Here is a 487687-nt window from a genome sequence, read left to right on the forward strand (position 1 = left end):
AAAGCAAAGTCTTTTCATCAGTTGTTTATTTGCGTAGTGTTGCATACTGTCTATGGATTTTCATGTTTTGTTTCAATTTGTCCTGGAACTTTTTGAGTGAAACATACAAGTTTCTCTTTTACTATTAAAGTGGATGGTACCTGCAAATGTAAAGAGAGATGTTTATCAAATGGCTATGTAATGATTATTTTTATTCGGAAATACCTAACCCGAAGTCAAGTAATAGAGGATTCACAGAGTAAATATGGATGGTCATGATATGATGTTGAATAAATAAGCTGTTTTGTATGACCTCATTTTTATATATACAAATATATATTTACATTGGAAAAATTCCGGAAGGAGACACCCAATATTTCAGGGTGATATCATTAGGGGTATTTTTGCTTATTTCTTGTTAATCTCAACTTTTTTAGTGAACAAATAGTATTATGGGTTTTTATGGAAATGAAAGAATTAATTACAACAACAAAAAGCAGGGATTAGTGAAACACTTTCTAACCTCGGAGATCTGTCTTGTGGGGTAGTGAACTCCCCAATACTGAGAGTGTCAAACAGGCTGGATGACCTCCTGTGCAAGATTCCTGTCATTTTATGATCCAAAGATCTCATTTTATCCCCCCCCCCATAGGTCAACCAATCAATGCCTCAGACAGATAAGCAAATATGCATCCCCCCGGAGCTGCCGGAATTGCTGAAGCAATTTACCAAAGCCGCCATTCGGACACAGCCGCAGGACCTCATCCAGTGGGCGGCCGAGTACGTACTCCTTTCTCATCTCCAGCTCTGGGTTCCCATTGGAGGTGGAGCGGGGCGGAGAAGGGCTTGGAAAACTGAGGAGGTTGTCATGGCTGCAGCCTGGGAGTCGGGACTAATTAGCATAATATTTGCGATGTTCAGCTCTCGCATTGCCTTGCTGCTTTAAAATCCACACGTAAATACTGCAAACTGGGCCAGGCTAGAGGCCATCCTCCTAAGGAACGAATCCGAGCAATAGGACGCCAGGGCTATAGGCAAAGTGTCCTAGAGCAAGCAGCAAGAGTTAGACTACCACACCACATCAAAGACGCACACTCCATCCCGTCCCTGCACTCCACCCGCCTCCACCTCTTCCCCACCGCAGTCCCAGCGGAAAGAAGGGTTCAGGACCACCGGAGCTGAGCCGGCCTTTCCCTGGTGTAAACCAGGGCCTCAGTCTCAGGGCTAACCACTAGGTGGCAGCAGTGTACCCGCGGGGGAGCGAGGTGACGGCCCAGGTGGCGCACTGTGCGGGATCCGTCCGCGAGGGTTCACTCCCGGATTTACTCCTTGGATGAGACAGCTTCCTCTACTGCTGTTAACACTCATTCTTGTGCCCCAGCCAGAGACACTTTGTATCTTGTCTTTGGGGAAATTGTTGTTTTCTTGACTGTGGCTTTGAAGTAATGTGTTGCTTCAACATAAGGCTGTCCGCACAGTGCATGTTGCATTCCAGAGAAGGGAGGCAAGAGTTATGGGGGCAGGCGAGCACAGGCTTGGCTGCAAGCCGTGCACCTCAAGCACAGGTGTCCTCTTTCAGGAGGCTCCCCCAGAGACCGCTCAGTGGAAGGAGCCTGCACAATAGCTGCTAGCTGAGACTGAAACAGCTTCACGCAGAAAGGCTCCCAGCTACGGAATTGCTCCTTAGACAAAAGTGCCTGCTTGAAACTGGGGGACTGAGGCTTGGGGCAGGAGTCGGGAGCTGACCAGGCCCCCCAGGGACCATTTTCAGGCTATTTTTACTGTTTGGTGATGGCCTGCTTAGAAGGGCTTCGGTGGGAGACAGGGGTGAGGAGTAAGAGGGCGCAGAGTGGAGCTGGTGTGTTGAGGGAGGGGAAAAGGCCCTCAGCATGAGGTTGAGGAGGTGCATGGAGCAGGTGGTGAGAAGTTGCCGACACCTTTCAGAAGGCTCACGGTGTAATCTCAAAAGAGCCTCACAGAGGCTCCTGGCCAGTGCGCTCCTGCTCCTAGGCTGGGCTAGGATGAAGCTTTTACAAATGGAAGGAAAATAAGCCAGTGGTGCTGACACAAATGGGGTTGCTTGGCCTAGTAATGAACCCCGTTTAGTTTTCCATTCTAAATTGTATACATTACCTCTAAGGTTGAACTTTAGCATCAGAAGACTAATTTCTTTTGGCACACTCAGACAGACTTTGTTTTATACCATACGATAGTTTAAAACCCCATTTTATTGTTCCTGCGCTGCTGCTTTATAGCAAAAAAATGACATTTCTTGGTATTGTCCCTGACATTTATGGGAGAAAACATTCCACTGTTGTAGCCTGCTTGCTCCCATATTGTATCATGTGCTATAAATGTTTTAGATATCCGTGAAGAATCAGTTTGTAGTTTAACTACAGTGAAAAGGGAGAACATGACCCAGGAGCACTCTACTCTCCATCTATTCAGACAAGGAAAGCACTTGTCAGATGGCTTTATGTAACTTACAAACCTGCAGCATTTTAGAGGTAAAACTCCACAAAGTATTTCCAAGACAAAATGTCTGTTTAATTCATCACAAGCAAAAGTTTCCCTGCATATGTGCTGTCCATGAAGAAAGCATCTTATGACATCAGCAGGACATAAACAAATTTGTCTTCAGCTGGCTATGTGTGACCACACAAATCTGAAGAACCATGGAATTGCTCACTGCAAATGGAGTTAAATAACCCATAGAAGATGACTCCATGACTACAGCCTCGTTTCCATGCTCTCTAACCAGCTCTGCTACAAGGTCCAAAGACATTGCTGCTGAGCCACACCTGCCCCAACACTGACCTGTCTGTGGAGACTGCTCGTGCATATTGGTAGTGTTGGCCTGAAAGTACTTCTGCCCTCCCTGCTGGTGACCTCTGAGGGGTGCTGGGAAGGTGTTTTAATCCCAGAAGCTGTTGCTCTGCAGTGTGTGGAGGCTTAGAGACAGACAGTGGGTTTGCCCCATCATTGTACGGCTTTTATAAAATTCCCTCTGTATTCTTTTTATATTACCTGGATCTGGGGAAATTAATAAAAAGGAAGAGAGGACCAGAGCCACGATCCAGGGGTAGTCAATAACAAGACTTCTGCTGGAGACAGGCCCTTCCATGTAGCATCAGTGCCCCACTTTCAACTGTTCATGTCCATTCTCTGCTGCAGGCAGCCTGGTCCCATTATAGGTCAATCCCAAAACAGGGCTCAGTGTTTTCCCACACTGCACCAAAACGAAGTCCATTCCACGAAGCACTGATGTGCAGGAAGATGTTACTGACATTTTTGAGGGAAGATAGAGGAGGATTTTACAGCACACAACCCACATAAGCTCGTCTCAAACCCTTCTTTGGGGTGTCTTCTCACCTGAGCCTCTGTTAGTGCCCTGCTAACCTTCTCTCCTCTCCCCTTTGAAGTTCCAAGCCTCACTTCTTCCAGCTGGGAACCCTTCCTGCCTCAGCCCCCAGAGCACCCCATCTCCTCCCCTTTCTTATGCAAGTCATTTTAATTCTCTTCCTATTGTGGGATTTTACAGAGTGAAGCAAGAGCTGTAAGCAGTGTTTATTTATGCTGGTACTGGCTCAGCAGATTGGTATTCAAAGGCTGAGCCCTGAACACAGTGGGGCAGTCTCTTTTATACTTTTTTGTTACATATCTATACATTAGGCTTTCTTTGTCCCCCAAATATGGTAACAAGGAAGGTAGCAAGTGATTTGATTGGATACTTTTTTTTCATGGCCTCTGGGCCGTTTTAGGGTTACAAGGGCTACATAGTAACAGAGGTAGGCAGGAAACAGGCAAGAGGAGTTAGGGAGTAAACAGGCACATATAGATAACAACTGGGACCCAGCTACATTTCTCCCTGGTTGAGTTATGGCCTCTGGGTCCTAAAGCTCCTACAGTTCCCACATTCCAACTTCTCTTTCCAAGATTGCACACCCCTACTACTACCTAATACCAACTTTAAGTATGTAGATAGCCATTGTACCAAGCATAAAGATTTTTATATTTGAAAAAAAAAAAAAAAAAAAAAAGATCCTCCAGGTACTAGGATTCTTCCTTCATGAAAAAGAGTGGGGACTTTACAATAGCAATAATTTTCTCTCCTTTTATATACATACATATATAATAGACATACATATATATTTGTGCAATATGTATATCAATATGTTATGTCTCAATATATATGCCTATGTGTGTGTGTATGTCTGTGTGTGTCTCTGCATGTGCACATGAACATGTGTAAAACACATAGGAGGGAATGACTGAAAAAAATGCCCAGACCTAATATGCTTCAGGGAGTTCCATACCAAACTTTTGGTACTCCTCAACCTTAGAGAAGAACAAGTCTTTTTATTCCCTAAGTCATCTCTATCCCTTAAGTGTACAGTAACACATTCAAGCTTTTCCTGTGATTCAGGACTGACAGCCAGCTGCCTCGGTCCCAGAGGCTTAGCATTACCGTGTCCAGCGTGTAGAAGCCACTTAATAAATGTTCTTTCCTCCACCCCTTCCCTCAAAAAAAAAAAGAAATGGGAGAGGGAGGATAGTCTTTGTTATATTATACTTATTACTCCCCTAATTAAATCATAAGCTAAACAGTTTATGGCTCCTTGAATTCATCCAGGTCCATGTCCTCACCACGTCATTTCCCTGACTAACATTTATTCTCCTTAAAAATTCAGCCCTAATGAGTAGAAAGGTGGCCGTAACTTTAAAAAAAAAACAAAAACAAACAAAAAAAAACATAGACTGTTACCTGCCTTATAAAAAAAAAAGGGTGGAGGAGAGGAGATTCCCAAAGCATCCAGAGGCCACTTAAGTAGAGGCTGCTCCCCCCAGCCCCCTAACTTTTTTTTCTTGTAGTTATTTTGGGGCTATGTCCCATGGAGAGTTTCCTCCAGCGAGCGAGCGGTCTGAGCGAATGACTTTGTCTAACTGGGCTGAGCTTACACCAGAGCTGTTAAAGATCCTGCATTCTCGGGTAAGGGGCAAACGGCAGCGCGGAGGGGAATGTGGGGATGATGTCCAGGTTGGGTGGGTACAGACAGACGTCCCCTTGCCTGTCCACTGGCCACTCAGTATTGTCTTAAAATTCAGTAAACCAAGAACTGAGAGTAAATCTTCCCCTGAGGAAGTAGGAATGATGGTGAAACACGCTGTATGCTGAGTTGTTGCTTGGGTCATCCCACATTGTCCTGAAGCTGGCAGGATGTCCAGGGGCTCAATGCAGTGTGAGTTCCTTCTCTCTAGAAAGGGCAGGTCCACATCCCTTACCAGTGTCTCCCTTACTGATCAAGCACAGATACCTGGCCAGTTTGGGAAGGGGCATATTATAGTTCCTCACTCATCCCAGGTGCAGACATAGCCTAGCTTTTAGCCTCTCTCCACAGCCACATGGGCCTGGAGCCATGGTGTGAATGGATGAGGAGGGTCTGTCTTGAGATAGCTTGCAGTTTGGCCAACTCCCAAGAAATGTGGCTTATCACTGCCGTGCCTCACTTTAGGTTCCAGGACCAAGAGGTTTGGGGTGATTCAGGACCGACTTAGCCAACTGCCTTGGTCCCAGAAGCTTAGCATGTCAGAGGACCAAGGAAGGTGTAGGAGCATTTCACTGGGGCATCTGCACCATTATTGTATTGTTGGCCAACAACTGGCCATTTGTGCCCTCCTCCTCTTTTTTTTTTAATTATTTGTTTATTTATTTATAGGCTGTGTTTGGTGGGTGTTCATTGCTATGCATGGGCTTTCTCTAGTTGCAGTGAGCGGGGGCTACTCTTCATTGCGGTGCACAGGCTTCTCATTGCAGTGGCTTCTCTTGTTGCAGAGCACAAGCTCTAGACATGTGGGCTTCAGCAGTTGTGGCTTGTGGGTTCTAGACACGCGGGCTTCAGTAGTTGTGGTTTGTGGGCTCTAGAGCGCAGGCTCAGTAGTTGTGGCGCGTGTGGGATCTTCCCAGACCAGGGCTCGAACCTGTGTCCCCTGCATTGGCAGGCGGATTCTTAGCCACTGCACCATCAGGCAAGTCCCTGTGCCCTTCTCCTCTTGACCACCAATCACCTCGTGCAGTAGACATGGCAGAGATCTGAGGTACCTGGGACCAAGCAACACTAGGCATCCAGACCATAGACCCCATGATATTCCCAGGAAAGCGTGAGCATTGCATTCAGCGTCTAGTGCAAAGAACTCAGCGGAGTCTAGAAGCAAGAGATTTAACATCTAGTTCTAGTTTCACCACTAATTAGTGGTCTCAGACAAGTTCTCTGCCCCTTGGTTTCACTTTCAGGCTGCCCTATCTGCCTTATAGGGACAACCTAGGGGTGAAGCAGCAGATAATAAAAGCACTAGGAAAAAATTAAAGTGTAATATGCATGTACGTTTTCCCTGTAACGCTGATCCCTGACGTTTAAATGATTAAATTACTTCTCAGAACGTTCTTCACCAGGATGGCTATTTCTCTACCCCGGCAAAGAGAACTGCCAGAGTCCCGTTTGACCCCCGACACCCTCCCCCACCCCTTGCCGTGTGCTGAGAGAACGGGGGCCTCACCCCCGGATAGGTTTCTCAGGGCCTTCTCTCGTCCTGTCCCTCATTCCCTGTCCTGTGTCTGTCCGCGGCCCCGCAGGTTGCCGGCAGGCTGATCATCCACGCAGATGAGCTGGCCCAGATGTGGAAGGTGCTGAGCCTCCCCACCGACCTGTTCAATAGTGTGATGAACGTGGGCCGCTTCACGGAGGAGATCGAGTGGCTGAAGTTTCTAGCCCTTGCCTGCAGCTCTCTTGGAGTTGTGAGTTAGCTTTAACGGGTTTTGTTCCTTAAGGGAAAATCTCTCGGGACCTGGGCTGGGGGGTGAGGGGCGGGGAAGTAAGTACACACAGTCAACTCTCCAGGGTTGATGAGGAGTGCACCCCTTCTTGTCCACTCCTTCTCCTCTCTGCATTAAGATCGTTTGTCTGTGCATCAGCCAGGAGCAGGCATTGGGAGGAGAGCGGCGAAAGCTGTCATCAGACTCTGGGGAGAGGTTGACTAAAATGCAGCTTTTGGATTATTTATGAATTTCAGTCATTGCCCTTATGTTTATTTCCGTTGCCACGCTGCTCCCTCCATTCATATTCTTAAAGATAACCAAGCGCCTACTGTAGAAGATTGGCTTATGCTTGGGTTTCAGACACCTAGAAGATATGCCAATAGAGATTTTTTAAAAGAGGTACAGCCTTATAGAAAACTACTGTTTGATAAGCATAATTGGATACAAAAATCAGAGATAAGAGAGCAGGAAAGGAGAGATGAGGCTATTTCCAGACTCACAGTCATGACATCCCCATAGATGCAGGATGCGCAAATTCATGCCTTTTCCAAATGTGACTTGATTTACAATTGGAGAAGCCGTTTTCCTATTTTAAAGAAACCAGTTCACACACATACTTGAAAGCTTTAGTTATCATCTTATATGTGGACTCACTCTTGTTAAACCATTATAATAACTTAAATGAAAATGAGTCAGAAAAATGTTTTTAATCCTTGAAATACATACAAGTTTAAAAATTAATGAGAAAATTATTGCCTCTGCCAAAACCAAATGGTATGAAAAAGGTAGTTTGAATCATTCAGTATATTTAAATAAAATCTTGTTCTTTCTTCTCCAATATCCTGGGTATGCATATTTGGCACTTTTGTTTGCAAGAAAAGTTACCGGAAATATTGTAGTCCAACTTTTCTTGTAGGTTCTGCTCAACTTTCAGCATAATTATTTCTTTAGAGAGGAAGAGAGGAGAGGCCATTCGTGGGTTTTCTTCCTCTTTGCTGCCCTCTCTACCACTATTATGCAATGAATAGACTACTCTCAGCAGCAGAGGCAGATACGTTGCCAATCAACACTATCACGCTTCTGTGGAAATAGCCCCAAGGATTGGGGAAAATCATGGAGGAAAAATTTAAAATGGACATGTCTTATTAAATTCTCATAGAGTCACAAATTTACTCACAACCACATTCAGAGATGTGCAAGGAGGGGGGAAATGTACTTTCACTGTTGTTAATCCTGCTCCTCCCCATCTACTCTACCCATGGAGGGTGGAGTAAGAAAATAAGTAGATTCAGGCTAACCCAGGAATTTTCATCTGGTGCAGTAACTGAAAACAGCTTTCAGGTAAATTGTTCAGTCTCTCAGATTTCTCCCCACTGCTCCTCTTTTCAAGGTGGCAGCTGAGTGTTCAAGGAAATGGGTGACGCTTGGATCTCAGAGCAGCCAGTAGGAGGGTTCCCAGATCCCTTGGTCCTCTCTGGCATCTCTGATCTCAATGGAAATACTCATCAGTGTGGTCGCTAGCTGTGCAGCTAGTCTTTGGTCTCTTCTCTCTCACAGCTCCATAGTCCCCCAACCAGCTCACCTCCATTCTCCCTGGTGCTCAGGGCCTCGTTAAGTCTCTTCCAGGTTGCTCTCATCTGCTCCCTGCCTTTGGTGCTCTACATCGCAGCCCGTCACCACCTTGGAGGTGTCTGAGTCCTCTCCGTGTTCACAAAGCTCACAGTAACCCAGAGTGACTTTGGAAAACCAAATTCCACCCCTCCCTCTGCAGCTGCTAGGTTTACTTTGATAGGGCTGCTGCCCAAACTGGGGAGAGGGAACCGTGAGGTGAATTCTTTCTACCTCCCTGCTAAAACGGGGAGGTTGGATTAGGTGTTCCACGAGGTCCTTTGATCTCTGACATCCTGTGATTCCGTTCCACCTTCTCTGCTTCTGTTCCATCTTCTCTGCTTCCACTGAGACACCAAGAGGCCTGGCTCTGGTTAACAGTGGACCCCGCCAATTCTGAGAGGCACTGAGGTGTCTGACTTTGCCCCTCCTCCATCATCCTTATGTCAAAGGAGACCTAGAGGTGAAGTCAGCATGAAGGTCTAGTGTGTAAATAAAGGGTGCCCTGTGAATCCAAGGCCAATCCCGTTTTACCCATTTGTTTCATGTTGGACTATTGCTGGGAGCTTAAATGTGGGGGTGGTGAGGGTGTCACCATCTGGAGGAAGGTTGCTTTCTTGCTAATTCATACACCCTTAGCGGCAAGCCCAGAAACTCCCTCCTTGCTTTACCAGCTCACCAGCCAGTCATGATCTCTGTGCCTTTAGAAAATCCAGTCCCCTCCTTGTAGAAGAATCTAATGGCAGGAATTTAGGGAGCAGGTGCATTTACTCCAGTCTTGTGCTCCCTGAACCTACCCGTGATTCAATACGCTACCTGTGTTCCTCTTCTCTTTCAGCACTCCTTCCTCTAGAATACCTACTCCAACTCCTGTTCCACTGAGACCAATTATATACAAGAAGAGATTGTGTGATTGTGTTCGCTGGAAGGAAGGGCATGTTTTGTTAACAAATAATGCACTTTCTGAGCTTTTCACCTCTGAGTTTGAAAATGAGGCTTGTAAGATGCTTAAAGTCTATCTCTATGGAGTGGATCCCCACCTGACCAAAAAATCTTGTGCAGACAGAATGCAGACCTCTGTTTACTTTACATTTATCAAAGTTTACCAAAAAGCTCCAGTTCAGACAGTTCTTATCCATTCATCTATTTATTAAATACTTGAAAATATTTGAAAATCTTACAAGGGCAATAGAACTTGAGGATTTGTTATTTGAGTAATCAATCAAAGATATTCCGGGTAGAAGGCACCTTTATTAGAATGCTAGGGCTGCCATAGCAAAGAACTCCGGGTGGCTTAAATAACAGCAATTTGTTTCCTTGCTGTTTCGGAGGATGGGAGTCTGAGGTCTAGGTATCTGAGGCCTCTCTGATTGACTTGTAAATGGTATTGTCTCTTTCTTCACATGGTTGTCCCTCTCTGCATGCACGTGTCTGGTCTCTCTCTCTCTCCCATTCTCTCTCTCTGCATCCGAATCTCTTCCTATAAGGACACCAGACCCGTAGGATTAGGGCCCACTGTGATGACTTCATTTTAACTTAGTTCTTGAAAGGCCCTATCTCCAAATACAGTCACATTCTGTGCTTCTAGGGGTTAGGGCTTCAACATATGAATTTTGGGTGGACATAGCTCAGCCCATAACAGCACCCCAAGTTGGATGAGGCTGTAGGAAGAGGACTATAGAACAAAGGCAATAGGGCCAGGAGAGGTCTTTTTTAGAAGCAGAGAGGATGAACTATAGATGGAAATTATGAAGTTCAGCACACGCATGCTTGCAAATCGACCCAAAACCACTGTCATGCTGACCTCAAGTCATTCGCATGCCCTCCCATCCTCTCTGACAACCTCTTACCAGCTTCCTGTGGGCCCACTCTCCCACCCTCCTTTGTAGAGGTGCCTGGCACACTGCCTCCCACAGTGCTTAATAATGACCTCCAGGAGAGAACTCCCAAGGGCAGGAGAGAGTAAATGAAAGTCGTCTACTCCCCTTCTGGGTTATCGCTCCAAGTGTCTCGCTGGAGCATACAAGCTAGACTAATCATTTCAGCCCTTTAGAGATAAGACTGGAGGGCAGTAAGAAGAAATCATTCTAATTTTGTAGAATGCAAAAGCAAATACCCCTCCTTTAGTGAGGTTATTCTCATTAAAGCAATAAAGTTCGTAAAGCATACAACAGTTTATAAGCTTAATTCCTTGAAAGTATCCCTCCAACCAAGGAAGGAAAGGAAAAGGAAAGACATCCAGTACTCAATATATTGAGATTGAATTAAATGACATTTGGGTGTAAAAAATTCAAGCTTTCCAGAATGTTCCATCATCCCCACTTTATTTTATGAAAGCAAGGTTTTTGTTTTCTTTATCGTGTCTAAACTGATCTTAAGAATTTAGTTTGGAATAGTGACCTCCTCATTTAACCTTATGGCTTTACAGACCATTGCCAAAACTCTCAAGATAGTGTGTGAAGTGTTATCATCTGACCATGATGGTGGCCCTCCCCGGATCCCTTTCAGCACCTTCCAGTTTCTTTACACATATATTGCTGAAGTGGATGGGGAGATCTCTGCATCACACGTCAGTCGAATGCTGAACTACATTGAACAGGAAGTGTAAGTAAACATTTACCAGTTGGAGGGGAAAGAGTATGCAGAAAACAAATCTAGCAGGCCAGGATATAGTGAGGTTCCTGTATGATACTGCTCTGGGAATAGAGGAATATTGTGAAGAACAATAAATAAGGATCAGAAAGAGAAGGAGAAATGGAAGAGAAGGAATGGTATAGGACAGTGATTCTTAGAGTGCTACCCAGACCAGTGTTAGAAATGGGATTTCTCAGGCTGCGCCCTGAGCCCATCAAATCAGAAACCCTGGGGGCGGGGCCAGGCGGCTGTGTCTCAGCAAGACACTTTGTGACTTTGGCTCCCGTTCAGGTTTGACCCTTGGGGTAGGAGGGGGGGAGGAGGAACAGGCAGTCAAGGGGTCAGAGAAAAAGAGGGTGATGGCAGCAGAGTTAATTTGGAGTGAAAGAGTTGTTTATATATTGTCTTTCTTAAGATTCGTTGTTAAATGAACTAACCCCCAAATATGTATTTTTCCCCAAACAGTATTGGTCCTGATGGTTTAATCAAGGTGAGTGACTTTACCCAAAACCCCAGGGTTCGGCTGGAGTAAAAGCACACTTTTGGCAATTTTAAAGGAAGATACAGAGATGATTGTGCCTCAAAATGACTGAACCCCATACACCATCCAATGTCAATTTTCTTGTGAAACTGGTACACACTAATAAACAATTAGGCAAAAATGTGAAATCAAAAATGTGTGGACTAAAGATATAAATTGGAACAAAACACCTCCCTTAACAGAAGACTAGTATTCTTCCCACATGGACGCTAAGTGGCTGATAAAGCATGGATAGAAAATGCATCTCAGGTGAAATCCAGGCAGTCAGATTTTCAAAGGTAGAATGTTATCCAGACACAGTTTTGATGTTCTGTGATTGTTAGGCATAATTTACATGAGTACCTTTTACATGGTCAACCCATGTTTTTACCAGTTTATTTCATGCATTCACTCACTCACTCACCAATATTTACTGAGGTTAGCTGTATGCCAGGGATAGGATTGCCAGACAAAATACAGAACACCCAGTTAAATTTGAATTTGAGTTTTGGATAAACAACAAGAATCATATTTTTTTTAGTAATTTCCATTTTATTCTTTTGCTACACCAAGCAGCCCTAGCCAGGAACTGTGCTGGCTTCTGGGCATATACAAATAAATCACATGTGAATTCTGCCTTCAAGGAGCTCACAATCTAATGTGAAGATAAGGCATGAACTTAAATCACTTTAATGTAAGTGGCCTTGAGAGATACTAAAAAAGCGTTTCAGAGATGATTATTGACGTGTCTACATTAAGGTGTCTTACACCATATCCAGATGTAATGAGACCTTCTTAGGCAAATCACCTGCATGAGCTTAAGACCTTCTGACAAGGTCACCTGGAGGCAATGAGGTTAACACGCTGTGTGGTTATTGTTCTTAAGGCCAGGTGTGCCCAGGTTGCCTGGTCCCTTCTATCTGTAATACTATCCCCTCTTGAAAGTTTTTTTTTTGTATAAAAATCGTGTTTAGGTTGCTTTTTTCATATATATGCATCTCTCTACTGAATTGGGGAAATTTTTGTCTATTAGTGTCTAAATAAATAAGATTGTGATGGGATGTCACGACAGGCCCTTGATTTTGACCTAGAGTGAAACAATAAAAAGGGCTGAAATGAATTCTACCCCCACAGTCATCTGGCTACACCTGCAGGAGGTGGGGAACAACTCATCCTCCATGCTGTTTGCCATCAGCCAAAGTGGTCCATCAGTTACATCCACTCTGGGACCTTCGGCTGTTTGAAAGGCTGAAGCGCTGCAGGTGAAACCCTGCTCTGTAATTAACCAGGGTAGAGGATGAGTGAAATCCTTTAACCTGCCTCAGTCTCTCTCTTTGTCTTTCACTGTGATCAAAGAACTTAAATATGATCTTGCCTGGGAGTGAGGAGTGAAGGGGAGCAGAGGGAACAGCCCCAGTCTGAAAGACCCTAAGACAACAAGTTCATAAAATAATAAAAGTTAAAAGATCCTTTGTGCATTTGAGAAAACAGATTGAAATTAGAAACTAAACCTCAGTAGCCCTGAGCATAATCCCTGAGGAGGGGAGCTAATGAAACCCCCGCCATCAAAGTGAATCCTGAACACAGATATGAAGTCATCGACGGTGCTGTAACCATCAGTCGAGACGAAGCACAATTGGCAACACCTGCGGGGCACTGCGCATTGCTCATCTGCGAAGCCACCGCCTGGTGTCTGCCCTTTTCCTCCCCTCCTGCTCTGGCTCACTGTGGCGATGCTTCCTCTAAGCCATTGATTGCTAAGCCACAGATGCCCATCAGAGACACAGGCTCTACAGCACCTTTCCCAAACCAATCTGCTTCAGCAGTCATCCCAAGCGTGAAAAACAGCTCTTCCCTATCCCTGCGCGATGCTGTATTAACAATACTTTGAATACTATGTTAATGATAATAGCCAACATTTATTAAGCCCTTACTATGTGCAAGTCACTATAGATGACACTTTACATACATTCGCAGATTTTTCTTTATGACCTGGCCTTCCGAAGTCAGTATTATTATCCCCATTTTATAGATGAAAAAACGGTCTTAGAGAAATTGTTACTCATTGTCACTGGTAAGAAGGAATTTGAATCCAGGTCTCTCTGACTGCAGATTTGTGCTGCCCTGTATGCACACTGCCTGTCTTACCTTGTATGGAGTTTCCCCCCAGAAACAGCCTCTGAGACAAGGATTTAAGTGCATACATTTTTGGGGGGGGCAGTCAATCCCAGGAACAGAGGAAACGGAGTAGGGAAAGTAAGATGGTGAAGGGAAGAAAGCAAATAGAGGTGTGTTATCAAGCCAGTTATCCCGGAGCCCAGTCCTGCTGGAGGACTCCGGGAGGCAGTGCAGAACACACCTCAGAGTTATCCTCACCAGAGGGATGAGGAAGCTCTCCATCATTGGTTAAGGGCTGCTTCCTCACCCTGTTCACATCTGTCATTGACTGAGGGCTTCTTCCAGGGACTTAACTTTCTGACATTAACAGCTTGCCCAGATCATGGCCTGAGCTTGCTTCTTTTGCTCCGGAAACAAAGCTCGTAGGTAGGAAGTCACAGATGCACACAATAAGCAAGCTTTGAAGACGTATGGATGGGTACCGCCAACCTCTGCACAATGCCTTACAGATTTTAAAAATAATTTTTAGCATTTTAATCACTACCGTTTCTCTCCTTGGGTGAGGGACAAGTCCATAGGGGCTGCAGGGCAATAAGTGACTGAAACTGCACTGTAGTAAAATCGCACTTGACCTTCAAACTTGCCACATTGTCCCAAACCAACTACTTTGTAACTATCCTAGTTGAGATCATTCCAAAGGGGCTCTCTTGGTCCTCGCTGCCAATAGACCCTGGTCAGACCCATCCCACTGGCCTTCCTATCATGACCAGACATATCTGAATCCTAGCGTGACCTCAGTTAAGCTGGCAAACTAAGACCCCTGTAACATATGGTTTGTATTTCTCCTTTAAAAAGAACAACATTCAGGAAACAATAAAACCAAGATTTTTAAAGAAAAAGAAGTGGGCTCTTTCTTTCCTAAATTAAGCTATTTTGATGAAAGTGAAGACTGCAGATAGTTTTAAAGCTTCCATCGGAAATGCAAAGATTTTGGCTCAATTCCGTTTTCTGTGTGCTCCATGCCCTCTCTCTCCTTGAAGCTATTCAGTCAGCCATCTCCCTATCCTTAGTTAACCAACAACTTCCAAGATCACCAGGGCCTTGCAACAGAAGGCGCTGGACACTCAAGTGTGGAAAGCTGGAGAACTGAATTACATAAGAATAGGAGTCTTAACCTGAAATTCTTGGAGAGGCTCCTGAATGCCTCTGATAAAACTGTAAGTATGTTTCATAAATGTGAACATTAGCATTTTTCTGAGGAAAAACTATAAGGCTTTTAATAAATTCTCAAAATTGTATAGGATTTCAAAAGATTAAGAACCCTTGTGTTAGAAATAATTCCAGAAGTCACCAAATGGCTTAAGGAAAAGCAATAGGGCAGTCTCAGATCTTTCCAAGCAGAACTAAGCTCGTGTTCCTAAAATTTAATTTATTATTCAGTCCACAGCTTTTGTGAGTCTTGTCTGCTGGCTATAGATCTTAACTGTGTTTTTAGTTTAGATTTTATACACTTTGCAACTTTGGTGGTTTCCTATAAACTGGAACATGGTTAAACGTGAACAGAGACTTCAGAGGTGAGCCAACTGGAAGAAGCCCTTGGTGCAGTGCACTAAATTACAAAATACTGAGTTGTTAACCATGATACTAGAGGTACCTAAACTTCCCTATCAGGCTCAAAGAGCTGAGTCCTGAATAATCCTGAGTCTTGGAGCATTCAAGCAGCTGGAAGCCCCAGTGCAACAAAGCAGTCCAAGCGCTGGTTGGTTCATTTATTTACTCAACAAGTTAAGAATTCCTACTATGTACAAGGCAGTGTTAGGTACTAGGGATGCTACACTGAATAAGTTCCCTGCTTCATAGATATTGAATTCTACTTGGGAAGACAGACATTAAATAACTAATCACATAAGTGAAAAGTGATGCTGTAACAGCATAGTATAGGGGCACACGAACTAGGTTGCAGGAGTGGGGTGGAAGGAAAGGCTTTCTTGAGAAAGTAACCAGAGAGCAAACTCAGAAGCCTATGGCTTCAGTTACCACAGAGGACTGAGAAATGTGTTTCTGTAGCCCATACCTCTTTACCAAACTCCAGACTCAAATATCCAGTAGCCTACTTGATATTATTACTTGTATGACTCCAAAGCATTCCTAATCTACATGCTCCAAAATGAGTTCCTAGTTTGTATTGTTTTTTCATAATAAAATGTTGGAGGGAAATGAGTTCATAAACTTCCCTCCTAAACATCATCTCTCCCACCACCCATTCAGATACAAAACCTAGAAACCAAGGCCAATGTAAATATCTCCCCTTTGCCTTAATTCCCAAATTTATTGCCGAGTCCTGTTCATTATACTTTCTATGCTTCTCTCACTTCTGTCCTCTTCATCTTCCCGCACACCACCCTCCATTCTAGCTACTAACGTATTTGCTCTGGTGGCTTTCTACGAGCCTGATCATGGTAAGAAACAGGAAACATTCTCAGTTAAACTTTTAATGATAATTTAAAAGGTTTACAGAGTCGTGGATGAGGAAACCAACAAGCAGTGTTGAGGCACTCAGAGAGCAGCCAGCCATTATCACCCTGAAGGGATAAGGGGAGGAAATGTTTTATTGGAGCCTGGAGAGAACTGGAGCCCAGTGGCTCCTCTGAGTTAGTAGTCTCTGAGCCGAGGCATCAGCCAGAATGGTGCTAAGTGGGGAGGAATACTCCAATCTCTCTCCTCTTTCCCTCCTATCTTCTGCCAGATGACTCCTATTGCTGAACAAAACCTAAAGCTGAAACGCAGTTCTAAGTGATGCCATCCTTGCACAAAGCTTGTGGGAGCCAGGGTGGGCAAAAATCTCCCTGTCCTCCAAATGTTGCATATCTGTGCTCTGATCACTGACTGTTGCTTCTGATCACAGAGGTACAGACAATGAGATGGGTGGCCTTTGTTGTTGTAAATCCTTCCATTGTTGCAAGCCCCTCTGGTTGAAGTGACTCCTGGGATTAGAGGACTGGCACCCTTTCTTCCTCCTTTCATTTTTCTCTTGTTCCTCTTTTGAGAGTCAGACACTAAAGACTAGGATATTCAAAAGCAATAATATATACAGGGAAAATTAGAACATGAGCATGCATGCCCAGGGAAAACCCTAAAGATTCAACACACACACACACAAACAGAACTAATAAATGAATTTAACAAAGTAGCAGGATACAAAGTCTACACACAAAAATTAGTTACATTCTTGTACAACTAACATTGAACAATCTGAAAAGAAAATTAAGAAAACAATTCCATGTATAATAGCATCAAAAAGAATAAAATACTTAGGAATTAACCAAGAAGGTGAAAGACTTGTACAATCAAAACTTCAAAACAATGATGAAAGAAATTAAGACATAAATGTATCACATCTCATGTTCATGGACTGAAAAATATTTTAAGATGTTTCTATTACCCAAAGTAATTCACAATTCTAATCCCTATCCCCCCAGTGCCCTAGGTGGGAAAACTTATTCTGAAATTCATATGGAATCTCAAGGTACCCTGAGTAGCCAAATCAATCTTGAAAAAGAAGAGCAAAGCTGGAGGAGTCACATTTCCTGATTTCAAACTTACTACAAAGCTACCATAATAAAAACAGTTTGGTACTGGCATAAAGGCAGATAAATAAACCAATGAAATAGATAGAGAGCCCAGAAATAAACCCTTACATACATGGTCAAATAATTTTTGAAGGGTGCCAGGACCATTCAGTGGGGAAAGGAGAGTCTTTTCAACAAATGATGCTGGGAAAATTGGATATCCACATGCAAAAGAATGAAGTTGGAGCCTTATCTAACACCATATACAAGAATTAACTAAAAATGGACAAAAGACCTAAATGTAAGACTTAAAAGTATAGAAATCTTAGAAGAAAACATAGGGCAAATCTTCATGATAGATATGCTGATGATTTCTTGGATGTGACACCAAAGACATATGTAACAAAAGAAAAAAGGAACAAATTTGAAACTTCATGAAAATAAAAAACTTCTGTATTTCAAAAGATAATATCAATAGAGTAAAAAGGCAACTCATAGAATGGGAGGAAATATTTGCAAATCACATATATGACAAGAGAGTAACACCCAGATATGTAGAGAACTAAAACTCAAGAACAAAAATACAAACAACCCAATTTTTAAAAGGGCAAAGGGATCTGAGTAACATTTCGCTGAAGAAGATATGTGAATGACCAATAAACACATGAAAAGATGCTCAACATCATTAATCATTAGCGAAATGTAAATCAAAATTATGATGAGATACCACCTCATACCAAGTAGGATATCTACTATTAAAACAAGAACAACAATAAAAAACTCCCAGAAAATAACAAGTGTTGGTGAGGATGTGGAGAAATTGGAATCTTTGTGCACTCTTGGTGGGAATGTAAAATGGTGTAGCCATTGTGGAAAAGAGTGTGGTAGTTCCTCAAAAAATTAAAAATAGAACTACCATATGATTTAGCAATTTTGGGTATATATCCAAAAGAATTGAAAGCAGGATCTGGAAGAGATACTAGAACTCCCATGTTTATAGCAACAATATTAATCGCAATAGCTAAAATTTGGAAGCAACCCAGGAGTCCATCAAGAGATAGATGGATAAATAAATGTGGTATATACGTAAAATGGAATATTATTTAGCCTTAAAAAAGAAAGGAATTTTGACACATGCTACAACATTGATAAAGCTTGAAGACAAGTGAAATATGCCAGTCACAAAAGGACAGTTACTGTATGATCCCAGTTATATGAGGTACTTGGAGTAGTCAAAAACATAGAGACAAAGTAGAACAGCAGTTGCCAAGGGCTGGAGGCCAGGGGTGGTGGGGAGAATGGGGATTTATTGCTGAATGGGTACAGTGTTTCAGTTTTACAAGATGAAAAGAATTCTGGAGATGAATGGTGATGATGGTTGCACAACATTAGAATGTATTTAATACTATTGAATTGTACACTTAAAATTGGTTAAGATGGTAAATTTTATGTTTTGTGTATTTTTCTACAATAAAAAAATTTAATAAAAAAAAAAACCCACTCAGAGGCTATTGAAATGAAGCAGGATCCTATGGTCCTCCCCCACCATGTCCTCCATCTGCCTTTTTTTTTCTTTAGATCTTTATTGGAATATAATTGCTTTACAATGTCCTGCCAGTACAACAAAGTGAATCAGCTGTATTTATACATATATCCCCATATCCCCTCCCCCCCGCCTTTTGTCTGTGGAAAAATTTAGCCAAACAAGTTCAATCAGAGAAGTGAGAAAATGTAGGAAAACAGTCAAAGGAGACCAAATAATAATAGTCTAGTCATTAAGCAAAGTCAAGGACCTTTAGTTCCTCCTTAAGGGCTGTAGATAACCCATGTCCTGTGAGCTGTCTTGTACTGAAGCCCCCATCAGGTGGAAGGAGTTAACTACATGATGACCAGACTGTAGCCAAGACATAAGCTGCCACAATTCTTAGAGTTGGCCTCAAGGAAATGGGAACAAACTGACCCTGGAACTGAAGATCAACTGTACTTAAAACAAGATGATGCTGGTCAGACCTCCACATGACCAATTTCAAGATGACTGTCAGAGCTGAGAGCTGGCTGTGTCGTTTCTGCATGTAGCCTCCTCCCTCTGCCTATAAAAGTTCTTTCTACAGTAGCTCTTGTCCCCTAATCTGATTGTCAGGGGCAGGATCTGGCTTTTGGACAGGTATTTCCTCCCCCCCCACCCTGGTCCCCTGTTGCCAGCATCCAAAATAAAGCAAACTTTCCTTTTCACCAACCTTGACTCTATTGGCTTTTGAGATGTGAGCAGCCAAACCCCACTTTCGGTTATACTATTATCTTAAAAATTTTAAAAGAGGAAAAACACCCAATGAAACAAACCAAACTAGGGACAGGAAAAGCATAAAATTCCAAACAGTAGGGAAATGGAACACCAGGCAGCCATTTTGTAGTTGTAGGTTAAGAAGAAATAATGATGATATATTAAGAGAAAATACTTGTTACAGTAATATGTATCGTATTGTTACTGTAATATATTATTATACGTACTGCAGATGCTCCTTGACATCATGGGATTACTTCCTGATAAATCCATCATAAATTGAAACTATCATAAATCAAAAATGCATTTAATACACCTAACCTATGTCATAGCTCAGCCTAGCCTACGTTAAACATGCTCAAACACAGTAGACTGTAGAGTATCCATTGTTTACCCTTCTCATTGCGTGGCTGACTGGGAGCTGAGGCTCCCTGCCCTGCCCAACATCATGGGAGAGTATCTCACCTCATAGCGCTAATCTGAGAAAACCCAAAATTCAAAGTACAGTTTTTACTGAAATGCATATTGCTTTCACATCATCATAAAGTCAAAAAATCCTTAGTCAGACCATCATAAACATGGACTGTCTGTACACAGTTGGAAAAAGTCTAGAAGGGAACGCACCAAACAATGTTAAAAGTGGTGTTCCTGGGTGGGGGGGGGAGTCGAGGGAGGGAGGGAATATGGGGATATATGTATAAAAACAGATGATTGAACTTGGTGTACCCCCCCCCCCAAAAAAGTGGTGTTCCCTAGGTAGTGGGATCATCGGTGATTTTTATTTCTTCCTTGTCTATATTTCCCAAAATAAGTACGTATTAATTAAAAATCATTTTAAGTTTTGAAAAGTCAAGTCAACTAAGAAAGACATCTGAAGCCTCAGGTGAACATGTTAAACACTTGTAGGAGAGGGATGAAGAAGGAAGACAGAGGTTTTCAGTTTAATTCAAAGCTAAATTTATTAAATACCTAGTTTCCCCAAATCACTCAGTATGAGTGTGCAATATATTGGTGGACAGATTTCAGTTTCTGTGTTATTTTAATCGTAATTAAGATTTTCAAAATGTAGATTTTTCCTTTTTAAGAAAAATGAAATCAATTAGATTGTTTAATTTCTCCCCAACTTGATTTATTTTTTATTATTTTTTAAATTAATTAATTTATTGGCTGAGTTGGGTCTTCATGGCTGGCATGGGCCAAGCAGTGGCTTCTCAATGTGGTGGCTTCTCTTGCTGCAGAGCACAGGCTTCAGTAGTTGCTGCACGTGGGTTCAATAGTTGTGGTGCGCGGGTTCCAGAGCGCAGGCTCAGAAGTTGTGGTACACAGGCTTAGTTGCTCTGCAGCATGTGGGATCTTCCTGGAATCAGGGCTGGAACCCGTGTCGCCTTCATTGGCAGGTGGATTCTTAACCTCCAAACCACCAGGGAAGTCCTTCCCAACTTGATTTAAAACATTAACCCAAAACTCAATGCCTTAAAAACAAAAAGACATTCGCATGAAAATTCATGCAGCGTGCCAATGGTAAGAATATTGTGTTATTCTTTATTAACAGTGATTTCCTCTGCTGAAGAGTAAACAGCTATGCTTGGAAGTAAAACCAAAATCGCAACTAATGTGCGCCTTCTGAGATCAAGGGCCACAAAATGAAAAACTTGAAACTGCCATCAGAATTACTCAAAGATAACGAGACCGGAGGACTGATTTTTATTGATTACCAAGAACAAATACATTCAAAACGGTATACAAAACACCAACTAAAAATAGAGTCAAAACCCAGAACCAGAGCAATTCCTTCTGAAACCTGTTCGCCCTCTACCGCAGTCCCTTCCTCTGGTCCTGGCGGGTCCCCTCCGCCACTTCTCCCAGCTGATGCAGGGCATTGGTCCTCCACTGGAAGCCCTCGCCGCAGGACACAGAAAGCTCTCCCAGGTGATGAAGCGTCCGGCCTTGCCCCGCCCCGCGCGGCCTTGCCCCGCCCCGCGCGGCCTTGCCCCGCCCCGCGCGGCCTTGCCCCGCCCCGCGCGGCCTTGCCCCGCCCCGCGCGGCCTTGCCCCGCCCCGCGCGGCCTTGCCCCGCCCCGCGCGGCCTTGCCCCGCCCCGCGCGGCCTTGCCCCGCCCCGCGCGGCCTTGCCCCGCCCCGCGCGGCCTTGCCCCGCCCCGCGCGGCCTTGCCCCGCCCCTGCCTGTCCCGTCGGCGCCGCGCTTGCTGGCGTTCTGTGGGTTTCTTTCACCCTCCGTCCGAGTGTGACGAGCCGGGGCCCGGAGGGGTCTATTGCGCAAGCCCAGGGCGCCTGGCGGCGGTCGGGGAGAAGCTTGGGTCGCGCGCCGGAGACTATGAGGCGCGGCGTTCGGCGGGCTCCTTCCCGGAAGCGGAAGCTCGGGGGGCGGGCCGAGGGCTGCCGGGAGTCCGTGGCGGTTAATTCCTTTTACCGTGCGGCTTTGCTTCACTCGGTGTGGAGGTTTCTGAAGCTGCGGGAGATGGTCAGGTCCGGATCTCGGCCGGGCCAGGTGAGGTCTGCATCTCGGCCGGGCCAGGTGAGGTCTGCGGACCCGAGGCGTCCACTGTGGGGGTGGAGAGGGGCGGAGGGAGTCCTCGGGCCGGGAGCAGTGCAGGGCCCCCTTGGAAAAAAGTAAAAACAGAGACGGCGCTGCCGCGTTAAAAATGCGGGGAGGGGAGACGAGGCGGGGGTGGGGGCGGGGAGCTACTCTCCACCCCACAGCGCGAGGCTGCATGTTCCGTGTTCGCCGTGGGGGCCCCGGGTTCGGGTCCAGCCTCCGCCGCCGGGCCGGTGACAGCCTCTGGGAGCCTCAGGACGTTGTCGCGTTAACCGGAGGTTCTTGGCTGTTCCCACAAGTGCCGCTGCTAGCTGATCTTCCGTCACAGTGGCTGCTGTTTTATTACTAGTGAAAAGAAAAGAAGAGAACACTCTCCCAGTTAGTGTACTTGCATGCAGCCTTACCTCTCCTCAAATGCACGCCCCTCATCGGTTCTCTTTTCTGCTTAAAATCCAACTCTGGAACACTTTTTATTTTCAAGGTAAAATCCCAGTTCTGTGGCCTGTCAACACAGCCGTTTCTCGAGCTGGCCCGTGCCTCCCTTGCCAGCCCCACCCCCATCCCAGTAGTATCCCGCCCCCCCCACCTGTTTCTCCCGCGGGGCCCTGCGCGCCCCTGTTCTCTCAGGCCTCCGTGCCTCCGCGCTCTGTTCCGCCTGGAATGCCCTGCTTTCCACCAAATCTAGCTTTCCATCTCCTGTCCCTCAGCTCAGGGAGTGCTCACTTTACAGAAGGAAGCCTTGTCCAGCGCTCTCACATTTCCATCGTTTGGGGGCCCTTGCTAGCTTTTATCAAGCCAGTTTTCAAACTAGAGACGTTGCTCATCTTTCTCGGCTACTAAGCAGTTTCTCTCTGTATTTTCAGGTAATCAGTCAACCAATGTGAATCAGTCAGTCCTCACGCAGACCCTCTACTTAGAGTGATCTTAACACCTCCTTAAGTATATCCACACACCACACACCCCTTTTTTGGGTTTTTCTTCATTTATCAACTCACTTTTAATGCTGCCTTCCCCATTCATGTGAATCTTGCAGTTTTTCTCAAGACCTGTCTCAAGCTTTCTTTATGAGACTTCCAGCCCGCCCCCACCCTTATAGATGTTTCTTTCATATTGAATGAACTCAGAACAGGTGCAGTCTGCAAGGGGGAAAAACATGGTTTTTGTAATCACAGTCACCTACGGATTGAAATTCCAGTTCTGCCACTACTATCATCGTGCTAGTAAGCAAAGTACTTTCTACTTCTCTAAGCCTCCTTTTCCTTATCTATAAAATAGATGTAACATTCTGCCTCAAAGAATTGGGGCGATTAAATGAGAGAACCTGATAAAATATTTATTTCACACTTGGCATAAATTGTGCAACACAGTTTAGTCCCCTTAAAAACAGTTTATTACCATCTCAATGACAATAATAGCAGCTAACATTTGGGTAGCACTATTACATATATTACATACAGTTTCTCATTTAATCTTCACAATAGCCTTAGGAAGTAGGTAATACTCCTCATCTTATTGATTTGATGAGGAAACTGAGGGATGGAGAGTTCAGATAACTTTCCTACAGTTACACAGCTGGTTAGCAGTGGAGACAGGATTCAGACCCACGTAGCTGGTGCCAGAGTCCATTCTTTTAAACATTACTCTTTTAAACATCTCTTAGATTTATGACTTTGAACAAGCCACCTTTCTGAAATTTAGGTTTCTACCTCACAGAAATAATAACAACTCACAGAGTGTGGATTAAGTGGAAATGAAAGGCTTAGGACACTAAATTATTCCACAAATATAATTTTACCTTGCACTTGTTGGTAGGAGATACAACTCCTAAGAAACATTTATTTTTTTCTCAAATAGCAAAGTGAACTGATTCTGTCATGCATTGCCATTTGGGGCACTTGTTTTGGAAAGTGGTTTTCCAGTTTGTGTCTAGGGCCTTTAAACAACTAATAACCTTTTACCAAATAATTAAGCTTTTAATCCTGAATATGAGAGGCTATTTTCAGTATATGAAAACATTTATTTCAGGTTTTCGTTTTGTTTTTGACTGAAAAATATGAAGCAAACCAAGGGCACATTACATTACTTCCACTCAAGGAAATACTATACAACCATTAAAAAATTTGAAGACTATGTTAATATGGGAAAAGACTTACAAGTAAAAGCACAAGACCCAGAATTGCAACTATCTAGTCTTGATGACTAAATAAATAATCTGTATGAAGCCCCAACAGCAAATAGCACAGCTAGTGCCTAGATCTTGATTTTTAAATACTGTTGTCCACTAAAAGGAACCGTGATATTTGGGAGAAATGGTCAACTCTAGGGCTGAGGCCTGGATATATAAAAATAAAAAGGAAACAACCGAGTGAAAAGGCAATTTATGGAATGGGAAAAAAGAATTTGTAAACCATATTTCTGATAAAGGTTCAAAACCAAAATATACAAGGAACTCCTACAACTCAATAGCAGAAAACTAAATAACCTGATTGAAAATTGGGCAAAGGATTTGAATGGGCATTTCTCCAAAGAAGATGTACAAGTGGCCAACAGGTACATGAAAAGATGCTCAACATCGCTAATCAAGGAAATGCAAATCAAAACCACAATGAGATATAACCTCACAGCTGTTAGGATGGCTATTATAAAAAAAAAAATACACAAAACAACAACAAACAAAAGACAATCCAGGAAATAACAAGTGTTGGTGGGGAGGTGGAGAATTTTGAATCCTTGTACGCTGTTGATGGGAGTGTAAAAGGGTCCAGCTGCTATGAGAAATAATATGAAGTTTCCTCAAAAATTAAAAATAGAATTATTATATGCTCTAGCAGTCCCACTTTGGATATTTATCCAAAAGAATTAAAAACAGGATCTTGAAGAGGTATTTGCACTCCTGTGTTCATGTAACATTATTCACAGTAGCCAAGATGTGGTAACAACCTAAATGTCCATTGATGGATTAGTGGATACACAGTGGAATGTTATTCAGCCTTTTTAAAAAAGGAAGGAAATCCTGCTATATGCAACATGAATGAACCTTGAGGATACTATGCTAAGTGAAATAAGCCAGTCACAGGGCAAATAGTTGCATCATTCCACTTACATAAGGTATCTAAAAATAGTCAAACTCAGAAGCAGAGTCTAGAATGGTAGTTGCCAGGGCCTGGAGGGAGGGGAAATGGAGAGTTGCTATTCAATGAGTAGAAAGTTTTAGTTATGCACAATGAGTAAGTTATAGAGATCTGCTATAATCATACTGTAATTAACAATACTATGTTGTACACTTAAAAATTTGTTAAGCAGGTAGATTTCATGTTACCACAATGAAAAAGAAGAAGAACCTGGAGCAGGTTATTGTAAGGACTAGCTCAAAAAATAGTGGGTATGTGTTAAAAAGATATAGGAGCTGGTTTGAAAAGACTCCCACTGACAGAATCTGAGACATTTTGAGCATTAATATAAATAAAGAGAATGATGCATCCTAATCCATTAAATACACTAGGAATCAACGAGTCCATACTAACAAGTGAAAAAGTGCCTCACTAAGGTTGGTTGCCAACTAATAAATATAGAAGGATGTAAGTTAGAAAAGTCACCATTTGACAAATGATTGAGGCAAGAAGCCTCAGTGCTACTGGATGAGAGTTTGATGAGTAGGATGTCTGTGTAACCTCAAAGTATCTCCCCACAAAATGCTTAATACTTAAAAAGGTAAAAATAGTAACCTTGTAGTGAAAAATCTGGCGGGCATCATCTTAAATAATCAAACTTTACATCGGCAGTAATGGGACAAACTGACATCATGTGTCTGCTCATATTGTATTGAGAAAGATACAACATCCCTTTTGTGGTATTCCTGCCAAAAAAGCACAACCTGAAACTAATTATGGGAAAGCAGACAAATCAAAATGTCCAGAGGGACATTCTACCAAAGTAACCATTCATGCTCTTTAAACATATCAAGTCTGTAAAAGACAATGAATGACAACCCGACGATCTGTTCCAGATTAAAGGAGACTAAAGAGATATGACAACTTAAAATGCAACATTTTGATCCTGGATTGTACGGGGGCCAGAATTTTTCTTCTATAAAGTACAGTGTTGGAATAATTGGCAAGATGTGTATAAGATCTGTAGATTAGGTTATAGTATGGTTTTAGTATTAATTTCCTGATTTTTATAATTATACTTTGGTTATATGAGAGAGTGACCTTGTCCTTAGGAAATATTTAAGAATAAATGTTTAAATATAAAGGGGTATCATGTCTGTAACTTAATCTGGAACAGTTCACACAAAAAGTAATATACATTCTTTTTTTGAGAGAACATGGCAGATGTAGTAAAATGTCAACAGTTGGGGAATCTCAGTGACATGTATACAGTTCTTTGTATTATTTCAAAATAAAGAATACAAAATACATTTGAAGAAAATGTGCCAGTGTGATACTGTTGCAGCAGGGTGCTTTGTTCTGGTTAATTTTCTTTACCTGGGTTTCTGTAATATAACCTAATGTGTGTGTGTGTTGGAGAAATGCTATATCATACAATTATGCCATTATGCCATACATTTATCTCAGATAGTATACTTTTTTTTAATTTGAAAGATGATTATTGTGGTAGTTGTTTTTAGACTTAGCAGCACAATGGTTTGGCTTTTTATTGTGGTCCTGGTCAGGACACCAGCATAGATATTGTGAAAGGAAGGACCCTGTGGGGGTCACGCAGGGTCCAGTGGAGCTGTTACATGGCATCTTATTTCCAGCAATGCTGTTTCTCACTGCTGGCTTTATGACTCTATCATATTCTAAGTTATCTTAAGGAGAAGTAAAACTTTTTATCAACTCAATTAAAAAAAAATGTATTCTCAGTAGCATTCTTAGAAGGAAGGTGTCCATATTCAAGCAAACAATAGAATATTATGTAACTCCAGAAAGTTTAATAGTTACTGCTCAAAGCTATCTTGGGATGAAATAGGTAAACATGTCAAGAAAATCCTAAGTATAACTGCCAACAGTGACTACACCTGAAGGGTAAAATGAGGCAGTGAGTAGGGAATTTAACTGTGTCTTTTAAAAATTATATTTTGATTAGAGATTATATGATATAAAGTTATTAAGATAAGAAAAGGCATACCATGGAAAATCTACTTTTTTGTTCTGTCCCCCAGATTCTCAATTTCCTTCCCCAGAGGCTACTACAATTAACTGTTTCTGTGTAACTCTCAAGGTATTAGATGCATGTAGAAGCAAATGCATTTTTTCTTTATTCTACACAAAAGGTAGCCCATCTAAAGTAATTTTTAAATTAAAAATTAAAAAACAACATATGAGTTTAAAAAGAAAGATTGAGAAAATGAGATAAAGATAAATGGTAGAGTTTTTATGTGCTGGTCATGTCAGGCATTCTAAAGAATGTGGATAAATAGAATCAGAGTTATGAACTCTGCTCTATGTCTTGAATTAACTTATATGTTTGAAGAACTGGGGAATGTAGAGCATGTTCGGGGGTTGAGTACAGTCCAAACCTACTATAATATCTACTGTATATCTAGATATTAAAATAATATCTCAACTTCACTTTCAGTTTAAATAGACTTAAGACATGTATGTGTTGCTTGTTTGACATTTTACATAGAACAAATTATGAGTTCAGTTGTAATTGTGGGTTTTATTAAAAATTAATGACAAGGTACATATATAAAATGAAGTATTATTCAGCCTTAATAAGGAAGAAAATTTTGCACATGCTACAACATAGATATTATGAAGACATTGTACTAAGCAAAATAAGCCAGTCACCAAAGGACAAATAGTGTATGATTACATTTACATGAACTTCCTAGAATAGCCAGATTAATAGCAACAGAAAGTAGAAGGGCAGTTACCAGGTGCTTGGGGGGAGGGGATGAGAGGCTAATGATTAATGGGTGCAGAATTTCAGTTTGGGAAGATGAAAAAGTTCTGGAGATGGATGGTGGTGATGGTTGCTCAACAATGTGAAGGTATTTAATGCCACAGAACTGTATACTTTAAAATGGCTAAAATGGTACATTTTATGTATGTTTTACCACTGTAAAAACAAAAAAGGACAGAAACAATGAATAACCTTTCAGGTTTTGTCAAAACAGCATACTGAGAATATAATAGAAAAAATATTTGTATATTAACTACAATATAATGCATTATGTCATAGGTATTATCTTCAGGAAAGCACACTGGACCTGCTAAATTAAGAAATGGAAAGAAAGGGTAAGTACTTAAAGAAGTTTACAGCTTCAGGAAGTCTCAAGAGATTTTCGAGTCTTTTGGATGGACTAAATTTTTCCTACCCCAGAGAACTAGATGGGTCTCTACCGTCACAAAAGTCCGGGAAAGAACCTTTCATATCTACCTATGTTGATCATTTTAGTCTTTACAGTCTTCATAAAGTCCTGCATAAATAAATCCCCCTTTTACATGGTTGGACGAGCTTTCTTACCCAACCTTTGCTGAAAATGTCTATTTGTAATATATTTAGGGAAAAAAACCGTTTTGTGTTATATGTAAAAATACTAATAAACTTGTTTTCTAGGACGCATTTGAGAAAGATATCCCATTTCAATGCAGATTCTGGCTATCCCACTCATTCTGATTCAGAAAGTCAGGTAAGATTAAACTGAATAGATACAACATATGTTATTTTAGTTAGTTTTCAGGTAAAAGCTAAGAAGTGGAAATAAAAATTCAAAGGTAAAGTATTAATTGCTCTAATGAAGAATGAAGACTTTGCATTAAAACGTGTCTTCTACCAATAATAAATTGCTTCTAAATAAGGAAAATTTTAAATTACAGAGGTTTTTTTCCTGCATTAAAATTTTGTGTACAAATTTCTAAATGCCTTTCTCTTTACAGACTGAAACTGTACAGGGGCTTGATGGTTGTGCTTCTTTGCTGCGGGACATTTTGAGAAATGAAGATTCAGGTTTTATTTTTTTAAATGCTTCTTTGCTGATCACCTTTTCTCAATTAAGTAGTTCTCTTAATGCTAATGAAGTTTTTTAAATTATTAATAGGTTCAGAAATAGCATATTCAGAAAATAGATATGACCCCAGACCTGTAGAAAGCAAAAGACATGGATCTAAAAAGAAAGGACATGAAAAACATACTGTGCCTTCTGTAGTCCGGAAGGAAATTTGTAAGTATTTTTTCTATTATTTATTTAAATATAATACTTAATTCCAGGGGTTCTGATAAATTATTGGGATTATGCAGTTGGACTCTCATTTTTATAACATTAGTTATTCAGGTGCATGTGTGTGCTTGTGCTTTTTTCCCCCCTCTCTTCAGCTTCTCATTGCTAAGTAGTTATTTTCCTAAGAAGAAAGGTAGAAAAAAAAACCATAGCTATTGTAGGAGAAAAGGTTCAAACTCAGAATGACATTTGGGAGGTATATAGAGTTATCTTTGTTCTCCCTGCCCCTTGTTTCCAGAGATATTCACAGATTGGTTGGGTTTCATGTGTACGTTTATTGTTTTAAAAATACTTTCTGTATATACACATATATTTAAGTAGGTTGAATAGTTCAATTTTTTGAGCTGCAGAGTTAGAAGACGTGGTAATAGGAAGGTAAAATTCCAAGTTGGGTAGATATGTAAGGAAAGAAGGCCTGCCACTGATTGACGGTGACTGTAGCCAAGGATGTTTTATACCTTCACAGTTAACTTGCTGACTTAATTAAGTGTAATAATTCAACAAGTAGTTTAGAATAAGCAAGTTTTGATTATGTTGTTCCATAGAGGCCTGTAGAACAAGATAGCCCAAAATGGAGATGAAAAAGTCCACAGTGAAAATTCAGAAGGTCAAGAATGGAACCAGCTAATTCCACAGTTCAGGTGGGCCAAAGATGTTAGCACAGCAGTGTGTGCTTAGATTCAGCTTAGGCAAAGGGTGAAGTCTAGAAAATTACCTACAGCAGTAGCCCCGGGTATTAAGAGATCAGGATCAAGGCAAAGAGGCTGAGAAACTGAGGGCAGGGCATTAATAGGACTAGAAGTTGATGTTGCAGGTGGTCCTGAGTCAGAGAACTAAGGCAGAGAAAACAACTTACTAACCTATCTTGGAGGCCAGTCGCATTTAGTCTCATATTGTCTTGACCTGCACTGCTCAAGATGGCGTCTCTAGCTAAATGTGGCCATTGAGCATTCCAGGTATGGCTAGGAGGTGAATTGTAAATGTTATTTAATTTTTATTAAATTTAATTTTAATTTGAAAACTGGTACTTGATCCAGTTATTAGAAAACTTTTAAATATGTTTGGAATAACTTGGGTAAATGAATCTACCTTTTTTAACTATGTTTTATTAAATCTAAATACAGATCAAGGATTTTTGATGAAAATTTACCATCCAGATTGAGATGTGCTTTATAGTAAAATGCACAGTATGCTTAGAATATTTAATGCAAAAAATAAAATATCTCAATTTTTAATTTTTTTGATTAATTAATTTATTATTTATTTACTGGCTGCATTGAGTCTTCGTTGCTGCACATGGGATTTCTGTAGTTGTGGAGAGCGGGGGCTACTCTTCATTTCAGTGCGCAGGCTTCTTATTGCGGTGCCTTCTCTTGTTGTGGAGCACGGGCTCTAGGCGTGTGGGCTTCAGTAGTTGTGGTTCGTGGGCTCTAGAGTGCAGGCTCAGTAATTGTGGTGCACTGGCTTAGTTGCTGTGCAGCATGTGGGATCTTCCCGGACCAGGGCTTGAACCCATGTCCCCTGTATTGGCAGGCGGATTCTTAACCACTGCACCACCAGGGAAGCACTCAATGTTTAGTGTTAATTACATATTGAAATATTAATATTTGGGGCTATATTGATTTGAATAAAACATTATGAAACTTAGTTTTACCTATTTTAATTTTTTTAATGTAGCTACTGGAAAATTTTAAATTGCATGTATGGTTTACATTATATTTCTGTTGGACAACATTAGTCTAAACTAGGGTCGGCATACCACAGCCAGTTTTCTTTTATAAATAATGTTTAGTTATTTATTTTGTAAATAAAGTTTTATCAGAGCACAGCCATGCTAGTTCACTTATGTATTTTCTCTGGCTACTTTTGTGATGCAGTGGCAGAGCTGAGTAGTTGTGACAGAGACCATCAGGCCTGCTAGGCATATGTTTATTCTCTAGCCTCTTAAGAAAAAGTGTACTAACCCCTGGTCTGACTGTTAAAGCAGAAGCCTATTTTGGTGGGGCCAGTGGACAAAGAAAAGAGTGGTAGCACCAACTACGTATACCTCCAGTCTCCTACTTTTTTCTCGAGGCAGGTTATTTTTTGTCCAGGGCACCCTTCCTCGAGGAACTCTTATTTAAAATGTACATGGCTGGCAGTGGTGCCATGGTAGCAACTTGTTGGATCCCAGCTTAACTATTTGTTATCAGATTTCCAACAGAACATTGATGGCAACACTCAAATTAGGATAATTCTAAGAGGGTTTATTCACAAAGAATCTCATTATAAAGCTGCGACTAGAGTATAGGGAAACCACAAGGGATTGTGCTAGCGTAGTGCTGGTGGCAGGAGCAGAGCTGTTATTATCCTTAAGCCTTAAGGGATGAGGGGAGGAAGAGGGCACTGGGACTCGGAGATACTGTCATGTAGAGCAGGCCTCCTTGAGGAGAGCAGTGACAAAGCCAGCCCAAGGTGGCTCATAGAGAGGGAGCTGGGAATAAATACTTGGAATTCATGCTTCTTCTTTTCCTTGATAAATGCCAAGACTCCCATTGGATTGGACCCAACTGGAACCCTGTTGATGTATATCTGGTCTGGGACCTGATTTTCATTCTTACAGCTAATAATGTAGCCTGACCGTGTCATGCATGTTGGCAGGAGACACAAGACTCCGGGTCCGAGACAGAGGACTCGTGCAGGCAGCTTGCACATCAGCATGTGTGTGTGCTTGTTCTCCCTCGCTGCCATCTCCCACCGGGACAGTGCTGCACATGCTTTAGGTTGCACATGCTGTATGTGCTGTAGGTTTAAGTTTCAGCTGAAGAATGCTGAGCTTGGGGAATCCGCTGATTTTTTTTTTAAGCTCTTTATTGGAGTATAATTGCTTTACACTGTTGTGCCAGTTTCTGCTGTACAATGAAGTGAATCAGCTGTACTTATACATATACCCCTTATCCCCTCCTTCCCACCTTCTCCATACGACCCTCTAAGTGATCACCAGTCATCGAGTTGATTTCCCTGCGCTATGCAGCAGCTTCCCACTATCTATTTTACATTTGGTAGTGTCTATATGTCAATGCTACTCTCTCACTTTGTCAAATCCACTAATTTTATAGTAAGTGGTAAGCAAGCCTATCCTTGTCTCAGGGGGAAACATTACCTTATCCCTCAAGGTTGGTCACTGCAAACACAACCCTGAGAAAATGCCCAGGTAAAGAGCTTAGATCAAGGCCTTACTTTTTTGGTAGACCCAGCAAGACATGTAGGAGCAGAAGAGACCCATGAAGGAATGTCTCTTAACAGTGTAATTCCAGAGAGAGCAGAGCAGGATGGAGACGGGTAGAAGACAAGTTTGGAGAAGCAAATGAGAGAGATCTAGCATTCTGGGTCCCTGGCATTAAATTCTCTTTTGGATTAGAGTCAGATCAGCAGTTCTGGCCTATGATCAGGATATAATATTCTTGTCCTTTCCCCTGCACTTTCATCATCAGAAGGAAGGACCTGTATCCTTTAGGACAACCTCCTTTAGGGTTGCAGAATTAGAAATGGTTCTCATTGGCTTATTCACTCCTAAGGTTGACTCTTCAGAAGCAGAAGCCTCTTTCCCTTTGGTTAAATTACTCTATCTTTTTCATTTTACCAAACTGTAGCACTGTCTACAAAGGATCATCTTTTTTTTTTTTTTTTCCGTGTTTTGTGATTAGCAGCTTTAACCAATACAAGGTTTTTGCTCTGCTATCATAGTGCTCAAAATACACAAAAACCACCCTAAGTACTTGGTTTCTTTTCCATTTCTCCATGATAGAGATAAACATAACTTTAGGAATCTATTATACCATGTTAATTAGTTTCTATGTATCATTTTAACTGTAGCATACATTATCTTATGTTCACTGTCTTCTGGGGCTTAGGCTCCTCATTTACTTTCTGTCTGGGACCTGCCTGATCATTGCATGTCTGTGGAGTCACTCCCACCCACCCTATTGCATATGGGGAGGAAGGTGGCAGAAAGGCTGTTCCAGAAATACACTGAGAGCTTACGTGAGCGTGCTCCTGACAGTTAAAGAAAAAAACATTTTTTTAATTAGCAACTTTTTACATTTTGATAACTGTGTTGACTGCTGTGGGCACGTGACCCTACTCTCAGTATCATATGTATATTTCTGCCCTCACCTTGGGAAAATAAACTAGGCAGAATATTTCGAGCTTTGATTGCCCATATCAAGACCAGGTGTCTTTTACGTATTTCACATTGCATTAGGCATCCAGCAGCTCTTATCTACAGTAGATGTTTGTTCTGTGTTTGGGTGGCAGGACTTATCTGTCAGGCAGCGCTTGTACGTCCAAGCAACAGTGCTGTGTAGCAGCTAGAGTTCAAGGGCAGAAAAAGCTCTGTGGACTGAATAAATAGTTACCAACTGACACCAGTTAGACATCACTGTCCTAAGCTGTTTGGTAAAATGTTTACGTAGGGCACTTTGGTATCGTGAACAAGAGCAAGAAGATATACTTCATTTGTATTTGTGTAGTAACAGGCTTATTTTGTTGTTGGTGGTGTGTTGTTTTTTTTTTAATTTTAACATTGTGTATCCATAAAAAATTAAAATACAATCAAATATATCTTTTGATACATACCCAAGAGCTTCCTGGTAACCAGAGCTCTAACAGAAAACGAAATGAAAATGAAATAGAATAGAGGTAGCAAACTACAGCCTGTGGGTCAAACCTGGCCCAGCACTTGTTTTTGTATAGTACATGAGCTAAGAATTTTACCTTTTTAATTTTTTATATATTTGATTTACTTTTTATATTTTTAATGGTTAAAAAACAATAGGAAGTGGGAAGTTGTTGTATAACAAAGGGAGTCCAACTCGAGGATGGAAGATGCCTTAGAGGACTGGGGCAGGGAGGGTGGGGGGGAATCGAGGGGGGGGCGTCAAGGAAGGGAGGGAATATGGGGATATGTGTATAAAAACAGTTGATTGAACCTGGTGTACCCCCCAAAAAAAAAATAAAATAATAAAAAAAAAAAAAAAAAAAAACAATAGGAGAATAATATTCTGTAACACATGGAAATGTTATAAATTCAGATTTCAGTGTCAGTAAATAAGATTTTATTGGAACCCAAAAAATTGTGTATCCATTTATGGTTTTTAACGTGGATAATTTGCTTTTAAGATTTTTGTCTCTTAAATACAGATATACAACATTCTCAGTAGAGTTTCACATAGAGTGAGTTAATAAAGGAGTAAAGTAAGTCGTTAATTCTAAAGCTTTTAATTTTAGGAAGTATTTGAATTTTATTAATTTATGTTGGATGATGACATCTGCTGGCAAAGGTATAATATTGTAGCTCAGCTTTATCAGAGATTGTGAAAACCATCCCTTGGAAAGAAAGTGAATGAGTGCCAATGCTTGGGGCCTATGAGTATAAAATCTGAGAATTCCTCAAACCAGACAATTCTTATCATATGGGGCCAAAGGAAATCCAAGAGCAGAAGAGAGACCTGGGAATCAGGAGGAAAGGAAGAGCAGTGTGCTGGATGGCCAAGGGCTGCCTATGATCTCACCTTCCATCATATTAGATTTCCAAGTTAAACGATTTTAGGAGGATACTTTTCCATTTGATTTATTATGAAATTGTACTTCCACTAAGAAATAATTTTTTATACAGAAATGTTTATTAACCAATTTGTTGTCGCTCATATATTCAGAGAGTGAAGAATAACTGTTACTGCATGTCACCTCAGAGGGGACATGCTTAGCGATATATTATTGATACCAGTTGGCAAGATTTGTGAATTTGAAATATTGATTTGTCTGTATTAAGACTTTGCAGCTATTTGGTAATTGATAAAACATTTATTGAGTTCTTACTTGTGCTAGACATTGATGCTTTACATGTGCTATTTACTTTTCACAACAATCTTATGGAATAGGTAATGCTCATCATTTTTCTGATGAGAAAGAGGAGGCCAAGAGAGGTTATATAATTTTCCAAAAGTTATTCAGCTAGTAACTGTTAGAGCTCATATTCAGGCCAAGGAAGTATGTTCACAGCAATATGTTATCTCAATGGGAGGTATAAACCAAGTCAAAATGGGAGCATCCAATATCTCCAACCATTTTCATAATCAAATACTAATTTAGTAGTATTTTTTTATTTCTATTGGTTATAATATTTCATCTGCCTTTTAACTTTTTGCTTTTTCTTATAAGTTTTATTATTTAGCCATGTTTTTATTTTCAATAAATTGTATATGTTTTGGGGGAATTCCATACCATTTAAAAAAATTTAACTATTCACTTTTTAAATAATTAAGGAGTAACTCTCATAAAGCAAGTGCATAAATCTCAGTAAATTTGTGTGTGTGTACAGCTGTATAGTCACCACCCAGATGAAAACATAGAACATTTTCAGTACCCTCCCAGGCTCCTGCCCACCATTATTCTCACTACCACCTTTCTCCTCATCCTGGAGTAACCACTTCTGTCTCCTTTGGATAGTTTTACTATCTTTGAACTTCATGTAAATGCAGTTGTGCACTATGTAGTCTTGTGTCTGACTCTCTCACAACGTCGTATCTGTTCATTTGACATGGGTAGTTTGAGTATATCAGTAATTTGTTCTTTTCTGTTGCTGTATAGTGTTTCATTGTACGACTATACCACAGTTCATCCATTTCTACTATTCATGGCTATTTGGGTGTTTTCAGTTTTTGGCTACTGCAAATAAAGCTGTTGTGAACATTCTTGTACACATCTTTTAGTAAACATAAACACTCATTTCTATTAGGTATATACATGGAAGTGCAATTGCTATGTCATAGAATATATGTTTAGCTTTGGTAAGCTTTTGCCAAAAGATATAAATTTTCTAAATTTATTTTGTGCTCTGATAACCTATGATCTACCAAGAACACTCTCACTTCTGTTAATAGTCTTTAAAAAATATTTGGGAAGGGGATCTTATTAGACAAAGAAACAGATTTTGATAATGATCTATAGAATAGTGCTATGTAGAAAACTGTTGTTTTTCATGTATTAGTTCATTAATACCAGGTTTCTGCTTTGTACTACTTTGTACATAGATTAATACAAGACTCTGTGGGAGAAAATAATGACATATAAGATACAGCCCTGCCTAAAGAAGCTTATAGTTGAGTCAGGTAGACAGGAAAATGAAAGATAAGCAATGTAGTACAACATGCAAGTGATGTATGATTTGTATAGACATTATGTGCTCTGGGATGGTGAGGAGCAGTCCCTAGACTGGAATGACTGGAAGAGGCTTCGTGGGAGGGAGAAGCCTTTGGATGAGGTTTGGTGAGTAGGTAGAATTGAATTGGAAAGAATGGTTCATCATGAGTAATGTTTCAGGAAAGTGAGAAAAGCTTGTTTTGGGTGTCTAAAATGGCCTGACTGGAGTGAAAAACTTCTTAGTTGAGGGTGATGGGAATATGGTTGGCTTTGAAGACTTTTTTTTTTTAAGTTCTTTATTGGAGTATAATTGCTTTACACTGTTGTGCCAGTTTCTGCTGTACAATGAAGTGAATCAGCTGTATTTATACATATATCTCCATATCCCCTCTCTCCCACGACTCCTTCCCACCCTCCCTGTCTCATCCGGCTAAGTCATCACCAGTCATCGAGTTGATCTCCCTATGTTATGCAGCAGCTTCCCACTACCATCTGTTTTACATTTGGTAGTGTATATATGTCAATGCTACTCTCTCACTTTGTCCTAGCTTCCCCTTTGCTGTGTCCTGAAGTCTGTTCTCTATATCTACATCTTTATTCTTGCCCTGCCACTGGGTTCATCAGTACTACTTTTTTAGATTCCATATATATGCATTAGCATACGGTATTTGTTTTTCTCTTTCTGGCTTACTTTGCTCTATATGACAGACTCTAGGTCCTTCCACCTCACTACAAATAACTCGATTTCATTCCTTTTCATGGCTGAGTAATATGCCGTATATATGCCACATCTTCTTTATCCATTCATCTGTTGATGGGCATTTAGGTTGCTTCCACGTCCTGGCTATTGTAAATAGTGCTGCAATGAACATTGTGGTACATGTTTCTTTTTGGATTATGGTTTTCTCAGGGTATATGCCAGGAATGGGATTGCTGGGTCATATGGTAGTTCTATTTTTAGTTTTTTAAGGAACCTCCATACTGTTTTCCATAGTGGCTGTACCAACTTACATTCCCACCAACAGTGCAGGGCAGTTCCCTTTTCTCTGCACCCTCTCCAGCATTTATTGTTTCTAGATTTTTTGAGGATGGCCATTCTGACTGGTGTGAGGTGATACCTCATTGTAGTTTTGACTTGCATTTCTCTAATGATTAGTGATGTTGAGCATCTTTTTGTGTGTTTGTTAGCCGTCTGCATGTCTTCTTTGGAGAAATGTCTATTTAGGTCTTCTGCCCATTTGTGGATTGGGTTATTTGCTTTTTTAATATTGAGCTCAATAAGCTGATTGTATATTTTGGAGATTAATCCTTTGTCAGTTGCTTCATTGGCAAATATTTTCTCCCATTCTGAGGGTTGTCTTCTTATCTCGTTTATGGTTTCTTTTGCTGTGCAAAAGCTTTTAAGTTTCATTAGGTCTCATTTGTTTATTTTTTATTTTATTTCCATTATTCTAGGAGGTGAGTCAGAAGGGATCTTGCTTTGATGTATGTCATAGAGGGTTCTGCCTGTGTTTTCCCCTAAGAGTTTTATAGTGTCTTGCCTTACACTTAGGTCTTTAATCCATTTTGAGTTTATTTTTGTGTATGGTGTTAGGAAGTGTTCTAACATTCTTTTACATGTTGCTGTCCAATTTTCCCAGCACCACTTATTGAAGAGGCTGTCTTTTTTCCATTGTATATTCTTGCCACCTTTGTCAAAGATAAGGTGCCCATATGTGCATGGGGTTTTCTCTGGGCTCTCTATTCTGTTCCATTGATCTGTATTTCTGTTTTTGTGCCAGTACCATACTGTCTTGATCACTGTAGCCTTGTAGTATAGTTTGAAGTCAGGGAGCCTGATTCCTCCAGCTCTATCTTTCCTTCTCAGGATTGCTTTGGCTATTCGGGGTCTTTTGCATTTCCATACAAATCATAAAATTTCTTGCTCTAGTTCTGTGAAAAATGCCATTGGTAATTTGGTAGAGATTGCATTGAATCTAAATTGCTTTGAGTAGTACAGTCATTTTCACAATGTTGATTCTTCCAATCCGTGAACATGGCATGTCTCTCCATCTGTTTGTATTGTCTTTGATTTCTTTCATCAGTCTGGTAGTTTTCTGCATACAGGTCTTTTGCCTCCTTAGGCAGGTTTATTCCTAGGTATTTTATTCCTTTCGTTGCAGTGGTAAATGGGAGTGTTTCCTTAATTTCTCTTTCTAGTTTTTTGTTGTTAGTGTATAAGAATGCAAGAGACTTTTATGCATTAATTTTGTATCCTGCTACTTTACTAAATTCATTGATTAGTGCTAGCAGTTTCCTGGTAGCATCTTTAGGGTTTTCTATGTATAGTATCATGTCATCTGCGAACAGTGACAGTTTTACTTCTTCTTTTCCAATTTGGATTCTTTTTTTTCTTTTTCTTCTCTGATTGCTGTGACTAAAACTTCCAAAACTATGTTGAATAATAGTGGTGAGAGTGGGCACCCTTGTCTTGTTCCTGTCCTTAGAGGGAATGCTTTCAGTTTTTTCACCATTTAGAATAATGTTGGCTGCTGGTTTGTCATATATGGCTTTTATTATGTTGAGGGAATTTCCTTCTGTGCCCACTTTCTGGAGAGTTTTTATCATAAATGGATGTTGAACTTTGTCAAAAGCTTTTTCTGCATCTATTGAGATTATCATTGGAGACTTTAAATGCCAGGTTAAGGTCTTGTTTGAGAGCCCAATGTATGAATTATATCCACTTTTATTCTCACTCTAAAAGCTCTGATTTATTTCTCATCATTATTATTATTTATTATTATCATTATTATTTTCAAAACCTCAGAATTATACAAGGTATCTGTCTTTCCTATTTCCCTCCCCTATTCAAGAGCATGAACTGGACAAGAAGCAAGGTGAAAGAGTTTTATTGGATTTTAGAGAGAAATAACCCCCCTAAGAGAGGTCGTATAATTGGAGAGATTTTATGAGTAGCGTTTAATAGAGATTTTAAAGACATAGTGTAGATAATTTTTGACTGGTGAACCTAATTCATTAACTACTTTAAAAAAATAATTTGAGGTGATTTTCTTTAGGGGTGATAGCGGTAAAGCCCTTCTGTAAAATATGTGATGAATTGAGCTACTTCTGAGAGTCCTTTTTTCCCTAATATCTTATGGTAAAGGTTTTTGACAAATCATATTTCAAGAACTTTTTTTCCCCTTCTTCCACACTAGTATCTTCAGATAATAAGAAGCAGATACCTAATAATGCTTCTGCTGGAAGTGAAAGAGACTCATCAGATATACCACAGAATTGGTCACTACAAGATCATTATAGAATATATTCACCCATAATATACCAAGCCCTCTGTGAGCATGTGCAGACTCAAATGTCACTGTTGAATAACTTGGCTTCAAAGAACATCCCTAATGGAATTCCTGCTGCACCTTGCCGCACTGTATCTGGCTCTGGTTAGTATGAATAAGTTTTAAAAGCATGAATATAAGCTCTAGTTAAGTTGCCTGGTAATTGTATAAGCAGTCTGAGGTGTGAATGACTTTTTTTTCTCCCTTTTACCTTTTAGGATCTCAGGCATCTCCACGTTCTAGTTATGGCTTACCTACTTCTACCCCAGCCCAGTCACCTCAGCAGCCACCCTGCCCTCCAATGGTTCATTCTGTGAGTACAATTTATATACTATATAAGTAATAATTTGCTTTTAGAAAGTGTCATCTTGAGAGAAAATTGAATTTGCTGATTGTATCTTAATGCCCTAGGATGTAAAGACCAATTATTTTTTCAAGTTATTTTTTATTAGAAAAGTTTTACCTGTTAATTAAGGACAATGGTAAAGGGGGAAAGGGAAAGAGATTACTAGAAAAAAGAAATCTCCCATACCTACAACCCAAACACAGTTGCTCTTAACACATTGATATAGCATGTTCCAGTCATGTAATTCTCTGTGTAGGTTTTGTTTTCTGGCCTTAATTTGTTAAGTTAACTTTCTTTTAAAAATATCGTCATAATTAAATTTTATACAGTTTCATATATTGCTTTTTTCTTTGCTTAATATTTTATTGTAATTTGCCTTTTGTAAGTTTTTAATAAGTTGTTAATACTCTGTTTGGTGGTTATGCCATGGTCTGTGTAACTACTCACCTATGGTTAGACACTTAAATAAGTTTTTTACTACTATAACATTTCTCTAAATATATTTGTGCAAAAGCTTTTTCAGCTTATTTTCTTACATTGTAATTTCCCAAAGTGGAAGTTTGTTTTAGTCCCAAACTAGACTAATTATTGATGCCTTTAAATCGTGTGTGATATTTGTAAACAATCTAATGTAGTCATGGCTTTATAATGTTCCCATATTGCAGAGTAAACTAATTAAGCTTTAAAAAGCTAGAATATTTTGCTGAGGGGAAATTCAGCTTATTCACTGGTAATCTATAACTCCATCCTGCAAATGTCATCTTCTAACAGTTTTCATTTGAGTTTATTACCGTTAATGCCTACAAGTCAGTGCTCACAATTTTGAAGGCTTAATTTGTTTTTTTCTTTCCTTAGGAAGTTCAGACTGATGGTGACACCCAGTTTGCATCACAAGGTAGAACAACAATTCCTGTGAACTGTACTGATGATGTTCTAAGGAATTCCTTCAGTACTAGTCTTGGAGTTCCATGTAGCCTGCCCCAAACTGACAATCCAGCTGCCCCAACATTTCAGCCGCCGGGTCTTGCTAATGGAATTCTGCCGCAACAAAGAGTTCCTAAGGAACCGGACCTACTAAAATGTTTCCAAACATATGTGAAACTGTTGCATTCTCATCTGGACAGTCCGACTTGCTGCAGCGCCACCGTATCACAGCCAGCTTTCTTGGCTACTCATGAAGAAAAATGTGCGAAAGAACAAATTGGAGAGGTCAGAAGTGAAGGAAAGGATTTAAGCATACCTGTGCGAGATTCAAGAATAAAGGATGTGCAGATGGCAAAAAATGTGAACCAGAGCACTGAAAAAGTTAGAACTATCAAGTATTTGTTGAGAGAGCTTAAGGCCCTGGTAGCAGAACAAGGTAGATAGGTACTTTCTTTATAATTTTGTGTAGCATGTTATTTAAATTCAGAATGATCAACAAAGAGTTTGTGATATTTTCCATAGAAGTATGTCTTGTGCTAAGGAGGAAATGAGTTTTGTCTGTTTTATTCTTATTTTTTAGGTTTTGCTCCCTCTTGTTTCCTGTGGATTTGAAATGTGCTAGGGAATATCAGTCTTTTACTTGCAAGTGTGTATTCACTCTACTTGATTCAAAGGGACCTTGAAAAGAGTCAACCAAAGAAAATGTATAGAATTAAACTTTAAGGGGCTAGAGGATCCCTAAACATGATTAACAACCTAGAACAGAATGATAATGTTTTCCATTTTAAAAAGGTGCAGAAATTTTCCTCTCATTATTTCTTTAATAACCAACTGTTACAATGTTTAACAAATCTCATTTTGAGAAAGAATCTAAATCTTTTTATGCCCTTTTCAATTCCCTCTTGGGATTTTTTAGTTAAATCAAGAAGAATGTCTTGGGTGGAGTGATGAGATATTTGAGCCAGGTCATATTCATTTGTTTTCACTATGTGTGTATATTCTAAATAATGGCTTTCGTTTGGAGTGAGTTACAGATTTGTCATCTAGAAAGCACAGTAGTTGATTGTGTAAGCACTGATTGAATACCGAATATTTGCACGTGGACAAAAAAATGCACCAAATCTTACAATTTATCTGTAGAATCGCAGCACTATTAATCCAGTGGTTTAATATATTAAAATCTCTTGTGTTTTCAGACTTTCAATTTATTACTCTTTACCAAATACTTAACCATTGGTAACAATAATAATAGTAACAATATTAGCTATCATTTACTGAGCACTTACCGTGTGCCCAGCACTGTGCTATGTGTTTTACATGCATTATCTCATTTAATCCTCACAGCAACCCCATGAGGTACTGCTATTGTCCCCATTTTACAGATGAAACTGAGGCTTAGAGCAGTATTTCATTTAATCCTCTCAGCAACCTCATGAGGTACTTTTGTTATCTCCATTTAACCATGAAGAAACCTAAGCTTCAAGAGTTAAGTAATTTGACTAAGGTACATTGTTGGAAAATGGTGGTGCCCAGGTCTCTGCCTCCATTACTTATGAGCAAAACCACTGCACGGACGACTGGTAGAAGTTTGCTCAGTAATTGGGCACGGTTGTTTACTGTGTGCGTGTAAACTTTCCATCAGGGTGTTAAAGTACTCATGGAATTGAGTAAATTTTTGCAATTAGAATGTACTTTACTTCTTTTGGCTATCAGACAGTTATGTTTATTAAATGTTTTCAGTTCACAGAAAATTTGAATAGAAATGAGGGGACAAAAATAAAAGGACAAAAGATCTAAAATCTACCTTCTACCTGTGTCTGTTTGCCACCTCCCAAACCATCCACTCCCCACAATTAATAACAAAAATGATACTGCTTTTGATGCTTACATCAGATGAAGTGTGGCTGGTTGTATTAAATCTACTTTGTAAAATTAAATAATAAAGCCTTATCTTAGTAGACCCTCCCTCAATATATTGCCAGATTGAATCACCTGAAGTAAATTATTTGCTTGTGCCAGGATCACAGTTTGTGTTGTAAATGTTAATACTGTAATCAACTATAGAAAACCCTTTAGCAATTATAGGAGTCTAGTATAGTCTTTGGTAAATGTGAACTAGGACATATATATAAATCATCTTCCTACTAGACACTTTAACTGAAGAATCACTGATATAATAATTCTGTGACTTAAGATTAATCTTTAGTTTATTGAACTTAATGTCTTTAGATTCTTCTCCATAAGGAAATGTAGGCTGCAGGAAAGAGGAAAATAGGATTCCTATAATAATTCATAAATAACCGGGTTGGGTTTGTTTATAGCACGTATATATGTATCTGAAATGTCTTCTTTTTTACTAATACATGTGAATAATCTTACCCAGAAACAATTTATAATACTGTCTTCACTCATTTCTTCTGCCTTTTATAGAAGATTCAGAAATTCAGAGGTTGATTGCAGAACTGGAGTTGTGTATATCTCTGCTTCCAACAGTAAGTGGAAACACAAATGTGCAGGTTGAAATAGCACTGGCCATGCAACCACTAAGAAGTGAAAATGCTCATTTACGCAGGTAGGAATTGTTTTTTGAATTTTTTTATCTCCATGCAAAGGTGTCCCATGGCCGGAACAAAAGTGCCTAATGAGATATCTAGGGCTTCATAAGGAAAATAGATATACTGTCTCACTGAGTTTCTACTTTTTCTTCCCCATTTTCCAAATGTTGCTGGCATTCTCTAACTCTTCCATTACTTCTGCCCACTAGTACATCTTTTTTCCCACCTTTTTCACATCTTGGTGTTGAATAGAGAGGAAATGAACTAGCTCAGGGTATTTATCAGGCTAGTTTAGGCTATACAGTAACAAACTCTAAAATCTCAGTGGCATAGCACAGCAAGAGTTCATGTCTGCCTTGCACCAAGACCAGCACGGGTCAGGAGAGGCTCTCCTTCATCCTGTGACTCAGGATTTACGTTCCCTCTGTCTTAGGATCCACTGTCTCAGGACATGTTTTTCAGGAGAAAGAGGACATGGATGTGGCACCCCAACCCTTACATGCCCTGAAGTACGACAGTCTCACTTCTACTTATAGTTTATAGGCTGAACTGAGGAGTATGGCCCTGCCTAACATAACGACCTGGGATGTGAAATTTTCTCATACTTCCCATACACTCTGAACGGAAGGAGAACCTAATATGGGTGAGACACTCAGACATAGGAAAAAATTCATTTAAATTCTTAGGTCACTTTTCTTTTGTCAACCTTAACTTACATTGAAATTACAGCTTTAGTTTGTTTAGGTACCTAATCTTGAAATATAGAAATCACTTGCATGTTATCAGTAATATCTTAACTTCAAACATTGCAGTGATGATCAGCAAGGCCGCTGCTCCGGTGACTGTCAGTGTACTTGGCAGAGGGTTGGAGCACACTCTCAGGTGCTTGTGCAGCACCGCGATGTGTGAGTGTGCCCTGGTACGGCATTACAGTTGCGTGAGCTGGAGACATTGTACCGGATAGGAACTGCATGGACCTGCATAAACATTTTAAGAAACTGGAAAGCAACAAAATAGGGCTCCTCGTTGAAGGATAGCTTAAATTCATGGGTCTGGGGCTGGTAAAGGCGTGGCACCTGGTGAAATGCCTCTGCTTAGGGTTATTCCTCTAAAGATCATTGGGCTCTACTCACTATGGTATATAATGGGGTTGCTGGTTTACATTCTAGTAATAGTGTCTTCAGTCCTCACCTAAAGGATTCCTATAATAAAGCATTAGTTTTTCAAAATCAAAACCAAGTGTAAATAATAATAATGGTAACAGCCAATACTACATTAACATTTATTGAATGTTTCTTATGTGCTAGGCTATTATCCTTTACATGTGTCAGCTCTAAATTCTTACAGCAGCTCTGTGAGGTAGGTGTTATGTTATTCTTATTCAGATGAAGAAACCAAGGCAGAGAGAGGTTGTGTAACTTAACCCAAGGGCACATACCTAAGATGTAACAGAGACAAAACTCAAACGTGGGCAGTTCGATTTTAGAGTGCATTGATCTGAATTTCTACGCTTCTGCATTGCCTCTCCTAGGAGGTAGAGACTGATTTATTTATGCATCAGTATTTGGGTGTATTTTGTGGAACAGAAGAATATACTGTAATCCGTTTAAAATAAACATCTATGGGGACTTCCCTGGTGGTCCAGTGGGTAAGACTCTGCACTCCCAATGCAGGGGGCCCAGATTCAATCCCTGGTTGGGGAACTAGATCCCACATGCTTGCCACAGCTAAGAGTTTGTGTGCTGCAACTAAGAAGCCTGCATGCTGTAACTGAAAGATCCCACATACTGCAACTGAAGATGCCATGTGCCGCACCAAGACCCAGTGCAGCCAAAATAAGTAAATATATAAATAAATATTTTTAAAGTTTGTTTTTAAAGGTATGACTATCAAATAATTCATTTCTTTTCTTTTTTTTTTTTTTTTTTTTTGTGGCACACGGGCTTAGTTGCTCCGCGGCATGTGGGATCTTCCTGGAGCTGGGATCGAACCCGTGACCTCTGCATTGGCAGGCGGATTCTTAACCACTGCGCCACCTAGGAAGCCCAAATAATCCATTTCTTAAACAAACATACCAGAACTTAGTCTCCATATATATAATCTATTTTAACACTGTGACCATGGGAAATGTCAATGGTGGTTATTTATTTCTATTCCTTAGAACATTTTCAGATTGCTTTAGGAGCTAATTTATAAGCCACTTAAGAAAATGAGACTTACTACTTTATTGGGCACTGCTTGTTTTTAATTTTTTAAAAAGGTGTTAGTTTGATGTCTAACCTAATTTTTCAGATTTGGCGTTAAAGCTTTTTGGCTGTGTCCTTAGAGAACAAAGATTATATAGCATAGTTCTGCCACTGTTTACCTGATCTTCTAAAAATGAAATTATTAAAAACTGAGGAATTTGTCAGACATACTCTTTTTAGCAAAATGAGATTTCCAGCAGACACACAGGAGTTTTTGTGCCTCTTTGGTCATCTTTATTTGCAAAGAGTCATCTGTAGTCTCCATTACAAATGAAAGTCGAAATACATAGGCTCATTCAAAAGCATTTTTCCGCATTTTAATAAAAAAAAATTTTTTTTTTGGTTTGGATATTTTGAAACTTCCTATTCCTTTTTAGCCAGAAAACTGATCTTTCAGGACTTTCTTGGTGTTTATTGCCATCTTGTGGCTTAAAAAGCAATCGCTGGCTGCATTGTTTCTTTGGCATTTAGGTCTGGACAGTTTTTATGTGAGACTCCTGACACGGTACTCAACATTTAGCCTTCCTAGTCCCTACCTATAAAATGTCTGTAGCACTGCCTTCATTGTGACCATCAAAAGCCCTGGCACATTCCAAAATTTCCTGGATGAGGGCTGTGGGGGTTCCAGTTAGGCCAGAGAGTGCCTTAATATTTAAAGGGCAAGTTAGAATTCATGACCATCTCCTCATCTTAGACTCAAATACGACACCATTCTTAACCCACACAGAACGGAGAAATGAAATGGAAGTGAATACGAGGAGCTGGGGTGTGGCATTCAGTCTGTTGGCCTTGTAATTTGACATATAGTAACATAATTCTTCCAGATGGAGGTAACTAGAGGAAGAATAGATTGTTTGTTTTTTATTTCATTTTATTTTTGAGCTAGAAGATGTAATGCGAGAGCCAACGAATTAAGAGTTAGACAAGCTGGATGTATCATTTAGACCATCGGAGACAAGATCCAGGATAGAAACATTGACTTGGGAGTTATTCACTGACCCTGTTTTTATCGAGCATTTACTACATATCTGGCACTGTGTAGGCGCTGGAGACAGTAATAATTAAAAGCAAGTGATTTATTATCAGCATGTAAGTGATGAATTCATCAAAAAGGTATGGAGAGTGAACCCAGCCAAGGGTGAATTGCTGGGAAATAACAGCTTTATAAGGAAAGAACACACAAAGAGGAGCCTGTGAAAGAAAGCTGACAAGGGAAGTAGCAGGAAAACTGGGAGAGAGTGATGCCACCAAAGCTATGGGAAGAAAGAATTTATGAAAGGGGAGAGATAGTTGTATAATATTCAAAATAAACAAATTGACAGAGGGGACAAAGGCAGGTCAAGAATAAACATCACAAGACAAATCACCCAAAGAAAACCCAGGAAAACTTGAAATGGTATTATATAGTTTCAAAGAAATTAAATATAATAGAGTCTCTTAGAAGCAGGAAGAGAGAGATTGAAAAGAGAGAGTGCTTCAAGAAGAAAAGACAGTAAGAGGAGAGGAAAAGTGGATTAGGTAACCTCGGAAAAATAAAAAAGTGAAAAATTACAGAAATGAAAGCCCTGTTAGAAACGAATAAATTAACACCAAACAAACATCAAGTCAGATATATTATATTCCATTAGAACCTAAGCAATATGAAGGCTGAATTTTGTTGTTGTTTTGTTGGTTTTCGTGTTTTGCTTTCTCCCCCCAAATCTTTCTGTTTCAATTGCTACTAAATTCATAGTTCACGGTCTTCTGTAAGCCTTAGCTTATTTCTCTTCACAAATCCTTTAAATATTTTTTATTAATTTATTTTTATTGTGGTAAAATATATGACATAATATTTATCTTTTTAACCACTTGTAAGTGTACACTGCATTAAATACATTCACAATACTGTGTACCCATGTCCACTATTTGTACCCCAAACTTTTTCATCCCCAACACAGACTCTGTGCCCACTAAAAGTAACTCCCCTTCTCCCTTCCCCCCAGCCCCTGATAACCTCTTTTCTCCTTTTTGTCTCAGTGCATTTGAGAAGGCTGAATTTTTGCCTTTTTTGTCTGCTGCTGTATTTCTAGTGCCGAGAATTGTGCCTAGCACTCACTCTGATAAATATTTGTTAAATGGCTGAACACGTGGTGGATAAGCTTGAAGAAATCATACCAAAAAAATAGAAAAAGATCTAAAAATTATTATTAAGAACATGATATACATGGAAGAGAAACAAAAGAGATGCAAAATTGGCATAATTAGTGTTCCTGCAAAAGAGAAGAGAATGAATAGGTTAAAGACAACATTAAAAGATAAATAAAGGGAAACTTACTAATCTAAAGATCTGTGTCAATAGATCAATAGAGTATACAGATTCTCAGAAGAACTGTGCAAAATGATCAACACCAAGACATGCTGGTAAACTTACTACACCTTGAGGACAAAAAAATTTAACTTTTACAGACACTCAAAATAAAAGCAAATCGTAAGGAGGAAAATATCAGATTGGCCTCAGCCTTTTCACTGCGATGTTCATTGTCGGAATATGACAGAACATCATTTACAAAGTTGTAAGGGAAAAGAAGGTCTGTGGTCCAGTGATCCTTTTAGTGTAAAGGTGACAGTCGTATTCCAAAGTGACAGAACTTAGGAAATACAGTACCCTTGGCCTCATTTAGAAACAGAAAGATTCTTGAATGGCAAAGTCTAGTCAACCAAGAGGTAAGTTCAGATAAAGGAGTAGGTTAGAGATGAACATTGAATCTATACATAGAACTGAAACAACTGTGGAATTAAGGGCTCAGAATAGACTGTGTTAGTAATCTTGACGATAAAAATTCCAAAATCAGTGTTTTTCATATCCTATTTCCTTTATTTTAGGCTGTTCAGGAATAATTTTTAAAAATTCACTTTATTGAGGTATGGTTGATTTACAATGTGTCACTTTCTGCTGTACAGCAAAGTGATTCAGTTATACATATATGGTACATACACTCTTTTTCATATTCTTTTCTATTATGGAAAGTAAACTTAAATACAATACATACTTTTAAATTGCATGTGTAACATTATCCATCTTTAAAAGACTCTTGTTTTTTTATCAGGTATCATTTTTATAGAGCAATCATTTTTTGAAAGTGTGGCCCTGAAAGCTGGGAATGAGAAGGAAGAGAGTAGCTGGTGGTACAGTTAGGCTGGAGGGAATATTTTCTCAAATATGGGAGCAGTTTTATTATGCTTCTCAGCTCGGGCACAGGAGCTTGTAAGAGAGAAGAGGAGAGCAGAATCTGACCAGGGACATAGAGAACTGTCAAGCAAAGCTGCCGTCACACACTTGGTGTATACAAGGACCTGCTATTTTTCTGGAAAATATCAAAAGAAGCATTCCAGTTGGAGTTATGGGTTACCAGTCTATGCTGCCTGTTCTAGATCTGCACTCTTTGTTAGAAAGGAAAAACCTTTTCAGAAAAGCAGAATTTTATTAAAACAAAAATGAGATCATATTATACTATTGTTCTGTAGTTTGTTTTTTTCACTATATAATTTCTCTTGCAAATCTTTCTATGACGGTCTCTTTTTTAAAATACCTGTGTATTAGTACTTCATAGTATGGATATTTCATAATTTATGTAGCATTTTAAGCATTTTCCAGCTTCTCACTGTTAAATATTGCTGTTGTGAACATCTTTGTATATATCTACAAGATTGTAGATAATTTTGCATATATACAACTATTTCTGAGGCTAGATAACATAGAGCTAGAATTATTTTCTCACAGATTGTGAACGTTTTACATTTTGTTGGATAATGCCAAATTGCCATCTGAAATGCTTATACCAGTAGACTCCTACCAATTGAGATAATTCATTTCCCTATACTGTCACCAGCAAAAAGTGTAATTTCCTTTTATTTTTGTCAATCCTGTGGCCATAAAATATCTCCTGTTTTAAATTTGCATTTCTTCATACTAGTGAGGCTGAGCATTTTTCATGTGCTTATTGGCCATTTCTATTTCTTATGTGAATTGCCCATTCTTATCATTGGTGACGTTTCATTTCCCTTCTTACTGATTTGTAGGAGTTCTTAAATGTTACAGACCCTTTGTCTATTATATATGTAGCAGGTATTTTCTTCTAGACTGCTAATTCTAGAACAAGCTTCAAATTTTGATGTAGTTAAATCCTTCATTTTTTTCCTTGGTGGTTGCTGGATTTTGAGTCCTGCTTAGGAATGCCTTTCCCACTTTTTAAGATTTTATGGATTTTCACCTAAAACTTGTGTAGTTAGGATTTGGCTTTTTGTCTTTATATTTTGTTTAGCTCTTTAATCCATCCTGAATTAACACATACAAATGATGTGAGGTAGGATCTATCATTTTAGATTTCATAACAATAATACTTCAGCGCAGAATATTTCCAGGTAAATAATTCGGGAAAGATACTGGAGATAACTTTTTTTAGGTGTTAACTTCTTAGAAGTAAACACTTCCTTTTGTTGTTTTATAAGTAGATAATTACTACAGTAATGAAAAGACTTCCTGAGAAGGAAGACAGAAGAAGAAAATAGCAAGAGGAGATAGAAATGAAAGAAATAGAGAAAAACAAGGAAATCACTGAAAAGATAAGAGAACAAAAAAGGGAAGGGAAAAAATAAGCTAACTGTTTTCTAGTGAGGGGAGGTTTTATGTTATCCCAGGCAATCTTTTAAAAATGATCTCAGGCCTTATAATGATAGCAGTAGTGTGGTTTTGTTGTTTTGTTTATTTGGCTTTTGTCTTATGTTTAGGGGATAAGATGGACTTATGCAGTCCTAGTGGGAGCCGCTGTTTGTGTTGTCAAATGTATACTGTTAAATGAGCTTGGAATTCTTGCAGTCATGTTTCTTCATTATTTCGTTTAGGCAGTTGAGAATTTTGAACCAGCAACTTAGAGAACGAGAGAAAACTCGAAAGGCATCTGGTTCTCTGGAATGCAACCTTGAATGTAGGTAAAACAACTTAAGAATTGATGGTAAATTCTTTGTGGCTCTGGAAATGTTGGCAAAGAATTGAACTTTCTTAATTACTTTGTCTTATGTGGACTTTTTGTTAAAACTCAACATTAAAAAAATAGGAATAATATTGAAGTTTAAACTACTGCGGAAACACAAAAATAAAAGATTCGTGCTATCTCCTCCCAATAATACACCCCTATTTTTTTTTAAAAAGACTGTATTTCCTTTCACAGGTAATTGATTTATTTCATAAATACTTGCTGAGTATCTACTAACAGATGAGCACTAATAGAACTATATATGTACTTTTCTTTTGTAAAAATGAGATTACACTGTATATACTCCTGCAGCTTGTATTTATTCACTTAATATATAGTGGACATTTTTCTCTATCAAAATACATAACTGTTTCTGTTTGAGAACTATTTAGGTATCCTGTTTATGTAGCTCTCTCATAATATAGTTAAAGTCCTCTGCTGATAGATATCTAGGTACTTTCCCCGTTTTCCCGGTACAAATAATCCTGCAGTGAAAATCCTTGTACATATGTCTTTGTGCACGTTTGACTGTTTTTGTATATTATAGCTATAGAATTGCTGAGGCAAAGGGTATGTACTGTTGCAGTTTTGACAGATATTGCCAAATTGTCCTTATGGATCATAGAGCTTAAAGTAAAAGCAAAGAAAAAAGAAAGTACTAGTGCTAGAGGGAAAGATAAGAACTTTTTTGGTATTCTTAGGAATTTTTCCTAAGCCTGATAAAAACTTGTGCGCTGTAAAGGAAAGATTGATAAAGCATGTCTCAGAAATCTTTTTCATTTTATGCATAGCAAAACTATAATTACATTCAAAAAGCACCAACAAAATGGGGAAATTTTTTTTTGTAATATGTGATATGACAAAGGCTTGATTTTCCTAATACAGAAAAATGTCACTTACAAAGAAGTAAAACAAAATATGAGCACCCAACAGAACACACTTTATAAACGTGTTAAACTTCACCAGAATAATTTTGGAAAAGATCACTCTGGTTCCATTGTGAATAAACGATGGGGATAGGTGGGAGAGAGGAGGCCAAGATGGGAAGTGAAGAGATTAGTGGTTGCCATTCTAAGTAGCTTCTCTCTCTTTATTCTCTACTATTTCCTTCTTGTTGCCTTGAGAGCATATGTTACTATTCATAATGACTTGTTTGCTAACAGCTCCATGAGAGCAGGAACCATGTCTCTGTTGTCCACCACTGGGATGTCCAGATTCTACTTCACTCAAGGCTGCAGTTGTTAAATGAAAAGTGCCATTTTATAGCCATTAAAAAGAATGAGATAGATCTGTGTGCTGATATCTAACAGTCTTATGGGGGTGGGAGGGGAAAGGCAAGGTTAGAAACTATGGGTATAGTATGATTCATTTAGCTTTAAATATATGTTATATGCAAAACTATTTTCCAGAAAGATGTCAAAGTTAATATTGCTTGCTTCCTAGGGGAGAGTGGAGGTGGGGTGGGAAGGGAGACTTTTCACTGAGAATCATTTGGTATCATTGTTATTTCGTGGTGTTTGAACTTTTTTTACTTTGCGTATGTATTATTCTTTCGGGTAAAAAAGAATTAATGCCTGAAATATCAATTAGAGAAGAAGGATAGGACTTCTGCCAATCAGTTTTTTAAAACACATTTAGTATTTACATAGAACTGCTCAAGCATATAATTGTTAAGCAAAATCAATAAATTCCAAGCCTTTTCTTTTGAAAAAAAAAAGATCTTTTCCAGGTTTGTACTTTTTAAAATTGGGGTAATAATTATTTGACCTGTTTTGTCTTACAGTGTTTTCTCTTCAATCATTGAATAAGTCACTGCAAAATCAATTACAGGAGTCACTAAAGAGCCAAGAATTACTACAGAGTAAAAATGAAGAGCTTTTAAAAGTGATAGAAAGTCAGAAAGATGAAAACAAAAAATTTGCTGATATATTTAAAGAGAAAGATCAAACTTTACTTGAAAATAAACAGCAATTTGACATCGAGACAACAAGAATGAAAATTGGTATGTGTTTGAACTATCGTTATGGTCACTTTTTAAAAAGTAACAAGGAAACTAAAACTTTTTTGTTGTTTTAGAATTGGAGGAAGCCTTAGTCAATGTGAAAAGCTCCCGGTTTAAGTTAGAAGCCGCAGAAAAGGAAAATCAGATATTGGGAATAACATTACGTCAGCGTGATGCCGAGGTGGCTCGACTAAGAGAATTAACCAGGTAATATTGACATCATTTGAATAACTTATGCCTTTTGTTAAATGTATTTATAAACTTCAAAATAATTTCGGACCTGCCTTCTTGCCCCTACCCTTTTCTCAGTGTTTTGCTAATTTCTAATGATGTTTTCTTCTGTTCTGATTAAGTTAAATTCCAAACATGGCTAAATGCTTTTTTTAACCATGTGAAAAGGCCTCTGATGAGGAGCTAAAGACTTGTTCAGCAAGATGGTTAAGAGCCGTCTGAAGCTAGAGAAACCTGAGTGGAATCCTAGCTCTACCGTGTATTTGCTGTATGACCTCGAGCAAGATAATTAACCTTTCTAAACCTTGCATGTAAAGTGGGGACATGATTAAGGTTGCTAGGAGGACTAAGAAATCATTCATGAAAAGCACTTAGCACAGGAAGCCCTCATTCACAGGATCTTGGGTAAGTCATTTAGCCTCTGAGCCTCATTCGTTTCATCAGTAAAATGAGGGAGTTGGCAGCAACTCCTAAGATCCCTTTATTCCTTAACATGTCTTAAGTAAATAAAACCACCTAACTCAATTTTTATATGATATACACTTATAAAGTTCAGTTTTTTCTTGAGATGGTGTACAGGAATTGGATTTTCAATTAATTTTTTAAATCCTAGGGAAGTCAGTTATTTTGGGCCTGAATATCATCAGATCTGACCATGCCTTTGAATGATCCTGGAAATTCATAGTTCTAAATATAAAACAATCCTGAATATAAAACAATCTTCTTTGTATTTCAAATGAGAAGACCTGTTTTGAATTATAAACTTTTTTCCCTAACTTTGAACTATAAACTTTTAGGAAAATAGATGAAATATACATATATTAATAATATAATAATATATTTAATATTAGTTTTGTAAGCATATTTGAAATGACTTTATATAAGCTATTGTTAATATAGAAATATTGCTTTTTTTCCCCACGTTCATCTTTCACAGAGTAATTTCACTCAAACTTTTATCGAACAGTGAAAAAAGCAAAAGACACTTTTATATCCTTGTAGTATTATAATTAATTAGGCTCTAGTCAGAGTTTCTAAAATATTGGCTTATACCACTCTTGTTCAAAGTGAAGTAATTAGGAGAATGTCCCTTCTTATGAAAGTCTTTATAAGGTCTCCAAAGAAAAGCATCTTCTTTTTTCTGAGGAGTAATTTGGGGTAAAGACTCTGTTACTTTTAAGTACTTATGGTAAAAGAAGCCAATCACAATAAGCCACATATTATATGATTTTTTTTTCTAAGAAATGTCTCGAATAGGCGAACCCATGGAAACAACAGGTAGATTAGTAGTTTCCAGGGGCTGGGGGAAGAGGGGAAGAATGGGTAGTGACTGCTAATGGGTACAGAGTTTCTTCCGAGGGTGATGAAAATGTTCTGAAACTAGGTAGAGGTTATGGTTGTACCACTCTATGAATTGTACAACCCACTAAAAAACCCACTAAGTTGTACACTTTAAAAGGGCATATTTTATAGTTTATGAATTATATCGTAATAAACTTTTTTAAAAGTTAAAAAGTAACTTTTTAAATACCTTTTTAAAAATATGTATTAAAGTATACATGGTATATAGTCAGTTTGGAAAAGAAAAACAGGACAGCAAGATAACACAGTCAGGTTCCATGGGCGGTTGCTTAGGTGTCCCTGGGAGCACCTCCTCATTCTAAGGGGCAGGGTTGTCGGCCCCAAGCCTGAAGTGAAGCAGAGGTTCTAGCTCCCTGGGAGTTTTTGTCCCTCAGTTGTTTTTTTCATACTACTAAACCCAGCTCCTTTATGGGCGTGACATCAGAAGCTGATGTTGTCTTTTATTTATAAAGCACTTGGATTTTTTTCAAAGTCCTCTCTCTGTTATTTCATTTGTCCTCATCTATGGGGAAGGATTTAAATATCTGCATTTTCATGGTTGGGGAAACTGGGGCCGTGCAAGCTAAATGTTAATTGAGAGTTAATAACAAGCTGGGACTAGAACTCACATCTTTTTTATTACTAGCCAGGTTTCTTTCACCCTCACACATGGCATGGTCTTAACTAAAACAGTTTATTGCTGGTGACGACTCTATACCTAATCTAGTCTAAGTAAACCTTAGTGTTTTTTCACCTGGGAGATGGGTGGATAAATGCATGGGTTCATTTGCTTATTCATTTATTCAGTGAACATTTATTGTATACTGTGGTCCAAATACATGCGTGTGAAACACACACAAAAATATTTCATCATTTTAGTTTCTAAATATCCACATTGTTAAGCAGAAAGCTTATTCTAGTACTTTGATGATGTATGAAGGGAAATAACATCTTTGTTTTAAGGATAAACTGGACTAAATACGATTTAACATGTGGTACATTTGTGAAGAAAATTGATAACAAAAATGTAAGAACAGTTTTCAGAGCAAGTACAGTTATTCTAGAAATTAGCATAAATGGAAACCCAAAGAAATGAAGGGACCTCCCTGACTTTTACACTGGATGGGACCTGAGCTGGACCTCAGCTAAGACTTCAGATTCCCTCTTTAGCTAGCCTTGCTTCCTGCTTTGAAAAGGACAGCTTCTCTCTGAGAGAAGATGACCCGTTACTGCGAGATTCTTCTGCCTTTTTAAGAAGACACCTTAGTACCTGCTCATTCTTCCCAAATAACACACAGTCTGCCTTTCCCCGTGTTTATTAGGAATGAAAATGGATTCACTGGCCAATTGGATCCTTTTCTTAATATTTACCCTAACATAGAAACATAGAAACTGAGAAAGGTCATTAATTCTTACACATTATCTGCTTTTAGAAAAGACTATGTCTAAAATGTTAGATCTAGACATTTTGTTCTCCTTTTCTTAAGACTCTCAAGAACTTTCCTGTCAGTTTTTTTCCATTGTTGTTAAGGACCTTTTCTTTTTTACACTGAGCGTAAATTCTGCCTCATGACTGCTAGCTTACCTATTAAACATGTGATTAGAGAAGCATAGTGGGCAGGCTTAGCACAGTGTCTTATAGTTCCACCACTGCATTTTCTGAAGATTCAGTACTAGCTTCAAAATGCTAAGTACACCCACTGATGGCAATTTTTGTTTTGCCCTTTAAATTAAAGAGCAAAACAAAACAAACAAAAATGCTCTTGGAGCTCAATTGTCAAAATTCACCCACACTGGGGATTTATAATATGTTTGGTTGTACCCTATGCAATTCAGTTGCATAGGAACATCTCCAGTACTATAGCTGGGCTACTGTGACCATTTAAATTTTACTTTTGACATTAGAGAGTAAAGCAGTGACATCTGACAATACAGATAAATCTTCCTGTTCCTCTACCCCATATCTTTTCCCTATAGCCATACACCTCCGTCAGGTAGGTGTGTATGTGTGTATATATATGTGTGTATATACACATATATATATAGAGTATGTGTTAAAGAGTCTCAGATTTCACAAAATTTTTTAATGCCTTTCTCAGACTACTGGGGAGGGATAATGGAACTAGACGTTTCACACACAAGTTCTGAACAAATTCGCTTTCTTCAGCCTTCAATAGTTTTGAAAAACATCTTTATCACTTTTTTAAGATTTTACTAGAATACATGTTATAAAACCTATAAAATATGAGGAAATTAATACTTTTTCAGTAAATAGTAAATATTCTAATAGCTTCTGAGAGCACTCTTATAAGTGTTGTTATTTAAATTAGTATATTTGTATAAATAGCCAAGGAAGAACTTTACATTTCTTATTATGAAAATGTGCCAGTTTTCCAAGCATTAAAAATCAGTGTGTTTAGCTGAGTCTCATATAATAGAAACACAGATATAATTATTTTGTAGCTGTTTAGGTGCTTGTATTGCTTATTTAATTTTTGGCATATTTTTATCTCTTTACTTACAGAGATTTTTCTTTTAATTTCAAAGACAATAGTGAGTCGCATTTTGTTTACACATGAGAAGCTTAGTGATTGCTATTAATTTCCAGAGATTAAACACTATTACAGTGTCCCTTCCTTCTTTTCTGTATCGCAGATTTTGTACACAGCAAAGATAACATTTTTATTTAAATCTGGAAAGGAACTTCAACATAACGATTTCTTTTCTAAAAATAAATAAAAATAAAAATTGCAGCTTGCAGTCTGGTTGAATTAACTAGTGGGTCATTATTCATTACAGCATTTCTTTAAAGATACGTTTCTATAGCATATTTTTTATCTTTTAATAGTAGCTTATTAGCTTCTTGAAAGAGGTATGAGAAAAAGTGGCTGGTCATTGCCATTTGAAGGGCAATCAGAACTCAAAACATAGCATATTTAAGATGACAGTGTAAGCCAGGTTGGAAAAAAACTGTTTTTTTCCTTTTGTAGGAAAAGAATCACTCATTCTATATCCAAAGATATAGTCACTGCTGTTTTGTATAGAGATTTCCTTTTAGTATTGTATTTGGATGTGTGTAACTATTTTTACACAAATAGTATTGTGACTGTGCTGTTTATGGCCTGCTCTTTTAGATTTATCCTTGTATAATGAACATTTTCCTATCAATAAATATTCTCTACAACATGGCTATAAATGGCTATGATGTATCAATAGTTAGACCGTAGTTTACCTAAACCAGTCCACAGTATTTGAAGATATTAAGTCCATCTATTTTCTATTATAAATTACATATTTGTAAATTTATCTTTGGGTGTAGCCTCTTGGTGAGTAGCAGTAGGATAAATTCCTAGAAGTACAACTTGGTGAATCGAAAGGTGTGGGATATACATACAGATCTTTAAGGCTTCTGATATATTGCCGGTTTGCTAGGAGAGTATACACTCCCACTAGTAGTACGTGCCTCAGCAAGCTTCTCTAACAATGGATATTCTTATTTTCCTATGTGAGCTTGATAGGCCAAAAAAAAAAAATACAAATACAAATAAAATAAAATCATGTTTAAAAAATTTGAATTTCTCTTATAAAAGTTGAACTCTTAGAACATGCTTATGGGCTAATTGTAATCTTTTAAAATTACCTGTTGATGTTCTTTGGATCTTTTTTACGTTGGTGTGCTTCTTTTCCTTATCTGTATTTAAGAGTACATATGATTCAATTCAAATAGACTAAAGCCTTGGTATAAAATGGTTTTAATAGGACTACTAATAAAAGCTGCCATGAAATGAAAACCCACTTGGCCTGAAACTGTGCTAAGCACTTTACCCTTATGTTTTATTATTTTATCTTATTTAATGTTCATTCTAATTCTGAAGTAGTTATCCTCATTTTGCAATTGAGGAACTTGAGATGCAGAAAGATTTAGTGACTTGCCCAAGATCACAGCTAGCGATAGTGCTAAGATATGATGCCACTTCTGTCTGACTTCAAACCCTGTGTGGTTTTCCTTACACTTTTCCTGGAGCCCAGCTGTTGCTTATACCTAATCATACTAGATAATTATCTCTAACTATCCTTTTCTCCCCCAAGGATTATTCCAGCATCCTTTACATGTATACTTTGAATAGGAAGTAATAATTTAAGTACTAACAGAATCCACTAACAAATGAGTGGTGTGTTTACCATTTTGCAGTGTTGCTCAAAAATAAAGCATCTCTATACCTTAGGAGAGAAATTTTTCTGAGCCTCCATTTTTAGATATAATATAATAATATAATTTGATGCAGACCAAGATCTTTTATCATTTATTTTAATTTACTCTTTCCAGAGCATATTCTGTGATTTTGTGCTTTTAGTTGCTTTTTTCCATATTAAGAACCATGTGCTTGCCTCAAATACTTTCTTTAAAGATGAAGTATATCTAAATAAATGGAAGAAGTGGGTACAAGGAAATAATTAGTGTACTCAATTCTTGTTAACAGAACTTTGCAGAGCAGTATGGCAAAGCTCCTCTCAGATCTTAGTATGGACACTGCCCGCTGCAAGCCTGGGAGTAATCTCACCACGTCGCTTCTGAACATTTATGAAAAACAGCCTCAGCATGACCCCATCCCTGCTCACACTTCCATAATGAGTTACCTAAATAAGTTAGAGACAGACTACACTGTTATTACACATTCAGAGCCACTCTCTGCAGTTAACAAGGAGGAAAACACAGTGCCAGATAGACCCTATGAAAACGTTCTGCCCTCCAAAGGCCCTCAACATAGTAACACTAGGAGCATGGAGGAAGTATCAGCCCCTGGAATCACTTCTGCCCTTTCAAAACAGGATTCTGATGAGGAGAGTGAAATTACGACTTTAATAGAAGAGGAGTGTAATTTAGATAAGACAATTTACATTCCTTTTGCTAGAAGCACTTCTAAAAAGAAATCACCACTCTCTGAGAGATTATCCCCCCAGCCACAGGTCAGTGTAGCTCCACCGCAGCTGGTCAGTGGACTCATTGCTGAAAAAGAAGATAAATTGTGTGCACCTGGAGTTTGTTCCACTTCCAGAAAGGAAGAAGACGCACCTGAGAAACTTTCCTGTACAGCTGACATGGAGGACAAGCAACTCCTCAAGAAAATAAAGGAAGCCATTTGCAGGATCCCTCCGGCCGCTGAGGGGCCAGAGGAATTGGCTGCGTGTCACGGCCCCTCCACTTGTCAGAGCAACAGCATTCAAGTGAAAAGTAGTGCAGTCTCTGATGGTAGCTTTTTAAATTCTGACTTAACCTCTGACTGGAGCATCTCTTCTTTTTCAACATTCACTTCTCGTGATGAGCAAGACTTCCGAAATGGCCTTGCAGCACTGGACGCCAACATTGCTAGACTCCAGAAGTCCTTAAGGACTGGTCTTCTGGATTAGTAAACTCAGAAAAAAAGAAAAGTTGTTTTTAAGAATAGAACTTGGCTACATTGAATGTATATTTTAAATTTCTTTAGAGAAAAGTTTTATATTAATTATGTATGAAATAATAAATTGTATGAATAGTAGAATTTTATTGGAATATATTGGCACTGGAGCTTAAAAAACAAGTCGTCCTAAGAAATTTGACATTTGCTAAGAGAAGAAGGTTGTGTGTAACTAGGAAAATACTGTATTATAAATAGTATTTAGTATTTAGCAATTAGAGTTTGTTGTTACTCTGCTGGGCTAAGGGTGCAGGTTGGAAGGATTCTCTGGTGGTTCTAAAGGGTAATGGGAAGGGAGTCTCTGGGTACAATTTACTATATTAAAACTAGAGTTTCTTTTCTCTTTCAGGCTTCCTGTTTGTTTTTTAATGGCATTGTGTTTTTATGTGGGATGCTCTATGCTACAGGCTCATGCTATTGGTGAGACATACAAACATTTATTTGAAGAGAAAAAGTGCCAGTATCTTTTTAAAAAACATTGATTGGTCCAAGAAAATATATATAACATCATAAGTTAGCATATGGTTTCATAAAGCTTTGGCATTTTATTTTTATACAAATGCATGTAAGACCATTAAAAAGTAAAGTCAGACTGATAAAGAAATGCTAACAGGTAAGTTTAAGTTTGGGAAATTTGTTTTTTTAAATAAGAAGTGTTTATTTGTTTTTTGTCATTATATTTGAACATGATGGATTTTATAAATCTTGCACTGGTTGCAATTCTGCCTTTCTGGACCAATTTTTTTTTTTTTTTTTTTTTTTTCAGCACTTTAGCTGAGAACATTTTCTATTCTATAAATAATATGAGTTAGGTTGGTCTCTGCTTCTCTAAACCAGCACTTCCTAACTACTCAGTATCATCTTCTTCCATGTAAACAGGACATTTTAACTCTTAGAAAGCTGTGCATTGTGCGATCACTGATACTTCATACAAGTCACCGGCCTGGTGTCATTGTATTTAGTGCTTGGGCAGGCTTTAGCATTAGGGTGTTCTGCTGGTCCTAGAACCTCTTCCTGCTGGTTTTTAAGTGTTGGGGCTACAACTTCTCACGGACCCAGATATAGTCTCTTTGACATGTTCAGATTTTATAGAAAGAGATTTCTTAGGTCTGAATAGTAAATGAATTCTAAACTGTTTTCACAGAATCATCCATTAATATATTTAACTTCTTACTTCTAGTGTTCATAAATTAATTCCTTGGTTTATGTGGAAGTAACAGGTAACAACCCTTGAACACATAAGTTCAGAAGTACAGTTAAGAAATACAAAATAAGAAAGCAAAGGAGAAAATTGTGTCATCTGTCTATTCCTGAATATTCAGTTGTTATTCATGTGTAGAAGTAAATTCTTCAGATTATTATATGATATCCAAGAAGATTGTTCTCTTTTACCCTTAATATAGGACAGGCATCCTGACATGCAAAGAAAAATTTTTAATGCTTATTGGTTCAATTAACGAGGAGTTAATAATTTGATTGAAGAGCAAGTGAGACTGGAAAAATCCTTGAGGGACCTTTACCAGGGGCTTACTGTTTATTTGATAAAAAACATACACATGGCATAGAAACATGGAAGAATTTGGTTAAATTTTAAGATGAAATATGGCCCTAGCAAAATGGATGGAATAGACAATGAGTTTCATAGAAGTTTAGAGTAGAAAGAAGCCCCAAAATGGTAGTGAAAGACCTAGAAGAGAAGAAACTTCATTTGGATCTTAAAGAATGTATAGGATTTAAATAATTCTGTAAATATCCTCAAAATCTTAACCCCATATAAAGTCAGCATCATCAAAATGTGGGGTTGAGTGGTATATTAAGAGGATGTTAGGTACACCAACCTGACTAAAACAGAGGGGTTGACATTTCTATGTGATAATGGTAATAATAGATGATGATAACACAATTTAGAAGAGCTAGGGTCAGATTGTAGGATGTCTTGCAGCTCCAGGCTGAGGAATGACCATTACACATTATGAAATCATTGGGTGTAAGGGTATCTTGTGGGTTTTTTTTTAAAATTGAGGATCACCAGATGAAATTGGATGTTCTTGAAATTGCATAGAGTAATGGTAAATAAGAATTAGAGGAGAGAGAGGCTAGAGACCACTTAGAAAGCTGTTGTAATAATCCAGATATAAATTGATAACCCTTTAGCAGTAAGAGTGAAAAAGGAGAGACAAATTGAAAATTTTTCAGTAGGCTTGGTGACTTGATAGAAAATGAAAGAAGGAGAAATGAAAGGTGATGCTAAGGTTTTTTGTTTTTAATTAATTAATTTATTTAATTTATTTAGTGGCTGTGTTGGGTCTTTGTTGCTGCACACGGGCTTTCTCTAGTTGCTGTGAGCGGGGGCTACTCTTCATTGTGGTGCGCAGGCTCCTCATTGTAGTGGCTTCTCTTGTTGTGGAGCACGGGCCCCAGGTGTGTGGGCTTCAATAGTTGCGGCACATGGGCTCAGTAGTTGTGGCTCACGGGCTCTAGAGCACAGGCTCAATAGTTGTGGTGCACGGGCTTAGTTGCTCCACAGCACTTGGAATCTTCCCAGGGCAGGGCTCGAACCCGTGTCCCCTGCATTGGCAGGCGGATTCCTTACCACTGTGCCACCTAGGAAGTCCAATGCTAAGGTTTTTAATTTGATCAGTTCAAGTCACACCTAGCATTGTCTAAAATGAAAAATCAAGTTCTTGGTTCAGTTCAAAGTTAACAAATTCCAGTATAAGTCTTGATAACAGTAGTGATAATGGAAAGTGGGCTAAAATGGAGAGGAAGAATGTCTATTCTCAGTAGTTCTCTTCAGATCTTTACACTGGGAGTCGTAACTGCCTTGTTGTCTCAGTAGGGTCATTCTAGTCCCAAATCCCAGCGCTCTCACGAAAACTTTCCTGATGTCCCAGAATGTGAAAAGCATATGGAGTGTCCCCTAACCTCTGAAAGGGTGAGTTCAGCGTCTCCTGATAGATACTGTCTATAGAATAGGAAGGAACTGTCTTCCAGGGTTTTGTCACTATTCTTTGGTCCTTTCTTGGGTCTGTGGAGATAACGTACAAGCTGCTCATAATGGATTTAGTATTTGTGGACTACTGAGATGAAAATTAAAATCTGATTCTATTTGACCAAGTGCGGGGATCCTAGGATCAGGGCTAAAGAAGCCAAAGAAGTACGTGGTGCACATCCTCCTCTTATTCTTGCCACCCTTGGAGTTTAGTGACTTGTCCAGAAATTGTTACTTTTTACTAATGGTCACGTTTATGTCAAGTGCCTTAAAAGTTATAAAGGCCTTCAACCACATGGAAAGTAGGGTAGAATTGCAAAGCCTGGTTAGGTAGAAAGGGCATGCAGCCAGATCACAAGTTAAGTATATATCTAATGCTCATATTGTGGGGCAGTCCCTTCAGCTAAAGATTCATTCATTCATCAATGAATAAATGAAATGAAAGCTCTAATATGTGCCAGGTACTGTTCTGGGCTCTGAGAAAACAACAGTGAGAAAGACAGGTATCCTCTACCCCCCAAGGAGCTTGCATTACGGTGCAACACAAGCGAAGGATAAGTGCTGTGAAGGAAAAGATGGGGTACAAAGAATGACAGAATTGGTTAAAATTTTAATTATTAGAGTAAGAGAGCCCTTCTCAAAAATTATTTCTAGGAGTCTAGATTCTAAGCATACCACTAGTTAAAGTTGAATTTGGTTTGCGAGCTAACACTCCCTACATCACTTTTCAAATCTGTTAATTCTTGATTTCCTTCTGCACAGAATTGCTTAAACAGATGTGTTCTATGAGTATATAACTTATATTTTGATGCTTCAGTGTATCATGTGTAGAGAACTGGGCACTATTTTATTTAAAGCTGTTGACCTGAGTACAACCTCCCAGAGAGTTATTATCAGAGATGGTAAGATCTTAGGGACTTCTGAAGGGCTTAAAATTGGTTTTTGAAAGCACTTCTGTCTATAAAAGTCTTCTCTCTCACTCTCATACTCAGAGGGAGTCTGCCTTACGGTAATACCTACAACTGGGAAGATCCCAGGTGAAAGCTTTTGCCCAGACCACCCTTTTGCCCAGGCTTCTGACAAATTCTTACTCATTCTTCAAACCCACAGCACCACTTCTGTACATTGTATATACCTCTACTGGCACATCAGTTTACATTTCAGCCTCTCCTCCCCTGTGTGCTTAAGAGCCAGGACCAGGACCCTGTGACACTTGATGCCTATTATATAGTAGGCAGTTAATAACTACTGCTGGACTTAGGTAAATCCCTGACAAATGGTCATTTAGGCTTCAGTTAATTTCCTCCTGGTATGGGCAAGTTTGTACAACAGCTTATTTATAGCTTTATTGCATACATCTAAGCTCTTAATTTAGCCTCCTTGTAACTTTTATTCTTTATACCTACTATTAACTTCTGAAGCAAAATTCACTTGTTTAGCAAACAATTGCACACTACTGCTTGTGCTGTGGAGAAGCCACAGATTCTGAAATCTTTAGGAGGGGAAATAGGGGAGAGACATTTTTTAAACAGTCACCAGTACAAAGATAATCTATCCCACCTGCCTACCTCACCAGTTTGTGCGAAGGATAAAGGTAGGCAAAGCACTTTGAAAACTGAAGGGCAGTGTACAGTGTGACTTCTGACAACATTTAAAGAGCCCTCCCACACTGTTGGTGGGAATGTAATTGGTGCAGCCACTATGGAGTTTCCTTAAAAAACTAAAAATAGAGCTACCATATGATCCAGCAATCCTACTCCTGGGCAGATATCTGGAAAAGATGAAAACTCTAATTCAAAAAGATTAAACCCCAATGTTCATAGTAGCACTATTTTTACAAGAGCCAAGACATGGAAACAACCCAAGTGCCCACCAACAGACGTTTGGTTTAAGATATGGTATATATATGTGTGTGTATGTATGTATATATATGTATACACACATAACACACACAATGGAATATTACTCAGCCATTAAAAAGAATGAAATAATTGCCATTTGCAGCAACATGGATGGACCTAAAGGATATTATACTGAGTGAAGTAAGTCGGAAAGAAAAAGACAAATATATGATATTGCTTATATGTGGGATCTAAAAAATAATACAAATGAATCTATACACAAAACAGAAACAGACTCATAGACAGAAAACAGGCTCATGGTTACCAAAGGGGGAAAGTGGGGAGGGCAGGAAGGGTAAATTATGAGTATGGGATTAACAGACACAAACTAATATGCATGAAATAGATAAGCAACAAGGATTTACTGTACAGCACAGGGAACTATATTCAATATCTTGTAATAACCTATAATGGAAATAATCTGGAAAAAATATATATAACTGAATTGCTTTGCTGCACACCTGAAATTAACACAATATTGTAAATAAACAAAGCTTCAGTTTAAAAAATAATAATAATAAAGAGCCCTCTCTGTATACTGCTTGCCCACTTTTGATGTCCTCCAGTTTGTCAAGGTCTTAAAATTTAAATCCAGCAGTGAGCTCCGGATGTGATCTGACCAAGCAGAATACAGTTAGATTATCATTTCCTATAATCTTGTTAAAGTTATTTTAAAATGGTCTAAGATTGAGTTGGCTGTCTTTAGCCATCGCAGTATACTACATATCATATTATGGCTGTAGTTAGTGTCCAGATAATATTGTCATTCTCGGTGTTTTGTGTGGCATCATGTTAGGACAGCTTGGGGAGCCAGGTCCTGTCCAGCTACAAATGAACAGTTCTTCAAAGACAGCTTGGTGCCAAACAAGTGGCCTCGGCTGCCCCTAAAGGAAGACCTCACATTTACCACAACTCGAAGTGTTCTTCTTGAAGTCAGGTCTGCTCCTGGAGGCCATAAAGAATGGTGAAAAGAGCTAGTCTGGGAATTAGGAGACTTGAGTTTGGGTTCTACTGCAGTCTTTCTGTGTGAACCATTTTTTCCAGTTACAAAATGTGGGGATTTGACTAAAAGTTCTCTTAGGTCACTCCATGATTCGACAATCTATTTAGTAACATAGTTGCAGCATGTGGGATCTTAGTTCCCAGACCAGGGATTGAACCCACACCCCCTGCGTGGAAAGTGTGGAGTCTTAACTACTGGACTGCCAGGGAAGTCCCCAAAAATCTCTTTCAATTAGTCAACCATGTGAGTTTTGCTCAGAGTATTTAGAACTTTATATGAAGCAGACAGGTCACTCTCCCAATCAATAGGATGGCCCTGACAATGCCAAAGGAGATTTGAAGAAAGAAGGGGGGTCATTATTTGTCACATGTGATTCAGAAAACTCTGATTTTCCTCGTATCTCTGATAATTCCATCTATCTTAGAGTTGATTTTTGAACATCATCATTTCTATTAACATTCCCTACTTAGAAGTTTAAAATACTCCTGGTATAAAAGCATTGTAGATCATTTTTGCTTTATGTTTTACAGACACCAGTTTTTATAGATAAAAGGAACCTTATGATCATCTAGCCCAATCTCAGTTTTAGAAATATGGAAATTGAAACATTTGCTCAAGGCCCACGGCTAACACCTTGAACCAGTTATTGTGACTCTCAGTCTACTTTCTTCACTATGTTGTCTCCTTGATATCTGACTCTCATGACCATTTGAACCCCTGGGGCCTCAAATCTGTCACCAGAATCTAGCTGTATGCCATCTTTCTGTACTAGCATGGTCTAATAACAAGGAATTCCTTTTGTAATTTATCATGAGGATTAAATAAGTGAAAATGCTTTGCAAACTATCAACACTAGTTGATAGTGGTCACTAATTATATATAGTTGGTCTACACGTATATGTGTGTGCGCTGTACTAGACACTTAAGGTTTCGTTTTTGTTTTATGAAAGACACAGTGTTCTTAAATTCTCTGTTTAGCATGTGGCATAATGCTAGTAAAACAATTTTCCCACCTATCACTTGGCCATTTCCATCAAAAGTCATTATTTAAACTTGCTTTTAAAGTAGATGGAGAAAGTTACATGAGTTTTTCTCCCATCAACACTGACATTCACAGTGAGTTTGGACATTTCCAGGATCCCAGCAATGTGCTCCATTCAACCCAAGAGTAAGAGGGCTCATTTCCCATGGAAATCTCAAGGAGACATGCAGAAGTATCACAAACTGTCCAGGAGGAAAGTGTGGTCCCCTTTGGAGCTGGACACTTACACATTTGTTCAAATCTAAAACAAGGAGCGTTGTCCACTCCTCAGTAGGGAGCATACAGCCAAGATACATATTTTCACCCCACCATCCTTTCCAGATTATTCTGCACTTGGCTGTGAACGCTAGCCCCAGAATGGAGTAGGAGACCAGAATCAAGTATTTTAAAAGTCAGTAGCTCCAAAATAAGCAGAACAGATCCTTTTGGAGGGTAGTAGTTTGTGGTTTGGCAAGAAAAAATGAGTAAAGGAAAAATAAAATTTTAAATCCAGAGCTTCAATGGATGGAGAGAAAATTAATCTTTTTCCTTTTTCTTTTCTTTAGGTCAATACTATCAGACTTGCTGTCTTAGGATAGGGAGATAGAATTGGTGGAAGATGGGACACAAACTAGAACAAGCCAGTAAATAAATTTTTGAGTAAGTAGGTCTTCACCATTTAGAGCAATGACCTATATGCCACCACTCCACCCTTCCCCCGCCACAAAGCTAATGATCATTTTTTCACCAGAGACTCAGACTACTTGTCATCACCTCCCCACCCCCTACCCCACCGCCATCTCAACTGGTCTAAAAATCCATTTGGTCAGATTTCTGTAATAATGGATGACTAACACATAAAACAGCTCCTCTTGTCCCCTAACTTACCCAGAAAGAGTATGAGAATTTAAATTGTAGTTTTGTATCTTTGGCTAAAGTTTGAGAAAAGGTCATGATAGATCATTGATGAATATAAGACACTGGAACAGGCAATGATATTTAAGTCTATGGGAAAGTTCATTTTAATAATGGTGCATTAGAAGAGAATGAGCCCTGGACTGGGAGTCAGGTGACCAAGTGAGTCTGTCTTCATAGTCTTTGTGACCTTCAACCATTTATAATTTTTTTTTAAACATTTTAAATGCCTTTTTTTTTCTGGCTGCGTTGGGTCTTAGTTGCAGCATGTGGGATCTTTTGTTGTGGTGCGCAGGCTTTTCTCTAGTTGTAGTGCATGGGTTTCTTACTAATTGTGGTCCGTGGGCTCTCTAGTTGTGGCATGTGGGCTCTAGAGCGCGCAGGCTTAGTTGCCCCATGGCATGTGGAATCTTAGTTCCCTGACCAGGGATCAAGCCCGTGTCCCCTGCATTGGAAAGTGGATTCTTCACCACTGGACCACCAGGGAAGTCCCAACCATTTGTAATTTGTTAGCTCTCTAGTGTGTGCCACACTGAGCATTTAAACACCAGACAAAGTTTGCCCCCTGAGGGACTTAGAGCTCCAGGATCTGCCAAATGAAGAGATATGATCTCAAAGACTCTCTCCAGCTCAAAATGTTACAACTTCCAAGGAGAAGGTTTGCAACAGCAAAGGAACTAGACACATAGCACTGATGGACACACACCATGTTACTGTCATAGAATGTTAGCTTTGGATTGCTATTCTTTCTTTTTTCCTCTAATACTCATCTCTTGGGTGCCCTCCATATTTATTTTTATTCTAGATGATATCACTTGCAAAGAGTATCTTTGTGTGGTGACTCTCTGAAGACTTGAATATTTTTATTTCACTTGAATATTTTCATTTAAACTATAGTTTCCATTGGATTTCAATGTGAAGATGGAAGTGTAAAGTTGTCCTTTCCCCCTTCTTTTGTAGAAATCAAAACCAACAAGAGAAGAACAAATGCCATTTGTGGGGAAAATTAGGAGATAGCTCTAAAACCAAGTTACAGATGAGCTAGAACTGCCAAAAGAAGTACTTATCAATCAGGGTACAAACAGAGGGAGTGCTGTGGTTCCAGACAGCAGAAAGAGCTAGCAGAGTACACTTCTCAATGATGAACAGCTCACCCAGAGGGAAGCATTGTAAATCCTTAGTTTATGACAGTGGGAAGAAGATCCATAAGCTTCACCTTGGGGGAAAAATATAGATGCCTATTGCCATGTAGAGCAGTAACGCTGAACAAATCACTCCACAAAACTCTGAAGATTGAGGAAAATTCCAGCCCTTCTTATACACAAGCATTCTGCAAATAGCCAATCCAGGAAAACCTTCCTTATTTGCTTAAAAAAAAAAAAAAAATCATCAGGAAGAACCAGCAGAAGATCTATACTAGAATATTTTGAGGAAAAAAAAAAGAGGAAAGAAACAGAAAAATAAAACTGTAAATTAAAAATACATCAAAAAAATGTTGCCATAGAGTAAAGTTTTGACTAAATATTTGGCCATGAACTTTTAAAACTGATTTTAACGACTATTTATTCAAATCAAGAGCATTGAACAGAGAAGCAAAAACTTAGGGACAAGGTGATGAGACAGCAGGAGCAAATGAAGCAGGAACTGGAAGAGTTTAGGAAAGAAATGGAAGGAAAAAATTAGGCCGCCTCAGAAATAAAGGCAAAATTGAAAGTAAGATGAGGGAAAATCAGATTTAAAACATAATGGTTTCGATATAAAATCCTAGATTCTAACTTGTTTTCCTTCAGCACTTTGCACACTGCCCTGTTGCCTTCTGGCTCCCAGTGGCGATGAGGAAGCCTGGCATGGAAATGAAAAGAAAGTTCACTGTACTGTAGGAATCTTTCCTCTTAGCAAACTTTGTGGCTTTCAAGGTGATATAATTTTTCTCTCTGGAAGCCTTCAGAATTTTTTCTGGCTTTGATGATCTTAAATTTCACTGGAATGAATATTACAGTGTTTTGTTTTTGTTTTTGTCTCCTGTTAGTGCTCTACGCGCGCTTTAAAGCAGTCATCTTATATCTTTTTCTAATTCTGGAAAATTCTCAGTCATTATTTCTTCATATATTTCTTTGTAATTTGTTTTTCTCTCTGCTTTGATTCCTATTAAGCTTCTACTTCAAACCTATGTGTCACTTAACTTTTATTTTGACCAAATGAATGTACATATATAGGATCCTATCATGCTTGCTTTTTTCCATCAGCGTTCATCCTCTACCTCCTCTCCCCATGTTAACCCCTTTCCTATTCCCTAGCCACAAACCTGTAACCTATACTCATAGCCAATATTTTCTCCATGCTCATAAAACCCTACATGAATCCTTGTATTTATAAAAATTTCCGGGAGTTGATCATTGTTTTGCAAAAATGGGTCATGTTATACTCATTTTTCTGTATTTTTACTTTCTCACACTTAGAAGCACCTATGAAAATCCCTCTAGATGGCAAGTCATTTGTATGGATCTAATTCATTTTTTTAATACTTCATGATATGGAGAGAGAATTCTACAATTTATTCAATTGTTTGGATAAGTTGTATATAACAGAAACTAGTTATTTCAAGTAGAAAGTGATTTAATGTAGGAAATTCTGGACTTACCAAATCATTAGAGGGACCCAAATAGCAGGCTCCAGGCTGGGCCTCCAGGGATGACTCCCACTCCCACAACAGTCCCATAGAACCTGCCCCTCAGGGAAACTGCAGTGTCCCTCACAGTCAGGAAGTTGCTGTCCCAGCTGCTTGTTTCAGAATGGCACCACCCTAGCTGCAACCTGGGGGGTCGGGAAGCTACCACCAGAACTTTTGACCCCAGATCCACACCACCTGTATCAGACCTGCACTAGTACAACTGACTGGTGAGGTTAAATCACAATCTAGAACACCAGATTCAAGGGAGCCTGGGAACTGTGTCTTTGGTTTCCCAGCCTCTGCAGAATAGAAAGACACACAAGAAAAGGGTGAACTAGAGGGAGAGTGGACCAATCTACCAAACATGCCATAGACTAGATTGCTGTAGATTGGGTTTCTGTACGAACAGTTTCACAGTCGACACACCTATAATGTGGCCTCATGGGTTTCTACTTCTATTCCTAAGGAATAGGGTCCCAGGAGTAAAATTTCTGGGACAAGGGATGTATGTATTTTAAAAAATAGATCTTGCCAATTGCTTTTTGAAAGTTTGTAACACTTTACATTTCTGACAACCATGTGTGAGAATTGCCTTCATGCATAGCATGCAATCAGCAGTAGGAACAATGGCTTGGGCAGTGTGTGTGTGTGTGTGTGTGTGTGTGTATGTATGTATGTGTGTGCACGCTTTTTTATTGTGGAGAATTTCAAACGTGCACAACAGTAGGCAAATAGTGTAACAAATGATCATGTTCTTCTCTGGCAGCCTTAACCATGCCTGATTCTGTCCCTTATACTTCCCCCTGTTTTATGTTATTTTAAAGCAAATTCCAGGTGCCATATTATTTCATTTATAAATAAAAGTATAAATGTATGTCTAAATAATGTCACACAATATTATTATAAAATCTAAAAAATTAACAATAATTATTCATTAAATATTCAGCCAGTGTTTACATTTTATTTGAGTAAGGATTCAAATAAGGCCCACAAATTGCAGCGAATTAAAGTGTTTTATGTGTCTTTTAATTTATAGTCTCTCCTTCCATCTTTTTGTTCCTTACAGTTTATTTGTTAAAAGAACCAGGTTGTCGGTGCCGTGAAGTTTCTTACAGTCTGAATTTTGTAGGTTGCCTCCCTGTGTTGTAGTGGAATGTTATTCTAGTTATTTCCTGTGAATTGGTAGTGGAATCTAGAGGCTTGGTCAGATTCAGTTTTGATCTTTATGACAAGAATAATTCATAGATGATTTCTGTTCCTCTACTGGGACTCACATAATGTCTGGTTGTCTCTCCCTTTGTGATGTTAGCACCCACTGATGGTCAATGTCCAGATCCATTAGGGTTGCAAAATGGTGACCGTCCAACTCTGTCCGTTTTCATCTGTGATACAGAATACATCTATTAAGAAAAACTTCCTCCCCTCTGCTATTTGGTTACCCAACAGTTCATTTACCCAAGACAAGAAAAATGCTTAATTCTTTCTAGTTACTTACCAGTTTTCAAAATAATGAATTGGTTCCCTAGCATCCTTCAGTGGTATTTTTTAGTATCACTGTGAATTCATGGATTAAATTTATTTCATGTGTTTCAACCCACTGTTGTTATTCTTATGGATACTTAAATTGTCACACATTTAATCAGTAGAAGCTTTGCTATGGCTGTTTTTGTGTTTGCCAGTGTGATGGGTGTCAAGCAATTTTATGTTACTTACATTTTTATTGCCCTGATTTCTATCACATGAATATGAATTTGACCATATTCATGTATTTGTTGGGCCTTTTGGCTTTACTCACTAGTAAGTTGTTTATTTGCATCCTTTGCACAATTTTCTATTTGCATTGCTGGTTTTGTCTTATCAATTTTTAAGGGTGCTTTGTATAGAAAGTAATCCTTTGTGAGAATATAGTAGCACAATCATTTTTTCAGACATTGATTGCAGTTAACTTTGTCTTAGTACCTTTTGCCAAACCAAAAAAAAAAAAAATTATTTGTATATGGTCAAATATGCTTGCCTTTTATTTTATGGTTTCTTAGTTCTTGGGAAGGAAAGTCTCCCCAAACCATAGATTGTTCATAGAATCTCATAGACAGTTTTCTTCAACTTTAAAAATTATTTTTCTTTTACACTGAAATCCTTAACCCCTTTGCAGTTTACTTTTGAATTTAGTATAAGGTAGTAATCCACTTTTATTGTCTTTCATATGGGTAGCCAGTTATGCCTACACTTAAAAAAAAAAAAAAAAGAGTTCATCTTTTTCCCACTAAACTACTAGTTTGGCACACAAACATTTCTAATAGCTGCTGTAATATTATTACCAGTTATTTATTCTGTTCCACAAATACATTTTTATACACCCTTACTAATGCCATATTGATTTGAATACATAAACTTTATAGTACAACTGACATCTTAGTAAGCCCCGGTACATACTCACTCTCTCTTTTCATATGTTTCTATAGCTGTATTCACTATTCTTTGGCATTATTTTTCTATTGAATTTTAGAATCATTTGATCTAATTCCAGGAAAAACCTTGTTGGAATTCTAATTGGAACTACATTAAATTTATATTTTAAAATTTGTAGAATTAACAGTTTTTTAATCATCTTTCCATCTAGGAACATGGTATGACTTTCAATTTATTAAAATCCTATTTTGTGTCTTTCAATAATTTTTTCCTCAATTTGTTTCAGTATAGATCCTGAGTCTATCTTGTTAAATTTATTTCTAAGCATTTAGAATTTTTGTCACTAACATGATTTGAAATGAATTTTTACTAGCAGCATGAAGATTATAAAGACATAAGAAAGAAATTTTTAGACAGACTGTCCAGTCACTGGAACTTGTAACTGAATTAAAAGCTCCTCTTATATTATCAGGAAGGAAAGCTGGATACGCATCTTTCTAAGGCCATTTAGGTAAGGTCTTGCTAAGAGGTTAGGGGAGGGACCAGATGAGCCCTGGAAGACCCAGAAAGAAGGGAAATCTGGAATGTTGCTGTTTTAGCCAACCTCCTAATGTCAGCCCTCATGTGAGGGCTCGACTTAATTAGCGAATTTTTCCAGTGGGTACATGGTCATGTAAGAGACCATTATGAAACATGTTGGGATAATCCAGGGCAAAAACTTCCCGAGGAAGATTTTCTTCTCTTTGTTATTTTCCTCTTAGAAATTCCATTTTGCTGTTATGATATAGTTTGTTTTGTTTTTGCAATAAATACCTTTTTGTCGTTGTTTATTTCCATAGATAAATAATTACAATAAATGTACTCATTCATTCACTTTGTGTATTCACAAATAATGGAAAGAATTTTAGCCCAGTGGAGGCCAGTGTTAATATGCTTTGCAGTGCATCTTCTCATTCAAACTTCAAAACAACACTATTAAGTAGACAGGGTTTATTTAGTTTGTATCTCGTTTTTAACAATTAGGAAATTAAGGCCCAGAAGAATTTAAGTTACTTGTCCAAGGTCACACAACTAGTTAATGACAAAGCTTCCATGCAAACCAAGTGGCTGACTCAGAAGATCTTACTGCTAAACTATACTCCCTTCACACAACAAATCTGAGATGGAAATGTATGACTTACCCTCTAACCTCTGTTTCTACTTCTGAAAAACAAAGGATTTTTAATAGATGATATCATCTGGCCGTAGATTCTCATTATGCAAAAAATTGAGTTTACGGAATTTATAAATCAATGGTCTTACATATAAACACCCCCAAGTTTGCTTTACAATATATAGATTTCTCAGCAATGATTTTCTTTTTTTTTAAAGCTCTTTATTGGAATATAATTGGTTTACACTGTTGTGCTAGTTTTTGCTGTACACCAAAGTGATTTTATTTATACACATATCCCCATATCCCCTCCCTCCCGCAACTCCCTCCCACCCTCCCTCCCGCAACTCCCTCCCACCCTCCCTATTCTGGCCCTCTAAGTCATCACCCATCATCGAGATTATCTCCCTATGTTATGCAGCAACTTCCCACTAGCTATCTGTTTTACATTTGGTAGTGTATATATGTCAATGCTACTCTCTCACTTCGTCCCAGCTTCCCTTTGCACCACCCCCCAACCCCATGTCCTCAAGTCCATTCTCTACATCTGCATTCTTATTCTTGCCCTGTCACTGGGTTCATCAGTACCATTTTTTTAGATTCCATATATATGAGTTAGCTTATGGTATTTGTTTTTCTCTTTCTGGCTTACTCCACTCTGTATGACAGACTCTAGGTCCATCCACCTCACTAGGAATAACTCAATTTCATTCCTTTTTATGGCTGAGTAATATTCCATTGTATATATGTGCCACATCTTCTTTATTCATTCATCTGTTGATGGGCATTTAGGTTGCTTCCATGACCTGGCTATTGTAAGTAATGCTGCAGTGAACACTGTGGTACATGTTTCGTTTTGGATTATGGTTTTCTCTGGGTATATGCCCAGGAGTGGGATTGCTGGGTCATATGGTGGTTCTATTTTGTTTTTTAAGGAACCTCCATACTGTTTTCCATAGTGGCTGTACCAATTTACATTCCTACCAACAGTGCAGGAGGGTTCCCTTTTCTTTGCACCCACTCCAGCATGTATTGTTTGTAGATTTTTTGATGATGGCCATTCTGACCAGTGTGAAGTGATACCTCATTGTGGCTTTGACTTGCATTTCTCTAATGATTAGTGATGTTGAGCATCTTTTCATATGTTTGTTGGCCATCTGCATGTCTTTGGAGAAATGTCTATTTAGGTCTTCCACCCATTTTTGGATTGGGTTATTTGCTTTTTTGGTATTAAGCTGCTTGAGCTGCTTATATATTTTGGAGATTAATCACTTGTCAGTTGCTTCATTGGCAAATATTTTCTCCCATTCTGAGGGTTGTCTTCTTGTCTTGTTTATGGTTTCTTTTGCTGTGCAAAAGCTTTTAAGTTTCATTAGGTCCCATTTGTTTATTCTTGATTTTATTTCCATTATTCTAGGAGGTGGGTCCAAAAGGATCTTGCTTTGATGTATGTCATAGAGGGTTCTGCCTATGTTTTCCTCTAAAAGTTTTATAGTGTCTGGCCTTACATTTAGCTCTTTAATCCATTTTGAGTTTATTTTTGTATATGGTGTTAGGAAGTATTCTAATCTCATTCTTTGACATGTTGCTGTCCAATTTTCCCAGCACCACTTATTGAAGAGGCTGTCTTTTCTCCATTATATATTCTTGCCTCCTTTGCAAAGATAAGGTGCCCATATGTGCGTGGATTTATCTCTGGGGTCTCTATCCTGTTCCATTGATCTGTATTTCTGTTTTTGTGCCAGTACCATACTGCCTTGATCACTGTAGCCTTGTAGTATAGTTTGAAGTCAGGGAGCCTGATTCCTCCAGCTCTATCTTTCCTTCTCAATATTGCTTTGGCTATTTGGGGTCTTTTGTCAGCCATGAATTTCATGTGCTCATTTTGTCCTTAAATGTGGTCTTTGCTATACTGGTTATTTATGGCACCTCCTTCTTTGGTTTCCAAGATAAACCTCTACAATGTGTTTGTGGGAGAGAAGGAGCAGACAGAGGCCCTATAGGTTATTAGCAGTAGAATATGAGGAAGAATGATAGAATGTGAAATAACAGAATGTGATCACCTGAGTTCCTATTTGTTCATTTAAACTGTTGTTGCTATTCTTTCAGGCTATATAAAACAGTGGATTTAAGTGTTCTGCAAAGTCTTATACAAAAGCACAATACATGAAACAGAGAAAAGCAGTGCTGCTCTGGACAAGAAATGGGTGGGGATCTGGGGACCTGGCCCCAGTTCCCACTCCATTCCCTATATCATCTCCTTGGAATATGGGGATTCTACAGCTTGAAATCATTGATTTAGATCTTAAACTTGTTTCTAACATTATAATAACCATAGGAACTTTAAGATAACATTTTGAACTAAATTTTAGGATTATTATTATAAGTGATCTAATAAAATAGCCCTTTCCTAAAAGATGCCCAAGAAATTCTCAAGAGAGAAGACTTGTGGGATTGCAGGGTGCAGCTGTGGGGGAGATGACACTTTTTACTTTCTACCTCCTATAGTGTTCTTTTCTTCCTTTTTCTTTTTAATAGCAATTATAATATGTGACTTTAATGGTTAAAAATTAATTTAAACATTTTTTTCCTGGAATTTGGAATTATATTTTCTTTAATGGGTTTGTAGTCAAATATTTTCCCCCCAAAGATAAGCTTTTTCAGCTATGTATTGATAATTCATGACAAAATAGGATTTAAAGTATAAAAAATCAATGTACAGTAAATACTTACAGAAATAAATCCACAAATGCATTATGGAGTTCAGTGTATTTTTTCATTTGGTAATGCCTCTGGTTGAGGCACTGGTCTTTATAGAAATATCATTAGTCAAACAAAAGCACTGTTGCTTAATTTACAAATTGTTCTTTCTGCTGTGAATTTTACCTAAGTTATAATTGTTCTCAGCTCTGATCTCACATCAAGTTACTGGGGAATTAAAAAAAAATCATTCCCCAAGCCCCACTCCAGACCAACTGAATCAATTTCTGGGGGTAGCACCCCAGCATGAGTATTTTTAAAAAGCTACACAGGTGAGACCAACTTGCAGCCAGACTTGAGAACCAGCAAGTCTTTAACCTTAATCCACTAATGCTGATTTAGGTGGATTTAATGAGTTCATAAACTAAGGTGAGCTACTTAATATTTGACACTTGTCAGAGATTAATAGATTATGATATTTTACCTTCTCTTTCTTCCCTTTCTTTCTCCTTTGGCTTTCCTAACAAGCGCCAGCAATGAAGGGGACCAGGCCAGAGAAGGGATCTAGAGACAGGAAGGAAGTGCAGAGGGTGTGCAAATACAGATGGAGGCCAGGACTTGCAAATTAAACTTCCTAGGAAGGCAGTAAAAATAAATAGGTCCTCCCCACCAAGCAAAGGAATATTTTCTACAACTAGTGTTTTGCTTTGGAGCAATGCAGCTGACTTGCATTATTTCAGGACATCTAAGGGAACAAACAGAAAAATTTCTCTCTGAAGCTGATTTATTTAATCTCAACAAACGAGCCATCGTGTACAAGATTTGTGTGTTTGGACCATGGTATTTTTCAGGATAAGTGATATATTTCCTATAACTTTATACAAACCCTCGATATATAGTCATTAGCCATAGTTTATAAGGACTGGTGCAGTCCAGCCCCCATTAACTTTTTTTAAAATTAATTAATTAATTTATTTTATTGGCTGTGTTGGATCTTTTTTGCTGTGCGTGGGCCTTCTTTTTTGTTGCGGTGAGTGGGGGCTACTCTTTGTTGTGGTGCACGGGCTTCTCATTGTAGTGGCTTCTCTTGTTGCGGAGCACAGGCTCTAGGCACGTGGGCTTCAGTAGTTGCAGCACATGGGCTCAATAGTTGTGGCTCACGGGCTCTAAAGCACAGGCTCAGTAGTTGTGGCGCACGAGCTTAGTTGCTCCGTGGCATGTGGGATCTTCCTGGAGTAGGGATCGAACCCATGTCCCCTGCATTGGCAGGTGGATTCTCAACCACTGTGCCACCTAGAAAGCCCCCCACTAACTCTTAAAACTGACCAGCCAGTGTTCCCTTCTAGGATAGGACTTCACACTAAGGATAAATTTTTGGAAGTAGAATAAAATTGACATAATAGGGCAGGATACAAAATCAATAAGCAAATATCAGTTGCATTTCTGTATACTAGCAATGAGCAATCAGAAAAGGAAATTCAGAAAATAATTCCATTCTCAGTAGCATCAAAAATGAATAAAGTAGTTAGAAATAAATTTAACCAAGAAGGTAAAAGACTTTTACACCAAAAATGACAGAACATTGCTAAAAGAAATGAAAGAAGAAAAGAAAGAAAATAAATGAGAAGACATCTTGTGTTTGTGGACTGGAAGACTTAATATTGTTAAGATGACTATACTACCCAAAGCAATCTACAGATTCAATGCAATATCTCAAAATCTCAATGACGGTTTTTACAAAAATAGGAAAAAAAAAGTCCTAAAATTCATGACATCTCAAGGGACCCACAAATAACCAAAACAATCTCAAAAAAGATGAACAAAGTTGGTGGTCTCACACTTCATGATTTTAAAACGTAATACAAAGCTCCAATAATCAAAACAGTGTGGGATGGCATAAGGACAGACATATAGACCAATGGAATAAAATAGACAGTCCAGAAACAAACCCTTGTATATATGGCCTATTGATTTTTGACAAGGCTGCCAAGACCATTCAATGGGGAAAAGACAATCTTTTCAACAAATGGCTCTGGGAAAACTAGATACCCACATGCAAAAGAACGAAGTTGGACCTTTACCCCATTTGCAAAAATTAATTCAAAATGGATTAAAGACCTAAATGTAATAGCTAAAACTATAAAATTCTTACATAGGAGAAAATCTTCATGACCTTCGATTTGACAATAATTTAAATATGGCATCAATATCACAGGCAACAAAAGAAAAAATAGATAAATGGAACCTCATCAATATTTAAAACTTTTGGCATCAAAGGACACAACAATGTGAAAAGTCAACCCACAGAATGGGAGAAAATATTTGCAAATCATATATCTGACAAGGGATTAGTATCGAGACTATATAAGGAACCCCTAAAACTCAATGACGAAAAAAACCCAACAACCTAGTTTAAAAAGGGGCAAAAGAATTCAAAGACATTTCTCCAGAGAAGATATACAAATGGGCAATAAGCACATGAAAAGATGCTCAAAATCATTAGTCATCAAGGAAATGTAAATCAAAACCACAATGGGATATACTTCACAACTGCTAAGATGGCTATTATAAAAAACAAACAAACACCACAAAAAAAACCCCCAGAAAACTTAAAATGTTGATGAGAGACTTCTAGTTTCTGGTCTGGAATGTAAGAAGTTTGGACATCTCACACCCGACAACACATATAAAGCTGAACAAACTGAAAAAGTAACAACTTTTCTTAGATCTGTAAGAGAAGTGATCTCACAGGGCAAACCATTGCTTCCAATGTTGGAGAGACAGACAGGTGGTTACAGAGAGTCACAGCTTACTGGAGCAAACACCCGTCAGCAGAAACCTCTGCAAGAGTGAGTGCCAGGATAGGAAAAACCTGGATTGTAATTGATAAATTGATGGAAGCTCAGCATGGATGAGTCTAAGAGTTAAAAACTTTAGGGGGACCCAGACATGGAGTGGAGAAGTGGCCTACGCTTTTGTATTTCACCTCCAATACCTCAACATGGTTCTCACCGTGAATACCAGAGAAAAGTACGAGGATAACAGATAGAACATAGTAAGAAATATTATTAACCCAGCTATATTGATAATCACTTTGAATGTCAATGGTCTAAATGCACCTACTTAAATGACAGATATTGTCAGCGTGGGTCAAAAAACAAGACCTAATTCTATGCTGTCTACAAGAAACCCACTTTAAATATAAAGACACAAATTCAAAGTAAATGGTTGGATAAAGATATACTATGCTGACACTAATCAAAAAAGGCAGGAGTATTTATACTAATTTCAGACAGAGCAGATTTCAGAGCAATGAAAGTTAGGGATAAAGAAGGGCATTAAACAGTGATGAAGGGGTCAATTCTCCAAGAAGACATAATAATCCCTGACATGTATGTGTCTAACAGCAGAGCAACAAAATACATGAGTCAAACACTGATAGAACCACAAGGAGAAATAGATGAATCCACTATTATAGAAATAGATAAATCAGCAGGTAAAATCAGTAAGGACATAGTTGAATTCACAATGCCATCAATCGACTGGATAAAATTGACATCTATAGACTAACAACAGGAGAACACACATTCTTCTCAAACTCACATGGAACATTTACCAAGATAGACTACATCCTGGACGTTAAAGCACATCTTAAATTCAAAAGAATAAAAATCATGCAACATCTGCTCTCAGACCACAACGGAATTAAACTGGAGGGTTAGGGTTAGGGTTATAACAGAAAGATAGCTGGAAAATACCCAAAATACTTGGAGATTAAATGATATGCTTCTAGATAACATATAGCTCAAAGAAGACATCTCAAATCTCAAAAATATTGGTGAGGATTTGGAGAGCTTGGAACCTCTGTGCATTGCTGGTGGGAACGTAAAATGGTACAGACACTATGGAAACAGTTTGGTAGTTCCTTAAAAAGTCATGAAGAGGCTTGTCATATGACCCAGCAACTCCACTCATAGGTATACACACAACAGAGTTGAAAACAGGGACTCAGATTCTTGTACACCAATATTCACAATGGCATTATTCACAATAGCCAAAAAGTGGAAACTATTCAAGCTGCCATCACTAGATGAATGGATAAACAAAATGTGGTTTATACATACAATGTGTTATTCATCCATAACAAGAAATGAAGTTTTGATATGTGGTACAACATAGATGACCCTTGTTTTATGCTAAATGAAACAACCACACCAAAAGGGCAAATATTGTATGATTCCACTTATATGAGATATCTATTGGAATAGGCACATTATTAGAGACAGGAAGTGGAATGGAGGTTACCACAGACTAGAGAGAGGGGGGTATGGGGAGGTTTTGCATACTGTGTATAGAGTTTATGTTTGGAATGATGAAAAAGGTCTGGAAATAGATAATGGTGATGGTTATACAACACTGTGAATGTACTTGATGTCACTAAATTGTACATTTAAAAATGATTTAAATGGTGTATCATGTATATTTTGCCACAATTTTTAAAAAGTGAAAAAAATTGACATGATAAGGAAAACAGAGCTGAGGGGAAAGGAAGAGCCAGATAAAAATGAGTAAGAGGGGACTTCCTAGGTGGTGCAGTGGTTAAGAATCTGCCTGCCAATTCAGGGGACACAGGTTCGAGCCCTGCTCTGGGAAGATTCCACATGCCACGGAGCAACTAAGCTCACGTGCTGCAACTATTGAGCTTGAGATCTAGAGCCCGTGGGCCACAACCATTGAGCCTGTGTGCCGCAACTATTGAAGCCCACATGCCTAGAACCTGTGCTCCACAACAAGAGAAGCCACTACAATGAGGAGCCCATGCACCACAATGAAGAGTAGCCCCCGCTTGCAGCAACTAGAGAAAGCCCATGTGCAGCAAAGACCCAATGCAGCCAATAAATAAAATTAAATTAATTAATTATTTTTTAAAAAATAGCTGTTTACAAAAAAAAAGGAGTGAGAGGAACAAAGCCAGGAAATCTCAGATATCCAGCCACCAAACTGTTTTTCTTAACACTACATAGAAACAACAAAATGGAGAGTTCTGTGAAGTTAAAAAAGCTATCTGGATTAAATCTTCTCAAAGTGCAGGAAAGCAAAATTCATGTTAAAATGAGCAACAGAAAAGTATCAAGGTCAATTCTCGTGCAAAACTACTAAGAAAGCAGCACTATTTACAATAGCTAGGTCATGGAAGCAACCTAAATGTCCATCGTCAGACGAATGGATAAAGAAAATGTGGTACATTTATACAATGGAATATTACTCAGCCTTAAAAAGGAATGAAACTGGGTCATTTGCAGAGATGTGGATGGACCTAGAGACTGTCATACAGAGTGAAGTGAGTCAGAAAGAGAAAACCAAATATCATATATTAACGCATATATGTGGAAACTAGATAAATGGTATAGATGCACCAGTTTGCAAGGCAGAAATAGAGACACACATGTAGAAAACAAATGTATGGACACCAAGGCGGGTAAAGGGGGGTTTGGATGAATTGGGAGATTAGGGTTGACATATATACACTAATATGTATAAAATAGATAACTAATGAGAACCTGCTGTATAGCACAGGGAACTCTACTTCACTTTGCTGTAGAGTAGAAACTAACACAACATTGTAAAATAACTATACCCCAATTAAAAGAAAAGTAATTCCATTCTTCATACCTTCTTCACTGAAAACACATATCCTACTTTCCTGCTGTATACTGAAATGCTTCCTTTACTATTTTTATTAGCCCTAATTACATGTTTAGAGTCCTAACTCTTAAAACCTTAATTTCTGGTGAAAACTAACAAGTAAACAATTTTGAACTGTCTTTTACATTAGCATTTTGTAGATTGGTGAACATAAATAACAGTGACAATTTCTAAAAACATTTGCTTTCTTATAGAGAATATCTCAGGGGGGCACCAAGCATATTCATTAATAGTCCTAAATACCTTAGTTTCTTTTCTTTTTCTTTTTTCTTTTTTACAATAAACTGCATATGTTTAGAGCGTACAATTTGGTATCCCAATCTCCCAATTCATTCACCCCCCCAACCCTCCCGCTTTCCCCACTTAGTGTCCATATGTTTGTTCTCTACATCTGTGTCTCTGTTTCTGCCTTGCAAACAGATTGATTTGTACCATTTTTCTATCGTCCACATATATGTGTTAATATATGATATTTTTCTCTTTTTTTTTTTAAATTTTTTTTATTTTTATTTTTTTGGGGGTACACCAGATTCAATCATCTGTTTTTATACACATATCCCCGTATTCCCTCCCTTCCTTGACTCCCCCGCCCTTGAGTCCCCCCCACCCTCCCCGCCCCAGTCCTCTAAGGCATCTTCCATCCTCGAGTGGAACTCCCTTTGTTATACAACAACTTCCCACTGACTATTTTACAGTTGGTAGTATATGTATGTCTGTGCTACTCTCTCGCTTCGTCTCAGTTTCCCCTTCACCCCCCGCCCCCTCCCATACCTCGAGTTCTCCAGTCCATTCTCTGTATCTGCATCCTTGTTCTTGTCACTGAGTTCATCAGTACCATTTTTAGATTCCGTATATGTGAGTTAGCATACAATATTTGTCCTTCTCTTTCTGACTCACTTCACTCTGTATGACAGTCTCTAGGTCCATCCATGTCTCTACAAGTGTCCCAGTTTCATTGCTTTTTACAGCTGAGTAATATTCCATTGTATATATGTACCACATCTTCTTTATCCATTCATCTGTTGATGGACATTTAGGTTGCTTCTATGTTCTGGCTGTTGTAAATAGTGCTGCAGTGAACATTGGAGTGTATGTGTCTGTTTGAATTATGGTGTTCTCTGGGTATATGCCCAGTAGTGGGATTGCTGGGTCATATGGTAGGTCTATTTTTAGTTTTGCAAGGAACCTCCATACTGTTCTCCATAGTGGCTATATCAATTTACATTCCCACCAGTAGTGCAAGAGCCTTCCCTTTTCTCCATACCCTCTCCAGCATTTACTGTTTGTAGATTTTGTGATGATGCCCATTCTAACCGTTGTGAGGTGATACCTCATTGTCGTTTTGATTTGCATTTCTCTGATAATTAGTGATGTTGAGCAGCTTTTCATGTGCCTCTTGGCCATCTGTATGTCTTCTTTGGAGAAATGCCTATTTAGGTCTTCTGCCCATTTTTGGATTGGGTTGTTTGTTTTTTTGATATTGAGCTGGATAAACTGTTTATATATTTTGGAGATTAATCCTTTGCTAAATACCTTAGTTTCTCTGTTTAGTAATTGCTGTCTCAATATCTTATTTTATTTGGGAAATACCCAGCTATTCAACAAACTTCCATCATTTAACTTAATTTAACACAACTCTAAAATTTCACATTACCAAATATCTGGAGAGATCATCCTCAAGTAGACATTCCTAAAACATAATTATTCCTAAACGTTCACCCAAAACTCTTATCTCATTTGCTTTTTCTTTCTTTAAAAGTTTCTTTACATCGAGTTACTTTCCTTGATGGCAAATTTACAACAGTTATAATAAGGTCTTATTTAGCTTATATTAAACCTAGGCACAGTAAAAGTATTATATTTAAAAAAAACAAACTACTAAGAAAAAAAAGGGAGTAAGGATCAGATTAACATCCCTAAATGAATACCTGCCAAAAAGATATACTCAAAAAACAAATCAAAGCTCTAATGTTGGGCTTCCCTAGTGGCGCAGTGATTAGTAATCTGCCTGCCAACGCAGGGGACACGGGTTCCAGCCCTGGTCCAGGAAGATCCCACATGCCTTGGAGCAACTAAGCCCGTGCACCACAACTACTGAGCCCACGCACCACAACTACTGAAGCCTGCACGCCTATAGCCCGTGCTCTGCAACAAGAGAAGCCACTGCAATAAATAAGAAGCCCATGCACTTCAATGAAGAGTAGCCCCTGCTCTCCACAACGAAGTATAGCCCCCACTCTCCAACTACAGAAAGCCAACGTGCAGCAACAAAGACCCAACACAGCCAATTAAAAGAAGAAAAAAGTTCTAATGTCCTAAGAGAGCTAAAAGTCATTGAGAAAGTGACATAAGAAAAACATACATCAGAATTAGGGAAACTCAGAAACTGGATCAGAACTCAAAGAAGAATAAGAATAGTAAAAAACAGAAAGCATTTGAGAAATGAAGATTAAACTATAAGGGACACAAGAGCAAATAAACACAACAAACAAAACTTGAAAAGAGAGAGGGTGAAAAAGAAAGTTTTAAAATCAAAAAGAAATGAAGAAAAATTAAAAGCATTTGAGGGAAAGTGGCAAATATTGAAGATAGGAAAAGAGGTTCAACACACAAATAATGGAAGTTCCCAGGGAAGCAATTTAAAACAAGGGAATAGAATAAATATTAAAAACTATAAGTGAAGAAAGATTTTCCTGAAATTAAATATATAATGTATATGTAGAGAAATTTAACATGTATGTTTAAAGATACATTTTAAAAGAACACACTGTCTACCTGAGAAATAGCAAACCAGAATAATCAATATACATGCTAGTAAAATTACTGGACTTTTTTTTTTAATTACTATACTTTTAACGAAAAAAGATAAAGTTCTTTAAGTATCTATGCAAAAAGAGCATATAACTTAAAAGGGACAGAAAAGTAGACTATCAGACTATTTAACAGCAATTCTTTATGCTATAAGTAAGTGGCAAAACATATTTAAGATTTTCAAGGAAAGAAAATGCAAGTCAAGTAAAATATCCAGTAAAGTTGGCCTTCAAGTATTAATGGCATAAACATATTGTAATCAACATACAAGAACTCAGAGAATACTCTTTTCATAAGCCCATCCTAAGGAATCTATAGAGGACAAGCTTTTGGACAACCAAAATGTCTAGACTAGAGAGACATAAGGAATTAATGATGAGCGATGAACATATATCTACCTATAGAACTAAGATTAAATGAGGGCTGGGAATTCCCTGGTGGCCCAGTTGTTAGGATTCTTATGCTTCCACTGCAGGGGGCATGGGTTCAATCTCTGGTGGGGGAACTAAGACCCGGATGTCGTGCAGCACGGCCAAAAAATAATAATAAAATAATAAGATTCAATGAGGGCTAAATGAGGAAGATTATAATACACACTGGCTATAGAGGCGGACAACTATTAGAGCACTACAATAATTAAATGGATAATATATGCAAAAATTAACTGTTTTCAGGAATTAGAATTGTGTTGGTAGTATTAATATTGGTTTTTTGAGATTGTTGTGTGTTTAATGTGGAATAAAACAAAGTAGGAAATTGGGATATTCTAATTTCATCATTCCCTAAATCCTTGAGAACAAGGATTCTCCATGTGGAATTTCTTCAGAGATCCTGATGTAATTTAGAAGGGGTTAATTTAAAACACTGTGGTCCTGAAGTTGAATTAGAAATAGTAACATGAACTTGTGGAGTATTCTACCCTAATTCTACCGATTGAAAAGGCCTAGAAACAGTTACCAACCTAACAGCAGTGAACACCCCCTAGTGTCCATATTGTCATATTGAAATATCAATAAAGGTAATTAGTGGTTCTTTTGGAGAAATGGCTGATTCCAGGTCTGGAGCAGCAAATGTACAAAATGAGCCTGGAACATCTTGTCATACTAGGTAGCAAGGAAAGTACCTACTGGCCAAAGATTGTACAATTTGAGCTTTAATAAAGATTAGAATTACAGTAGATTGAAACCCATCAACTATATGTAAATCCATGAATTATAATTACACTAAGAAACCTATTAAGTCACCTTCTGAGGTTGACAGAGAACCAATTCATTATCTTGAAAACTGGGTAAATTAAAAGAAAAAAGCAAGTATTTATCCAAATTTTCTCTTATGAACTTATGGTAGCTAAATAGTAGGTGAGAGGAAGCATCTCCTTATAAACTTATTCAGCTAATAAATAAACACAAAATTATAGAATTAAAATATCACCATTTTGCAACCCTCAATGACTTAATTCAGGAATCCAGGAATTAAGTATCAACACCTGCTAGTCTCAAAAAAGAGCACAACCGGACATTACCAACCTCCTGTTGGAAGAACATACCACTACCTACTGCCTTGCCAAAGAGATCAAGGTGATCTCACCCTCAGCCTGGTGAAGACTCTGGGGCAGCTGCCAGTTTGCAAGAAACGCAGAGGACAGAGGAATATGCTGAACTACCGTATTAAAGTACAATTTCCAGACTGTGGGAAACTCCACAGGTCAAAAGGCCTCTGTCCTTGAACAGATAAATTGTAACAAAAGGCTTACAGGGCTTAAAGGGCATATCAAGTTTAAAAAAACAGGCAAGATGCAACTTGGGAGATAATTATGTAAACAAACTAGCAAAAGTGATTATATGAAAGACCGGCTGGTGGTTACTTTTGGGAGAAGGGTGATACCTGGCTGGGATAGGGATGGGGCACACGGAGAGATTTCTGGGGTGGTTGGCAGAGGTCTATTTGTTTACCTGGGCGGTGACTGCAAGGATGTGTGCCTCAAAAAATTCGCCAATCTATATAATCTATATGTTTGTTTTGTATGGTTTTCTGTATTTGTGTTTTATTTTTACTATAAAAAGCATAAGTACTACTTTACCTGGAATAAACAGTTTGAAAAAAAAATTTAAAAAGGAGTGTCCAAATGAAGAGACCAGGAAGTGCTACAAAATATTTCACATCAGATGCAAACTAAATATTGGGCAAGAGGAAAAAAATTAATTTTGAAAGGGCTGTGTAGGTATCCTCCAAACCAATGAGGGATTCTTAACACACAACAAAGGAAAATATCAGAGGAGCCCCGGGGCTAAAGTTTCAGAGCTGAAAGATGCCAAACAAAACAAAACAACCCTCCGAAACACCAAAAAAAAAAAAAAAAAGAAAAGAAAAGAAAAAAAATCCCAAGAAGCGCCCTCATTTTAGAGATTAGAAAACTGAGGCCCAGAGACAGTGAGTGACTTGCGCAAGCTCCACAAAGCTGGTGCCAGAAACAGGTCTAACACTCAGGTCTCCCAATCAGGGACTCTCCATCACAAAACAGACTTTGCTTCTTTTACATATAATTTTTTTTAAAGGAGTAGCCCAGTTGAACATTTTTAATCTTTTTCCGGAACATCCCATGATAACATTTCAAAATGTATTCAAAGTTGGATATTCTGCGGGGGAAGAAGATAACAGAAATGCCTTCTCAAAGCTGTGTGTGGTTAGCCTAACAGCAGAGTCGGGTGGGGAACCGTGGTCTGAACCTTAGAGAGACCGTCTCTAATCTTAGGGCGTTCTTTCCTTGCCTTCTGCAGCCCCTTCCCCTCCCCTCCCTGCCTCTTGCCCCACCTTGGTCTGCCTGCCTCTCCGTTAAGCAGACACAGCTCATACTTGGCACGTTTAAAAGTGACTGCTAGGCGCTATCCGAAGCGCTTCGCCTGCCGTATCTCGCTGAAGCCTCACACTCTTGTGTAGTAGATTTGTCCCCATTTTAGAGATAAGGAAATAGTAACAGGTGAGTAATTTGCCCCAAATTTTACAACTAGAAAGTAAGGGGTAGAGTTCTCAACTCCAGAATCCGCCTCTTTAAGCACTGTGTTATCCAGCCTGAACAAAAGGGCACGTTGTGTGCGATTTTGAACATGAGCAGGTTTTTCGCGATACTGTGTCCAAAAACTAAAGTTGCATTCATTTGGGGAGTCTACTCGATTCGTTGTTTTTTTGATAGACACATCAAAGAAAAAGGAAATTAATTTTAAAGTCTACAGTTTTTCCAGTGTGTGGCCTTCTTTTTGTGTATCCTGGGGTCTTGCAGGAGAAAACAAGAGAAAACACCCTGAAGGCCACCCGTCGGGCATGCAAAGAGGAGCTGGGTCGGTGCCGCGGAAAGACCAGACGAACCCGCGTCCCGCGCTGGGTTCCGCCCGGGATCCTCCGCCGCCGACCCCGCGGAGGAGGGCGGGTGGGCGTGGCGGAAGGGCCGCAGGTCCATTCCCAGAGCGCTATGCAAATGACATGCAAATCAGCGCCTGTGAGTCCGCGCTGCCGTTTGGGTCCGGACCCGGAGCGCTCGCAGGCTCGCGCGTCTGCTCTCGCACTTGCTGGCCCTCTCGCCCGGCCGCTCGCCCCGCCCCGCCCCGCCCCGCCCGGGACGCCACTCGCTGGCTCCCCGCGCCGCCCGCTCCGCAGCCGGCGGCGGAGGGAGCGTTGAGCCCGCGCTGCGCGCCCGCGGCCTCGGCTCCCGGCCGCCTTCGCCCGCGGGTGAGTGAGCCCGCCGCACGCTTTTGTCCCGGCGCGGCCCTGGGAGTCCCTCCCCGAGGGCGGGGGGCACGGGTCGGGACCATCCGCGGGAGCCTGCCCGGGCGCCGCTGTTGGAGCGGGGCTCCGACGTGCGGCGGGGCGGTGGGGCGGGGGGCGCGTGAGGGCGACCCCAGCGTTCCCAGGCAGCCCGGGGTTTCTTTTGAAAGATGAGGTGCTTGGGGTGATGCGGCTGTCTCTGCAGGAGTCATCCGAAGGGGGTGCCTTTGGTTTGAGGGCTGCACATCGCGGCTGGTCTTCAAGGAGGAAAGGTGGACCCTTCTCCCCGCTGCGGGGGCGGGGTGCCACGTGAAAGTCCTCGCAGCCTACGTGCGAGTCCGGGAAGGTAGGGCAGTGGGGGCCGCCCCGGGGTCCCGGGCACAAGTGGTGTCGGGCATCACTCCCTGCTCTGCCTCCTTGTCTTCAACCAGAGTTTCATGGTTGAAAGACCCTTGTTCGCAGATCATTGCGGTTGGGAAGTTTAGGCTAAACTAATTCCCAGGTGTTAGCTGTCACTGGTTAAGGCAGAACTCCTCCCTGGAACTTGTACACTCTTCAAGACCCAAAGGGCTGAATTTCTAGGAGTGGTATTGCAGGTGTGAAGACGGGCGAATGGGGCGAGGTCTTCTAGCATTTTGTTGTTGGTGGTGGGGTCCTCCATATAGTAACCTGAAGGAGAAAGACCCAGCTCCTTCGAGGCCTAGAAGGGGTAAAAACAGCCATTGCAGTTGAAGGAGGTGGGAGGGGGTGGGGGCACACCCAGGTAGTGAGAATAGTGGCAGCCCTCAGGCCACTGGTGTTTCTACCATCCCTCCCCTCCCCTTCCCAAGTGCAAAGAGCACAGTATGTGCCATGCACCCCCACCCCCAGCCCTCGGGAGCCTGCCTACTGCTGCACCCCCCCTTCAGGCTGGGGCTGTAGGTTCTTCCCTGCTTTAGTGCAGTCTTTCGTCAAAATGCACAACTTGTCAATTAGTTATTTGCAAATGGGGGCCTTGAGAGGACCATTTCGGGAACTCCTCACACTTTAAAGCATGGGGGATCCACAATGCAAGTCTCTGGGGGAAGTGTAGCTGCTTCTGGTAGCCTTACTGCGTGCCTAAAAGGCATTTCAAGTTCTAGTAAAATAGTTTTTGTTTTTTTCACTTTATTTCCCTCTTCCCCTCTATCTCTTTACTTTTCTCTTAAATTCTTGACCCTCTTCCCTTCTCTCTTCGGTGATGCTCTGTCTTAGTCTCTTTCCCTGCTCTGCATACTGCAGGAATGTGGAAGGTGACGCTGCTGGCACCATAGTGCCCTAGACTGGTGTAGATTGTTCCTTCTTGGTGCCCAGAGTGAGTCTGGCCTTTTGTCTCTCATCCTAAGTGGGCCAAGAGCCTTCAGCCAGAGCAGGTGGGAGCCTGGGCACTTGGCCCGGGGTGGGGAGTGGCTGGACAATGGCTACTGGACAGGGCAGTGGGTACTCTGGGGACTTGCACAAGAGCCTTTTCACCAGGGTGTGCATGTCTGTCCCCTCACTCATGATACAAAAAAAAATGCTGGTCCTCATGCACTGCTGGGCATGAACTTGGGAAACTCCCCCACAGTGGCAGAGGATTTGTGAGTTTGCTCTCTGAGGAGGAGGTAGCTGGGGCCTTGGAGTAGTCTTTATTTGAGGTTTGCTAACCCTCTCATCAGGAGACTGTTTCCTCAGGGGTTAAATCTTGGGGGACATGTAACAGAGCAGACTAGGCCCTGGGGAAGTTCCTGGCCTAACTGGTAAGCTTAGGTGGACTCAAACTGCTGCCTGGACCTTAGACAGACAGATGCAGTCACCATAAGGAAGGGGCCTCTGGCTGGCAGCTGCAGGGGAGTCTGCTGGGAAGGCTCCTCTAAAAGGAGGCTGGCCCCAGATGGTACTGGGGTTAGGAGAGAGACCCCTGCCGTGTCAAAGGTGGAGGAGGAGTTTTGATTGTAGCTGGGGAGGTCTGCCCCAGCCTCAGAGGAATAGACCATGAATGCTCTGGGGTTGCCGTGTACTCAGCTTCTACAAGAATGACCCCTTGCTCCACCCTGCCGCCCCGCAAAAAAAAATATGAGTCTGTGAAACAGAAGTAGTTGATTTTTTGGCTCTTTGCCTTTTAGGAGGTTCAAGAGGTGGCAGTTTGAGGATGCAGCCTAGCCTGAGGGTAGGGGTGCAGAGACCCTGTGAACACATGGGCTCTTATTCAGTATCTTTCTGAGAACAGCACTGCTTGGTATTCTGGAAATATACACGAAGGCCACTTGGAGGCCTAACTGCCCTTCCCCCAGTTCAAGCCAACACATTCCGATTGGGAAATTGTTCATCCTTAAAAATTTCCTGCTATCCTTTCTGTAAATGTAGGGAAATTTAGAGCACAGCTCTTGGAAAGTAACCTTTCCTAACAGAAGACGTTGTCCTCTCCCAGCTTGATTATTGTGTCATTCTCCTCTGACCACTAGAGAGTGCACCGAGAGGACACGAGATAGGACTTTTTGCATGGAAAACGTACAAGTGGACACTTGGGTGGCATGTGGGCCGGGAATCCAGAGTGAGTGCAGCGCAGATGTCACTAAGACAGGTTTCAGGGCTGTGCGACTTCTGCCCCCTTCCCTCGGCTCCCATAGCTTCCTGCTCCACAGGCACAGAAAGGTGAGTGTGCTGGGCTGGGGTCTACTGCATGAGGCCCTCACCTCTCCCACCTGTGCTCTTCCACAGGTGAGGTCCCTAGTCTCTTTACTGAGTTTTGGCTTCGTACTTTTCCATTGATTTTAAGCCAACAGGTTAGGCAAATGCAGTTCTTACAGTCTCACTGTAGGCCAGCAGATGCATCCCTCCTGCCCTGTCAGATGCACCTGGTTGTCAGGGTTGCAGTCCTTGTGAAATGGGACTGGGCTGGGAGGAGAACCCGTAAAAATTGCTCCCTGTTTGCAGCTCGCGGGGAATAGGCTGGATTTCCAGATGCCCACGTTGTCCTCCTGCTTGTGTCTGAGGGTCAATGCTCACAGGGACACCCCACAAGGGAGCTGTGGGAATTTCTGTGTAGATCTGGCTTCTTGAATATCCCAGTGGTGTCCCCTCCCCCCACTGTTGGTACTCTGGTCCCCCTTTCCCCCCTCCCATCTTCTTTTGGGTCCTGAGTGCAGAGCCCTCTGCCAACAAAAGAAATGGGATGAAGAGAGGACTTACTTTTCTTTCAGATCTGCTGCTTGTTTTCCTCCCCCTGACTCTGGGCCCCCAGATGGGATGGATGCTAATTTGTTAATGCAGGACCTGATGAGTTAGTTCTTACAGTCTTTCAGGAATCAAATAGCTACACTGTTGTTGAGGATGCTATATATCTTCTTTGTTTTCAGAGATTGATATTCCTGGTACAGAGTAGCTCTCCTTCAGATTTCTGGCAGGAGAGGCAGCTCCAGAGTAGCATGTGATCTCTGGAGTTAAACTTGGGTTCAGAGCCATCCTGTTCACTTACTGGCTGGACGTTCTTGGGTATGGTCTTGAACCCCTGTGGGCTAACTGCAGTTTCCTCATCTGACAATGAAGGTGGTTATAAAAATGAAGTGAATATGTGAATATAAAGAGGCACAAAAGAAGGAATAGCTGTTATTCTACATATTGAGTGGTGTTCCCTAGGTCTATGTAATGACCTGTATATCAGCCAACAAACATGAATTACAGACCTCCTCTCCATCTAGCCCTGTGGAGGATTGTAAAAGGAAGGTAGTATGCCCAAGAGACTTTGGGTTTTTATGGGGAAATGACTAACATGTATGAAGTATGTAATTAGAAAACAGGGATAAGTTCTGTGGTACAGACTCAGCTAGGGGAATTTCAGGTAGCAAGAAATTCAGAGACTGGAGTGATGAGGGAAGGCTTCAAAGATAAGGAGGAGGGAGGGTGGGTCCCGGCCCAGAGAGAGGAAGGTGGGAACACTTGGTTCCAGTGTCCAGAAGGTCTCAGCTCCTCCTTTGTTAGAACCTGCTTAAGAACCTTTGACCCTGCACGTTGGTTGGTGAGCTCTCAACCATGCAGGACAACTTGTCCTGGGATTTATTTTGGGGATATTTTCCCTCTGCTGCCCAGAAAATTCCTGGAACAATTTCGTTTTCACTTTATACTGGATCAGAAATTATGAGAGGCAAATACACAGCCAGAGTGAACGCCCATCCCGTGGAGACTTCTGGGTTTCTGGGGCCCTGTGATCTTTCCTCATGCTTCATTTTTGACAGTCCGCCTGACATCTGCATTATTGTGAGGTGGAAACCCTGGCGTGAGAGGCCAAGGCATTGGGTGACAGAACCGGATGGGAAGGCCTGACTTCGGCCAGAGAAATGGATGCAGGTTGGTTCTGTCATCTGTCCCTCCTGGTTCTCCAGCCTTTGAAGGCTGTCCTTTTTAGTCTGCGGGTGCCCTAGGGCCTAGGGGTGAGTGTTCCTTCCTTATCTGGCCTGACTCTGTGATCACTGCCATCTGCCTACTGCCAGGGCCCCTGAGTACCTTGTATGTGCCCACACAGCTTTCACCCACCCCTAAAGTCCTGGCCCCCATCCCACCTAATCCCCAGACTCCACACCTGCGGCTGACACTGTCTTCTGGGTTTGCCTTTATTCTGGAATGCACCATCCTTCACAGGACTTTTCACCCTATGAACAGTCCAAGGCTCTGGCCATCTCCACTGGCCCTGGTAGGAGTGCTCTTCTCCTTTTCTAGGGCTGTACTTGGTGGAATATCTCCCAAGGCTGTGTGAAGAACTAGGAAGAGGCCGTGGTTTGGAGTCAGCTCCAGCCCTGTCCAGGTCTCTGCAAGGGCATATATAAATGGAGGGGGGATCCCCTTCTCTGCTTGCCTGAGGAGGCTGTGGGCAGATGAACAAGTACTTGGTAACCTTTATTGCCATGCAGTCATATAGTGTGTCCTACTAGGCCACGTGCTCCTGAGGGCAAAGGCCATGGTTCATCTCCGTGTCCTCACTCTTAGCCCAGCAAGTAGTCTTAGTACCTGACACACCACAGGTGCCTGGACATCTGGGCTGAAGGCCTGGCTAGTGAGAAAGTGGGAGTGCTCGAGAAAGATCCTAAGGCATCTCCCATCTGCTGCTCCAAGAGAAGGTACTTTCCACTCCTCTACCTCACTTCTCCAAAATGGCTTCTTTACGGTTAGGCGTAACTGTTCTATCTTTCTCCTGAATGTTATGCATTTTTCGTGCCTCGTACTACACCTCTTCAGAGAATGTGCCTAAAACGGACCTGATCCTCCCCTTCTCCATTATCCGGGTTAAGTTCTCATTCCCTATTTTTGTTTTGGTGTCAATAGAGCATTTCCATCATCGCTTGGTTGGTAACCTTGTGGAAATGGATATGTGCACCAGGAGGCGATGGGCTGTTTCGGCATGCCTGTGACCTGCCTCTTATTAGTCCCCAAGCTGACGTCTTCACAGCTGGGCATGAGACAGTTAACGCCATTGCTGCTGATGTCACCCCATGGCGTTCAACTGAAGTGTTCTAGAGAGTTTCTCAGGCTTCTGCTGGGATTGGGCAGCCACCTCGGGCACCAGCTGTGCACAGCTGACCACAGCCATGCAGCCCCTCCTCCTGTGGTTACCCCCTCGGGTCGTCCCAGACAGAGAATCCCTGGCTTTTACTTTCATGTTGCTTTTGCTCGTGACCAGACCTTCGCCAGCTCACACTTGGACTATTAACTGTGGCCTCTCTGTGGCACACATACATTTTGCACTTGATTGCTTTGTTAATCTTAAAGCCCAGTCTGGCTGTGTCACTCCATCTTCAGAAACCTTCAGTGGCTCCCTGCTTCTCCCAGGACAGACTTAACCTGAAGCGCAAGGGCCTCCGTAATTTGACCTCCAAGGCAACGAGACTCATTCACTGATTGTCCCTAAACCCAGTTTACACTTTCCTATCTCTCAGACTTTGTGAGTTTATCCTCTCCTGGAATATTCTTTACTTGCCTCTTTGTCTGACAGGTTTCTCTATCCTTAAATATTTGTCCAAGGAATGAATTAAGTTCCTAATACGTCAGGCACTGCCCCAAAATAGAGACTGCATTTGACCTCCTGAGCTTCAAGTTCTCTTCCTCATGTGAACCTCTGTAGAAACCTTGAATTGGTCCCTGTAAAATTCTTTTGATGGTGACAAGTCACGTATTATCATGGAAAGCTTACATGTTTAGTTTTCTTCATGCAAAAATTTTTATATCTACAACCACATAGAAAAAAATTCAAGGGAAAGACATGCCTGAAGCCTTTATTTCCTAACAGCAGTCTTCTAGAACCCGCTAATAACAAAATTGCTTTGGGAGCCCTGTTGGCAAAATAACCCACGCTTCCCAGGCCCCAGCCTAGACCCGGGTAGGGTCAGGGAATCTGTTTTTACAAAGCTTCCCAGGTGTTTCCAGTGTCAGCCATACTTGGGGATTAATCTTCGTTGCTTTTTCACCATGTAATTATTTCTTTGATTTGTGTGTTAGGAAGAGTTCTTCAAAATTAACAGAAACAAACTCAGGATAGTTGAAGAGAAAAATAAAGGTAATATTTGTATAGTGAAAGGGGATAACATTTCCATATTTTCTTGACTTCAAGTTACTATAGGCTGTAAGATTCATATTGCTTTCTAGATACTTAGGGAAAAAAATCACTTCCTTCAATATACACAATTTTAGGAAAATTTCTAAATTTCAGTATGCTTTTATTCATATACTTCATTATTATCACAGTCAGAGTAATCAGATCCTTCTGAATTGTGTTTTTCTATCGGGGCTACACAGACTTCAGGATAAAATGCTATTCTTGATAATCTGTGCTCATGATTTTTGAATGTTGAGCCATCCTTGAATTTGTAAGATAAATTATTGGGTAAATACTTGGTCACGATGTATAGTTTTTTTAAACACCTTGTTGGCTTTGATTTTCTAATACTTTATTGGAATTTGGGTGGGTTTTTTTTTGCATTTATGGTTGTAAGTGTGATAGAACTGTCTTTGGTTTCCTCAGCTGATTTTGATTTTGTGTGTGCCCACAATTTTGACATCTTCAGCCCCTTTAGGATCAACAGCATAATTCTGAGGAATATTAAAGTATACCAGGGTTTTGGCTACATTTGCTTTAGGTTAAACTTTTAGTTCTGGTTTTTCTGTAAGAAAATAATGTTGCTAAAAGTTAAATGTCTTCTTCTGAAAGTTAACTGGAAGCTTTGAAAAAATTATTGTTCAGTACCCAGCTGACCATGTGTTGCACATGAATTAGTAACACCAACTTTTCCTATCTTTGAAAAGTCTATGCTTCATTTCAATAAATGTGGCAGTTTCTATTGTCTTTTGATTCCATTGCTTGACAGGAGGTAGGCATTGTTTTAGTTACACAAAGACTTTTCAGTGCTGCATCATGACGGAATCTTTTTAAGGACTTTTTTTCTTATTAAAAAGATTTGGTATGGGGATATGTGTATAAAAACAGATGATTGAACTTGGTGTACCCCCCAAAAAATAATAAATAAATAAAATTAAAAAAAAAAAGATTTGGGGTATAATTTACATACGGTAAAATTCACTATTTTAGTGTACAACTTTGCGTTTTGACAAACATAGATAGTCACATAAGCATTACTACAGTCAAGATAGAGAATATTTCCATCACTTCCAAAAATTGCCTTGGACACTTTTATAGTCGACTCTTATACCACCTGAAGACCGTAAGTGGGAATAACTGATCTGATTTCTGTACCTATGATTTTGTCTTTCTCAGAATGTCATATGGTACGTAGCCTTTTAAGTTTACCTTCTTTCATTTAGCACAGTGTGTTGGAGAGTGATCTGTGTTGTTGGGTATATCAGTAGGTCATTCCTCTTTGCTGCTGAGTGTTATTTCATTGTATGTGTTTCTCTGTTCACCACTTGAAGGACGTTTGGGCTGTTTCCCGTTTGGGGTGATGATAATTCACTCAGCGTATTTGTGTGCACGTGTTTATGTGAACATAGCTTTTCCTTTCACTTGGATAAATATCTAGGAGTGGAATTGCTGGGTAGTATGGTATATTATAGTAAAATGACAAACTGTTTTCCAAAGTGGCTCTACCATTTTGCATTCCCACTAGCAGTGTCCAAGGGTTACAGTTGCCACATCCTTGTCAGCACTTAGTGTTGCCAGATTTTTTAAAAAAATTTCGATATTCTAATAGGTATAAATTTATCCTTGTGTTTTTGGTTTTTTTTTACTTATTTATTTATTTATTTTATTGGCTGTGTTGGGTCTTCGTTGCTGCACATGGGCTTTCTCTAGTTGTGGCGAGCGGGGGCTACTCTTCATTGTGGTGCCTGGGCTTCTCATTGCGGTGGCCCCTCGTTTGCCGAGCACAGGCTCTAGGCGCGTGGGCTTCAGTAGTTGTGGCACATGGGCTCAATAGTTGTGGCTCAGGGGCTCTACAGCACAGGCTCAATAGTTGTGGTGCACGGGCTTAGTTGCTCCGCGGCATGTGGTATCTTCCTGAGGCAGGGATCAAACCTGTGTCCCCTGCATTGGCAGATGGATTCTTACCCACTGCGCCACCTAGGAAGTCCTATCCTTGTGGTTTTAATTTGCATTTCATTAGTGACTAATAATGTTGAGCGTCTTTGTTATTTGACTTATTTGCTATCTATGTATCTTCTTTGGTAAAGTATTTGTTTTAAATCTTTTGCCTGGGTTTGTTGGATTGTTTCATTTTGATTGAGTTTTGAGATATAATTTTTTATATTCTGGACATGAGTCCAGAAATGTTTAGCAAATATTTTCTCATTGTCTATAGCTTGTCTTTTTATTCTCTTAACAATGCCTGTTTTTACAGAACAGAAGTTTTAAATTTTGCTGAAGTCCAATTTATCAATTAAAAGATATATTCTTTTGGTGTTGTATATGAGAAGTATTTACCTAACATGAGATCATAGAGATTTTCTCCAATACTTTCTTTAAGATGTCTTATAGTTTTAAGTTTTACATTTATGTTTAATCCATTTTGAGTTATTTTTCCTACATGGTGCAAGGTATAGATAGAGTTTCTTTTTTGCATAAAGTGTCCAATTACTCTAGCATGGTACTGAAAAGACTATCCTTGCCCTATTAAATTGCCTTTGTATCTTTGTTGGAAATCAATTGAGAATGTATGTGTGGGTCTGTTTCTGACTATTCTGTTGGTTTATGTGTGTACTGTCTTGATTATTGTAGCTTTAAGTTTTGAAATCAGGTAGTGTGAATCTTTCAACTTAGTTTTTCCTTTTCAAAATTGTTTTGACTGTTCTAGATCTTTGCCTTTCATATATATTTCAAAATCGTCTGAGTGGTTTCTGCATAAAATCCTGCTGGAAATTTCATTAGTATTGTTTTGAATCTTTAGATCGGTTTAGGAAGAGTTGACATGATGACAGTTTTGGGTCTTCTAATACATAAATAAGCTCCATCTCTGTGCTTATTGAGGTCTTTGAGTGCTTCATCAGTGTTTTTTAGTTTTAGCATAGTGAATATTGAACATATTTGGCTAGACTAATAGCTGTGTATTTCATATTTTTGGTGTAATTGTAAACAAAATTCTGTTTTCCAGTTGTTCATATCTGGTACAGCTGACCCTTGAACAACTTGGGGGTTAGGAGTACAGACCTTCCATGCAGTCAAAAATTCATGTACAACTTAGAGTCAGTCCTCTGTATCTGTGGTTCCTGTCTATCTGAGGTTCCGCATCTGCAGATTCAACCCACCGAGGATTGTGTAGTACTGTAGTGTTTACTATTGAAAAAAATTCGTGTGTAAGCGAAGCCGCTCAGTTTAAACCCATGCTGTACAAATTGACTTGTAAATACAATTGATTTGTTATTTTAATGGATTTTAAGAAAATTTAAATCAGAGAATAAAATGCACCAAAATATGTACCTATAGAATTTGGAAATTAATATAATAGGTATATAATTGTTTACAGTTAAGCGACACCATAGAAATATGTAATTTAAGAGGCTGAGATATAGAACCAATTTTCAACCCTCCTCTGCCTCTTAACTATTTCCCTGAGCTTTTCTCTTTTTAACAATTGATTTTTGTATATTGATCTTTGTATTTTGTGACCTTTCTAAACTCACTTTCTAGTTCTAGTAGCTTTTTTGTAGATTCTTTGGAATTTTCTATATAGGTAATCATATCATCTGTGAATAAAGAGTTTTATTTTCAATCTAATTTATTTAACTTGTGTTTATTTTTCTTGCCTTGTGCTGGTTAGAGTCTTCTAATGTTAAAAGGGAGTGGTGAAAATAGACATCATTGTCTTATTTCCAATATTAGAGGCAAGCATTCAGTCTCATACATGTTTGATGCTAGCTGTGAGGTTTTTGTAGATATTCCTTATTATGTTGAGGAAGTTCCCTTCTACTCCTAGCTTGTTGAGATTCTTTCTTTCTTTCTTTTTTAAATCATGAATGGATAATGATTTTTTTAAGTGCTCTTTTTGGTTCTATTGAAATGACTCTGTGTGTGTGTGTGTGTGTGTGTGTGTGTGTGTGTGTGTGTGTGTGTGTGTGTATACACGGTTGGCCAGAAAGTTTGTTTGGTTTTAAGTAAAAATAAGAGACACATTTTTTCATTTTCACAAAGAACTTTATTGAACAACATAGTCGCTAATGGAACGAACTTTTTGGCCAACCCAGTATCTATATATATATTTTTTCCTTTGTCCGAGAGTTGGCAGATTTTTTTCTTGAAGGGCAAGCGCCTTGGTCTGTTTGGAGCACTATAACAAAATACCACAGAATGGGTAGCTTATACACAACAGAAATTTATGGCTCACAGTTCTGGAGGCTGGTAAGGTCAGCAAGTTTTAGTGAGCTGGTCAAGTTTTAGTGAGTGCCCTCTTTCTGGTTCATAGTGGGCACTTTCTTCCTGTGTCCTCTACATGGTAGAAGTGGGTTAGGGATCTCTTTAGAGTCTCTTTTCATAAGGGCACGAATCCTATTCATGAGAGCTCCATCCTTATGACTTAAGCACCTCCCAAACGTCCCACCTTCTAATACCATCATTTTTGGGGGTTAGGATTTCAACATATAAATTTTAGGAGGACACAAACATTCAGATCATAGCAACCAGAGAGTAAATATTCTAGCCTTTGTGGGATATAAGGTCTCTACTCAGCTCTTACAAGGTCTCTCATCAGTGGCTCAGATCTGCCATTGCAGCTCGAAACCAACCACAGACAATACATAAATGAATGGGCGTGGCTGTGTTCCAGTAACTATTATTTACAAAGGCAGGCTGCATAGTTTGCTGATCCCTGCTTCAGTCTGTTGATATGCTGAGTTGCATTAATTGATTTCTGTATATTTAAGGCTGTATGTTTCACCCTTACCTTCCAGGAATAAACTCTACTTGGTCATGATATATTATTAATCTTTTTGTATGTTGTTAGATTGAATTTACTAACATTTTGCTGAGGTTTTGTGTATGTTTAATACTAATGAAGGATATTAGGCTAGTTCTCTTTTCTTATAATGTCTTTGATTTTGGTATCAGGGTATTGATTGCCTCATAAAAGGGATTATAGTGATGTCTCTTCTTTCATTACTAATATTTGTAGTTTGTACCTTTTTTGCTGTCTGTCAGTCTTGTTAGAGGTTTGTTAACTTTATTGATATTTTCAAAGAACCAGCTTTTGGTTTCATTGATCATTCTTTATTTTTCTGTTTTCAATTTCATTGGTTTCTTCTCTTATTATTTCTTTTCTTCTGCTTGCTTTGGTTTAGTTGCTCTTCCTTTACTAGTTTGCTAAAGTGGAAACTTAGATCATAGATTTGAGATCTCTAGAATTCTCCTTTTCGGGGGTAGTTGGGTTGGGAAGGTGAACATGGAGGTATATAAGGAGTTTGTTTTTTTTTAACCTATAAGCATTTATTTTGAAAGCTTTAGTAAAAGCCCGTGCGAGATTCTTCCAGAGAGCCCTGGGGCTTCTACCTGGAAGTGGTACCAGTGTGAGGGAGGAGTAGAAATCGTACCTTGGACTGCTTTCCTTGTAGAAGGCAATGGCCTGGTCTTTCAGCCCTGAGAGTCTAGGACCCTGATGCTTGCATCTGCTCCCCAATGTGGTCTGTAGAATGGAGAGTAGAGCGAGTTGTAGTTGCTGTAGTTTTATGGGTGAAAGGTCTCTCTCCCAGTAATTTAAAGCAGGGTCAACAAACTTTTTGTGAAAAGGGTCAATAGTAAAAGTTTTCAACTTCACAGGCTATACTATGTCTGTCGCAAGTATTCAGTTCATTTTTTTTTTTTTTTTGGTAGCATGAAAACAGCCATAGATAATATGTAGATAAATGGTCATGGCTGTGTTTCAAGAAAACTTTATTTACAAAAATAGATAACAGGCTGAATTTGGCCTGTAGTCTTTGCTGCTGTAGTCTGTTAATATGGTGACTTACGTTGATTTTCAAATGTTGAACCAGCTTCGCATTCCCAAGATAAACTTAATTTAGAGGATCTGGTCTGCTTGGGTCCCTGTCTTTGTTTCTTAGCTTGTCACTGAGTTGGGGGCTTCTCAGCAGTAGAGTCTGAGTATAGTACCACCTCTTACCTCCCATCAAGCATAGAGTGGATGGTTAGTAAATATTTGTAGCTGGATGGAAAGAGCTGTGAATGTCCATGATGCCTCTGCTGGCCTCACTCTATGGTCCCCTCTGGGGCCCAGAGGAAATGGGGGTTGTGTGGAGTAGTTGGGTCCAAGTCCTGTCACTGCAGGCGCAGGCTGACCTTTCATTTCAGAGGCTATTTTGGAAACATGACTTAAGTTTGGTCTGTGGGGCACTGCTTTCTAATTACTTTCTCTTTTTCCGGAGTATTGTGGTTGGCACAGGAACTCAGGCCTCCAGAGGTCAGCCCAGTGCTGGTGCTCTGAAAGTGCTTGACTGCCGAGACCAGCTCGGCAACTCGAGGCGAGTGACGGGTGCCGCAAGCTTGAAGAAGACACAGACACAGACTGAAGAGAAAAGTGGGACCGGGGGGCTCAAGACCTCTCGGATCAAGAGCCCAGCTGACTCATCCCAGGCTGCTTTTATTGAGTTCATGGGCTTACATTCTCAGGTTACACTCATGAACAATCAAAGGCCTCACATGACTGAGGCAATTATCTTTGTTTACTTCCTGGGTCCGAGTTGAGCAGGTGTGGATTTGAGCTGGGGGTGGAGAGCAAAACAGCCCTGGGGGCAGGAGACCTTTCTCAGATATTGGGGGTCTGTGCCCCACCCCTGTTGGCCCCTCTGCGACTGTGCCTGTCTTAGGTTGTTCCTCCCTTGAGGAATCTTACCCGTCTTTGGCTAACCAGCCATCCCTCAGGACCAAACAGGGTGATATTAGTCTCCACGCCCCGCACCCTCAGCTCCTCCACTGCTCAAGAATCCCATCGCTCGGCCCACATCAAAAAGGTTCCCGAATGTCTTCCCACATCTCCCCCTTTTTGTTTTCGTAGGAGAAGATAAGCCTGTAGGAGAAGATAAGCCTATTCGAGTTATTTCTTTTTCAGTCAATCCTTGGAGCGTTCCTCCTGTGCACCTGAGAACTTAAACATAGGATAATTAAAAGACAACAAAAAGTATCAAAATGCTTAGGAGACTGCTATTCATGCCTTTTATCCAATCCAATGGATGCAATGCTTTTAATCCATCAGCTATACTTTGTAAAGTAGCAAATTTGGTGTAGAGACTGCAAAAATCATATTGCATGCCAGTTATTTTAGTTTGTAATTGTTGTATGTCCAGTGTGACACCATCCGCTCCATATCCCAGCAGATGTGTCACTGGCATCATGGCCATCCCAGATTTGTAATGTTCTTAAACTTAAGGGAAGTTTCCATATTTCTGTTTGAGCTCTGCCATCCTCTAATTGAGGCCAAGGAGGTACTAATCCAATCCTAAGCCATAAAATGGGATAGGGCGAGTGCATGGCAATATTGGTATATGCCATTACAACCTTTTATAGGGATTGCAGGAGGAGTTGTTTTGGTGTAAACCATTAGAGACTGCATACCCCTTAGGGGACCAGTTTCATACTGTTCCATAGGAACCATTAAGTAGTATTACACCCTCCGTCCCACAGCAAAAATCCCAAAGAATCTGATCTTGTCTGTCAGCCCATATCCGTTTTATTTTACACAAAGGTCTATCAGGGATGGCATAATTAGTAAACTTAGTATCCAAAGCTCAAACCTGAAAACAAATGTACAAAGTTCATCTCCGGAGATTCTATATCCCATTCAAGATGGCGTTTCTTTGGAGCGCTCATGATATGGCTTAATTCTCCGAGATGGAATCCACACAGGTTCCAGGCCTTGTCCTGGTGACACACAAGCAAACCCTTTTCCCCATGTGATTAACCTTCCTGATGACCAGATATTAGTCAATGGGTCCTGCCACCATATCAGCGGCTGTGCATCATTAAAATGAGTCACATTCTTAGATGAGGCTCGAAAATGCCTATCAATTTTCCCAATATAATCAGTAAAGGCAATTTGCCAACTTACACAATTTTGGAAACAAGCCTGAATTTCTTTAGTAGTTAAATTAATAATTATATGTGAAGGGTCAGTTCCAATTAAATGCTTACTTCGAGTTCTTCCCTTCAGAACCAACTGAGTTAATAATTCTAAATAAGGTGACAAGGATTTTACCACAGTATTTGCTAAAAACAACCATTCCACAATTCCTTCATTTTGCATTAATATCCCTGTAGGTGAATGAGGAGAAGGTAATATAATTAATTGCAATGGCTGATTAACAGTTACTCTCTGTAATTGAGAAGAATGAATTTTACTTTCTACAAGTTTTAGTTCCTCTAAAGCAGCTGATGTTAAAGTTCTTGGACTATTTAATTTTGAATCTCCTTTTAACAAAGCAAATAGGTTAGACAATGCATAGGTGGGGATCCCTATGCATGGGCGAAGCCAATTAATATCTCCTAGGAGTTTTTGCAAATCATTAAGAGTTTGGATTTGATCTGACCTCAGTTCCACCCTTTGTGGTCTAATAGTTGTTCCATCAACTATTGTGCCCAAATATTGATACGGGCTATGCATCTGTACCTTTTCTGGAGCTATTTTAAGTCCTGCTCTATCAAGGCAAAGCTGCATGCTAATATACGCAGAAGTAAGTAAATCTTGATTAGGAGCAGCACACAAGATATCATCCATGTAATGGATAAGATAACAATTAGGAAATTCTAGTCGTACTGGTTCAAGGGCTTTAGCAACAAAATTCTGGCAAATAGTAGGGCTATTCAACATGCCTTGAGGTAACACCTTCCATTGAAACCTTTTTCGAGGTTCTTTATTATTTAGTGCAGGCACAGAAAAAGCAAATTTTTCTTTATCTTTGGGATGTAATAGAATGGTGAAAAAGCAGTCTTTCAGATCAATAACTATTAAAGGCCAATTAGCAGGGATCATATTAGGTGATGGGAGGCCTGGTTGTAAGGCCCCCATTGGTTGTATAACTGCATTGACTGCCCTGAGATCTGTTAATAAACGCCATTTACCAGTTTTTTTCTTTATTGGGAATACTGGAGAGTTCCATGGGCTAAAAGATTCTTCAATATGTCCTTTTTCTAACTGTTCAGTCACTAATTCTGTTAGAGCTTCTAACTTTTCTATGGTTAAAGGCCACTGCTCAACCCATACAGGTGTATCAGTTTTCCAGGTCAATGGGATTGGTGCTGGGGGAAGCAGTAAGCTTTTACGAACAGTGGCCACTAGTGAAAAGACTGATATCCAAGACCTTCTCTATTTGCATTACCTTCAGCTGGAATGGGAAATAGTTTCCCTTGATGATATTTACCAAGACCTAACCCTGGCTGATATCCTTGATTTATTAGCATTTCTTGACTTTGCATACTGTAAGTATCTAACGTTGGGATGTGGATTTCAGCCTTCCATTGTTGCAATAAATCCCTTCCCCATAAATTAATTGGAAGGTCTGCTATATAGGGTTGTAAGTGGGCTGGCTGCCCATCTGGGCCAATACAAGGCAATATTTTAGCACTTTGCTGTAAGCCATGAGCTCTACCTAAACCTACCACTGTAATGTCTGCAGGACAAGTAGGCCAGCGAGAAGGCCAATGATTATTGCTTATAATTGAAACATTAGCACCTATATCTATTAATCCTCTAAAAGCTTTTCCATTTATAGTTACTGAGCACGTCGGGCGTGTTTCTAAAATTTTTTCAGAGAGGAAAACTCCAGCCTCTCCTGTGCTTCCAAAGCCTCTCGTTCTCCTTACTTTTGTACTATTGCCAATCTTATAATATGGCAGAATAAGCAACTGTGCTATTCTATCACCTGGATGGGCTTTCCATGGAACCGAAGTTGATATCTTCACTTTAATTTCTCCAGTATAATCATTATCAATCACTTCAGTATGAATTCTAATTCCTTTTTGTTTTTCAGTTTCGTTTGGCACCGCACATGCCCATCGGTCCTCTGATGGACCGGCTTCTTCATCAAAGCTATCATTTGAGCCCTCAGGAGCCCATAGAGGCTCTAATAGAGGCTCTAATACTGACTTAATCAGAGACCACATTTGACCAAACAGAACCTGGTACGGGAGTCCCTTTAGAATGCAGTTTTTTAAGTTCGTTCCCAACCTTATCCCTAAGTACATAAACCCAGTGTTAGCCTAAAGAAGGAAACTATATACAATATTCTCAACTATTTACAGAATTTTTAACGATCGACCTTCATTTGCTTTTTACAAGACCTTCACTTGCTTTTTACTCCACCTGCCCTTAGGAGCTGCCGTAACAGGCATACATCTGGTCGATATTAATCTGAACTTTATTTCCCATATTTTACCCCGAACACAAACTACCCAAGAGATTTACTTACTGGCAGGATTTTCTCAGAGGCCTCTTACTCTCCTCTTGGGGGCTTCACGGCACTTCCCAATTCTTTACTTTTATCAATTTCACTTTCCGTGAACCTTCGTCACTCAAGCCTTTCGAGCCCCACGTTGGGCGCCACTTGCCGAGACCAGCTCGGCGACTCGAGGCGAGTGACGGGTGCCGCAAGCTTGAAGAAGACACAGACACAGACTGAAGAGAAAAGTGGGACCGGGGGGCTCAAGACCTCTCGGATCAAGAGCCCAGCTGACTCATCCTAGGCTGCTTTTATTGAGTTCATGGGCTTACATTCTCAGGTTACACTCATGAACAATCAAAGGCCTCACATGACTGAGGCAATTATCTTTGTTTACTTCCTGGGTCCGAGTTGAGCAGGTGTGGATTTGAGCTGGGGGTGGAGAGCAAAACAGCCCTGGGGGCAGGAGACCTTTCTCAGATATTGGGGGTCTGTGCCCCACCCCTGTTGGCCCCTCTGCGACTGTGCCTGTCTTAGGTTGTTCCTCCCTTGAGGAATCTTACCCGTCTTTGGCTAACCAGCCATCCCTCAGGACCAAACAGGGTGATATTAGTCTCCACGCCCCGCACCCTCAGCTCCTCCACTGCTCAAGAATCCCATCGCTCGGCCCACATCAAAAAGGTTCCCGAATGTCTTCCCACACTTGACTGACCCTGTCCCAGGGCCCCAGCCTCCTTATGCAGAGGGGTGTGCTGGCGTGTGGGAGAGTTGAGCAGGGGGGCCACACGCGTCTGGCTCGTGAACGTGAGCACGCCTCACCCTCATGTCTCTGGTTGGCTACGAGGCGACCACTTAGTGCCATGGCAACGCGCTGCACCAGACAGCTTTTGTACAAGAAGGTTACAGAGTCCACCTCAGGTACTGCTCCTCATTGATTGGGAGAGTGGATGTGTGGTTGATGGGAAGGTCCAGGCTTTGCAGCTCACAGACCTGGGTTTGAATCCCGGCTCAACAACTTATTGGGTGGGTGAGCCTGGGAAATTATTTAACTACTCTGAACTTCCCTTCACTCATTCCTAAAGTGAGGATGCTTGCAACCTTCTAGCATTTTTGCGAGGGTTACATTAACTCCCCCACCCCCTCTCCTGAGAGAGGAGGGGGACTCTGAAGGATGGTAAGCAGGGAGTGGTGGGCGAGTCTATAGAGAAAGGAAAACAAATTACAGATGTGATGGGAAGATCCATTAGAAGTCTGGGGTATGGAGAGGGGGTGCTGACCACTTTCTCCCTCTTCAGGTTTTTTTTTTTTTTTTTTTTTACTGAAGTCTCTTGATTTTGCTCTGGAGCAGGGAGGGGCCGACTGCCAGGTCTGGGTGGGGCCTTGGGTCGTTTGGTACTTTTGTCTTATGCAGCCTGGTTCACTGGGATGGGAACAGGGACCTGGGACTGCACAAGACCCTGGTTAGTGGAACCAATTTCATAGTCACCCGGTATTTGACGGCGCCAGGCCTCTAGGACCTGGCAACAGTAATATCCTCCTTTATAATTGTGTAGGCCCTCACTGCGGGCAGGACACCTTTGTACCATCCTTACTGCCTAGTGAGGTGAGGGGAGGGTGAGGAAGGTCCTCCCCAAATGCCATCAGGACGCACCCACCTCTTCATGTGCTCTGGGGTCTCTGCTTCCCTTTGCTGACATTCTAGACCCCTGGCAACAGCTGTTAGGGGATGAGGCCCCTGTCTTTCCTGCAGGAAGTCAGGGAATTAAGGAAACTGCTGCTTCCAGGCCCATCCTACCCACCCTCTGGGGGAATCAGACCAAGGCTTTTACTAGAGAGCTCAAACTTATTGAGTGTCGGAAATTAAAGTTCCAGTTTTCTCATCCTGAGATGATTTTATATTATTGTATCTGAAAACGGCATTAAAACACAGATCTGCTTATAGCATCCCTGGTTAAAAAACAATGTTAATCTTCTACTACATCAAAGATAAAATTCTAACTATTCAACTCAGCATGCAGAACAGGCTACAAGTGGACCCCCCACCCCCACCCCCCTACATGAGATAGTCAGTTATCCTTGAATGGCTGTAAGTACTTTTCATTCCGATAATGCTTTATAGTTTACTTAATGGTCCACACATTTTATATTTAATTTTTGCCAGTCTTGTGACGTTATTCTTATTCCTATTCTATAGTTGAGGGCCTAAGGCACAGGGAAGTTGAAAAGAACTTGCCCAATTTCACATGGCCATGGTAAAGTCACTACTCTACCTGAACAGAGGGCACAAAATAGCGGTCACCTGCCACTTCCTAGCCTGTGTGACCTTGAACAGGTTCATCTCTAAAACAGGGATAATACAGCTTTGTCATAAGATTTTTGTGACGGTGAAACGAGATAATCCAAGCAAAACACTTGGCATGTTATCTGCCATATAGTAAGAGCTCAGAAAATGTTAGGTATTACTATGACACTGCCTTTTAACTGTTCTGCAATTAATGTTTCCAGTTTTTATTCCATGATTGTAACACCACTATAATTATCTTTGTCCAGATGGTTTGTTTTTTTTTTTTGCTGTTGTGTCATTTCCTTGGATTATATTCCAAGAACAACATTATCAGGTTGAAAGCTATAAACCTCTTTTTCCTCTTGTATTCTGTATTGCCAAAGAGCCTGCAAGGGGACGATTCCCATTTGACAGGTCGCTGTTGGACCCGTGAGAGTGATCCGTCTTCTGTGGATGGTACTTCCCTGTGAACTCTCAGCCCGTCAGAGGGAGCATTAGTCATTTTTTTTTTTTTTTTTTGCCGTGTCGTGCAGCTTGCAGGATCTTAGCTCCCCAACCCCGTGCCCCCTGCAGTGGAAGTGCGGAGTCCTAACCACTGGACCGCCAGCGAACTCCCCATCAGTCATTCTTAATGAGGGTAGAAAGGCTAACAGATCCTAGTCTGGTTGGAGCCAAACCGTATGAAACAGATTGTGCCCACAGTAAGACATAGACCAAAGTGTTCAGCAAATTGTACCCCAAACTCTAGGAATGGCTGGCTTCTTACCTGCTTCCTGCAGGCTCCCTGGGCGGACTCAACATGTGTACTTCCTGTCGACATGAAGGATGAGGTGTGGTGCTGGGGGAGGCAGGAGCTGCTTCTGAGCGCCTGACCTGGAATTGCAGGGAGAAAACCTGTGTGTGGGGACCTGGGTGCCTTCAGACTTTTTATGTATGAGGAGGTGCTAGTTTCTTAGGGCTGCTGTAACAGAAGTACCATACACTGGCTGGTTTAGAACAACAGAAATGCTTTCATAGTCCTAGAGGCTCGAAGTCTGAAATCACAGTGTCAGCAGAACCACGCTCCCTCTGAAGGCTCTAGGGAAGCCTTCCTTGTCTCTTACCGTCTGATGGGTTGCTGGCAAATCATTGGTGCTCCTTGACTTGTACATACATCACTCTTACCTCTGCCTCCCTCTTCATGTGGCCGTCTCTCTATGTGTTGTGTGTGTGTCCAGATTTCCCTCTTCTTGTAAGGACGTCAAGTCATTTGATGAGGGCACACCCTGCTCCCATGTGAACTCATCTTAACTAGCAAAGACTCTATTTCCAAATAAGGTTATATTCACAGGTTGGATGGGGGAGAGGGGTTAGGATTTCAACATGACTTTTTGGTTCAACCCACAGCAGAGTGGCTGAGAAAGCAGAAAATGTCCATTTTCTGTTTCGCAGACTACGTTGTGGAGTGGGTGTTGATGGAGGTGTTATAGGCATTGGTAGTGCCATTGGTGGGGATGCTGGCAGTTGTCTAGGGGCAGTGCTGGTTCTAATCTTGGATGGTCCCACCCTGGGGACTGGTCTCGGACTATGTCAGTGACAGATGTGGCGGATCAGGTGCATCTGGCTGGGGTGACATAACCAAGGGAGAAAGAGCTTAGTTACCAAGGGAAAGTGGTTTTCCAGTATTCAGTGGAGAGTAGGAGGAAGAGCACAGGGCTGGGCAGACATGCAGGTCTCAGGTTAAGTCTTAGGCCAGCTGGAACACGATGGCTTCAGTTTCTCCACTGAGAGGTGGGGGGTGAGGCTGGGTGGCTTCTGAGGGCCTTCCTGCTTTGGCATCACATAATTCTTATTTGCGAGTTGACGTTTTAGTGAAGCTCTTTGACCCTGTGGATTACTGTGAGGTCTGTCTAGCTGACGGGGTGTGAGCAGCTGACATGGGAAGGGTGCTTAGGAGCGGACAGCCATGGGGGCCTGGTACTTCCCACCCCAGGCCTTTCCAACAGGACTTTATTCAAGTCACCTTCTCCATGAGGCCTTTCCTGGCCACCCTCTCTAAAATATCAGCCCCACCCCTGATATTTCACGGCTCCCTCCCAGCTTCATTTTTTAACTTAACCCCTGTCCAACTTAGTTTATAGTTTCCCTGCTTGTCTCATTTACTGTCCTTTTCTCCACTAGGTGGTGAACTCCTGGAGGGCAGGGATTTTTATCCAGTAAGAAACTGTGACTGTCACATACGGGGCTCTCAGTATGTATTCGTTGAATGTTTAATAATTGAAGGTATTATAAACTTGATCAATGGGGTAGAATGTTTAAAGGGATGTGCCAGTTATAATCTTTGAGACGGTGTCACTCTTTGTTGGCTCCAGACCCAGCCTAGGCTGCTCTGGACCCTGCCATAAGTAGCACCTATTTTGAAGGTACTGTTCCGGTTATCCCTTGCTCATGAGAAAACACCCCTGACGCAGCAGCAGAAAAGACCATTACTATGCTCAGCGTAATACTAACAGTAAATACTAGTGTTTATTACGCTCAGGAGTTCTGCAGGTCAGGAATTTGAACAGGACATGGTGGGGACGGTTTCTGAAAACCTGGATGGCTTGATGACTCAGATGGCTAGGAGCTGGAATCACTGGAGGTTTTTTTACTTAAAATCTGGTGCCTAGGTGGAGCTGACTTGAAGGCTGGGCTAGGCTGGGACACATGTAACCAGAGTCCCTACATATGTGGCCTCTGCATGTGGCTTGGGCTTCCTCACAGCATGGTGGCTGGGTTCCAAGAGGGAGTGTCTCCAGAAGGGGCGTGCGGGGAAGGAGCATTCCACGAGAGCCGGGTGGAAGCTGTCCACCCTTTTATTGCCCGACCTCAGAAGTCACGTGGTGTCACTTTCCCCGTACTCAAAAGCCTGCTCAGATTCAAGGGGGAGGGAACACAGATTCTCCCCACCTCAGTGGGAGGAGTGTCGAAGATGTTGAGGCCGTGTTTTGAAACTGCCGCAGGGATCCCACTACACTCTCACCAGCCTCAATCTGGAGTGAACCTGGAGTGAGATTGCTGGTACTGCCGCCTTCAGGCCAGGACTTACTCTGAGTTATGACTATTCTTCAACCGTACTCTTACTAAATGGGTTTCCCCAGGGTCGGGTATCACTTTAGCTTCTTTGCAGCCTCTAGCAGATTATCTGGCACATAGCAAGTACTTAGCAAGTGAGTTAGAGAGTGAATGAATGAACGAACAAGTGAACAAAGGGAGTAGGTGCTTTCTGTGCTGGTATCACACTGCTGAGTCTCTGTAGGAGGCCTTGAAACTCATATCTGTCAAGGCCAACGTGTTCTGACCAGCTTCTGTGCATGTGCTGAACTGCTGAGACATGAAGCTGGGCCCTGGCCACCCAGGAGTAGATTCCTGTAGCGGAGGCGAGGGTGTGGAGATAGGGGGTGTGTGTTGTGTTAGCAGTTAAGTAGTTATCTGGTTTGACTGTAGCCATTTGAATAGTAGAATAAGGCTGGAATGCAAGGGCCTTGTTGCAGGCTGAGAGTTTTGAGATGATTAGTTAGTGGAGAGTCATCAAAAGTTGGTGAGCAGCAGGGTTCACATAGTAAGAGCTGTGAGTGAGGAAGATGGACATTCAGGGTGGGCTGGAGTGAGGAAATACCAACAACAGGGAGGACCATGGGTCTGCACTCCAGGTATGAGTCCAGGGCTCAGACCTGGCTGGAGCTTGCAGCAGAGCCAGCAATGGGAGGGACGGGAGGGATGTGATGTTAGCAGGTGTTGGAGACTCTTTGAGTGGTGACAGGAAAGAGGGTAAAAGATGGTATAGCAATCTTACGTCGTGGGCACTATGTTCTATCATTTTCTTATGAAAAGTTTCAAATATGCAGCAAAGTTGAAACAAATGTACAGTGAATACCTATATACTCTCTGCCTAGATTCTGAAATTAACATGTTCCTGTGTTTGCTTTGTCACTTATCTACCCATCCTGCTATCATCCATCCGACCATCTTGTTTTGTGCTGTATTTCAAAGTAGGTTGCAGACACTAGTACATTTTCACCTAAATACTTAAGCACGCATACCATTAGAGTTCGATAGTTGTTTACATTGTTTTTCTTTTGAGATAAAATTTACATATGTGAAATGCACAGATCTTAAATATAACATTGTCTGACTTTTGACAAAAGCATGCAGCTGTGCAACCCAAGCCCCTTTCAAGATTTGGACATTACCAGCATCCCAGAAAATTCCTTCATATTCCTTCTCAATCAGTCTCTGTCCCCACCCTTCAGAGGCAACCACTGTTCTGATTTTTTAATCATAAGAGCCCTGTGCCTTTGCTAGAACTTCATATAAATGGAATCGTACAGTATGTACTCTCTGGTTTGAAGTTTCTGTCACTTAGTATAATGTTTCTGAGATCTTTCCATGTTGTTCTGTGTATCAGTAGTTTCTTGCTCTTTAGTTCTGAATAGTATTCCATTGTATGGCTGTACCGTAGTTATGTGTCTCCATTATTTGGCTGATGGACCCTGGGCTGTTTCCAGTTTTGGGCTGTTCTGGATAAAGCAGCTGTGAACTTCTCATGCAGGTCTTTTTTTGGTGGACGTGTTTTTTCATTTCTCTTGGGTAAGCATCTGGGAGTGGAATATCACTGGGTCACAGGGTAGATCTGTGTTTAGCTTTGTAAGGAACTGCCAGTGTGGTTGTACATTTTTATGCTTCCACAGTGTACCAGAGTCTGGTTGGTTGCTCTGCATCCTCGTCAGCATTTGGAATTGTCAGACTTTCAAATTTTAGCCCTTCCAGTGGATATGTACCAGTATCCCCAAATGGTTGTAATTTGCATTTCTCTAATGATTGGTGATATTAAGAAGTTTTTCATGCACTTATTGACTGCTTCTATATCTTTCTTTCTGAAATGTTATTCAAATTATTCAAATGTTGTACCCATTTAAAAAAATTTTGGTTTTTGTCTTTTTATTATTGAATTTTAGGAATTCTTTGTTTATTCTGAATACTACTTATTTGTCAGATATGTGATTTGCAGATCTTTTCCCTAATTGTGGCTTGCCTATTCATTTTCTTTTTTTTTTAAAGAGTTTTATTGAGATATAATTGACATACAACAAACTGCATATATTTAAAGTGTACAATTTGATATATTTTTTCTTATTAGAGTCAGATCCAGAATTTGAACCCAGAGCCTGTATTTTTATCCACTATGCTCTGTTTCCTTCTCATACTGATGACTCTGGGGTTTTGACCTGAGCGCCAGGCAGCTCCGTGTAAAACATTGGCAGAGAAGTGAGGAAGGGGAGTGCGTTTCATTTGGGATTGAGTTGGGGAGCCATTGGGATACCTAAGTGGGTACACTGGGAAGCAGATAGAAAAAGGAGGGAAGGACAAGTAGGGAACGGGGAGGTAAACAAGGGAGAAGGGAGGCAAGAAGTGCTGAAAGGGGATATTATTAAGCCCAACCCTGGTCCAGAAGAGCCTGTGGAATAGGCAAGATCCAATTAGTCTAGATCTTTTGAATCTAGGTGGTAAGGGTGATGTGAACAAGAGTCATGAAGCTAGAGACGAGAACTAGATTAAGTGAGGCAGGGAGAGTCAGCAAGCATTGTGGTCAGAGGGCCTGCTCTCGCACCAAGGCTTCAGGCCTTAATCCAGCCCTGCAGCTCCCTAACCGTGGGAGCTCCAGCAAGTTACTTCATTCCTGTGTCTCATTCGCTTCATCTGTAAAATGAGAAGAATACCAACCTCCCTGAATTAAATTAGACAATGAACTGAAGGCTCTTAGCACAGTATCTGACACATACTCAAACATTCAGTAAATGGTGTGTTAGTCATTTTTATTAGGATTCAGCATTTTAATGTGGTTAGTACCTGGAATATAGAAGGCCCTCTGGGAAGCTTGCTGAGTGAACAGATGACCTCCAGAGGCACAGAATTCTCCAGGCTAATTCGTGCAGCTTGGCAGTTTGAGAACACGTGGCCAGGAAGTCGGAGTAAGAAGCTAGGATCGTGAACTGGAGCTGGTCCCTAAATATTCCAGGTGACACAGGAGTCAGTCCAGATGGCTGGTGCTGAGCCAACAGGGCCTTGAAGACTTCCTGGGGAAAGACGCAGACTGCCGGCCCGGATCCTGCATGGAGTCTCGGCAGGCCTGGAGCTCTGCCACAGGCAGGGAGGACGCGTCTGCTGAGAGCGATGAGGGCTCCCAGACAGCGCCTGCGAGAGCACCGTGCCTGTGGCAAGGATGGCAGCTTCTAGTGTCGTGGTCCGGGGGACCACAGAGGTCCGTCTCTGGCTCTGGTTTTGATGAATGTGTCGCACAAGATTCAGCTGCACTTCTAGAAGAGCCCATTTGAATGGAGTTTGTGTGATTAATTTTGCGTCCAGTTCCCTCTGCATATGAGTCGCTAGCAGGGTCAATCAGATTTCCATCGAGTGCTTACTGGGCACCAGACTGTGCTAGGTGCAGACGCTGCTTCTGCCCTCTAGGAGCTCCCCAGCTAGCTAGGGAGATGACACACACACAAAGAGGTGCGAGGTAAGTGCCAGATACAAAGGGACAAACACGTGAAATGGCCAGAGGGCAGCTTAGGCAGAGCACATGAGTAACTGCCTTCTACACGGGTTGTCAAACCAGCAGCAGACATTCAAGCTCTTCAGCAGCCCCTCCAGCCCACCACTTCTCCCTTCCAGGGCTGATGGCTAACATTTGAGTGCTTCCTTGGAGAGCAGCACTTCAAATGGATGAACTCATTGCCCCTTCTGATGATCTTGTGTGGTGAACTCTTCCACTATCCCCGTATTTCAGATGGGGAAGTGGAGGGACAGAGACGCCAGGAGATGTCGGCAGGGTCACTGAGCTGGAAGTGATGGTGTCGTGGTGGGAACCCAGAAGTCTTGCCCCAGAGCCCACCTTATTAGGCCCGCAGGGCGCAGCTGACTGTATTTTATGGGTCTCTTCTTTCAACTATACAGCAAGAAGGAGGAGTCTTGACATTTCTTTCATGATCTTAACATGTAATCACAGTGTCCAGCCAGTTTTTAACTAAATACAGCCTCCTGTACATTTTGCCCTGGCACTAGTTCAGCAAAAATATTCTTAATTTCGGAAGAGGAGGCAGCAAGACTGAACCACTGTGTTTATTGACCAATTTAGGCCGTCTCAGGGCACAGCTTTGAGGCCTGGAGCTCGCCATGAACGAATATTTTAATAATCCATGGCAAAATGACAGCATCTTGGGCTCAGACACAAGAATTATTCTCAGACAGGGCTTTTTTCAGCGCTGTAACTTTAACCAGCTGGAATTCTTTTCCATCCTATTCAACCTCCCGAAGTCAAGAATTTTGCCTTTTATTGGGAAATCTGCATTTCATTGTATAGATAGAACACTATGTCCTTGGCTCAGTGGGTCTCCAAGAGAAGCTGGGTCTTTATTTTATTGCAGGCGCTGGGTGTCCTAAGGGCTCAAATACCAGCAAGTCTGTTTCAAGCATGAGAGGTCAGAGACATTGCAGTGCTCCGATCAAAGAATGTGAGAGACATACTGTCCACCCCAGTGTGACCCAAGCCTTGTACATGCGAATGTGGGGAAGAGAGAGAGGGTGCCGCTGCTGAGCTGCATGGCTTCCACCAAGCCTCGGACCGGAGCCCTGTGCTGGGCCTGCTGGGGATGGGTGCCGCCACAGCCACCAAGATAGGACTGTAGAGTTGGGAGAAGGGAGGCTGAATCACCATCCCGGAAGTCATCCCCTAAATCACAGTAGACCTCTTTGGAGAGTTCGTATTATCACCTCTTCTTTTGGTGATGCCACATTGCTTTAAATGTTTTTGGAACTTCAGATTTAGAATAGTGTTTAAGTTTAGAACATTTCCTTCTTCCTTCTGAGGGAGAGTTTTGCTTTTTATTTAACTGCATCTGAAAACATTGAAAATCCCATTACTTAAAAATGTATTTATGTATATAAATTTGTTGTTTCTACTACCTACAAGAAGTCACTGGTAATAATTTGATTGCCTACCCTTTACCAAAAGCAGGTGACATCAGTCATTTAAACTTTTGTCAATCTAATGGATAATAAATGCTGTCTCATAGTTAATTAATTTTTACTTACCTCTAGTAAGATTGGGCATGTTGCCATGTTTTTTGGCTATTTGTAAACTGTTCTTGTCCTTGGCTCATTTTTCTATTCCATTATTAATCTTTTTCTTCTTGAGTTATAGAAGCTCTTTATATGATAGTGATATTTGGACAGTCTTTTTAACATCTTGTATTATAACACAGCTTCATCTTTTGAACATGGCTTAGGTTTTTGAAAGTGGCTGGCATTTGGCATGGTTGAATCAGGCTGAGTTATATGTGAGTTTAGTTGTATAATTTAAGTAGTAAATACAATTGGCAAAAGTGGTTTGGGGACAAGCCAGCTGACTCTTGTAAACAGCTTACCTGGAAGAAGCAGAAGGTGCAGGTGGACTAGAGAACTGGAGAATACCTAGTAGCCCTGAGCCTTCAGCGTGGTAGCATTAGTCAGTATCTTGTACAGAGGGAAGGGAGAATGTTGCCTAAAAGGGTGATTCTGGTAAGTGGAGGTTAGTTAAGAGGGCTCCTACTCCAGCTAATGTTTACTGAATGACTGCTGTGAGTCAAATGTGCTGTGGACCAAGAACCTTTCTGTTCCCTCCAACTGAACAGGCGACCTTTAGAAGACTGTGTGGAAAGGTCACGGAGCCTAGCGCTTTCACCAGTCAAAATATATGGTGTTGACCTAGCATTACCCAAGCCCCCCAAATCCCTGTAACTAATTAGAGACACGTAAATTTTACTTCCATCTCTTCTGGTTTTTTGTTTGTTTGTTTGTTCGTCTTTCCCTATGGGGCTATTTCTCTAGTAGTTTAGCATACAGCCTTTGCATCAAACTGCTTGGTTTCAAGTCCTGGCTCTGTCATTTACTAGCTGTGTGATTTTGTGTAAATTATAAAACTTCTCTTTACCTTGGTTTTCTCATCTATAATATGGAGACAGTAGCACCTATGCCTCATAGGATGTCATAAGGATAAAATGAAGTAAGGCACCAAAGCACTTGGCATGTTTGGTGTCAGGATGGAGTGGGGAGAAGCATTTTGGTGAGCTGAGGCCCGTGGCTCTCCCAGGCTGTCGAGGCAGTTACTCAAGAGGCCAAAGGAGTGGGTGGAAGGTTAGAGCCTGTCCACATTTCTAGGGAACCAGCTCCAATTTTCCTTTCCTTAGTACTTTAAGGCCTCTGCCTCTTTGGAGACCTCTCAGTTCTTCCAAGTCCCACTGCATTTTTCTGCCTATTATATACCATCTTCAGGGCCAAGGCCAAAACCACAGGATCTGGGCACCATTGCAAGTGATAAAAATAAGCTTGACAAAGAGACAAATCCCCAGAGCTTCGCCAGCAGGAAAACTACCAAGCCTTGGGGCTTGACTGAGAAGGGCCCAGAATCCAATACCAGTAGCGACCCCAAAGTTCTTGTTGCCTCTGTCTGATTCTGCCTGTACCTGAGAGTTGTCGAGTCCTCGGCCCCAGGAGCACAAATGGCAGAATTGAGGTGGAAGGAGAAAATGAATATGTAAAGGCCAGGTGACAGCTCAGGGTAGGCTGTTTTAGGCTGGCCTTGCCCCAGTGTTGAAAACTCAGGACCGTAGCCTATAACACACAGTTTCTCTATAGGAAAGAACAGGTGTCCTCAGATTGCAATAACAAAAACATTATGAGTTTTGGAGTCATATCCAAATTCAAGCTCCAGCCTGTGTGACTTTGAGAAACCACTGAACTTCTCTCAGCCTGTTTTCTCTATTGAAAAATGAGGATAACATTGCCCACTTTGAATGACTAGCTGTTGTGAAGATTTAATGATACGTAAAATGCACTGTCATGCATACAGAAGGTCCCCATTAAACAGGAGCTGTTATTATCAGTAAATGCTCAAAAATATTTGAATGGGTATTGTAGCTAAATGGAAAATTGGCTGTGTTAGGGTAGACTTGGCAAGAAGCAAAACCAAAAATAACCACGCACACAAAGTAAACAAACCCTGGAAGTTAGTGCTGAAATTGATGTGCCTCATCTCGTCCCACCTGGTACCCTGATGAGACCAATTCTGGGAAGTTCCTAGTGGATAAACAGATGAGAGAGTCTTAGTGGTATGTTATAGGGGAATGCCAGATTGAGTCGTTCCAACCCAAAGTGAAATTTCTCCCTATATGCGCATAGGCAAGGAGGAAGTCCCTTTCCAGGTTAAAGGGAAGGAAAGCTACTTGTGTTGTGTGTTCTCCATTTACTGATTCCAGACTAAGTTATATCCCTTTATTTGTTCAGTAACTGTATAAGGACAATGTCACAGACACTGGAGACTCAGGTGTCTATGCCCCAGTGTAGCAAGTGCTGTTCCGAAAAGAATGGACCTGTAGTTTTGAGATATGCCACATTTACTGTGTCCTCTTATGTATTTACTGTGTCCTCTTTCCGTCCCATTCTTTCTACCTGAAGTTTTTGCACTTGAATGAATGGGAAAGGTTACGTTAGTCTTTCAAGTGCTTGCCAGAGTCCCCTGTTCTGCTTTGTTTGATCAATAAATAGCTTGGGTCTAAAAGGAGGAGTTGCCAAATCTCCAGGGTAGATGGTGGCCAAGAGCAGTGGGTCTCCTTGCCTTCCTCACTACACTTGCCTTTTGGAGAGAGAGGCTTTAGTGAGGCGAACGTACTTCTCTGGCTCCAGAGAGAAATGATTGGCATTCACATATGATCCCCTTGTCCTTTTTTTAAGTTTCATCCTGGGGGCACGTGCAGCTTTGGGAAGGAGGACCAGATTGCTAATTTACATTTTGTTTACATTTTGAAAACTGCTTCTCCAAACTCATATCTCTGAGGGACAAAAGGAAAGAGAAAACAAAAAAATGGACATCACCAGCCTCAGATGTGAAGTAAAAGAAGAGACTTGCAAAAAGCTGATCAGAGACTGAAGCCTCTGGTGCTGTAGGCTGGATGGAGGCAGTGGCTGTGAAGAGTTTGGCACCTATGAAATAAAGGGACCAAAAGTGCCCTGCAGGCGTTGAGAAACCAGAGTAAGGCTTGAAGCCAGGGCTGAAGAAGAGCTCACCAAGTCATGAAAGAAGCCTGGGGGTGTGAGAGGCAAGGAGGACCACCAGCCTGTTGTTTGAGATTGGGACAGGAGTTGGGGGCCGAGGAAAGCAAGGACAAGCATGTAGCCTTGCTGCTGGGAACTGAGCCCAGGTACCTGCTGGCTCTGTGAGTGCAGCCGCCATGTTCTTGTGGGGCTGTAACACCCAACCTGCTTCTGCACTGGGGGCCTGGAGGGTCAAGGAGAAATGGAGTGAGAGAGAGGAACAAAATAACAGAAGTGAGAGGAACAGACTCAAAAGGAACTTGCAACTCCAAAATTGCAAATAAATCAAGAAATACAGGCAGCAGAATCAACTGTAAGAATAAGAAATTATCCCAAATGAAGTTAATTTTATAGAATAGTCTGAAAAAAACTTTATAATAAGTAGGTAGAGGATGTGCCCTGCCCTAAGAATAGAAGGCATAACTTTCATTTAAAAGATAGTGATTAAAAAAACATGAATAAGATCAGGTATATAGAAAAAAGATGTGAAATGAAAAAATGTCATTATTGAAATAAAGTTACAATAGATAAGGTGCACTGATTCCTAGATACCATTGAAGTATGAGTTAACAGATTAGAAAACAGTACAGAGAAGTTTACCCTGTAAATTTAGCGATATGAAAGATAAATTGACAGGCTTCAACGTTCATTAATAAAAATTACAGAGAGAACAGAGGGAATGAAAGAGAAGTGATATTTAAATAAATGGCTAATAATTTTCCGGAGTTGAGTAACTATGAGTTCTTGGGTCAAAAGTATCTCCTAATGCATGGCAGTTAAATAAAAGTTAACCCACAATTACACATACTGTAGTGAAACTGCATATCAAGGGCAGGGGGAGACCGATACTTGGATCTGCTCGGGCTGCCGTAACAGGATACCACAGACTGGGTGGTTTAAACAACTCATATTTATTTATCACAGTGTTGGAGGCTGGGAAGTCCAGGCTCAAAACTGGTTTAGTTTCTGGTGAGAGCACTCTTCCTGGACTGTAGATGGCTGCCTTCTCACTGTGTCCTCATGTGGCGGGAGAGAGAGAATGTGAGCTCTCTCCTGTCTCTTCTAAGGACACTGATCCTGTCTGATCAGGGCCCCACTCTTATGACTTCATTTAACTCTAATTACCTCCATAAAGGCCCAGACTCCAAAGAGAGTCACATTGGGAGTTGAGTCTTCATCATATGAATTTTGGGGAGATGCAAACATTCAGTCCATAACAACCAATTAAAAATCAGAGTTAAAAATATGTCATGTATAAAAAAATGACTGATGTTTCAGCAGCAGAAGTAAGAAAACAGACTTACCTCCTTTGTGAAAGATAAGGTGCCCATATGTGCATGGGTTTATCTCTGGACTCTCTATTCTGTTCCATTGATTTATATTTCTGTTTTTCTGTGCCGGTACCATACTGTCTTGATCACTGTAGCCTTGTAGTATAGTCTGAAGTCAGGGAGCCTAATTCCTCCAGCTCCATCTTTCCTTCTCAAGATTGCTTTGGCTATTTGGGGTCTTTTGCGTTTCCATGCAAATTGTAACATTTCTTGTTCTAGTTCTGTGAAAAATGCCATTGGTAATTTCGTAGGGATTGCATTGAATCTGTAGATTGCTTTGGGTAGTATAGTCATTTTCACAATGTTGATTCTTCCAATCCAAGAACATGGATGTCCCTCCACATGTTTGTAAATGCCCATCAACAGATGAATGGATAAAGAAGATGTGGTACATATATACAATGGAATATTACTCAGCCGTAAAAAGGAATGCAATTGAGTTATTTGTAGTGAGGTGGATGGACTTAGAGTCTGTCATACATAGTGAAGTAAGCCAGAAAGAGAAAAACAAATACCAAATGCTAATGCATATATATAGAATCTAAAAAAATGGTACCGATGAACCCAGTGGCAGGGCAAGAATAAAGATACAGATGTAGAGAATGGACTTGAGGACACGAGGTGGGGGTGGGGCGAAGGGGAAGCTGGGACAAAGTGAAAGAGTAGCATTGATGTATATGCACTACCAAATGTAAAATAGCTAGCTAGTGGGAAGCTGCTGCATAACTTAGGGAGATAAACTTGATGATGGGTGATGACTTAGAGGAGTGGGATAGGGAGGGTGGGAGGGAGGCTTGGGAGGGAGGGGATATGGGGATATATGTATAAATACAGCTGATTCATTTTGTTGTACAGCAGAAACTGGCACAGCAGTATAAAGCAATTATACTCCAACAAAGAGCTAAAAAAAAAGAAAGAAAACAGACCTGCAGCTTCTAAGTGTTGCACCTAGAATACTATACCTAGATAAACTGTCCTACAGCAGTGAAAGAAAAATAAAGACCAAAAGTATAAACTCAAGACTCTCACTAAAAGAACTATTAAAAGATATACTTTAGAAGAAAAAAAAAATCAAACAATGAGAAAAGCACGATATAAGAAAGCAGTGAACACAGAAACTGATTAAATATATTTATATTCATTTAACTGTTAACCTATGTAAAAAACTCTTGTGTGTGGGGGGGCGGGTTTAAAAATATGATTAAAGTGAAAATTAGGTGACAGTAGTAATATGGGGTAGGCTTTTGGTGGGGGGATGTTAAAGCCATATTCAGAGTCAGGAAGATGATAATTTTAGACTTTGTAAGAAAAAATTATAACTGTATCAGTTGAAGTTTACTGCCTAACAAAGCACTACAAAACTGAATGACTTATAATGCTTACCACCTACCATATATGGTAGGTGCCACAACTAAGACTTCACATGCTGCAAAGAAGACTTCACATGCCACAATGAAGACCTGGTGCAGCCAAATAATAAATATTTTTTAAAATAAAATAAAATAAATTTAAAATCCCTGTTTAAAAAAAAAAACTTAATGGCTTAAAAGAAACATTATCTTATTTAGCTCTATCTGTGGGGTAGCTGGGCAGCTTTAAAAATCTGGGCCAGCTCAGCTGATCTTGAGTATCAAACACATCTGTGATGGGCTGATGGCTGGCTGGATGATCTAGGATAGCTTCACTCATGTCTGGAAATTGACTGCCTGCATGCTGGGATGCCTTAGTTCTCTTCCATATTGCCTCTCATCTTCCAAATTGCTGAGGCTTTTCACATGATAGTCCAGGCTTCCAAATGCAGCCAGGGAGCAAGCCTCCTTGTGCAAGCACTTTTTAAGCTTCCGTTTGTACTACATTTACTAATGTCCTGTTAGTCAAAACAAGTCACATGGCCAAGGCCAGATTCAAGGGGTGGAGGAAAGGAATTTGTGGCTGCCTTTAGAATTTACCATGGTTGGCTCCTTGGCCACGAATTATTCACATTTCTCCCACATGTAAAGTTTGCTAATTCTCATTCCAGGCTTTCTGTCTCATCCTTCCTATAGCATCAGGCTAGAAGACTGTGATCTCATGATCTTATCACATCAGGATGAATGAGGATCCTTAGATGTGGCTCCTTGGGTCAGGCTCCTCTTAATTCAGAGATCTGCGAGGTAAAAGTGATGTCACCTTCTCCCTAGACAGTGGTAAGACAGAGGCAGGTTAACTGAATAAATACTTCCCTTCAAAAGGGGGAAGAAGGTCAGGAGATACATAGCAATCACTGGTCAAAAATTCTCCCTGGGCTCTTGATTAGGGCTCGGTTCTGCTTCCTGGGAGTGCCCTCCCAGTCTGTTGCTCTCCAAGGCTCTAGACTCCATTCTCTAGTCCCTTGGTTCCCCACCTCGAGAAATCTTTATTTCCAAAAGAAATGGCCATATTAACAGTTCAGTAGCTTTCTCATCTGGCTTCCTGCCCATGGGTGGTTGAGATCCTAGAGACCTCTCTTCAGTTTAATCAATCATAGTTCCCCCTAGTCCAAGCTGATGGTACTTTCCCTGGTAGAAGTTTGTTTTGTTTTTGTTTTGTTTTTAACATTTTGGGTTTTCTGTGTAACAGATTATAATCTACTTTATTCGACAAAAGCTATACCCACAATTATTTTTTCTCTAGATTTATTCACTGTGATTTGGGATTAGGCTTCTGTCATGCCTTTTTGTCTAGCTGAGAAAGTATACTAGGCACTTTCTTAAATCTTTGAGACGTCTCAACAAGTGGCCATACCCTTGCTTTTCTCTTTGTCCTAAGGTCTACGTTTACGCTAAAAATCTTTTACTTGAAGACTATTCAGATACGAAGAGACTCAAGATGAGAGTTTTATTTTCCGACACAGCAGGCCCTGAGCCCTCTGTATTCCATCTAAATTCTGGCTGCAAACTGAGCATTTCCTTCTTTCACTCATCCCTCCATTTTGCCATACTTTATTATATGCAGTTAAGAGCACAAGTGGCACTCTCCAAATTCTCTCTGGAGACCTGCTTCGCTGTAACTGAAAGTTCTTGAGGTTCATTTTTTTTTTTCTTCTGAAGGCACTGCCAGCTTCAGTTTTACAAGTTGTTTTGTCTCTGCATAGTATGAGTCGTCATTTTCCTAATCTGCTATAGCAGGTGTCCCCCCACTCCCACCCCGCCCCCATTTTTGCAGCCTTTGCAGTCTGCTTCCTTACTGATTTTCTGGTCACTGCCCTATTCCGAAGCCAACACCAAGTGTTGTAGGGTTTTGTTATGGCAGCACCCTGCTCTTGAAACCAAATTCTGTATTAGTTAGCTTTTGCTGCATAACAAACCACCCCCAAATTTAGGGTCTTAAACCATGGCCATTTTCATTTATAGCACTACTTTTTTTTTTATTTTTTATTTTTTTATTTTTTTATTTTTTTGGGGGTACACCAGGTTCAATCATCTGTTTTTATACACATATCCCCGTATTCCCTCCCTTCCTTGACTCCCCCCCCTCGAGTCCCCCCCACCCTCCCTGCCCCAGTCCTCTAAGGCATCTTCCATCCTCGAGTGGAACTCCCTTTGTTATACAACAACTTCCCACTGACTATTTTACAGTTGGTAGTATATATATGTCTGTGCTACTCTCTCGCTTCGTCTCAGTTTCCCCTTCACCCCCCGCCCCCTCCCATACCTCGAGTTCTCCAGTCCATTCTCTGTATCTGCATCCTTATTCTTGTCACTGAGTTCATCAGTACCATTTTTAGATTCCGTATATGTGAGTTAGCATACAATATTTGTCCTTCTCTTTCTGACTTACTTCACTCTGTATGACAGATTGTAGTTCTATCCACCTCATTACATATAGCTCCATCTCATGCCTTTTTATAGCTGAGTAATATTCCATTGTGTATATATGCCACATCTTCTGTATCCATTCATTTGTTGATGGGCATTTAGGTTGCTTCCATGTCCTGGCTATTGTACATAGTGCTGCAATAAACATTATGGTACAAGTTTCTTTTGGGATTATGGTTTTCTTTGGGTATATGCCCAGGAGTGGGATTACTGGATCATATGGTAGTTCTATTTGTAGTTTTTTAAGGAACCTCCAAATTGTTTTCCATAGTGGCTGTACCAACTTACAGTCCCACCAACATATAGCACTACTTTTTAGGTTGGCTTGCGGGGGGGTCTTTCTGGTCTGGACCAGCACAGTTAATCTCTCTGTTTAGTCAACTAAGCTTTTCTTTCAGGAAAATTTATAGCTTTGAATGAATTTATTAAAAATTTAAAATATGAAAGATAAGTTGAATATTGTATTGTTTAAAATGGCATTTGGCTGTGTGTAAGTGATCATGGGTTAAATGACCTAGAGGTTTAACATTGTCATGTAACAAGAAGTTTGTTTTGTCGAACTCAGGTTCGTGTGCTGACGCACAGTGAGGCCAAACACACTGAAACCTCGGAGTTTGGAGCAGTTTATTGATCAAGAGGGAGCTGACCAAGACGATAGGAAACATAGGTTTGTCTCAGATCCATCTTCCTGGCTGGCTGGAGTGTAGGGTTTTTAAAGGCGACACTTGGGCTGAAGGTTGCAGGGGGCATGACATTCTTCTGATTGGTTGGTGGTGAGGTAACAGGGTGGTATTTCAGGAATCTCAATCACCAACCTTCTGGTTCCAACCAGTCTGGGGTCTCTGTGCTTGTGGTCAGCATGTTGTCACCATCCTCCACCTGGGTGGGAGTCTTAGTTCCTGCAGAACAGCTGAAAGATATGCTTCAGATGGTTATGTGTACCCCTTGAAGAGGAACGGGGACTCTGTTTTATCGCTGAACTATTGTTTCTTGACTGCCTTTCCTTTGTTTCATTCCCTCACTTCCCTAATTAGTAACTGGATCCACTCTTTGGAAACCAGGGAAGGCCTAGGAGATCAAGGACTTTTTCTACAAAAAAAGAAATGGGACACAGAAAGGCTTTTGTACCTGGGAGGGCACTGCAGGTCCTGCTCGGTTTCAGTCCTCCCTTTTCTTTGATACTCCTCAATCCATAGGGAAACCGGTGCGGAATAAGAAAGGAAATAAAGTTTTGGTTACTGAGGTTAATCATAAACATTGCTGAGGTGAAACCACACACCTTTGACTGGAACTTGAACCCAATCACACCTCAGGTGGGACTCGAACGCAGCCAAAACTCAGACTGGAACTTGAACCCATGAGTTGGGACTTGAACCCACTGTCTTTTAATTGAAATCACACACCTAGTCTCGGGATTTAAGCTCAGGTTCTTTATGTCTTGTCACAGAACGAATTCAGTGAGAGACAAGGTGATAGGTAAGAAGTGGATTTATTTAGAGAGATACATATACCATAGACAGAATGTAGTCCATCTCAAAAGGCAAGAGTGGCCTCAAAATATGGGGTGGTTAGTTGTTGTGGGCTGTGTAATTTCATAGGCTAATAAGTGGGAGGATTTTTCTAACTATTTTGGGGAAGGGGTGCGGATTTCCAGGAATTGGGCCAGCACCCACTTTTTGGCCTTTTATGGTTGACCTCAAAACTGTCATGGCACCTGTGGGTGTGTCATTTAGCATGCTAATTATTACAATGAACGTATAATGAGGATCAAGGTCTACCTGAAGTCAAATCTTCTGCCATCGTGTGCTTCATAGGTTCTAACCAGTTTGTGTCATATTCTGTTCTTAATGGTTGTATCATTCTTTTAATTGTTGTGCCCTGCCTTCTTCCCTCCTATCTCAGAGGAACACAATTTTAGGGGAGACTTGATTTCATCATTTAGAGGTAGACAGTTCAAAGCAGATGCGGAGATTCCATGATGCCATGATGGCCCCTGGCTCTTCAAACTTTGGACTCATCTGAACTTAGCTTTCATACTGATGCTTGCTGCCTCATGATTGTAAAGTGGCTGTTTTACTTCCAGTTTTGTATGCACATTCCAAACATGATGAGGGAAAAAAGGACAGGGATGAAAGAGGTATGTGCCAGCTGAGTCTGCTATCTTTAATTAAAGAGTTTTCCTGGAAGCCCTACTCAGTAACTTCCACTTATATGTCATTGATAAGAAGTGTGTCATATGGCATTTTCTAGCTGCAAGGGAGTCTGAAAAGTATAATTTGTTTTTTAGCTTGGCATGTTGCTTTCCCAGACTAAATAGGGGTTATGCTAATAAATAACAAAGGGAGAATACATATTATGTAGACAGCTATTATTGTCTATACATGTCCATCTCAAGAAGATAGATAAGGAAGAAAATAAAGCCTTTAGAAAAGTAGAAGTAAGGAAACTAAGATGAGAGGACAAACAAAATGAAATAGAAAGCTATTTAGAGAATCAAAAAGAGTTATAAAATAGATAAATCGCTAGTTAAGATTTAAAAAAAAAAGCCACAAATAACATTTTGAAAGAAAGGGATTTATAACTACAGATGTGTAACAGATAATAAAAATCATAAGGTTATAGTCTGAAGAATTTTATAACAAAATTTGGGTTGGGAAAAGACATAGTTTTCTAGGTAAATATAATTTGCCAAAACGACATCAAAAAATATAGAAAATACCAATTAAGCAAAAATTATTAAATAACTTAAACTGGTAACCAGGACTTCTTCACCCCCAAATATCAGGCTTAGGTGGTTTACATCTGTACTTTATTCAAATTTGAAGAAGTAGATAATCCTATTAGCAAACTGTTCAAGAGAATAAGGAAAAGTGATCTGCTTTTACAATGATAATATAACCTAAATACCCAAACCAGACAGGAAGAATACAAGAAAGGAAAATTATAGACCAATCCAATTTATAAACATAGATGCTTATGAAATATTTGCAAATCTATTTCAAATATTTACATTCTAAGTAGAGTTTATGCATGAAATTAAGAATAATCCAATATCAGAAAATATGTTAATGTAATAAATCATATTAACAGATCAATAATACCTATAATCTATAAGATACAGGAAAAGCAATTGTCAGAATTTAGTGCCTATTCATGATTGAATAGACTTTTCAGGAGACTTAGAAGGGAATTTCCTTAACTTGATGAAGAGCGTTTATTAAAATATTCCAGCAGAAACTATCCTTAACAATAAGACTCTAGGCTTCTTTTCAGTAAAGACATGAAAAAGATAAAGATACCCTTTCTCACCATTTATATTTAGCATTGTACAGGAGATTATAGCCAATGCAACAAGATAAGAAAAATGATGTGAGTGTTGGAAAGATACATCCTTATTTGCATACAATATGATTTTCTTGAGGTTTTTAAGTGGAAAATATATAGTAAGAGCTTGCCAATTTTCCTGGACACAAAATCTACATATCAAAGTCTTATTCACCACTAATAAGCAATTAGAAAAATTAATAAATAAAGGATCCCCTTTTCAATAGTAATAAAAGCCTCAAGATTCCTAGAAGTATACCCAACCAAAATATGTACAAGAATATTTTTGGAGAAATTGCAATTATTGAAAAGAAAGAGCCTTAATAAATGACGAAAAAGGCTGTGTTTGTGGACTGGAAGACTCATTATCAAGATGCCAATTCTCTCCAAATTAATTTATAGAATGAATGCACTTCCAAGTATGCATGAGGATGTGGGGCAACAGACTCATTTACTTCTGAAAGAAGTGTAGATCTATACAACAGCTTTAAGAAATAATTTGATTATATCTTCTAACCCAGAAATTCTAGTCCTAGATGGAGAATCTTTCTTATGTGCATCAACAAACATGCATTAAAATGTCTACTGCAGGAAAAAAAAAAGAGGAAACAGTTGAAATGTCCATCAGTAGGAGAATTGTAATAGTGGTATACTCGTAGAATGAAATACTATGAGTATATATTATGTACAGTAGCAAAAAGAACTATCACTTATTTAACTGATGGATCTCAAAACCAGTGTTGAATAAAAAAGCAGGTATTGGAAGGATATGAAAAGAATAATATTTATATAAGTTTTTAAAGTCTGGAAAACAATACTAAATAGTGTTTATGCTTATATTGTATTTTTTAGGAATCCATGCAAACACGCCTGGGAAAGATAAACAATGAGTTTGTGGTGGTGGTTCTCTAAGGAGAAAGGGAAGCGCTTGAAAATGGGGAAGAGAGGGCTCAAAAAGAGCCTCAAGTGTATCTGATGTTCTTTTTATTGAAGATCTGTTTGTCTCTGTTTTGGAGAACTTTCACCATTTAAAAGATGTTTTATCCTAAATGCAGTGTGGTGTCCTGGATTGGATCCAGGAACAGAAAAAAGAACATTAGTGGAAAAACTGGTGAAATCCAAATAAAGTCTGGAATTTAGTAAATAGTAATGTACCAATGTTGGTTTTGTAGTTCTGACAAATGTACATGGTAATGTAAGATGTTAACATTAGGGGAAATTGGTTAAAGGAACTCTCTGCATCATCTTAGCAACTTTTCTAGAAATGTAAAATTATTCCCAAATGAAATGTTTATTTTAAGAAGTGGGGGTGGATTTTGGAACACTTTAGAACACTCCTAGAGGGCAAGACCAGTCTCTCTGCAAAGTCTGATTTATTCCCATTTTATGTACAGTACTCCCTTAAGGTTTGGAGATTTTAGAGTGGAAAGGGGCTCTAACAGAGCACCCTAATCAGCCCCTTTCCTCTGGGAGGTAAGGCAGGGGAGTTATTTAAAACGAAACTCCTGGAGACCAGAAAGGCTGAGGAACTCAGTGAGGACTGAAACCCAGAAGTTTTACCTCCTAGGATGATCTTTGTTCTCACCTCGTTGCCTCTTTTTTTTAATTAATTAATTAATTAATTAATTAATTAATTTTATTGGCTGTGTTGGATCTTTTTTTTTGCTGTGCGCGGGCTCTCTTTAGTTGCGGTGAGTGGGGGCTACTCTTCGTTGTGGTGTGCAGGCTCCTCATTGCCGTGGCTTCTCTTGTTGTGGAGCACGGGCTCTAGGTGTGTGGGCTTCAGTAGTTGCAGCACATGGGCTCAATAGTTGTGGCTCATGGGCTCTAAAGCACAGGCTCAATAGTTGTGGCACATGGGCTTAGTTGCCCCGCAGCATGTGGGATCTTCCTGGAGTAGGGATCGAACCTGTGTCCCCTGCATTGGCAGGTGGATTCTTAACCACTGAGCCACCTAGGAAGCCGTCACCTCGTTGCCTCTTACAATAAAGACAAATGAGGTTGAACAGCTTCCCTTATTTTTTGTCTTGAAAACCAGAGGAAATGATTTACATGTCACCCAGAAATGGTTTAGGTCACCAAAGACACAAGCTAGAAAGGTCAGTGTGAGGTTGGTACATCATTTTATCTCTTGTTATGAACCTTCTTAGGATTAGAGACTGCCTACCCCCAAGGGCAGAGTGGACTCGGGTGGGATGGAACTAAGAGTTGTAGAATGCATCTGTGTCCTCAATCCTTATCAAAACCCTCTGGATAGATATAATTGCCCCCATCTTACAGAAGAGGTAGCAGGCTTAGAAAGGTTAAATGACTTCCCCAAGATTATAAAACTAATAAGAGGTAGGCCTGTTGTGATACTCTGATGTAATAAATTTGTCATGTTTCCTGGAAATAGCTCTTAAGTGATAAGAACTATATGGGCATCTTTTGTTCCTAATTCCTTAAATAGCTCTAGAGCATAAAAATGAAATGAGTGTTTTTTGTTATTCATAACAAACCTCTTTCAACCACTGAGTCTATATTAATGAGGTGACTTTTGGAAAGCCCCTAGAAAACCATAGGAAGGGGGCTAGTTGCCAGCAGGATGAGCCAGGTAATTAGAGAGTTGGAACTTTCAGTTCCACCTCCTGACCTCTGGGATAGGGAGAAGGGCTAAAGATTGACTTAATCACCAATGGCCAAGGATGTAATCAGTCGTGCCTATGATAGGAAGCCTCCATAAAAACCCAAAAGGATGGTGTTTGGAGAGCTTCTGGGTTGGTTCATCCATGTGCCAGGAGGGTAGTATACCCCAGACTCCATGAGACAGAAGCCCCTGTGCTTGGGACTCTTCCAGACCTCACCCTATGTATCTCTTCATCTGACTGTTCATTCATGTTCTTTTATATCCATTGTAATAAACCATTAATCTAATAAGTAAACTGTTTTCTTGAGTTCTGTGAGCTGTCCTAGCAAATGGTCTAACTTGAGAAGGGGGTCGTGGTAAACCTGTGCACCTCAGATTGGGACTTGAACCCATGTGCCAGGACTCAAACCCAGCCAAAACCCAAGGTCTTCCAACTGAGATCACACTCCTGGTTTCAGGACTTATTGAAGCTCAGGTTCTTGATGTCTCATTGCAGAAAGAATTCAGTGAGAGACAAAGTGATAGGTAAGAAGTGGATTTATTTAGAGAGAAACACACTCCACAGACAGAGTGTGGGCCATCTCAGAAGGTGAGAAAGGCACCAGGGTATGGGGTTGTCAGTTTTTATAGGGGTGGGTCATTTCATAGGCTAATGAGTGGGAGGAGTATTCCAGCTATTTCAGGAAGGGGCAGGGATTTCCAGGAATTTGGCCACCACCCACTTTTTGATCCTCATGGTCGGCCTTGGGACTGTCATGGCGCCTGTGGGTGTGTCATTTAGCTTGCTGATGGGTTACAGTGAGCATATACTGAGGCTCAAGGTCTAGTGGAAGTCGAGTTTTCCGCCATCCGGACCTATTTGATTCTATTCAGTTTATGTCATGTTCTCGGGCTATGTCATTCTTTCAGAGGTTATGCCCTGCCCCCTTCCCTCCTGTTTCAGTAGGAACCTTTGATTTACAGCCAGTCAGTCAGAAGTACAGGTAACAGCCTGGACTTGCAATTGACATCTGAAGTGGAGGCAGTCTGTGGGATCAATGGTCTATCCAGGTAGGTAGTGTCAGAATTGAGTTAAATTGTAGGACACTCAGCTGGTGTTGCAGAGAATTGCTTGGTGAGGGGCAAACCTATACACATTTGGTGACCAGAAGTGAAGTAGAATGTCATCAGAGAGTAGAGAAAAATAAAGGAGAGTTTTCCTTTTACATCTATGTTATAGGAAGCCAGGGCTGACTCTAAGAACTCATAATTAAGGAAGACCCGTCTGAAGTCAGAGAGGATAAATTCCCCAGAGCTGACAGCCACTCTTGGAACAGCTGGGGCTGGGAATGATGTAGAACATGAGCCCAGGCAGAACAATAGCCTGGAACAGACTGAGAATAGTTTCAGGGAATTGGGCATCAGGCCTGCCAGGGTTACAAGCCACTGCAGATTCTTCTCTCTGGAAAAGAAAAAGTGATGTGGGTAAGCTCCCTCCCCCAGACCGCTTCTTCTGTACCATCCCAGCTGCCTGTGTCTGCTAGCTTTCCAGGCAAGGGCTCCCTAAAACCAAGGGCCTCACTTTAGTTGTTGCTAAGGCTTGTGTGACTGAAGAGGACTCCTCAGGGCTTGAGTGAGGTGATGTGGGTGAAAGTAAACTGTAAATCTCTATGTAAATATGGTTGTTGGCTGAACAGTGTAAACCTAGGAGGTTTGTGAGGGCAAGGGGGGAAAAGTGCCTCTCTAGAGAGGTCTCCCAGGAGAATATGGGATTAGTTGAGGTTCAGCGAATTCCTTTGTTGCTAACTCAAGAAGCATATTTGAAGGGATAAGCTTCCTTACTTAGAGCAGAGCATCCCAGACTTGTCACCATAGCGACAGTGTTCAAACAGGCTTTAAAACCAGAAAACACCAGGTCAGGGGGATTCTTTTGGAGCCATGATTCTCCAGTAGAGGACTCAGCTATTGTGTGCTATGGAGAAGAGGGACAGGGAGTTTGAATAGCTTCCCTTCCTTCCTGTCTCTTGCTGTGGGGCTTTTGTTTTGGCTTCTTTCTCTAAATTGATGTGGCCTTTGGAAAGGGGTGCCTCCCTGCAGAAGAAACTCGTCTTCATTAAAACCTGTGTCAGAAGCTGGAGGCACCAACAATGAACTATCCTAAAAATAAGTTAAGAAAACAATCCCATTTACAATAGCATCAAAAAGAATAAAATACATATGAATAAATTTAACCAAGGAGGTGAAAGACTTGTAAACTGAACACTATAAGACATTGATGAAAGAAATTAAATAAGACACAAGTAAATGGAAAGATAGCTCATGTTCATGGATTGGAAGAATTAATATTGTTAAATCATCTGTACTACCCAAAGTGATCCACAGATTCAATGAAATCCCTGTCAAAATTCCAATGGCATTTTTTCACAGAAATAGAACAAACAATCCTAAAATTTGTATGGAACCACAAAAGACTCTGAATAGCCAAAGCACCCTTGAGAAAGAAAAAGAAAGCTGGAGGTGTTACAATTCCTGATTTCAAACTATATTGCAAAGCTGTAATAATCAAAACAGTATGGTACTGGCATAAAAACAGACATGTATCAGAATAGCCCAGAAATTAACCCACACATATACGGTCAACTAATCTTTGACAGGGGGTCCAAGAATACACAGTGAAGAAAGAAGAGTCTCTTCAACAAATGATATTGGAAAAATTTTGCATATCCATATGCAAAAGAATGAAATTATACCCTTATCTTATACTATACACAAAGGCAAATCAAAATGGATTAAAGACTTAGAAGACATGAAACTAAAACTCTTAGAAGAAAACATAAGAAAAAAGCTCCTTGATGTTGGTCTTGGCAATGATTTTTTGGTTATGACACCAAAAACTCAGGCAACAAGAGTGAAAATAAACAAGTGGGACTATATCAAACTGAAAAGCTTTTGCTTAGCAAAGGTAACTATCAATGAAATGAAAAGGCAACCTATGGAATGGGAGAAAATATCTGCAAACCATGTATCTAAAAAGGGATTAATGTCTAAAATATATAAAGAACTCATATAGCTTAATAGCAAAAACAAAAACCTGCCACAGACATCAAATAATCCAATTAAAAAATGAGCAAGGGACCTGAATAGACATTTTTCCAAAAATGACATCTAAGTGGCCAACGGGTATATGAAAAGGTGCTCAACATCACTAATCATCAGGGAAATGCAAATCAAAACCAGAATAAGATATCACCCCACACCTGTTTGGCTATTACCCAAAAGACAAGAGGTAATGAATGCTGGTGAGGGTATGGAGGAAATGAAATCCTTATACACTGCTGGTGGGAATGTAAATTGGTGTAGCCATTATGAAAAACAATATGGAATTTCCTCAAAAAATTAAAAATGGACCTACCATATGATGCAGCAATCCTACTTCTGGGTATTTATCTAAAGGAAATGGAATCAGTATCTGGAAGAGATACCTGCATTCTCATGTTCAGTGCAGTATTATTCACTAGCCAAGATAGGGAAACAACCTAAGTGTTGGTTGATAGATAAATGGATAAAGCAAATGGGATACACACACACAGAGGAATAGTATTTAGCCATTAGAAAGAGGGAATTCCTGCCATTTGTGACAACATGGATGGACTTGGAGGACATTATGCTAGGTGAAGTAAGCCAGACAGAGAAAGACTTGTACAGGTATTCCCCAATTTTTGAAAGTTTGCTTTATGCCACTTTGCTTTTATGAAACAACTACATTAGTACCTGTTTTTGCTAACCGCAAGAAATCCTAAGAGGATTTCTGCTTTTACAAAAAGTGAAAATAGCCCACACTTGTTTTGCAGCGAGCCATTTTAGAGTCAGCACATACCCTGAACAGTGAGAGTGGAGCCACCAAGCTCCAACCCCGGGAGCTACACTCAGCATCTCAGCATCAAACTGCTTGGAAATGTGTAAGCATCTGTGCTTTATCTCCATTTATTTTGTGCATCTGTTAGCAGGATGTGTTCTTAAGGTAACTGCTTTTTTACTTTATGCCCTTGGGCTTTCATAGAAATGCTATACTTTGGAATACTGGGGAAAATCTGTACTGTGTGATCTCACTTACATGTGGAACCTAAAATAGCCAAACTCATAGAACCAGAGAGTAGAATGTGAGTTGCCAGTGCCTGGCGGGGAGGGGCTATGTGGGAAAATGGGGAGATGTTGGTCAAAGGATACAAACTTTCAGTTATAAGATGAGTACGTTTTGGAGATCTAATATGCAGCCTGATTATAGCTAATGTACAGTGACTATAGTTAATAATGCTGTATTATATACTTGAAATTTGCTAAGACAATAGCTCTTAAGTGTTCTCACCACACACGAGCATGTGAGGGAACTATGTAAGGTGATGGTTGTGTAAATTAACTTGACTGTGGTCATCTTTTCAAAATGTGGTCGTGTATCAAAGCATCACATTGTATAGCCCCTCCCAAAGAGGCTGGGGGCATCTTTCTTTTTTAGGCCCTTTTCTTTCTTGGGTATACTGTTATTGTGGAACTGGGCAGAGTTCTCTATAAAGGCAGTCACCATGCCCCTGTGCCTGTTAGAACATGGACCTATTTGCAGCAAGCCATGTAGACTCTCTTCTTTGTCCTGTCCCATAGCTCAGAAGGGCCAGCTGTTCCTTCCTACCTCACAGGGAAGGGTACAGAGCCTTATAACCAGGCTCACATGTGGGATGTTTTCACTTGCCACTGATCACTTGACTTGTCTGGCCTCTTTAAGTTGTACCCCAATTTGCAAGCATGGATTAAGAGACATGATTGTTTCTTCTGATCTTCATGGCTTCATGTGCCCTTGACATCCACCTGGGCTTTCACAGCTCTGGTTTGATAGTTTGGTTTCTAGACCCAGGTCTGCTTTGACCCTTGGATCGCTGAGACTTGAGCTATTGAACTGGTGATAGAGGAGTGGTAAGGGGTGTCTAGATTCTGTCACTTGTTCTGATCCCAGGCCCCTCTCTGACGAGCCACATTCCACTCCTACCATAGTATCGCAAGACCACACTCTAAGCCCCACTTCAGATGGGAAGCAGCTGCCTCCGCCCGCAGGTCTGATAATAATGAAGTTCTTCTTTTATTCGTTAGAAATCTGCCACCAGCTCTATCTGAAACAACTATATTGTGAACATAATTCCATTACATATTTGAAGACTCTGCTGTGTATCTGTCCCCTCATACCCAATCTTCTAACATCAGCTGAGATCTTTCTTATGAGAGGACTTCTGAATCCCTCAAGAAGCTTGTCCCTTTTTTAGAAGCAGTGCGTTCCAGTGTTTTGCATTCTGACTAAAGCAGTTGCTCGGAGCCGTACGAGATTTGAATTTTTTCAGGTGCTTTTTTTGTTGTTGCATCTAATGAAACGATCATATAGTTTTTCTCCTTTGGTCAGTTGATATAATAAGTGACACTGATTTTCAAATGTTGAACCAACCCTACGTTTCTAGGATAAACCCCACATGATAATGATGTATTTATATAATTATATATTTACACATACACATATATAAACAACTAAATTTGATTCGGTAATTTTTTTTGAGGATTTTTGTGTTTATGTTCATGAGGAATATTGGTCTATAGTTTTCTTGTAATGTCTTTACCTAATTTTCATATCAAATAATGTTGGCCTCATAAAATTTCTTTAATTTAGGTTATTTGTTCTTGAGTGAGTTTTGGTAGTTTGTGTCTTTCAAGAAATTTGTCTGTTTCACCTAAATTGTCAAATTTATGGGCATAGAATCGTTAATAATATTTATTTATCTTTTAAGGTCTGTAGGTTCCGTAGTAACATCCCCTCTATCATTCCTGAAATTGTGGTTTGAATTTTTTTCTTTTTGTCCTCATCAGCCTGGCTACAGGCTCATTGTTTTATTGATCTTTTCAAAGAACAAACTTGTGGTTTCATTGATATTTTTTCTCTTTTTAATTTCATTGATTTCCGCTTTTATCTTTATTATTTCCTTCCTCCCGATTGATTTGGATTTAATTTGTTCTTCTTTTGCCAGTCTTCTAAAGTGGAAGCTTAGGTCATGGATTTGAGGCTTTTCTTCTATTCTGATGTTAGCATCTGATGCTATAAATTTCCTCCTAAGCTTTAGCTACTTTAGCTGCATCCCACCAAAGTTGGTACATTCTGTTTTCATATCATTCATTTTGAAATATTTTCTAATATTCTTTGAAATAAATTCTCATATTCTAATAGAAGTGAGCTAGTCTCCAAATATTTTAGGACTTTTTCAGAGACCTTCCTGTTATTAATATCTAGTTTAACTTCATTATGATCGTGGAACATTGCTATATGATTTCATTTCTTTGGAATTAATTCAGGTCTGGTTGGTGGCCCAGAATATGGCTTATCTTGGTGAATGCTTTATGTGCACCTGAAAAGAATGTGTATTCTGCCTTTTTAGGTGTAGTGTCAGCTCAGTCAAGTCGGTTGATAGTGGTGTTCTGTTCTATCACTACTATATCCTAGTATAGTAGGATAGAGTATACTAGGATATAGTATATCCTGTATGCTTGTTTTTATCAACTACTGAGAGAGGAATGTTGAAGTCTCCAAATACCATTGTGGATTTACTTATTTCTCCATTCAGTTCTAAGAGTTTTTGAATAATGTATTTTGGGTCTCGGTTGTTAGATGCATACATATTTAGGACTGGTATAGTTAGTGAATTAACCTTTTCATCAGTATGATGCTACTCTCTTTATCCCTGCTGATATTCCTTGTTCTGAAATCTACTTGTATGGTATTAATACAGCCATTTTAGTTTTCTTTTGATTGGTGCTTGCATTTTTAATATTTTTCCCTTTTGTTTTTAACCTATCCCTGTCTTTATATTTAAAGTGGACTTTTTGTAGGCAGCATATAATTGGATCTTGCTTTTTTATCCAATCTGGTAGTCTTTAATTGGCATGATTAGGACATTTACATTTAATGTAATTATTGATATGGTTGGATTAAAATCAGCCATGGTTGGATTAAAATCTGCCATGTAGGTGTTTCATTTGTTTTATCTCTTCTTTATTCCTTAATCTTTTTTCTGCCTGCCTTTGTATTAATAGAGAATTTTTCTTATTTCTTTTTATCTCCACCAATGGCTTAATGTTTATATTTCTTAAAATTTTTTTTTAGTGTTTTCTCTAGAATAACATACATCTTTAATCACAGTCTACCTTCAAATAATATTATAGTGCTTATTGTGTAGTATAAAAATCCTAAAACATTATACTCCAAGTTCTTCCCTCCCAACTTTTGTATTATTGTTATACATTTTTCTTTTACGTATCCTATAAACCCATAATACATTACTACTATTTTGACTTTAAACAATTATCTTTTAGAGTAATTTAATTTTTTAAAAAAGTCTTTTATATTTAACTTCATTTTTTTTGTTATTTCTAGAGACCTTAGTTTATTTAGACCCAGCTTCTTTCCAGTGTATTCCTTCTGTCTGAAGAACTCCTTTTAACAGTTCTTGAAGGACAAGACCGTGAGTGATGAATTCTCTTAGGTTTTCATTTATTTTTAAAAGTTTTTATTTCTCCTTTACTTTTGAGAGAGATTTAATGGGTGTAGAATTCTGGGTTGAAAATTTTTTTCTTTCAGTACTCTTAAGATACCATTTTGTTGTTTTCTGGTTTGCATTGTTTCAGATGAAAAGTGTGCTTGAATACTTAACTTTCTTCTTCTGTATGTAATGTGTTTTTCCCTTTCCCTTTGACTGCCCTTAAGATTTTCTCTTTGTCTTTTATTTTCAGCAGTTTGAATATGATATGTCCAGATGGGTTTGATTGTTTTTATTTGGTATTTGTACTGCTTGGTATTCTCTGAACTTTTTGGATCTGTGATTTGATGTACCATATTTCATTATTTTTGGAAAATTCTTGGGCATTATTTCTTCAGATGTTTCTTCCATATCATTCTCTATTTCTTCTCTTTCTAGGATTCCAATTACATATATGGTAGACCTTTGATACTGTTCCACAACTCTTAGATAGTTTGTTCTCCCCGCCCCCCCTCATTTCTTTGTGTTTCAGTTTGTGTCATTTCTGTTGACCTGTCTTCAAGATCAGTAATTTTGTTTCCTCAGTTGTGTTGAGTCTGCTGATGAGCCTGTTGAAGCATCTTATCTTTCATCCATAGAAACAGAAAGTAGACTGGTAGTTGCCTAGAGCTGCGGGAACTTGAGGGGCTATGGGCAGTGACTGTGGATAGGTCCAGGGTTTCTTTTAGGGTGATAAAAATGTTCTGAAATGCATTGAGGTGATGGCTGCACATTTGGCTGCATTGGGTCTTCATTGCTGCACACAGGCTTTCTGTAGTTGCAGTAAGCGGGGACTACTCTTCATTGTGGTGTGCTGGCTTTACATTGTGGTGGCTTCTCTTGTTGTGGAGCACAGGCTCTAGGCGTGCAGGCTTCAGTAGTTGTGGCGCATGGGCTTAGTTGCTTCGCAGCATGTGGGATCTTCCCAGACCAGGGATCAAACCTGTGTCCCCTGCATTGGCAGGAGGATTCTTCACTGTGCCACCAGGGAAGTCCCAAATTGTGTATTTTAAATGGATGAATTATATGGTATGTGAATTATATCTCAATAAAGCTGTTATTAAAAAATTTTTATTCCTTAGGTTCATAGGCTACACTGATACAAATCTGGCAGGAATCAGGGAGGGCTAAAACATCTTACTGATGGTGCTGAAGGACAGACAGAACAAAAAGTAATTCTGAAGGAAATATTACTGTAACTAAAGCTTGTAGAAGGATAGAGATTATATATATTATTTTATTCTGTGTTGTATATCTGATTCTAACTGTTGAAAACTGACTCTTCTAAGTATTCTTAGCTAGTTCATGCCTTTATTATTTCATGTGTTTTGTGAACTTCTACAGATAAAATGTGATTTATAGTTATTAGTCTTATAGACAAAAGTTTTGAAGTCCTCTCATTGCTTTGAGTCCTCTCCAGTGTTCAAGCTTTCCTCTACTGTGTATCATAGGGTGTCTAACCCACTAGTTGCTAGTGATATCTGGTAGTGTTATTCTTGGACTTTAATGACCTCAGAGTTTCCATATTACCTCCTTCTGTTGTAAAACAGCATACAAGTAGGACCTGAGGAGAGTTCTCCAAATTGAGAATTTCAGGACAATTTCTCTATAGGGGGTTCACTAAGATATTCACAGGAATCATATAATGCCCTAGCAGATGCTCCTTCTCTTTAGGGAAGGCACACATGCCCCTGGGGTCTTGTATGTTTCCAGACACTTGGAAGTCTTCTAGGTGGTTCTTGATGTGTCTAACATGGAATAACCCCCAAAATATATTAAGTGAAGAAAAGCAAGGTACAAAACAGAGTGTGTAATATGCTATCATTTGTTTTTAAGAAAGTGGAGACAAAAACATGTATGTATTTTTATAACATATCCTTAGAAGACACTGATGACATGACTGATTCTGAGGAAGGGAAGTTGGAGCTGAGTACCTAAGAGCAGGGGAGGATGAAAGACCTTTTATTGCATTCCCTTTGAATCTTTTGAATTGTGAATCATATAAATGTATTGGCTATTCAAAGAGAAGTACAAATTTGATTAAAATCAAATCCTTCTACCAAGAAATAAACCCACACACCTGTGGTCAATTTATCTACAACAAAGGAGGCAAGAATATACAGTGGAGAAAACATAGTCTCTTCAATAAGTAGTGCTGGGAAAACTGGACAGCTACATGTAAAAGAATGAGATTAGAACATTTCCTCACACCATATACAAAAATAAACTCAAAATGGATTAAAGACCTAAATATAAGATATGAAACCATAAAACTCCTATAGGAGGACATAGGCAGAACACTTTGACATAAATTGTGGCAATATTTTGGGAGATCTAGCTCTGAATGCAAAAGAAATAAAAGCAAAAATAAACAAATGGGACCTAATTAAACTTAAAAGCTTTTGCACAGTACAGGAAACCATCAACAAAACAAAAAGACAATCTACTGAATGGGAGAAAATATTTGCAAATAATGCAACCAGCAAGGGGTTAGTATCTAAAATATACAAACAGCTCATACAACACAATATTAAAAAAAACAAACCAAAAAAAAAAAAAAAAAACACAAAAAAACAATCCAAACAAGAAATGGGCAAAAGACTTGAATAGGACATTTTTCCCAAGGAAGACATACTGATGGCTAACAAGCACATGGAAAGATGCTCAACATCGCTATTTATTAGAGAAATACAAGTCAAAACAACGAGATGTCACCTCACACAAGTCAGGATGGCTATCATCAAAAAGTCTACAAATAACAAATGTTGGTGAGGGTGTGGCGAAAAGGCAGCCCTAGTACACTGTTGGTGGGAATGTAAATTGGTGCAGCCACCATGGAAAACAGTATGAAAGTTCCTCAAAAAACTAAAAATGGGGCTACCATATGATCTAGCAATTCCACTCCTGGATATATATCCTGAAAAAAACGAAAACACTAATTTGATCAGATACGTGCACCGCAGTGTTCATAACAGCATCATTTACCATAGCTAAGATATGGAAGCAACCGAAGTGTCCATCAACAGATGAATGGATAAAGAAGGTGTGGTAGATATACACAATGGACTATTACTCAGCCATAAAAAAGAATGAAATTCTGCTATTTGTAACAACGTGGATGGACGTAGAGAGTGTTATACTAGTGAAATGTCAGACAGAAAAAGACTGTTAGGTTATCACGTGTGGAATATAAAAATAAAACATAAATATATATAGCAGGACAGAAATAGACTCTCCAATACAGAAAATAACCTAGTGGATACCAGTGAGGAAGGTGAAGGGAGGAGGGGCAAGATAGGGGTATGGGATTAAGAGATGTAAACTACTATGTATGAAACAGATAAACAGCAAGGATATATTGTACAGCACAGGGAATCATAACTATTATTTTGTAATACCTTAAAATGGAGTATAATCTATAAAAACACTAAATCACTATGCTATGTACCTGAAACTAATATAATGTTATAAATCAACTGTACTTCAATAAAAGAAAACCCTTCTAGGATGGTTAATCTGACTCCTGATAATTCACTCTTTGCCCCCATTTCTCATCACGTGGGTCTTCCCTCTCAGACCCCCTGCCTCTGATCATTTGCCTGCAACAGACATGGTGCGACATCCACCTCCCGCTCAGAGTCTAATAGAGACTCTGCCCAGGGGCTAGGCAGCATCTCTAAAATATCTCTGGTGACCAATTGCTGTGTTTAGCCCTAAACCTTCTAGACTGGTGGGCCTCAAACTTGAGCCTGAATCAGACTCACCTGGGGGGCTTATTAAAACACACCTGGCTGGACCCACGCTCAGAGTTTCTTCTATTCAACAGGTGTGGGGTCGTTCCAGCAGGTTCCCAGGTGATGCTAGTTGGGAACCACACTTTGAAAACCAGTGCGCTATTTTCTCTTGTGATGTGTTTTTTTGTTTTTGTTTTTTTTCCTGTGATGCATTCATGTGCAGTTTTGCTGCCCCAGCTATGTCCTCATTTAGACATATGAAGAAATAAAAAACAGGAGAGGTTTGTCTCTTTCCACAGTCATGCTTACAGCTCACCACCGTCCAGCTCCCCCACCAGCCAACAGTACTCATCCGGCTCCAACCCCCTCATAAGATGATCGCATGTCACCACCAGCAGGACTGACACATCAGAAGCCAGGTATCCCCCTTCATCTGTCCTCCCAGAGCAGACATTTTTGTAGTGTTTGCTGTCAACCCTCTGTGAAGATTTAACTGGTATTTAAGGCATTAGAAGAGTCATGCTAATTACTGATACCCCTTCCAGTGTTTCTTAACAGGGGAACTATTAGCTTTAGATGAGATAATTCTTTATAATGAGTATTCTGTTTAATGTAAGATATTAGCATCCTCCCTCCCCCCCAGTCATTATGGCAATTAATAATCCCACCACATTTCCCAGTGCCCACTCCCCCTCGAACCTTCCTCTTTCCCTGCAGAATGCATGGTGAGGTGCCCTGAGAACCACTGTCTTATATTAAGCTTCCAGACCCGTGCCCCAACCACATTGCTTTAGCTCCCTGCATCATGTTTTAATATTTTCCTTGCTTTCATAAGTGTTGATATTAAAAAGGGGGCAAATAGTATTTCTTTCTGAAAACCATATGGGTAGAATTGTCCATGTGATGTTCAGTCGCCTCTCTGCAGAGACTAACACTGTTTCTTGATGAAGTGCTGTTGCATCCTCATAGCAAGGAGAATTACGTGACCCATTCTGTGTCCTTTTTTTACTATGAGTGTCATGAAACTTAGGGATGGATGTAATGCTTAATAAGTTTGCACAATTTGTTTAGAAAACCATTTTGCATATATTATCAGCTTTTATACAGTTTTAGTCTTTAGATAATCAGCTTAATTTTGTGATTTCTTGTGAGTGACTTTAAGTCCTTTAAGGAACAACCCCTGGTACAGGTTGAGCTGTGAAAGGAGTATAGCCGGAAATGGCCTAATCTGCAGGACAAAAGAATGGGCCTGGTGGAGCCTGCTGGCTCCTACGGGCACAGGGCACAGGGTAGCATGTGGGCCTGAGGCCCAGGAGAAGCCGTAGGTGGGGAGGCGCCTCCTGCTGGCGGCCAGTGGAAGGTTGGCTGCTGAGGATGAGGTGCCAGGTGTGCTCCCGCAAGAGGTGGAGTCAGGGTCAAGCCACAGGTGCCTGAGCCCTTTCCCAAGGATGGAGAATCCTTGAGAAGTGCAGCAGAAGGACTAAGCTTTCTGAGACTGACTGGCTTAGGCCACGAGAGATCTGGAAACCATTACTTATAATTTCACCATCCTGCTTCAGCTCCCACCTGGTTCTGCGGCCACACAGGTTACCAGGAGCAGGTAGGTTCAGGTGGGGCTGGCACTCTTGAGATCAACTTTCTGCTGAAGCTCCCTGTGCAGGTGGGAAAGAACATGTAGCCACAGGGCTGTAACAGGATGGGGATTCCACCCCATCCCACTCCTCCTTGGAGGGCCCAGTCACTCCCATTTCTGCTGCAAAGTAGGCCTCAAAGTGGGGGGGAGGGGGGGACCACCACCCTAGACTGAGCGCCCACCCTCTAGATCTCCTGTGTGATCTAAGTGATGTATAAGGACATTTCTGCCTGGAAGTTTCTCTGCTGAAATTCCATCATGAGCATTTGATTTCCTTTGGGTTTACAAAGAATCCTTCACTAATATACCTTCTGGAAGGGCAGCCCATAATGGGCTCAGAGATAAGTCATTTGTTCCTTTGAGAGAATGGATTTACTGTATACTCCAAGTATTTGTTTCCCTCTTAAGAAATATATGAGATTTGCCGCTGGTGGGAAACAGGTTTCTGAAGGTGCAAGAAGGGGTGAACTTCAGGAGCCTGGGCCAGGCCAAGGGTGGGCCCTGTGCGCTGCCTGCATTGCAGGTTCTGGGGAGCATGGGGTGTGGGCGGGGTCCTGGAACAGTCCTGGGCGGGGGCTCACTCATTCCTGAGGACAGTCTTCTCCCAGGTGTGGGTACTTTCTCCCTGTGCTGTCAGTAACTCCTTCCCCCTGGCTGTGTCACCAAAGCCGGGCCCCTGACTGCCCAGGAGCCGGCTCCCTCCAGAGGCCCCAACAGCCTCCTGAGAGGCTGCCAGGTGGCCTTCCTCCCTCACCCTGCCAGGGCCTCTACCCAGACCCTGTGACCTCACCCCAGCTCCATCCTCCCGGGCTCTCCAGCGTGGAGGGAGGAAGCACCTCGTTCTGGTTCTCCTTGTAACTATTGTTCCTGAACTCTAAACCCATAACCCCCCACATGTGGTCATAAAAGCAACTATTGCTGTTCTTGGGACGTTTCCACCAGCCCCTCCAGTGACGTGCTCCTCCCGGCCAGCCACTCCCACTCCCTTTTGCATGTCTGTCCCTGACTTGGCTTTCCTGTCCTCCTTTCCGCCAGGCACCAGCCAGGTGGCTGCCAAATCGGCTGCCTCTGCTGCAGTTCATAACACTTCAGGAGCCTCTTGGCTGAGGACTCCCCACGGTGAGGCAGACATCCAGAACTTCTTTCCTTGTCCTCCCGGCCCAGTTGCCACAACAAACAGCAGAGGAGACGCTGGTGAGTGGGCAGACTTTAAATGATGCTGTTGACCTCTCCCCCTCGAGAGGCCAGCTGTGTGACTTCCTGGGCAGCCGGGAAGGACCACTGCCCCCAAGGTGAGATGACACCTGGTCAGGGGCCCAGGCAGGTGGGGGTGAAGTCAGCGTGCTTAGGTTGACATTATCTGTTGACTTTGGCTTAGCTGGTCAGAATTCTGGAACTGGTGAAGTCGGTGGGGGCCATCGGTGGAGCCGTCAGGAGTCAAGATTGATTAAGTGCCTGCTGGGTGCCCTGGCCTCTGCCAGAAGCTATTCACACTGCGAGACTCTAGTGCTCCATCTTCCCAGCTGCTCCAGGCTTCCTCCTCCATTGCTCCAGGAGCTCCTGTGATGAACTCCATTTGGTTTTTTTTTTTAAAGATTTTATTTATTTATTTATTTATTTATTTATTTATTTTGGCTGTGTTGGGTCTTTGTTGCTGCACATGGGCTTTCTCTAGTTATGGTGAGTGGGGGTTACTCTTCATTGTGGTGCACGGGCTTCTCATTGCAGTGGCTTCTCTTGTTGCAGAGCACAGGCTCTAGGCGCATGGGCTTCAGTAGTTGTGGCACGCAGGCTCAATAGTTGTGACTCGTGGGCTCTAGAGCGCAGGCTCAGTAGTTGTGACACACGGGCTTAGTTGCTCTGTGGCATGTGGGATCTTCCCTGCCCAGTGATCAAACCCATGTCCCCTGCATTGGCAGATGGATTCTTAACCACTGTGCCACCAAGGAAACCCTCCATGTGGTTCTGATTTCCCCTTTGACTCTGATTCCCCAGCAAGCAGCCCTCGCTGGGGTTGGCGCACAGGTAGAATTTAGTGTTACTGTGGGCCCAGCCACTCCAGGTCCTGACCAAGGGCGCCCATGGCCGTGCTGCGCAGACGCGGTCATCTCCACTCTGCTCAGTGAGGCGTCCTGTGTGAGGGGAACACACAGTGAGTGTTCAAGTGGTGCTTTCTTTGGGCAGCTATATAATGGTGAATAATGTTTCAATTAATATTCCAAAATATATTTCTCAATAATGTATTTCAAACATACGTGGTCTTTGGGGATTTCCTATGTGTGATTTGGACGGGGGAATTCATTGCTTTCTGCCGCTTAAGCCAGTGAGGGAAATGGGTTTTCCATTGCCACCATGCTGACCCTCAGGCTTACAGCACCTCAGGGGTCCTCGGCCAGTGTCAGCCTGGGGACCATCTATTCACTCTCCGTGCAGCGGAGGCTGATGGCGCCACCCCAATTCTGGTGAAGCAAAGAGTGTGAGAAGGAAGAGGAGGGGAAGGAGGAATTAGTGAAAGGAAGTGTGGCCTGTGAGTTTGTAGCACTGTTTTCCCTGTGGTTCTAAAGCTGCTTTGAACTATGGCCCCATCACATAGTGTGATAATCTCTACGTCCATCTATGTTGCTGCAAATGGCACTATTTCCTTCTTTCTTATGGCTGAGTAACATTCCATTGGCTGGGTTTTATTGATCTGTGCCTGTGGGGCGGTAACCAGGTGTGAAGGTCTGGCCATCCCTAACTGGGCACAGTGTCTGTTGTGGAGCAGCCTCAAGACCCCCTAAGGCTGGACACACCAGGAGTTAATCTGCGTAGGGAGAGAGATGAGTTTTCTGACAATCGGGCATCTGGGGTAAGACCTGGATCCTGTCCCATCTCTTACACAGACATAATGAAACCAGAGAACCTGTTGGATTGTAGGAGAGCTCACGAAGCAGTTTCTGGATGGGACACGGTGAGAGCTTTGAAGAGATGGGAGGCCACCTTAAGGAGGCAGGACTGAAGTTGAGAGCTCTCTACAACACAAGGGAGACTCTGGGTGTGAGATGAGAGTTTAAGCTGTGCTAAGCCTGTGAGCCAAGGATCTATCTGCTGGAGTTATCCCAGGAACATAGTTACTCAACTTTCCCAGGTGATCCCTTATCATGGGGCCTGATAAAGCCCAAGCTTCCTGCTGAAACTCTGTTAAGGCAAAAGCTATTTTTATTCATTTGCTATCCATTAAAGCCATCACAGATTAATTATTTTTCAAAAGAAAGAAAACTATGCCACAGTTCTGCAAGTAACTTATGACCAGATGTTGAGATCTTGGGATACCCAGTCATGCTTAAAAATATTGTAAGAAATATTCAGACAGTAAAATCTAAAAATAAAACCCCCTCAATTTAAAAAGATGAATAAGAGAAAAGCATTGTAGTTCAAGAGATTTATTGGCTCACTTATTCATTTTGAAAAGAAGCATGTTATAATTTAATGCCAGATGCTGAGACCCACATATGCCCAGTTTTGTGCTGGAGAGGGAGGGTACATATAAATGCAGGAAAGTACCCAAGGGAGAAAACAATGAAAATCACTGGTCGCTGATCTGAATAGCCAGTGGGTATCTGTGAGCTAGAGTTTATCAAGTGCGTGAATCTTTGATCTGAAAACGAGTTACAGTGGTAGTGGTGGTGGCAGAGGGCAGGAGGAAAGATCTCATCCCACTAATTTGTGGTGTCTGAGGAAGATTTGGAGTCACTGACAGCTTCATATCTACCAGCCTCCTACTAAGCTGCCTGGAGTGAGTTGAAATTGCATTTCATAACATTGTCCTTAACTGTACCCCTTTCTTTCTTAGTGCCAGAGATGAGTCACACACATGGAGGTATCTGCAGTTTCCTACTCCATTCACACAGCTGCCTTCTCAGATCTGTTTTTTTTTTTTTTAAGAACTTTTATTGAGATACAGTTAACATACAATAAACTGCATATATTTAGAGTGTAAAATTTGGTATGCCAATCACCCCATTCATTCCCCCCCACCCCTCCCGTTTCCCCACTTGGTGTTCATATGTTTGTTCTCTACATCTGTGTCTCTATTTCTGCCTTGCAAACCGGTTGGTTTGTACCATTTTTCTATATTCCACATATATGTGTTAATATACAATATTTATTTTTCTCTTTTTTTTTAACTTTTTATTTTTTACAATAAACTGTATATATTTAGAGTGTACAATCTGGTATCCCAGTCTCCCAATTCGTTCCCCCCCAGCCCTCCCTACTTTCCCCACTTAGTGTCCATATGTTTGTTCTCTACATCTGTATCTCTATTTCTGCCTTGCAAACCGGTTGATTTGTACCATTTTTCTGTAGTCCACATATATGTGTTAATATACAATATTTGTTTTTCTCTTCCTGACTCACTTCACTCTGTGTGACAGACTCTAGGTCCATCCATGTCTCTACAAGTGTCCCAGTTTCATTGCTTTTTACAGCTGAGTAATATTCCATTGTATATATGTACCACATCTTTTTTATCCATTCATCTGTTGATGGACATTTAGGTTGCTTCAGTGGTCTGGCTATCGTAAATAGTGCTGCAACGAACATTGGAGTGCATGTGTCTTTTTGAATTATGGTGTTCTCTGGGTACATGCCCAGCAGTGGGATTGCTGGGTCATATGGTAGGTCTATTTTTAGTTTTGCAAGGAACCTCCATACTGTTCTCCATGGGGGCTGTATCAGTTTACATTCCCACCAGCAGTGCAAGAGCCTTCCCTTTTCTCCATACCCTCTCCAGCATTTACTGTTTGTAGATTTTGTGATGATGCCCATTCTAACGTTGTGAGGTGATACTTCATTGTCGTTTTGATTTGCATTTCTCTAATAATTAGTGATGTTGAGCAGCTTTTCATGTGCCTCTTGGCCATCTGTATGTCTTCTTTGGAGAAATGCCTATTTAGGTCTTCTGCCCATTTTTGGATTGGGTTGTTTGTTTTTTTGATATTGAGCTGGATGAACTGTTTATATATTTTGGAGATTAATCCTTTGTTGATTCGTTTGCAAATATTTTCTCCCATTCTGAGGGTTGTCTTTTTGTCTTGCTTATAGTTTCCTTTGCTGTGCAGAAGCTTTGAAGTTTCATTAGGTCCCACTTATTTATTTTTGTTTTTATTTCTATTCCTCTAGGGGATGGATCAAAAAAGATCTTGCTGTTATTTACATCAAAGAGTGTTCTTCCTATGTTTTCCTCTAGGAGTTTTATTGTGTCTGGCCTTACATTTAGGTCTCTAATCCATTTTGAGTTTATGTTTGTGTATGGTGTTAGGGAGTGTTCTAATCTCATTCTTTTACATGTAGCTGATCAATTCTCCCAGCACCACTTAGTGAAGAGGCTGCCTTTTCTCCATTGTATATCCTTGCCTCCTTTGTCAAAGATTAGTTGACCATAGTTTAAATCTGGGCTTTCTGTGCCGTTCCATTGATCTATATTTCTGTTTTTGTGCCAGTACCATACTGTCTTGATCACTGTGGCCTTGTAGTATAGCCTGAAGTCAGGAAGCCTGATTCCACCAACTCCATCTTTCCTTCTCAAGATTGCTATGGCTATTCGGGGTCTTTTGCATTTCCATGCAAATCGTAAGATTTCTTGTTCTACTTCTGTGAAAAATGCCATTGGTAATTTGATCAGGATTGCATTGAATCTGTAAATTGCTTTGGGTAGTATAGTCATTTCCACAATGTTGATTCTTCCAATCCAAGAACATGGTATGTCCCTCCATCTGTTTGTGTCATCTTTGATTTCTTTCATGAGTGTCTTATAGTTTTCTGAGTACAGGTCTTTTACCTCCTTGGTTAGGTTTATTCCTAGGTATGTAATTCTTTTTGTTGCAGTGGTGAATGGGATTGTTTCCTTAATTTTCTCTTTCTGATCTTTCATTGTTGGTGTATAGAAATGCAAGAGATTTCTGTGTGTTAATTTTGTATCCTGCAACTTTACCAAATTCATTGATTAGTTCAAGTAGTTTTCTGGTGGCATCTTTAGGATTTTCTATGTATAGTATCATGTCATCTGTGAACAGTGACAGTTTTACTTCTTCTTTTCCAGTTTGGATTCCTTTTATTTCTTTTTCTTCTCTGATTGCTGTGGCAAGGACTTCCAAAACTATGTTGAATAGTAGTGGTGAGAGTGGACGTCCTTGTCTTGTTCCTGATCTTAGAGGGCATGCTTTCAGTTTTTCCCCATTGAGAGTGATGTTTGCTGTGGGTTTGTCATATATGGGCTTTATTATGTTGAGGTAGGTTCCCTCTATGCCCACCTTCTGGAGAGTTTTGATCATAAATGGGTGTTGAATTTTGTCAAAAGCTTTTTCTGCGTCTATTGAGATGATCATGTGGTTTTTATCCTTCAGTTTGTTAATATGGTGTATCACATTGATTGATTTGCGTATATTGAAGAATCCTTGCATTCCAGGGATAAACCCCACTTGATCATGGTGTGTGATCCTTTTAAAGTGTTGTTGGATTCTGTTGGCTAGTATTTTGTTGAGGATTTTTGTATCTAAATTCATCATTGATATTGGTCTGTAGTTTTCTTTTTTTGTAGTATCTTTGTCTGGTTTTGGTATCAGGGTGATGGTGGCCTCATAAAATGAATTTGGGAGTGTTCCTTCCTCTGCAATGTTTTGGAAGAGTTTGAGAAGGATGGGTGTTAGCTCTTCTCTAAATGTTTGATAAAATTCACCTGTGAGTCCATCTGGTCCTGGACTTTTGTTTGTTGGGAGATTTTTAGTCACAGTTTCAATTTCATTACCTGTGATTGGTCTGTTCATATTTTCTGTTTCTTCCTGATTCAGTCTTAGAAGGTTATACCTTTCTAAGACTCTGTCCATTTCATCCAGGTTGTCCATTTTATTGGCATATAGTTGCTTGTAGTAGTCTCTTATGGTGCTTTTTATTTCTGTGGTGTCCGTTGTAATTTCTCCTATTTCATTTCTAACTTTATTGATTTGAGTCCTCTCCCTCTTTTTCTTGATGAGTCTTGCTAGAGGTTTATCGATTTTATTTATCTTCTCAAAGAACCAGCTTTTAGTTTTATTGACTTTTGCTATTGTTTTGTTTCCATTTCATTTATTTCTGCTCTGATCTTTATGATTTCTCTCCGTCTACTAACTTTGGGTTTTGTTTGCTCTCCTTTCTCTAGTTTCTTTAGGTGTAAGTTTAGATTGTCTATTTGGGATGTTTCTTGTTTCTTGATGTAGGATTGTATTGGTATAAACTTCCCTCTTAGAACTGCCTTTGCTGCATCCCATAGGTTTTGGATCATTGTGTTTTCACTGTCATTTGTCTCTAGGTATTTTTCAATTTCTTCTTTGATTTCTTCAGTGATCTGTTGGTTATTTAGTAGTGTATTGTTTAGCCTCCATGTGTTTGTGTTTTTTACCGTTTTTTTTTTCACAGTAATTGATTTCTAATCTCATAGCATTTTGGTTGGAAAAGATGCTTGATATGATTTCAATTTTCTTGAATTTACCAAGGCTTGATTTATGACCCAAAATGTGATCTATCCTGGAGAATGTTCCATGTGCACTTGAGAAGAACGTGTAATCTGCTGTTTTTGGATGGATTGTCCTATAGATATCTATTAAATCAAGCTGATTTATTGTGTCATTTAAAGCTTGTATTTCCTTATTAATTTTCTGTGTGGATGATCTGTCCATTGGTGTAAGTGGGGTGTTAAAGTCCCTCACTATTATTATGTTCCTGTCGATTTCCTCTTTCATAGTTGTTAGCATTTGCCTTATATATTGAGGTGCTCCTATATTGGGTGCATATATATTTTAATTGTTATCTCTTCTTCTTGGATTGATCCCTCGGTCTTTATGTAGTGTCTTTTTTTTTTTTTTTTTTTTTCGTGCATGGGCTTAGTTGCTCTGTGGCATGTGGGATCTTCCTGGAGCAGGGATCAAACCCATGTCCCCTGCATTGGCAGGCAGATTCTTAACCACTGCACCACCTAGAAAGCCCCTGTAGTGTCCTTTCTTGTCTCTTGTAACATTTTTTATTTTAAAGTCTATTTTATCTGATATGAGTATCGCTACTTCAGCTTTCTTTTGATTTTCATTTGCATGGAATATCTTTTTCCATCCCCTCACTTTCAGTCTATATGTGTCCCTAGGTCTGAAGTGAGTCACTTGTAGACAGCATATGTATGGGTCTTGATTTTCTATCCCTTCAGCCAGTCTATATCTTTTGGTTGGTGCATTTAGTCCATTTACATTCAAGGTAATCATCGATATGTATGTTCCTGTTACCATTTTCTTAATTGTTTTGTTGTTGTTTTTGTAGGTCCTTTTCTTCTCTTATGTTTCCCGCTTAGAGAAGTTCCTTTAGCATTTGTCATAGGGCTGGTTTGATGGTGCTGAATTCTCTTAGCTGTTGCTCATCTGTGAAGCTTTTGATTTCTCCATTGAGTCTGAATGAGATCCTTGCTGGGTAGAGTATTCTTGGTTGTAGGTTCTTCCCTTTCATCACTTTAAATATATATCGTGCCACTCCCTTCTGGCTTGCAGAGTTTCTGCTGAGAACTCAGCTGTTAACCTGATGGGAGTTCCCTTGTATGTTATTTGTCATTTTTCCCTTGTTGCTTTTAATAACTTTTCTCTGTCTTTACTTTTTGTCAATTTGACTGCTATGTGTCTTGGCGTGTTTCTCCTTGGGTTTATCCTGCCTGGGACTCTCTGCACTTCCTGGACTTGGGTAGCTATTTCCTTTCCCATGTTAGGGAAGTTTTCCGCTATAATCTCTTCCAACATTTTCTCAGGTCCTTTCTCTCTCTCTTCTCCTTCTGGGACCCCTATAATGTGAATGTTGGTGCGTTTCACATTTCCCAGAGGTCTCTTAGGCTGTCTTCAGTTCTTTTCATTCTTTTTTCTTTATTCTTTTCTGCATCAGTGATGATCACCATTCTGTCTTCCAGGTCACTTATTCGCCCTTCTGCCTCAGTTAATCTGCTATTCGTTCCTTCTAGTGTATTTTTCATTTCAGTTATTGTGTTGCATATCTCTGTTTATTTGTTCTTTAATTCTTTTTTTTTTTTTTTTTTTGTTCTTTAATTCTTTTAGGTCTTTGGTAAACTTTTCTTGCAACTTTTCTATCTTTGCATCCAGTCTATTTTCAGAGTCCTGGATCATCTTCATCATCATTATTCTGAATTCTTTTTCCGGAAGGGTGTGTATCTCCTCTTCATTTAGTTGTTTTTCTAGCATTTTATCTTGTCCCTTCATCTGGTACAAAGTCTTTTGCCTTTTCATTTTCTCTTTTTGTGGCTGTGGTTTTCAGTTCCACAAGATGAAATACTGCTGATACTGCTTGATCCTGCTGTCTGCCCTTTTGTGAAGGAAGCTATCTAGGAGGCTCCTGCGTGCTTCTTGATGGGAGGGACTGCTGGTGGGTTGGGCTGGGTTTGCTGGAGCTCATTAAAACTTTAATCTGATTTGGTGGGCGGAGCTCTGTGACACTTTAATCTGCTTGTTTGCCAGTGGGTGGGGCTGTGTTCCCATCTTGTTGGGTGCTTGGCCTGAGGCTACCCAGCACTGGAGCTTACAGGCTTTTTGATGGGGCTAATGGCAGACTCTGGAAGCTCACGCCAGTGAGCACTTTCCAGAACCCCTGCCACCAGTGCCCGTCTCGTCCGTGAGCCACAGCTGCCCCCCACCTCTGCAGGCAACCCTCCAACACCAGCAGGTAGGTCTGGTTCAGTCTCCTGTGGGGTCACTGCTCCTTCCCCCTGGGTCCTGGGGAGCACACTTTTTTGTGTACCCTCCAAGAGTGGAGTCTCTCTTTCCCCTAGTCCTGTGGAGGTCCTGCAATCAAATCCCACTGGCTTTCAAAGTCTGATTGTCTGGGGATTCCTCCTCCCGTTGCTGGACTCCCAGGTTAGGAAGCCTGATGTGGGGCTCAGAACCCTCACTTTAGTGGGTGGACTTCTGTGGTATAACTGTTCTCCAGCTTGTGAGTCACCTACCCAGCATTTATGGGATGTGATTTTAACGCGATTGCACCCCTCCTACTGTCTCATTGCGGCTTCTCCTTTGTCTCTGGATGTGGGGTGTCTTTTTTGGTGAGTTCCAGTGTCTTTCTGTCAATGATTGTTCAGCATTTAGTTGTAATTCTGGTGCTCTTGCAAGATGGAGTGAGTGCACGTCCTCCTACTCTGCCATCATGATTGTTCCTCCCGCCTTCTCAGATCTTGACTTGCTCTGGGTTACAGCCTTGGTGGTTTTAGGCCAGATTTCCCAGCAGGATATGGGTGTTCTTACCTCTTCTTCCTAACTGCACCAGCTGGTGTCCTGCTGACCTTCAGCCATGTCACATCCCGTAGGTCACACATCCTGACATTTTGGAAGTGGAGGTGTTAACATGAGGGGCCCACCCACCGCTCTCAGGGTGAGGGGAGAACGAAAAGCACCCTAGGATGATGGTAGAGCTCACTGAGCTCTTGGCCACAAATTGAATGGAGGTAGAAGCTTGTCAAGAGTTTTATACAATTCAAACTGGTGTCCTATACTACAGATGAGAATCTAGGTTTAGAAGGAGGGTCTACCTTGTCTGGTGGGAGGAGTGAGTAGAGCAGGAGACACTCTGGTCTGTGCATCTCTGACAAAGGTACTTGAAAGGCGGAGCTTCAAGTTCAAAAGATGTCTCCCCTCAAAAAACCTTTAGAAGACACCTCGATTAGAACTTTAGATTAAAATCAAGAAGAAGAAAATGAAAATGATTAAATAAGGAAATAAATAAAAATTCTTCACTTAGAATTTTTAAAAAATCAGCTAAATGTGGACAGACTATGATAGGGTTGATGATAGTTTGAGAACTTTGCCGGAGGGCTTGAGGGGATGGTTATTTTGCCACTATCTCTTCTCTAGGTTGTCTTTAATAACTATGGAGGGTCTGAGATTTCACTGGCAAGCTAGCGAGTTTGCTGCCGAGCTTTCATGAATGCTGGCAGAAGATGAGCTCCATGGGTTAGGGACAGAATTTTATGATTCACAACAGTAATGGTGACCAGAGACCAGCATGTTCTCGCACCAGTTCTTTGAGCTTCAGTCTCCATAGGGGGACACAGAGGGCCAGGTGGCACCTGTACACACAGTGGAGAGAAGTCCTGAGCTTAGGAAACTCAAATCTTTTATAATGGACAGTAAGTGTGCCTGTGTTTGGTCCAAAGGAAGACTCTCTTCCAATGTTGTTTATGATACGGATATTCTTGTAAAGGTAGTCTGGAGCAAAGGCAGTCAGTGCCTCTGCTTGCAGGATATGCAGAAATGTGAGAGACCCATGGAGAGTGGCTCCCAGCCGCTGCCTCCGCACAAATGCAAGGAAGCTAGTGTGTAGGTCTGCTTGTTATGCACCAGGCACTGACTGGGAGACTTCTCGCTCCTTACCTCATCAAAGCTCAGAGGTGGTACTGTTGTTTTATGGGTAAGAAAGCTGGTGAGTAACGGAGTGTCAGCTGTAGAATTTGTGTATGCATTGCATACTTCTTAGATGTTAAGCATCGTGCTAAGAAATAGCTGAGACTTAGTTAGCTGCTTATCAGCTACCTCGCCAGGCACAGTTGTAAGAGTTCTCTATGAACTGACACGCATTTCTCATAACTAAGATTATCAGGTGCTGTGGAGGAAACTGCGGAGGAAATTGAGGCATGGGGAGTGATGGCATAGAGATTCAAACCTGTGGTTTATCCACTGTGCTCCTGTTCTTTCTTCAGTCCTCAGGGTCACATCAGGGGGTCCTGGTGAAGCTAGCATGAGCCCAGAGGATGTGCAAAGGTTTGAAAACAGTGGCAAGTAGGAACAGTTGAAGGGGTTAAGTGTGTTTCGTCTGCAGAAGGATAAAGGATAAGTGATGATAATCTTCAGGTATTTGTAGGCATGTCTTGTAGAAAGGTAGAGTTTATGTGACTCCAGGGAACAGAACTGGGTCCAGTTAGGGGAAGCTGTGTCATGGCTCAGCAGACCCTGCCCTACACAGTGACCGGAACTCCCTCCCCTGCCACCCCTTCCTCTCCCCTTTCTGAGAATTTTCCCCTATCAGACATGCCCAGGGGGGGTTCCTGCATGAGTGAGTGGGGTGAGACCTAACTCTGGAGAACCCCAGCCCGCCCTAAAGGGGCTGGAGGAGTTAGTCTCAGCTGCATCCCTAGTCCTGCAGCTCCTGGCATTCTTACGGAGGGACCCACCAGGATCTCGGCTAAGTCCTCCCTCCACCCCTGATGGCTTTGGTTCTGTCCCTGTAATCACCAGCCTCATGGCTCAGGTAGGTCCTGGCAATTGTCCGCAAACATATCAGTCCCACCGTTGCGCACTTTGGGACAGAATAGGATTCCTCTGCTGGGTGGGAGATTGAGTTAGAAGATCTCCCTGGTCTCGTAACTGTGTCTGTGGTTCTGTGATTTACTCTTTCCTTGTCGGGTAGCCCACGCTCTAAAAAGAAAGCAGGACCAGGCAGTTGGGTCCAGCACTGCTCTGTAAGGACCTGGCTGTGGACTGATGGTCACTCCCCTGGTCTTGGGCAGCTCCAGTCCTGAGTGGAGCAGGTCTGGTCCAGATGCAGGTCCAGGAAGGAATTTGGGAAGACGGTGGAAAATAGGAGTGGTAGCAGCTGATTTAATGGCATCTATTCCACTCAGCCAGAAACGTCTTCTGTCAGAAGCTATAGACACCGTAAATGTAGTTTCAATTAGCCTGTGCATATCTTTGCAATAATTACATTCTCATCAAAGGATTTTAGAGAGTGATGTTTAGCCCAGTGTAAAGGGCGTGATCAGGATCTGATCTCTGATCCTGAAATAATGTCTCTGCTATCCCAGATGTCAGGAGTAACTAAAAATATACTTAAAACTCTGAGGAATTCTTGGTTTACTGGACCCATCTAGTTTTCTATCAGCCTCCCTCCGGAAAGCAGCAGAACAAAGAAGTGAGCCAGAAAGCTTTAATTATCCAGTCTGCTGACATTATTTTATCTGCACCGCTGATGTTAAGTCTGTACAGCATTGCATTTCAATCACAGGGCTAAGAGAAACCTCTGCAAACTTGGGCCTTTGTCCTGCTGCTCGTTGTGGCCAGTGTTCTGTTTTCTACCCCACCCCACCCTCCCCCAGACTTGTTAAATTCCGAAGCTCTCTGTGGCACCGGAAATTATCTGTCTGTGGAATGTCCATACTTTAGGAAAGTCCCTGAACTTGTGTGTTTATCCCCTAATTCCACTCCCTCCCAACTCACTGCAGCCATTGTGGTTGAGTTCTGGCATGTGCCCCTCATTGGGCAAACTTGAATTTGGCAGGAGCATTTTGCTATGTTTCTGTCACTGACATAAATGACATTCTATCAGTTTCTGTCATTGACATCAGTGGAGAAGGAAGAGAAAGTCTGGCCAGTTTGTTTTTTTCTTCCTTCACATACAAATTTGATTTCCCCTGTTCTATCTTTAACTTTTCTGGCCAGTCAAATGTATCTTCGATATCAGTTTGGTTCTCTGGGCTGTGACCTTTCACCTGGTTTAATGTTGACACAATGATGTATTAGCTGCTTTATTTAGTGCCCAGTTGATGCTACTGTTATTGCTACACCTAGGTCACATTAATTGAGGGCTCCTGGTGTGCCAAGGACTGTGCAGAGGGCTTCCATCTTCAAGCCTCTTAAAGCAAGTACTGTTACAATCCTGCCCATTTTACACGTGAGGACACAGGCTGAGAGACGAAAGAATTTGTTGAAGGTCTCACAGCAGAGCTGGGTTTGGAAGTCAGGCAGTGTGGCCCGAGTTGGCTGATTTCACGCCGTCTTCATACCGCCTGCGGCCCTTTGCGGTGCGTGTGTCCCCACTAATCCTCCAGGGAGTGTCAGTGTCTTTATAAAACCCTGTCCTCAGCGAGCGTTTAATGAGAGGGGACTGTGCAGGACACCACCATGGAGATACAACGATGTCCAAATCTCAGTGCCCCCGAGGGCACTGCGGAGAGGGAGACAGAACCTTTGCAGTCAGAGCTCACGCTGGGCGGTCTCAACCTGCTGATAGGGATGCTGTCCGCTAGAAATGCCTGGGGGCACTCCCCTGGGTCGTGCTACTTGTGGTGGCCCCCACAGATATCTCCCTACCCGAAGCCAGTGTTGTGGCTGGACCACCCTTGTGATTCTTATTAGGATTGCAAGACACACCTCAGTAACAACCATCAGGGAACTTAGAAAAGACAAGGCTTATTACTCACAGATCCTGGAGGGTGCAAGGCCTGCCCGGGGCCACACAGGGTGGGGGAGGGGGGAGGGGAGGGAGGGAGAGAGAGCATGAGATGGAGCAGACCTGAGGTTTTGCCTTTATTGGGGAAGAGGATGGGGGGCCTAGGGTTTCAAGTGTTCACTCTTAATTGGTGAATTTAAAGCATAAAAACAGGAATTAAAGCACAGGAAGGGAAAAACCGTCAAATGGTCAATCGTCTAGGTCACCAGAGTTCTCTCTAAAAAAAGGGAACCTCACGGGTGGGGCAGCCTGGCTCTTTATCTAGTCCTATAGCCAGCAGTGTGTTTAGGAAATGGATGTCTTGGAAGTGGAGGCCTCGCAGTCAAAAGCTGCATGTCAGGCACTTACATCACCATCAGGAAAGCTCATTGTCAGGTGCCTCTGTCCCTTGCATTTGCTGCTCTGTGTCCAGGGTCTAGAATTGCACCTGGCAGGGACTGAGCTCTCAAAACATATGCGATAAGTGAACAAACTACCAATTAAACAAAGCCACGGGCATTTTTACAAATAAATGAAAGAATAGATTAATTCCAAGAAAATATGAAGGACATAAACTGAGGTTAAAGGACAGCCTTTTATTCTGTGCGTAATGAGCTATATGAAAAATTCCACGTATTGTCCTCATTTTTTGTGTTTTATCACAGACTGGAAAATTTGCCCTCGTTGGTGCTCAAGAACCTGTGTCATAAATCCTGCTGGGAAGGCCTTAGAGGAGAGGATACCTTGAGGTTAGGGTAGGACTCAGCTAGATAGAAAAGGCTCAGAGGCCTCTGGGGTTGCCCCCACTGGCAGGATTATAGAGGAGAGAGCAGACCCCCCCTGTTTTGCTTGATAACAATAATTGTTTAGAATTTCATGACTCCTTGGGGTGGGATCCTCCCCCTGTCTTGCTCAATACTTGCCTCAGTTCTCAAGTCTTGCATAGCTTGGTCAGATATCTAAGTGCACATCCCTTCAAACTGTGCAGGAATCCCTGGACCTGGCTCATGCCTGAGCCCTGGCACCAGATCAAGTTGCTCAAGATCAAACTGGGGCTGAGGAAGGAGAGCAAAATATTTGGGGAGCCTTGACAGAAATTAAGAGGACCTAGATTTGAAAGCCATAAAAATTTCAAGCACTTTGACTTAGTAATTGAAATTCTTGAAATATATCTTGAGGAAATATGATCTAGAGTGAAGGAAAAGTTATGTTCATGAAATTGTGACTTGTGATGTTGTTTATTTTAGTGAAATTGGAAGCAACTTAAATGGTAAGTAATGGGCACAATTGAGTAAATGATAGTTCATCACTTGATGGAATATTATGAAGTCATTAAGAATGAGACTTAGGAAGAGTGTTCTGTAACCAGGAAAAAGGTTGTGGTTTAGCTCGAACAAAAGTATGAAGATGAAAGCAATGATAATATGTATATATAATTTTGTTTTAAAAAGTACATATATAGAAAAATACTGGAAAAATATATTTTAAATGACAGTATTTATGTTAGGAAAAGAAAGTCATTTGCAATCCTACTTACAACCAGGCTTTAAGCAAATATTATTTATTTCTGAATAATTCCAAAAGTAGATGGAACAAAGGGACCAGAGTAAGCTTAACGTTCATGCAAAAAGTCAGCAAACAATGGAGAGGGTGTGGAGAAAAGGGAACCCTTCTGCCCTGTTGATGGGAATGTACATTGGTGCAGCCACGATGGAGAACTGTATGGAGATTCCTTAAAAAACTAAAAATAGAGCTGCCATATGACCCAGCAGTCCCACTCCTGGGCATACATCCAGAAAAGACAAAAACTCTAATTGAAAATGATACATGCACCCCAGTGCTCATAGCAGCACACTTTACATTAGCCACGGCATGGAAACAACCCTAGTGGCCGTCAACAGGCAGCTGGTTAAAGAAAATATGGTGTAAGGGACCATGAGTCAGCCATGAAAAAAAACAAAATATTGCCATTTGCAGCAGCAGGGGTGGACCTAGAGATTATCATACTAAATGAAGTAAGTCAGACAGAGAGAGACAGATATTGTATGATATCATTTATGTGTGGAATCTAAAAATTAATACCAATGAATCTATATACAAGGCAGGAACAGACTCACAGACATGGAAAACAAATGTATGGTTACCAAAGGGAGGAGGGATAAATTAGGAGCATGGGATTAACATATGCAAACTACTGTGCATAAAATTTATAAGCAACAAGGATTTGCTGTGCAGCACAGGGAACTATATGCAATATAGCTTGTAATAACCTATAATGGAAAAGAATCTGAAAAAATACATATAAATGAATCACTTTGCTGTACACCTGAAACTAACACAATATTGTAAATCAACTCTACTTAAAAAAAAAAAAAGTCAGCAACCAAGACACTGATGGTCTAGGAAGAGGAGCGAGGCCAGATATGCGAACATGTCCAGATATAACCCAGTACATGAAATAACATCACAGTTTCCTGGACTGAGGGAATGTGAAGCATGAGGCTTGGCCAGGGACGACATCCTTGCAGTCATGTCTCACATCCAGACTTAGGGAGACGGTGGGAGTGATTAGGGTGGTCACACATATATCTTGGGTCCCCTGGACAGTCCCAGCATACGTGTTAGTAGTGCTCTCTTCACTCTCAGAAGAGTCCTGGTTTGGGTAATATGTCATATAGTCACCCAAGTTATTAAAAAGGAAGGAGGAAGACGTTCTAGGTTGATGGTAATTGCTCTGCTGGTTGCCTCTAGTGCTTAAGAGCTTGTGAGTTAAGATTCTGTGATGCTGAGGCAGGTCCAAGCCTGATGGAGAAGTGGCTCTTTTGAAAATAGCTCTGCTTCCTTGTAGGATAATCAAGGTGGTTATTCCCAAGCTGCCCTAGCCTGTAGCGAGAATTCATATTTCACTCCAACCCAGGAGCTCCTCTTTTACTTCCATCCTTCCTTACCTATCCCACAAATTGAGTTTATGACCATTAAAGTTTTCAGTGAGCAGAAGAGTATCTGCAGTCAGAATAGGTCATTTGCCAGCTGAGGCATCCTCCTGTTTGTGTACCTGGGAACAGTTCTCACTGTACAAGTTCCTGACTTTTAATAGAAAAGCCTATGCATGGCTAGTGCAGAATATGTTCAGATGGTAGAAAACGATAACTTGAAGCCGGTAGGAACTTGGCCTGGGTGGGCTCTGTTTCTTTCTTGGTGTCTACCCCATGTTCCATTGGCTCTGTCGAGTCTGTCTTATTGGGAACCTCCTTCCAGAGCAGGGCACCACATTGACCATCTGTGATTCGGCCTGGAAGCCTAGCCTTAGGTTCTGCTTGCAAGAAAAGTGGGATTGTGGGGGAGGCCTCTCCCCTGTGCCCATAAGGGGATTGGTCTGACCTCAAGTGCCCAGAGATGCCCACCTGGACATCGAGGAACTCGGGGAGCAGACACAAGGGACATTCTTTAGGCAGCATCTCCTCACGGTCTCAGCTCGGAGGGGCTTCCAGTCAGCAGGGAAGCCAGACAGGTGCAGCTCACTCTGCACACGAACAGGCAGAGAAATGCTTCAGGGGTGGCAGAAGGAAAGAGACAGCTAGATCTTTTGCAGATGTTTTGTCCTATTGTTTGGTTGAGGGATGCAGGTGTGGAGATAAACTAGCTCTCTTTGGCTTTTCCTGGGCTTAAGCAAGAAATTACCTTCTGGCACCTGGATACTATTTCTCTAGTTAAGAGATGTGGGGCGGGGCGGCGGGTGGGGGGTTGGGGAGCATTGTCTCAACTAAAGAGAGAGACTTGCTGAGAACTGGCAAAGATCAGCTGAGAGAAAGGACACCCGAGCAAGTACCCACTCTTGCCAAATCACAGCTTCCCTGAAGCTCACTTGGGTCTAGAAACCGAGAAGAACAAGCCATCGAGGAGTTGAAACCCAGCTAATAGGTGTGAGGGAGAGCAGAGTTCTGCAGTATCATTTCCCCCCATCAGACACTGGACTCTTGGAAGTTCCAGGGGACTTCTTTCCTTAAGAAAAATCCCTGATTGGGTAATCATGAAAACCCAGAGTGAGAGTAAAACTGAATGTTACTTCAAGCATGAATGATAAATTATTTCATGAGAACAATTAGAAATGCATTATTAACTTTCTAGGTCTGTGTGGTACGGATAAGCACAGTTAGTAGCCCTTTCTTGTCCTGGTCCACCACACCTGGAGAGGCCTAGCTGGTTGGCTGCCATGCCCACTGGATGGAAGCTTAACCTGCATTCCCCAGGAGCAAGTGTTCTAACAACTAGGATGGCCATTTCAAAGCTTTGCAGTGATGGTAAACAACATACTTCTCTTCAGAGTCCTGTGCCCATCTTCTTACTGCGGGGGAGAGAGAACACTTAACACCCAATAAATGCTGGGCCCATGTTCCCCTCTAGGCTGAATGCTGAGAGACGACCTGCTGATTTGTGTTGGCCGAGTGTCCTGAGCAGGGTGCAGAGCTGTGGGGTTCAGTAGTGGAAAAACATGAAGGGTTTAAAGGCCCATGAACAGGCCAGTGCCCCACTAGTTGTTTTCTTTCCGATCCCACTTTCCTGGTCCCTGTGCTTTTTCTCTTTTGTTGATCTGGCCTCTCCAATAGGATTCCAAGTCCCCTGTCTTCAAGGTCTGTGCTCCCCTGGCCAGGTGTGAGCCCAGCTGGCACGGGGGTGGCCACTGATCTTCCTGCTGGCCCCCGGTTTCCAAGAGAGGATTGGAGGGACAGGGGCTCTCTCCTCCCCACTAGGGCCAGTTGAGCTGACACCGGTAAGCACAGTCCCCTCTCCAGAGGGTCAGTCACACTTGGCCGTGTTTCTGCTGATGCACTGTGTTCTCCCTCATCCAGCAGTTTTCTCCACGCCCTTTCCTCCGGGTTCCCAGGGGTCACCATTTTCTTTCTTAACAGCACCCCTCCAGAGCAGGTTTGGCGGCGGGAGAGAAGAAACACATGTTAGCCTTGTCAGTATCTTCAGTGACGCCTGAGGAGGAAGTGAGGTAGACATGATTGGTGGAAAAAGTCATTAAAGGGGCTAATGCGTCACTCTCTGTTATCGTCCATTATTGCAGACGGTAAGCACTGGATGTTCTCAGTAGCATCCCTAATCCTCTGCTGAGACAGGGAAGCAGAGGGCATGCTTTGGGAGGGAGGGAGGGAGGCAGGCAGGCCGGCCATGGTGCAGGAGGGCCTTAAGCCACAGCCCCGCGTGAGGGTCACGGCAGGACAGCAAAGGGTCTGCCTGGGCGCCGGGCCAGCCCCGCCACCGACAGCACACCTGGTGCTTGAGTGGGTTCTCCTGCCTGCTCAAGGGGCACGAAAGGGAAGGTGAGAGGTGGTGGCCTGCCAGCCCCCAGCGAGTGGCCTGGGTCCTGGAGCCTGTCTAGAAGAGGTATGAGGGCTCCCCAGTCAGTGGCTACATGGGGAGCTGGGACAGGCTTAGGACGTTAGGGGGGGCCTGTGTAAATTTCGAGTCGCTCAGCTTGAAAGAGCCGCAGCTGGAGGAGACTCCAGACCCTGCAGACCACAGGCTCAGGAGGAGCAGCAAGAGCCAGGGTGGGGGCTGAGGGCTGGGCTGGGCTGGGGAGGAAGCAGGCAGGGGCCGTGAGCTGCCTTTATCTACTCCCAGGTGCGGCTCTTCCCCAGCAGGCTGAGGCTCCCTGACGTCCAGGGCCCTCCTCAGGGCCAAAGTAAGGAGTGCTGGCCCTGAGTCTCAGCTTTCTCTGACTCCTCTCTCTCCACCCCCTGACGTTCTGATCCCTTCCTCCCAATGCACAGATCCCCATGGGGTTCGGGATGGAGCTGGGTAAACACACTGTGATGGGTGTGTGCGTTCGGACCCTTCATCCGGGGTTCTTCCTGTTGATAAACCTGGCTGGATGGGCTCAGGCGAGCAGCATGGATACCACTGCTAATGCAAACATTCTAAGTAGTCACGAAGGAGTCGCATCTTTTCAGCATGCTTTTGTCCAGCTCTGGAGTAGGCTCTTTAGACAGACATCAGGGACCTAAGAAGTTGGGATCTGGAAGAAGATTCTTAGAGATGCGAACCACAGGAATGAGTGAACTTCTGGAATTTCCTGGTTGAGAGGGATGTGCGTGCTTGTGGCTGTGGCCTGTGGCCACTGGGTATACATTCTGCTTCCTGGCATACAGGGCTTAGCTAATGACTCGTAGGCTGGTTGATCAGTTCAGAACCAGAAGCGACTGGCAACTGTCAAACGAGTTCCCTTAGCACGCCCGTCCAGCACCCTGGCAAGAGGTTAAGGGTAGCTCTGTCTGCAGACCGAAGTGAGTGAGGCCCCCACACGTACTCGGGCTCACAGAGGCTGACAGGATGTGCACAAAAGGTTATCACTGGTACATCCAGGAGGGATGTTAGAGGTCTTCTAACCCCAGAGAAGTTAGGATACTCCCCCCAGAGCCTGCTGTTAGCAGATCCTGTCCCTAAAATTCAGTGGCTCTGGCCTTAAGTTGTGCGCTTGTCTCTGAGCCTCCGTTTCCTTATTGATAGGCTGAGGTGAGGCCCCCTTGTGTTCTGGGGCTGCGTGCAGGCTAGTGGCAGAGCCAGGACAAGACACCAGCACCCTGGACTCTGACCCATTCCCAGCTCCTCCCTGTGGCATCACTAGTGGTATGACGTCACCAAGGCCCTGAACCTCGGAGTCTGAGGCCTGGGTTCAAATCCGGCTGGTAAGAAGCAGCTGTCGTTAGCTCTGCGATTTTGGGTATATTGCTCAACTTCTGAGTCTGCCTTTCATCTTTAAAGTGAAAATCATACCTCTTTTAGAGTTGCTTTGAAAATGAAAGTTAACTTAGGTAGAACCCTCAGTACAGTGCCTGGCTCCTAGTAAGCATTCAGTGAACGTATTATTTTTATTAGTAATAGTAGGTATTGTGGTTCACGGTCACTTCATCTGGCTGGACCTGAGGTTTCCTTTCTGTGATACAGGGGTTGGGTGGGACCAGTGCTTCTCTGACTCTGCCACCCCCAAGGGAAGAGGAGAAAGAACTAGTATTCTGGGGGTAGGGGCTTGGGGTGTAGCCTGAAGCAGCTTGCAGAAAGCATCACATTTCTTTGAAGTCTTAGGATAATTTGTAAAATCAACTTATGGTTTCCATTCGGTACACCAATATGAACGCATTGGTTCTCATATAGAAATGTTTCCCCCAAATCTTTGAGTCTAGTTGATGTTCCAGGATGAGTTGCTCCACTCTGGGGTTGGGGGTGTGATGGCATCATTTCTAAGGTCCCTTCCAGCCCTGATATTCCAGGTTTCCAGGGTGAGCGAGTCTCCTCCACAAAGGGCCTGAGGTTGGTACCCCAAGAATCCTGAAGGCACCTTGAGAAGCAGGCTCCCCTGTGCCCCTGTCCCTAGTGGGGCTGCACAGTGTCGGGGGGGTGCCACCAGCAGTGGAGGGAAGATGATACAGCCCCTCACAGTGAAGACTGAAGAAGCCTAGAGGAGGAGAGGGGCTGTGTCTGAGCCTGACTTTGCTCCCTTGGGCTGAGAAACCTGGTTGGGTTGAGTTGGCAGCTCTCCACCACCCCAGGTAAATTCCAGGAAACACTAAGCCTTTGTTTCTTATCTAGAGCTGGAGGCTGTCCTGGGGACAGGCCCTCATGTCATGGGAGGGCAGGTAGGGGCAAGGGGTGAACCGCATGCGGAAACACAGGGCTTGTCCCAGTGCCAGGGCATCCCCTGGTAGTTGTGAGGCAGCACCCAAGGCCAGGGTCTGGGATTGTGCCCAGCCAGGGGGAAGAGAACTGAGGGGAGTCTGGAGAAGAACAGCACGCTTTGGGGGAGAACGCGGAGATGTCTGGCCTGTGGATGGGAAGGGAGAGCATCTCTCTGCGTGGGGTGAGGCACACCTACTGATGGTTGGCGTGGGTCCTGCGTAAACTTGCCTGAGATTTGCCAGTAAGCATGGCTCTCCTTCAGGCATGAGGGATTGAAATGAAGTCACCCATTTGTTTGGGACAAATGTAAGGGGCTTTCTCTGGGCAGGGGATTGACTACATTAGTCAAATTTGTATCCATCAGATATCATTCCAATAAAATCTGAGGGAATAGCAACACAGTTGTTATACTGGAAATTTCCTGTTGGGTGTGGTGTTTATTATGATAAGATTCAACATATCTTGCTAAATCCTTCCTGAGCATGTTACCGAATTGAGCCAGGATTTGGAGTAAGCAGGACTAGATTCTAGTTCTGCCTTATTAGCTATGTGACTTTAGGCAAATCACTTGGTCTTTGAGCCTCAGATTTCCCATCAATAAAATGGGGTCGTAACGTATCTCAATATATTATGAAGTCGAAATGAGATCTTGATTGGGAAGGCATTTCGTTAAGTTGTCAGTAGCTCTAAGTTTATTTTAAATCCATTGCTTTTGGTAGCATTATCTAAGAACATTGTTACCCTCTAGGCCCTCTGCAACTTAGTCTGAATCAATGTAATGACTATATCTCTCAAAACCTCTTTTGACCCATCCCTTTCTCAGGTGAGTTTCCTTGAGCTGAGACATGCACCACCATCTTCCCCTGCCCAGCTCAGTTCTCTGCTGCAGGGCTCACTTGTTTATATGGTATGGTTCATTCTCTGTGCCTTGCAAACTTCACAGATCTACCCTCTGGTCTTTGAGAATACGTAAGTCCACTCTGGGCCTGCTTCCTTGTCCGTAAAGTGAGGGGGTTGGGCTAGATGATTTAGGTCCTCTACCAACCCTCACATTCTGCGATCCAGTCATATTCCACTGTGCTAACCAGCATGCTAGAGTTTGGGATGAGAGCAATGCGTATTGTCTAGCCAATGACAAGTAACTGAGTAAAAGAAGTCAATATAAGAGTGTGAATTAGTGATCTACTCTCTGGAATAGATAAGGCGATGTTTGCAGCAATATTTCAATGAACTAGAACTTCTAAGTGAAATGTGGTACCTCTGATTGGTCCTCCTAGTTGACTGTTACCAGAGAGTTACCATTTGCAACTGCTTGCTCTGTGCCCAGCATGGTTAGAAACTGCATTACAGTTACAATGTGTTGGGTATCTACTTTGTGGTAGATACTTGACCTTCCCTCTAATCTGCATAGAGCCCTACAGAACAGATTTACACTGGGGAAAATTGAGGTTTAGAGAGATTAGGTAAATCACCCACGGTCATCTGGCTACTAAGGGCAGGAGCAGGTTCAAGTGCAGCATGTCTGACTGTACGGCCTGTGGTGGGATGGCTTGGCCAAGTCCACTGGCTGACATCCCCACCTAGCTTACTCGTAGATGGTCACTTTCTTGTTCCTGGTGTGCCGGGACTGCGGTTACCCCAACAGTGTTCTTGATTCATTCTGGGCTTGATCCTAGAGTAGGACATGATCATCTCTCTCTGGTTGGGGCAGCAAAAGTGAAAATTACATGGGAAAAACCCCCCTTAGATTTAGCACCCTCCCTCCTCTGGCATGTTAGAGCTGCCTGGTCTTGCCTCCCTCCTCATTCCCCTCTCTGTGCACCTGCCCCCTGGTCTCAGTGCGAACCAAGAGTGGGAGGGAAACTAGAAATGCATACATTGTTGGCTGGGCCTTTGGCTTCAGCCGGAGGAGGTAGGTTGTGTCTCCACCAGTAATTAGAATACAATTGCAGATTCGAATTTCAAATCCAGGAAGCAGGTTGGTTTGCCTTGTGTTCTTGTGCTGTGTCAGGGTTTGCAAAAAAAGGATCCCCGTGCCTCTCAGTAAGGGAAGCTCGGGGGAAACAGGGATATGCTCGAGCCAACTGCGTGCTGGCACCTGCTTGGGCCCCAGGAGTTCCAGCAGGAGCTGTGGATGCCTGTGGCTGGAGACAGTCTTCAAACTCAGCCCTAGCTCTTATCCACGTCCACATCTCTGCAGCCCCTCCTGTCAGCAGTGCTTCCTGTTCCCCCTCTCCTTGGAAGACATGTCCCAGCCCAGTGCCTGAGCCTGTCACGAAGAAGGCAGGCCTCCCATAGAAGGGGCTTTCTCATTCTCTGTCCTCAAATCAGCCAGGCGTTAGCCCAGCCACGGGGCTAGTGTTTTCCCAGAAGAAACAGGGCACGGGGTGCTGGCAACTCCCCTAAACTGTGTGGAGAGAAGCTGGGGCCGTGTTCAGTAGCCAGCCCTGGGTGAGCTCCACTCACAGCTCACTTGTGGCCTCAGTGTTCTCAGAATCCAAGGGCCCTCCCAGCACAGGATCCTCTGGGCCGGTCCCCTCAGATCACCACCCTGGGGCCAGCTCCTGGCAGAAAGCTGAGGGGCAGCGTGTCCTTCCGGTGGCTCAGGTAGAAGGGATGGGACACGCCTGTCTGAAGCTGGAGGAGCTGCTCAGGGTCCCTCCAGGGAGGGTGTGATCAGCAGAATCGTGAACTCCCTTCCTTCCTGGGCCTGCTTTTCCAGAGCTTTCCTCGGCTTCTCTAAAGACCAGGAGAGGAAGGGCCAGGCAGACTCGGGGCACAGAGTGGGGACCCTTCCCTTTCCTCCCTCTCCCTCTGCTCTCACCCCTCAGACACGACATCCCCAAGAGCGCACCCACCACCCCTGCCCACCTGCCACCCCTTCCACCTGCTCCCCCTGCCCTGTTTCAAAATAACTTGAAATACTAAATGTCGGCTCAATGGGAGGAGAGAGAGGAATAATGAAGTGGTAGAAAGAAAAGGAACATATTCCACTTACTTTATGAGCAGATGACTCTCCCAGCGCCCTGCCCTGTTAATTTTGCTGTTAATATTAGCTGCTCTGCTAAGGGAGTCACCTTAAGTATGTACTCCACTCCCTGCACCTAGTACGTGCCCACTAAACAGGAGCCATTATTGGTTCCTTCTGCTCCTCTTTTCCCTGGGGTTTCCCCTCAGCTCTTTGAGCCCCAGCCCCTCTCTGGACAGAATCAGAAGCTCGACCTGGGAGAGGTCAGAGGCTGAGAAGCTGGAGTAGCTGCATACGTGCCCATTCCTAGTGCTGGTTCAGTCTTCAGAGTCCTCAGGGCCAGCGCCCCCGTCCCACAGGTGTGCCCCGAGGACCAGATGCACCTGCCTGATTCGGCTGCCGGCCTGTGAAGCCCTGCGTGGCGGGCCTGGAACAGAAGTCTCTTTTCTCCTCCCCTGGTGTCCCGAAGCATCTTGTCTCTGCCCTGGGCTTGGGTCCCCCTGCTGGAACCTGTCCTACCTGCCCAGGGATCCTATGGAGAGCTGACAACAGCTCTAGAGACACAGGTGAACGAGGGCAGGAAGGTCCAGAGAGGCCCTTCAGGTCAGAGAGAGAGAGAACCAGAGATGAGAAGTGACTTTCTGAAGGTCGCACAGCAGCTAGGGTGCAGCCACAGTGCGCACCCGGGCCTCGGGCTCTCCCGAGCTGCTTACCGGCCAGGGGCTGCCTGCCCATATCTCCTGAGCCGGCCCCTCCCGGCCTAAGGCTGCTTCCATCCTCTGAGCTTCTGACCGAAACCTTAAAACAGCGACGACAAGAAGAACATTGACGCTAGCAGCCCGTACGGATGCAGCAGTCATTCTGCGGCGGGGCCGGGGCCGGGCTGAATTTTTTACGCGTTGCTGACCCTGAGAGCAGCCCTGCAGGTCGGGGAGTATATTCACAGTAGCTCCATTTACAGAGGAGGAGACTAAGACTCTCAGAGGTCGTCCCTTGCCTCGGGCCACGCAGTTGCGCGTGGGGAACGCAGCAGGTGTGACTGCATCGCAGTGTGTTCCCCGCGGGGAGGGGAGGGGGGCAGCCTGTGGGTGGATGCCCCGCGCCGTTCCCGCGCCCCGCGTGCGTGTCCCGGGCTCCCGCAGACCGCGGCGGGGCTGCTCCTGCCCGAGCCCTCGCGGTGCGCACAGCACGGGCACGTCGGCGTGGCTCAGCAGCGCGGAGCGGGCGGGCGAAGTATCTGAGAAGGGGCGGGTGGCGTCAACGTGCCTGTGGCCCCACAGGCACTTCTGCGGGGATGACGCTGACGTGAGCTGCGTGCACTTGAGGGTGTGGCTAGACTGTGATAGGCATGTGCGTGTCGCTAATGTCCGTATAACCGGGGTTTCTGGCTCTGGCTTTGATTTCTTTCTGCGTGTGACTGTTATTGCAGCAAGCTTCTCTCAGCGGGTCTCGTTAAATCTCAAATTAAGCAAGAATCCCAACAGGAAAAGAGCAGCTATAGGAGACCAGGCCTCACTCGTTCACCCTGTGTGTTCATTTGGCTGGGTGTTTTTTTTTTTTTTTTTTTTTTTTTTGGCTTGTTTTTGGGGGTTGTTTTTGGTTTGATCCCCTTTTAAGAAAATTTTAAAACAACTCTTTGCCAAAGATGTGGGCACTCAGGGTAGCGTTGCTGAGTGGACACCCCCTCCTGCCCGCAGCCTGCTGCTCTGCTGACGTGGCCGGGCTCACGCCGGCAGCTGTCTCCCTGCAGAAGCCCAGCCCTCCTGTAACGTGTCTTTTGAGAGGAAAGGCCCAGGACGCCATGGGGAGGGAGGGGCTGCCTGTGGGCTCAGGGAAGAACTCAGCTGGGAGGAGGAAGGAGTGGGCTGGCTTTACCTGATTTCCCTTAGGAACCGAGAAACCTGGGCCTGAGTCTCTCAAGGATGCCAGCAGGAAACCCAGAGAGTGTACCCAGGGCCAGGTGTGATTGTGTTCACTTCACACCCAGGCAGCCTGAGAAGCAAAGAGGGGAAAGGATGCGCGAGTTACATGCCAGGTGTAGAGCCAGGACTGGTACCCATGTATCTGGAACCAAATGCCTCTAGGCCCCAGAGGGGTAGATTTTTTTATTGCTGTGACCTATTTGCCCACTGCTTTCCCTACATCCTCTCTCTAATGTTCACATATTTGCTCCACAACAAAATTAAGTGCTGCCATAGTTTGGAAGTGATTTTTTTATGCTTTTTTAGTCCAACTTTCAATTGATTCATGTCTTCCACAAGCATTTGTTGAGAACTTACTGTGCGCTCATCCGTATTCTAGGCATTAGGGATACGGTAGTGAGTGAACCACACAGGACCTGTGACCTGGTGGAGGAGCTTACCTTCCAGTGGGGGACACAGATGTTAATCGAATAACCACACGACTGCATGGCGGCCAACTTCGATGTGTGTGATAGACACACCTTCCATGACTTTGTCTGAATTGCTGTCCTTAGTTCTGTCCAGTTCAAAATGACTCTGCGGCCTTGTTGTCCCCCAGAGACCTCTGTCTAGGAGACCTAGATCTGGGTTCACCTCTGTTCCTCAAGGGGAGCAGCATTGTTTTCCTGGATTCATTTCTTCCTTTATTATCCATAAAACATTCAAATATCTACCATGTGCAAGGTCTTCCAGAGTCTGGGGTGCATATTTAGTCTGGACCGAGGACTCAGTTGACTTAAAAGTGTTCTTTCCATCAGTGTCTGTCTTCAGATCTCTCTGGCCCACATTTGTTCAACCACCCCGCCTTGGAAAAAAAGATGGAATCAAATTAGGTTTTGATCCACCTTCTCTCCCACCTGCCCCTCAAAGCCACACAGCACTGCTCCTATAAAACCACTTTTCTCTTTCCACTTTGCTGCTTTACGGAGGACAGAAGAACAGATGGTGATGGGGAGAGCAGGGAATAATGTAGAGCAATGGTTCTCAAAGTGGGCCCTGGAGACCCTGGGGGTCCCTGAGACTCTTTCATGTGCCCAGGAGGTCCAAATAATTTTTGTAATAAGATGTCATTTGCTTTTTGTAATAAGATGTCATCACTTTTTTCACTCTCCTTTTCAATCAAGTGGAGTTTTCCAGCAGTTACAAACACTGTGATGTCACAACCAACTGGATGCAGAAGTAGATACGAAAATCTAGCTGTCTTCTATTAAGGCAGACGTTAAAGAAATTAGCAAAAATGAACAACTCTTCTTGCTAAAATTTTTTTTGGGTTTTGTTTCAGAAAATGTATTTTTCTTTTAAAGGTGTTGTTTTTGTTAACATAATGAGCTTATTATCGATGTTTTAAATGAATCACTATTTCTTAGTTTTAATTAATATAGTAAGTATTTAATTTAATACAGTAAAGTATTGATAGCAGCAATTTACACACAAAGGCTCTTTGGGATCTTCAATAATTTTAGGAGCACGAAGGGACCCTGAGACCAAAAAGTTTGAGAACTCCTGAGCTAGAGGCTAAGGGGTCAGCTAGGTGTTAGGAGAAGACCAGTTACTCAAGAATCAGACATGAGCCAGTAGAAAAGCTTAAATCCACATCATTTCTGATTTGGACATCTGCAGTCTGTCTGTGTGAGCTGCATAGGATGAGAGGCTCCTTTGGAACTATGGAAGTACCTTCTGTCCCCTGGAGGAGAGGGACTGGACTGCACGTCAGCTTGCTGCCATGTTTTAGAAGTATGCACCAGGGACCACTCCTGAAGCTCTCCAGGGGTCAGGACCAGTGCTGCTGGGTTCTGTTGTCAATATGAACACAGTCTGTGGAGCGTGGTGCAAATCTCAGCCCAGATTCCTTAAGACAGGAGCACAGGAGTCCCCCGCCCATCTGTTCTCTGGGCTTTCTCCCACTCCAGGGATCATAAATAGGGCTTCTTCAGCTCGAGGAGGAGGGAGCTGGGTCTCAGGAGCTGGGTGGTAATCCCAGGCCAGATGTGCCTAGGGGTGGGTGGTGTTCCAGGCCAGATGTGGAGTTGGGGGTGTGCCCAGCCGCTCCAAGGACTCAACTTTCGGCCTGACAGCGTCCTCTCTTTGCTCTGCACTCAGATTGGAACCTGCAGCTCTGAACAAGTAAAAACCCATGAGAGTCCATCCCTGGTTTCCCTGGGACTCCACTCAGAGCCTCTGAAGCTGGCAGCCAGGGGTTTCAAAGGTCACCCCAGCTGGGCGGATTGGAACAACAGATCTCTCTGACTGGGTGAAATTGGCTGCCCGGTGCAAGGCAAGTTGCAACATCTGTAAGCAGTCAGACAAACGCCCCTTAGCTTTTAGTCTGGCCCTGGGCTCTGCTGCATCTCTGGCTCTCCTTCACTGTCTTCCCTCTCGGACAGACCTTGGACAGGCGTCTCTGCAGTGTGGTGGTAAAGCGTGGCCACCCACGCGTCCCGACGCATGGGAGAGCTGCCCCGGGGAAGAGGCCACGGTAAGAGGCGTGTCCCCTCTCTGGTGCGTGACCCGCCCCACCGCCTGCCCCAGTGGGTCACGGCAAGTCAGCAGGCACAGCCCACAGCCGAGGAGCACCTCGTTCCAGGATTAGGAGCGATTAGGGAATTTGTCAGGATTTGAGGGCTCTGAAGATAGAGGATTAAGGTGGGGAGAGGGAGCTGTCACTGCCTGGGGCGTTTGCACCTCAGTGGTTTGCTGCGTCTGCTGTGTGCTGTGGCTCTGTGGGTTCACAGGTGACTGCCGGGCTTCCAGTGCAGAGCCCGCTGCGAGCCCTTCCCTATAGGGAAGGTATGGAATTTCCAGGATGCCTTGCTGTCGGATCAGGTGCTTAAGGACAACAGTCATTGATAATGTATGCACTTCGGGTGGGGAAGGGGGAAGCTGGTTTCTCTAAGCTTGTTCTCCTCTTTAACTTGATTCTTGGTTTTAAACTTTTCTCTGAGTCTTTTGGCCTCAGTCTTTTTGCCCTTTCTTTTGGCCAGAGTTGAAAGTGTTCCTTTCTGGGTTCAAGAGACAATTTAAAGTGCTTTTGATCAAATATAAGTCAAATTAATTTAGTTCTGCCTTGAATGATTAATAAATTCTGCGACTTGTGAAAACCTTATTTGGAGGTGAGCTTTGACCCAAGCATTGTGTGTGTGTGTGTGTGTGTGTGTGTGTGTGTGTGTGTGTGTGGCTTCCAGCTCTCAGACCACCACTCTTCTGATCCCGTCCCCTTTTTGTTCTCTTCTTACTTCTGTCTCTTCTTGATCTGCATTTAACTGGTCCTGAACGAAACCCCCTAGCTAGGTGTATTTGATTCCAGACGCTGAGCACTGCTCTACCGGTAGAGGAATTATTGCAGAAGCCACCCGGCCCCTCTGGTGCTCTCGAATGGAATGTGGTCCCTGGGCTGGACGAGGAATTAGAAGAGAACAAGGATGTTTTGGGTTGATTTATTGTTATTGTTATTATTAGTATTATTGATAGAGCGTTCCACGTATGTCAGTAGCCATTAGTTGGCAGTGTGGACAGGATCTGCTCATGCAGCTGATGGCAGTGGGCGGGGCGGTGGGCTGAGCAGAGCTGTTTGGTGTCCTGGCCAGCCTGGGGCTGGGCTCTGGGTCTGCCTGTGTGCTGGTTAAGAACTGCCGTACCTACCCACCCCCACCCTCCGCAGAGCACTTGCTGTATTGACGTGCCTGTTCTGTCCCTAACCTGAAGCCAGACCTTCCCACGCACCCGGGGTTGGAGGACGTCTATCTTCTGTGTGTGTGGCCGCGCACGTTCCTTTTGATGACAGCATCCACGGCCTTCAGGAGACCTCAGAGGGTCAAGATCAAGGGGATTCGCAGAGAGGATTCTGAGCCTGATGTCGCTACTCCTAGTTTCCAGCTCCCCCTGAAACAGAGTGGAAGAGTCTTGGGTCTTTCAAAGCCAGAACTGAGAGCAGAAGGGGGTGTTTGTGCAGCTCCCAGGCCTCTGCCTGTCGCACCTCCCATTACTGGGGATGGCAGGAAAAGCCTCGTCTGGTCCAGGGCCCTCCAAGAAGCCCACAGGGTATGGCTGTGATCGGAATTCAGTTTGGTTTCCACTTCTTAGTCGTGGGACCTTGGACGAGGGTCGTTGGCTTTCTGAGCCCCGGTGTCGGCGTTCATGAAAGGAGCATCGTCAGCACTGCCTGGCAGGACCAGGGGATTGAGTAAGATCAGGGCCCGGCACGATGTCGGGTGCGTGCGCCCTGCCCGCTACCTGCTAGGACACACAGGACGGCGCTGCGCAGGCTGCCGGGGGGGCCCCAGGCCCTCCTACCCACCTTGTTATGGTCTGCCATCTGCTTCCCACTGCTGTCATACAGTAATCCCACTCAGATAGCCTTGCCCTGAGGACAGTCAGGCTGGCCTGGGCTTCCTGTCTTTGCGAAAAGGGTCTGTCCTGCAGGGTGGGGAGCTGCTTTTTCTTTTGGGAGCTGGGTGACGACGGTGTTGACAGCTGCCAATCACTGAGGGCCCTTTATGCCCTACGAAGTGTTTTCTCTACACGCTCATTCAGGCTCTCCCCTCCACCTTGTGGGGTCATTGTCACTCCCATTTTACAGGAGAGGAAACTGAGGCCAGGAGAGTTGACATACCTTGCCCAGACCACAGCTGGAAAGTAGCAGTGCCGTGGATTTGTGGCTGGGTCCAACCCTTGTGATACCTGGGCTCACTCCCCCCGACCCCTGGTGCTGGCAGCACACAGTGCATCTGTCACCTCACTTCAGTGGCAGTGGAGGAGGGCAGAGGGAGCAGGATCGCCTCTGGGGTGTGGTCCTGGGAGGCTCAGCAGGATGTAAGAACCGCCTGTTACCACGCTCACCACACACACGTGGTTGTTCCCTGCTGTATCCCTAGCACCTAGCTTGCAACATGTCGGATGTGCAATAAGTATATTTTAATTGAGTGAATGACTATATCCTGATTTTTGCCATTAAAATTATACCAGGATTACCTTGAAAGGGTTCTGCAAAGCCGTACACAAACGCAGTGATATAAATGTGGTGACGTTAACTGTTGAATCTACATGATGGGTGTTTGAGATGCTCATTGTGTCGTTCTCTCTACTTTTTCTGTTTGAGATTTTCCATAAAATTTAAAATTTATTTTTAGTTTACAACTTTATCATTAGATTTCTATTGTTATTTTCCTTGTAAATATACACTCATATTGATATAACTGCCTGATATTCTACTGTATTTAACCGGTTCTCACTATTGGATATTTAGCTGTTTTCTAAAAATTTTCTATTTAACTGGATTACTTTTCTACTTATTTCCCTATAAATAATGTAATTAGCATTCTCATGTATAAATTTGGGGCTGCAGCTCTGATTCTTTCCCAATAATACATTTCTACACGTAGGATTACTGGGGGAAGAGATGGACGTTTTTTTCAGAATCTTTTAGACAAATTGCTTTCCAGAAAGATTGCTTCAGTGTTTACTCCTCTGAAGGGTATGAGTACACCCACAGTCTCACTGGCACTGTATGTTACCCTTGTTTTTAAGTGTCAGTTTGGTTAGTTTTTTTAAAATAATAACTTGTCCTTAGTTTGCACTCTTGGATTCTGATTGAGGCTGGGCAGCGTCCATTTGTGTTGTGGCCATTTGTCATCCTCTGTGAACCGTCCAAGTGATAGCTCTGCCCATTATCTGTCAGGCTGTTTTCTTATATACAAAGCATCCTAGTCCTTCATTCTTGTTGCACACATTTTATCCCAGATCATCAAATGCCTTTAATCGTGTCGACGATATGCTGTGACAGACAGAAGATCTCAGTTTTATGTGTATGTGGTAGCAGCTGTCAACTTTCTCCCTTGTTTCCCCAACCTCAAATCCCCTTCCCACCAACCAGCTCTGACTGCGAATAGGAAGCAACGGGGTCAGTGGTTAACAATGGGAGCTTTGGTGCCAGATACCTGGGATCAAATGCCAGTCCTGCCCTCTAATAAATGCCCTGACCCTGGGCAAATTTCTTAGTCCTACTGAGCCTTGGTTTCTAATCCTTAAAATGGGGTTGATGAGATTACCTGTCTCATAGTGTTGTAAGGAGCGAATGAGCTATTTATAAAGTGTTTAGAATAGTTCCTGGTATACAGTAAGTGCTACATAAATTTGGCTTTTATTGTTACTTATTGCAGTGAACCTGTGAGTCTTATCATTTGGAAAGGATTTTGTTTGCAAAACTTATACCTCATCAGTGAAAGAGAAAGCTGGGTTTATCAAGCAGGGGATGTGTGCTGTTACAAACAAACCTAGGTCTTTGTTACTTTAACTTGTAATCTCTATTTTAGTTTTGTTAGATGTTATTAAATTTAAACAAACTAATTACATGCCCAGATGTCACTGTTCATTTCTGTCAGCTTACCCCATGTGGCATGGGACTTAAGCTTGTGACTGACGATCCCAAGAAAGTGAACAGAAAAATAAAAACTAGAAATACTTTCCCTCTTCAGTTTAGCAGACGTTTGTCACAGGCCCGTGATAGGCTAGGTGCCGTGGATTCCATGCTGAGTAAGACGTGGTCCCCATCCCGTACTATCCCAGCCTGGTGAGGCTCCCACCTGGACTCGGAATCTGGAGCAGGGATTCTTGAGACAGATTCCAGGGGGTGGCACCGGGTGTCCAGCGACCTTGCCTGGGGTCTGGTGACCTGGCCTCTCCTGCTTGCTGCCTGTTTTCACAGCCTGGTTCTCCAGGCTTTCCTGTGGACTTCGACAGCTTCTCCGCTCCCCGTCTTTCCAACAGATCCCTTCTCCATTTATAGAGCCAGAGTCCATTTCTGTAGTTTGCAACCAAGAACTGACTCATACCTGTTACTAGAGTTAATCCTAAGGAAATCCCTTTGTTCCAGCCAGCCTGCCAGCCCCCATAGACATCTTGTCTAGTTCCAGTGAGTCTCTGGACAGGGAGCCTGAGCTTTTCCTGCTAGTGATGCCATCGTTTGGCTTTGTCTCTTTGGGTGAGTGACTAACCTTCTCTGGGCCTCAGTTATAAATAGAGGAGTTAGCCTGGATAACCTTAAACCTTCTCTGATGTTCTATGACCTTTGAGACTTTTTCACAGTCCAGTCCTCAGAAGTGAGATGCCCTCCCTAGCCTTGTTTGCTTCTCCACTTTCAACCCCACACTCTCGCCTCATCTCACCTCACCTCTCTCACTCAGGATCCTTGCCATATTAACCCCAAACTCTTTGCTTCTTTGGAGCATGGATCCCATTTTTCTTTAGCCCAAGAGGCCCCACAGTTCAGGCAAAAGCAGCTTTGACTTTCTCCCTTGAGTGCCTAAGGCAGATCGTGATTCTGCAGGCTGAGAGACGGTTAGGCACTGACTTTAGATACCCGATGGAAGAACGCTGAGGACCACCGGGCTTCTCTCTTCCTGCTCCAGCTGCCCCTTTCCTGGAAGTTCTCCATGGGGTTTTGGGGTGCCCAGGATGTGGCCCTGGGAACTGATGTCTGGGACGGGCTGGGCCTCACCCCTGCAGCTTTGCATGTTGAGGACGCAGAGTCTCTCGTTCCCAGAGAGGAGCTCCAGGTGGACCTTGACCCAGCGGGTCTCCCTGTAAAGCCCACGGCACCCCGGCCCCAGGCAGCATCGCAGGCACACCGGCTGCCAGCCGGGAGGACGGGCTGTGCTTTGTCTCGTCTGACCTGATCTTCCCTCCTGTTTGCAGATCATGGGGGATGTGAAGCTGGCTGCCTCCACGCACGTTTCCAAAGCCTCCCTCACTGTGGATCCCTCGAACGTCGGCCCCATGCCCCTGACCGAAGCCCCTGCTTTCATTTTGCCCCCTCGGAACCTCTGCATCAAGGAAGGAGCCACTGCCAAGTTTGAAGGCAGGGTAAGACGCGAGGCTGGGTGGGCAGCTTGGGGGGACGTGCGCGGGGCGGTTGCTTCTGCTCCAGTCTTCTCCTCGGCAGGCTGACCTGGCAGAAGGCCTGCTTTCCTTTTGGACTCACCTGTAAAGTGAACATATGCCCCTTGGGCCTATTTCTTTAGTTTATGGTTGACTTAGGGCTGTGTTGGAGAATTAGGGGGTGGGAAGGGACCCTGAGATGTTTTGCTGGTAACACAGGTTGTGTTCTGGGTTCGTGTACCTGATTATAGGAGACGAAGAGGCCGGGTGGTGGTGGGAAGCATACAGCTTGGGTTTGACTATGTGCCCTCCAATCTGGACAACTGAGAACGAACTCTCATTTTTCTCTCACTTCCTACCTGGAAGGAGCGTTTGGTTAACTAACCCTCTTGTGTGTCCACATGGTTCCAGAGCAATGGGGCGGGGCAGGGAGAGGACCCGTCGTGTCAGCTTGGTCACCTTTTGCTAACGGGCACTGGTCTCTCGCCCTTACTGGGCCTCCATCTCTTCCTCTGCAAACAGGCAATGATAACTCCCCTTCAACCTTGTATTAGAAGGAGAAGAAGATGGGATGCATAGCTGTACAAATATTGATGTTATGCCCCGTTGGAGAGACTTTTAGTAAGCTGCTGGTTCGGGCCCTTGTCAGCTTGACCTGGAGATGCACGTGGAAGTCAGGGGGTTGGGGGGAATATTTGTCCTGGGTTAAACACGGGCGACCTCCCCCAGGAAATGCTTTCGCAGTAGACGCCTTTGATCTGAGCAAAAGACCGCTGAGGTGATGAGGGGCCCCTTGGTTGCGCTACGCGTCTACACGTTAAGAGCAGGGCCCTGAAGGCTTGTGGAAGGAAGGGGTCAAGAGCATCGCTCTTCCTGGATGACATGGGGCCTTGCCTTTGTTTAAGTGGCAGGTTTGGCTGTGTGGTCATCTGGGGAGGATTCAGGGGCTGTGTGCTCTGCACAGGCCTGTCTACTGAACTGTTTGCTGGTGGATCGGACATTCCTTGTTGTATATTTTACTTGAAGAAGGGGAATGTTGGTGATGCCGCTGAGGGGTCTGTTTCTTCTCTCTGGGCTCTGCCAGGATGAGGGCTCTTTTCTGTTGCCCTGACTGTGGTCCCCCCATCCCCCCCATCCCCACAGCTGGCAAGAAATAAGCAGCAGAAGAGTCCCTGGGGATTTAGAAATGGGCGTGACGTACTGGTGCACACTACAACGTGGGTGAACACTGCAAACGTGCTGAATGAAAGAAGCCGGGCACAGAAGGCCACATATTGAATGATAGCACGTATCTGGGATGCCCAGAACGGGCAAAGGTATAGCGACTGAGAGTAGATGAGTGGTTGCTGAGGGCTAGGTAGGAGGAGTGGGGAGTGACTGCTAAGCGGTGCAGGGTTTCTTTTGGGGATGATGAAAATGTGAAATTAGATAGTGGTGGTGGTTGCACAACTTTGTGACTGTTATAAAACACTGTGTTTACACTTAAAAAATTAAAAGTGAACTTTTGAAAAAATGGCTTCGCAAAACTGATACCATACCCACCCTCCTGCCCTAGTGCTTGTCAGAGGTGAACTCCTCCCTCAAATTCAGACAGATGTGGAGAGTAAGAAATGACATAGCATCTACAGATGAAGAGGCCTTGCTTCCTTTGCTGACTTTGGAGGTCATGAAGGCGCTGAGCCTCTGGGCTGTTTGACTTGGAACCTTCGTAGAATGAGCACTGGCCCAGGAGTCCACTCACTGGAGTTCTCTGTTGCTCAGTTATCCTCTGGTTGTCAGGTCAGACCTTCTCTGGACCTCAGTTTCCTTATCTGAGAAGAAACAACTAGTTGTTTCTGTATTGTTTGGCCTGCAGGGATGTGAAAAGAAAATGAGTTGAAGAAAATGGTAAAAGCAGTTCGTAAAGTCAGAAAGTGTAGTAATAACCGTATTTTTTTTAATGAGGTGTTGTTGCTATACATAAATTTAACTATCTTAATTCAGTGGCATTTCATGCAGTCACGATGCTGGTTGCAGTACTCTTAAAGCAGAGCATTCTCTGTGTGAACATTTTATTTAGCTTACATTGAGGAAATAGTTGACTTTGTATATTACATGTGGGCTATAGGTCAAAGTGAATGTGCTCCTTAGAAGTGAGCCTGGGAGCTCCGTTACTAGTCACCAACTTCCTGGAATTAACCCAGAACAACATGTTGACAGCATGCTGGCGTATAGTGGACACGTGGAAGACAGTGACAGAGAGGTGTTGGGTGGAGTGTCTGACTCCATCTGAGAACTGGCAGAGAGGTACGCAGAGGGAGCGGCTGTCCTAGAAAGTGCTCTGTAGACTCGCGTGCCGCCCGTGTGTGCTGTCACTGTAGCAAAGGACACAAAGGAACGCCTTGCGTCAAGGAAGGGCCCTGTCACATGACTCCAGAATGAGGAAGTGGTTGCTTGGATACAGAGATACAGATGAGCAGGGGGTGTTCCTGACCCAGCGCCCCCAGAGAAGGGAAAGGTAGGCTGGTGGTGGCCTGAGTGACAGGAGCTTAGAGCAGGAGTTTCCGGTTTTAAAAGACTGAGTGCCAAACAGGGTCACCCCCGATCACAGCCAGGGGTTCTCTGCCTCTAGGGCATGTTAACCTGCTCTGGTGCCGCCACCTGACCTGTCCCTGCCGCTGAGCCCCCTCTCCAGGCCCCAGAACACATCCTGTCCTAAAGGCTTATTCTGCACCAGCTGGTCCTGGTGTCGGTTTCACAGTGACTTCAGGACCTCAGCTCTCCAGTCACTGAACTCTTGCAGAATCTCTTACAACAGAGCAACTTTTAAAATAGGCCTTCAAGGTACTTCTTAGGCCCAGCCTGGCACCCATCGCAGCCTGGCACCCATCGCAGCCTGGCACCCATCGCAGCCAGCAGGAACCCTTCTCTTTGCAGCAGCCCTCGGGGCCTCTGTCTGCTTTCCTCTCCCCCACACCTCTCTAAAAGGTTGCCACGACCAGCCCAAGCCCTAAAGCCTGGGTGTGGAGGGTACTAGGACATCCCAGCTTCTTCTGCAGCGGGCACAGGATCCGCCCATCTCTGTGGAGACATAGTGGACCCCACAGATGTGAGAACGTTATAAAGGTGTGTTTCCTACTGCCCTCTGAAGCTGGTCATCAGAAGTCGGTTCAACCTTGCGCTTTCTGGTTTCATCCCTGAAAGAGGTAAAAAATGTTGCCCACCTGCCCCCCACTTCCTTTTTATCCTATTTTTAGGCCAAAGACTTAATGAACCCCTTCCTCCCCCCCCCCCACCAAAAAGACTCCATAACCCTAAAACGGGACCACAGGTGCCTCTTGTGGCTCTAGTCTTTTTCTGAGAAGCTCCAGACTGTGAGATGTTCAGCCCTGTGGGTCTCAGTCCCTCCCGTCCTTTAGGGTTCCTCCACTTTGTGGCAGATACTTTAGACCAACATGTAAGCCACGACCAACCCCTTTTGTCCTTCCCTTTTCCATTCTAGAGGCCATTGCAGAAGAGTGGCTCAGGGACATATTTGGCTGAAGTCGGCTAGGGTATTTCTGGGAAAGCTCTTGCTTTTCTGATCAAAACAGATCACTGGTTCTCTCATATTCCACCCCTCCCCTCTTCCTGCCTTGAATGCAGACTTGATACCTGGTGCTCAGGCAGTCATATGAAAACCATGAGGGAGGAAGCCAGGGTACAAAGTGTTGGTTGGGGTGGGCGTAGGCGATGGGGGTGCGGGGGTGCAGCAGTGGAGGGGGCATACAGACCAGCAGCCAAGAGACAGGAGTCCTCAGGCTTAGAGAGCGTCCCAGATAGACTCTTTGGCGGTGGTTACTCACACAGGAAATTTTACAGAAAGTGTTCCTAACTGATAAACACTTAATGAGATGCATGTGGAGATAGTGTCTCTTTAAATGATGGGAATAAATAGGGGAGAAGCCATAGCACAGAGAAGAACTAAAAAGCCCTTTCCAACCTTTACTAAATCTACCAACAGTGAGGGGAGTGCTAGAGTTGGACGTGGCCCTGCAGTGAAAGCATTCTAGAGGAATTTGTGGCCATCTCGCTTGAACCAGCAGGGTCTAGGGTCTGTGAGGGAAAGTCAACTATATGGCATTAACTGGTGATTTAATGTCATCATAGAAAACTACAATTTGATCAGGGTCTACTGATTAGGCCAAAGCTACCTACCCCCCCCACCCCATGTTTTTGGCTCTACCACCTTAAGGAGACTGTATTTTCAAAAACTCATACAGCTCTGGATCTATATCTCATCAGTACCATCTTTCGACCCAGACAGCCTGAGCCCACATCCTAGAAACTCCTATTCCTTCGTCTGGCTGCACCCTCACCTAAGAGCAGGACATCTGTCTGCCCAGTGGAGTCACACCGTCCCCTATGTTCTGAGCACCCAGGACCCCGGAATTCTCTACCAAAGGGCCCTGAGCCCACTTCTAAGGCCTGTGTGGGTCTCTTCTCATGAGAAGACTTTCCCAGACCTGAGTGGGATGGTCAAGGTGTAGCTGTTTGCTTGGGGGACAGGAAGGGGTGAAACTCAGATGTGGGGGTCTGTTGTCTGCCTGTGGGCACAGGAGGACCCTGGCAGTGCAGGGTGAACTGTGCCACTGCCTGGTGAGCCTTGCTGGGCCCAGGGTGCCGGGGGCATCCATGGACAGATAGCCGGGGCCGCACACATGCCAGGGGCTCACCGAGACGCCTCCGGCTGTTCTGTTGCCCGTGAGGGGGGCTGAAGTGCCAGTGGGCTGCTTCCCACCCAGAGTCAAGTACGAAAGGATCAAGATGGTAGGAAAAATACTGAAATTAATGAAGTTTTCTTCCCTTCTGCCCTGGAATTCATTCTTATCAGAAAAAGCAAACACAGTGATCAGCTCTGGCTGTGTTGTGAGTCAAATGAGCTGATGCTTTAGTGCCTCTTGAAGTACAGCCCAAATGAGGTTTCAGTCCAGATTGAGGGGCTCGGTGTTCCCTGAAGGCAGCTTCACAGTAAAGGGCTAGCCTGGCCTCCTCAAGGCATGTTTATGTGCACGTCGTGGAGGGTGGAGGAAGGGAACAGAGGAGGCCTGACCCTTGAAAGCGTGAGTAACTCCTCAATTTCCACTTTAACCAACTCCCGCCACGAACTTCTTCCTAGTTCACGTCTAACTCAGAAGCTCTCAACCACTTAGAGAAATTTGAAGGAAGCATCTGGTCTGCTTTCTGTCCTCAGAAGTCTTTTTTTTTTTCTCTTTCCTTTTTTTCAGCCGTGGCTTGTGGGATCTTAGTCCCCACGGCCCCCATCCCCAACCGGGGATCAAACCCAGGCCCCGGCAGTGGAAGCGTGAAAGTGCAGAGTTCCACCCAATGGACCATCAGGGAATTCTCTGTCCTCAGAAGTCTTCATGATGTGGTTCTTGAGAAACACATGCGCATATAAAACAGTAGAATATGACGGTATAATTAGATGCTTGAACTAGTTCAATTAAATAGTTTGTACTATAGGAATTTCGAGGAGATTAAGATGAGGTTTGCAGCGGCTTGGAAACGGGTTTCTTGCTTCCTGACTTCTGTCCTTCCAGTTTGTCCTTCTGACAGTGCAGGTCTGTGTCACCTCTCTGCTCGACATCCCCGAGCCTTGGGTGCGGTTCCTCAGCGCTGCCCGCAAGGCCCCTTCCATCAGCTCCAAGCTCTCCAGCCCTGAGCCCTGTTCCTCCCTTCCTCCCTGCTCACCCACGCAAACGCAACGGATACTTTGTTCTGGTGTCACCTTTGTGGAGAAAGGGTAAACAAGGAAAGCATTTTATCTTCCCTCTGGATTAGGAGTGAGGGTAGGGTGTGATAGGAAGGGGACCAGCATCTGTTGGTGCCCTGTTGGTGCCAAGCATATGGTCTTAGTCATGTTGTCCTTGTGGTACAGTAGCTTTATCCCCAATTTTTAAAATTAAAAAAAATTTTACTGCGAGTTTTACAAAATGTTGACTCTATTCCGTGTCGTACAGTGCATCCTTGTAGCCTGTCTTACACCCAGTAGTTTGTACCTCCCACTCCCCTGCCCCCACAGTGCCCCCCCCCTCCCCACTGGTAGCCACTAGTCTGTTCTCCATATCTGTGTCTGCTTCTTTTTTAATATTCACTGGTTTGTTGTATTTTTTAGATTCTATGTATAAGTGATATGGTGCAGTATTTGTCTTTCTCTGTCTGACTTATTTCACTTAGCATAATGCCCTCACGTCCCCATTTTTTACAGAGGAAGAACCCAGGGGCTCAGAGTAATGACAGACCTGGCCAAGGTTATGTCAGTAAGTGAAGGAGGCAGTACTTTTGGGTCTAAAACTTGTGTTCCTCGCACTGTTGATGTCATCCCTTTTACGTGTCTCATCTGGTTCCTTGAACTCAGTGACTGCTTCTTATTCATCTTCGTGCCCCAGGAGCAGCACAGTGCCTGCCACATGGTGGGTTCCCTTGAGAACCACAAGATGGGGTCTGACGCCAGACCTCTCGCCAGTCAAGTCCATAGGGTTTGGTCCCATGCTTCCTATAGGGTCTTGCCTCCCCTTCCCCTGTCCTATTCCCTGCTCCCTTCTTTACCTCAGGCCATCCCTTTACCAAGAATGCCCCTCCCTCTCCCGTTGCATCTTATCCAGTGTCAAGGTCCTATTTAAACCCTGCCTCCTTCAGGCTGCTTTCCTTAAGCATGTTTTCTCTTTAAAGCATTTTATTAGAGGACAGAGGAGCCATGGTAATAGGATGTGGAAGATTCCCAATAATCACATAAAATCATTCATGAGTAATAACCACAGGAAAGCGTTGACTGCTTTGGCCTTGTAAAAATGTATTATTCATTAATCCTCTCTGTGCCTATAATTTTATTATAAAGAAAAAAAGATTTAAATGTTAAACTATTTTTAAAACAAAAATTCCAGCAAAGTAAAGATGTTCCTTGCCTTGACCCGTACTTCCACTCTCCAGAGGTAGCCACCATGAACAATTTGGGTATCTGTCCAGAAATATTCTATGCAAATATAAGCATAAATCTGCATATGTTTTACATATACAAATGGACCATGTACGTACACTGCGCTGCAGCTTGCTCTTTTTGCTTAACATCTGTCGGCATTTTTTTTTTTAAATAACAGCACATAGATCTACCTTGTAGGTAAATCTGAGCTAATCCTGAACTTTCTAACCCTCAGTCGCTCCCTCCTCTGAATTCCTAGAATACTTACTAACATGACTCATTTTTTCTTTTATTAATGTGCAACTTTATCAGCTACTGTTTATTGTCTTTTGCTTCCTCGGTGCGAATGAGTTGTTCGAGGTCTAGAGCTGCATTGTCCAGTAGGATAGCGATTAACCGCATGTGACTACTTACATTTAGGTTAGGATTGATTAAAATTAAATAAAATGAAAGACTCAGTTCCTCAGCCACGCTAGCCACATGCCAGCCACATTTTCAGGGCTCAGTATCTGCATGTGGCTGATAGCTACCGCGCTGGGCCGCACAGATTACATTTCTATCATCACAGAAAATGCTACCAGAGAGGGCTGATCAAGGCCACTCTTGCGTTTAATTCAGTCCCCATGTACTATAGAGATCCACAGCTAAAAGATATATTGACAATAGCTGTTCCATTCACAATAGAAATAAGGCATTAAATTCTTGAGAATTTCCTTAGGGCATAAAATTCATTCAAAGAAAAGTATAATTCTTTGGTGAATGAATCTTTGTCTTCTATTTTTGTTGCAGAGGGGTAATCTTGGTATCCCAGAAAGCTTGAATGTGCTCTCAAACATTTCCATAGCTGTCTGTTCCGGGTGGCTCAGAAATTCTCATGACGGAGGGCTGGTGGTGGGCTGCCTGGTGTCACGGAGTTCCTGAAGTCTTCAAAGGAAAAGCAGCAGAATGGGAAATGACAGGGCGAGTCGTGCTGAAACTACAGGTGTCGGCAGTTGGTGGCCACTCTGATTCAAAATGCCAGACTGAACAAATTTATTAACTTCTCCTCTCTCCAGATATGCCATCGAAATTAACACAAAGGGTTAAAAAGAATTCATTCAAAGTTGCACTGAGAACCACAGAGGGGAATTAGTGGACAAGGGATTTCCATGGGTTTGCATGGACGGATACATCAGCGCTACCCACCATAACACATAAGTGAGAGAGAGCCACATATTTGAGATGAAAGGATTTGGAGACCAGGAGTAGGCTGTAGAGCAGAAATCAGGGTGGTTAAAGTATGTTTGCTTAATATCTCTATGGAGGAAACCGAAGCTCTTGGTGTGGATGTTAATCCGTACCTCCGAAGAAAGTCTTTTTACTTTGCCACCAGCTGAAATGTGTTGAATGTCCAGTTACTGACCACTTTCTCCATGCCCAGACACTCTAAGTGAAGCCCACCAGTAGACGTGCCCCACTCAGGGACCCGAAGCTTGCAGTCAAGCCCCTCATTCAGGGCGACAGGACTACACCCGAGGGGTGGAAAACCTACATTTACAAACTAGTTCTTCAATCATAGATTGTGAATAGTTAATTCATGGCCACCAGATGTTTGAGTTACAGAGCAGAAAGTAAACTCTGTAAGCTTTGGCAAGCCAAAAGTAAAGAAATGGTGAATGGTGAGGTAGAGGAGGGAAAGAGAGGCAGAGAAAACTGCAGGGGCACTATTGTGAGCGAGGAGATACCATCTAAAACAGAGGGATCAAATAACAGAGGCTTGAGCATATGACTTAAAACCATAATGACAGAGGTAAAAAATGGTCAGCTCATCGGCCGTATTTGGCACACAGACCTTTTGTGTTTGGTCAGCAGTGTTCTCAAAAAATTTGAGCTAAGATTTACAAATGGAAAGCTTACGCATACAGTTCATTTCTGGATGGCTTTTCTCAAAAAATAAGATCGGGTAACACTTCCACATGGCAACACTTGGTCAGTGGGTGCTCCCCCTACATCTAAGCATGTCTTTGCCAGGTTGCTATAGTACCCTCCCCGCTCCCTGCAATTCCTAGTCATCTCCCAGCACATGAGCAAGCATCTGTGGCCAGTTATGACTTTGCTGTCTCCCTAGCCACTTCCGTGTTGATAGGGGGAAAGCTATAGATGGGCGGGAAGAGCCTCGTGACATTCCTTGTCCCCACCCGCTTTCTATACTTGTGCATCCTGCCCAGACTCTGTGGGCGTTTGAGTTTGTGAATTTGCCATTAATGTCCAATAGAAGATCTAAAAATCAAAAAAGGACCGTTGAGAGGGCGGAAGTGTAAGTCAGTGCAATTTCTCATCATTCATAGTGGGAATCCACTAAGTGCTTTCTAAATTCTCAAGTCAAGAAATACACCCAGAGTACATTACCTAGAATTACAGAGTTTAATGATAAGAAGAATGGAAAGATGATTACAATGGTTATATCTGAAAAGTGATAATATTCCAGGGAGGGGAAAGAGTGAGAGGGAAGGAAACCTTTTGTCATTTTATACCTTCAACTTTCACCTTTTACCTTATACACATTCTTGTAGCTTGAATTTTTTTTTAACAGTAGATAGGAATTACTTCTGTGATGTCTAAAAGGCACAGTAAAGTTGCCTGTAAAAAGACTTAGTATATCTATCTGAGTTCAATGTCCACATGCTATTTGATAAATGGTCAAAGATGAATACACAGTCTACATTGAAAGGAACATAAAAGTCTAGGTGTGGAAAAATATATAGCACTGCATCAAAATACAGTACCCAAGACTGACAGCAACTAGACAACTGGAAATTAAAGTATTTATGTACCTGAAAAAACTAGCAACGTAAAAGATGCCAAGAGCTCGCTGCTGGTGCTGTGAGGAAACCGGTGAAGCAGGAAACCATGCTGTGAGCACCGATTGTTGGTTCAGCCTTTCAGGGGCGCAGACTGGCCGAATGTTACTCGCATAATAAAACAGTTGATGTGCCTTACGGGGAATTCTGCTTTTGACACTATAAGTTAACTCTTAAAGAAGAAGGAAAAAAGTAGATGGTACGAAGATGTTCAGAGTACTGTTTAAAAGGACAAAAAAGGAACTCGTTTGTGCTCAAAAGGAGATAATTAAACACGTCATTTGGGGAGCTATGCCCGTAAGTGGAAACGTGTGTGAATAACACAAAGTGGAAACAGCATTAGAGTGAGGACTCTCAGTCTGATCCCTGCCACCTAAAAGCATCTACGTGTTCACTACCTAAAATGAGAAGAGCATTTGGAACCATGTAAATAGAATTTGTAGTAGTTGTAAGTTCTCTAAGAGTCTGTGTTTTTTAACTTTGCGGTGACAGTTTACGTCTCAGGGAAGAGAAGACAGTGCTATCTAGATACATCTGTCTCTACTAAGAAGGCCTTTGGGCTCTTATTATTTTAACATGTTTCCAATTACTTGACTGTCTGCCTTGAAATGGAAACAAAATCGTGTGGCAAAATGAGCACTGAGAGATGGAGACACCAGATTCGGCTTTTCTTACGCGTTGTGTTTGCTCACGGTGGCCCAAGGGACAGGTGTGCCGCGCCAGTTTGGCTTTCACCAGTGGGGATCTGCGTGGCCATGGGAGAGCTGGTGAAGGCCTGGTTTATTTTTTCACATAGATACAGCTTCTACAGAACCTGAGATGTTCACATTTCTTATAATACAAAACTTCCTTCCAATGTTAAATGAAGTTAATAATGAAGAATCATTAACTTTCTTAAAAGCTGGCCAACGTGAGTTGAGTTTCCTCTGTGCTCTGGATCCTGGGACTACAAAGGGAAAGAAAACCCAACGAATGGGTTATCAACTTTGGTAATGGAGAATGAAACTTCTCCTCCTCTGCGAAGCCCGTTCCAGATCCTCCCGTCCATTGTATTCTTTTCCACTGCCAAATCCTAGGAGGGTTATATTCTGCACTTTACAATTTAGAATTGATTGGATGAAAACATAGTATGTTGTGGAAAGGACACTGGACTGGGGTTCTGGTTCCTATGAAGCTGCCTTAAAACATTCAACAAACCACCAAGCCTCCGAGTCTCAGATTCCTTCTTATAATAATTTAGATGACCCTGAAGACCCTTTGCAATCTGAAATTCTATGACTTATATGTTGTACGGTGTGTTTCCTATTTCACGTGTCTAATTTTTTAAAAACGCACCTCAGTCCTAGCTCCTGGTAGGTGCCCAGTAATGAGAGGTTGTTTGTTCAGCCTGTGAATTTTCTAAATTTTAATCTCTTGCATCATTAATGTTCTGCTTTTACGTAAGGTAGCTTTTGAGTGTTTGGATTTGATTCATTTACCTAATGTTCATTGAGCACTTTACCATGAGCCAGGTACTGTTTCAGTTGCTCGGGACAGGAAGTGTTTAAGGAGAGCAGTGTCGGCTTCTGAGGACGGTGGTATTTGGAATCCACAAGTCAGATTGGAAGCTGGACCGGATAAGCTTGATGGTTGTTCCCATATTTAACATTTTATTATTTTATTCAGTTCCAACATCTTGGGGTTGGAGTTCTCTTTATGTTTTGTTCTGATCATGTCTTATTTTTTAATTGAGCTGTAATTGACATAGTGTTACATTAGTTTCAGGAGTGCAATGATTCAGTATTTGTATAAACATTCAATATTAATCATTCAATATTTGTATAAATTGAGAAGTGATGGCCACAATAAGTCTTGTTAACATCCATCACCACACATAGTTACAAAATTTTTCCTGTGTTGAGAATTTTTAAGATCTACTCTCTTACCACGTTTCAAATATGCAATATAGTACTATTAACTCCAGTCACCATGTTGTATATTACATCCCCAGGACTTAGTTATTTTACAGCTGGAAGTTTATATCTTTTTTTTTTTTAAGAGTAAAATTCAAGGTTTTATTTTATTTTTTTCTTCTTATTTATTTATTTATTGTTTTTTTGGGGATACACCAAGTTCAGTCATCTGTTTTCATACACATATCCCTGTATTTCCTCCCTCCCTCGACTCCCCCCCATCCTCCCTGTCCCAGTCCTCTAAGGCATCACCCATCCTCGAGCTGAACTCCCTTTGTCATACAGCAACTTCCCACCGGCTATCTATCCTACAGTTGGTAGTATATGTATGTCTGTGTTACTCTCTCACTTCGTCTCAGCCTCCCCCTCACCCCCCGCCCCCCCCCCAAACCTCGAGTTCTCCAGTCCATTCTCTGCATCTGCATCCCCATTCCTGTCCTGTCACTGAGTTCATCAGTACCATTTGGAAGTTTATATCTTTTGACTCCCTTCACCTAGATCAGATCATCCCCTCACCCCCGGCCCGGCAACCATCAATCTGTTCCCAGTATCTAGATTCCACATGTAAGTGAGATCATACAGTATTTGTCTTTCTCTGTCCGATTTATATGTCATTTAGCTTAATAACCTCCAGGTCCATCCATGTGGTTGCAAATAACAGGATTTCCTTCTCTCTTTTTTTTATAACTGAGTAATATTACATTGTATATACACCACATTTTCTTCATTCATCCATCAGTGAATGGATTTTTAATAATATACCGTATATTTGGATAGCATGTTATAATGTACAGAGCCTTTCTAGGTTTGTTAGAAGGTAGAAACTGCTAATCACCTTGTCTCATATTTCTAAGCTCTTGGGAAAGGATAGGCAGAATTAAATGGAATGAGATATGTGAATGGAGGCCCAGTGACTCCCAAGGCACAGCGCTCTCAGGGAGAACTAGACTGCAGAATGACTCCAGCTCTCTAATCACCTTCTGTGAGTTGAATCTGCTCATCCACTAGTGGATGGTGGAGCTGAAGAATGGCTGGCATCTCTTGAGGGGTGAGAGCCCGCCCGTGGGGCTGGGCTAACATGCCAGGGCTTCCAGGTGCTCCTCACTCAGCCCCATCCAGGCTTCATCTGTGCGAGGTTCTTCTTTGAGCACTTCTTCTTGGCCCAGAGCCTTCCATGGTTTGGGTCCAGGCTCCCTGCCTGGCATTCAGTGTTGTCCACGGTGTGGGGCAGTCCCCTGGGCCAGTGCTCTTCCCAATCACCCTATGACCTGGGCCCACCATCCCTGAGCAGGTCCTGGCCTTTGTCTTCCTGACTTCTGTCATTTTTCTAACTGGAATCTAGACCCCAAATATATGAGTAATACCCAGGGTCCTTCAAAAGTCACTTCCACCAGGGAGCCCACCCTGCTTCTCCCTGCCAGTTCTGGTCTCCTTCCTTCTGAATCACCTGGGGCTTTCTTATGCTGTATATCCTTTGCTTTATGTTTTGGTTATTTATGTGCTTGCCACTAGAATGAGAGCCCCTTAAGGGCCATTTCTTCCTCATTTCTGAGTTGCTTGTAGCATCTAGGATGGTACCCTGCCATGGCAGGTATTTGGTAAGGCCTCGTTAGATCATAGCTAAGGAGGATGAATTTAAATGCACTAAGGCACTGCACTCAGCATAGTGATGTTAGCATCCCATCCTTGGCAAACTTCTTTGCTTGGCAGTTTGCTGGTAAGGGAGCTGGCTTCTCTCAGGATTACTGTTGTGACACTGGCGGGGGGACTGGGCTGGTGGTCACACATGCCTGGGTCTTTGTCTTTAGCTTGCTCTGACCTCTGGGCTTTAGCTTCCTCACCTATAACTAAAGAGGTTGGACCGGATGACTCCGATGCCTCTTACCGCTCTGATATCCAATGATTCCATAAGCATAAATCTTAAACAAGGTTTCGGAGTAGAGACCTCGAGGCGCTGTTACTGTGCCCACCCGCGGGCCCCCAGGGCCACGTGAAGTGTGACGCTCAGGGAGGCTGACCTGAGGGGGTGGTTTCAGTGCAGCAGACAGTAGCTCTGTGCTGGGTGTTTGGTGCACCTGGGATAAAAAGATGACCAAGAGGACCAGGACACCATCTCTCCGTTCAAGACATTCACACTCTCAGTCGGGCCCTCGACACCCATTCCACACGCACCAGCCGCGCGCGCTGGGACGCCGTCCGCAAAGGTGGGATGTCAGACCCTGTGGCTCCTTCAGCGTCCCTGCTGGCCCCACCTCTGCTCAAGGACCTTCTGACATGCGAGCGGGTGGGGCACAGTGACGGTGGGTAGATGCTGCGTCCTGCCGGGGCTGGCTGCGTGGTGTGAGAATGAGAGATAGGCCCAGGCGTTTCCTCTCACTGGGCAGCACCCCCGGCCCTGAGCAGCGCATCTAAGAGATGCAGGTCTGTCCCCTCAGAAGGCTCCTGCGGGATTCAGGGCAGGCGCAGGCCGGGAGAGAGGCCTGTCCTGTACGTGGAGTGTGAAGGACTTGGCTCGCCTGGCCCCCCAGCCCTGGGAAGCCTGACAGGGGAGTGAACAATGGGAGGGCTGGAGCCAGGAAGGCAAGGAAAAGCAAAGCAAATCTGGATCCTGATTCTGGAGGCACGAGGCGGAGGGAGCCAGGCACCTGGACGTACTTTCCACAGCCGGTCACGCTGGCCTCACCTCACCCAGGAGCAGTGAGGGGACGTTGAGGCTGGGGAGGCTGGTTCCCTGGGCGGCGGCCCCCACAGCCAGGCGGCTGGGGGCAGACACCACCGCAGTCAGTGCCGTGCTCTGGGGGGCCGGAGGACGGGGAGACTGGCCACGGTTAAGTCCAGAGAGGAGAGGGGGACCCTGGAAGTGACGGAGAGGGGGGTGAGGGAGAGGAGGGGGCTTCTGGGAGGGACGAACATGGTAACCTAGAACCACACACACATAAGGAACGCTGGTGCCTGATTCATGTCTCGCCTGGGGCAAAGCTCTCCTAATAAAGTCAAGTCAGTCACCATCCCACCCCTTCATTTTTAACTGCCAGAGCATGGCTTTTTCGAGTTTGGGGTAAAATCTGGACACCTCGGTGCCCGAATCATTGGTGGAGACCCTGTGTAGAGTGTTTCTCAAAGTGAGGTCCAGCAGAACCCACTGGGGTGCTTGGAGGGTCCCATCCCAGCCCCACTGGGGTGAGCCCACGGAATCTGCATCTGAGCACACCAGCCCTACACAGGTTCTTCTCCGAGCCGCTGACGTGAGGTTATTGGTCTCCAGAGGTGGAAGCAAAGGTCACGGTGGCAGGTATCAGCTGCATGTGGGTGGGGGAGCGCGTGGGTGTGGCTGAGGAGGTAGGGCAGGAGGGGACTGGACTTGCGTGTGCGTGTAATTTACTCCTGGGAATGATGCGTCTGGCAATTCCAGGTCAAGGGAAGGTGTTCCCTTTATTGCCGAAGCCCAGGGTTGACTCATGGAGATCAGCGGTTCTCAAGGATGTACACTTTCTTTATGAACTGTATGTATATGGTGCTTTATACAGAAAAAGAGTAAGATTTGTTGCCCCCTTCTCCCCAAACCAATTTTCACCCCCTAGGGGTGATATTGCCACCGTATAAATTAAATTTTATAATGCGTTGAATCCTCTGCGGGGGTAGAGGTGAGAGTTCAGAAAAGAGCAAAGGGAAAATATGGGGGGTGGGGGGGCCCGTAACAGACCTGGGCTGAGACGAGCACGCAGAAGTGAGTGCTGTACAGTCTCGCAGAGTCGGTGGAGATGGGCTTCAGATGCGACTGTGAGCTCCCTAAAAATCACGACCGGGTACGGGACCCATGTTGTCCTTCAGAGGTAAACTCATGTGCTCACGAGATGTAATCGCAGGACATAGCCGGCAGGAGCTCGCCTGTGGTATGTATGGAGGATATGTGCACGTTTCCTGTGTGTAAATAAGGGGAACTACCTAGATTTTAAAGGCAGCGGGAGATGCCGTGGGGCAGAAGAATGGAGGACTCTGGCTCTGTCGTCATCCTCTGCTCTGCGATCCCCTCTTCCCCAGAACTCAGATCCCCTAGTCGTCTGCTCTTCCTTGTTCCTGAAACAGCTCAGGCCCCTCCAGTTGCTCCACACCTCATCTCCCTGTGGCCCTGAGCTCTCTGTTCTACCTTTGGTGATGCTGCCTGAGCCTCTCAGTGCCCCCTGGTCAGGCGAGAGGCATGATCTCTCCCCGGTTCAGGGGTTAGAGGGATGGGCAGGGAGACGGGGCTCCAGCTGTTGCAGAATGTGGGTAAATGCCTCTGGGAGGCCTAGTTCATCTTGCCTTTTTCAGGCAGCCGTGGTCAGCCCTGTGCTGGCCTTGCCAGGGCTTAAATGGTCATAGAATGTGGGATCGGGAACCGTAGAAAGAGCACAGGCTTTACTGTCTGTTCTCTAAGCTCCAGAGTGAGCTGGGAATAGTAATTCCCACTTCACAGCATCATTGCTGGGGGAGTTGATGTCAGCACATGGAAGTTCCCTAGTGAAATGGTAGGCACTACACCAGTAACATCATCAGGGTTACTAATCTGTGCACAGCACCTGTCCTAAAACAATCTAAAAATCATTTACACTGTTTTGTATCCTGCCTTTTTTCACCCACCATATCATTTTTCAAGTCACTCTGTCAGTATTATTTTAATGGTTAATATTCCATTAAATTTGATATGCTATAATTTTCAGAATCATTTCTCCACCTAGTTATCTAGGTGGTTTCCAGTATTTCCTTTTACAAATAAAATTCTGGTGAACATCTTATACATTCTTATGAAGTTTTCAATTCAGTAATTAATATTATTTCCTTGGGGTTGATTAGTTTGCAGTAGAGGGACTATAGGGACAAAATTTGGGGGCATTTTGAAGCTCTAGTACTTTCCAAAAGGCTGGTCTTTGGCTTGACGTAGCTGCTTCATCTGTGAGATGCAAACTGAGTTTGTCAATTTGTCTCCACCAGCTTCTTCCTGCCTCAGCTCACAGCCTGATTCTTTTCTGTATCTGCTAAACTGCTCTCTGAGCCAGAATCCTTCTCCAGGCCCCAGTCTGCCTCTGCCTTAACTTCCTGGTACCAGCTTCCTTCTCCTGGTGTCAGACCCTGATAAAGGGGTGGGCTAGATCTCGTAGTTTCAGGCTCAGAGATTCCGCCAACAACACAGGGTCAAGTCTTGAACTACTCCTTGTTTTTCTTTTCTTAATTTTTTTAAAATTTATTTTTATTTATTTGTTGGCTACATTGGGTCTTTGTTGCAGTGTGCAGGCTTCTCATTGTGGTGGCTTCTCTTGTTGCAGAGCCCGGTCTCTAGGCGTGCAAGCTTCAGTAGTTGTGGCATGCAGGCTCAATAGTTGTGGCTCACAGGCTCTCGAGCACAGTCTCAGTAGTTGTGGCACACAGGCTTCGTTGCTTTGAGGCATGTGGGAGCTTCCTGGACCAGGGATCGAACCCGTGTCCCCTCCGTTGGCAGGCAGATTCTTAACCACTGCACGCCAGGGAAGTCCCTACTCCTTGTTTTTCTTTTTCTCTTTTCTTCTCCACACATCAGGTCCTGGCCCACATATTTACTAATTTTAATCCTTCCCTTTGAAGCATATCCTTATTCAAAGTATATTTGTCACTTCGTCTTCATTGGATATCAGAGGAGGAGCCCTTAGAAGTGGATACTGTCTCTCCCAATAGAAAGGGGGCTTCCTAAGATAGGGGCCAGGCCAGCTGTACTGACTCTAACATAGGTGTGCAGCAGATACGGGGCTAGGTCCTATGAGCAGGAAACACTGAAGACTCGGTTCTTGTTCACTAAGCATTGATGCAGCCTGATTAAGGGGGTGAAATGTACGTTTGCACTTGTTTTATAAGATTTCCTATGTTGAGTCTGTCTTCTCCATCTCCTCTCTGAAGGTAGGTGCTCTCTGAGTTGAGATTAGTTCATAATCATCTATGTATCTTTTACAGATGTCTAGTGCAGTAGTGGGGAAGGGTGCTTTGTAAGCTTTTGTCAAGTGAGTGAATGGACAAACAGTAAATAAGACCCAATGCCCTTTGGTCAGAGTATAAAATACTTTAAAATGTGTGACAAAAGCTACTGGCAAGAAGCACTCAGAAGACCTGATGGAGAAGGTGGGATCCATCCTAGGTCGTCATTCTAGGAGTCACTAATTTATTCAATTACAAAATAAGGCTGTGGTGCTTAACTGTGCTCTTAAGAATACTCTGGGGGTAGGGGTACTGGTGATATATCTTGCTGAAAGACTAAGACGGCCTTGGAATAGCTTTTTGATATCTGGGATTTTCTTGCCCACGATCCTGTTTGACCTCCCTGAAAGGCTGTAGTGGAAAAAGCATGAATTCAGGGACCTTGTACAAATGACTTACCTTCTTTGAACTTCATTTTTATTACCTGTAAAATTAGCATAGTGATGCTGACCTTCCAGGGCCATTGGGAGGAGTAAATGAAATGATGTGTGTGATGTGGCGTGTACATCGTGAGGCCAGATGTCCAACGCCCCATCCTTGTGTAGCAGGAGGAGCCATAATAATGGCCTCAGGAAGCCTGTGCTGTGGTCTCTGCTGACCCTGCAAAAGCGCTGTAACCCCAGCCTGATCTGCTGGTAGGTTGCTTAGGAGAGGAGCTGAGAAGTGACATGAAAAAGGTTTCGTGTGCAGTTCATGAGTTAAGAGAATATTACTTAATTGTGGGTTTGATGGAAAACATTTTGTGAGGTTGGTTCAGATCTTTCCAGAGGTCTGCCAGCAACCTCAGAAGTGGAGCCTTATTGAGAACAGCTGGGGAGGAGGCTGGCACCCAGCCTCTCCTTGCTTTTCCATGCCCAGAGCCGTCTTGCTCCGTGGACGGGGCTCAGCCCCAGGACTCTGCCAAGGCCCTGGCAGCCTCAGCTGCGGATGGGCGGTGGTTCTGCCCAGGTCCAGACTCCAGCTCAAAGGTTGAGACCCGTTAAACCCTAGAGAGGATTTGGTCAGGACCACCAGTCGCCATTTCACTCAGGGCTTGGAGTTAACCACTAACCTGCAGCCTTGCAGGGTGAGTTAACCAAAGCGAGGTTCTCTGGGAAGGGGTGTGGGCTGCCTGCTGGGCTAGTGATGGATGGATGTCGTGGTCCTTTGAAGTCCTTTCAGCGGTCCTGCCAGACACCAGCTAGGGAGGGAGCACACTGCTCAGAGCTCCCATTCGGAAGCCTCCCTGCCTCTGCTGCAAAGGGCCTTCTGTAGAGAGTGCCCGCCAGCTCTGCTACAGCCACAGCCCATTTGGTCTCATTCCAGCTGGTCACCAGCCATGCTGATTTCAGCTGGATTTTCTTACAGACAGGTGTGGTGTGCCCTTCCCTCTGTCTTCCCTCCTGAGGGGACTTTTAGTCACGGCCATTTTCTTTTTTATTTACTTTCTACAAAATGGACTCCTAGAAAATTTGCATAATTCAAATTTCAGTAAGTTAGGTTTTTAAATGTTTTTGGTATTGTTCAAGAATGTAAAATATATTTCACTGTAAAGAAAAATTGGAACTGCAGAAAAGCATAGAAAAGAAAACAATCCCACCACCAGAGAAAGGTGTTTACGTTCTTGTATATTTCCTTTTAATTTTTCTATTTTTTACAACAGGAAGAACGTATATGGTTATTAAACACCATATTATACATATTAAATAGCTGTAGTTTTATAAGTTGCCTTTTTATGTAAATTAATAATTAATGTTTTCTCATGTGCCTCAAGATTATAATTTTTAATAGCTGTATAGTATTTCATCCTATCATTATACCATAAGTATTTAATTTTAATTAACTTTTAATGCTTTAGAACAATTCTTGAAACTGACTTAGTACTCTCTCAGCCCATAATTGTTCAATTAAGTTTTTCTTCTAAAAATAACTTAGAACAAGAGAATCATTTATACATATTCAAAAACAGAACTCTTCCATATTCTCCAGTGTTCCCTGGAGGGAAAAGCTGGTCCAATGCAACAGATGTGACAAAAGGTATACTTCCTATTTTGGCTTCTCTGTTTTAATGAGTAGAGAAAATCCTTTGTTGTTTTCATCTTGGTTTCAACATCCTATCAGTATCCTTCTCTCCCTCTGAGTTGATCTGGCATCCAAAATTGATCTTCTCATTCAAAAAATGAATACTTCAAAGTTTTGCAGTTTCCTTCCTTTAGACAGTGCTGATGGAACTCTCCATCTGAGATATGATGATGTTCCCGCCATTGCAGCCCCAACCAGCTTCCATCCCCAGCAGCTACCATCTGGCTGGATAAGTTATTTTATTTTATTTATTTTTTATTTTTTGGATGTGGACCATTTTTAAAGTCTTGATTGAATTTGTTACAATATTGCTTCTGTTTTGGGTTTCAGCCTCAAGGCATGTGGGGTTTTAGCTCCCCGACCAGGGATCGAACCTGCACCCCTTGCATTGGAAGGCAAAGTCTTAACCACTGGACCACCAGGGAAGTCCCCTGGATAGTTACTTTAAATAGACTAAGTTTTGGACGTTTTGATTTATAATATTTGCTCTTTTAAATAACTTAAATGTACATCCATCATCATGGACAACTTTGATAATTCCTAAGGCAGATATTAGACTTATTGAATCTTTTAAAGTCTTTTGGTAGCTATTTCAAAATTGTTAAGGTAGACTTGTAAGATCAGCATTACTATACTAATTTCGTAGGTAAGAAAAATGAAGTTCAAATTGTTACTTGCACATCAGCAGTGTTTAAGAATTTAATTTCCCCATACTCTCATAAGCACTGGTTATCACTTTACCTACCAAAGTAATAAACTTTAATAAAGAACAGTATCACATTTTATTTCACGTTTGCTTGATCACTTTTAAATTAAACATTTTTTTAATATGTTTGGCTGTCTCACGAACTTCACGTTCATACCCTTTACTTTTTTCTTTATGTACTGATTTTACTTAGTTATTGAAACTTTTTATATATTAAGAACTTCCACCTTTGTTTTCTATATATAATTCAAATATTTTTCATTTCACTTACCTTTTAATTTTGGTCATAACTTTACTTGTGTACAAAAGTTTTAAATTTAAGTGGCTAAATATCTTTATGGTTTCTGCCATTGGTATCATACTTGAAATCTTAAGATTATATATGTATTTCTTCTAGCTTTTTTTTTACTTGTTACATTTTAATCAAAATGGATGTTTCTCTGTGTAGTGTGAGGTAGGGATCTAAAATGTGATTTTTATAAAAATTATTCCTATTTACTTAGTAATTCTTTCTTTTCTCATTCATTTGAAGTCACTTTTATCATGCACTAAAGTCACATGTAGAGAGATTGTTTTTGGATTTTCTGGACTGTTTTATCAATCAACGTGTGTATTTTTGTATCAGAACCAAAATGGTTAATGTTTTAACATTATAGATTTTTAACATTTCCATATTTAATAGTATAATCCCACTGATTACTTTTAATCCAAGGACAAAGTCTCTTTCTTTCTTTATTCAAGACTTCTCATATGTTGTTTAGAAAGTTTTGCAACTTTCATTACATAGGACCTTGCACATCTTAAGTTTATTCCTCGATGAACAGTGTGTGTATGTTTGTGTGTGTGTGTGTGTGTGTGTACCTTTTCTAACTGGTAACAGCTACTAGATATGAAAACAGTCTTGCTTTTTGAGTAACTAGTTTATAACTGGCTAAAGCCAGTATCAGATATATTTTAGTCTTTAATGTTTTTATTATTGAAGAAAAAATACTAAAAATTAATGAACCAAGTATTCGACTCACAAAATCAAATAACATACCAAATCAAAGGAAACCATTTCTTTTATTTATATAAAAGAAATGAGTTCATTACAAAGTAGAAAAATGATATTAATGAGCATGTTTAAGGACTAGTCTTGGATGTAGGAAATAGGCAAACCCAACCAGGCCAACCAAAGAAAAACAGAAAATATAAATAAAATTTAGAAATGAGACTCTAACCACAAGTCTGGAGTTGATAAAAACAAGGTTTCTGTGTTCAACCCTGAGACTACATTTGGAAATCTTGAAAGAAATGTATTTTTCCTAAGAAAATAGGAACTACCAAAACTGACTAAAAAAGAAATTGAAAATTTTTGAATAGTTTAGTGAAAAAATTAGAAGATTGAGAAAACAGCTCCTGAAAACATGCTGGATTCAGATAGTTTTGTGGGTGAGTTCATTAAACCCTTCAAGGAGCAGATCATTCCATACTCTGTATTCATAGCACAAAGGTCATTTGTAGCATAAATGGAATGTTTCTTTCAAGTTCTCTCTCACCTTTATGCATTCAGCCCTGTTAAATTCTTAGATGACTAGTATTTGGAGTGGAAGGTGTCTTAGAGGGTATGCAGTTTCCCTTGACAACATCTCAGCCAGATGGTCCTCCAGCCTCCTTGTGAAGACTTCTGAGGATGGGCATCTATCATGTTACACTGGGTCCCTTTCATCATTCAGACATTGTTACCCTTCCTTATATCAGCCTAAATCTGCCTAGATTTTGGACCTGTTCATCCCTGTTCTGGAGCTATGCAACACATAGATTCTTTTATGCGAGAGCTCTTCATATATTTGAAGACAGATATGTCCTCCTTGTGGTGTGTTTTATTCCAGGCTAAATATACCTGTTTCCATCAACTAGCCTTTACGTTCCTTCAGTAAGCATCTGTTGAGCATCAGCAGGGTGCCAGTGGAGCAGTAGGCATGGTCATCACCTCACAGATTATGAGCCCCTTCATCCATGTGCGGCTAACCTGTGGCACCTGTACCTGAGAGCATCCTGTACCTGAGAGCATCCTGTCAGTGGTGGCTAGGAAGCATGTGGCTGCGCAGCATGTGGCTGCCCTCTCCTTGTTCACACACCGTGCTCTGTTAACACAGCTTAAGACTGAATAAAGTGTAGGAGACGCTTGCCCAGCTCCTTTTACACGTGAGCTGCCCCTGCCACCCCAGTCTTGTCTAGTTGATGACTTAGAACCTTCCCAGTGCTTGTTCCCTGCTGAGTTTCTGTTTATTTGGACCTTTGTTCTTTTAGCATGCTGGTTCTGTTGGCCACGTGTTATGCTCCCAGTATGGATGCCAGCTTTACTTCTCAGGAGCAGCTTTGCGGTCTTCATTCAGGCAATTAATAAAAATATTGGTGCACAGGAGAAATATGAAGTCCTGGGACTTACCAGACAGACCAGGTCATTAATGTAAAAATACTGGTTGATCACCTACTGCATGCCAAGGAGTTGGTGATTCACTGATGAGCTGCACCTTTGTAGTTCTTTCTGCAAGCAGTTGTGGTCTAGTGCTGTGAGACAGGCAAGAGGAACTGCATGCAGAGGAATTATACACTCTGATGAGACCCACCGAAGAAGGAGCATGGGGTGCCCTGAGAGCACAACAGCATGGCCTCGTTTGGTTTTTCTGGGGTGTTTCTGAATCAAGAAAGGTGTTTCTGAAATGACCTTTGAGCTGGGACATAAAGATGGGAGAGGAGAGACATCAGTCAACCGTCCACTCAGTGGTGGATTTAGTGGTCCTGCTGGACATGGAGAGATCTTTAAAGTAGGTGTCATGTCTAGTTCGCCCTGGTGGGTAACTCACAGTCTTATAGGGAGTTATGCTGAATGTGCCTGGAATAAACAAAAGTGTAACCTGTGTGATGGACAGTTGGTTGTTTCCAGTTTGGGCTGTTATGAATAAAGCAGATGTAAGCATTCATGTACAGGAAAAAAAAGCATAACCTGTGTTATTGGCATAGGTGCTGTCATCTCAGATTGTTGTGAGCCATTCTAATTCAGAATATTCTCATTTTTTCCAGTAAAGTCATCCAAATATCCTTGGAGTTCCAGTATTTTGATGTTGAGACTTTATAACACCAACTCCTCCTTGCACCTGGAGGCTGCCCATGAATCTCTTGTCAGATAATGTGTCCTGATTTTATATGGAAAGTATGGTCACTGTGCTTGCTGTAGGGCAGAAAGAAATATGAAAGGTGATGTAATGGTGATTAGTTCGCCCCAGATTTTCTGGAACACGCCTGATTTTGAACAGATAAGTGTCTGCTGGTTTTTAAAATGTGGTCACTTTAGAGAATAGTGTAAGTGCTGAAAGCTGGAAGGTGAGAGAGATCAGAGGGGACTAGATAATTGGGGAATCTCTCTAGAGGGGACGTGAGTGGTCCTGGAGGAGGGGGCAGAGACGGGGAGGGTGTGATGTCTCAGAACTGCTCCACGCTTGGTTCCACTAGCTGCATGTCTCTGAGGTATCTATCTTGTTCCCCCAACAGAGTATGGTGAGCGTTTTTAAAAAGGACAAAATTAGGATAAATCTGATGTGTGACACATCCTGTAGACAAATAGAAACGGAACTTTGCAGCAGGGCAGATAACTGAGAATCGGTTATATTGGCATTTAGCCCTGGCTGGAGGATATTCTTTTCAGCTTTTATTTTAATTTTTTGGCTGCACCTCGCACCTTGAGATTGCTTGCAGGATCTTAGTTCCCTGACCAGGGATTGAACCCACCCCCTCAGCAGTGAAAGCGTGGAGTCCTAACCACTGGACAAGCAGAGAATTCCCTTTGTTTCAGCTTTTAAAATAAGTACCATCTCTTTAGAGATGGAGCACTGTCCCCCGTATGCATTCTGCAGGTATATTTAGAAAAGCAGGCCCTCTGTGGCCAAGGTGTGGGACGGGGACAGGAGTAGCAGTGGTCTGAGCCCTGAGTGGTGTCAGGGGTCTTTGCCTTACAGAAGGCCTGGGTGAGTCACGTGGGTCTGGTATCCCAGGTGGGCATTCAGGGCTGAGGACTCCAACTCTGCTGTGGCCTGCATTCGTGGTTTGCATGTCTACTCCAGGGGCAGCAAAATCAGCTCCAAAGAAGCTGAGAGCCAAGGCAGTGCTGGTTTTTTCCACTTCTCCCTGTCCAGCCAAAGGAAGGGAAAAACACCAGCCTTGGAAATGGAACCCTGGCCCCAGCCCTGGCCCCAGCTGAGAGGTTCTTGACAGAAAACGGCTTTGGAGTAAACACTGCTCTCACGCTTGCATCCTGCCGCTCAGAGTGATGGGCTCTGGGCCCCAGACATGCCCCTTCCTCCTGGGCTGCAGACTGGCCTGCTTCCCCTTGGGATCTGGGGCGGGAATTCCCTTTCCTGCTCAGGCTACGGTGGGCTCCCATGTGGGTGAAGCAGCCACCATGGGAAGGTGTAGGTGAGGGGCAGAAAGTGTTACCAGAATTCCCAGAGGCTAGGGGCTCCCTGAGAAGGTGAGCGGCGGTGGTAGAAAGAGTTAAGCTTTCCTAGGCTAAAGTGGACTATTAGGGGCTTAAGAAGTGTACAGACCCTTTAGTACCCAACCTGAAGCTGACCCTTTTTGCAACACAAAGTATGAACCAGGCCATCTTTTCAGCAGCCTGCCTCTCTGAAGGCACCCCACAGGCACCATTCTACTGTGTAAGTTGCTTCTCCCTGCCACTTCCTGACACTCCCCAAGGGACTGGCAAACCCATTCTCGCCTCTGCCCCATTCCTCAGGCCTGGAGGTGTCTCTGCCCGCCGACGTGCTTAATTCAGTAAAGACCTTACTTACTTGGGTGACCCCGGTGCCTGCCAGCACATCCACTCATGTTTAGCAGCTGCATGGGCTGCACCTAGGATGCTCTGAGCTGGGTGGTCTGAACCCACATGGAGGCCATGGCCAAGCCCTGCCTGCAGGCTCCTAGATGCTGATGCTCTAGCAGTGGCACCTGTAGAGTTTCTTACAGTACTCTGTGATTAGAAAGGAAAACAGATGCTCAGGCTTTTTGCAGACTGTTTACCCTTCTCCTTTCACTAGGGATATTCTAGGACATGGGGAGAAGGGCTATTTGGGCTACCAAGCTCCCAACACAGGAAACCCTCAAGCTTCTCTTGTAGCCATCTGGGGAATGGGCTGGCTTTGAATCCCCCTCGAGCAGGCCGAAGCAGGCTCCGCTGACCCCAAGCACACAGCTTTGGGGGGTTTGGGGAGGGACCCTAGCCTTCAGGCCAGTGATTATAGCTGCTGTGTGTGGGGCCGGCCTCTCCTGGGGACCAGCGTGCTTGGTGCCAGCTCAGCTGGGCCCCAGCCCCCTCGGAGCCCTGAGAATCACATAGTTGAAAGGGACATTGGCAGGAGAGGGGAAAGGAAAGTTTGAGTTTTTTACTAAATAACTGGGCAACTTTTCCCTCCATTTTTCCAGATGCTTCTTAAGAAAATTTCAATGGCTTGGACTGGGAAATCTAAATCTGCTTTAAATGTGTGTTTTGAACCAGGAGTCAAACCCCTCTGGCGTTCCCTCCCCTCAACATGCCACCAACAGACACCCAGACGAGCACGGCACGCACAGGCGTGCTCACAGTGGGCCCTTCTGTGAGGGTCCTGGCATTTGTTTCTGCTCTCTTTCCTGTGTCCCCTGGGGCCCTGCCCTAAAATTCCTCAACAGCAGCTTGTGCGAGGCCTGTACTGCGTGCACCTCAGCTGCAGGAGTGGCTGTGGAGTGCTCCCCGGTGACCCTGGGATGTTTGTGGAGGGAGATTGGAGGAGGAGAAGGAGCCCTGGGGCTCCTCTCAGGCAGTGCTCGTACTGCCCTGGCCTGGGATCCGTCTCTCTGCTCACCTCCCCTTGAGCCCATCCCAGGGTGGGGACCCCCAGGGGCTGCCACGAGGTCATCCGCAGAGCGACTGGGAACCGTCTCCTGCCTAGTCAAACCTGCGTGGCTGGTTCTCACACACCCCAGCTATCAGCTGCCCCACCCCAGCTCCCTGGGGGCCGACGCTGTATTGGGAGGTGGCCCCCAGAGTCCTGCTCAGCTCACCACAGCAGCGCCACCACCATGGGGCTCCCCCCATCCTCCCTGTGCTCCTTCAATGCTCCATCCACGCCTCTTCTGCAGCACTGAGCACGCGCGCCCTGGTCCTTGCGTGCCCCTGTCATTGCGCAGACTGGGAGCCACTCCAGGGTGGAGTGCCTGTTGTCTTGGTCTTATTTCCTGGTGCGGAGAGAAGGCCTGTGTGCCAGGGGTACAGTGGGCAAAGACGGAGCAGGGAGAGGCATAGGCAGGGGCCAGGGCATGCAGGGCCTTGTGAGCCATGGTTATTGGGTTTTATTCTTAGTGCAGTGAGAAACCGTTGGAAAATTTTAAAATAGAGGAGTGCCTTTCGTCTGATTTACATGTTTTCAAACTGTTATTTCTTGATTTTAATACCTAACATAAAGCTGTTGTACTAAAGGCAATGTAGTATTTGGCAAAGGGGTAAACATACAGATAATTGAAACAACAGTTCAAAAACAGATCCACATATATATGACTCGTTGATTTTTTTTATTGTGTAAAATATATATAGCATAAAATTGACCATTTTAACCATGTTTAAGTGTACATACATTTCAGTGGTATTAAATATATTCAAGTTGTTGTGCAACTGACACCACCACCCATTTTCCAAACTTTTTACATCTTACAGAATGGAAACTCTGTACCTATTAACCACTAACTCCCCACTTCCCCGCTTCTCCCAGCCCTGGCAACTACCACTCTATTTTCTGTCTCCATGAATTTCATTACTCTAGGTCCTCGTCTAAGTGGAATCGTACCGTGTTTGCCTTTTTGTGACCGGCTTATTTCACACAGGTTAATGTCCTCCAGGTTCATCCATGCTGTAGCATGTGTCATAAATCCCTTCCTTTTCAAGGCTGAGTAATATTTCATTGTATGTATTTACCACATTTTGTTTATCCATGCATCCGTTGACAGACACTTGGGTTGCTTCTACCTCTTGGCTATTGTGAATAGTGCAGCTGTGAACATGGGTGTGCACGTATCTGTTCATGTCCCTGCTTTCAGGTCTTTAGGGTTTATACCCAGAAGTGGAATTGCTGGATCATATGGTAAATCTATTTTTAATTTTGGGGGGGAGGCGCCATACTGTTTTTCATAGCAGCTGTACCATTCTGTATTCTCACCATCAGTACACAGGGATTCCTATTTCTCCACATCCTTGCTTATTTCCGGTTTTGTTTTGTTTTTTATGATAACCATCCTTAAAATTTTTTACTGAAAGAAATGAAAACTTATAAACCTGTGAGGACACGTAGAATGGGAGAGGGACAATAGCGGGTGAGTCGTGTCGACAAATTGATGGATGATGGAAAATGAATAGATGATTGGCTGACTTGGGTTTTAGCTTTCTGTGTTGTGCTATTCCTGTGGCTAGCGGAGTGGGAAATAAGAAAAAGTAAACCTGTTTGTGCCAAAACAATTCCTAAAAAGGCTGAGACGTTGGCGGCATCATGTATTTTGAAAGCCTGGGATGTGGACTGAGGCTGAAAACTGGGGGATTGGTTAAAAATGTAATAAGGAGCAATCAGAGTCTCAAATCCCCTCCCATACTCCACGTGCCAGGCCACCGCTGCTCCCCTGCACCTGAAAGATCAAAGGCTCTCTGAGGAGAGACTGGACTTGACCAACTCTTAACTCCTGGGCACAAGGCACAGCTGCAGGCAGGGCGAAAGTGTTGTACTCAGAAGGGCGAGGGGCTAAGTGAAAGTCCGCATATGAGATGAGGTCCCTCGTGGGCTTCCTTCAGTCAGAGTCCCAGGTGCTTGTAGAAAAATCTAACTCCTGTGTCCAGGCCGCCGCCACCTACACAGGAAACCAGAAGATTCCTCTTTGTGGACACGGATCATCTCAAGAGACAAGAGCCACAGATATTGATGGTGGAGAGTGTCTATCCACTCACACTGCTGGGAGTTCCAGCACGTTGACCAGGCCCCACTGTGTGAACAGCTTTTCCTTTCTTCACTTGGGTATGTGAACAGTCCGTGGAGGACCACCAGCCGTCCAAGGGAAGCCTCTGTTGTGAAAAAGACAAAAAGCAAACCAACAAAAAAACAAACAAACCAAACAAACGAAAAAGGAACCAAGTGGGAACAGAAGACAACAGAAAACTTTGAAGAAATTTCATCTCACCTCAGGGATAAGCTGTTGCTTCCATTAAACAAGAAAAGGAGATTATTCAATGCAGTTTTGAAAAACGGAAAAAGAAGATTTTTTAAAAATTAATGATAGCCTGGGACTTCCTAGGTGGCTCAGTGGTTAAGAATCCGCCTGCTGATATAGGGGACATGGGTTCATCCCTGCTCCAGGAAGATCCCACATGCCGCAGAGCAACTAAGCCCATTTGCCACAACTACGGAGCCTGCACTCTAGAGCCCGTGAGCCACAACTATTGAGCCCATGTGCCACAACTACTGACGCCCGTGCACCTAGAGCCCGTGCTCCACAACAAGAGAAACCACTGCAATGAGGAGCCCGTGCACCACAATGAAGAGTAGCCCCCACTCGCTGCAACTAGAGAAAGCCTGTGTGCAGCAACGAAGACCCAACACAGCCAATAAATAAATAAATTAATAATTTAAAAAAAATTAATGATAGCCAAAATAATAACTTCAATAGACTGGTTGGAAGATAAAGTCAAGGAAATCTCTCAGAGAGAACAAAAAGTTAAAGAGGGAAAATAAATGAGAAAAGGAAAGAAATGTAAAGAGTCAGTCTAGTAGGGCTAATATCCAACTAAAGAGTTCCGTAAAGAGAATATAGTAAAAAAAACTGTGGAGAGACAATTGTCAAAACACAAAAATTCCTCAAAATTGAGAGATAGGTATTGTCAATAATGAAAAGACCTATTACCAAGGGTCTAATACAATGAGTGAACAACGACCCACACGGAAGCAAATCATCATGGAATTCTAGGCTGTCAGGGATAAAGAGAAGATTCTAAAAGTTTGGAAGGAACACACACACACACACAACACACACACACACACACACCACACACACACACACACACACACACACCCACCCCGGGTCATAGAGGAAGGATCAGCATGGCTCTCACAGCAACACTGGATGCCAGAACCATTGTCTTCGAATGCCGTGAAGCAATACCTTCAAAATTGTGAAGAAAAAAAAATTTTCCGCTATAATTCCTTTCCTAGATAAACTGTACGTTGAGTATAAAGTAGGATATTGACACTGTTGGAAATGCCAGGTTTATAAATTTAACCTTAAGAAAGGTTACATTGTTCTTAAGAAACCACTGGAGGGGGACATGTTCAGCCAAAGTGGTGACATCCAAGAGGATGGCAGAAAGGCCCCGGGCCACTGTGTGTCAGGCCTGCACAGCGTGCAGTTTAGATTGGAGGACAGTGGCAGAATGTTTCAGGAGGGATATCTCCAAAGACAAGAAAAGTAAAAGCCGCTGGTGAGTTCATTATCTGATGCATTTGGACATTGCTGACAAGAATGTTATAGTTGTCTTGAGAAGTTGGGTTCTTAAGAAGCGAATCAGACCAAAAATATGGCAGGTATTAACTCCAGGAAAAATGTAATTGTAGTATGTTGTGTAGCTTGGCAATGAGCAAAGTTACAATGAAGCAAACACTAACACATTGCCATAATAAAAATTCTGATGTAGTTATTAGGGGGTGGAGCGAAGGGTTTGTGTGGGGGGAGATTTGGGAGCTGAGGGCTCATGTTCCATATAGAGGTGTTAAGAGATAATGTCTACTCTGGCATAGAGCTTTATAAATGACACTCTGTCGCTTGGAAAGCAAATCCTGCATTATAATGCAGTACTTTTGAGATAGGGTTCCATGGTCCTCAAGCCACAGGCTCTAGTTCATCTTTGTATGGCCCCAAATAAAGCTGCAGTTACCTGTCTTTCCTTAGGCTGTGGTTGTCCCACACTGGACACCTAACTTGACCTTTTCTAAAATATTACTTGCACTTGTGAAAAATATGTAATCTGAATTGCCCTCTCTTTCCTGGTTATTAGAGTATTTGTTAATTTAGTATATATTCCCTATCTCCAAATTCTACTTACCTAGAATTTATCTACCTGTCTAGGTTGCATTCCTGCTCAAATTAGCTTGTACCTTTATATAATAATTAAAGCCTTTCTAACTCTGATAAAAAGGCCCAGGCATCCTGGAGCTTTCAAAATTCTGAAATAAAAGTTCAAGCCCTGTTGTGCACAGAAAATAGGTGAATTAAAAAAAAAGAGAGATGATGTCTAAAGTTAAAAAGAATAAAACAGGTAGTTGTGTAAGGCTGTTATTTAGAAATACAGGGGGAAAAATCCCAAAAGAAATGGCTGAAAGAGTTAAAGGTGACTTCCTGAAAGAAGTGGAAATTGGGGGGTGGGAGAGCAGAGGTCTGCTTTTTTTTTTTTTAGTGACTTATAGTACTAATTGACATTTTGAGCATGTACATGTCTTGGTGAGGGTGAAAATATTTTGAGAAATGTTTGTGTTTTTCAGCCCAGTGGGCAGTCAGACACTGACATTGCACAGGGAGCAACTTTTGATTCTTTACCTGGAATGATTCTCTATGCACATCAGGATGCCTTCGGGCAGCAGGACCTGGGGAGGACATTCCATAACGTAGCAGACTCACACAGCTGCTCTCTGCCCCTCGCGCCAGCCATTTTCCGACAGCATCACAGAGATGCTCTCCTGGCCATATTGATGCAGGCGGCCCGCGAGGTCCTGCTGTTAAAGCTCACCCCTCTCCCTTGCAGCCTGCCACCTGGGAGAGTCCAAGCATGCTTTGTGTGGGACGTGCGTGTGGAACCGGTGGTCAGCGGTGGCCAGGAGAGACCAATTAAGCCAAGGGGGCCAAGCCGAGGTGTTCTCAGGTTGTTGGTCTCTGGTCACCTTTGCCCACCTTTGCTTTTAAACAGAATTGGAGAGTCCTCATAGGACAGGACCTTCCCAGTACAATCTGTGGCCAGTTTTCGAGTTGTGTGGCACCTGGGCTCTGCTGTTCGAAGGGTCAAGAGGCATTGCCAAGTGGTCTGTGCATTGTTTGGGGAGGAGCTGTCTGCTCCATCTCTTCTGCCAGTGAAGTATGTCTTTCTCTCCCCAGATCCAACCATGACTGGCCAGAAACTCCAGATTTATTACCCCAGGTTTATTTCCTTTGCGAAACTTGACCATGCCCTTGAAATTCCAGGGCTGCATTAGTCAGTGAGGCAGAAATCAAGGGGATGGGCTCTGTCTCAGAGTTGCACATGGTATATTACAGGATGGAATGATGGTGCAGACAAAACTGCAGACTGGATATTTGTTTTAAAACCTGCTTTGTGATGTTCCGGAAAATCAATGATCACTTTTCAAAAGGAGTTTGCTCTTTAAATAAAAATAACAAGCCAGTTCAGCTAAGGCAGAAGGTGTTTTTATCTAATTAAGGATGTGATGCCTTAAAGTTGTCTGTAAGAATTCAAATTGTGTTACGATGAGGCTCAGCAAGCCCTGAAGTTCACAAAGTACTGGTATTTCTTAGGGCAGAAACACAACTTCATGCTGTTAAAGCTGGGCGCTGAATGGATTCTAAGGTAACTTATTATAAGGAATGACTGACTTTAAGGAAGAGACATAGGATCTAACTCTTCAAACTTGTTAACGGACTGTTGGACATGTGCTGTCTCCTTTCATCATAAACGTGTCCATGGACATGGATCCTGGTATCATCCTGTCTTACGCTGTGTAAACGGAGGGTCAGAAAAGTAACTTGCCTAAGGTCAGGCAGCTGGTGATGAGTGCATCCAGCGTCCACACACAGGTCTGTCTGGTTCCAGATACCACATACCTTCCTGAATTAGGACTCTCGTTTGCAGGTGACCGAAACCAACTCCACGGGTTAAGCGAGAGACATGTCTTGTCTCACGTGGCTGAGTGGATCCTGAGTCCGCTGCAGCTCTGCCAGGTCGTGCCACCATCTCTTCTCTTCTTCACTGTGTATGTGACCTCTTAGTCTGCACACGGCTTCCTCCTCTGAGGTGGAGGCAAGTGAACGGGGCAGGGATGGGGAAAAGATGGCTGCGGACAGATAGTTTCAGGCTTACATCTTCCCAGCTTGGGATCCCTGTGAAGAGACGGGTTGGTCTCCCTTTGGTCTAATTGAAATTGCAGGGAAGAGCCCTGATGGGCTGACTTGGATCACGCTTATTTTGGAAGTCTGAGCATCCTGGCCAGGGGGCAGCTGCTGATGCGTCTCCACCAGACTCACCTGTGGTGGGTGGAGGGGTGAGTCTGGCTCCTCAAAGGAGGGATTTGCACTGGGAGAGGCGGGCAGGAGATCCTGAGCAAGTCAGACAAAACCAGGTCACAGTGCTGACTCATTACACTTCTATGATACCACACGCCTCATTAATATTTTAATGTATCTGAGAGTATATCTCAGCTGGGCAGTAGAAAGTGGAAGAGTGAGCTCCCGGGCCAGCCTCACCAGCTGGAGGTGCCGTGTCCTTGGACGCCATCGTGAGGGGGTAGAGCCAGAACTCAGAGCTTTTAGCAGCCGGGTTCCCAGGAAAGCCAGAATCCCACAGCCATCCTACAGGGACCGGAGTTCAAACAGAAGGACACTTGTTTTTAAAGGAAATCTCCAAATTTGAAAAACTAGGAAAACATCTGTGTGAGAGTTTCCCTATTACACTTAGGATTCTGTTTCTTTGTTGAGCTGCTTCAGAGTTTTAGGGGCTTGTGTCACTGAAAGGGGAATCAAAAAGTTGCATGCATTGATAAGCTTGAGCTAGGTAAAAGGATATCGAGCTTTTTGTTTGAAACATTCAAAAGGGCCTGAGGTGTAACCCAAGGCTGCCACGCTGTAACCTGTCTCGTGCTCTCTGTGGGAGGAACAGGATATTCTCAGTCTGGCAGATGTAGGGGTATGGGGGTGCCTATGTCTTGGGCCAGAAGAAAAGAAAACTTGCCACAGGAAGTGAGAGTGTAAAAAACTAAAAATTGAGTTGCCATTTGACCCAGCAAATCCCACTCCTGGGCATACATCAGGACAAAACACTAATTTGAAAAGACACATGCACCCCAGTGTTCACTGCAGCGCTATTTACAATAGCCAAGACATGGAAGCCACCTACATGTCCACCGACAGATGAATGGATAAAGAAGATGTGGTACATATATACAATGGAATACTACTCAGCCATAGAAAAGAATGAAATAAGGCCATTTGCAACTACATGGATGGACCTAGAGATGATCATACTAAGCATGTAAGTCAGAAAGAGAAAGACAAATACCATGTGATATCACTTATATATGGAATCTAAAATATAACACAAACGACAAACTTATCTATGAAACAGAAACAGACTCACAGACATAGAGAACAGGCTTGTAGCTGCCCAGGGGGAGGAGGGGCGGGGGAGGGATGGATTGGGAGATTGGGACTAGCAGATGCAAAGTAGATATATATAAAATAACAAGGTCCTACTGTGTAGCACAGGAAACTATATTCAACATCCTGTAATAAACCATAATAGAAAAGAATGTGAAAAAGAATATTTTTAAAAAAAGAAGAAAGTGAGATTGGCTGATCACAGAGAGAGACTTTCAGCATCTTTCCCTGAAGACCTAGGTGGCATTCTCTGGGCTAGTTTGAGAAATGATTCTCTGCAATCCACTTTTGTTTTTCATGGAACTGCTTTGGTCCTCACTGCTTCACAACTTGGACTCCAGAGCAGGGAGCATCCAGCAATTTAAGCCTCTCACTAATTGCTGTTTTTAGCTGGTTTGATCTCTTCCTGATGGATTCTGTGGGTTCAGTTAAGGCTTTTGACTGTTGGTAACGGGATTATTCAAAGCCTTAATTAAGTTCCTGCCTGCCCAATGGGCTGGGTGCCAGTTGCTGACACAGACCCAGGCCCCTAAGCTCGGTCATGCCATGCCCGTGCGTCGCCCTTCACTCCTGACTCTCATGATTTACCCATGGTGTAAGTTTCCCGGGCATTTTCTGTGGTCTGATTTGCTGAGGGGTAACGTTTTAATTCTCCTTTCTGTACATCCATGTCCATTTATTGTCTGGGTGAGCTTATACTTGGAGATGGGACCAAGGATTCTTCTTCAACGAGTTCCTCAGCATCATTGGTTCATTTCCTATTATTTTTCAGTTTTCAAATCACCAGCCCTGTTCTAGTCATTTATCATAAGAGAATTTATTTATTATACAAGAAGTTGCCTTGAAGCAGGGGAAGAAGTTCCGAGTGATGTGCTACTGACAGGCTGGCAATCATAGAAGCATGGAGACTGCTGTGTTGCAGAATCAGCTTTGTCCAGCTTAGGGAGGGCAGGAGGGGGTGCGTCTGTCCAGCAGGTTTCCTTAATTTTCCATCCTTCAGGCTCAGCTTTTCCCAGCATTGATTCAGTTACTCAACAGGATTCAAATAAATACTTATTGACAACCCCTCCATCTATTGTTCCTGGCCCCAAGGATTTCTCAGCTCACTGCTCACGCCTTCTTTGTGTATCTTCCCAACTCCCCAGTGTCCTGCTGGGCGGTCTTCTTTCACCCTGGCCTTAGGGTAATCCTGGTTTCTCTCCCTTTGGTCTCCCTCCATCCCCGACGTGGGCAGAGCCTCAGTTTCATGTCCTGCCCAGCTCTGCACTGCAGCTGTGTGGGCTTGCAGTGTGCAAACAGGGACAGGCCCACCCAGGAACAAAAGACATGCAGGAGATCATCAAAAACAGCGGTATCACCCCCTTTCCACCACTCACCGAGCTAAGGCAGATGTGTTGCTCTGAGCCTTGTAGGAGTTGTGGAGGCCAGAGGGCTTACACCGTAGTAGCCTGTGTTGGGCAAACTGGAATTAACTGCAAGCCCTTCACACACATCAGAGAAAAATCAAGAGACACAGTGCCCCTTAAGAACGTTTCACTTTCAGTCATTTAGATCGCGAGGCAGCATTAGGTTCTGAAAAACTCTGCAGCGCAGCAGGCTGGTGTGACGTGGCGGCGAGGCGCTGCCCGCCTGCAGCCCAGCCTTCCCCGACCATCCAACAACACGCAACAAGCCCCCGTTCCTCTTAAAGGCCTTTTGAGGCCGTGAAGGTCCTTGGGGACATTTTATGGAGTCAGAGCACAGTTTCACTGTTTTAAATTATTATAGGGTGATGGTTATTCTATCTTTATTTTTATGACAAGTTGTCAGCTATGCCTTGGATTTATTTGATCCCGGGCTTTTGTTCAAGAACACAACCTCCAATTAAATGTGGTTACTGTGGCAAAAATATGATTCTCCTTAGAATGACCCTCTTTGGGGCCATTTCCCAAAACTCATTATGGTGAGACGTCAGGGCTGCCTGCTCCTGGTCACAGGCGTTTCTCCTGGTGGTCACTTGGTTTTCCTTTACGGAGGATTAGAGAATATTAAGGCTGTGTGCTGGGCGCAGGGGACCCTGGAGGGAGAGGAAAGACTCTTTCCCCGGGAGCTACGTGGGTCACTGTTCAGAAGCAGACTAGTTAGAGATGGAAGGGGCCTGAGATATCAAGAGCCGTCCTCTCTTCAGTGAAGGGAAGGAGTTACAACCCGAAGAGGCTGGGAAGCCAAGCCAGACCAGGACTGAGGCCCGCCTCTTACACTGTCCGTCTTCCCTGGTCCACACTGACTCCCCTAGGTGTGTCTTAGGCACGTGCACAGCACCCGTCCCTGTCTATCTGAGACCACTGGGGTATTTCTGCTGTAACAGAAATACCACAGATGGGGTGGTGTAAACAACAGAGATGTATTTCTCAAAGTTTTGGAGGCTGAAAAATTCAAAATCAAGGCACCAGCAGTTCCAGTGTCTGGAGAGGGCCGGCTCCTGGTTCATAGCTGGCCAGCTTCTTGCTGTGTCCTCACATGGTAAAAGGAGTGAAGGAGCTCTCTGGGATCTCTTTTGTAAGGGCACTAATCCCATTCATGAGGGTTCTATCCTTTTGACCTAATCACCCCAAAGGCCCCATCTGCTAATATAGTCACATTAAGGGTTAGGATTTCAATAGACACATTCAGTCTATAGCACTGTCCTCCCGTTACTCCAAGGAAACAGCCCAAGACTTGCTTCTGGCATGGCCATGACTTCTGTGAGTCCTTTGGCTTCTTCCCAAAGTGGGGAGCAGATATTGCTTTAACCTAGAAGAGGTTTAGGGTCTATTACAGGCAGACACTTATCAACGCTTTGGCTTCTATAGTATTTATCTCACCAAAAACATGAATTTACAGTGAGGCACAGAGAGACAGCTACTCAACTTGGAGACCAAAATTGTGGTCCCAGATCTGCCACTTAATCACCGGCACCTCATCCACTCCTCCAGGCCTCTTTCCTTAGCTCTCTGAGCTTAATAACATGATTTGCCTTGTATGCTGTCACAGACACTGTTGGTACCCCACCCAGATCCCCTTCACCAGGCTGCTACACCCATTCCTAGCTTCTCTGAGTGTCGGCTGAGACCTGGGTTCCTGTATCCCTATCTCAGGTTCTGCTTCCAGGGAACCCAACCCAAGACACCTCCCTTATAGTGTTGCAAGAATCAAATAAGTTTCTGTATGTGGAAGCCCTCTGAAAACGAAAGAGGGTTTTTATCACTCGGTTTTTACTGTGGCCTTAGACTGGGCTGTAAAAATCCCAGCTGTGGCTTCTTGGCTGAAGGCCTGTGATGAGGGCAGATAAGGCGTCCAGGGAGGGCAGGGCTGTTGTCACACACCCATGGATGTGAGTCCAGGCTTCTCTTCTTTCCCCACCCAGGAGCGCAGGATAGTGGGCAGACAATAAAAATGAGTTTACTTGAAGTTGAGTAATTTTTAGGTAGTGGTTGAACAAGTTTTTCCATATTGGGAGGATAAGAATTAAAGTTGCAAATCATTCAGACCTTGGAACGGGAAAAGGTCATAGAAATTCCTGCCTTTGCTTTAGATGCAGGGTGGACAAAAGTCCACTGCAAACTGCAGCTTTCTAAGTGGCACCAGTTTCAGCATATTTAGAAGTCTCTGGATGTTTATTTTACTGATAAGGGCATTGCAGAGGTGGATTTGGTGGTGTAGGGTGGTGGGGAATGTATATGTATGTAGAAAAGGAGTGGAGAATGGAAAGGGAAAGAGGGACCTGTGTCCCCCAGGTCTGGAGCACTTGTAACGTGCTCAGTTAATCATTGATGCCTCAGGCCCTGATGGCCACAGAGTTGGCACCGCTGCAGGGGGCCAGAGTACTTGCTCGTGCAATGCTAAGGACGCCTTTGGTGAAGTTAATGATTCATCTCCTCCCAGTCCCAGGGTCCCGCACGGCCTTTCTCTGACGCTGACCGAACGCTACCTGATCATCTTCTGGAGGTGAGGCAGGCCCTGCCTGACAGGGTGGAGGAGGAGATGATGATTCACAAATTCACCATGTGACCAGACTGCCAAGGGGCTTTCTTCCATAGGGCAGAGTTTCTTTCCTTAGTTGTTTCCTGAAAATATGCTTTCATGGAGAAAAAGAGGGCTTTCACGGAGTGATTGTCTGATCCCCCTTGGCATGAAGCCCTGTGCCACAATCGTGCCACAAGGTGACGTGTTTTATACGGATACGTGGCATTGGCCACCTTCCAACATGCATAATGTTTATTTGGGTACCACTTTTATTTCCCTTTCTAGATTTAAGTACCTTGAGGGGCTCCACAAATTAATGAATGGTGGTGCTATACCTTCATTATACAGACACACGGATGTAAAAGGAACGTATGTTTTCGTTTAAAGTTTTTTTTTCTGTTTTACAAAGGTCGTGGTGTAATTTGCAGAATATCAGAAAATGACAGTTAAGTAAAAGAGGAGAGAATCAGAGGCAACCGCTGTTAACACTTTGTTTCGTATTATAATAGATATTATAATATGCATGTAGTCTCCTTCAACACCATCACCCTGAGGTTGGATATACGTGCTTGGAGAGGCTGCAGTGGCCAGGTGTGACTGCACAGCCACCTCCCCTCCCCTTTCTCCCACATGCTGGTAAAGCATCCTCTCTGCTGATAAAGCATCCTCTGACCTTGCTGGGGCATGTGAGGAGGATTATTGCTGGAGGTCAGTGAGGCTTTCTTTGTAAATGTAATTTGGGGTCATCCAGTGAATTTTGCTTTTGCTTCATCTGTATCCATGCTCTCTTACAGTGGATACGTGGATAAAAGCTATGGCTACCACCTATTTGTAACAGCAACAGCTTCTTTCTCAGGAGGTTTCTGTGATGTCTTCTGTGCATTTCCAGTACTAAAACCCCCCAATTCTGGGTCCCAGGCTGTGCATTGATGGGCCAGTCTGAGCTCTGCTCCTGAGTTTCAGGGGTTTAAGGGCTCTTGGGGAACTTTCTCTGAAACTCAGAGTGATTTCTTTTCTTGGAATTTACCTGTCTCTGCATTTTCCCCTCTTTGGGGAAGTATCTCCTCTCTGAACAAGTAGCTATGAGGCTCAGATGTGTTAAGTATTTAGAAAAGTGCTTAACACTTAGCACTCAACAGATGTTAGCTGCTAACGATTCGTAGAGAAAACGTGGTCTAGGGCAGCACTGCCTGATAGACACATCAGGCAAGACATGTATGTAGTTGTACCTTTCCTAGTAGCCACATTAAAAAAGTTAAGAGAAACAAGTGAAATTAGTTTTAACAATATATTTTATTTAACCCAATATGTCAAGGTTACTATCTTTTCAATATGTAATCAGTATTTTTAAATTATCGAGGCAGTTTACATTCTCTTTTCATACTAACTCTTCAAAACCCCATGTGTTATTTACATGTACAGTGCAATTGCAGTGCAACTCAGGATCAGCCACATTTCAAGGGCTCAGTCGCCGTGTGTGTCTAGTGGCTGCCAGACTGGGCAGCTCAGTTCTAGACCCCTGCTACCCAAGCTGAGTTCCAGAAACCAGCAGCCTCAGCATCGTCGGAGAGGTTGTCTGAACTGCAGAATCTCAGGCCCACCCCAGGCCTATAGAAGCAAAATCTGCATTTTTAACAAGTGACTCATTGCATGTCAGAGTGGGAAGCATGGTTCCCCACGCTCAGTCCCCACCCACCCCCCCCACCCCCCCCCGGGGTTCTGATGTAATTGGTCCAAGGTTGGACCTGGGCACTAGTATTGCTTTAAATTTGCCCCTGGCGATTCTAATCATGCAGCCAGGCTTGAGAGACACTTGTGTGGTGGGCTCTGGAGCCAGGATGCCTGACTCGGCCACTTGCTACCTTCAAGACTTCGGGAAATCTACCAAAACTCTGCATTTCAATTTCCTTATCTCTAAAATGGAGATGAAAATAGTATTTGTTGCAAGGGGTGTTATGAGGAACAAAGCAGTTAATGCATATAAGGCACCCAGAACAATACCTGATGCACAGGAGGTACTGCTTATATACAAGCTCTCACCCTTTCTTCTTTCCCTTGAAGGTCCGGGGTTACCCAGAGCCCCAGGTGACGTGGCACAGAAACGGGCAACTCATCACCGCTGGGCACCGCTTCCTGCTGGATTCTGGTACCCGGGGGACTTTCAGCCTTATGATTCATGCTGTCTGTGAGGAGGACAAGGGAAGGTATACCTGTGAAGCCACCAATAGTAGTGGTGCCCGCCAGGTGACAGTGGAGTTGACGGTAGAAGGTGAGTCCCAGGAGGTGAAAGCCTGGGGGAGAGATGAGCCATCAGTTTCCCCAAGGCCTGCAGCTCCTGCTTCAGCCCTCTCTCGGGGGAGGGACTCACAAGAGAAAGCATCCCCATCCCTGAACTCAGGACCTGTTAGTCTGATGGGGGAGATGCAGTCCCTGGAACAAGGGAGGCATCCCAGGAGACAATGTCAGACTACACATCACCTCACTTTGCTGCTCCAGCCTTCCCTTTGCTTCCCCTCACACTGGGACTGAGACCGGACTCCTCATCATGGCCTTACAGAGCCCGGCCTTCTCCTGCCTGGCTCTCCAGAACCATCTCCTACCACTCCTCACCCTGCTTGCTCCACAGTGGTCACACTGGCCCCCTGCTCATCCTTGAAAGCCTCAGGGCCTTCACCCAGCTGTTTCCTGTGTAAAGAAGAGCCCTTTCCACAGCCCTGCCCCTGACTCAGCCCTTCACTTCCTTCAGGTCTCTGCTCAGATGTCCCCTCTGTAGAGAACCGTCTCTGACCACCCCGTCCCCTGGACTCTCCATCCTCTCACTCCACTTGAACTTTTTCTTCTAGGACTGTCACTGCCTCCCATTTTATTATCTCCTTCAACCCCCACCACTAACTGGAAGCTAGATACTGATCTATTTAGAGAATGAACAATGTTTATTATCATTATTATAAAGTGATACATGCTCATCATAAAAAAACTTGTAAAACTCAGAAAAATTTATAGGTGATAAACATACCACTGTATTAACACTGATTATTTTGTCTTTTTTTTTCCCTTTGTACTTAAGAATTTTTTTTATTAACTTTATTAACAAGTTCCAGGAAAACATTTGACCATAAGTGAAACTATTTGTTTTGCTGCCGGTGTAGCTCCCACATGGTGAAGACACTCCACTGGTGAGAGCATTTCCAGGTCAGGCCACTGGCAGCTGCTTGAAGGCCTGATGTCTAAAAGGGCAAGGGGGTTTTTTTGTCAGACCCTCAGAAATATGACAAGGTTCCCTCCACCCATCCAGCCTTTCTAAGGGCTTTTAAAGGGTCAGACTCATTTTCTTCTCTCTCAGAAAACAGTCCTCCCAACCTAGTTTTCAGGGGACACTGTGTGCCAGAGAAGGTTCCAGAAGGGGGCGAGGTGTACCTGGCCAGTGTTTTTCCTGTTTGCTTGCATCATGGAAGGACAGACAGGCTGCTTCACAGAACAGAATATGCATAATTTGGATGCTTTCCACAAATTCTTTAACTGAGTGACTCATTGCTTTTAATGACCTGTGGGCTGGGGCATTCCACATGGAAAGCGGTCCCTGGTCAGTCTCTGAATGGCCTTCTTCTTGGCCAGCTCTGGTGCTGGACTTTCCCCTACATTATGTACTTTTTAATGCCCAAACTTTGTGCTGAGGCCCACAAATAAAAATTGCTTTATGCCCTTGTATTAGCTTAGGCTCCCATACAAAACACAGACTGCATGGCTGAAATAACAGAAATTAATTTTCTTGCAGTTCTGGAGGCTGGAAGTTCAGGATCAGAGTCCAGCAGGATTTGGTTTCCGGGGGAGGCTCTCTCCCTGGCTTGCAGGTAGCCTCATTGCTGGGTCCTCACACGGTGGAGAGAGAACTCCAGTGTCTCTTCCTTGTCTTATAAGGGCACCAGCCCTATTGGATCAGGGCCCCACCCTTAGCAACCTTTGTCACTGAACCTTTGTCACTTCCTCACAGGCCCTTTCTCCAAATACAGTGACGCTGCAGGGGCGAGGGCTTCAGCGTATGAATTTGGGTGGGGACACAAAAATGTAGCCTATACCACCCCTTTTCTGATTTTCTGTTTGGAGCTGGGGAAATGGGGAGTCAGAGGTCCAAGGTTCTGGTCCCAACTTTTGGCAGTCAACATGTGACTTTAAACTGGATCTCTGCTTCGGTAGAATAAAGGGTTTGAATTCAGTGGTCTCTATAGCTGGGCTAGCCCTTGTTTTCTGTGATCCATTTTAAAGGAATGGAATGGGTTAGGAGTACTGGGGAGTGTATAAAACCCAGGTCATATGAAACCTTTTTTTCAGTTCCCATCAGGGAGGACATTAGATCTGTCTCAACTAAGCAGGAAAATGTTTATTAGGTCATGCTGCTTGGGGCAGGGGAAAGGAAAGAAGTCAGAAGAGCTATAGTGAATGAGAGAAGGCCAAGGCTCTCGACCCTGCCCCCTCCCCTTTGCTTTTAATTTGGGGAGACGGTTGAAGATGTTTTATGCCTTCTTAACCTAGGAGATAGAGAATGCCCTAAAGGCTGCAGCCCCTTTAAATGTGAACAGCCTCGTATACTTTCTGCTTCTGCGTGAAAGGCCAGTTTCAGCTCACGTGTGGTTTGGGACCACCCCGTAGACCACAGGCCTGGAAAGATCCACTCTTGTCCCTTATGCGGTGGATACGTGGTGGACGGTGCCGGGCTGGCCCGGACCCCTCCGCAGGGAACCCGGCAGCCCTCTGGCTCCTCACCCGCTCTCTGCGCTGCGCTTCGTGCTTATGTTTCTCATTCGGAAGCAGCAGAGCTTCTGGAATTGAGAGTATGACTCCTATGTGGAGCCTTTTGACCCGCCAGTGGTCAAGTTTAGAGGCAGTGTCGTCCAGTGGTCTTGGATGTTAGCCCCATTACTTTCTAATTATGGAGAAATTAACCTTTCTGAACCGTATTTCCTTTTCCATAAACTGATGCTAATGGCTGCCCCCTGGGCTGTGTAAGGATCAGCGCAGCCCTGGCAAACAGTAGGCACTCAGTAAATGGTAGCCTGGTGGTGTTCAAATGTGGCATCGATATCCTGAGAACGGCTTGCAGAGGGAAATCCTCGTGTGCAGACTAGAGGAGAAAGCTCTCTGCTCTGCTTTCCTTTAGTGACCAGGGCCAAGAAACATGCAGTAGCCTCCTTGAGGGCTAGCATCTTCATGACAGGACTGCTCATGACCTTGTGCAACCCTAGTCTGAGCCCAGGAAAGGCTCTGCGTAGCCAGCCCTGCCGCTTACTCACCTCCAGAGGGCTGTCACAGAGGCCGGGCGCAGAGCAGGGAAGGGATGTGGTGCGTGCCCCTCTGGGAGCTTTCTCTATAATGGAGGGGCCACAGCCTGTTCTCTAGCCCCGCACTGTCCAGAGCAGTACAGCTGACCCTTGACCAGCATGGGTTTGAACCTTGCAGGTTCACTTATACGGGGATTTATCGCAGTAGTAAATACCACAGCATGACACAGTCTGAGGTTGGTTGAATCTGTGATGTGGAGCCGCAGATACGGAGGAATGACGTGTATGCGGAGGGCCAACTGTAAGTTATACGTGGATTTTCAGCTGCGGGGAGGGCGGGCAGCCCTGACCCCCACGTTGTTAAAGGGTCCACTGTATAATGCGAGCCACATGTGTACTCTTAAGTTTTCTAGTAGCCACGTTTTTTCAAGAAGTCGAAAGCGATTTTAATAAAGTACTTTAACTTAACCCAATATATCCAAGATACTATCATTTCAACGTCGTCAATATAAAAACTACAACTAAGATCTTTTACATTCTTCAGCATTTGCGGCATGTTTTACATGGTAGCACATCTCAGTTCAGACCAGCTGTATTTCAAGAGCTCAGTAACTCCAGGGTGCTAATGCCTGCTGTATTGGACAGCACAGCTCTAGAAGCTGCCATGTGAATAGGGATAAACAAGGCTCACACAGAGAAAAGAGAAGAGGAGCCCGCACGTAGGAGCAAGGTGGCCGGTGGTCCTGGGCAATCATATCCACAGGATGGGCGTGGGGTGGGGTGGGGCTGGGGCTGAGGTGAGAGACGTGCCCCAGACCTGGTGGTCTGACTCTGAGAAGGCCCTTTGTGTTTCAGGGACCAGAGAGTCACTTAAGTCATTTCAAGTAATAGGGTTAACGTTAAGGACAAGAGCTCAGGAACCCAGGGAAAACCAAACTGGCAGACCCGGAGGTGATGCAGACCTCGGGATGGCTCAGACTCACCTTCGGCTGGCTTAATGCAAATGCGGGGGCCCCTCAAATCACCTGGGGAGTCTTGAGAAAATGCAGGGTCTCGTTCCGCAGATCTGGAGCGGGGCCCTAGGGCCTGCAGTTCTAACCAGCCCCCAGGTGATGCCCCTGCTGCTGGTCCACAGGCCACGCTTTGAGCAGCGAGGAGGGATTCAGTTACAGGTGCGATATATATATCCCAGTACACGTGGTTCTCAGATGTGCGCATGCGTCAGAATCACCTGGACGCCTTGGGAAACCACGGGCTGCTAGGCTCTGCCCCAGAGTTTCTGGGTTAGTAGGTCTGGGATGGGCTCAAGAGTTTTCATTTCTAAAAGTTTCCTAATGATGCTGGTCCTGATGCATGCTGGGTCCAACACTTGGAGAACCAGGGGGCTAGTGCCCGCAGCTGCTGTGCTAGGGCTCTCCAGAGAAGCAGTGTGTGTGTGTGTGGCGGGGGGGTGCATGGTGGGTGTGTGTATAGACATAATGTGTGTGTGTATATATATAAAGGGATTCATTACAAGGAATTACAGTGTCACGATTATAGGGGCTGACAAGTCCCAAGATCTTCAGTCAGCAAGCTGAAAGACCCAGGAGAGCCGATGGTGTCGTTCCAGTCCAAGTTCTAAAGCCTGAGACTCAGGACAGCTGATGATGTGGTTTCAGTCCTAAGGTGGAAGACCCCAAACCCAGGAAGAGTTGATGTTTCAGTTTGCGTCAAAGGCAGGAAAAAATCCGATGTCGTAGCTCAAAGGCAGTCAGGCGGGGGAGTTCCACTTGTCTGGGGACGGTCAGCTTTTTCGTTCCATTCAGGTCTTCAGCTGGACGAGGCCCACCCAGGCTAGGGAGGGCAACCTGCCTTCCTTAGTATACTGATTGAAGTGTTAATCTCACCCCAGAACACCCTCACAGAAACACCCAGAATGTTTGACCAAATATCTTAGCTCCCCATGGCTCGGTCAAATTGACACACAAAATTAACCATCACGCCTACTAAACACTTGACTATAATATTCCTGAATCACTTCATGGAATCTGATCGACACATCTCTTCTTTCTGAGCTGCCTACTGGGACTATCAACCAAGTAACCCAGAGGGGCTGTGAGAGAGAGCAGTGGGTACGTGAGGTGCGCTGGAAAGGCAGAACGGGGACGTGGGCACACCGTCGTGAGAAAGCAGCACAAAGCCGAGGAAAGATGCGTAGAGAGCCGGGTGTAATGTGATCCCAGCTGACTCGCATTCAGCCCTTACTCCATGCTGCTGGCATGAGCGGGACGGGTCATCCTTAGCACAGGTGCCGGCACGGGTACAATCTGCAGTGGTCCAGGGTGGGGTGACGAGCATCAGACATGACTCCAAGTGGCTGCCCTTTCGCAGGCCCACGGTCACAGCAAGTGTCAGGGCGAGCATTTATCCCAGCATGCCTGCCGTGCCTGTGTAATTACAAATAGAGCCTCCTTTGACGTTGAAGAGAGTCCCGGTTTGGATAATAAATTACATGGCTGCCCTAGCCGTGATCAACATGTCTGCTGCACTGGGCAGTGAGTAAAGCTTTAAAGGTGATGTTGAGAAATAGAAGCTTATTCTAGGGAAAGAGGAGTAACAAGAGAGTGATAGTTTCAGAGGAAGTGGGTGAAGTTTATCTTCATCTCTGAAAAATAAATTCCAAGCCGTTAATGACTCTGCCTAAGAATGCAATGAACGATTGAAAAGATAACTTTAAAAATAATGAATATTTATTTGCTGGGGAATAGATGTGGCCGGGGCTCCCTCCTCTTGGGGTGTTTTCTTTGAAATAAATAAACAGGAGGGGCAAAGAGCTAGGTTTCCCACTCCTTTCTGGATCCAGCCTTGACCTTCACTCTTTCTTCTCTCTCTAAGTACCCTATTCACGCAAATTCCTCCTCCTCCTCCTCCACCTCCATTCCTATGGGATTGATTCTTCCCCCAGCTCCCTCCCCTGTAGGTGAAAGGTCCTGAGGCTGCCACTTTTCTCTGTATCGAAAAGCAAAGACCTGTCCCCTCATCCTGGTATGTCTCCCATGAGCGAAGAGTGCATCCCTCTATCCATCACCTCAACCACCGCTCTGCTGCTCTCTGTGTCAGGCCCAGTTCAGACAGGCTCCCTGCCCCCTTGGAGTTTACCCCCTATAGCTAGCAAATATAACTTTTGTAGTAGAATTACGTGCTCCCTGACTACGTGAGAGAGAGTTGGGTGGCCGGCCACCTAGAATGTGGCAGGGAGAGTGACCCCAGGTCAGGGGATTGAGGGGAGAAGAGTGGCCTTAGTGACCACTAGCCGAGCTGTACTGGTACCGCTGACACCAGCATTCGCTGGTGATTTTGAACTCGTAGGAAGTGCTTCTGCGCCATCTCTTTCGCTACTACCCTTTTTCAGGGGCAGACTTCTCAGATCCCTTTTATTTTCACGTTGGATTGGATTGATGACATATATTTTGAACCCATGTCTATTTACGATGGCTGAGTTTTCAATTATTGTATTCCTCAAGAACATCTCTTGTGATTCTCCTTTTATTTTGTTCTTTTTTCTTTTGTACTATCTTATTTTACCTAAATTTCCTACCTTCTTAAAGACCTGTGATTATATTTCCCATTTGTATTCTCTACAGACTCTTTCAGTATGTGATACTCTCTGATGACTCTTCTTTAGTAGGGGCATATGTCCTATTTTTTTTTCTTATCCCGTCAGAATTAAAACACTCAGAATTTTTGTCCTTTTCTGTCTCATCAAAGTGAAAAAATATAAATATGGTAGAGATAAAAATGACTCTTGTTGCCCTTCCGGTCGCTTCGCTGTAAAACAGTGGTGTGTCAAGAATGCCTTGGCAGAGGCCTCACTTATTTGCTACATGAAAGAGTCAGATGACAAGTGACTCAGTCCCACCGTGTTCTTGAAGGATGTCTTCCAAATCTCCTTCTCCCTTCCCTCCACTGTTTTCGCCTTCCACTTTGCCTTTGCCTCTTTTTCCCTCCAAAATGTATGCCAGTAGCCCTGGCTGGCCCAGCGTTTACCCTTGATGCTGCCATCTTTTCTTCCCATCTCCTGCGCCTCCACCCATTTCTCCCATCTCCATCCCAGACCTTTCCTAGTTGCTTGTAGTTCTAGCCTCTTCTTCATTCATCAGACTTCATTACATGTGCTGACTTCGTGTTGGGATCTAAAAGCAACAAGACTTTGTTATTGTTCTCAAGAGACTGACTTTCTTGACCTCATATTTCATTGTTATGTTGCAATTAAGCAACAACATCAGGATGTATTTAGGAAGTGCTGACTTAGTGTGGTGCTGTGTGGGAGACAAAATACTTTGTCAGATCCTTTCTGCATGAACCTGGTTGGTCAGATAAGACCTAGACACATTAAAACTAAGTAAAAGCACAACCCCAGTCATAAGGCAGCCCGGGTTTATTTGCCAAACCATTGGCACATCAGCTCTGTAAACTTAGAGGAGGACGAGACTTCTGGAGGCTGAACTAGTCCGCGATGTCTTCTTGGAGAAGGAGGGATGTGGCGAGTCCTCACCGAGCCAGTCAGATTTGGATGGCAGGTTGTGATTCTGATGTTGGGGATGGGAGGACAGTGGCGAGAGGTGAGCCTGGGGTGGAGGGTGGGGCGAGTAGATGGGCAGGAGCAGAGAGTGGTGGGAAGTAAAGCTGAAGGACAGATTGGGAGGAGACTGTGGGAGGTCTGGAGCGTGAGGCCAGGCGGTTTTCAGAGTCATATCCGTTCCAGAGTATGAGCAGACGATTCTGCCCTTAATCATTGCTTTTCCATTTTCATACTGCGTGTAGCTCTCCAGGTGAGCTGCTTGCCTTAGCCACAGCTAGAGGGACAGACCTACTATGTGCTTATTTTTGCTTCATGAATCTTTTTAACTTTACCTTTATTTTTCTGAACTCATGGGTTTATTACAAGTATTATGATCACAGATTTTTTTGTGTTCTGTTAGTCTTTGATACACCATCATTTTGCACGCTCTCCAACAAAAATGGGTTGCTTATTAGTACAATGAATTTCTCCAGAACCATGCTTAAACATTGGGTGGCTTCTGATCAGACAGCAGCCGCAGCCAGATGGCTCCTACCACATCAGACCTGCAAGGGGAGAGTGGCTCAAGCCAGAGGTGAATTTCTCTGTTTCCTTTCTGATAAATTGGTACAAAATCAGTCTTTATGACTCAAGTACTGAAGAGAATACCTGCTACTTGGCTTAGTGTTTTGGGAGGGAATCACAGTGGAAACTGACTCTTGAGAAGTGAGCTGGGATGCCTGGGAGTCTTGGTCTCAGAAAGAAGATGCTAAAGGAAATAGCTATTTTCTCTCTGCAGAGAATCTAAATTCCTCTTTAAAGTACTTATTTAAGACAACTGAGAGATCACTGGCTGCAATTTATTGAACTGTTTTCCCCAGCAAAACAAAACTTCATGTCACTACTCCTTTGAACTCATCAGGTAGGATATATGACTACCTTATCCATCAATGATCAGGAAGTAGTTTGTCTTCTGAGTGGTGGATATTTTATTTCAACCTCCTGGGGAAGAACTGGTTCTTTAGCGCCTCAATTTCCTGGGGACCCAAATAGAACTGGAATGTCGACTTGGCGCCCTGGAATGACCTCCTTAGCCTCAATGCAAGGATGTTTGGTTGACCCTTGAACAACACAGTTTTGAACTGTGAGGGTCCACTTATACATGGGTTTTTTTTCAATAAATATAGTACCTGTATTTTCATTTTACAGATATTTAAATTGTGTGGGAGGAAGTTTGTGTTCAATTAGAGAGCAGAATCAAAAGAACTAGGGTTTGAGTCCTGATTCTACAGAACAGCGTGGGCTTCCTGCCCTTGGGTGAGTCCTGTATGCATTCCTTGATTTTTCAGACAGAGGCAGCTGTCGTGGATTCTCCGCTGCGTGGAGTTGGCACCCTGACCGCCGTGTTCTTCAGGGGTCAGCTGTGCTTGTTCTTGGGTGTCGTCGTGTAAGAATGATGTACGTGTGTACATTCCAGAGAAAGTGGGCTGCGGCAGTGACCTCCCTGCCTGAGCGGAGGCTGTAGACCGAACTGTTTCTGTAGGGTGAGGCCCCATTTATGCAGTGACGGGCAGCCCCGGCAGAGGCCCCTCAACATTTATAGTTATGACTTTGGTGGCCTCTGGAAAACACAGCTGAAACCTTGACAGGCGACAACCCAAACCTCCTTGGGAAGGAGGGCATCTGGGCCACCTTGTCATCCTCAAGTGCTCCCTCCCTCCCGGTCCCTGGGCAGTCACCAGATCCTGCTGTGCCAGTTCTCATTTGTCCCCACTGCCACCATCCTGGATCCTGGTCCATCATCCCTGTCCTGTTGCACAGATTCCCCACTGGCCTCCCCAGTTCCACCCATACCCCATTCTAATCTCCACATTGCTGCTAAAAATATCTTTTAAAAAAATTCAGGTGGGATTTTATCACTTCCTCTCTTCAGATCCCCTAGTGATCCACCTTTAGACTCAAGATCTTCAACAGGCCCTGCTCTGGGGTGTCCCTCCCCAGTCTTTGAAGCACTTTGCCTTTTTCTTAAGGCTCAAGTTTTATTAAGGCTCAAGCTTTTATTATATGCATCCATCGACTTGCTGCGGCTCTATCTGATGCCTTATGCATAATAGGGACTGCATCAGTGTTTCAGTAGAGGTGAGGTCTCAAGGATCCCATGTCATACAGCAGAAAAGTGTTTTGACACCACACTTACAGTAATCTTTCCCCCATTTTCTCTACTTCAGTGGTCTGTAACTTGTCTTGCTATGTCATCGTCTTTGAAGGTTTCATTCTTTCTTTGTTATATAATATGTCTGCTCTGTTTTTTATCCTAACACTTTTTTCTTTTTAGTATATTAATTTTTTCTCCTTTTTTCTTTTTTTCTCTTTATTGAGATATGGACATATTGCTAACACTACTTTTTTTTTTTTTATCTCATTGGCTCTGTTGGGTCTTTTTTGCTGTGCATGGGCTTTCTTTAGTTGCGGTGCGTGGGGGCTACTTTTCATCGTGGTGCGTGGGCTCCTCATTGCCGTGGCTTCTCTTGTTGCAGAGCAGGGCTCTAGGTGCGTGGGCTTCAGTAGTTGCAGCACATGGGCTCAATAGTTGTGGCTCACGGGCTCTAAAGTGCGGGCTCAATGGTTGTGGCTCATGGGCTTCGTTGCTCCACGGCATGTGGCATCTTCCTGGAGCAGGGATCGAACCCGTGTCCCCTGCATTGGCAGCCGGATTCTTAACCACTGCGCCACCTAGGAAGCCCTAACACTACTTTTTATTTTAGCGTCCACCTGTATACCTCTGTTCCTTCATTTCCATGGCTGCTTGTACAGTGTGGCTTTTGCTCTTTCACCTTGAAATCCAAACACGCACGTGAGTCAGTGCAAGCATCTGTGTCGTTATGTCTTCCGATGTGCCTGAGCATTTACATATTGCAATAGTCATGCTTAAACATCTGTTGATGTTCAATATTGAAATATCGAAATTTCCTACTGAAATAAATATCATTACTTTATTTTCATTTTGTTTCTCCTTAACATTTTAGTTAGAGCTTTATGTTTATTTCCCTTTTGAAATTATATATGTGCGTGGCTAGTGGCGAATATTGATTCAGCTTGGCTTAGGGGACATTCATTGCTAAATACGTGTTATAAGAAAGTGGGTATTTGTTCTGACTGAGTGGAGAACCACTATTTTAAGCAGTCTTTAAAATCTGCTTTGAAGTTGCCTGCAAGTGGGGTGACTGCTCCCTGGTTTGCCTGGAAGAGTCCTGATCTACTCGTGTTGTCCTGGCAGAATTATTAATTACGTCCCCTGCAGTATCCAGAGTCGCTGCTTGGATGATCAGTTACGTCATCGCACATGTTAAGAAGCGTCTTCCTTTTACCATAGTGATCACATGATCCCCCCTTTCGGCAGCACTCTCCGTGTCTGCTCAGTCTGACAAAATGTGCTTAGTACCTCCGCTGTTGAACTCTTCACTCCTAAGACCTGCCAGCACTCTCTTTTACTCATCCTTGAAAAATCTGAGGTTACTGTTTAAATACCTTCAGTGCCTTGGCCTTTTTTTCCTTCTCACTAACTCAATCCCGTCTGCACCAATTCTCTTAACTTCTATTTCTGGCATTTCTACCTTAATCCCCTTTCCACTTGTTTTTCTACATAGCCTTGCTGCTCTGCCAGATTTGCATACTTTCACAAAATTAATTTTACCTTATCTGACAATTTGCAACTTCAAATTGTTGCCTATAAATAGACCTTGTTAGCTATTTTAGCCCAAATTCTCCTTTTGCTTTGATGTATGTCTCTGGTGTTGACACACATTGAAATAAGCATTCCTCAATCCCATTTTTAGCTGACTGCTTTACACGTTGCCTGTGGACTGTGTCATAAACTGCCCTTGCTCTGATATACAAGTACCTCCAAGCAGCATTCCTTTCCTGTCCTTTGAGGAAATGCCATATTTTTGCTTTATTTTATTTTTTTAAGGAGTAAAGGAATTTTAGCCTTTGGATTAAGACATTTAGCTCCCAAGAGTTGTTTTTGGGGTTTTTTTTTTAGAATGAATTTATTTATCCATTTTTGGCCGTGTTGGGTCTTGGTTGCTGCGTGCAGGCTTTCTCTAGTTGCGGCGAGCGGGGGCTGCTCTTTGTTGTGGTGCGCAAGCTCCTCATTGTGGTGGCTCCTCGTGCTGCGGAGCACAGGCTCTAGGCGTGCGGGCTTCAGTAGTTGTGGCTCGTGAGCTCTAGAGCGCAGGCTCAGTAGTTGTGGTGCACGGGCTTAGTTGCTCCGCGGCATGTGGGATCTTCCTGCACCAGGGATTGAACCTGTGTCCCCTGCATTGACAGGCAGATTCTTAACCACTGCACCACCAGGGAAGTCCCCAGGTCTCTCCTTTTATCAGCTTATAAGTTCTTTTAACCTTGAACAGATAATTGAATGACAAGAAGTAAACCCACATTATGGGATGAAAACTATACACGGCTCACTATAAAGTTGTTAAGCAGAAACGCATGTACAACAATTGCCAACCCATGTGGAACCACAACGTAAATGTGATGCTGGCGTTGTTATTAACCCTTTTTCACTAAGGTCCTGGTGTAACATTAAACAAGATACGGCGGAGGGAAGTACTCAGCCATGATCTTCACCCTCCACTCCTATGTTCCTATGCATTCATTTAGATGTGGTCAGTGCTGGAATTTAAGAACGTTTCCCCTTTTCCAGGAAACACCCTGCAGACCTCCCATTGCAGCTGCCTGCTGATATCAGGGAATGGCTTCTACCCTTCCATGCGTGCCTTGGGTGGGGTTTTATAAACGTTCCCAGCTTGTCACAGAAAGAGAACAACTTCCAGGCTGATTGTCATCTCAAAAATGTCCTCCTCTCCCCCTCCCTGGTCCTCAAAAACACCCCGCTGCTCTGTAGTCACTTCCTGGTCACACTGTGAGTTGTTCCTCCGGCAGCAGCAGCAGCTGGTTAAAGGGCCGACCCCCGCAGCCTTGCTGGGTCTGCTATTGAACTGCGTCCTGCCCAGCCCAGCAGCACGTCTCCTAGGACGGGCAGTGCCCAGTGTCCTGCTGGTGCAGGTGCCGGGAGGTGCTGGCTGCACTGGAGCTCATCTCCTGTGCTCTGCTCCATTCCAGCGGGACAGATCCTGCTGTTTGCTGGGCTTTAAATGGAAGGGTGGAGTGACGACTGGGTCAAACGAGAATAGATGTGGTGAGAGAGAGGCATGTGCCTCTCCCCTCTCCCTTTAACTGGCTCCTTTTCTGGAGAGGTCCTGATCACCACAGATCATCCCCAAAGTGGGAGGTCCAGGGGCATGTAACAGGTCAGCAGAATGGTGGAGTGTTCTAGAACAGGCAGAGCCGGGTGCTTTCCTGCACCATCCTGGCCCTGTGACTTAAGTGAGCAGCTTTATGTCTCTGAATCTCATTTTTCTCACCTGTTTAAAAAAAAAGGAAGGATGATGTAATACTAGCCTCCTTAAATTACTGCAGGAAATCCATGCGGTGATGTATATAAAGTGCCCCCCACAGAGCCTGACCCAGGCAGGATAAACTGTTACCAGCATTGTCTCATCACCACCCCCACTCGTTGACTCTTTCCTGACTTCTGTTGCTCCAAGTTGGTGGCTCAGACCAGACTCTTCAAACCTCTTTCTCTTTGTTTCCTACTTGCAGGGGGCTTTGTGAAGAAGCATGGTCAGCCTGTTGTTTCCAAAGCCTTGGGGTAAGTTCTGGAATGTTCAACCCAGGGTGAGGGCTGGATTGGCTTTTCCTGAAGTCTTGACAGAGCAGCCTGGGGAGCAGGTGTTCTCAAGTATCCTGGGTTGTGAAAGCTAAAGTGGGAGCCTATTGGGGTGTGACGTGTCCTTCACACAGCTCCCCCCGACCCGGCAGCCTCTGTGGATAGCTTCCTGACTGGTCCAGCCGCTAAATGGAAGTGGGCTCTGTGGCCGTAGTCTGCAGGGGTCTCTAACAGCCAAGGCCATAGTCAGAAGACTTAATTACATAAGCAGACTCAGAAGAGGCGATCAATATGTGACATTTCTTATGGCAGGTAAACCTGTATTGGTGAGGGTGAGTAACAGTGACTGCTGTAACAGACAAGCCCCCAGATCTCAATGGCTTACACGGAGAAAGTCGGTTTCTTACTCAAGGAGTCAGTTCATATATTCTTGGACAGGTGGAGAGCCTTCAGGGACCCAGGCTCCTTCTGTCTGGTGGCTCCATCGTCTCCTAGCTGGAGCCCCTGCAGGACTGTCTGCATCTAGCCAGGAGCGTGGGTGAGAGAGTGTGTGCAGTCGCGCAGGGGGTTTCGATGGGTCCAGCCTAGCTTTCTGCTTTCTGCTCACAGCCTGGTAGCCAGAGCCGGACCCCAGTAGAATTCAAGTATCCCTAACTTCAAGGGAGGGTAGGAAATGAAGGCTAGCTGCAAGCCCAGGAGGGGGAGGAAATAGGTTTTGGTGCCAGAGATTTTTCCAGAGGCACAGAATTGGGAAAGCTGCCCTTTGCTGGTTTCTTAGCCCAACTTAAGTGACTTGGGTGGAGACAGAGAGAAAATGATCCACGTTGCTGTGGATTCTCTGCTGATTTCTTTCCAGGGACAGATGTGCAGCCCCTGCAGTGGAGACCCGTCCTAGCATCTGGGGAGAGTGCCCACCAAAGTTTGCTACCAAGCTGGGCCGAGCGGTGGTCAAAGAAGGACAGATGGGGCGATTCTCCTGCAAGATCACTGGCCGGCCCCAGCCTCAGGTCACCTGGCTCAAGGTGAGGTATTGTCTGTGCTGACCCTGGGTGAGATCCCTAGGCTAGTGGCAGTCCGCCTTCCCACTCAGTCCCTTCCGCTTCAGCCGCAGGTGGTCCTCGAGGTTCTCGTGTGCTCGGTAGCCGTGCCTGTCCTTGCCCCTGTGTCACACCCTCCCTCTGTGACTCCGCCCATAATGTCCTGTAATCCGCTCACTCACAAAACAGCATAGTGACACTTCCAAGTCAGGACAGACCTGACCGTGTCAAGAGACTGGAATTGGAAGTCTGGGACTGATTTCAAGCCGCAGCTCCCTGATTCACAAAGCGTGTGATGCTGGACAAGGCGTTTGATCTCTTAAAAGCCGGGCTTCCTTATCTGTGAGGCAGAGATGATCCCACCTACCTCACCATCCTGTTGGGAGGCTCCACGGGGGGGTGCTTTATGGGTCCTTCAGGGCTGAACAGCGTGAAGACAGAGGTGGAGAAGGCGGTGGGGGAGGGGAAGAGGAGGCAGCAGCGGGGGTTGTAAACAGCGCAGTGGAGCAGCGGGGACACTTGGGGTCAAGGCCAGGGAGAGTAGGTTTTCCACAGGTAGGACTCCTGGATAAGCGTGAGTGATGGGATGCCTTTTCCCTGTTTCCTGGTTCTCCTGTACTGGCCCTGGAACATCAATAAAAGGAAGAGAGAGGCAAATGGGAACTAAAGCGGGGAGTGTAGGCTATCCCACCTCAGGGTCCATACTCCTGCTCTCAGCTGGACCGAGCACCACAGCACATCTGTGCACCTCGAGTCGGGGCCCTTGGATGGCCCTCAGGCTGCTCTCCGAGCGTGTCGACAGAGCCCAGAGCAGAGGGTATCTGCTCCCCTCAGATTGGCAGGAGGTAGGAGGACAGATCCAAAGGTGCGCAGTTTCTCTGAGCAAGCCGCCTGTGTCACCCACAGGGAGATGTCCCCCTGCGGCCCAGTGCCCGTGTGTCTATGTCTGAGAAGAATGGGGTGCACGTCCTGGAAATCCACGAGGTCAACCGAGACGACGTGGGCGTGTACACGTGCATGGTGGTGAACGGGTCAGGGAGGGCCTCCATGTCTGCTGAGCTCTCCATCCAAGGTATCAGGCAGTGGGAGGCCTCGTGCTGGACTGTCCCTTCCTGGGGTCCCTGCCCTTCTAGAAGGAGACGCTTGTTCATCACACATCTGTGTGTTGCACGCGTCACACTTATGCACTCATGTGTCGGTCCCCAGGGGCAGGGTCTTGAATCCGAAGAGAGGGTGGGTGGGTAGCGCAGATGTGGCCACGGAGGAAGATGCTTCACGTGTGTCCCCACGCCTGTGTTGTGTTCCCTTCTGGCTCAGACTCCTTTTTTATTTATGTTTCTAATTGCCTTTTGGAAGAGTAGACATTGCTAATGTCTTGCCATCGCCCCACATTTAATCTGCCAGAAATGTATCTTGTCATCTACCCTGTGCTTCAGGTCAGGTGCTCCCTCAGCTCAGCTCTCTCCTTCTCACCAGACTGGGCATGTCAGCGTCGCCTCTGAGCCCTGTGTCTTCCTTGCTGTAGTCATCAGACCCAGTCAGCTCTTCTCTTGAAAGCTCTCTGAGTACCTCTCCTCCTTACGTTCCCTTGGTTCTGCCAGGCGTAGCCCGGAGAAGCTGGGGTGTGTGGATGGGGAAGGAGACTGACGTCACTTCATTGGAGCGGGACCTTGAGTGGGGTGGGCTTTGGGGACCAGGGAGGGACATGACCCTCGCTCTCGTCTCCTCCTTTCTTACCCTCATTTCTTTTATGATTTGTCTCTTCCCCAGCTCCTTCCTTTCTCAGAAAATATCCCTCCTTGCTTTCTTCACATTTTTGGCCCGAGTGTTTTCCCTACCCACAGAAACAAATTTATTTGACATGGCAACCCAGGACAGACAGACGGATAGATATAAACATAGTTAACTGAAACAAGTTTCATGACGTCATCCTGAGTGGTAGTATGTACAGTACCGCTGCCATTTTCTCGTCTATTCTACACCATTGAGGGAAAAAACCCTGGTCCTGACCACAGCATTTGACTTCACGACTCCCTGCAGGCTCAGGACCTGCTGTCCGTCACTGGGAGGAGTGTTTTCGGCCCTCTGCCTTTACTTGCCCCAGCACTGAATTAAAGAACGGTTCCCTTCTGAAGCACTTAATGACAGAATAGGGTGTTGCCTGGGATTTGTTTGAAAAAACTCCCAGAAAAAGCCCCTCAAAAAACCAAAACAGAAAGGGATAGATAAGATTGGCAAAATGTTGACATTTCCCTAATCTGGGTGTTGGCTTTCAGTGTTTGTTTTATCCTTCTCTGTACTATTGTATATTTTGTCATTTTCCATAATAAAAAAATTGTTTTTAAATCATGTGGCAGGAAAAAATATTTAGTAACTGTATATTTTTTTCTTTGAACGGAATAAAACTACACTTTGTACATTTTAAAATGAAGCAGGTATTTGTCAAAAATGACCACTTTAGGGGTTTCTTTTGAGGGCCACATGCAAGTTACACAGTCTGGGTTGACGTTTTCAGTAGGTGTTTATTTTTGTTTGTCCCTCGGGTGGTTTTTGTTTCCTTCTGTGGGCTGGGAAACAGGACGCTCCTGTGCCCAGCGTGGGGCAGCAGAAGCTGCCCAAAAGGGCCCAGGGCAGCTCCGGAAGCTTCACAGTGTCTCAGGGCTCAGAGGACTTTATCAGACTAGCCCGAGAAGTCCAAGACCAGGCAAGCTGAAAGGAGGGGTGGTAGGAAGCCACACTCTGTCCTAAACGAGAGATGCTGTCGTGCCACTTTCTGCTCCTGGTGTGTAAAACATTGCACTAACAAAACAAAAAACAAGAAAACAGACACAGAAAAGAAAACATTGCACTAACAGTCTTTCCACCTTCTCCTTTTTTCCAGGCTCGGACAATGCCAATAGGTATGTACAGGTTTTGTGAGTATTATGTTTCCATTTCGAAATGCCCTGAGAAAAAAAGAGGAATTGTAATTAAGAAACTGCCTGAATTTTCAAGTTATCACATAGGGGAAAGAACTGACTGTGTAGGGGGTGTTGTTTTATTTGGAGTGTTTTGTTCTATTCTGTTGTAATTTGCTGTCCAGGTTCGATGTCAGGCTTGCCGTCAATATTGAGACTCTCCAAGACCCTGCTCAGTGTCTTTACTAGTTAGCCATCACTAGGAAGGGCACCGCTCTGAAAAGGGTGCCCTCCACGTTCAAGGCCACCCAGCACGTCTTCATCAGGAGCTTCCTTTCCTGAGAGTGAGACTCCACGCTAGATGCTGGGTGTGCTCGCTGAGCTGTCTAGTGTAGAGGAGGGGCTTACACAGAGCCACCCAAAATGTAATTACAAACTCTGATCATCTACAAGAAGCGCTAATTTGGAGTCGAGGGTCAGAGAACCCCTTTTTGAATGCCTTATGTCTGAGCTCAGGCCTGTGAGAAGACAAGTTCAAGGGAAGAGGTTCCAAACAGAGTGACTGCATGTGTGAACGCGGTGAGGGGAGAGGGGGCACAGGGCCCAAAGAACCCCGCAGGGCTGCAGCCTGCTAAGCCCCAGAGACCGTGTCTCGGGAGGTCCACGCGCGGCCAGCTCCCACCCGGCATCCCTGCAGGCTGTGATGAGCAGCTCAGTTTTATTCGTAATTGAGTGGAAAAGCCGTTGGAAACTCTTAAGCTTGAAATGGCATCATTCAATGTATGTTTTTAAAAGATAGACTGTGCGTGCTGTGTGGGACGTGGGTCGGGGCCAGCGTGGATGGGGGCACCGCGTGCGTGAACCACCTCGGGGCTCGTGGAGAAGAGCAAGACGGGCAGGTGTCATAGGTGTGGAGAGGACACTGGGTTGGGAGGAGGGGCAGGGGAGACCGAGAATGGCTGCTTGGTTTCTGGCTGGAAACTAAGCAAACTGCAGAGGAAGACGTCCGCTTTCACTCTGTCGTGATCCGCGGGCTTTTGTGAGTCCTGGAGTCCGCGCTTGCGACGCATGACCCGACGTCGGTTCTCCCTCTTCTCCCGCCCCGCTGTCCCCCGCCACCCGCCCACCCACAGGCCGCTTGTGAGAGGAGCAAAGGCGGCCGATTCAGACGTCAGGAGGGAGGTGACCCGTGGACTCCCTCAGGGGCCGAAACCGGACGGCCCGGAGGCTGCAGCGGAGAGTAAGAGCTGCCCCAGCTCCCAGAGAGGCGGCTCCCCAGCCCGGGCCACGGGGAGCCAGCCTCAGCCCCTGAGGGAGTCCAGGCTGCAGCCGCTGGGGGTCTCGCCCAGAAAGGCCCTGAGGACCCCTGTCCTGCAGAAGACGTCCAGCGCCCTCACCCTGCAGGCCGCAAACATCCCGCTGGAACCGAGAGGTCCGGTCTCGGGCGCCCTCGTTCCTCCCAGAGAAGACAGCGGGAGGCCAGCCGCGCCCCCGCCAGCCGCCCTCCCCACCAGGCAGGCTGGCCTGGGAAGCCAAGACGCCGTGAGCAGGGTTGCTACCGGGAAGGTCCCCGTGGAGGGCCAGAGGGACACAACATACCCCAAATTTGAGAGCAAGCCCCAAAGCCAGGAAGTCAGTGAAGACCAGCCAGTCACGTTCAGATGCGAGGGTGAGTCGCTCAGCCTTAGGTCACACGGCAGCCCCCAGGTGGCCACGCCCTGCCTTCAGCTCAGCGGCCTGGTCGGGGCCTCCTGTATCCAGCAGCCCCTTGGGCTAGAGCCTCCGCCCCACCCGGGAAGTACCTTACAGGGGCCTCCCCTCAGAAAGCCCTCAGTCTAGTAACGTCTCTGTTCTGGGGAAGCTCCCAGCAGGGGCCCGTTGTTCGTGGTTGGAGACGGCATGGACCCTGAGCCCGAACTCTTACCTCCCCCCACGGGATCCCGTCACCCCCATTGCCACCACAAACAAGCCGCAGGGTCCTCTGCTCGTTCCTCCCTCTGGCTGATCTGGAGACCTGGTATCCCTCCTCCCCTAGGGCCCTCCCTCTGTCTTGGGATGCGGGGTGGAGGGTAGAGGCGTAAACAAGTGGGTTCGAGCAGGATGGCAGCGGCACGCCAGACTGGGCTCTGCCCCCAGCTCCGTGCCTCCACCCCTACCTCCACCCCACAAGCACAGCGCGCCGGTGGGCGGCCTCACGTCCTTCGCCTGGCCCTGCAGTTTCAGGGAACCCGAAGCCCGAAGTGACCTGGTTCCTGGACGGGGTCCCCGTGAGGAGACGAGACGGCACCATTGAGGTGTATGAAGCTGGGAGAGCCCACTGCCTCTGCCTGCTGAGGGCCCGGGTGAGGGACGGTGGGAACTACAGCTGCACAGCCACCAATGTCCGCGGCCAGGTGTCCTGTGGCTGGAGCCTCGTGGTGAAAAGTGAGTACGTCCCTCCAGGTCACCCCAGCTGCTCTGTGGGAGGACCTTCGTGGGGGGCGTCACATAGCGTGCACGGGGTCATCTCCTGCAGCACCCCCTCCCCCCGCCCCCGCCCCACCCGGGTGTACCACCCGACAGAAGCATCGTCCCCACCCTCCGGCCAAGGCCAAAGTCATTGCTCCAGGAGAGCGGTTCTTGATCAGAAGTTCACATCAGAATCGCCTCCGGATAAACATGCCCAGGGCCCACGCCCAGCCCACTGCAAGCTACCTCTTATACGTTCCTCAGCTGTCCGAGGAGTCCCAGACTCACTTTGGTAACCACAGAGAACCAGACAGACACACTTAAGAGTGATCACTGTGGCCATTGTAGCATCTGTTTATAAAAGTAGTTCGTGTTCACTGAGAGGAATTTAAACAATGTATAATCTTATGACTCAAAATAAATGATATTCTAATGTTTTTAAAACAAATTTGGCATTGTGCCGTTTGTATACCACTTACTATTCTTGTTTGCTTATGTTACATAAGCATCTTTCTATACCATTTCTTGCTGTACTTTTTAATATCACTTGAAAACATGCTTTGTAATGGCCACATAATATTTCTTAGAGTGCTGTTTAGCCATGGCCTTGTGGTTTCTGTTTAGATTGTTTTGATTGTTTCCATTTTCTCACTGCTGTAACAAAACGGTGTTAAATAGCCTTGTACCCAACTCTCTCTAAGATTTCCGCCTCACTTTAAATGCTATTTAGGGACCCTAGAGCCATGTCATACTATTGAGGAACTTATTAAACCACAGGGACAGAGTCAGCACATTGCAGGCTGATGGAAACTCTATGAGACAAATAACCTTCACCTATTTTTTCAACAAGTAAATTACAAGCCAAAAGGAAGAAAGGAACAACCTGTAGGAAACTTAGATGAAAGGACACATAAGAGGCACCAATAATTGCAATACATGTACTTTGCATGGATCCTGATTGAGATACCTTACAAAAATTTTTTTTGGTAACAACATCAGGAAAATTTGAGCACTGACAAGATATTCAATGTAAAGGAGTTAGTGCTATTTTTAAGATGTGATTGTGGATCTCGTGATTATTTTTTTCGAAGTCCATATATTTTAGAGATATAGGTTTTTACTGGTGAAATGATATGATTTCTGATATTTGCTTCAGAAATAAGCCACGTGTGGTAGGACTCAGTGGTGGGTATGAATGAAGTGAGATTTGCCAGTATGGAAGCTGAGAAACAGGTATATGGTGATTCGCTATGCAGCTTTCTCTACTTCTGTGTATGTTTGAAATCTGCCATAACAAATGTTTAAAAAAGAAGAAGAAGGAGGGGAAGGGGTGGGGGGAGGAGGAAGAGGAGGAGGAGAAGTCCTTGCTTGTTCACTCACACAGTAGGATGCCATGCAGCCCATGGAACAAATGTTCCTGACCTGTAGAGTCTGGTGGTAAAACCTGTCCAAGATATGTTAGTACGGGGGAAAAGCCAAGCACAGAGAGAGCCATGTGTATCATGTGCTGTTTGCAGTAAAGGGAAAAAAATCTATGTGTATAAAACAAACAGATGCTGTGTGTGTGTAAACATTTCCGGAAGGGTCCACAAGTGACCTCTAGGAGGAGAAACTGGGGGTCTATAGGAAGGGGTGAAAGGTACTCTTACTTGTCACTGTATATCATTGGCTCACTTCTTAATTGGGAATTTTACTATGTTTAGAATTCCTTTGCAAGGAATAGTATCCATTCATTTGGAGGTGGGAGAGCCTGTAGGCAGAGGCCCCAGGTCGGGTAACCTGAGCTCCATCAACCAGGGCTCTTTGTTAGGGTGGGGGACTCACCTGGCCTCGTGTCCACCAAAGGTTAAAAACCAACAGGCTTTGGTTGGAGGGTTCGCTGTTATTATTAAGTGGAAGCTGTGCCTGGAGACTGTACCTGCAGCAAGTTGGGGGTGAAAGGCAATGTTGGTTCTAAAGCCGCCGCAGGACTGGGCGACGGGGTGGAAGCTGGGCATGCCGCAAAGCTCACTGTTCTTCCCAGGATTCAGCTGTGTGCGTGTGTTTTAGAATACGGCCTCCTCAGAGTGCTGCAAGCCTTTGGGTAATTTCCAGAGTTCTGAGAAAGGCGACGTTGAGTGCTTTTGCCAGTGTTCCTGTTCCTTGTCTGGAGGAACGGATGTGTGTCGGCCATTCCAGAAGTCCTGCTTGACTGCCTTGCTCCTTAGCTGTTCCGAAGTCTCCAGAAGGCTTCGCCAAGACGCAGGTCACCTATGGCCTCTTTCTCTCTTTCTTCCTATCTCTGCAGAAAAGCTGCCTGTTTTCCTTACCAAGGCTTCTCATTCCATCCTTCCCATCTCCACAAAGATCGGATCCAGTAATGATTGACTCCCCAACAATTCTCCCGTCTCTCCTCCTCCCCTTATCTAGAGGCCTCTTTCTCCTCCCTGCAGGTGTTCTCTGGTCTCCCATTGTCTAAAAAGGGGGAAAAAAAACCTTCCTTCTGCTTCATTGCCTCTTAAGCTCCCACGTTCTCTCTCCACTCTCTTTTACCCCAAAACTGGCTGCTCGTCCAGTCTCCACACCCAGCTTCTATCTGATAATAGCAGCTCACCTCTCACTGAGAGCCTGTTCAGTGTGCCAGGCTTTTTGCTAAATGCTTGACATGTACGGCCCCATTGAGTTATCCCAACAATCTTATGAGATAGATTTACAACCATTGTCCAAATGAGAATACTGAGCTGTAGTGAGGTTAAGTGACTTGTTCAGGGTCCCATGCTTTGTAAAAAATAGCATATCCCTAACCCATGTTGGTCTGGCACAAAAGCCCATATTGTTTTCAGTGACTCCCAAAGGCATTTCTCTACTGAGAGAATTCGATGCTGGCCAAAGGGGTAGAGGTGGTGCCTTCCCTCACCTGTCCAGGTAGGCTGGCATCCCTTCCCTCAGTACCAGTCCTGCTCAGACGCACCACATCCTGATTTGTAGCTGTACTCCCACTGCCTACTCTCCCTTTAGGGGAGCTCTGGGCTAGAGGAAGAAGGGTAGATGTAGAGTCAGAGAACTGGGTGTAAAGCCTCGCTTCACCATTGGGCTTGGCTGTGGGAAATTATTAATTTCATCTGTAAAATGAGCTAAAGATAGCAGTCTTGTGGCATTGTCACCATCACCTCTGGAAAAGTACCTGATAAGCCCTCGAATGTTAATTTCTGCCTTTGCACTATAATGTAGTTTCCCCCTCATCACTGTATTGAATAGCTTTTCTTGAAAAGTACCAGTGAGATAATCTTCTTATCACCAAATCCAGTTGCCTTTTCTCAGCTATCAGCCACCTTGTCTCCTCTGCAGCACATTCTGGTTGTTGTAGAAGAGATTTTCTATCCCTATTGTTCTTTTTTTTTTTTTTTTTGAAGACCTACCTTTATTTTCATAATTTGGTCTCTGCTGACACAATTTCATTTCAATTCGATAGTGCATATATATTTTTTCAGTATTAGACAAAAGATACAAAGTATCTCAAGGCTTTTTGTAGGATATTTAATGATTTGTCATTTTGCTTATACAACAGTAGCCATAATTTCAGTTTATTTTGAAAACAGGTCCAGAGTTTACTTGACCTATTACCATAATTTTGTACATTGTTTAAAAATAAGTGCTTCAAAAGGCTGTGTTACTATGTGTGAATTATATCTCAAAGCCATTATCAAACAAAATAGGTGCTGTACGTAGATGATCTGGACCACTTTAAGCTTTTATCACTGTCAGCAGATACCCAAAAAGAAGCCATTGTTCAAATAACTTGAATTACTTATAAATCTGAACCAAAAATATTTCTGTTAAATCTAAAGTGACCCTGAAGTGGCCTTTTGGTAGCCAGAGTATTTGTTCAACCTTGTTGTTCAACATCAGATGATTATTTGCGAAACAGGAAGATTTTAATGATCAGGCATGGTTGAGGGACTTAATGTGTTGAGTTTCCTCACCGTTTTCTTGCCGTTGCTCCTAATTATGGCCCCCAGACTACAAAATGCTTCCCAACTCACCGATGTAGAAGGCTTCTGGAAAGTTCAGCTCAGTGGTGTTCAGCGAGAAGGTGCATCAGAATCACGAGGGTGGCTGAGAAATGCATCTTCCCAGACCCCCGGTGCTTCTGCACCACTGACCCAGGCTGGAAAACTAGAGCCCGTGTAAGTCCTTGTCATTTGATTCCGTCCAGGAATTGGAAAAAATGATTGTAATAATTTGAAGTGGACATGTCCTCACCAGTGGGCGTGTGGTCTCTAGAAGTAAAAAAGATACAAGTGTGTGCAGGTCTTTTGCTATTACATACGTGTTTCAGGGTTCATCCTTGTACATACATCTTTTGAGTAAACCATGAGGGTATATTTCTATGATAAGATCAGAGGTTGCCAGTCTGTTTTTTTAATTTATAAATTGCTTTCTGAGTCAGCTTAGGCAATTTATGTTTTCCTAAAAAGTCTATTTTATCCACGTCTTCAATCTAATAAAACATTTCGGCCAAGGATTTTTAAAATTAAAAAAAAAAAAAAAGAGTGTGCAGGGTCTGATGGAACACATCAGAGACGATAAAAGACACCAGAAAATAGAATAGGACCAAGAAGAGGGGGGAAGGAGGAGCTCTGGGGATGCTCCAGGACAGTGAAAGTCAAGACAAGACAGGAGGGGCCTGTGTCCTGGAGGGGAAGAGGCCAGCCTGGTCCCGAGCACTCCCAGACCCGGGGTGTCTTGTGACGGTGAAAAAGCCCCTGCCAGTTACTCTGCCTCGGGCCCCGGTCTCTACATCAGGGATGCCACCTGCTTCCCTGTGTAATGATGAGTGAGGCAAAGCCAGGCCACCCAGGAAGCAAGCTCCAGGCGCCCAGGGCAGTGAGGCGTCTGCCTGCGGCCATCACCAGCGCGGGCCAGCTGTGACCTGAGACGGGCTGTCTGTTCTCTGCCCTCGCAGGGCTGGCCGTGATGGAGGCGGCCCCCTCGTTCTCCAGTGTCCTGAAGGACTGCACTGTCGTGGAGGGCCAGGACTTCGTGCTGCAGTGCTCGGTGCAGGGGACCCCGGTGCCCCGAATCATGTGGCTGCTCAATGGTGAGTCCCCCCTGCTCCGGCCCCCGGGGCCCTGGACCCTGCCTGCATTCCCACTTGTCTTCCCCACGTATCACTCTGAACCATTTATGCATGGGAAGGAAGCACGGGGTGCAGAGAGAGCATGGGAGCTGGGAGTCCGCTGATGCCTGGCCGGGGACACCGGACAAGTTTTACTCCTGCCTGAGCCTTGAGCTCCTTGTCTACAAGATGAGAATAATGCCACCTGCCTTCCAGGGTGGCGGTTGTGAAAATTAAATTAGATCCTTTATATAAAACAGTTAGTGAGATGCCTGGCACACAGGTGCACAAGCCGTTCAGCTCCTTTTCATGTGGCCAGGCTCAGAGCAGGCCCTCAGTAAGTATTTGCTGAGTCAATAAATGAACAAATACACCTACAAACTGATAACCACACTAGCAGTTGCTCGTGGGATCTTGCCGTTTATTTAATGGCACGTGGTTTGGGCTTCACAGACCAGTAATTCTTTCTAACATTATAGTCCTATAGAGACATCCCAGCGTTGTTTTTGTTTTGTTTTGTTTTTTGCCAAGTAAGGTCCTTTGAAAAAAAATTATTATATATTATCCCCCTTCTCTTTTCCAAAAGAGCCTTTCAATTCCAAAAGTATGGGAGAACTCTATTATTAGAACTGAGAACTGTCCATAAAAGTGGTGAAAGTAAGTGGGGTCTGCTTTGAGGATCTTCAGGGAGGACGAGGGAATGCCTGTCCTTGTCCTTCTCCGTATCGAGTGGCTGGGTGAACTCGGACACCCCCCTTTACCTCCGGGGCGTCGGCTTCTTTATTGGTGAGGAGATGGGCTGGAAGAGAAGGTTCAGGTCTCCGCCAGCTCTCACGGCTGATGGAATAGGCTCCGTAAGGGGGCAGTGGCCTGTCACCTGTGCCCCGAAGAGCCCCAGTCATTTCTGCTCCATCGCCGTGTTGCTTGTGAACCTGCCTCATCGGTATAAGGTATAAGCCTAAGTTTGCTTAGGCTTTTCTAGAAGTGATCTTGAGTCAGTGAGAGAAGTTGCCGTGGGGTCTCCCTATGTGTGGTCTTCCTGGGCAGAGAGGTGAGCATTGGGGCCTGCACGCCCCGCTGCGGACACAGCTCCTGTCAGAGTCCGTGCCTGACTGCAGGGAGGCAGCCTGCTTGCAGCTGGAACAGAGCGTGGATGTTAAGGGCTGGGAATGGATCTGAGCAAGCTTCCCTCTGCCGGGCTCTGCGTCCAGGCCAGACATCAAGAAACGTCAGTAAAGGTCCGGTGGGTAAATATTTCCAACTCTGCAGGCCGTGTGGGCTCTGTCACAGCTACTCGACTCTGCCGTCGCGGCACAAAGCACAGCCAGAGACAGTACATAAATGAATGGATGTGGCTGTGCCGCAGCAAAGCTTTACCTCCGGGCACAAGTGTGAATTTCATAGCATTTTCATACGTCAAGACATATTCTTCCTTTGATTTTTTCCCACCATGTGAACTATGTAAGAACTATCGTTAGCTTTTGGGCTGTACAGAAACAGGCTTCAGGTGGGATCTGGCCCACAGGCCGGTGTTTGCTGACCCCTGGTCTACACCTCTCCAGATGGAGAAGCAACCCCGCCTTACTCGTGGGGAATCTCGGCATTTTCAGACTCTTCCCACTAGAGGGCGATCATGCACAAGTCGGGGCCCCTTGGCCGCCACCTCTGATCTTAGTGGTGCTGGAGCTGGGAGTTCGGAGTTGCCCAATTCTGAGTGCCCTGAACCCACAGCTCCTTTCTTGGAGCCACCATTTCACCCCATGCCTGTGGAGCCAAAATGAGCTGTGCTGCAGTAAAAGGAGAGCTCTCAAACAGCTTGCGGGCACAGGTTTCAACAGCAGAGGCACTGAAGATGGCCGTCATGGAATGTGCTAGAATTCTCAAGGGAGAGAGGTTTTCGGTACACACACACACGGGTGTTGAGTCCTCTCAGTAGCAGGATCCTGGCCCCTGGCTCTGCCAGCCCCCAGCCCCACTTCTGTGAAGTGCAGTCGGGCCAGCAGAACCTCCTTCCTCTGGCCCAGTGGCTGGCTTGGCGGCCTCTGTTGACGTGAAGTGTTGCTGTGTGCAGAAGAAAACATTGGCTTGCAGGGAGAGGATCTCTTTCCGCACATTCCCACTGCCCACCCCCAGTTTTATGAAGTGCAAACCAGGACCCTGGGCTGACAAGGGAAGGGACTGACAGTTGCTTCCTATATGGTGAACGGACACATTTCTGCTCTAAGGCCAGGATGTTCGGTAATGAGCTTCTTCTTTTTCCCCCCTGGAAATGAAAGCTCACATCCTGGAATATTAAAATTCCTGGAACATTATAGAAACTACTGAATTTCATGGCATGCACTTCTGGCATGCACTTCTGTCTCCATGTGGGACTTTATGCGACCTGAATAAAGAGATTCTGGAGATTCTGCCTTCCACGCAAGGGACTCTTGGAAGAAGGAAGGGGCCAGAGTTGATTTTTAGTTCCCTGTATTTATCTTCTCTGTGAATCTTAAAATGCACCTCACTGCAGTGTGAGGTGGAGGGTGCAGAACGGCTTCTGATAAACACCCACAGTGGGAAATGGGAGCGTTGTTTCTGGAGGCATCTGAAAGGAGCTGGGAGGCTCTTGTGCCGTCTGGGTGAGGCCTGTTCTGCCTGAGGCTGGGCTGTGGGCCAGATGACCCTGTAAGATTCTTTCCAGGCTCAGAATTCTGTGAAGTCTAGGATGTGGATCTGGGGACTATTTATTTAAGCAGAATGCAGAGAACTCTGTCCCTTTACCGCCTGCATTCTAAATGCCTCCAACATCTCTCCCCTCAGTCCTACCAGCCCCGGTCTAGCTCCTCCACCCACACAATCACTGCCTCTCCTTCACCTCCCTAGCACCTGCCTCCCCCCCCCCCCCCCCCCCGCCTCGAGCCTCTGTCCAGCTGGCTGGGGACAGTCCTGACACATCTTTAGCCCTCAGGGGGTCTGAGAAAGTATGGGGACCATCAGCGTCGTGGCAGCAGCAGCCCTGCTGAGGGCAGGGCTCACACCCTGCCACCAGGTGCTCCCTGGCCTGAGCCTCCCTGTGCTTCCCTCCACAGGGCAGCCCATTCAGTACGCTCACTCCACCTGCGAGGCTGGCGTGGCTGAGCTCCACATCCAGGACGCCCTCCCGGAGGACAGTGGCACCTACACCTGTCTGGCCGAGAACACCTTGGGGCAGGCATCCTGCAGCGCCCGGGTCACTGTCCATGGTAGGAGCCTCTGGGCATCTCTCTGGAGGCACTTTTCCTGCCAACACATCTGCTTTGGAGAAAGGGCACTGCACCTGAAGGCAGGCAGGTGGAGGCGATGGCCTCCAGGAGCTCACGGGGACCAGGGTCTGCCGTGGGAGATGGACATACAAGCCCAGTCCCCCACCCCCTCACCCCACCAAGGCTGAGGGAAGATGCAGGGGGAAGAGGCAAAGACTCCCTGGGCTCAAGAAGCCTCCAGTCTGGTAGGCAGAAAACCGGACACACTGAAAGATGACACGTCCATGTAGGACTTAGGCTGTCGCAAATGACCCCTCACGCACTGGGGGACACCGGCTAACAAGTGCCAGTATTGAGGCTTCCAGAGGGCCACAGTTCGTCCCCCTTTGCCTTCCGTCCTGGCTCCTCCCCACCACCCCAGGCTTGCTCTCATACCTCACCAGCCTGGGGTCCAGTAATCTGATTATCGTGGTCATTACCCATCGATCAACACCAAGCGCTTAGTCCTGGGGAGTTGCCGAGAGCCACAGACTCAAGACAGAGCTGTCTGGGCTGTGGGGCCGGCAGGCGTGGTGGCAGTGCCGGGGAAGGACTTCTTGGGCCCAGAGTGTTCAGGTAAGCCTGACTCCCCACCCTTGGCCGGGCCGGGGCCCCCAGCTCCACCGGTGACTGGGGCCTGGGTGCTTGGACCAGGTGAGCCGTGCCCTGCTTTGCCAGCAGCCTGGCAGGAGACATGCCTCCCCGCTCCGTGCCCCCAGGGCTCCGCCTCTCGGTGAGAGTCTCCCTGTATCTGAGCATTAGAATCCCAGGAGGCCCCAGAAGGTGGTTTCACTGAAAAGAGCGAGGGAAAAATCATGTGCTGGTTACCTCCCTAGGTACTGTCACCTCACCTGTAGTTTCTTGATTCTCAACAACCCTGGGACGGGGTGGGGTGGGGGGGGGGGGGCAGTGTTCTTCCTCTCTCACATGGGAGGCTCTGGAGGTCTCAAGAAATCAATGTCACTTGCCTCAGCGCCCCAAGTGTGTGAGCCACACTGGCCTTTTGAACCCAGATCACCAAGCCACGGCTCACCCCCTGCCCTCTTCCAGAGCGTGAGTCCCCTGGCCTCAGAGTAGGGCTGCCCCTCCCCCCCAGAGCTGGGCAGCGTCGCCCCTTAGGGAGAGAGGAAGGGCACTGACGCCCTGACTTGGGTGTGGCCTGGCCGGGGAAGCTCTCTGCCCAGGAGGGGGACATGCCCTCCAGCCTCTCCGATTCCTCTGTGATTCCTCTGAAGTGTCTGGAGGGGACTCGCCACCCAGGAACTGGCCCTGCTTCTGCCCAGGAGGCCCTCCCACTTGGGTCACAGCCTGACTCTGGCCCCGGGAGCGCGTCAGCTGCATTCTGGTTTACACTCCATCCCCTCTCACCGCTCTCACTCGTGGCTTGTTGAGGGGCCTGGGGAAACTGTGGTGATGAGACTCAAGAGGGAATGAGAACAGATCCGGGCCAGGGCAGCCCTTCGCACTTTCCCACCCAGGCTCCCCTCGGAGGTCCGAGAGGCCCACGCGATGGCCCTGTGGTCTGGGACTCCCTCTCTGGCTTCCGCCCCAGGGCCTGTCCTGGGCTGCCTGTGTTTCGATTGGATTAGGGACCCCGCTGAGCTCACAGTCCCACTGGAGGTGGGGGTCCCCAGATGACGGAGCAAGAAGAGCCGTCCTTGCTGCCCCCAGGTCTGTGGGAGGAGGGGGCCTGGGTGGTTGCCCACCCGAGCGTGTTTCAAAGCAGAAACAGAGAGGTCCCGGGTAAGAGCTCTGCCAGAGCCGCTTGGGTCTGCTCTGAGAACAGCCCTGTGTGAGCGAGAGCCCCTCCCCGCGTGGGGATCGCCTGGCCCGTGAAGGCCGAACAGAGGCTCAGCTACCATAAATGGTGAAGGAGGCTGCGAGACGTGGCCGAGCTCGGGCCGGCAGCGCTGAGCTGTCTGCACAGGATCGGGGCCGGCCGCGCCTGGCACCGTGACACCCCTGGCTCCGAGCCCAGGGCACCGGGAGGCTCCGGTCCACGTCCTGCACCAGCCTCGGCCCTGGAGTTTTTCTTACTTTACTGGCAGCTTCTTTGGCTGCAGTTTCTGGGGCCGCTGGGGGGGTGGGAGATGACTGCAGTGGTGCCCCCAGGGTCCCGGCCTCCCCGCAGCTGCCCACGCTGGCCTGTCCCCTCCGTGTGGCTCCGGGCCGCGTCTGGAGGGTGGACACAGGGCAGGGCCACTGGCCCTGCCACCGGACTGCTGTTTCCTCTGCGGGCCTCGCCTTCCTCTTCTGTGTGACGGGGACACTGGCAGTCACCCCCGGTTCCATGAGGGTTCCGTGAGCAAGCACGCTCATGACCTCCGAACGTGGGTCACGCTCGGGAAGGGGGTGCCCACGGAGCCCCAGCCTTTAAACACATGAACTCCCTTCAAAATGGCAAGACTAAGGAGCGGTCTTACCAGAGGGTCAGCTGTGCCACACGGGGTGATGGCTTTTCTGTCTGTCTGCCTGTCGGTTTCGTTTTGGGGAGGGGAAGAGAGGATCAGAGTCAGAGAAGGGAGGTGCAGGGCGGACACGAAGGCTGCAGTGTGAGCGCCGCGCTCCGGTGGGGGGGGCTCTGGCCACAAGAGGGCGCCATGCGGCGGTGCCGCTCCCTCCGCTGGTCCCCTGGTCTGGTTTCCAGGGAGGAGCCAGGTCTCGGGCAACGTTTGCTGGAGGAGACCTCAGCAGATACTTTGTTGAAGGCCAGACATGGGTACTCTTTCTCCCCTCTTTAGCCTTTTGCCAAGGTTTTGCAATTATGCAGAAATTGCTGGCTCAGCCCTCTGATGTGATTTCTGCAGCCTCTTTTCCCAGCTTCCTCTGCCTTCTCTCCTCTCTCTCCCAAATCGAACTCCCTCCCACAAATGTCACTTCCTGTGGGGTGAGTTCTCTTACCAACCGTACCTCCCTTATCATTTGCGCTTACCTCTCAGCAAATCTGTACTGAGCACCTCCTTGGTGCCAGGCATTGTTCCGTTCCGGGAAGCTGCGTGCACAGGAGACAGGTTGTCTTCCTGCCGGTTACGTTCTGATGGCGAGGTGGGGGCTTCCTAGGTGGCGCAGTGGTTAAGAATCCGCCTGCCAATGCAGAGGTCACGGGTTTGATCCCAGCTCCAGGAAGATCCCACATGCCACGGAGCAACTAAGCCCGTGTGCCAAAAAAAAAAAAAGACATACTAATGGAGAGGTGGGCGATTGTCCACACCTGGCTTAATCAATACTGACAAGTGCTGTTAAGAAAACGAGAATAGAGAGGGGGTAGAAGGGGTCCTTTCTTAGGTGCTGGAGGAAACCTCTTGGGGAAGGTGACTTGAGCAGAGACTTCATGAATTGGAAAAAGAATGCTCCAGGCAGGCGGCACAGCAAATGCAAAGGCCCTGCGTTGGGAACAAGGTCAGCCTAATCAAGGGACAGTGAGGCTGGAACAAAGGGAGTGGGAGGCCAAGTGGTAGCGACTGGGTTCAGAGAGAGAGGCAGGGGTACCTCATGCAGGCCTCCTCTCCTCTCGGGGGAGGAGAAAGCATTTTATTCTGTGAATTTTCACTCTCATTGCCTGTTCACCTGTCTTCCTTGCTAGACTGTAAGCTCCCTGCAGGCAGGGACCCTGTCTTATTGTTGCATGTAGCAGGGGGCCTGCTGTGTGAGCCTGTACTCAGGGAATGAATGAGAGAGAAACGGAAAAGGATGAGTCTCCGCGGTGGTGCAGGGGGTATTCTGTCCACCTCCTCACCTGCCTGGGGGCTCAGGGCTCATGCGAGTGCTCCCCAAGCCCACATACTAGCTCTCAAAAGCTCCACTAACAAATATTCCTGCTTTCCTCCTCCCACGCTAGGAGAAAAGCCCCCAGCAGTTAACCAAGCCTCCTGACCCAGGATGGAGCCTAAAGAATGATTGATCTAAATTCCTGCAGAACACAGGAAGATCTGAAGCAGAGTAAATATTTCAGTGTATTTGCACTGAGTCACTGGTGTGGGGGCTTCCTTAGGCTAGAATATTTTAAGTTATCTCTCCCTGGAGCATCTTTGTCAAGGCTAAAATTCTTAAGTGACTAGATTTATTAACCTGCTAATTGTGCCCATTTAGACGGAGTGTCTCAGCCTAATGGTTTGTTTATTTAAGTGAAGGCCTGCTGGGCCCTTCAAGGCACTGAAGGAACGAAAATGTGGGTAAGTTCAAAAACAAACACACACCAAAAAAAACCCTGATTTCTAAAATTAAAAATGAAACTTAATAAGCATGCTTATCAGAGTCTTTGTTTTGGTAAAGAGGCTTGAAGGAAGGCGGCAGGCACCAGGGAAGTCAGCCACTCACTAGGCAGTGGCGGCGCCAGTAGAAGCCCAGCGGGTTTTCCGGTTAGTGAGGAGCCCTCTGTGGGGCAGCCTTGAGCACTGAAGCCTCCCACCGCTTTCACTGGAGGATACTGGCGGGCGCTTGGGACACCGTATAATCTTCCCATCTATGAGTTTAAAAACACTGAAAACGTTTTCTTTTGATTTTTTTGAGATAACCCTTTTTTATTTACTTTTTTTGGAGTACTGTATAGTTGATTTACAATATTGTGTTAGTTTCTGCTGTACAGCAAAGTGAATCAGCTATACACATACATGTATCTACTCTTTTTTAGATTCTATTCCCATATGAGTCATTATAGACTATTTAGTAGAGTTCCCTGTGCTGTACAGTAGATCCTTATTAGTTATCTATTTTATATATAAAGCGTGTGTATGTCAATTCCAACCTCCCAATTTATCCCTCCCTTGCCTTTCCCCCTTGGTAACCATAAATTTGTTTTCTACATCTGTGACTCTGTTTTGTAAATAGGTTCATTTGTACCATTTTTTAAGATCCCACACAGAAGCGACTGAAAACATTTTTAATACTTATGTCCACTAAAGAGAAACTCATTGAAGGGAAAGGATAAACATCGGTTTTACCTTGTCTTCTTTGTTCTTTTAAGAACTTTAGTTCACCTACGATATGTGTCCAAATTCTATGAAAGCTAGCACAAAAATGTTAAATTATTTTATAGCCAATATTGTAGTTTTACATACGTTGATACAACAGAACTGGTGTTGTGCGTCACGTGGACCCTTCTCATCACAGAAGGACTTGTGGGTGTGTGTGTCCATGTCATAGAGCTAGAGCCTGATTTTACTGATTGGACAATTAGAGCTGCATCACAGTCTACTTCTACAGCCATTGCAGGTCATGTCTAGCATTTATTTGCCTGGAGTCCTTGGCCAGGAATGCCATCCGGAATTACAGCTTTGTGTTCCTAACGGCAAGATGTGATCCGTGCTTTGACAGTGTGGTGGGGAGAATGGTTTCCAGACATGCCTCGGGAGGGAACATCAGCTGGTTTGGATGGTTTACCTTTCCTTTTAGTGTTTAATTATAACTTCTAAGGCAGTAAGAGGGCTGTGGTTGCAATGATTCCTGCTTCCCATCCGGCAGCCCTATCATTACTGGTCAAAGATCCTTTTTGGGATGTCATATGTCATTGTTTCCTTTCATTCTTTTCCTTGCCCCTTCTTCTCGTTTGCTTCTTAGGTTCTGGAGGAATCAGTGGGGAGAAGAAAAGTCGAAAGAGAGAGAGCAAGGCTATGGCGGGGAAGGATCTCTTTTTATGCCCACCAAAGTAGACCTTTTGCTGACTTTCCAAGTAGGTTTCTTTGGTTGAGAGGCAGACTTTTGTTGGAAGAGAGGTCACGTGCATCCCTGAGGAGGGATTTACACCGGGCGTAAACGCTCTGCAGTTGGGGAGTAGCTAGGTGAAGGTCACCCTCCTTGACGAGCCCTCTAGAGTCAGCAGTCCTGGAACCTGGGCAGAGGAGGCAGCTAGACCATGATCCCTGGATCCTGCTGAATTTTGAGCACCAAATAAAGGGAGAAGGGAGGATTGTGCTTCCAGAACTGCCTTTTGTTGGTGTTTTACTGAATTTTCATACTATAACAGAGTTTGGAGTGAATCAGATTTGCTGTTGGAATAGTATTTTGCATTTCTATGACTAAGCAAAATAGCTCAGGTTCAAAGCTTAAGGAGAATCTTCAGTAGATCAGAGATAAAGGCAATCATTTCTCCTCCTCCTAACTATGCATCTTCAAGAGGTCCATGTGCCTGCACACCTGAGAGGTGTTGGGGGAGGGGATGCTAGGAAGTAGGGGAGGGTGCCTTCCACGTCCAGTTTTATTTGGTGACAACCTGTGGATTCAGGGATGCTGGTGTCAGAGCAGGGAAGATGCTGACAGACAGGGCCTGAGGCTCTGACAGCAGGACTTAGTCAAAGCTGTGACAGGGGGTGGTCGCTCTCCAGGTGGGGAGCCCTGGGGTTTTTGGTAACACCAAAAAGCTTGGCTCTCTGTGCACTGCTGCTGAACAGAAATACGGAGACAGCGTTTTGGAGGAAAAGAAATAGAGAAGCTTTATTCTTTGCCAGGCAAAGAGTAGGCTAGCGCCTCGACAGTTGTGCCCCCCTCCCTGGGGAATCAGAAGAGATCTTACAGGTGGAGCTCGCAGTCTGGGGTAGGTGATTAGGATCAAAGTAGTGAAGATCTTGCATTTTTCTTCTTGCATTATTTCAAAACAGTCACAGCTGGCCTCAGGCAGCCCGGTATTTGGGTATTTGTGTCCCGCCGCTCGCTCGGTAATTGGGTTAGTTCCTCTCTGGGTTATTCGCCCACAACCTGCCTTCTGAAATGCAGGAGGCTGCAAGGGGTGATTTGCTACAAAGGAGAGCAGGGTGTGTTAACAGCAGGTGCAGGGTGTAGTTCATGCAGAGTTCGGGAGTGATAGGTGCAGGATGTGATTCATAGAGTGTCAGAGACTGTTAGCTTTGTGAAGGAGGACTCTAGTTACAGACGCTACAGGTTAGCAACGGTTACAATAAAACTAGGAGTAATTAACTCTTTCAGGCCAGTTTATGTTTCTTCTCTAGCCTGTTCACTGTTCCCTTTATTTTCCTTGTTATCAGGAGAGGAAAAACCTCACTTCTGTTTTTGCTGCACCATGACAAGGACAGGGGCTGGTACACGGGTTTTGGGAGCTCTTTAGAGGGTAGGGTATTCTTTCTCTGTGTCAGATTTGTGTCACCCGTTTAAAGACTTTCAAGGTAACATTCCATAATTTTTTTGTTTTATCTGACACAAGTTTCGAATGAGCTGGGCGCCTGCTAAGGGCCATTTTGAAGGCAGACTACTCAACGTGCACGCAAATGCAGACCCAAAAACATGAGGCGCTGCCGCGAGCAGCGGGTGGGCTGGTAAAAGTTGACACGTGGAGGAAACGTCCAGGAGAGAAGTTCTAAGGAGAAGTTCAGCGTTGTTTTTCTTGCTGGACCCACAGAGAGGAAGGACTCAGCAGGGAAGAACAGGAGAATGCTTGCAATACAGAGCGAGACCCTGTGATGCATCAGCACCAGCACAGAGGCTGTAGGGGCTTCTTAATTTCAAGCCCAAGAGAAGCCAAAGGCCTCGCTCGTGTCTCCAGGTTTGAGGAGCGGGATTATAGTGGTTATTGTATGAGAATTAATGAGAAAGGTAGCAAATAGCACCTGTTGGGTGGGTACGTACCTTCCTCTAAATAAGCTTTTCAAAATCTAGTATTGGGTTAGTAGCAGGTCCTGTAGGTGTTAAAACAAGACCACCATCAACTAGCGTTTTTAATGAGGAACATTGTTTTGATAGGCAAAAATCTAATCAGTAGAAAAGCTGGTTGGTTTTATTTAATTCCCATAACAAGTCCAGTTTCCACTCTTGAATTAATTCTGCTTTACAGAGGAAGAAAGTTGATGCCGAGAGGTGAAGTCAGCTGCCACGATAACCCAGCTAGCTAACAGGCAGCAGCTCTAGCCTCCAGCGGCCGCAGCCCACGTGCTTTCTACTCTGCTGCTCTGGGACCCTGGGAAGTCATCTGTTTGATGCTTTTGCTTCCCCAGAGCAAGAGTTTTATGTTTAAGTTCGTGACTAGGAACTGTCTTCAAAAACAGTTTTGATGAATCAAAACAGCAAAAATGGCCAAGGAGGGAAGATTCGGAGGGTCTGTAGGGTCAGAAAGCAGTGCTCCCCACCGCACCCTGCTGCCCCATCTCTCTCTCCTCCTCTCCTTCCTTTTCCCTCAGTCCCTGTCCCACATCCCTTCGTTCTCCCACCCTCTCTCTCCTCTCCTCTCACTCCTCTTTCCCTTTCCTAAGTCTTGGTACAGCTTAATCTACGTGGCGTCGTTTTCACTTGTCAATAAACTGCTTATAGGCATTCTTAAACTCAGTTCTTGTCTTTCCCATGGGAGGACAGGCCTGGTCCTTTTCCTTTCTTCCAAAATGGAACAGGGCCACCAAGACCCGGCTGCTCCATTAACAGCAGAGTGATGCAGTGAGTCAGCGGAGGGTCACTGGCCAGGTGGCCAAGTACCAGAGCAACAGACAAGTCCATGTCAGATCTTTAGTCCCAGGCCAGTAAATCGAGGAGGCTCGGCCTGTCCTGGAGTCCAGAGAGAAGGGCCTCTCTGGGCTTGGTCTCAACAGAGCAGAGGAAGCACAGGTGTGGGGAAACCCTGGGATCTCTTTAGTCTGGCCCCATGGGAGCTGGCTATCAAGTCTGTCATGGGGTGCCAGGACCCCTCCTTGGCTATTGGTGTGCCACGGCCAGTGCCTGCCTTCCCAGAATGAAGAAGGCGCAGGCTCCCTGAGGTGCCATGGCCACTGGGGCCTCTCGCCTCAGAGCCGGGCCCACCTACCCTGCCTTAAACCAGGACCATGCCAGGTGACAGCTAAGGCACAGCCCCAGAAGAGACATCTCTAGGCGAGCTGGCAACTCTGGGCACGGGCATGGTGACGGAAAGCTCCCAGGGGAATCTAGGTGACTGGCCTTTGTTCTCAGGACAGGAAGGGGAGCATCCAGACCAGGACCGCCCCCCCACCCCCACCCCCGCTGGCCACGTCAGCTCTTAGGACAGGCCAGCTTCCTTCTCTGGGCCTCAGTTCCCTCTGCTGTAAAATGAGGACACAGTCTCCCCTACTTCAGGGGGTGTCGAGGGTAAACGGAGAGCTGCAGACATCCTTTAGAATCCTTCAGAATGGTGAGGTGCTGAACTTGGTAAGGAATTGTTATCATGTTATGTCAGTGGAAGCTGAGACCTTTCAGATCTCTGCCTGATTTGGGAGACTTTTCTCAGTGTAGTTACTGTCAGATTGAGTTTGCCCAACCAAAAACAGTCAGTCAGGTTAGGAAAGGCACAAAACGTTTATTCCTGTACTTACGATGTGCCAGATATTCTTGGAGCTGTTTTATGGGTGTTGTTTCTTTACATCGTCTGAAAGCCCTGCAGCATTTAGCATGCACTGTACCGATGACGTGTGCACCTCCCTTATTCCTTTTGTGTGGTGGGCAGTAACTGACGACACCTGTGCTGTCCTTATCAGTTTAGAGGGGAGAACACTGAGGCTTAGGATGGGGAACTTGCTTCAGGTCACGCAGCTCGAGCAGTGAGTTCACAGCATCGGTTTCCATCTCTCTTATTTTATCTGAGTTTACACAAGAGTGGGCATAAACTGATACATGGTCTGCCCGCCACAGATGAGCCAGAGTAAGTTGTGTGGCTTTGGAATTAAATGAAATATACACACCGTGCCCTTTGCCCCTGGCTTTCCCTGCTCTGCGTTATCTTTTCTCCCTTGTCAAGGGTCTAGGATGGGGGCCAGCAAAGGACATGTGTCCTCATGGGGAGTTCAGCGTGGGCATCACTGGAGGTGGCCGGCACCCTTGGAAGAGACAGCCTCCAGAACACCTTTGCCCTGTGCTCAGGAGGCCTGGGGTGAGCTCTAGGTCTGCCTGTCACTGGCTCTGCGACCTTGGGCAACTCATTTCACCTGAGCACGTCCCGGCCTCTACAGTAAAGCGAGGCAGTGGGGTTCAAGTGAGGGCTGCTTTACTCAGGTTGCTTAAGGGAAGCTGCTTGCCCCAAAACTGACATCTTTGCTGGCTCCTGAATCCCAGCGCAGAGTGTGATTGTAGGGGGTTGGTTTTCTTACCCCATGAAGACTCTGGGGAGGTTGAACGCTGGGGATGACTCAGCCACGCACTGGCCCGAGTCGCCGTAGCTCTCATCCCCTGTGGCCCTGAGTGGCAGGTCTGAGGACAGGTTCCTTCTGCACACGTCCTCCCAGTCACTCCCCTCCTCTCTCCGCTCTTACTGTGGGGCCTTGGGGAGGCAAGAATAGGGTCAGAAGCGATGGGTGACGTTGGAAAGAAATGCCTGCTGGGGCAGAGCCCACAAAGGCAGGCACTCTCATTCGTCGCTCTCCGAGGGCGTACAGCGAAATTGTGTTCTCAGGTTACTTTAGATTTCCTTTAGATATATCCATGATATTTTTAAGCAACACATTTGTATTCCTGACAGTATTTCCCTTAGGTCACATAAAAATGAGTCTGTAATCCTGGGGTGAGGGTCCAGGCTCTGTTTGCTCTTTAGTTGCTGAGAAACCCACCAGGTATTTGAGCCCACGTGGGTGGGTGTGAGTCATGTCCCATGCCAGCCTCACACACCTGCGACCACTGATGATGGATGGTCAGACCAAGTATTTTCATATATTATCTCTTTCAAACCCCCAGGTCTTGTGATGATACTATTATTACCCTAAATACAGAGGAGGAAGTTGAGCTTCAGAGAGAGGCAGTGACTTGCCCAAGACCGAGACCCAACCTCAGATCCTACATTTCAGTGGCTTTCAGAGAACCAGTGAGCTGCCACATGGGAGGCAGTGCCCAGGCCACCCTTTCAAGGAGCTACAGATAGGCATTTAGTCCCCACTGGCCGAGACCCGTAGGGTGGTCTGGCTTTGCCAAAGCCCCAGGCCAGGAAACTGGGCAGTAGGAAGACCCAAGAGGCGGTGGGGGCCAGAGAGAAGCTGCCGCTGGCTTGAAGGAAAGGGAACTGGAGTTTGCAATGTTCCCGCAGCATCTAGGAATAAGAGCCCATCTGCAGGGAGCTCTGTGAAGCTGGGGACTGTGGCTGAGACAGCGGAGAGGTGGGAACAGGGAGGGCTCTGGACAGGCGAAAACATTTTGTCCTGGAGCTTTCTCAGTCTGTACAAGGCAGGAAATTCCTCAACTCTCCCGAGGCAGCCTGCTTCCCTGGCTACTGGAGCTCAGTTGGAGAAAGGAGATCTCTGCATTTCCAATACTGGGCCCCCCGAGCCTACTCCGGGGCCCTTCTGCCAAGGCCAAGGCTGCCTGGCTGCCCCCTGTCAAAGGCAGGGATGCCAGGGGCTGGGGCAGGGTCCTCTTTCTGGTCAGGGGCCCTGTCTCCCTTCGCACTCCGGCTCCACACCCTTCACAAGGCACCTGCCTTGGGGGACGTGGTCCTCCCGCCTCCCTAGTCTTCCCAGCCTCTCCCACCCCCATTCCCAGAGGTCATGCTGGGTGTGCTCTGCAGCGCCGCTATATTTTGTTTTCAGTGACAACAGATAAAAATTTAGTGGTCGGTTTGGTGTTAGGCCTTTCCCAGGTATGTGAAGCACCCTGGAAATGTATCCTCTTGGCTGCAGGCTTCCAGGAGAAGATCTGGAATGTGCGGCCCTGTGCTAAAAAGAACTCAAAATACCACAGTCCCTCTTCCCCAAAACTTAGAGTTTAAATTAGAAATACCATAGCCTTCTTTGTCCCTACCCCTCCCCTCCTCCCCCCAAGGCAAAAAGAGAAAAGCTAAAAAAGACTTACTGAAGGTCAAAGCCACGTGGCTTCCAGGAGGAAGGGGACGATCGGAGCCCTGGCAGCTGGGAGCCGGTCCTGCACCGGGGCTGGCCTGCGTGGGAAGCAGACAGCAGCTCAGCCTCCCTGCTGCTGCTTCCCTCGCGCTCGTGTGAGGCAGCTCACAGCCCAGCTTGGGGCGGATTCCAAGAATAATGGAACGCCTGTTTGTTAACCTATCTCCCCAGAGGATGGAGTGGGGGTGAGTCGGCCAGCCCTGAACCCGGAGAGTTGTCCTAGTGTTTGTCTTTGGTGCGTTCATTCCCTCTCCCAGAGAAAGATGGTCCCCCTGTTTTGGCTGTACAGCAAACGGCGTATGTTTATGGTGTTTAACTTGCAGCCTTCACCCGCGACACCTTCACCATAATTTTAAGAAAGGAACATGTCCATCACCCCCACATGCTTCCTTGTGCCGCTTTACAAGCCATCCCCACAGCCCCTGTGCCAGCCCCTGCCCTGAGCAACCTTCCTGTCACTCTCTTTTGCATTTTTTAGAATTTTACCTGAACGGAATCATCCATGATGTACTCTTTCTTTGCCCGGCCTCTTTCACTCCATGTAATTTTGTGAGGTGTGTGCCTGTTGCAGTGTCTCTCATTAGTGCTGAATAGTATTCCATTGGATGGATATATTGTAATTTATTCATTCACTTGATGGACATTTGGGTTGTTTTCAGTTTGGGGCCATTAGGAATAAAGTTGCTATGAATGTTTGTGTGCCACTCTTTTTTATTTTTATTTTTATCTTTTTAAATTTATTTATTGGCTGCGCTGGGTCTTCATTGCTGCGCTCGCGGGCTTGCTCTAGTTGCTGCTAGTGGGGCTACTCTTCGTTGCGGTGCTCGGGCTTCTCACTGCGGTGGCTTCTCTTGTTGTGGAGCACGTGCTCTAGGTGAGTGGGCTTCAGCAGTTGTAGCACATGGGCTCAGTAGTTGCGGCACTCAGGCTTAGTTGCTCCACGGCATGTGGGATCTTCTCGGGCCAGGGATCAAACCTGTGTCGCCTGCATTGGCAGGCGGATTCTTAACCACTGCGCCACCAGGGAAGCCCTGGGTGCGACTGTGTGGACACGTGCTTTCCTTTTGCTTGTGTAAACACCCGGGAGTCGATGAATGGATCACATGCTAAATGTATGTTTAACTTTTTAAGAAACTGCCAAACTGTCTTTAAAAGGGTCTGTGCTATTTTACACTCGCACGGGCAGTGTAGGAGAGTTCCAGTCACTCCGCATCCTTGCCGGCACCGGTACTCAGGATGATCAGTCTTTAATTTCAGTCATTCCAGTTGCGCAGTGTCTTTGATTTTCCTGAGATGCTTGAAATCTCAGGAGATGGTAGAGGAGCATCATGCAGTCATAGAAAACAGCGAGGAAGCCCTCCAGTTGTTTTATGAGAAACATCAAGATGTACAGTTGGCCCTCTGTATCCACAGGTTCTTCATCCGTGGATTCACCCAACTGCATATCAAAAATATTTGAGGGAAAAAAAAATTCCAGAAAGTTTCAAGAAGTGAAACCTGAATTTGCCGCACTGGCAAATATTTACGTAGCATTTACATTGTGTACGGTATTGTAAGTAATCTAGAGATGGTTTAAAGTACATGGGAGGATTTTAGGTTATATGCAAACGCTGTGCCATCTTATATAAGGGACTTGAGCATCTGCATTTCCTGGTACCAATACCCTGCAGATGCCAAGGGATGACTGTATTTTTTAGATGAAAAAGCAAGATACCCATCATTGTGTATAGTGTGCTTCTTTTTTAAGAGAAGAAAAATAGAAGAGTATATCTATATGCTATTGTGCGTTATACACATGGACCACCTCTGGCAAGATGAACAAGAAACTGAAAACTGGTTGCCTCTGGGGAGAGACATTTGGCCAGAGGACAGGGGTAGAAGGGAGACTGTACACATACTCTTTGTACCCTTTGAATTTTATGCTATATGAATGTATCACTTATTCAAAGGGGTAAATGCAACTGAAGGGGAAAAAAAATCTCATAAGATGCCAAGCCTTGTTCCTAGGCATCTCCAGGGCCTCTCGAGCTCTTTGTCAGGCAGTGGTCCGTTTCTGATGGGAACCTGAGCCCTAATACATTCATGTGTCCAGTGCCCATTTAGTCTGTGTCTGAGGAGGAATGAGTGAATGTTCACCCCACATTCTGTTTCGCACCCAGAAAAGAAGAGTGACGAGAAGCGTGAGTGCCTCCTGCCCGCGGCCCCCGGCAAGCCCGTCGCGCCCCTCTTCCTGCAGGGCCTCTGCGATCTCAGAGTCATGGACGGGAGCCAGGTCACCATGACAGTCCAGGTGTCAGGTCTGTCCCCGCATCTCTCTTCTCGGGGTGTGTGTGAACATGGGCATGGTGCTAGCTCCCCGACATCCTGCTCAGATCATGGATCCACCAGAAAGGCAGCCTGGGACTGTCCATCAGAGGACCCGAAGAAGTGGAGCCTTTTGGTCCCCCTTTTCTGCCTTCTCTGGGCAGGATTTTCTGGATTCAAGGTTAAGTGGTCTGGGCTAAGAAGACAGTCGTGCGAGAGAGGTGAGGGATTAATTAAAAACATAGTGTGGCCAGTGGAGCTGGCAGCCTGTGAACACTAGCCCAAAACTGGATGATGTGAGAACTCCCCAACTCTCTGAAGAGAGTCTCGGTTGCTCTATTCAGATGTTAAGGTGAGAAGATGGAACAGGGGTCCTTCTCAAACAGGGGCGGGATGACAAGAGCATGGGATGAGCAGGGCACTGGGAGATATCACAGTCCTTGCTAGAAGCCAGCACGTGAAGCCTGGGGAATCTCCTGGCACAGACTTACTGACAGGCTCGTGCTGGCCCCTGATCCGTCCCATGGACGGCCCGGAGGTCCTCTCTGCTTTTTCAGTTCCTTCTGAGCTGCAGAAGCAATAAAGGTGAGCTAGGAGAGAACCCAAGGGCTCACCCTTTTAGGGATCCTAGGGTGACCTCCCTGCTCCTGAAGGCTGAGGGCAAAGGCTGGGTCCCCTCCCCTGCACACACTCCTTGAGTTGATAGAAATCAGAGGTGCCCAGCACCTGACCTCCAGACACATGCTAGCTATCCCATCAGAGACAGATGGCAGTCTCCTCTGTCCTTGAAATAGCCTGACACCACACAGCTGTTCCTGGGGCCTTGCTCCCCTGGAAGCAGAGAGTAAAGGCTCAGCTCTTACCACAGAGAAAATCCTCGCAGGTGGCTGTTGTTTTATACCTCAACACATCGCTAGAAGCTACTACCCCCGGGGAAGAAGACTAGTAAAAACGGAAAATGCTGTCCACCGGGAGCTGGGTTGGGAAAGCCTGGTACCCGTCTTCACCCTCAGACCACGTTTACATGGTAGCAAAATGAAGTGCTAATGGAGCTTTCCCTTGGTGAAAGCTGATGAGGGAGCTTCTGTGACGTCACCGTGGCGGTGCCTGGACATGCCGGTGCCGTGTGAAGTGTGCAGGGCAGGACACAGAGCTGGAAGCCACGGATGCAGCTACCACTCGGCACTGTCAAGCAGTCTGAATTCTAATTTTAAAAGCCATTCTTCTAGGTGTTCTCTTTTGTCTCTGAAATCATATGTTTCGCTTCCGGATTCTGTCTGGCTTCCCCGCATCTGTTGTTGAGTAATATAATGAACATGCGTTGCGTGCTGTCTTTGTGCTCGATGCTGTTCTCACCTGCTTGTCTAGTGGGCTGCTAAGGGAGCGGTGTTGATTTATTTAATCCTCCCAGTAAACCTTTGAGGCAGATGGGGTTAGAGTATTTGATGGATGGGAAAACTGAAACGACACAATTTTTGTCGTATTGAGTAGGGTTGCTGCACAGCCCTGACCGGCCGCCCCGCCCCTCCTCTCCGTTCAGGGAACCCACCCCCCGAGGTCGTCTGGCTTCACAACGGGAATGAGATCCAGGAGTCGGAGGACTTCCACTTTGAGCAGAGAGGCACTCAGCACAGCCTCTGTATCCAGGAAGTGTTCCCGGAGGACACAGGCACTTACACCTGTGAAGCCTGGAACAGCGCAGGGGAGGTCCGCACCCAGGCCGTGCTCACGGTGCAAGGTGAGGCTGAGTGCGGGGGTGGGGGCGGGGAGGCTGTGCTGCCCTGGTCTCTCCAAAGGTGATTTGGAGGCCAGGAAACCGGGCGAGCCTACGTCGTTCCCACCACGGACCCCGTGCTCCCTTGGCCCCCTCTCAGCCCCAGCGGCCAGCTCCCCATCCTGCATCTGAGGCTCTGGCTGAGTGGGCCGCCCCTCCCTGCCTTCTGAAGCCCCTGCCCTCTCTGGGGTACTGGTGACAGGCTGTGCAGAGTGCTGGGCGAGAAATCTGCTAGTACAGTAACACTTTGGAGATGAGTTGTGGCCTATGAGGGAACTAGCCTTTAGAGAACCTGTATTTAAGAGGAGAGAGAAGTTAAGCACACGTGAAGTAAGTGGCAGCCCTTAATCATACACACGCCATGCAGATCATTGGTACCTGTCCCCATGCCCCTGTACGCTCTGGGTGGGCTCCCCTTGCTTTGGATATGCAAATTCATGTTAACACTATCCTCTGAGAAGTAACCAAGACAGATTTGCCATGAGAAGGTTGTGCTCTACCTGTACGCTCCATAAAAGTGATCTCTGGACAAGCCGTTCTCCGGGTAACATGCTGTCTTCCGACCTTCACCGCCGTGGAGAGCTGAGTGGATGCTCTCTGCTGAAAGGCCTCCCTCTCTAACTCAGTCCTTTGCTGACTTCAGAGCCTCAGGATGGCACCCAGCCCTGGTTCATCAGCAAGCCCCGCTCAGTGACAGCCTGCCTGGGCCAGAGTGTCCTCATCTCCTGTGCCGTAGCTGGGGACCCCTTCCCCACCGTGCACTGGCTCCGAGACGGCAGAGCCCTCTCCAGAGACAGCGGCCACTTCGAGGTGCTACAGAATGAGGACGTGTTCACGCTCGTGCTGAAGAACGTGCAGCCCTGGCACGCCGGCCAGTATGAGATCCTGCTCAAGTGAGTCTGCATGTCCCGCCGACCTCCTTTAACCCCCAGCCCCCACATTCCCACCTCCCGGCAAAGTCCCTGCCCGGGACTGGGAAACGAGATGAATCACAGAGCCACGCGGGGCTGAGCTTCAAGGTGAAGGAAGTGCAGGCCTGGTGCTGATACGCTTTCTTTTCTTCCACTTCAATACAGCAGAGGTTCGTCAAGAGCCTTCCCTTCTAAGCTCAGTTCCCCAGAGCCCTCTGTCTTATTACACCCTGGCTTTTGCTCCCCCGTTGTTTGGTATATGAAGAATTTGAAGGAGGGAGGATGGATTGAAATTGGAAAGGCAGCAGGATGGAGGGAGTGTATCCGTCATCTGTTGCGGGATATCAAAGTACCCCCACACGTAGCAGCTGCAGAGGACAAGCAATGACAGTCTCAGTTTGGGTGGGTGGGGAATGTGAAGCAGCTTGGCTGGGTGAGTTTCGGCTCAGGGGTTTACGTGAGGTTTCGGTGACACCGTCAGCAGGGGCTGCTGTCCCTGCAGGCTCGCCTGAGGCTGCAGGGTCCGCGTCTCTGGTGGCTCCCTCGCAGGGCTGCTGGCAGGAGGCCTCAGCTCCTGGCCGTGTGGACCTCTCCCTGGGGCTGCTTGAGTGTCTTCAGGACATGGCAGCCGGCTTCCCCAGAGCTGGGGGTCCAAGAGAGAGACCTAGTTGGAACCTGCGATGGCTCCACTGTGACCTATCCCGGAAGTCATACACCATGACTTCTGCCACATTCTGTTCGCGAGAGGGGAGTCACTGAGTGCAACCCATACTCATGCGGAAGGGGATTCAGTTCCACCTCTTGGAGAAAGGAGCATCATAGGTTTTGTAGGCATTTAAAACCGCAGGGACGGTATCTATCCCTGTTCTTTCTGCATCCCTTTCAAGGTCTTTCTAGGGAACGCGGGAAGGTCAGCTCCATGAAGGCACACTGCTGAGTTCCCAGTGCCTAGAACAGTGTCTGCCCACAGGCAGCATGTGGTAACCATTCGTTATGTGAATGTGACCCAGAAGTGTTGTTCTGCCTTTAAAATGTTCTAACTTGAAGTTCCATGCCCGCCCTGAGTTGATGGAGACAGAACGCCAGCCCCTAGGGCTGCTCTTAGTTTTGAAGAAGAGCACTCGTCTGCACCTTGACTCTGCAGGCAGGTTGTGGCACGTCCTGAAGATGGCTGGACGGCTGCGGCTCAGGTGCCCGGCCGCTTTGCAAGGGGCTTGCTCTCCTGGACCAGTCATTTCCTTGTACGGAGCCCATCGTGTTCAAGGCTCTGAGCTATGCAGCGACACGCCAAAGCTACTGCAATACTGGTGCAGCATTGTTCCTACAGTAATGACAAAACCCAGCACGTGCTCCGTCTACTCGGGTCCTTTCTGGGCATGTGCTTTATCCTTGTATCGTTAGCTTTCGGTGCATAACACACCATCCCAATACTTAGTGACGTGTGAGAAAATAGCCATTTATTATTTCTTTGAATCTGCTAGGAAATTCTACTTAGCTGGGCAAGGCTCAGCAGACCTCAGCTGAGCTAATAACACATCTGTGGTCAGCTGATGAGATGGTCGTGGGCCCATGGGTCATCCTGCCACCACCAGCAGTGTGCTCAGAGCACACCAATGGCCTTGGCTTTGTGCCTGAACCGGTTATTATCAGGAAGGCCAATCTGCCTCCCAAGTAGAGAGGAGATAGCTTCTTCTCCTCTAGGCCAGTTCAAATAATGGAAACCGATGACGTGTTAGAATAGAGCTTGTCTGTATGAAAGCGGTGGTGCTTGAGACAATACTCGTGTAATCAAGCTAGGCATCCTAGAAGAGATGAGCTTTGTGTGGGATATTGAGGCGAATGAGTCAATTCTCTTTGGAGAGCCTGAGCCCAGGAGGGTAGGAAAGAGCAAAGCGAGGCAGTGGGAAGTCTGCCAGGCCGGAGTGGAGGGTTGCGCCGGGAGGTCGGCAGGCAGACTGTCTAGGCCCAGCTGGGGACAGTCATAACACTTAGACTGTCCTGGCTGAATGGGACTTCAGAAGCTATCTCACCGCCTCCTTGCTTAATAATGGGGGAAGCTGAGGCCTCAGGGTCACGGCCACCCAAAGGTGAGTAGCAGAGCCCAGACTGGGACCCTCGGCTCTGTCTTTTAGTCAGGTGCTCCTCCTCTCTTTGCGTCAGTGCACTGGGAACTTGGGAAACCGAGGACGTCACACTAGAGTCTCCGCACACGCAGCCCTTGCCTCTTTTCCCTCCCCAGAGTCCAGCCTCTTCGTTCCTTTGGGAGGCTGCTGCTCTGGCCTGGGCTCTGTCCCCAGTGAGAAGGAGCCAGTCTGTGGAAAGTTGCCCTGGGGAGTGTGTGCCAGACCTGCCAGGAGCCCCACTGCCCTGTGACTTCTTTCAGACCCAGGCTTAGAGAGAAATCAGACCTAGACCCAGGACAGAATGCCTTTCAAGGAGGGAGACTGGGAGGCTAGGAGGGAGCCGGGCTGGGGGTAGGGGTGGGACAGGTGCTCTCTGTCCCTGCTGAAGTTGGGGGGACGTACAGGTGGTTGGTTTCTACCTCCCCTTCCCTTCCCTAGCTCTTGTCTCCTGAACTGAAAGGGGAGATGTCAAAAAGTCAGCTCCAAATAACAGCTACAATATTTCAAAGATTGATACTTGCCAGGAAATTAGTTCTTTAAATTAATTTTGCATATAAAATCCATTCCAAGGGTGGGTGATTCAGAGTGGGACAGGGTCCAAGGCTTTGTAACCAAAGAGTGGGCTTCTTATTTGGGGCTTAGGAGCCAGGGACCACAAAGGCTTCTGTTAGTTGTAGAAGGTGCATCTTATGAGGCAACAGTGCCACGTCCTCTGTGGCAGCACCTGGGCTGGGCATGAGGGTGGGGCCTCCGTCTCAGGCCTGGCTTTATAACTAAGTCTGTGCAGACACCAGAGAGGGCCCAAGAGGCTGACCAGCTGGTGAGATTACCTGGGGTGTGGGTTCCAGGCAACAGGCCTCTCTGACCTTTGTAGGCCCCAAATGAACCCATGATTTGCCTCAAAGGTCTAGCAGAGATTTAGGTTTGTGGCTGCAGGGGTACAGACCCCTATGCCAAAGGATGATGGACTCAGTGGTACCAGCCATGGATAGCAGCCATGGTATCCCAGGTTCTCCCATCTGCCCCCCCAGACTGCCTGGGTACCTCAGGGTGAGGCCTGGGGAAGGCTGCCTGCACCTGCCTTCTTCAAGGCAGGTAACAGAAGACAACAGAAGCACCTACCTGCTTCCCCTATGGGAAGAGAGAGCTTACTCCAACTCAGGGGTCAGGGAGCCCCACCGTTCAGAGCCTGTGAGGGGCTTGGCTGGGGGTAAAGCGGGGCCATCTGGTCCGTGTCTGCTCCTGATTTTTGCGTCTGGGCTGTGTTCTACTTGTGACGGGAGGAAACTCAGCTGAGGAGATGTCGGAAAGGGCTCCTCGGAAAACACAGTCCTTGGGCATCCTGTCTTCCTGCTCCACACCATCGCCAGGCCCCGCACCGCGTGCTTGAAAGAAACGTGGGAACAGCGTCGTCTCTACTGGCCGGCAGCCTGGCAGCAGTGGGGTGCCAGGGGTCTGGGCCTCACCCCCGAGTGACGTCCCATGGTTGACCCAAGCCCGCTTAGCCTTCTGTGCTGAGTTCTCAGGATGCTCTGAGGGCCTCCCAGCCTTCCCAGGGCCTGGCACTGAGGAGGCACCTAACTGCTGCTTGTGGAGCAAAGCCGCACCCTGGGCCCTCAAACTGCCCGGATGTGAGGCTCCCTGAACTTGGACCTCCGCCCCCAAGAGCCTGAGCATTGAGGAGGGGGAGCAGGAGGAGCCCCAGCAGGGGAGAGCAAGGTTAAGGAGCACGGAAGATCAACCTCGCCTCCTGTCAAGTGGGTCCCAGTGTCTGAGGGCGACCAGGGACCCCAGGGACCCTCAAGAATCGTCTGCCACACGGTGGGCTGCGAGTGCCTGGCCCGGAGCTGGCCCTCCTTTGGTAGATACCCACGTGCCCCGGCAGAGCTACGGGAACACATGCTCAGCTCTCTGTCCGTGTGGGGGTGACGTGCACAGCTTCCCAAACGTGGACCGGCAGGCACAGGTGCCCATCAGGTAGAGCCCATCCGCGTGCAGCCGATATACACATACACGCACAGACATGCACACACGTGCCCCGGGATAGATTTGTACTGATGAACACTGGAGGCCGGGATGGGAAAGTTACAGGTCTTGGATTCCAGAAGACCCAGGTCCCAGCCCCTTCCCCCGCGGGCCAGCTCTGTGAGTTTAGGCAAAAGGACTTACCCTTAGTGAGCCTCATTTGTCTGACCTGTGGAAACAGCGCCGACCCCAACCTCGCGGAGCGGCTGTGAGTACGTGAGATGGGTCATGTCTATGATAGGATCTGGGGCGTGTGTCAGGCCCCGAAGTGCACGTGAGATGGCCAAGTGCAGGGAACGAGTGGGAGACCCCTCGAGCCCAGCCCTGCAGCCCAGAAACTCCTGGGCCTCCCTTCCTTCCCTTTGCGCAAAGTGCTCTGAACCTCACTGGGCTGTTGTGAGGACGAGAAGGATCGTGGCTGTGGGTCACGAAAGCTGGAGGTGGCCGCAGAATACGCGGTTATCATCAGGCAGAGTCGCCCTCGGCTCTCAGATCCGGCCCTCCGCTTCCCCTGGTCTCCGCAGAACCTTCTCGGCTGGTCAGTGCCCTGCGGTGCCGGCAGATGGCAGCCTTGTGGGGTGGCAGGGCTGATCCGCTGTGAGCCCTGCGCAGCACGGAGCGTGGTGCAGCCCCTTTTCTGAGCAGAGGGGCCTCAGCGGGTCACGAACGGTTTTAACAGTGCACTGGAGAATCCGGAGCCCTCTCCACCCGCCGGAAGAAGAGAAAGGGTCGCCCGTGTAGGGAGACCCCTGTTAGGTTTTGAATACGAAAAGGTCTGATCGGAGGGTGTTAGCTGATGGGTAGGGATTGAAGGGTGTTTTCATTTCCTGAGCAGGTGAAGAGGACCTAGTAGGTGGGGCACCTTGTGAGGAGAAGGCATAACCCCCTCTGTGTTAGGGGAGCACAGGGTCAGACTCGGGGTCCCTGAGCAGGCTGACGGGGGCCGCACCGTCTAGACCAAATGACTCCATTACAGCCCTGAGCAGTGTTAGTCTTCCCTCTTCCTTAGTTGAGTGACTGATTGATTGTATTATTTTTGTAATATACTTACAGAAAAGCATTCCTGCTTCTGCATGCCTACCTTCGCTTTTGTGCAGAAGATTCTTTCTTTCCCCCCTTTTTAAACAAGAGCTGGAATAATAAAGGGTGACCAACGTGGGGGCGGGCCCTGCTCACTCTAGGTCTGGTGTGGGCATGTTAGGGTCACCGCTCAGCCCAGGGTCCCGTCCTCCGTGGGGTCAGCTAGCCCGCCCGTGGCCCCGTTCCTGCCTGCCCTGCCCCCCTCCCAGCCCCAAGCTGGGCAGGCCCTTGGCCCAGAGGGCCTCTTCATCTGTATCGACCCCTTGAATCCTTCAGGAACCCGGTGGGCGAGAGCAGTTGCCAGGTGTCGTTGCTGCTGCAGAGCAGCGCTGCCGGAGCCGTCCTGCGGTGAGTGGCCCCCAGGGGTTGCCCGGCCAGGCCCCGTGGCACCACCCACCCACCTTCCTCCGGGCCCGGCGGGCCCGGCCCGGCAGCCCCAGATGGTTTGTGTCCTGCCGCGGAGGCAGCGGGAGCCAAGAGGGCGAGATTGGAGGGGGAATGAGGGAGGGAGAGCAAGGGAAGAGAGGGGGGTGAAAAATTTTTTTTTTTGCACACACCCTTATAAGGCTACTGAAGTCACTACCGATGTAACAAACCAACTAAGCAGGCCAGCGCCTCGCACCAAAGTTCCCTTCTATAAACATGGCCTGGCCAGCCCCCTCCCCTCCCCTCCTCCCTCCCTCCCTCCCTCCCTCCCTCCCTCCCTCCCTCCCTCGGGGATGTGCTCTCCCCTGACGTCTCTTTCTTACCCGGCCCCTTTTCTTCCTGCTACTTTCCTTTTTCCCTTCACTGGTTGCAGGGGGAGGGAGCCTGCCCGCTGGGAGGGCCTCTGCGGCCGAGGAGCTGGCGCTGATGGTGGTGGCGGTGACAGCGACGGGAGCCTGAGGCCCGGCTGGCCAGCAAGAGGGCAGGGCGGGCCCGAGGAGGACGGCGGCGAGGACGTGCGCGGGGTGCTCAAGAGGCGCGTGGAGACGCGGCAGCACACCGAGGAGGCCATCCGCCAGCAGGAGGTGGAGCAGCTGGACTTCCGCGACCTCCTGGGCAAGAAGGTGAGTCCCAAGACCTTGTCTGAGGAGGACCTGAAGGAGATCCCAGCTGAGCAGATGGATTTCCGCGCCAGCCTGCAGCGGCAAGTGAAGCCCAAGACGGTGTCAGAGGAGGAGAGGAAGGTGCACAGCCCCCAGCAGGTGGACTTCCGCTCCGTCCTGGCCAAGAAGGGGACTCCCAAGACCCCTGTGCCTGAGAAGGTGCCGCCTCCAAAACCTGCCACCCCAGATTTTCGCTCAGTGTTGGGCAGTAAGAAAAAGTTGCCAGCAGAGAATGGTGGCAGCAATGCTGAGGCCTTGAATGCCAAGACAGCAGAAGCTCCCAAACCTGTGGGCAGTGCCCAGCCTTCAGGATTCCTGAAACCTGTGGGCAGTGCCAAGCTGGCCGAGACCCCCAAACCTGTGAGCAACGCCAAGCCATCCGAGACCCCCAAACTCATGGGTAATGCCAAGCCAGCCGAGACCCCCAAACCCTTGGGTAACGTGAAGCCAGCTGAGACCCTCAAACCCTTGGGTAGCGCCAAGCCAGCCGAGACCCCCAAACCCTTGGGTAACGCCAAGCCAGCCGAGACCCCCAAACCCTTGGGCAACGCCAAGCCAGCCGAGACCCCCAAACCCTTGGGTAACGTGAAGCCAGCCGAGACCCCCAAACCCTTGGGCAACGCCAAGCCAGCCGAGACCCCCAAACCCTTGGGCAACGCCAAGCCAGCCGAGACCCCCAAACCCTTGGGTAACGTGAAGCCAGCCGAGACCCCCAAACCCTTGGGCAACGCCAAGCCAGCCGAGACCCCCAAACCCTTGGGTAACGTGAAGCCAGCCGAGACCCCCAAACCCTTGGGCAACGCCAAGCCAGCCGAGACCCCCAAACCCTTGGGCAACGCCAAGCCAGCCGAGACCCCCAAACCCTTGGGTAACGTGAAGCCAGCCGAGACCCCCAAACCCTTGGGCAACGCCAAGCCAGCCGAGACCCCCAAACCCTTGGGTAACGTGAAGCCAGCCGAGACCCCCAAACCCTTGGGCAACGCCAAGCCAGCCGAGACCCCCAAACCCTTGGGCAACGCCAAGCCAGCCGAGACCCCCAAACCCTTGGGTAACGTGAAGCCAGCCGAGACCCCCAAACCCTTGGGTAACGCCAAGCCAGCCGAGACCCCCAAACCCTTGGGTAACGTGAAGCCAGCCGAGACCCCCAAACCCTTGGGTAACGCCAAGCCAGCCGAGACCCCCAAACCCTTGGGTAACGCCAAGCCAGCTGAGACCCCCAAACCAACTGGGAAAGAAGAACTCAAGAAGGACATTAAGAATGATGTGAGCTGCAAGAGGGGCCGTGCAGGGGCCGCAGAGAACGAGGAAAGACCAGAGAGCCGAGGCACAGCCCCCGCCTTCAAGGAGAAGCTCCGGGACCTCCGCGTGGCAGAGGGCGAGAAACTGCTGCTCCAGTGCCAGGTGTGCTCCGACCCCCCCGCCGCCATCACCTGGACACTGAACGGAAAGACGCTCAAGACCACCAAGTTCATCGTCCTCTCCCAAGAAGGTAACAGGGTTGGGGCCGGGAGGAAGGGGAGCTCTGTCCTGGCCCCTGTCAGCCCCTGGAGCCTGGCTGCTTGATGGTGCTCGTGGCCCAGAGCCTGGGTGGGAATGGCCACCCCCACTCTCAGGACCAGTGCCCGCCACCCTCCGTTGCTGGGGGTCGGGGGTGGGAGGCTGGTCCCCAGGCACATTCCCCGATCTTGGCATCTGTCTGGCAGGGCCCCCTCCTGGCACCCCCAGGCGTGGCTCTCAGAGCAGCCCTGGGCCTGTGCCGATGCCCGGCTCTGGCCCAGAGAGGGCTCTGATCGCAGGCTTGGAAATGGGGGCACCGGGGCTGGGGCGGACCGGGGGCTCGGGGCTGGGAGCTGCCTTTGAAGCAGCGTATTAGGTCCAGGACGGGCTGTGCAGTGACGGATGTGATTTGGGGTCAACGACTTAAGTCTTGATAACATTGCGAGTTTGAAGGGACCTGAGGGGGAAGCAGCCCCTCCGGCACACACTCACAGGCAGACAGAGCCACTCGCTTCCTAATTTGGATGAGACTTTTGTTTGCTGGTATTTCACATTCTTGGGTTGCGGAGAGAAGAAGGGGGGGCCTTAAATCCTGCCATCGGGGCCTTTCAGGGTTTGCAGTTCTCAGATGGGTCGGTTTATACCTCGAGAAGAGGTGGGGATGAGAGGGGTGTTTTCCCTGACCCCTCAATTTGGTTTGAAATGTTTTCGTAAATCCTAATTCTGGGCGGGAGCTCCAAGGACAGCCGGCTTCCCACGCTGTGGCTTCCCCACTCTGGTGGCCGTCCTGGGAATAGAATCTGGCCTGAGCTTGCAGCTGATGCTGGTGGCCCTGGACCAGGCAGGACAGAGATCTGCCCGGGAAGCGGCATTTTACCCTTGAGGGGCAGAGGTTGGCCTCGGCAGAGGCCTGAGCGGACAGGTCCTGTCAGATGCAGGTCAGCTGAGACAGGAGCACGCCCCCCGCGGTGCTGCCCTCCTTCCATCCTCTGACGGCACCCCTCTCCACCCCCTGCCTCACCCCTCAGCTGGCTTTCTTCCTCCCTCTTAAAAACCCCACTGAAGCATCTGAAGATAGCCTCATCCCTCTCCGCTCACGACGCAGTCTCTCTCTTCACTCTGCAGCTCAGACAGCCAGTCTGGCACAGCTGACCCTTTCAAGTCTTAACTGCTGAAGCACTAAAGGGGAAATTGGCCAGGAGAGAGAAAAGGGGTGTATTTTCTGCTCATGTGTTGACATGATAGCTTTTCCACGTGAAAACACTCAGCTTGGTAGAGGCCTCCAGAAGTCATCTCATCCATCCCCCTGCCTCTGCTCGTTCGGCCTGTCCACACACTGGAAGGCATGGGGGATCGCCACGGTGGGGTGAGACGTCCAGGGGAGTGGATGCCAGGCCTCCCCTGCCACTTTTGTGGGCCCCTCCTGGTTGGATAGTTTCGGGTAAAACCGACCGCCGACCTCGAGCAGGAGCGTTTCCCAGGTTACCCTGTGGTGACCTCTCGGCGCGGGGCGGAAAGTGGGCAGCTGCCATCCTGGGGACGTGTGTGGTCCCACAGGCCTGCACACGGTGCGGTCCACGGCGGCGCCACACTCAGGGAAGCTGATGTCGGGACCACTGCGGGTAATGCCCACGGCTGTGCAGCTGTTCTGGGACCTGCGTGGAAGCTGCAGGGCCACCAAGAGCTGCTTATAAACAATCCGCTGGATGAAGCCATGTAAGCAGACCTCAGCCCTGGTCTCAGAAGCACACCTGCACCCTTAGAACCGCTGCTCGCACCCAGGGTGTCCTGATGTGTCGTATCTGCTGGGCACCGAGACCCTCTTCCACTGGTGACTCCAGCGTCGCCCCCCCCCCCCCCCCCCCCCACAGAAACCACCTCAGATGGACAGTTTAGATGCAAAGCAGCAGAAGAAGATGTGATGAAAAGAAAGCCAGCACAAGGAGAGGACAGGGAGAGACAGGGCGGGGGAGGGTGTGATGGAGATAGCCCCAAATCCAACTTTTACAAATGCTCCAAATATTTGCAATTCTCCTTTGAAAAATAAAAATAGCCTGCACTAACTGAACACCACGTGCCAGACACTGACCTAGGCACCTTATTATGCCTGTCACTCATTGAATCCTGATAACGGCATACTGCCCGGCTAACAGAGCAGTTCCTCACTTTGCCCAAGTTGCACAGCTAGTTAGTAACAGAGCTGTAACTGGAATGCAGGCCGCTGAGTTCCGACGCCCAGACTACGGTGCTGCATCACCTCCTAGTTAACCTTGTTAGCGTGTCCACATGCTGGTCCTTCCCTGAAGCTCCCCGACAGCTTTGTCTATCAGGGGAAGAGGCTAATGGCTGTTTACCCCTCAACGCTGTCAACAGCTGTCGAGAGGCTGGAAGACTGGCGGTACCCTCTGGGCTCGCGAGCTTCCGGTACTCTCACTGCAGGGGAGGAAGCCGACCTTGGGACCGGCCTGTCCGCCGTGCCGCAGTAGGGAGCCGGCCTGGTCTCAGAGCAGCAGCCGTGCTCTGTCCCTCATCCCTTCTCTAGCACGTCACCCTCCAAAGCTGCCAGAGCCCGGGTCACACGCGGAGCCAGGAGGAAGCCTGCGGTAAAGCCTTGTCAGGGACCACTTCAGGAGGCCCCGCCGCAGGGAGCGCGGCCTCTGAGAGGTGTGAGTAGGTCTGCTCTCAATCGATCTGGAAAGAGAGGACACACACGCACAGTGATAAACCTCCTTCAGCCAAGTGCCCGTGATGAGCCGCTGGGAGCGGGAGGAGAGGGAGCCGAGTGCTGGGCCGCGGGGAGAGGCTGGTGGTGAACGCGCGGGGCCTCCGTCGGAAGCGTGAAGGCAGGCAGGGCTCCCCGCAGGAGCGGGAGGGGCACAGACAGCAGCGGAGGCAAGCCCGCTCCCAGCATCGTCTGGACGAGAGAGGGCGGCGCAGCCCCGTTGCATCCTCTGTCGTGCTAAGGAGCTCACCTCTGAAGGCCGTAGGGAGCCCCGTAAGAGTTGGGAGTGGGGAACGATAGACACCAAGCTGGGCTTTAGGGGTTTGGATTGATTCTGTGCCCAGAGACAAGGAAGGAGCTTACTGAAGAGGCTGGGGAGAAAGGTGATGAGGCCTGGACTCACGAGGTAGCCATGGCCACAGGTAGGAAATAAGCAATTCGGGAAGCGAAGGCAGAATGAAGAGCACCCGTTGCCTGGCTTGGAAGGGTGGGTGGTGGGGGTAAAGGAGAGGAGAGGGTGGAGGATCCCCGAGTGTCCCCGTGTGGGTGGCTGGCTCACAGGGATGGCATCAGGGGCATTAACAACCTGGTGCTCTGAGGGGTCTGTGGGGAGAAGGAGGGTTGCGAAGTGGGTTTCCCCATCCTTCACACCCTCCTGGGCGTGCTCTCCACCCCGACCTCCCTGACTTGGAGCCCTCCTTGCTCCACTGCACTGAACCCCTTCTGTTACCTCACCTGAGATCAAGATTCACTTCCTGCAGGATTCCTTCCCGGACTGTCGTCCCCAGGGCCTTTGGCCACGATGGACTCTTGCGCTCTCCCTGCATCAATGTGTATGTCTGTGACCTGCTGCTAGTGGATGCTGTTTGTAGGTTTCAGGGGTGCTTCTCTGAACCCTGTACTGGGATAGGGCTCGTAACCCACAGGCCCCCCAAAACCTGATCATGTTCACTTCGTCCAGCGCTGACGAGAGCAGAAGAGGTGTGATGGCAGTCATTCAGTTGAGTGGACTCTTAATTCCTGGAGGGACTTGGGGAGGTGTCCTTGCCGTTCCCGCCTCCCCCAGAACCGCAGGGCAGATGCTCACTCACAGCAGCTGGGCCGGGCCTCCAGGCCTGCGGCGGGGCTTCACCATGCCCTTTCTGGACCTGCAGCAGAGCTGCTCAGGCCTTGCCAAGGGCTGGCAGGCCCGTGGCTGGCTTGGCCAGTGAGTTCCGTGCTGCTCCTGAAGAGTGCTTTCATCTTTATGCCTTGTTTCCTGTCCCCAGGCCAGGCTTCTCTCCCTGGCAAACATTTCTCCGCATCTATTGATGAGGGTTCATTTTTGTTGCTGTTGTCAACCGGTGATTCATTTTTAATTGCCTTCCGTGTGGGATCTTGCAAAAGCTTTTTCAAAACCTGTGTGAGACTGTCCTACAGGACACAGGGATTTGTACAGCACTCTGCTGTGTGCGAAGCAGTCGCCTAGCCCCTTTCGTTGTGTGCAAAATCTACTTGAAGAATTCTGAGTGAGGCATTTTTTTTTTTCTTTTTAGAAACTATATAATCTTTTTTCAATGGTAGGTTATGTTTGATTAAGTGTTCATGACTTTCTCTTGTGTAGATCCTACCAGATCACCTGCTCCAGAAACATGCCTTGGACATTCTCAGAATGGCAAAGTTTTTTTTTAACTGACTGCATTCCAAGCTCAGGAAAAACATTCATAATAGTCACCGTCACTGCCCTCCGAGAGCTAGCATGCGAGAGGGGCACGTGTTTCAGTAATGGCCTTGGAGACAAGCTCTGATAAAGATGTCCTCGGGGCATGGAAGAGGTGACCTATGGCCGGGGTGCTTAGAGATGGCCTGGAAGCCACCATCCCGCGGAGGTGACCTGGAGCTGGGGTGCCCTGTCCCAGCTTGCCAGGGGGACCAGGTCAGGAGACACTGCTGACTGAGGGCAGCCTTGGAGCAGCGCCTCTAGGACTTGGGACCACTTCCTCTACCTCACATGCCCCACCTCCCCGCTCCCCACACACTCAGGAGAAGAGCAAGATGGGGGGGAGGGGGGCGCCTCCAGACTCTGTGGCCTTGAAGGACTCTCCCAGGGCCCATTCTAGCTGAGCCATTCATTGGCTCCCTGGTTCCCATCCCCCTCACCTTCCTCTCAGAATTCCCCACCAGACGGAGGCGTCTCAAAAAAAAAACTCTGGGAAACGGTTTTTCTTCTGGAGGTCAGGAATAAGCTGTCCCACAGGAAATACCAGATTCTTCCATCTGGGCTGGCCCAGCCTCCAGGCCTGCCGGGGGCCCTCCCCCAGCCCACGCACATGGCGCATGGCGTTGGCTCGGAGTGGCGTGGAAAAGCTGCCTTTCTGATGCTTCCCCCCCGCTGTGAAGGGCGAGGGCTGTGGTCGACCCGGTCCAGCTCTCCTGGGGGTCCCGCTGCTGTTTTGTGCCGTTCTGGTTCAAGGCTGCAGGCAGCTGGGGGACTGAAGCTGAGAGACGATCGAGAATTCTCCCGGGAGTGGGGCACCTGCTCCCGGAGCCTCAGCCTCAGACTGAGGCAAAGGGGCGAGCTGGGGTCCCTTTCGTCTAAGCCTCACGTTTGGGGGCCAGAGGTCATCTTCGCATGCCCCGCCCTCGCCGACGAATGGCAACTTCTCTCTCGAGGAGGCAGTTACCCTCATTCCCCGATTCCTGTGCCTCCCCGTTCTCGCTCTCCTGACAGAGTTGGTGAAAATCCAGCCTAAACCCTTTCTGTTGCAGGTTCTGCACATTCTGTCTCCTGACCACAGTGGGCAGAGGTCCGGAGGCATTGCCATCCCCCGTGGGAGAGCAGAGTGAGGCCCTTCTCAGAGGCGGGGTCTAAGTGAGAGTGGGGGAGGGGGCAGATCCACCATCCTGCCCCAGGGGCTTGGTAGGACGGAGGCTTCCCTGTTGAAGACGTTACCCAGGTGCCAGAAAGAAAACGATTCTGTCTTTGTGTTCTCCTCCAGCCTTAGGTTCTCTGAGCAGAACTGACGTCACCCTTCCCCTCGCTGAATATCCTTGTATTTGTTGGTCAGGTCTGTGCATCTGTCTAACGGAGGTTCAAGGACTTTGAGATCTAAGGCCACGCCGGGGATGCACAGAGCTCTGCCTGCCCAGGGCCAGTGGCTTGTGCCGGGCAGTGTGGCGGGAAGGGAGGCGGCTGGAGCCGGTGGCTCCAGGCAGCAGAATGCGCGTGGCTCTGGCTCCGTCCTCCTCCTTGCATGATGACGGCTGCCCTGACAACAGGGCAGCTTTGGGTAGGATGCCATGCTGCTGGCTTGTGTGTGTCTGATGGCAGGAACGAGGGTACTGCTGCCCTCCTGCCTGGCCCAGCAAGCCCAGCCCTCAGCTGGTCTCTCCTCACACCCTAAGAGAAACTCCCCAAAGAGGCCCCCCCGAGAAGTAGCCTTCCCTGGGATGAGAGAGCTAGGATGGGCGAGGACCGGGTTCCTGTGTATACTCAGCCTGACCCCTCCTTCCCCCGGCCAGGCCAGAAGAGATGTGCTGGGGCAAGGGTAGATTCATGGGAAAGAAGGCTATTCCACCCCTCTCTGAGGGGACCAAAAGACCCTGCACTGAGGGAGGCAGCCCCACAGTGCGCCTCTCGCAGCCCAGGGCCTCTCATCAGGCACGATTCTCAGCGCAGATACCATTCCTGAAAAGCTAGCCCCAGAGCCCCAGGCTGGTCACTGTCGCCTCCCGACAGAGCTGCCCAGCGGCCAGTGTCCCTGCTGGACAGGGGCTCCTGCCCTCCCCCACCCACTTCTTTGCTCCAAGCAGCGTTTTCTAGGAGGCATTCCCAGAATCTTTGCTGTAAGCTGGCTGGAGCATTCTCACCTGCCACTGTGCCTGCCACAGTCTGCAGACCTGAGCCCGCCTACTGCTCGTCTCTGGGTGACGTCCAGTGTGAGGGCCTGGGTCCATCTGCCCCTGCTGTTGTGCTGATGCTCTCCAAGGGCAGAGGCTGTTTCTCTCCTTCTTCGCTTTCTATTCTATCCCTGTGAGAGAACTCGCTGAAAGGGGGTGGGGTTGGGAACATTTAGGGGGCGGTTATTTTGGACTATCAGCAACACGTGCCTTGGCTCTGGTGGGGGAGGGGGTTGGTTCCCACAGGGCCTCTGATTTCTGGGCTCCGGAGGCTGCGTGTGAATAACACTCGCTGTGATGCTCCAGGAGCCCAGCAGGTGCTGGGCTCAGACCTGGTCCACTCAACAGATCTTCCCCTCCCCGCCCAGGCTCCCTGTGCTCCGTGTCCATTGAGAAGGCACTGCCCGAGGACAGAGGCTCGTACAAGTGTGTAGCCAAGAACAGCGCCGGCCAGGCTGAGAGCTCCTGCCAAGTCACCGTGGACGGTAGGTCGTGCCCACCCACCGCTGCCACACGCAGAATCCCGCTTCTCAGCATCCCCTTCCCACCGTGCCTGGACAAAACTGCACCCAAGGCTGCCATCCCTGCCCGAGGCATTTGCTTTGTGGGTGACAAACCATCTTTTACAAAACAAGGAGACGGGAAGGAAAGTGGGAGCTCTAGCTGGTGGTCCCCTGTGGCCTCACAGTCCTGCCCCTGGCTGGGAGGAGGGCTGCTCACCATGTCGGCCCGCCTCCCCAGTCCTGACCCCCGCAAGCCAGGCAGGGACGTGGACACAGGGCAGGAGGAGAAAAGACACACCCACAGGAAAATGACTACGTGGTATTTTACAAGCCGCAACAAACAAGTGTCAGTACTGGCAGGACAGACCCGTGAGGAGGAGGTAGCAGAGTGGGGTCCAAGTGGGGACACTTCCTCCAGGAGGTGAGTTGGGGCTGAGGCTTCGGGTAGAGGGGACAGGCCTGCCGCTAGAGAAGCGTATCGTGATACAGCAGAGGGAGAGGAAGGGACGCGTGGGGACCAAGAGGTGTGGCAGGCCTGAGTGGCGTTTCCTGTGAGGAGGGGGCGCGTCTGGGTGGTAAGGAATGGGGACTTGTCCTAAAGAAATGCAGGTAGCGTGTGTGTGTCTCCTTTTCTCCTCTGCCTAGGGTTAGAATCAGAGGCTTGGAAGCAGATGGTTTAGGCTGCCACCCTCCCTGGACGCAGTGGGACACCCAGGCCCTTCAGAGAGGGAAAGCTTCCCTCATGGGGTTCCCTGCTCTGTTTAGGGCCAAGCCAGGTCCAGAGTCCCATCCGAGGACTCACAGTTCTGTGCCCTTTCTTAGGACTCTGTTACGTGCCTGCAACTGTCTGAAGAGGTAGTGTGGGGAAGACAGTTTCTTGCCCTTGGAATGCCTGGATGGGAACTATCAGTGACACGTTGAAAGCTAGGGTCCCAATAAGGCCTCCTGGAGACCAGCTTTGCTGTTCCTCTGACCGTGAAGGTGATCGCTTGACGCGTAAACTCCTAGCCGGATTCACCGCGGTCCCACAAGGTGTAGAATCGTTGTCTCCGCTCTGGATGTTGTGATGTGATTTCCTGATCGTAAAAGCCGAGATCCGTGGTGCATAATGAGTGGGAGAAAAGGAAAGAGAGTGTTAAAAACCAACGTCTGTTTAAAAAAAACACACAACGGCAACACAAATTAAACTGTCAGTAGCCCACAGTAAACCTGAAGTTGTAGCATGTTGTGTGTGTCTCCCTGGAGCTCTGTGAAGGTGTGTGTCGCAGGGGCTCTGAGCCTAAGGGAGCAGATTCGATGGGTCAGAGTGTGTGGCCGGTTCAGAAGGGGGCTTGAAACACGTGTCTTGAGGCTCTGGGTAGGGGCTGCTGCTTCTAATTACCCCTGACCCACCCCCACCCCCACCCCCACCCCCGGTCAGAGTCCTGCTTCTTGCTAGACAGGTGCTGCAATTTCCAAATACTGTTTCTGAGAACTTGACCCCAGAAGCCTGTCTGTAACAGCCCCGCACTTGGGACCATGCTGGCTCTAGAGGGAAGCCTGCCTGCTAATGAGGTTATCTGGGTGTGGAACGCCTCGCCTTTTTGGGCCCATGTACATGGCTAGCTGAAGGCATGACCGCCATTCATTCTCTTATCTGGAACGTGTCAGCACCATTTCCAGAAAGAGCACAGGGTTTCTTTTTAAAACCAAACTTTGTCCTCAAAATAAAATCTTTTTCCCTACAGGGTATATTTGGGGATCCTTTAGTTTTTAAGGTTTGTGGAATTCATTCTGCAACTTAAGGGGCTTTTTCGTTTTACTTGTAAGTTGGTCCCCTTCTAGTAGACTCCCTTGCTCTCTCTGCTAATCTCAACCATCATAGTTTATCTGTGGTTCCTTCAGAGGGACCTCTGCAGGGTTTGGCCCCAGACTACAGACTGGGAGTTGGGTCTTAGGAGAAGAGCTAGGAAGGGGGTCAGGGGGAGACCAGCTGAGATAACAGGGCCGACTCCAGGTTCATTGGGTTTTGTTTGTATTTTTTCAAAGAGAAAAAGGGCATCCCCCTCCACGCCCACTCTTTCCCCTGTTGCTACACTGGAGATGTGTTCTTGTCCTGCATGTGGGTGGCCTTCTGGCCACATTTAGCTTTATCTTTCCTTCAAGATAAAGGACAAGGTTGGCAAATGGTAAAGGACTACAGGCTCCTGAGCTGCTCCCCGCCAGCCTTCAGCATCTTCCCCTCTGTGCTCCTCTCAGCGGAATAGGCTTCAAGTCCTGTTCTGTCCCCTGATGCTCTCAGCATTCCCCACTCCCTTAGGTGGTAGTACCTGGCTTAGAGATCCCAATGTGTCCATGCACCCTTTGATATTATAGGCAAACTTTTGTGTGTTTGTGGGTTAGAGCATTTTTCTGAAGAAAGGGTCAATAGTTTTTAAATTCTTAAAAGAAGTCATGAATTAAAATGCAGTGAAGAACCACTTGCCCTAAGAAGTAACCTTGACTGAACTTTTAAGCCCAGCCGCTGTGCAGGGTCTTCCGTTGCTCTGCATCTGCAGCTGCCCGCGAGACCTCTGCATAAGAACAGTCTTGAGTCCCTCCTAAGGCGCTGCAAGGTCCCTCTCCACGCGGGGTGGGGACCACAGCTGATGCTGATGTCAGGCTGGCCCTGCCCCCGACAGTTACTGCCTAGCACGCGCGTAGCCTGTGCTGGACACCAGTTAGACGCTACCTCTGTGGCCAATAGAATGATGTATTTCGAGACCTCATGAAACTGACTTCGGCCCACTGGCTGTTCTGTATTAGCGACCCTACTGCTCCCCTCTTCTAGTAGAGACGGGGGAGGTAGCCTTTATAATGCAGCACATCTGGCTCTTTTAATCCGGCTGTTTGGGTTGTTTCTGTAAGAAAAAGGGGACCCTGTGCACTTTCTTGGTGATGGTCATGCTGCCATTCCTTCCACGCTGGCGGCAGGCATGTCCGCTTGTACCACAGAAGGCAGCCGGAGCCTGGGGTGGGTGAGGACTTGCCAGAAAACTCACCCAGGGGGAGAAAAAGCTGACCTTCAAGGCCTGCCATGGCCAGAAGCTCTTGTGCATTTTTAGATTCTGCGACGGTTGGGCAGGGTATCTTTCTCAGTGGGAAAACCTGGGCTCAGCGAGGGTCCACAGCCTTCCCCGGTCACTCAGGACGCGGGAGATGCTGGGTCCCTGGGTGTCTCTGATCCCAGAGCCCAGACTCTTCCAGCCACTCCGCACAAGGAGTCACAGTGTGAGTTACCCTGGCAGGACCTGAACCCAGGTGTGTGTGGTTCCAAAGTCTGTACCTTGTAACCACCTGCGTGGCCTCCCGGTCCAGTGAATAACACGGCGGTGTCCACGGTCCCAGGGATCCAGGTCTTCCTTGCCAACAGCCCTTCTTGGGGAAGGGAGGTCCTTCTGCACCTCTGGCCTGAGTGGCCCACTCCCTCTCATTCAGACCCAGACGAGACGTGAGGAGGCGAAGTCCTATGAAGGCCCAAATCCCAAGACGGGGCAGCTCAGGCCGCCCTTCCCAGCCACCCTGCTGAGGGCATCAGGCCTCAGCTACCAGCGGGATCAGGGGCTTCGTAACCATGGAAGGCGGTGCACGGGGTGGTAGGGGATGGCGTTCCAGTGGGCGTTTATTCAACCAGGATGTCAGGGCCCACTCTGCCAGGCACTGCTCCTGGGGCTGGGGTTAAGAGCAATGAACAAAACAGAAGTTGCTGCTCTCAGAGCCTTCGTGTTCGAGCTAGGGAGAGACAGAAATACGGATGAACAGATATGTCGTATGGTCTCGGGCAACGACACGTGCTGTGTAGAAAGCAGGGCGGGGTGAAGGGGGCGGGTGCTGTTGTTGGAGACGGCCAGGCTTTTCTGAGGAAGAGGCATGTGAGCAGAGGCCTGAAGATGTATGGGAAGGCATCTCAGCAGTAGGAAGGAAGAGGTAAGGAACAGGAGCAAAAGCTTGAGCTGGGACGGTGCGGAAGGCACTCCCAGAAGGAGAAGTAAGGAGGCCAGGTGGCCGCGCCCCGGGCCGGGGGCAGAGTGGTAAGTGAGGCTGAGGAGGAACAGGCCATGTAGGCTGTGACCAGGACACTGGAGTTTATTCCAAGTGTGATGAGACAACACTGGATGTTGTAAAGGATCCCTCAGGCGGTGACCAGACGCAGGAGGGGTGAGAGGGAGGGCGGACGGGACGTTGCCACCAGGAGATGATGGCAGCCTAGGCTCCATGGAAGAGGTGGGAAATGACCACATTTACAGTGTTTTGACAGTCCAGCTGATAAGATGTGCTGATGAATTGGAAATGGGCAGAGAGAAAGGGAAGTCAAGGGTGACCCTTAGTTTTCATGAGGCGGTGTAGGTCCATGGTGGTACCACCTACTAAGATCAGAATGCAGGGGCTCGGGGTGGCGGACAGTTAAGACTTTCGTGTCTGTGAAGCTTAAGGTGTCTGCTGCACATCCAAGTGGGCTTTCACGTAGGCCGACAGTTAGATGAATCTGGAGTTGAGGAGGGAGGTCGGGTTTGGAGGCAGGACACGAGGAGCCATCTGCATGAGGCCATTGATGCCCTGGGGTTAAATGAGGTCCCCAGGGGTGGATGTGGAAGGAGGAGGGAAGGAGAGTCCAACATTGAGAAGTAGGGCAGGACAGAGGTCTGCAAAAGAGACGGAGAGGGACTGGCCACAGGGAGATAGGAAGAAACTGAGGAGAGAGGGCAGTCCCAGAGGCCAAAGGGAGATCGTTTCAATAAGAAAGGAAGGATGGAGATCAGTGCGTCCAATACCTCTGCCAAGGAGCACGAGATGATCCTGAGCACCGGCCCTTGGATCTGTAACTCGGGGCAATTTGTAACCGTGAGAAGGGAGTTTAAAGTCTAATTTGAGGTATACGCGGCTGATAACTAGCTGGGTGGGAATTTAAAGCCCCACCTTGGCTCCTAACCGCTGTGGTCCACTGCCCCGTGGCCAGGGAGCCCTTCTGTCTGCGCCTGAGCCGACTTCGACCCCCGCTCCTTTTGCTGGCCTTGGTCTGCTCCCACTCCCACTTATTCTTTATATTGTCGCAGGCAACCTAGCGTGTGTTAGGATGAACCAAATAAAATTGCCATTGTCAAAAACGAGTGTTGATGAATGGTGCGGTTCAACCTGAAACATGAGTGTAAAGCACTTAGCATGGTGCCAGGCATGGACTAAGTACCCAATAAATGCCAGCTCTTACTCCACGTCTCTTTCACTCCTTTGTTGGGGTGTTTATATTCCCACTTTCCTGTTGAAGAGGATCAGGAACTTGACCAAGGACTCACAGCCACCAGCCTGCAGAGCCAGGAAGGCACTCGTGCTGACTGGAGCTCTCTCCCTCCAGGTTTTGCCAGCGAGAGCTGCTTGCTCCCTGGCAGAGAGAGAGACCAGCCCCTCTGCCCTGCCCCCCTCCTGGGGTTCCTGGAAGCTCAGACCCCCTCCCAGAAGCCTCTAAAGACCTCATCCCTCCTGCTTAGGGCTGCAGCTCTGGGAATGGCCTCTCTCTGGGGAGACAGAAGAAGAAATGCTGCGCTGGAGGCCTGAGGCCAGAGCTAGCCCAGGAGTGGAAGTGGGGAGGGGTTGTCCATATAAGGATGCGTTTTCCCCTCTCTGTTGAGTCCCCCACCTCCCCACACCACCACCTTCCTCCCTCGTGCTTCTTTGGGGGCACAAGCATGCCGGTAAAGGACTCCAGCCCTGGGGCCCAGATCCAGGAGTGGAGGTCAATTTCATCACAAACTGATTAAAATAGACAGAAAATACATGCTGCTCTTAAACTTTCATTACTATTATTTTTATCCCCTGGGCAGCCGTGTGAGCACAAAGCTGGTTCTGATTAAGCACGTGGTCCTCCCAGCCCACTCCTTGCTGCAGTTCTCACGGATGGACGGACTGACGGCTCGTGGCTCGTGGTGCAGGCACAGCCCCCGGGGGGCGGGGGCGCTGCAGAGGGAAGAGGAGGCTCGCCCCAACCCTGTGGGGCTCCAGGTCTGGGGGTGTGCCTGGTTTGACAGGGAAACTTGAGTCCCTTTCTCACGGCCAGATGGATTGATAAGTGCAAGGAACTTCTACAAACAAGGCTCAAAGCACATGACAGGGTGATGTACTCACAAGTCAGTGTGAAGCAGGCACTCGAGAGCTGAGGACCTGAGGACAGGTGCAGAGGCAGGAAACCTGCAGCAGGGGCCCGGGGAGGGCTTTCTGAAGGTGGAGGATTTTCAAGTGGATTTGGGATGGAGACGAGGAAACATGGCAGACGGGAGAAATGAACGAATAGGTGAATGGTCACCGTCGCACGCATTCTTTCCCTAGAGCCTTGCCGTGTGGCTGTGAGGCAGAGAAAATGTGTCATTTCCTTTGTGCAATTGTGGAAATAGAGACCGGGGGCAGCTGACATTATTTGCCCGTGGTCCCAGGATTGCTGAAGACGAAGCTGAAACCAGAGTCCTCCTCTCCCTGTCCCTGCTGTAAGGGTGCTTGGAAGCGACGTCCACCACGACCCCTTGAGGAGAGAAGGACTCTTGGTCCCTGTCTCCTTCCTTTCAGGAACCCAGGGAAACTGGGCCTCTCATCCTTTGCTTGCTTATGCCTCAGTTTCCCCACCAGTTAAAAAAAAAATCTCGGTCCTTCCTGTCTCCTCCTCTAATGCCCCAGCACTCAGTGGGAAAAAGATGGCGAAAAGAGTGCTGATGCCAAGGAGGAGAGGATGTCTGTACATACTCTGTCCTGGCCTCCTCTTCCTTAAACGGGAGGGAAGCAGAAATTTCTGGGTGCACTTTTCTTTACATCATCATTGGTGCTGTCAGAAGTGCTGGTCTTGAAGGAAGGGAAGAAGGAGGGCCCCAGACAAGGGAACCGTAGACTCACCCCGTGACCTTGGTTTATGGCAGCCTGATTCGCAAATACCGAGGGAAGCAGGGACAGGTTTTCCTGACTCTGGGAGTAGTCCGCAGCCTGAGGAGAGAGGCTAGGAGTTTTCAACCTGGCGGCATATTGTGGAACCCCAGCCCCGCCCCCGACCGATGAAGCCGGGACCCGGGGAGCCAGCTGTCTAGGTACAGGTGCTTCCAGTGTGCAGCCAAGGTGGAGAACCAGAGGTGGACAACTACGTACTGAGGGGTTTTCTGTAGCTGAGACGGTCTGGTGTGTCCGGCGAAAATACCCAGTGTGAGAAAATGAAATCATCCCCTCCCCACGGGACTTCCTCTGCCCGTGTCCACACGGGACCTGGTGTGTGGGCAGCCCACTGGGGACGCGGACACAGGCCATGTCAGCTGCGGTTGGCAGGAACCCCTGATTCATCGTGTGGGGCTCTTTCGCTCTTCCGGAAGGTGGCAGAAGGGTGACACTCAGGGGAATGGGGGCAGGGTAGGGGCTGGGTTATCAAGCGCTGCTCAGAGGAATTGCTTCCAGCTCTGTTCCTTCAGCCCCATCCCCTGTTACGTACTGCTAGGAAGCTCTCCTTAAGGATCGCACGTCATCCTCCGTTTAGTTGCACGTGTACAGCGTGGCGGCGGCGGCGCTGGGGGACGGTCCCCACGGCCTTGGAGGCCTGTGCGCTGTGAACCTGGTTGGTGCCTGCCCCAGCCTCCGTTCCCGGATTACCCAGCTAACGGAGAGCGGGCGGGCCTGGGGCCGGGAAGGAGGCCTGACTGGTGTGGAGGAATTTATACGGACAGGCCCACGTTCTGGAACGGGAAAGGGACCCAAATGCCATCCAGGAGTCGTGCCTCCAGACAGGAGCACCAAGAGTCTGCGTGCGAGGGAAGGGCACACACCCAGCCCTTAGATCTGTGCTTCCACGGCCACCCCCCAAGGCCCCAGGAGCCCCGTCCGGAGGAGAGCACGTGTGAGCAGCCGGGATTGGCCCACCCCGGAGGCGGAGACAGGGCGACGGCCCTTCCTCCCCAGCCAAGCCGCAGGAATGTGGCCCGGCCTCAGCGGGAACGTCCCACCCGCTCTGTGCTCCCTCTGCGCTTCCTCTTCGGGAGCAGGAACAGGATGCACAGGAAGGGGCTCTGAGGGGAGCCTCCCTCCCAGCCTGGTCCCTGAAGAGACTTCCTTGTGGGGACAGGGCTGGAGCCTAGTGACAGCGGTACAGCCAGCTCCTCCTCCTCCCGGTCCCCGCAACGTGCCAGGGTCCCGTCTCCTCTCGGCCCAGAGAGGGCCTTCTCCGCGCGGCGCAGCTCAGCGCAGCGCTATGTTCCCCAGCTGCCCTGACAAGGGAGGGCTTCCCCTGGCATCATCTACCCTTGGCATGGACGGGAAGAGGGAGCGTGGAGGACGGCCCTGAGGAGTTGTTCGCTCACCAGCGCAGCATTTCAGCTTTGCCCAGAGGCCGCCACCTCCGTGGGGTTCCACTGGGGCTCTTTTGGGGAGCGTGCAGAAGCCCCCATGGTGGGTCCAAGGTTCAGCCCAGAGCAGGTGAGGCACGCCGGCCCCCTGCTCAGAGGCCTTCATCTGGTCTGGAGGTCTGACTGTCGTGCCCCTGGCTACAAGGGAGTCAGAGAAAACAGGCTGCAAGCCTCCTCCAGACCACGAGCCCAAGGGCAACGACCCTGTCCCCTGCTTCCTCTGTTCAAGAGGCCTCTCTACACAGAGCAGGCCTCAGGAAATCCTGAATGTTTACCCCAAGTGAGTTAAGACCCAGTGAAGGAAAAAGATGGGCGTTGGTGAGCAGAGGGGCTTCGACCCTCCCCAGCCCCGCCAGCGATGCGGTTCCGGAGGCCTGCGCCTGTGGCAGAGTGAAGGCGCTAACCAGCTCCCAGCATAGCTCGTCCATCCATCCTCAGGGCGACGGTGCTCTGCGCCTGATTTATAAGGCCCGGTGGCACGGACGCTCCTTCTTTGGTGCTCTTGAGAGGAGGATGCCTGGCCGCGGGCGCCGTCTGCCCAGCAGGCACCGAGGGCCCAGAGTGGCGCGGGGCGTGGAGGACTGTCGCCGGGGCTGAGCTTGCAATGCCTCTTCTGCTTCTTTCCCTGGGCAGCTGCCAACTCATGTCTGTTGTTACCTGTTCTGTTCCAGATGCCCCCACCCACGAGAATGCCAAGGCCCCGGAGATGAAAGCCCGGAGGCCAAAGAGCTCTCTTCCTCCCGTGCTGGGAACCGAGAGTAAGTACTTGCTCAGCTCTTCCTGGCAAAGCCAGGACTGAGGGCCGGCCGGTCCTTGCCTGTGCTCCTCGGGGCCCGGCCCTGCCCTCACCCTGGCGCGCTGTGGGCTCCTGGTGACCGAGCCGGTGGCCTTGTCTCACCCCTGCCGCCTCTCCACGTGTTACACATCCGCATGCTCTGTCAGCCGCACTCAGACCCCTCTGTTCCCACCAAGACCCTGGGAGACCGTCTGCTGATCCCTCCCAGGCGAGTCTTTCCCGCCCGGTGGGCCTTCCTACCCGGTGGCTCTGATCAGGTCACTCCTGGTTGGAGTGCCTAGCAGTCCCCAGAGCCCACCAGTCCCGTGCAAGGGAACTGCTCACACGTTGCCACCCTGACACCCCTGCCACGTGTGTGCACATGTTCTGACATTCAGCCTCAGCCTTTCTTTCCGCGCGCCGCCCACCAGCTCCTTACTCCTATTTTATCCTCAAGCCAAACTGAGCTCGTCTGTGTGAACGGGCATCCCAGTGTTCCTCCCTTCGTGCCTTTGCTCTGGCACCTGTCTCGTGGGACAGACTCCCACGGAAAAGTCATCTCATCCCTGAGTTCGTCCTTGTTCCAGCTGCAAGGAATTCTTCCCTCCTGGGAGCCCCTGTAGCCCTCAGCACCCCATTCTGCCACTGGCTGTCCCCTTCCCAGTGTCACGGTGATACGTCTGTGTCTCATCCTCCCTCCTCTTTTGTAAGTTCCCTGGGCCTCCGACTGGGCCAATCAGGGCAGCACCTTTCAGGATGACAGAGAGCCGTGACCTGTTCATAGAAGGGCCTTACCTACATCTCTTAGAACAAACTTGCAGCTGTGGTCGAAATAGCCAGGCAAGGAAGCAGCTTCTCCTATGATTCTGCATGGCTCTCTCCCTCTTTTTAGATCTCGGCTTCCCCCAGGGCCCCCTAATCTTTTAGGCACAGTGCCTAGGGCCCATGGTGCTTTTACAGGCCCACAAAAATAGTTCAGTATCTTATAAAATCAGGAAAAAAATTAACTTTTAGACCAAAGAAAATGTTTTAATTAATAAGATTAATATATTCATCTTTATATCAACACAGTTGTAAAATATAATTTATATTTGCATATATGTACATATATATATATATATATTTTTTTTTTTTTTTTTTTTTAATGAAGGAAGGGGCCCTCAAAGGCAAACGTGCTTCGAGTCCACAAAGGTCATAACGTAGCCCGGGTTTCCCCTAGTGATTAATTATTGGTCTGATTTTGTTAGAACTATGCTTTGAAACCTCCAATTTTAACAGAAGGTTTGGGGTTTCCTGGACATCCGCAACACACTTTTCCTGTGTTTTTAAAGAGCAAAAGACAAAACAAACTGCTGATTACCCATACTAATTAAGGGCAGTGAGCTATTGCTAGATTAGTCCAAAGGCTACCCCTCTCTTTCCATTATAAGGCAGTGTTCTGTAACTTAGCTTTATTCTCATCTCTTCTTTCAAAGTAACATATTTACCTTCCCAGTGAGGAGCTTGGGTTCCTCAAGTACATGCCAGCCAGGCTTTTGGGGAGCGGGGAGGACACTCAGCCTTCCGTATGCCAGCGCGGCCAAATTGGAATGCTAATTTCTCATGGATATTTGTCGAAAGTGGATGTTTAATAAGTTATTGACAATTCATTAACAATTCTAAGAAAAACCTAGTGAGAATAGGTTAACGATTTTATCTTTCGAAAGCATTTCTTGGGCCTGTGTCCTATTAGTTATGGGAAAAAGTCAGCGGGAGAGCCCTGGGGTCTTGGAAGAGCACCAAGTGATGGTGAACCAGGTCTGATGCGATTGTCCTCTCCTGGGGGCAGAAGCAGGAATGCCTGGAGTTCGAGCTGGGAGGTCAGCAGCCTCCTATCCTCAGCTCTGGCACATCTACGCCGGTGAGATCCTGAGGGCAATGAGGGAGGGTCAGAGGAGAGCTGTGAAAGAGAAAAACAAGCTGGAGATGGTGAGCAGACCTGGCCCTGGGCTCGTTGCCCTGGAGAAGAGAGGGCCGTGGAAAACCCCAGTCCAGGTGTCATCATGCAGTTCCAGGGCAGGGCTCGCAACCCTGGCTGCATATCAGTTTCAGCTGGGGTGCATTTAAAAACACTGCTGCCCACTGCACCCCAGACTAATTAGATCAGAATCTCTGGCAGTGGGATCCTGGCTTCAGTATTTCTTTAAGCTCCTGGGTCCTTCCAAGGTGCTATCAATTAGGCTGGAAACAGCTGTTCCAGAGGGAAGCCTGGTGCCCTTGCACCACCGGTCTTGAGAAGCAGAAGCAGGTCTCCTCTACTGCCTCCATTAAATGTGGAGGCACCTCAGGGCCCCTCGGGCCCAGGTCCTCAGGGTATCTCCATCACCTGCCTTTAAGGGGGGAGCAGGATGCTCTGTGGTGGAGGCTGGACGCCATGCTTCTTTCCCTCCAAAGAATGCAGGGAATGGGGCTCAGTGGGCAGTGCTGCTCAGGGGGAGGGGCGGGGTGGCTGAAAATGCTTCCTCTGCTCAGCAAAAACACACTTGTGACTGCGTTAGCTCCAGCCGACACTGCTGGTCTGCTGAAGGGAAATTTCACTCTGTGTAGAAAGCCTTGAAGTTGGAGTTAGAGACAGATGTCTTACTCCCAAAAGAATGGAGGTGTGTGTCTCCATGTATAATATGGCCACGTTGAATCCCTCTGCCGGCCCACACCTCCTGGCCCCCAGCATCCCAGCCTGTCACCCCTTGGGGCGCTGAGAGTGTTAGCAGGGTGGTTCCTTCAGAAACCTGCAGAGTTCCCTGGGTACCTAGGCACCACCGTGGAGCTTAATGGGAAGGAAGGGGAACGAAGAGGGTGTCTGTGAGGTCTGCACCCCAGTTCTTTTCTCACTTTGGGGGATAATTTGTATTATTTATTAATTACATAAGTTAAATATGCATGCCTTTTTGTTTAAACATTTTAAATAGTACAGAAGTTTACCGAGTACAACGTGAAAGCCCTCTTTCATCTTTACCCTAATTTCACCCACCTCCTCAAATATATTCACAATTACCTTTTCCCGAATATTCACTTACACAGATGCAAATATTTCTGTTGGATTTTTTTCCCACAGAAATGGAATTATGCAGTCTGTACACCTCTACAACCTGCCTTTTTCTCTAAGCGTTGCTGTCCCCAGTCCCAGACATCTCTGATTCCATGAGAAAGCCCAGATTCTCATGTCGCTGAGTGGTCTGGCTGTGTGTGTGTGTGTGTGTGTGTGTGTGTGTGTGTGTGTGTGTGTGTGTGTGTGTGTTCATTTTTCTCAAGGGCTGGGAAGTACCTAATCTAACCAGGAAATCCATCTTTCCTCCAGTGACCGAGGGAAGGCTGAGTGGTTTCCTTGTCAAATAGATGGTGGCCAGATCCCTGTCTGCATGTCCTCCCCTCCCCAGCTCAGATATCCCGTCCTGTGAGCGAGCTGTCAGGCGTGAGAGTGGACGGTGCTCACCTGCGAGCCCCTGGGGGCACCGCTGCTGCCGAGCACTGGGGAACAGGAGGGAAAAGCCAAGTTGATTTGCCCAGACTCAAGGGGCCAGATGAGAGAAAACTGATGAAACTGCAGGTTAAGCTGCTGGACACCATCTGAGAAGTACAGAAGTGAGGAGGCGGTCGTCTGGGAAGATTTCAGGATGAGGGAAGCGCTGGCCCAGGTTCTGAAGGAGGAGAGGAATGTGGTTTGGTTGAAGAGGAATGGTAACACTCCTTTGATGAGGGGAGACCGGAGGGAGAAATACACAGGTACTAAAATGAACATCGTGAGGGCCCCTGGTTCAGTCACCTGCCCATCACACAAAACGAGAGTTTTTCGAGCGCCCATGCAGCAGGCATCATTTTAGGCACTCAGTCTATGTCGCTTCAGGCAAGTCTCGTTCAACTGAGCTACAAATAGTTGTTCCCATTTTACAGATGAGCAAAACTGAGAGAACTACACTGTCCTGCCCAGAGTCTCATAGCTAGTAAGTTGTGAGCACTGTGATGGCAGCCCTGATCTCCGTTCTCCCACACCACCCTGTGCCTTCCATAGTCTCAGGGCCATCCCTTGTGCTGTCCACACAGTGGTGGCACTGCCCATTGGGGGGCCATCAGAGCTGGGGGAAGAGGAGGGTGACAGCTGGCATGGTTCCCTGGATCTTGAGACCTGTCAGGGTGTTTCCTGCATGCCTCTCAATGGGAATTTTTTTCTAACTTTATTTTGATATAATTTCAAATGTACAGAAAAGGAGCAAGAATAGTACAAGAAACTCTTGTACACCCTTGACTTAGATTCATAAATTATTTGCATTTTGTTCCATTGTTCTGTCCCTCTCTGTGTATAAACTCATATATATATACACCAGTCATCAAATATTCATATCTATATATATCTATGTACACTATATGTAAACTATATATATGCTATATCCATTCATATCTATTCATCATTCGTCATACATATATACACACATACATATATATGTGTATGTGTATATATACCTTTTACAAATAGACACATCATGCCCTTGACCTCTAAACATCTGATTGTGTATCTTCTAGGAACATAACCTCAATGCAATTATTAACATCAGGACACTTAATAGTGAACCGAAACTATGTAACCCATATTCAGTTTTTGTCACTTGTCCACTCTCCTCTATGGCTGCTTTCGCCCACCTTGGTGGGAATGGAGTGTCAGCACTCCTAGAAAACGTTACGCCCTCCTCCCGCCCAGAGTGGGTCGTCTCCCACCTTTGGAGAGGGAACAGGAGAGAAGCGCGTGGGCCCCGGGGCAGAAGCATCCTGCACCTGTGGGGGGCTTGGGGAGGCAGCAACGCCCTTCCTTGTCAGACCTGCAGACGCCCGTTTACTGTGCCTGGTAGGGCAGTGCTCAGGCACAGGGCATAGCCAGACAGCCCTGGGCTGGAGGGCAGGGAATGAAAGTTTTGGTTCTGCCTCTAATGGAACATGTGGCCTTGGTCAAAGCCCTTCCTCCCTCTGCACCTGTCAGATGGGGACTTTCTCCGACTGACCCCAGGCCTTTTCCAGCTCTGACATGAGGCCATTCAGTAGAAGGCTTTAGTTGGAGTGATGCAGTGTAGACGGGGTTGGCCAATGCCCTTCGTACCGTCTGGTGTGTGAAGGGTGGAAGCCCCAGCGAGCATGAACGCACAACCACAGAGCCATCCTGGCGGGAAGGAGGCTGTGCGCACAGAGTCCAGGCTTTGGGTGTTCCAGCTGGAGGGGACCTGAGTGGAAGTCTGTGTGAGGGAGGCATGGATGGGGCTGAAGGAGTGGTTTGAGAAAATACAGGGGGGCACTGCCAGTGCAGTAACAGGCTCAGGGCTTCCTCCATTCAGTCTCTAAAGCTGGTGATCTTTGAGAAAAGAGACAGAGGAACACCCACAAGGTGCTTTTACAACTAGGGGACAGGAACCAGGGCCTGTCCATCTCTGAAATTTCAGTGCCCGGTCTGAAGTAGGAATATAAGAAGTATTCCACTTTTCAAATGTATTTATGAGTTCCCATGCTTCTGGGATCTGGGGAGGATGCAAGTGGAACACCCCTTTGTATTCCATGCCCGGCCTTAGCCTTGAGCTTCACCTCTGATATCAGTCACTTTGACCTCACTCACATCCCAGATTACGATGCTCTTACATATCTATGCCTTGGTCTCCTGTATGAGTCTCTCTCTGAAACCAAATGTCGGTCACCTTGAAAGCATCTTTGGATATCAAAAGCAGTGTCCAGTTATCCTGAAGGGTTTCTCCAGGATCAAATCTTTCTTTTAAATATTCTCTCCAGGATTCAAAGGGCTGGAAGGAAATGCTGGAGAGGCTAAGACTTGGCATCGAGACTTGCTCAACAGGGAAGGATGTGGGACCCTGGAAGAGCAATGGGGGTATTTCCATGAGTGTCTTTGAAAGCTGGCACCAACTCCCAGTTTCTCCCAACCCAAGTATTGGTCTCTGAGGAGTGACAGTGCTCATGGCGCCTCCACCACACCACGCGTGTGGACCTGTGCTTCCACCCCCGGGCTGCCGCGTCCAGCTCCTTCCCAGCTCTTCCAGTATCTCCTACAAGCCAGTGCAAGGGCAGGATGGGTTCTCCCAGGGAAGGCCTGGAGGATGCCCGTCCAGCAACACTGGCACTGCTGTCCTGGCCATGCTGGGCTGCCTCTCTCACAACTGTCCTGATGTTCTGTGTCCTGGGGGCTCAGGGTTGGGTGTTTGCAGTAATAAGAGGAGCGGTGTTGCTCCGGAATCCTCTTATGTGACAGCCTTCGCTGTGAGGGGATATGTACAGGAGATTTGCCCAGAGATGTTCATTCTGGGGAAGTGACCAATATTTTCCCACAAGTTTGTAAGGAGGGGCTGGAAGGGGCCTGAGGTGTGTGTGTGGGCAGGGACGGTGTTGGGGGGGGTTCAAGTCCGCTGGAGCCCTGAGCCGGCCCCAGTGCAGGACCGTGGGATTCAGCCTTCCATCTCAGGTCCTCCCTGACACCCTCCGGCTCTGACACAGCCCTGCAGGGTGGGTGCTCCCTCTGCAAGTCACCCAACCGAAGCCCCCTACAGGAGCTTGTGGCAGAACGTTAATGTTGACTTTGGGAATGGTGAAGGGTTTGATGTCTATTTTTAGCTAGCTACCTAAAAAGGGAAATGCCCCCGGAGCGGCAGAGATCCAGGGACCTCCCTGCACCCAAGGCTGTTCACGCGACCTCCCGAATTCCCTTTGGCTTTTATCTCAGACCCTTTGAAGCTGTAAGACCCACCTTCAGGCTCTGTGAATGTCTCCCAAATGCTGGCTCTGATCTTTTGGAGATCACCAGAGAGAGGGACTCCTGTGTCTTCAGATTGAGCAGTCTGGAAACTTCTGTGGGGTGCCGACCTCCTCCCTCCTTCCTCCTTCCTCCCAAGAGGAAGGTTCATGAGGCCAGGACTAGGTGGGTGTGGGCAGGCTGGGGCAAAAGCAGAAGATGGATTACCTAGGCAACCACCCTTCCCAGCGCAGCCCCGTGTTTCCCAGGAGGCTTCTAAATTCAGTGCTTTGATTTGTGATGTTTTTATTGGGCTGCTTCACTTCTTCCAGCTTCAGTCTCCCGTCTGGGATGGAAGGCCCAGTACCTGGCAGCTTTGATCTAATTGGTGGCAGAGCAAGGGGGCTTCTCCTTTTCATGGAAAGTTGTGCAAAGATTCAAGCCAACCAGCTTTATCTCTGAGCATCAGAGCCCAGGGATGGGGTGGAGTGTTCTCAGGAATTCCCATGTTAACAGAGATCCTTGGGGGGGGGGAGGAGCATTCATTCCTTTAGGAGCTGTTTTCTAGCCTGTGCTGGGTACTGAGTTAGGCACTGGGGGTGCAGAAGGTGAAGAGGATGGGCCCCATCCCTGTCCCCAGGGAGCTTGCTGGGGTACGTGCACTTTGGGGGCAGTTTTCTGCAATTGCAACGCCTTGTGATGACGGCTGATTGAACTACCTTGGAGGGGCGTGGGACCCAACCTGGCAGCAGAGATGGATGAGCTGAGACCTGTCCAGGAATGTGCAAGAGTCCGCAGAGAGTTGCCAACAAAAGCCTGGCATTGCAGAAACTGAAAGGCCTTCAGTGTAGAGTACAGAGCCGTGCCCCCCAGGAGGTGGCACAGAGACCAGCGGCTTCCACACCCCAGGAAGGTCAGGAATCTGTTTGTAGCAAGTCTCCTGCATGAGCGTCATGCACGCTCAATTTTGAGAAGCACTGGCATTGAGCATAGCGGGCTGGGTGAGGGTGCTCCCCAAGAGTTACGAGGCTGGAGATGAAAGCCAGAGACAGAGCTTCGAGGCCCTTGTCTGAGCAGTTGGACTTGATCCTAAGAGGCAGTGAACAGCCACTGGAGAGCTTTACACAGGGAAGTGACATCAGATATGCACTTGAGAAAGACCAGTTTGGCCACAGAGTGATGGGTGTATTAGGGTGGGGACAGGGGACCAGAGGTCTAGGAGGTGGTACAGTTAGGACTAGAATGGTGACAGCAGGGGTGTGGAAAGTGGGCCCAAGGAGATTATTTCATTGATGGAATTGAAAGATGTCCGTTAGTGACTGGATATGGGCAGGGAGGGGACTTGGGAGAAATGGGGACGAGCAGTAGCGTGGGGAAAAGGACGTGGGTTTGGTTTTGCATGCGCTGGGTTTGCAGTATGTGCCTGGGGAGACGGTGATCAGGTAGTGGGATGTATGGGTGGACTCAGGAGAGAGGTCTGGGCTCCGGGGAAAATGACCGCAGCAGAGAGAAGGATAAAAAGAGGAACTCGGAGCCGTTTGGGGCGTTTGAGAGTTTGGGGAGCACTGCTGTACTAGGAGGGGTGCGCCGCCTGGCGCTGACTCTCTGGGGGAGGGACAGACGCAGTGGCAAGGAGAGGGAGGACGCTCTGCACGCCTTGCCTGACCCTGTGGCTGGCGTTCGCAAAGACGGTTGGATTTTATTTTCCTTCTGTGATGCTCCTCTCTGACAATGGCTAGTGCAGAAAGTTTGGGGCGTTGGAGAAGGGGGTGAGGGACAAAGGGCTGACAGCAAGAGTAAGATAATAAGAGGGGTGCGTCCAGAAGTTAGTGACCTGAGAAGTACTGAGAGTTTGAGCATCTGGACCAGCAAGAGTTTTGCCTCTGCTGAGGACCTGAATTGGGGAAGGCGCTCCAGGTGCAGCATGAGTGACCTCGTGAAGGTATAAAGCTGACCTGACCAACAGCGCGGGGACTAAACAGGTGAAGGAGAGCACAGAGCAGTCCTCTGGGGGTGTGTCTGGGGGAGAAAGGTGAATGGGCGGCGTGGCTGGTGTTAGAGTGTGCACTTTATGCTATACCTTCTTTACAGCGTTGCTTAATTCTTTACAGCAGATTTTATATATTCCTCCCACATTCTTTGAATGAGGACACTGAAACTGCAAGAGGTTTAATAACAGGCTTCAAGTCACACAGCGTAGGGAGTGACACGGCCGTATTCGAACCCCAGTCCAGGGCCAGAGCCTACGCCCACCGCATTTCTGCAGAGGGACGGAGAAGGGTTTTGAGGACCTGTTTAGAGGATGGGGCAGGGTGTTGGCTGGAGTAGAGGCAACAGGAGGAAAGCAGCCGTACCCTGGGCAGCAGGAGGCTTAAGTCCTGTTTCTAACTCGGCCACGTGTTTTATAAACCCAGCAAGTCATCTGCCTTTTATTCAAATCCATCTCCTTTTTCACAAAATGGAAACAATGTGAAGCGCCCTGCTTGTGTTTGGTTGGGGTAAGAACCCAATGAGAAAAAGGACGATGACATCATGGGCTAGAAACTCAACTTGCTGAGTCCAGCTCTCGACAAGGAACCCGGTTTAAAATCCATGACTTATGTTCTCCTAAGCCCAGAACACGGTGAATGGATTTCAGCAGATGCTCCTATAAAATATATATAGAATAGGACACAGAACATTGTTAACATTTCAAATAGTTGTTACTGATAGGAACCAAACCAGTTCCAGATGCTAACCAATTCCAACAGGAAATGCCCCAAATGTACAGAACAACAGTAAAACTTTGGCCTTCTGTCTTATTTAACTATGACACAGAAAGACATACCGGTTCAGGCTCTAATTCCGGCCATGTAGGTTTACCCAGAGCCCCCAAGAGCAGGGCAGGGTGGGACTTCGGACTCATCCGCTTTCACTCAGTGCCTTCTCTTGCCTCATGATCAGCCCTCCTCCCAGCCCCCAGGGCTCATCCACACCTGCGTTCGTGTGGTTGGGCTGCCGTATGTAGCAACGCACCGCAGACGCGGCAGCCTGCACGTCGGAAATGTGTTGTCTCCCGGTTCTGGAGGCTGGAATCCCAGATCAGGTGTCCTCAGCAGGTTTGGTTTCTCCCGAGGCCTCTCGCCTTGGCCTGCAGGGGGCGGCCTTCTCGCCGTGTCCTCGCACGGCCCTTCCTCTGTGCACACGCATCCCTCGTGTCTCTCCGTGTGCTCAAATTTCCTCCTCGTACAAGGGTACCGGTTGGTTTGGATGAGGGCCCACCCTACAAGCCTCCTTTTAATTTAATCACCTGTTTAAAGTCCCTGTGTTCCGAGGTACTGGGGGTGAGGACCTCAACGTATGGCGTGGGGGGTGGGGACACAACTCAGCCCATGGCAGCCTCCACACAGCTCCTCTGAAGAGGAGGCTCTCCCTCTCCCCGGAGGTCAGTCCTGGTTCTGGTGGAGGCGCTCTTTCCTTCCCTCGAGGGCTGCTCTCCTCCAGCTGTGCCCTCTCCCTTCCCTGCTGCGCCGGGTGCAGAGGGGCAGGGACCTCCCACCCGGTCCCCACTCCCGAGGCTCCTGGCTTTCCCACGCTCTTCCCTGCGGGCATCCCTGGGCTCTCCCTCTCCACCTAGTGCTCGCCTTCTGCTTTCACACCTGTGCTCTTCTCTCTCACCTTGGAAGAAACCTTGTCATTTCCTCTTCTGTCGCCCTGCTTCTCCTTGTCCCTTTCACCTCCGGAAAGCTTGGTGGATTAGTTGACTCCCCACCTGTTTCCTTGAAAATCTCCTCTAGAGCAACATCTGACCCCATGTCCTGCCCTCTCAAACACCACCCATCACCTGGCTGGTCATATCTTCCCAGCGCCCATCCTCCTCCTCCCTGAGTTTCAGGGACAGTCCTTCCACAGCCCCTCTCCTTCATCCCAGCTCCTCACTGTGGGCATCACCTCCAATCAGACCCTGGCCCTTTCTCATCTTTCACTGCACTCTTTTCCCGAAAAGAACTGACCCATCCTCACAGTTTCCATTAATAATTGCATGTTTGATCCTGAAATCTTTCTCGTTCAGCTTCTACCAACTATCTCTAGATCCTGGACTTCTAGCCTATATACAGACTAAACTCTTTCATCAACCCCATGCTCTTGAACCAAGCCAAATTCCTCATCTTCCACTCCTAGATTCCATGTTCCATCGATAAAAATTTTCCCATTTATTCAAGCAAGACATTCTTGAGGAATCTTTATCCCTCCTTCTTGTTTAGCCCCTAAATTCTTTTAACGTTTCTTCCATCTCTTATTTGTATTTTCTTTCCTGCTGCCTTTGCCAAGGCTGGACCTTGATCAGCTTCTTCCAAGAGAATGGCAGTAGCCTCCTAACTGGGTATTCTTGTGCCCTGGAATTGGAAAGACCTCCAGGGGTCCTCCAGCCCAGCTGGACTGCTGTTTGTGTCCGGACTCCCTGTTACTCCGGACAAAGACCTAACTCTCAAATTCATTCCAGACCAGCACTGTCCAATAGAACTTTCTGTGATGATGGCAGTGTTCTCTGTCTGCACAGTGTGGAAGCCCCCTAACCACGTACGGCCGTGAGCACTTGAAATGTGACTAATGTGACTAAGGAACTGAATTTTTTATTTCCTTTGAATTGTCACACCATCTTCATGCACTGCTCTCTGAAACCAGCCCTGTGCTCCAGCCAACCCTCCACCAAACATCACGCTGACGCTCGACTCTGAGTCACTCTGTTCCTGATCAGCGGGGCTCTTCTCTCCAGGTCACATCATCTCGAGTCCTCACGTCCACCCTTGTCCCACCTCCCGGCCATCCCCTCAACAGACACTGCTTTCTCTTTCTTCCTCATGTGAACAGTTACATCATCTTGCCTGGATAAAACGTTGTTTAGCTTTCTGTTTAGCTTTTATTTTGAAATAATTTCAGAACTATGGTTAAGTTGCAAAAATAGTACAAATATTTCTTGTATACCCTTCACTCACATTCTTCAGATATTAATATTTTACCATGCTTGCTTTATCACATATTCTCTCTCCTTCTCTTCCTCTATTTTGCAACCTCTCTTTCCTTCTACCTCTTCACAAACACATATACATACATACACATTATTTTTTATGAGCAGTTTGAAAGTAAGTTGCACACATGGTATCCTTTACACCTCAATACTTCAGAATCTATTTCCTAAAAATAAGGACTATCTCTTATAAAACCACAGCTATTTGATACAGTGTGGTTAGGGGAGATCTCACTGATTAAGCAACTTTCTCATTTTTTATATTATAATTTACATGCAGTAAAATTCACCCATTCGATTGCACAGTTCTTGACAAATGTGTATAGTTCCGTAACCACCACCATGGCCAAGATATGGTTCTATACCTTAAAATATGTCCTTGTGCCCCTTAGTAGTAAACCCCTGCCCCCCCCCCCCACTTTTCTCTGTCCCTATAGTTTTGCCTTTTCTAAAATGTCCTATAAGTAGAATTGCACAGCACATAGCCTTTGAGCCTGGCTTCTCTTAGCAAAGAGAAAGGTGAATCATTGAGATGCAGTCATGTTGTGTGTGTTAGGAGTTTGTTCCTTTCTATTGATGAGTGGTATTTCCTTATGAGTGTACCACAGTTCATGCATTCTCCAGCTGAAGGACATCCGGGGAACTTCTAGTTTTTGGCAGTCACAACTAAACCCACTACAGACATTCATATACAGGTATTTGTTTGCAGGTAGGTTTTATTTCACTTGGATAAGCATGTTAGATGACTGTTGAACCAAGACCTGAAGGAAATATGAAAATAAGCCATGATGTTAGCTAAGGATATTTTTGCATATTCACCATATCGCTGTTCAGACAAATGAATAGGTTTGTGCTGCAAAACTGCTCTGTCTGGGTCATTTTTCTCATGTGAGTTATTTGGAGCACGTAGGGGGAAGAATACAGACCACTGGTTGGTGCGTTCATTTGTTCATTCACTCATTGATCCATTCGAGAAACATTAAAGGAAATAAAAGCCATCAGTGTGCAGTCTGTGACCCAAAGGAAGCCTGAGACCCTTGGATCCGCACCAAGGGCTAAATTTACTCGGTTTATCTGACATAATTTCCCTTATGGGTTTCCTGAAAGTTAGGGTAAGTAGGGAGTTTGGGGTTATCATCATTGAAACGGACAATGGAGGACGCTTACGCATTTTTGAGAGTTTTTATCTCCACGGAGGCTCCAGGGACCCCTCCAGAGACCCCGCTGAGAAGTGATATTCGTTCGCCCGTGAGGGTGTCCACGTGAGACTGCAAGGTCTCCAGAAAGACACGTGCAAGGGAAGCCTCTGTCTGGGTGAGGGGCCAGTGGGTAAGACTGCGCCCTCCTCGGATTCAGGAGCCTTGGGGGAAAAACAAAACAAAACAGGAAATAACCTGTGAGCTTCTTTGTTTCAGGTGATGCAACTGTGAAAAAGAAACCTGCCCCCAAGACACCTCCGAAGGCAGGTAATTGGTCACAGCAACACTTGGGGGCAGGGGACTCCTCTGTCATGAGGGGTCTTCCCTTTGCTAGACTGACCACTGGGAATGTGGCCCCAGGAGCCCACTCCCCTCCCCGAGGCAAGCTCTGCATTATTCTGGCTGAATTTCCCACGACAGAGTCTGCACACCTTGGTCCCCCACCTGCTTCTACTCCTTGCCTTTTCCCCTGCTCCCCTGGTGTGGCCAGCGTCACACACTGCTGGCGACTTCCCCATCCCTTCTGTGGAGTCCTGCTCGCCCCTCTGTGCTCCAGTCTGCCCCTTACGGAAGGCGGTCCACTTTCTGCTCTTTCCAGGCTCTGCTCTGTATGTCCCTGTCGTAGGAAGCCCTGTCTGTTTTCCATGGAAAGACGTTTGAGGGCGTGAACCATATTGAGCCCGTCAGCCAGGGTGACCTGGAGGTTAGAAGGCAGGGCGCTGCGTAACTAATAGAGGAGTTAGGGTGTAGATTCAAAAAATTAGGGTAAGACAGCCAAACTCCAGAGCAACCAACCAATGGAGAACCGTGCCATGTAAATTGTGTGGGCCACTTCTGAGGGAATCGGGATCGAGAGGCAAACCAGCCTAGCAGGTCCCTCAGCCCAGGTGTCTGGAGCAGTGACCACGGCCCTCAGTCTTACCCCGAAGGTTCCAGAAGGCGAGAGAGGATCAACAGACCTGTGTGGCTGGCAGCGTCGAATGAGATCAGAATGTCTGAGGCTCCTTCCTCCTAGGAGCTCACTCTCTCCCTTGTCCTCCCCCAGCCATGCCCCCTCAGATCATCCAGTTTCCTGAGGACCAAAAGGTGCGAGCAGGAGAGCCTGTGGAGCTGTTTGGTAAAGTGGCCGGCACCCAGCCCATCACCTGCACCTGGATGAAGTTCCGAAAGCAGGTCAGTAACAGAGGGCAGCGGCCCGAGGACAGCCCACACAAACTCCAGAGCAGCTCTGGGCCGAGAGGGATGAGAGATGCTGTGAGGGAGGCAGCATCACTGTTCATCCCAGGGGCCTGAGAAGAGGGAGAGCCCCTCACCCCTGTCACCCACCCACCGGTCTGAGCTCCTAATCACCTTTTCTTCTACATCTAGTAGGAATGTCTGTTGTATAGGCAATGTGTGCGATAGAGAAGAGTATGAAGGAAAAGACAGAAACCACCCATGGCCCCCACCTGATTTTGATATCTCCATCTAGAATTCCGCTCGGAGTCAGGAAAATCAAACCAGTGACCTAGATGGCCTCTCAGACTCCTGAGCTTTCTGTGATTCTGTGCCAGCTCCCTGAACCCCAGCTGTGGCAACCCCTTAAACTTACCACGTGCTGGAGAGATAAGAGTGCATCTGAGTATCTGAGCAGATAAATTGTACGTTAAATAGAATTTTGGCTTACTGACCCAGAAATCTGACTACCACTTATAACAACACTCCTACGGGAAAATGTTTGAATTTCGAACAACCAGTTCCCTTTTAAAGGAACTGGGGGAGCCTGGCCCTGTTTCCGGTCCCACGTTGGTAATGTGTGGCCGTGTGCCTGATCAGCAGGGGCCCCAGAGCAGTGGGCTGGCCCTGGGTCAGGGACCCTACAGAAGGTGTGATGGCTTCTTCTGAGCCCTCTGTTGCTCTATTCCCAGCCCATTCCAATTGTCCTAAGGCCCGGAGGTGGGAGGCTAGTACTGGAGAGGAAAAAAGGGTTGGTCTCAAAAGATGAAAAAGAAGCTGGCCTTATCCCAAAGCATGTTTGCTTGGGTTTTGTCTGGGCTAGTGGTGTCCGAAGTAAGATGGAATCTTAACCCTCTTCAGAGACATTTAGCCAAGTCCCAGCTCCATCCAACAAAACTTTCTGTAGTGATGTAATTATTCTATATCTGTTATCCAGGATGGTAGCCACTAACCATATGTGGCTATTGAGCATGTGAAGGGTAGCTAGTGCAACTGAGGAACTGAATTTTACATTTCCGTTAATTAAAATGTTTTAAGAGCTTTGTTGAGATATAACTCACGCACCATAAAATCGATCCTTTTGAAGTGTACACGTATTCACAAGGTTGGGCAACCGTAACAATGTTCTCATTCCAGAACATTTTTATCAGCTCAGAAAGAAACCCCACACCCATCAGCAGTCATTTCTCCCCTTCCCCCGGACCCTGGCAACCTCTAACCTACTTTCTGTCTCTGCGGATTTGCCTATTCTGGGCATTTCATATAAATAGAATCATATAATATGGGTTCTTTTGTGTCTGGGATTTTTCACTTAGCATAATGTTTTCAGGGCACATCCATGTTGTAACACGAACCCATAGTTCATTCCTTTTTTATGGCCACATAATATTCCACCATCTGGATGGACCATTTTGTTTATCTGTTCATCCGTCAATGCACGCTTGAATGATTTGCCACTCAACTAAAATTTGAATAGTCACATGTGGCTGGTGACTGTGGTATTTGACAGCACAGAGGAGGTCAGAAGCCACTAGGTGGGCTTTGTAAGGGACTTTGATCAAAAGGGTTCTCCCGCCATCCCATCCCAGAGCCGTGGAGGAGGCTGGGACGTACCTCGCTTGCAGTCTGCTGCAGAGAGCGACAGCTCCCTCCTGACCCCCAGACCCTGCTCCGCACCCTGCCTGCCTGTCCCAGATCTGGACCCCATCGGGGCGGCTTGGCTCTGGAAGAAGGAGAGGAGGGCCCTTAGCAGGGCGCCCAGAGTCCAGCCAGGACCGGCCCCACACGGCTCGGGGAGCTGCCTCCCTTAGGGGGTGCGGCGTGCGGGTCGGAGCCCCCTTGCTTCCCGCCTCACGTCTTCAGCACCTGCCCTGCTCTCCGCCCCCAGATCCAGGAGAGTGAGCACATCAAGGTGGAGAACAGCGAGAGCGGCAGCAAGCTCACCATCCGGGCTGCACGCCAGGAGCACTGTGGCTGCTACACTCTGCTGGTGGAGAACAGGCTGGGCAGCAGGCAGGCCCAGGTCAACCTCACCGTCGTGGGTGAGTGTGGGGACGGGGCGCGGGGGGGGCGGGACGGCGGGCTTCCAGGCCTCCTCTCCCAGCACACGTTCCCGCTGCCCACGGCCTCCGGGCCCTCACCCTGCAGCTGCCCTTCAGGCCTGTCGAGAACCCCAGACCTTGCACACACGGCGTCTTCCCCTTCCTATCAGTCCCCTCCTGGCTTCCCTTTCTAGCTGGACTCTGAGCTCTACCACCCCAGCTCTCCCCAGCTAGCACCTGTGACTCCCTCTCCCCCGGGTCCACTACCTGCCCTACCTGCCCCCCTCCCCTTCCCCTTGCCAATGCTCACCTTGAATCAGTGCTTCCTTCAACTTCACCGCAGCTCTGCCCGCGTTTGGGGCACGGCAGGGAGACCACATTAACCCACAGGCTCAGTGCTGGGCTCTGTCAACGTCCGGGCTCCGCCGAGGCGTCAGTGCCGGTCGGTGCCCTCTCCCACACCCTGCGATAGCCGTTCCTTGAGACCCCTCGCCCTGCAGGCCTTGGCCTCTGGCCTCTCTGAGAAATAGGAGGCGCGAGGTATGAGCTTGCTCAGCTTGGTGGCCCCACACCTGCAGGCGGCCCGCCGTCTGCCCCCTGCTGACTCCACCCTCCAGGCTCTGGGTGTTGTCCACCTTTCTCCTGTGCCCCGCACCCCAGGCTCTTGAGGTTTCCAACCCGCCAACACCCATTCTCTTCAGCTTCTCCCCAGGTTCTCCCATAAATGCCGCCAGGGCTCTCCCATCGTCGCCGTGCACACAGGCAGGCACGACGCCTGCAGCTCTTTCTCCCGCTCTCTCTGCACAGCCGGACTCTCTGAAAGAGCCAATCTCCACTGAGTCTGCTTCTTCACCTCGCTGGCAACAATCTTAAGCTCCCTGTAGCCTCACCCCCAGGCCCCATTAGTTCGCTGGGACTACCCTTCTGAGGTCACCTTGCCCTCCTAATCCCAATCCACTCCCTTTTTCTTATCTCCTGCACCCCAGGATTGAGTTCAGAGTCTGTCTCTAGAATGATTGTCAAGGTCACTTTTTCCCCTCCTCCTCAATCACTGTTTCTCATGCCCTGCTCAACTCTCTTCTGAAATGTCACACTAGCTTCCTAACTCACCTCCCACTGTCTGTCGTGCTCAGCCCGCTGTCCCCCCACATGGCAGGCATTCGGGACAGCAAAGGGGCAGCGACTGGACGGCAGGCCTGGCGCACCTGCGGGCCTTCATACGTGGTGCACACGAGAGCCTTTCACCTGGTGCTCATTGATCTGATCCTCTTTGTTTAGTTTCTTCAGGTCAGGAGTTTTATCTCTGGGAAGGCCAGTGGACCAAGGGATCAGGGATTAGGTTTCTCCTCTATAAAAGACAGGAGGGACCCTGTGCCCCTCGCTCTCTCTTTGGGGACTCCGGATGCTTATTTTAATCATTTCCTCCTGGAGTCAGGAATATTTTGGGGTGGGGGGTTTGGTGCTAGTGAGGCAGTTTGCCTTTACGCTTAGACCTGAACCTGAACTACAGATTTGGCCCCAAACCCCCCACCCCCCCGTCAGGCGGCAGCAGTTTCCAGTTTTCCTTGGTGTCCTCTCTCATCTGCCCCTGCCTGGGGAACCTTAGGGTCAACTCCTTGGAACTGCTTTCCTGCGACCCGTGCCCCCCGCCCCCACGCTCCACGTGGTGCCACCCGCTCCCCTCCCCCATCACCGCCACCCGGGCTGCAGTTGTGGCCTTTTATGGCTTAGTTTCTCATTCTCCTGGGCCGGTGCTGACAGGGCCATTGGCGTGGCTGTCTGCCAGCTGGCAGGAGCAGCGTGTTGAGTGCCGTTCTGGGAGGGGAATGGAATGGAGGGGAAGGGCTTTCTGTCTGCCTCCCCCTCGGGGAGCTAAGAATAGACTCGCTCAATAAAATGAGGGCTCACGTTGATGGATACAGCAAATCCGCGTCCATTCAGAGCCCGTGGCTTTAGAATCGGTCGAAGTACACCTGGATTATGCCTAGGTTTACCTGTGTGTGTCTGTGTATTATCTGATCAGGGTTGATTAAGTACATGTAAAATGTAAATGAGATGAAACAGGAATTGTTTGGACTACTCGGGACAGTTTCAAGCACGTTGGAAGCATCCATTTGTAAGCCAGCTAAATAAAGCTCGTTTAGCACAACTTCTACTAATTAGCAGTAAACTCTTCTTGTATGTTCTGTAAAGTACCCCTTTCTTTTCAGATAGTTTGTGACTCCTATTTTTTAAAATGAGGATAGAAATTAGCCTTTCCCTCTGTTACTTTAAATAAGCGATGCGTAGCTCTTTTGTAGTGTTATTATTGTATGTCAAAGGGCAGTGCAGGGCTTTGTGATGCTCAGAGGGCCTCTCCCGTGCGTGGGCCTCCAGCCTTAGCCTCGGAAGGGCGAGGGGGGCGCTGCTCGGGCGGGAGAGAGCAGCTCGACCCAGATGAATTCCTTCACGTGACTTGTCCAGCGCAAGAAAAACAGGCCACTCTGCATATCTTTAAAGGAGAAAAACAACACAGAGAGAACCCCAGATACCCAGTAATCCCCCAATACTATCTGAGCTTGGAACTTGCAAGATTTTTAAAGGCAGGAGATTTCCCATCGTAATGCTTGGCTTGGGCGTAAGCAAGATGCATTCTTGATCTTATTCAGCCTGATAGCTGGGAAAATGACAGGCCCCTGGAGTGACGGTTTAGAGACCTTTTAGAATCTCCTTTTGGCTCTGCCGCTGGCCAGCTGGGTGTTCTTGGTAAGCAACGTGCCGTGCCTGATCCCGAAGGGCTGGGATTGCCCCGGTGGACAGCCTGGGGCCCTTGCGGCCCTGCCATTCTCTAAGAGCTGCAGGTGGCAGCTGAGGTGCCAGTGAAGGGAGGGACAGGTGGGGTTAGGCCCAGTCACAGACCATCTTCAAAAGCACAGGTGTGTAGAGACTGCCAGGGCCGTTACTCCAGAGAAGCAGTAGAGATGAGATCCTGCGTTTTCCCAGGAGGGAGAACATTTGCCGAACAGAAAACCCTGGAGCCGGCGCCACGGGAGACCCTTCTCTTCGACTCAGCATTTCCCATTCTGCGAGCCAAGTCTCCGGGGAGCCTTGAGAGAATTCCAAGGAAGCGCGGGGCTCTGGGCTCCAGACACCAAGCCTGTCTGGCCTTTGCCAGGCGGTGCCCAGACCGAGTGGTGGAGGGGAGGCTGTTCTGAGGACGTCTGTGCTGTCCTGAGGGTTTTTGTCCCCGGCTCGTCCAACCTCTGTGGGGGGCTCTGTAGGTTGGAAAGAACTTTCTAGCATCAGGCCCAGCCCATGGCTCCAAGGGCAGGCGTGGGGGTGGAGGCTTGCGACCTCCTGTGACCTCAGACTCGTGTCTGTTCTGAACGCCTCAATTTGGCTTCAGATTCCTTGAAAGCGTCGAGGTTTTCCTTGGAATTAAAGCTGCTGTCCCCAAATTTGGCCTCTTCTCTTGTGCTGCAGGTGGTGACATATGTCCTGTGTCAGTGCTCTCTCTTTCAGCCAAGAGACCCTTGGAACAGGGTAGGGGGTGAATGGTACCTCTTCCAAAATACCCATTTCTCAACGTTTTCTTTCCTTGACCAAAGCAGGGGGGTAGAATATCAGTCAGTAGAGCGTATCTGTATTTGTTGTCTTAAACTGGACATTCAACGTGTCCAGTCAGAAGTTTTCCAGACGTTTCCTTTAAGGGAGGCAGGGAGTCTGTCTTTCATCCTGCTTTAGGCCTTTTTACGTCCTTAGCTGGGTCTTGAGAGGACTTGATCCACTTGCCTGTAAAAGAGTTTAAAGTGATAAACATCTTAGCCCACACCAGAAATATTTCTAAAAGACCAATATATCTTTCAGAAAAAACAGTTTTTCTAAGAGAACATACTGAACAACCAGTGAAAGTGGTTCCATCACGGGGGGACCTCCAGAGGGACTGCCACCGGTAGGGAGTGGCTGTCCCAATCCCAGAGTCATTGCTGGGAGAGGGGACCCAGGCTTGGGTTGCAGGGATGGATGGCTTCCGGGCAGTGCATTCTTGGCTGGAGTGTAGAAGCAGCATTCTTGGCTTGGGGAAGCGGGGAGAGTGAATATGTATGTGTATAGGGGTGTGTGTGTGTGTGTGTGTATGTGTGTCTGTGTGTGTATATATAGACGTATGTGCATGTACGTGTTTCTGTATACACGTACAAACACACACGGAGGCAGAATGGTTTTTTTTTTCTTCTTCTCCATATGCTTAAGTCATTTGCAGGAATTTTCTTTGGCCTTCCTACCTTGCTGAGGGGTAGGAGAGTAGGAATCAAGTACTTCACCTGGGTTTGCTTATTTGATGCTTGCCTAACCCCTAAGAGGTAGATATATATTAACCCCATTTTCCAGATGGAAACAACAACCACAATAGTCTTGGAAATTAAGGAATTAGCTGGAATTCACATAGCGTATAAATTCGCAGAGCATAAAACATGGCTTTTAATTTCTAGTTTGGGGAGTTCCAGAACTCAGATTGCCTTGGAGGAGATGAAGGGTTACTGAACACTGGTATCTGTAACTCAACCAACCACCTGCTGAGACTCAATCTGAAAGAGAGGAGAATTTTGTTCAGATGAGCAACTGACAAAACTCAGTCGGCAAAGCTTAAGAACCTCATTAATGCGTGTGTGGGACCACCGTGATTTGCCTTGAAGTTGGCAGAGTTACTGGATCTTAGCATCACTGGTCTGAGTGGGAAGGCAGCCAGCCAAAGGGGCCGCCCCTAGTTTGTGTCCTCAGCTGATTTTCCGGCCCTTAGTCAGGGATGATTGTGATTTGCTACTGTGGTTTGCTTTGAAATTCTCTATCCCATTTTATACCAGTCCTGGGAGGATGAAAGAGAGAGGGTAGGGGTAATTTTTTATATATTATAAAGTTAGAAATAAACTTCTGCAATAATGACAGTAAAGGCTACTCAGACAAGCCACATTTCTAAGAACGGCTCACGACAAGCTTGTGATCCAGTGCTATTATCACGCGCATTTTACATATAAGGAAACTGAGGCACAGAGAGGTTAACAAGTAATAAATGAAGACAGAGTTGGATTAAACCCAGTGTGTGACTTCAGAGCTCACTGTGCTGACTGTCAGCAGCGCGGGCATTTCCCGGGCCTCAGAGAAAGCGGAGACTGTCCTCTGGTTATGTCACAGGTCACTGGCCTCAGGCCTGAAGGAGACACACAGATACACACATTGAACTCTCTCTCAAAGCATATTTCTGATGGGAAGCAATCCACGCCGCCTAGGCAGCCTCCTAGATCTGTTTACACCGAGAAATATGTTTATGACTTGGGCAAAGCACAGGAAATCGTGATGTGTAGACTGGAAACCTGACCAAAAAAGAGGGGGGTTTTGAGCAAATATGTATTTGTGGGGCTTTCCGTACAGGCAGGTGTGTACATAGGTGCGACTATGTGGATGAAGGAAAGAGAGCCAGGACCAGGGACCACGGCTCCTGTCCTGCAGGCTTTCTCCCATGATAGAGTGAATTAACAAACTTCTCTCCCTGCAGTCTTGCAGAATTGGGTGATGGTGTGCTTCTGTCTCCCCAGACAAGCCGGACCCCCCGGCCGGCACGCCTTGTGCCTCTGACATCCGCAGCTCCTCGCTGACCCTGTCCTGGTACGGCTCCTCGTACGATGGGGGCAGCGCTGTACAGTCCTACAGCGTCGAGATCTGGGACTCGGTGGACAAGACGTGGAAGGAACTAGCCACATGCCGCAGCACCTCATTTAATGTCCAGGACCTGCTTGCTGACCGAGAGTATAAATTCCGTGTGCGCGCAATCAACGTCTATGGAACCAGTGAGCCGAGCCAGGAGTCTGAACTCACAGCGGTGGGAGAGAAACCTGAGGGTAGGCTGCCTTCCTTTCACCACTGGTTCAAGATCAGTGTGCATGACTTACCTTGTGTGTGTAGAAGCCTGTACTGAGAGGGGTACAAGGGAACTGACAAGACATCGCTGATGACTGGCAGAGTCTTTTGGGATCTTGATTTCCAATGTTAGGATGCTGATTCTCTAAAAGAGGTACCTATGGTCTTTCAAAAAATATTGAACCAGCAATTTTGGTACACTGCCACCAGGGGGCGATGGTGTGTTGATCAGGAGCACAGTCCTGGAAAGCGGGAACTCAGGTAGACCTACAGTTTCAGCATCTTCCCCTACCCACTCATCCACCTCCCTCCTCTCTTGCGCTCATGTTTGAGGGTCTACTCAGTGTCAGATTCCTGGGACACGAAGACTGATAAGACCGGGAGCTTAAAATCTAACAAGGAGCTAGAAGACAGCTAACTGTAATGAGATGGGCTACATCCCATTAGAGCAGCATAACAAGTTGTGGAGACACAGCAGAAAGCAGGAGTAATTTTGCCATTAAGGTTGGGAAAGGCTTTCTAGACGTAATACTTATGCTGAGCCTTGGAAAAAGGAGTAGGATTCCGAGAGGCAGGGAAGATAGTGAGAGGCATTCCTCGTAGAGGAAACAGCGTGAGCGAGAGTACGAAGTGGTAGAGACCCAGGGCATTCTGAGACTCTGGTGTATGGCCAGGGCATATGCCGTGTGAGATAGAATGGGGGGAAGCAGCCCAGAAAGGACAGTGTAGGTGAAATTGTAAGTTCTTCAAAGGGTTCAGGCAGGGGCTTAATACAATTAGATCTGATGTTTAAGAAAGAGAATTAGAGGAAGAGTAAACCTTTGCTACTCAAGGTATGGTCTGGACCAATAGTCTTGGGATCCTGGGAGCTTGTTAGAAATGCAGACTCTCCACAGCACCCCCCTCCCCGCCCCCGCCATCCAACCCCTAGTGCCTTCAGAATCTTCATGTTAACATCATCCAGCCCACCCCCCATGGATTCACATACACATGAAAGTTTGAGAGTAACTAGAGTGGACCAGGGGGATGAGATTGGAGTCAGTGAGATACAGACTGCGTCTCTGTGGTGTTGTCTGGGAGAGGGATGGTGAGGCATGGACGAAAGCCTCAGGAGGTGAAATTGACCATTCCTGATGCCTTTTTGGGCAGAGAATTGAAGGAAAAAGTTAGAAGAGTCTAAGACTACTCCTGGGTCCTGGCTTGGATAACTAAACAGGAATTCAAGAGCCATGTAGAGGTTAACCCGTGGTGGCTAACGTGTATTAACCACTTGCTATAGGCTAACGGTATGTTAAGCACTTATGCTCATGGTGTCACGCCTCTAACTCAGTGAAGTAGATACTGTTGTTACCCCCTTTTAACAGATAGGGGGGCTGAGGCTTAGAGGGGTGAAGCTACTTGCCGAAGATCACAGGGCTTGGAAATGGCGTGTTGAAGCTCGAACTCAGAGCTGTCTGGCCCCGCGCCTGAGCTCCTTTGGTTAAACTGATGGTGGAAGTCAGGCTGCCTCCCAGTGACTTGGAGGTTCGACAGCAGGGAGTCCCAGAGGTGGAAGTTCTGGTTACAGTCCTGTTGAGTTCAGGTGTCTGAGGGATCTCCACGGGGAGGTGTCTTCAGACTGTTGGATGAGAGCTCAGGAGAAAGGTTTACGCTCGAGCTACAGGTTTGGGGGTCTTCACTATTTAATTGGTAATTGAAGCCATGGGCATCAATGAGGGCATGGAGAGGGTGGTAGAGGAAGTCTACAGTGATATAGAAATCAAAGAGCCTGCACGGCTGGGAGAAAGGACTGAGAGGGGAGGCTGGAGCCGTGTTGTAGAAACACGGGAAGCAGTGAGTGGCAAAGAGGAAAGAGGTGAGGATGCAGGAAGATGTCTGGATTTAGCCCCTTGATATACAGTGACCTTTGAGAGCAAATTTCATAGTGTTTTCACAGGGTGGGAAATGGTTGCCCTGGGGCTAAGGAATAAATGCAAGAAGGAGAGGCCAGAGGTATGGAATGTTACTTCAAGAAGTTTCATGCGAGGAGAAGAAAACAAGTGCTGTGAATTTAGGATGGAGGCAAGGTTGGGGGCAGGGAGGAAGGAGTAGGGGACACAAGTGAAAGAGCTCTAAGGAGAGAAGGAGCTTTAAGATGTAAGGTAGAAAGAAGACTAAAGGACCTGGAGCTGGATGGTGTGCAGGTCCTGAAATCACCACGTGGCCACAGGCATCATAAGTATGGAAACTGGCATTACCGTTTGACACCCCTCTTCAGTTTTAAAATTTAGGTATAAAATAGATATTAAACTTTACTCTCAAATTAGATGAGGGCTTCAGAAAGAAAGTTTGGAGGCTGCCTATGGAAAACACACCAAATTTATAATTTTGCCTGTGCAGCCCTGTCCCGGGGCCTTTGCCCAGCGAGCCCTAGAGATCCCCAGAGAGCAGGTCTCCCTGGGAGCCACGGCGTGCTGTGCGGGCGTGGGTCGTGGAGCCCTGCCAGGCCTCTTTGCAGTTTCGTGGGGCTGCTGCCCACTCGCTGCTCACAAGTGTCTTGTGAGAGAAAGACTAACAAAACTGCCACCGGCTACCCTTTGACGTGAGCAGAGTGGGGAGCAGACTGGTTAGAGTGGGGGTGCCAGGAGGGGCAGCCGGGTTCCAGCCTGCATGTTTTCAGCATATCACTCTGTCCAAGAAGATGACTCCCCACCTCTTGGAAAAGTGGCAGAAAAGGGATAACATGGCAGTGAGATTTGCATTAGCTGGAAAGGAAAACTTCCAGGTCCTTCATGGCATATACCAGGAGAGACTCTAGAATCCCTGATGAGCCCCACAGAGGACCAGAGGCCACAGGAGCTGCGAGTGTGGCTCTTAGGAGGCCAGGAAAGCAGCTTCCAGGGCTGCGAGGATGGTCTTTGAGGAGGGGCTGGGACCACTTCCCTCCAGGCAGCTGACCTCTCTCTTCTTGCCTGTGGCCAGCTGAACCCGCTTCAGTGGTCCTCGGAGTCTCCTCCTGGGGCCCGTCCTGGCTGGGAGCAGACAAAGGGAAATGTTGACATCGCCTGCAATCCAGAGGAGGGGTCCAGGCCACCCAGGGCTTCCAGGCTGGAAGCTGCTCTCACCCGCAGGTCCAGCGGGCTTGTCCCAGAGGAAGGAGGGGGAGGGGCGGAACAGCCCACAGCGTCCTCTGAGGGGTGGAGGGCAGAGGGGGCATGGGAGGGCGAGGGGAAGAGGTGGGGGTTCCAAGCGAAGCTCTCTGTGGGCTGCTCAGGTGCCTGTTTGTTACAGTCTGCGTTGACCCGCTCTCTCCTCTTTAAAAGTGCAGCGGCTCTCAGAGAAGTGGAGGGTGGGTGTGTGTGTGCACGAGTGTAGGAGGGGGATGTGATTATGGTAGGTCATTTCTGTGAGCCCGCGGGGCCTGGTGGTCATAAAAAAGGCAGTGCCAGCTAACCCTCCCCCTGTAAGCGCAGCTCATGTCGGCTCTCATGTCCCCACCGCTGCCACAGCCCCTCCTGCCTCTGCCTCAGCAGCTTTAGGTTTTGGCTTCGTCCCCACCTCTCAGTTCCGTCCCAGCCCTCGCTCTGCACTCGCTCACCCCGTGTGTCCTGTGCTCCTCCTGGTCCAGGCGCTGCGGGGGCGCTAGGGAAACGGTGGAGGACGCAGCACAGCACGGAGGTCCCCACCCAGCTCCAGGGGCCTCCTCATGCCAGAGCCCACCCTCAGACCAGGAGCCCTAACCTGACAGCTCCCTCCTCTCTTCCCAAACCTGAGCAAACGAGCACCTCCCCTTCCCCCTCCCACCCAGCACAGCTGCTCTCTCCCATCGCAGCCAGGACCCCATCTCCACTCCCACCCTACTCGGCTCTAACTCCTAAACCCACTCCCACCCTTGCTCCTGATCCTAACTTGTTCTGGTCTGTATAGTTGTTAGCAAACAGCCGTCCTAGAGGCTTCTGGCAGAGTCGGGGCTTGCCTGAGCCCCGAGGTGGAGACGCAGAGCCCCTAGAGACTCGCGCGCCTCAGCGGCTCGCCCTGAGCTGGAGCCGCGCCTGCTGCGTCCCCCGTCTCCGGGGCGAGGCCGCCCTCTAGCGGCCGCTAGGCGCACAGCAGCCCTCCGCCGTGCGAAAGGACCGCTCTGTCTGGGGAGCCGGCTGGACCCGTGCCCTGTGGGGGCCCTAGCGCTCGCCCTAGCGCTCGCCCTAGCGTGCAGCTGGTCCTCCCCCGAACACCGCTCCAGGGACATGGGACTCATCTGTCTGCAGAAATATCTCTGAACCATCTTCCAAATAGTTCTTCCACTTAGCTCTTGGATCTCACAGCTCTTTCTGAGTAGATTTTTTAAAAAAAATATTTCATTGAAGTCCTTTCTACTGCAATTTAGCTCCTTCCTCAGTGGAAAGATGGATCAAGTGGCCACCTCTCTCATTACTTCCCCTTTATGCGTGGAGAACTTGGCTAATTGAATTGTAGCTTTTCCCCTGCTCCTCTGGGGTTCCTCCTCTCGTGGCCATTTCCCCTCCAAATAGAGTGGAGGCAGGACAAGAAGGAAAAGGAGGGATGGAAACGTCTCAGCCTGGAGCCTGGGTCCGAGTTCCACACAGAGGAAAGGTTGCTGTGTAACAGGGAGCCAGAGACAGGGGTGTGGATCCCCTGAGGTTGAGCTGGGTCCCCGCAGCCACGGTACCAGGAAAGCAGTCTGCATCTTGACTGCTAAGGAGGGAGGCAGGAAGTGAGGGTAGGTGTGGTGTTTGAGATGAAGGCAAGAAGGCTAGCTCTGTTTCTAACTGGTGTCAAAGAGATGGGGAGAGGCCAGTTCTAGAACTGCATGCCTTTCAGGGCAACCTGGAAGATGCCTCCAGGGGACAGGTCATTCCTCACAGCAGTGCTGCTTCTTCACCAGGAGAGGACAGACAGTTCCTCCTAGAGATTCCAGGCCAGGAAAGCCTGCCTCTCTGTCCTTTCTTCTCCTGTCACTCATTCCACACCAGGATATGTGGCGTGGGGTCAAAAAGGTCAAGACAGGTCAAACCACTGTCTCAGCCAGGCACCACGGACCAGGATGATGGGGCCTCCCTGACACTAAATGTGGTTTTTATTGTTAATATTTTGTCTCTAAGGCCCCATCCAGTGACTGAAACCCACAAGTGTTCAGTTAATGATCACTGAATTGACTGGAGTCTCTTGCTTTCCTTAAAGCCCTGTTTGAAATACCATTGTTGAACTAAACTAAACATCTCTTCAACCTATTTCTTGTTCCTATGGTAGCTCTTGAGATGTGATTTCCATATGCCAACAGCCTTCCTCCTATGTGAGGTGTAGCACTGAATTGTTCTCCAGTGTTACAGTGTTCATTAGTTGGTGAAAGTTCATAACCCTAATCTCACCCTTGGCTGTTGTGATTTTTTGTTTTATTATCATATCTGCTTTAGGCTTCTTTCCCAAACAGAGAGGCCTAACCTTTTCTGATTGTCTTCACCTGGCGGCTCTTCCTTCCAATGGCTCGTACCTGTGCCAGCTCTGTAGACTTTCTAAGTGCCAACAGCCAGAGTTCCAGGATCAGGGGACCCCAGGCTCTACCAAGGGCAGAGTAATAACACCTGTTTGCGGCCAGTGCATGTTTCCTCAGTGACAGCATCCTGTTGGCCAGAGCATTTGGTTGAGGAACAGGGCTCCTTTTGGTTCTAACTAGATACCCTAGGGCTTGTCACACTGCAAGTCTGAATGATTCCATTTTCCCTGAACACATGACTCCATTACTGCCCTCCGGGTGTGCTGATCTCGGGTACATTTTGGTCATTTATGAACTTGACAGTGTCACTCTCAACTCTCAAATCTGTGATTAGATCAGTTATACTCACATCCCGGCAATATCCGTGAACCCAGTCACTAATCTGAGCGTCCCTGTCGACCTTATCCTGTTTTATTTCGTCTCTGGCATTTTCCTCTCTATGATAAATATTCCTCCCAATCCCACTTTGGTTTTTTAAAACTAAACTTCATCAACAGAGTTTTAAGAACTCTAAACAATTCACAGCCTCTCTTGTTCCCGGTCACATGCTTATAAACTCTCTCAAAGCTGTTTTCCAGCGAGGGGTATGGGAACTATGTGACTTTTCTCAAGTTTTCTGCTTAGGTTCCAGTAATTTGTTCTGCCCTCGGCCTAACAGAGAGGCTCAGTGTCTACAGTTCTGAGCTGCACCTTGTCCCTAACCCACACCTTCACCCCCTTACAGAGCACACAGAGCTGGGCCTGCTCCCATACAACCCCTCCCTGCTGGGCAGTGTCTGACCAGCCCCACTGCCCCATCCGCTCTGGTCTTTCCCCCACCTGCCATCCCCTTCCTGTCCTCAGCCTTACTCTGCTGGGAGCTTCAGCAAATCACACCCTTTCCCCCAGTCTTGTCTCCCCCCGCCCAACACACACACACTTTAGAAATCCTTGGCCTCTCTGGCTTCCTCAGGTCTTTCTGCCTCTGCAGAAAACCTGCCTTGGCTCCCGCTGGCAGCTGGGACACAGCCCCCATCATGGCTGAGCTGCACCTAGTACATCACAAAGCACAGCATCCAGGGCTAGCCAGGGACCCGAGAAATCACCCAGAGATACAGTGCTTTCCTTCGCAGAGGAGGAAACTGAGGCCCAGGAAGGGAAAGGCCCTTGGCCAAGGTCAAGAAGCCACAGTGGTTCCCTAGGGACAAAATTTGCCAAAGCAAAGGAAAGCCTGGACTTCTGAAGTGGGCGTGTTTCTCTGGACCCCAGCCTGTCCCCTCACTTCCCCCCTCATCCCCTCCTGACACATCTGTGTGAACAGCCAGCGTGGACTGCTCACATCCCCTCCTCGCCATACCCTAAGCACCCTGGCTTCCTGAGTGACGTCACCCACCTCCTCGCTGTGTTCCATCACTTCCTTTAAGACACAGCTCAGGGGCTCCTTCTTTCTAGACTAATTGCTCTGACTTTTATACTTGCCCCACTTGTGTCACCTTCCCTCCATTGTCAACTCAGTGTGTGCTGCGATAGGGTGTGCTTGATTATATAACCCCTGTAATGATAGTTCAAGTATATGTGTTTTTGCCCCTCCAACTAAATTATATATAAGCTCCAAGAAAGGAGGCGAGATCGTGCCATCTGTATTTTGTTTTGTATACCCATGATCACTGGCAAAATACCTGCTGCATGGCTGGAATTCCAGAAAAAGTTCTCAGTAAATGGATAAATGGATTTGACACTAGTAGCAATGATATGTTGCTGACTTTTAAGCCGGAGCAGAAAGGGACTGTCTCCGTTGTGTGTAGGTTCTGAAAGTCAGAGGGACTAGAAGAGATGTGAAGAAAGGCATGTCTAGGGGACCTCGGAGGGGCTGGGTGGGGTGAGGAGGCCAGTGCCAGCGATGGGTACGTGCCCTGTTGCAGCACGGGCCCACCGACCCCGTGGCGATGCCCGGAGCTCTGGGCGTGGAGGTCTGGTGCCTGGGGAGACGGAAGCCTGGCGGGGCCCCCAGCACGTGTGCTCTCGACAGGCCTTCTTTGCTCACCGCCACATCCTCTCTCCCCGCAGAGCCGAAGGACGAAGTGGAGGTGTCAGACGACGGTGAGTGCGGGCCCCTGTCCTCGGTAGCGTCGGGGGGGGGGGTGAGGGGTCTGATGGCCCACACTCACCCCACCCCCCACCCTGCAGATGAGAAGGAGCCCGAGGTCGATTACCGCACCGTCACGGTCAACACCGAACAGAAAGTGTCAGACTTCTACGACATCGAAGAGAGACTAGGATCGTAAGTGGAGTGGGAGGCTCCCTTCCGGACCTCGGGGTGAGGGTGGCGCAGGCCCGGAGGTGCAGCCCTGTGCTGCTTCTTCCTGTCCTTCCCGGGGTTGCGCCAACGCCTCAGGCACGGATTCCTGCAGGACCGGGAGGGCTTGACCCGTCAGCACCCACGACAGCGTCGCCCGCCCGGGGCTCTCCTAGCAGCTGCTGTGCCCCGGGCTCAGCTCCGCAAGCTCGAGCAGGCCCGTCCTGCTCTGCACCCCGTCCCCCGCCCCCCACAGGACATATCCCAGGGCAGCGGGTCTGGCTCGGCCTGTCTGTAGGATCTCTTCCCTTTGATCCGTGCCCACTGTTCAGCAGTTGCCTGAAGCTTTAGTGCTTCAGGAAAACCCGCCCCTGACGTGCATCTCCTGTCCTCACCCCTCCCTTTGTGAACTCAGTCCGCAGTCTTTGCTCGGGCTCTTCCCTGGGCTGCCGAGACACCAGTGGACTCAGACGCCGGTGCTGGGCCCTCGGCACAGCCAGGCTGTCCCCACCAGCAGTGGCACCCAACGCTGCCTGCCTCCCACTGACTCTACCCCTGGAGGAGGATGGGAGGTGGAAGAAAAAGGAATGGGGCTCAGCGCTCATTTCCAGAGGGTTTCTGGCAAATACAGGAGTGACACCAGCCTCACAACAGTCCTGGACAAGGACCCTGCGCTGTGACGGGAATGGTGCCAAAGGAAAGCCACCACCCCTGTCCCCGAAGCAGGAAGCAGGGGCCTTGCTGGGCTGTCTCCAGGGCCCTGGCCCTAGAAGGGCGTGGAAGGAAGGCAACCACTCAGAAATTCTCTGTATTTGGGGAGGAATTCCTCAACCTGACGTCATGGGTCCTTTGCGGGGGGGGGGGGGGGGGGGGGGGCAGGGAGGGAAAGAAGCCTGTCACCAAGATTGAGGCCTCAGTCCAAGGAGGTGACAGTCCTAAAAGAACAGCAAGACAGGACAGACGTTGGGCGGGGACACAGGGCTGGACATGGGCTGACATTGACAAGTGATGGAGAGTAGGTTTGTCAGAATTAGCAACGCATTTCATTGATCTAGAGCAGGGATGGGCAGACTTGTTCTGTAAAGGGCCAGTAATGGATGTTTCTGGCTTGTGGGCCGTTTGGTTTACGCCGCAACTACTGCTCTGCTACTGAAACGCAGAAGCAGCTACAGACAGTCTGGGCACAAACGGGCATGGCTGTTTTCCAATAAAACTTTATGTATAAAAAGAGGGGGGCCAGGTGGGTCCCACAGGCCATCACCTGCCAATCCCAGTTCAGTGGAGAGCTGGGCTACACTGCCTTTTCTCTCCTCCTTTCATTCGCAGTGGGAAATTTGGACAGGTCTTTCGACTTGTAGAAAAGAAAACTGGAAAAATCTGGGCAGGGAAATTCTTCAAGGCATATTCGGCAAAAGAGAAGGAGAACATCCGGCAGGAGATCAGCATCATGAACTGCCTCCACCACCCCAAGCTGGTCCAGTGTGTGGACGCCTTCGAAGAGAAGGCCAACATCGTCATGGTCCTGGAAATGTGAGTGACCCAGCGGCGGGTGGCCTGGGCGCCGTGGGCCCAGGAGCCCCTCGTGTGCCTCCCCCACCGTCCCGGCCCATCCTCCGCCCCAGGATGGAGAGCGCCGCGGGCTGGGGTGTGTTGTGCAGGACACTCAGCAGCCTGTACAGCCAGGTGCGGACCACCCGAAACAGCCCATCTGTGCAAGGTGCTGGCCCCGACCCACTGCCCGCCAGCCCCCCGCTCCTCTCCAACACACGCTGGCAGGGCTTCGAGGACCCCGGCCCCCCTGTCACCCTCACCTCCCTGTGAAAGGCCCAGGGCTACCCCTCGGCTCCTTGGTTTCATTCAGGGCATCCGGCCTAGAGGGGGCTTCCAAGCAGACGCGGGGGACAGAACAACCTCCCGGCCAGCCTGTGAGAGAGAAGGGGGCCCGGGGCCGGGGGCTTGGGAGGCAGGGGTGTAAGCCTCGCTCCCGTCCTCCCGCTCTGCTCTGCATGCCCCTGGTCCACGCTGGTTTGTTCCTTGGACCTCTCACTCACCAAAGAGTAGCGCTTTCTGAGCTGGGTCGTACACAGGCAGGGGGATGCTCAGAGGATGTCCAGCCCAGGCTTTCCTGGGCTCCGCTGTTTCTCTGAGTCCCAGTCCTCCACCTCTCTCCCCTCTGAGCTGCTGATCTGCATGTGCACAGACACACACACACACACACACACACACACACACGAAAATGCATACACTGGAGTCAGTAAGCCAGGTATCCTCCGTAGTGTGTACTTTTTTAAGCATTTCCTTTTCTTTTTTAAATTTGAATTTTAAAGGCATATGAAACAGTCATATCAAGAGACAAGAAAATGCACAATGAAAAGTCCCATTCCTACCCCCTGTCCTCCATCTACCCTGTTCCTACCCCACCTCACCACCACTGGCAACCAATTTTGTCTGTTTCCTTCCAAAGTTTCTTTATGAAAATGCAGGCATATATTACGTATATATATTATTCATATTCATATATATATATATTCATATTTCCCACCTTTTAACCCAAAGACAAGTTGCACGCAGTATTCCGTGCTTGGCTGCTCTCCATTCAACAGAGTTTCTCGGAGAGAGGCCCGTATCAGTAGCCAGTGGGCCTCCTCACTCTCCCGGCTCCCTGGGATCTCAGCGCATGCAGAGACCACAGTTTATTCGTCTACTTTTGATAGGGGCTTGGATGGTTTCCAGGCTTTTGCTTTTGCAAAAAGGCAAGGTTTGTAACCTTGAACATGCATCTTTACGCTCACGCCTGTGTACGTGCACAGGATACACTCCCGGAAGTGTGGGAGTGCTGGAGCTAAGGGGCTGTGCATTTGAAGGCTTTAGCGATATTTTGAAATTGCCTTCAGCATCCTTGAGTTGCCCATCCTGAGCTTCAGGGATCTCAGTCCTTTGGAGAGGACTCTGTCAACATCCCCATGTTCTTTCCTGGGAAAGGTGGGGACCAGGGAGGCCTCCCCAGTTGGAGGCGTGACTCCCCTCACTCTGTGGACCTTGGCTGTGTTTCCTTTCAGTTTGTGATCTCAGGGAAGGCAGTTGTGGTTTAGAGACAGACTTGAGTCTGAGAAACCTCACCTCAGTCCCCGTTCTGCCTCTTGTTGTCCGATCTTGAATAAGTGACCCGACTGTGCCGGTCGTCAGTTTTATTATCTGTAGAAGGAGGCTATAAACCATCTCGTGAATGATGTGGGAATTAGATGGAATAACATATCAGGCGCAGGCTCTGTAACTGTGAGTTATTCTTAAGCATATGATGCATCGGCTTTTTCTGTATCCCGGCCTTTTTTCCATTTAAAATTATTTTATGAGCATTTTAACACTAACTGGATGTATGGAACAAATCCTGCTATTCAGGAAACCTGGGGTCAGCTTCTGTTACTGTTGAGCCGTGATTTTGTAATGATTAAATCCTTCCAATGAGGAGAGGTATTTGGATTAGACTCCCTTTTGGTTCTAAGATTCTGCAGTTCTGTGGAACTTTTACACAGATTCAAAGAAAATCTCTTCATCCCTTAGAATCAGTTTTCAGCCCCAAATTCAAACTTCCCTCCTGACTTCTAGGAAAGATTTAGCCCATGTCCACGGCCTCAGTCACTATACCTTCACGATAGCCCTGTGGGCTGCAGCGTTTCACATTTATTGTAGAACAGGTTGCTTGGTCCAGGCAGTGTGGGCGTGTGGGGACATGTGAAGAAATGTCTTATCTTTAGAAGTTAAACCTTGAGCAAGTCCGTGAGAAGGTGCGGGAGCGGGTAGGAGGCAGCCGAGCCTGGGTGAGGCCAGCAGCAGCCCCAGTGGGCAGAATACCATACTTAGCTCGGAACTGGGAGTTGGCAAGCTGGGTGGAAAATGTTGGGAGAAAACGTAAGACGGCTTCAGCTGGTCTGGCTTTCATCCCTTCACCCTACGCCTCCCCCGTGGACAGGCGTGAGTCTTACGTGCACTGAAGGCAGATGATTCTCCTGCACTTGGGTTAAGGAGCTTGCCCCTTGATGGGAACTTGACCCAAGAAGAAGGAGCAGATGCATACTCGATCTGTACTTCCCTTCCAGCTTAAACAGACCTGGCCACTGAGAAGGCAAAGGCTGGCTTTCAGCAGTACAGTTTGTTCTTCTCCTTGTTTGATGGAGAAACTGAGATTAAGAGAAGGACAATCCCTGGTGATACAGAAAATTGAAAATGTATCGCAGGGTCCCAGCCTTCAGATGAGCTGCCTCAGATACAGTGAGAAACCAGAATTAACGTGTCTTCAGCCTCTCTGACCTCTGATTCCAGAACAAGCCCCCATTGCTGTAGCAGTGTTGCTCTGATACAGGGGTTCCTTCAGGCTCCAGGCCTGGCGTCAGGGATGGTCCTTTGGGGGCATTGCAAGTAGTGATGGGACCCTGAGCACGGAAGCAGATGCGCGGCTTAGGCTGAGTCATCCGTTGCCCGTCTCGCCTTTGTGCTGCTGTTGGCAGCACGGAGCCAGGGATACGAAGCCAGCTGCCAGGAGACAAGGAGGAGAGGGTCAGGTGTGCCGCCCCCTGCAGGTGTCATCCTTCCGGCTTCCCATGAGGGCTGGCCAGTGTCTACAGTTGGGGGATAAATTCGATCCTTTGGGATAAAGTAGGTCTTCACTCCCTCCCTGTTAATGGGTTAAGCACACATTTCCTCAGCCCAGTTTTGGCCCATGGCTTTATCCCATCTCTGTGGGTGGCAGCTTCTTTCCACTCACTGTCTTGAGCATTTTGAAAAAAAAAAAAAAAAACAAAAAACCTATATAGAACCATTAATCCTGTTTGTGTAACTCCCTGCATCCTTGAAGTTGGACCACAGGAACTGTTTTCAAAATACATTAAATAGATTTGAATAGGTTTGAACCAGTTTGTACCTCTACTGAATAGGTTACCTCTAGAAGTGCAGCAGTAGTTATCTCCACAGCTCAGATTTCTACCACTCATTGCTTCAGATGTTCCCAAGGACACTGGGGAAAAAAAAAAAAAAAAAAAGCGAAACAAAAAACATTGCTTGCTTTTTCGGAGTATTTTAAATTTAGAACCAAACATTTTGGGGTACCTTGTCTGGGCCAGATATTGCCATGTATACACAAGGGTCTAGAGATGAGCTGGGCCTTTTCCAGACATGTTTACAAACAACTGTAAGACAGGCAGACTTGGTGCAAAAAGTGCAGAGATGAGACTGTGGGAACCCAGGGAGGGAAAGAGCGTATGATGAAATTGGGAGTGATTTCTCACAGGACACGCATGTCAGCTGGCCTCCCAGGGTGGTGATTGAGTAAGCCAGTATTTCTCAGACTGGTTTGATCTTAAGAATGACCTGGGGTACTCATTAAACATATGGATCACAGACCCTTCCAAGATTTTCTAAATCAAAATCTCCAGGGGAAAAGCTTAGGAGTCTGTATTTTCAACAAGAGCCCCCACTAGGTCTTAAAAATAAAAAAAAAAAAGGATAATTAACATTATTGAGCACTTATTATGTGCCAGGCACTTTTCTAAGTGCTTTACCTGCATTAATTCACTCAGTCTTCACAGCAACCCTGTGTTTTTATCTGCATCTTACAGATGAGGAGATCGGGGCTCAGAGATAAAAACGGCCCGAAGCCTAGGGGCCTAGGAGTGGAGATTAGAGTTGGTCTTAGAGCCGAGGTGGAGAGCAATAGAAACCAAGGGTTTGAGGACAGAGGCGCCACCTGCTGGCCGCACAAAGACCGCCGTCTTGGTTGGTTCTAAACAAAGCATTGGTTCCAGCGCCTCCCTGCGGCACCTGGCACAGACGGACCTTTATCCGCTCAGCCCTCCCGGAAGTCTTTGTCCTGTGGCGACGGAGGCCCACAGGGGCTTCGGTGTGCCGGTCCCCGTGATGCGTTCTTGTCTCTCTCCCTCAGGGGTCAGTAACAAGACCCATGTGGCCTGCAGTAGGTTGTCGAATGGTCATTAAAATGTGCTGTGCACACACTGCGTGTCAGGCATGATGCTTTACAAAAGTTCCTTCATCCCTAACTACTACAATGTAGGGACCGATGAGGCAACTGGGGCTCAGAAAGGTTCAGTAACTTGCCCACGCCACAGAGACAGGACTCAGACTCAGCCCTTTCGCGTCTTTGTGATGACTCCCCTTAGAGGAGTGAAGGCCCAGAACGAAGCACACTCAGCCTTGAGTGGGTCTACAGGCCCTTGTGAAGAAGAGCTTACTGATGTCTGGATGCTACAGAAGTTTACCAAGGAGATGCTTTCAGCTTTCTGAGCAGCAAGCCAGGAAGGTGGGTCAGAGGGCTGGGAGAGGAGACTAGGGAGGCCCCACGTGACTCAGCATTTGCACGGAAGGGAAATGTGCTGGCTGGCTGGCTGTAGCCTCTGGGCCAGTCTGTAGAAAAGATGCACACGGCAGGCCCCAGAACCACCATAGCCAGGATCCAAAGTCTATGGTGAGGCAGGAAGGATGTCTTACACCCCCAGCCTGGGCCAGGGAGCAGGCGAGACAAGGTAGTTATGGCTGGAAGGAGTACACTGATGTTATAGGCCTAACCGGAGGAAGCAAATACATCACAGCTGTAAGTAAAACGGGTTACAGCCCAAGAATTTTACAGATACGCTGAGGCTTCTTATTACTGAAGATATTTTTCCATTCCTGGCTATGCAGAACACGCTTATGGTTACTGTGAGTTTTTAAACTTCAGTTCTTTATGACGAAAAGACATGGCTGGAGAACAGGATACTCCCTTCCATCTATAGTCATCTGGGGGAGAGAGGCTGCCTGGCAGTCACTCTTTTTGCTAGGGAGGTCATCCTGGATCTCTCAGTTCATGACCGCCTCTGAAACTGCCCAGCCTAGATGCGTCCCTGAATCCCCCCGAAGCTTCGTGGGCACAGGCAGGGTCCCCTGCACAGGAAACCAGGAGGCCTGGGCCCTCCTCACACAGAGGAAGACTGGAACCAACATAACGGGGCAGTGGTCTGGGACTCGGGAATCTGCAGAAAGTGCCTGCACACCCTAGCCACCCCCATGCCCTGGGCTTTCCTGCCCTGACCCTCCCCCAGCCTGCCGGGCTCCCTGCTCGCGTGGTCTGAGCGCCCCCTCCGTCCCCGCAGCGTGTCCGGGGGTGAGCTGTTCGAGCGCATCATCGACGAGGACTTCGAGCTGACGGAGCGGGAGTGCATCAAGTACATGCGGCAGATCTCGGAGGGCGTGGAGTACATCCACAAGCAGGGCATCGTGCACCTGGACCTCAAGCCCGAGAACATCATGTGTGTCAACAAGACAGGCACCAGGATCAAGCTCATCGACTTCGGTCTGGCCAGGAGGTTGGGTAAGGCTGAACCGCCTCTCCCGTCGTCCCCGACGTGTCGGGGCAGCGGCTGCGGCACCGGATACTTGCGGGGATGCGCCAGATGGGAGCTGGGATCGGAGATCACGGAGACTGCCCCCTCCCGCTTACTAGCTGTGGGAACCTATGTCTCAGATTTCTTACCTGTAAAGTGGGATCATAGGGGTACCCACCTCATAGAGTTGTTAGGGGGACGAAATGTGTCAGTGTAGGTAGGGTGATAAGAGCAGTGCCTCGCATGTAGTAAGCCCTGTGTAGGTGTTTTTTTTTTTTTTCAACAGAATGTTTTGGTGATGGTGCTTCCTCACACGTGCATCCTGTCGCACAGTTTCCAGAGCCCTTTCACATGCTTTCTCTCACTTGATTCTCACAGCAGCCCTGTGAGGGAGGCAGGGCTGATTTTATGAGCCTCAGTTTATGGACCAGGAATCCGAGGTTTGCAGGACCCTTCCCCAGCGAGTCCCACCGCGAGCTGGGGTGGAGTCGGGACCTGGGGCCTAGTCCAGGGTCCTCTGTGGCATCTCTGCTGCTCCTGCAGGGCAGGGCGTGACGGGGGAGACGGTCGGGGGGCATTTTGGTGGCTGCAGCACCTCAGGGTTACCGTTTTTCCCGATTACCTTCCAGTAGCTCCCAGGAAGAGCGATGTGACCCTACCCGTGGAGAGGTGGCGGGGAAGGGGAGGAGCTTGGCTCAGGACTCAGACCACCTGGGTTAGGTCCTGACCACCACTAACGCAGGGGCACATCCCTCCCCGGGCCTCCCTTTTCTCCTTGGGAGATGGGGGTCATCCTCCCGCGGGTTGGCGAGAGTATGAAACAGGAAAGTCCTCGTAAAGCAGGCAGGGGGTACAAATGACAGGGTGAGTGGCAGAGATTATTTTCAAGCACAAGTCACGGCCCCTGTCTCAGGGAACTCACGGGAGAGAAAGACACGGGGAAGACCGTTCGATTTGGGCAGGGCTGTAGCGCGCTCTCCCCGTTCCCCCAGCCCCACCCGAGACGCGTAAGGGGCGCAGTCTGTCCGTTGCAGGGGTGTATCAGTGCGCTCGTTCCACGAGGAGGCCGGCGTCTCTGCGCCGTCCTGCGAGGGGAGAGCCGCTGAAGGCCGGCCTCGCCTGCCTCCCTCCCGGCCTTCCCCCGGGTTGGCTCAGGGCTGTTGTGCCGACCGAGTCCTCTCCATCCTGGTTGCAGAGAACGCGGGGTCTCTGAAGGTCCTCTTCGGCACCCCGGAGTTCGTCGCACCTGAAGTGATCAACTACGAGCCCATTGGCTACGCCACAGACATGTGGAGCATCGGGGTTATCTGCTACATCCTGTGAGTCCTGGGGCGCGTGGGGGAGGGGCCCAGGCTGCCTCGGTGGTGACGGGACCGGCGTGGGTCCTGATGGGAAGGCTGCCCCGCGTCGGGGGGGCGGCAGGCTCCCATCCCCCCCTCTCCGGCCTGCCTCGCTGGTGTGCCGCTGGTGACATCGACGGCCCATGTCACATGTCTGTGGGAGCCTCTAGCTCCACGTGCCAAGAGCTCCATTCTGGGCCCCTCACCGTCCCTGAGGCCGTCCAGCCTGGGGCCTTTGGTCAGGAGGGCAGGAATGTGGCTGGTGCCGTGTAATTTACCGTCACATGTGTACATGGGTCCACAGAGAAGCAGAGAGGGAGCCCGGTGCATATCTCCTGTGGGTGTCATCATCATCTTCAGAGCACCACACCCCATCCTCCTGGCAGGGGGACCCCAACTGCCAGCCTCATCTCTGGGTCCCGTATGTGGACGAATTAACAAGCACTTTTGATGATGGAGCCTTCAGCAGGGCCAACAGGCAACAGAAAGCTACTGTGTAGTAATTAGAATTGGGAGATTAGGTGGAAAATAGGAAGCCATTCAGTTAACAAATGCTGGAGGAAAAGAGGGGAGGCCAGCGATCTAGACCAGTGCTTCACAGACAGTAATACGCAGGCATCACCCGGGCCTCTACTTAGATTACAGGTGCTGATTCGGAAGCTCTGGGGAACCTGAGAATCTACATTTCTGACAGGTTGCTGGTTGGGGGTGGTGCTGGTCTGAGAACCACACTTTGAGTACCGGGCCTTAGAACACACCCTCTTACTGGGATCTGGCTGATTTAGTCTCTGAAGCTCCGGGCTGCAAGCAGGCGTTAGCCTCAGCGGCAACACACAGTTATGGGATGGCTTCCCTGAAGATGTTGATATGCATGTGGTCATTTTGAAAAAAAGTTTTTGTTGTTAAAGCAAAAGGACAAATTAAACATTTTCATAGAAAATTTGAAGGGAACCTCTAAGAATACTTCCTTAGATCCCTGGGGTCTTCAGACTCCAGTGTGAGAAATGGCTTTGGTGATTCTGCAGGACCGCCAGGTTTAGGAACCATTGTTACAAAAGCTTTAGCGGAAGTGGGGTGATTTTTTAGTGCAACGTGGCTCTTTCACATGCTCAGGAGTCTTAGTCTCCCTGTGGCCTAAAGGACAGCCTCCCTCAGCTGAACCTGTGTCACAGGTTCTGTGCCCCATTTCCTGCTTGGGTCACCCCCACCAGCCCAACCTCCCCAAGAGCAGTGGAGAATAAACTCTGGCCAGGAGTGCATCTCCCTGCCTCTCCCTACCCAGTCCCCTCCAGGAGAAGGGTGCTGAGGAGTGAAGAAAACTGCGCCGGATTCTGGAGTGCTGGCCCCTCGGTAAATAAGGAGAGCAGCGCAGTGGTTTGGGGCTGCCCCAGGCTGGCTGGTGTTCTCACTGGATCTTTCCCCGGGAGAGGCACCTGACTCTCTGAGAAACAGTCTTTCATCCGCTCCGTCTGTTCAGGCGTGGTCCCCGGGTCCCCCTGCAACCCCCGAGGAGACTGGCCTTACCATCTGCATCCGTTTTCTCACTGCTGTAGGATCGGGGATCATCCGTGTAGTCCTCACAGCCAGCCTGGGAGTGGGACGTGGCAGGGGTTCCATCTTCATTTGGCATTGAGGTCACGAGGGCCAGGGAAGCCCACGTGGCTGTCCACTTCCCACAGTCCTAGAGCACGGCCAGCTGTCCCAGTTCACCCAGCACTGACAGGTTTCCCAGGACTTCCAGTGCTGAAGTGAAGACCATCCTGGGCAAACTAGGACAACTGGTGTCCCTACGGGTCCGGGCCAGAGCAGTGACTAGACGCTCGGTGAATTTGCACAGTCGACACACCTATCCCCAGACCCAGAAACCACACATTCCCAGGCCCACAGCCCTCCTGGTGCCCCAGCTCCGGCCACTCCCTCGGGGGTAACCTGATCCCCATGCTAACGCCACGCACCATGTGTGCATGTTCTTGGACTCTGCATAAACGAAATCACACAGACAGATGTGTCTGACCTCTTCTGCCCCATGTCGTTAGTGACCGCCATTCACGTTGCGGTGTGTAGCTGTAGGCTCTTCACTCTTGGTGCTGTGCAGGCTTCCACTCTGTGAACCTCATCCAGTTTACCTATCCGTTCTACCCTGATGGGCTTTGGACTAGATTTGTTTGGGGTATCGTGAGTATTCTGGTACATGTGCTTTAGTGAATATCTTTATGCGTTTCTGTTGGGTATATAGTCTAGAACTAGAATTACTGGGTCATGAGAGCACTTTATTTTAAAATGAAAATTCTTTGACGTGGAAGAAGTAATTTGGATAACATGTTACACGGTTTGCTAGGTTACTTTTAAAGCCGAGACCTAGAAATAGGGAAAGACTTTTTTAAATGGGGAGAAAATAATTGTGATGCATGGGGCACCAGCCTGAAAGCATCTGGACAGGGGTGCGAGGAGGGTGGAGTGGTGCCTGTGCAAGGCGGGCCGTTGAGCCGCGGGGGTGACGACTCAGGCCCACCCCACACAGCCTCCTGCAGCCTCCCCAGCAGCCTGGCTCTTGCCCCCACCTCTGGGGGCGGCTCTGTCCCCTGGGGCTTTTCCTGCTGGCTGTCACAGTGGGAACGGAGGTCTGTCTGGGAGTCTCCTTCCTGAACTAGGGCTCTAGTAGGGCGCGTGGGGTGAGAACAGGAGGAGGAGCCAGCCGGGTTGCTTCCGCTCAGCCCCTGCTGTGCAGAATTCTGGAGCCGCTGCTGGAAGCCCCTGGAAGAGGTTCTCCGGCGGCCCTCGTGCCTCCTCCATCCCTCTCTTTGAGCTCGGTTGTCTGTCTGGCAGTCCTTGTCAGGGTCACCTTCCTTGTTTGTACCAGAGGACCCCCGTCTCCTTTCTGGGGCTAGTGAGAGATGGGGAGTTGGGGGGCAGGTGATAACAGATGTTCGCCTCAGCACATGTTTGGTGAGCACCTCCTGAGTGAGCAGCTGTGTCCCGTAGGTTGTTTTGACTTTGCTGAAGGAACTCCTTCTCACCCCCTCAGGGAGATCAGGGCGGATCCTGTCATGACACAGGAGACCTGGCCCCATTGCCCACCCAGGGTCCCCAGGCAGGGCAGAGATACAGCAGGCGGGGTTGTGGGGTCCCTACCCTCTCACCCCTGATTCTGAAGGGAGATAGCAGATTTTGTGAGTCTGCTGGAGACTTCTGCTGTTAGCAACACCCATTGGCGGGAGGGGAGAGGACTGGGCTCTCTGAGCCACACTTCAACCGTGAGGACATTCTAAGCCCTGCCTCCTCTTCTGAGAGCTCCTTCCCTCTCCTATCTCCCTCCCCCCCCATTTCCTGGGACTTGGTGTTCCCTCACTGGCTGTGGGGACACACAAACCCTTCCCTGTGTCCTGCCCTCACCCCTACTCCAGAATTCCTTCTCCTCCTCCCCTCCCCCACGCCTCCCCTCTGTTTTCTCCCTACCGTCTTCCTGCTGTGTTCAGCAGCGGACTTCCTGTCTCAGCCCATTTGTGAGCATGCACCATGGTCCAGAGAGCCAGGTTCATCCCCGTCTGCAGTCTGACTTCTGGGGACAGCAACCTGGTGAGCTGGGGAGAAGTCCCAGTGCCCAAACATCAGGTACCTACTCAGACTCAGATTTGGACGCAGGGCTCTTCAGAGGGATCCAGTAGCTCCACCCAGGGCTGCCTCTGCCCTCTTAGCTGCTGAGTCCGGACGTGCTCTCTGATTCTAGCTCCTGAGACCTCTAGGCTCCCCACATCCACACCAGGCCCAGACACCGCCTGCAGGTTTTGCTCTCCAGGGACTTGGGCTGTGGTTAACATGACTAAACCCTGCGTCTCACTGTCCTACGCTGCTGCACAAAACGATGCCCAGCTCTTCCCACCGCACCAGGGAATGAGTATCCCAAGGCTAAAATGGGATAAAAGACTAACCGCTTCCTAAGTGCTCAGTAGTTCTGCTGGCAGATGTAGGGTCCCCTTTGCTGGCCATTCATGCAGTGGGGTCATTTGCTGCTTAAAAAACACTGTAGAGAAAGTGTAGTTCAAGAGGCATTTCTGCATTCTGTCTCCTGATGTTCTGTCCTGGGAGCAGAACAGGCCTCTGTATCAGATCCCCTTGTGAGGTCTGGCTGCAGTAAGAGATTAAGAATTAAGAAATTAGAACACCCTGCACTCGTGTCCTTTGTTGACTTGTTAGCACAAAGACTAATATTCAACCATTAAAAATGAACATTAGGACTCTCTATACACTTGTGAAAGACAATTTGAAGTGAAGAAAGAGTAGAGCATCTAAGAACTTGCCCACACTGATTACAATTTTGTGAAAACCAAAGAAATTCATTGGTTATGCTGGGGAGGAAACGCTTTCCTCCACCTCGTAGGTTCAGTTCTTGGGGGGCTGCAAATCAAACTGACAAAAGACAGATTAACACAAAGAAAACAGATTTAATTATGCACAGGTGTTCATAAAGAAATGTGACTCAAGGTGCATTTAAAATTGGGGACTTATATACTACTTTAACAAAGAGTGATAAATTATATAGAAATAACTAGACAAAGGAAAAAGGGTTTGGAGCTTCTGGAGGGGGTAAATTGTGACAAGGTGACTAGGAAATGTATAGCAAGATCTGATACGCAGATGAGAGTCTTTCTTTTCTTCCTGGTAAGAGAAGAACTGGACAAACAGAGCAAATGGACATTTATGTCACCTTAAAGAGAAATTTATGTGCTGCTTCTAGACAGAAAGAGGGAGGACAAAGGGCTAATTGCCTTCGGCTCAAGGCAATTTTTATGCCAGAGTTCGTATTTTGGGGTGATATACTCTGATCCCCTTCAGTTAAATCTAGATAAGACTAGGAAAAGAGGTGAGTCGTTGTCTTTTTAATGCTAGAGTTATTATGTTTGTTGACTGGGTTGAATAACCCAACCATATATGATCCTATGCAAATTCTAGCAATAAAGACAAAGCCCAAGAAAAAAGTTTAAAAATTCTGCAAAATCCCACCACCAAGAAACGGCATTATTAAAATTCGAATACTCTCTTTGTCATCATGCTCTGCATATTTTGCAAGTTTTATTTTAGAGCTGTCCTGTTTATCAGGGGGAATGCTGGGGAAGCTGGGGCAGGCGAGGAGCCAGCCAAGGCGGCGGGGGCGCGGGGTTGGGGGGGCCAGATGGATGGGCTGCCAGGCAGGAAGGAGTGAGAGAGGCCAGAGGCGAGGAGGCTCTCCCTGGCTATGAACATCACAGAGATTAAGCCCTATCTTTGCAGGATTACAGTTCCTAATTAGGAAAGGAGGTTTACAGAAGGGGGCCTTTCAGCATTCCACAGCAGGGTTGTTTGCTTTTCCCGAAATCTCTTGGAGTGCTCTAGGACTTTCCCCTTTGTTTCAAATGGAAAATGCAGAGACAGAATGAAGGATGCAGCTGGCAGGCAAGAGTCAGGCTGCTTCTTGTTGGGACCTGTTAAGCCTAGGGGCTTCCTGGGAGCCCTGAGGAATTCTAGCCCAGTACCCTTGGTGTATAAGAGGGGAAGCTGAGGCCCAGAGAGCGAAAGGAATAGCATATGACAGCGCAGACTCGGGCCTGGTGAGGTCTACCCTTCCCTCATTGTCATGTGATCAAGAATGGTTATCTCCATGCCTTCTCAAAACACAGACTGGTGTCTTGCTTTAAGAAATTTTAATGCCATCTATAAAACTCTCTTCTTCAAAAGCACAAATATGTTGATTAGGGTGAGATAATTCACACTGAAAAAGCTCTTTTTTTTGTTTTTTTAATGAAGATTCTTACCAGAGGCTTCCTCCCATGGCAAGCTTTTCTTGCAGTATTTCAATGGATTTTTGTTTTGTAAAACGTGGTTTTCAGGGACGGGTGTATTTCATACGCTGAGGCCTCCTGGATGCCAAAACAGGTCCTAAAGGGTTTGCGTTATTGTTTATGATGATGGATTTGGCAAAAGGAATGCTAGTGAAGCCTCAGCTTGGAAGGTTGATGGCATGAGGGCCCTAGATCCATCCTGTGGGGCTCAGGTGGAGACAGGGCAGGACCAGGTACATCATTTGTGGGGCCCAGTGCAGCATAAAAAGGTGGGATGACTTGTGCACACATTGTGAAGAATTTCAAAATGATGACGGCAGAGCACTAAACCAAGAGTGGGGCTCTTCTAAGGCCCAGGAGGCTGGCCCTAGGTCAGGCTGAGTGGAGGGCTGGGTGGTTGGGGTGAAGATGAGGTGCCCAGAGGTGAGAGGTGAAATCTGTTCCATTCGGCTTTGAGATATTTTACCTTTCAAATTTTATTTGGGTTACGCTATTGGTAAATGAGTCACTCCCGAGATCACAGATTGATGGGGCGATGGGGGTGGACTGTGTGCAGAAGAACTGTATGATAGCGGTGGGCACAGACCAAGCTCCTTCTGCAGCCCAGGCCCCCTGCCAGTGCTGTACACTGTGATTTACTTCATCTTCTTAGAAATGATTGCACAAAGTAGCCGTTAAGAAACAGACTCACTGACTGCGAATCCTTGGGCAAGTGACTCAACCCCACCTGGTGCCTCCATTTCCTTATCTGCTACACAAAGTAATGAATTACCTGCGTTAGGATGGAGCGAGTCCATCTACTTTAGCTCTCTGCCCAGTGCACAGCATATAGTAAATGTGTGATAGATGTCTGCTGTCGTGATGGGGAGGACGCAGGAGAAGGAGAGCAGGGAGAGGTGGCGTGGCAATCGCTCCATGGTTAAGTAGCAGGCTATCCATCTAACAGAGGAGGAAGCTGACACAGAGAAAGCAGGGGAATTGTCCAAGGTCACCCAGCGAATGAACAGGTCCTGGCTCTTCTGAGGGAGGCTTTCTGGTTTGGCCTCAATGCCTCAGGCCCACCGAACTCAAGTGCAGATGAGTCACCAAACCCACACTGCAGACTCGTGGACACGCCCTTGCTGAGCCCGGCGTGGCCTGGCCCCGTTCTTGGTGCTGAGGGTGAGAGGTGGGAGGCATCGGGACAGGCATGGTGGTGAGGGTGGTTGTCACCCCAGAAGTGCAGTGAGCGACAGAGCAGAGGCTGAGAGCCACCCTCTCTTCTTTCCCGGGTGGGGGGAGAGGCAGGTGCGGGGGTGGTAGGGGTGCCCTCACCTCTGACCTCAGCGAGCGCCCCCCTGCCAGTGGGGACAGCCCTCCCTGCCCACCTCCCCCACTCACCGGTCTCCTTTCTCATCCCCCAGGGTCAGTGGACTGTCCCCCTTCATGGGTGACAGCGATAACGAAACCTTAGCCAATGTTACCTCGGCCACCTGGGACTTCGACGACGAGGCCTTCGATGAGATCTCCGATGACGCCAAGGATTTTATCAGCAACTTGCTGAAGAAAGATATGAAGTAATGCATTGAGATTTCAGTCTTTCCCGCCCCCCCACTCCCTGGACTGGGGTCCAGTGGCAGGGACCTCCGCTCCCTGTCCTGGGCCCCTCCACACCTGAGGGGGAGGGTGGGCATTACGTGCACGCGGGCCCTGCTCCCCAGAGCCCCTAGTGCCGGACACTCTCCTGTCTCTAGAAGCACAAAAAACTCACTTGAAAAGCAACCCTTTGACTGAGTGCTGCCGGAGAGGCCGCTTGCGTGTGCGTGGCGACAGCCTCTTCTATTTTCTGTGCGCAGCTGTGGCCTGCAGCAGCCCTGCTGAAGTCTTCGCTCCCCCCTTCTGGGGTTGCAGGGGAGGCACCCTGTTTGCGGGTCCTGATCATACCCCTAGCGGTTCTGGCTTGATGCTTATTTCGTGTCTGTATTATGTAGGAACTGCCTGCCTGTGTGTGGCCAGGTACCTTCCACCACTGACCCGTTAGGCTGTGATCGCAGGCCACTGGGCCCATCCCTCTCCCAGCTCCGCCTCTGTCCCCTACAAGAGTGCAGACCGTGAGGTTCCCCACCTCCACCTTCTGGGGCTGCGGGGAGCTGCCCAGGTGGTCAGTGGGTGACTGTATAAAGCATCTGCGCACGTCAGGAGGCCTGAGGCTGTGAGGAAAGGTCAGATGCCCAAGGCCCGCAGTCAGTGTTTCCGTGAGAGGAGGATGGAGGTTGGAGCAGCAGAGGGGGGAGGTTGAGGGGTCTTGGTGTGACTGGAGAGAATTCACTGGTGGTGGAAGCAGCTGTGTTCAAGCAGGAAGGGGAGACGGGCTGTGTGTGTGCTGGGAGGGCTGGCCTGCCCCGGGGGAAGGACGGCTGCCGGGCTTCTCCCCCGCTCTGTGAACAGGGGGCCACATGATGCAAGGCCCGGCTCCAGGGGCCCCGCGGAGCTGTGTGTGGCAATAGGAGCAGCCGTAAGCTTTTCCCAGGAGGTGGTGTTGAAATGGGCGGTGTGCCAGAGGAAGGCGGCGGGGCAGCCCGGAGGCTCTGCACGCGCCAGGGGACGTTGTGGCCTAGGTTCTGCCCTGTCTGCCTGGCCCGCAGGCCCCCCTGAGGCCGTCGGTCGTCTTGTCCCCTCTGGGAGAAATCTGTTCGGGCCCGGAGAGCACAGTTGCGTAAAGGAGCGAGGCTGGAGGGTCTCTAAGTGGTTCTGTCTGGCTTTCTGGTTATGTACCCACCTCTTGGTCCTCTTTGGCCAGCTCAGGGCCAAACTCCTCCAGGGGAGACATTCCACACTCCTTGATGGCGAGGTCAGCTAAAAAGCATTTTGCTGACCCAGTCTTTGTATCAGAAGTAGGCATGACCCAAGGAGGATCTGGATGGTGTGGGGGGCCTAGATTCCCTTCCGCTGCGAGGGATCCCCACCCCGAGGTGCCTCAGGGAGATGCAGACCTCCTTCCTAATAACGCTGGTCCACGGACGGCTTTTGCCCATCAGGCTTCATTCACCCAAGATTTGGTAAATGAGGTATTACATATATACCCTGTTTTCTCATCTGACCTTGAGTTCACTCATTAATGTGTTAGCTCTTCTGTGCTCGTAAAATGGGCTCACCAAAGAATTGATTTCATATAGATCAAGACACTAGATTCCCATAAACTCAGACTCAGCATTTCTTCAGACAGAAATCTCCATCTATCAGCACTTTTTAAAATGTTTTTCTATTATAAATTAATACATGTAAATTGTACAAATTTTGAATATAAGAAAATTAAAATAATCCATATCGCCTTATCTAAAGATCACTACATTTTGCTATATTTAGCAAATTTACTGTTACTCATTTTTCTACATATGTTAGCACTTGGTACGTTAGACTTTATTAGTACTGTTACAGTTAAGGTTATGGCCCTGAAATATTTCTAGATTCCCAGAGCTTTCAGAAGATTAAATCAGTTTCAGTGCAGTTCTAAGGTTGTCATAATTCACAGGCTGTACAAAGGACATACCTCTTTGAGTTTTGACAGGAAAAACCTGATAGTCAGCCGCACCATAAGACTTGAGAATTCACTGATGCTCGAAGATTTGGGCCTAAGGTTTCCCTCTTCCCTCCATCAGACAAGGAGGCAAGACTGGGCCTCCACGGTCCCAGCTCCCGTGTGACCAGCAGAGTGACCCCACTCTGGAATATGGTGCCAGACATGCCGCCCGCCAGTACTTGGCCTCCCTAGGCCCCATGGGCAGGTCATGAGCCTGCAGTTGCTGACTGGTGCTTAGGCCTTCTTAACACTCATCTATTCTGGGTCTAGTCAGTGTAACCCATCAAGAGAGGGAAAGACCAGGAGCACAGAGACTCTCAGCACAGGGGATGCACTGGGAAGAGAGAGCCATGGGCTCTGCCCTGTGTGACTAGGGACAGCTGACCTCCTGCCTCTGAGCTGGTCAGCGGTCTCTGAGGTCCCCTTCTGCTCAGAAACCCTCTGATCTCTGCCTCTGTCAGAAACCGATTGGACTGTACCCAGTGCCTTCAGCATCCATGGCTGATGAAAGACACCAAGAACATGGAGGCCAAGAAGCTCTCCAAGGACCGGATGAAGAAGTACATGGCAAGAAGGAAATGGCAGGTAACCAGGGGTCACTCTGGACTGGGATGTTGCCCCTCGTAATTGCTTTATTCAAGCTACCCTCATTCCCAACTTGCCCTGGCCTCACTCCAAAAATGTGCACATCTGTTTCTGAAATAGTCTGGGATCAAGACTGACATTTCATGTGTTCGTGGCTAGGGATTTGCAATGTCACCTTTAGGACTATTTGGCAACCCTGGAGGATGTGATCTCCTTGTAGGTAGCGTGATGGTCTTACATTTCTTTACAGTGAAGGAGGTGGGCACATGATCTACAAAAGAGAGACATGGGAGAGACATGGGGAGGGCGTATGTTACTAGCTACATGTCCTTAGGCAAGTTACTTAACCTTGCTGTGCCTTCGTTTTCTCATCTACAAAATGGGGATATGAGTGGTGCCAAATCGCAGCATTGTTGTGAGAATTATATGAGGTAACAATCATCTGGCCTTCAGCACGTGGCCTGGCACATAGTAAGTGTTCCTAAACGAGCTGAGTAGCCAGTATGTGCGGAGGGCTGGCCATGCGTCCGGGAACATGCAAGGCACTTTCTATGCATGGTCTTTTAATCCTGGGAGGCAGGTGTATTGTTATCCCCAATTCTCAGACAAACAAGGCAGAGAAAGGTTAGGAAAGTCACCCCGGATCACAGCTAGTAAGTGGGAAAGCCTGGCTGCAGCGTACACGGTCTGAATGACACACAGTTTAACGACACAGATTGCCTGTGATTGTCAACGGATGGAGAAAATTACCATCCAAAACCACAGAGAACTTATCATCATCTATTTTATTTTTATTATCACTACTAGTAGTAGAAAATTCCTGGGCTACTGGAGGGTACATGGTTTCTATACTCAAGGAATGTATAGTGTAACGGGGACCTGAAGCCAGTAGACATAAAAGGACATAACGCACAGCAGGAACTATAAACGAGCGCTATATTTCTGCATGCCCATATATGTGAGTGTGCACAGACACTGGAGCCAGCCACACTGCAGCTGGACGTGGCTGTGAGGAGAGGCTGCCAAGGGCAGGAGTTTGAAGTTGGCCATGGAACATGGGTAGAACACAGAGAGGAGGGGATGACGGCACCGACGGAGGAAAGGGCTCAGAGGTGGGAACTGGACCTCACCCTGGTCAGGCTGGCCTGACAGGAGCCATCCTTTAGCTGGGCATTCAGGGGACCGGGGCATTTAGACCTTGCCTTTGTGGCAGAGGAAAAGGAAGTTACCATTTTAGGGGCACTGGAACACTGGAGAAATGCCACACAGAGTGACTAAACCACACCCCCGCATATCTCAGTGGACTCCCTGAAGTGGGGGTCCATTCTTGGTTAGCCCCCATCTGAAGGTTTGGGTGGCTCTCCTGGCCTCCCTTGAGTACCTGGTGAGTTGGAACACCTGTGCCACTTACCTTACCCTCTGGTGCCATTAGGATCCAGTGAAACCAGAGTAGCAAATATTCTTTTAAGAAAACAGAACAACAAGGGGGCCAAAAAAGCAAAGGTTGGCTTTATTAATGACCCTGTGGCCAGTAGATCTCAAAGAAATAGCGGTATTTCTGGAGCGGATAGGGTGACTGATGTGGGGGCGAGGCAGTTCTTCGAGCCGGGAATCTCACTGGGTTTTGCTTGGGTGAGGCTGTGGGTCAAAGGGCAGCCTTATCACTTCAGGCTTCTGGAAGCATCCACACATCTGCTGGTGAACCAAAGCCAGGAAGAGTCTAAACCCAGGGGATAGGCGCCGAGAAGAGATAAGGAAATGGGAGAGCAAATAAGTGGAATTTTTCAGTCAGATGGGTCAGGAAACCGTAATTCGTGGTGATATTTTAATCACTTACTTTTTTTTCTTGTTGTTTACAGTGTTATTAGCTATAAAACTTTCTGAAAATGAGAAGGGAAAGAAAAGGGTAGAATTCAGCGAAGGAACATTAATTTCCTATTTTCATATAGGAGCAGCATTTGGAAATGGCTTCTCCACAGAAACAGTGGTTAGGGTTCACAAAACTACGTGAAAAAGTAGTCTACAGACTCCCACTTGACACATGATGTCCCCGAAGCGTAATGTCACTGGTGATAGTTCAGCCGCATCTCAGCCTCTTGTGTTACATTTCTTCCCTAGGAAAATGTCTTCCACATTTTAAACTCCGGATACCAGGACTTTAGCACCCCTGGAATGGGGGGGTTCCCTCTCAGAGCAGCTGAGGTTCTGGGTCGTGAGGCAGAGTGGAGTGGAGGCGAATAGGACGGGGTGTGCTGTGGTGGAGGGAGAGGGCCAGGTCAGGCGCAGGCGGTCCAGAACGCTCTACAGCCGCGTGAGAACAGCTTCCGTGTGACCATGCTGGTGTGGTTTTCACAGACGGGGAAGGAAGTAACATGGGAACAAATCCCAGCCAGCAGCAGAGAGATGGCTGGTTGTAGTATCGATCTTAGAAGGAAGCAATTCTGAAAGAGGGTGGGTTTTTTATTTGTATCAAAAGAATGTTGAAAAGACATGCTGGTGAGTAGTAGCATTGAGGGTGGGTAAGTTGAGCAGAATAACAGAGCTTCTGCCTGCAAAATGGAGGCAAAGAACTAGGAATTGGAGGCTTGTGAGCAGCTGTCTTTATTCTCTGAGAACCACAGACTTCAGCAGTATGGACCAAAGGGCCTCGGGGAGGAAGGTTTTTGACTCAGCATAGCATGGAGCAGTCTTGGCCATCACATTGAGATAATATGCATTCTCAGGGGAAACTGTAGTCTGGGGGCTGTTAGTGTGTATGTAGGGCCCATGACGGCTGGCTGGCTCTAGGATTATCATCTTGCCGAGGTTTTCCAGGGCCTGTCTCAGCTTTATCCCGGAAAGACCCTCATCCTGGGAAATCCCTGCGTCCTGGGAAACCAGGCTGGTTAGTCACCCTCGCTGGCTGTCCCAGGGGAGGGAGTCTGTGCTATGTTAGGGAAGCCGTTATAGACCCTTCCTGCCTGGAACACAGGAGGCCAGCCTTGGCAATTGCATTCCAACAAGAAAAAGGCTTCCTCAAGACAAGGATGGAACTTACCAAGAATTGAAACTTTCTTTTTTGATGTTTTAAAATTTTCCAAAAGTCTTGGTTAGTAAAGCAGCAACCAATTTTCAGTTCAAAGGCATGAAACGGGAAGGCTAGAACATACAGATACGTTTCTTTTCCAGTTCTGACACGTAAATTCCCCACAAACTTTTTTTTCCACGAATCAGCTTCCCAAGATTGACCTCTGATGTGTAGGTTATTTTTAAGATTTTCCTTAGTGAGCACTTACATTTCTCCCCGTTTTAGAAATTATATGGTCTATTGCTCCATCTGATGGAAAATTTCCCCCAATGTGTGGTCTATTTGTTTGTTATTTGCTATCTCTTCTGAAATATTGTAGCACTTTGATTTGCCTTGTCCTCATAGCTTCATATTAGTCATTTTGCTAATAGAAGAGGAAAAACTTCATCATTCCATACCATGAAAGTGGAGACAGTCCTGCATCCAGGTGTTTGGGATTAGGGAGCCTTAGGCTTAAGGGGAGTGTTCCCTGCTACACATTCGAGTGTCTCAAACATAGTGTTTCTGTATAAGAGTAGAGCTACAGGGGGATTCGAGTCTCCTGGTCCAACCACGAGGCCCAGAGAGGGGAAATGACTTGTACACGGTCATGGAGTAATAAGTGCTTAGAGAACTAACCCGTCCCTTGTTAGGAACAAACCCTCTGAATTTAGAGACTCCTGGCCTAGGGCTAACCAATGTGTGCTGGATGAAGGGAATGGAGAGCTGAGAAGGGCTGAGTCTGAGAGTTTGACTGGTTAGGAAGTAGTCTGGTCCGACGTGGACTCGTAGGGAGGGCTGCTGTGGCTGGCACCACCTCTACCCGTTTCTGAGGTCAGGGTAACCTCCCCTGGGAAGAGCTGCGTATCTCCACACTCCAGCTAGCAGAATAAACAGATCAATGATGTCTCCAGTCGCAGCTTCTCCCAGAAGAGCATGCAAGTTGCCGGGTGGTCTCAGTCTGCCAGGCCGCAGGGCCTCTGCACACAGTTCCATCAGTGGGTCATCATCCCTCACCTCCCTCCCCCCTCATCATCTCCTTCCCCCCTCATTACCTCCACCAGGGGCCTCCTGGGTTCTTTTCAGAGGGCCCCAGCTTCACTGTGGGCCAGTGGGCCAGAAGCCTAACCACACCCCACCGTGTATATGGGAGAGGGTGGATGGCCAGAGCACAGGGCAAGGTGGAATGCCTGTCGAGAGGGCATGAGAGTAGCCTGCAGCAGGTGTGGGATGTGACATAACAGGAAAGCGGGTGTGCTCACAGCGGGAGGTCTCTGCTTAAACCACGCACGCCTGCACACGCGTGCGTGCACACACACACACACGCAATTTCTGTGTGATTCCCTAGCACCCTGAAATTCTTTTGAAATAATTTTCTATCTGAAGTCTACTGGCTTTTCAGATAGTCCAAGATTGTGAGGCTTGCCTGAAATACTTGAGTGTACGAAGTTAATTCGGTAGGAAAATGGCTTTGCAGCACCATTTGAGGTCCAGGGGCTGAGTGCCGGCCGTTTGCCTGTGTACAGGCTGTTTCCTTCCTCTCTCAGCAGCCAGTCTGTGGTGACATTTGCTCCCTAGATGCACGGCATCTGGATGCCTCGAAAGATGCTTTGGGTGCAGGGCTGGCAAGCGTTGGTTATGCCTTAGTTGCTTATCTTAGTCATTCCGCTGACCTTAGAAAAACGGTGAGAATCTTTACTTAAAGGTGAGAAACACAGACACAATGTGTATTATTGGGGATTTCTTGACCTAAATCCTATGCTTGGTAGAATTTTCACGACACAAAGGAAAGTTTCAAGTGCTGGCATCTTTTTCCGTAGAAATTCTGTCCTCTCCCAAGGTGCCTCGACTCAGAAAAGTGCTGTGCTTTTCATTTCTTTGGGTGCTGCTTTTTGATGCCTGGGTGTACATCAGGGAAGAACACCCCTCCAGAACTTCACTGTAGACTTGCACTGGGGCCAGCCAGAGTGTTTCTCGAAATCTCTTAAGTATCTGAATCATAAACAGAACCAAATGAGACCTTGGAGATCATCTTGTCCAACCCCCTCCTTACACAGAGAAGGAGACTGAAGCCCAGAGAGGTTAAGCAACTTGCCTGTGGTCAGTAGAAGACCTTTTTTTCTTTTCTCCCCCAACAGGACCTGTGGGGTCCGTAATAACTATTCTCTTGGCCAATTACAATGCCATCACTAGCATTGTTTTACGAGAAACAGCCCCACTGGGCCCCAGCAGCAATAAGTCTTTGGAGCTGTCTCAGCCTGCAGTTGCTTTATATAAACTATCCCTTTTATGGGAGTTGAAGCACAGTATGAAAAGGGTTTTTGTCTCATGTTGACCTTGTTTAGTCACATGAACGCACGCATCGGTTCCAGGCCCCATTCCATTCTCCGCACATCTTCTGACACGCTGACAGTGCTGAGCAGGGCCAGGCTGGGCTCACTCCTCTGGCAGAGCCGCGGCACTCGGGAGGCTCCGCTTCAGGCGCGGCTGCTTCTCCGGGGCTGGGCTCTTCTCCCTGAGCTCTGCTGCCCGGCTGCAACCAGGGACACCGCCTGAGTCCAACGCCAGTGTCTATTTTCCAGAAAACGGGCAATGCTGTGAGAGCCATTGGAAGACTGTCCTCTATGGCAATGATCTCAGGGCTCAGTGGCAGGAAATCTTCATCAGGGTCACCAACCAGCCCACTCAATGCAGAAAAACTAGAATCTGAAGGTAAGGAGCTCCAAGAAGATTTTCTCCAGCCAGATGGTGAAAAAGGAAGGGTTGGGGGATGGAGGGGCATTTAGAGGGTTTTTTTTTTAAGGTGGGTTTTTTTTTTAATAGTACAACCTACAAGGAAAAATTCAAAACTACTTTTACAGTGCCCTGACAATAATTACTAAATCTAGTAATTATTCTTTAATTGTTTCACCTTAGGTTTAACTATTTTCAGAAGGAAAGTTATTATTTGTCTAATAGAACTAGATGGTCTCTGCTAATCTTTTCCTTACATTTTATGTAAGGATTAGCAAAGGCTTTATTAAAAGTTTCCTTTTTTCTCATTACAAAAGCAATGCTTATATAATTATAGGCAAACATAAAATAAAAATCCCATCTAGTAGTGTACTTTTAAAAAATATCCCTTTTTTTTTTTTAACGTGTCCTTGTGTTTTCCTTTTAAACAAACATTGACTCTTATAGTGTATATTTTTTGGTCCTTTTCCTCTGCTGAAACATGTTGTTTGAACTGGGTAGACGGTGATTGGCAGGGCCCCTCCGAGAGACCAACAGGGTTAGTTACTTGCCCTCCGTCTTTGAGATGCGGCCCCTTCCGTCTCCTCAGTGAAGGCCTCAGCCTCTTCCTGTTTCAGGTGCATGTAGGGTCTGGCCCTCATCATGGTGAGGTGCCTCATTTGGCCTGAGACACTCCTCCACCCCCGACTGCCTGATGCTTTTGGGATCCGAAGGTGAGAAGCGGAGTCTAGATCCCTTTGTGCACAAGACAGGGTGACTGGTGAGGCTGCTTGCTGTAGCTGGGGACCGAGCCTGCTGCACATGGGCCTGGTCCCTCCTGCGCCACCCCTGCCACCCCCCAGATGACCCAGAAATAGCTTGAAAGGGAAGGAGAGGATCAAGAACCACTCCAAGTTATGGCTTTCCCCTGGACCAATCCCAAGCCCTGGTCCACAGTCATGCGCTGTGAAGGCAGTATCCGTGTGGAGAATAGAGCTACTGGCAAGTCGAAGATGCCTCTAGGATCTGGCTTTTCCCTTCCAAGGAGCAGATGAAGGGCCTGCTGCTGCCAGAGGAGGGCAGAGAGGGTACAGAGATCAGGTGGGCCGATGTGCTTCCGTCCTTCTTAGATACCCTCAACTGAATCTTAAAACGGCATGAAATGCAGCCAAAAATCCTTTTTAAAGATTATTTCCTTTTTCAATGTGTCAGCATAAGGGAGGGGGGAGTCCAAACATTTCCCCAGTTTGGTCACAGTTCTGTCTTCTGCCAGAATCTTTTGGCAGCAGGCCAGCCTGTCCCCAGGAGAAAGGTGTGCCTATGATTCAGTCCTCTAAGCCTCATTATTTGCTAAATTATAACAACTTTAAAAAAGTCAGCTTTTTTAAACCAGGGAGGAGGAGAGAACAAGGAATAACAAAATGACTGTACCCTCTTCTCTGTCTTCTAGAAGATGTCTCCCAAGCTTTCCTTGAGGCTGTCGCTGAGGAAAAGCCCCATGTGAAACCCTACTTTTCTAAGACCATTCGTGATTTAGAAGTTGTGGAGGGAAGTGCTGCTAGATTTGACTGCAAGATTGAAGGTGAGTTTGTAGCTGTTCTTCCTGTACCTACAAAAGGGGTATGGCTGGCTGGTGGGGCCCTACCGTATGCCCTCGGCAAGATGTCAGTCCTAGAACAGCCGGGCTGTGAGGGAAAACAGGTTGGGAGGAGTTGGCCCACAGCTCTACTCTACCCGTTGACTCGCTGAGGGCACATCTGATATTTCACCTATTTACATCAGCCACTAGACCCAAGTTAAAAGTGGCTTATCTTGGACCTATTTGGCTATGGAACGTGCTTAAAGCTTTGCAAGCTTCTGGGAAGCATGTGAACTGCCCACAAAAGGCTCTCAAAGGAAGGCTGGCGCAGAGCTTAGGATGCAGAGAAGACAGCTCTGCTATTCATCATAGGGCTCTGTGACCTCGGGCGGTGACTTAGCTCTCCTGAGCCTCAGGCCCTCATCTGTAAGACAGTGTCTGATGCTCTGAGCGGCTCTGGAGACTCTGTGAGACGACATGTGGAAAGGCGAAACCTTTCCAGGCTGTTAAAGATGTCACGGACTCAAGGGAAAAGTTGTGGGAGTGATAAGTGCAGAGAGAGTACGGTATGACTTCACCCTGAGGGAAGTTGGGATCCAGGCCCCTGTGCTGTCTTCCCCATGCCTCTCTGCTTGCCAGAAATAACGTGGCCACAGTGAGTTGTTACAGCTCGAGGGACCCTAAGGGATCTTAGCGTAGCACCTGGGAAGTCAGCAGCGTTGGTGACACATAGCATTTCAGTTTCAACAGACTGAAACATTCTAGAAAGATACGTGGCAAGATGATACAGGCCTCTTTGCTTCGGGTCTGTGACTGTTGTGGGCCAGCCAGAGTGGGGCCATCTCCCGTTTCAGTAGGACCAACTCCCCCAAAGCAGCACAGTGCAGGACAGCAGTCAGAACAAACCATGCCTCCCACTTTGTAAGATTCTCCAGCAGTGTGGCTGGATAATGCCTTTTGGGTAAAGTAACCCAAAGGTAGGAATGAAAAAACAGTTTTTCTCCTGCATCACTATATTATCAAGATGCCTTATAAATGCCCCACCTACCATAATTTTTCTTTTTTTTCATTCAATTTTTTAAAAAAGTGGATGTGCTGCCTTTGCTAGTGTGGCAGTGCTCAGATTGCGGGTTCTACTGAGAGCTCTGGGGCCACTGCGTGTAGCTCTCAGCATCACCATTGTCTTTGGGTCTTAAATTCTGTACTTTTTCCTTTATTTTTTAGAAAATATTATCTCATAAGAACTATCTTTTTGCTTACTTTTCTCTTTGGAATTATTTTCTTGGTATCTGCCTTACTTGTTTGATAAAAAAATTCTACTTGAAAAGAATGTTAGAATTTTTAAGTTCTTATATATAATTTTTGTTCCAGTTGGGGCTACAACTTTGCCCTATAAAACAACTTCTCCAAAATTTAAAAACAAGTCAGTTAGAATTATTATATGTTTTTAAAGGCATAAAACATATATATTTTAATGCTGAACTTGGCAACAGCATGACGACTGCATAAAATGAGGGTAATCAATGTGGTCAGTTTCCAGTTAGCTCCAGGCAGGTTCTCTGTTTTTGGATCAGATTAAGACAAATACTGCTTTCTTTTTCTTAGCAGTATTATCAGTTCCTCTAATTTATGTTTCACAGGTCTGTTATCACCTTTGAATTATAATTTATATACCATAAAATTCACCCATTTTAAGTATACAATTCAGTTATTTTTAGAAATGTACAGAATTGTGCAATCATCACCACAATCCAATTTTTAAACATTTCCACCACCCCCAAAAGATCCCTTGTGCCCATTTTTTCTGACTCTCATTTTTTAATTTAAATTTATTTAAGTTCAACTTTTATAGATGGTAAAAAAATTTTCTTTTAATCCAAGAAGACATTTAGCTCTAGGCATGTGGTTGGAGTTGGGGCAGTGTTCTGGAGAGTAATCTATATCTGTATTAAGGTGGGAGGTGGTACAAGCCCTACATGGATGAGAAATGGGATGCCTGTACAATAGTTTATCTAGCATTTACAGTACATGCCTCTATTCAAATGCAAATATCTAAGCAGATGCTAAAAGCCAACCTCATAATTTTTTTTCCCCTTTACCCCCTTAATCAATAGAGGTAGCTCAAGAGCTTGAGTGAACTGATAAGAAATTTTTTTTTTAATTTATTTTTATTTTTGGCTGTGTTAGGTCCCCGTTGCTGCGCGTGGGCTTTCTCTAGCTGCGGCGAGTAGGGGCTACTCTTCGTTGTGATGCACAGGTTTCTCAGAGCGGTGGCTTCTCTTGTTGCGGAGCACAGGCTCTAGGCACGTGGGCTTTGGTAGTTGTGGCACATGGGCTTAGTTGCTCTGCGGCATGTGGGATCTTCCCGGCCCAGGGATTGAACCCATGTCCCCTGCATTGGCAGGTGGATTCTTAACCACTGTGCCACCAGGGAAGTCCCTGATAAGAAATTTTAAATAATAGTTTCTGCAACTTGTGTTCCCTCCCTGTGATGCAGGATACCCAGACCCTGAGGTCGTCTGGTTCAAAGATGACCAGTCAATCAGGGAGTCCCGCCACTTCCAGATAGACTACGATGAGGATGGGAACTGCTCTTTAATCATTAGCGACGTTTGCGGGGATGATGATGCCAAGTACACCTGCAAAGCGGTCAACAGTCTTGGAGAAGCCACCTGCACAGCAGAGCTCATTGTGGAAACCATGGAGGAAGGAGAAGGAGAAGGGGAAGAAGAAGAGGAGGAAGAGTGAAACACAGCCAGAGAGAAGCAGTTTCTAAGTCATATTACCAAGACTATTTCTCTAAAGCTCCAAAAACCCAAGATAGTAAAAGCACCTAGTGTGATAGGTTATTTAGTTAGGTCATTTGGGGGTTGATTCTTCAGCAACAGTGGTTGGTACCCAGCAGCGTTACTGATGGGCATTAATTTAACTTAGCTGGCACCTTAAGATACTAGATTTCATTTTGGAAAATCACCAGTAACTTTCCTGACCAATTGATTTTAGAGAAAAAGCAACCAAAAGGAAGCTTTATCTGGGCAAAATCATAAATTCCCCAGCTGAAAGCACTCATGAAAAATAAGGCCCTGTGGTCACAGCCCTGCCCAGAGGGTTTGGAGATGGGGTCTCCTCCCAGCTCCCCCTCCAAAGAACCAGGTCTTCTCCAGTCCTGTAGCACTTCATTCTGCAGGCAGTTGAGCCATTTTAACTTGTGAGGCACACTGTTTCCAAAGTACAGTATAGACATTTGAACCTTTCACATCCATCCCTTGTGCCACCTGCCAGTTTTTCTGGATCTGGACTTGCCACGAGTTTAAGCATTAGGAACATGACACGTCTTAGATTCTGAAGACATGTCTCCTGCTCATGGATGACTGGCTTCCTTAGGAAAATAGAATCTCCTTTCTTCCAAAATCAGTAGGAAATCTAAACCTATCCCCTCTTTGAAGATGTCTAGCCGCTTCAGACATTTTTATAAGAACCCATGGAAAAAAATCCTTGTTAATGTGCTTTTTTTCTGAAACCAGGATTCATATTTGTGCTGTGCTGTTTTAGAATATCAGCTCTGCATGTGTGGTAAAGATTTTTGTGTTTGAATGTATGAAAAAAACAGTTTGCTGAAAAGTTAGTCTTATTTATTGGCCACTATGAAACAGATTTCAGCTGTAGAACTCCACATACTTTGGAATCTCATTCAGGATAGTCTGAGTTTAATATACCGTCATTTTTAAACACGATCCAGAGAACTCTGCCTGCCTTATGGATTCCACGAGGTTTTTCTTCTTGAACGTGCATCAGTCATGCCTTGCCCCAAACCTTGAAATCTAGTCTTAACCTGATAAATGCACTCAGACTTGCATCTTTAGGGATTTTTTAACTTTCTTTCACTACATTGGCACTTAAATTTTTCTTTATAAAACTTTTCGAAGGTCATAAACAAAGACCATAAACTGATATGCCTAATACATTTCCTCTGTGTGTGTGTAACATTCCAAATACTTTTTTCTTTTCCACTGTTTGTAAAGTGCAGCAGTTTAATATTTCAAGGGACTTACTGAGAGTTCCTTAAGAACCAATTTTAAATTACTTCAGTGCAATCCTACACAATATCAACATTAGGATTTTGATGTTACTTAGTCTTATGTTCTCTTCCATTCTATTTTTATCTGCTTCTTGCTGCTAGTTTCAAATTGCCAGTATTTTTCTTTTTGCTTTTTAAGCAGTTATAGTATTTTTCATATAGCCACAGTATTGCCACAGTCTATTATAATAAAGCGTTTTAAATTTGATTTAGAGCATTCAAAGCTTTTCTTCATCACTTTTAATTGTTTAGACTATAATCTTTGTGTGCGTGTATGTTGTATATGTGCGCGCATGTGTGGTGTGTATGTTTGTTTACAGGTTTTTTGATGCCTTCTTGAAGTTGTGTTAATGTTCTCCCAGTTTATTATGCCATCAGAATGGTAAATGAGAACACTACAACTGTAGTTAGCTCACAATTTTTAAATAAAGGCTACCACAGTGCATGTTGTTTGTTCAGTCTTTGCAGCCTTCTTTTCCTTTCCATGCCAGCAGTTGTAGACCCAAATAGATCTCAGAAACTAAAAACAAATGCTCCGCTGCATAAATGGCTTACATGCTCAGGGACTTTCCTGGAGGTCCAGCGGCTAAGACTCCACACTTCCACTGCAGGGGGCATGGGTTCCATCATCCCTGGTCAGGGAACTAAGATTCCACATGCCGCACGTGCAGCCAAAAAAAAGAAAAAAGAAAAGAAAAAAAAGGCTTACTTGATTGTGTTTTACTAAGGAACAGAATGACTTAAGCAATTCTACTTTATACTAGGTCATCTAATTTGCACATTTACTCCAAAATTTCTCTCGAGCATCATTTTCGTTCAATTACATTCTAAGATCTGTAATACCCTCATAATGCTAAAATCTGACATTCTCAGCATATCACAAAATCATCATCATCGTGAATATTACTTACAAGGGCTTGGTCTGCATTTGTAACTGGTGCAGTCTGTTACTGGCAGCCGAGAGCTATCTTTCTATGTCTTGCTATTGAAGCATTTGTTCTCAGGAAACCATCACTCCTGCTTCACAGGAAGTCTATCAGGTGGTGGGGCCCCCCAGGTCTTGAGTATTCAAGCAATATTGTAGATATTCTAGGAAGCATCAAGACATGCTATTAAATATTGGACTAGATGATTTTATGATTCCACAGTATGGTCTGGAAAGAATCCATTGTCTAGATAACATTTAAATTGTTTCATTTTTTTAAGGCAACCACAATCCACAAATGTTCCTAATGAGGAGATTATTATTTTTAAAGAATAGGGCTTTTTATTCCCTGCTAGTGAAAAATGTACCTTCTATTCTGAAAAATAACAAATAATTTCCTTTCCATTCCGTTCTCATCCCAAACATATAAAAACCAATCCACTGACTATTCCTTACACTGCACAGCTTCATATGAAATGAATTTCTATGTATAAACTAAAAGGACATGCTGACTGTTGTCAGAGCTAACTTATATAAAGTCTCTTTTTCTTTTTATCAAAATGTTGGAGTTTTACTTTCCACCCTTCACCTGCTTTTAATACATCTGTGCTAATGAGTATCCATGAGGTGAAGAATAATTGAATTCTAAAGAAACTCAACTCTCCACTTTTCAGGAAAACACAGGAAATACTTCTTTCTTGAACCCTTGGGAAATTCCTCTGTATTTTGAAAAGGAAGCTGATGTCTGTGACAGTCATTGCTGAAGCTCCTTGCCCCCAGCGCAGGATGAGGACCACATGCCGGACTCCCTGGCCAGGTGGGGCTGTGTGACTCATCAGTGAGGTGTTAGCAGAAGTGATGTTCGTCCCCTCCGGTCCAGAAAATTTAAGTACTGGTACAAGGCACTCCCTAGTGACTGGCAACATGTCAGATGGTGGCTACTTTATCCACCTGGGTCCTAAGCCAATGCCAGATGGGTATATAACACAAGCAAAAATAAATCTTTGTTCTTATAAATCACCAAGATTTTAGCGTTTGTTGTGGCTGCAACGTAGCATAGACTCTCCTGTTATAAGGTCATCACCATATTCTAGATCTATTCTGACCAATATGGTAGCCACAACTCGCCAGTGACTACATTTAAATTAATGAAAATAAATAAAATTTAAAATTCAGTTCCTCAGTTGCATTAGCCACATTTTAAGTGCTCAGTAATCACATGTGACTAGTGGCTGGCTATCTCATTGGATAGCACAGGTTAGAATGTTCTATAAAGTTCTATTAGCATTGTTTCAGATGGACTAGGAGAGAAAGAGAAACTCCAAATTTTACCTTAAATATGCATATCACTTTTCAAATTATTGTGAAATTAAAACTTAAAAGTTTGTGTGAAATCAGTCTGGAGAGTACGGTCTATCGTTTCATCAATTGTTTTGGATAACACAGACTCAACACATTATTGTGTTTGATAATTTATATATTTTCTCACTTTTTAAGACATTTAAAAAGTACTAGTTCTGTGCTTCTCACCACAAAATCTAAACAGATCTGCAATCCACAAGCAATTACCAGATTACTTATGATATGAAGCAACCAGTTAGGCCAAAACTCTCTGGTGTTTTGGAACTTGGAGTTACTTCAGATAGGGGAGCAGCCAATGGGGACAACTGAGATAGCAGAGAAAGAGATAGACGGTGTCCCTGGGGCAAGGTTTCCCTGACAGTGAACCAAAAAGAAGGGGGAGGGCCCATCCTGATAGCTATAGTCATTTTAACCTCAGTGGCTTTGATCATAGCTCCCTTCCCATTTGGAACTGGGAATACCCAAGAGATCTGCAGCCCCTGGAGACAACAGTCAATTTCTAATTGCTGGTTGTTTGAACTTTTAGCTCATAGGCCTTGTTCCAAATGCTTGTACATTGCAAGGAGGGCTTCATGTGAGCGACCACAGCCCCAGTAGTGACCACACAGAAGAACATGATAAATCTTCAGAAGACATTGACTCTCTGGGACTAGATTTCTTCCTGCTGGAGATAACTAAGGAAGAAGAAGATTACAAATTAATCTAAGTCAACTTATTGTTATTAGTTTCTTTTGGGCAGACATCAGTAGCTTCCAACAGTTGAGACAGGTTAAGCTATAGGGCTTCTCCACAATCTTGATCCAGATGGTATATTACAATGACCAGTAATAGCCTCTGGTCAAATTCAACAAACATTTATTAGCAAGAAGTCATACAACCTATTCTGTAAGCTCCATGCAGTCCCAGATCTGTCTCTCCAGAAAGCACCTTACCTGCTCACTGAAGGCAAGTGCTGCAGGACACTAGGGCAAGGTCTAGCTAACCTGGTTAATCAGCCAAGTGGAGTCAGTTCCAACTCTGCTTCTCACTGGAGCTGTGTAGCTCGTGCCTCTGTTTCCTCATTGATAAAACTAGAGTAATACTAGTTCCTCCCTCATAGATTTTTATGAAAGTTAAAAGAGCTCATGCACAGTACCTGGTCCTTATAGTAAGCGCTACTCTTCCAGCACTTGGAGAAGCTAAGATGTGTCAGAAACATCCTCTGCCTTCAAGGAACTGATAATACTTCTGTAGAACCCCCAAAAATATGTGGAAAAGTTATATACTAATGAACGATGGAAAGAATTATTTAAATTCCACCCATCTCCCAAAAAAGGATCTTTGAAACTGAAAGTGCCCATACAATTGTACGAAACACCACTGCTGTGAATTTAGGAAATGCTACAACTGCCCTCTTGTTCTCAGGAAAAGTTTTAACTTCCAGTCTCTGAATATTCTCTTCTTCCTAGTCAAAGGAGAAAAGCTCATCTGACCTTATGAGTCTTATTTTTCAATCAAGGGGAAACTTCTCAAAGTTGGCTTGACTTTATTTATTTATTTATTTATTTAATTTTTTTTTTAATTTTTTTTTGGGGGGGTACACCAGGTTCTATCATCTGTTTTTATACACATATCCCCGTATTCCCTCCCTTCCTTGACTCCCCCACCTCGAGTCCCCCCACCCTCCTGGCCCCAGTCCTCTAAGGCATCTTCCATCCTCGAGTTGGACTCCCTTTGTTATACATCAACTTCCCACTGACTATTTTACAGTTGGTAGTATATATATGTCTGTGCTACTCTCTCGCTTCGTCTCAGTTTCCCCTTCACCCCCCGCCCCCTCCCATACCTCGAGTTCTCCAGTCCATTCTCTGTATCTGCATCCTTGTTCTTGTCACTGAGCTCATCAGTACCATTTTTAGATTCCGTATATGTGAGTTAGCATACAATATTTGTCCTTCTCTTTCTGACTTACTTCACTCTGTATGACAGATTGTAGTTCTATCCACCTCATTACATATAGCTCCATCTCATCCCTTTTTATAGCTGAGTAATATTCCATTGTAAATATATGCCACATCTTCTGTACCCATTCATTTGTTGATGGGCATTTAGGTTGCTTCCATGTCCTGGCTATTGTAAATAGTGCTGCAATAAACATTATGGTACAAGTTTCTTTTGGGATTATGGTTTTCTTTGGGTATATGCCCAGGAGTGGGATTACTGGATCATATGGTAGTTCTATTTGTAGTTTTTGAAGGAACCTCCAAATTGTTTTCCATAGTGGCTGTACCAACTTACAGTCCCACCAACAGTGCAGGAGAGTTCCCTTTTCTCCACACCCTCTCCAACATTTGTGGTTTCCAGATTTTGTGATGATGGCCATTCTGACTGGTGTGAGGTGATACCTCATTGTGGCTTTGATTTGCATTTCTCTGATGATGAGTGATGTTGAGCATCTTTTCATGTGTTTGTTGGCCATCTGTATGTCTTCTTTGGAGAAATGCCTATTTAGGTCTTCCGCCCATTTGTGGATTGGGTTATTTGCTTTTTTGGTATTAAGCTTCATGAGCTGCTTGTATATTTTGGAGGTTAATCCTTTGTCCATTGCTTCATAGGCAATTATTTTTTCCCCTTCTGAGGGTTGCCTTTTAGTCTTGTTTATGGTTTCTTTCACTGTGCAAAAGCTTTTAAGTTTCATGAGGTCCCATTTGTTTATTCTTGATTTTATTTCCATGATTCTAGGAGGTGGGTCAAAAAGGATCTTGCTTTGATGTATGTCATAGAGTGTTCTGCCTATGTTTTCCTCTAGGAGTTTTATAGTGTCTTGCCTTACATGTAGGTCTTTAATCCATTTGGAGTTTATTTTTGTGTATGGTGTTAGGAAGTGTTCTAATTTCATTCTTTTACATGTTGCTGTCCAATTTTCCCAGCACCACTTATTGAAGAGGCTGTCTTTTTTCCATTGTATACTCGTGCCTCCTTTGTCAAAGATAAGGTGCCCATATGTGTTTGGGCTTACTTCTGAGTTCTCTATTCTATTCCATTGATCTTCCTTTCTATTTTTGTGCCAGTACCATACTGTCTTGATCACTATGGCCTTGTAGTACAGTTTGAAGTCAGGAAGCCTGATTCCATCAACTCCATTTTTCCTTCTCAAGATTGCTTTGGCTATTCGGGGTCTTTTGCGTTTCTATACAAATTGTAAGATTTCTTGCTCTAGTTCTGTGAAAAATGCCATTGGTAATTTGATTGGGATTGCACTGAATCTGTAAATTGCTTTGGGTAGTACAGTCATTTTCACGATGTTGATTCTTCCAATCCAGGTACATGGTATGTCCCTCCATCTGTTTGTGTCGTCATTGATTTCTTTCATCAATGTCTTAAAGTTTTCTGCATACAGATCTTTTGCCTCCTTAGGCAGGTTTATTCCTAGGTATTTTATTCTTTTTGTTGCAATGGTGAATGGGAGAGTTTCCTTAATTTCTCTTTCTGCTCTTCCGTTGTTAGTGTATAGGAATGCAAGAGATTTCTGTGCATTCATTTTGTATCCTGCTACTTTACTAAACTCATCAATGAGTGCTAGCAGTTTTCTGGTAGAGTCTTTAGGGTTTTCTACATATAATATCATGTCATCTGCAAAGAGTGACAATGTTACTTCTTCTTTTCCAATTTGGATTCCTTTTATTTCTTTTTCTTCTCTGATTGCTGTGGCTAAAACTTCCAAAACTATGTTGAATAATAGTGGTGAGAGTGGACACCCTTGTCTTGTTCCTGTTCTTAGAGGGAATTCTTCCAGTTTTTCCCCATTGAGAACGATGTTGGCTTTTGGTTTTTCATATATGGCTTTTATTATGTTGAGGTAATTTCCTTCTATGCCCATTTTCTGGAGAGCTTTTATCATAAATGGATGTTGAACTTTGTCAAAAGCTTTTTCTGCATCTATTGAAATGATCATATGGTTTTTATCCTTCAATTTGTTGATATGATGTATCATGTTGATTGATTTGCGTATATTGAAGAATCCTTGCATCCCAGGGATAAACCCCACTTGATCATGGTGTATGATTTTTTTAATGTGCTGTTGGAGTCTGTTAGCTAGCATTTTGTTGAGGATTTTTGCATCTATATTCATCAGTGATATTGGTCTGTAGTTTTCTTTTTTTGTGACATCTTTGCCTGGTTTTGATATCAGGGTGATGGTAGCCTCATAGAATGAGTTTGGGAGTGTTCCGCCTTCTGCAATATTTTGGAAGAGTTTGAGAAGGATAGATGTTAACTCTTCTCGAAATGTTTGATAGAATTCGCCCGTGAACCTTGGCTTGACTTTAAACTCACACTTAACCTTTAATCCCCAGAAGTTCTCTAATATTTAATTTGTATTTACAAAAGCTGATTCACACTGACTGTATATTAACCACAGAATAAACAGGGCTCTGCTAAGCAGTCCCAGGAAAAGGCTGGCTGGACAACTTTTTTAAAGTGTCTAGAAAGCACACCAAGAGAGTAAGGGTTTATAAAATGGGAAGCTACCATAGTAGAGAGAAGACCAAGCACGAACTCCTGAAGACAAGCAGTAACTCTGTTGTCTTCAGTATTCCTTTACGCTTCAGTTTTGCTGAAGCGTAAAGGAATACTTTTTCTTAAGGCTGTAAACCCCTCAAAGACAAATATGGGAGAAGAGAGATGAAAAATAGAATTTTGGAAGATGGAAAGCAAACAGATGAGTGGGTAACTTACACAGAGCACAGAAGCTGAAACCTGACTTTCTGTAGAGAAGAAGGCCATAGGAAGGCAAGTAAGTTTTGCTCTGAAGAAGCCTAAAAAGTTAGAGACTGAGGGAACTAGGTACCTATGAAGGGGAGCCTCAAAAGGAATGTTTGCATCAATTCACTGATGCAACCAAGGTCACTGAGGTCAAGGCAGGTCAAAAGTCCAACCAGGAAATCAGTACAGAAGTAGGATGGGCTACCTAGGAGTTAGGACAGACAAGGGTCCAGAGTCCAGGAAATCAGTCTGAACACATCAATAGTACCCATGTTCAGAGCACAGAAAAGAGACTGATCCTAGAAAGGCATTTGCTTGCTTAAGGAGTTTTTAAAGACAGATAAAGTCATTTAAAGTTAAATTGGTTGTCCAAGAAGCCAAATCATTTTGACTTTTCATAATGCACCCTGTTAATGAATGTCTTATATTCATTCATCTAATGTAGAAGCTCAGTTACTTTCCATTTAATGCAAAACTGCCCAACTTAACCACAATTTTCATGCCTTCTGTAAAATAAATCAGCTGATGCCCATACACTTCTGTTCTGCTAACTGATGCCCACTAACTGAGTAGTATTATTTACCAAGAGTCAATTGGATTTGTTCTTAAACTTCTTTATGCCCGTTGTACAACTGTAATTACATAATTTAATTATTATATAAATCAACAAAAATGGAGTGCTAAAGGGACGAGAAGCTGTTTCTATGGAAACTAAATTGAGACTAGTGGTCATATGTGGCAGATCAGATACTTGCATTTGCCTCCTGCCCCCCAAAACCTCACTAAAATGAAAGTAAAGGCACAAATGGTATTAAACCCACAGGGCAAAGAATAAGAGAGGTGATACATTAGACTTGAGTTGTTGACAAAATTTGGGGATAGACTAATTGGTAAGTAATTTTGTTTCAAATTTTTCCACTCTGCAAGCATCTGCAGGGGAGAAAGCCTCAAAAAGCAAGCGGAGTCCTACCACAGATCCAGGCAAAAAACAGAGGAATTTGACCGTCTCCCCTCCACCTCCTGTAGCCCCTCCACCTCTGACAGTCTCTCCTCAAATGCTGGCAGGAAAAGGGGTCTTTTAGAGTGAGACCACAGAAGCCGTGGACTGGTGGACAACAGACACGACTGAGAGTGAGGAGACAACTCAGAAAACACAGGGATCAGGCAGCCGTCAGTGTTTTCTCTGTATCTATGATGTTGGCTGGGTTTTTGCTGTTTTTTAGATTTCGCATATAAGAGAGGTCATACAGTATTTGTCTTTCTCTGTCTGACTTATTTCACTTAGCAAAATACCCTCGAGGCCCATCCATGTCACAAATGGCAAGATTTCATTCTTTTTTATGGCCAAAAATGTTTATATATAAAACATGTTTACATGCAAAATATGTTAATATGTAAAACATCTTTATCCATTACCTGTTGATGGACACTGAGCTTGTTTCCATGTCTTGGCTATTGTAAAGTATGCTGCAATGAACATGGGGGTGCATATATCTTTTCTAGTTAATGTTTTCATTTTCTTCAGATAAATACCCAGAAATGGAATTGCGGGATCATATAGTAGTTCTATTTTTATTTTTTTGAGGACCCTCAGTACTTTTCTCCGTAGTGGCTGCACCAATTTACATTTCCACCAACAGTGCCTGAGGGTTCCCTTTTCTCCACATCCTCGCCAATAGTTCTTTCTTGTCTTTTTGATAAAGTCATTCTAAAGTGTGAGGTGATATCTCCTTGTGGTTTTGATTTGCATCTTCTTGATGATTAAAGATGCTGAGCATCTTTTCAGTACCTGTTAGCCATCTGTATGCCTTCTTTGGAAAAAAATGTCTATTCAGATTTTCTGCCCATTTTTAATTGGATTGTTGTGTTTTTGGTTTTTTGGTTGTTTTTTGTTTTCTGTTTTTTGTTTGCTATGGAGTTATATGAGTTCTTTACATATTTTGGATATTAACTCTATCAGCTATAAGATTTGCAAATATTTTCTCCCATTCAGTAGATTGCCTTTTTATTTTGTTGATGGTTTCCTTTGCTGTAACAGAAGATTTTTAGTATGATGTAGTCCAACTTGTTTATTTTTGCTTTTTTTTTTTTTACTTTTGGTGTCATGATCTGTGATAATGTCATTACTCCAACCACTTACATAGCTTGTGATTTAAATTTTTCTTAGTTTTAATTTCTAATATGGATAATATAAAATAGTTATAAACCACATAGATAAAAGCCCTTTAGGGTCCTCAATAATCTTTAAGAGTTTGAAAAACACTATTCTAGGTGATGATTTAATCCTAAATATAGCTAGGCAATGCACTTTAGTTTGAAAACCCCAGACAGCACTCAGAATGTAACCTATATTACTGTTTTCTCCTCTTTTTGAGTTTCCCACCCAAAATTCAATTCATACAAAAATATAAAAGAATTTACTGATTTTGTAAGGGAGGTAAATAAGGGAATTCATATTGATCGGCACTTTGAAAAACCCTTCCAGACCTGTCTCTTCTCCTAGGTTTCTCTCCTCTTCTCTTTGCTTCCCCCATGCTATTTTTATCTTTCACTCTCTTCCCTCCCCTCTTTGCAGGGCAATTTAAGTATATCCAAGATGGGGCGAGAAAAAACCAACATGTCACTGATACCTACCCTCATTAGAAGATAGAAAGGCATAAAGGGATTTGTTTTTGATAAACAAAGAAAAAAATTTACTCACAAAACCACTCATTGGGGGAAAAAAGCAAAATACATATAAACAGAAAAAGCATTAAAAAAAAAAAGAAACCTAATGCCCTTACTAAGCCAAAGATAAACACTAATAATATATTGGTATATCCCCTTACAGGCCTTTTTTCTCTAAAGACAGATATACCTGCTATAAAAATGTGATCTTAGCACACACCATGCATAGTCCACTTTTCTACTTAATATATTCTAAACAATTTCCATATCAAATGCATCTCTGCATTATTATTTCCCCAACTTTTTTTTTTAATTTTTTCAAACTTGGTGAAAAATTGATAGACTAATTGAATAAACACCTTAAACCCTTCAGTAGAAGATTGTTGGCAGATGATCCACTCTGAACATCTCACTTTTCTGCACAATTCAGGTCTTCTGATCAAAAGCATTTACAATCAACTCAGGAATATTTGTACAAGGAGCTGAAGGGGATCAGAATGTACCACCCCAAATACGCCACTTTGGCATAAGGACAATTTTGAGCTGAAGGCAAGTGAAAAACAGCAGATGCAGAAAAAGCTCTCTATCCTCCCCCATTTGCCTAAAAGCAGGGCATAAATTTCCCCTTGTGAACATGTCCCCGTCCTCTCTCACATATCAGGAAGAGCAGAATAACACTGAATCACCAGACACGAGGCGACTCTAAACTCGCGGCAGCTCCAAAACAAACTTTACTAAAAATGACCCTTATCTTCCATCAATTTTCCCCACGTTTACCTTCCCACAACTTACTGCCCATAAAAACCTAGATTCACGTTCCTTTGACTTGTCACCTCTCACAGATTTATTACTCTTTGTTAAAATGATATATAACCCTCTGGGTCTGACCACCTCTTCGGGATTTTCGCTTCACTTCTGTGAGGCCCCCCATATGTATAAGAAGAAAACCTTTTTCTCATGTTAATCTCTTGTCAGTTCTATTCACATGGTCCCAGACACTGAATATAAGAGGGTAGAGGATAAAGGTTTTTTTTTTTCTTCCCCTACAGAGACATTCCAGGATAGTAAAGCTTAGATATGTTTCTCTTCCCAGAGACGGTTCAGAATAGTAAAGGAAAGACCTCTCCTTCCCCTCTTGAGAAGACTGGCTTACATTCTAGAATAAAGACAAGGCTTCTCTGTCTTTGGAGGGCAGGATGGACACGTCGCCAGCGGCCATATGTAAGATCGGAGGTTCCTCATTTCAGGTCTGCTCTCCTGTAATGCACCCCACTGCCTATGCATGTACATCTGGCCTTTACTGTGTCCCCTGAGTGGATGGGACCTGGGAACCAACACACGATGTTGCTCTGGCGCTGCTGTTTTTGTTTCCTGACTCAGAGGGTCATTTCATATATGTATTAGTATAATATGTACATAAATAACGTGTACCTTTTATATATATAAACATGTACATACATACATCCTCTTCCTGCCCGTCTATCTGGACCCAGACTAACCCACACACAGGTACCTTAAGCCACAAAGTGCACCCTGAGAAGTCATGCTCTGCCCTGCTTCTCTTCCTGGGAAACCCCACACTCCACCCACCTGGATCAGGCTCCAGTCCATATGTGTCCCCCATGGTGTTCAAAAAAAAGAACATTTCCTCACTGAAGGACTTGGGTGAAGAGGCCAGCTCCCTTATCACAGGGTACTGGAACTTGGGCTGGGTCACAAAGAGAGAGTACTGCCTTCAGGCTGTCCTTTGAGAGGAAGGCCCCAAGAATTGGCACTAATGGTCTCCAGGGACAAAAACCTGGCGCCCCTTGCTGCAGCTGGGCCCTAAAAGAAAAACGTATATGAAAACACGAGAGTGTCTGTGGGTGGGAGGGCAGGCTACCTTGTTAGCTTGCAGGCAAAGTAAACATTTTGGACCTTTTATAGTTTCTGACTTAACAATCACATCATTTTCCACATTTGCCCTTTGCTCACAATTTCCCTCTCATGCTTGAGCTCTGTTACACACACACACACACACACACACACACTTTATTTTTGTGAATCATTTGAAAGTAAGTTTCTGCAAAATCATTTTAATATCTGAATGGTATACTATTTTAAACCTCTATCATAATTTAACCAGTCTGTACTGCTGGACATTTAGATTATTTACAACAGTTTGATATTACAGACAGCATTGTAACGAGCATTTAGAACCAAATCTTTTTTCACATCCTAAATTTCTTAAGATAAACAGACTCACAGACATAAAGAACAGACTTGTGGTTGCCAAGGGGAAGGGGAATAGGGGAGGGAAGGATTGGGACTTTGGGATTAGCAGATGCAACTATTATATATAGGATGGGTAGGCAACAAGGTCCCCGATATGGGAACAAAATCTAAAAAAGAGTGAATATATGTATATGTATAACTGATTTACTTTGCTGTACAGCAGAAACTAACACAACATTGTAAATTAACTATACCCCAATAAAATTTTTTTTAAAAAACTCTAGGTCCTACTGTATAGCACAGGGAACTATGTTCAATATTCTGTGATAAACCATAATGGAAAAGAATATGAAAAAGAATATATAATATATTTAATACATATAGGTATAACTGAGTCACTTTGCTGTACAGCAGAAATTAACATGACACTGTAAATCAACTGCACTTCAATAAAATTAAAAAAAAAGTTGAGCTAAATTCCTTAAGATAAATTCCAAGAATTGTACTTATTGGGTCAAAGGACATTCATGGTTTGAAAGTTTTGGTATATGTTGTCAAACTGCCTTCCAGACAGTGTGTCTATCCGTCTATACATTCGGCAGAGAAGTTTAAGAACACCCATGTCTTTATATCCCTGCCAACAATAATATTTTTATCTTTGGCAGTCTGAAGAAGAAAAAACAAAGGAGGGCATCCATCTCAACATTTTCATCATTGTTTGTTCACAAATGTTACTGACCTTCATTGGTGTGCTCATCAACCATTTATAAGGAGACCTATGGCCTGAAGCTGATCATAGAAAACCATCAAGTACTAAGGCAGCTATCTCACAGTCTCTCATAGAGGGTCTCCTCTCTCCACATCTGCTCAGGTGTCAGTTTCCCCAAGCTCAAATTCTCAAAAGAATAATGTGATATAACCTTTTCATGTCAAGTCCTATCATTGGCCATTCTATGAGCTAACTGGAAGTTTAGAGTGGAATGTAGAGTTTGAATCCTATCACCCACCCCTCTTTTTCTCCAGGTTTTTGTATAATGAAACTAGATCAAATAAGGAAGGTAGGGAATGACCTCAGCACCATCTCCCATCTGGCCATTAGCAGAGAGCCCTCCACATGAAAAGATGCTCAACAGAACTAATTATTAGAGAAATGCAAACCAAAACGACAATGAGGTACCACCTCACACCAGTCAGAAAGACAATCATTAAATAGTCTACAAATAACAAATGCTGGAGAGGGTATGGAGGAAAGGGAACCCTCCTACACTGTTGGTGGAAATGTATGTTGGTGGAAATGTATGTTGGTGCAGCCACTACGGAAAACAGTGTGGAGGTTCCTCAGAAAACTAAAAATAGGAGTACCATATGACCCAGCAATCCCACTCCTGGGCATATACCTGAACAAAACTATAATTCAAAAAGATACATGCACCCCGTGTTCACAGCAGCACTGTTCACAATAGCCAAAACATGGACACAACCTAAATCTCTGCGGACAGATGAATGGATAAAGAAGATGTGGTACAATGGAATACTACTTAGCCACAACAACAACAACAAAAAAAACAAAATAATGCCATCTGCAGCAACATGGCTGTAACTAGAGATTATCATACTAAGTGAAGTAAGTCAGAAAGAGAAAGACAAATACCATATGACATCACATACATGTGGAATCTAAAATATGGCACAAATGAACCTATCTACAAAACAGAAACAGACTCACAGACATAGAGAACAGACTTGTGGTTGCCAAGGGAGAGGGGGATGAGGAGGCAAGGACTGGGAGTTTGGGGTTCGCAGATGTAAACTCTTATATATAGGGTGCATAAACAACAAGGACCTACTGTATAGCACAGGGAACCATATTCAACATGCTGTGATAAACCACAATGGAAAAGAATATAAAAAAAAGAATGTCTATATGTGTATAACTGAGTTACTTTGCTGTATAGCAGAGATTGGCAAAACACTGTAACTTCTACTTCAATTAAAACAACTCCACTTCAATTAAAAACTAATAAAAGTTTTTAAAAACAGCCCTGTAAGTGTGTGTTTTGGGGTACGTGACCAACCGTGAAGATTGCTGACATTTGGACTTCCCCCTTCCTGAACTGAAGACAGCCTGGCCAGGAGCCATGGGCTGATCAGAATTCCACCCCCCTCCCTATTCCCAATTACAGGCAGAGAAACTAGAAAAGAGAGAGAATAGTGCACTGCAGGACAGAAGGAAGAGTCAGCCTGGCTGCCTTTCAGTTTATGACCCTGTGTACAATCTCTTGTTCCCTAGTTAAAACACGGCCCAAAGAATTTCACAGATAGTTAATCATATTACTCTTCCCTCCTCCCTGTGGGGCCAGATATGTTTATTTCTGATATTTCCTGTGATGGATGTCTTTCATTTTTGGCCACCCAGTACCGAAACACGCTTCCTACTTGGAGGGAATTCCAATGAAGAAGCTGAAGTGTGGGCAAAAGAGCCCCTTTCCCAGCTCCCTTGTGTCTAGAACTTGGGCGTGTGAACTTCCAACCATACGCTCCTACCTAAGACCTTGACTCTGGAGTGGGTAACACAGAGGAGTAAGTGGCAGTCTAGGATCTTTCCAGAGGCCACAGAGGAAGCAAGGAGCGCAGCACCCAGTGCCCAGTGGTGGCTATGCCAATGACAGAAGTTGTTGGATACTAACCAGATTCTTCCTGTGTCTTGATCTGGTCTCTGTTTTTAGATGCCTAATTTGCCTTGGCTCCTGTCGATGTTCCAAACCTTATTCTTCAGCTTTTCCATCAACTTTGTGAGCGATCCAATGTGCTTTCAATACACTCCTCTCTAACCAACCAGTTTTACTCTCCATCATTCAGGAAGCTGGAAATCTGATTAGTACAGACCTCCTTTTGTACAGAAGTTGCTTTCTCTATGGAGATGAAAAGATGAGGGAGGGGGTGCCTCCCTATCGATTGCTCTTGGGTCAGGTGCCCAGCTTGAGTCCAGAACTATCCACTGTCCTGAGTGTGTGGTAAACACTGCATCGCTTTGTTGTATAGTCTACCATCTATACACGTGAGGATCATAGAGTACAAAATATGCCATGATCTGTCACCAGGGCTTTGCCTCAGCAGCTTCCCTTAAAAAAGAGGTGCCAGTGATGCTGGCCCCTTAACTTCTTTGTTACACCCAGATTAACTGAAATAGCTTCTTGGATGGTCATCCGCATGCAGTATTCCCCACTGTCAGGGTTCCTCTTTATTTTTATTATATATCAATTGCATATATTTAACATATAAAACATATCTAACATATAAAATATAAACAAAAGCACCCAAAACACAAATACACATCTTAATGAATTATCACTGAGGGAAAACCTGTATAACCACCCTCCAGGTCAAGATATAAAGTATTTCCGTTACTCCCAGAACTCCTCCCCCTGCCACTCTCCCAATCCCTGCCTCTCGTCCCCTCTTGGTCATAAATTCCTCCCTCCCCGATATCCACTATCCTGGGTAAGTATCCACTATCCAGACTTTTGTGGTAATAATTTCTTTGCTTTTCTTTATAGTTTTACCACCTGTATATGAATCCCTGAAACAATATAATTTCATTTAGCCTGGTTTTTAAATTTAGATGAATGACTCACGCTGTATATATTCTTCGGTGCCTTACTTCCTTCACTCAATATTGTTTATGAGATTCCTCTATATTATAATTGAATAGAGCTTCAATTTGTTCCCTTGCATGGCTGTAAAGTATCCCATCATAAGGTATACCACAATTTATTTATTTATTCTACTGTAGATAGATGTGTTGTATTCAGTGTGGTTCTATAACGAACAATACTGCTTTGAATATTCTTTTTTTTAATAAATTTATTTCTTTATTATTTATTGGCTGTGTTGGGTCTTTGTTGCTGCATGAGATTTCTCCAGTTGCAGAGAGCTGGAGGCTACTCTGTTGTGGTGCTTGGGCTTCTCATTGCGGTGGCTTCTGTTGCGGAGCACAGGCTCTAGGCATGTGGGCTTCAGTAGTTGTGGCCGTTGGGCTCAGTAGTTGTAGCTCGCAGGCCATAACACAGGCTCAGTAGTTGTGGCACACGGGCTTAGTTGCTCCATGGCATGTGGGATCTTCCCAGACCAGGGATTGAACCCGTGTCCCCTGCATTGGTAGTCATGGGATATGTGTATCTTTGACTTTCCTAGATAGTGCTACACTGTTTTCCAAAATGAATGTGCCAACCCACCACCTATGGTGTTTAGGAGTTTCTGCTGCACTACACCCTCACCAACAACTGGTGTTATCAAACAGTTTCATTTTAGCCATGCTGGAGGATGGCTAATGGTATCTCACTGTGGTTATAATTTTCATTTCCCTGATTAATAAGAGGTTGAGAGTGTTTGCATATGTTTACTGGTATTCATATTTTTTCTTTGGTAAAGTTCCTATTCAAGTCTTTTGCCCACTTTTTCAATGTGATTATCTCTTAGAGATGCGAAGGAGTTTTCACACATTGTAGAGACTAGTTCTTTATTAAATAAGTGTGTGGCAAATATCTTCTCCCACTCTGTACCTTGCTCTTTTTTGTTTTATGCTATCTTTGATGAACAAAAATCCTTTATTTTAATATAGTCAAAGTAGCAAAATTTTCATTTATAGTTGGTACTTTCTATATCTTGTTTTAAAATTCTTTCCTTGCCTTTGACATCATAAGATATTCTCCTATACTAATGCTAAAAGCTTTAAATCTTGACTTTCAAACTTTAAGTCTAGAAATGACTTTTGTGTGTAGTGTGAGGTAGGGAATTTTTTTTCCCATATGAATATCCACTTATCCCAGCATCATTAATTGGAATGTCTATCTTTTCACTACTGTATCTCTGTCATACATAAAGTGACTATATATGTGTGGGTTTGTTCCTGGGCTCTCTATTCTGTTCTGTCAGTCTATGTGCCATCCCTATGCTAATACTATACTGTCTTAATTACTATAATTTATAATAAATATTGTTATTTTGTAGAGCAAATTCTCCCAATATATTGGCAATTTTTGGACCATTAAAATTCCCATATAAAATGATCTGCTTCTCAAATTCCACAAAAATCAAAACAAACAAAAACTACGAGATGAAATTTTGATTGAGATTGCATGCAATTTATAAATTAATTAGGGGGACTTCACTGGTGGCTCAGTGGTTAAGAATTGGCCTGCCAATATAGAGGACACAGGTTCGAGCCCTGGTCCAGGAAGATCCCACATGCCATGGAGAAACTAAGCCAGTGCGCCACAACTACTGAGCCTGAGTGCCACAATTACAGAAGCCCTCAAGCCCAGAGCTCGTGCTCCACAATACGAGAAGCCACCACAATGAGAAGCCCATGCACCGCAACGAAGAGTAGGCCCTGCTTGCCGCACCTGGAGAAAGCCCATGCGCGGCAATGAAGACCCAATGCAGCCAATAAATAAATAATTAATTAATTAATCTTGAGATGGGGAGGTTATCCCTGACTGTCTGGTTGGGCCCAATGTAATCCCAAAAGTTGTTATGAGAGGGAAGCAGGAGGATCAAAATCAGAGAAGGTATTCCAACAACAGAACCAGAGACTGGAGAGACTGGAGAGACGTGACTGTGAACCAAGGAATGCCAGCAACTTCTAGCAGCTAGAAGAGGTAAAGAATGGATTCTCCCTTGGAGCCTCCAGAAGGAACCAGCCCTGCCAACACCTTGACTTTATCCCTGAAAGAATCATTTTGGACTTCTGATCTACAGAACTTTAAGAGAATAAATTCCTGATGTTTCAAATCACTAAGTCTGTGGTCATTTTTTACAGTGGCAAAAGGAAGCTAATAAGTGGGATTTGATTTTTCTTTTTGGATAATACTTTCAACCTATAACTGTTTAAGAACCTGATTCCTTATCATGTCTCAGTTCAAATTTAAATTCCCCCGGCCAGCACTCAAGCCTCAGCTATTTATTTACACTCACTTTTGTCACTTCACCCTGGTTAGCCTTCTGTAGGCACCTGGCTGTGTCCTAATACATTTCTTACCTTTTATCTTCTCTCACTTTAATGACTTTCAACCTTTTCATAACACATCCCTTACTTCATGGTTATGTTTAAGATATGCCTTCGAGAAGCTTTTCCTGACTTCTCTCTCCTCACAACAATACTGCTTTGTAGTCCTCAGAAACAATGTTTACTTAGATCTCTCTAACCTGGTTAACAATCTCAATTATTCTTGAATGTAACAATTCTCCCAACACTAGACTGTGAGATACTTGGAGGCAGATAATATGCATTCAGTATCTGCTGTTTTTACCTGCTGTATTAGTTTTCTGTTGTTGCAGTAACAAATTATCACAAACCGGGTGCCTTAAGGCAAATTTGTTCTCTTACAATTCTCTGAAGTGAGATCAAGGTATTGCAAGGCAAGTCTGTACTGCCTCTGGAGGCTCTAAAGGAGAATCCATTCTTTGCATCTTTCAGATTCTGGTGGCTGTCAACATACCTCGATTTGTGGTTCGTCACTCCCACCTCTGCCTCTGTGATCACACTGCCTCCTCCTCTGCCTGTGTGTCCCTTTTTCTCTGTGTGTCTATTCTATAAGGATATGTGATTGCATTTAGGGCCCACTGGATAATCTAAGATTATCTTCTCATCTTGAGATCTTTAATTTAAATGTATTTGTAAAGATCCTTTTCCCAAATACGGTAATATTCACAGATATTTGACATCAATTTGGGGGGGGGGGGGGCGCATTTTTCAGCCTACCATACCTGCTCAACATCTATTCTCTTCTTCTGGTGACAACTCTCTTATTACTTCTTGGGGAACTATATCGCCCAAGTGCGGGGGATGTATAAACTCAGTTTATACAGTTTGGGTGAAGCCTCCCTCCTCTCACTATGGATATATGACAAAGACCTGGCCAATCAGCATATTCTATTCCCTTTGGCTGCAATGATTGGCTCAGTGATGCAAACTACAGAAATTACTTTCCAGGGCTTTTATTGGAACAAATGGGATAAAGCCATGGTTTTTGGTTGTTGTTGTTCTGGGACTGTTAGATTAAGCAAAAATATATTGACTCCCTCGCTGGGAAGATTAATGTGGAAAGCCACAAAATTGAAGGACAAGCATCAAATACCAGGCCTCAGGGACTGGAACCAAGACCCAAAGCCCTCAAAACACAGACCCCCTCTTGTTTACTTGGTTTCTTCTCTCTCCACATGGAAGGGAAGATGATTGTCTGGAGGCAGGAGCACAACCTCTTATTTTTAACAATCCTGACAAAAAGACTGAACACCACACCCCAGCATCCTTATATCAGTTTCACAGAAGGACTCTAATGAACTCTGCTTGTGTCAGGAGAGTCTTGAAATAATTACTTTTGCTAGAGAAACCATGTTTGATCCAGACTGAATCATGTCGCTAGGCAATATGTCAGGCAACGAGAAGGAAAACACAAACACAAACAACTCAAACAAACCACTACTACCAAGAAAATACCACTATTCCTATCTATAATACTTGTAGTCTAGTTGGGGAGAGAAATCACACGAGTAAATATAAAATTACTGTGTGTCATGAGAGGAGTACATGGAGACCATAGAAAGGAGAATGATTCATTCCAAAAGCTCAGAGAAAGTGACGGCAAATTTAGATCAGAAGGAGGAAGGTAGGGAAGGAGATTCTAGGCAGAGGGAATGACATGTTCAAAGCCCCTGTGGCAGAAAGGCTCATCACGCATTGGAGGAACTAAGAGAAAGCCAGTATGTCTAGGGAGAGAGCATGGTGTGACATGAGACTGAAGAAGCAGGTAGGGACAGGACCGTGCACATTATTGTAGGTCACATTAAATATTTTACACTTTTTTGTAACTGCCATTAAAAGCCATTTAAATGTCATAAGAGGGTGGAGGGGGACGGTGGTAGACATGAACAAGTTTATATTTGGAAAAGATCACTGTGACTGGAGAGAACGGACTGGAGTCTAATTGAGTGTAAGAAGATACGTTGAGTTTTAAATTGATTTCCAGCAGATAGAGCTTTATGCATTCCTGCCTCCTACTTTCCCACTAAGCACGTTACACTGGGGGAAAAACATCAGTAAAATGAATGAAAGAAGCTTTTAGATAATGCTTATTTGCTCTGCAAAATGACTCACTTCTTTATTTCCTTTGCAAAAATTTTTCCCTCTGATCACAGTCTGCAGTGTGAGTACACCAACTGCTCTTTAAAGAAATCAGGAAAACCAGACAACAGGATTCCACACAGTCTGTAGGGTTGTAAGGATGGGACTCTGACAACTGTTTAGTTGTTATGTCTCATGGCTCTAAATACTACCACCACCGTGATGACTGTCATATTTATACCTCTAGTCCACACTTCTTCCTGGAACCTCAGTGTCTAAATCTCATTGTCTACTCAACCTCTCTACTTGGATATCTGATAGACTTCAAGCTCCAGTAAAAGACAAAATTCCAGATTTCTGTCTTGAAAATAGTTCCTACTGCAACTCAATTATTCCAAGCTACTCCTAATGTCATTTACCTCATACTCCACAACTAACATATCAACAAATCTTATCAGCTCTACTTCTAAAACATATCCAGAATTCAATTCAGTATTCATCACCTCAACTGCGACCACTCTGGCCCAAACCGCTATTCGCTATGGCCTGGATTGCTGCAACTACTTTCTAACTGACAACACTTTTCACCAACTAACACATAGTCACTTCCCCTGGCTGCCTCTATATAATGTCTGTGAGATGGAGGACTTGTCTTTCACTTAGTGCCATGAACCTCCGGGCAATCTTGCAGACGCTTCATAAAATAAATACTTTAGGGAAGGAATAAATAAGTACTATATACCACCACACGTACAGTAATTAAAGAGAGGTTTGCGTGGTGTGCTCCAAGGACAAAGAACAAGATAGACTCATAGGGCCAATATTGCCAGAACAAAGAGCTACAGGACTCCTATCACTCTGTACAATGCAACAATTGCAATGTCCCAAAACTTTCCCAAGCAGCATGTCACTTCCCTTGCCCATCCCTTATAAGGAAAGATATTTGCCCCATTTTTCTCCTGCTCAGCACACTAAAAGTATACATACTTTGCCCAGTCAGCAGATAACTGCAGGTTCCCCAGCTATAAACACAGGCAAGCAACCCATGCACAGGGTCGACTTTCCCTGGCTACCAGGAAACTGGCCCACTTTTCTTGCAGTGTCCCTTCTCTCTAATAAACTCTATCTTCCTCACATTCTGTCTTGTGTCTGGAAATTCTTTTCCAACCCGTGCTCAGACCACGACAGTAAGGGCATGACAAAATTGACGGTTAGGAGATGTCTATACACACCAAACCCCCAGAACAACACAGTGAATGGAAAGTGGCCTCTGATGGTCGAAGCAGTTTCCACAAGCTGCCCCGGTTTTCTTAAGCAGACATGTTTTCCATATAAGCCAATATCCCTCTATTCTGCAACACTGTGGGTGGAAAGCGTTCTCGCTCCACAGCGCATGTCACCCCAGCTGACCACCTAATTGCCTCATCCTTGTCCTGCTTTGGTGACAGGCAAACCGATGCGACTTTGGTCTGGAAGATGCATTTGGGCATCCTCCAGGCCCTCAAGAATGACACTGGATCCTAGGCCACACGGGTGACTTCACTTGGGTAGGGAAATGGGCATATTTCTCGTTGACCTTCTCCACTGTACTAGTAATGTAAAATCAAAAGGCAGGGAATACACCTTCAGAGACCAAAGCTTCAACCTGGCTAGCAATTCTGATAAAGGGCGGTGCTCGCAGACCTCTGGGGTAGATGGGAAGCGAAATCCGCCTCAACTGCCCTGACCCAAAATGGCGGGTTACTCGAACCACGTGTCTAGGGGTGAAGATACGACCACTAGGACAAGTCACGATGAGAAGGGAGAATTGAAGCATCATTTTCTTATTCCAATATAGAGCCGGAAATTATAGAGGGAGAATAACCAGGGCCGATGAGGCATCCAAAGAGCAGAAAGGCCGGGCCTGACGAGTAAGGCCAAAGGCAGCATTGCCCTCATCCAAGATGGCGCCGGAGGTTATGACCCAGAGCGCAAAAGGGGCGGTGATTACCCTGTTCCAAGATGGCGGTGGCGACTGTGGCGAGCAGAGGGGCGGGAAGGGCCCAAGGCGTCTTGCCCTCCTCCAAAATGGCGGCCGCCGTGGGCGCTGTCTCTGGCTCCGCCCCGCGGCCTCGGCCCCGCCTCTCCGTCCTTCCCTCCGCCCCACCTCGCAGGGCCCAGTCTGGGCGGAGGTGTTCGCACGAGGAAAACGGTCTCCACGCGCTTGACATGGCGGCAGGCGCGGCGACTGCAGCGACGAAGGGGAATGGGGGCGGCGGGGGCCGGGCCGGGGCCGGCGAAGCCAGCGGCTCGCGGAAGAAAAAGGGCCCGGGGCCTCTGGCCACGGCGTACCTGGTCATCTACAATGTGGTGATGACCGCGGGGTGAGGCTGGGGCTCGGGAAGGCGGGGAGAGAGCCTGGCCGGGGATGGGGCTCTGCGGCCGGAGGAGCGGCGCGGCTCGGCCCGCCGCGCGCAGCGCAGCCCCAGCGACGGGAGCCCGAGTCCCGGCGCCGGGGCGCTGAGGGCAGCCGAGGCTGGATCCGCACGGGCGCCTGCCTGGGACTTTCACCGGGGCCGGGGGCCGAGCAAGTTCCCGGGCACCGGGTGTGCCCCGAGCTGGAGCGCCAGGGCTCCGAGGGGGCTCGGGAAGGCTGCCCAGGCGCTGGTCCGGAGGGCCGTGGGAGACCGGGCGGGCTGGCCGCGCGTCCAGGTCTGGGGGGCGGTGTGCCGGGCGATCCCGCAGCGCGGAGAGCCCGGGCGACCAGTCACGAATGGCGAGCTGTGCCCCCAAGGGGAGTGGAGGGAGCTGTGGCTGCAGAGGGACCATTTATTTCGGCGGCGGTTTTCAAAACCCAGGATGAGCTTTAATGTGAAAGGTAGTGGAAGAGCGTCCAAAGTTTTTGCCCAGTGACACGAGCAGTGCTGTGCTTTAGGCGAGTTTAGGCTTTTTAGGATGGATGGGGAAGACTCTAGAGATGGAAGGCAGAGTTACTGGGGAGGAGGGGAATAGACCCTGGAAACAAATTTTACCGCCTCTTGTTTCTCCTTTATTTCAGTCCATCCCTTGTCACTGCGAGTTTTTAGTTCTAGTTATGACACTGAGTAACTGTGCGACTTTGGATCAGTCATTTTATTTCTCTAGACCCCGGCTTTTTTCATGTGCGAAAACTAAAGAGTTGAGCTAGGTGATCTCCAAGATTCCTCTAATTCTTTGATCCCATGATTTTTAATGATGAGATCACAGGATCAGACTTGTGTATTTTTAAATTGTATTCATTTGTGAAGAAAATTTTTCTCAACATTTTATTATGAAAATTTTCAAACATACAGAAAAGTTGAAGGAACTGTATAATGAACATCCAGTTTTATTTATTTTTTAAAATAGATAATACATTGGCCAGGTGCAAAATTGAAAATGTATGCAAGGGCGTACAGTGAAAATCTTCCCTCCTACCTTCCGTCCCACCCAGATTTCCTCCCGGGAGAGCAGATAATGTTGTGTATCTTTCAGATACTGATACAAGCAAATATGTGTATACGTATTTTAGAAATACAAATGCTGGTGTATTAGCACTGCAGCATCTTGCTTTTTTCGCACAGGCACACACAACACATCTTGAGAGGAGTATAGGCTTTATGGCTAGTGTTAGAAATAGCCAGTACTGACACATAGGCTCAGAGAAGTTATGACTTTCTTGACTTGTTTGAGGTCGCAGAACTTGTTAGTAGTAGCTCTGGGTCTAGAACCCATGTCTCTGAGTCAAAGACCAGTGAAGGAATGTTAAAGATGCAAGTGTTCTTTATCACATAAATGGTCATAGGATGATTTTAAAAGAATATTAGGGAGTGCGTATGTGTGTGTATTGATATTTGTATATAAAAATTCTTGTCATTTTAGCAAGGGCATTGATGAGAGCATTGTGCTGAAGAGGGATTTTAAGATACATTGGGGATGATGAAAGCAGGTTTTTATTCCTGAACCATGAACATAGGGAATGGGGTGGAGGGTAAGGAGTAACATTTTAAACCAGGAAGAAAAGTTGGGGATATGAGAGTAAAGTGAGCTTTTTTTCTAGGCCACTACTGCTGAACCAGTTACACCATTAAGGAATTCATTTCTTTTTTTACAAACTCTTGTTTGATGTCTTTGTATGATAGTTTCTGGAAATAACATAGACCACATACCCCATTGTTCAGTTGAGATTGTACAGGTAAATAAGTCTGTTAGCACCTTCAAGGAGACACACCTTAATAAAGATATGCCTCATGTCATTATGGAACTGAGCAAATAAAAAACTACAAGGCCTGAGAAATTTATTTTGGAGGGTAGTAGAACAGAAATATAGTGCTCAGAGCCGTGTACCTAAGTGCTTCCTTGTTTTAGATTGATCTGGCTTTCTTTACTGAATTGATTTTGGGAATCTCAGCTTAAAAACCTTTTATTCTTTTTAAAAAACAAACCATTTATTCATATGTCATTTGCAGTCTTTTAAGAGAATAGATTTTAAGATATGGATATGTTCCAGTGAGATACTTGTATATAGTTTAAAACATCTCTCCACCCAGTTTTTATTATAGACGCTTTAACTGAACAGGCCATTTAAAATTTTCCTTTAATAGTTTTTTTCCTCTTGTCATGGGCTTTTTGGCACCTAATTTAGCCGCTTAAGGACCAATGTAGCTTATTCCCTTCCTTTTGGCCTTGTTCTCAACAGACAAGTTTGCCAAAAAGCTGAGCTCCAGATGGGTGAGGTGCCACTGTGCTTTTGCAAAAACCAGTCTTGGAGGGTGCTGCTGGTGGTGTGACATTTCTGTGCATTACATACAGCTTGGCATTTGAGAGTGATGATCGATAAATCCAGGACACATTTTTTTTTTTTAAGAACTGTTATTGAGATACAGTTAACAGACAAACTGCATATATTTAGAGTGTACAATTTGGTATTTTCTTTCTTATTAGTAATGTATATATGGCAATCCCAATCTCCCAATTCATTCCCCCAGGACACAGATTCTTGAGGTCACCTTTGGTAATATCTATGATTGCCACATGTTTCTATTATAATCTTACTCTTTTTTTTTTTTTCCTGATTGCTCTTTTTCTTAGGTGGCTTGTTATAGCAGTTGGTCTGGTCAGAGCATACCTGGCTAAGGGTAGCTATCATAGCCTTTATTATTCCATTGAAAAGCCTTTGAAATTCTTCCAAACTGGAGCCTTATTGGAGGTGGGTCCTGAGATTTGTTGTTGTTGATTTCTGTTGTTGTAAAACTGAAACAAGCTACTAAATGATTTTGAAGTAGCCATGTTTGTTGAATTTGCTTTAAATGTTGAAAACTTGCCTCATAAAGTGCTATGTGTAATGTCGATACCTGGTTTATCTCTTTGACATTCTACATAAAGTAATCTCATTGAGCTTGTATTACCTGGAATATATTTTACATTCAACTTTTATTGGTAATCAAATGAAACTAGCTTATATTAGGATTAAAAAAAATTCTAGGGACATCCTAGGTAAGTGTTAGCAAACTCACATATTCCCAGGGGCTGGGTGTATGATGGAAGCTGATGAGTGCAGGATGTTAGGAGTGATAGATATAAGAAATAGTAGAGTCTGTCTAAAAGCCTCCAAAATTTTTTTTAAACAATAGTTTATTAATTTCTCTGTATTAAGGGTAATATATATATCCAGTCCTGTATTCTGGGTTAAGTATATGTTAAGATTTTTGAGTTGCAACAGAAACCCAATTCAAATTATTTTAAGCAAAAGGAAATTTATTGGCTTCTGTAGCTGATAAAGATATAGGGTTAACTTACAAAATCAAAGGAACCAGCTCAGGAATGAGAACCTAGGATTTGATGTTGCCGAACTCTCTTTCCACCTCTCATCTCTGCTTCTTGCTGTTGCTCTTCGAATATTAGTCTTAGGCTCTTCTGCTGTAGATTCCCTTCACCTGGTGGGAGGGAGCTTATTTTTCTCAGCATCAGGAAAGGATTCGAGTTGGCCTTGCTTAGACCAGTGACTTTTGCCAGTGCTGTGAAATACTTCATTAGTCGGATCTAGCACACGTGCCCATTCTTCTGGCTAAGGGACTGTAGACTTTGTTAATGGAAAAGGGGGAATGAGATAGCTTTGGGCACACAGTAGCTGCCATAGTTCATTATGGGTGAAGATTTTTCAGGCTGCAGAGAAGGTCTGGTATTCAGTTTCATTTCACCTAGCCTTTAGGCCAAGCCCATCATGATATTTGGAAGGCTGTTTAAGAAAAGACCATTTAACTCCCATCGAATGAGATGTTACCTCAACCTCTCACCCTCATTTCTGAAAGCAAAAAGTTGTTGTTTTTGGCCTTTTTCTCTCAGAAAGCAGAGAGATTTTAATACCGTGCACAGCAGATGGTATGATGAAATGAGCCTACAGCTGGAGGCCGAGTGCCCTTATTCTAAGCATGCTGGTTTTACCAACTTACTTCGTGAGTTTGGGCGAGCCATTTCTCTCTTGTCCACCTCATTTTCTCACGTGTAAGATAATTAGTTTGAAGTAGATTTGTAAAGTTCCTTCCTGCCCTAACAGTTTGAGTTTGAGGAAACTAGCAAATCCCTGTGTGGGCCATATTTTAAACTCAAAGGCTTAGGTTTTTGTTGGAAAGGGGCAGGAGTGAATAAGTAGCACTTGTCTCTCGGAGCTTTGGCCAACACAGTTCTCTCAAGCTACAGAGAAGCAAGTTTGGAGTCAAGACCATCAGAAACTCCCTCAGTGCTTAATGCAGTAAGAAGTTGTACCCAATTGGAATACTTCAATAATTTACTAATTTAAAGGAGATTCTTTGTCTGTAAAGCTTGATAATATTAGAGGTATAATTTTTTAAATTTAGGGATATCTTAGGGAAGTTTGTGACATTAAATAGTGTGATACAAAATCCACTCAGACACCAAATCTTAGACTTGGAGGGATTAGCTCATTTATCCCTCCAAGTTTAAGATTTTTAAGAGGGATTTAAGAAAATATTTTGGACTTTTGGTTTTATCTCTGTTATCCCCACTAAGAACCAATTAGGTGACAAATCCTGGCTTTGATTTTGGGAAAAGAACTCTGCAAAATGTAATTTACTTTAAAAGTAGACAGTATATATATGGTCTGATGGTTTAAAGGCTTTTGGACTAAAGTATTCCTCATATCCTTACCTCTTTCTGGTAGACTCTTAAGTACAGCTGACATCTAGAAAGGCAGTGGCAACTCCAGTGTTGAAGATTCTAATGTAGCAGAATGTTAACAGACTGCATAGTAATAATTCGCTCCTTAGAGCTGTTGAAAATGCAGATGGCTGATTCCTCAAAGAATCTCCTAAATTTTGCCAAAATTGAGTACTGCTTTCAACAGGGTGCTAATGTATATGCTTCAGTGGTAAGTTAATAATGTTAATAAAAATATTGATAGAATTGACTTACACTATTAAACTTCCTCTGCTGTTAAAAAAAAAAAAAAAAAAAAAAAGAACTCTGTAAAATGAATGAAGACTCCCCAGAATGTTCAGGGAATTAGCTTTGCAGATGGCAGTGATGGCAGTAGACCCCTCGACCTGGGATGAGAGCAGGCTTGCCAGAACTGTATCTCCTGAGCTGTTCGTTAAGGAATTGTTTTATTGCCTGCTCAGCCTACGTAGTGTAATAATTACATGTGCTTAGTATTGTTTAATTACAGATAAGTTGTCCTTATGGAAATTATTAGTGCTTGACAATAAACCCTGTTTATAGGAGGGAAAAAATGGGTCCAGGGAGGTCAGCTACTCACTTATATCTCTGTATGAATATTCTGAATAATAATTGATTATTCTTTAGTAGGTTCTGTGGGAGTTTGCTTTAAGAGGAAATAGAGATTACTTGTTCTCAAGAAACTTTAAATCTTCTTAGGAAAATATAACACTTTGCTTTTTAAAAATATAAAACATTTACTAATCAAGTGTAAATGGTCATGTAGTAGTGTAATACAGAAAGATTTTCTGAGGAAATTAAATGATTTTTTTGCAAAACGGGTGCAAAGATGTATTGTTTGTGATACAATAATATAGCTTTTTTTTAAAAATATTTATTTATTTATTTGGCTCTGCCAGGTCTTAGTTGTGGCAGGCAGGCAGGATTTTTGTTGCAGTGTGTGGCATCTTTAGTTGCAGCATTCAAACTCTTAGTTGTAGCATGTGGAATCTAGTCCACTGACCAGGGATCGAACTCGGCCCCCTGCATTGGGAGCGTGGAGTCTTAGCCCTTGGACCATCAGGGAAGTCCCAATAATATAGCTTTTTAATAAAGTAGACAGAAATCCTAATTTTTTTCACATATTTATCCAAGAATGTCTTGAGTAATTTTTATAGATAGTTTCTCAAAATATTCCACAGGTGATAGTTAAATAAGTATGTGTTTGACTCACTGTAATGGGTGCTGTGGAGGTTGAGCCCTTGCTGATAAAGACATTAATCTTATTGGGTAGATGATTACGTTAGGACTCTTGGCTGGAGATTATAGAAACCTCCTTGACTGACTTAAACTGTAAGGGGAATTTAGTATAAGTGTATAGTATGTCCCATGGAATCCAGGGGTGGGGATGCAGCTGGGCCTTAAGAATGGCCTGGAATCTGGGACTGGAGCACCATAGGGAACCCAGGGTTCTTGCTCTGTCTCGTATCTCTACTATTGTCTCTCTTTTTCTCTGATTCTTCTCTTCTTGCAGACTGGGGTTTACTTTGTTTGTTTTGGTTTCGTAGTCTGTATGACAGACAGTGATAATAGGAAACTCTTGAGATTGTAGTTTCTGCAATCAAGAGAGCAGCTAATGGAAAACAATCTTAGTTCCATTTCCATATTCCTGGTGAAGGGCCTGGTATGTCCAGCTTGAATCAGGTGCTTATTCCTGGACTTCTCACCTGTAGACAAGAGCAGGGTCACATTAACCATATAGAAATTGGAGGGAAGGGAAAACTTCTAGAAAAGTGGTGCTAGGCACCAAGCCCAGGAAGTATTTACGAAAATGAGACACAGTACAATGAAGACGATAAGGTATGAGATGATTTATAAATTGATAGAAACTAAAATACTGATAACTTTGTGGGCCAAGAGATTAGTGTGTGAATAAATACAGTACATCTTGAGTTGAATCTTGAGTAATCCTGAGAGCTAATTAACATAGGTAGCAAAAATATATTTTTAAAGTGCCATCCATAGATAAATAAAATATGATATCTCCATACCCTAAAATGAATGAATTACTAGTACTTGTTAAAACATGGATGAATCTTGAAAACATGCTTTGTGAAAGAAGCCAGAAACAAAAAGCCATGTGTTGTTTGATTCCATTTATATGAAATGTCCAGAATAGGCAAATTCATAGAGACAGAAAGTAGATTAATGGTTGCCAGAGGCTGTGGGGAGGAGAGAATGGGGGGTGACTGCTAATGAGTACAGGATTACTTTTTTTTTTTTTATAAATTTATTTATTTATTTATTTTTATTGGCTGTGTTGGGTCTTTTTTGGCTGTGCACGGGCTTTCTTTAGTTGCGGTGAGTGGGGGCTACTCTTCGTTGTGGTGCGCAGGCTTCTCATTGCCGTGGCTTCTCTTGTTGTGGAGCACAGGCTCTAGGCACGTGGGCTTCAGTAGTTGCAGCACATAGGCTCAATAGTTGTGGCTCACGGGCTCTAAAGCACAGGCTCAATAGTTGTGGGACACAGGCTTATTTGCTCCACAGCATGTGGGATCTTCCTGGAGCAGGGATCGAACCTGTGTCCCCTGCATTTGCAGGCGGATTCTTAACCACTGCGCCACCTAGGAAGCCCCACGATTACTTTTAAGGTGATGAAAATATTCTTGAATTAGATACCACTGTGGTTGCACAACCCTGGGAACAGAACTAAAAATCACTGAACTGTGTACTTTAAATAAGTGAATTTTGTGATACGTGAATTATATCCCAATTTTTTTTTTAATGCCATTCATCTGTAATGAATTGTCGATAAATTTTCTTTTTACTTTATTCTTTTTTGGGGGGGGGCATGATATTCATGGATAAGGACAGACTATCTCTCCAGCTCTGTTAAGAATTGAGTTAAAGATTAGAAGTTAGTAGATTGATCCAACATTATTGTGCTTTAAAATTATTTCTAGGGCTTCCTAGGTGGCGCAGTGGTTAAGAATCTGCCTGCCAATGGAGGGGACACGGGTTCGATCCCTGCTGCAGGAAGATCCACATACCATAGAGTAACTAGGCCCATGCACCACAACAACTGAGCCTGAGCTCTAGAGCCCATGAACCACAACTGTTGAGCCCATGTGCCACAGCTACTGAGGCCCACGTGCCTAGGGCCCGTGCTCTGCAGCGGAAGAGGCCATTGCAGTGAGGAGCCTGTGCACCACGGTGAAGAGTGGCTCCCGCTTGCCGCAGCTAGAGAAACCCTGTGTGCAGCAATGAAGACTTGACGCAGCCAATAAATAAATTAAAAAAAAAATTATTTCTAAGAGAATTTGGATTTCTAAATATGTTTAGTTAAAAAGACACTTTCAAATACTTGTAATTGGATGTGCCTCTGTGATTGACAGTGAGGATTCCAGTAGGTAAAGGACAGCCTTCTGCAGAGACAGGAGTTGCCGAGACTCGTGCAGACGGTCTTCAGCACGTGCACATCAGAGCATACATTCAGCATTGTTTACCTGCCAGTGTCCATCCTGGAATCTCTAATGGACCACAGGCACTCCCTCTCCTTCTTATTCTCTTCCAGCTCCTTCTAATGCTTGGAACCCTCTTATCTACCAGAAAAGAAAGGAAGAGTTTCCTAGAGTTGGTTTAGGACTGGGTCTGAAATGGCAGAACTGGTTCTAGAGAAGCAGTGAAGGAGAGAAGACAGCTTTTGTTGTTTTCTAAGCCCCATCTCTGTATTCTGGTCCAGTTCTTGGTGCCTCACCTCACAACGCTCCTCAGATCCTTTAATGAAATATTTAGGAAACTGATTTGTTTTGTTTTGTTTTGTTTTTAATTTACTTATTTGTTGCCTTGGGTCTTCATTGCTGCAGCAGGCTTTTCTCTGGTTGCAGCAAGCAGGGGGTACTCTTTGTTGTGGTGCGGGGGCTTCTCATTGTGGTGGCTTCTCTTGTTGTGGATCACGGGCTCTAGGCACAAGGGCTCCAGTAGTTGTGGCACATAGGTGCAATAGTTTTGGCTCACAGGCTCTAGGGCACAGGCTTAGTAGTCGTGGCACATGGGCTTAGTTTCTCTGTAGCATGTGAGATCTTCCTGGCCCAGGGATCGAACCCATGTGTCCCTTGCATCAGCAGTCAGATTCTTTTTTTTGTTTTGTTTGTTTATTTTTTTATTTTTATTAAAAAAATTTTTTTTTTAATTTATTGGCTGTGTTGGGTCTTCGTTGCTGTGCGCGGGCTTTCTATAGTTGTGGAGAGTGGGGGCTGCTCTTCACTGCAGTGCGCAGGCTTCTTATTGTGGTGGCTTCTCTTGTTGTGGAGCACGGGTTCTAGGCGCGTGGGCTTCAGTAGTTGCGGTGCGTGGTCTCAGTCGTTGTGGCACACGGGCTTAGTTACTCCTTGGCATGTGAGATCTTCCCTGACCAGGGCTCGAACCTGTGTCCCCTGCATTGGCAAGTGGATTCTTAACCACTGCGCCACCAGGGAAGTCCCTTAGGAAACTGATTTTAGATATTTCTCTAAAATATAGCAAAATCTTAAGATTTGTAGTGTCCTTAGGAAGAGGGCTCCCATCTTGTCTCCCTGCCAGTTTTTGTCTTTGTGCCTCAACTATTGGATGATTTTTTTTTCCACAGAGATGCTAGGTGGTTGGATTCTGTGATGTTACTAATACTTTAGGCACATGATATGTTAATTTTGCTTTTCTGAACTCATCTAGGGACATAACCATCATCTGTAATATTTTTCTTCCTTGTGGAAACATGCTGATTTCTCAATAATTTTAAAAAGGAACTTCTGAAACACAGGCTATATGCACATTTTAGACTACCTTTATTCTGAGGACTTGTTTTGAGATACTAGACCTCTAAAAGAGACTTCTGAAAAGCTAGCAGAGCAAGTCATAGCGGAGCTATCTGACACAAACAGGAATGACAACAAGCCCAGACAAACCAGCTTCAGAAACAGTGTGAAAACCAGAGGGAAATAGAACTTGGGTATAATTAATGGGTGTCACAACATTAGAAGGGAAGAGGAGACTGTGGGAAACAGGAGTCCACCCACACAGGCCTCACTGCTTAACAACTTAAGCAAATAGAAGCAAAGTGCTATGGTATTCAGAGAAGGTAGGTAATGGCTGTAGGGAAGAGTGCTGAAATTTTTTTTTTTTTTTTCAAGAAAACTAGAAATGTCAGTGGTGGCAGTTCAGGGCGGGAAGCAGGCCCTAGCGCAGAGAAACAGGTGATACTGAAGATTCGAGAAAGGCAGGAGCTCCTGGTTATGGTCTCAAGCAAAACGGATTACAAGGCGGAAACATCGGGACTGCTCCGAGTGTACCGGTTGAATGTCAGAAAGAACATTACAGAATACGTAGTGCCAAGCACATCAGAGATATTACGTGTTGGGGGACTAGCTAACGCATGAATGATTATTAATACCACAGAAAAAGAAAATATACAGGAAAGTGGTGAAACTTAACAGACTAATAGTATAGTAGAACCAAGGTATCTAGAAAACAGATTGAGAGTGTACATCCTGTCAAAAAGTACGGCCACCAGAAGTAGAAAAGTTTGGAACATATAGCTCAAAGACAACCAGGAAAAATTCTAGAAAACTACTTGGAATGGAAAGCTCCTCTCAGCGTGGTTGTTGAGAGTATATGGAGTTGTACATAGGATCTATTTTTCAAGAAAAAAATCCCTTTCCTCCCTGGGCACCTACCTGTTAAATTTTTAAACTTGAAAGATACGTGATTTCTGACAGAAAAGAGAAGATCTTAAAATGTAATAGTAAAACAGCTTGGGACCTTTGACTTTGAAAAATAAGAAGATTCACATGAAGCTAGGAGAAGGCATTAGGTTCCTGAATAACAGACCATGCAATTTTGTACAGATGGAGATGTTTTGAAAACACCTACCAAAATAATAAAACTTGGAAAGAACCTTATCACAGAGTTTTTAACTCATGTATAAGTAAATAAAATGAACCAGTTCTTTAGACTAGCACTGTCCAGTAGAACTTTCTGCAGTGATAATATTCCAAATCTGTGTTGTCTGATACACTAGCCGCTGTTGAGCCCATGGGGGCAGGTGAGACTGAGAATCTGAGTTTGTTTTTTTTTTTTTTTTTTTAATGGTGGGAGTTTGGTTTATTAAGCTGTGCCTTAGTACAGGTGCTGGGGCTTGCCCATGGTGCTCTTAATGTACAAAGCCCGGACGTTCTGCCAACTTTTCTTGAGCAATGACACCAGAAAGTTGACAGCTAAGTGGATGTTGTACACAAGCTCATCATCTGTCATCTTCACATGGCCAACAGCCACTGCCAGACACAACACCTTTCTCATCTGGAACTTGATTGTGGATTTCACTTCATCAACTTTGGCCACCATGTTCTCATTGTGGGTCAACAAAGAAGGGAATTTGCCAGCCTTATTCAGGCCTGGGCCCAGGATTCGTGGGATCTGCTTGATCAGGGACTCTGAAGCCAAAAAGGCATCATACGTCTTGGCCAGCTTCTTGACCAGTTTCTTATTCTTGTTGAGTTTCTTCAGCGCTTCGATGTCCACGTGGGGGATATCCACGGCCTTGGCCTCCTCACAGTGCTGCTGGTCCCCCAGAACACACACGGAGAACTTGGGGCGGGGAGTAGACTTACGCCTGACGGTGCCCGAGAAGCGTTTGTCCCTCTGAGGATCGTAGTTCTTCAGGCTGATCTGAAGCTCCACCGTCTCCAGAAACGTCCAGCGCTTGCGCTGGTTCCCATGCAGAGCTTCCCGCACCGCCTCGTCAAGGGTGTCAGCGGGACACTTGGCTGCTCATGGTGCCTCACGCCGTGATAACCGGAAAAAAGCAGAATCTGAGTTTTGATATATTTACTTTTAACTTAAATTTAAGTAGGCTCCTGTGGCTAGTGACTACTGCATTGACAGCGTAGCTTTAGACCATGATACAGATTGCAGGGTGTCCACGTGTAATTTCATAAAATATTTCAGATTTTCTTAGAATGAAGTGCAAGGGAGGGAATGCAAAGGAAGACAAACCTTGTGATGTAAATTTTAGGTGACAACAGAGTTTATAAACTTTTTAATTCATAAGATGGAAATAATGAGAATAATTATTAAAATATGGTGATGTTTTCAGGTTAGTAAAATCAAAAAAAGCAAATTGCAGATATTGGAATAGGTATGGAAGGGTCCATATCAAACTGTTACTAGTGTTTACCTCTGAGGAGGGATGTGGTATTTGGGGGGAATACAAAGGAATTTCTGCTTTTTATTCTATATGCTTCAGTATGCATTTACAGGTCACTTTGTGAATCTTTAAATTAAACAGGAAAGATGTAATAAATATCTATAATACATATGTAATAAAGTATAACAGAAAACAAAAATGAATGAGGAAAATAAGATTTAAAAGTTCTTTGAAAAAGGAAGAAGATAGGCAGCTTAGATAGGTTATCTTTTGATCTAAAGTGAAGTACAGAATTTTACATCTGTTAAATTAAAAAAAGACAGACAGTAGCAATAACAATAAACGTATAGGATGATTGAGTATACACAAATGCATTGTTTCTAATCTCTTTGCAAACAGACTCATTAATTTTATCAAAATGAAAAGGTAGGGACTCGCCCGGTGGCGCAGTGGTTAAGAATCCACCTGCCAGTGCAGGGGACACGGGTTCAATCCCTCGTCTGGGAAAATCCCACACGCCGAGGAGCAGCTAAACCCGTGCACCACAACTGCTGAGCCTGCGCTTTAGAGCCCATGAGCCATAACGACTGAAGCTCGCACGCCTAGAGCCCGGTCTCCGCAGCAAGAGAAGCCACCGCACTGAGAAGCCCAGGCACCGCAACAAAGAGTAGCCCCCTCTCACAACTAGAGAAAGCCCATGTGCAGCAACAAAGACCCAATGCAGCCAAAAATAAATAGATAGATAGATAGATAGATAGATAGATAGATAGATAGATAGATACATTTATTAAAAAAAAAGGTAGGATGGTGTTTACTGGTTTAAAAAGCAAAATTACCTATAAAAGCCCGACTTAAGGACAAACCATCCTCCCATGACCACGCATATAAGAAAAGCAGGACCAACATGCTTAAGATAAAGTTGATTTCAGAGCAGAAGCCAAAGAGAAACTTACCGTGTTTACAGTTTGTCATGCAGAAGGAACAGGGTAGACACATGTTGGTGGAATTTGTTAATGGCTGGATGATTATCATAGAAAAGCTGGCAGAAGTGGCTAAAGAAGTAAAAATAGAATTGTACTTGAGCAGTGTCACAGTGTGTGTAAAAGAACACCGGAGACAAGAAATTTGGTACTAAGACTTGGTTTTGCCACTTGGTCTCAATCTCTCTGTAATGAAATATTCTGGATTAGATGACTTTAACATTTTTTTCCAGTTTTAAGTGCTGCGGGGCTTCAACATTTCACAATCAGAATATGAAATAAAGCAGATAATGAATTAATAAATTATGGAGCCAAATATAGCAAAAAAGGTAAGATTAAGTGACAGAGAAAAAGTAATGGTAATTAAGGAAACCACGTATTTCCTCCTTTAAAAATGGATGTAAAAGGATTTTTTATATATAAATTTATTTACTTATTTATTTATTTATTGGCTGCATTGGGTCTTCATTGCTGTACACAGGCTTTCTCTAGTTGCAGCGAGCAGGGGCTACTCTTCATTGTGATGCATGGGCTCCTCATTTTGGTGGCTTCTCTTGTTGCAGAGCACGGGCCCTAGGCATGCGGGCTTCAGTAGTTGCAGCACATGGGCTCAATAGTTGTGGTACACGGGCTTAGTTGCTCCGAGGCATGTGGGATCTTCCTCGAACCCGTGTCCCCTGCATTGGCAGGTGGATTGTTCACCACTGCACCACCAGGGAAGTCTCTGTGAAAGGATTTTGAAAATCTGTTTGGATTGAAACCTTTGAGGGAGCCCAGTAAATACTCTCTTTTTCTTGCTTATGTTCTGAACATTGAGCAATAACTCAAATTGCATAAGGATCCAAAAATTATCCTTTATTAGGGACAAAGGCCTAGTGGGAGGCTGTGTGTTAGTGTGCAAGTCAAACAGGTTTGCTAACTGAACTGCAGAATTAGACTCTGCCTGCCCCACGCAGCAGAAGCCAGGGCATCACAGAGGAAACCAGAGAACGTGGGGTTCTCTGAGGAAACCCTAGGGTGGAGCTGAGGTGAGCACGCCCCATTCTTCCCAGATTTACTGCCCAGAGGACTCATCCTTCCTTACCCAAGTAGAGTGATTAATGGGTGGAGAGAGACCAAGAAATATCGGGAGAAAAGTGTTCTCATGAAGCCAGAGGAGAGGGGAAAGGTGTTTCCCTCTGATCATAGTCAGCTATAATCATAAGTGCTAGATATTCACTGTAGCAAAATCCAGATAAGCACAAAGAAGAAAAAATATTTTAGTCATAAGCTAATAACACTGCTAACGTATTGATGTCTGTCTTTCAGGACTACAAGTTATTGTATAGGTAAGTTTTAAGAAAAAAAGATGAAATCATAAATACATATCGTGATAATTTTCAAAACTAATTAAATACTGGTAAACATAATCCAAATTAGTTCTGGACCTCCCCATAGCGTGAGTATAGTAGACATGCTTTGTGGAGCTGCTCAGCACAGGGGATTTTATCCTCTCTGGAAATTTTCCCAGTTCTACCACTAAACCCATACCAACTGCATCTCCACTCCTGACTCTGCCTCTCCGGCCATAGCTGGCCGATCCAGGGGTGCACACCTGGCCCAAACTGGGCTGCTCAGATTTTTCTCCAAGAATTTGGAATTTTGAATTGAAAGACAGAAATTGGGGCTTTACTATAGCTGAATGACATTAAATCCATGAACTAAAGCTGCTTGGGTTGCTGCTCCTCTTGAGACTTGCTGCTCTTTTTTGGACTTTGTTGTTGTTGTTTTTCCTTGGATTAAAAATGAAACTGAAGGGTGAATAGACAGCACAGAGGATTTTTAGGGCAGTGAAACTACTCCGTATGATACTGTAATGTATGGGTACATGTCATTATGCATTTGTCCGAGCCCGTAGAAGGTATAACAGCAACATTGAACCCTCAGCTGTGGACTTTGAGTGGTGATGATGTGTCAGTGTCGGTTCATCAGTTGTAACAAACATGCCACTCTGGTAAGGGTTGTTGATAGTGGGGGAGGCTGTGCTTGAGTGGGGGCAGGGAGTACATGAGAAATCTCTGTACCTTCCTCTCCATTTTGCTGTGAACCTAAGATTATTCTTTAGAAGTTGAAGTCTTTTTTGAAAAATGAAACTCAACAAATTTGTTGGTAGCTTATAAAAATAATTTTAGTGCAAATCTTAGAAACTTTTTCAGAAAAGATGTTTCCAAGTAACCTATTGTGAAAAATGTCGTTCAGCATTGAGGTTGAACTTTTAAACTAAAGTGAGCTTATTGCTAGTGGGTGGAAATGGAAAGGGTTCAAGAGGAGAGAGACGTTTACAGCTTTTTTTTTTTTTTTGCAGTTTTTGTTTCTGTAATTGGTCATGAGGTTATAGTTGATATCTGTGGCTTGCACTACCCATTCCATATTTGCCTTACCATTGGCAATAAGGGTGCAATGACCCAGACCTGCATTCCCAAGGGATCTGAGTTCTTAGTCATCCTGCCTCTTTTTGGCTGCTGTAGTTTTCTGTTAACCTTTACTGCTGGAAATGCTAGGAGGTGCCTCAGATCCCGTGGCTTCCATACAGAGTCCACTTCGCCTCCATTGTGTGTGGCAACATGATATCCCCTTGGGAATCAGGATTGACCACTCACTCCATCCACAGAGAAACCTCCATCCATAGATAAACCTCTAATCTTCCAGTTCAGTAGAACCATTTTTTGTCACCTGGTACAACCAGTAACCTTGTGGAGACTAAGATCTCGAAACAAGTAGAGCTCAAAGTTGCCAGGATGGAAAGCAGAAATTCTTTAAGTGGGTTAATAGGTATAGTTGTGAGAGTAGCCATTTCTACTTACTCCCCTTGATTCTTGGACCTGCGTAATCTGATTATGAGGAATACAGCATCTGTGATTCAAAGTATACACTACATCCTGTAAGGGAGAACCTTATTCTTTCAAGGTGCGGTCTCCCAATTGGCATCATAACTGAGTCTTCAGTAAATCATTCTACCTTTCAGCTAAGCCAGGCATTTCTGGGTGATGGTGTATGTGGTAAGACAAGATGATTCAGTGGGCCTGAGCCCGTTGATGTATGTATTTCTTTTGCTGTGAAGTAGCTCTTTGATCAGACACAATACTGTGTAGAATGCCATGGTGGCAGATAAGGCACTCTGTGAGTTCATAGATGGTGATGCTGGCAGAGGTACTGTGGGCAAGGAAGGCAAATCCGTATCTAGACTATGCATTCATTCCAGTGAGGACAAATATCTGCGCCCTCCTTGATGGAGGAAGTCCAGTGTAATCTACCTACACACATCGGGTCGTGTGCTATCCCCTGGGAAGTGACGCTTTTAGGGCACTTACTGTTGATCTCTGCTGTCGGCGGATTAGGCTCTCAGCAGTAGGGTGAACCAGGTCTGCCTTGCTAGAGGGAAGTTCATGTTGTTGAGCCCATGTGTAGCCTCCATTCTTGCTAACATGGCCAATTTGTTAATGGCTTTATCGAGGAAACACTGGGATGGCTGGGAAAAGAGACTAACTGACCTTAATAGCGTGTCATTTTGTCCACCATTATTGAGTCTGCTTTACAGTGGATGCCGTTTGGTGAGCATTCACACGAGACAAATAGTTTCAAAGTCTATGCCCATTCTAAGAGGTCTGTCACATACGTCTCCAACTTTCCTTGTCACTGTCTTCCAAGTCCCTGACCATCCAGCTAACCGTTACAAACTGCTCCTGAAGGAGTCTAAGTCTGTGCTTCTGCTTATCTCTCACTCCACACACAGGGAGAACCAAATGTACTGTTCAAAGTTCTGAATACTTACGGTTTGTAAGGCGCAGGTCTCAAAATCAATAATGTGTATAGTGGTTAAGAGCAACTGCTCTGGGGCCTGGCTGCCTGTGTGCAAATTCTGCCGGTTCCATTTATGCCCCAGCCTCCTACTGGTCATGTGGAGTCTCCTGGGGAGGCGGCGGAGGGGTGGGAGTGGGGAGGGGGGTGCCTTCACCCGGGGACACGGACACTGGTGGCAGACCCACTGGAGAACGTTCAGCAGAGTGAATGCTCGCAGCAGCTGACATTGCATCATTAGCACTGTGACATATTTTCAAGGGAGGTTTGTGGCAAGTCTTCTAAATGTTTTCTAATGAGGTATGCTTATTTCAGTCCAGTGATTCTCAGTAGATCTTAACGAGAGCTGTATGACCCCTATCGAGTGCAGTTTAGAAAATTGTGAGGGTATTTTGATTGCCACAATGAATGGGGGTACTATAAGTAGATGTCCTATGATGTCTGTCAGTCCTACTCAGGATGCAGGAGGTCTGTATCCCCCCTGACTTTTGTATATACCATGGGCTCACCCCTCTCAAAATATAAATTGATAGTTTTGTAGTACATATTCATACTAAAAAATCTCCACAAGAAATTGAACAAAAGGCTTATTAAGTTAGAAGAAAGTTGTTGTCTTAGTTTTCTCTTGCTGCATGACAAAATACCACTAACTTAGCAGCTTAAAACCACACTCAATTTATTAGCTCACAGCTCTAGAAGTCAGAAACGGGGGTTGGCTGGGTTCTCTGCTCAGGGTCTCACAAGACTGAAATCAAGGTGTCAGTTGGGCTGGCTGCTGTCTGGGGGGTCTGGGGAAGAATCTGCTTCTGAGCTTACTCAGCTGTTGGCAGAATCCACTTACCTGTGGATGTAGGTCTGAGGTCCCATTTCCTTGCTAACTGTCAGCTGGAGGTCACTCCTAGCTCTTAGAGGCTGCTCTCTAGTCCCTGAACATGGCCTCCTCCATCTTCTAAGCCTGAAGTGGCATGTTGAATATCTTTTGTTCCTTGGATATCCTTGACTTCCTCTTCTGCCACCTGCTGGAGAAAACTGCTTTTGAAAGACTGCCCTGGTTGGATCAGGCCTACCCAGGTAATCTGTGTACCTTAAAGTCAGTTGACTTTGGACTTTAATTACATTTGCAAAATTCCTACCCTTTGGTACCTTGTTTAGTGTTTGATTGGATAACCAAGGAACAAGAATCCTAGGGAATCATCTTTAGGATTCTGCCTAGCACAATTGGTATGAATAGGGAACTTAAGTGAAATAAAGCTATCAGCTGAAAATAATCGAATAATTTGTTCACTCTGCACATTCTGTTCTGGAAGCATTACCACATTTCCAGCCTGCATATTTTGTTGAAAAGGGTTTCAGTGCAATAGTGTTATAACTGCAAAAGCAATGAAACTGATTGAAAATACGAAACAGATTGAGATTTCTGTTCAGACTTGAAGTTAATGGAGACTCGTGAAATGCAGGGATCTCATTTGGTTTCTTTAATATAACTATTTTAATAATATTTTATATTGCCTTTTTTTGACTCACTACAGGTTTTCAGGTTTATCCTAAAACTATCCTGTCTGTCACACAACTACTTTATCACATCTTGCATTACTATTTTTTGTCTAATCCATCTTCTTTTCCTTGTTGCATGCATTCGAAGAATATTGTCTCCAAATTCTTTTAACAGACCAGCCACAGATTGTATGTCTCAATGGAATTTCAAGGCAGAAGGATAAGTTTTCTGTGGTACTTTCTTCCTACCTTATACCATGACATAATCTAGGGGATTATTTTGACACCATACTTACAAATAAATAAGACCTGGCTTCATTTGTGCTAATGTTGTACTTCCTTTTTTTTCTCTACTTTGTTATTTACTTGCCATATTGTTTTAACTTCGGTTAAGATTACTTCCCTATATCCATTATTAATACTGTTTTTATTCTAGTGTTGGTCTGTACCTCTGCTCTTTTATTTTCCTATTCTTGTCCAAAGTGCTTTCTGATATTCTTATTTTTAAGTACAAACTTATTCATCATAAATTGATACCTATATTTTTTTAAAAATATTTATTTACTTGGCTGTGCTGGGTCTTAGTTGCGGCATATGGGCTGCTTAGTTGTAGCCCCCTAGCTCCTTAGTTGCAGCTTGCCAGCTCCTTAGTTGTGATATGCATGTGGGATCTAGTTCCCTGACCAGGGATCAAACCTGGTCTCTCTGCGTTGGGAGCACAGAGTCTTATCCACTGTGCTACCAGGGAAGTCCCAATACCTGTATCTGACTGCTTCACTATGTCATTGTGTCCCCAAGCATTTATATGTGGAAATAAGTATTTTTTAAAATAAACAACTTTTTATTTCTTCTTTACATATTGGTTAGGATGTTGTTTGTTTTCATCCTTGTGTAGGTAGGTTATATCATCTGTGAATTTTATATTTAATAAAGGAGGCATTATAAAATATGTGATTAGAAAGGGGAGATTGGGTCTTACAGGACTACGATCTGTCCTTTCACACAAAGAAGACATGCTAGGCCTTAAGCGTTATACATCCTTTACTGCAGTGTCCTATTGTAAATCAGCAGCCTGGATGTCTTGCCACATACATGAATAGAATAGGTTTTCTGTCTCGGCACTATCGTCTGTTTTGTCTCAAAGGGTGCTCATCACTCATCTTTCATTTCATTTCATTTCAATTAGCACGTATCCTAGTTTTCCTCAACTTTGCAACAGAAGGTTCGGCTTACCTTGTAATATTCAAACATTTGAGATTCTTAGCAGTGTTTTCTTTTGAAAAATATAAGATTTGCAGTCTAGTAATTCTTTTGTTCTCTTATCAGTTATCAACAAATTTGTGCAGCTTGATTTTTTTTTTAATCCAAGCTACCCCCTTTCCCCCTCCCTTCAAAAAAAAACAGTGAAATAATAATAGACTTGAGCACATAGTCTTATCAGGCATGTTTTAGATAAAGCTGAGTCTTGTCAAATTATGGCTCTTGCAGATATAACTAATGTACAGTGAAATGACAGAAAAAGCAGAGTGAAATAAAATCTAGGTTCTTGATCCTGTACATCACTTACTACCTTGGTTAAAGTAAGCAGCTTTTCTAAGCCTTCGTTTTGTCATCTGCAAGTAGAGATATCAGTCCTGCCCATCTGCCAGGGTTATTGTTAGTTTCAAACAATACAGTGATGGCTAGAGAAATGTAAATTCCAAGATGCGCTGCAGTAGTCGTTAGGTCTTATCATCCAGAAAAGCTTTGGTTATTAAATCAATCTTGTAGATGTCTTCGAATTACTTCTTTACTATCACCACCAGGTTAAAGCAGTGCCAGATACAGGGTGACTTGGAAGGGGATTTGGAAGAATCTAATTGGCTGGTTAGATGGCCATTGAGATGGAGAGGAGATAGCATTCTCACCCCTGCACTGGAAATAAAAGACTGGGGAAGACATGCCAGAAGCATTGACAGGACTTGGAAACCTGTTTGACTTGGGGGTGAGGGGAAGGAAAGAGCAGTTGAATCTGAGAGTTGGGGGTTGGTGGTCAAGAGGTATGGTAAGTATGAAGGAAAGGAGGGGTGAGCTTTCTATTGAAGCATGCCATCTTTGAATTGCTGTTGGTACACCTAGATGGAGATGTCCAAAGGAATGTGGGCCTGGAGCTCAAAGAGATCTGGGGTTAGAGATTAGACTAGGCATACCCGTATAATGAAATCGTAGAATGAGATAAGGTGGGGTCCAAGGGTGGAGCTGGTGGAATGAATGTCTGCCTTGAAGGGCCTGCCGGGCAAGAAAAGGCTCTTCTGATCCCGTGTTCCTTCGTCTGTGACACTTCTGTTCTGTACAGATGGGACATGGGAGTGGTTGTATACCTACTGCTCTTACTAGTTATAAAAAAGGTCCTTGACATCTGCTAAACTATTGGGTAAGATTTACTCCTTAGGACATCTTCCATAGTTACACAAACTAAAAATGGACAAATTTTGAATTTTGTTAAATAGTCTGTAGCCAAGTTTAAAACTGGAATGTTCATTTTTCAAATTGAGTACTGCTGGCAGACACTGCTCTATTCTTACTGAAAGGCTAGTTTGTATGAAATGAAGCTAATGATATTATTGATCTCTACTAATTCTCTTTTCCCCCCTTTTTCTCTCTAGATTTTACACTGTGCAGTAGGTGAGTATGGAATTCCCCGCCTACTTATGTACAGTGGATTCTGCTTTTTCTTTAAATCATAAATGATAGGTTGATTAGATAGATTCTTACGGAACATTGAAAAAACTAAACTAATCATTATATATTAAATTGCTTAGGCTTTTGGTTTCTGAAATCATAAGTACTATTTAGATATTATCACTGAGCACTTTATTAAATGCCAAGGCTGTTTTTCTCTGTCAATTTAAAGAGGCCTCTCCTACCTTCTCAGTACAAGGGTAAATAGAGAAACACCAAGCATATTTATAAAAATGTGACTTGGAGTGCTCGGCTATGTTGAAAGCCCTCTCTGATTACTTCAGTGTTATATTCTCTTTCCTTATTTTTTAAAATGGAGTACTGCGTATATCGCCTACCTCTCAGATGAATATTTAATGTTTGTGAGAGGGATTGGAAAGTACAAGTACAAAGGGTTATACAGATGTGAGAGATTTCTACTAAAAGCAGATACAGTGTATTTCTTTTTTTGCGGAATGGGAAGGGTCATCAAATTCTGCTCTGAAACTGAGGCACAACTTCCAGTCTGGGGCGGCTGTACTCCCCTGAGCAGAAATCAGTTTTGGAAAGTTGACAGACCCTGTGGAATAAGCCCATAGCGGTGGCTGTGCATCTGGACTTGTCTCTCCAAGGGAGGATTTGAAGTTGATACTCACTGAGAAGCACCAAAAGTATGAAAACGCCAGAACTGTGCATTCAGACGGTTATGGCCCTGATCAGCGTGATGGGTCAATTAAGTGGGTACTTACTATATTTGGGGCACTGGGGAACTCAGAGATGAGGAGATTGACAGTGCAGGTGGACAGACAGCAGAGTCTCCACCATGGGCCTTAAAGGGACACTATGATACCTGGGCTTCATTACTTTTAAGGAAGACAGACATCTTCCTTATAAAGAATTGCTGTTTACTCACTAGGAGGAGGTATGCAATCACGATTTCTCAAGTAATTTGCAGAATTTTGTATGGACGTGTCTGTTTATTTGGGAAGGTGGGTAGAATTCATAGCTTTTATAGATTGTCAGGGGAGTGTGAGATTCAGAAGGTTAGGAAACTGCTTTAGCACCATTAAGCAAGAGATTTGAAAGGAGTGAGAAGACTCATTTATCAGGTGGTCTGCTTTCCCAGAGAAGGTTGAGGGACCTGGACTGGGTCCCATAGCCAGTAAATGGTGCAGCCTCGCTTGGGACCTGGCTAGTCTCAGCCAGAGCCCGCCTGACTGACTTTGTGGTGAATGGGTTTCAGCTAGTGTATAATCGTACGTACATTTCCTTTTTAGTCCTTTATCTATAGTTTTGAGGTGAAAAATTTATTGCGTCTTAAGTGCTTAAATTTGCAGATTGGGAGATATATTCAGCCAGAGAGAGTTCTGGAACCACTTCAGGCCTTCTCCATATGACTGAACCCTGTGCCCCCAGTCTCCCTCACTCTCTTAACCTCCAGTTGTCTCTGTACAGAGCTCTTAGATGCGTGTTTTCCAAGCATGTATATTATTTTAGTTAATATCGCATTGTCCTTTAATACCCAAATTTCTTTTATCTGTCTTAGAATATATTCTCACACCTCTTTATAAAAGTTCTACCCCTGGAAGTAGAGCTTCTGACAAGTATATTCATTCATACCAAGAACATGATTGAACGCCACCCAGGTGGGGCCAGACACTGGTGTGTAGTGGCCGTTGAGAGGTGAACAGACACAGGCTTAGGCTCAGGAAACCCACAGTCAGATGGGCGCCCCTCTGGCGGGATGTGCGCCAAGGACTAGCATCTGGGTCACTCTCTGCTCGGATGGTTCGTTGACAGGTGTCCCTAGGTCTTAGTGTGGTGCCTGACACCACAGGAGATACTTTAAAATTCCTTCTTATTTTCTCAAGAACCTTGTTCTGTCAGTGATTCTCTCTTGCATCATCACGCTTTGTCATCTGCCTTTTCCTTCTCAGCTCACAAAATGCTCAGAATACCCCGTCCTAAAAATAATTTTTAATCTAACCTTTGACCCTACTTTCCTCCCTTATTACTGCATAAGTCCTCTTCATCCCTTTTACCAGATTTCTGGTACACTGCTTCCACTTCTGCACTCTCATTTATACCTTAACCTAGCAGTTATGCTTCTGTCCCCCTTATCCCACTAAAAGTGCCCTCTCATCTAAAATCAGCACCAGTTTCTGTTAAATTTCGAGGACGTGTTTGGAATTTACTGAACTTCTCAACTACGCTGGATACCAGTGATGACCACCTCTGTGATATCCTGTTCTTTTATCTTACATCATACTGAGCCCTCCTGGCTTTGCTGGTCCTCTGTGGTTCTTTGGGGGCATTTCTTTCTCTCCTTGCCCCTTAATTGTGGGTGTTCCCAGTACCTGGCCTAGCTCACTGCTCTTCTGACTGAACAGGCCCTCTGGGTGATCTCTTCCCTTCTCGTGGGTTGAGATACTACGACACTCAATTCTTTAACTCCAAGCCATACCTGCACCCCAGACTCCAGACTCATCCATGACCTCCTAGGTGTCCACTGCTGGATGTCCACCTCCTCCTCAGCATGACTGGCGCTCCCGCACTTGATCAGCCTCCTCCTTCCTGTCGGGCGCTCTGCCAGCTTCCAGCCACCATTCATTCAGTCACCCACCCTAGGTCTAGGGCTTGTGGATGGTGCCTCCTGTCCTTTCTGTACACTCCCATAGCCAGCTGGTCATCAGGTTTTCTCAGTTCTGTTTCCTAAATGGTTCTCAGATTGTCCTGTTCTTTTCCAGCCCTGTTTGGGGCCTGAGTATGTCTCATCTGGACTCCTGTATGGGTCTCCCTGAACTTGTAGGCTTACAATATTAATATTAGTAACAATAAGAGCAATCATTATGATAAGAGCATTTACTGTGTTCCAGTGCTTTGCATTCATTATCTACTTACTTTCCATTTTACAGTTGACAGGACTGAGGCTTAGAAGGTTTTATATCTTGCCAAAGTTCAATTAGTTAATAAGCCCTAGAACTAGAAGTTGAACCTCTGGCTGTGTGGCTCCAAGTCCATGTTTACAATCCTTGAGGGATTTCGTTAAAGGATAATTCTGCGCATATAACTTCCGTGCTTAAAACCCTTCACTGGTTTAAAGATCTTCATGATTTGGACCCTGCCCACCTCCCTGGCCTGACTGTGTCCATTCCCTGCCTCCTGCTCCTTGCTTCAGCAACCCTGGTCTTTTCATGCATCCCCTCCCACCCCACCCCACATACCACACTACTGCACTACTCCCTGCCTCTGGTCTGTGTCCAGGCTTCGTGCGCTGCCTGGAGCGGTAGCCCATCCGCTGCAGCTGGCAGCTTCCCCCAGTAAGCTCTCCTGCCACCCTCGGGCTAGATCACATACCATTCCTCACTTTTCTGTAATACCCTGCAACTCACTCTGTTATCACAATGTCCACAATGTATTGTCTGCCACTATACCTATATTTCTCACCAACAGCACTGAAATTTTCCGAGAACGAGAGGTGTTTCCTATTGATTTCTCTGTCCCAGCACCTAACAGTTCGTGGCTCCTAGTGGGAGCCCAGTGAACAGTTGATCATAATCTTAACCAAATTCTGGTGAAATTTTCTGAAACTTGTTTCAAAATGTTTTCAGTTCCTTAAAAAAAATCAGTAAGAATAATAATAAATAGGCTGTTTCTAGCATTAGCCTAAAGGCAATCCTTTATTTTTTTTACTCATACAACGTAAGTTTACTTTTGGAATGATGGCTTGTTTTCCTGTGGCTTTCTGAAACTTTTCACTATAGCAGCATGGTCTTTTAGAAATCTGTTTTAGAACCTTGAGTTGTCTTTAGTTTACATATTATTGATAAGTCTAGACCTCAGTCAGAGCTGGGTTACTTACTAGCTGTTACTTTCAGGATGTAACTCATCTGTGTGCCTTCATTTCTTCATCAATAAAAGAAAAAGAATATTACCTACCTGTATGGTTGTTGTGGAAATGAAATAGGACATGCATGAGAAATACTTAGCTTAATGTCTGAGACATGGCAGTGTTGAAAATTGCCCAGTGAAATGGTAGCTCTTACTGTTAACAATAATAATGTCATAGACTGTTAAAAGTTTTATTCTGTCCTAATGTATGTTCCATGTTTAGATTTATAGAAGTGTAACTCTTCCATATTCTTATTTTTCCTAAATTGCAATTTCTTTGTAAATGAGTGCTTTAGGGCTGCCTGTTCTTAGTATGGGTTGCAGTTGCTTCTTGTTCATCGTTGTGACAATGCAACTTCGCAAAAATAGCCTCCAGAAACAGTAAACTAAAATTCATTTCTGTGAGAAATTCAAGCCTCTGTCCTTCCAAATGGATTTCCATGCCCCAACTTCTTTGAAGTGGGTTGTTTGCTTTCCACTGATAACGCAGGAACAAGATTTCTTTTGCAGGGAGGAAAGGGAACAAGTGATAGCCCTTTTGAACACATGTTGGGGACATATTTTTTAAAATTAAGATATAATTAACATATAGCATTGTGTTAGTTTCAGGTGTACAACATAAGGATTTGATATATGTATATGTTGTGAAATAATCACCAAAATAAGTTTCGTTGATGTCTGTCACCTCATATAGTTATAATTTTTTTTCTTGTGATAAGGACTTTTAAGGTCTACTCTCTTAGCCACTTTCAAATGTGCAATACAGTATTATTAACTATAGTTGCCATGCTGTGATTACATCCCCAGGACTCATTTATGTTATAGCTAGAAGTTTGTAGCTTTTGATGACCTTCACCCGTTCCTCCCACCCTCACCCCCTGCCTTTGGCAACTAGCAGTCTGTTCTCTGTATCTATGAGTTTGGTGTCTGTGTGTGTGGTTTTTTTTTCTCTAGATTTCACATACACGTGAGATCAAACAGTATTTGTCTTTTTCTGGAATAAGATTTCTTAAAATACTGTGGTCGCAATCCTCAGACCAAGATTTGTAGTGCTTTTATTTATGCAATGTTTTTCTTTTGGGAAATGAGAATTTAAAAACCCAGTTGGGACATGTCATTTACAAGACTACAAAGAGGAGTTGTGGTTTTCTTTAATCACATGGTACAGTTTGTATTGAAAGAAGTATTGTCTCTGTTGTGCTCAAAATTAGATTGTAGAAGAGGCATATTGAATGTGGAGGGTTCTCAGCTAACTCCAGAGTATGGTTACCCCATTTTGCTGGGGTAGAAATTAGAAACAGAGGGACTAGAACTGATGATACTCTTAGTAAGATGTGACGTTGTGTGTTTGGTGAAACTTTGTGTTGGAAATTTTACTGTCAATATAAATAACTTTGGAAGTTCTCTCGATTGAAAACTAGAACAGGAGCTCAGTCATAGCCCAGAGGGTATTATGTCTGAAGTTGAGTATTAGCACTCTGACATCAGAGACAGACAAGGACAGAAGCCCTTTCACTTAGGTATCCCAGATTTGTGGTTTCAAATATTTGCTGTATGTTCCAGCTTGCACTCATCTTGTAAACTGATGATACCTTTTATTTAGTTATTTTTAAAAAATGAATTTTAAGAAATTTGTAATCACCTTAATATTAGTAGGTTGCATATGGCTTCAGACTTATTTTATTAAGTAACAAATGATGCCAGGGAGGAAAGGAGCAGCTGCCAGAGAGACAAGCACCAGAAGACCCAATCTCCTCCTACCAGAAATCTTATCCTTCCCACCAGTGTGAGTGAACTAAATCCTCTCCAGACTGCAACATCTCCTCCCATCTCCCCCGGTCACTCTCCCCAACATCCCCCCAGAGGTTCAAGCTTTTATCAGTCATTTACCATGCAGTATTGTGAAGGAACCGCCCTCACGTATTACTAAAGTCAGACCCAGAACCCTCCATGTTGCAGCAGAAGAGAACTCTGGAAGGAAGGCATTGTGGAGGGAAGGGGTAGGTAATTCTCCCAGATTTGCTCACCTCGAATTCTGCTTTCACCCCTGCACCCAGCCCTCATTGGATATGGCTGAGCACAGAAACAAAACTGCTTTCTTTGGTTCCTTCTAGCTTAGTTGACATTTTTAAAATGAACTTTACCAAAAGTGAGGAAGGACAAAAAGGGAAACCAACTATGAAGTTAGATGATGGTCAGAGATGAAGGTCAGTTATCTGAGCAGTGATATAAAAGGAGGATGCGCTAGATGTTTAAATATACTTATGTATGAGTATTAGGGAACTTGTTTCAAGTATAGTAGTTTTAGTATTGAATACATTTTCCCTCAGTGCATTTTGTTATTGAAGTATAGTTGATGTACAATATTATATGTTACAGATATACAGTATAGTGATTCACAGTTTAAAGGTTATACTCCATTTATAGTTATTTTAAAATATTGGCTGTATTCCCTGTGCTGTACAGTATATCCATATAGCTTATTTATTTTATACATAGTAGTTTGTACCTCTTAATCCCCTACCCCAATCCTGTCCCTCCCCGCTTCTCTCTCCCTACTGGTAACCACTAGTTTATTCTCTGTATCTGTGAATCTGTTTCTTTTTTGTTAAATTCACTAGTTTGTTGCATTTTTTAGATTCCACATATAACTGATGTCATACAGTATTTGTCTTTGTCTGACTTATTTCACTTAGCATAATGCCCTCCAGGTCCATCCATGTTGCTGCAAATGGCGCAATTTCATTCTTTTTTATGGCCAAGTAGTGTTCTACTGTATATGTATACCGCATCTTCTTTATCCATTCATCTGTTGAGGGACACTTAGGTAGCTTCCATATCTTAGCAATTGTTAATAATGGGGCTGTGAACACTGACATGCACATATCTTTTCAGATTAGTGTTTTGGGGTTTTTTTGAATATATACCCAGGAGTCATATATGGTAGGTCTATTTTTAGTTTTTTGAGAAACCTCCATACTGTTTTCCACAGTGGCTGCACCAATTTACATTCCCACCAATGGGGTACAAGGGTTCCCTTTTCTCCACATCCTCACCAACATGTGTTATTTGTGTTCTTTTTGATGATAGCCGTCTGACAGGTTTGAGGTGATATCTCGTGGTTTTGGTCTGCATTTTCCTGATGATTAACGATGTTGAGCATCTTCTCATGTGTCTGTTGGCCATTTGCATGTCCTCTTCGGAAAAATGTCTGTTGAGTTTTTCTGCCCATTTTTTAATCAGGTTGTTGTGGTTTTTTGATGTTGAGTTGTATGAGCTGTTTATATACTTTTGATATTAACCCCTATCAGTCATATTATTTGCAAATATTTTCTCCCCTTCAGTAGGTTCTCTTTTCGTTTTGTCAGTGGTTTCCTTTGCTGTGCAAAGGGTTTTAAGTTTAATTAGGTCTCATTTGTTTATTTTGCTTTCTCAATGCATTTTGAAAGCCCCATCAGAAAGCAGAATTGGGATGGGAGATGGACAGTCACACACGTTCTGTGGCATACGTTTACCCGTGATCATCACTAGATGGCACCCTTGTATTAGTAAGAAGATACTCGGAAGTTAAGGACTTCTGGAGGACGTCTAATAAAAATAGACAGTAATGAATCAATACTGAAACTGAGGAATGAGCAAGTTAACCAGAGAAAAGAGAAATGGATGTTCTTACCTCACTATCTCATGACTTGATCATTAATATTTTAGGTAACAAAAAGCTGAAACCTCCTGCATTGCCCAGGAGATTATCTTATAAATATTTCTTAATTATAGGTACAGGTATCTTTAAAATTAAAAATTACCTTAATTTGCTTAATTAAAAAGCTAGAGGCAAAGAAAGTATTTCAGAAGATCTCTGGTTGGATGGTTTGTGATAGTCCGAAGTCAATAAACCTTCCACTTATGTTCTCAGCTTCAAAAGCAAGGTTAGTCCAGCAAACCTGGAAGCACCATCTAGTGACTGGGTTAATTCCATTGAACCAAAAAGTGAAAGTTCCACAAAAGAATTCTTTGATTTATGATTCTGTGGCAGGAGTTGAATGGTAAATAGTGTATTAATGCAGGAAACAGGAACACTTTGGGATATCTGTATGATGTAGTATGTCTTTTATAGTTTTGTACAGCTTTCCTAGGAAAGGAATTTTTCCCTCTTCATTCAATAGTGACCCTCTTTCCACTAGGATTTTTCTTTTAATAACAGTTCCTACCTATGTTCTTTCAGTTAGCAATCTGCCTCTGAGATTCACATGATTTGAAAGTTCATTCTTTTTTTATTTCTGAATAGTATTCCACTGTATCGATGTACAGTTTGTTTATCCATTCACCTATCGAAGGACATCTTGGTTGCTTCCAGTTTGGGATGGTTATGGATAAAGGTACTGTAAATATTTGTCTGCTGGTTTTGTGTGGATAAAAAAAAATTTTTTTTTTGCATTTTCAGATCAGTTGATTATGTACCTAGTAGCACAATAATTGGGTCATGTAGCAAGACTGTTTACCTTTGTAAGAAACTGCCAAGCTGTCCCAAGTAGCTGTACCATTTTGCATTCCTGTCGAGTTGCTGTTGCTCTGCATCCTCACTGGGAGCTGGTAACTTGGGTTTTAGCCATTGTAATATGTGTGCAGTGGTTTCCATTATTGTAATTTCATTTCTCAAACGACAAATGGTGTGCACATATTTTCATATTCTTATTTGCCATTTGTATACCTTCTTTGATGAGATTTCTGTTCAGGTCTTTTGCCCAATTTTTAATTGAGTTGTTTGTTTTCCTGTTGAGATTTTTAAATTCTAACAATATTTTGGATACAAATCCTTTATCAGAGATGTATTTTAGCAAATGTCTTTTCCCAGTCTGTGACTTGTCTTTTCATTCTTTTAATAGTCCCTTTCCTAAAGCAGAAGTTTTTAATTTTAATGAAGTCCAGTTTAACCAACTTAACCAAAGTTTAAGTTAAAACCAACCAACTTAACACTTAACCAGCTTCAAACCAAAAAATTGTTTTTATGAAGGAATTTTTTTCTTTCATGGATTATGCTTTTGGTGTTGTATCTAAAAACTCATTACCAAACCTGAGGTCACATAGATTTTCTCCTGTGTTTTCTTCCAGAAGTTTTATAGCTTTACACTTTACAAATAGGTCTGTGATCCATTTTAAGTTAATTTTTGTGAAAACTGTGTCTACTCTGTGTCTAGACTCACTTTTTTGCACGTGGAAATCTAGTTGTCCCCGCACCATTTATTAGAAAGACTAGCCTTTTCTCCATTGAATTGTTTTTGTGCCTTTGTTTAAGATCAGTTGATATATTTGCATGGGTTTATTTCTGGGCTCTCTATTCTGTTCTGTTGATCTAAATGCCAGTTATTTTACAAATACCATACTGTCTTGATTATAATAAATATAAGGCCTCCAACTTTATTCTTTTTCTTCAGTATTGTATGCGTCTTTTGACTTTCCATAGAAACTTTAGGATCAGTTTGTTAATGTCTACAAAATAGGATTCCTAGGATTTTCATTGAGATTGTGTTAAATCAGGTTGGGAAGAATTGACATCTTAACAATATTGAATCTCTTTTTAGATCTTCCATATATTTAGATCTTCATATATTTAGATCTTACTTGATTTCTTTCATATATTTAAAATAAATTAGACCTTTGATTTCTATATATATTTAGATCTTCCTTGATTTCTTTCATCGTTTTGAAATTTTCCACATTAAAATCCTATACCTATTTTGTTAGATTTAACCCAAGTATTTCCTTTTTTTGAATTACTACAATTTTTTTAAAATTTCAAATTCTAGTTGTTCATTGATAGCATATAAGGAAGCAGTTGACTTTTTATATAGTAACATTGTATCCTGCAACCCTGCTCTACTTGCTTATTAGTTCCAGGAGAATTTTTCATAGTTTCTGTGGAATTTTCTATATAGATAATCATGCCATCTGTGAATAAAGATAGTTTATTTCTTCCTTTTCAATTTGTATACTGTATTTCTTTTTCTTGTCTTACTGCACTAGTAGTAAGAACTTCCACTTTGACATTCATTATGTTCTTTAGTCAGTATGATAAAGTTGTTCCCAAATCAGTTCTCCCCAGCCAGTTTTGAAGGGATACACACTTCCTACTTCATATTTACTATCAGGGTATGAAATTTAATATTTATCCATAAGATTGTTCTAGATTTTTTTGAATCTTTTATATCCTTACTTGCGTTTTGTCTGCAGAATCCATCTTGCACTGAGAGTGATAATGTTAAAGTCTCTAATGAATGTTTCCAGTTTTCCTTCCTTCTGTAGCTTCTGCTTTATTATTTGGTGATAGATATTTGTAACTGTTATATCTTCACTGTGAATTGTGGCTTTTAGCACTTTTAAAAAAGTCTTTTATTTGTGGCCTTTCTGAATCACTTTTGTATTAGCATAGAGTTGGGTCTTTTGTGATCCAATTTGAAAATCTCTTTCCTTTAGAAGGTGAATTAAGCCCATTTGCAGTTATTGATACAACAATATATTTGGTCTCACTTTGTTGCATTTTTTGTTATAATTGCTACATATGCTGTTATTACTACCTTTATGTACGATATGTTTTCTTTGCTTTTTAAAATATTTATTTTTGTATTTAGAAGGTTTTGTAATTGTTCTAATGGTTACCTTTGTATTTATACCCTTTTTAAAGGCCCTTAGTCCTATGTTTTCTTATTTAACCTGTTACTGTCTAGTTTGTCAGGTTTTAAAGGTTTCTTTTGACTCTCACCTGATGCCTATACAATCAGTGAGCTTATCTACCTTTTTCTTCCCATTCCCTTCTCCTCCCATTTTTGTACCTGCATTATTTCTGCTTTTTCAGAACATATAAGATTTACATAGTCCTCTTTTCCCCTGTCCCAATCTTTGTTTTAGTTCATACTTTAAAATATTAAATATTTATTGTCAGTCGTTTTACCAAAGTTTCCTGTTACCTTTTAGTTGGATGCAAACTCACCCTCTTATAGTGTCAGGGACTATGAAGGGTTTGAGATTTTACCCTACTTTTAAGTTAACAAGTTAGCTGGTTACTGTTTCATGGATGCTGGCAGCATGTGGTGGTTTGTGTTATAGGAGAGGAACATGGAGCTTGGAGAACCCATTGCTTTTATTTATTTATTATTTTTTTTATGGCGCACGGGCTTAGTTGCTCCGTGGCATGTGGAATCTTCCCAGAGCAGGGCTCGAACCCATGTCTCCTGCCTTGGCAGGCGGATTCTTCCACTGCGCCACCTAGGAAGTCCCAAACCCATTGCTTTTATGGTAAGTGGAAGCAAACTTGCTCTTTGTTTTGAGGGTAGATGCTACTTCATCCTTCAAGGTTACTCCATGCAAACACAACCTTAAGAAATGATGGGTAAAAAGCAATCAGGCCTTGCCCTTTTGGCAGAAATATATAGGGATGCTCAGGGCCTATGGCAGATTGCCTTTCCCAAAAAGTAGATTCTCAAGAAGAGCTTGTGGACACAGTGTTTCCCTAGTTCATACATGTTTAAGACTTTTTATATACCCTTGATATTTAAAAGGCTGATTTACTAGGTATAAAATCCCTAGTTCAAAATTTCTTCCCTTAAATTTCTTGAAAATGTTGTTCCATTGTTGCCTTGCTTATATGTTTCTCCTGGGAAGTCTGCTATCAACCTAATTATCTTGCCCTTTTAAGATATTTTGCCTTTTTACCTGAAAACCATAAGAATTTTTTCTTTTTTTCACCTTTATTGAGATATAAAAATTATATATATTTACAGGACACAGTGTGATGTTTCAGTATAAATATACATTGTTAAATGTTTGCCACACTCAAGCAAATTAACATGTCTATTACCTCACAGTTATCTTTTTTTCTTTTTTTCTTTTTTGTTTATAGTGAGAACAGTTAAGGTTATTCTTTTAGCAAATTTCAGGTATACAATATAATATTATTAACTACAGTCACCATATTGTACATTAGTTCTCCAGACTTATTCATCCTGCACAACTGAATCTTTGTATTCTTTGACCAACATCTCCCCTTTTCCCCCATCCCACAGCTCTCAGCAACCAGCATTGTTTTTTGCTCCTATGATTTTGACTTTTTTTAGATTCTACCTACCAGTGAGGTCATGGAGTATTTCTCTTTCTTGCCTGGCTTACTTCACGTATAATGTCCTTCAAGTTTGTGCGCGTTGTCACAAACGACAGCCTTCTTTTTCAAGGCTGGATAATACATGTGTGTGTATCACATTCTCTTTATCCATTTATCCATTGGTAAACACTTAGGTTGATTAAATATCTTAGCTGTTGTGAGTGATGCTGCAATGAACAAGGAGTACAGACATCTCTTTGAGATACTGATTTCATTTCCTTTGGATGTATACCCAGAAGTGGCATTACTAGATTATATGGTAATTCCATTGTAAAATTTTTGAGGAAACTCCATACTATCTTCTCTAATGGCTATACCAGTTTATAGTCCTGCCAACAGTATATAAGAGTTCCCTTTTCTCCACATCCTTGCCAATACTTGTTATCTTTTGGCTTTTTTATGGTAGCTATTCTAATAGGTGTGAGGTGGTATCTCATTATGGTTTTGATTTTCATTTCCCTGATGATTAGTGATGAGCTTTTTTCACATACCTATTGGCCGTTTGTACGTCTTCTTTTGAGAAATACCTATTCAGATCCTTTGTCCATTTTCTGTTTGGATATTTGTTTTCTTGCTGTTGAGTTGAGTTCCTTGTATATTTTGGATGTTAACTCCTTTTCAAATATATTATTTGCAGATATTTTCTTCTATTAGGTAGGTTGTCTTTTCACTCTGTTGATTGTTTCTTTTGCTGCATAGGAACTTTTTAGTTTGATGAAATCCCATTTGTCTGTTTTTTATTTTGTTGCCTGTACTTTGAGGGTTATATCCAAAAAGAATTGCCCAGACCAATGTTAAGAAGCTTTTCCCCTATGTTCTCTTATATTAACTTTATGGTTTCAGACCTTATGTTTTAAGTCTTTAATCTACCTTGAGTTGATTTTTTTACATGGAATGAGATGAGTCCAATTTCATTCTTCTACATGTGAATATACAGTTTTCCCAGCACCATCATTGGGAAGACTATCCTTTCCCCATGATGTGTTGTGGACAACTTTTTCAAAGATCTGTTGACCATAAATGTGTGGATTTATTTCTGGATTCTCTCTTCGTTCCATTGGTCTATATGTTTGTTTTTATGCCAGTAGCATGTTGTCTTAATTACCAAAGCTTTATGGTGTTTTGAAATCAGGTAGTGTGCTGCTTCCAGCATTGTATTTTGTTTATTTGTTTGTTTAGGGGGTTTTTGGCTCAAGATTGCTTTGGCTTTTCAGGGTGCTTTGTGGTTCCATGTGAATTTTAGGATTTTTTTTTTCTCTTTCTGTAAAAAATGCCATTGGAATGCTGAAAGGAATTGCAACTTTGGGTAGTATGGACATTTTAACAACATTAATTCTTCCAATCCATGAACACAGGATACCTTTCCATTTATTTGTGTCTTCAATTTCTTTTATCAGTATTTTATAATTTTTAGTGTACAGATTTTTTATCCCCTTGGTTAAATATATTCCAAAGTATTTATATATTTTTTGATGGTATTATAAATGGTATTGGTTTCTCAGTTTCTTTTTTGGATAGTTCATTATTAATGTGTAGAAACAGAACTGATTTTTCTGTCAATTTTGTGTCCTGCAACTTTACTGAACAGTTTTGTTTTGGTTTTTGTTTTTTCTTGGTGAAGTTTAGAGTTTTCTATATTTAAGATCATGTCATTGGCAAACAAAAACAATTTTCCTTCTTCCTTTCTGATTTGGGTGCCTTTTATTTCTTTTTCTTGCACAGTTGCTCTGGCTAGGACTTCCAGTACTCTATTGAATAGAAGTGGTAAAAGTTGGCATCTTTGTCTTGTTCCTTATCTTAGAGGAACATGGTATATGATGTTAGCTGTTGGTTTGTCATATATGACCTTTATGTTGTTGAGATACATTCCTTCTCTACCTGATTTGTTGAGAGTTTTTGTCATGAAAAAGTTTTGAGTTTTGTCCAATGCTTTTTTGCATCTATTGAGATAACCATATGATTTTTATCTTTCATTTTGCTAATGTGGTGTATCACATTTATTGATTGGCATATGTTGAACCATTCTTGCTTTCCAGGGATAAATCCCACTTGATCATGATATATGATCCTTTTAATGTACTGTTGAATTTGGTTTGCTAGTATTTATTGATGATTTTTGCATTTGTGTTCATCAGAGATACTGGCCTATTATTTTGTTTTCTGAGTTTAGAAGTGTTCTCTCCTCTTCAATTTTTGGAAGAGTTTGAGAAATATTAACATTAATTCTTCCTTAAATGTTTGTTAGAATTCACTAGTAAAGCCGTCAGGTCTTGGGCTTTTCTTGTTGGGAGGTTTTTGATATTGATGCAATTCCTTACTCATCATTGGTCTGCTCAGATTTTCTATTTCTCAATTGTCTTGATAGATTGTATTTTTAGGAATTTATCCATTTCTTCTAGGATATCTAGTTGTTGGCATATAAATGTTTGTAGTAGCCTCTTATGATCCTTTGTATTTCTGTGGTATCAGTTATAAGGTCTCTTTTTTTTTTCCACCTGCTCATAACAGATGAGTGTTCCTCTCCTGCCTTTACATGTGACATATATATATGTCAGACATGTATTTCTTTTCTTCAGATTTATTGAGGCATAATTAACATATAAAATTATAAAATATTTAAGGAGTACATCATGGCAATTTGATTTTTTTTTAACAACTTTTATTGAGATACAGTTAACAGACAATAAACAGCATATATTTAGAGTGTACAATTTGGTATCCCAGTCTCCCAATTTATTCCCCCCCAACCATCCCCGCTTTCCCCACTTGGTGTCCATATGTTTGTTCTCTACATCTGTGTCTCTATTTCTGCCTTGCATTTCCTCTTTCATAGTTGTTAGCATTTGCCTTATGTATTGAAATGCTCCTGCATTGGGTGCATATATATTTATAATTGTTATCTCCTCTTCTTGGATTGATCCCTTGATCTTTATGTAATGTCCTTTCTTGTCTCTTGTAATATTTTTTATTTTAAAGTCTATTTTATCTGATATGACTATTGCTACTCCAGCTTTCTTTTGATTTCCATTTGCATGGAATATCTTTTTCCATCCCCTCACTTTCAGTCTGGATGTGTCCCTAGGTCTGAAGTGGGTCTCTTATAGACAGCATATATATGGGTCTTGTTTTTGTATCCATTCAGCCAGTCTTTGTCTTTTGGTTGGTGCATTTAGTCCATTTACATTCAAGGTAATTATTGATATGTATGTTCCTATTTATTACTATTTTCTTAATTGTTTGTTTTTGTTTTTGTAGGTCCTTTTCTTCTCTTGTGTTTCCTGCTTAGAGAAGTTCCTTTAGCATTTGTTGTAGGGCTGGTTTGGTGGTACTGAATTCTTTTAGTTGTTGCTTGTCTGTAAAGCTTTTGATTTCTCTGTTGAATCTGAATGAGATCCTTGCTGGGTAGAGTATTCTTGGTTGTAGGTTCTTCCCTTTCATCATTTTAAATATATCATGCCACTCCCTTCTGGCTTGAAGAGTTTCTGCTGAAAAATCAGCTGTTACCCTTATGGGAGTTCCCTTGTATGTTATTTGTTGTTTTTCCCTTGTTGCTTTTAATAACTTTTCTCTGTCTTTAATTTTTGTCAGTTTGACTACTATATGTCTTGGCATGTTTCTCCTTGAGTTTCTCCTGCCAGGGACTCTCTGCGCTTCCTGGAGTTGGGTAGCAATTTCCTTTCCCATGTTAGGGAAGTTTTCAACTAGAATCTCTTCCCATATTTTCTCAGGTCCTTTCTCTCTCTTTTCTCCTTCTGGGACCCCTATAATGCGAATGTTGGTGTGTTTAACATTGTCCCAGAGGTCTCTTAGGCTGTCTTCAGTTCTTTTCATTCTTTTTTCCTTATTCTTTTCCGCATCAGTGATTTTCACCATTCTGTCTTCCAGGTCACTTATTCGCCCTTCTGCCTCAGTGAATCTGCTATTGGTTCCTTCTAGTGTATTTTTCATTTCAGTTATTGTGTTGCATATCTCTGTTTGTTTGCTCTTTAATTCTTCTAGGTCTTTGGTAAACTTTTCAGTCTTTGCATCCAGTCTTTTTTCAAAGTTCTGGATCATCTTCACCATCATTATTCTGAATTCTTTTTCTGTAAGGGTACCTGTCTCCTCTTCATTTAGTTGTTTTTCTGGGGCTTTTATCCTGTCCCTTCATCTGGTACAAAGTCCTCTGCTTTTTCATTTTCTCTATCTTTCTGTGGCTGTGGTTTTCAGTTCCACAAGATGTAATACTGCTGCTACTGCTTGATTCTGCTGTCTGCCCTCTTGTGGAAGAAGCTATCTAGGAGGCTGTGTGCTTCCTGATGGGAGGGACTGAGGCCTGGGTGGGCAGAGCTCAGTAAGACTTTAATCTGATTTGGTGGGTGGAGCTCAGTAAAACTTTAATCTACTTGTCTGCAAATGGGTGGGGCTGTGTTCCCATCTTGTTGGTCGTTTGGTCTGAGGCTACATAGCACTGGAGCTTACAGGCTCTTTGGTGGGGCTAATGGTGGACTCTGGGAGGGCTCATACCAATGAGCACTTCCCAGAACCCCTGCTGCCAGTGCTCCTGTCTCCTTGGTGAGCCACAGCTGCCCCCAACCTCTGCCAACAACCTTCAAACACCATAAGGTAGGTCTGGTTCAGTCTCCTATGGGGTCACTGCCCCTTCCCCCTGGGTCCTGGTGAGCACACTTTTTTATGTGCCCTCCAAGAATGGAGTCTCTGTTTCCCCCAGTCCTATGGAGGTCCTGCAATCAAATCCCACTGGCTTTCAAAGTCTGATTCTCTGGGGATTCCTCCTCCTGTTGCTGGACTCCCAGGTTGGGAAGCCTGATGTGGGGCTCAGAACCCTCACTTTAGCGGGTGGACTTCTGCAGTATAACTGTTCTCCAGTTGTGAGTCACCCACCCAGCATTTATGGGATTTGATTTTAACGCGATTGCACCCCTTCTATGGTCTCATTGTGGTTTCTCCTTTGTCTCTGGATGTGGGGTGTCTTTTTTGGTGAGTTCCAGTGTCTTTCTGTCACTGATTGTTCTGCAGTTAGTTGTAATTCCGGTGTTCTTGCAAGAGGGAGTGAGCGCACGTCCTCCTACTCCACCATCTTGATCCTCAATCAGCCAGGGTCTCTTTTTTCATTTATAATTTTACTTGTTTTTTTTTATACTTTTTTTCTAAGTCTAGCTAAAGATTTGTCAACTTTATCTTTTAAAAAAACCCGAACTCTTAGTTTCATTCATCTTTTCTGTTGTTTTTCTAATCTCTATTTCTGCTTTGATCTTTATTATTTCCTTCCTTCTGCTAACTTTGGGCTTAGTTTGTTCTTCTTTTCCTAGTTTCTTGAAGTATAAAGTTAGGTTGTTTGAAATCTTTCTTAACGTAAGCATTGTTGCTAAAACTTCCCTCTTAGAACTACTTTTGCTGCATCCCGTAAGTTTTGGTATGTTGTGTTTTCATTTTCATTTGTCTCAAGATATATTTTGATTTTCCTTTTGATTTCTAATTTTCCAATTTTATTCCTGTTATTGGTTTCTAGCTTCATACCATTGTGGTTGGAAAAGATACTTTATATGATTTTAGTCTTCTTAAATTTAAGACTTGTCTTGTGGCCTAACATATGATCTATCCTAGAGAACGTTCCATGCGCACTTGAAAAAGAATGTGTATTCTGCTATTGTGGGATGGAAAGTTCTGTATATGTCTGTTATGCCCTTTGGATCTGTAGTGTTGTTCTAGTGTGCTGTTTCCTTATTGATGATGTGTCTTAGATGAGCTATCCATTGTTGGAAATCAGATATTGAAGAACCCTACTAATTTTTTACTGCTGACTATTTCTTTCTTCAGTTTTGTTATTAGCTTTATATATGTAGGTGCTTCAATGTTGGGTGGGTGTATATTCAAAATTGTTATATCCTCTTGATGAATTGACTCCTTTGTCATTATATAATGATCTTCTTTGTCTCTTGTGACAGTTTTTGACCTAAAGTCCCTTTTGTCTGATGTAATTTAGCCACCTCTGATCTCTTTTGGTTACCATTTGCTTGGACTATCTTTTTCCATCACCTCACTTTCAGCCTGTGTCCTTGAGGCTAAAATGTTTCTCTTGTAGGCAGCATATTGTTGAATCATGTTGTTTTAGCTATTCAGTCATTCTGTGTCTTTTGATTGGAGAATTTAATCCATTTAAATTTAAAATAATCATTGGTACTATTTCTATTGCCATTTTGTTAGTTGACTTCTGACTGTTTTGTAGTTCTTTTGTTCCTTTCTGCCTCTCTCAGTGTCTTGCTTTGTGATTTGATTTTTTTTATAGTGGTATCTTTGATTTCTTTCTCTTTATCTTTTGTGTATTTACTGTAGTTTTTTTTTCTTTGTAGTTACCATGAGAACTTACATCAAACATCTTGTAGTTAAAATAGTCTCTTTTAAGCTGATAACCACTTAACATTGACCACATACAAAAGCTACACTTTAACTTCTTCTCTCCCCACGTTTTTTGTTACTGATGTAACAATTTACATCTTTTATGTGTTGTGTAGCCTTTAACAAATTATTGTAGCCATTGTTATTTTTAATACTTTTGTCTTTTAAGTTACATATCAGAGTTAAAAGTGATTCACATACCATCATTCCAGTATTAGAATATTCTGAATTTGACACTATTCTTACCTTTACAGTAAGTTTTTTTACTTTCATATGTTTTTGTGTTATTAGTGTTCTTTCAAGTTAAAGAACTCTTTTTAGGATTTTTTATAAGGCATGTCTAGTATATTGAACTCCCACAGCTTTTGTTTGTCTGGGAAAGTCTTTATTTCTCCATCATTTCTGAAGGAGAAACTTTCTGGGTATGGTATTCTTGGTTGGCAGTTTTGTTTTTTTTTTCTTTCAGCACTTTAAATATATCATTGTACTGTCTGCTCACCTACAATTTTTCTGCTGAGAAATCTGCTGTTAGTCTTATAGGGATTCCCTTGAACGTGATGCGTTGCTTTTTTCTTGCTGCTTTCAAAATTCTCTGTCTTTGACTTTTGATAATTTGATTATACTATATCTCAGTGAGGATCTCTTTATGTTTAATTTCTTTGGGGTCCATCGATGTGGATATTTGTTTGCTTCTCCATATTAGGGAAGTTTTCTATCATCATTTCTTTAAATAAATAGTGACCTAATTTCTTTCTCTTCCTGCCCCTTTCTCTCTCACTTCTCTGGGACTCCCATAATGTATATATCAGTTGGTTTATGGTGTCCTGTAGGCATTCGTCACACTTCTTCATCCTTTTTCTTTTTGTTCCACTGACGAATTTCAAATGACCTGTCTTGAAGCTCACTGATTCTTTCTTCTGCTTGATCAGGTGTGATGCTGAAGTTCTCTGGCGTTTTCCAGTTCAGTCGTTGTGTTCTTCAGCTTCAGACTTTCTACTTAGTTCTTTTTTATGATATCTGTTTCTTTGTTGAACTTCTCGTTTTGTTCACATTTTGTTTTTCCTGTTTCATTTTGTCATCTGATTTCATTTTCTTGTAGCTCACTGAGCTTCTTTGATGATTATTTTGAATTCTTTGTCAGGCAGTTTGTAGATCTCCATTTCTTTAGTATCAATTACAAGTACTTTATTCATTCCTTTGGTGGTGTCATGTTTCCCTGTTTATTCTTGGCCTCATGGCCTTGCATTGCTATCTGCACATTTGAAGAAATAGACACCTCTTCTAGTCTTATAAACTGGCTTCAACTTGGAAAGCTCTTCAACAGTTGACCTGGCCAGAAATTCTGGGCAGGCTATCTGGTGAGTTCTGTGGGTCGCTTGCTGCTATAGTTATCAGGTGAGTGCGCCTTGTGCTTGGGTCCGTAGATTGGTGGACCTGGTGCCTAAGCCCACTGGGGTGTGTCTGAATCCTGGGTCCATAGGGGCCAGCCTGGCACTTGAGTCCACAGTGGTGGACTTCGCACCTGCGACTATGTATCGGCCCTAAAGACTGGGTCCACAAGGGCCAATCTGGCACTGCAGTGAGCCTGGGTCTATGATCATGGGCCTGGGTCCTGGGTCCTTGGAGGCCAGTCTGGAGCTGGTAACCATGGAGGTTTCCCTGGTACTAGGGCCAGCCTGGAGCCTGGGGCCCTGAGGGCTGGATTGGAGCCAGGGGCTGCAAGGGTGGGCTTGGTGCTGGAGTTCATGGTGATATTGGGTGTTTACTTCACTCTGCTTCCCCCAGTGGGGGGAATTCCCCTCTGTGCTATGCTGCCCAGGCTTGATGGGGAGAGGTGATGCAGGTCATGTGGAATTATCCTTCCTACTCTGATCTTCAGTGAGTCTTTCCTTGTTTCTGTGCTTCACCCAGGCACTGTAGTCTCTCACCTCGAATCTGTAGCTGTTGTGAAAGCACTTTCATGCATGGATAGTTGTTCAAATTGATGTTTCTATAAGGGGATGAACGCTGGAAAATCCTATTCTGCCATCTTGCTGATATCGCTGAAGATTTTTTTCTTTGTATTTAAAGTCTAATAGTTTTACTAGGATATGCCTTAGAGTTGACTGTTGCAAGGCAATTTCCCAAGTACCTAGTAGCCTCTTTTGATATGTAATTCAGGCCTTCTTTTATTTCTGGAAAGCTTTACTGGATTATAGTTTTAAATTTTAGTTCTGTTTCATTATTCTGTTTTTCTTTTCCAGAGACTCCAAATATATGTATGTTAGATCTTGTTTGCCTGCCTTCTTTTTCAGCCACTTTCTCTCTGATCCCTTTTACTTTATTTAATTTCACTTTTATTCGCTTGGTTGTTTTGCTTCCTTTCTTCAATGTCCTTTGTTAAATTTTCATTTGAATCTATTCTCTTTTAATCACCTTGAAATTTAAGTAGTCTGTAGTTCAGATATCATTTTGTCTTTCTCTTCCATTTCTGTCCTGAGTTCAACTTTTGTTTCATTTCTGCCTGGTTTGGTCCATTTCTGTACTTAGTTTTTGAGCTTCTGATTAAAATTAATTTTTCATATACTCAAATGCTTATTTAAGGATGTTCAATTTGGAGTGTTGTGTTAAAGTTTCCTTTGTGATTTTTTTTTGAATGCATTTTCATTAGCTAAAATGTTTGATCCTCTTTTTTTGTTTTCTTCTGATAGTAGTTTTGTACAGTTGTAAGTTGCTTTCATGTATTCATTTTGTGAATAGTGTTGGAAGTTTTGTTTGATTTATAAGATTATTATCTTGAGGACACTTTTATCTGTAAGCATAGTGAAGTGTAGTCTCTTCAAAGAATGGCTTTTTGTTTGAGGAGGTCAGTAGGAATAGGAATTGTATGCCTATCAGTTGTTTTGAGTTCTCATTTGTGTTATAGGAGTGCAGATTTCCTCCTGTCTCTTTCCTTCTTCACCATCCACTCACCAGAAGGCATCTCTTCCTTCCCTGTTACTCATTTCTTCCCCAGAAGTAATGCCTTTTTGAGATTGCCACTTGAGTCCCACAGACTTAAGTAATTCCCTTCTCTGTCATTAGTGCTCTGATTGACAAAGTGGTTTTCTCAGTGTTTTTGTACTTAGGGTAGACTGCCTCTGCCTGGGAGAACTTTTGCTCAAATTTAAACCCACTCTTCCTGTCTTCTTGCTAACATGCCATTTTTCCAGACTCTCACTTTCCATAAAGATTTGCAGTGGAGGCTCAAGACATGGCTCTGCTGGAATTTGTTTATATTTCTACTTGCGTGTTATTTGAGTCTGTAGTCATCTATATCTTTTACTTGTGCTGAGGGTGTAGGTTTTGTATAGCTTAATTTGTTATTGATGGTCCTTATAAATTTTTGGAGGATGTATACATTATATAGACATATTGTGAGCTTTAATCAATGCTTTATTTGTTGACTATTTAAAATGTGTAAATAACTGCATTTGTAGCTGAATCTATGCACAGCTGTTACTAGTCTCTATGGATAAATTTATAGAAATAGGTCAAAGGTAGTATCATATTTTAAGGCTTTTACTAATGCATACTTTTCATTGCCCTTTGGAAAACCTCCAAGCATTTATTGAGTTTCTGCTGGGTGAGAGGCACTGCACTGACTAAGCACCAAGAATACAAATGTAAGCAGACCCTGTGCTGCTCTCGAGCCAAGGACGCAAACATATGAAGCACAATGTGACGAAAATTTTGCCCAAAAGAGTAAGTTCAAAGTGGTATGGGAGCACAGAAGGAGAGTGCTTTTTGGAACCCTTTTCCATTGGAAGCAGATTCACCTGTGTCTTTACAGAATAATTCCTCAGCTTTCTTACCTTAATGGGAAACCTCACTCTCCCTAAGAACAGCACTCCCCTTGCTGCTCCTCGAAGTGGGGCTGTTCACTCTTCCACCTGTCCATTCCCTCTCCTAGCTCTCTTCCTATGCCTTAGGTCACCTGCACCTGTCCTTAGATTCTTTCATGGGCTCTTCTTTCTCTTTCTGTGTCCCTCGAGTGCTCAAGTGTTCCTTGAGCTTTGGTCCTTAGTCGTCGTCTTCTTCCCTTGTGCAGCTTCCCTGTTTGACCTCACCATACCTTCCCCATAGCTTCACTGGCTCCCACATATTCTTTTCTGGGTCACACCCATCTTCTGAGTTTCCAACCCAGCTGCCCAACTGAACATCGACACTTGGTTACTCTGTATACACCACAAATTTAACATGTATGAAGCTTAATTCATCATTTTATCTCAGACCTGTTTTTTCTCCTATTTTCTGAATCCATTAGTGGCATTCCCAGTTTCTACTTGTTGCCTAATCAGAAACCTAGAGGTAAGCCAAGATTCCTCCCCTCTTTCCCTTTTTCATCACTTAACACCTCCACCCGCCTCTCTCTCTTGCTCTCTTTTCCTTGAAGGAACATTGTTGCTCTGCCTTTCCATGTTTTTATTCTCTCTGTTCTCTCATGTCTTACTCCAAACTCTCCCTGCTCCTCTTTCTCTTCCTCCCTGCGTTTTCTTCCTCCCCTCTACTTTTCCTACCTCTTCATTTTTGCTCATTTTCTACATTTCTCTTTTTCTCTTTCTTCCTCGTTTGTTCCCCCTGCATTTCTTGTTCTCAGCTTCTCCTCAGCTCTTATTGCCCAGGTATGTCCATGCCTCTGCTCTTTTTCCTTTAAAGAATTTAAGTTAGGATGAGACAGCTTGAGACCAGAGTACCATTTCTAAAGCCTGAGGCAGGGGAGAGTGGTGTGGGCAAAGTATCAATCACTCCTAGACTAGAAGCCAACTCACCACTTGCTCCCATTTTCTTCTACACCAAGAGGTAGTCTAGTGCTTGTCTTCTGGGCTTACATGGATTTCCAAATGACAGCTCTGGAGTGCATCGCAAGCCACAAACAGTTAAAACGCTGGTGCAGGAAACACCTCCAGAAGGCCTCCAATCTGGTAAAAGAGACCTAAATGATTAGGAATATCAATCAGTGAGCATCAGCTAATCTTGGTGTATGTGATGGTGGCTCTTTTTCACAGCCTTCTTGAGACTTGATTAATCTTTACCTTTTATCACAGTTGTAACCTTGAGATGCATGACTAACAATTCCAGGAGGCAGTTGAGTTGAATAAAGAATGTTTTGAACTCCTAAGTTATTCTGTTAATGACAGCTGCTTAGAAAGGAATCAAGAGTCTATAAATAATTACAGATTAGCACCTTGAATAGACTGTTAGGAATCAAATAGCTTGTTCTTATGATAGATTTTTGGAGCTGGAATGCATTATTTCTTTATTGACTTATAAGAAAAGAGAAAAAGTAAGGAGTATGTGACAATTTAAGGCAGGAATAATCTTTCTACATGTTTAATATATGTTGTTTAATTTTTTATTAAGTAAGTAGGGTAGCTTTTGAAGGGTCATTGGGGGTATGTTGTTCTACCCCTCTGCAGTGATTAAAATGGTTACTGCTTCCAGGGAATGAGCCGACACTCTAAATCATTATTTACTTAATTTACAGTGACATATAATTATATAATTACATATTACATGTAGTTACATGTGTATGTGTGTGTGTGGTTACACACATGTATGTATGTTATATATAACATGTACATTATACATGTGTATACATATTGTTACATATAATTAGTAGTTATAATTATACAATTTATGTAATTATGTAATTACAGATATTACACAAATTTTTATATATTTAACACAAAATATTAAAATATAACTTTAAATTGAAAATATGGTTCATGTGAAAGGTTTTGTGTTTTGTTGATACATTAAAATTACCCCAAAACTGAGTGACTGAAAATCACAAACATTTCCTATCTCATAGTCTCTAGGGGTCTAGAATTTAGAGGCAACTTAGTCAGGTGGTTCTGGCTCAGTCTCTCCTAGTCGCAGTCAAATGCCAGCCAGGGTTGCAGTCAGCTGAAGGCTTAACTGGAACAGAAGGTGTGCTTCTAAGATAACTCACTCACATGGCTATTGGCAGGAGATCTCAGTTCCTCGCCACTTGGTCCTCTCCACACAGGGCTGCTGGAAAGTCCTTTATGATACGGCAGCTAGTGCCCGCCAGAGTGAATGATCTGAGAGAGAGGGCAAAGAGGAAGCCACAGTGCTTTTTATGATCTAGTCCCTAACATCACACACTCTTACTTCTACCTTTATCTTTTTGTTCAAAGCAAGGCACTAAGTCCATCCCACACTCAAGGGGAGGAAAAGTAGGCTACCTCTTAAAGGGAGGAGTATCAAAGAATTTGTCGGCATATTTTAAAACCATCCACAGGCCTGTTTTGCTTGATTTTCTCCTTCCTATGGTTGGAGGTAGTATAGCTTCGTGGTTAAGAGCATGGACTCCGAAGCCAGACTGACTGGGTTTGAGTCTGCTTCTACCACCTACCCGTTGTGTGATTTAGCACAAGTTACTTACCTTCTGGACCTCAGTTCCCTTCATCTATACAAGGAGAGAAACAACAGTACCTGCGTCACAGGAGTTACGTGACGTGTGGCTGGTGCGTAGAGTACTCTCAGTTAATAGAGTTTCATATTATCGTTGTAGTTTGAGCAACAGCATAGCCTAATTTGTTTCTCCCTTTACTTCCATGTAATTTAAAGTAAATCATGGTCTAACAGACATCACCTAATACAGAGTTTCTGGTCATCTTGGCGAGTACTTTAGGTATACATGGATATGTGGTAGGAGCAAAATAAGCTGGTGACACTCAGGGTAGATTCCACCTGTAGTAGAATAGCCTCTGCAGACTTTAGCTTCACAGTGACACACTGCGAGGAAATGGTATCCCTCTCCAGTCTGAAATTCTGACCTTGAAAGGAGTTTCTCCTAAACTGTAAATTTATAGGAACCCTCTCAGGGATGTGTGATCTGTGTTCATTATTCTTAGGGTTCATTCACATATTCACCCCATAGATATTTATTAAATTGCTTTGGAGTTCAAAGTGATTCTTCATAGTACTTTGTTCACTGTGAAGAATCAAGTAAAATACATATTTTCTAGCTCTCTAGAGTTTATCTCCTTTTGTATAACATTTTCATCTTAGATCTGTGGCTGATTTGCTTAGACAGAGTGTGGTGCTTATGTGTGGAGTTTTTCCTTAAAATAATCTCTGTGGGGGGAATAGGGTAATCACATTTCCGACACTATTAAAGAAAAATGATTTACTTAAAAGCAACCAACTATTTATGATAGTTCAATACTTCAATAAATGCACGTGTATCTGGTAGATCTTGACCTGGCATTGAATTGCCACATTCTTGGCTCCAGAAAAATGTTTTAAAAGATGCTTATGAATACCACATGTCAAAATTGCAACAGAGAGCAGATATTTTTTTGCTTTTGTTTTTGGACATAAAATATTAGTGGTTTTGTTTTTAAAATAGGAATTCCGGTTTATAGATGATTTAGGAAATTGTTAACCAGAAGGAAATATTACACCAAACTGCCACCATCTTCTTTCTTACAGATGCTGTTAGTCTTCATGACTGGAAAGTGTAATTGAAATAGCTTCTTTTTAAAGTTTAACCTTGTCCTGCACTCTGGTATACTTTGCCTTCTTAAGTCTACCCAAATTCCCTTCAGATTTTGGGTTCATTTTCTTAACTGTAAAGGAAAGAATATATAAGTAGAATTGCATTTGGCTATACATGCCAGAATTCTGGCTACCGTGCGTTAGCCGAATAGGAGTTTCTTTTTCCGGAATAACAAGACATCTGCCTTTCTGCTCTACCATTCACAGAAGTGTGTCACTTTTGTCTTGGTGCAGGTGGTCCCATAGGTATAATATAGCTACGATGAGTTATGTGATGTCATGTCACATTGCAGGCAGAAAGTGGCTGCACATCAAGACTTTCCAGAAACTCTTTATTTTTCATTGGTCAGAACTGTGCCACGTGACTTCCTGCAACTGCAGGGGAGGAAGTGTTTTAGCAGGTACACTACTATTCCGTATAAGATCAGTGCTCTGTTAGTAAGGAAGAGAGGAAAATGCACAGTGAATAATCAACTAGTAATGGTCGCCACAAAGGATTTGAATGGTTGCTCAAGTTTTGAGCCAGTAGAGTGATCCATGAGTCCATCCACTTGGCAACAGAATATAGTGATATTAGAGGACTTGATGTGAATAGTTAATCTGCTTTATATTTTTAAAGTTGGATATGAAAAGCAAAAGCAGAGATTGGTTTACCCCTAAATAATATGTATGGTCATAAATCTCAGTATCCCTAAGTAATATACGTGATCATAAATCTCAGTAATGCCCTTGTACATGATTAGCTCCTCCTGGCAAAGCCTTCCTTAGGATCAGGGGCACCTGAAGAAACAAACTCTTCCGAAAGCTGTTTGCAACTTAGATTTTTGATCATATGTGATTTTTTTTTTTTGCTAAAATAATTGTAAATTAGTTGTTTGTGAAAACAATTATACATTGTTTTGATTGAACTACCCATTTTTATTTTTAACAGAACTTGTAATATGGTGGCCATTAAATCATGTGGTGGTGATTTTTTTTTAAGTGGAAAGGGCTTATTTCTAAAATAACCTTATTTCCATATAAAAGTGACATATGCATGTTTTAAAAATCAGCTGATACTGAAAGACATGAAGAAAGTAAAAATCAGTTTACCCAGAAATAGTTATTGTTACCTTTTTGATATACATTTTTGTGCATATAAAGTATTTGTATTTTAAGTATTTAGGTAATATATCTAGGAGTTATTTGTGAACATAGTTTAGTGTAAATAAGCATACTAACTGAGATATCTCTTGACAAAAATTTGGAAGACTTTGAATAAATAAATTCATTTCAACCTTGAAAAGGTAAATGAAAGTTACTATTTAATTTTCATTATTCATAGCTGAAAATTTTTAAAGTAATGTTTCTGAAAAGGTTTGACATTAATAAAGCCTTACTGATTTTGACTTGTAAGAAAAAAACAGTTTTGCTCTGAACCTAGGATTTCCTTATTCCTGCTTAAGTCCATTTATTTATTTGGGGAGTTCAAAATTGAAATATATTCAGAATAATAGCAGATGATTGATGTGAAAATAGAATTTTTTTTACAGTGACCATTTAAAGTTCTGTGTAGGTTGGGTCTTTTTGTACCTGAACATTCATTTGCCTATCGTTTTCAAGCTGCAGATGTATTCCACCTCTCTAGTTAAATTTAGCTGAGGAATTGTTAGGTTCAGGTTATAATTGCTCTTTCTCTTATCTTCACTTTCCCAGCCTCTGCAGTACTTTGACAAGCTTCACTCCTCCTGCAAGCAGTGTTTTCAGTATGTGTCTTTTATGCGCTGTCGACAGGCTCTTTCCATGTTCTGCTGGCCTCCTACTCAGTGAATGCCACCATCGCCTCCACCCCCGCATTAGTGCAGGAATGGGAAATAGAGCTGGGCAGAGTCATCGTACTTTTAACATCTACTGTATGAACAGCCCTCAACAGACCCTTTCTTTTATACTTCCTAGATCTCTTGCTTAAAATGAGTCAAGTTACCTACAAATGGTTCTTAGTGCCTTGATTATGGGCTCAGGGTTCAAATATCTGGGCTTTCCACTAGAATGGGTAACAGAGTGAAAATACTATGTATTCCATTTAAATACCACCTTAACATTATTTATTGGACAAATAACATTATAAATATAGCAATGGAATTAATTTTAATGTAAAGGAAAAAATGCCCTAAATTCTGCGATTCTAGTCAGCAATTTTGTTTTTCTGTGTTTTCTTCCAGGCCTGGTCTACGTGCATATGCAGTTTTTACATTATTATAATCAGAGTGGCTACCGTCTGACTTGAGTTTTTTCCTTTAATATAGCCATTTTTTCAGTTTTTTAACATACTCTCCATAGTGATACTTAAATGAGTTAAAGGGTATACAGTGAAAAGTGAGCCCCTGTCCCAGCCTGGTTCCACTTATCCAGTTCCCTTCCCCTTTCCCCAGACTGTTTTCCTTAGTTTCTTATGACATAACAAGATACATATATTCTTTTTTTTCCAAGTTCAGTTCTTTCCCTTTGTTTACCAGTTTTCAGAATAATGTGTTGGTTTCCCAGAATCCTCTAAAGAAAACCATTACAAGTTTGTGGGGGTTTTTTCCCCATATACGGTAGTTTTTATTCTTTAAAAGAGTTCAGGTTTGGCTTTAAATCATCAGTCTGACAGCTCTCTGACCAAGTCAGACTGGTTTCAACTAGCAATACTTCATTAAATCCAAAAGGAAAAAGCAGTGTCAATTTTGAGGAAAAAATCCAGTTCTGAGAACTAGTGACATTAATCTGTAAGTTAAAACAAAATGAGGGCTAGCGTTTCATGCTGCTTTGTACACTCTTGTCCTCCTACAGAACCAGAAATGTCATTTGCCTGATTCAGGCAGGCACTAATAATGGACGCATGCACGCACGCACGTGCACGCGCACGCACGTGCACGCACGCGTATCCCTTCCTCCAAACAGCACAAATCAGAGCATGTCAAAAGGACAGTGAAAGGCTTTGCTTCTTATTTTATCATCAGGAACTTGTGAATTTTAACATATTTTATGTGATTCAGCCTGTTGTATCTCTTCTTTTTAATGCTTAAGTTGGCCATCTTTGGCCAGTGGACACATCTTCAGATTGTCTTCACAGTCCTTTATGATAGAACCTCAGTCACCTTTTTAGTGTCCTTGCTTTCTGATATGACAAGGTGTTACGGGCTTACCTTGTACTCACTGATATTTCTTAATTACAATATATCTCATTGAATTAGATGTATCCTCATGCGTCCCAGTGGAGAAGGTTTAGGTTGTTCCCATTTTTAAATATTAATTTTTCAACCAGTATCTGTTGATATGTGAACTTTTTAGTTTTTGAGTTATGCCTTTTGCATACATTCTCACATGAATTACTAATTCAAAGAGTATAAAGAGTCATTTAACTCTTAAAAATATTGCCGAATTGCAAAGGATTATTTTTAATATTCACTAAGTTAATCATATAAAATCATAGGTTACTGTTATTTATTACTTTTTTGCTTATTATGAAATCGTATATACTTCCGTATGTTTGTTTATTATGATCTTTATAATGTGAATTATCTACTTATGCCCTTTGCTTATTTGCCCATTAGGGTCTTGATTTTTTTAAAAGATAAAAACAGTTGTGTCTTTATATGCTTCAAATGTTAACCTTTTATCATATTGGTTGCAAATACTTTAATTCTGTTATAGTTATATATTGACCAATAATTAACCCTCTTTGAGAATAACCACCAGATTTTAAACATAAATATTAATTTGTTGTATTCAACTATCATGTAAGCTTGGCAAGTCACTTTACCTCTTCAGACCTCAGTTTCCTCATCTATTAAGTATTGAGTTGAACTTGTTCTCTTAGATCCTTTCCAGCTCTGACAGCCAAGATTTCCTTAGCTAAAGATCACCATATTTAAATAACCCTTGTGGTTAGTTGCTCTTTTAAATAGAGAATCCTTTCCCAAGGAAGCCTTCTTTCACAAACTAATAGTAAAGTTACTTTATCTTCAGTCTTCCTCCCCTACCCACAGGGTTTGGTAGAAAACTCTAAGAACATGGTTTAGTAGGAGTGTATTTCTTGGTTTGCTTAAGTGAAATCCTGTGATTGTTGGTTTTTTCACATAGTAAGGAAATGATTATACTCTCAAACGTGTTGTTATTCTTGTGTTATTTAAAGTAAGTGACGATCAGATTGGCTTCAGCCTTTTGAAAAAAGCTTTACATAATAGAATTTTCAGAAGTATATTGAGATAAAACTTAAGTTTAAAAATAGAGATACTAATAAATCTTTTTTTTAAAGAAAAGCTTATGATGTAGTTTTGCTGGTGAAATATATATGAATTAGCCCTATTTCAAGGCTGCAATTAACAGTCTAATCTAAAACACCTGCAGTTCTAAGAACACTAAAACTAATTGGATGGCAGTTGGCTATTGGAATGCTAACTATAATAGAGAAGTTTGGGTGAGTTTCCATGACTTATAATTGACTTGTTGTGACCTCTTTGAGAAAGGCTTCTAATATTTTTATGTTTTCATCTTTTTCAAAATGTGTCACCCTTTTGTTATCTTCAGAATGGTTGGAAATGTGTCATTTTTTTTCATGTTTATATTTTGCTCTCTGTCAGAGATTAGACTTCCAGTAACTTTGTTAAAAAATGGAGACCCCCAGAAGTAAACAAACAAATGAAAAGCCTCTGGATATTTGATAAAGCCCTCTGGAGCTCATTTCCTTCCCTCTCTTAAAGCCAATTTATTGTTACTTTTTCTATGGGAGAACCTCAGTTAAGCTGCTGGTGCAGACACTGCTGAAACAGAGGAAGTAGTAAAAACAAAGTATAAAGGACATCCAGCAAACTTGAAACTACTGCGGTAATCAAAGCCATCGAACATATAAGTGCAATATATGGCTCACAGAACCGAGCCCCTTGGTTCTGTTTTTTTTCACGTACACTGAGTTATATGTGAATTGTTTTCTCTCGTTATGTTAGTCATAAAGGAGCTCTAAGCCAAGTTTGTGCACTGCCCCAAGCAAGTTTGCAGGCCTTCTTCACATCCATTTAGGTATTAACTTCTCCCATGGTTTCAAGATATTTTTTCCTACCCCTATTTTCTCTAAGCTCAATTTCCTACCTTATATTTTTCTTATGTATCATAGTGCTTTTCCAGCTTTTCTCAAGTTTGCCTAGTATCTGTGAGGAGTATAGTTCCTCTCCGGGGGTTTGAGAGTAAGGACTAAATAACTTGCCATAAATACGAAAGTTTTGAAGTCCCCTTCTTTATGTTTTAATGTAAAAATGGATTTCCCCCCAGAATTTCAGGGAAAATTAATGAACCATGAAGATACATTACATATATCCTGTGGCTTTGTCTCCTCGAGGGGAATTGCTTATGTAGAGGGAACATTTCAATGAAAAATACCTTAAATTGTTCATACAACACAGTACAACTCAGTGTTGACTCTCAGTGAGTCCAGCACAGGCACTTTTTCCTCCCGTGTTGGAAGTGTTTACTCTTCCTTCATTTGAATGCCAGGTAAAATAATTGGCTCGCATTTAGGGCTTCATTGGATGAATATTATATTATCTTTGAACAGGAAAATCACAACCAACATGGCCAGAAGACCTGAGACCACTGCTAATTCTGGTGCACTCATTCACACTGTGAAATCCTGGGTACAGTTGCCCACATGAAGTTATTTCTCGTATCTTATTTTCTTTTGGTTGAGTTCCGCAGTGTTGAGTTTGAGTAAGTTGGCTGCTAGTAAGATGTCGCTGGATTGGACCCTGGTGCACATTATTGGAGTATACATGCCCCAGTTTGAGAAGCACCTCTGTATTTAAAGTTTTGTCACATAAAGGGAAAAGATTTCATTCTAACTGCATAGTTCTTCCCAATGCTAGATGCATGAAGTATCATTGTACCTGATTTCTTATGTTTCTCCTTTTATATCTATTTCAATTTAGTAAAAAAAAAAATAAAAATAAGCACTTACTAACATTATCCTTTTAACACAAAGTATGGTGCCATCTTATAGTTTAGTACATCTTTTTGAAATGCCAATCTCAAATCCAGTGCTTATCATATAAATAACCATAATTTTGCTATTGATTTCAGCATAAAACACAAATTTGTTTTGTCAGAGCTCAATAAAGTAAGTGTGGTTATGTTAAATATATTGAAAATTGCTTGCAGTGCGTGGTCAGGTGCTGCAAGCCCAAGAGGCATGGTCAGTTTTCTGTGTTCTGGAAAAAAAAAAGAAAAGAAAATTGCCCTTCTGTCAGTCCTTCTGTATAAAACAAAAACAAAAAGCCATTGTTCCTTGAATTTCATCCTCCCACCGTTCTCTTCATTTTGGCCAGAAATATTTTGTTTGCCTGAGATTAGCTTACTCTCAGAGAAAATATTTAAGATTGGAATTAGTTCAATTTCAGAATTATCTTTTGCTGATGCCAAATGGTTAATTTCTTGTTAAGAATGATGATTTTATTAATTTTAAAATTTTAACATGTTTTTTATGAGTTCAAGCAATGTGTAAAAAAGTACATAAAGTTTAAAAATGACTCCAAATTCTACCAATAGTGCTAATCTTCATTAATATTAGATAAACATCATTCCAGAAAGTGTTCGCTTCACATATATATTAATATAAGGAAGAAAAAGTAGATGGATAGAAGAATCGTTACATAGTTTCTGCTGTATGTGCTATTTTTCATTAAAATTATTGTTTATAAAAAATAAATGTTATAAAACCTTTAACCATGAGAGATATTATTTACTAAAAGGTCCCCTAAAGTTTAACAGATTATGAAAATTTTGGATTATAATTACATTTAGCTATATTTTAGGCAATATCTCAATTCTGTTAAGGAAATTAGTATTGTCTGTCACTTCTTCATTCTCTTCTTCCCTGACTCCCATTTTTAAATTATGTTACTAATTTAATATTGTAAATTGTAGACACTTACACTCTGTTCTGTGACCATAATTACTGTAATTGTTTAGTCTTAGTGTTATATGTGAATGGATTCGTTGCCCCCTGTGGGCCCCTTTACCATGACTTCTCCATTCCCGAGTTCGTTATTTTGAGTTATATCTTATTTGGCTGAATTTCTGACAGCATGTGTTTCTCAGCGTCAGTCATATAGGCATTATGTGGCAAGTTCTTTCATATTTAGTGATGTCTGCCTTATCCCATTACACTAGAATGACGTGTTGGCTGAGTATAATTTTCTTGAACATACTTTCTTTCCCTCAGACCTTTGTAGTGTTGCTTCACTGTCTTTTGACACTGAATATTGCAGTGGAGAAGTCTGAAGCCAGGCTGATTTTCTTGCCACTTTGTAGGTAACTTGCTTTTTTCCTGGGTCCCAGAGTGTTATTTTTGTAACCAAGAAAGTTCTTGGTTTTACTCTTTTACTGTCCATCATTGTTTTCTGGGATATAATGTATTCTTTCAGTACTAATTTAGTTCTTTCGTTTCTTGGATTATACCCTTAAATACGTTTTCTCTTCCATATATTGGGTTCTCTACTTTAAGGATAACAGTTATCCTTGTGTTGGATTGTCTTTGTCTTTTGTAATTATTATATTCCTTCCAGTTGCTTTCATCTCTGACTTTTCCCCTAAATACAACGCATGCCTTTTTTTTTTTTTTTTTTTTTTCTTTTTTTTTTCTGGCTTAAAACAGCACTTCTTTATTTAGCTCATAGTTCTGTAGGTTAGAAGTCTGGGTGGGCTCAGCTGTGTTTTCTGCTTAGAATTTCACAAAGCCAAAATCAAGCTATCAGCTGGGCTGGGTTCTTACCTGGAGACTCTAGGGGGAAATCTGCTTCTAGGTGTGTTGGCAGATTTCAGCTCCTAGTGCTGAGGCCCAATTTCCTTGCTGGCTTTTGGCCTGGGGTTGCTCTCAGCAATTGGATGCTACTGTCCAGTCTTGGCACGTGGCCTCTCCTTCACAGCCAGCAGTGGTGCCTCAGGTCCTTCTTGTGCTTCAGATCTATCTGAATTCTCCTCCTGCCATCAGTACGTGCTTTATCTTTTTTTTTTTTTTTTTTTTTGCATTATGTTCTTATGGTTGCCATGCCTTTTCATCCTGCTAAAGGGTAAGCAGCCCTGTCCAGCCATTTTATTTGCTCTGATATAAATGTTACTGAATCCACTGTGACTGCATTTCCACATTATTTAAGAGTCAGTTGTTTTCCCCTCTGACCTACAGTTCAGGGATGGAGGTTTTCCTGATTTATATATTTTTCTATATGCTGAGGGTATGGGGGTAGGGCTTAGGAGAGTACATAGATATTAAACATGAAACCTCAGTAATTAAAACAGTGTATGCATGTATTGATATAGAAAGATCATCAGGATATTTTTAAGACAAGAAAAGACTGCCATTATGGAAACAGTTAGAAAAAGAGTATGTATAAATGTGCCTTTATACATTGACTTACATATTTGCTGTTGTATACCTAAAATATATCTCTGGAGCGATAGACAAAGAATTAATTGGTTGCCTGTAGGAAAGACACCTGAGTGGTAGTAGGATGCGATTGGGAGGGAGATTTTTCTCTATGTATCTTTTTATACTTTAAAAGTTTTGAACAGTGTGAATGAATTACTTATTTAAAAACAGGTGAGCTCTTCCTTCTCTTCTGAGATTTAAGTGCTCCGTCCAGGGATTCCTCAGTCCTGTAGAAAGTGTGTTCTGTCCCCATAGGGAACTTTGTACCAGTCTTCCAACTCTGTGTGGGGTCTGAAAGGCTTAGACATCGATGAGGTGGCTTCCAGCTAGTCGCTTCCCCGTCACTTTCCAGTCTCCATGTCTGTCACACTCCAGTCAGAAATTTGTGTTTCTCTCCAAATCCAGCCTGTTAGTGAACATTCCTGTGATTTTGTTGATTCACCAGTATCCCCTTTGGGGGATGGGGACAGAGCAGGAGGCGTGCAATAATCCTTCCTTCTTGGCTAGCACTGTTTAAAATACACGGCATAAACTTGCACCCCATTCCTTTCTGGTTGCTGCTGGTCATTGTTGTTGTTGCTGTTTAATGTTTATTACTTTTACATCCGGAATTTGGGTAGGGTGCCGAGACCAGCTCAGCAACTCGAGGTGAGTGACGGGTGCCGCAAGCTTGAAGAAGACACAGACACAGACTGAAGAGAAAAGTGGGACGGGGGGCTCAAGACCTCTCGGATCAAGAGCCCTGCTGACTTATCCCAGGTTGCTTTTATTGAGTTCGTGGGCTAACATTCTCAGGTTACACTCATAAACAATCAAAGGCCTCACATGACTGAGGCAATTATCTTTGTTTACTTCCTGGGTCTGAGTTGAGCAGGTGTGGATTTGAGCTGGGGGTGGAGAGCAAAACAGCCCTGGGGGCAGAAGACCTTTCTCAAAAGGATTAAGGGTCTGTGCCCCACCCGTGTTGGCCCCTCTGCGACTGTGCCTGTCTTAGGTTGTTCCTCCTCTGAGGAATCTTACCCGTCTTTGGCTAACCAGCCATCCCTCAGGACCAAACAGGGTGATATTAGTCTCCACGCCCCGCACCCTCAGCTCCTCCACTGCTCAAGCAGGACATTCTGAATCCCATCGCTCGGCCCACATACTTCAACACTTTCAATGCTTCAAAAAGGTTCCAGAATGTCTTCCCACAGTAGGGAGATTCTGATTTCAGTTTCCATCATTCAGTTTAATTTCTGGCACCAGCTTTGTGTCCACTGTCTTGCTTGCTAGTGGGCTCTGTCTGAACACCGGCCTACTTTGCTCCCAGCCTGCATTGCTTTTCCTGTTCTTAACGTTCAACCTGGTCTTGGTCACATGTAGCCAATCATCCAGTCCCACTAACCTGGCCCACGTGAGGGTTGCACCAGGCAGGGAGGATTTCTAGTGCTACTCAGCTTTGCAGGGCTCAGCTGTTTGCAGAGCCCTCGGAGCACCCTGGTTCTGGAGAAACAAGAAACGGATTGCCAGATCCCCTTTATACAGCTTTTGCTTACCACATGTACACACACAAGCGCCTGTGTTTCTTTTATCTGCCAATGTTTTGCTTCAAAAAGTTCATCGCCCTTTCAACATAAATTCTCATAATTATTTCTCAAGTTATAACTCTGCCTTGCCAAAGATTTACATTGCTGGCAGAGAGATCTTTCTGAAACCAAGAAGCAGTCATGCCATTTTCCTGTTTACAAATGTTTAGTAGCCTCACATCAACTTCAGGGAAAACGTGCTAAAAATAAAAGCTATCCCAAAGCAAATCAGTTACAGCCTGAGAGTGAGAGTTCATGAGGGCAGGGACATTTCCTTCTCTGTGGTACCCTCAGCAGGAAGAACAGTACCTGGGGCAGAGTAGGTACTCCAGAAATACTTGTTGAATTAAATTAGCAAATAATAGATACCTGGTAATCATTTTGAATGAATTTTGATCTAGTACTAGCTTGCTGATAAGATTGCAGAATCTCTTTGTCATTTGGAAACAGCCAATGGAAGCAATCAACAAGTGTGTGGTTTGGGCCGTTTCAACATGCTCTATTAATGAACATGGTGTTCAGATAAAGAGTAATGGTATAACAGATGTAAACACAGTGGGATTGATGGCAGGAAGGTGAGAGAAGAAAGAGGATCTGGTCTGTCTTATCTGTCTGTATTCCTCATTCCACAAGTATTTGTGGTAACTTAAACACAAAATATAGTAATGTAGTATGCTTCATATTTGGCTTGAAACTTTCTGATTACCAGGTTGCAAAAGGCAACTGAGTTATATAACTCTTATTTTTGGAGAGGAATGATGAGAGGAGAGGAGTAAACACTTCTTAACGTTAAGTTCTATAACAAATTTCCCACTTGGGGCTTTATGTAAGGGACGCTGAGTGATAGGATGGATACTGTACTGCATACCATTCCTACAGCAAATAAGGTAATAATTTTTAACCGGTTCTTATGAAAGCCACCTGATAATAACAGTAAACCCGGCTCAGCGATGTCAGTTCTAATCAGTGCTAAAGTAATATGTTTCACCTGTGTGGCCCTCTGTTGTTTGTCTGACTTGAATCCAAGGATAAGCTTAGAGCCCCTGGCCTTCAGATGGTCTTCTCTGTGAAAGGGCTCCTTCTCCCCATTGGCTTTTTTACTAATCTTTTAGAGAAGGGATTTTGAGATTGGGCTGTCAGGGGAGGGCCAGAAGTGCTATATGTTGGGTAACTGGTTGAGGTAGGTTCATATGCTATAGAAACTAAGTGAGAGTTGGTGTGGATGGCGTCACTTGAAAAAAATTCAGGTGCCTAACTAGGCAGATTCTCTGGGTAGGGAATGCAGAAGCACCTGCAGGGAAAGCCTGAAACGCATCTGCATCAAATTAGAAAGTGTCGATTGGCTTTTTGTGTTCTCATTTTAAATTTACTGCTGGGGCTGTGCTAAAGCAGGCATGCTTGTATGCTGCTGGGGGGCGTGTATATTGATACGAACTTTTTGCTTTTTTTTTTATTATTATTTTTTGGCCACACCATGCGGCATGTGGGATTTCAGTACCTGGACCAGGGATCGAACCCACACCCCCTGCATTGGAAGTGTGGGGATTTAACCACTGGATCAGCAGGGAAGTCCCAATACAAACTTTGTGGAAAGCAATGTGGCGGTGCATTTCAAGAGCTTTAAAGGCATTCATGCCATTTGACCTAGTAGTTATACTTCTGGGAGAACTGTCCCAAGAAAATAATCCTTTTTTTTAAAAAAAGGGTCTAAGCCTCAAAAAATTTTAAGTGTTATTTGTAATACTTCATTACTTCATTTATAGTATCAAGAAATTGGAGCAATTTAAATGTCTTACAGAAGGAGAATAAATAAACAGATATATTCCACTCAAAGGAATATTATGACTCAAGTTAAAATATTTTGAAAACTATGTTGTAAGATAGAAAATTTCTTAAAATGTTAAATGAGAAAAGCAAACCACAAAAGGTATAAACAATAGAAATTGAACTGTATTTAAAAATATGCTTAGAAGAAAAGACTGGTGAGAAATTTACCAGAAAAGTAAATCTTTGTTTTTGGTTACCAAAATTTATTTTTAAGGAAAACAATTAGATAATTTTTGTTCAGCACTTTTGAAAGGGAAACATATATAAATATTCATGTTTCTTATAAAAGGGAGCCTATAAAAGTAGAGAAGGGATAATTAATAAAGCTGTAAATAGCTGAATTGCAATATTCATCTCCAGATCTCCCAGATCCCTCTGTTTAAAGTCACACTTACAAAGCATTCTGATTTTGACAAAAAAGCACCCCTAGATGAGAGTCTAAAATCCCAGTCATTTGGTTATTACAAAGGCTGTGCCTCTATTACAAGTGAATACATTGACATTTTGGTTTGTTAACTAGTCTTCTATGGATTTGACTAATGAGTCAGTCTTCCAGGAGCCTAGTTCTTGCTCATGAGTGGCACAAAATTAGATTTTTGAACTTGGAAATCTGAGGTTCGGATCCTCACCCAAATATAGCAGCAACCCTGTAGCACTGCTCAAACCATTAGCAGTCTAGGCCATTGTTTCAATGGTAAAAGAAGAAAGAGCAGAAATAAAAGGAAAAAAAAAATCATAGTTTTATGTGATGAGTTGGTCTTTGAGTTAAAAAATAAAAAGAAGCTAGAAAGAGTGGTGGTCTTAAGTGGCAAGTACTTAAAAACTCATTTAGGAAAACTTTTGATTGTCAATCTCTTTTAGTTTTTTGTATTTGAAATGTGATCTGGTAAGTATATTCACTTAATGTTTGATTCACTAATTGGCTTCTTTGGCACTATTACATATTACATCACCAGGCTCTGTACTTCATTCATACTTTTTTAAATAGAAGTTTTATTCACATATCATTCAATTCATTCCTTTAGAGTGTACAATTCAATATTTACAGAGTTCTGCAACCATCACCATAATCAATTTTAGAACATTTTCATCACCCGAAAAAGAAACCCTGTACCTGTTGGCAGTCACTCTCCATTTTCTTCCTAACCGCCTAGTCCCAGGTTACCGCTAATCTGCTTTCTGTCTCTATAATTTTGCCTACTCTGGACATTTCAGGTAAATTGAATCATGCAACATGGGGTCTTTTGTAACTGGCTTCTTTACTCAGCATAATGCTTTAAGGTTCATTAATATTGTAGCATGTATCATTACTTCATTACTTTTTATTTATTTTATTTCTAATGTCCCACTGAATGGCTTTGCCACATTTTATTTATCCATTCATTTGTTGATGGACATTTTTAACATTTCCACTTTTTGGCTAATATGAATACCACTACGAACATTCGTGTACTGGTTTTTGTATGGGCATATGTTTTCATTTCTCTTGGGTGTATATATTCCTAGGAGTGGAATTGCTGGGTCATAGGGTAATCCTGTGTTTAACATTTTGAAGCAGACTGTTTTCCAGAGCGTCTGCAGCATTTTCTAATCCCATCAGCAATGCATGAGGGTTCCAGTGTCTCCACCTCCTGTTGGTGACACTTGTTATTATCTTTTCTTAATCTGTCTTCTTAATGATAGGCATCCTAGTGGACGGGAAATGTATCTCATTATGACTTTAATTTGCATTTCCCTAATGATGTCGAGCATCTTTTCATGTGCTTATTGACCATTTGCTTATTTTCTTTGGAAAAATGTCTATTGAAATTCTTTGCCCATTTTTAAATTGGGGTTTTTTTTATTATTGGATTATGAGTTCTTTATATATTTCGTATATATGTTCCTTATTATATATATTTGTAGATATTTTCTCCTATCTCTGGGTTTTCTTCTCACTTTCTTGACGGTGTTCTTTGAAGCACATAAATTTTTAATTTTAATAAAGCCCAATTTTTTTTCTTATGCTTTTGGTATCATATCTAATAAACCATTGCCTAATCCAAGGTCACAAAAGTTTACATCTATGTTTTCTTCCAAGAGCTTTATAATTTTACCTCTTACATTTAGGTCTTTGATCCATCCTGAGTAATTTTTTGTATAAGAAAGTGTCCCAGCTTCATTCTTTAGCATGTGGATATATCCAGTTGTCCCAGTACCATCTGTTGAAAAGACAAATATTTTTCCATTGACTTGTCTTGGCACCCTTGTTGAGAATCAAGTGACTGTAAATGTGAGGGTTTATTTCTGGACTCTCAATTCTATTCCATTGATTTATATGTCCATACATTTACATTTTTCTTTTATTCATTCTACAAAGGTTTATTGAACATCTTTACACGCCAGGCATTGTACTTGACGTGTCTATCTTACTTGCTTTTGAGAACCAAACCATATCTATTCAGAGCCCAAATCTTCTTTAAAACTCCTTGTAATAGGATACAGCGTCTCTTTTTTCTTAATGAGATACAATTTTCTTTCATAGCCAGATCAATAGAGTTTTATATGATTTGCACGTGGTCTTTTGGCAAGTTGTAGTTTGTCCAACTATATAAATGTCTAGAAGTCTGAGTGTATTTTAGAGGGCTTGAAAGAATGAAAATTGATCAGGGATAGTCCACTGAATGTATTGAAGATGAGGTTAGTTTTAAAGTGGAAGAAGAATTTATAACCCGTGATGAGGGGTTCTTGGCAGGTGTGGGGTTGCCCACGTGCAAGTTGACAGGGCCAGGAAGTTGGTAAGTCTAGTTGCTGGTAGCAGTAAGACCAGAGAGAAATGGTGGGGGGGTGGGGGGGTTCCTGGACTGCATACCCATAATTCTGCTTCCAGATTTTATTTTTGTAGCGGCTCCTTGCCAGTGTAAAGTTTAAAAGAAAAGAGAATGTTTTCAGATAATGACTTATTGCTGGGTTTAAGATGAAATAAGGGAGGGAAGAATTTTATATGGTGGTGGTGGCTGGTCTCTAGACTGTGGTTGTAGGACTTGAAGGGAGAAGCCAAAGATAAGTAGTTAGCAGAACTTGCTGACCATCTAAAATAACTAAACATGATTCCAGTGTTGTAACTTGAGGACATTGGGAAGATATTGTACCAATACTTACTGTAATGAATAAGGTGAGAAGAAATGGTATATAAACTTTGATTTTGTCCACTTGTTGGCAAAATCTTCAGGTGGGTTATAAAAGATGCCAGCTTAATCATAAGATAGTGTATCATATCAAGTCTGATATCCAGGAGCTTCCAATATTCCATTGACACAAATACGGTTGATTTTCTTTCCATAGTTGCCTGTTCATTTTTGAAATGCATATTATAAAATGAGCTTTCAATGTCTAATTTTAAAGATTAAGCAGTGGCTTTATTTTCTCTACCCATGTAAGTGTTAAAAATATTGTGCTTTGTCAGTGGTTTTGAAAGACCTATGAAAGGTGCCTAGACTCCATGGTTTGCAATTGCCATTAACAGTATTGTTTTGAGGGAGGAAAGAAGTTTTAATATTGACTACGTTGAAAAACATAGTCTATATAGCAATGTAGATAAGTTTCAGCTGCTTAAAATTTGGGTGTTTTAGAAAATCTGTTACATTTTGAAACTTAGTACATTTATTTACCCATCCTAAAATTTCTTTCAGGAATTGTTCCATCTTCTGTTGTCCTGACTTCTTTCCAGGTGATGTCAAGAGTTTTTCTAATATGGGCAGTAACGCATAGCGTCAAAGAGGTAAGCGTTTCAATAGACAAAAATAAAATACCATCAGAATTAACAAACGTTAGTCAACTTTTCTTTCTCACATGTGTGTTATGGCTGAAGATGAAACCCCAGGTCATATCACAATAGCCCAGATAAAATTCACTTGTACTATAGGAATTGGGTTACTAGTGGGAAACACACCCCAAATATGTAGTGTTGTAAAGAGAAGATTGATTACACAAAGTCCTGAAATCGCAGATCCCTTGGAGCTTTGGCTGGTGTAGATGTGGTCTGCACCACAGTTATATTTTTCTGGCGACTGTCTTGCTCCAACACCATAAACTCTGGACATCTTCATCCTTGTAGTGGGACCGTTGGGGAAGTGAGGGACATTAATTCATTCCCAGAACAGTCCAAAACTTTGTAGGACCAGGAGACACAAACTTGTTCCACCCACCCCACCAGGATTAATGAAACTCCCAAGTGTGCTGAGTCTTCTGAGAGGTGAGTGCTCTCCTGGGGGTCTGGGGTGGTAGATACCCAGGTAGGCCCAGGGGTGCTTCTTGTAAGAACTGGAGGGAGAAAGCCATCGTCACCATGGGTGTAAATCCACAATGAAGCTTTCAGTTTTCTGGTATCGGGGGAGGGAGTTGTTTTCCAGTATGTTTTTGCTTTTTAAAAGTCAGTTTTTACTTGCTAAGTCACTGTGAGGTCGAGTGCCTGTAGCCACAGGAATACTCAGTTTTCAGTTTTCCAGCCCAGGTAACTTATCACTAGCGTTGGGTTCTTTTGCCTCATGAAATGCACTAATCCATCAGCATTATTCTGGTGTTTTCTTTGTCTTCTGTTACTCTCCAATCCCTATCAAAACATTTTGTTTTTCAGGATTTATTTACACAGTTTCATTTGTATTTTAACTAAGGATTTTTTAAACCTTTTTACTGGCATGTGATATACATACAGAAACATGCACATAGTTAATGAGTTTTTAACCAAAATTGACTTATTGTTTTTGTTATAGATCCACAGACTTTTTCTTTTAAGCTCTTTCACTCCTTGAAGATGTCTGTCTACACTTTCTACGTAGGAAGAATGTAAAACAGTCTCAGACTTTTACGTGATCACTTTTTAGAGTGGTCACATTTCTTAAAAAAAAAAAAAAAAATCAAAAACAGGCACATAAGTCCTAATGTAGCATATTGCCCCTTGTATTCATTCTCAATTATTTCTGGAGTAAGGAAAAGTTACTCTCTTCACTGCTTTTAAAGTCGTTTCTATAAATCATTTTTAACCTGTATTTCGTCCTCCTTTACTTTTGTGTATCCTCTCTTTCCTTTCTGTTTTAACCAGCAACTCATATTTTTAATTTCCCAGTAGTCTTAAGTGACCTGAACTTTCTTCCTAATAGTAACTCGTTTATATTCTTAACCAGGTAATTGTGTACTTTCAACAATTAGATGTTAGGTACGTGAAGATGGACTGTTGTCAACTATGGAGCGTTTAGTCAGTTTGCCAGTGGTGTCAGATACCAGGTGTCCAGGAGCTGGTGCTCCAGCTGACAGATTCTTCATGGCCTCTGCTCCTCTGCTCTGCTGCAGTGACCACTCCTCTGCTCCTTAGTACTTCTGGCAAAGGAGGTGGGCAGGTAAATCAAAAATGCTTACAATTCAAGTTAAGCAATGGTAACCATATTGCTGTTACTTACCAGCATTTTCCAGGATTTCCTGGGCAGAGCAGTAAGACAGCTTGTCTTAAAAAGCCATTAAATGTCTCTGTGGCTTACAGGTATGTGGACTTGGCCATTGCCCTCGGTAACCACCTGCCTGAGAGATGCGCAGACTTGGCATTGAACAGATGGTTTTACATGTAGTGTCATATTTGAGCCTTACGGTAATTTAAGTTATATGCTTGTTATATTTGCATATTCGAAATTGTTTCTCTGCAACCAAACTTACCCAGTTGCTACTATTGTTAACATATCATTTTCTTAGGAATGTAGTAAATTTTATTGTCTTTCTTCCACCTCTTGAGTCCTCTTTTTTTCACATATACCCTGTTGATTAATTGACTCACTTCTTTGTCATGTAGAGAGGATTCATGGTTTCTGCTGTTGCACGCTCACACTTCTTTTCTCCTCATTCCCCTTTCCTCTGAGAAGAACCCATTGGTGGTTTTGTTTGTGGAAGCAGATTCCCTCCTGGCCCACCCCAGGCTGCTCATAGCTCACTTGGAAGCCTGCTGCCGTGGCGTCTCAGAGGCCAGCCTGCTCTCTGTCACCTGTTCCTCCCCCACTTCTCTTGGCCAAAGGCTATTTTTCCTGCCACAGTTTCATGTGAGCTATAATTCAGTTTGTTCTATACAGCATTACATATGGCTTCCCTGTTAAACTGCCATTTTCCGGTTTGCTGAAACATCTTTAAAATATCTTTATTTTCCTTATGTTCAGATTTATTTATTTTGATGGTGGGAACCACACAGCTAATGCATAGGGAAATTGACCTCATAAATAACTGCTTAGTAAAATATATCTCACTTTCTCATAGTAATATGCAAATTCTTTTCACAGCACTCTGCTTTCATTCTCAGTTTCTTTTTACATCATATTTCCTCTTAAGTGGACACAGATTCTTCATTTTCATAACATTACATTTGGATTTGGGCTCTCGTTCCACATCCTCTGGCCTGCTTACATTCTCCGTGCTCATTCCCTGTGTTTTCTGTAATTGTACGTGATGCACCAAGGTATAACCTGTGTACCTTCTAAGACTAGATACTACATTTTTCATATTTGAAGTATATTTCCTTTTAAGAGGCCCTATAGGACATGCATCCTTCCTTGTCATTTTAATTCTCTACTGCATGGAATGCCAGTCACATAAATGTTGCCAGGTGTATCATAGAACTAAAAGGTGATCAGGTGATTTTCTTTTATGGTATATAAGGATCCAGAACCACTAGCAGGACACCTTGATGAGCAGGATACTAAAGAAAAAATGTGTCTATGCTCGAAAGCTTTTTCTTGACCTAACATAGCAAATAACCTTCCCACTTCCTTCCTATTAAAGGGATTTTTTTATGTAAGCAAGGTAAAGCTTCTGATAAAACAGACAACAAGCTCGGGGAGGGGACAAAGGGGGACACAGGAGGGAACAGAAATTCTAGCTCACCTGTGTGCTGTCCAGCTTTCCCACCTGACCCCCAGAGCTGAGCTGGCTGCTTCTCCACCTCTTGGCCAGGCTGGCCACTGCTGCCGCCGTGGGCTGCGCGCTGCTGTGGGCAACTGTTCCCCTCACCCTCTGTTTGGCTCTGTGTCTTTGTCTCCTCGTTGAACTGAAACAAGACTGACATTTTTCAGAGTGAAGTGCAGTGGGAAATGCCACCTTCTGTCCCTCACTATGACCCCTCTTCAGAAACAGACAAGTCCATGGGACACATGTTTCTCCTTGTCCAAAAGTAGCTAAGCCAAGCCCCAGGTTCCTGGACACTCAGGTAAGCCTTTTCCTGGCCCAGCCCTCTTTGGAGAAGCCCCCACACATTCTCTCCTGAGTTCTTAGCATAAGATCGCAGTGTTCTTGGAGCAGAAGTCCCAGGTCACTGCCTTGGGAGGCAGTTGAGTAAGAAGTTGCTGGGCTCTCACTGTGACTTTAGCCTACGGGCAATGAACACCTCTGACACTTTACTTGGGCTAATTTGTGTAAAATGGAGCTATACCCTGGAGTGCTGAGCAGTCTCTCCTTTCTTCCTCACCCTTTGCCACCGTTGGAGAAAAGGATGTTTTCCCACGTTCCTCTGGAATGTTCTGTGAATTCTCCGGATTTCACCAGTCAGCTGTTTCCCGCTTCTTTCTGGCGTGCCACTGGGCTTTGCTAACTTTCCAGCAAAGGGCTTGCAGAAAACTTGTCATCAGGGTTTAAGAAAGTTAGAACCCTCCAGTTACTTACCATGTTGCTGATTTTTGTTGTTTGATGCATTATAGTTTACAGAGGGCTAATTAAAATATATTAAAATATATTCTAAATTATTATATATTGTTTTATATTATCTATTATATATTATCTATATATTATTTTATATAATTATATATAATTTATATAATGTTATAAATTATATTATAAATGTATTATAAATATTATAAATTAAAATATAATTATTCACTCTTGACAAGTGTCTCTTGAGGTAGGTTGTAGTCTACATTTAAAGTTTAGAAGCTAACGAGACAAATGACTGTCTGTCAAATGGCAGAGTTGAAAGCAGACTTCTGAATTAAAAGCCTTCCCACTGCAGCAGAGCTTGCTGTCACCAGTTAGAAATGTGATGTAACAATAGAAATATGATGTAATAACATCCTTACTTTTGTGTGCTAACCATACTTTCTCTATCCCATGTGGAGTTGAAAACCCCCATCTCAGACCCAGAAGCACTTTTCCTCTTCAGTAGTTCTGTCAGACCATGTGCATGTTGAGATGTGACTCTCCAGTCAGATCGTTTACACATGACATATACAGATCAGTGGTAGGCCCTGGGTGCTTGTCTGCAACGCTTTGCCTGTGTGCTTCTCTACTTTTAGCACTCATTTCAGGGCACCCAGATAGATCCCTCCAATTAATTGGTCTTTCTCCTTGGAAGTTCCAAGGTTATTTTTCATACTTGGGTTTATGGACTATTTGGAACAGAATTACCCAGAAAGCTTCTTAAAAATACATCTTCCACGTCCCACCCCACATTTGATGCAGGTTTTTGGGAGTAGAGACAGAGAATCATCACAGCTATTAAGTTCCTTGGATAATTTGATGAATTCTAGGGTTTGAGAAGTGCTCTAATGTTGTGCTGTAATTTTTACTTGACCTTTTTTCTTGATTTTACTTCCCAGTTCTGTTTAGTCTCCTTGAGGCCTAACCAAATCTCACCATCTCTGTCCCAGATCTGAGAGCCACAGTCTCATTCTTAGAGAATGAAAGCCTGGAGTTCCCTCACCCAGCTAAGTGGAGGGACTGGAGTTTCGGGCACCTTCCCCAAAATCCAGTGTCTGCAGAGCCGAGGCTCACCTGCATATAAGAGGACACTTAAGGGACCCACCTTGAAGGCAGAGGCAGATTTGAAACCATGGCATTAAAGAAGCTAAACTAGCATTTGTTTGGGGGGTGGGTTGCAGGGAAGGGCTCTTGGGCATGTTCTTCTTGTTGCCTGGTGAACGCCAGCAGGTAGATCGTTTATGACATCATTTCCACGCAAGGAAATACTGCACAAACATCTCTCTTCTTGGGTTTTCTCAAGAAATGTCACTTTCCTTGGACAGTTTTGTTATTTTCTAGGTAAGCCAAACTCAGAATTCTAGAACACGGAGGCCCAGCAGCCATAATTTACATGAGGGGTTGGTGAGTGTGGGCTTCAGCACTTACCGTGTGGCTTAGGACAGAGCACTTCCACTTTCTGAGCCTTGTTTTTCTCATCAGTGACATGGTCATGCTAATATCTGCCCTGCTCATGTCACAAAGTGTGTGTGAAGATTCACTGAGAGGAATACATGAAAACAAGGCAGCAGGGTTTAGAAATCAAGGGCTCTAGCATGCAGTTTTTTGCTGAGCAGCTTCTGAAACCCCTTATAAAGCAGTTTCACTTCAGAAGGAATGCTTCCTTTATAGATGTAGCACAGTTTTCTTTTTCTTCCTCTTTTCCTCTCCTTTTTCACTCTTGTGGAAGCTAAAGGACGAAGCATGGTGGTATCCTGACTCCACGCTCCGTTTCCTGTTGCGTTGCATTGTAGGTTTTCTTTCTCTGCTGGGCGCTCCGGCTGGGTTCGCGGCACGCTTGCACTCCTTGCCACCTCCTGAGGTTGCTCCCTTGTTAGCATATTTCCTGTGGCTGCACGTGCTCCTTGTTGTCCGTAATGGCTGTCCGTGAACATGGCCTTTTGATGAGGCAGGAAGGGCGCCTTCTTATCCTCATCCCGGTGAGGAGCTGAGTAGGCTGCGTCTGGGGCACGTAGGTCCCTCCTTAGGGACTGTGCCTGGACCAGAAGCCACGCCACTGTCTTCTAGCCCAGGGCCCTTCCATAGTGACGTTCCATCTCGGTTAGCAAAGGACATGGGGATATATTCAGTATCTTTTGGCCCCTTGAGTGCTAAATGTGTAAAGTTCTCCACCCTACTGCATCTACTCCCTTGCTTTCTATTTTGAATATTTCTGTAGGTGGATTTGCATCACCTTCACTTTTAAAATTAGCACCTCTCCTAAAGGTAGAAAACCTCATTATTTGATTTTTAATCAGACACTGTCAGACTTCAGACAACCCCGAGACAGATGTGGCAGTACTTTAATGCCACTTCCGCATCTGTTAATAATGGACACTTGATAGTGTTACTTTTCTCAAGGCTGGATGGTTCACGTTGACATTGCATATATTTAGCGTAGGTGATTTTGGCAAAATCAGGGTGTCTGTTTTTCTCTCAGTATTTTTCTGTCCCTTTCCAACATTTTCTTGAACTGTGTATAAAAATTGTGTTTCACAATATTGCAGAATATTTACATCCTTTTGGGTTCAGCGTAGGTTCACTTAAGACATCCCATGTTGCATCTTTCTCCCGTTGTCTTAGTTCTTTTGTAGCCGTTGGAAAACTCCAGTGGAATTCCTTTGTTCAAAATGTGTTATACTCTGTTCTTTGGTAATTAAGTCAGTTATGTTTAAAATAAAACATCTTAAACCATGCAAGCCAGCGTTACCACTACATCCTACAAGAACATAGCCCCCTTTGTCAGTGAATACTTGAATAGGTTCCAGGCTCAACAACATCAGGAAATCAGTGTCATTGGTGTTTAATGTTAATCTCTTTCTCCTCTGGGCTCTCCCCCACTGCACCCTCCTCCGTTACTGACCCTGTGTCCCCACAAACGCCCTCACACTTGAAGTTTCTCAGGACCTTTTCTCTTGCTCTCTTACCCCAAGGGCTAAATCTGACATCCTCCATTCCCATTTCTCAATTCTGGCATGAGAGGGAGCAGTGACACAGACAGACTCCCTGGAAGACTGCACAGTTATCTTCATTCGGGGGAATGTCACGCAGGGCAGGCAGGGCCAAGGCCTGACCTGTCAGCTGCAAAAGGAAGTGTCCCACTGTTACGAGGTTTCTCTGGGACCCAAAGCCAGGCCTGCCCCAGCCTGCCCAGTGCAGTCTGTCCCGCAGGTGGCCAGGCCTTTCAGACCTGAGCACTATTGGCTTCTTCTTTCCCTCTGCCCCAGAACTTCCAGATCTTGGGTTTCCCAGTGCATTTACATTTCACTTAGCCTTTTAAAATATTACTCTGGAACCCCTCTCCCCCATTTGATTGATGTTTTGGATGTGTCAGTGGTGTCTCCTCCTTTCCTTCTGTTTTTGATAATGAAATTTCTGACAAAGAAGCTTATTGTTGGAATGCATCCTCTTCAAGCATAAGACATTTTCATGTTATTGGGTAGTATCTTAATAAAACTGCTGCTACTTACAAATAGTAAGAAGCCTGTTTAGAGCTAAATCTGGATACTTGGAGTCCTAAGACTAACAAAAATGTTTGACTTCTGGCAGTAGGAAACTCGTGGAAAAGGAATGAGTGACAAGAGAGAAAAAAAAATGTTACCTTGGGTGTAAAATAGTAGTTTCCCAAAGAAGCACCTGAGATGAGATTTACAGGCTGGGAGCCTGCGTGGTTTCAGCTTTGGTTGTATGTCCTGAGCTTGAGTTGAAGCATAACCCAGGGAAGTAAGCCTGTGTCATAGAACTGTGCTGCCAAGTTGTACTGTCACTGGAGAGTTACCAGTAACTGAATTCTGACACTCAAACCAGCTTTCATCTATGGTTTGAAAGTGAAGTGAATTCAGATGTTTATTTCAAGCCAAAAAAGGTAACTTATTGATCCCGTATAGTGATAGAAACACGTTGGTTACCAACATTTTTCTTTTGGATATTTCCTCCATCCCAAGACTGTACGAAGGAACTCTTGGTAATGGCAGAAGTGTTCTGTGTCCGTGCTGTTCGATAATAGTAGCTGCTTGTTGTATGTGAACACATATTGAACCCTTGAAATGAAGTTGGAGTGACTGAGGAACTGAATTCTAATGTAATTTAATTTTAAGTAGCCACATGTGCGTGGAGTTTACTGTATTGGACAGTGTAGCTGTGATTGTTAAGTGTAATATTATTTACCATTCTCTTTAGTTCAGTCAGTTAGGTCCCATATATTTTATCTCATGTGCATGACTGTATGATTCAAAACAAAAGAAAACAAAAACAAGTAGCCAAAGGAAATTTACATGGTATACTTGGTATGCTGTGTTCTTTAAATCCGGGGATTTTTTTTTTAGTGCTCTAGATTAAATTGCTATAAAAATCCTAATTGCAGGTGTGGGAAATAGTGTGGGTGATATACTCAGCTGTTGCAGACGTAGCAGTTGATTAACTGGTGGGGCAGGAGGCCACACAAGCCCCATCTTTCAGATTGGCCTCTGCAGTGGATTCAGCATGATAACATGTCCCACGTTTGCCTTTGTTGAAAACCGTTCCACGGGCCTTTTCTCTCCGTTCGAGTTCAAAGATACCATAGAAATGTAGTCGACATTGTTATCCCAGGGAGCGCCGACTCTCATTTCTCACTGTGAAAGTGAGGTGACTGGCATGCATCATGAGCATTGCTGAAATATGTCAGCAAAGTCAGGGAAAGTTACAAATTACTCGCTCTAAACTGCTTTTACACAGGTGTGCTCCACGGTGCAATGAGTGGCATTTTTAAAGCATTGATTAATAGTCATTTGAAAACTTTTAATATGTAGGAGGAGGAACTCTCTTAAATTATCTGCTCCTTTGCCAAATCATCCTTTACATATACTGTAGCTTTTTTAATATAACTGTATTTTCAGCATGAATATGGAGTACCAGATAGTTTAATTAAAAATACGTAAATTGCCAAGAATACCATTACGTTCAGTCTCCTGACAGTTGACCTGCCCAGTGAATGCAGCAGGTAACTGGTCGCAGTGAGAATCTTGAAGATGACGGGAACCTGAAGAAATCATCTCTATCCCCCTGCTTCCATGAAATATATGTGAAGTGTATTTCCATAGCTTCCGGGAAGAAGGTTCAATAACCTTTTTTACCTGTCCATATCAAGAAACCGTGTATAATCAGGAAGCTCTCATTAAAAGCTGTGATGCATCACGGATAAAATAAAGTGCATTACTAAGTCGTCTGCATTTTCCAGAGAGAGGACCCTTTTCAAGTCGGAAGTGAAACCCTGGTGCGCTTCGGGAATTTGTAAGACGTGACTTGATATACATGTGTGGATGTGTGTGGAAGCATGCTGAAGGTATGCTTGCATTTGGAAGGGAGGGAGAGGGCTAATTACTAGGCTTGATGCATTAAAGACTTTTAACTTGTCTTTAAATTGCCGCCATAATTGTTTGTTTTTAACAGGATGAGGTTTGTCATCTTCTCCCCTTTACTATATTTTGCTCTGGCAAAAAAATTACCAGGATAACCAAAAACTTGATAATCAAATTAACCAAGTTTTTATACGCTCCTTGATAGTTTTTAAAATGTTAGAGTTTTTCAGATACTCATATTACATTTGTGTAGCACTTTGCCATCTGTAGCAGAGCTTATCAGCTGACACCAGATGTCTGTCCCACAGGTGGGTGTTAAAAGAAAGTTCAAGGAGAATATGATTACTAAAGGGTGTATGTCATCTCAGAAGAAAGGCAGTGCTCACCTCAGCTAGTGATTGGCAGGCAAATCCATCGAGTGTTATGCAGTCACTTTTTTAAGAAAAAGCAGAAATAGAGGTTTCATATTTTTTTAAAAATCTGTAACTTAAAAAACTGGCTCAAATATTTTTTAAAGCACTGTGCAAACTCAAACAGAATATCTGTGGACCAGGATCATGGGCCATTGTTTTAATATTTATGCTCCAGGAGATGGTATTCATAGCCTTTGGTGGGGTTTTTTGTTGTTTTGGTTTTTTGTTTGTTTTGTTTTTATTGGGGCCTTTGTTTTTATTTTCTGTCTTACTGACATTTTTGCAATTCTTAAACCCTCATAGAACTAAAGAACCGTGACATTTCACAGTGTATATTGCCAATTTCATGTTCTTTTGATCATGTCAGTTACATCTCTGACAGCGATCAGGCCTGTCCCCTCTAGAATGCCGGGTGGGCACACGGGAATGAAGCAGTTAGAGGTCGGGGGGCAGACGGAGGGTGGCATCCCCCAGCTCTCCCCATGCAGCCACAGTAACCTCCTGCTGGGAGTATTGTTTTCAGGCTGTCTTGCTATAGTTAAAGGACTGTTGCTTCATAGAATACTTAGACTGTATTGAATGTATATGATCAAGGTGGGACTAATTATGACCCCATTCTGAGGCGGTCCTCGTGCTTGAGTTTGGTTGAAGGAAATAGTTGCATGAAAACTTTTCAGTTAATAACATGCTCTTTGGAGGTGAGAAAATCAAACAGAACTCAGGAAGAGCATTGGGAAAGGCTAGCAGCTGGGGAGATCCTTAGACATCCCAGAGCTGGTACAGCCAATGCCTTTAACACTTAAACCACAAAAAGCAAAACAACAACGAAACAAAGTGTTATCTTGGTAATTAAGCCTAAGAGGCAGCCAGCAGGCTGTATGGGTCCCAGCAGTGGCTAGCACAGGTAGTAGAAACTTAATAAGTATTTGTTGAACTGAATCTTTCTTTCATGGAATAATAATAATAACTGCTATATATTAAATGGCTAACATTTTACGAAGCACTTGATAGGTTTTTCTAACCTCCTGTGAACCATGCGAAGGCAGATAGTACCTCAGTTTCCATATGCAGAAGCTGAGGCTGGGAGAGGATAAGGACATGCAGCCTGGAAGCCTGGAGGTCTGTTTGATTCAAGAGTTGCAGTGATTGGAGAAGAGGCTAGTTGTAGGCACCTGCCCCTCTTCCTTCATGTTTCCCGGGAAATGGGCTGAGCAGATAAGTAGCATTAAAGTTGGACTAATGGGAACATGTTAGCATTCGGACCTGCATATCTGACTTTGTCATAAATACAAAATTGGTTGTGCATTGCTTGCTGACTGCATGCTTATACATTTTTCTCATTGCATGTTCAGAAGTTAATTTCCTGACCAAGACTTATTTTCATAGGCCAAAGCATTTAACTAGGCCGTCATCCATATCAAAAATTAGCCCTTAGTTATTGTGTTATAATGGAAATCATTGCAGGTTAAGAAAAATCTATGTAGATGCACATTTGTTTTCTCATTTAAAGGGGAAGAATATTAATATAACTCACATTTGCCATAGAATAGAAAAGCAATATTATTTTCTGGTTTGTTTACCATGTATCCTTTCATGGATTTTTTTTTTTAAGCTCTTTATTGGAATATAATTGCTTTACACTGTTGTGCCAGTTTTTGCTGTACAACAAAGTGAATCAGCTGTAGGATTTTTAAAGAACACTAAAACGTGAAGGACACTTTACACAGGAAATTGCCATGGGAAAAGACTAATGCTAGTCCAGACATCTTTTTTTTAAACCACCACGTGTCAATATTTATTACATTTCAATTTCTAATCAAGGATGACGTTCTTTTTAAGTAGATAACTGAGTTACATTTTTGTTCAAAAAAGCTTCAGCAAGTTATGGAAAGAACCAGCATTGTCATCAGAATTGTCCTGTGTCCCAGCCCAAACCTTCTGCTGACGTCACCGTCCAGGCAGCAGCCCTGTGGCCTCACTCTCCCTGGGGAGCTGCCCTCCCCACCCAGGGTTGTTCCAGCCGAGGCGGAGAACATGCAGGCCAGGCTGCAGATGGGTCAGCAAATACTTACTCAGTACCTTCTCTGCTCCAGTATTGTGCTAAGCACTAGGATGCATGGAAAGAAGAGATGACAGGTGCTGCCCGCACAGGGCTTGCTGAGAAGCAGAATCAAGCAGTGCTGTAGAGTGGGATAACGGACAAGGCAGGAAAGACAGGGTGCCGGCACCACAAGCCATGCTTCGGCTGCCCAGCTGTTTCAGCGCTCAAGGGAGCTGCTCCAGTGTCCCAGGCCCTGTTGTTCCTCCTCATGTGGTGGTCTTAGGGATGCAGTGTGTATATGCAGTGCATATAAAGCATTTAGAACAGTGCCTGGCACTTAGTAGGTGCTAAATAAATGTTAGCTACATATTAGCTATAATGTAACCTAATCTCTTCCCAAATTTTTAGTGACAAATTTCTGTGCAACTGTGTTGACTTCTTTCTATGTCCTGAAGCAGAGACTTTTAAAACAGATACAATTGACTGTTCACATAGGAATGGATTCTTTTATACTTATTAAAATAGTTTCGCAGTTAGTGGGTGAAAATTTACACGTAATGACTTTTACCGTACTTCAGGAATAATTAGCCCTGCTGATGGGAGTCATCATTATTATCCTAATCTAAAGCATTTATTGAAAATGTGATTTTGCCTTTTAAGTAAGCTAGCCCCTTTTCAAAGCGAGTTTTTGGACCTGCCCTGGGGGTACTTACAGTGTAAGACGATAGTGATGCGGATATGGATTTAGGGTCAGCATTAAACCTTCTCAAGTGTGCTCTTATTGATAGTTTTTGTTATAAGTGTTCTTATATCTTCTTTTATGGTCATGTAGCCCGCTTCCAGCAGATTCAGAGGTTTCATATCAAAAGCAATTTATAGAAAGCAGATGATATTGTTTGCTTCTAATTATGTCCCCAAAGTGGTTGCTTAGTACTCAGGTGGTATTTTAAAATAATTTCTTTCGAAATACTTTCAAATTTACAGAAAATTTGAACTAGAATAGTACAAAGAACTCTTATGTTTCCTTCATTCAGATTCCCTGACTATTGACATTTTACTACATTTGTTCCATCAGCTACTCCTCTGTATTTATATACCCGTTATCATTTGTTTTTCTCTGAACCTTGAGAGCAAGCCGTACATGATGTCCTGTTGCCCCTAAATACTGAAGTACCTGTTTCAGACACTCTCCTACATCATGTGCATGCAAAGCTCCAATCTGGAATCCAAAACTGATACAGTGCTACACTCAGATTTCACTAACTGTCTAAACAGTGTCCTTTTTTTTCCTTTCTGGATGGCAGATATTTACAAAGTGTCTTCTATGCTCCAGGTATTGTGCTGAGCACCAGGATACACAGGGCAAGGCGAAACATGGCTGTTGTTGTGTATACATTGAGTCGTCAGGTCTCTTCAGACCCCTCAGTCTAAGACGAAGAAGTCCTGCTCTGTCTCTCATGTCCTTGACAGTTTTAAAAGAGTACAGGCCTTTATTTCTCTAGGGTAACCCTCAACCTAGATCCAACCACGAACACTCATAACCAGTTCAAGCCATGCACTCTTGGCAGTAGTACCACAGAAATGGTGCCGTGCTCTTTTCAGGGCATCACATGGGGTGGCAGCGCCATGACAACCCATCCACCCCTGGTGATGTGGACCTCAATCACCTGCTTCTGTTGGTGCCTGCCGGCTTTCTCCACCTTCAAGTCACCATTTTCCCCGTTTTATTGGTCAGTATTTTTAGAGAGTGATTCCTGTCTCTGTGCACCGCTGCTGTGATGGTTACCAAACGGTGATTCTCTATTTCTGTCATTTCTTTTACGTGTATGAGTTGGCGTCCTGCTGTAAGGAATAGCTTCCCCTTTCTCACATGTATTTATTCATTTATTTATTTTATTTATATAAGTTTGGACGCGTGAATTCCTATATAATCCAGTGGATTGTGATCTGTTATTTACTTTGATGCTAAAATTGTGTGTGATTTGGTCAGTGGGAACCCTTTCTTCTTGTCCTTTTGACTTCATCATTGTTTGAGCATTTCCTTACTTTCTGACAAAAAGATTTCCAGAATCATCTTGCACTTCCCCTGACCCAGCCCTGGAATCAGCCATCATGCCAGGGAGCCTGGTTCCTTTTAGTGGAGAATGGTATATTCAGGAACCAAGATCTAGATAGTTGAAGTGCTACTCGCTCCTGGGACATTATTGCTTCTTCATCCTCTCAGAGAAAGCTACTATATACTCATGCACACGTATATCTAAAAAGTATTTATATTGCTGCATGTGTATATGTGTGTACACACACACATGTAAAATCATGAGCTCATTCCAATTCCTCCAATTACAATTGAACACCTTAGTGTTCTTTCTAGTGTTCTCCCTTCCATGTTTGTAAATACCTATTCCAGTAGCGAGATGTCTGTTTTTTTAAATAATTGATTTATTTGCTCAGTTTACTTATTTACAGCATATAACTGACTTTCCAACCACACTAGCCATCTTTTCCACCTGCCATCTCTATGTCTCTCCCTCACCTCCCCATCCTCAATTGCAAGAGAGATGTTCTCCCCACAGCAGCAGGGGTGTGTGTATGGCTGAAGCCCAAGAAGACAAGTCAGAACTGTTCAGAGTTCTGGGGCACAGACCTGGATTCAAATTCTGTAAGCCTCACTTTCCTCATCTGTAAAATGGGGATTCGAAGAGGTAATATATATCAAAAAGTGCTTGGCATATAGTATGAGTTCAGTAACTACTAGGTATAATTATTTTTACTGCTATTGTCATCATAATTATTAAAAGGAAATTATTCCCTCCCCAAATTAAAAATGGGCAAAAGACATTTCTCAAAAGAAGATACACATATGACCAACAAGCACATGAAAAAATGCTCAGCATCGCTAGTGGCTGGCGAAATGCACATCAAACACACAGTGAGACGGCGAGACACCACTTCACCCTCAATAGGATGCTGTTGTCGGGAAGGAAGAAGGAAAATAACAAGTGTTGGTGAAGATGTGAAGGAATTGGAAGCTTTGGCACAGTTGGTGGGAGTGTAAAATGGTGCAGCCAATGTGGAAAGCAATTTGGTAGTTCCTCAAAAAGCTCACCATTGAATTACCATGTGATCTAACAGGTCCACTCCTAGGTATACCCAAAAGAATTGACAACAGGTACTCATATAGATATTTGTACACGCATGTTCACAGCAGCATTATTGATAATAGCCAGAAGGGGGAAGCAATGCAAATGTCCATCAGTAAACAATGTGGTATTTACGTACAATATAATATTCAACCTTTAAAAGGAGGGAAGTTCTGATACATGCTACAACATGAATGAACCTTGAAAACATTATGTTGCATGAAACAGGCCAGACACAAAAGGACACGTACTGTATGTATGATTCCATTTAATTGAGGTACCTAGAATGAGCAAGTTGTTTTTTGTTTTGTTTCTAATTGAAGTATAGTTGACTTACAATGTTGTGAAATGAGCAAGTTCTTAAAGACTGAAAGTAGAATAGTAGTTACCAAGGGCTAAAGGGAGGAAGAAATGGAGAGATTATTTAATGGGTACAGAGTTTGTTTGGGATGATGAAAAAGGTTGGAAATGCATAGTGGTGATAGGTGCGCAGCATGGTGAATGTACTTAATGCCACTGAAATACACACTTAAAGTGATTAAAATGGTAGGGACTTCCTTGGTGGCGCAGTGGTTAAGGATCCACTTGCCAATGCAGGGGACACGGGTTCGATCCCTGGTCCAGGAAGACCCCACAGGCTGCGGAGCAGTTAAACCCGTGCACCACAACTGCGGAACCCATGAGCCGCAGCTACTGAAGCCTGAGTGGCTAGAGCCCGTGCTCTGCAACAAGAGAAGCCACTGCAGTGAGAAGCCCACGCACCGCAACAAAGAGTGGCCCCCACTCAGCACAACTAGAGAAAGCTCGTGCAGCAACAAAGACCCAACACAGCCAAAAATAAATAAAAATAAATACATCTTAAAAAAAATAAAATGGTAAATTTTATGTATATTTTATCGCAAAGAGATCACTAAGATTTTAAGATGATATAACATGAAAAACTTGCCTATATTTATTCTTTTAAGAGTACTTCCTTTTTCCATAGTGGCCACTGGTTATAGATATATTGCCTCCCCCACCTCCCAGCAACACACACAGACACACACACACACACACACACACACACACACACACACACACACACACACAGTGTCTGCCAAAGGAAGGCTGAAGAATGATATTTGTAGAGGTTAACAGACAGGGAAAGTGGCAGGGGGTCAAATGGATCTAGAACAGGGTTGACCTGTGGCTAAATTAGCCTGCATTTTGTGACAGTTTTTACATTTTTAAAAGGTTGTAAAAAAACAACATAAAAGAATACCTGACTAAGGCCACATATGGCACAAAACCTTAAGTATTTGCCACGTAGCCCTTTTCAGGAAAAGTTTACCAACACCTGGTCTGAAACGTTGCTGTGGACTGAATTGTGTCCCCCAAAATTCACGTGTGGAAACCCTAAGCCCCGATGCGATGGTATTTGGAGGTGGGGCCTTTGGTAGGCGGTTAGGTTTAGATGAGGTTATGGGGATGGGATCTGCACGACGAGATGAGTGCCTGTAAGGCACTTATATCCCTGCACATGATACCTTTTACATGTTTTTAAAAAGAACGTCCTCTCTCTCTGCCTGCTGTGTGTGAACGTGGGGATAGAGCAGCCTGCTGCCAGTCAGGAAGAGGGTCCCCACAAGAGGCGCACAGGCTGGCACCCTGAGCTCAGACCTCTACAGCTGTGAGAAAATACGTTTCTGCTGCTTGAGCCACCCAGACTATGGTATTTTATTATGGCAACCAGGGGATACTGAGATAAACGTACTCTTCACAGTTCTGCCAAGAACAGACGCACGTCCTCATCTCCTAGATTTTACCAGAATCTCTTCTCTTCACAAATGAAAAGGGTATCAGGAAGAGGCAAGAACACTTACCAGAAAGCATGATCAGGGGATTTCTTTGAAATAAGCAGAGAGGTTATCAGTAGGTTCTAAAATGCTGAGAAGAATAGGGTTTCTACAATAGCCATTTTCTTATGTGGCATCATCTGTTTTTCTTTGAATGTAATAAAAATGACAGCTTTTAATGTACCGATACTCCCTGAGCCTTTTAAAGTCAAACATATGATGCTATTTGTGTGTAAAGGTTTTTCTCTTGTGCCCATTTGTTTCTCCAGCTTGAATTTCTGTGTAAACTCCCTTGGCTAAATTACACAAGCCACCCACTCCCCACGCCTCCTCTGTCTTTGTAGAGCAGGGGCCTGAAACCTGCTGTCTGCAGCGTGGAGGGTCCAACACGCAGCTCACTGCACCAGACAAAGGAAGATTTCCTGGCCAGCCGGGCTGTCCTGCGTGCAACCCCCATTTCCACCATGATTGTGAACATGCAGCTTTGCAGCGTGGCTTCAAGACGTTTTTGGTCAGCCTAGCCCAAACGTGCTCACGGATCTTACTGGTTTTAACTCATTCCATTCTACCCCTATTTTGTGTCATTGGATAATTATCTGCAAATTAGATAAGCTTGGTCTCTGACCGTATGGGAGCCCCTTCTTAATAGCATGTTGTACTTCCTATTGATCTGAAGATATCATTTGTACAAAATGGTCATTTTCCCCATCCTTACTCCTTTTAAAATTATGACATGGTCTTCATAGCTGGGTTCTGGGAACAGACTGTTTTCACATTCATCCTGAGCCTGAGTTTGTTATATAGTTCTGGTTAAAGTCTAATGGGGGGTGAGGGGGTGTGGGGGGTGAGGGGCTGGTGAGCAGTGAATCAGATAACCTCTAGGCTGATCAGAGTGGGAGGCTGGGGGTTGGTTTGTCTGCTTTTCCCCTGTCCCTCTGAAGCCCTCTGAGACTGCACACAAACTAACATCAGGTATCAAAAAGCAGGCGACTGATTAGGATTGAATTGTTTTGCTCCACAAATATCTGTTGAGCTCCTACTTGTGAAAAGCACGAAGTGCTTTTGGGAGTCAAAAAATGAACAAAACACGCTCCCTGCTTTCAAGATGATTGCAATGCAAAATATTAGATGAACTCCCAAAGATCTTTAAGGAAGGCTTTAGCCCATAGCTATAAAAACATATCTCCTTAAGATGAGGAGGATTACAAAATATGTCAAAAAGCAAAGTGTGCTCTGAAATTATATTTTAGTATAGATGGGTTTTAAGCAAGGATTTGGGAACAGACTGAAAAATGAAACATGAAAGCTTTAGAGGGGTTTAGCTTTTGCTTTACTTTGGCTAATATAAGAGCACCAGGAAAACAAAAAGTACTCTTGCTCTTGACAGTATGAAAGTCGTATTATTTTTAGAGAATAGTAACTATGGATGTATGAAATTCTTTGTCAGGGCAATTTAGTTAATAGGTATGTAAATGACTACTTATTTCGCTGTGTAGGTGGATCACTCCATGTACACTTTCTGAGGAAGAATATAAGTGCTAAATTAACATTGCAAATACAGGGAGGCAAAAGTTAAGGTTAGAATGCCATGCCTTTGTTGTATTAGATGTGAGGAGTACGACAGAGACGATCCATCTTGAAATTGGAATTTGTTTGGTTTGCTTGTTTGGAATTTCTTATTCACATCCAACTCTCTACCCTTTTTGGAGGTAAGAAAATTTAAGTGAATTGGGGTGCAAGGTTGTTTCTTATTATTGGTTTTCAAGCTCCAAGGATCATTGTAAATCCAGCTGGGGTGGGAAGGGGGGTGTTGCTGAAAGTTAATGCCATAGTAATAAATTTTCACACAAGATTTGCAGTCTTAAGGCACCTCATGAGGACATCCGCTAAAAAAAAATACCTAAGGAGCTCTTTTGAAAAGTACACCATTTTTTCAGCATGAAAACAACTTCAGAGGAGGCCGAGAATTCCAAAGCTCTTCTGGCTTTGCCACCTCCTGTGATCAGCATGGAAGCTTCTGTAATCCTTGAGTTAAACCAGGCCTCGTCTGGGGGCAGAAGTCACCAGTGAGAGAGAATAAATGGGCCCTGCCTGGTAGATGGTCTCCAGCCTCCCCCATGTGAATTCATCCTGCCCAGGGAATTAGCTTCAGTTGTGTTGTAATCATTACATTGCCCTTCTTTGAAATTTCCTTGGATTCCAAGTTGTCATGCAGATCCAATTAAAACTCTTGTTAATGGAGCCCAAGCTTTTCACCAGTTCATATTCTCCACATCAGGTCAGCAAGCGAACATGCAGAAACTCACTCATCGTGTTTGTTTCTCCCTGTGGGCTACAGCTCATGTAATCCCCCCTCCCTGTTTCTCTTACTCATCCGTGAGCCGAGTTCCTTCTCACTTGCCCCTCATCACTTGGCTCTGCACAGTTGTTTTCATAGGCGTGCATGCGCTCGTTTGCGTGGCTGGCTTTTTCCGTGCTGTGCTACAGCCACTGAGGACAAAGACCAGGGGCTGCGGCGACTTCTTCAACCCACCAGCTCTACAAGGGAGGGCTAGCGGCTCGGCTCCCCACGTTGTGAGTGCTTCTCTGTTAAGATGTTTTATGTGTTTGCTTTTGCTTTTGTCTTCCTTTTCCTACAGGTACAGAGTGAAGACAGCGTCCTTCTGTTTGTTATTGCCTGGACAATCACAGAAATTATCCGTTACTCCTTTTATACATTCAGTCTCTTAAACCACCTGCCTTACCTCATCAAATGGGCCAGGTAAAAGAAGTACAGGGAACAAAGACTAACTTTTGAAGTGATCTGTCACTGTATTTTTCCTTTATTGCCTAAATACTGTTTTTATTTCTAAAAATAAAATTGTGTGAGACAGGGATTGGGTAGAAATCTGGTCTGTAGATTTCGTCAGGATAAGTGACTTCTACATAACTTTGATTAATAGAAACACGTTTAAATTTTTTATCTCTACTTGAGGTGTTTCTTTGGGATCAGTTCTTTTCGGTTAAATTACTGAATAGAGATTTGATATACCACCCCTTTTTTTGTCCATAGAAAATTTTACCTATGAGCCATTATGATTTTTTTTGGACCAACTCCAACTGTCGTCTGTTTTGCCAACAAGATAACTCTTAAATTACTTTTCAATTAGTAACAAATGTTTTATGGCAGTTTTAGCATATTATCAGTTTGCTTTGATTATTTTTAGCTGTAATATTTGTTATGAAAAGTAACAAATTTTGGGTAAAAGGCTGATAGTTCATCTGTCTGAACTAAACTATGATACAGTTGTGAGCAGTTTTCTGAGTTAGAAAAGACTACAGGAAGGAATGATAAGGCCAAAGGATCAAAATCGTCCTTGCGCCAAAGTGCCTCATTTCATAAAAGGAAAACGATGGTTCCTAGACGATTTATTGAGTTTAGTGATTAAAAAGACATAAACCAAATGTTTCCAACATTTCAAGTATGTGAACTTCTTTTTTTTTTTCTTTTTTTAAAATAAACATTTGTATTAGGAAAAGGGGAGAATGGGAAAAACATGGCACTTTCTCACCAAGCTGGGTAGGCTTGTGAAAGCTGTCTCTCCTGGTTATAGGGCAAGTTTATTGACCAAACCCTGATTGTTCTATTAGAGAAAGGTTCTTTTGTCCATTGTCCTCTGTGGCCCACGGAAGAGTCTTCTCCACCGTCCTCTTTAGCGTGGCTGAAGGTGGCAGTGGAGAACGTCTTTGTTTCGTCACAGATTTCTTAGCACAACTCCTGTACCTGGAGCTTTTGAGCCCAGTATTTATTGTCAGCCACAAACAGCCAAAGGCTTTCTAAAGTCTGAGCTGATGATTTCTTTAGCCATACTCATACCTCAGAAGGGCTTCCAGTTAGTTCCATAGGATCAACCTCTCCGAATTCTTTTTGAAACCTGAGGAACTCCTTTCTAAAGTGAAAGAAATTGTGTGGAGTCGCCCATGTGATTTGTATTTTGACTAGAAAATTACATAATGACCAAAGGCTATCACAAATTGTTTCATGTTTTTTTAAAGTTAGCATATATGTTATTTTTCACAGTAGCACGTGTAGACATTTGAAAAGTTGTAACAATATACACACACATTGGATGTGCTATTTTTTTCAGTCCACAGACTAGACATGGTGTACATTGTAGGGATTCCTGGACACCGTGTTCCAACACCTTCCCCCCCCAAACCCACCCCTGCCCCATGAGGCAGGACCCTTCGATATAAACTATGACTCAGTGCTCCTGCTTTACCAATATTTGGCATCATCTCAGTTATTTTAGGGAGTTGTTCTGAAGAGTTGTTTAGTTAGGCCAAATTTTGAGGCTGACCAAACACATTTCTTTTATTTTAGAAGATTCAGAAACATACCTGCTTTGCCCTTTTCAAAAACTGGCTTGTAAAACCTGAATTTAAGCAGCGGGTAAACAGGAAAATGTATAAACGCTAGCTTTATCCCAGACCAATACCGATTACCAGTGATGGGGGTATATATCATGCTGCTAAAGCTGGCTTCGAACCTTAGTAATGAATATTTTGTTTTGTTTTAGGTACACACTTTTCATTGTGCTGTACCCAATGGGAGTGTCGGGAGAATTGCTCACAATATATGCTGCTTTGCCCTTTGTCAGGCAGGCTGGCCTGTACTCCATCAGTTTACCTAACAAATACAATTTCTCCTTTGACTATTATGCATTCCTAATTCTGATAATGATCTCCTACATTCCAAGTAAGTAGATATTTATGCATTTATTTATTTATGTTTTAAAAATTGGCTCAACAATAACTAGAGTTAAATGCCTTTGCTTGTTTTCACACCATAAATCTGATTTACTGGGAACACTTTGGTTTTTGTTGAATGCCGACTGTCAGGGAATTTTCTCTGGTAGTAATTGAATAAAGATGAACCCTTCTCAGTACAGCTGCCAAAATGCAGTCCTTCTCAGCATGTGGGTTTGAAACAGTGAATGCCAGGATAGGTTAACTGTCTATTGGAGGAAAGTACTGAGTGGAAAGCAAAAAAAGCCATTAAAGACCTTACCTTGACTTTTTTCTATCTCTTGAGAACTGCCTGTTACAGTATTTGAAAAACACTATAGATATTTTTACACTTTTACTATATCCAAATAGACAGTTACTTCACTTTTAAGGAACTGGTAGTTGACTGGAAACAAATAACAAAATAAAAATAGATTAATTTATTTTTTCTATATTTCTTATTTTCTTGTTTGGAGATAAACCCTTAACGCCATCTGAACAGGACACAGTGTTCTCTTCAGGATGGTTTCCAGTTACCTTAATAGCACTGCTGAGGGTTTGCATCCATGCATAATCAAACGAGCCTCTGACCACGTTAAGGGAAAGAAAAAGCCGGGTATGAGGCCTCTCTGAAGTGAGTCGTGTTTGCTGAGGGAAAGTTGTTTACTCCTCAAATTCTGGTGTTCAACTGCAATCCTATGATTGATTTCCATATATCCAAAAGGAGCTGGTTTTACCCAAGGACCTGTAAAGTTCATGTTTCTTCTCATTTAGCTACTTCCGTAGGCATTGTTACTCTGAATCTTACTTCAGCCTGTAAGATGCTATATATTCTCCCCTAAACCTCGGGTTAAGTTCAGCCTAGAGGGCTGGATATTTTTCTTCTGCCCACGGCATTAAGCATTACTGAGTGAATCATCCTGACAGTCAGAGGTGACATGTTTGTGTCCCCCTGGGGACAACTGCATCTCATGCGCTGTGTGGAAAGGACCACCTTCCGATTTCATGTGAACGTTTATCTTGGAGAAGTTCTTGGGTGCAGCTCTGCTTCATGGTTCATTTGCCACTCTTTATTAGGGATCAGGTCCTCCTCTGGTGCTGGAACCATGGTGGCTCTTCAGATGGAAAAGGTAGTTGATTTGCAAACAAAAGAGAAATCTGGAGGAGTCTAAAAATTTAAGTAATAAAAATTAGCTTAGAGCTGTTCACCTTTCTAATTTTGTGTCTCTAGAGTTTCATTTCTAGTCTCTGGAGCAACAACTCCTAATTGCAGTTCTGCCCAAACTAACAAATATCTCAACCAGCACCACAGGATTTATTTCAGTTCCGTAGAAGTCTTCCAGTGGAGATAGATGCCGTATTGCACACCTGGGAAAGGGCAAGGAGAATATCATGAAATCAAACCGGTAACAAGGTGCAGCCACATTGGCAGAGACCTGGGGCCCCTACCTCAGAGTTGCTGCAAGATTTCCGGTCTGTTGAAGAAGGAGGGGCTTTACTCCAGGAACAGTGCTCCAGGGCAGCCTGGGTCTGCCTGCACCTGCTAGTCTTTTTTGCAGTCTGGGCCAACCGGCACCCGGCCTTTTGGCCCTTCTCAATGTAGAGAAGGGGCCTGGTCAAGCACAGGTTGATAGGATTCCTGCAGGTAAACAAACCCAGTTCTGCGGGAGTTTCCTTCTTGGCCTTAAAAGAGAGGAAAGAGAAAACACAGAGCCTAGGGCCAGCTGTCTTACAGAGAGAGAGTAGGGCAGCGCTCTCCTCTCAACAGACGTCTGCATTCTTTACCTCAGTCCTTCCCGCTACTTCCATTCTCAGCCTCTTTTGGATGTTCTTTCTTTTTTAAGGCAGCTTAACTCTTATAGAACAAGAAAAAGGGTTAATTTCAAGGACAGGGGTTAAAAGGTTCCCTGCAAAGCCCTAACCCCCCACCCGAGCTCAAGATGGCACTGTGGACTCTATGTCCTGCCACAAATCATTTGTGTCTGCTGGTACTCCCTATGCTTCTGGCCTGAGCCAGTGGCCCTAAGTGTTTTCAGTTGTTTAGGTTGTTAATATTGAGACCAGTTTGTACAGTTCATTTCAGCCAATTGCGCATTTCCAACTTTCCAAAACTTTGTATTTATAAAAAGAAAACGCAGAGTTGAGAGAGGTTGCTGTTGACATGCAGCCTTCTTTACCAAATTTGGTTTCCTTTCTACAACTTAGGTTTCTTTTAGTCCTCTTTAATGGGAAGTTGATGACATACAAATCTCCTATGAAGCAGCACCTCTTCCTTATGCTCCTGACCTGATGCTGCGTTGTTGCACATGTAGCCCACACTGTGTGCGGCCCACAGGCTGCAGCCCTGGGATTTTTCTCACATCCAGGTGATTTGGAGTCCTTTGCAAGGCGCTCCTCTCCTCTGCTGCAGGTGCAGTATGAGTAGGTACAGCATCTGCAGGACTCAGTAGACGTCTAAGTCCTGTTTACATCACCACCACCCCCACTTGCACAAGTTGCTGAAAGTTAGTTATAGGGGTGGGGGTTAAAAAAAAGGCTGAGAAATGAGAAACAATGATGTAGGATGAGGGCACCAAGAAGCAGGGTAACACATTGTCAGTTACCATGACCACACTTCTAATTTTCAGAGAAACAGAAGAAACTCACCCCAAGCAGAGCATTTCCAGTTGCTCTCAGCCTTCAGGTCTTAAGAGAGCCCATCACTTTATAGGAAGGTGGGCCCAGTGACACCCACAGCCCGCCCCCCACCCCCACTCCAACACACCGAGACGGACACACAAACATGACGTGCACAGCCACCATCTGCATCCTGCACGTCCTGAACTGTAAGAGCGGAGGGTAGAATTCTGAATAGCCTGTGGTCAGGTTGAGATTTTCAGTGTAGTAAAAGCAGTAGCCATGCATCTGGAATGTTTTCAGCCACTGTAGTTGGATTCGGTGTGAGCGTGTGGGTAATTGAGGTGGAGACAGTGTCACCCAAGTTCTGGTCACCAGGGAGTCCTTACCAGAGCAGTAGAGAATCTCCAGCCCAAGTACCCCCTTTCTCCTGGCCTCCCCCGCACATTCCTTTCTCTTGGGCTCTGAGAAACCTCTGGAAGGTGTAAAAATATGAAAGGGCCATATCTGCCCTCCAGTTCTGGCCCCTGACCCTCAGTAGCCAGTAGGCCCTTGCCTAGGGGGTGAAGGTGTATACTTAACCGCCTTGCTGCCACAAAAGGCCTAACGAATGGCTTCTGGCTTGTTTTCTCCCTCAGACCCCATGGGGCGGTGGCCACCCTAGATGAGTGCTGTAATCCCAGTTGTAACCAGTCTCCGGAACAGTCCTTAGTGTACTCTGCCACAGAGTTTCCCTTTACTAAAGTATATCTGTAGAAATGGGACTAGCCCCACATTTTAGATGATTACCAGTAGCATTCCTTATGGTTTAATTATATCTTTACTTCCAGTTTTTAGATTATAGAGCTTGTCAAATTTTCTGGCTTTCCTACCAAAATAGTTCTCTCACTGCTGAAGTTTATGCACAAGCTGGGTCCTTTCTGTGAATAACTTCCTGCCTGCTGAGAGTGCGTGGACTGGATGGCAGCCCTGTTCCGCGCGGGGGCCTCCTCTGTGGTTTGTCAGATCTGTGTGCACACACCCACTGATGTCTTGGAGTACTTTGGGAGGATCATTTGACATGTGGCCAACTTGGAACCCATTTAAAAAGGAGGAAACTGTCAGAGGAGAGTTGGCAGTAGTAGAAGTTACCTCCCCCAAAACACAGGTTACTGTCTGAAAAATAGAGATTGGAGCTGTTGGGAAGGGAAGAAGGGATAGCATACATCCAAGAGCATCTCACTGGAGTTTTTTACGTGGTTTTTGAACCCCCAGTTTACAGTAACCTTGTGAAGGTCAGGTAGCTTTAACTGGCATTTCCCAGCAGGGACACTCCAGGCATTTGGGGTGGGACAGCTCTTAGTCATGGGGGACTGACACACATTGTGGGTTCTGGCATTCCTGGCTAAATGCCGACAATCTATCCCCTTTAATACTCTCCTCCCAACCCCCATTTCTAAATACTCCCTAGGGAGGAAGTACCACCAGATTCATTTGAGAACCAGTCCTCTTTTTTTTTTTTTTTTAAACAAACATTTCTTTATTTTCATTTATTGGCTGTGTTGGGTCTTCGTTGCTGCGCACGGGCTTTCTGTAGCTGCGGAGAGTGGGGGCTACTCTTCACTGCGGTGCGCGGACTTCTTATTGTGGTGGCTTCTCTGGTTGCGGAGCACGGGCTCTAGGCACACGGGCTTCAGTAGTTGCAGCTCATGGGCTCAGTAGTTGTGGCTCGCAGGCTCTAGAGCGCAGGCTCAGTTGCGGTGCACGGGCTTAGTTGCTCTGCAGCATGTGGGATCTTCGCGAACCAGGGCTCAAACCAGTGTCCCCTGCATTGGCAGGTGGATTCTCAACCACTGCGCCACCAGGGAAGCCTGAGAACCAGTCCTTTTTAAAGTAATCTATGAAATGACCAAGAACAGAATCTCTGGTACCTAAGGGCTTGCTTTTCATACGGACTTTTTTTACACCCAGACCTGGCTTAGTGGTGTTCGGATCAAATGTCGAAACATTCTCCCCGCCTCAGTCTTCCCACTCAAAGCACAGCCTTTCTCGGGAAGTACTTTCAGGAGAACCTCCCAGCTAACAGAACAGTGACAGAGGGAGACTAAGTCAGGAGCCCCGAGCCTGGTCCTGACCCGTCGGTGATTTGCTGTGAGACCCCAGGCATGTGCACACCCTCTCTGGGGCTTGAGTTCCTCCTCTGTGAACAGGAGTGATAACTCCATCACTAGAATTCTTCCCCTGGTCGTTGGGAAGTCAGAGAACAAATGTGAAGACAATATGAGAGAGTGTAAAGAGTATTATTTGGTGGCTCTGTGGCATCTTGGTTGGTGGCAGTAGCGGTAATAGTGTCTGTGATTGCTGTCCACACTACCCTTCCCCCTCGGCTAAAGCAGCAAAGTCAGTCTCTCTGTGTTTTTCCGCTCTCTCCAAGCCCACTTTGTTACCTTCCTTAGTTGCTGAAAGAGAAAGTGGTCAGAGAGTCAGAGAGAACCTCAAGTATAGGTACTTTACGTAGAAGATACGATTTTAAATCATCTTCTTAACCAGTTCTTTTCTTTTCTTTCCAGTTTTTCCCCAGTTATACTTCCACATGATACACCAGAGAAGAAAGGTCCTTTCTCATACTGAAGAACACAAGAAATTTGAATAGTTCCTGCTTCCTGCACACCCCCCAGGAACAAACTTTCCAAACAAAAAATGCTGCAGACTTTTTCAGTTCCCAATACGTTTCATAGAAAATAAGTAAAAACTATTTTTAAAATACGAAAAAACAAAACAAAACAAAAACCAAAATCCAGTGTCACATGGGCCTGGGATTTTATAAAAAACAAAACAAAAAACAAAAGCTATTACGTAAAACATCCTGGCCGGTCCATTTCAGCATGCTCTTTCAGCCAGAAGTTGCCAATATTTATGATGGCGCTGGAAGGGGATTTGGCATTTTATACCCTCCTGTTTCCTTCCCGTGTCTGATAAATACAGAGCTGTAACACTAAGCGCTTGAGCGTTACAGTGAGTAATGCAGTTGTGCCCCGCTGAATGCCCAGCTCGCAGCAGTTATGTTTCCGTCTGCAGTGTGTTTAGCATTCCCTCTGAAAGTGCTTGACTGCATGCTGGAAGCCATTTGTTCTCTGGAATGCTCTGAAGTATGGCTGGGACCTTCCCCTCGTATCTAGTGAATGAATTATACAATGTATATATGTCTGTGAAACTTTGGGGTAGTTCCTGTAATCAGAAAACAACTAGAACCCTATTGTTTTCAATCGAGTCACTCATTCCTGCCTGCCACTATGAAATGTGCTTGAGTTTAATAAGTATGTGTATATTGTAGAGAAGCAACCTTATCCGGGGCTCAGCCTCAATCATATTTTAACCAAATGGCAGTTCTCAGAAAGGGAAAGCTCAGTCGCTAGCCAGTGACAAATACCTTTCACAGTACCATTCTCGGAACTCCCCTGAGTAAGGTGTTTGCCAAGAGCTATTCTTACTTAGGGACCTGAAGCCAGTCGAGTCGCCTAGGAGTAGAGACTGTTATTGAAAGCACATGGAAGGTGTTACTCTAAAAATGGAGTCTGGAATGGGTTTATATATGCTTATTATTTTATTTTTACATTTTCATTCAGCTCTTCTGTTTGGATACTTTTCCTAAGTATGGGCCTGTGTAATTCCCACCAAGTTGTAAGTCCAGAGGCAGTGAAATGTTCCAGTTGGGCAGTCATGAGCTAAAAGTAGTATCATCCCCGCATTTTGGATCAGCCAAGAAATACTTTGGACATATGGACATTGTCTAATTAACGTCATGTCTTCATACTTTAATTGCTAAACTGTGCATCTAAGACTCTTCAAGAAAGGGTTGGATAAAAATGTAAAGTCCAAGTTTAGATGTGCACTAGATTTTAAATACAGAGTGTTCTTTGTGGAAACTTTTCCCCTTTTTTTTTAATTGGTTCGTCTGTAAAAGTCTAGCTTACTAGCTTACTGACTGGTTGTCAATTGAAATATAATTGCTAATATTAGAAGAGTGTCATAATGGAAAACTAAGTTTTTAAATGCTTAGTTTCATAGAAGCTTGAAAATTAAGATGAAAATGAGAAAATAAGCAATCTAAAATTGAATGCAGGCAGATGTGTAATACATTATTTTTGAATTAAACAATAAAATTCTGCTTCTTAAAGTTAGCACTCTTAACTTGGGCGTGTTGAGATTAGAATCTATTCTTGTATTTGATAAACAAAATATGTGGGGAAGGTTATTTTTCATACTTTTTCTCTTTTTATTTTTCCAAAATATATTTCTACTCAAATAGAATCAACTTGGGTTATACTAGTCTTATTACTTCATTTGAGTAAGATTTTTTCATTTGTTTTTGGTGGAATAGTTATAGAAGAGGGGATGAGAAATGCAGGTTTTCCAGGCTTGTTGAGTTGGGGGTTTTACTTGGGCCTCTATTATAATTTGTCACCATTTATGAAAAACAGCCTGTCACAAATAGTGGTTATGCATCAAATTGAACTTTGGCAACAAGAACGCAGCGAACAACTCCCTTCTCAAAAAGGGTCTCAACCCTCAACATTTAAAGTGCTCATTGCAGATAAATAAGGCATGCCACCATGTCCTTCAGTCACCTCTCTCAGTAACCGATTTCTTTATCTCTAACATGAATTCATTTCTCCTTGGACGTGGTGGTGTTCTTTTATGAATTGAGAACATCTAACCCCACCAGGTATCACATCTTCTTAGAAAGTGTGAATGAGGAAGGTGGTGTTTTAGTGGGTATTTTGTCAGACTTACGTTTTCATTTCAGGGCACAGTCAAAGGCATCATCTGCCCGGCCCGCCACCAGATTGGGTGTTTCAGATCCCCTGTTTAGGGACCACCTCCTGGCAGAAAAGTCTTTGAGGTACGCAGTAGTGCTTTGCAGACATCAGCTGCTAACCCTCATCTTGCTGTGTTCTGTTTGCTAAGGTTGGGGTCATTCATTTAACACATACTGACTGTTACCAAGGCGCCGTGGAGAGCTGGTCATGGGATAAAGCACAGCCTCCCTGATGAAAACCTTCCTCTGGAGCAGACTTCCAAAAGGAAGGATTTCGAAGATGTAGCTTTAAGGCACGTGGAGAGACTGTGCCCTCACTTCCACTCATGTTTTTGGTTATTCACTTATAATAAAAGGTTGGCATTGATGTGATATAATCTGCAAATTATTTTCAATTCTGTTTCAGATAAAACATTATAAGACAAAATCGGTACCTACTGCTCCTTTGAAATTCGGGTAAAAACTTATACAACCATATATTATAGTCATTTTTATATTTTTTCTATGTTGTGAAAACCAAAACTGTAATTTTATAAGTCTTTGATTCACTAAAATTATATAATTTAAATGTATTTTTTGTATATTTAGAAATAAGGAGTTCAAAGACTATGCTTAACTTTCTATGCATGCATTTGGAAGCTGTTTTTACCTGATAATATTAATGTAGTAATAAGTTGTATTCATAAAATACTGATCTGTGTTGCATTTCAAAATAAACTGGTGTGTGCGCTGCCTGGATTTGAAATACTGACCAGTGAGTCTAGTGATTTTTCACATCGAATTGGCCTGAAAATGGTATTGTAGGATCACGCAAAGGTTTCAGTTCTGTTATGGATTCCAGCTCTTTCTTTACAGTTTTAAAATCTATTCCTGCTATTCATAATGGTTCTTTCTACACTTATAGGAAAAATAGATTATATTAACAGGTTTCCAAAAAGGTCCATTCTTCCTACAGTCAGTTTTCAAGCTTACCAAGCTAGTCTCCAGCCTGGCTGCAGAAGGACAAGACAGATTCCTCATATCAGGAAAAATAAAAAATTAATCAGTAAAGGATTGAGGGCCCTTCTTGTTACAGTGTGTGTGTTGTGTGTGTGTGTGTTTTAACCTAACTTTTCTAATGTAAGCTGAGAGGGGAAATACTGTTGCCCAGCAATGTTCATCTTACAGTAAAACAAGTACTTGGTCAAGTGACTGAGTACCCCCTCCGGAAAAGGACTCCCAATCCTAGGAACTACTTTTCACACGGACATTCACAGTAACAAGTGGGAAGAAAGACACAGAAGAGGGTACTTCGCTTGGCCACTTTGGCCTGCTAGTTCTGGACCCCAGATTTCCACCTCAAAATAAAAGTGCTGATGTGTCCGTGTGCTGGTCACTTTCTAGTTATTTTTCTGGGTGATCTCAGGGTGCCTCCAGCAGGGAGGCATGTCCCCACCTGAGTCTGCCAGGTCTTTCTCAGAGTCACCCTTGTCCAGCACGGTGGTCTTTGTTCCAAGGAAGAACATTTTCTTTCTGAAGGCTGTCTGGTCACAGACATGACCAGCACAATGGTTAGAACCACCTCTCTCCTCACACAGAGTTTAATCTGCGTCGGAGACAGGCTTTCATCTGTGAAAGAAAAAATTATTTCAACTGAAACTGAGGAACAGATGGTAAAGTTAATAGTAGAGGCTACCCAGAAAGTACTGCCTTTCAGTCTTAGGGTAGTAACGGGAAACCAGCCAGGGCTTTGTCATTTGTCATTGTCATATTTTATGGCAATTATGTGTACTATGTTCACATAAACCCCAGCCAGAGGAATTACCGTTGGTGTAATTAAGAGACCTACTGTTGCACACAGCATTCCGAAAATACTGCTGTGTTGTTCTGCTCCCTTTAACAAGAATGAAGACTAGCTTTGCAAGTCCTCATATTTTTTTTTGATCCCAGCATTGCAAATAGACTGATTCATTGTTATACAGTTTAGTGGTGAAGAAACTGTTCTAAACAACCACTACCCAAAATAGCCATACCTATTAACATTCCCCTGCCGGCAGCGGGGAGCCAGAGTGAGAGAGCTGGGTGCGGTTTTTTAACCAACATTTTTAAACATGTGAGAAACTAATTTTTTCCCCCAAATTTAGAGTGATACCCCTTACTGTTATAGGAGTAGGTCTCATTACCAAAAAAAAGTTATTTTTTCCCCACAAAAAGGCAATTCACCCTAAAAGTCACTTGAGCAAAATAAAATGTCAGAGGCAGTGTACTTAAGCACATAGTACCCATTTCATAAATCTGTTTATGTTTGGAAAGTGCTTTCTGCTCATGATTCCAGAACATGGACTTATTACCATGGCAGCACTTCCACATCCATCTTTGACCTTCGTGGACGCAGTCCAGATGCACTTCCAGATGCTGGACTTCGTTACAGCCCCAAGGCCGCCTCCGCCTCCGTGTTGTCGTAGCCGCGCTGCCCCGCTGGGGGGCAGCACCTCACAAGCGATCCGGGGTTTGGGACGCAGCTTCGGCCCCAGGGCGCACGGAGGCCGGGAAGTCACGGATGTCTGGTTGTGCGTGTAAAGTAGAGGCAGCCCACCCTTATAGCACAATCTGGAGGCGTACGGGGAATAACACTTTTCAGAGCAAAAAAAAAAAACCCAGCCTGGATGCGTGCTCTGAGGCCCCAGCTGCGCTCCTCCGGCTCGGGAGCCGCCCCAGCCGAGACCCTGCCGGCTGCTGGGTTTTGAGATGAGAGATCTGGGAGCTCGTGGTCAAGCAGGTGTCAGCGCTCCTGTTTAAGGCAGAGCCTGCTTGTTAATCTCTGGGACGTTCAGGGAGGTCAGTTCCCACTCTTCTTCTGTCTCTGGATATTTTTGGAGGGTGGCCTGGGCCGTGAGAAAATGTCAGGCCACCTTATAAGGCCGCGTCTGGCCCCGGGAATGCCTGTCTGCAGCATGTCCCGTACACTCTGTGGGTGTGAGTTAGTTGGACTCTTGGACGGTGAGTTTTCTCACAGATGTAAAATACTTCTCTCCATGCCGTGGATTATTCTCTCTTTAACAGGCTCAGAGTCTCCCTTAAGAGCTGGTTAAATGACACCAGTTTTGGACATACCACGCAGATCACCGAGGGCATCTCGGTGTAATCGCTTCACTAGCACATCAGCTGACGGTGCCAGGGCGGATGGTCATAGCCTTCCTGCAGCTGATCTGTTTATTTAGTCGTGTGGCAAGTGAAATCCACAAGAGTATTAGTTCTGAGGGCCCGGGAGTATGGATATGGGGGGGCCGGGGGGGAGTTGTGGTTTAAAAAGTGGGAACAAAAAGGTTGTCCCCTGCTGAACTTTTCAGATCTTTCTGCATGTGAATGCAGTTTGTGAGTCTCCAAGAGAGGGGGTGCTAACGCAGGCGTTGCCAAAGCTGTTTTCAACCTTTATCCTTGAAACATCTTCAGGGCTAAAGCTTCTTGAACACCTTGAAAAATACTAATCCGCTGGCAGCTTTCCCCGTCAGAGAATGTTAATATATCCTGGGGGGAAAAGAAAACGAGAGAGGTGCGAGGGCTTAGCCTGGGATCTGGGAAGATTTTCCTTGTTTTTTGTTTTTAATAAACCACCATCTCAAATAGGTAAATAAATTATGCATTAGATAGAGAACCCAGGTGTCTGCAACCCTGGATGGAGTCTACCATTTGCTACTTTCTGGTACATCTAAAGGGAGTCTACCAGTAGATGTGAACTTGTCTGTCTGAGAAGACCCAGCTGGGACCAGCAGCTCCAAACTGGATCAGTCCAATGGCCACTCCCCCGTGCCTACACCCCAGTTTCTTAAGTGCCCACTGTCAGAGCCCCTTAATCAGGCTCATATCCTCCGTGAGGCTCCTGGTGTCAGTAAATCGTCTTCCTGACTTCACCCTCGTTCCTGAGCATCCCTGGGCAATGGCTGCTTTGTCCTGGTGTGCCCTGTTCCCTGACAAGGCCTTAGAGTTCCTTTTGTTCAGGGTGGCATCCCCCCACATCAGCTCACCACCTAGATCCTTGGGAGCCAAGAAGCCATCACTCTGTGCAGAGGAAACTGAGGCCTGAGAGGGCCCGCGACTTCTCCAGGGCCACACAGTGAGACAGTTGGGACTGGCTCTCTGCCCCTGCCAGGGCAGCTCCAGTGCTGTGCCCTGCCCGCTGCTGCCCATACCCATCCATGGCTTTGCTGCAGCTCCCAGCTCTCCCTGTTCCCCATCTCTCCCTGTTCCCCGGTCTCTCTTGTCTATGATCCCTCAGCCTTCCCATCAGACCCTCCTGCCAGACTCCACCGTTCTCACTGTTATCAGAAACACCGTCCCCCCTGCCCTCCCTTGGCAAAACCCTGAGCTGGGGTCATCCAGCTTCTACCCTTCCCTGTGCCTCACCCTTGGGGCTGCCCACCTGGCACGGTCCATGATTCCCCTTAAACTCCACCCTCCTTAAACCTCTGACCCACTCCCAGCCCAGAACAGCACCCCCAGTTTCAGAGAAATCCGCTGTCAGGTAGCAATTCCTTCAACCTTCTATTAGCACATCTATAGACTTACCTATACTGATCGCACCCTTTTCTTTTCCTCCTGTTAAAATGGAAGGGGTGACCCTCTGTCCAAAGTTAATCTCTTCCTGCTGCTCTAGATGTTTCTGCCCCTCCCCCCCTTAAGGATCTCATTCCAGCCATCCCATCCTCTCTGTTCTTCCTCTACCATCTCTTCCCATCGAGTGCCTCCCCATCTTGGCTTTGACCCCAGCCCTCCACCCTCTCTCCTCCTGTTCCCTGGGAGAGGCACTACTGGCACGCCTCTGCTTCTCACCTCCCACTCTTCCCATCTCACCCAGTCTGGCTCTTCCTGTCACGCCACGGACGTGGCTCTGTTCCAGGTCACTAGTGACCTCCTGGTTATGAAATCCAGTGTGTGATTTGTGGTCCATGTCTCATGGTTGAAATCGGGGTACTACCTGCTGGGTGATAGAAATAATGGGATGGTTTTGGAGTAGCCTGGGGGGCCCAGCAATACCCATTTCTGGCTCAGAACTCTCATTTTCCTCCATGTGTCTCTAATGAAGGTGTATGCAAGACAACCAGCCCACACAATGCGTGATGGTTACCCGTGACTTGTGCCCCAGAGAAGCATCCTGCTAAGCTCCTCATAGAACGCTCGTGCTTCCTAAGCTAGGAAGAGGGAGTAGCTCAGACTAAAGGCAATTGTGAGGCCTGCTCAGCTTACCTTTCACCCTATTCATGTAGGGTGGAAGGACCTACAAGGACCTAGCTCTTAGGTCCTACCACTGTGATAGCGAGAACAGCTGACCCAACATACCACCAGCTCCTGGGAAGAAATATTCAAAGACTGAGTACACCTGCCACCATGCTCGGCACCAGGCTGGCCTAGGCTGGGAAGGACAGGAAAGCATCCAGGGAGAAAGAGCAGATCCGGCTCTGCTTACCGCTTAATGGCTAGAAGAGGCAGAAGAGAGACCCACACCTCTGTCCACCGACCTCTTAATCCCCGTTGACTCCACTCCCTCCCGCCAGCAGATGGAGGGCCATCAGAATCTCAGCACCCAGCATGAAGATGAGCATTCCTCCTCCTTGGGAAAGAGCCAAGACGTGCTGGGGAGAGTGAACAGGGATCTTGGAATCCCTCCCAGGAAGCCAACATCATTCTTGAAACGATCTTTGCTCTGGACAGCCTCCTCTTCTGGTGTCCTCCTTCCTCCCTGAGCAAATGTACTCAAGTCTCCTCTGCCCACCGCCTGACCAAGCGGTTGAGTGCATCAAGAATCACCTTGACAAAATCAGATTCCTGGCTCCCTCAGAACTACGGAATCTGAATCACTGGAGACAGGGACTGAGGGTGTATTTTCACCCAAGTCCCCTGGGGGATTCTGGCCCAGGGGCTGACCCTGAGAACATTGCTGTCAGGACTCCTGACCCTGAGGGTTCTATCCTGACTCCTCCCGTCAAACCCGAGGCCCCTGATCACCAGCCCCCTGAGCAGATTTGGCTCTTGAACATGTTCTCTTTGGCCCACGTTACTTTTCAAATTGAATCAGTTGTCAACACTTTAGAACTGAGACATGTCATGTAACCATCTAGGAGAAATCTGAAGATGCGGCAGCAAGAGTGCACAGTCCCATATGTTTGGTATCGGTGAGAACCAGGGAGGGCTGCCCAAGGGAGCAGGTGCTCGGGATGGCATTGGGCTTAGGCCCTGGTGCCTCCCGTCACTGCCCACCAGGCCCCTTGGGCCTCTGACGCAGGAGGTAGAGAGGAGGAGCAGGGCTGCCATGGCGCCCAGTTCCCTCTCTGCTGAGGGCTGCAGGCCTCTGACTCAAGCCTGCATCCACTTCAGAGCTCTACTGGACACCTTCGCTTGGGCGTCCCCTAAGCACCCAGAGCTCAGCCTGTCCAAAAGGAAACTCCCCTCCTCCGCCTGCCACAAGTCTCTTCCTCCTCCCCCCATCCTAGTCTTTCCCACCTCACTGGATGGCATTCCATCCACCAGCTGGTCAAACCAAGAACCAGGAGTCATCTTCCCTCTTCTGCTCCCTCACTAGCTCTCACTTCGTTTTTGATCAGTTGCTAAATCCTATTGATTCTCTCTCCTGAGGATCAATTGAATTTATCAACTTCCCTCCTCCGCTGCCTCTTCTCTTATCCGAGCCACCACCATCTCAGCTGGACGGCAGCAGTGGCCTCCCAACCGGCTCTCAGCTTCCACCCTTGCCCTCCCCACCAAATGCATTCTCCGTACAGCAGCCAAAATAGCCTTTTCAAAATGCAAGTATTACGTTGTTCTGTTTCAGCCTTCAGTAACTCTCCGTTGTGCTTGGTGTAAAGCCCAGACCCCTGAACCTGACCCAGTGACTTTCTGCCCCCTGTGTCGGCTTTGTCCCTGCCCTTTTGCACCCCATGTTCATGAAGGCTTAGCAGGCCCTCGGGGCATCTGGCTCTCACCCCCTGGCCTTTGTCCAGCACATTCCCTCTGCTGGGAGACTCTCCCTCTCCACCTGGTGAATTCCTTCCTGTCCTTCAGCAGGGGCTGCGGCCTGGCCTCCAGGGAGAGCCTGCCCGAGTTCCTAGGACTGGCCCTGGTGCACCTCCTGGGTGCTCCCACAGTGCCAGGGAGGGTAGAAAAAACCGGGAGACCATGAATGAGAATTTCAGGTAGCAGCGAAGTATGTCTCGTGCGATATTGTAATTTCTGAAACCAATGTGACAGTGCTCATAGTCCCCTCTCAGTTCTCATTGCCATCTTTTTTCTCACCTGTTTGGCTGTCAAGACTGCAAACTCCACAAGGATGGGGGCCCCCCAGGCTTGTGTACCACTGTATTCTCAGTGCCCAGCCTTCCACTGGGGCTTGGGGGGTCTGGCAGGAAACATAACCAGAGGATTAAATAGACTCGTTTCAGATACCAGTAAATTCTTTAGAGAAACTTAGGCAATGTGTTAGGAAGGGCTAGGCCTGCAGCTCTGGCTCATGTGCTCAGGCTTGGCCTCTGAACGGGGAGAGATGCAGGATTTGATCCCACAGAGCCCGAAGCACACAGCGGTTCCCTCCACCGTGCTGCCTCCCTGCTCCCTGGAGCACAGGGGCATTGGTGGGGGCAAGTGGTTCATTTAGGACGACTGTCAGGGGGCACCCCACCCAGACAGTCTCTCAAAGGGCACCGCCGCAGGCTCCTTAGAGACTTTAAGTCCTCCCAGTGCCTTTGGGTCCCCTGGGAACCCCTTGGGCTGGGCTCCCCAAGAAGCCCAGTGGATGCAACGGGAGGTTGAGGTCCAAGAAGGGCTCCACCTCCTGAGTGCCAGGCTGCAGCACGCTGCTTGGCACCTCCAGTCTGAGCCCTGGGGGTCTGACCTTAAAACTCGCCCACCCCTTCCCGGCCCAGACTCAGCCTTCTCCTCAGGCACGTCTCATGAGCAAAGCTGCTACGGCTGGGAGTCTGGTTACAAGGAATTCTCGCAGGCCTGGTGCTTGCTAACCTGCAGGCGCCAGGACCAGAGCCCCTCCCCAGAGCGGGGCTGCGCCCGGCCCACAGTGCCCGGGGTGCACAGATGTGAGCCCACAGGCCACGGGCATCTCTGTCCACAGCCTAAAGCCTACATTTCTTTGACCATCTCTGCCTCTTCTCCCCTGCATTAGGACCGCTGATCAAGCTGAAAGCTCCAGGCACTGATTGTAGCCTGCCAGCGGCCTGGGGCCACTTCAGTTCATATCCAAAGTCAGGAGAAGATGCACAGCCCCACCTGCTCAAGGCGAACTGTCACTGAACACCACCCACCTCATCCCTTCCCAAACCGCCAGCCCACGTCGTACACGAGGGAGCCATGACCTGTCAGAACCGGGAGGGGCCTCAGACAAGCATCGTCTCCTCCAGCCTCCACTTGTCCAGAGCTGCCAACTGATTCCAAGGAGGGACAGGGACACAGGTGGTCCGTGGCAGAGCTGGCCCCTGCATGCCCAGCCTGCAGCACGGCCCTGAAGGCCACTTCTGGATGTGCAATGGGGAATTCATGCTGCTCCAGGGACCTGAGCTTCCTATCAAGGGAGGCAGAGCCTCAGTTGTCCACACTGTGATTTTAGGTGTAGACTTCCAAGGAGACTGGGGAATCGGGGGAGATCAACCCTCTCAGGCCCTGGAGAGGATGTCAGGGACACTGCCCGTACTTGGAAGCTTGGAAGACACAACCAGGGGGTTCTGTGCCAGGCAGCCCTGTGAAGGGTGAGGGCAACAGGAGGAGGGAAGTCTGCCATGGGGTTCCAGTGGCCCCCTCTGGGCACAGAAGCCCCATGATGGTACAGCTTAACCCAGGTGTAAGAGGGTTTCCCACAGTTCCTACAGGTATTTACCCAAGAATGGAAGTTTGTGGGCTCCTTCCGGAAGTCTCAGCTCCCAGCATCAGCCCCTCTCCCCCATCAGAAAAGCACAGCCTGGGATGCAGCCTGCAAATTTGGGATCCAAGGGCTCGCCCAGCCTCCCGTCGGGAATCTCAATTCGGAGCCAGGCAAGTTGGCTTGCCTGGTATATTTAGAAAAGTCAGGCTCCGGTTGCTCCCTGTTCCCTTACAAAGTGCGAACTGCACCCATCACATGGAAATGTGATTCACTTCTCAGCAACCAGGCTGAGCTGCTTCCCACCGCCTCCAAGCAACCCTCCCTCTCTGCCCTACTCAGCCCTCCTGCGCCCGCAGCTCCATGTTCTCCGCGTGGAGCCGAGGGCCTTGGCAAAGCCGCAGCAGCGGGGAACAGGTAGAAGGCAACTCCGTGGTCCAAGGCAGAATGGCTCTTTTGCATCTTTTTGGCAATGCATCTGTCTCAGTCTGGTTCCCTTCTAGAAACCTGGATGCTTCTTTTCACAGCCTCACAGCCCTCAGCTCTCATCCCCCCCAGCCCACCCTGCTCCTCCGGCGGTCTTAAGCTGCAGAGAGGCTCACAGTTTGGTGGGGAGACTCTCATGGAAACAAGTGCAGTAAAGCCGAGGTTGCACCCCGGCAGTCTGTGAGCTGAACACGGCTTTTTTCTTTGCTTTTCTAAAATGATATTCCGAACTGTTTTGGTTACTAGCATTTTTAAACGAAGAGTGTTCACATTTTAAAAAATTAATCTCCTGCTTCTCTTGAAAAAAAAAAAGACCCGGCGTTCTGGCAACCCTGGGCCCTAGTCCTGCAGGGCACGTGGCGGGGTCAGGATGGAGGCTCCCCTTTCGGACGGGCGGGCTCTCCAGGCCACCTGCCAGGCCGTGCTTTCACTTGTGTTTTAGGTGTGCAGGGTCTCCTACTACAGCAGGTCTGTACCCAGAGGTACCTATATATAGCAGGTGTGAAGCAGGTGTGTACCCCCTGCCACAGGGATGCAAAGCAATGTAATGTCTCCCTCTACTCCTTCGATTTCTCATTCTCGCGACCGCCCGTCTCCCGCGTTCATATCCTTTTTGCTCTCCACGCCTCTCTAGTGCCCATTTGATTGGTTCGTGTGGTTCTATGTGTGTCCGGCACCCACCTCCCCAACCCCTGCCTGGTCCCCTGGAGACAGAGCATCATGGAGCTTCCGAGTCGGGCCTGAGTGTGACTGCTGCCCCACTTTCTGCCCTTGCCACTTCCCTGAGTCTCTTTGAGGTATAAGATAGGGACAAAATAACACCTGGTTGGCAGGGTTGCCGGGACCATTAAATGATCCATGCCCCGCTCGTTAAATGGCTGCAGGGACCTGAGTTTGCTTCAGTGGAGGGCAGATCAGAGGCTGTGGCCGCCTCTCCAGGAGCTGCAGAACCTCAGCCGTTCTTCCACCTTGTGGTCTCAGCAAGTAAACAGTCCAAGTTCACAGGCTGCTCCCAGGGGGCCCAGAGGTGGCATTGTCTCCGGCCCTTGAGGACAAGAACTCCTTTAAATGATGTCTCATCTGGTTGGAGGACACTGGTAGGCCCAGGCTGGGTCCCACCCCAGGAGGCCAGGCCAGTAGGACAAGCCAGGGCCGCAGACAATGTATTCCTCTCCTTCCTCTAAATGAGAAGCTCTGATGCCTGCCCAGGGCAGTAGGCACGCCCGCCCGAGGTCTTCCAGCCGGAGCCAGTCATGGGGTGTGAAGGAAACCCTCCGTGGGGGCCTGACCAAGGTCAGGGGTGAAGGTGACCACCTCTCCTCCTCCCGGGAGGCGCCAGCTTGGTGAAAGGGCACTGGACTCTGTAAAGGACCAGGTCACAGAGGCCCTGCTGTGTCACTGTCTTCCTCTCTGCCACAGATCCCCATGTCTTCCTCTGAACAATGAGCAGGTGCGTTCTGGGAGCTCTCAGGCAGCCCCTGATACCATGTGATTTAGTCAAGCTCAGGGGCGGGACCATATGTTGGAGAGGGGCGCACGTGATAGCAGACCCACAGGTGCAGGAGTAAAGCTGACCGTACTGAATAGATAAATCAAGAAAGCTGAACTGAGGCTTTAGGGTGAGAAAGGACTGGAGGAGAAGTGGTTTGGTCCAGGCTCAGCACCCCCAAGTCTCCTCAGAATGTCACCTGCCCTCAGGCAGCATTACCCCAGGGTAGGTTTTTGTTGGTATTTCTGTGAGGACAATGCTGCCAGGGGACCCAGGAATACAGAAACCCAGAGGCACTTCCTCCAAATGCAGAGTGACTCCCCCACGTGCTGGCCCCCAACGCCAGGGCGACACTGCATGGAGAATAACAGTAGCTCACATCTAGCACTTACCGTGTGCCAGGCGCTGTTCATGTTGTCTCACGTATATTAACGTGTGTGTTTCTCCCAACGGTCCTATGAAGTCCGTACTGCTAGACTCCCATTTTACAGATGATGAAACTGAGGCACAGAAAGGTTAAGTAACTGGCCCAAGGTCACCTGGCAGGTGAGTGGCAGAGCCCGAACATAAAGCCCGGGGGCTTTCCAGAACCCACAGGCTCCACAACTATGCTAATCGTATTGCTTCTGCTGTTGCCCCAAGGCCACAGGGTGTTCCGAGAGGAGCCCCCAGCCCCACTCGCACCATCTGGAATCATCTCCAGCTGCAGCCGCCCGGCCTGGCTCCTGAGCTGATGACCCGTGGGTACCACGTGATGGCAAAGCCCGAGCGAGGCCAGCAACAGATAAGTGCCTGGGCTCGACCATCATGAAGAACCAACCCCCTCTAATTCTCAAGCCAATCCCTCCATCACCCAAAGAAAGCAAGGGCCCAACGATGAAGTCCTCTTTCCTTTGCTGTCATAGAGAAACATAACGTAACCCACTCGAGTGCCCACAAATGACAAAGTCCCCACGTCCCTCTTCCCTGTTTTTGTCATCCCGCTGAGTCCTAGCCAAAAGGATTTCCGTCAAGTGTCCGAGGCATCTCCTTCCACCCCTGCAGCCTGGGTCCTCTTCCCAGAGACTGGAGGGTCCCTGCAGCCCCCGAGGGGCACTGACATGAGTCCCTCACTCACAGAAAGAACCTTCTCTGAAGCAGACACAGTGGAGCCCCGTGGCCTTCTTGCTTGGACCCTGGCAGAAGTGCAGTAGTCACCCTGGGAGGGGGAGTGCCAGGCAGGGGCCAGGGGGCAGAGTGTAAGCAAAGAAAAGAGACTGCTTGGCCACTGCCTTGCCGGGAGTCTGATGGCCCCGCCCTGCAGAGCCTGAGCTGGGGCTCCACACTCCTGAGGGCTGGTTCCCCCAGGAGCTCGGGCTGCCGCTCAGGGCACCCAGTGGGTTCCTTTTATTTTTTAAAAATAAATGTATTTATTTATTTATTTATTGGCTGTGTTGGGTCTTTGTTGCTGTGCACAGGCTTTCTCTAGTTGCAGCGGGCTACTCTTCATTGCGGTGCAAGGGCTTCTCATTGCGTTGACTTCTCTCATTGCGGAGCTCGGGCGCTAGAGCGCAGGCTCAGTAGTTGTGGCACACGGGCTTAGTTGCTCTGCGGCACGTGGGATCTTCCCGGACCAGGGATCGAACCCGTGTCCCCTGCATTGGCAGGCAGATTCTTAACCACTGGGCCCCCAGGGAAGTCCCTACCCGGTGGTTTCCTGAGCCCCGTGTGTCCGTGTGTTAACGCCCAAGCCCTCGGGGCCCCAGGGCAAGTCGCGTGATTTCTATTCCAAGAGCCCCCCCAAACCTCGTCCTCCGCCATCCTTTGGGTTCCCCAGGCCTTGATCACTGCTTCTGTCTCCCATGCAAGCAGCAAAGTCCCTTTCCTGCCGCAGCAAGACCTGGCTTCCCCAGGGGAAGCAAGCAGTCCCCAGCCTTCTCCAAGAATCAGGATAAAGGCGTGAGGACACGGAGGAGCTGCAGCGCCGCACCCCTGGCCAGCCCCCCAGAAGGCTCGGCCGGCCCCACTCAGAAGCCCTGTTGTCCGAGTAGCCCAGGGGTCTCCTGATCGCTGACACTAGGGCCAGACAAGCCTGCCCAGCGCGTCTCCCTTCTCCCCCGCAGGACAGGCATCTAGATTTGCTACTGGTGGGGAAGCAAGACCTTTCCCTCAAAGCAGGAGCCCAGCCTCTCCACTTAGGGGCTCGTCTGCCTGCAGGACTCCTCCCACAGTGACCGCAGGCCCCGCTCACTCTTGAAGCCAGGTAGTTCCTGGTGGGCTGAGCATACCCCACCGGGGCCAGAGAGTCCGGGACCAGGTTCCCTGGGTCTGATTGCCACCCGGTGAAGGGAGCTGGCTCACCCTTCCTTGACGTGGATCTGAAGGACTTTGGGGGCCAGGGGAGATGGGGAGATCACTTGCAGTGACCCACGTTCTCCAGAGGAGAGCTCGTTACAGCATAGGCTGAAATCCAGCTCTGGGCAGGGCCGTGCTCCCTCTGGAGGCTCTAAGAGACGAGCCTCCCTTGTCTCTTCTGCAGCCTCCAGGTTCCTTGGGCTTATGGCCACAGAACTCTAGTCTCTGCCTCTGTCTTCACGTGGCCTTCTCCCCCGTGTCTCTGTCTCAAATCTCCCTCTCCTTTCCTTTCTCTCATAGGAACACCAGTCATTGGGTTTAGAGCCCACCCCAAGTCCCAAATGATCTCATCTCCAGGCGAGACTGTACTCTCATTTTGTTCTTAAAATACCTTCATCCTTAATTATATTTGCAGACTTGTTTCCAAATAAGGCCACATTCACAGGGACCAGGGGTTGGTACTTGAACATATCTTTCTGGGGGACATCATTCAACCGGCTACACTCAGTTGCCTCCTCTGTAAAATGGGACAACAGTAGACCTACCCTATGATGCTGTGAGGATCACGTGGGTTAATGCAGTCACAGTGCTTAGAGCAGTGCCCCGCACATCGTAAGTGCTTAATCAATGCCAGCTGATATTATCTTTCCCCATCCTTCTAGACACCACTCGGGGAAACTTGCTCTGAGCTATGCCCAACCTCTCTCCTCTCACCAAACAAGAGCCACGGCTACACCAAGGCCTCTGCAGACCTTTGAGCTTTATCCCAGGGCCGTGTACCAAGCAGGATGGAGGCTGGTTTCCTCAGCCAGCCTATTGGCTCCTTTTAAAAAAGCTAGATTTTAAAAAGACTAGATCTTATTCACCTTTTTAAAAAAATATAACCTTTTTAGAGCCGTACGAAAATATCTTGGTCGCGAGCAGTAAGGTATGTGTGGTGACATCATAGAGCAAACATATCTCATCATCATAAACCCAAATGTTTCCGTTTTCTCCTGATAGTGTAACTGGTCCCCTTCACCTTGGTCTCTCCAGCATCCGGCACAGAGCCGCCATGTGGGGGTGGGGCACAGATATTGTTGATGAGTGGAAGGAGGAAGGCAGCCTGAAGGTCAGAGCAGAAATGAAGGAGCAGCTGAATGTACGGCCGAGGACCCCTCACCTGGGGGGACACTGGCAAGTCCTGGGGTGATGGGAGCATGGAAGGAAGGCCCCAGGCCGGGGCACAACTGAGGCACAACTGATGAGGGCCAGCAATCGCGTGCGATGGAACAGTACCTGGTGTCAAGGTAAACTCTCAGCCCAGAGCCACGACACATCCTGGAAGGGTAACCGGACCAAAGGAGACCCGCCATCACCACCCTCCTGGCTGTGTAAAAGCACACCAGTCACCTTTGTTTTCATGGCCTGTTTACTATTTCTGGCTAATTACTGTGTCGCATAATAGCAGTATGTATATAATTGGGTGGCAGATTAATTTTGCTATTAGCTTCCCTTAATTACACTGCTGAACTCTGTTTGCTGAATCTCCACCCCCCGCCAGACAAAACCAAAACAAAAGCAAACATTGGAGGGCCCACTGCTCACATCTGCTCTGGCGCCTGGAGGAGGTGGGGGCGCAGCCCCGCCCCCACAGTGGAAGTGGGTCCCCGGCCAGAGTCACCCTTGCGGCTGCTGCTAAGAACTGTCTGGTACGGAGCCCCGCTGTCCTGGGCTGAGGGGTTCCCACACGCCTCTGCTGCACAGCAACCCTCTGAGGCCCATGTAACACGCACGCTGCACGGGGCCCTAACGGCCTCCGATGGGGTCAGTCCCCTCTACCTGACCTGGCTCCAGGGCTGGGGATCGCTGGGGTGACCTCAGAGGCTCTGCTGGGTGCTGGAGTTCACTCCAAGGGCATCCATCCTGCCCCCACTCACGGCGCTCCCAGCTCAGGCCAGTGGCTTGGTCGCTAGCCCACCGGTTCCTCCTCCCCTCTCCCGCCCCCTCCCTCAGTTCTCTCATTCCTTCTCTGTCTCTCCTGTCCCTGGTTTCTACAGTGACAGGCACCATAGAAATGCTGACGGCTCCTCCGTGAGGGCCAGAACATCAAGCTGGGGGGAGGAGGAAGCCCCAGAGAGAAAAGCTACGCAAGATGTGCGGCAAAGCTGGGATGCTGACACTTCCAGGAGAGAGAAGGCCCCTAAGGGACGCCGCAAGACCTCCATGAGTTGCCTTTGGGTCCATTCTCACTGCGAAGCTCTTCTCTCATCCAGCCTCACTGTGTGTCCTCATACGGTCTCCTCGGTCTCTCTCCTCGGTGAGGTTGCACTGCAACTGGCTGGCCCCCTTTGAGGAAGCCCCTCTGGAGCCCTGGACTCTTGATGCCCTCCCCCCCCCGCCCCCACACCAAGGCCTTCTCAAGACTGTACACCCCGGGTTCCTTCCACGACTCTCCCTGGGCACGGTGGCCGCTCTCTGCACTGACGCCTCCAGACCTGGCCTCACTCGCTCTCCCGGGGGCCCCACGAAGCAGGTGCTGTCCTCACCCTCCCTGATCCACAGGCGAGGAGGCTGAGGCTCTGACAGGCTGGGAACTTGCCCAGGACACGCAGCGGGTGAGTTCAGGGCCAGGACTGGAAACCAGGTTGGTCCTGCTCTAGAGCGCATGCTCTTAACTGCTGCGTTGCAGCGCCTCTCCCATCATCACTCAACAACGATCGGGGAGCATGTCTTCCAGGCCAGACCCCGTGCCGGGTGCTGGGGAGGGACCCCGCGGAGCCGACACCCCGGCCCACCCACCGTGTGCGCGCTTGTCCTCCTGGGCCTCTGTGAGGCCTGATGTGGTGCGAGGCAGTAGCGCTGACTGTTCCCAGCGGAAGAGGCAGGCGACTGGGGATAAGAAGCGTGTCACAGACCCCCTTCAGGCAGCTGCTGGCGCTGGGCCTCCAAGCCTTCTTGGGGGGGGCTGGAGGGGTGGTATCTCCCATACCCTAAGCTTGAACACCAGCGGGCCTTCCTCCTGCGGGGCTCCCCCCCTGGGGAGCAATCTTCCCCCAACATCCTTCCCTACATCTCCCTCAACCAGCTGGAAAACGGGACTGCAAAGCTGACCAGCTCCCCTACCTGCTGCCCGCGCGCCTGAGGGCACCCTCACTGGTCCACAGGGCTGTGGGCTAGCGGAAGGCAGACAGGGATACTGGGGGCTGAGGGACTGAAACCTGACCAGGCAGCCTGCCCTCCCTCCCTGCCGAACAGCTGAGGGGCCTGAGGCAGAGGGAAGGGATGCCACCTCCCCCTGAGAGCTGCCTGGTGCCAGCGTCCCGCCAGGCAGGGAGCCGTCAGTTTCTCCGACAAGTGGGTGTCCAGCGAGGCTCTGATGGGAGGGTACCCCTGAGCCGGCAGCCAGTGCTTCTCACGTGTGGTTCAGGGCAGCTTCCACCTCATCCACGCTGATTCAGGCTTTGGGGTGGGGTGGGGGGCAGGGACCTGGTTTTTACAAGCGCCCAGCTGATTCTGATGCACACTCAGGTTTGAGAAGCATGAACCAGAGGACAGGTGGGGAAGCTAATCTAGACAGTGAGGCCACCCAGGGGGTGAGTTCATTAACATAGAAATTGGAAGTGAGCTGAACCTGCGCACTCCCCAAGTGCGTGCGCCAGAGGGCAAGGCTGGAAGGCCCTCCCTGTGGCCCCCTCCATGGGATGGGGTCTTCTTCCCTCTCCACCGCTCTTTCAGGTTTTCTCTCAAACATCACTCCTCAAGGAAGCCCCACGCCAGTAACCCCTGCGTGCCAGTTTCCTGTGGTCGTTCTTGTTCTGCATTCTTTCTCCGAGCCCTGGTACGGGTGGCACTAAATGACTGCGGTTTGTAGGTCAGTTCTGTGCTGCCCTCTGGAATGCAGGCTCTGAGAGGGCAGGGATTCTTGCCTGTTCACGGCTGTCTCCCCAGAATTCGTGCCGTGTTTGACATGTAGTAGGCACTCCTGGTTGCTTGCTGAATGCGTGACTCGGGTTGCAAAGCTGGGAAGAGTAAGTTCAGGTAGAAGGAAAGAGATGTAGAAGACGAACTGTGCCTTGCGGTCTGCAGGGCCTTTCCCCATCCAGGAATTGCTCAGCCCACATCAGAATTTCACAGGGCCATGGAGTCCTCCTGCAGAGGGATCAGCGCATCTGCCTCCCTGCGTCCAAGTCCTTCAGCTGTTCTTCTCAAAGATCCGTGCAGATGAAAGTCCCTCAGCTCTCCTTCCACGGCGCTCGTGACGGCAACCTGTGCTCTGTACTATTAGGGAAGTTCTCCTTTGAGTCTGACTCCTGTTTCCTACTCCATTTTTACCCCCCTTTCCCTCCTCTTGAACACAGACTTTAATGTTACCAGAACTAGACAGGAGCTTAGAGATGATCAAAAAAGAAGCTTTCAAGTCTTTTTTTTTTTTTTCCCTAAACAGGAAAAGCCCTTTCCAAAAACTCAGAATCTGAATCCTAAAATGTGAGACCGACAAAAGGGGAGCAGCTCTGACTTTTATAGGAGGTGGGACCCCTCCCAGGGCACCCCCAGGAGCTCCAAGTTACCCAGTTGGAAGACCAGTGATAGATCCAAGCCTGACACTTTGTGAATGAGAAAATCCAGAGACGGGAAGTGATCTGCTCCAGCCAGGACCACAATCCGAGTCTTTCCTGCCTGAAGTTCACAGACACCATTGACTGACCTTGGTGAAAAAAACAACATTTGAGGTGCTCTGCAGTTGTACTTTTTTTAAAAAGTATGTTCTGGTATCATTTTGAGGTTTATGTATTTTGCATTTTCTTCTTCATGGTATCTGGTACTTCAATATGCCAAAAAATTCAACAAGAAATTGGCAAAGTTATACAAACATGATCCCCAAATCTCCAAATCTTTGAACAAAGATTGTCATCACATGTTCTCAAACATTTCCACTTAGGGCTGCAGAGAAAGGCCCATCTTTTTTGTATTATTTACTTATTTATTTCTCTTGGAGTGCATTTTGAACACAAACCATGCAATTGCAAGAAAGATCAATCGGAATGAGAAATGGTGGTGTCCTTGGTGCTGGGACTCATTGAGCCTCTCGGGCCCAGGGATGTGGGGGTGTTCACGGAACCAGTTTCCTTCTCGGGAGTGTTAACATAATCCCATAATTGGAGGACTGAGGGACCTATCTGCTACCAGCTCAGCGCCCTAAGGGAGCACATCCCCAAGGACCAGAAGGAAGGTCTAGGCCTCTTCATGGATTTCCCACGAACCACAGGCTCTCTGCCCTGCACCCTCCCCCGCCCCCCGCCCTCCACCTTCAGCCGGTTCCCAGACCCCAGCGCAGGGGAGGGTGGGTGTCTCAGGAGAGTGGGGTCAACAGGGGCTGGACTGTCACAGTACTTGCTCGTCACCCACCCTCCACGCACCACCCTTAGATCGTTAGTCAGTGTCATCCTCAGATGCCATTTATTAAGCTTCTAGTATGTTCCGGGCACTGTGCTAATTTACCTAATCCTGCCAACAAGGAATGACAATATTGTTATCTCCACTTTGCAAACAAGAACACTGATTTTTTCTTTTTGGCTGTGTTGGGTCTTTGTTGCTGCACACAGGCTTTCTCTAGTTGCGGCAAGTGGGGGCTACTCTTCATTGTGGTGCGCAGGCTCCTCATTGTAGTGGCTTCTCTTGTTGTGGAGCACGGGTGCTAGGCGCTTGGGCTTCAGGAGTTGTGGCACATGGGCTCAATAGTTGTGGCACACGGGCCCAGCTGCTCCGCGGCATGTGGGATCTTCCTGGACCAGGGATTGAACCCGTGTCCCCTGCATTGGCAAGCGGATTCTTAACCACCATGCCACCTAGAAAGTCCAAGAACACTGATTTGTAAGAGGAGCTTGAGCTGAGCCTAAGCTTACTTCATTTAATATTTGTGCACATTATTTCCTCTAATACAATTTCCTCTAATACAGAATGTTCACTATGTTCTAAGAGCTTCACATGTATAAACTCGTTTAATCCTCAAGACAACCCTATGAAATTGGTATTATTATCACCCTCACTTTACGTATGAGAAACCCGAGGCACAGAATGGTTAAGCTCCTCTCAGCTCTCAGCCTTGTCATCAGTTCTACGTCGTCTCAGTTCACGTCGGGCATTGACGTGTTCCTCCCCCGACTCAGGGGAAATGGTACCAGGAGTGGCTAAGAGTGGAGATGCTGGAGTCAGACACACCTGGATCCCCATTCCAGCGTTAGCTGTGTGCGTGCGGGCAAGCGGATTAGCACCTGGGGCTACACCACAGGTCACCCCAGTGTTTGGCCGCTTAAAACCACAGGCCTTTATTATGCCATGGTTCTGTGGGTCAGGGGGCTGAGAGCAGCTTCCTGAGAGGTTCCAGTCTGGGGTCTCTCATGAGGCTGCCGTCCGGGCATCATCGAGGCTGCGGTCTTCTCCAGGCTCAGCTGGGGGAGGAGCAGCTTCCAAGGTGACTCACAGGGACCTCTGCACAGGACGGCCTCACCACCAGGCGGCTGGCTGCCACCAGGGCAAGGGATCCCAGAAAGGGAGAGAGCGCACAAGATGGTAGCCACAGACTTTTTATAACAACCTTGGAAGCGACATTCATGACTTCTAGCTATTCAAGTCATCAGAAGCTAGGCGGTACGTCCAGTCCATGCTCAAACTGTGGGAGGTTGGTGGGTTACACAAGGATGGTGAACATGAGGAGGAGAAGACTGGGTTGGCTTAGAGGGCCTGCCACGCAAGTCACTAAACTTCTGAGCCTTGGTCCCCTCATCTATAAAATGGGAATCCGAGTACCTGCCTCAAAGAATTCTTTCAAGGCCTCAATGAGATAATGCCTGTAAAGAGACCGGAACAGAGCCAGCAAACGGTGAGTGCTCAGCAAACGTTAGGTGCTGTCCCCCCAAGGCTGTTAGCTGCTTGCGGGCAGGGACACTGCATCTTTCTTGACCACATCTGACCCTCCAGTTCCAGGCCTCGCTCAGCACCTGGCACAGATGCCAGGCATTGACCTCGCCAGTGCTGGAGGGGGGAAGAAGAAGGAGCACGCACTTCACACTACCCTCAAGGCCTGTGGGGGGGTCTCCCCAGAGCATCAGGAACTTCCTCTAAGAGCCAGTGAGGGCGTGAGAGTCGAGAGCATCCCGGGCCTCTGGCTGCTGCCGGCCCTCAGCCTGCTCTACCCGGTCAAGCAAAGCAGGTACCAGGGAGGGCTAGTCGTGGGTGCAAATCTGCCGGCCCTGCTCCTGTAGGCCCTGGCCTGGCAGAGCCCCCAAACACTGCCCAGACGCTCCCAGGAAAGGCTGGCACAAGGGCAAGGACAGGTTCCGGAATGCTAGACCACCCGTGGGTGGCGACAGTAACTGTTGGTGGCTCCCTGAGGCTTGACATCAAGGAACAGCGTGTTGCCCTCCAGGGTGCTTGGCGACGGCAGCAGCTGCTGGCATTTCCGACCTGGAGCTCCGGGAAAGGGATAGAGCAGAGGGGACAGGGAGAGCCAAATCCTTGGCAAAGGACCACATACCCAGCCAGGCTGCGGACCAGGAAGAGACCAAGCACAGTGGAGAAGCAGGGGCTTCTGAATGGGAAAGGCACACGCTGTGGAGTCATGGGCTTGACTCATGGCTCAGCCGCTTGTCCACTGGATGGCTTTGGACAGGCTGCGTAATTTCTCTTCATTTCTGGCGCCTCATCCACGAAATGACCTTCCACTTCGCCCGGAGGTCGTGAGAATCCACAGTGTGAGGTGCAGTGTGTGGCTCACGGCAGGTGTTCCATAAACGGAACCATCATTATCACCAGGGTGGGAGGTGGGAGGGTGCTTAGGCAGAGATGGAAAGCGAAATTGTAAATTTTGTGAATGTTGTTGATGCATACATACATATTAAAAGGTGTGTGTATTATCAATGTACAGCGAGGCAGAAATTCCCGATGTGTGATCGCACACGTGTAACCAGCGTCCTGGTCAAGAAACAAAACTTGACCAACACCCCAGAAACCTGCTTCCTGTTCCCTACCGGTTCCTATCTTCCTGCAAGGAGACCCAGTATGCTAACTCCCAACACCCTGCTTCTGCGCTCTCTTTAAGAGGAAACACATGGAATGCCCTCTTTTGTGTCTCTCTTGTGGCTTAATATCCACTCGTGCAGCTGCATGCCATTGTGGTTTGCTGCTTCTTGTTGCTCTGTAGTGTTTCATGATGTGAATATACTCCAGCTTGTTTACTAATTCTGTTGATGGGCATTTGGACTGGCTTCAGTTTGGGGCTCTTAAAAATAGGGGTGCCATGAACATTCTCACACCTGTTTTTATTTGATAGATTTAGGGTGGAATTAGTGGGTCAGAGGTCATCCTTGCTTATAGCTTTAGTAGGTACCACCACACAAGTTTCCAAAATGTTTGTACCAACATGCGCTCCCACAAGCCGTGAACGGGCGCTCTCCTCGCTCCACATCCCTGTGCGCACTTGGTGCTGTCACTCCTTTTCTTTTTAGTCATTCTAGTGGGTGTGCAGTGGTGATTTTAATCATGACTTTAATTTATATCCTCTTGGTGACTAACGAGGAGGAGCACCTCTTCCTGTTTATTGGATATCGGGTATGAAGCTACGTAGTTTAATTTCTGTCCCTGATGGGGCTGCTCTAGAGGACTGATCTCACCCCACCCCCTGCCCATTAGAAATTTTGGATTTCACACCTGAGTAAAATGTGGGAGTTGAGCCACAGAACTGCACACTGGCTCGAGCAGCTCCATCCCTCGTGGGGCAGGCCTTACAGCTCCAGGTGTGCACAAGACCCGCCCCCTGTCAGGCAGGTGCGCTGGCGTGAGATTGGGCCAAGTGTGTGCATTTGCACTGCCACTGTTCCTCGCGACTGGCGGGGGTGGGTGTGGGGACAAAGATGTTTGGTTCTGCAGGGGTGGCGGAAGCAGAGGCTCCAGGCGCAGGCTTTAGTTTGGTGTCAAGAGGCAAACACGTGGCATCGCTTTTGCTGATGTGGATCACGTGGATCACGGCCGGGGTGATGTGGTCCTGGAGCCGGCGGAGGGGGCCGGGGGCTTCCCGGGTCCGCAGGTTCCTGATCACGGCCATCTCGAGATGGCAGAGTTCCTGGCAGGCCGATTCTGCCGGGAGGTACTCCTAGAAGCCCAGCCTACCTCTGCTCCTCCAGCCGTTCCAATGATTTTATAAAGTCCTAAATCCCTCTATTAAATTATTTTCTGCTTAAAATAGCTGGAGTGACTGCTATAACTGCAATTAAACCCCAACTGATATATTGCGGTACACTGATACCACCATTCCATGGAGGAAAAGATATTTTAAGACCAGAAAATAGGGAGAACATAATCCTAAAAGAAAAGGACAGTTTTCTTAAATTTCATTAAATCAATCCCATGAAAAGCCCATTTTCCTTTTCTTATTTTGCCGATGGAAATTTCAGAACTAGTGGGCTCTAAAGGAGGAAGTGAGTGTAGAAGAGGAATTAAAAGGGGACACATAGAGAGTGGCCCCTGAAAGGGGCACGAGGAAGCTAAGGACTGTTGGCTGCCATTTATTGACTACTTACCCACAGTACCGGGGGCAGCTCAGCCCTGCACCAGCAGTATCCCGAACTTCTATAAAATGCCGTGGATAATACTGTTTCTATGGGTTCTTTCACCCTGACCCACAGTTGCGTGGTAGGGAGAGCTTTTTTTTTTTTAACATACACTGGATTGGAAGTCTGTTATTTTATTTTATTTTATTTTATTATTTTATTATTTTTTGGGGTGCACTGGATCTTCGTTGCCGCATGCATGCTTTCCCTAGTTGTGGTGAGTGGGGGCTACTCTTTGTTGCAGTCTGTGGGCTTCTCATTGCAGTGGCTTCTCTTGTTTCGGAGCATGGGCTCCAGGTGCACGGGCTTCCGTAGTTGCAGCATGCGATCTCAGCAGTTGTTGCTCATGGGTTTCATTGCTCCACCACATGTGGGATCTTCCTGGACCAGGGACTGAACCCGTGTCCCCTGCATTGACAGGTGGATTCTCAACCGCTGTGCCACCAGGGAAGCCCTGGGGAGAGCTTTTGATGATGGGGAGCCTTGGGAATGAGGCACGGTAGCTGTGTCTCAGGGGATGACTTGAGTGATCATTAGTAAGAGTGGAGTCGTTATTTGGTATGATAAGTGGTAATAACAGGATAAAGGGCAAACAACTCCTGAAAGGAGTGAGAGCAGCCAGAGCAAGCAGCCATCCGAGCAAGGCAGCCCAGGTGGGGATGAGGCTGCCTGGGTATTTGGGATCCAGGAGGGTCTGTCTGGCATTCTTGGTCTGCAGAGCTGCAGCTGCTCCGTGGGTGCAAGGGCCTCAGTGCTAAACCCTGGCTGGGGAAAGAAGTCTCCGGGCTAAAAGCTGGGCACAGGCTCTGGTGACAGTGGCCTCAGTTGCGGTAATTCTTGATACTGTCAGCAGAGTCTGGCTGGAAGGGACGAGGAGAGGGGTGGATGCCACTGTGAGGAACTCTAGAGATGGAAGCACCTGCGTCATGTTTTGGACCAGTGGTGTGCCGTGTTGCTTTCTTTCTCTTTCTCTCCTTTTTTCTCTTTGATGGTTTATAATGGAAGTTTTCAAACATACACAAAAGTAGAGAGTATAGTACAATGAACCCCCACGGACCCATCACCCAACAACAACAATCATCAACTCATCAGCCCACTGATTTGAAAACAGTTTAGCCTCTGGTTCTCTGCTTGCTTGTATATGTGTAGCTGAATGAAATGATGAGATATTTACTTATGCTTTTTTCCTATCCCTTTCTCCCGTTCAAGCAGATGTTAGGAGAATTAACAATGCCCAGGAGAACTTAAAGTGTCTGCAAGGGAGCTGAAAGAGGGAGAAGGAATCTGCATTCGTTTGCTGGGGCTGCAAACAAAATACCACAAAATACTGAGTGGCTTAAAACAACAGCAATGTATTGTCACCCGAGGCTGGAAGTCTGAGATCAAGGTGTCAGCAGTGCTGGTTCGTTCTGAGGGCTGCGAGGGAACTCTGCATTCCAGGCCTCTCTCCTTGGCTCATAGACGATCATCTTCTCTCTGTCTCTTCACGTTGTCTTCCCTCCTTGCCTACCTGTGTCTAGATTTCCTCTTCTTATAAGGACACCAGTCATATTGGATTAAGGCCCACCCTAATAGACTCATTATAACTTAATCACCTCTTTAAAGGCCCTTTCTCCAACTCTGGTCACAATCTGAGTTATTGGAGGTTAGGATTCCAACATATCTTTTTTGGGAGGACACAGTTCGACCCATGACGGGGACTCACTGGCATACTGAGTGAACGTCTTAAAGAAACACAAAATGCAACCCCCCCAGGCTAGGAAGAGGGTGGAGGGTGGGCTGAAGAGAGGGGTCTGTGGGATGAGAAAGAGAAAGGCAGAGGGGACACTGGTGAGCTTCCAAAAGGCAGGAGTGGCATATAATCAGCAGAGCCAGCTGGACCCACAGAGACCGCTGGACAGAGACATGGCCGTTAGTGGACACCCATGTCCCAGAAGTGAGGCAAGATCTCACAGAAGAACTCTGAGAATATTTGAGGTGAATGTTTCATCCAGCTTCTGGGAATGGGTCATGGGAGTCAAAACTTAATTTAGAAATTTAGAAACTAGAGGAATTGGTATTGTCTGCACCTCCTGAGTCTGTCAACTGAGAGTTACATATGTCAAACATAAAACAGATAAAAGCAGGACTGTTCTAGGTGGAGCTCACCCCCAACCCTGGCTCTCCTTGCAGTGTCCCAAGGCGATCCAAGGGGTCCGAGGGCTCCAGGAAGCTCAAGCTGAAAACACTTAGAGTCCCCCCTCACTGAGCACACAGGACACGGAGGCTCAGAAGAGGAAAAGACCTGCCTGTGGGCAGTTACAAGGCAGGTTAGCAGCAGAACCCAGGGCTCCTGATTTCTACCAGGACACTTTCCTTGGCTTCCTCAAACATTTCCAGGGAGGCTGATGCTGTATCTTCAGTCCACATCCAGGTGCTATCTGCTGAGGTGTTTCCCTGCACAGCAGATGGCCGGGTCCCTGGGTCATCCTGGAGTTGGCCGGAATCACTTCTTGCGAACTTGTCAACTTTTTGTTGTTTTGTTTTAGCCACTCTTATAGACGTGCAGTGTCCTGTGTTTTTTTCACATGTCCCCATTAATCTTTGAGGGCATCTTTGATTAGCCCAAAGAGGCGTTCACCTTGTCCTTTCCCTACGCCGGGGAATTATCCCTGGAATAAGCCATTTATCCATTGTAAGTGGAGTTTTCCTAGAAATTTCATAAGACGAGGGTTTGGGAAATTATTATCTGTTGGGGCAGGTGGCGGGGGGGGGCACCATTAAAAAGGTACTTCAATAATATAGATGTGATTATTCTCCAATCAAATCATTGCCCACATACTTAGATAATTCCCAGATGCAGAAATGGCTGAGACCTTCCTCCTTGAACTTGTCCCAAGCATCTTTTACTACATTGCTTTCTGCTTCAATTAGTTAGAGTGAATTCAGTTCTCTGTAATTATCCTCATCGATAGAGTGATTGATACCAGGACGGTGGCAAGGAATAGACTCTCAGAGAAATGAGAATCGGAGGTTGCATATCTGACCTAGTTGGATTCAAAAGCAACAATGATCCTATTCACATGAGGAGGTAGTACTCGGGTAGTCCTTACCACAGCATGGCAGTACAGTTCTCACCTGTGGTCACCTCGGAGGAAGTAAGGCTTTGAAGGACGGGGCTGCTGTTGAGGTAACCCACTGCAGTCAGAATAAGGAATGCAAAACCTGGGGAGTGGGCTGGCTGCTTCACACTGCACAGAGTGTTTAAAGAAAGAAAGAGCACCCTCAGGGCTTTTTCTTCCTTTTAAAAAATAGCTTTATACATGATGTTCCATGTCAATTTTACCTCAAAGTAAAAAGTAGCTTTATTGTCAATTTAGCTATGTATATTGACATACAGTAAACTGCACATATTTAAAATGTACAATTTGATGTTTTGACATACACACACACACCTGTGAAACCATCACCACAATCAAGACAATGAACATCAATTACCCCCACCCCCCGGTCTGAGTTTCCCTTTTTTTTTAAAAGATTTATTTTACTTATTATTATTATTATTATTATTATTTGGCTGTGTTGGGTCTTTGTTGCTGAGCACAGGCTTTCTCTAGTTGTAGTGAGCAGGGGCTACTCTTTGTTGCGGTGCACGGGCTTCTCATTGCGGTAGTTTCTCTTGTTATGGAGCACAGGCTCTAGGCACAACGGCTTCAGTAATTGTGGCTCACGGGCTCTAGAGCAGAGGCTCAGTAGCTGTGGCGCTCGGGTTTAGTTGCTCTGCTGCATGTGGGATCGTCCCGGCCCAGGGATTGAACCCTTGTCCCCTGCATTGGCAGGTGGATTCTTAACCACTGTGCCACCAGGGAAGCCCCCAAATTTCCCTTTAGATAAATCTCTCCTGCTCTTCTTTGCCTCCCTGTCATTCCCAGGCAACCACTGAGCTGCCTTCTATCACTATAGATTAGTTTGAATTTTCTAGAATTTTTTAAATAAATGGAATCATGCAGCAGGTACT

At 44.9% G+C, this 487687-nt stretch overlaps 5 protein-coding genes across 20 annotated transcripts; 4 read left to right on the forward strand and 1 right to left on the reverse strand.

The window, feature by feature from the left end:
- The first annotated feature begins 643 nt into the window (after positions 1–643).
- ROPN1 (rhophilin associated tail protein 1) lies at positions 644–11686 on the forward strand. Its single transcript, XM_057697767.1, has 5 exons — positions 644–759; positions 4852–4969; positions 6611–6772; positions 10830–11005; positions 11501–11686. The coding sequence occupies exons 1-5, from the start codon at positions 644–646 to the stop codon at positions 11565–11567; spliced, it is 639 nt and encodes a 212-aa protein (XP_057553750.1). The 3' UTR covers positions 11568–11686.
- A 10034-nt stretch (positions 11687–21720) lies between these two features.
- Positions 21721–60342, forward strand: CCDC14 (coiled-coil domain containing 14). 5 transcript variants are annotated; one of them, XM_057697879.1, is made up of 13 exons: positions 21721–22057; positions 28271–28326; positions 28649–28721; positions 28969–29038; positions 29130–29252; positions 39689–39925; positions 40039–40133; positions 41022–41526; positions 43521–43662; positions 50773–50855; positions 52687–52905; positions 52980–53112; positions 58959–60342. In XM_057697879.1, the coding sequence occupies exons 1-13, from the start codon at positions 21857–21859 to the stop codon at positions 59884–59886; spliced, it is 2865 nt and encodes a 954-aa protein (XP_057553862.1). In that variant the 5' UTR covers positions 21721–21856; the 3' UTR covers positions 59887–60342. The 5 variants fall into 5 exon arrangements, with proteins under 5 accessions (XP_057553862.1, XP_057553863.1, XP_057553866.1 ...); XM_057697880.1 differs by having other exon boundaries at positions 21721–22030; XM_057697883.1 differs by lacking the exon at positions 58959–60342 and adding an exon at positions 53259–53535.
- Positions 60343–88883: 28541 nt separating this feature from the next.
- On the forward strand, positions 88884–347498 carry MYLK (myosin light chain kinase). 10 transcript variants are annotated; one of them, XM_057696224.1, is made up of 33 exons: positions 88884–88938; positions 144354–144512; positions 177867–178034; positions 218037–218244; positions 231459–231507; positions 232382–232547; positions 233469–233634; positions 235444–235462; positions 236593–237128; positions 237677–237883; positions 242853–242987; positions 246077–246229; positions 260193–260330; positions 261878–262075; positions 262755–263004; positions 268527–268598; positions 269050–270827; positions 277805–277921; positions 286989–287075; positions 300270–300320; positions 301099–301226; positions 303157–303310; positions 308881–309183; positions 316740–316772; positions 316860–316953; positions 318295–318498; positions 324108–324325; positions 325534–325657; positions 332898–333050; positions 335515–335638; positions 341267–341396; positions 342847–342978; positions 345473–347498. In XM_057696224.1, exons 3-33 carry the CDS (start codon positions 177870–177872, stop codon positions 345721–345723), a joined length of 6543 nt encoding a protein of 2180 aa, XP_057552207.1. In that variant the 5' UTR covers positions 88884–88938; positions 144354–144512; positions 177867–177869; the 3' UTR covers positions 345724–347498. The 10 variants fall into 10 exon arrangements, with proteins under 10 accessions (XP_057552207.1, XP_057552210.1, XP_057552209.1 ...); XM_057696227.1 differs by lacking the exons at positions 88884–88938; positions 144354–144512 and adding an exon at positions 152926–153038; XM_057696226.1 differs by lacking the exons at positions 88884–88938; positions 144354–144512 and adding an exon at positions 172543–172653.
- A 21721-nt stretch (positions 347499–369219) lies between these two features.
- On the forward strand, positions 369220–461702 carry HACD2 (3-hydroxyacyl-CoA dehydratase 2). 3 transcript variants are annotated; one of them, XM_057696890.1, is made up of 7 exons: positions 369220–369452; positions 372178–372295; positions 390396–390414; positions 431941–432029; positions 451417–451538; positions 453337–453515; positions 460947–461702. In XM_057696890.1, the coding sequence occupies exons 1-7, from the start codon at positions 369298–369300 to the stop codon at positions 461039–461041; spliced, it is 777 nt and encodes a 258-aa protein (XP_057552873.1). In that variant the 5' UTR covers positions 369220–369297; the 3' UTR covers positions 461042–461702. The 3 variants fall into 3 exon arrangements, with proteins under 3 accessions (XP_057552873.1, XP_057552876.1, XP_057552874.1); XM_057696893.1 differs by having other exon boundaries at positions 461108–461702; XM_057696891.1 differs by lacking the exon at positions 460947–461702 and adding an exon at positions 458710–458939 and having other exon boundaries at positions 369223–369452.
- On the reverse strand, positions 380365–382435 carry LOC130830449 (60S ribosomal protein L10a-like). The gene is made up of 2 exons (XM_057697676.1): positions 382393–382435; positions 380365–381059 (listed from the first exon to the last, which is right to left on the reverse strand). The coding sequence occupies exons 1-2, from the start codon at positions 382433–382435 to the stop codon at positions 380413–380415; spliced, it is 690 nt and encodes a 229-aa protein (XP_057553659.1). The 3' UTR covers positions 380365–380412.
- Positions 461703–487687: the final 25985 nt, after the last annotated feature.

This window comes from Hippopotamus amphibius, chromosome 10, assembly GCF_030028045.1.
Source record: "Hippopotamus amphibius kiboko isolate mHipAmp2 chromosome 10, mHipAmp2.hap2, whole genome shotgun sequence".
NCBI lineage: Eukaryota > Metazoa > Chordata > Mammalia > Artiodactyla > Hippopotamidae > Hippopotamus > Hippopotamus amphibius.

What these genes read in the sequence shown, in the direction of transcription:
- ROPN1 (XM_057697767.1), top strand. Translation starts at nt 644, where the DNA reads ATGCCTCAGACAGATAAGCAAATATGCATCCCCCCGGAGCTGCCGGAA. An exon ending in CTCATCCAGTGGGCGGCCGA is followed by an intron (nt 760 to 4,851) that starts GTACGTACTCCT and finishes TTTTTCTTGTAG; the next exon opens with TTATTTTGGGGCTATGTCCC. An exon ending in AACTACATTGAACAGGAAGT is followed by an intron (nt 11,006 to 11,500) that starts GTAAGTAAACAT and finishes TTCCCCAAACAG; the next exon opens with TATTGGTCCTGATGGTTTAA.
- CCDC14 (XM_057697879.1), top strand. Translation starts at nt 21,857, where the DNA reads ATGAGGCGCGGCGTTCGGCGGGCTCCTTCCCGGAAGCGGAAGCTCGGG. An exon ending in ATTCTGATTCAGAAAGTCAG is followed by an intron (nt 28,722 to 28,968) that starts GTAAGATTAAAC and finishes TTCTCTTTACAG; the next exon opens with ACTGAAACTGTACAGGGGCT. An exon ending in GCCCTCCAATGGTTCATTCT is followed by an intron (nt 40,134 to 41,021) that starts GTGAGTACAATT and finishes TTCTTTCCTTAG; the next exon opens with GAAGTTCAGACTGATGGTGA.
- MYLK (XM_057696222.1), top strand. Translation starts at nt 172,981, where the DNA reads ATGCCTTGCTGTCGGATCAGGTGCTTAAGGACAACAGTCATTGATAAT. An exon ending in CAGTATGAGATCCTGCTCAA is followed by an intron (nt 263,005 to 268,526) that starts GTGAGTCTGCAT and finishes TGAATCCTTCAG; the next exon opens with GAACCCGGTGGGCGAGAGCA. An exon ending in CGGTCTGGCCAGGAGGTTGG is followed by an intron (nt 324,326 to 325,533) that starts GTAAGGCTGAAC and finishes TCCTGGTTGCAG; the next exon opens with AGAACGCGGGGTCTCTGAAG.
- HACD2 (XM_057696890.1), top strand. Translation starts at nt 369,298, where the DNA reads ATGGCGGCAGGCGCGGCGACTGCAGCGACGAAGGGGAATGGGGGCGGC. An exon ending in TACCTCATCAAATGGGCCAG is followed by an intron (nt 451,539 to 453,336) that starts GTAAAAGAAGTA and finishes GTTTTGTTTTAG; the next exon opens with GTACACACTTTTCATTGTGC. An exon ending in AATGATCTCCTACATTCCAA is followed by an intron (nt 453,516 to 460,946) that starts GTAAGTAGATAT and finishes TTTTCATTTCAG; the next exon opens with GGCACAGTCAAAGGCATCAT.
- LOC130830449 (XM_057697676.1), bottom strand. Translation starts at nt 382,435, where the DNA reads ATGTGTCTACCCTGTTCCTTCTGCATGACAAACTGTAAACACG. An exon ending in CATGACAAACTGTAAACACG is followed by an intron (nt 381,060 to 382,392) that starts GTAAGTTTCTCT and finishes CACCATGAGCAG; the next exon opens with CCAAGTGTCCCGCTGACACC.